This window comes from Rhamphochromis longiceps, linkage group LG16 (genome assembly GCF_057381845.1).
Source record: "Rhamphochromis longiceps isolate RC_006_pf linkage group LG16, R_longiceps_female_GT1.1, whole genome shotgun sequence".
Classification (NCBI taxonomy): Eukaryota; Metazoa; Chordata; class Actinopteri; order Cichliformes; family Cichlidae; genus Rhamphochromis; species Rhamphochromis longiceps.
Genome location: NC_140572.1, coordinates 33,166,922 through 33,729,147, shown reverse-complemented (window position 1 = coordinate 33,729,147; position 562,226 = coordinate 33,166,922). Strand labels below are relative to the sequence as shown.

The following is a 562,226-nucleotide window of genomic DNA, read 5'->3' as shown; positions in this document are numbered from 1 at the left end:
ATGGGTTTTATTGCCAAATGTTGAGCAGGTTTACAACATTAGGAAATTGCTGCGGTGCTTCAGTGCAAACATACTGTCATAAATTGCGCTTAAATAGACATGAAAAAAATAAAAGTAAGAATAAGAATTAAAAGTGCTACGTAGAAAGATATATGCATGAGATCTACATGAGTTATCGAGTGGCACTTAAATCATCTGCTTTGTTGAGGTCAGGCTTTCTGTCAAAATCGAATAAATCCTCTTCCATGAAAATCTGGAACTATATTATTTCTCAAAAGAGCATTGGGTAATGGCATCAGGGCCAAAGAGAATAAACTAAAATGTAGAAAATACTTGGCCAAGGACTTTTCAAAATAGTCAAAGTTGGTTGAACGACCCGAGAGAAGAGCGCCATCGTGTGGCCAGTTACTAACACTAACATCAGAAACATAAATTGCTGGTGTCAAGGCTATTTGAAAATGTATGTCTTTAATTTTTATGCACTGCATGTACTTTAAATTCTGTAACATCTAAAGTTGTTCTGTGTAGTTGTTCTGTGTGGCACTGCTTCGGATAAATATACTTAGCCATTAGAGAATGGCCCAGGGGGAAAAAAATATCCAGTGAGCAACACTTCTCTGGGTCAAAATGCCTGCTGATGTCAGAGGTCAAAGGAGAATGGCTGGACAACCTAAAGCTGATAGAATAGTAACAGTAATGCATATACTTCTCATAGCAACCAAGGTATGCAGAACAAACCTGCACTGTGTGCTACTCCTGTCAGCTAACACAGGAATCTTTGACAACAACTCACACAGGCTCATCAGCAGAGGATAATAGAAGACTGGAAAAATGTCTCAATTTCTACTTTTAGATTCACATGGCAGGGTCAGATTTTGGCTTTTATACGATGAAAGTTTGGATCTAGCCTGTCTTGCATCAGTGCTTCAGGCTGATGGTGTTGGGGTGTTTTCTTGGTACATTTTGGACCACTTAATGCAAACTGTACATCGTTTACACACCACAGCCTACCCAAATAGGGGATTGCTGATGTCAATCCCTTTCTGACCACCGTGTGTCAAAGCTCAGATTATCTCAAATTGGTTTCGTAAACATGACAATGAGTTGACTATACTCAGATGGCCTCCACAGTCACCAGATTTCAATCCAACAGAACATTTTTGTTTGTGGTCGAAGAGGACATTCACATCATGGATGTGCAGCAGCTGTGTGATGCTATCATCTCAACGTGAACTGAGGAAAGTTACAGCACCTTATCGAATCTATGTCACAAAGAATTGATTCAACAAGAGGGTCCAATACAGTACTAGCAAGGGATACCTAATAAAGTGGTTAGTTTATTTTCTCAACAGCCTATAGGGGGTGTATCCACATGCCAGTCAAGAAATCAGAGCTATGAATAAAGCCAACATCTTTTTTGTAAATCTAACAATAGTTTTATTGCAGTTTTAATCTATTTATGTGTACAATAAATTACTAAGGCAGCCTGTCTTTATGTGGGAGTACAGAGCTTTTTGGTCCTTTGTTCTCATGTTCCTTCGTGTCTAGACAGTGTTGAGCATTGTGACCAAAGTCAACACTATAAGACAAACTAAAACTAAAATCAGGTTTTAGACTGCCATCATGGGTCTCTTGCAGGTTAACATGTCAACATCATTTGGTGTCCACACTTCTCCCAAGGTGGAGAATTGTGTGTGCCCACAAAGTGGAGTATGATTAAAAACTCCCTCAAATAAAAAGAAATAGAGATTTCCAATAACCTGGTGCAACTGATGGAAGGTGAGTCTTAGATTTATTTATTTATTTATTTATTTATTTATTTATTTGCAAATATTATTGTCAGTTATTTTTGAGTCTTACGAGAAAAGCATTTCAGAAAGAGACAAGAGGACGGATACGTTAATTAATTATTTCCACAGTATAGTGGTCATCTGATACATGAAAAGGTATAGATTCACCCGCCAGCAGATGGAGCCACATGAGACATTTGGCACATGTTTTAGCTTGTGATCTTCTGAGGCTGAGTTTGTGTCTCCTCCTGTAATTGAATCAGAGATATTTTATGTGTAAGGTTAATCTATTCACCCCTACACCATGGAGCTTTAAGTAAGAAAACGTTCACATCTCATTATACACACAAGAGATTTCAATGCAGGAAAAATAATGCTGGATATCTGCATGGATATGAACTGGGTAATAGGTTACATCGCATTGTTTGGTGGTGATGAAAATTATCAACCCACAGACAGCTGAATTCAAAGACACCCCAAAAATCAAAGTGAAAAAAATATGACAACACAGGGGCATGAGAAAGGGTGGATGGTGTCTGTGGATGTGATCTCCTCCCAGATCTGGACCAGGACATTACTGAGCTCCTGAACAATCTGAGGTGCAACCTGGGACCGTCTGAAGGTCCCAAAACATAATGTCCCAGAGGTGTCCTATTGGATTTAGGTCAGGTTAGTGTGGGCACCAGTCAATGCTATCATTGTCCAGGAACTGCCTGCATACTCTCACCACATGAGGTCGGACATTGTCATGCACAGGGAGGAACCCAGGACTCAGTGTACCAGTGTAGGGTCTGACAATGGGTCCAAGGATTTAATCCTGATACCCAACAGCAGTCAGGATGCTGGTGCTTAGCCTGTAGATGTCTATGCGTTCCTCTATGAATATGCCTCCCAAGACTATCACTGACCCATCACCAGAACACATCGGCCATGCTGAACGATGTCACCGACAACATAGTCTTCTCCACGGCTTCATGAAATCTGCTTCTGATTGTTTTGTCAGAGACATTCACACCAGTGGCCAGCTGGACGTCATTCTGTATCTCTGTTTTGCTCATCCTGATCTTCTATGCCTAAAGGAGCAGATACCGGTTCAGCTGATTGGTTAGGGGCCTGTTACGGCTCTATCCAGCTCTCCTTAGAGTCATCCATGCTCTTAAGATTATACGGACGTATTGATGTGCCATCCTGAAGGAGTTGGGCTACCTGCGCAACCTCTGCAGAGTCTAGGTATCAGCTCATGCTACCAGTAGTGACACTGATCCTAGCCAAATGGGAAACAGTCAAAAAAGACGAGGAGGGGAAAACGTCAGTTTCCTCCACTTGTGAAACCATTCCTGTTTAGGGGTTGTCTTTTTGATGCCCGTCTAGATCACCTGTTAACTGAAATCCATAATAATCAGTTTTAAGCAGGAATAAATAGTAAGTTAAAGTTTCAACTCATTGTAGGGTGTCTGCCGCTTTTTGTGCTCACGTTTATTAGAATTACTACCAACATAGGACAGCCTTACCAGGGAGGGCCTCTGGGAGGGCCAGCAAATTTTGGAAGGTGGCCAGTGCCCCCTCCCTGGACCCACCCTGGTGGCGCCCCAAGGATCAGTATCCCAGAAGTTTAACTGACTTGGTGCTGTACTCTGAATAAAAAGTGTTCATTTGGGGTTTTGAGCAGTTTAAATTAAAATAGAAGTCAGTTTGTCCCTCATTTATGTTTTTGTGATTTTTGTTAGGGCCCCACGTTTATTCTGCACAAATGAACCTCCATATCGTTTCGTCACTTGTTTGGCCGGCAGATGGCAGGCTCGCCCCGTGTGGGTTCGGATCGTCTGGGTTCTCTCTCCTCTGGAGCCCCGCTGCAGCTCGGTAACCTCCGTCAAGCGTCGCTGTGCTCAGCTCAGTCCAGACTTGTGATTTTCTCTCCCGGAGCTGCACTCTGCGTTGACTGACCGACGCGAAGGCATCAGGGGAAACAGTCTGCAGAGCCCGCACCCTCCAGGCTCGGAGATTATTTGGAAATCTGGCACGGAGCGCTTCATCACAAATAACCGGCGAGCAGCGCCACGAACTTGTGGAGATATTTTGATCTCTTTACATTACAGCCAATAAGGTTCAAGTTCAGATCCGTCGGATGCTGTTTGGAAAGCAGAAGGGGGCGAAGCGCAGAGACACAACATGATGTATGGATTACTGTTTATATGAACGACCTTGGGGTTATTGCTCCTTCTTCTGTCGCTGGATTATTTCGTTTTAAAGTGGAATGGAGAGAAATCTGAGACTCTCTTCTAGAAGTATGTACAGCTTCTTTGGGCCACTACACAGTCATGTTCATGTTTGTAGAGATAAAGCTGCAACACTGTGCTGTTCAAATCACGTTTAATCCAAATCCCATGTGTCTGTCAGACATCTAACGGGTGCTCTCAGTTTTTCATACTAAGGCAACTGTTTGTAGCCATTTAAGCTCATTAACATAACATCAGCTGTGGATGCGGATTTCCTGTGTTGATGTCTGCCCGAACCTCCAAATGTTGTTGTACTCACAGGGAGACTCCCCGGCTCTGCATGAATCATTCATGTGCTGCGTGTTGTGCAGACTACATGCAGCTTTCTGAATGAAGCACATGTTTGCTGTGCACTGAGGCCTCCAGTCCTAGAAAAAAAAAATAGAGGAGCTGTCACTGCGAATCAGGCTGCAAGGCTCGCTTAGTGGAACAGATGGGAGACACGGGCTTACAACAAAACAGCATCAGGGCACTCAGGCCAGAGACAGACGTGCCTGTGTCATGCTATATAAAATAGGGCGAGGGGGATTGAGTCATAAAACACGAGTTAGTAGAGGAGGAAGAGGAGGAGGAGGGTGGATGAGTAACACAGTAGATGTGCAGAAGAGTGGAGCGTGGTTAAAAGTGACCCTGCAGAGGTGAGCCAACTTCAAGGCCCTGACCTCGAACCAGCCCCTGGAGCCCAGGGTCACAGCCACTGTGAAATTCGTCCACAATCCTCCCCTCGCTCCCCACCATCTGGTATTTTTAGACTGTTTTTACTCTAGTGGAAAATAAATCACTTTAAACAATCCTGTCTCTGTCTCTTCTCTATCTGCAGCCAAGGAAGGTGTGAGATCTGGTCAAGAAAGCTGCCGGACTGTCAGACCCACACAGGGATGGGCCTCCTAGCCGGTCAACCCACTAAAACCCCACCCGCAGCTGTGTAACACCACCCCGACCATCGCACCTGTTGTGCTCAGAGACATGGCTACGAGTGGGAGTGGATGACAGTGACTGCAGCAGGAACACAGCTCCCCTCCAGAGGTAAAAAAGAAATGTTGGTGTTGGAAATCTAACCAAAAACTCTGGCTCCTCACTGCCATCCTACACCCCCCACCCTAAACTGAATCAATGCTACATCCTCCAGAGTATGGGGTGCGTCAAATCCAAGAGGAGCGACTCGGTGGCCCAAAATGCAAACTCCACGGAGAAGGTGGAGGGAAAGAGCAAAGGGACAAGGGGTGAGAAAGCCTACTTAGTTCATTCAGAGATGGGTTCACCAGAGAGCTCCCCTCAGGTCAACCCGGTGCTGCTGGAGTACGCCCAGAAGCTATCAGAGGAGATCGTGGCCCGGGCCGTGCAGCAGTGGGTGGAGGTAGACCGCCGCTACAGCGACATCCCCTACATTGAATGTGACGTGCCATGACGGGGGGAGGTGTGTCGCAGTGGAAAGGTGAGGCTGGGACGAGTTGCTCTGACCATCATTCAGAGTCACTCCACCTACTTGTGAGGAGGAGTATGAATGAGGCGTTAGTAATTGAGCTACTTTTGGATTTGATTTACATGGACTGAGACTAAAAAACCTCCTCCAAAGTGACCAGAGTGCTCTGATCTATGTTTCTGTGATTATTGGTTTCTTAGCTGGAGCCTCACTGACGCACACCGTCTTCAGCTAGATATCATCTTCCTCGGTCCTTATTTGTCCCCTCTCTGCCTCGCAGTAGGTGCTGGCTCTTCGTGGCTGCCCTCATAAGAAATCCTATCAGATATGCCCGGAATCACAATGTTCCTCCTTGCCAGTGAAAGTCTACCCCGTCCACTAATGTTGTCCTGGGGCCAAGATTCTCTCCTCTTACGGAGGATCTTATTTATAGATCCCTTCATTTGGTGAAGGCTCTCACTTGAAAACTGGTATCAGCAGGTCAGAAACACACCCAGCTGTGTGACTCCTTCCGGTCTGACAAAAGGCTCTGTGGGCTCCTAATGGCCTCCCTGGAGATCCACGAGGAGCATTATCCTCCAGCTCTGCAATTAGACAGGCTTGGCTGCAGCCCTCCTTCCAAACATGTCCTCAAAACGAGTCCAGGAAATCCAGGGTACAAATGATGCGCTTCCTGCTCTCCAGGATATTCTCTGCACACAAGTCGTGCAGTTTGGGAACTTTGACAGGACTTGGATCGTATAGGCGGCCAGCGCAAAGAAACCAGGGCACGAGGAGGATTGACACACTTTCAAGAAACATTTGGCTCATCAACAGAAAGAGGAGTGAATAAAAAAACTAGCAGCAGTTTGGGGGAAATGTTTTAGGGCCTAGTTTCTTTTTTTGTTCGATTGTTTTTTGGGGGGGTTGTCCACATCGTGTCAGTGTATACCTGAGAAATATTGCTACCTGCCCTAAAGAAGAAAAAGCACAAAGCCATGACATTTAACCTTTTATCTCTAACAAGAGCGCCAGTGCATCTGGAATAAGGTTTAAACCGCCCAAGTCCTTAATGACAATGAGCCAGCTTTAAAGGCTCACTCCTGAACTCCTCTGGCCATAGTGGTGTCTATCATTGTTTGTTTTTGTGTGAGATGCCAAATTTGGTCAATTCTGTCTGCTTTTTCTTACATATAGAGGAATATATAGAAATGCTTTTTTAAACCCTCCCATCTAATGTCTGTTTCCAGAAATCATGACTTTGTTACTCAAAAATATAAAAAAAAACAACCTTTTGTGATTGATACATCATTAGCCAATGAGCTGTCTCCTGTTAGACTCTAATGGGTACTGTAATGTACAAACTGAATATCAAGCTGTGTTCAATAAGACCTGAAACTAGAGACTGAACCCAGAAAGACATCAACTGCCGGTTCCTTTTAAAAAGGGAGTTTGTCCTTCCCACTGTCACCAAGTGCTCGCTAAGTGTGGGTTGTTTAATTGTTGGCTTTTATTTGTAATGTTTTAGTCTTTATCTTACAATATAAAGCAGCTCGAAGCGACTGTTGTTGTGATTTGGTGGTGCAAAAATAAAATGAATTGACCTTTTTTTCCTTTGGACCTTTAAACAACCAGTTCTGTAATTCACTTCCACATAACCTTTATTTTTCACAGCTGTAAGCCTCGTCCATCTTTTATATACAGTCAATTGTCACAGGTTGTTTTTCTTAATAATTTTTTCTTTTGAGGACTGAATCATGATTTCAGGAAATAAATGTTGCTGCTGACAGCTCACACTAAAACAGATGAATAGCATCACAGGCCAGAGGGGTCTCACCCATATGTACATTTATGGGTGAAATGTCCCTTTAATATCCGACAGATCCCAAGATAATTTCAAACAAATACATTTTCAGAAATTAGAGGTTTTTACTTTTCAAATTAAGTTTCATACCCATTGTTATGAGCCATTCCATTTGGATAAACACATTACATACAAAGGAGTGGATGTGAACCAACCCCTAAACTGTAAATGGGTCACTGGCAGCTTGGTGGATGCTGACAGGTCAGTTTGTTGTGCGTCAAAGTGGCATCAGACAGGTGGAATTTACCCTCAACTGAAGTCATTACTGCGAGCTGTCGCTTAAACTGCCACAGAGACAACAGCTTTGAGTATTGAAGTAATAAAATAACTGCAAGGATGAACCACAATAGCAGGAGCCAACTGCTAATAAAGCCATAAAAGTAAGTGGCAGGGTATGGTCACCGCTTGCCTTCTCTCCACGTCTCCAGTCTGTGCTGACATAAAACTGACCAATAAAAGCAGCAAATACACCCACACTGCACTGGGAGGGCTATCTGATGCTATTTGGTGCTTCAAACTGTGCCAGCTTTACAGAAGAGCAGCAGCCTCTTTAAAAACAAAGTTCTGAGCCACAGTTCACAGGTTGAATTGTTTCTGTGAGTTCAGTGATGATGAGCGGCACCATATTGGTGCGCTATGTAACCCAAACACTCCAAAAATCAAACACATTAATCATAATGTTCCTGCGTGGGCAGATTAATCTCCCTCCAAACATGTTATGAGCAAACTGGAGATTAGAGGTCGTGCTAATCGGATGTTTTGCTTCTGATAAACACGAGAAAAGGCTAATCTGACTGTTTTCCTAAAAAACTGCTTTCTGTGAATGAAAGGCTGGCTTAGAAAAACACACACACGCACACAAACACGAGGAGGGCCTGATAGCCAGAGTTTGAGCTGTTAATGCAAGTCAAGATGCACATTTTCTTTAAAGTTCTCATGCTGGAGGCTGAGTCATAGTTTTCATTTCTGCCTCCAATTCTGTTTCTTAAAGATACTGCCAGAAATATTGATGTCAGGTTTGACTGCATTTCCCGTGTTTACACATTTATAAATGTGGGGTCTGCAGGTCATACAAAAGAAAAGCGTCGAGTTGCACCTTTCACAGAATTGAGAAAAGAAAATCTCAGACCCAGCGTGAATATCCGTCTTCATCCAAACATCTGTGTTTTCCAGGTGATGCTTCCTTTTGGGGAAAAGTGATTCATGGTTTTAAAGGTCACTCATTTTACGCTATCTGACACCAGCAGGTGTTCCCACAGACAGGCTTTACTCACACTAAGGACAGATTCTCTGAGATGCAGAGTCTGAAGGGCTGTAGTGCCCTGTCGTTGAGTTCAAATCAATGCTGGAGCGAAGCGTTATCATTTTCTTGATGCAATTTTTTGTGTTTAAAGAAGCTCCTTCTGCTGTTCAGTGTTCAAATATTAATCTTTAATTAACAACTAGTTCAGTATGGAGCACTTTAATGGCCATAGATGGGACTTTTTTCCCATTTTGAGAGATGAATAAGCAAGACGATATGTTTTTTTCTTAAAAACATAAGGAACTTATGTAAATGTAATGAAGTAAATGTATTTTTCAATAGGGTAAGCAGTCTTAAAGTAAAAGAAGGAGACACCCAAGAAGAGGGAACTTATAGCTGAACACACCGGGTCCAGGGGTAGCGAATACTGCCAATTACCTTTAAATCAGCATCGACATAGCCAGAAACACCTGGATGCCCTCATTGTTATCATATTTATACTGAATTTAGCAGAAAAAAATACAAGACATGGGTTTCTCTGATAAACCTGCTACATAAGTGATGATCAATCAGTACCGGATTTGTAAACCAGAAGCTCTTGGTGCACAGAGAGGGATTCCTCCAATCAACAGAAAACAATTACAGGCTCTTCTCTGTGGATCTTATCTGCGAGTTCTGGTTTTTCCCACCATCAAAAATCATTCAAAGACAAATAAATTCTGCCTCTTGGGCATTTGTCTATAATGTTTAATTTCCTGTTTAAATAAAGATTTTTTTTTAAAAGTATTTCCTACTACATAATAAATATAACCAAGTATGCACACAATACATGCTATGAAAAGTCAGGGGTCCCCTGTGCTTTGCAGCCTGGCTTCTAGGTAGAAAAAGCGCTATGATGTGTTGATGGTGCACACAAAAATATACAAAATTGGTGCACATAATCGCATTTTGTGGCTTTAAAATGTAATTTTTTCTTGTATTTGACTCCTGCTGGACTCCACAGTCCCCAACACAAAGGAACTCCATTGATTTGTTACAAAACAGATGAGATGCTAGACCCAACAGCTCTGCAAGTTTCTGAAAATGAAAATATAATGTTGCGCCTCCTTTACTTAAAATCTTTTTTTTCCCGTCTTTCTCTCATTATTCCTGAATTTGTCCACCGTCTCTCAAGTTTTGTTTAAAATTAGTATTTGAACGTGATTTAAAAATGTGCCACTGACTTGACACCAGCCAAGCTGATTAGTTAATGCTCAGCATTGGACATGTAAATCTGAGGTCAGTATGATCTCATTGGTGCAATCTCTCTAATGTACCAGCTTTCTACAGCAGTCTGAGGGACCCACAGAATAAAAAATAGGTAGAGAAGTCTAGCGAAACACGAGCAGCCCGGGGAACGATGACTAAAACCACATGCATCATGAATAAGCTGTCATGAAATAACCTGAAATGAGTGACTTTGTGCATCACTAAGACTTTGATTTGCAAACTGTACAGTGTGTGTAAAACTGATGCCAATAAATCAGACTCATGCCTTCTGTCATTGAAGTGTTTCTGTGGCTGTTTAATAAGAGGAGACGCAATTTTGAGATATTTGTGGTTCACGATGACTTTAAAATTCCTGCCAAACAAAAACGCCCATCAGCAGACCGAGGGACAAATGTTCAGAAATGAATTCCGGCCTGCTTTTGTCTGAAGAGCAAGATGTAAATAGATGTAAATCACAGTTCATCTGCCCGTCCAGAGCGAACACTCCGCACTGGAGGTCGTCCTGTCTGCTTGATGAGCTGCAGACTGCACTGATGAATGAGTCAAAGCCTTGATACTCATTTCTTAGGCAGGATTTATGGGCTCAGACTGTGCGAATGTGAGGCAGGTAGAGAAGATTAAAACAGACATGAGGTGTCCCACGCTGCAGTCTGGGATTTAAACAATAATCTGAAGCCTGATTTAAAAATTGTTTTGAGTCTATGCAGCTCGATGGGGACAATTCAGTCGGAAAGCATTATCATTCCCAGGTGCCAGCCTGTGCTACCGAAGCAGGATTTCCTGGCAGTGCTGCAAACAGAACAGAGCACTTGACGTAAAATAAACGTGTTTACTTTGGAGAGTTTATATCTGAGCAGCAGCTTAGTGCTCTCATGCTGATAACTAAGGCACTTTGTAAAGTTACACAAGAACATTTTAGGTCATAAAAAATACCATCCTCAACAATCAGTTCCTTTAAACACACCCAGTAAAAAACACATAGAATTTCATGTGACCAGCTCTTTTATTGCCCTCTGTTCCAGCACTGAATCCGACTCTGGTTGTTTCATAAATAATGCAGCTGCAGAGACCTAATGATGAGGGAAGTGATTTGATTTCCTCTGAACAAACATCGGGAAAATTATTAGAAAAAACAAAACGTGCATTTCAGACGACTAAAACCAGATTTGCTTTGCTAAATTATGCAGATACATTCAATATCAGCAGTAATTTATAGGTTTGTCTTCGAAGTATTGTTTGGATTTGTGTTAGAACACTTTATTAATTCCCTGTTATACCTAAAAACAACTACAGGTAGCACTTACACTGATCTGCCACAACATTAAAACCATTTTTCCAGTACCAGAGAATTTAGGGATATTCCAGAGCAGTGAAGATATTAGTAAATGTGTAATTAATAGTGGGGGGAAAAGGTTTTTGCTTTAAGATGTTAATCAGACTTGACTGATGAGTCTTGGTAACCATTAACATTAAAAAAATTGAAATAATGCTTCAAAATAAATGCTCATATCTCACCTACAAGTGGCGAGACTTGATTCCAGAAGGACTGTACTCATATCAGCTCTGACTTATCAGAGGATTCAACTTCTGTGACCAGTGTTAGAATGGCCCATTGGGTCCAGTGGGTTGCCAGGTGGGGCCATAGACTGTATATGAAGATGGGCTTAGCTTCCGAAGTTAAAAACTTAAGCCGAAGCACCTTGACATTTTAACCTTTTTTAATGCCCACTAGGGGGCGACTCCTATGGTGACAAACATGTCTTTTTTTAAAGATAGATGTTCATGAGGAAAAAAACCCAAAAATCAACTGCACGATTGATTTACAAAATCGAAAGATTTTCCTTAACAAGACATGGGTTAAATCACTAGTTTTAAGTCTTTATAAATGGCAGTAAACTTGATAGAAAAGCGCAGTATTAAGGTTTCAAAAAGAGGACTGTGCAAACCAGTGCATGATGTCATGTGGGTATGCCCATCTTTAATATACAGTCTTTGTTTAGGGTCTCTGTGGACTGAGCTTTTTCCAACAAATTTGATCAATGCGAAAATGTTTAGGAAGCTGCACCTTGTCAGAGCAACATCAAAGGTTTCCCAGCACCGCACTGTAACAAGATGATCGATGTTATCCAGCGTTGAGGGGTTTTAAATGATGCGGCCTGTATGAGATTAAACATTGGAGGAAAAAAAAAAAAAAGGGAACAGGAAACAGGAAGCTGAGACGATATATGATCTGTATCAGAAGCTGTGACCGCGCTGCAGGACTACAGATGATACTGCTCCGTGTCACATCAACAAACATCCACAGGAAATGTAGTGAAGCACTCAGTGGTGAGATCATTATCCCCTCCTGTGTCCTTGTGCTAATGTAGCACTGCTGTTCTGATCCTTTAACATGCAGCACTGTAACATTACAACTGTACAAACTATGCAGAAAGACTCCACTGCAGAGCAACAGTGCACCAAACTGCCTGCTCCCTCTTCTGCCTGTGAGCATGACTCAGCTGTGGAGACATAGTCGTGATTTTTCTGTAAAGAATCACCAGAACTACTACTTATTCTACAGCAATAACACGGTTTATGAACAAGGGCTGACACGCTTCCATCCACAGCGGCACGCTCCTCCATAAAAGGATGGGGGGGACAGGAAGTGGCCGGTTAGAGAAGGCTTAGCGGTGTGTTGTTTGAAGTTGGGAGGCAGCTGCTGACCAACTTCACAAAGTCAGGTCCTTCTCACCCAAGGAGGAAAAACACTGCTCCACCATCTGGTTGGACACCTCCTCCAGTGTTGATGGGTTCCACTTGGGATTCTGGTCTTTGTCAACTAGCACTAAAAACACAGAACATCGAGTTTAGTGATGCTAAGAGGAACAATAACTAACCCACAACCTTTAGAGGCGAGCATATACTTCTGCAGAGTGATCCGTGATTATAATAATCACTGCTCAGAATCCTTGCTAGTCCCAGTATATACTTTAAATCTGAACCAAAAAACCAAAGCTTATTTTAAAAAGGCTGATCTCCCCTTCAAGGTTGTCTTCGTGTGTACCTCAGGACCTCTTCCAGCAAGCCTGATTTTTCAGATCTCCCCCTGAAGCTCATAATTTGCCTTTGTGCATATGTGCATGAGCTAAGCGCCTTCAGCTGAGCTGGAGGAGATGCACCAGGAGACGACCTCAAAGAGGAGATCGGCACGGTTTAAATCAGGTAACGTTTTAATCTCTTTATCATTTTCATTTTACTTTAGTTTACTGATCCTACAGTGTTTATTATGTTTGGTAAATCTATGTAAAAATAAGTTACAAGACTAAGTTTCATACCCATCCTCTTCTGCTTTTGTGTCCCCTGTACTGCAGTGACTTACCGGCTCGAACGCCTTCATAGAAATCACAGCCCCTCTGCAACACAACACAAACAATGCCTTATCACTCCCTGAAACACATCATCAGAGCTGAAATGTGAAACCACCTTGGGTTTCAGACTTCACTATGATGGTTTTTACCATGCAGGCCTGGCTCAGTCGATACTCCATCACCAGCACGTCCTGCAGGCTCAGAGCTGCGCCCGCCTGCAGCTGCTTGAGGGTGATCTTCAGGGACGTGGGAGACATTTTGGACAGAGTCTAGAGGAAGAGAAACCGTTTGTTTGTTTTACTCAGATTTGGCTTCATAATATCAGAACAGTCACAATCTAAGACAAATCGTTCCTTCTGTGGATTCTAACAGCCCCAGCTGTTACTTATACACATATAAACCTCTCAATAATGCCAGGATTTAGTCAGTGACAGCCGAAAGAGAGAAGGAAACTTTTAAAAAGATCATCAGCTCATCATCGAAATGCCAAAAAAAACCCAAGCTCTTTCCTCGTGCCCATGTCCAGACTCTACTTCCTTCTCACACGACAGCATTCAGAGAACATCCTTACATCCAGAAACAAAAATCACATCACAATTATTTCAACATGTAAATAAAGATTCATTAATAAAAACTTTTTTTTGTTTGTTTGCTTTGGTCTTGCTGAAGGTGAGAAGATCAAGCTCCTGGTGAACAGATTTAAGAAGTGTGGTAGGTGAGGGAGGGAGGGTCATGTGACTCGTTTAATCTCGAGTGAAGTGGGACATCGCTTTTTAGGCTGTTTGAGGGAATTTTAGTGAATGAAGCCATGATAATTCACCCTGAAATCCCACTAAAGTGTCTTTAGCTCCAGCCAGCAGGGCACGGTGATTAACCTCATTAAGTACTCATTCTCAGGTAACTACTAATTACCAAAATGCACAGCGGAGCCAAATAACACCCCGGCTTCATTCCAGCTCTGTCTGTGGGTTTATCGGAGGGTGGTGTTCACCATCAGCCTCTGTAAGAGTTCATGTTTTAAAGACAGCTGACTGTTGGAACAGAAGCAGCTGAACCGCACTCTACTTGAACTTAGCCGCAGAGGAGCAACGCACCTCAGTTTGTTTCTTAGCGAACTCTGAGCCGTCGGTCTTCAGGTTCTTCACAATGCCCTCCACACTGCTGGCGCTGAAGAGCCTGACAGGATTTAAAAGGACAAGAGACTGAAAATAAATAAAAGGCTGATAGTCTTTAAAAACAGAGCACAAAGAGATTAAAACCAGCACTGAAAGAGTGCATATAAGAGTACCGTACATATGGAGCCCTGAAAGCCGATTTCAGGAATACATTTCTGACTAAATACAGTGTTTCTGTAGATTTTCTTTATCTGTCACCAACAAAAACAGACTCCAGCTCACCTCCTGAACCTAGTTTCAGGAAGAAAGTCATGGCCCACCTGTCTATATCAGAGAGGTGCTTTTTCAAGATGAAAGGCTTCTCAGCATCCAGACTGCTCTGTGGACAAAGAGCAGAAACAAAGAGTGAGATGCAGTAATGAAAATATACAGCTAGAGTCTAAGCCACATGTTTGTGTAAATGACTGGCTTCTTGGCTTCTAACCTGGCTCTGGTAGGAGTCTAGCACTCTGGAGACATCTTCAGCAGAGGGAGACTTCAAGTCCACGAGCTCCTTCTGCAGGTCTGGGATCTGTTTAATGCAAACGGAAAAAGTCAGTCTGCAGCTGATCTGTCGTTTATGATGTGTAGAAGTCTGACGTGTCAGCACATTCACTAAACATAGTTTTATCGTCTAATAAATAAACAGAATGTGAGGATTGTTATTCCCGACTAATGAAAAATTTAGGTTATGTTAACTCTGTTTATAGTTTCTCCATCTCAGTCGTCCTTGATCGCTTCCTGTTTGACTTTGACATTTTTTTGCGTGTATTGCTTTGTCTTTACTTTCTCCATTTTTCCTTCTTTGCAATCGCCTGCCCTGCCCTCATCTTCACCGCCTCTTCCTGCAGTCTCTCAGTTTCTTCTTTCAGCTGCTCCCTTTGCTTCACAGCAGGTCATCTGCTTCCATCTCATCCTATCCCAAGCATCCTCCTCTGTCCCATCAACCTTCTGAATGTCCTCCTTCACTACACTGATGAACTTACACTGAGGCCTTCATCAGGCCGACCTCAAATACCTCAGATTATACTTAATCTGGAAGTCATCAATGCAATAAAGTCTAAACTATAAATAAAAACAGATGCTAAAACAGTACCTGAAAGTAAAATGGAAAAATCAATCTAACACTTCAATCGGTAAGCTACCCTCTTAATGAAATTTGACTATCAGACCCCACCGATAATCTTGTTTCTTTCTCCTTGTTCATGTCAGCTCATTGCTAACACTCTGTGCAGATTCCTTTTGTTTTATTTACTCAGATTCAGAATTTGTGTATTTTGGCTCTTCTTGCATCAGCTCATTACCTCCGAGTCCTCTCTCCTGTCTTATCTAACCCTTTGTCTTGTTGGTAAACTTCCACTGAGGTGAGATGTGTTTGTTTCTGCCCAAACCAAGGTTAGAGTCATAAACAACCTGCCGCCCACCGCTCTGACCTCATGCCAACAGCAAGAAAAACACAACTGGCCTCTGCGCTGGCCGGTGAATGCTGGCACCGTAAACAAGAGTGAGGCCTCCAGTGAATCAGCATCTGGCTTTCCAGTGCAGCTCTGACCTCACCCCCGCACTTCCAACACCTGAACTGAAAGCTCACACGGTACCTTCTTAGACTCCACAAAGTGAGTGGCAACCCCGGCTCTCTGCACATCCCGTCCTTTAAGTCGGAAGCCCGTCAAGGCAAGAAACAATCCCAACTTCCCCTGGAGCCTCGGCAGAAAATAGCCACCTCCCACATCAGGGAAAAGCCCTTTCAAAATAAAATGAAAAGCAGAGTTAATAACAGTTTGCACAGGTTTTTCATGAAAGCAGCATGCCTATTAATCAGTGACTTACACAAGCCAAGCAAGGGTTTTTATTATAATGACTTTTCCCTGAGAATAATCAATGGTTTTGTCCTAAAATATCATCCCCCCTCACTCTAAGACAATTTACACATGGTGGTATTCCAGCAAAAGGCCACTGGCACACTACAAAAGGCCAAATATGCAGCTTAGGAGAATTAATGATCATCATCACAATCTGCAGATTTAATCCGTTCGTTCTGTCCTTTCAATAATGTTTCCATTTGATTTCAATATTTCTGACAGGACGCGACAGTCCAGTGCTTACAGCGGGTTCTGTAGTGTGGCGAGAGGGGGGGATTAGATAAGCTGACCTGATTTATGGCTGAAAATGTAATATTATAAATGTGGCAGATTATGGCTGTTGTTCAGAAGGCTGGCAGGGCCGAGTTAAATCTGTTAATCCCGCCTCACGGGGGGTAACAGGGGTTACAGCGTGCTTGTGTGTGTAGATATAAAGATATGATGTAAGTACTGCTAGAGATGCTATTAATACAAAGACAAGTTTTCCTGGGGGAATAATTAAGTAATCTCAGGCACTGACAGCTACAGCTAAATCACGCCCATGTGATGCTTCAATGTTTGTGAACCAGTGCATTTACAGGTTCATATGGAGCCTCGTGTTCACCCGCTTTTGATTACATGTCATGTTACGTGAAAATACGATAAGTACATTTTAAAAACAACAGAAACACATCTTCTCTCCTTTTTGCCAATGATCTGCTGGGACTGAGACAACACGCAGTTATTGCCTCGTTATTGCTTGTTTATCTTTGCTATGACTTGTTTATCATAATTTTGGGGGTAACAAAAAGAACTCACTTTTTCATAGTTCGGCTCTGTTCCTCATGTCTAACCATTTTTTTCCCCTTCACACAGATGGAGGATGTCGTGATGACTTAAAGGTTAATGAGATTAATTCAATTAGACTGCAACAGACCATTTTATCCATCTAACAATCATATCCAGACTCCAAAATTTTAATAAGTGGACACATCCTGTTGTTACAGCAAAGCCTTTAATTCTACATCAGTAAATGTGCCCCTAATATGAGAACTACATCTCAAACATTTTCAGAGTTTACTGGCACTAAGTTTAAAGCTCCTGCAGCGTTTGAAACCCTGTCGTCTAACTCTGGAATACCACAGTGGAAAAAGCAAGATTCAGTCCACAGTGCGACTCTGGTTAAAGTAAACCAGCACAGACGAGAAGCTCTTGAGAGGATTCCTCCCCAGGATCAGGTCTAAAATAAGCTTGTGGGGTCTATAAGGCAGCTGCATTCCAGTGAAAAAGGCAGAAAAAGCTCATCCCTGATGGAAAATCACGCGGTGTGAAGTTCCTGATTACCCAGGGGACGTGCTGATAACGGCCATGCGGTGACCTGCAAGTCGAGAGCTTTTAGTAAAAACAATTGTGACAATGTTATGACCATGGCAGCTGGGAAGGGGATTAGGCGAGATTTTCTGCTTGTCCTCGCCAAAGTGATGGGAGAGATTCAAAGCTAGCAGGAGACTCAAGAAACTTAACGGTGAGGTTAAAATCAAATTATTCTGTGTGCCAATTCATGTGCAAGAGAGCACGCCAAATGAAGAACTGACACTTTAAAACAGATCACATCCAGTGTAGAACATCTTTGCCCCATTATGGCCAATCCTGAGCATGGACGATTGAAATACTGGCCCATTTCCTCCCACTCCTTACTTTAGCCTAGCCTCTGACAAAACCCCAGACAAATATCAGAGCACATCGGCGGGAATCTCCTACTTTTGTCCGCTGACAACATAATCTTCACCCTCCACCTCTCTCCAGACACCAGACCGACTCCACAGCGCTACACATCAGCAGAAGATTTATTATAAAGTCAGAGCCCAGAGTACTTCAGAATAATAAGTCTGACATGCTTCTGTTTGTATGTGTGGGTGTCAAATGAAGAATGGCTCGAGCGTCCTTGGACGTTTGCACGTATGAGGGAGCGAGTGCACACAATCAATTTATCAGAACCTGAACAGACTCGGAAAAAATGAGCAGTGCCCACGCTGCAAAGCCCTCTCCTAATCCACTGACTCCAGGACCAACGTAATAAAACCTGCACAGAACGTTACAAAACACCCTGAGAACCTTTATGAAGACACTGACGACATTAACTGTTCGATCACAGCAACACAAACCCACTGTAACAAATACCTTTACAGTCATATCACTCTGGAAACAGCTTATACGCATTCACAGCAACAGAGCTGTGGTAATCCCAGTGGATTTCATTGACAACATGCTAGTTCACGGTACAATGTCGACTGCATTTGTTGTCACAGATTTGTTACTAATCTCCTCAGCACCTCAGCAGATGACCATCTGTCCACTAGAGACAATTAGCAAGAGAGGAACCTACAAGTTTAGTGTCTCAGTGGCCTTTTTCACTGGAGGACCTGCCTCACACTGCAACAGACAAAGATGTCCTACATGATTCAGTTATGATGCTTTAAAAGATCTAACAGGTTAATGTAGCACTTTTTAGTTGGATCAGATCATTTTCTGGCTCCATATCAGGACACTGTAATCTATTATCTTTAAACATGCATGAAATAATTAAAGAATTTGACCTTCTACAACTCTTCAGCAACTAACACACTGACAGATGATTTTTGCCGAAGGATTCAAAGGATGTGATTTTTATGTTTGCTTCCAAAGACTGTAGGTCTGGGCCTCTTTGCTTAGGCTGCTGCCCCCGCGACCCGGCCTCGGATAAAGCGGATGAAGATGGATGGATGGATGGATGGACTGTAAAAAGATGGATGTAGGAATATGTTAAACCTTCACTCTTTCTAATGGCCAGCAGAAGGCGAAAAGGCCTCTGGTTGTATACAAGTCGATGAGAAAACTGAAAGTTTCACTAGTTTCAGTTCATGCTGGATAAAATATGATAATTTTGTTTGACACCTACTGGAGTCAAAAAGGAGAATTATGCCAGCGAGGCTGGTGCAGGACATGTTACTAGGATGAACTGGATTAGAAATGAGCACATCAGAGGGACAGCTCAGGTTGGGCTGAGATGGTTTGGACATGTGCAGAGGAAGGATAGTGGATAATATGGAGCTGCCAGGCAGGAAGAGAAGAAGAAGACCACAGAGAAAGTTCATGGATGTATAGAAGGAGGACACAAGTTTTCTCAGTTTTGCTAGAGTGGCTAAATTTAATGTAGCATTTCTTAAAACATATTTTTAGAAAGTTTAGTCAAGAAGTTTAGTAAACTCCTGACATCCACCTGCAGAGCATTGGCCTTTCCTGCTCTGTGACTGTTTGAAGTCCTGGATTTGTCTCTTCCCTTCTGGGTGATGGAGTGTGTTTGTTTCCCTATCTCCCTGGAGGCTCAGATAAAAAAAAACAAGTTTCTGTGTCAGAAGGCAGCAACAGGAGTAGAACAACATACAGCCTGCTTTTCTATCACTGACATGTACGTCTTCCAGGAAAAGATGAATCATATATGGGAAAAGCAGCTGTTACTGACGACAGCTGCACCGCTGGATCACCTCTCAGTGGGCTCGACTCTTCTATATCAATCTTTTTTTACACACAGAAAGTGATGTGCTGGTCCAGCGAGTCCACACACTTACCACTACTGCATTTAGCAAGTCCAACTAAGCAACCACAGCAACCCATTTAAGGGTTCCTGAACTACTACCAATTTAAAATACACTATGACACTGCCGCTTCAGTCTCCTATGAATAATTTTAAAGTTTTTTAGTTGGCTTAGAAAAAGAAGCGCCACCAAACGCTGCAGTTCCTCTAATGCCCACTTGAGGCTCTCTACAAAAGTGACCCACTCCTCATAGACCCCCACGTTTAAAGGGAGCATAAAACAACATGTTACCGCCTGGTAGAACAACATGTACAAGGGTGATTCCTTTTAAATAATTATAATTCATGCTTCCTTTGCTTGACAGGTGGCACACCTGATTGCTGTCTGTTAGGCTTCTTATAATCTGTTCTAATCCCTGAACAGGACCTCTTGAACATTTCTGTGTTGGTGAACAAAGTTTGAAGTTAATTTTGCAAATTATGGTCAGAAGGGACGATTACCCAGAGTATTTTCATTGGCTAACAACCTGTCAATCACAAGTCGCTGGCCAATGAGCATGCAGTGGCCTCAGTTTCTCAGTCAGACCCACACCGCTCAAGATGGTGACAGCGAATATGCCCCGCTTGTTTATTCTGCTGTTAGCTCAGCACTTCACCCTCTTGTCCATGTTGAATTACTTTTGGCTCCAAAAAGACAAAATGGCAGCAGATAAACTGCAGCCCAAAAACAATTGGTGACATCATCATCATCTTATCTACCGCCTTAAAAAGTTCTAAAGACTAAATATTCCTTTTTTAGATTACTGAGCTTCTGTTTTCCAAACTGTCTGAAAAGGTCTTTTTGTGATTTGTACCATTGCTGAAGATTAAAGGCTTAAACGCTGGACTTACTTTTTCCACCCTGCCCATTTTAGCAGTTCATTTTCAACACTTATTTAGGAATGAGGTCATCAGCAAACTGCACTGAATGCAAATCACTCTTCTGCTCGTGTTTGGCTCCCCAGCTTCAAATGCAGACAGACCTTGTATGTGAACTGGGTCCAGCTTGAAATCATTGCTCCTACATAATTAATATTCTAGATATACACTCCCACTGATGTGGGCCAACCCTTGCCACTGAGCACTCCCTCAATCAGGCAGATCGCAGGCTTACCAATGGCAGTCTCTGGCATCGCAAACAGCGTCTTCTCAGTGGCCACTCGAAACCGTCCGTGAACTGAGAGACCCACGCCCTACAGGTATAAGAGAACACGTTTTAAAATAATTAGAGAAATAAAATAAAAGTCATATGATAGAATAGAGTAAAATTAAAAAAAAGAAGAAAAAAAAAGAAAAAGGAGGGATCAGTGTCATTAATGACCGTCACCTCTACAGAAAGCTGGAGACTCAGATGAAAATTGGCTGAAAAAAGTAAACCAGGTTAACCTGTCAAGAAAGTGTGTGTGTGTGTGTGTGTGTGTGTGTGTGTGTGTGTGTGTGTGTGTGTGTGTGTGTGTAACTCATGCAGCTCCCAGCAGGGAGAGAGGTGAAGGCTAATGAGCAGTGTTGGCCAGAGGACATTTCCAGCACAGTAAGGTGTGTGTGTGTTATATTATAAGGTTGCCTTGGAAACAACATCCCCTTGCATACCTGAATGCATATGGCCCTGCAGATAGGCAGGAAAATTACACTACCTGATTGTTCATTATAACTGAAGTACCTGTCAATTGGAAGCTTTTATTTTGAAGGTCAAATATATATCTGCAATAACAGTGTTAGACGTTCAAAGAGAACATTGTTCAATCCAAAAAAAAACCAACACATAAAAATGTTTGTTGTGTAAAAGCTGCTGGTGTATCTCAGTTCATCCCAATGCCGAGTGTCTGTTGGTGGTGGGTTATGGCGTTTGCTGTTGTAACGTTCAGGCTTCAACGTTCTCACCTCTCACTCACTTTGTGAATTTGACATGTGTGTAATTAGACAAAGGAAGGAGTAAATGGCTCTTACAGGGGTGGATTTTACCCCGAACTACAATCTTTTCTCAACTCTAACCAGGTAGTTTTATAACCTGAGCTTGATCATCAACTCATCAATTAAAAAAGCAACATCAAGTGCAAAACACAACAGAGTCCAGTCTGCTGTCCAGTGTTCTGATATCAGAAATCCCGATGTCTCAGTCCGAATTTACAACTGGATCACTTCTTAAAATCTGACATTCTACTCAAAAAGTTGGAGAAGCCAAACCAACGCTGACTTTGTTGATGAATTGTTGAATGGCTCTAGCTTGGCACGGAGAAAGCTTTACTGGAACATGTTCAAGTTGGGTGTGACATCACTCCCAGCTCTGACATCCAAAGTTAAAAAGATTACGGCATAATGCGACTGCCATCACTCCAACGTCTTAATGCGGACTTTACCAGGATCGTCACCTCTTGGCGGCCAGTACTTCCACAGTAGCTCTGTCAAAGTGCCAACGCCAAAAATGACACGACGTGTGAGAATGTGTCGATCCACAACATTCAAAACTGTAATTTATGTGGACAGCAACAATAAAAAAAAGATATAAAAACAGGAAGCGATACACAAACCCTCAAAATCAGGATTATTTAACTTGAGGACCCACTCGCTCCATTATCATGATGGAAACCTTTAGCAGTGGACTCCCCAAATTAAAAGACCCCCATTGATAAATTCAGGGATCTGGCTTAATGAGTTTGGGTTTGAATGTGTAGCAGACTCTGTGTACACAGTTCTTCTGCTCTCACTACACCAGTGTATTAATACAACCCACAATCCTGACTTTATGAATGTGGGCTTTATGATTACACTCGTGGCATTTCATCAATAAAAATAGTTTAAATCTGTGTGACATTTAACCGATGCCAACATCCTGTGATGTGTCGGGGAGTCGATGTAACGCAGACCAACATTCGTTGTTAACTAACCACCAGTAATTATTAATTAAACCACAGAACTGGTGTCACAATACAGTTTAATAAGGGCCAACCTTTTTTTCAGTGTCTGAAGATTCTATATATAAAGGATCATGTTTGAATAACAGATATAAATTTAATCTCACATAATTCACATGGCACTCCAACCTCTCGTCCAAATTGGTACAAAAACAATTTGGTGGTGTAGAGAAACCAGCGTAGCAACACCAAAGTCTTCCTATAAGCAAAACTTCACACCTTTTTTACCTGACAATTATATGATGTAATTCTTTGAATGTCGGCATGGATCTGTTATTACTGCAGCCTGTACAAAATCCAGCAGCTCGTCTTTAGACAGGAATGAAATGCCATTGGTCACATCTTCACATGTTCATGTTTTTAAAGAGTCTCGCTGGTTTGGCGCCACCCTACTTAAGAGACCTTTTACAGGTTTGTGGTTTTTATTGTGGATTTTTGGGTATATTCATAGTCTGCTTAATGACTCTTGTGTATAATGTATGTATGTATTTTGTACAGCCTGTGCAGCATTTTGGTCAGCTGAGGTTCTTTTAAATGTGGTACAGAAATAAACTAAATTAAAGCCATGTACATACAGAAAAATAAGGTTTTTCAGCTTTTTCCCTGCACAAGTTACAGTCCTACTATTCCCTTGTGAATCAATGTAGCAACATGACTGGCTGATATTTCCTCTTTCAATTGACGACACCATCCAGCATCTTAACATTTCAGAATTGTCCCACTGATTTCTATTCGTTTTTTTTTTTTAAATTTTTTGGCACCTTGCTATCGTCTTACTGTATATGCACTCTATGAGTCAGCACTACTAAAGATCAATCATGCTGTCGTTTAGTGCAAAGTAAAGGTTGTTACCTGCTGAGGGATCAATCACAGCCAAAACAACAGCAGCTGATTGATTACAGCTGACAAACTGTCTTTATCTTGATCTCAGCGATCAGCAAAAGAGTTCAGAGCTGGACAGCAGCGCTGCTGGATCCGCCTCACAGCAGAGAGATAAACGACCACAGGGGAATAAAAATATCTGATCACTGGAGACTAAACAGGCCTCTGCCAAGAGAAGTTGCTCCTCTGGAAGACCCAGAACCCAAAAACCTTAAAAAAAAACACCATTGGGGACACAGGCCTTTGCATTTATTTCATGATGACATTTCTCAAAAAAAAAAAGTTAAGGATGGATTTACATGAGAATTTTTCCAGAGGTGAGGCTTTGCCCCACTCAGAAGTGGGTCATTCATTATAAATATACTGAATTTTAAAAAGTTCCCACCAGACCCCGTCAAGCTGATTTTTTTTCTATGCATGCAAAATTTCACTGTCATACTATGAATATTTTCAAACTTTCAGGTCTTCAAAGTATATACAGGTAAGCTGAAATTTTGCACCTTCTTCCAAGCATTTTATCAGAGACACCGACATGCAAACCCTGTGAGATCCAAACTTGCTCAGGACCTACAATGGTTTGATCGATGTGATACAGCTAAACTTCCAGTGCTTGTTTCTGTTCCTCCGCATCACAGACATTAAAGTGGTGATGTTTATCCAAACTCTCTATGTTTATACACAATCCTTCATTTAATCGTGGGTAATTATTAATCTCAAAGCGTCTCTTTTATCCAGTATCCCCTGCCCTTCCCTGATCCTAGTTATACCGGATGTAAAATGGTAAATGGCCTGTATTTATATAGCGCCTTACTAGTCCCTAAGGACCCCAAAGCGCTTTACATATCCAGTCATCCACCCATTCACACACACATTCACACACTGGTGATGGCAAGCTACATTGTAGCCACAGCCACCCTGGGGCGCACTGACAGAGGCGAGGCTGCCGGACACTGGCGCCAACGGGCCCTCTGACCACCACCAGTAGGCAACGGGTGAAGTGTCTTGCCCAAGGACACAACGACCGACTGTCCAAGCCGGGGCTCGAACCGGCAACCTTCCGATTACAAGGCGAACTCCCAACTCTTGAGCCACGATTGCCCCAAACAAGAGTGGTTACGGTTTGCAGTTGTAGCATCTATTCTCATGGTGATGTGTTCGTAAGAACTCTGTGCAGTTTAACTTTTACTTCCATCTACAGCTGTGGAAGCTATATGAACCTTCAAGTGTAAACTATGCTCTTTAACTGGCACCTTTTATTACATGTTATGGGAATGACTACTTTGTGGAAACAGTCTGGTTTTTAAAAGCCATAAATGTGTTTTTGGATGGCAACAACAGTTGCTCACTTTTATCTTGAGTTGTCCATCGCATGTATCTATGGGTCCTAAAGACAACACTTTTAAACTTTGGGCTCAAAAGGTGGAGAGGGCTTACGTACTGAAAGACCCACCTCCTATTCTTTTCATACCTCTCCATTCATCTCCTCCAGGCCTCCTTTCTTTGGGGTTTGTGTTTGTTTGCTTAATCTGTGTGAAGCTCTTTGGTTTCACTGTTTCCATGTTGATGTTTGTTACAAATGTAATTACAAAAATACATAGAATTTACATTTCAACAAACGAGCGAGTGCTCCTCTCATCTGCATCTATTTTTAGTAACCAGATGAGTCATGTAAAGCGACGTGACCTTGAACTGTACAATTGATGTACCGAGTGTTGAGATTTAAATATATATTTTAATGCTTATTTGCTGATTATATTGTTTTATGTATAAAAGAGGGCCAGCTTTGAGACTAGGTCACAGGCTGACAGGAAACTGCATGTTTTTTGTAGAGTATGAGCAACAGACAGAGTGAAACTAAGTTCAGACAGGTTGCCCTGGCAAAAGACCTCAGAAAGGGGAAGTTATTCCAAGCTGCACAGGAAGTTTTAGTGCACAGGCATATTAATAAATCAGACACAGAAAAGAGGAACTGAGTAGAAGGAGTTTGTTTGTAATGAAACTGTGTGTGTCACGTGTGACGTGTGTGACGTCTGAGGTAACAAAATAACACCATATAAGACACATGTTGAGCTTGTAATGTTAGAGATCCTGCAACTGGCGTTTGGGCTGTGCAGGGGTCTCTCTCTTCCGTAAGATGATTGAATTAAAAGAAATATAAATGTTTTGACCACTATGAGTCGGGTTTTTCTCTGTTCTATCATGGGGATAAAAAAACAAACAAAAAAAAAACGGGTTTTAATACGAGTAAATCACGGTATCAAATTCAGCCAAAGGGCAGAAATAACATAACCTGAAAATAACTGTGGGAAAGCTTACTTCTTTTACGAAGAAAGAGAAAGACAAATGAGAAAAAGAAGGATGGCTGAAAGCAGCCTGTGGAACAAGAGGCCGTTTAATCACATTACTCGAGTTTCACCATAAAAGTAGTGGAATACTGCGAAGCGCTGGTATAGAGCCTTATAAGAACATGTCTCCAGATCCTCCTGTAAACAACGCCAATTTGTCAGCAGACGAGCGTGTTTACAACTTAAAAATTTACAACTTGGCTGGTGAAGCTTAGAGCGCTGAAGATTGTGGAGGCATTCCTGAAGCCCTCTTTAGGATATCTGGGTTATTATGACGTAGTTGTCACACAAATTTGGCTTTGCATAATCAGAAATCAGTAGGTGAGACTGTGAGTGAGAGTGGAAAGTCTGTCACTTACACACCAAGTGACAGATGTCTGTTTGGACACAACAGTTGAGTTACTCTCCACATCGCTCTCACTCACAGAATTCCCCTTTAAAACAACTACACAGGCTCTGGATGGAAAACGAAAACCTTAAAACAGAGATTAAAAACCTTGTAGGCACTCCTTTCATGAGGCTATCAGGAAAAATGTAAACAGGAACTCTTTACTCCAAGGAGACAGAGATCAGAGTCATGCAGCTCTGGGCAAATATCTATCAAACGGGCAGCATTTCCCTTTACGAGCCATCTTAAATACAGAGTGTTCTCACTATGTAAATGTTTGAAATCTAAAGTGCAAGCACAGAAGGACAGGGACACAGTGTCTGCTCAAACAAAGCACGGTGGATTAATAAGGAGCATTCACAGAGCTTAATTCAGTGGACTTTAAACAAGGTGAGCGTTGACTGATGTGCGTGAGATGTGATGGGATAATCAAACAGTTTGTCTCTGACTGCTATCTGACCTGCCTTTTACTCCCTGGTGGTTTGTTATCGCTAATGTAATAAGAAAATATGTTCTTTGTGGGGGTTCTGCCCTGAGCTTGGAGCAGATCTGCGATCAGGGGCCTCTTGGACTTGTCCTTATATAGAGCTGCCCCTTTCCATCCAGTTATGCGCATTAAACAGCAACCACCCTCAGGATGGTTTGCTCTGACATTAGTGTCGCCTCAGTGCTGACGTGACACATTGAAGAGGTCGACTTCAAATCGCTTTAGTTCCAGAGACATAACTCATCACACAGAAGTGATTTCTCTGTGTGGAAATCACACGATTCAACAAACATCACAGTTTTTGATGGGCTGATGACCAGAGCTGACTTCAAAAAACCACACAATGCAGCACGCATGAGATCCATCCAGCATTTTACTTCATGCTGTTGTTCTGACACACAAATTACAGCTTCTGTCAGTCTTGGAAAACATCATCATCATCGTGGCTGTCTAAACACAGAGCAAGCCAAGAAACAAGATGATTTCTGGTTCACAGCTCTGGGGATTCATCTTCCTGTAAAATGTACTCCATAAAAGTGGAAGCAAGGTGTTATAACCTCAGGATAATAATGCTTGGAAACTCAGGGGCCACTTTCAGGACGTTTACTGACCACTTTCAGAAACATCCACAGTTAGCCACAACACATACAGGAACCTGTTTTCCACATGACATTCTGATGGGGAAAACCCTTAAAAACCTCTGAAGGTTCCGGGGTGTAAGGCCCCCAAACATACATTAACACCAATACTCACTACAACACAATCAATATTTATTTATGTAGTTTATAAAAGTGCTTTAAAGAAAATAATCTGAGATAATGATACATTTAGAAAGTGGGTAAAAGAAAAAAAAAACATTCAGACAAAGACTGTTCAATGCTCTGTATGTGAAGCTGAGGATTTTAAACTGGCACCAAGTAATCTAGTGAGCCAGTGAAGGGACATGAGCAAATCAGGGGACCGTCTGTTGGAGCTACTGAGGTGATTTAGGGCAGATTTACTGAGCTCTTCAACAGAAACTATAAATCTTCATTTAATAACATTTCTCAGGTGAAAAACTGGATATCAGCAGCAAATAAGTGCTAATATTAAATTTCCTGTCCCAAAGACAGCAGATATAAAATGAATAAGAGGGGACCCAGGTCTGAGCCCTGTGGGACACCACAGAAAAAGAAAATAAAAAGGGGTTTAGTAGAAAAACCTGCAGAAAGGCTGAGAATCTACTTGTTGAAGTCAAAACCAAATGTTTTCCAGATGGTTTTGACCAAAGCAGAGCTAAAAGGAGGAGTTTGGGCAAGTCAGTCCCATCTCAAGGTCCACTGAAACTTTGCATCTGTAGTTACAGACAAAACTAAGATGTCTTCCGCTCCCACAGTTTTATTCGACGTTGCTTTTCCAGTGATTTGATTCTTGTTGTTAATTCTCCTTTAGCAGTTTTTCTTTTCATGCTAATGAGGTTTTATGTTAATTACAACAATAAAGTTCTCGATCCAAAATTAAACGCTGTTTAGCGTCTGATGAATCTGACTGAAAGAGTGTTTGTTGAATAAATTCTGGAAAGACCGGCAAGACAAACACCAGCACATTTTCTCTGCTTGCTATGTCTCTCGTTATCCATGACTGTAATCTGTTTTCACTCCCAATGTAACTGGGATCACTGACATAATGCATTCCCTAACCCTAACCTCACCTCAGAGTGGGTCTGTTGTGTTATTTTCCTTATTTTCTGTTCTGTTGGTGGATGCTAGAACCAGTTTGAAAGGTTTTGAAAGGTTTATTTTAAGTCTTGCCTGTGTATGATGTAAGATAGATTTAATATTTTCATTTCAGACTAAGAAACTCCACCCTTATTTAAACCTACCGATTATGAGGGGTAGCCGATCAGAACAAAGCTAGCTTACTGGGGGAGAGGCTAAAAAAAAAAAGCACCAAAGGCCAAATTAACCCTTGCTCCACTTTGAGGATCCACTGCTACTTATATTTACAGAGAAGCACTGGATTTCTGTACTGTAGGTACTTCCCAGCCTCCAACCTGGATCGTCTGCTTGTAAGGTGAATGTGTTAACCACTACACTTTCAAAATGCAAACACAGGTGCATGAATATGAACTCTCGCTACCTGGTATCTCCATCAATATACTGTAATTAATAACAGGCCTCCTTTAATGAAAAAACTAAGTCCTAATTATCAAACTTCCCCCTAAATATGTGAAGAGCAGCCTTAATGCCCTTTCACCAGTCGTTTCAGACCTAAACTGGTCCTTACAACAGTAGCAAAGCACGCCCACACATATGCACACAGACAAGGTCGTGATGACTAATGAGCCAATGGGATACTGGCTGCTGTGAGTGACCTCGGTGACACCTCAGGAGTGACATCACCATCAAGGTCACATCAGAGATTCAAGCCTCACAGCATCTCCTGTAACCAGGTGAGTTGAACCGTGCATGTGTGCAGCTCTGCATGTATGACACTACACTAAAAGTACCAGTTCATATTCCACCCAAATCTGACACCTGGAGGGAAAGACTAGTGGCAGCAACAATGATTTGTCACTTTACATTTCATCCAATCAGAGACCACCTTGCCACTGGCAGCAGGTAACAGGAGCAGATAAATCTCCACTGACACCTACTGGCAGACTTTCACATAACATTTCATGAGAAAAAAAACAAAACAAAAACGTTTTTCATGCCTACAATTCATGCCAGTAATGGCAAACAGTATCCATCCTGAACTTTATAATACAGGATAAAAACTCAAACTCACCCCTCCCATTGTTATGCCATCAATAAGGGCGATATACGGCTTCCGGTACGATCCTTGAAAGAAGAAATAAAATGTATAAGAACAATGTGAAGCTGCCAGAGTGTTTGGATAAGTGAATGAAAACAGACAGGTAACATTTTTATTAAACAAAATAAATAAATAGATACATACATAAAATTAAATTAAATTAAATACATACCAATAGCATTGTTCAGAATATATTCCTCACGAAAGAAGTCCTGGGCAAGAGAGTCTCCGACCTTCCCGGCCTCTGTTACAGCTGAGAGGGGAAAAAAAACAAGATAAAAACAGTAATCGGTCACACAGGTCAACATAAAAACTCATCTGAAACTGATACCTGAACCTTGAAGGCAGCTTGCTTACCTCTAATGTCTCCACCTGCACAAAAAGCTTTGTCACCTGCTCCTTTAATGATCACGATGTCCGTCTCATTGTCGCTTTCCCATTTCTAGATTCCCAAACAAGGCAAAACACAGTTTTTGTTTACAGGAAATCTTCCTTTATTCAAAAACCTGCCTTAAAGTTATCGTTATTAAGTTATAGAGACTGCATGAGCAGCTACATCTGTGGTTTAAAGAGTGTGAAAAGGGATCTTTGTACAGAAATACAACCAAACATCTTCAGGACAGGTGAACCTGACAGATCTTTCACAATGTCGAACTACACATCGGTAAAAAATGAAAGGAAAAGAAAAAACCTGTGCTCAGTGTGATTCTTCAGTACTTGTTTATCCAAGTTTCTGGAATGCTACCGGACGGATGAACACTACTACTTCTTTTGTTACTTCCTTTAGGGGTTGCTGCAGTGTGTTATCTGCCTCCCTACCATCCTCCTCTGTCCCACATGACCACCTCCTTCACTACATCCATGAATATCCTTTGAAGTCTTCCACTTTTCTTCCTTTCTTTCAGCTCTTTATTAAACATTATTTGTCCAATATATCTACTATCCCTCCTCTGCACATGTCCAAACCATCTCAGCTTTGCTTTTCAGACTGTCCCCAAACTGCCCAGCTCCCACATTCTCAGTTTGAGACTGACATCATGGAGATATTTGCTCCATAATAAGGAAATAATGACATCCCACAGCCCGCTGATAGCCTCATGTCATCCTTTTTTCCTTTTCATCCCTGTGAGTTGTTCATGCTGTAGATATAAAGAAGTGGTTGCGGTACTTTAGCATCTACGGAAGAAGAGTAAGTATTAACGGAGTAACTGTTCTGTTTTGGGAGTTTAGGTGACAGGAAATTTCAAACATCTCAACAAAAATCAGCTCACTGAGCCCCTCTTTGATCGCTCAGGACCTGGTGGTGCGTGGACAAGGAAAGGTCAAGATTTTTCTTTTAATTCGTCACATACCAGATTTTGATACTACATACCTTGAGCTGGGGGTAGATTTGCCGGATCATGGTAAGGTTGAGGGCATTCAGGACTTTGGGTCTGTTCATGGTGATCACACCGGTTCTGCCCACCTTCTCCAGGAGAACCTCCGGTTCTGCATGACTCGACATCTGTAGAGCAGAGACAGGAAACCTCTATAGAAATATCTCAAAAATACTGAAAGACAAACACATTTCAACATCCACTGATCCAGGTAATGAGGAAGCAGTACAACCAAATGTTGGGGATCAGGATCCAGGAGGCTCCCTGATGCCCAACACTCTTCAAATCCTTATAGTGTGGAGGAGTAGTGGCTCTACTCTGATCGGACTCCTCAATCATTTAAACAAATCAGGACGGCGCAGTTGGTTCGACCCTGCAGATTCTGCTGCACAGCCTCTTAACAGGTTATGGACCCCAGACTGACAGCAGTACTTGGCTCTGATTTTAGAGAAGTTCAGTACAGCTGTGAACCCATGGTGCAGCTCAACTTGCTGCCGTTACCTTAAACTCAGCTTGGATGTGATTTGGGGATGGCTGGGATTTAAAGTGATCACCTTTTGCATTTGCTGGCCCTATTTTTTACTTTGAAGGCTGAAACCTGTACACTCTTCAGCAGTTGGTTCTCCTCGTTTTTGCCAGCAGATACTTGTTTGTGTTGTGTTGTTGCTCATTACTAGTTTAAGCTTTTTTAAACTCAATGACATCAAAACAAATTTTTCTCTTGCACCTTCCCTCCAGCTTATCCTGCAAACTTACGGTTCCCCCCTTTAAACGAGCCAAGCTAAAGGCCATCATCACTTCAATAGAGGGAAGAGTCAATGTATGAAGGTTACTGATAGGTATGACTAATGATTAAAACTGATAAGGTTTTATTGATACCAATGCCATTACTTATTGATCCAGTTCCCTCACTAATTTATTTATGATTTATTACTCCAGTAACCCCCAGTGTTTCCAACACGAACCAGAAGAAAGATGTAGTAAACTCAGCAGGGAAGCAGATTCTGTGTTCCTGCGCATGTCTGATGTGAGTGAAATAATCAGAGGCGGCAGTGGACCATGCTGCTGCTACAACTTCTCACCATGTGAGCCTGGATTCGCTGCAGCCTGTAGAGGGACCTCAGTCTGGAGGAAACAGCAAACACACGGAGCATTGATGACGGTTAATAAGCAGATCTGAATTAACTGGTTCAACTTACACCGCGGGGTAGCAGATACCCCGGCTACAAACACACAACCAGTCCTAGCAGGTGAGTGCAGGAAATCAGCTGACAGCCTTATATTGGTGAACAAACCTGCTGGGTCACTTTAGTGTATCTACTTGTGCCGTCCATAGCTCGTTTATGAGCAGAGACGGTCATTTAAATGTGCCAGAGGAAAAACAAGCCGGCTGCACCTCCCAGGTGAGGCTCGTACCTGTACGCAGACGTCAGGACCGTCAGGGACATGATGATTTTTGACCTGTGCCGCGGGGTCAATAGCAGAACCTCTACAGCCTCGAGTTTCAACGTTTACTTCCTGGAAGCGGGGATGAGCTCCCGCTGATTGGTGGGTGTCGGTGACGCCAGAGCGTCTCTCCGCGGTGTATTTGTGCCACACTGCCACCTGCTGGCGAGTGAAGACGACACACATATTTATTACAGACTCAAAGGCCCAGATTAAGAGAAACACGTGGCATAAAAAACAAAACACAGAGAACATTTTAGTAAAGAAATACAGATGTGCTAGTCTCTCCACAGCTGGAATGTACGGAAGCGTAGAGCTGCCACCCAGGCAAAAGAAAAATACAAGTGTATCACGTTATAACGTGAAAGGTTTATTGTTCTAACAAGACACTTTTCCTGTTTGTACAATATACTTTTCATGTTTACAATATATTGTACGAACGTGATAATTATGTATATTGTAATAACGTGATATTATGTTGTTCAAACATGAAAAGTATATTGTACAAACAGGAAAAGTGTCTTGTTAGAACAATAAACCTTTCACGTTATAACGTGATACACTTGTATTTTTCTTTTGCCTGGGTGGCAGCTCTACGCTTCCGTACTACGCCTCCGTACGCATCAATGAGGTCTCTTTATTAATAAAGTCACTTTGTCCAAAAGTGCTGGGTTTGCACAAGTAAGTAAGTATTTTTTGTGAGTAATACCTGCCTCTCCTTTGCTGGAACCCAATAATCTGCCTCTTTGTCTGCTTTTGTGTGCTTTAAACAAGCTAAGTGAATTTTTTCATGTCTGATATCATGTGTCGTAGTTCCAGGGTTTTGTTTCTGGCTCTGGTTTTGATTTTATTACCACTCTAGTTATGTTGAGCTTTCCTGTCTCTAACTCTTTAGTGTCAGTTGCTGTTTGGTTATTTGCTGTTTTATGCCAAACATTTGGTGTTTTTTGGCATCTAGATTCCTTTTCCCTCCTCCCTCCTGTTGTTATCAGTTGTTTACTGTGTATTTCACTCCCTGTGTCCATGTAGTCTGGCCTACCTGTTGCTCTTCACCAGATCACTGTTGGTTTCCCTGTTTTGAGTCTGTGCATTCCTGCTTCATAGATTTTTTTGCTTAACACCAAATAAATACTCATTATTTGTTTGTTTAAACCAACATTTCCGCATTATAACCCATCAACAATACACAAGTGAATTTAATAAAATAAAATAAACAAAAGCTAAAATTGGTCAGCCCCTTATTCATAAGAAAGCACAGTAAAACCCACAAGTCTGAGTATATTTTCCAGACATAATAAATCCTTAATTATTAACCTGTGAGCACTCAGAGCAACGCTGTCGTGGGAAACATATTGAACTTTGAGGATAGAGATAAAGTATTCCTAGTATTGGCTTGAGTTGTATCTACTGAGGCTCCTTTAAAGACATATTGTTGCAAACCAACTATATGAACAACTTTAAAAATATGATTTAAATATCAAAGTACCCCTAGGTGTACTGTACACACAGTTATCTTTGCAACAAGAAAAAAAATAAGCACATTGAAGTGGAATCAATTTAGTTTTTTTTCTGCTAATATTTTTTGTGTTAAACTTCAAATTATATTTACATTAAGCAGTTTTTCTGCTTAAATAAAGAATGAATTTATCTTCACCACAGAGTGAGTGTGCACCTTTCAGTAACATTTCTACATGCAAAAACAAGAGGCAGCAGGTCTGAACTTTTCCATGTAAACGGCTAGCTATCATGAGATAAGAGTCACAACAGTGGAAGTTTCAGGGTGTGGAACACCGCTGTGAGCAAGGTGTGGCTGATCAAATCAGTTCAGTCACCTGGGTAAATAAAGTTTGGTTATATGGTCAAACAAAACCAATAAAAAAAACAAAGGGATATGGGATATTGTATAAAAACAAGACAGGGTGAGATTAATTTTTAAAAAAAACTGACCATGCACTGAAATCACTTTTATTTCTTTGCTGACAAACACTGGATAAAAATAATGCTTGTTAAAGCTCACAATGATCTAAAGTAACTTGACAGATGATTCATTTGGTATCTATCAAAGTTTAGATTATTATTATTTTCTGACAAAAGCTGGACTGATTTTTTTTTTTAAGCAAAACTGTGTCAAAGCTCAAAATGATGAGACAGGAGCATGAAGGTTTCCGGGTTTTTTCCATCTAGTCGGAGTCGCTGCTGCAGGAGCTGCTGGAAGACTACAACAGAGAACATGAGTCGTGTTATTCATCAAAACTCACGAGAAGCTCAGTTTGTCAAAGTTTATCTAGCATTTAAAAAAGGCTGTCATGCAGGTATTGCAAGTTTTGCAAAAGCACTATGAAAAATACATTTCTGTGTTTTCCTGTGAGTTGCAAGTCCACAATTTGGTTGTGTTGTACAAATTTCTTATGTTATATGTCACACTTTGAATTTGTGGTTCGGTGCAATCAGTCTTACCCCGTGGCTGTCCTTTCCTTTCTTGTGACAGTGGCCATGCTTGTGACCGTGCTTGTGCTTATGTTTGTCCTTTTTCTTGTCCTTTTTCTTGTCCTTGTGTCCATGTCCATGTCCATGTCCGTGCCCGTGCCCTTGGCAGGATCCTTGGCCTTGACAACAACCAGAACCAGGTCCGTGCCCATGTCCGTGTCCTCCATGTGGCCCATGGTGCTGAGGAGGACAGGTTGGTGGGACAGTCCCTGGAGGATAACCCTGTGGAGGGTAACCCCCCTGTGGAGGGTAACCCCCCTGTGGAGGGTAACCCCCCTGCGGAGGGCAACCCCCCTGCGGAGGATAGTTCGGGTAACCAGGTGGGCCTAAAAAAAAGGAGAAATGAGGAATCAGCTGTAAGTTCAAGGTGATGATTGAGGGGGCGATCTAAAAGAGTCGTGTTTACCTTGGTTGTGTCCGTACATTTTGCTGCGTTACCAGGAGAAACTGCAGGTCCTGAAGAATAAAAACACAGATTTTAAATTAAAATCTTTAATGAACACAAAGACAAGAGTATCACAGGTGTATCACAGGTGCATCACAGGTGAACATACCGAGTGCTGAGACCAGATCTGCAGATGCAGACGTCACCTGCTGCTGCTTTTTATGTGCAGCTGAACCTGAAGCAGGGGCTGAGTCTGAACTCCTATCAGACTATTTTCTGTTTTATGACCTACATGGGTGTGTGTGTACAATCATTAATATACAGTCAGCAAACTAGATTTTATAAGAGTGCACACCCACAGACCCACATGATCTATTTTGCCCTGTGGTTAGAGGGGTTTTTTTAATCGTTTGCAGTCCTGCAAAACTTTTGAATACTTGGTGTCACCTGTTGATGCTTATAAAGCTGAGCATCTGCACAGACGTTATGCACAGTCAACACACAGGCGCATCGGTGCAGGTTTCATATTATTATTGAAGGAGACACGTTACATTTCTGCTGAATTCTGCACTGGTTTGTGATGGAAATTTCTTAATCATGAAAATAAAGCACCACGTTGCAATTCAGAAGTAGTCCTTGACTTCTTTCATCGTGTCATTTGGGGGTAGAAAGTACAAATACATGTAATATTGGGAGAGACATGTCTGCTGCATTTCCCTGAAATCTAAACTCATACGTAAGATGATTCTTTTCTCACAGAAATTAATATTTCCAGGCTTAAGGCGAAATTAATCTCACTTGTGCACTGAACACACTTTTTGTTGTAATCAGATATAAAAAATGCACCACCCATTGGAATTAAGACACAAAGTTTCCATCCACAGGATGCAGTACACAGATTAAATGGCACAAAAGAAACCATAAACTGTGATAAAAAACTGAATTAAAGTGGCTGTACTGGGAGCTGCAGGGTGTGTAACAGTTAGGAGAAAAACAGCACTGAACAAAGGTCCAACCTGCCCTGAGTAAATAAAGATAAGGCACAGAGAGGAAGCAGAACAGCTGAGGTCAAATATAAAGTGGCACAAATGTGGGGACTGACTGTTTTTAAGATTGATTTAGTATAATACAAAAAACACTTGAATGATCATAATTTAACTCAGATACTGTTAGGAACAACCCTCTGCTTGTTACATTTATTTAAAGTCTGCTTCACGTCAGCACGTTGACTGCTGTAAAAGAGCCAGAGGCTCTACTACCAGCTGAGCATCATTTAAACACCACAACCTGCCGGAGCTTTGATGCCATCCCTTTATGACCACAGAGTGCCCACCTTCTTCCACCATGTTAACACACCACATGACAAAACCCCTATACTCTCAAACTGGTTTCTTAAGCATGACAATGAGTTCTCTGTGCTTCAATGGCATCCACAGTCAGCAGATCTTAATCAAATAGCCTAATAACCTAAGCTAATCTAGGAGTGGTCCTCTTAACACAGCTGCACACTGATTTTAGTTGCACCTTCTCAAGTATAGATAAACAGTAGTTAAGCCTATGCAGCACACAAAGACTCATGCACCACTAGGCCAGCAGGGGCTGCACAGGGATCATGTTTAATATGAGTACCCACCACTATAACAGGACACACATGAAAGTGAGAAAGAGGCCATAAAGAAAATAAATACATCTTTGTTCTCAAATTCAAATTTATTACCACAGAGATAGATACAAAGTCACCATTATAGGCTCACTGTGTGTTTTACATGATCTAAAAGTGTGTTTGCATTTCTTGGGCCAAAAACAGGTTTATATTTGAGTAAACACAAGATTTTTACATCATAAAAATGATTTTTGTAATGTGTCACGAAGATTTCCAGGTGGAATGTGTTTCATGGAGAAGTCTTCTAGTCAGAGTCACTGCTGCAGGAGCTGCTGGAGGACTGCAGGAGGGATAAACACAAGATATTTTAAATACTCTGAAAGTATCTAGCACACTGATTTAATCTCAGTTTTATATCCTCCATTCTGAGTTACTGTAAAAGTGATGGCATCAGATCATCAAGGTTGTTGGCTCAGTGTGACCAACTGTGACAAATTCAGACAAGACTGAGCAAGTTATAAAAACATCAGTGTTGAAAGTCGATACTTGGTGAGTTACACTTGGATAAAATGCTTCACTGAAAATCAGTTTTCAGGAAGGATTGCGCAAACTTGCTAGTGTCATCATACCTCACCTCTGTTTGAACTGCTATTCAGTAGTGCAGTGCTGCACTCCTGAATTCTACCCTGTTCGTAGCCTTTCCCTTCCCAAATGTTCACAGCTGGGACACTGGCTTTAATAACCTTTACTCTAAAGCACTAGTCATGAAAACCAAAACAATAAGTCTTAGGTTGTGTGGAGCTCCGGGAAGCCGCAGATTTGTGTCAAAATCTGTGTGTGATCATGAATTTGAGCAAACCTATTAAGTTACTCATAGGTTTGACACTGGTATTATAAATGAAGACACATGCAGCTACAGGGACTCTGCCCGAGGTCTCTTCCCCTTAGAACAAAACTTACTCTCATCAAGTGCTGCTCATAGGTGATCTTTGGACTGTCTTTTGGTTCTCCCTCTAATATTGTTGAGTATTTTTTATTACAGTAACTAAAGAAAATATAAAGCAGATCTAATAGCATAGCAAAATGTACATTGTTGCATAAATAATCATATCTTACCCCATGACACTTTTTTCCTTTCTTGTGGCAATGACCATGCTTGTGGCCATGTTTATGCTTGTGGTGGTGACCATGATGTCCATGGCCATGCCCGTGACCATGATGTCCATGGCCATGCCCGTGACCATGATGTCCATGGTCATGACCGTGGTGTCCATGACCGTGGTGTCCATGACCGTGGCCATGACCATGCCCATCACCATGTCCATGAGTAGATCCGCAGCCGGGTCCTACCACGTGGCCATGACCTCCAGATTCTCCACAAGGTGAGGTCACTGGACAGCATCCAAATGGACCAGGCTGAGGTGGACATGAAGGTGGTGGGGCAGGGCCTGATGGACATCCTCCTGGCACTGGATGAGGTTGACATCCTCCTTTTAAAAATAAAATTTTGCTCCTTAAAATTCAATGAATAAATATTTACAAAAACAACTGAGGAATCAGGAAATAAAAGTGATTTCTTTACCTTTGTTATGCCTGAACATGTCAAATGATCTGATCTAAAACCAGAAACTCAAAAAACGTGGTGTCACCCGTTACCTGTTAATGTAAGGGAAAAGTTTAATTGTAATGATAACTCAGAGAAGACGGATAAAAAGAAAAATCCACCTTGAAAAAGACAAAAGTTTAGTTAAATGTTTTTAAACTGGTTAAAATATAGAATCATACGATGTATGAACAAATGAAATGAATATATAAGAAAGCCACAGCACAGTATAATTACTATAAACTACTCATCAGAAGGAAAGTTCACACTCGTAAACAGACTTTTGTCCATAAAACTAGAAATAGTACCAGATGCATAAACACATATTTCATGGTAATTATTCCTACATATCCACGAATGGACTTACTGTGTGTTGCACTGCAGATCAACAGACACAGCGTTCAGCTGACCCTGCCGTTTTATAAAGCCACACCTCTATTATGAAATCCATCTTACATCATCAGGGGCAAGCCTGAACTCCCACCACAAGATGTCATGCCATCATTTGTTAAATTAATCCCAGCAAACACAATGATGGATTTCATAGGATCTGTGTCTGGTGCAGCTACTAATAAATCATCAGAATCAGAATACTTTATTAATCCTGAGGGAAATTAGGGAATCTTCATCATCAAATCACAGCCTTTGTGTTTGTGCTGTGTTACAATTGGAATGTCCGATCTTGTTCCATAGACTATATTCAAAACATAGAGACAATTTGCTGGTCTGCTGATGTGAAAGTGCCTCAAACTGTCATTTTTTTTGATCAAGGTCAAATGTATTTATATAGCACTTTTCCAGACAGACGATGCTGCATAAAGCTGTGTGTTAAAAGCCAGGACATAAAAATATGTCTTTAGCAGTGATTTAAATTAATCAAGTGTTTGTTCAAGTCTAATATTTAGCGGAAGACTATTCCAAAGTCTGGGACCTGCCACAGAGAAGGCTCTATCGCCACGAGATTTGAGATTAGTCCGTGGGATGGATAGCATTAATTTTGAGCTAGACCTCATGGTTTTTCCTGGAGCATAAACAGAAAGGACCTCAGGCAGGTAAGAAGGGGCTTGGGTGTTAAGTGACTTAAGAACAAAAACTAAAAGTTTAAATTGGATCCTGTAGGAGACAGAAAGCTAAAAAAAAATTGGGGTTATATGCTCTCTTTGTTTGGCATTATTTAGCAGGTGAGCTAACTGGTACCAAACGGAGATGTCCAAAATAGTCCTGGCTCTGTAAAAGGACATCAGACAAAAAAACTGAACAGACCAGAAAAGAATAATCAGTTTTCATATTTATTTTTTCAACACAAGATAACCATATAGCGGAAGCTGATTATAGGTTTACACAAAGTGTGTGTACAAAAAGATGAATGTAGACTCTAGATTTTGTTTTCCCAACACTAAAAAAAACTGCATTCTCTTTGATGACCAGCAGGGGGCAGCGAGGTGCAAAAGAATTTAATTGCATAATTTCACAGATATACTTGCTTCTGATTTATGAACTCGGTGAACAATTTCCAGATGGTTTTAGTTCTACAACATGTTATTTTTGAAAATCATGTTCCAGAGCAAAGAGACACTGAAGCAGGCTTTGCGTTAAGGCAGAGCTGCCTTGTGACTGACAGGTTGCTACCCCGTGAGAATGCAGTTTCCCCAGTTTCTCAGGTAGAGTTGAGCCACTCTTGTCATGTTCTAATTCAAAAACAAACATAGGAAAGCTCAAGGCTCAAAATGATACTCCACAAACCCAGATATCCAGTTTTTATTCATATGTGAATGAGCATTCTGTTTTACATATTCTTTATGTTTAATGTATTTTTACATCTGTTAAAGTTATTTTTAAGTAAACATTAAAAGAAATGAGACAGGAAAGGCTAAGATAGTAATGTGTCCTTGCAGGTTCCTCCAGACATCTTCATCTAGTCAGAGTCACTGCTGCAGGAGCTGCTGGAGTCCTGGAGAAGAGACAGATAATATTTGGTGAATTCCTCATGCTGATTCTAAATTCTAAACTCTTTTTGACTCAGTGGTTAGGATGAGGGGTTTATTTTTCACTTATGACCTCAAAATATCCTTAAAATTGGCTTAAAGTGTATATTTGCTGACCTGCTACAGTGGGGCAAAAAAGTATTTAGTCAGCCACCGATTGTGCAAGTTCCCCCACCTAAAATGATGACACAGGTCAGTAATTTGCACCAGAGGTATACTTCAACTGTGAGAGACAGAATGTGAAAAAAAAAAAATCCATGAATCCACATGGTAGGATTTGTAAAGAATTTATTCGTAAATCAGGGTGGAAAATAAGTATTTGGTCAATAACAAAAATACAACTCAATACTTTGTAACATAACCTTTGTTGGCAATAACAGAGGTCAAACGTTTACTATAGGTCTTTACCAGGTTTGCACACACAGTAGCTGGTATTTTGGCCCATTCCTCCATGCAGATCTTCTCGAGAGCAGTGATGTTTTGGGGCTGTCGCCGAGCAACACGGACTTTCAACTCCCGCCACAGATTTTCTATGGGGTTGAGGTCTGGAGACTGGCTAGGCCACTCCAGGACTTTCAAATGCTTCTTACGGAGCCACTCCTTTGTTGCCCGGGCGGTGTGTTTTGGATCATTGTCATGTTGGAAGACCCGGCCTCGTTTCATCTTCAAAGTTCTCACTGATGGAAGGAGGTTTTGGCTCAAAATCTCACGATACATGGCCCCATTCATTCTGTCCTTAACACGGATCAGTCGTCCTGTCCCCTTGGCAGAAAAACAGCCCCATAGCATGATGTTTCCACCCCCATGGTTCTGGGATCTTTGCTCACCGTTCTCATGATCATTTTGACCCCACGGGATGAGATCTTGCGTGGAGCCCCAGATCGAGGGAGATTATCAGTGGTCTTGTATGTCTTCCATTTTCTGATGATTGCTCCCACAGTTGATTTTTTCACACCCAGCTGCTTGCCTATGGTAGATTCACTCTTCCCAGTCTGGTGCAGGTCTACAATACTTTTCCTGGTGTCCTTCGAAAGCTCTTTGGTCTTGGCCATGGCGGAGTCTGACTGTTTGAGGCTGTGGACAGGTGTCTTTTATACAGATGATGAGTTCAAACAGGTGCCATTCATACAGGTAATGAGTGGGGGACAGAAAAGCTTCTTACAGAAGACGTTACAGGTCTGTGAGAGCCAGAGATTTTCCTTGTTTGAGGTGACCAAATACTTATTTTCCACCCTGATTTACGAATAAATTCTTTACAAATCCTACCATGTGAATTCATGGATTTTTTTTTCACATTCTGTCTCTCACAGTTGAAGTGTACCTCTGGTGCAAATTACTGACCTCTGTCATCATTTTAAGTGGGGGAACTTGCACAATCGGTGGCTGACTAAATACTTTTTTGCCCCACTGTATATGGTGATAACCTTTCAAACATATATTATAAATAACAGAGAATTTCAGTGATCTTTTTCAGGATGTATTACACAAACATGTCACGCTTCACTTGCAGCTGAATAACATCTACTTCCTGTTGTGGATAAAATATTTACTGCTGCAGTATTCAGACTTACCCATGATATTCCCTCCCCTTCTTGTGGCTGAACAGGTGCCCGTGTCCTCCCCTGTGTCTGCACCTACGCTTCTTAACATCCAGGATGATGGTGTCCATGGTGTCCATGGTGTCCATGGTGCCCATAGTGTCCATGGTGTCCATGGAGCCCGTGGTGCCCATATCCATTACCATATCCCCTATAGCCATTACCATATCCCCCATAGCCATTACCATATCCCCCATATCCATTACCATATCCCATATAGCCACCACTATATCCCCCATGGTGACCACCAACTCCGGGATGCCTGAGGGCGAGGTTGAGAAGTCCACTAAGAAAGCCACTACCATGTCCGTGGTGACCATGGTGGCCGTGGTGGCCGTGGTGACCATGGTGGCCATGTCCATGATGTCCGTGCCCTGGAATTAGTCATAAATTAAATCTTTAGGATATAAATTCTAAAAGAAAAATCAAATCTGCAAAGCACACATGATGAGTGCTGTGTATTTACCAAACATTTCAAAACTGCAAAATTCAGATCCTTGAGTTCACCAAAATCTGTTCAGAAAATAAAACACAATATATTCAAACATAAAAAAATTACAAATTACATATATACTTATTATCACGAGCAGAGATTCAGTGTTAAACTTACTGTTCACCGGAAAGTTGATCCACTGACTCGCCTGTCACCTGCCACTCTTTATATGTAAAGCCACACCTCAACCTATCCCATGCTGAACACCCATTACACACGTGAGCCCACAGTTCAATGTAACACAAAAATACGCTTAGATTTGATGTTCAGTTACTTAGTGAACAGTGTGATTAACAGGGCTCTTTGTTCCTGCATTTTTCTCGTGCCAAACAGGTGTGATGATACCAGGAACAAAAACCCAGATCTGTTCAGAGAAAAGGAACTTCATAGAAAACTTTGTTTTTTTTCTTAGAGTTGTTTGTTTTGTTGATATGGCTACACAAACAAAACTGTTTTAAAGGCATTGCATCCATAAATAAAGGGACCTGGTCTAGCTGTTAACATTTTATGGTTGAAATTATGATGATTAGCCATTTTTGTTTGTCAATTCTTTCATTTACATTTGTCACGGAGAGCTCTACTATGAACGGTGTTAAACATCCCCTCGGTATTTTTCCATTATCTAGATTCACTTACTCTAATATTGTCAGCTGGGATACCCCAGTTGACCCCCTATATGTTCACATGATCATATGACTCTTCTTCCACAGAAAATGAGTGTCACCATCTCGAGTCAAAGACGTCGTCAGACGATGGTGATTAAATGGAGATTTAAAAAATATATAAATATCACAAAAGTATAAGAGTAAAATGCATTTAAAGGGTTTGAGGGTAAAGATTACATTCACAAACCAGAACTCAAACATGGACTTAGTCTACATTCATAATTCAGCAAATCAGTGTAGATGTCCTGTTTCAGGATCATATATAAATGCTTATAAAACACTAAGAACAAATAAAAAATACAGTTGCATCATTATTTATGACTGATGTTCATCAGTAATAAACACAAAGACCTGACACTCCTACTGTCCTCATAGAGGTCTGAGGTAGCTTCCAGGAATGATGATGCTGTTTCTGGAGAACTGATTGAACCTGCTCACTGAACAGATTAGGTTCTCATGTTACTAGGGTGATTCACCTTTTAGTACAGAAATCCCAGGTTAAACCTGAAGTTACCTGGGTAAGATGAATTCATGCTACCTGGTGCAGGCTTCAGGTTAGTTTTCACATATCAACAGATAAGAAATCACCACATGCTGACCAATCAGATCCTCGGACAATAGCGTCACTGTTCCTGGAAGACACCTGCTGGCACACAGAGCATACACCGAAATACAGTTTAATAAATCTAAAGTTTAAATGGATCCAGTTTAAAGTTTCAGAGCGCTAATGAGCAGCTGTCACCTTAGAAATAAACAGCTGCACTGAGAGCGCACTCAGAGGTAAAAGAAGTAACCTGAATTAAAACTTTCATTTTACTGTTTTATGTGCTGAATCACCATATTAGTAACTTTAATCTCTCATCTTATTTCTATAAATGTTTTACTGATATATTTTTATGTTCTTTATACATTTCGAATCACCATTTGCTTCCAAGAACGCTCTTTTTTAAAAAGCAGCACCCACTAAGCTACAGAGTCACAATACAAGGCTTTCAATTGTACATTATGTGCCCAGTTATTAAAACACATTAATAAAACAAAACATTCGTCATGACCACACCAGCTACTGGACTGCAGCCTGAAAAAAAACATGCACATAATGGAATAACAGGAATGGTTTTAATGACGTCAGCTATGTGCTGTATTAGGTGAGGCAGGGCGTTGCTGCAGAAAGCAGTCGAACTCGTTGACTGTGACTGTGAATAAAGGATAAAACATCACGGGACGTCCGTGTCATGGTGGCTGTGCTTCATGTTACTGAGTCAAATTGTTAAAAACCAAAAACAAACATTTGGCCTTATCCGAGTAAGCAATGAGGAAAAATTGTTTATTTTAAAGTTCTCTGGTGGTGGTGTAATAACTGTAGGCTCATTTAGATTACGCAGGACATCCTCTGCTCTCTGCAAGAGTAGCTTTGTATAATTCAGAATTCAGAATAATCCTCATTTATCTTATACAGGGTCCTTGTACCACCCCTCAGTGTGTACCCAACGGTTTTTTTTTAGTTCCTCCCCCCTTAAGAAATCATTCTTCTGATTGGTTGCCTCTCATACACAGAAGCTTTCAACTGCTGGGTTTTCAGCCTGAACTGTGTGCTGAGACAACTATATAACAGTATGCCCTATCTGTGTCATCATACAGAGCCAAGAGAATATAAAAACTTGTACATACTGCCCTCCTGGTTTGATCCTTTTCTCATGCTCAGTGAACACCCACCACTTTAACAGGATGTATGTGACAGAAAATGAGTAAAAACCATTAAAAAAAACCTGTAAATTTTAAATGACTTCTGAATGAAAAACTACTGTATCCCTGAAGGTACAGTCTGAGTGCAAAGAGATGTTGCTGCTTAGTTTCTCTAAAAAAAATTGTATACCGGTACAAAAGTGTCAGATGTCTATGGGCACGTCGCACCATAGTTTCTAGCCTGTTGTCTCACATTTGTCTGGATGAACACTTTTTAATCCAACACAAGGAAAGATCCGTGGTTTCTGTCAAAGGAAGCTCCTATAGCTTGAAGTGTGCTATGTATTCTATTCTATTCATTTCTGCTTTTTGCCATCCTGTCAACTTGTTTAGCATTACTCAGTTTCTCAGTGTAGTTCTGTTATCTTTGGGTCGCTTCCTGTTTTAGAATTGTTTCTTCTGTCTTCTCTTCTTCTTTTACTTCCTGCATTTTGCCATCCATTGTGTTTTTCTTCCCAAAACGTATTAGTCTGTCCTGTGTTTGAGCACATCTTGTATTTTGTTTATTCATGCACTTTTCACCTGCAGAAATAAAAGAGTAGTTACCATGGCCAGTCTTATCTTTGTCCTCCACCACACATCCTTACATTTCAAAAGGCAGAGGAGACTAGTGTGCAGGTTACCTGCAAGCATATTTAATTGTAACTAAGTGTGAATCACCATAAAAGTTAAGGTGTCCAGATTTCAGCATGGACTTTTTGTCACGTTTTTAGTTTGCTGGGATCCTGAAACCCTCCTCACTTGATAGAACCTGTATAGAACCTGTTAATAAACAATCTCTCTCCCCTACTTTTTCTTCCTCCTCAACCTCATCTACAGATGTTTTGTCTACTTATAGGAAGAACCAAACTCTGTACTTCTTTTTTAATTATTAAAATGAAATGAAGAGTAAATGCATCAGGGTGTGGTTGGTGGCTCGACTGCAGGGGAGGAGTGGACCAGTGAGTTCAAAATGTTGGTTTGCTGGTTTTGCACAGTTGTTGAGCATTTTCTAATCATGCCTTCCCTATTTCAGTAGCGGCCGGGGCGGGAGAGGAAGCTGGTGGTGGAGGAGAGCACCGGAGCCAGGGCAGCGCACACTGGAATGTGCCCAAAAAGTGAAAAATCAGATTGTGTGATGACAATACAAAATGCAAACCACAGCTACAAAGTCTTGTACGGTCCTTTTAAGATCACAGTAAACTACAAGTAAAAGGTGATATAAGGCAACTAGGACAGTTTGTTTTTTGAGGATCATACAGAGACAGCATTTTAAGCAGGAAATCTGCTGAAGTAACATCATTATGTAGATGGAAATTGCACTAAAGATGGCTCAAAGCACTAAAACAGTACTTCTAAAAACCTCAGCAGCTAGATCTATTTACAGAAAACACGACACAAGTACAAGAAGATGTACTCCAGCCCCTCTCTCAGAGTTGACCTGAATGCGTGCTCAAGATATTTTCAGAAAAACACAGTTTGATTTTATACTTATTTTGTTAGGTTGGCTTAAGTTTAGTTCAAGCCGTACTAATACTTTGGACAATTACAGAAGAATCTCACACTGTGGACACATTTGCTGCACTAGGTTTACGAGAGGGAGCTAAAAGGGCAGCAAAGATGGCTAATGTAGCCTGTAATGTAGCTAATGTAATGTCCAGCCTTATGTTTCCTGTCACCTGGTTGTCTGTCAAGTGATGTGCACAACACTTCACGTAAGAGATAAAAGAGAAAGACAGAGACGGCACATAGTAACAGTGTAAAGCAAACATTTCACAACATGTTCTGCATCCTCATTTTCAATGGAAAATAAGGCGGTCTTTGACTTTTTCCTTTGCTACTTGAAAGGTTGTTGCCACATTTCAGTACGCAATGGAAAAAGGTTTCACTCTCCAAATGTCATGTTTATATTTAGTGCCTCCCTTTTTCATATCCATGTATTTACAGCTTGAGTCACTCAGACATTCCCAGCAGCAGCAAGGAACTCCTCCTCACATGAACCTTTGAAATCAATGTTTTTACACAAAGAACATGTTTTTTTTCAGTAAGATGTTTGCAACACACTCACCCAACACACCACAGAGGGGCTGAGCAGCTCCAGGAGGCATCCACCTCTCTTAGTTTTATATATGGTAAATCCACTGTGTCTGGGTTTCTCATGCTCAGCAGCTATAAAAACAGAAAAATGATGAAGGGATGAAGAAGAAGATGATGAGGGGCTGGGTGTTCAGTTCAGTTTGCACTCTAATTGCTTTTAATTGGAAAAGGCAGCAAGAAGCCTTAGATATTCTCAATTTTTCAGAATGATCCACGTTTATTCCAATTACGTTTATTTCAAAGTGCTATACATAAAATATGACAGGCATTAGGGTCAATGGCATGGCCTGCATTTGTATAGCGCTTTACTCAGTCCCTAAGGACCCCAAAGCGCTTTACACTACATTCAGTCATTCACCCATTCACACACACATTCACACACTGGCGATGGCAAGCTACATTGTAGCCACAGCTGCCCTGGGGCGCACTGACAGAGGCGAGGCTGCCGGACACTGGCGCCACCGGGCCCTCTGACCAAAAAAGAGCGACGTAAGAAACTATTCAAAATTATAGTCCAGTTTAAGAGCTGAGTATTTATGGAAGTTAGGAATAGGGAAGGAATTTTGTATAATTTAACTTTAGTCTCATTCTAACCACTGATGACTCTGTTGAATAAACTGGAAACCAGTCGTTAACCTGGAAAACCTTTTAAAACACAGGCCTACCTGTACAGCAGTAACTCCTGATCACAATTATTCTGTATTTTTACTAATGCTGATATATTTACTAACATTATCATTATTAGTTAAATCGTCATTAAGAGCAAAGATGATCAGGTTTAAATACAGTAACAACAGGAGGTTCACTGTCTGTGAGTGGTTTTTTACTGAACTTTAAGATGATGTCATGTCCACATACAGCCAGGTGAGGTAAGCCACAGCTGGGATGCAAAGTACAGCACTGAATATGTTTGGTCGTACTGTGTTAGAACATGGCGGCCTCTTGTGGTACACAAAAGCCATATTAAACGCAGAATACTTTAGGCCCGGAAGTAGGATTCGTCGTGTCATCACTGAACAACCGGATTCTAATCCTCTCAAACCTGGCACCTAGTCGATACTTTTAGGTTGTCTTATTAGAGTCATGAGTTACACACAAGTAAGCCCATAGTCTGAGGGTGAAGTGCTCTAATGGAATGATACAGTACTATGAGGTTTTTAAGATAAGATGGGTACTGAGTATTCAGGAGCCCCCGTCAGTATTCCTGCTACAGGCTTCTGTATCACCATCAATGATGGCTCTGCTCACCCGTTACCTGTTAATATGAGAGAATAGTTTAACTAAAAGGAAAGATTCACTGTGAATAAGACAAAAAGTTTATTTGAATGATTTTAAACAGGTCAAAATACCCTGCCTTTCGCCGTACCACAGCTGACAGCCTCCACCCGCTCCGCGACCCTCAAAAAGGATAAGCGGAAGCGAATGGATAAATAGACAATGTATACAAAAATATAAAAACATAAGAAAGCCACACCACAGTGTAATTACTATAAACTACTCATCAACTTCCTGTGTATTTTTTTCTCTATAACGGTGCAAAGTCCACACTGGTGACTGTGTAAACAGGTTTATGTCCATAAAACTAAAAAATAGCATGGACACATCGATACACACAGATTTCATAAAATACTTAACAAATAATTACCGTGTCACTACTAATAAATCATGGTCTTTGTGTTTGTGATGTGTTATTATTGCTATGTCCAGTGTTGTTGCATAGACTATATGTAAAACATAGAGATAGTTTCCTGGTGCGCTGATGTAAAACTGTCTCAAACCTGTATTCTTTTCATGGCCAAAAAAAGTTTGGCTCTGTAGAAGGACTTTGGCACAAAAAAATGACACAGACCAGAGAAGATTAATCAGTTTACATATTTATTATTTCAGAATTTTATTGGCACATTTTCAAAAATATACCTGCTTCTGACAAATGATCTCAGTAAACACTTTCCAGGTGTCTTTATGGTGACTTTAGTTCTAAAACATATAGTTATTTTTTTAAAATTATGTTCCAATTAAAAGCAAAAGTGACACTGAAGCAGGCTTTGCTTTAAGGCGCAGCTTTTTTAAATATGTGAATCAGCCTTCTGTTTTACACATTATTTATATTTAACTTATTTTTTCTTATATTTGTCAAACGATTTTTAAGTAAAGGATTAGATACTAATGTTTCCATGCAGGTCCCTCCAGAAATCTTCATCTAGTCAGAGTCACTGCTGCAGGAGCTGCTGAAGTCCTGGAGAAGAGACAGATGATACCTGGTGAATTCCTCACACTGATTCTAAATTCAGTTTTTTAACTCTTTTTGGCTCAGTGGTTAGGATGAGGGGTTTATTTTTCACCTTTGACCTCAAAATATCCTTAAAATTGGCTTAAAGTGTGCATTTGCTGTCCTGCTACCTGCTGAATAACCTTTTGAAAACATCTTATGAATAACAGTATTTCAGTGATCTTTTTCAGGATGTATTATACAAACATGTCACACTTCACTTGCACCTGAATACTGAATATTTCCTGTTTTGGATCAAATCTGCACATTAGTAATATTCAGTCTCACCCCGTAACCATCCTTCCCTTCTTGTGGCATCTGATGTGCTTGTGTGTGCGCTTATACTCATGCTCACATTTCTTTTTATTTCCACCACTGCCAACACCTTGTCCACCGCTGCCAACACCTTGTCCACCGCTACCAACACCTTCTCTGCCAAATCCACAATCGGCAAGGCTAATAGTGCAGCCAAACTCATGGCTGCTGTCACCACCTTTTCCGCCAAGGCCAGTACTGCAGCTAAAGTCACTGCCACCACCTTGTCCACCACAGCCTTTTCCTTGCCCCCTTGAAGATGGTCCTCCTATAATTTGAGGTAGATAGACTGACTTTTCTGGGGGTATATAGGAAATATTAAAAAAAAAAGACAAATGATGGGAGCTGTGATATTTACCTTTTCCCTTATCAGCCATTTCCAAACTTTAAACCTCACACACTGTAAGTTCAGTGAAACCTGTTTAGAAAATAAAACACAACATATTCATACTATATCTGAACATACACATTTACGATCATCAGCAGAGATTAAGTGTTGAACTTACTGCGTGCTGGCAATTTGATCCACTGACTCACCTGTCACCTGCCACTTTTTATATGTAAAGCCACACCTCAACCTGAAGTATGCTGAACGCCTATTTAAAGGTCAAATATAATGTTATAGTCTGCAACTGACCATGCACATACTGACAAAACCAGAATTACATGTTGATGTAAGAGCACACGGGTCAGAGTAACACACAAATGCACTTCGATTTGATGCTTAAGTACTTTGTGAGTGAACAGTGTGATTGACAGGGCTGTTTGTTCCTGCATTTTTCTCATGCAAAACAGGTGTGATTATATATGTTATATCATATCTGTACAGCCTTAGAAACAGGAACTTCAGAGAAAGTTTTTTTATAATTTATCTTTTATAATAGTTGTTTGTTTCGTTTGCAGGGCTACATACTCAAGTCAATACTGTTTTAAAGGTGTTGCATTCATAAGTTCAATCCTAACATTGGCAGTTGGAATTAAAGTGGTTATCACCTCACTAAGTTAATTTAGGTTTTTCCCATGTGTTGACATGATCATATGATTATGATCCCTATGCGTGTCACCATCTCCAGTCAGACACATTGTCAGATGACGATGATGAAATGGTAATTAAAAATGTAGAAAGACCATAAAAATATGACAGTGAAATGCTAAATATTCTCAGGTGAGTAAAGCAAACTATTCATCTCATTATTTGCACATTAAAATAAACATTTTAATTCCAGTTAATTATTTTACCACTGAGGTGATAAAATGGAGCCGGATGTTCTCTCAGCTGCAGACTTGGTGCTGTTTAAGGGTTTGACAGTAAACATTATGTTTAAACTTCAGAATTCAAGCATGCAAATTAGAGGTTGGAGGTTGGCACAGATTGGATGTCCAGTTTCAGGATCGTATATAAATGCTAAAATGATTCAAATTTTAGCGAAAAATCTTATATTTTATGCCCATCAGAGAAACACACACTTGACGCTCCTAATCTCCTCGCAGAGGTCTGAAGCATCTTTCAGAAACAGTAATGCTATTTTAGGAGAATTGATTCAGGAGCCTGGTAAGAAGTGAACCACCTCTGTACATAAAGCCCGGGGTTACCCTGACGTTTCCTGGATAAGCTGAATTCCTGTTACCTGGTTTGGGCTTCAGGTTAGTTTCCAGATTAGAGATCAGCAGGTATGAAATCACCACCTACTCAGATCATCAGAAAATACATCAGTACAGGTGTTAAATACCTCTAATGGAACACAGAGCATACACCAAGAAGCGTGCACAGATCCTGAGGCAGAAACTTGATATATAAAGTTGATAACCATCATCAGAGTGGGTTTTTATCTTTGGCTTTTTTCAGCTGATTAATTATTACACAAAAATTATTTTTGAATTCACCAACTTGGCTTTTAGAGGATTTTGCCCATTGTTATAAATACCTCCAAATACACTTGGTCCGTCCTTTCAGGTAACAAACAAAGGTTAACCTGAAACCTCGTTTGGCACTGATATTATATTTTTACAGAGTTGAAGAAGATGCAGTGAAACCTGCTTTCTTAGCATGTTGTCACGCCTCCGACTCTGAACAAATATCAAGATGGATCACACTGGATTAACCAGTTGTGAAGCTTTGTTATGTTTGTTTCCAAGTGCACTTTTTTTCCCCCAAAAGTGACACTCCCACTAAGCCACCAAGCCACAACACAAGGCTTTTTTTTTTTGTACACTTGACACACAGTTCTTCTAATAAATTAACTCTTTACCACACAAGCTGCTGGACTTCAGCCTAGAAAACATAATGGTAGGATTGGTATCAATAACCTCGGCTATGTGCTGCAGTAGGGGATGCAGGCATTGTTGCAGAAAACAGTTGACTGTGAGCGTAAATAAATGTTAAAACATCATGAGATGTGATGGTGGCAGTGCTTTGTGTTACTGAGTTTTGCTGGGATCATGAAACCCTCCTGACTGCATAGAACCTGTTAATGAAAAATCTCTGTGAGTCTTTCCTCTACTGTTTCTTCCTCATCACCCTCGTCTGCCAATATGTTTTGTGTACTTCAGGAAGAGATGACAAAGCCAAACTCTGTATTTCTTTTTTAATTATTAAGATCAAATAAAGAGTAAACTACAAGTAAAAGGGGATGTAAGGCGACATCGACAGGAGTCTGTTTTGTGTACATGAATGTTTAAGATCAGACTGAGAAAGGATTTTAAGGAGGAGCTCTGGCTGTGTGGACAGGAAGTAATTCAAAGAATGAAACGTGTTCGCAGCTGAAACACATCAATGGTGCATGTTCATTGAGTCATTTCAGGTGTGACTTAAAAACAGAGATTATGTGTTCCAGTAAATGTTGTTTTTCTATTTTTTGTTGGAGACATTGATGTTTTTGGCATGCAGTCTGTTCAGAGCTTGACCTTCCCGGCCAGCCCACTGGTGGGATAAAGTCGTGAGAAGCGGCCGAGGGTCCAGATCGGGAAGACGTTTCTGTATGAGGTGTAGCTGATGGCACAGCTTTTATTGAACACACCTGCAATATTCTCCTGAAAAGGAAGAAGAAAAACAACACATTAACAATCCTGTTGTATTTCACATGGTCATCAATGCAGGGATTAAAGGGACACATGTCCAGTTTTGGAAATATCTGCTGTAGTAACGTCGTCATATAGATGGCACTCGCTGTGTTGGGCCAATAGCACTAAAACAATGCTTTTGAAAAACTAAGCAGCTAAGTCTCTTTACAGAGTGAAGACATTTGTGTTTGATTTTTAGGGTGCGCTGTCCCTTTAAAGGCAGAGAGTCACCTGTGGCCAGTCTCCGTTGGGCAACTGCTTGTCAATCAGCATCTGTACTCCCCTCTCAATGGACTTCCTGTCAGGATGCCTGGTTATGCAGACACACAACATGCATTACATAAACTAAACAACCCGATTAACACAATGCTCACATCACATCTTTATTCTGACTCTTTCTGATTGGTCAGTAGCCCAAAGGTGAGTTGCTCTTTGTTACCTGACAGCCATCAGCCCTAACAGAGCCCAGCAGGTGTTGTGTATCTGAGCGGAGCCACTCTGGATGTAGCGACGCTGCTCACATGACTCAAAGTCCTCCCCCCACCCTCCCTCTGGCATCTGCCGGTCCAGCAGGAACTGACAGGCTTTCTGCACCTCTTCGCACACATGTCTGCTCACAAAGAATGTGATACAAAAAGAAATATGTAGGCTAGAGGTCACAGAAGGTCATTGCTGTTCAGCAAGTTTTGGAGAACAATGGGCGGTTTAAACGTAGGAGAATGTGTATAAAAGTCAGTGATTACATCTTACCCATTCTCGTACACGTGACCCATGCAAGCAAAAGCTTCCAGGCCAAACCACATCCCATACGTGAAGCAGACTCCCCAGGAACTAAGCAATGAGACAGGAATGTAAAAGTCATCTTCACAGTATAGTTGGGGCTTTCCTTGCACACCTTTATATCATTTTACTTCCTGCCTTTGTCTGTTTTAACTTCATGTTCTACTCATCGGTTTCACCTGTTGTTCACAAGCATTAGCTGCACCGTTCTGTCACCTGATCAGCTTTGAAAGTTGGTGTAATAGTTTTTCTTTCACATTTCAATAAGGATTAGCCTGCTGCATTTTTTACAAATGCACTTTAATGCACTTGCACCTGCATGCTACTGATTCATGTTAGTTGTTCATCATCTTGTCTTAGGAATATTAGGAAAGTCTGTGGCATCCGTCTGTCCAGGAGAATAAAGAGTTACATTAGTAACATTTTAGGCCCCTTTTCTATGGAACCAGCTTCCAGTTTGGATTCGGGAGACATGCACCATCTCTACTTCTAAGATTAGGCTTAAAGGTTTCCTTTTTTGCTAAATCATATAGTTAGGGCTGGATCAGGTGACCCTGAATCCTCCGTTGGTTATGCTGCAATAGGTGTAGGCTGCTGGGGGATTCCCATGATGCAATGAATGTTTCTTCTTCAGTTGCCTTACTCAATATGTGTTAGTAGACCTCTCTACATTGAATCATACTTGCTATTAATCTCTGGCTCTTTTCCACAGCATGTCTTTTATCCTGTCTTCCTTCTCTCACCTCAACTGGTCACTGTAGATGCACGCCCCTCCTTAAGCCTGGTTCTGCCAGAGGTTTCTTCCTGTTAAAAGGGAGTTCTTCCTTCCTACTGTCGCCAAAGTGCTTTCTCATAGGGGTTCATACGATTGTAGGGTTTTTCTCTGTATGTATTATTGCAGGGTCTACCTTACAATATAAAGCACCTTGAGGTATTGTTGTGATTTGGCGCTGTTTAAATAAAATTGTTGTCTTTCAGTGTACTTGGTCATTACTTGATGTGTTTTTAATTTTTTCTGTAACAATAGCACTGAAACTTTTTCTCTTCCAAAGTGTAATTTCTCAGTTCAATGCACGGTTACACCGAATAAATAAATCTCAGGTGATCTAATTCCTTTGTGGTTTTGAAGAACCACATAAATGACTTGAGCTTAGCTGATTTTACTAAACCTGACAAACTTCATGTCTATGTTATTATTTCGTTTTTTTGTTTGTGTTTTTTACAAATTTGTCTCTAATGTTCTGGATTTGGGTGCTCTCATATATAAAATCTACCAAGGAGATCCAGTAATAAATCTCTAATTTTGGCCTCACCCTTCCCAAGATCCATCAGGTCTCTGAACTTTCCTGCAGTACTCCAGCCCCTCTCTCAGAGTCGACCTGAAGAAGACACAGCAAACTCAGAGGATCCTCCTGAACTTAAGCGACAACTGAGAAAACACATATGCTCAAGATATTTTCAGAAAAAGACAGTTTGGTTTTATACTCATTTTATTAGGTCAGCTTTAGTTTAAGCCCTGCTAATACTTTGGACAATTACAGAAGAATCTCACACTGTGGACACATTTGCTCCAATGGGTTTATGAGAGGGAGCAGAAAAGATGGCAGTAAGTGTAGCTAATGTCCAGCCTTTGCTGTCACCTACCCGTCTGTCGAGTCATGTACACAAGGGTTCAGGATTGCAGTGCATGTGTGAAAACAGTTTTAGGAGATAGCATACCTCTAAACAACGTGTTTATACCTTATCTCTTCGGCACGGTGATCAGGGTAGACCTTCTGGAAATGCCTCAGAGCCTGCATAACTGCTGAGGTGCACTCCACATATGTGTAATCAATCATGATGTCGCCTGTTTGTGTATGAACGTAAGAGATAAAAGAAAAAGACAGACAAGGCACAAAATAACAGTGAAAAACAAACATTTCACAACATGTTCTGCATCCTCATTTTCAATGGAAAATAAGGCAGTCTTTGACTTTCTGCCCTTTGCTACTGGAAAGGTCATTGCCACATTTTCAGTACGCAATGGAAACAAAGGTTTCCACTCTCCAAATGTCATGTTTATATTTATTGCCTCCCTTTTTCATATCTACATATTTACAGTTTAAGGGACTCAGACATTCCCAGCAACTGCTGGGAACTCCTCCTCACATGACTCTTTGAAATCAAAGTTTCTTTTAGACAGAGACATTTTTTTCAGTAAGATGTTGGCAACACACTCACCGAAAACCTCAGAGGGGTTGAGCAGCTCCAGGAGTCTCCCTCCTCTCTTAGTTTCATATGTGGCAAATCCACCATCTGTGTTTTTCATGCTCAGCAGCTACAAAAACAGAAACATGGTGAAAAGATGAAGAAGAGGATGACGAGGGGCGGGGTCTTCAGTTCAGTTTGCACTCCAATTGCGTTTAAAATGAAATGGCAGCAAGATTTCACAGGAAGCCTTAGATATTCTCAATTTTTCTCAACACTCCACATTTATTTCAACAACGTTTATTTCAGTTAGTGCTGTACATAAAATACGATAGGCATTAGAGGTCAAATGTGCAACATAAGGTAATATTAGAGTGTTAAACCTAGAAAATCAATTAGAAATTACAGTCAAGTTTAAGAGCTGAGTATTTATTTGGTTCATTTAAAATACGAGCAGAAGCCTGCTGCAGCAGACCTGCAGATCTCTGGGATGTGTGGGGCATAAAACACAAACAGGATGTGGAGAGTATGAACTGTAAACAAAAAAAAAAAAAAAAAAAAAGGCTTACTGACTAAGTCCTCCTTTTTTGTACTCACCACGTTGACGGCATCACACAGACGCTCAGAGGGGACGGGCTGCCTGATGGAGGGGCGGAGCTCCTGCAGCAGCATCAGTGACTTCAGGCCTTCTGCAGTGCAGTCGGCCACAATCCAACCACAGTCACGGGTACTGAAGGGGAAACCTCCCTGAAAGAAATGCAGTGCATGCTTTACTTATACACATAAGCTAAATTTAAGACGGTTTATGTTTCGTCAAAGCACATTCGAGTGATTTATTTAACAATGATAAATAAACTGGTTAAAAGCGACTGCAGGGTGATAATATCTGTACCTTATTCATCTGTCTGTAGTACTTCTGATATTGAGGAGGATTCTCCGGGATCTGTAAGAGCGAAAAACTGGTCAGCCATTTAAAATAAACATTTTTTAAAGTGTCAAAATAAAATGATGAAGTCTTGAAACTTGGGGCCATCTTAGAAGCTCATGCAGCATGTATTTGGCCCGTTATCTTAAAACATACAATTACATTTCAATGGTCATCAGGACACAGAAACTGCATGTTTAAATCACCAGTCAAATCGGATTAAAATCACTTAAGTATCTGCAAACGTTTCTCCAAATAAAGTTTAAAAAAAACATTTTTCACTAAAAGGTATTACTTCTATCATCATCATTGCTGTTAGGGAATTCACCCATAGATTATAATTCAGGATTCTTTGATTTCTGGAAGAAAAACTAAAATATACTACTAAAACAATGTGTACTACTTTCTGGTTTCCAACTTTAATGTTTAGGTGAATTATCCCAATCAGAAGCTAGTTTTTCAGATTATTCAGACACCACATAAATATGCAAAGAACACAAAAAAATTTGTTTTCATTATCAAAGCCATTCGGTGGATAAAGTGCATCTCCTTGCTGTACCTGTGTGATAGTGAGAAACTGATGGGCGTCTCGAAGGCATTCAGCTAGTTTTGGGTCGTCCTGAGCTCCTGCCTGAAAAAAACAAAACAAAACTGCAACACACAAAAGTAGTTTTCCTGATGTGTTTTTATGTCAAACACAGCACTAAAACAGCTCGTCAAGGTCGTCTTGATCTCGGACTAAATTACACAGGTAACATTTCTGTTACCAGATAATATTTATTGACAAAGTTGATTGTGACGTCCCGTTTAGGACTATGTGTTGGCTCAGTGTTTGACTAGTTCGACTCTCATCAAATTTTACTCACTGATTTCATATGTGGAGTTTCTCAGGGCCCAATTCTGGGTACACAGCTGTGTCTGAGTACAATAACGTGCATTTTACCTAAATTTAGAAGCAAAAACTTATCCAGGTCATCCAGGTTATATCTTTAAGACATTGCTGTCTGTTTTCTGTTTTCATGGATAGATAGAGCTGGGTGTCATCTGCATAGCAGTGAAAATGTATGCTGTGCCTTCTAATGATGCTGCCTAAGGGAAGCATGTATAATGTAAACAGAATTGGTCCTAGCACTGAACCCTGTGGAACTCCATAACTAACCTTAGTGTGTGAAGAGGACTCTCCATTTACATTAACAAATTGGAGTCTAGTAGTTAGATATGATAAAAACCACTGCAGTGCAGTACCTGTAATACCTACAGTATGTTCTAATCGCTATAATAGGATATTATGGTCAACAGTATCGAATGCTGCACTGAGGTCTAACAGGACAAGAACAGAGATGAGTCCACTGTCAGAGGCCATAAGAAGATCATTTGTAACCTTCACTAAAGCTGTTTCTGTGCTGTGATGAGCTCTGAAACCTGAGTGAAACTTCAAATAAGCCATTCCTCTGCAGATGATCTGTTAGCTGTTTGACAATTCAAGGATTTGAATTCCATATGAAATTAAGGTTGGAGATTGGCCTATAATTAGCGAAGACAGCTCAGTCAAGGGATGGATGATTAAGTAATGATTTAACTACTGCCAGCTTGAAGGCCTGTGGAACAGAGCTAATTATTAGAGATAGGCTGCTCATATTTAAGATTGAAGCATTAATTAATGGCAGAACTTCTTTAAGCAGTCTTGTCAAATACAGATGGAGGGCTGTTGGAGGGGTTTTACATATGAGCATGAATGTGCTTTGGTTGAAATTACTGTAAGCATTAGAGGTCATCTTTGTCTTACCTCGAGGTAAGCCTGCACAGCAAAGCAGGTGTCCCAGAGCTGAGATCCATTCGTCCCCTGTGTCAGAAAAGAGATTGGATTAATCCCAAAGCAAGAAACAAACAAGTAAACTAAAACAATGTGTTTAGAAGGCAATAAATTTATGTATTCAAGTAGATTTTGGGCTATTCTTTGGATTAATGCACCACCTGAACTTTAGCTGTCGGCAAAACTGATTCTATGGATTCTTCTTTCTACATCGGTGATGCACCATTCTCCTCTATATCTCACACTTAATGACATCTTTCTGCTGTGAGAATAATATGGATTTAATAAAGGCTCAGTAAAGAGTTTCTTCTTTCTTCTTTTGCAAGCTGGAGGTGCAGAGATCCTCAGAAACACACCTTCAAATGTTAAAGAGGTAAAACAAAGACAGAACAAATTCTCACCTGCATTTTCATTCCATCCAGTCCCAACCTGGTACACAGAGAACTTACAGTAAGTTTATCAGTTTTACACCTTTTGTAAATGATTTTTTTCTGTATGTTGCATAGTTGAAGTTGTTCTTGAAGCTGGAGTTTGGTTTGTTTTATTACTGAACTGTTCAAGATCGGCTGACTGACCAGAGGTAGTCCGGGATCCTGGACACGTGCTCCTGAAAGGCTGCAGAGGAGGGACCATCGACATACCAGCGAACCAGCATGTTGATAGTCTTGGAGATCTGAGGAGAACCATCAGCAGATATCTAACTGCACGTTGCTCTTTTTATTTTACACTGTTGGTTCAAAACATACTTAGAAAACAGGAAATACTTTGTATCAATAGGTAACTTCACATCTGAGCAGACAAGTATCACATGTGGAGTTCCCCAAGGTTCCATCTTGGGACCCCTTCTGTTTAACATTTACATGCTCCCACTGGCACAGATTATAAAGAACAACAAAATAAACTATCATAGCTATGCAGATGACATACAAATATATATCACAATGTTACCAGGAGACCAAGGCCCTGTACAGGCTCTTGGTAAATGCATTGAGGAAATTAATGACTGGTTGTGTAACAATTTTCTCCAGCTAAACAAAAACAAAACTTAAGTAATAGTCTTTGGCGCCAAAGAAAAACGATTACAGGTCACCAGAGAACTTCAATCTATACACCTAAAAATCAGAAACCAGGAGAGAAATTTGGGTGTAGTGATGGATGCAGACCTAAACTTAGAAAAACACATTAAGACAATAACAAAGTCAGCTTACTATCACCTCAAGAATATTTCAAGGATAAAAGATCTGATGTCTCAACAGGACCTGGAAAAACTAGTCCATGCATTCATCTTTAGTAGGCTTGATTACTGTAACAGCATCTTTACAGGTCTACCTAAAAAAATAAGTCAGACATCTACAGCTCATTCAGAACTGCTCGAGTCCTCACTAAGACCAAAAAAGTGGACCACATCAGTCCAGCTCTGAGGTCCTTACACTGGCTGCCTGTCCGTCAGAGGATAGACTTTAAAGTTCTGATGCTGGTCTATAAACCTCTGAATGGTTTAGGACCAAAATACATCAGTGTCCTCCTGACCCAGTATGAACCTTCCAGATCCCTCAGGTCATCTGGATCCGGTCTTTTATCAGTTCCCAGAGTCAGAAGAACCAGACACGGAGAAGCTGCATTCAGCTTTTATGCTCCTTATATCTGGGACAAACTCCCAGAAAGCCTCAGATCAGCTGAAACACTCAGTTTATTTAAATCCAGGTTGAAGACTCACCTGTTCTCCGCTGCATTTGAATAAAGCACCAAATCCACACTTTTAAGCTTAAATTTCCAAACTTACATTTTAACTACGGTACTGATTTTATCTACTGTTCTGATTTTATATACTGTTTTTTTGTTTGTTTGTTTTTTAACAATTTTAAATCATGCTTTTTATTTGTTTTTGTTTTTAATGTCTCTGTAAAGCACTTTGAATCACCTTGTTGTTGAATTGTGCTATATAAATAAACTTGCCTTGCCTAAATAAGATGATTTAAATAAATTTTGCACCTAGAAACTCAAACTCCACAAATCTGTGTTCTTTGCTTCGAGTATCTGTGTATTAGTTACCGGGCCAATGCTGATGCATTTCGTGTAGCGATCGTCGGCCTCGATGTGATCATACAGCTCTTTGACTGCTTTTCCTCTCAGCGTGGTACTGTGGTGGGCTTCGTATACATTTAACACCACTGCAGGCCAAAAGGAACAAAGTCACAGGGTTAGAGAAGAGAGTGGAGGGGAATACCCACTGAAAACACTTATTACCATCCTCACTGTGTAAAACACCCTCCAGACAAAACTTTTCTATTAAAGTAAATTGTTAAATGTTGTAATTTTTATTCTTACCATCTCTACATTGTTTTAAACTGTGTGATCAAAGACATTCCTTTGTCTCTGACCACTTCTCCAGCCAATTTGGTGCTGGGGGAGGCTGACGTGGGTTTTATTAGGCACATCTTATCTGAAAGATCTGTTTCTTGTGTTGTAAGCTTCCTGCTTTTATGATCGTTTTGGTGAGCAGGAGGACACACAAACGCACCCCCATGACACACACACACGTTCTTGCACATGCAAAGACATGCATACACGTGCACACACATACATATAGTGCCTTGTCTTTTAGAACCATTGGGGGGTTTTACGGTGGGAGGTGCTTGTGTTGTGATGTGTATTGTAACAGTTTGTCAATAAATAGCTGTGAGGAGAGCTGCTCTTTGAAGGACTTGGTTTGGAGACAGGTGAGGAGCGTTTAGCTCCACAGCCTGGTTCTGACCAAGCCGTCCCTCATTAGCGAGTAAAAGACCGGTTGAAGATGTTCTGTCTTGTTTTCGTTCTCCATGAGGAATAAGTCTCTAAATTAGCGGAGCCTGTGGAAACACAGACTCAGCAGTTTCTCTTTCCTTCATATCTGCTGCTGAAAGCTTTGCTGTTGTGCAAAACATCTGTTAGTCCATTTTTTCTTAGCAGTCATTACAACCCAACTGTTTTAAATGTGCAGCTCTGGAGGCAGGTATTCACAGGTCAGACTTACTGTAAGCGACTGTGAGGAGTGTGCTGTGAGGTGTGTACATGTCACATGCTGCCACGTTGTTCCTCTGCGCCGGCCAGTTTATAAAAGCATAGTCCTGCACGTAAAGCTCCTATAGCACAAAGAACAAGGCCCATGTTATTGATATACATACAGACTACAGAGGAAGAGAACAATTAAAGGCAAAACACAGGCACAGGAACACACTCTATTCACATAATTCTCCTAGACTCCAACCTCAGCCTAAAAAATAAGAACAAGGAAGAGACAGACAGACAGGTAGATATAAAAAAAAAAGGAAGAAAACAAACATAAAAAGCGAGAGCGAAACTAAAATAAGAAAAGGAAAGAAGGACTGAGAGGCAGGGCTCTAGAGTGCGACCAATTTGGTCGCAAATGCAACCAAATTTTTCAGTGATGCGACTAAAAATAAATAAATAAATAAATCTTTGGTCACACCAGTGCGACCAACTGTTTGGGTAACAAAAAAAAATCTCGTGTGGTCAACAACAGACACACGTTATGCCCCTATCGTGGACTAAACCAATCAGAGACAGTCAGGGGCGGGACCTCTCTGATCGGCCGTGGTCCAGTTGAAAGTGCAGGTGGAAGAGGGAGGTGAGTAGCTTGAATAAAGCGATATCGACTCATTAAATCCTGAATTGACTTTTAAATATAACTGTGTTTTGCCAGAAACGCCAAATTCTCAGATTAAAGCTCACAAAACTATTTCAACAACCACCAAACAGCAAATGAGAGCAGGTACACGGATTCCACACAAAGACGTAAACACGGAGCGGACCCGACGCATCAGAATCAGCTTTGTCTTTCTCGGCTTTCTCACCCGACGGCCCGTAGACGGACACGCCGTCGGAGCTCAGCGATTCTGATGCGTCTGGTCTGCTCTGTTTTTATGTCTTTTTGCGCTGATTCTGAGCTGCAGGCTTTGTCTCTCTCCAACCAAAATTCACCGAGCCAGCAGCAAAAGAAGCATCAAACTGCGCTTCACATTTGATAAACATCGTCATGAATTCCCTCTGAGTTTTGCTGGTTTGCTTCCACCACAATAAAAAAAATCACACTTCCTGCACAGCTCTCTCTCTCTCTCTCTCTCTCTCTTTACTTCAAGAACAGTTTCCCGTCTCAAATCTCTGTTTTCTGCATTATTCATTCGCTTATTACCCAACAGTCTACCGTTGTTTACAGCACTGTCTTTTTCTTTTTTTCACTTAAAGGACCTCGGACAAGAAAGCCTAATTTCTGCTGTTCAATACTGAAGAAATTAAAACTTTTTAAAATTATGCAAAATTACAGAATATTGCAGAATATTTTTTAAGGTTATCTGCTATAAAAAGCCAGGCCAGAAAAATCTCCTTCATGTTTTTCTGTTTTATTCTCAGTTACTTTCACACAAAGGCATCTGCTGTGATGTTCACAATTCTGATGAAGTCTCATATGTATCAGTACTGATAAATGATCAGAATTATAATATTTCTGACTGTCTGAGGATTAATTGAATCAACCTAGAAAACCTTTTAAAACACAGGCCTACCTGTACAGCAGGTAACTCCACAGATGCTCACAGTCATTCTCTATTTTTACTAACGCTGATATATTTACTAATATTATCATTATTTTAATTATCATTAATGGCAAAGAGGATCAGGTTTAATTACAGTAACAGCAGGAATGTTTTTGTGCTAAACTTTAAGAGGATGTCATGTCCACATGACATCACCAGGTAAGCCACAGCTGGGATGCAAAGCACAACACTGAATACGTTTGGCCGTACTGTGTTGGAGCATGGCGCCCCCATGTGGAACACGGTGGACTCCACACCTGTCTGAGGCTGAGAACCAGGGGATCTTCGTCTGCGGCCAGTCTGACGGCATAACAGTAACTCATCGGGAGGTAGACCTGCCGACAGTGACACCACAGGGTGGAGGGGTGGGCCGGCATCCAGGTGGGGAAGAGCCTGGAAGAGACAGAAACACGTCAGGAATCCTGGAACATTTATATTTGAGGGAAAATGATCAGTCTGACTTCCATTCTACTTAGGGTCAGAGTCATGACCAACAACGCCGCAGAGGGTTAAACTCTTGTTTCATGTAACACACCTGTGAGAGGCCACAGAGCTGCACACGAGTCTGGAAATCATCTCCCACTCACCACATCTCAGGCAGGAGCGTGTTCATTCCCTCCCAGCTGTAGACGTTCAAAATGGCCAACCAGAATTTACCCCACGAGGGAATCCCAACTGCTCCACCTGTACCAGATAAACACAGAGCGCTATGGTACACTGCAGCTGAAAACATGACACCATGGAGAAAAACGCACACTGAACATGACAGACCTTTGCTGTGCAGGTTGTTCCTGGCACGAACCATGTCTGGATCATCGGGATCCACTCCCAGGATCCGAAGTGAGGTGTAACTCAGCGCTGTGCCAAAGACGGTGGACTTGTCTTCAACATGTCTGCAGAAGTGACACACACATGCTCACTGCTGCTGTGATCAGCGCTTGAGAAGTTGACTTTGGAAACGTGCTGTCCTGGGATCATTTTAGAGCAGTTTAGCAGCACTAAACTTGCCTCTCTGTTATATGTGCTGTTAAATGTGTTTGATGTCTTTCTACTTCTCCTGCCATCGTGTTTTGTGTTAGTCTTTGTGTCTCAGTGCTTCTTATTTGTTTGTTTGTCTCTGTATTTGGTTCTTATTTAAATCTGGTAAGAGTTTTGATGTAATAACAGGTTGGAATCCAAGTTATTACTGATATCGGTTCCACATGAGTGATAAGGTTGGTATGGTGATATGAACATTAAAAGAATATTAAAAAAAAAAAACCCTGTTGACTTACAGACCCCAGCCTCCATCAGGGAGCTGGACTGAGCGCAGGTACCTCACCATCTCCTTCTTCCAAGCCTCAGGCAGAGAAATCTTAGCGACATGGCAGGTGATCAGGAGACCTGTGGAAGCACCCGAACAGAGACATGAAATCCCTCACACCCTGTTTTATTTATATAGCATCAATTCACAACAACAGCCACCTCAAGCAGTTTTATATTTTAAATTGAAGACCCTAATACAGAGAAAACACCAACAATCAAAACAAAGGACAAACTCCATTTGAACAGGTAACCTGCAGAACCAGTCTCAGGGAGGGACAGTTATCTGTGTGAACGAGGAGGGAGATGGACAAAAGACAAACTATGGCACAGAGAGCCAGCGTTAATAATTGCTAAAGATTCAGTGTTATAGTGGTGCATAAAGAGGTGAAGAAGAAACACTCAGTGCATATAGGAATCCCCCAGCAGCTTGGGACTATTGCAGCGTAACTAAGGATGGATTCAGGGTTAGCTGATCCAGCCTGAAGCATAAGCTTTATCATAAAGGAAAGTTTAAGCCTAATCTTAAATCTGAAAAGCAGAGTGGCTGTCTGTCTCCTGAATCCACAGAAGAGGGGCCTGAAAGCTGAAGGCTCTGCCTCCCATTCTACTCTTAACATCCCAGGAACCACAAGTGAGCCTGCAGTCTGAGAGCTATGAGGTTTTTAAGATAAGATGGGTCCTGACTGTTCAGGGCCTTGTATGTAAGGAGCAGGATTTTAAACTAAATTCTGAATATAAGAGGGAGTCAATGGAGAGAAACCAATACAAGTGATGCTCTCTCTTTCTAGTCCCTGTCAGTACTCCTGCTGATTCATTCTGCATCACCGTCACTGATGGTGCAAAGGTTAAAACTGTTGCCTCACACACACACACACACACACACACACACACACACACACACACACACACACACACACAAAAATAAATAAATGGTGGGTTCAAACCTTCCTGGGTTTCACAGTTAGTCTGCCATAAATACATTAATGTGTACTGAATTTGCACCTTTATTTTTCTACCATTACATTCACAACTGGAGGTTGAAGACAAGACTCTGTTCCCTGTAAAGGCAGTGCTTTACAGGGAACATCTCCAATGATGCAATGAGAAACTTCACTTTATTTTGCACGGTCACTACAGACATCAGGATAAGGAGGATGACTAGACTCACCTGGCAACAGGAAGAGAGGCCCTCCATAGTCTCCTGCCCAGTGACCGTCCTCGGCCTGCAATTGACTGTAGAAGTGCATGCCTTTCACTGCGGCGTCCACAGCAGTGTGGGCGGCTGGAGAGTCGGACACGAACTTACTCTGTGGAGAGAATCAGTGATCTTACTACCCACCGTGGTCATCCACAAAGTTTAAAGATACTCAAGTTTACTGTGTCGCTCTGAGAAATCCAGTTTCCAGTAAGAGCCAAACAGTCAACTCAAAAGCTGTAAAAGATGGGAAACAACTGAGAGGAGCCCACCGTGTCCAAGCCGAGTGAATGGGCCTCCAGCATGCTCTGCTCTCTGTCTGCGGTCTCCTGATCTTCCAGGTACCGCCACGTCTGCCGGCCCTCCACATTGGTCAGCCTCCAGCGGCTTAGGTCTGTGGCTGGCTCCGTCTTATACGGCCCCCCTCGCCTCCGCAGGTGCCTGGCAGAAAGAGTATTTGAAGAAGGAAACACTTCTGTAGATTGCCTTTTACAGATGTGACTGAAGTGCAGACTTCCAGCTTGATTTCAAGAGATTTAACAAAATATTGTTTCATTTTTATAAATTAGAGCAATTTTACATACAGACCCCATTTTCAAATGCTCAAAGGTTATTAAACACTTGACTGTCAACCTGTTTCATGAGCAGGTAAGACCTGGCTCCGACCTCTCGCATCCCATCCCCAAATTTTAGCTTTCTAAAAAGTCTTTATAATTCCTGAGCTCATTAACAAGTACATTTCACTAATATTTTCTTAAACATTTCTTAGAGTTACGACAAAAACGTGCACTATGAATGATTTATTTATTATTATCGTCCTATTTATTCAGGTAAAATTCTCACTGAAATTAAAATCTCATAGTTGTTAAATGAAAGAAGCCAAAAACTCACGTTCCCTCAGTCATAGCTGCTGTCAGATCAGTCAAACCCTCCGCTAAAATACGTGAATGAATCTCATCTCAAGAGCTCCCGAAGCTCCGCCCCTTCCAGTGTTTCCACGGGAACTGTAGTCCTGAGAGGGCAGCGAGTGCAGCGAGTTTAGTACATCTTAGACTCCACTTCCCAGGAGGCCATGCGAGGCCCGTCCGAGGAGTTCTCCACATGGAGAGACATGAGCAGAGACTCGGCTTTCCAATCACAAACCGAGTGGGAGGGGAAATGGGCGGAGTTTACAGTGAGGTCGTGGAATCATAGAGCTGCTCAGATAAACATACACATGTGGCTCACAGCTGGACAGTGATAAAGCAATGATAACAATGACAAACGGTTTTACAAGAAAAATATTCCACTTTTATTCAACAATTATATATTCAATAATAATGTGGGATTAAAGGAGTTCAATCCCCAGCGTTTAATGTGCTAGTTACACAGAGACACTCTTAATAAACAACAATAAATCCGGAGTCAGTGTTACAAAGTTAATCCAGTGCTAAAAATATACATTTTCATGTTTAAAATAACAACAACAACAACAACAACAAAAAAAACCCCCACACTCCTATTTGTAGTCCGTGAACCCGACCACACTGAGATGAAAAGGTGATGATCATGTCACAGACAGGTATGAAGATGCAAACACTTCTGTTTGCTTCAAGTGCTGTCAGTCATCGACGATGCTCAGCATGCCGCTCAGCTTTAGCCTGCAGGCCAGTTCTTCCTCTTGGCTTGCCAAAATCTGGCGTTCCAGCTCCTTCAGTCGCCACGTCAAAGATTCAGGAGCAGTCTTACGCCGGGTCACTTTTTCCAAAGGATCATCAGGCTCCTGGAAAGATAAAAGATTTTCTTTATCTGTAGCAGCTTAAACAGCGAACCTATTTCAGTGTCGGGAAACAGTCGTACCTGTGTGAAAGATGCCTCTCGAGTCCTGGCTGTGGGGGTGTGCCTTATGGTGGTGGGCATGGACAGAAGGGTGGAGGATGGGAGGAAAAGCGGGGTGGTCAATTGCTCCAAAGGGTCGCCATCCACCCAGCACTGAAGCTGCTCCATGCTCCTGCAGAAAGGCAGAGAGGGTGTGTTTACTGTCGGACTCCCCAGTCAATCAAACTTCAATTTAAAAATCACAATTTTGACTTGTGATGATTATGAGTTCATTCTGGTTACAATGCTCTTGTTTCTTTCTTTCAGGCCCAAATTCAGTTGCTCTCAAGTTTAGCTCCACTAGAGATGGCTAAAAACAATCTTCAGTCAACAAGAACCTTTTGAATCTGCGCAAGGGTTTCAGGGACTTCTTAATTAATATTGAATCAAAAATGAAACGAACGCAGCAGAAAATGAATCAGGGTGTAATGGTTTGCTCCTGGATACCCAGCAGATGAAAAGTTGCTCATAGGGGACACAAAAGAAGTGGAAAATTCTCATTATAATAAAATTGGGATGATTTTGCAAACTGCCATGAGGTTCACTGAGGTTCACTTGAACTGGTGGGTGTGGGATGGCCATATGGTCATAAAAATCTAGTCTGGGGCTAAAACTCCCTACCTGTGTGAGCCCCACCACCCTAATCCATGACCATCACATGCAGTGATGTAGGTATACCTCTTGCTTTCAGCTTTCTCCTCCTCTAAGCTCTGCAGGACTTTGTGGGCCAGCAGCTCCGGTGGCGTGGGCGTGTGGGTGATGTCCAGCGGGGCTGACGTAGCCTCGACGGGCTCCACCAGACTGTGGAACAACCTCTGCCTGAGGGTCGCCGTGGTGGGTGTGGCATAAGCAGCTGCACTCACCCTGAGGAGGGAGAAAACCGGAGGAATTAGGAACAAAGGAAGAGCAAAGGAGGCGCTCCAAGGATGCCACCATGACGCCGGCTTTAGAGCATTTAAGTAGGACTGTTTTTGGGGAGTATGAGTTTTTGCTTCATGCACTGCACAATAGTGTTGCACATTCAGGTGCTGTCAGATTAAAAGAAAGATGCGCATGTCTCAGAGGCATTGACAACCTGTGGGGTTTTCCTGGGCCTCCTTACCCCTCCTTCTCTTGCTGCTTCTCTCTGTGAGTTTGCCTCATGGCCTCCGTCCACTCCTCGGGCGGCTGGAAGCCCTTCAGTGAGTATTTGGGGAAATAAACCAGGATCTCTCCATCCTCTGTCACAGCATCTTAAAACAAACAATAAATAGGAATTATGGGTCAAAAACATCAATAGCAAAGTGGAAAATAGGCATTTTTTTTAAGATGATCTTCCACAGAAAATTAGACCAAACTGACAAAGACTAAAACTTAAGACATTGTCTTTACATTTTTATTGTATTTGGCAACTTTATTAAGTGCTCTATATGGTTTTAGTTAGTCTCAAATTTAGTTTTAATTAATTACAGCAGCATGGTCCTCACCTTGGCAGACAGGTGGTTTAGGTATCTGCCAGTCCTTCAGCTTGTGGTCAATGCAGATCACCAGCACGTCATCCCAAGGAATCAAACTGAAGTCCACACATACATCGTCTTCTCCAGCGTATCCGGGGGTTCGGGTGCGCCGACTCTTTAACTTGACTCTTTCCAGAAGGTTTTCGAGTCGAGACATGAGGAGGGGTTGATTGCGACGTGAGACCGGGATCTTAGCGGCGTAGCGAAAGATGGAGGAGCACAGCTCAGACCACGAGTCTAAAGAGAGAAATAAGATGATTAAATATATAAAATAGGATTATTAACCTCTGAATATCTTTGTGGAAGATAAATCTCTTTCTGTGTGAAACTGACCTGTTGCGGACAGCTGCTCCCACTCTGGCAGCTGCAGGCTGAGGATGATTTCCCGCAGCCAGGCCAGGTGCTGGTAGGAGTTCCAGGCCAGATGAGGCACAAAATCCCTCATGTCAGGCAGACAGAATTCGCCCGGAGGCCATGAGAGCCCGCAGAGCTCCTGAGATGCCACTTTATCAGCAACGTGAGTCAGGACTGCGTTGTAAAGCTGAACGACAGGAGCTGGATCCTGGGATGGAAGATGTGCGGTAGCTCGCTCCAACCGGTGGGAGTAAATTCTGGGACTGAATTCATGACTTAAGGTGGACTCAATGAGCTCCACTAGGGTCTTACAGGTTAGACTGAAAGGTGGCAGAGTACGGAGAGCCAGCCAGCGCACGGCCTGGTTTATCTGAAGACAAACAACAGGACAGGACGGAGAGAAGATGGAGAAGGTCAGTAAAGAAAAAAAAGCAAGACCGAAAAAAAAGCAAGACCAAAAAAAACCTCCATGATGGCAAAGGAGCAAATGCGTACCTGTTTGGATCCCTGCAGATCATTAGTGGTCTCTGGTATGAAGAAGAACGTATACTCCGATATCAGGCCGTCCGTCACCAGTGTGTGCAGCTTCAGAGCTAGAAGAGATGAAGCTTTTTTAAAAACACTCATTTACCAACTACTACAGAAATCTCTTCGTGCTGTCTTCACTACCATTTCTCACCTTCAACAAGTTTCTGTGTATCAGCAGCGCCCCCGTCTAGCCCTGGTACCAGGATGACGAGTGGCAGTGGGCAGTGCCAGGCGCTGGCTTGCTGTAGCTGTTTGAGCTGAAGCAAGGCGGACAACAGCGGGACGTCCTGCTCGTCTTGATCAGGCTCCACAGTGGGCAGGGCGGGCAGCAGCATGATGAGGGCACTAGTCCCCTGGAGCTCACAACTCTCCTCCATTTTTGACAGGCCGTCTTCGTTTAGCGGACCTCGAGACACCTGCGGGGTGGGGAAAGAAATATTAAAATATAATTCCTAACCGTTTTTTTTTTCTGATCATTAACGGACTTCTGGTACTTTTAATCTCAGCAAAACATGATTTATGTCCCTGAAAAAGCTGCTTCTTCTTTACCCTTTAAGCCAATTCTAGTTATTTTTCTTCACACAAGCCTTTCAGCTTCAGCCTTAAAACATTTAACCTAACGTGAAGCTCCTGTCTATTGTGATTCTAGCACAGCTCTGCTCTGAATAATCATATTTCTATTTCTGCATGCCCCGCGTGATCTGACCTTGATGCTAATGTGGACTTTGTGAGTGCGCTGTCCGCTCTCCTGCAGCGTGTTGGTGACAGTCAGTGTCTGCAGGGTGCCCTCTGGCTGCTCCTCCCTGCCCTCTGACTCCTTATGCCCACCAAGCTTCACCTCCAGCCAGTCAGAGAGGATCCTGAAATCATAACAGACAGGACACAATCAGTGAAATGTTCATAGAAAACCGGGCCTAGAATATCTTTAGGGCATTAGAGCACCTGTCTGCCACGCTGGCAACGCTCTCATGGTTGCTGGGTAAAAGAACGACGGCCTTCCAGAAGATTCGCTCGGGTGCGTTGGGGATGCTTTCCGTCACCAGCGCCGGGAGGTCGAGAGGCGCCCAAACTGTTTCGCTGAGGGCGACGCCAGAAACAGGTCAAAATGACACTTTGTGACACGGACTGCTGACTGAACAAACACAGGAACAGGACTTACTCAAGCAGCTGCTGAAAGTAGTAGTGAACTCTCATCTGGTGGATTGCTCCTCGTCTCATATCGTACAACCTGGACAGACAGAAAACATGTTACAGCAAAGGAACTGTGCTCATCGTCCAACACTGACAGGAGACAGGAGAGGACAGGAGATACACACACCTGGTGCTGGAGAGCGCCAACATGCCAGCATTTCCCAGGTTGACCAAACCACGAGCCAGATCTGCTATGGAGGGCTGAGCAGGGGCGCTGGGAGCCAGAGCTTTCAGTTTGAAGCGAGGGTCAACGCAGCAAGGGGCTGCAGGAAAGCCTCGCATCTGTCGCTTCAGCTGACGGCGAACAGCCACCACGTCACGCCACCTGGTAGATGAGGAAGAAGAATATTTAAAAACTGCAGAAAGACGTTTCTGGGATTCTTGGTGCTGTTTTGTTTTGCTCGTGTGCCTTCATTATCCATGTTTTTACCTTTTGATGTACTTGTGGATACGCTGCAGCTCTGCTTCAAGCAGGTTTTCAACCAACACAGCGATGTCTGCATTCAGAGTCTCCTCAACTAGACTCACACACACCTGCTCTGTGCATTTAGCCACCCGCTCTGCTTTCTCATTCAATGCCTCTCTGAAAAACAATTTTTTTAAGTTAATGTCTGCCACTCGAAGAGCTCCAACGTCACGACATTCCTCTTTTTGTTTTGCATGTCCACTCGTCCTCATCCTCTGTCACATGCATACTGTTAAGTTAGTGGATGCTCATAATAAATATGAAACAAGTCTTAAATAATGAGGTTGGTGTGCGTGTGTAAGTAATTCTTCAAACATTCAGTGTCGGGCTGGTTTTTCTATTCTCCACAATCTGCAACAGAAGCCCCGCCCACCTCCTTTGTGGGTCAGCCAATCAGAAGACAGTTGGCTTAAATGGCAGGAGCTAAAAGAGCTTCTCTGAGACATAGGATGAACTGAAAATTGTGCCAAAGCCCAAAAAAGACAAATAAGGATTATTTTGAACCGTGTATCGTGGAAAGCGACTGTATTCAGGTCAAAAATTAACATAACAGATTTTTCTTAGTTACACATTTGGTCAGATCTGTTTAAGTCTTACTGGATCTCAGATGCGGCGGTCTCCTTTATGGTCTCATCTAGCACTTCGTGCATCACCTCTGTGCAGAGAGAGAAGCTGAACTGAGTTAGGAAAGCCTCGTGCTCCTGACGCCTCCTGATACAGACAGAAAAGGAAAAACAGACCAGGGTTAGTCGTGGCAAAAACAGCCCAAAATATTTAAGACAGAGTCACAATTGCGGCTTAGGAAAACACGAGTCTGTTGTTAGAGTAGAAGATATTTTCCCCTTTTCCTAACTGAACCCAGGGCGGTGATACGCCTGTTATAAACCAGCTGCTGGCAGACCAACCTGGTTTCTTCAAGCTTGCGTTTTTCTTCAGCGATGCGCTCATGCTCCAGCTTGATCTCGGCAGCAGACACCTCCTGTAGCATCTGCCTCAGGACCTCGCTCACCATCATCTCCACCTGCACGCTGCTCTCCCTGCACAAAACAAAAATAAACAAAAAAACCCAGCCAGTTATCAATCACGTTAACCGGAGGACTTCCTCCCACACACTGCAATCACAGGTTTTCATGATAAGCTTACTTGATCGCTGCTGAAGCGTAGCTGGCGCCGGCCTCAGCCATCTCCCTCACTGCTGCATCAACCACCTCTTCTACCACACCATCCAGCTCAGCTATGATGTCCTGCAGCGAGCGACAGAAAAGATGTTTTAATGAGTTCTTATCATCTTTTAAGAGAAGGAAGGAAAATATTAATTCTTTATCTTTACTGTTAAAGGTACACTAAGTGATTTTAAGTGAGCAATCCTAAATTTAATTGCAAAAATATCTACATTGCTTATAAAAACACAGAGTTACTAGAGAACGGTCTGTATTGAAAATGAGAATTAGTAATGTCTATGAAGAGCTGGGAACTCTTCCCCACCTCATCACTGAACACCAGCTGAGGTTTGGGTGGAGGTGACGGGGGTCTGACAGGCTGGAATAGCAGCTGGGGCTCAGCTGGGTGGGTCGAGAGCTCTCCCGTCTCATCCATAATAGCTGCAGCTGGCCCAAAGGCAGCGGGAACATCGGGAGCTTTGACTGGTACGACCTGAGACAGCAGCTCGCCACTGGGTGGCGCCTTCAGCTCCATTCTGTCACCAACAACTGAAACGGCAAAACAGGCATCAAAGAATTCACTTCCTCGCCTCCTGAATGTGATCAAATGATCATTCTTAGTTGAGTTTTACAGAAATAGAATAACCTAACGTGCGTGCAACAACTGGAGAAAATAAAACATGTTAACCTTTAAACTGGGATGGCGTGGCCTCGATCAAGCCTCCTTCTCCTCTGTATTTGTTCTGGGAGTCAAAGCTGCAGACGGGGGTGTGCTGGGGAGGGTTCGGGAGGGGCCCTCCGTTTACCACCTCCCCAATCAAGACCGTTCTCTTAGCGAGAATCACTTCAGACTTCTTCTGGGATAGCGGCAGCTCTGGCTCCTGATAGGCTATTCGACTCAGCTCGACCATGCTGCAGACAAAACGTAAAACACAAAAACGAGATTAAATCAAAGGCTATTTAAGGTGGTCTTGCCGATGCAATAAGTCTGCAATACGACCTTAGAAACACAGCATTCCACTGAAAGGAGCTGAGAGAGAAACCAGTGGCATGGACGCTCACCCGTCGTTGACGTTGAGGCCGTACTGCTGGACGAAGTCAGTCGCTTCTGCAGTGGTGCGGAACATCAGCATCCGCACGACGTCATTAACAGGAAACAAAGTTGAGCGGGGACCCACAGTGTGAGCCATGTTCAGGGTCTTCAGCGCCTTAGCTCTGACCTGCACACAGACATGAAGTTTAGGAGTTTTCAACACCCGCACAAAAAACTGTATTATTTTAATGAGCACCAAATCTTTTTCCAACACATCAATATTTGTTCTGACCCTTTCAACCAACAAAAAACTAAAATATTGTCCCTTTAATTAATATCCTGCCAGATCTAAATTAATCTCCATGCTGAAGTTAAGCATCATATTTTTTTAAGGATTGTTTAAGATATAAGCTACAGCTGCTAACAACCATTATGCTGTCATACAGTTCCAGGAATAATAATTACATTGACAGGAAGTTGGTTAACTGGGATTTGGTGGTCGTCAGCTGGTTGACGTGCGCTCCAGATACAGCACGAGCTTACAACACAAGTGTAAGCATTATAACAACCTGCTGCCATCCTGTTACTGCAATCCTCTGTTTTAACCTTCTCTCACTCATTTAAAAAAAAAGTCATTAAAAAGTCCATCAGGCTTGATGACTACAGTATATCAGGAAATAAAAATATTATCTGGTATGGCACATTCATTTTGTGCTGAATAAAAGATCAAATAATTAAATTGTTTCCTGGCACAGTGCAGGAGATGAATAACAACACAAACAAAATAAAATAATAATAAGAGCAACAAAGATTTAATCAGCAAATTTAGGTTGTGATCCAAAAGTGTCACAATTGAAGCATCCCTGAAAAAAGTGCGTAAACAACCTCATTGAGAAAGATTCAGACATGATTTCCAGGCAGTTTCTGACCTGGTTGAAGTATCTGTGCAGGAGGCAGCTGGCGAGGTACGAGGCTCCTTTCACCAGCTTGAAGAAGCGAACAAAGTTGTTGCTGTTGACGGCAGCAAACGCCTGCACCGCAAACTTCACCTCGGTGGAGTTTCGCACCTCATCACGAAACTGCTGCACCTCACTGCGTGGAGATTAAGGGTCAGGTGTGAGATGCAGCTACAAATTACAGAGGAAATGCTCGCTGGAGCACCGAATGGGTATATTCTGTATATGTTTCCGTGACTGACCGCAGGATGTCCCCATCGTTGAGCTTCAGCAGAACGCTGTACTGACGGAACTCCGGCTCACGGGGGCAGAAGATGTGACGCGTAGCCAGGTCCTGGTACATTTCTTTCAGGCTCTGCAGGCACTTGGTCATGTTCTCGTTGTTTATCTTGGGGTCGAACGTTGACATGTGCTCCTCGCAGAGGTGGTGGGCACAGTGCACGTGGAAGCGGGTGCACTTTTCAATCAGTGACACCGTTTGTGGGCAGCAGAGGTGCTGCTGGATGATGTCCTGTGAGTGAGAGATGGAGACGAGGATCAGTCTCTCCAGAGCAATGACTAAATCACACCAATCACCCACCTAAACCTCCAGAAACAAAACAGCTTTTTTGAAGTTGTAATTAAGTATAGCTGGAGCAGCTCATCTGAAGCACTACCTTGCGGATGCCGCGGGTTCTGTTCCAGACAAAGTCGTACCAGTCCCGGTAGTTGTCGTGGCCCAGATCCATGATCTGCGTCACCAGATAGTCCATAGTCATGCTGAGCACCGGCAAAGGACGCAACTCGTGGGGCAGGGGCTCCTCCTGGTCGGCTGATGAGCGGCTGTACTCCTTGATGGCGGCTTTGTGATCCACCTGGTCAGAAACGGAAGGAGAAAAAATTGTTTACAGCAAGAAGAATCTCATTTCCTTGCATGACCAGGTTACAGCCTGCTACAAAAAACACTGACAACCATTTCATCCATCTATCCATCAGCGTTTGAGTCACAGGGCAGCAGTCTAAGCAGAGAAGCCAAAACTTCCCTCACCACAGCCACCTCTTTAATCTCATCGGAAGGGGACAAAACGTCATTCCCAAGCCAGCCAAGAGGTATAACCTTTCCAGTGAGTCCTGGGGCTGCCCTGGGCCAATACATTTTCATTCTGCACTACCCATTGAGGTAATGTTAACATCACCTCACTGGGTGAAAAGTGAAAATATGACAGTACTTTAATTACATGTAAGAAGACATTTAAAAGTATCTCAGGCGGTTCATCATCAGTTCTGTAATCGACAGTTCACTACATTTGAAAGTTTTTAGCAAATTTTTGTTTAAATTAAAAGAAAAGTTTTAAACATTTAGTTGTTTGACTGTCGGGCATCATACGAGGCTTTCTTTGGCCCACAAACTTAAGTGAGTTGGACATTTCTAGTCTGCAGTGTCTCTCCAGTGTATACATATTTTTTATTATTTATCACTAAGCCTAAACAGATATTTACACATTCATTATTTATGAATAGCAGATATGTTTACAATGTTGTGCACCCAAACGTCCAATTAGTGCAATCAGATGAAGTGAATAAAGCGTTTAAATCTAAATGTGCTCCAGAGAATCTTCTGAATACTAAACATAGAGTTCTAGGTCAAATTTAATATTTTAAATAATATTAATATTGATATTAAAGACATTACCGTCTCTGTGCTTGGAATGACTTCGAATGCGCTGAGCTGGTTCCGAGTTTCTCTCATGTACCTCTCCTTCTCAGGACACATGTCAGGACACGTCCCCACAAATACCTTGGAAAGGTGGAGGTCTGTCCGCTTTGGCCGGCCTGTAAAGACATTAGCACTAAATGTCTCACACCTTTTTATTTTATTTTTTGTAGCTCTGTTAATAATGGCTGATGTGAGAGGTGGCTTTGCCTTGACGCAGGATCTTGTCTCTCTGCTCGAGGAGGCGGTATTTGTCCTCTGCGGTCTCAGCCACCTGCCCGATGAGGGGGAGGAGAGAGGATGGGACCGGGCGCTCGGAGCTCTGGCTGGTGCTGCTCTCTTTTTGAGGTTCAGTGTCAAACTGCAGAGCCTTTACGGGGGAAGGTTTCTTCACCGGGGAGCTGACACATGTGAGAGAGCCATGATGTTGTGGAAACTTTTCATACTACATGACAGCTTTATTGGTGAAGTAAAAATTAGGTGCTGTGTTACCTGCGGCTGAAGGTCACCGTGCTGCTGAGTGTGGGAGGTCTCAGGGTGGGTCTCCGGAGTGGTGAAGAAGAACCCGCTTTTGACTCCATGTCCTCCTGGCCTTCTCCTTCTGACGTCTCCTTTCCAGTTCCAGATCTACCCGCTTTCTCCCCTGGACCTGCTCCATAACATTACACATTAATACAGAAGAACCATCACTCTGTGGTAGAGGATATTTTTGCCAAAATAAACTAGCTTTTAAAGAAATGTTTGCATTTACTCTGCTTCTTTCTCTGCCACAGGAGGAGAAGCTCTTTTCCTTGCAGGATTTTGCCTTTTTTCTTTGCTTTTGCCGCTGATGCCTGGAAGAGATGATGGGAAAAGACAAAAAAAATCTACATTACACTCTATAAAGTAGAATAGGAAACTCCAAAATACTTGCAATAAAAGAGTAGAAGCTTGAGAGAGAAAAGTTAAACTGAATGCCAGTTTTGTTGATACCCTCTAACTTAAGATGTTGAGGGTACAAAGAGGTGACTCACGTGGTCATTGAAGTACACTATGGTGAGGTTCTTGGCGGGCCGGCAGATAATCTTGTGAACTTTCCCAAACCGAGCAAAGTGCTTCTCGATCGTGTCTCTTCTGTTGAGTGATGAAGGGACGTTCCTGCACATGAGTGAGGTGCAGTCGGTGGGAGACATGCCGCTCAGGCTGTCCATGCTCTCAGTGCGTGAGCCACGTTTATTTGGGGTCGTGGTTGCGACCTTTGATTCTGAAGGTTTTGCTGAATCTGTAGAGAAAAATCACTACAGTCATTGTAAGCACTGACGAGTAAACTGGTCTTCAATTGTTTAGAAGTACTTTGCATGATGAAAGATTTTTGTCATGAACCTTCGAACATTTGTTACTAATGCATAGTATATATGACTTTTATGTCTCACCTGATTCTTCGGCTTTATCCTGCACATCTTTGGTCAGTGTCTGGGCAGCAGGTGGAGTTACAAAGAGGTCACCACTCTGAATTTGGACATCCTCCCTCTCCGGTTCGTTTGCAGCCTCCCGCCTCACTGGTTTAGCACCATCCTTACGAAGACTGCTCAATGCTCGGCTGATTAATCCTCTTGGTGCGCCACGCGACCTCATCAGCGGCCTCTTTGGGGGATGTCTCGGTGACTCTGCTTCAGGTGGAACATCCTCCTCAGGGACAGCTGATTTCTCAAGGCCGGTGCTGGAGATTGGTGGATCGTCTTTCCGCTTGGTGCCTTTGCCAAGCCGTGCAAATATGTTGATGTCCCCTTGGGCAGTATGGACTTTAACATCTGTACTAGCCTCTTCTTTGGTTTTGGTTTCACTAAAAGCTGAGGGCTGACCAAAAGTTGTTCCTCCAAAAAGCTGCGATGCCTGAGGCTGGAGGGTTTTGGGTGTAAAGCTAAAAGACGACGGGGTGGTGGGCTCTGTGGTGGCAGCCTTAGTGCTGGAGCTGGTGAGTGTGGCTGGTTGGGAGAAGGTGAACTGAAGAGTGGTAGCTGGACCACTACTGCTGTCAGTTGTTAGTGGGTTACTTTGAGAGGAGATAGAGGGGGCTGAGGCTGGTTCAGAGAAGCTGAAACCTAAAGACCCAGGCTTAGGCAACAGAGAAAAACCAGCCGTGGTGGTGGTGCTGGAGGTTGTCTGGGACCCACCAAAAGCTGAGTTGGACAGTGAAGTGGTTGGGGGGTTGGTTGGCTCGGGACTGGCACTAAAGATGGGTTTGAAAAGTGCCTCATTGGCTGGCCTGAAACTAAATTCAGATGGTGCGAAGCTCCTGCTCTGACCTGGCCCAAGCAGACTGGCGTTGGTGGTGGCAGTGGTGGATGATGATGATGGCTGTCCAAACCCGAGAAGCTGAGGCTGACTCACTGTGGGTCTCAGTGGGCTCCCAAACCCAGAGGGCTGCTGGCCGATTGCTGGTGGCTGTTTGCCAAATCCCGAAGCCTGCCCAAAAGCAGGCGTTTGCCCAAACATTGAACTCTGACCAGGCCCTCCAGTCTGTCCAAAAGCCGGTGTTGTGCCACCCCCAAAACCCGTGCTGCTTACTCCTGATGACGGCTGTCCAAACGCTGAAGCCTGGGCAGATGGCTGTCCAAACGCTGAAGCCTGGGCAGATGGCTGTCCAAACGCTGAAGCCTGGGCAGATGGCTGTCCAAACGCTGAAGCCTGGGCAGATGGCTGTCCAAACGCTGAAGCCTGGGCAGATGGCTGTGCAAACGCTGAAGCCTGGGCAGATGGCTGTCCAAACGCTGAAGCCTGCGTAGATGGCTGTCCAAACGCTGAAGCCTGGGCAGATGGCTGTCCAAACGCTGAAGCCTGTGTAGATGGCTGTCCAAACGCTGTAGCCTGGGCGGACTGCTGTGGAAACGGTGAAGCCTGCGCAGATGGCTGTCCAAACGCTGAAGCCTGGGCAGACTGCTGTGGAAACGCTGAAGTCTGCGCAGATGGCTGTCCAAAGGCCGGGGCTTGTCCAAACATATTGCTTCCTTGAGGGGGCGGCTGACCGAAAAATCCCACACTCTGCGGGGCCTGTGTGCTGGAGCTCTGCTGCCCAAATGACGAGAACAAGCTGGGCTTCACGCTGCTGCTCGGGACTTGGAAAGCTCCTCCATGGGCACTACCGAACGGATTGGGTGTATTCATGGCTCAAATAACGTTTTATGTTAACGTTTTTAAGCATTCGAATAGCAACAAGCAGTAAGGCAGTTCCGGCCTGAGGAGAATTTAAGCTTAAAAGCTGATAAAAAAAAAAGAAAAAAGAGACGAAAACAGACTCGTAGCTACACTGCTAGCACAGGCTAACACCATGAAAGTATTACTTAGTAAAGTTTGTTTGGCTGCTCATAAAGTTCCCCAGTTAACAGAATTATAGGAATACCCGAAGAAGTGCGTCAAAAAAGATCCCACCTTTTACTGTTTTGTGTTGCTTTTTTGGCTCACGTTTTTCTAAATCCGGTTCCGGTCCGACAAACTTATCAGTCCTCCTTCTGCTAGTAATGCTAAACCATTCGTTCCGCTATGGCCAATGAGGCGGTTGTTAACAGATAAGCGACCATATCTATTAAAAGAAAGAATATATTTCATGAATGTAAATTAGGTTATCAGAGCTGTATAAACCAGAAAAGAACTACACTATCTACTTCCCGGGGACTGCATTCGTGTCACCTCGGAGACTACAGTTTGCTTGTGGCTAACGGCGAAGCTCACCAACCGACAATAAAGTGCTGCCAGGTAGGAGATAGGTTAGTGGGTAACCTTCACCTATGTACCGAGATCTTTCCGTAGCTGTGTTCTCTTCTCGTGTCGGCTGTTTAAAATGGGAGTAGTTTTGAGGAACCTCCAGAAGGTGGTGCCTCTTCGGCGCGCCAGGCTGCGCAGGGACGTGGTCACGCTGAGACACATACTGGGCATCCAGAAGTTCGACCTGGGTATCATCTGCGTGGACAACCAGAAGATGCAGCAGATCAATCACATCTACAGGAAGAAGAACACACCCACGGATGTCCTGTCTTTCCCATTCTACGAGGTAAACATGGCAGCTAAACGTTTTGAATGAACACACTTCTGTTAGTGGAGATCTGGTGGTGGTGGGAGTGTGTTCTGGACGTCTTCTTCTGTTTTTGATTTATTACACTGCTTTGTGTGCAATAAAAGATTCATAAAGTTTCAAAGGCCAAATGGAGCTTCAGAAAAAGCCTCCTTTGTCGTCCAGCTGCTTCTTCTGTGACTCATCAACGTCACCATCTAACAGCATGGGCAAGCAGAGCCTTTGAATGGACTTATCAAGAGCTGTAGGGCAAACTACAGTCAGGGGGTCACAGGCAGCTGTGAACCATCTTAATCTGGCCCTCCACATCCTGAAAGGGAAATAAAACAACCCCAATTAGAAAGCTGAAGGCTGATTTGATTTCATTGTAACTGTCAGCCATGTGTCAGTATCAGTTTTCCACTGTGTAAAGCTTGGCCGAAAAAAATGGCATTGGTACAGTAAAATTATGCCTTTGGTGTGAATGGCTACATTAGGCATAGATGAGTCTGAAGAGTATTTTTTAAGCTCAAAATATTTCTACAGATCTTACACGTATGCTGTGTAAAAGGCTTTCAGTCAAAACTGTTGCCCAATGCTTGCATCATGGCTAATAGTGTCCTTTTCTAATCATCCATATTATCTTCTATGGAAAGCGGCATGAGGTGAATAAGAGTTTTGAAAGAGAGATAGTGTATGCACATTATTTTACTGTTTGGGCATCTATTTGTATTTAGTAGCTCCTTTAATATTAATGTTATTTAATATTCACTCAGGGACGGAAATTGGTGGCTTTCCATCTATTTTAAACCAAAACTGTGAACCTTACTGGTCTGCACCAGGTTACCTGTTTGGCATATATTACCATGGTGATATAGCCAGGTAAAAAATAAAATAAAATAAAAGAGAGCAACCTTCATGGCACTAAAAACTTTGACTCTAGGCTCAGCATAGTAGTACATCTCTCTGATCACTTCACTCAGTTTGGAAAGCTTCCTTAAAGGGCCTCTTTTTATTTACCCTCTACAGAATTTAACTAACTTTCACCACTAGGGTGCAGCGTTACTCAAGACTTAACTAGTTAAAATTGAGGTTAAGTTGACCTACTGTGCTATCTTGTGGGAAAGACATGAACACAGTCTGCAGGGTTGGGGTAACTTCTCCACTCAAATATCTGTGTGTTTTGTGGGGGTTTATTTAAGGACCTGAGGCCCGGGAAGTTGCCCTGCCCCCTTCACAGAGACGAGCTGAACCTTGGAGATATCTTCCTTGGGGTGGAGTTTGTGATGAAGCAGTGTCAGGAGGAATCCCTGGATCTGCATGGAGCGCTGACTGTATGAAACAGTAACTTAAGTTATCCTGTCCCTCATGCGTGTAATCCGTCAATGCTTCCAAATGAAGCACAGCAGTACCATTTTCTGTGATTAACTGTTTCATTGTTCCTGTTTCAGGTTGTCACTGCGCACGGGATCTGCCACCTGCTGGGCTACAGGCACGAGACAGAGGAAGAATGGACTGAGGTTTGTAAGGAGACAGTGGCTTTGTGTCCAAATTCATTCCTCCACTCAGACTATAGCTCAAATGGAAATACACTTTGTGCTCAAGTCACAAGATCACAACCCATTAGAAGTCCTTAGAAGATGCCTCCATCATCACATCTACAAAGACTGTTTTTTCCTTTAATCTGTCATCCATAGGTAGATCTATATGAGCTGAGTCTTTTTTTCTTTTTTTTTTTAATACCAAATTTATGAACTTCAAACTGTGTGATGTCTGGATGTTCGATGTTGATTAAAGGTGTAACATGTTTGCAGATGCAGCAGAGAGAAAACTACATCCTGAGCGAGTACAGCAGACTCACAGGCCGACACCTAGACCCCCTGATGAAGAGGTGCAGTCAGGACAGGTGACCCTGACTGCTGCCTGCAGGCCTGAGATTAAATATTGCACTATGTGATGGTGGAAACTGCTTCTATACTGTTGTGGTTCTTATATTTATTTGAAGACACCCACTACAGTCTGTATTATAAAATGACTTGTCACTAAACAGTCTGACCTCCTGAAAAAACACTTGATGTGAGCTCTGCTGAAGAGTTTCAAACACCAAAAAACGTCTGTTCTTTCATTGGAATATTTTATTAAAATCTGCTTTAGGAAGAGTCGGTTGTGTATGAAGGGTAGAAAAAGCTGTTCATTCTCACTTCACTAATACATGTTATGCTCTTTACACTGCGTGTAGGACAGCATGTTCAGGAGAGGCATTTAAGAAACGTCAATCAATGCAGACATTAAAACACCTGGAGAATTAACACAGCGTGGTGCAACAGGAAGTCGGCTAATCAGTGCACACTTCCTAAAATCCCCAAATATAAAGACAGAAGTTGTGTCAAATTTGGTCTGCAGTGATTTAATTTTTGAAATTAATGCCATGTTGTGCTAATTTGAGGGAATAATCTGCTGTACAGATTAAGTCTATAATAGCATGTGTACGAGTGAGCTTTTTTTTTTTTTTTTCCTTTCACAGAATAAAAGTTACACAGTCGGTGCCCAGTAATAAACAGAATATTCCACATATTTCATGCCTGACAGGAACTGGTTCATAAAGTGCCCCTTTTATGCTTTTTAAAATTAAAAAATAAAATAAAATCTCCCTACAGTTATAGACCAGAAGACAAACAGAAGTGAAAATATCCAGCATCTCCAACACTCACTACTGTTTATTTATTCCATCATTGAATAAATACTTGTAGGGTGAAACTGCTTTAAAACAAAAACACAGAGCTGCTAAAAGGCATTGTTTGTAGTCCATAACGAATCTACATCACGATGTACTGCCCTAGTAGCAGTGAGTTTGGCACATTTTGAAATAAAGAATCAACAGGTGATTCCGACTGTATTTACAGGTAAAAACGTCTTCCAAACATGGCTACAGCTTTAACAGTCAGTCTGAGAATATTAATGTTATCAACTGACCAATCAGAGCAGAAGACAGGTGCCTTGAAGGGACAGGCACTAAAACGGAGCAGATAACGGGTTCCTTCCCTGAACAATAAGGCGTTTAATCCCACAGTTACACTTTAACCATGTAAATGAGCATAACAGGGGCACTTTAAATGCTTAACACTTGTTCTAAAGGTGTTGAAATAAAAGATATTATGCAACAGGTACTGTATCTTCTCTGGTTATAAAGTAGTAATGACTTCCATTTGCCTTGGCTCATATTTTGGGCTAATTAAGAGAAACCAACCCCCTTCTATATGCAATAAATATAAAAATCTGTTGGCTTTATAGAAGAAACTCTGACTTGCACACTGTTTCAGATTTGACAAACATTCAAAAACAACAAGGTTGTGCGACTTTCCAAAGTAAAGCTTGTATGCACATATTTATAAAACTTTTCTTGGGAGGCACAAGGTCAAAACCCCAAACAAACAACAAAGTGTGATCAACTGAGAAAAGCTCAGTTAAATATTAATGAATGCACGTTCTTTCACACCTCTAAAATATGGAAATAATCACACAAAAAAATATCAGGTTGCACATGAAGTACAAAAAGCAACTGGGAAGACATCCACACTGTGGGACAGAAAGCTGTTTTGAATGGACCAGTTTGTGCCAGTAACAAATATTGCACCAAATGTACCCGCTAAATACAACAACCCTCTAAATTCTATAATAGCTTATACTCCAACATAGAATATATCTTTATTTTGCTTATATGGGAAATAAAGGGGTCTGCAAACATACAATCTACAAAGCACCAGGAGCGCCCAGTGTTTGATAGTTTGAAGTAAAAGTCTGAAGAAAAGTCTTTAAGAAAGAAACAACAAAATTAAACCTTACAAAACCGTTGATAAAATGATAGCAAAGAAAGACTCCAGCCCCAAAAACACGGAGGCAAAAATTGATCCACGGAACATTTTAACTGCATTTCTGGTATCTGAAAGAGTCTTGACAGGTCAGCCCCTGTGTCGGCATCATCAGGTGTTATTTTTATCCTGGCCTTTAGTGATCTGTAGAGGAAAAAGGAAATGCCTGAAGGCTACCTAAAAGGGACGGCAATCAGTAGTATAGGAGGATTCACAGGGCAGCTTTATCTAACAGGATCAGCTGTGGTTGAGTGTGGGTGGGCGTCCAAAGATGTTGCGCTCAGAGGGGCTGCAGGACATTCCTTCCTGCCTCTGAGGTGCTTCCGGCTCCAGATCTCTCCATCTCAGATAGCTGCTCGAACACATCCCTGAGAGATCACAAGGTAGCAGCGTGTTATTAGCAGGGCATCTCACATCATTACAGTGACATCTATAACCAGCTGACAGGAGGACTTGCACACTCACTTGTGCATGTAGAAGAAGATGTATCCGCTACGGTCACGGTCTCGCTGGACAGCTGCTTCCTGCGTGCGAGACACGTCCAGGTCATTGTAGGTCAGCCACGAATGTTTCTTCATGTCGTACACGTCACTGATGTAATGGCCTACAGGGAAGATAAAGATGGGGAACAATCTATCAATATTTGTTCACAGAGCAAGCATTTGGTTCTTGAAGTCTATAGTCACGACAGCGACAGACACAGAGGGCACACCCACGCCATCCACGTATAGACAAGGATGATGTCACCAGCATTTATCCAAAGTTATTGGACAAATATAACCTCTGCCTGACACATGAGCTAACTTTATGGTTCTAGCTTTAGTATACAGTCAGGTAAATAAGTGTTTGGACAATGATACTTTTTCTTTTTTTCTTTTTTTTTTAAATTCCACTGTGTTGGTGGCCTGAAAGATTAAAAAACAAAAAACATTTTTATAGCCACATTATCAGTGGCTCCTCCTAAAACCTACAACCATTAAGTTAGCTAATGTCTTAGATTTCAATTCTGTTTTACCTGGTCAGCTAATATTCATCATCTAATATCAGATCAGGACAGGCTAGATCATGTTTTTGCTGAAAGGTGCTGACCATTATTTGAGGCTCTCACAAAATTTACTGCTGAAGACAAAACTAAAGGCAAGAGACCCACAAACCCACACCAAGTAAAGACCACACAGTTTCATCCAGCAGTGTTTTCCCTGATAATTTAAGGATTCTTAATATAAATAAACTTTATTTCTGGCTGCCAATTTCTTCATTGACATTTGAGATAATAAGGGATATAAATAAAGCAGCATAAACATCAAAGCAGTTCCTTAAAGTGTTCATACACAGTTTTGACTCATCTTCATTGTTCCTGAATAATTTGTCACTGTCAAAACACATGAGGACCTAAACTCGGAGGCACAAACAAACACAAGTGCTCACCAGAGGAGGAGCTGCTCCCAATGTGACTGACCACACTGATGAGTCTGAACGAGTTGGCCAACTCCCCACTCTGTGGATTACAGGATACATAGGCAGGTTAATGCAGGCCACAACCAATAAGTTATCATCAGTCTGCTGCTTTATTTAACTTATTCTGCAGTTTCTTAATCAGTGCGTGTATTTCACCATGTTCTGATTCATAATCAACTCAGTGTCCTGCAGATTATCTAAGACTTTATCTGTGGTGTGTAAACTGACCCTTTATTAAGGTTTACATTTGTAAAACACTGTTTTTATTTTTGCATAGTGATTATACATCCGTTGTATTTAAGGTGAATAAACTATTTGCTGTTTTTTGTGCTCTGCAGCATTTTACACTGTGTGCCAGCTGGATATACCTCTGCGTTTCTCTTCAGGTTCTCGGCTTCTGCTTCAGTGTACTCCATGTCCAGCACATCCTCGTTGCCAGAGTCATCATCCGAGCAGAGCAGATCGGGCAGGGAGTTGTTAAACTCTGTTGAATGAGGAGGAGATGATGACGCCGGTGCAGTATTTTCACATTGCTCAGAGTCTGATTAAAGAACACTTTAAACATTTGTTTGTGCTGACTAAACAGATCTGCAAATATCCAGTCAAATTTCTTTGTTTAGTGGCTGCGTTCAGTCTTATTTACATCGCCACACTGCTGCCAGCTGAGCGGGATCAACAGCAACCATCACAATACAAAAATCAGCTGAACACAGTTGGTCAAATAAGCGTGTGCTGACGATTCCTGGGAGTAAATTGTATTTCTTACCTTGCAAGCTGAGCTCAGTGGCTCTCTTCAAATCATCGTCCTCTCTCATCTCCTGAGCTTCCTGTAGAGATGATGTCATAAGTTTTATTTTCCTGCATCAGGTCTGTTAGTTGGTGAAAGACTTCAGAGTAGTCAATGATATTTAAGGATAATGAGAGATCTACTGTAATCGAACAGCAAATGGAAGGTCACCATTACTGGAAGCTAGAAAAAAAATTGTTGTGAGCATCTAACACTGGTAGAACTGGTGCACCAAACTCAGGTGTTACATTGGATTATACAAAGGTCCATTTGGGTCAGAGGGATGTAAATGTAGCATCCCTTCTGATGGGCTCCAACCATTCTCTCTTCAGCAGCTGAAAGTAAGCACTTTTTCCATTTAGGTGCATCAAAGTGTCTCCACTGTGTTGAAATATGAAAACAATTGAGCTGCAGATGTGTTAAATGCTACACAGTCTCTCTCTGGTCTTACATGCTCCTGGAGGCTCTGTGCCAAAGCCTGCTGCAGCTCCTGTTCTTCTCTCTCCTGATCCAGATTGTACTGTTGGACCCAGTCCAGCTCCCCCTGCTGCTGACCACTCTCTGGAGTTTGGTTCTCCTTGTTTTCATCCATGGTCAGGTCCAAGGAGTCCAGCACATCTACAAGAGTTCAGCAAATACTCGAGTCAGCAAACCTGATACGTGAAGTTGGGTTTTTTTGTTGGATTTGTTGGTAACCCAGGGTTTATGTGAATGTAGAAACCCACAATCAATTTAAGCAGCATGTACTTTCAAGAGAATATGGAACGAAACATGAATGAGCCTTTCTTAGAAATGTCACATATAATAAAAACCTGATGCAGATCCCGTATTAAAAAACAAAAAAAACAAAAAAGTCTATTGCAAGTTTAAGTACTCCAAGAAGTGAGTCTGATCACTTGGCAGCCTTCCCGAAATACCTCTGGCCATTTATATGCAGCATGATCTTAATTAATTGTAACTTTAGTGGTCAGCAGAACAAAACAAACAAACAAAAATAAATAAATAAACACATCTGCATTTAAGTACCAAAACTCCAATCTAACCACTCTTAAAATTTGCAAATGTTTTCCTAAAATAAAAACTTTGTTTCCCCTGAAAGCTGTACATCTACCATCATCTTTGCTGTTAAGAAATCTTGCAATAGATTTGAAACTCATACTGTCTCTGCTTAAATATCCCGTTAGAGTACCTGCGGGCTGTTTGCTATCTGCTTCTAGCAGATCTGCGTGATAGGCCAAGTCATGTGCATCTGTGTCCCCAAACCCGGTGTCCGGGCTGCTTGTCGGCTCATCATCCAGAGGAGGAGGTGCAGAGAGCCCGGCCTCTTGGCGACTAATCTCCAGCACAGCCGCCAGCATTTCATCATCATTGATGCCACTGAAGTCTGTTGAATCGATTGCTGCCCCCCTCTGAAAACACATTAAACTGTGTCACAACAGAAGACGCCAGAGGAGGCTGGATTCTGTTTGTTAAAGTGTAAAAGCAGATGCTCACCTCTTCAGCGCGATCATCGTCGTCAGGCAGACAGATACTCAGGCGTCGCTTGCGGCTCGCGCTCACCTTCCTGTTAGGCCCCTCTTCGCAGTCAGAGTCCACAAGGATGGAGGTACAGTTGGAGTTGGAAGTTTTCCCTACGATCCTACTACACAAAGTCACATGTTCAGCAAATAAATTCATAAGCCCAAACAGAAAACCCTTCAGTCAGATAACACATTGTTTAAAGAGGTTGTTAAAGCACAAAAGTCATTTTTCCTCTGCAAGTGTTGCAGAACTTACCGAAGAGGCGCTGTGGACGAGTTGACCAACTGTGACGTTTTAAGTGTTCTGGACCTTTGAGAAAAACAAAGGCAAATAAAACTCTTGCTGCTATTGGAGCTCTACTTCTAGGCTGATTGTTAAGTTTTACTTAAAGGAGCAATATTTGCATGTTTTTCCTTTAAATTGCAAACTAAATGCTGACTTTATTACATGTAGTCCTCTCTGGGGTATTAAACCAACATGAAAAATCATGGCTGCAGGAGATGTCAAAACATTGCCAATTGGCCTTTTAAAACTGAAATCACTCCAGCCATCTAATGTATTTACACAGAATTAAATTTGTATGCATATTAAAATGTTTTCTCCCATCTTACAAGGCAGCTTGAGGGCTCCAGCCAAGGCTGATGGGGGGTCTTGTAGATTCGGTGCAGTGGGGGAGCAGGGTCAGGTATCGTGGGATCAAGACCTGCTGACCCAGCTTGCTGTTTAGAGACAGCTGAGCGTTAAAGCTGTACCGTTTCAGGTGTAGGATAAGCACTCTGTGAAGACAAAGGTTTTTAGGCACTTAAATTCTTTTTATTCCATAAGCTGGTTATGCTTTCAATGTTTTCCATATGTGCTGTATCTCTGTATCTTTAGTGTTTATTGCGTGTCTTTACTGTGTGTGTTTAAACAGACTGTAGATACCTGGGTAGTTTACTGAATTTATGCGTAACAGTCGCTGATTTCCCGTTGCACTTTTCACACGAATACTCAATTTCCTCCATCTGTAAAAAGAAAAAGTAACTAATTATATATGAAATTACATCCAGCCGATGCTTGTCTCGAAAGAAATTCTATTTTTTGTGTCTCCTCACAAAGGCTCTCTCAGTTTGTAAACTGCAAACTAAAATGCTACAGTGTTTTTTCCTGCTTGAGCCTCATTGCGCATACTAAGCTAATAAGTGCACTCCTCTGACCCTGTTGGTCATTTTTGATCCAACATGGGGGGCATCAGGATGACGGGACCAGTGACTCACCCTAAAAAACAGATCCAGGGAGTCCTGGATGGAGCGAAGCGGCAGTGTCTTCTTTCTTCGCGGCAAGTCGATGGACAAGTCATTGAATTGTTCTCGCTTGTTCACCACCTCGCCACAGCTGCAACACAACAAAGAGGGAATCAAACACCTTTCACCTTCATCGAGAGTTTTGAATGATAGGCAGGAGACCAGCCTCACCCTTTGCACGTGATGGTGTGCTGCACCTCAAACTCCATGTTGACCGCCACGGGGCAGGTGTAGATCCGCGAGGTGTCTGCCTCATCACCAGGCTCTGCTTTGACTGCCGATGACGTTCCCTCCAGACCATTCTCACCCACTACAGAAGATGAGGAGGAGGAGGCGGCCTCGTTCGTTAAGCTCTTATTCATCTTCTCCACGTCGTCCTTCAGCTGGTCCAAGCACTGACTCAAGAATTCATGAGCATCCTGAAAAACAAGAAACATGTAGGGGTTTAAAACAGGATTTTATTCACAGCCACTTTAAACCATAAGCCTGAAAGATTTAACTTTTGTGTGTTTTAGTTTGGGGGGGGTTTTTTGCCTCTCCTGGTCGGTACTTTAGCAATCAGAATTGTTGTCTGAAGAAAGATGCTCAACGGATTTATTTTTTTTTAAGTGGAGAAAGTATGGCAATGCCATGTTGGTCCACTTGATTGATCTATATTATTATTAGACAAAAAGAAAGAAAGGGAGAGAGAAAGACAGAAAAACAGAGGGGAGGGGGGGCAGTAAGAGACACTGAGAAAATTTGTTAGAACAGCTATTAAAAGAAGAAGAAAATGAAACAAACAACAAGAGAACACCACAATACAGAGATCAAAGCAACAACCTAGATAAGTGTAAATAACAGTAAATACTAAATATTGAATGTTATAAACAAAAAAACAACAGAGTTGTGATGATGCACATCTATCACAAAACTATGAGCAGGCAGCCTCAAACAGAAATGGATGGGAAGGGGGGGGGGGGGGGGGGGATCCTCCTTTGAAAGCCAAAAGTCATAATTTGAACCAGCGTGCCATCTCATATTTGCTTTACTTTCGCTTTGAAATTGAGACACTTTCTAAAGTCACTTGATTGCATTATAGTCAGCTTTTATTTAATTACATTATCATTGAATTGCTGAGCTCTGTACTGTATCACATGTTTCTACATGTTCTACTGTGTTAGATTTTTACTTATTTATCACTTTTAAAACACTTTCCTTTTTGTTTTTAGCCTCTTTCACATAATTTTACCTCGCTGGACACTTGTTGTGTCGTATTGTATTTTACTGTGCTACACACTACTGTATATGCACACCTTTTTTTTGGTATTGTAGTCTGTGTTCAATTTTTAGCTGTGGCACCAGAGAAATTTTTGAGCAAATACATTATATCTTCAGTCCAAACACACAGAGTAATAATTAGATAATTATTACTAATTAGATAATAATTAGAATTGCAGACTGTCCTTCAGCAGGTATTCTGAGCCCAAAATGAGCTCAACATTAATAATAAACAGTCTTACTGTAATTTGGGACTAGAGGAAGAGGAAGAAGTTAGAGAAAACACTGGGAAAAGCAAACCTATATTACCTGTTTAATTTCTAAACTGTGCTCTTTAAACATAAACCTTCTACTAAAAGTTATTCTCTACACTATTATTCTTAAATTTTCAAAGGTGCAATTTAAAGATTTGTTTTGCTGTCCCTTTTCATATGTGGGCACACAATCTCAACTGAAAAGCATACCTGGTCATATACATGAGTTTAAGTGGGAAACTTACATTCTGCATGTTTCCAGAGAAACGCTCCGCTGTGGAGGAGATGGCACTCTTTACTTTCCTCAAAAGGTCTTTCTTCGTCTCTGGACAGGCCACATCCTTCTTCACCATGAGGTGAGCAAATCGCCTGCACAGAGTGAAGACAGGACACTGATCATAACAAAGTTCATTTAAACTGCTTCCTGTGTCATTTAACACCTATGTTAAAAATGACAACAATCCAGAGTATTGTTAACAAACAACAGTTACTATCAACCTATAATAATATAATACAGTACCTGAGCAAGGCATTGATGGGCAACTTCTTCCATGGGATGCTCTGCCTCAGCATGTCATTAGAGAAGGAGGGGAGACTGAAGAGGGACTGCAGGATGGCATTCATGTAGCAGGTGTTGCCCAGGTTGGAAAATCTTAAATGAATAACAGAAGTTTCAAAAACTGCTTGTTGTTTTGATTTTTCCCTTGTTATTTGGTGTCATGGATCAAATTAATTTCATATCAAGTGGAGCTGGCTTATCTGTACCCTTGCAGTGGAGCCTGAGGCTGTGCCAGGGTAGAGGGCCTCTGCTTGTTCCAGCCACCGTAGTCCAAGGAGGGTCGTACCTTCTTAAAGGGAGTGGAGTGGTTCGGTAGCATGAGGCTCCTTTTGGCTGTGGGGGTCTGTGCAGTACTGGATGGCCTGAGGAGATTTAAAAATCAATCACTGGATGAATAGAAATGTTCTCCCCTGTTATCACCTGGGCCAAGGAGATGACTGGTTCCTTTCATCTGATTTTAACTAATCAAAACCTACCCAGGTTTGAAGCCAGCACTCTAAGCACCCACCATCAGTCTAGCAGGAAGCTTGGAAAAGTCTGCAGGCAGGTGGGAAAGCTTGGCTCAACCTTGTGAAAGTAATTCACTTTTGAAATTAGATCTGGGACAGAATCTTTAGACCTGATTTTTTCTTATCTAAGATTTCATTTCGGATCTTCATAAATATATATCTAAGTCAATCAAGACAAATTGGGAGACGTACTTTTAATTCTAGGTTTAGATTTCTTTCTAATTACAGGAACACAACTCACAAGTATTCTAATGATCTTGAAATTATCTAAAAATTATTAACTAAAATACAGACAGTTAAGATCTTTAAAAAAAAAAAATCATAGTTTATGTGACTATATTTTATGTCAAAATATTCACTTTCCCTTGCCTGGTAGGATATAATGCACTATCACATAGTGGCGATAATGCAGTTAGAAGCTGTTTGTAACCTTGAAACAAAACACATGATGGCTACTAGCTACCAGGTATCAGCAAAGTGGGAGATAATCTATAAATAGAAGAATCACAGAAAGCCAAAGCTAGCATGGAGGGCGGGTACTGTAGAAGTCATCTTCGAAGAACAATCAAAAGGTTCCCTTTAAATAAGTATCAAATAGTACTGTTTTTAAATTCTTGATCCTAGGTTCAAACTGCTGCTGCTTTGCATTTTAATTGAGCCATGAAGCAACTCACCTGTCCAGAAAAGAGTGGCTCTGGCTGTAGTCTTTAGTCACAGATCGGCTGCCGTAGAAAGATGATGGCTGAAGGGGAGTTGACCCAAGAGGAGCTACAGTTAAGGAGGCACATGAGTGTATCAGTGTCTGGGAAAAATTTGCATAGAGAATGCTGTGCAACTAGATTACAAAAAGGTGGTGCTGCTGGGTTTACCTGAGCTCCTGTTCTCCTCTGACTGCTTCAGCTTTTCTTTGCAGCTCAGAAGAAACTTCCTGGAGGAGGGGTCAGAAGTCGCCTTGTTGTTGCTGAAAAATGTTACTCAAATTCAGTAAAATAAAGTCTATCAATCAAGGTTCGTATTTTGCCGATGAAAGTAGCGACCTACTGATTACCAGTTACAGTTTTAATTATCTCGCCACAAGATTTGCAAAAAACAAACAGGCAGTGGTTCAGACAAAAGGCTGCAGAGATAAGGTCATCCTATGAGTCACCAACAGCACTGCAATTCAGTGCTGATTATACCTCGAGGAGTCGTTTTCCTTTGGGTAATCCTCACTGAGGTCGTTATCAGGAGTGAGGAGTCGCTTTCTCTTCTCGCTCCTGAGAAACAGAAACATCGAATAATTCACATGCCAAATGGGGCAGGATTAAACATTCATAAATTAATTTAATTTATTCTGTGTAATACAGTCTAAAAATTCCCAGCCTGCCTGTTTTCAGACAGTCCTGTGCGAGTGGGAGTGGAAGCCGCTCTGCTCGGGCTGCCGAGAGGTTTTCTCGGTGTCGTGTCCTCCCGGCCTTCTGCGCTCTGCCGCCTCAGTGTCGTCTGAACACACCAGGAGGAATTAAGTTAAACACATGTGGACAAACGTACATGTGTTTAAGTTAAGATTGTTATTGCATTCTTGATCACCTGTCTCTCCCCGGACGGGTTAGCCTCATTTTTCACAGATCTGTTCCCGAGCACACTGAAGTTGGCACTTCCGAGGGATGATTTTAAAACTGCAGCATAAACAAAAAGTTCAGGGGGAAAAAAAAAAAAAAAAAAAAAAAAAAAAAGCATAAAAATGATCCCGTTACACTGTAGAGTCAGCATCACTTCAAGTTAATCTATGTGCTTGAACTGAAAATAATAAAAAATAATAATAATAAAAAAAAATAAAAATAACACTGCTGCATTGCCATGATGCATAAAGCATTCAGATCATAGATTTAAAAGCAGACTAACACACACCTTACTTCGTAACAACCTGTTGCATAAGTTTTCATGACAGCTACAGATGTTTTGTTTATTTAATAGGATACAAATGAATCCTGTTCTTCAAGCAAACTGATGACATGCAGAGGTGCAAGGCAGCCCAGGTGGAGAAATTTTGTTTTTACACTTAGCAACTAATTTTATTTCTCTATCTGATAAGAAAACTATTCAATCAGATAGTTATTTGTGGTGAATGAAATACATTTACAATTTGAAGCACTTTTAAGCACAACATCTGAAATTCAAGTACCTTTCAAACCTTGAAAAGACAAAATAAAATTCAAGCATTTATAAGGATAAGGATTTCAAGCACCTGTACAAACCCTGTTACTAACATTGGGTATCAATTAAATGTAAACCAAATAGATTAAATGACTAGTACATCTGTTATCAACTAGTGACAATAGCAACAACTAGTCGACTGGTCAGCCAGACGAGCACATCCCTACTTGAAACTCTGCATCAACTTAAGAAATATTAATATATTAACATGAAGCTGCAGAGAAAAAGTGACCATTCTCTGCAGGAAGAGCATACAAGGATTAATTCCCAAAAAAATAAAAAATAAAAATCTTTCAGTTTTGTTTTGTTTGTTTTGTTGTTGTTTTTTAATGTGCAGGGGTGTCATTACCTGGCTTTCCTTGCTTCAGCTTTTCAAGGTATTCTTTAGTCTTCTGAACCAAAGGTGGAGGCATCTTGTCCAGCGTGATGACACTGTTATCCTTCAGAGTCAGGACGATGCGGTTGGCACTCTGGCTAATATTTTTCACGTTCTGGTTCAGCTGAGAGCAAAGAACAGCAAATATTCGGATTCATGATTATTACTATTACATACAATAGTAATATATACATTATCATCGTCATCATCTTTCTCCTCACATCATACTTGTTGATAAAGTATACCTTTGAACAAACTAGTTCTATATGACAAACCTCACTCTATCAGCTATTACTTTCTTCAATAGGTCTTATATCATGCTATCTGAGGAGTGAGGTTCTTCGTAACAAGAGACTCAGAACACTTGACTGTGATGACAAAGTTTTTTTTGTTTTACTTCTCTTGCTCCAGACTATTACAGAAAAGCTCTTATATGTCTGTTTGGAAATTATAACAGTCGTGGGGGTTCAATTTTTTTGACTTTCCTAGCAATGGAGCAAGACAGATTCATTACAGTGTTAGCGCCTCCAAGTTTTCCAGACTTTCCTACAAACTTCAGTTATATTGTGTTGGTAGGAGGGGATCGAGAGAAGGCACACACACTTTATTAAAGAAAGTAATAACAAACTTCGTGTGAATGGGTTAGAGTTTCTGATCTCTTAGACAAACTCCAGCCTCTCTGTCTTAACGCTTTCCCCATCAAAACAACATTTGACAACCTCCCCTGCGCCCATAAAGATGGGTTTTGACACCTGAGTATTTGAATAAATATGTGGTTTGCATAGGCAGAGACCACCTTCAATAACTTCCAATTTAAACCCAGGCATTTTGTTCCATAAGCAGGCCTGAAATATTACAGAAACGGCTAATCTTTAAAAAAAAAAAAAAAAAAAAAAAAGAAAAGAAAAGAAAAGAAAAAGAAAAAGAAAAAAAAAGAGCATCCAAGGTTACTCCTAGTAGGGGAGAGTTAAACAGCAGCAGATGCTGTGGTCCTTGTCCTGCATGGCCTACTAGCCATGAACCAGTTTATCTCCTGATGCAGGTTTGGGTCAGAGTGACCCACCAGGTCACAGCAGATCAGCAGAGCAGAATAAGGACTAAGATAGGAGTGGTTAAGTTGAACTGCAAAAACAAGAGGTTTACTAGTAGGGAAAAAGAGGACAGGAAGCTAGCTGTTTTAGCAGCAACTGAACTTTCAAAATAAGAGGAAGGGTAATATTAATTATTCTTTTTAGACCCAATCACATCAGTCAGTCTGAAATATTTTAGTTCTGGAATATGGGATCATCTAAAAGAAGTACAGGCATGCATTAAAAACACTTGACCCGAGGGCTGAACAAACCCTGGTATGTGCCATGGGTGAGATTATGTTTCTAATCCAGTTCATTCATGGCTTCAGTGCAGAGCTACTGCTCATTCATTGCATAATGCCTCAAAGCTGACAGCTTAGATTCTTCTAGTACTGACATGAATCAGACATGTAAGACTGATTTATGGGGTGCCATTTAAAAAGTTTGTTCCTGTAATGCTTTAAAAAGAAATATCATCATTTAGCCATCCATTAGTAGGAGTCTTTTCAACCAAGAAAGCAACTCAAAAAAAAAAAAAAAAAAAAAAAATCTATATATATCTATATCTATATACAGTGGGGCAAAAAAGTATTTAGTCAGCCACCGATTGTGCAAGTTTCCCCACCTAAAATGATGACAGAGGTCAGTAATTTGCACCAGAGGTACACTTCAACTGTGAGAGACAGAATGTGAAAAAAAAAAAATCCATGAATCCACATGGTAGGATTTGTAAAGAATTTATTCGTAAATCAGGGTGGAAAATAAGTATTTGGTCAATAACAAAAATACAACTCAATACTTTGTAACATAACCTTTGTTGGCAATAACAGAGGTCAAACGTTTACTATAGGTCTTTACCAGGTTTGCACACACAGTAGCTGGTATTTTGGCCCATTCCTCCATGCAGATCTTCTCGAGAGCAGTGATGTTTTGGGGCTGTCGCCGAGCAACACGGACTTTCAACTCCCGCCACAGATTTTCTATGGGGTTGAGGTCTGGAGACTGGCTAGGCCACTCCAGGACTTTCAAATGCTTCTTACGGAGCCACTCCTTTGTTGCCAGAGCGGTGTGTTTTGGATCATTGTCATGTTGGAAGACCCAGCCTCGTTTCATCTTCAAAGTTCTCACTGATGGAAGGAGGTTGTGGCTCAAAATCTCACGATACATGGCCCCATTCATTCTGTCCTTAACACGGATCAGTCGTCCTGTCCCCTTGGCAGAAAAACAGCCCCATAGCATGATGTTTCCACCCCCATGCTTCACAGTAGGTATGGTGTTCTTGGGATGCAACTCAGTATTCTTCTTCCTCCAAACACGACGAGTTGAGTTTATACCAAAAAGTTCTACTTTGGTTTCATCTGACCACATGACATTCTCCCAATCCTCTGCTGTATCATCCATGTGCTCTCTGGCAAACTTCAGACGGGCCTGGACATGAACTGGCTTCAGCAGCGGAACACGTCTGGCACTGCGGGATTTGATTCCCTGCCGTTGTAGTGTGTTACTGATGGTGACCTTTGTTACTTTGGTCCCAGCTCTCTGCAGGTCATTCACCAGGTCCCCCCGTGTGGTTCTGGGATCTTTGCTCACCGTTCTCATGATCATTTTGACCCCACGGGATGAGATCTCGCGTGGAGCCCCAGATCGAGGGAGATTATCAGTGGTCTTGTATGTCTTCCATTTTCTGATGATTGCTCCCGAAGTTGATTTTTTCACACCAAGCTGCTTGCCTATTGTAGATTCACTCTTCCCAGTCTGGTGCAGGTCTACAATACTTTTCCTGGTGTCCTTCGAAAGCTCTTTGGTCTTGGCCATGGCGGAGTTTGGAGTCTGACTGTTTGAAGCTGTGGACAGGTGTCTTTTATACAGATGATGAGTTCAAACAGGTGCCATTCATACAGGTAACGAGTGGGGGACAGAAAAGCTTCTTACAGAATACGTTACAGGTCTGTGAGAGCCAGAGATTTTCCTTGTTTGAGGTGACCAAATACTTATTTTCCACCCTAATTTACGAATAAATTTTTTACAAATCCTACCATGTGGATTCATGGATTTTTTTTTTTTCACATTCTGTCTCTCACAGTTGAAGTGTACCTCTGGTGCAAATTATTTACCTCTGTCATCATTTTAAGTGGGGGAACTTGCACAATCGGTGGCTGACTAAATACTTTTTTGCCCCACTGTATATCTATCTATCTATCTATCTATATATATGCGCGCTTTTTTAATTTATCATTTATTAAAATTATAAATATATATTTTAACTCAGAAGTAGTTTTTAAATTTAATGTTGTTGAAACAACAAAGTAATAAAAAAAATAAACCTATCTGATCGAGAAATCACTCATCTTTGGAAAAGAGAGTTTATTACAGACAAATGGCTCTTTCCAAAATAAAAGCTATACTATACGCTTCTTCTGGGGTATACTCTCAGCAGCATATTAAACATATCAGGTCCCCATAAGGAGAATCATGTGCTAACAGCTGTCTAAATGACTCAGGTAAAGTTTGTAACATGCGTGCTTGTTGTTTTTGTCTGCCTCCACTTGTCTTTGCACTAGGATGATGTCGGAGTAAATGTGCAGTCATATTCGTTGTGTTCCCACTAGTGCTGTCAGCGTTAATCTGAAATGACGTTAACATGACAAATCTCCGTTAACGAGCTACCGCGGATCGCCCCGTGCGTGGGGCTGGACTGCATCAACACGTTAATGAGCAAACTGCGCTAACGCAGTAGTTCCCACCCATGTAATTGAGCATTGCGTGGCACATCCGACATACTGTTTTACTTTTGTCCATGACGCGCTTACCTTCAGGGTCATACTTCACATGAAGACCAAAATAGTTCCAAACGCCAGATCTGAATGAGGGTGGGGGAGGTTCAATTTGCCATGTTGCAACGAGCTTAGCTTCTGTCTTGCTAGCTTGTGCTGCGCTCAGTGGATCTGCGCTTGACAGTGCAGCCTAGGCGGAGTAGTCGAACGCAGATCCACTGAGCTCTCAACACAGACAGCATCGTCAGAAGAAAAGTTGATAAAAATAAATTAAAAATTTTGTATTGTTCGATACATATGCGTACCGAAACGAAAGCACTGTATCGAACGGTTCAATATCGATACGAGTATCGTTGCACCCCTAATATTTTTGTATTGTTCGATACATATGCGTACCGAACGGAAAGCACTGTATCGAACGGTTCAATATTGATACGAGTATCATTGCACCCCTAATATTTTTGTGTGTGGTTTCTTGCAGGATTATGAGGGTTCAGTGTCTTTTTCTCTGTTTTTAAATCAGCTGTTTAATTTGCAAGTCTGGTGCATTCTTACATTTTTTTTTTTTTTTTTTTTTTTTTTTTTTTTAAAACGTTCCTCTCATCTAACTCATTCACTCTTACACACCAAAATAAGGCGGTGGCATGACTCACCCCAAGGAATCTTATTTTGACATGTGAATTGACACAACAATCCCAAGAATAACAGGCAACCCACAGTACCTTCTGAGCCAGCTGACCCAGATAAAACAATACTCTATCTGGATGAAGTGCAAAAGGTTGCTAGATCATAATCAAAAGGACCACTAAAATCGAAATCAGTACCTCTTAGGACATTAACAAAAAAATGACAATAATAAAGACCAATGTGAAAGTAAGACATTTTTTGGGGTCTTATAAACAACAGTAAACACAGTAAAACACAAAAAAAACAGTAAAATACCTGGAACGTTTTGGAAGCTCCTCCACAGTTGAATCTCAGGCAGAGGTTAACTTTATTGTCCTTTTCCAAAATCTCAAACGTCCCTTCTTTCCACCTGGTGGTGCCCAGGTCCAGACTGGTGAAACGGATCTTCACAGCCCCAGCGCTGGAGAGTTTGGGCACTACAGTTGCCATGGCTTTCTATCCCGTTGGTGCACTTGGGAGACTGGGACTCAAACTAATCCTAAAAAAGACAAATTGGATCCGCTGTCACACAATCTGAGCACATTATATTTATAACAACTGAATGTGTTCAGCAGGAGCAGTTTAAACCAATGGTCAGGTAGTTCTGAATTTGATTACTCTAGTTAAATACTGCAGGAAAATAATGAGCTTAACGAACAGAAGCAGCCACTAAAATGAACATAGCACCTCTTTTTGTAATAACACTAATATCACCTGTAGTCGTCTCGGTGAAAGCAACTTCAAAGTTTCCGAGGCTGAGCTCAGATAACGAGAGCAGGCAACCCACGTTGTCAAAGTCACAAGAAAGTACAAACCATCCAAAACAAGCTGACAGGAGTCAGCGCAGCATCTCGCAGCAGAAAAGCGGACAGCACGCTCGCAATGCATTTCTGACAAATAAAACAGCTTGTTTGGCTGCGTGTGGCAGCTCGTGCCTTGTGATTTTCTTTGCTAGCAGCTTCAATAAAAGCCCATGTTTGCATCTGCCATCAAACTAGCCAAACTAACGGCCACTCTGAGTCGCGGTAGCCAACGACTGGTACGTGCACAACAACACGGGATGTTCCCTCTCAGCTCAAGGCATCGATGCTCCCACAGAATTACCTGTCCAAACCGGCAACTCCAAGAAAAGGTGCTAGCCAAAAGTAAAAAAAGCCCCTTTGGATGCGGATAATGTCGTATGCCCGTCCGCAGCCCCTGAATGGGATGGAGGAGGCCGACGTTAGCACCTCGGCTAACAAGCTAACGGACGCTAGCTAACTGGCTAATTTGCTAATCTGTAATTTGGTGATGGAAAGCGTATCGCGTTGCGATTACACCGAGCAGGTACTTACCTATCGATGACGAGAGCTTGTCTTCAAACTTCTAAAAGTCCGGTGTCGCTTCTGTAGCTGCTGAGCAGGCAGAAAGTTTGTTTTGCCGGCATTCACCTGCTCTCCGGTGCTGTTGACAGCAGAACAGCACACGACGCGTCGCTGAGCTGCGCGATGATGGCGGGAATGTGAAAATTTACAACGGAAGTAATGACCGAGGATTTTCATCTCGCGATATTTCAGTTATTTGTATCAAGGCTGTCCACGGGTCTGCCAAGCTAAGCCTCGCTTTAGTTTTAGTATGAATTACGTTTAGTTTTGAGCTAATTAGTGTGGTTTAAAGCGCACAAATTAGACTGCTAGTGTTCCCTTTCCCCTTATTTCGGCGAATTTGAAGTTATGTTAATGTACACGGGTACTTGTCTTCATAGGCCAGGACATTTAGCAGCCAGCTCGGGCTAGCTTTGTGCTAGTTACGCCAACTTACTTGCATTGCAACCACGTTCACCACACTTAATCAAATTTAGTTGTTTATAACGACATAAAGACGCCACAAAGAGCTTCGGAGAATGCTTGCAACGGGAGCGGTGAGTGTAATTTCACCTTACTTTGCTTTGAAGTCTCGAACCGTCTTAACATGGAGCTTCCTCATCCTTTTGTTTGATTTACATTAAACATCGACCACCCATTCTCAAACACAGACCCAAGACGACATGCTTTTTAAACTCATTTTGCCTTTTGCAGGCTGTATCTAATGTCACAGCCCTGGCTCAGGTAGACCGGGAAAAGATCTACCAGTGGATCAATGAGTTGTCCAGCCCAGAGACCAGAGAGAATGCCCTGCTGGAGCTCAGCAAGAAACGCGAATCTGTGCCAGACCTGGCACCGATGCTTTGGCATTCCTGTGGCACTATCGCTGCTCTCCTGCAGGTAAGATCTGTTGCCTCTCTACCAGTTGGAAATCAGGATTTTTTATTATTTTTTTTATGCTTCAAATCTACATCGGAACCACAAACCTGAATCTTTAACCCTATGGCATAACTGGACATGCACCCTTCTAGAAATTTAATACACACAGCATCCAGAGCACGTACTGTGATTGGCCTACCCAGTGCTATAGATTTCCCACTGTTAATTTCATCTTAGTTTTTGAATTTCTCAGTGACAGAATAACATCATCTCCTCAATATAAGGATTCACAAATGTCAACAAATTACTGGAGAAAGATATAGAGGTAATAAAGTACCAGCATTTTATTTGTTCCTGTAGGCTGGCTCCACATATAAAACACCAGAAGACACACTAATTAACACATAATGCACAAACACATAAATGATGTTGACAACATGGCTACTTACATAAGCTATGCCATAGGCTTGACAAAGATTCAGCACAACCATCAGGGACTACAAGTCATGCCATGTTTGCATGGCAGCTAGGCCTTACAGACCACTCGCATGAAGTGAGCTTCTTCATTACTCTGAATTGTTTTGCTATATTATTTTTATTTATATAATATGTTGCATTGGTACTTGTTGTTAAGAGCTCTTAGTATATTTTAAAACTTGACCTGAATTATAAGACTTCCAGGGCACTAGGTCTTGAAATGGTTGTAAGCGTTTTTTTAATCTCTACCTACCATTAGAGTTTATACCACTTGTTGAGTTAATACCTGTGAGTTAATACCACAGAGATGACGGAGTAATCCATCATCTCTATAGTTCTGTTTGCCCAGTGTCATTTGCTGTGCACCATTGATGCATTCCTTTCTCTTTGTAGGAAATAGTGAACATCTATCCATCCATTAACCCACCGACACTCACAGCACATCAGTCTAACAGAGTGTGCAACGCCTTGGCACTCCTGCAATGTGTTGCCTCACACCCAGAGACACGGTAAGGGGACAATTGGAAGCTTTAATTGTGTAATACTAAAGAAAAACCTTTACTACAGAGCAGATTGAGTTTTATCCACTTTGCCTTCATTTGTTCTGTTTCAATCAGGAATTTCAGGAAACTAAACTACAACCATGCTTCTTTTTTTGTTTTACCTCATCTTTTCTTTTCACTGATACAAACAAGGCTTTTAAGCCTTAAATGAAAGTACCTAATTTTCTGCACTATAAGGTGCACTTAAAATGCTTTAATTTTCTCAAATATCAGCAGTGCACCTTATAATCTGGTGCACCTAATGTATGAATTCTGGTTGTGCTTACTGAACCGATTTTATGTGGTACACGGCACTCAAAAATCTGTCAAAATGTTTTAGTACGACTTTAGTAAGTTACGAAGCCGCACCGCTTGATGGATTGTCAGAGCATTACAGCTACCGTAGTCAGGAGCCTCACAGACTGAGTATCTGGGTCCAAAACGCCGTCCCCTTCAGGTCCCAAATTCAAACGAACACTGAGAGTTAAAAACTTTCTAAATTCTTTCATCTTTAATAAAAATAATCAGTGTTGCTGCTTTACCAGGTGTAACAATTAAGTTTAACATCGAGGCATCCATGAAAACAGAATTTATTAAATTTAACAGAGTTAGATGTTAGCAGGAAGTTAGCTCGCTAGTTTCCATCTAAACATGATATAGGATGTTCTGACTGAGAGATTTCTTAAAGAATTAAAACATACAGCTCTGCTATCACTTCCATACCGAGCCCTGCAAGGGACATGGGAGAAAAAAAAATTAAGATGAAGTTTTGTGAGATCCCACAAACGGTTTGCAAGATCTCACAAACGGAGATCTTGCACTGGTATGCTTCGCAGGTCACATTTGAAGGCCGAGTCAGTGTATCCTTCGTTACCCAACCTATCCCAGAATTCATAGCGTGGCCCAGCCAATTCGTTTCTAACAATGGCGCCAGCTAGTTGGTTTTAATATTACTTTTTCTGGGTCACAAAATAAACTTTTAAGATATTTTCAGGCGTGAATGTAGCTGTGTAAACATCAAATATCTGCTCGGTTTATCAAGACATCACATATTTGCAAAAGTGCTCCGACGTTTTCAGAGACGTCTGTTACCCACCATCTCGAAGCTAACAGGAGGTCGAGGCCCACTACAACCGGGGGGGAAAAGGCACATCGTGCCTTAACCTCCCGGTCGGCTTCGAGCTGTGCACATCACTAAATACCAGCTTGTCCAACTTCAGTAAACCAACGAACATCACTGCTGTGATCGTTAGCGACACAGCTATGTTAGCGTAACAAAAACACAGTGTGTGTGTATGTGTTAGTCCCCATAGGGAAATAGTTCCCATTCACCCAGTGAAGCAGTGGGCAGCCACCAATGCAGCGCCCGGGGAGCAGTGTGTATGGACGGTACCTTGCTCAGGGGTACCTCAGGGTAGCCGTTCAGTGGAGTTGAACCCCCGACTTTCCGATCATGGGGCCACCACTCTACCTACTGAGCTATCCCTGGCCACCACCAGTGAAGCTGGAGGATGAACGCTAACTTTTTTCCACTCAATAAAAGTTAACATGAGGGTTAAGAACAAATGCAATCGCATGGCAGGATGCTGTAAACAGACCAAACTTCAGTCAGAAGAACAACTGAGATAATCCATCCACAATATGAGGTTAGTCACTAATATACTGCAACAACATGTGAAAGAGCAGCTGTGAGAGAATTAAACATTAATGGATCAATGGTACGGAAGTGGAGGAAACAAGAAGAATGAGTTGAGTAAAGTTTGACTTATCTGACTGTTTTGTTTCGCTTGATGCACCGTATAATCTGGTGTGCCTTATGTATGAAAACAGACCCGTTAATCGACAGTGCGCCTTATGGTCCGGTATATGTGTTTGATATGAGTGTGGTTACACTGATTTAAAAGTATTTTTCTTTTAATTTTTAATATCTTGCCAGGTCGGCTTTCCTTGCAGCCCACATTCCCCTTTTCCTTTATCCCTTTTTGCACACTGTGAGCAAAACGCGCCCATTCGAGTACCTGCGCCTCACCAGCCTTGGAGTCATAGGTATGCTCTCCTCTCATTGTATTATGAAAAGAGTTTTTATCATTCAAAGTGTGTGTGTACAGGTATTAAGATGTCTGTTTGTACTTAATGTAGGTGCCTTGGTCAAAACAGATGAACAAGAAGTGATTAACTTTCTTCTCACAACTGAAATCATCCCGCTTTGTCTCCGCATTATGGAATCAGGAAGTGAGCTCTCTAAGACGGTACGGAGCTATTCTGTTTTTAAAATAGTCTGAACCTTTACAGATAGCCCGCAGCATAATATTGACACCTACTAGTGAGAAATCTTTATACGCATGTTTGTTTTTTCAGGTTGCTACCTTCATACTGCAGAAGATACTGCTTGATGACACAGGGCTGGCTTACATATGCCAGACTTATGAGCGTTTCTCCCATGTGGCAATGATCCTTGTAAGTGTTTGCTGTAAAGATATGCATGGACATGATCAGATAGACTTTCTGTGACACATCATCGATTACAAGAAGATGGTTTAGTCTCACTGATTTCTGTTTGTAATTTGTTGAAAAGTCCAGACAGAATTAAAAACTTTTGTTAACCGTTCGGAATAAACAGGCACAGACTGATATTTAAAAACCAGTTGTCTGTTCAAAGCTTTTTACAAACTGACCAGAAGAAAATCTGCATCAAGTCATATCTTTACTTCGCTGTCAATTATGTCCAAGCAGAAATGGTCCACAGTTAAAAAAAATTTAACAATTAATTTTCAGTCATTATCAGCAAATGAAATACTTCAGAACGTAAACTTCATATTAAAACTAAACTTGATTTTTCAAAAGGAATCAGTTCGTTGCACTGCAGTTCGAACCCTAGAGTCTCTTGTTTATGTTTCTTTTTGGTGTTTTAAAAACCCAACTGGGCACGGACATCACAAATTAGCCCAGGCTGCAGTGGCGTGCAGCATGGTTCATGTCACATGATTGAGCCTATAAAATAAATTTAAAAAAATAAACCCTTGAGAAGTTGAGAGCAGCATAGTAACAATATTTACTGCACTCCACTGATTTGATTTATGTAATCCATATACAGGGGGCTGATCAAATGTACCAAGGACAGAAGAAAATGCCCCCATGTCACATTCATTACCTTTGATGTGTAAACAGCACGCTGTAAAATCCTGTCACGTGTTCACAGCTGAACTTTAATCTTCAGTCAGAATAAAAATATTGATCCAGTTCGGTGGTTCTCAAACTGTGAGGTGTGGGCAACCTGGTGAAATCATTAGGAGGGAAAAAAGTCAAATAAATCGAGACATTAACAAGAGTTTCCTGAGGCTTTCACACTGACCTTTAACTCAAATGTAGTTTGAGTGCTTTCTTTAAATAATAATTTGTTGATTTGTGGCGTGTGGGTCGGGATCTTTGTTTGCTGGATGTAACTGTAGCTGTTGTCTCCATCATGTTTGCATCTTCAGGGTAAAATGGTGCTGCAGCTCTCCAAAGAACCATCAGCTCGGCTGCTGAAGCACGTCGTCCGCTGCTACCTTCGCCTTTCAGATAATCTCAGGTACAGCATCTTTACTCTGTTGCAGTTTATTGTGTGCTTGCAACCTTGCGCCACGGACCGGTTTATGCCCGACAATATTTTCACAGACCGGCCTTTAAGATGTCGCGGATAAATACAACAAAATAAAACTAGTACCGGTACCGAAAAAAAAGAAAATTTATTCATAACACACGTGAAAAGACCAAGGAAAACCGAGTAAACGATAAAAACGATAACAAAATAACGCTGAAAACCGATAAAAACCCTGAAAACTATACATTTCACACCTGAGCCTCAACTCTCGCGGCCCGGTACCAAATGACTCACGGACCGATACCGGTCCGAGGCCAGGGGGTTGGGGACCGCTGCTGTATAACACTGGCTTCGCTGTTTGAAGACTTCAATCAGCTTGCCACTAGGAGAAGCTATTGCAAAAATACACTGGTAGTTTTTACACCATGAGATGTTTATGTGTGTAAAAACAGTTCATGGTAACAGGTTGTATTAGATGTAATAGCTGCAGCTTTACTTGAAACACTTGGGAATAACTACATAGACAGAAAAATGCACTACATGTTGAAGCTGTTCATCGTTTAGGAATATTATATTTTTGTTTATTCTGATGATTTTTTGTTTTTGCCTTACTCTTCTTTCTAACCTGACATTAATTATTTGGAAAAATATATCTGCACTTTCATTGAGTGTTTTCATCAAGTTTGAAGTTCAATTTCATTTGAAGTGATATTAAAAGGAGGTTTTGTGTTGTTCCTTCCTCAGAGCCAGAGAGGCACTCCGTCAGTGTCTACCCGACCAGCTGAAGGACAGCACCTTCGCCCAGGTGCTGAAGGATGACACCACCACCAAACGCTGGCTGGCTCAGCTGGTCAAAAACCTGCAGGAGGGCCAAGTGACCGACGCCCGGGGCATCCCGCTGGCCCCGCAGTGAAGAATTCACAGGAGACACAAACGGACTTGAATTTGTATTCTGTCACATGTGGTGCTAAGACTGAAAAGTAAACAACATGATGGAAGAAGATATTTTTGCTCTTGGGTCATTTATTTTTCCACATCTTCTTTATAGGAACCCAGACTGTATGATTTCCAAGACTTTTGTGAATATTTGAAAATCCAATAATGATACATAGGCTGATGTTTTCCTTGAAACAGCTTGATAAAGAAATGTTTAGGTAGGAGATTTTGCGGTTGAAAAAAGGAAAACAGTAACACTCCTGCATTTCTGTTAACAGCGAAATTAACTGACGTTTACTTTTTAGAAAGTAAATAAATATGCATTAAAATGCATTCCTTTTATATGAAACAACAGACAAACTAATAATAAAATGTGTCTATTGCTGCAGTAACTACAAATACATTTTGCCATAATTATCACCACAGATTACTGGTAAATTAAAATAAGATGGTACTGGCTGTAAATATCCTGCTATCACTGGATCCTACAGTTACATCCCACATTACATACATACTCTTGTTTGTTGTGTTTCTAATGGGACTACTTCCAGATGTGCACACTGGTATGTGCAGCAGTTTAGTAATACAGTGATATTCTGTACATTTGCTGGCACATTTGTGTAAAGAAAAAAGGTTTCTGTTCTGAATAAATCTCTGAGCTAGACAGCACTTGTTGGCAATATTTCACAAATAAACAATTTTACACCAAACTCCTGCCCCTGGCAGTGCCCTTTATGTGTGATTAGACTATCTATGGAATTTGACTGTCAATCTATAGCTCAATAATACGACTGCAATATGTCTTCAATACGACTGCAAGCACTTTTTTAATTGAAATGGTTCCATTATTTGCGGCTTTGTTGTTTAACAGCTAAAATCCTACAAATCTTTATTTACAGTGAAATTCCTCGGAGAATTACTTTTAATTTAGAAAGTAGCAACTGGAAGCGATGGTCTCAGTGTTTGAGGGGACAGTACGGATCCACCATGGAGGTTAAGGCAATAAGAAGAAAGTATATCTCACTTCCTCTTTCCCCTAAAGTAAGAGGTTAACTTTAAAATCATAAATGAGGTTTATCCAACCAATGAATTCTTAAAACGGAAATTTAACTTAGATGTGAACGCCTTCACATTTTGTGACAGTGATATTGAAAGTCTGGATCACTTGTTTTTCTACTGTGAATCAGTGCACCCCTTCTGGATTGACATGTGGAGCTGGCTACAGTTCAGGAGAATTCAGTTACCACATTTGATGATGACAGTAATAAAATTTGGAATACTTGCTGAGAATGCAGATTTTGACTTGTTGATTAGGACGTTTTTGTTACTGGGAAAAAAATTTATTCACAAATGCAGATATTTTAAAGCTAAACCACGTATAAACAGATGGCTGAATGACTTTAAACTCTGGGCTAAATCGCTGAAACTTGTGAATAACAAGAAAGCTCATAAACTTATTGTATTATTTAACAAGTTTAATCTATGTTAAAAAAGAAACCTCCCTATTTAATGATCATGATTGCCCTTTTTTGTTCATATAAATTTTTTCCTTTGGTTTTAAATCCTTCAATGACTGTTCTCTCTTTTTGTTCTAACTCTTTTTGGCTTTGTGTTTATTGTTTTTTTGTTTTTGTTTTGTTTTTGTTTTTTTTCTTCCTCTTTTGTCGTTGTAACGCTCAACCGAGGATATTACATATTCGGATTAATGATGGTGCCTTGTATGTTATACTGTTGATTATAAATAAAGTTCTTTAAAAAAAAAACTAGCGTCCTGCCATTAGTTGGACGCTAACCTCGCGAGAATATCCAGAAGTTGATCTATGGACGGGTTATCAAACTTTGCTCTCTCGGTTTATACCCGCTAATGTGCCGTTGAGTTTCCCCGTAAAGCACCTGACAGCTCGCCGGGAGCCCTTCGGATTACAGAGTTCAAATGAAAGCCGTGATTCTCGCCGCCGGGTACGGAACCAGGCTCCAGAGAGATGTGTTGGCGGACACCACCGGAAGGTTCGCCCACCTGGCGCACGTAGCCAAGCCGCTGCTGCCCGTCGGTCGGTGCCCTTTGAGCTCACACTGGATCCACGCGCTGACAGTGTCCAGCTCCGTGGACACCATCTATGTCGTGGTAAATAACCAGTAACTAGGTCCAATAACTGACTCCATTTCACAGGAATCTGATCCGACTCTGCGTAACTGTTAAAATGATAAACCAGGTTTGAATATGTGTGGACAACAGTGTTGGGGAGTAACGGAATACATGTACCGCCATTACGTATTTAAAATACAAAATATGAGTAGGGATGGGTATTGATAAGATTTTCACCATTTAGATTCCATTTTCGATTCTGTTTAACGATTCGATTCTTTATCGATTCTCTTATCGATTCTTTTTTTTTTAAAAAGGAGAACACTAAGGTCGATTAGCTTAGAACTTTGTTTTATAGCTTCTCTTTGAACAAGATAGAAATTTAGGAGTAACATGGCCTTACAAACCCAACAGTGAGATCTTAAGAGATCCAGCCTATGGCTCTTTAATGGGGTGTCACAGGGTCCCCAGGAAAAATAATTGTAAATGTAAAATAATAAAAGAAATATTCTTCTGTAGCAATAACAAAGTATAACATAAATTATTCTGTAGCAATTACACAAGAATATCCAGTAATGTCCCTGCCTACAATTAAACACACTCACTTACCGTAAATCGGGGGCATCTGCTGTGGCAAATGGGTGCAAGTCTTTTACCTCAAACTTAGTCACTGCTCGGTGACATTCGTCTATCCTGGCCTGAAAGGAGATGCTACCGGTAGACTGCAGCGAGAACTGCCAGCATCTGAGCCAGACTCTCTCTGTCTCTCTCATCATGGTCACCTAAATGCACAGTAATGTGCATTTAGGTGGGGCATGTATTCTGTAATCTGTAGTGGAATACATTTTAAAAGTAACCTTCCCAACACTGGTGGACAAACACATCAAAGATAGTTCCCTGATTCACTTTACATGTTAGTTAAATAGATAGAGATAAAGTGTTAGGCACAGCCCAGACAGCAAGGAGACATTGAACTGATGTTGATTTTTCATCTGATCCATCAGAATCGTCAGGATTGAAATGTCAATGAAATATCAATGTTGAAACAACATTAAAATACTGATGAAACCTGACATTGACATTGAAATAACATTGATTCATTGTTGTTCTGTTATTGTTGATTGTTGATCTATTTATAGTTGACTATGTGACAACAATCACGTAGTGAGTACCTTCTCTTCTGATGTAATGATTATGATAATGATCAGTAACGTGCAGGTCTGTGACCCACTCTTATCCTCTGCTGATCTCCACAGACCAACACTCTGTACCTCAGGGCGTTTGAAGAATGGGCAACAAATTTCACAAATGTCCAGATCCTCAGCGACCAGACGACAAGCAATGATGTAATCCTTTACACTCCGCTTCCATACCGTCCTCTGACCTGTAATCTAAAGATTTTTTTACACATGCCCCGCAGCACTGAGCAGTGTTGGTCAAGTTACTTGAAAAAAGTAATCCTGCTACTTTACTGATTACTTATTTTCAAAAGTAATTAGTTACTTTTTAAAACATGATTTATCCCCTAAATACGTAATAAAGCGATAGATCTTTCAGCCCAATTCTACTTTTTCTGCATAATCCATCATATAAAATGTAATCAAATGAAAAAGTCTCTTTTTAAAACTTGTTTTATTAGTTTTAATCTTTTAACTTTATGCATCAAGCAAGCATTAAATGCTATGCAACATTCTCTGACTGGAAGAAATTTGTTTAACATTTAAACCTATTTTCTGCATATTCCAGCATATAAAATTAAATAGTTTTTTGTTTACACTCACTCTTTCAAATAGATGCACGTAAAACGCAGCAGAAAATAAATAAAATCAAAGACTCAGCGGCCCTGTTGCTCTATTTTCACCTGTATAGCAGGAGTGGGGCAGGCGGAGGTTTGCCCTGGTGCAGGTGTGCCGCAGCGGTCAGTGGAAGAATTTGGCAGTTTCTCTGTAAATTTCACATTCCAGCGGCAGCGTATTTGGTGCTTGCTCGGACGTTTAGGGGTTTTCTTCCCATGCAGTGAGCAGCGAACGATAATGTTTTTGACACTTTTTACGGAATCAAACTCAAAGTAAGGTCCGTTCTTCCACGCTTTAAACGCTGCACGGTCATACTCTCTCCTGCACACAGCTGTTGCCACTCGCTTACGTCATTGTCATGAGACACTCTCGCAAAAAAAATCACGGTTTTAGTAACGCAGTAATGCAGCGTGCTTACGGGAAAGTAAGTAAGTAACAGTAATCTAATGAAGGTAAACTTTTGCATAGTTTCATTAAATATGCTAAAGCTCTTGTACATTAAGTAAGCTGTTGATTCCGATGTCAGGCAGGGATTTTCTTCTCAGATCTGGTTGATTACCTGGACTGATTTGTCCTTCACCAGGAACGACTGGGCGCCGTGGCCTGCCTGCAGCTCGCTGTGAAGCACTTTAACATAGAAGATCATGTCATAGTTATCGGAGGGTAAGTTTGTGTTCCTTAGCTCATGGTAAACTGTAGTTTTGAGTGTGTAAACAGCTCTGAGATGTAGCTCTCTCCCTGTCCATCCTGAACAGTGACACCCTCTTCAAAGAAGATTTCAGCCTCAGGAAAGTTAAAGAGAGGTTCTCTGATGTCCAGTCGAAGTGTGAAGACAGTTGCCTTGTGCTGTCGTATCAGTGCAGAGACGAGGGTGAGGTTAATAAAGCTGTTCACGTGTCCAACATCAGCCGTGGCTTTGAGTCTTCTTCCCAGTTAGTTCTGTATTTTATGTTTGTGTGTTCAGAAACCCAGAAATATGGAATCCTGGAGGCAGACACTGATCTTCGTGTCCTCTGTATGAAGGAGAAGCCTCTTCCCTCAGAGACAAAGTCCAGGAGAGCAGTAAGTTCAACACAAATGGTCAGAATGTGGTAAAATATACACTCAGGGATCTTAGGGTTAAAGACTGTAAATGAAAGATGGAACTTTACTACCCGGACTCAGAACACAGAGCTGACTATTTTTGGTTTTCAGTGCCCTTGTTTCTACGTGTTTTCAAAAAGAAGTCTTCGTCTGTTGGACACTTTCCTTGAGGAAAAGAAGGTAAACGAAATAAGCCGACACTCCACAATTATGTTTTTATTATTAACGAGAAGCTTAATATTTCCACAGGATGCTCCAATCACAGAGAAAGACGCTCCCGGAAACTTTGTGTCTTGGCTCATTCCGAGGTAATTTCAGCTGGGAGAAATCTGAGTTTTACTCCAAATAAATAATTTCCGCTTTTTGTGTGTTTCAGAAGGAATCAGGGTTTCATTTTGAATCTGTTCTTGTATTTTTCATATACTTAAATGACACTCAAGCTTAGATGATGGCAGACTGTTGTATTCTTTTTTTTCAGGAAACCTGTTTACATTCAGGAAATTTCTGGGCGTTTTGATGTTGGAAACTTGCCATCATATGTTGAATGTGATCTGTACTTCAAAGAAAAACTTCAGGACGTTGAGTCGTACATGGTGTAAAAGGACGTTTATTTTTTTTTAAACTGATCCAAGAAGAAAATTATCGTGTGTGACTGTAAATACACCTTTAAGTTTATGATCAATCTTTTCTATAAATGTTATTTTATTAATCTAAACAATGTGGAGTCTTGTGCATTTGTCCGAGGCCTTCTCGCGGCTGTTCTCCATCTTTGCGATGCGGGAGCCAAACTGCATGGCTCTCTTGGGCAGGACGGCCGATTGACCGAGGCCCAGTCGCCTTGCCGTCATCCTCAGGAGGAGTTTCTCGCCGACTCCTCGAGGAAGCGACAGATCGGCTTTCTGCCACACGGGAAGCGAATTCAAGTAGCTCACCACGTCTTCGTCCAAGTACGGAAACCTGCAGAGTCCACAGAGGAGAGCGCCTTTAATCTGCGGTGCTCAAAATAAATTCTACACTGAGCTGCAGTTTCAACCAGTACACCAGTCATGATTTCATACATGACATGAATTTTTTAAGAATAACAAGAGATAAAACACCCACTGTGATTTTTTTTAAGCCACCTTACACAGTGCTGTGGAGGCGAGCTGTATTAACTGTTCATGCCTCTCAGTTCAATTATGTGATTAAATGAAAAAATGAATCATAATTTGGCAAAAATGTTTATTTACACTAAAAAATCCAATTTGTTGTGCTCTTTGCACTTATTGACAAATAAAACTTATACCAGCTGATCTGCAAATAAGAGGACATTTATTCCACTTCGGGTATTTAAAGAGCTCAAACTTAGAGGAAAAAAAAGCTGAGACTTTATCATAATAAATCTTTTTTTTTTTTTTTTTAAATATAATTTGCGTATCGGCCAGAATTTCAAAACCCATTCCAGTTTACAACCTTATATTAAAGCTATGAAAGTGTGCTATTTAGCTTCATTATCAGTGTACAGACACCTCAGTTTAAAATCTCTGCCTGTAGAAAATTCACAGAAACGGACGGCACATCCTTCAAACAGAAACGGCATGCTGCTTAAATTTTAACCAGACATGAACAAAAATATTATTTTAAGTTGTTTTCATTTCAGTTTTTCCCTGAGTGGTTCCGCTTACTGACAGCAGGTGGCAGTAAAATGTTTTTAAAAACATGATAAAAATTTGTAAAAGCTGTGCTTTTTTTTTCTTTTTTTAAACATCAGGAAGGAAAACCACCTATCTGTTAGACATCAAGGATACACATGGGATGTTATAAAGACCCCAGATTCATTAAAATAAACATCTTACCCACCACACAGACAAAACAAGCTTCACTTGCAGACCTACCGAGCTTCCTTTCCATGGTCCCCGATCACTCTGTCGTCTCTGCCCAAATTCCTGGAGGAGATCCGGCCCAGCTCCATGGCCAGCTCCTGGATCAAGCCTTCGTGTCCAGAGGTCTTAAACCGGACTCGGTGCCTGGAGTAACCAGCCAGCTGCTCATCTGCTCCGATTCCGGTCAAAATGACCTGCACAAATCAGAAACGTCTCTGATAACAAGTTTTTAAAGTTAAATGTGGAATAATTCTGCTTTCCACCAGCTCTGTATTTTTCTAGCTCACAATAATCCTAATCTATCTTAAACTGGCCTTTAACACCATTTATGACCCAAACTCTTTTATTCCTGAGAATCCTCCTCAAACAACAGTTTCATCAAATTAAAAAAAAGTTATACTGAGCTCTCACACCCTCCTTCCTACAAAAGAAACTCCGCTCTTTGTCACCTTTGCCGACGACGTGAATGGCCTCTGGTGGTTTCCCTCCGCGATGAATCCCACTCCTCTTGCAGCGAACCAAACAGCACAGCCGATGCTGTCGTCCAGCACCGTGTCCAGCGGATGCACCAGGTGACAGACGTGCACCAGGCGCTTTTCCTGCAGCTCCTCCTGCGTTACGTTAATCTCCACAAAGTTCCACTTCCTCTCAGGGTTCAGTTCTTGTAGTTCCCTGAGCCCAGCTCTTCCAGTGATTCTGTCAGGAACATCAAAAGGGCTCAACACTTGGGAATTTCCCCGATCAGCTTTTAAATCTATGGGCTTATTTTTGGGCTTTCTCGAGGACTCGTTCTGCTTTTTGGGCTCCTGTAGTTTAAAGGCCACATTCAACAGGTCTACAGGCTCATGTGCAGGTACGTGACGGTCAGCTAAAGCAGCCAGGATCATTGAATCAATGCCTCCTGAGAAAAGTATGGCAACACGAGCACAGTCAATAGCAGGAGGAGAGAGGTTTAGAGCCCTGAAAGGTAGAGACTGAACGCGTCTCCTCACTGCCTCGCTGAGAACGTCGATGAGATGATTCACCTCATCAGTTTTCTCCTCACTGCCCAGCAGCTTCTCCAGATCCTCCACAGACAGACATGAGTTTGAGTGAATTTCTGTATCATTTAATGTTTCTGGAAGAGACACATTCATAGGTGGAACAGGTGAAGAGAGTTCAAGACCTGACTGGTTCATCACAGCACTGCAACCTCTCGGGATGGACTCCAACACCTGAGGTATGGTGTCATTACTGACATCACTTTCTGCATGAGCCCAAGGATAAACCTCAAATGCCACACAGCCAGCTTCTGCTGCCGCCTTGAGGTTAACCCTGAACACACCAGCTGCCGGGACTTCCTGCCACACGCACTGTTTGGGACCAGAAGTGTGAGCAGCCACAGAAGTTAGAGTCAGTTCGCCGGCCTCTGCGTCAAATGTCCATAATAAGCTCCGCCTACCAAAGAAATCTCGGCCAAACCACAGGTAGTCTCCTGCCTTCTGGTAGTAAACAAACCCCCATGGTCCACGAATAGCAGACAGGACAGTGAGAATCTCTGAAGGGGCATTGCAGGATGATAGCCGCTGAGCTAAAACCGTGGTGTCATTCTCCTCTGGCGTCACCGGCAGGCCACTGAAAATCTCTCCATTCCACAGCAGGATGTTTCCGGCGGCGTCTTGAAGCGGCTGAGCAGTGAGGAGACCTCTCATGTGAAGAACGTGAGCAGAGAATAAACAGCAATAGCTGAGATCTGAGCCTGTGATGGCGAGGTCCTGGCTCAAATTGGGCCCTCTCCTTTTTAAATGTTCATAAACTCTTTGATTCCACTGAGAGTGAGCGGACGCCAGACTCAGCGCACAGAAGATCCCACACATCACGGCGTTGCTGTGGCCTCAGATATCCTGAAGTTCCTTTTTCATATAATCAAGCTCCTCTGGAAACAGAACAATGCACTAGTTACATGATGCCATAACATTGTGCCTTCACTGTAGGCCTATTATGGCATAAAACACGCTGCTGACTGTTTAATTATTTAACAAAACAAAAAAAAAAAAAAAGGGGGGGGACCCTGTTCCCAACTTTACTGGCATCAAATTCAAAATGAGCAAATACAGGAAAAGCCAGCAAAGACAGAACACACAAAAACAGCCAAGCACTGAGACAACCAAGAATAACAAAACTTTCCAACATTTCCAGTGTTTGTTTTTACCTCACTGCAAATATTTCTCAAACCTACGTCTGAAAAAAGTCCTTTATTGAGCAGTTTCTCATGCATAAACTTAAAATAAACAATGCAGCTCAGAAACAATCCCACAGTGATGCCGGTGACTTTTCAATCTTTAGCTTGTCTTGATAACGACACCTGAAGTTTGATTGACATATTCTTGAAAATCTAATGGAGTTTTGTTCAGAAGAACTCTGGACTGGACGAGATGTTCTGGGCATGTACTAAAAGAGGAGGCCCTGGGATAGATACAGGACAGACTGGAGATATCACATCTCTCAGCTGGCCTGGAAACACATTGGTCTTCCTCCAAATTAGCAGGTGGAGGTGTTTAGGGAAGGGAGGTCTGGCCTTCTCTGCTTAGATTACTGCCCCCAGTCTCCCACTATCCTGGATAGCAGCAGAAAACGATTGGATGGATGGATGTTAAAAAATAAACAAAGCAGGATAAATCTGTTTTTTGCTTCTACCCTGTTTGACACATAATGTATCACATTTTTCAAAAATAATAAACTCTCAGTCAATTTTTTTTTTTTTTTTTTAGAATTTTTGTTCATCTTTACTTCCAAGTTTTCACCTCTCAACCAGAGACATTTCCATCATCTTACTTTTGCACGAAGTGAGTGTCTGACTTCTCTCTCCCACAAAGAAGATGTTACTGTTCCTCTGCTGGATGTAGACTTTCTGCGGGGGAAACAATCTGCATTAATCCACATTTATACTTTCAAAACACATGACTGCACCAGCCTAACAACATAGTAACCCATGTGATTTGCGTGTTTCCCATCATAACTGCACAAATAATGATGTGATCTAATAAATTTTGAGACTTTCCACTTCTTCCACTTACCCTGTTTTTCTTCAGATTGCAGAGCTCGTCCACAAGAACCTTCTGCTCTTTAATCTGTAACACGGAAAGTTTCACCGATAAAAACTACACTATCTGAATCTGTTAAGACACATAAAGCTAACAGAAGCGGCAGAATAATTATATATAACGAAAATAACCAAAAGTCTATGTATTTGGGAGACATCCGGTGGTCTGTAACAGCCACATTAGCCGTATTAGCATGTTTGGGCTAACGCTACCTTCTTGTTCAGTTCTTCTTTTACTGCGGCCTGTCCTTCAAACTGCTCGTCACTGCTGCAGCTTTTTGAAGACATGATGGTGCGAAGAAACGTAGAAAAAACTGTCCAGAGTTTTTATTAATAAAACCAAACCTGGTTCATACAGAGTAAGCTCATGCGTCTAACCAGAATGAAGCTTTTCCGGGTGCTGAATGTTCACACAGTTTGAACTCTACTGCCTCCTGCTGGTGGGCGGTGATATAGCCATTCAACTGAATCATTCATCTGTATCAAAAAATACAGATATTAATTTGTGCATGGTCGAATTTTTTTTTTAACTTTTTCTATTTGTTTTCTTTTTTTTTTTACAAGAGCAAACCACTTAAGTTTAAGACTTTCTTCAACCTCCAAAGGTAGCCAGCCTGAAACCCCTGGCATTTGTTTTGGCACTTACCTTGAAGCATTATCTAATTAACATTATTTTAATGTGCACCAAAACCAGTCAGTTTCAAAATAAGCCAAAGTCCATTCACTTAAACATGGCTGTCTATCTATGTTCATCTCACTAGGCTTTTATCAAAGTCAGCCTTGTTTGGAGCCTACTGAGGTGGTTCAGGTGATGTATGTCCAGGATGCCTCCTGGATTCCTCCTAGGTGAGGTGTTTTAGGCATTTTTTTTTTACTGGTAGGAGACCCTTCAATAGACCCGGGTCATGAAGGAGCGATTATGTCTCTCAGCCGGCTTGGACCGTCCTAAAAGAGCTGGAGAATGTGCCCGGGGAAAGTGAGGTCTAGGTATGACTGTCACTTTTCTCTCAATTAGGACCACAGATGTCAACCTGCCCCACACAGCAGACACACTTGGGTCTAATCTGGACGTCTTCAGTTAGCAAATATGCAGATCACACATCACAAACTCTGGGTTACTGCAGATGTCGGGTGGGCTAGATGCCACAGCACACCTGACATTCGGTCTATAAAGGTGAATTTGTGGCTCTGCTGAGCTAGCTAGACTCATCCTAATGACATTTAGGCCATTTAGGCCAAATCCGTCAAGCACCTTTTAAACTTGACAAACACACCTGCCTGAAGCCTCACGTTGCTTCGCTGTCCACTCAGCTGCAATGCCTTATTGATCGGAAACAGCTGTCAGATGTTTGCAGTCTCATTCCCTGAAAGCGAGGGCTGTCATTTCAGGAACAGCGGCCACAGGTTGCCACAGCCGGCCAGACTGTGACCCTTGATGTTTATTTTTCTGTGGTGGAGTTGTCAGGCACATATAAAACTCATTGGCCTTATATCCACAAAAACTAAACCGACCACAGCCCTGTTGTGCTCCCAAAACGGTGATTACGACCATTGTTTCTTTGGTCACTCAGATGGTTGGTCATCTTTCTGTATCAGGTGTTGTGACCTTGATACCTCAAGAGCCATGCCTCGGGTATTTGGATTTTATCAGATTTTGTTGAAATACGACTGAGCTGTTCTTTAACACCTTCATTGCAACAGAGCACAAAAAAAGAGGAGAAGCACAAAGAATAGATGAATAAGAGATTTCCCATCTTGCACCTGGATCCCTTCTTTAGCTGCGGCTGGTAAATGTGAGACAACTTTGAGCCACAAGAGGCAGGTCATCCAAATATTTTTATCCAGGAGTACAAATTTAGCTGATGTAAACACAGCTTGTTGTTGCACATCCCGGGATCCCTTCAGGGACAGACGTACCTGCAGGTCACATGACCACAAAATGACAGAGCAGCCGCCTGACCGCTGATGACAGCTACCTGACACAGCGGCCCACTAATAGTGGAGCTGGTAATCTGTTTGTAGCGGCTCAGTGTGTGCAGGCTTTGAGACGGTTGGGCGCTCTGTAAAAGATCACAAAGGAACTGAAGCTCCTATTGTCATCACCCGGCTCAAAATACGTGCTTATGTTACCTGTCGCTGTCAGTTTTGCTCCCTCATGCAATGAGACAGCACAGTATGCATATGCACTGCATTTGTTTTCATGTGCATTCACAGAGCTTCGTCCTAAAATAACTCAACCTCCAACCTGCTTGGATCACACATTAAGAGTTAAATTTAGGGCTGGATTAATCTACTGGAAGGAACCTGGGCTAAAAGAAGCTGCACTGATTCTCTTTGTGTCTGTAAATTAGTGGATTTGTTAGTAATTACCAGTTATCATGGTAAAACTCAACATCAAAACCACCAAGTATTCTTAAACACAGGACCTCCCGGGGGGTGGCGTCTTCAGGGGGATCCCCTTTGGGTCTTCTGGAATGCAGGGTGGTGCTCTAGGGCCAAAAACTGTAGTTCCTTTAGTGGCCACTTGAGACTTCCTCCATAAATTAGTCAAGTCCCATAGACTCCCAACTCTACAGCAGAAATAAACAAGTTTACAACCTGCTACAAAAAACAGTTTTGGTCTATCTGATTAGTTTCACCCTCCATAATAAGCTTTTAGTGGGTTAATATTTTTCAAAGTCATCCAGCTAGATTTCGATAAGGCTCAAAGTTAGAGCTGTGTCCAGTTTGATTGAGGAATGTGCTGAGACAAGGAGCCGTAGCCAACTGCTTTATCTTCTCTGAGTTACTGAAATATACCTCTCCATCATGGCCTGTTTGCAGTTTATTAATTGCATCAATATCAAAGCCCTCTCACTCTTTGACTTGTCTTTGCAAGGGTTCGTTTCACCCCCTTGTCTATATTCAGTCTTTATTTTTATACAATTAAAGTTCATTGAGCTGCAGCAGCTTTGTGCAATACTGTACTAGTGTTATCTGATACCTTAGGTCTCCATAGACTTCCAACTCAAGAAAACAAACATGGAGAAGGAAAAAATACAAACATGAATGCTGAGTCCAAAACTAAAGTGTGGCGTCAGAGTGGCTGCTGGTGACAGGTAGGTACGACGTTTTTGTTATGTTCCTCGAGCTGTTTTAAGGTGCAGGCGGACACATTGTCCTGTGGGAGGAGACCACAGACATGCAGCGGTGCTATTTCCATACAAGTGCAGAGTTAGTCTGAAACAAATTTTAGGTGGACAGTGCTTGTCTAAGTAATATCCAAATGAAAGTCAGGTGTCTTGTCAGGATCATGACAAGAAGATCAATGTCAATAGTTTTAATGAAGCATACAAAAAATGTATAAAACCTTTAACCTCTTATCAGATGCTAAGTAAGCACATTTTCAGGAACTGGAAATTGTGATGTTTATTATTTTAGTACTACCGTTCATCTATTATTAACTTTTCCATTGGGTGTTCCAAAAAGGTGGAAAGTCCAGTGAGAGCATTGTATTTATATAATCCTAAGCAGGACACCGATAACCTGGTAAATTAATATCTTATTCACATTTCTTCTAAGTGGAAGGTGCTCGTATTAACAAGGATAAGATAATAAAATTATTAACAAATTACACAGCTTGCAGAAAGTTAAAAAAAAAACCCATCCACTTCTAGTTAGCAACTTTTAAAACCACGAATTAACAGTTTGCATCACAGACAACTCAAATATTAGATTTAAAGAGGTCATGAACCAGATTACATCTTAGCTTGGTACAGTAGATTTCTGGTTTTATATTTCTGCTCAGGTTAAGCTGTATCATTGAATGTAGAATTGTGCTTTGGAGCAGTTTTGCAACCTTTGGACAGATCCAACTCAGGCATCTGCTCTTTGATTTCTCTTGGAAATCCAGCCTTGAATAAACTTTTCTCATGCCTATAAATAAGCAGGAAATGAGTGACCATCTCCTGCTTATACTACTTTACCCAGTGCAATAATATTTATGAAAGGAAGAAGATGAAGATCATTAAAACACATCACAAGCATTTTGGACATCGTAAACAATACTTTAGTGCCAAATTAGACGTGAATGCTCACCTATAAAGAATTCTGGAGATGCATTTGTTTTTATGCATCACAAAGCTGCAGTTTTTCTTTCTACACTCCAGAATGTGATGCAACCGGTCGTCAGATTTTAGAGTAATTTTGCAACAAGGATTTAAGTAACCAACAGAACTGCAATGAGATCCTCCCACAAAGAGCAAAGAGGCTCTGCTTTGTCACATGTCATTTTGATGGACTGCGTTCAGTGTGTTTGTGGGTGTTTTTGACCTTGAGACAGATTAGGAGCTTCACAGAGTCCATTTTTGTTTTCATGCTTAAGCTTTCGTAACACCGCAGGGCTGAGGTGGTAAAACTGGAAGGTTTAGTTGAGTTTGTGCAAAGTTTTGTGTTGCAAATGGATAAAAACAACAGCTCTAAATTTGCATCAAACCCAACAAAAGTAAAGCACTTGATCTTTGTGGTATAATATGAAAGCCACATAGAACCTGCCCCCACAGGACCGAGCACAATACAGGGCTGTATGTGTGGGTATTATTCACTGGAGTGTGCTAAAAAAAAACCTCAAAAAACCTAAACTGTGTCACTGGAGAGCAGTCATGATGTTTCAGTGAGGGTCTCACTCAGCTGATCAGAGTTCATACAATGTGCAGTTAAAAGAGACATACATGCAGGTGTTCACTGAGTGTTTATTGCGGCCCGAGGAGGCTTCATCCATGCAAGCTGTAATTACAGCTGTAATACTGTTCTGTTGACAAAGTGCACGAATGCAAGTCATCCGAATGTGCACTATGTACACAAGTTTTACCTCCAAACTCACCTGCAGCAGCAAGCAGGAGGTAAACAGCTCCACTAGGTCAGCGCAATAACCAAAAGTTTCTTTTGTATGTGGTATCACGTGGGCAGAAAACGCTCCATTAATCTTTAACCTTTGATATAACTCTGCTCTCCCTTGGTCTTTGGCTTTTCTCTGATTCAATTTAAAAGAAAGAATGGCATGCAAAAGAATCATACTAGATCTAAAACTTTTAACATATTTTCACAAAAGAATACTTATACTTCAATGAAGCACTAATAATATTTGGAAACGGTACAAATGTGTAGGTCACACATGCGTCATGGTGTTTTAATGCATCAGTTAAAATTTATGTAAGTGTTTTAAAGCATTTAAATGCCTTGTATATACAATATGTAACTTTAAATACCATAGACTGCATATCAAAGATGGCCAAAGAAATTGTGACATCATAATGTTGAGCAAAGTCCAGGGTGAACATTTTCACCTTCACTATGTTCCCGTTTTGAAACCAGATGTCACAAGCTACATGCGTGCAGAGAATTGTTAATCACATGCTGAAGCAAACTGTGGTTTATGCTTCTTTCAGACTCCAATAAAAAACACAATTTACAAAGTGAACTTCATGTTCCACTTCATGTGGGACTGCTGAACTATACAACCAGAGGAGTCGCCCTCTGCTGGCCATTAACAGAAAATCATGTTTAAGGGACTTCCACATTGGATTCTGGATCTGTGAACAACTTATAAAATCTGTGTTGTAGAAGCAAGTCTTGCCACTCATTCAGTTATCTAAATTAACTTTATTGTGGTCACCAGAACATAAAATTGTTATAATGACATATATGTCATATAAAAAAAAAACATGCTTAAACAGTTTGTTGACTTTTACGCTTTCACCACCATCTTTGCTGATGCAGAACTTTCCAGTATGTTTTATTTCTAATCCTTTCAACTATATTTTAACTGTATTTTAATATCTATTAAAATATGCTTTGGGGTTGTCTACCATATCAGATCAGAAGCTGGCAAGTGGTTGCTGGTGGTTGTTGGTACTATCAGTCACACAGAAGGTGCTGCTCCAAAAACATCCTTATGATTGCAGATTGTTGCTGTTCGTTGTACTTTGAATGGAAGATGCAGAACTGTCTACAACACCCTCCAACTAATAGTAAAATTGAAATAAAACTTTTAAAAGTGCAAAAAACATTCACCTTCAAAGTAAAAGTTGTGCCTCTGTGTTCCAGACATGTTTCAAAAGGTGGTGCTTTTATTTTGAAGACTGATTTTCTCTGTGCTTTTGTTGCATTTTTCACAGTTTCATAGATGTTTGGAGAGACTTTGGTGAGTGTTTGCAGTCGGTGTCTTCCATGCAAATTACGGTCGACTGCTGCAATCTGCTAGAGAAGAAAGCGATTGCAAAGATTTTTGTGGTGCAGCAATTTGCACTTCTTTGTGACTAATTTCAGCAACCTCAAGCAACCACAGAGAAACTGGTTGAGGAATACAGATTTTTCCCTGGCAACCAGTTTTGGCAAATGGTCACAGCAAAAATGTCAGATAATTGGTTAGTGGTCACTTCCATCTAAAACTTCAACAGGCCTTGATATTCTCCTGATTTTCTTTCGGCTGTTCTCTTTAGGGGTCACCACAGCGGATCATCTCCCTCCATCTTAACCTATCCCTAGCACCTTCCTCTGTGACACAACCCCCCTGCATCTTTGAACCTCCTCTGTGGTCTTCCTCTTCCTTGCTAGGCAGTTCTATATTCATTGTAATCCATTTTCAATAAATTCAATTGAGTTTAATTTATATAGCACCAATTTAGAACAACAGTGGCCTCAATCTGCTTTATAATCTAAAGACCCTACAATATTAGACAGAAACCCCAACAATCAGACGACCCCCTATGGTCAGACAGTTGGCGACAGTGGGAAGGAAAAACTCCTTTTTAACAGGAAGAAACCTGCAGAACCCCCGCAAGGAGGGAAAGCCTTATATTCAACACATTTATTACTATTCACATTTTTTTAATTGTCTTTCAAAATATTTAAGATAAAAACATTGTTAATGTATTTTTTAGCTAACAATTTTAACTGTCATGCATGCTATTAGCTAATAATTTCAATTTCGTGTCCATTATAGTTACCCAACAGTTTAATTTCCTTATTTATATCTTTATTATTTTTCTTAAATGTCTGTATAAAACTTGAATTTCTTTTCAATAATAATGATCATCATCATCATCATCATCATAATAATAATAATAATAATAATAATAATAATAATAATAATAATAATAATAATAATAATAACAAGAATAACAATAATAGTAAATAATCATGCATGTTGCTAGGAGGTAAACAAGTGGAGGAGGGGAGCATTTAAAACCGAAGCTCACCTTTGTGAGAGGAACCGGAGGGTTTAACTGTAACAAGGTAACAATGACACCATTTTCTGCTCCTATAGTGCATTTTTTTCTTTTTCTTCTTTTTTTTTCTTTAAGTAGGCAGGACCGCGTCTGTTTTTGACACAGGGGTAAAGAAAGGGCAGTCACGTGACCGCGCGGGGTATATTCGAGGCGGGTCGTAAACAGAGCAGCAGCAGCTGCGGAGAGCAGAGCCGAGCAGACAGTCCACAGGAGCCCAGCTGACAGGAGCTCGTCTCCCGGTTTCGTGTCCCTGCGACCCACCCGGCCTTTCGGGCTATAAAATCATTTCTTTCCAACTTCAGCTACAGTGATAGCTAAGTTTGGAGAGGAGAAAAAGGGAGAAACGCCGTGTCTTCTTTTGTTTTTTCCGGTTATTGTGTCAGTTAGGTGCAGAGGTAGTCGGAGTCGACCTCCTTTTGCATTACAAAAGGGGATCTAGCAGAAAAGAGAGAATATATATTAGACATATCAAGCCGGTTGTTTCTATCTGAAGAGCTTTAAAATGGATAACTCTGGAACTAAAAAGACGTGCATGGGTGAGTTGTTTTTCTGTTGCAGGAGAAATTACTGAATATTTCCCAGGAGAGGAGCCTGAGTGTCACAGATGGGTATCGAACACCAGCTGTAACATGTTTTCTCCACAGAATCCACCCGAGACTTCTTCACCTCGGCCAAATTTCTCATCTACATGGGCCACGCTCTGTCAACATGGGTGAGCACACACTGTTTATAACCAGCATTGTATTATAACCATGCTCATGTCCATCTAACTGACATCACACAGTAAATGTATGCATGTTCACCTTGATGACTATATTTATTTGTGGCCATCCAGTGTTAAATCAAACCTAATGCGTTATTAGTTTTGTTATTGCTGTTTTATATGTCATTACAACTGTGCAAACTCACTTATTTTTGCACCTGCAGCTAGCCACACAGTACTCTATTTACAAATAGCTTTAAATATCTGAATATCTGAATTTAAATTCCTCAGGGTGACCGGATGTGGAACTTCGCTGTGGCAGTTTTCCTGGTGGAGCTGTACGGGAACAGCCTGCTGCTCACTGCCGTGTATGGGCTGGTGGTGGCTGGCTCGGTGCTCCTGCTGGGAGCCATCATCGGGGACTGGGTGGACAAAAACCCCAGGCTTAAAGGTAAGTTTAATCTGGGTTATGTGTGGCACTTTTTGGCTCAGTTTGGTGGGCTTGAATTGGGTTTCTGGCAGTTCTTTTTGCTGGTCAGATGTCACAACACCTCTGACATTTGGCCCATATAAGGGCCAGGACCTGTAGCTTGCCCTGAGTCAACACCGTCAGCCAAGGACAAAGAAAACTGTAAATAGTTACTGCAGTCTGGGATGTAAAACCAGGTGTTTGACTGTGAACATGAATTCCCTTGAACACAGACATTTAACAGTTAAACTGGAAAATAATTACACAGAAGAATTTGGCAAAGACATGAAATGAGCTTCTTTGCACCATAATGAATGTGTTGTGTCTGATCAGATCTCTGTCCCTAATGCCTGTCGTGGTCTTTCCACAGTGGCCCAGACTTCGCTGCTGGTCCAGAACAGTTGTGTCATCGCGTGCGGGGTCCTCCTCATGCTTGTTTTCCAGTTCAAAGACCAGCTCACGGAGCTCTACAATGGATGGATTCTGGTAAGATCCCCTGTCCTGTTTCAACCTGTTTTGGTGGGGATTTGCACTGAAAGCATTTTTACCTCCTTTCTTTAAGCTGAGGTTGAAACGTTCCTACTTTCACTCACTGATGCGAGTTCCCCTGTCAGTGTGATTTATGGAGTGAGCACAGCTTATCCACAGAGGATTGCAACAGCTCCACTAGAATTTTTTAATGTTCATTTGAACTCAAGTTAATCATCTTGAAATCATAAACTTATTATAAGCAAATCGATGAACAAAATCTGTAGAATTTACACTTGAGTATTTAATGCTTTAGTGGTTTTTTTTAAAGCAGTAGAAAGAGCCTGTTTCTAAAATATTTGTGGGTGTAACCTGTCTTATCAAACGACTATCAGGACACAGCCTGAAGTGGACTCCCACAGATACTTACTGAAGCATCAAAAATAGTAAAAAAAAAAATTTAATAGAAAATTTAAAAAGAAAGAGGCCTATCAGATAATTTATTCTAATGCAAACTAAAAGCACCTATTCACTTCAATATATCAAATAATTCAAACACAGTTAACAGCGGAAAAACAGTAAAATGTGAAAGTGAAAATGAGTAATACACATAATTAGTTTGTAGTACACCAATCAATTATTTAGATATTTAAACTTTTTTTCTTTCAAATCTAATCCGGTGTACACATGACTGCTGATGAGTACAAATTTCTCTCTAACAGACTGAACTTCTGTTTTTATAATAAATAAGAAATCAATAATTCCTCATTTAAGTTTCCTCTTTCTCTCTGCTCATGATTTCAAGGGAAAGACCCAACAGTTAACACCAAAGCAAGTTAAAATTTCAAGACATAGCAGTATTCATATTTGCAAAACTCTTTCTATTGTCATCAGTTCCTCCTTAAAATAAATAATGCCGCTCTTGAGGCAGTTGGACAAAACATGGCACTTGAACTGAGTTTACATGAAGTTTATTCTGAATAAAATCAGTCAAATCCGAGAAAGGTTCCCATAGTTCAGTGAACCTTGGGAACCTTACATTCATACATTCATACTATGAATATTTTCTAGGCCCTCAGAGTACACAGGAGTGGGCCCGTTTTCACTCTGTTAAATGAGTTTTATCCCAAATTTCTAATCCCTCATAACTTTTATAAGTACCAATGATATTCACATTAAAGTTCTGTTAAAAACTGTACCTGGATCAGGTAGCACTACTCATGTCCGTTAAACCATTGGTGCTCATGTAAGGGAACAAGGTAGGTCTGAAAAATTAATTAAGGCCTTTATTTTACACAACTGAAGTACTTGTAAATTACACCATCACGTAGCAGCTTTTGTCTTCTTCAGGATGTAACTTGAAGAAGCGAAAGCTGATAAGCTTTGGTGATAAGCTGCTACGTGTTTCATAGCAAATCCAGCACCTTGTACTACGAAAGAGTTTATCATACAAAGCTGGTTATCACCTCAGACCTGCACGTTCACATGATCATATGACTCGTCCAGAGAAAGCAATCCCTATGAGTGTCACCTACTCCAGTCAGAGACATTATCACATTATGATCAAATGGTGATCACAAATCTCTAAAAAACATTTTTTTTAAATATAACAGCAAAACGCAACATTGTTGTTAAAAAGAAACAGTTAATGCAGAAAACCATTATTCTGATCTTTAGTGTACAGAGCAGTAAAATAAAAATTTTAATTACACTTAATTATTTTCTGGCTGAGGCTGAGGGTTTTTTTTCCCTGCTGTGGAGTCTTTACTATTTAAGGGTTTGAGAGTAAAGATTAAATACAAAATCAATATTCAAATGTAGTTTACACATTAGATATGATGTCAGCAATTAAAGTGGAGGTGTCCTGGTTAGGATCAAATGTTAACGATTAAAGTAAAATAAAATTGTTGTAGAGTTTTGATTGCCAACAGATAAAAAAAACAAAATGAAATAAAGTTGCGTCAAAAGATCTATATTTATCAGGGAAACACAAAGACATTAAAATGCTCCTATTCTCCTCGTAATGAAATCTTTTAGGAATGGTGATGCTGTTTTCTGAAGATTGGTCAGTAGGAGTTAATTTCATACCTGTTGGTTTTCATCTGAAACTTAACGTGCTCTGGAGCAGGTTACCATGGCACGTTAAGACGTAAATCACCTTCATAGTACTGTACAAAAATGAGATTTTTTTCCTTAGATTGTGACACTTGGAGTGGCTGTGAAGTTGACTTATTTTTAGTTTTAACAGAGTTTTTCAGCCCTGAAAATTTCAGATGTATATCTCGTTTGATTATGAAGGTATGAGGGCTCAAAATATTGGAAAAATCCAAAAATTTGAATACAGGTTCAGCAACTCTGAAAACATTCAAAGTGTGCTGGTAAAGATTTGCTTTGGATCAATTAAATAAACTAAGATTGAAATAATTAGCTGATTCTGAAGGAGTCATGTGGAGGATTACTCAGATTTATTTATTTATTAATGCATTGATCCAAGAGTGTCCACATAAACTTCTCTGTAGCTAAATCTGTACCTGACTTCAGTTTTTCTCCCTGAATGCAGATGTGAAGCATTACAGTTAAAAAGTGAAACACTTCCAGGAGAAAGTCAGCAATGACTTTCTCTAAAGTTTGATTTCACTTCAAGACGAATCTTGAATCTTGAGTAAAGGGGGTTAGAAAACAAGTAGATTCTCAAGCCTGCAGTAGATTTAACATACGAGTACATACATACTACAACAGGAAAGCTACTGGGGACCAGGTGTTTCAGTTATTTCTTTTTTACACTTGTTGAGCTATGTGACTAAACAGGAGCTCCCTCACTGTCAATATTTTGATCTCCGCGATCCAGAGATCCAGAACTGCAAACTGTTCAAGTTTCCGTTCATCACAGGAGACGGGTTTGGGTGTCGGGTTGAAACACAGAAGCCCTCCAGCGTTGTTCTTTTGTGTTTGAAGTATCTGTGGGAAAATGGGGCTATTTCTCTAGCGGTCAGAGAGTTCAGAGGGCTGGCTGTTGTCGGAGTGCTGGTGGAGGTGGTGAGAGACTGGTGAAACAGGAGATTTAGTGTCTTGCTGAACGCTGTGCAGTCAGCAGGTTGTTCAAGGCCAGTCACATGACACAGAGAGAAATGTGGCTGGGCCTGCTGAAGCATTTCTGTTTTTTTATTGTTTCTATACTGACCAGAGCAGCTGTGTGAAAATGCATGCACAGACCCACAAACAGAGTCTGCTTCAGAAAAATGTGCAGTTTCTGCTGAAATTTTTAATTTTAACTAATGATATAGATTTTTTTTTCAACAGGAAGTTATTGATTTGACACGTAGTGGGAACGGTTGACATTTGATTTCATTCTTAAAGAGCTAATCAGGTCGGATTTTGAGAGTTAGAAAAAGTTGAGAAACTCATGTTCCCTTTACCCTTGACACCTTCTGTTGAGGGATCTGGTCCATGCTTTGCAGCCAGTTAAAATGACCCACTTTTTGAAGACAAGTTCCTGAAGATGTTCATCACTGTGACAGATTCCATCTGAACTTGTTGGGCTTCATACTCTCAATTGACACTCAGCTCACACTGCCGTCTCTCTATTATCCACTGTGGTGTAGCCAACATTGACATTTTTCTAGTGTTTGTTTTTGTAAGTTTTGGCATTTACTGCAGATTGTAGCGGAGTGCACAACCTTACGTAATTTATGTTTAGCCTCATCGTATCTTTAATAATTACTCTGGTGGTGTTTCCCCTTGGTAGACTGCTTAGTGGGTCCGGGTGATGCCCCCCCCCCCAGGTTAGTCAGGACTAGCTTCCCTGTCATCAGACTTAGACATTTGGGGTCAGTTGGTGTCTATTCAGTATGTTTTTAGATGATTGAACACTTGCTGGGAAGCTTTTTCTGCCCTTCAGTCAGCTCTAGCCTCTATCTTTTGTTCTCCCGTCTCATATTTCCTACTGCCCCTCCCCCCTTAAACCGTCACAGCAGAAACAAACATGACCATAAATGACTGCAAAATGGAGAGTATAACCCTGTGATAAAATTTCACAAAGGCACAAAAATTAGGCAAGCTAGATAAATAAAAACATGCATATTGAATCTTTTTTAAAAATATATTTATCTGTTCCCTTGGCTAAACTGTGCAGCTGTACTGGAACAGGAATGACTACTTTGGACCCCTCCTCCACCCTAGAAACAACTCCTTTTTAAGTCAAAGGTCAAATCAGTATGGATCAATACAGATCCATCAGTGATGAAACATAAATGTCTCTTCTAATGGGAGATTTTGTCCCAGTATTTTAAATGGGAAACATGGAAAAGGGGACCATAGCCCAGAAAAAAATCGGTGAAATTCAGTGATTTAAAGGGATGACAGGTAAAATAAAGCTTAAGACAGCGCTGTCCAACAGATCGAGAAATTAAGTTAATGGTGTTAATTCTTTCATTGGAAATCCAAAGAGTTGGAGAATCAGTGCTAAAGCTGGCTCTAGCTATCCTCTAAAAAGCAACAGTGGACTCATGTGTACTTTCTCTGACACTCCAACCAAACCCCGTATTGGATTTAGATTCAACCACATGCTAAATAGGCAGATTTTCATAAACCAGAACATGCCACGAGGTACACATCAAGCTTGGGACTGCAGGCTTTTCTTTTTGGGTGTTCCAAAAAAGATGTTAACCTGAACTCGAACCTGAATTCTTGATGGGTTTATGGATGACCTTGTAAATGTTAAACGTTAAATAAAAATCATAATCTAAAATAATAATATATTATTTTAGAATATATAAAATAATCATGCTTTAGTTGAAGGCAGCTGGACTCCTTTTAGGTGTTTCATGTCATCTGAAAGGCTGAGGAGTTGCAGGTGTTTATCTTCTTATAGGGCTGTGATCTTGGAAATTGTCAAGACACGCCCAGACGTGTGAGGACGTTTGTGAGTCATTAAGGTCACAGTGGTGGAGGTGTGAATGGCAGCTCAGTTGCCTAGGAAGGGATCTCAAGATTGTTTTACAGGTAACTGATAGCTGGTGACATAGGCCACCAGTTCGGTTCAAGGATAGCCGCTCCAGTTGAACCTAAATTGTCTCCTTTTTTCCTCTGAGTTTGTTGGTCTTGAGGAGATTGTGTAAATCAACATAACTCAAATATGTGTTCATCGAAAAGGACTGAACTGTGTAGCTTTGTGGCTTAATACTGAGGTTTTTGGACTACAATGGAATTCGATGACATGAGGGAGTTAGATCTATCCGATTCTTAGTTTTTCATGTTTCATGGGAGTATTTGTCATTTTATCACACAAAGTCAGTCCAAATATAAAACTACTGTTACATTTTTTTTTTTTATCATTTTCAGACAACTTGCTACATCCTGGTCATCACCATCGCCAACATTGCCAACCTTGCCAGCACGGCCATGTCCATTACCATCCAGAGAGACTGGGTGGTTGTTGTAGCAGGTCAGGACAGCAGCAAGTTGGCAGGTAGGTGTTTGCTATCGACTGGTGGCTTATCTTCAGATGTAGGCCTCATATGATCTGTTATCAGGTCATATGTTCAGCTGGGAGGACTTTGAACCCCGGATGCTGACTCGCTCACATTTCTTTTTCTTTTTTTTTATGTCACTGCAGTTTTCCATTGATTGTGACAAGCTGCTAGAAAGATTTGGTCACATGGTGCACAACACTTTGAACTGGTTGACCCTTATCAATCCGCTTGTGCTAGTTCTTAGTTTATATTACTGTAAACACGAATTTTAAGACCATAATCAGCTTTTTTATATCAATGTGTTAAATTAGCTGTTAAACTAACTAGCTTCTACTTCCACTCCCTTGTCAAACAGATATGAATGCCACAGTGCGGATTATTGACCAGCTGACCAACATCCTGGCTCCCATGTTAGTGGGCCAGATTATGGCCTTTGGCTCTCATTTCGTTGGCTGTGGCTTCATCTCTGGCTGGAACCTGTGCTCCATGTGTGTGGAGTACGCACTGCTGTGGAAGGTCTACCAGAAGACGCCCGCACTGGCTGTGAAAGCTGGACAGAAGGAGCAGCAGCAGGAGCTCAAACAGCTCAGCCCTACAAAAGGTAAGTGCAGCATTATCTGTTTGTATCGTTGGGGAATAAAACTGACTGTGTTTTAGATTTGGTAATCGAGAACCTCCATTATTCTGCCCTTTGACAGATTTGGAGAATGGCCAGAGTCCCGAGGAGTCATCTCAGCCACTTATGAACGAAACCTCCGTTGTTGCCAAGTCTGACTCTCCCAAACAGCGCAGCTGTTGCTACCAGATGGCTGAACCCGTGCGCACCTTCAAGGCCGGCTGGGTGGCCTACTACAACCAGAACATCTTCTTCGCCGGCCTTTCACTGGCCTTTCTTTACATGACGGTGCTGGGCTTTGACTGCATCACCACAGGCTACGCCTACACACAGGGCCTCAATGGCTCGGTGCTCAGTCTGCTGATGGGAGCCTCGGCCATCTCGGGCATCTGCGGCACCGTCGCCTTCACTTGGGTTCGCAAGAAGTGTGGCCTGATCCGCACTGGCTTCATCTCCGGCATGGCCCAGCTCTCCTGCCTCATACTGTGTGTCATCTCAGTCTTCGCTCCTGGAAGCCCCTTCGACCTCAGCGTCTCACCCTTCCAGGACCTCTACACCCATCTGATTGGAGAGAAGACCCTGCCTGAAGCTGTCCACAGCCTGACCGGTGGAAACATCACTATGCCTACTACTGCCGCACCAACCCAAGAGCTGCCACCTATGCAGTCCTACATGTCTGTTAGTCTGCTGTTTGCTGGCGTAATTGCTGCTAGAGTTGGTGAGTGAAGTAGTTTATTTTTTTTCCCAATCTGGGAATACTTGCTGTATTTTAGATGCGGTGCAGAGATTTACCAAAATGGATTAGTACGCCAGCTATTAGTGGCCGAGTCCAGATGGAGAAGAATACGTCTGAAATCAGGAGTCAGTGGACGTTTGGAGAATTTTAAAGGCTTAAAAAACATTGTTAGTTTTGACTTGCATCTCTCTCTTATTTCGACTGTACTTTTATGCTACACTATTGTATTTCAAGTCGTGCAACAACAGGGTCGGTCATACTGTTGTTTGATAGGTCTTCCAAACAAAATTTCTATAAAAACACCTGCTGGAGATGATCAGTGTAGGGCCAGAAGCAGTTATTAAGTGGACTCCAGGGAAGGTCTCACTGCACATTATAGTCATAACACTGGTAATAAAAAAGGTCCACGCACCCCAAAGTGCTGATGTCCATTTTCTTAGGTGTGTTTATTTTATTCGTTAGGAAATTGGAGTGTTCAGGAACTGCTGCTCATGCTTTATTGGCATGTTCATTTCCTCTGACCAGATAGCAAATTTTCAAAATTATCACTTCCAGACAGGTGACTCAAGCAGCTTGACAAGTTGGACTGTTATATAACTTGTAAGAATGTCCCACAGGACCTCTGCAGTATCTGCAACCTTTGATGCCAGTAATATTGCCTCATTATTCCTAGTAGAGCTACTGTTGAGTACTGAAGCGGTTTTATTATGGATATAAAAAGATTATTAGAGCTGACTGTTGATCTTTGCCTCTGCCCTGCAGGTCTGTGGTCTTTTGACCTGACAGTGACCCAGCTCATCCAGGAGAATGTGATCGAGTCAGAGCGAGGTGTGATCAACGGCGTCCAGAATTCCATGAATTACCTCTTAGACCTTCTGCACTTCATCATGGTGATTCTGGCCCCAAACCCAGAGGCCTTTGGCCTTCTGGTCATCATCTCCGTCTCCTTTGTGGCCATGGGCCATATGATGTACTTTCGGTTTGCCTTCAGGAGCCTGGGCAACCGCCTCTTCCTCTGCTGCTCGCCGGAGCAGAAGGTGGAGGCGGTTGACAATCCTTCACTTCCTACCACTGTCTAATCCCATTAAAGAGACTCTGTCCTGGGTACATACATCTCAAACCTTACACTAGCCCTGCATCTTATTTATCTCACTAACATCTTAGCTTGTAGCTGGCAGAGTGCTAACGTAAAGCGTAGACAACATGCTATCGGTAGCCATTAACCATTAGCAGTAGCAGAAGAGTAGAAAGTGTTAGAAAGTAGTGAAAGTTTAGATAATGCAGGGGTTTCTGTAGCGTTTTCAGTCTGGGAGTCAGATGAGCGCCTCAGCCATACACCTATGGATCCACGCTCCTTAACACATGCATGCGCTGTCCAACAGGGGTCCATTGCTTCTGGGTGCTGTTGGAGAAATCATGGACAGTGCAGTGTAAAATCCTCTCCACCTAACAGCCCGCATGTAGCTGTAAAGATTTCTAAAAGGTGCTTCAGCAAAAAAAAGGGCAGAATGAGAGAGAAATCTCATAGAGGAAGCTGAGATCCTGACAGTCAGGACGCCACTCGGGTTGCCTCTCAGTTTGGGTTCGTTGGTGCTGTCGCTGCATCCGCTCACTGTTCTCTCATAGACTTCTTTCTGTGCTGGCTTACATATATATATACACACACGTGTGTGTGATGAGCAGGTTGTGGATACTTTTTATTTAACCAAACAGAAAACTGGGATCTTGTCTCTTTAATGTGTGGTGTTGAGCATTTAGCTGTGTTTATTCAGGAAATGCAGGCGGTGGTTTTTGTAATGACTGTATCATCAGTATTGTGTTGTGTGCTTGCAGTTGTGCCATATGAAACACAAACATCCTATGCACCCTTATCAATAGCTCGCAGTTACCAAAGTTAAAGTCCATACATGGCTTAAAAGGAAGTGAGGGAAACCAGTTTTGGCTGTCTAAGCATTCCAAATATACACAATATTTTCCATCCAGTGAAAATCTTACTGTATCTGAACCCACTTGTAGATTGTATCTAATCTTTTTTTTCTGGTAGTTTACAATTATATGAAGATGTGTTAGGGCCGTTCTAGGATTGTGGTGAATTTTTGTGGAAAGAAACTCCAAGACTAAAAAGCTGTAAAATCACACTAAAACAAATATGAATATACAAAAACACAAAAGTGCCAGAAAACGGACATCACTTACGAGGAAAAGAGAGAAAAAAAAGTTGTAAATTTATGGGAAATACAATTTTTGAGAAAGTTGTCTAGAAAAAAAGAGGTCATAAATATGTGAAAAAATTACAACTGCATAATAATCTTCTGCATAATCACAAATGCAGAAGTCAAGATTTCCTGAGATTAAGTAATAAATTAGTCAAAGAAATTTAGGTATTCTTTGAGATTACAAAACTACCTCTTTAGTCTCTAAAATTTACATTTTAAATTTGTGAGAAGAAACTCTTAAAATTGCAAATTTATCAGAAAAAAAAAAAACAGTATTTTGACATTAAAGAAAAAATTCTTTATATTCTCTAAAATAAAAATAAATTTATTGTGTGTACTAGAAAAATATATTTTTTGAGAATTTAGTCATACATTTATGAAGATTACAATTGGACTCGAATGTGTTTAGTTTAGTTCTCTTAAAGAAGTTGTAAATTTATGATCTGGAAAAAATTTAAAATCTGGAAAAAGTCGTAATGATTCTGATTATAATGTTTTTAAGCTAAAATTAATGAGAAATTAAAACTCTTACAGAATATTAAGATATACAGTGTTGTATAGATTTACAACTTTAATAAAAAGAAGATATATCCAAGTTTCTTTCCAAATTTCTTTTTACATTTATTTTATTTCATTTTTTTCCCTCAGAATACCACCCTTACCTCCACAAGTTTTGTTTTTTTTTTTTTAAAACTTGAACGGCTCTAGCATGGATTCATATGAACATCTTAGTCTTTTGAGTTCTCTGGAGTGATTTTTTTCCAGTGATTGTCTATAACTCAGGCACTTTACGTGATTGACTTCTGTCTTTACACCTAATGCGTGATCAGGCATTAGTTCAATATGATTTTGCACAAATCTGAAGTCCCGACTTCACCCAAAACCCTCCGCACCATGCACAGTAATGCGTTCTCTCTTCAGATGTCGTTGTTTGGCGGGAGGGTACTACGGCACATATTGCAACACCCAGCACTACTACCACATGGTCATGAGGGAAAAATAACCTACCCGAGTTCCTGTGAAAAACAGCCTCGGTTTACCTCAGGCGCTCCCACGTTTCCTCAAAAAGCTACTCAGGGATCTGAGTCAGCAGGTCTTATCTGAAATCACTTTATGGCACTAAAACCCTCAACTTTTATTCAGCCGGGGTTGAAAACGTACCCATTTAGGGATTTTTGGTGCTTCTGCATGCCGTTTTTGCCATGAAGTGATTAAACAAATTAAAAAGTTTAATTTTTTAATGAATGTTTCCAGACCTTTACAGAATCACTATAATACAGAAATATCTATATAAAGAGCGTAGCATTGAAAGCCCCAAAGGTCTATTTTGTTCCCCGTAGAGTCAACCCTTCAGTTGTAAGTGGAATAACATGTTGTCTGCTTACCTTGCATTTTTACCTGTATCCTTTCCACCTCTGAACCTCCGAAATTTCACACGCCTTAATGGAAACCAGACTCGCCACACTGGCCGGTGCTCGCAGATGAAAAGGTTAACCACAATTCCAGCCGCGGAGGGTAGACGTGTTTGGGTTGGAAGGCGAGTTAACCGCACCAGGTGTGGGAGAACAGAGGGCCATTTTGTAGGGCCCGTGAAACAGGATGGAGGAGCTTTATTTTCATGTTCCACCTGCTTCACATTCAGTCTGCGCACGGGAACAAAAGCAGCTCTCAGAACAGGTCTGCTGATTCAGGAATATCCCACATGGTCATGAATGCTATATTTTCTAATGTAAATATATTTAGCTGTGAGTCGATACAAACTTAATTGGAAAACAGAAAATCAGAGTGTATACTGTTGTTGTGCTGTTTGAAAACTTTTTTTTTTTTACATTTTTATATATGTAGTGTCAACACTTTGTGATTCTTTTTTCTGTAAGCTGTAGTTCCTTTTCATTTGAGCACATCTGTATTTTATTGCTTTCATCTCTTTCTACAAACATATACATATAAATAAAACTCTATATATCAGTGTTATTGTAGTTTGATAGAATAAAAGCACCAAATCATTAAGAAATCCTTTTTGTGTAATAATCACACTCCCCTGAATATCAGGAGGTTTGTATTGGTTGTAGTGCATGATATGTCTTAAATAAAGAAAACCTTTACAATCACTTCTCTGTAAAGTCGTGTTTGTGTGTGTGCCAGTCTTGGCCTTGGCTGCCACTGTGTGAGGTCACATACCACAGCAGAGTTAGCAGCTAATTTCCTTTTTCTCCAGGCAGCCGGTGCTGAACTGAGCCAGGTGACCTGAACTTCAACACAAAAGAGTGAGCTGGATTTGCACAACATGAGCAACAAATGAGCATTTGAGGCTCAGGCACATTAGCGAGCTTCAACTTTACATCACTCAGCGTCCTGTAGCGCGTCCTGTCCTCGCTGCTCGGCACTGCAGCCTGAAACCCATTTGCCATATCATACCAGCACTGGCAGGTCCACCACTGACACCCTGTGCTTTTCATGATGATGAGATGAGAGCAGATTTTCTAGAATTATGCAGAGCTGCAGTTGTCATTCGACCACTAAAGCAGCATGGATCATGTTTGAGTTATCCAAGCTCTCCGATTTTACTTGAAACAAAGCTACGAAAAAGTTGTAAATTAGACCCTCCTCAATTCCCTTGAAATGTATCCTTTGATTCAAATTCTCTAATGAAAAATTCTCTAATGCCTCCTAAGACTGAAACAATGGCTACATTGGTAAATTTTTACATTTTGAAAATATAAGTAGCTAATGGTTCCAGACAAATCCAGAAATGTTTTGGAATTTTTGAGAGATTGAGTCAATGATATGCTACATGAAACAACAAAAGTAGTCTGATCCAGTTTAACATGGGTTTATGTTAATAGATTTGAACATGAGGAGTCATGTTAGTGCAGGATCCCAGCTGACAGGGCGTTCAGTGAGTTGAGAACCAGCCTAAACTGTATTATGTGAACATGTTTTGTTTAGTTTTTTTTATCTTTACTGTCAAATTACTTTGTCTATTCACTATTTGGTACCATTATACCTAATCACTGTACAATTAGGAGAGAACCGGCCACTGACCTTAGTGAAAGTCCAATGTCTACAGACAAGAACTAGGTCTCCAGATAAGTGTGCACAGCATAAATATTATCTCCTTGAAAACGCCTTAAACAACAGGTTTGTTTTATTCAAACCCTGTGTTCACCTATTTGAAGAAAGTTTTCAGGAAAGAAATGAAACTTTTATTCTATCTGCAAAGAAATCGTCAGTGCCTGCTCCTACAGCTGATAAAAAAGGCAAGTGTTAGAGGTTCACATTGCTCAATTTTACAAGTCAGTAATCAGGTGTTTAACTCTATATCCACCTATACACTGAACACCTTTATTACAGTTACAGCTTCATTTCCAGAATAGCTGGTACACAACGAAACGGAATAGGTTTCAATAATTTTAAGTGTATATTTATATACAAAAAACTATATATACAAAAACTAAATTTGTCAAATATTAAACTATCATTTCTTCCATGATCACCTGGATTCATCAATGATTAGATTATATAATTTGATTCTAGGTAATGTTATTACTTCCTTTTAATAATCACTACCTGTGCAAGAACAATTTCCTACTCTCAAAATATTTCGCTTTACAGCTGTCAGCAGTTAGCATTCCAAATGTGGATACTTTTGTAACTGGCAGAGACATCCGAGGGAACGTTTTCCCACCAGAAAGCTATCTTGTTTTATGGGGGGGAAAGCTGTCGGCAGTTGCTATGCCAACTACTTGTAATTAGCAAACAGACATGGAAGTGATACCAGGTCTCATGTTAATGGGTTGAAAAGAAAAACATTCTCCCCCAAGAATCACTGTATCTGTGCAGGAAGTTTTGCAGGAAAATTTTCCCACCCAAACTTTTTTTGATGTTATGCTAACTATTGATAGCTTTGAGATTAGCAAACAGCCATTAGGGTAATATCAAGTATCTTGTATTACCCTTTGCAAGACAGAAAGTTTTATTTCCTAAAGCATTAAAAAAAAAAAAAAAATCTGTTAAGCTAAAACAAAAATATATTTTTTTAAGCTCAGAAAAACAAAAAGTCATAATTTGATTCCAGGTAATGTCCCGTGATTTCCTCCTAACAGTCACTATACCTGCACAGGAACTATTCCAGGAAATGTTATTTATGAATCACAATTGTCTCCTCATGGCACTTTATACTGTCAAGGTAAAGATTCTCCAGTACTGTAAAACGAATGAGCTCATTTTGTTTTTAAATAGTACATTTTACCAGTTTAGATTTGTATAATTCTTTTCTGTATTTTATTATGAATCACTCCAGGAGATTTATGAGATTTGCAAATCATTTCATTCTATTTTTAAATTATATTTCACTTATATTTTACAAAGCCTTCATGGGATTTTCTGGATTTGGTTTATACTGTAAAAGTATTAATATTACACTGAATTTGTACTGGAGTTTAGGTCAAATTTATAATGACACGGTCACAGCGGCCAAAGTGTTTTTACAGATACCAGCTCAGCTTTACAATCCCTCAATTATAATGAGTCAATAAAGGTGACGGATAAAGCTTACGACTAGATGAGAATGACCCGGTTTGATCAGTTACTGTGAAAAGAAACAGATAATTTTTCAGCAGCACCTGATCAGGAAAGGAACTGAAAGATGCTGATGTGAAACTGCACCGTCATCCCTAATCCTGGGGGGGAAAAAACCCCAAAAAACACCAGCAGCTCTGCCTGAAATCAGCTTACTCAAGACTTCAGGACTCAAGAGTGCGAACAAACCTTATAGCAGCAGTAATCAGACATTTCAAGGTTGGAGGTCACACAAAAATATGGGCATTGATCAAAAACAACAGCAGTGCCCATGCGTCAGCTATTCAACCTTTACATCACTAAAAGGGTCACAAGTTATTGTGACCCTTTGTGAAAGCAGAACTGAATGTGGTTCACAAGCATATACAACCAAAGTTACATATATGACCTTTACCCTTCATTATACTGATAATGGAAAACAGCTTGAACTCTGAAGATACTGAAAGTCATATAAACTTGGAAACTATATTAAAAAACAAAACAAAACAAAAAAACCCAAATCCATCATTTACTTGAGTGTAGCCAAGGTTATAACTGTAGCTACAATTTCCAGATTCCCCGGAAAGATAAGTGTTTTCCAAAATAAAATGGAGTTAAAACAAAGCAAAAAATAAATAAATAAATCCTACTTCCTGATGAAATGACCCGTCTGGATTAGTGTGTTAGATAATGAAGACGATAAACCATGTTATAACGGGACGACTTCTAAAACACTAGAAGTTAAAAAAACAACCAAAAAAAAGCTCTACTATAACTTTGGACGTAAACTGAGAGCGAAAACTAAAACAGCAGCGACGTTTGGATGGTTAAAGAGAAGTCGGGATTCTCAGCAACTTCATTATATTTAATGGAGCCAAAACTTTCCTTTCATACTGTGAATATTTTCATAGTTATGGGTCTTTGAAGCACACAAACGTGGGTCAAAATCCTGTGCTCTTTTGGTGCCTTGTTGCTTCATAAGTTCAGGAGAATCAGATCAACTCAACACCTATTCATAGTGTCACTTATGGAGTACTTAAGCTGTGAAACCACCATGCTGAGCATGGCGGGGATGCTTCTCTGCAGCTGGAACATCAACAGTGGAAATGTCACATTTCTCAAAAACAGCAGATACTGCAGCTTTTTGTATACATGAAAACATGCTGAGAGAACAGATAAGAGGAAATATTTTTATGCTTTAGTGGAAAAAAAACCTAGAAGCAGCAGAACTCTGGTTTGGTACAAATATTTATTTTCCAAAAAAGAAAAAAAGAATAAGACAAAACAATTGAGGATTGAAAAGAATCCAGACCAAAAATTCAGTCCAGAGTTTTGGCAAGAAAACTGGTGGAAACTCGCGCTCGCTGTACAACAGCGGAGGAAAAGCTGGGAGGGGTTCCATTGTTTGGATGTCATAAACTTGTCCAATAATGACTTGAGGATTGTGTAATCAAATATGTGCTTTGTGTTTGCACAGAGATTTGTTTCCAGTCAGGGAGACAAAGTGGAAGAAGCCCACTTTGACTTAATGGTATAAAACAGAAAACGTCCGAGCTGCTGGTGGAAACCTCGTACAGGCTCTGGTTAGGAGTCCAGGAGGCCTGCGAGCCAGCTGTGATCCAGCTTCCTCACCCTCCTCAGTTCTCTCGCCTGAGCCTTTGTCAGAGCGGGGGTGTCCGACTCTGTCGCCGCTGCCGCCGCCAGCTCCGGTTTGGACCTGCTGGATTCCATTTCCTCCTCAGAGTCCTCTTCCTCTTTCTCGCTCTCCATTTCCTCTTCTGCATGTGCCTTTTCCTCCCTGAGGCCACGAGAACACCAAAATCCCCCCCCAAAAAAATTATCAACACCAATGTGACTCAGCATATTTTTAGAGATAAACAGACCTCAGTTTCACATGTGCTGCTGAATCATGTGAAGCCTCAGTTTCAATTATATTTTCTTAATCCACATTGAGATCATCAGACCAAACGAGGCTTAAAAGAGTCTGAAAATCTAAAACTCTAATTTGAATAATCTTTTATCATCTTCTCTTAATGCTAATATTGCCCAGTCTCTCGCCTTTTAAGACCGAGCCCTGGCATCTCATTTTAAAGTTTCGCCAGGAAAAAATGTTCATTTTTTTTCTCAAAGGTTTTCATTATGAATCTTTCTTATAAATATTTACACTTTTACATCATGTCTAGTCTGTATTCCAGTCTGGGTGCTGCACTTAAGTCTGATGTTGATTTATTTTAAACTGATGTGTGGATCGTTTTTAAAACCTTTTCCCTGCTTGCTGAATGCATTTTTTGTGTTTTCTGTTTCACTGAGAGATCTACAAATAGCAGCCACGCCAGAAGCTGTCTGCAGATACCTGGGAAGATGATCTTGAGCGAAAATCTGACAAATTTAAACCAGTTATGGATTCTGACTTTTTTAGGTCTGATCACATCTTGTGTATACGCTCAGTAGGAAACAAACAACTGCAGCGGCTTCAACAATTATTCAGTAAAAGCTGGATTACTGACCTGGCGTCTGAGACAGAGATGAGCAGAGACTGAACAAACATGGAGCACAGGTATGAGGTGGAGGGCAGCACGTGAGCTGGGGTCTGCAGGAGCTGGGGAAAAAAAGGGAAAAAACAGCAACAACAATGAAGTCTTAAAACGCCATCATCTGTGGTTATGTACAGCACAAAAGGGACGGGATCCCTGGAGGGACAACCAACCAACCTCTTTCATGGAGGCAGAGGTCTGCGGCAGCGCCGTTCTCTCCGCCCACAGGCTGCTGTCGGAGTCCTGATGCTCCTTTTGCTGCTGTCTGTGTTTCCCCAACAGCAGATAGAAAGGCGTCATGGCTACGCTGTCGTCAATCACAAGCTTGAGAGGGGAAAGCAAGAAACGTGTTATTAATGAGAAACAGAGCAGAGGAGCATTTCTCAGATCTGAGGCTGGGAAAGGAGCTGGATCAACAGATGGCTTTTTCACTGGAGGGTTTTGTAACTTCAGATAAGAACAATGGACTTCTTTCACCCTCCGGGTTCCTTCCCGAAGAAAACAAATGGAACAAATCCTCAGTCCAGCTCACAGTTTGACTTTTATTTGATATGTTTTACTTCACTGTTCACTCTCAGGTATCAACTCTGGTCTCTCTATAGCTCAAAACCACTAAACATTCCCAGTATGCAGCATCCTGGGTAATTTAACCTCTACCAGGTGGCCAGTGACCAGATTAGGGTTAATCTCCATCATGTTTAGGCTTTGTGAGGCCAGGTGTCCCGCTTTATGTGGAACTACTCAGCTTATTCATCTTCTGTCCTCCTCAACAACTTAAACCTTATTAGGATGAAAAGAGAAAACATGAGTAAGAAGACACAAGACTGAACTTTGGCTTCCTCTTACAATATTTACTCAGTGAGGGAGTTGTAACAGTCATATTTAAACCGAACACGTGCTTCACGTCTTACTAACATACCCCACACATGTTGGGATCTGGTCACCCCATGGTAAACCGTGGAGATTAATGGAGAGACTGCACGGGCCTCTTTATTAGCTGTTTCCCACAGATTTAGATCCTACCCCACACACTTTTAGCATTGTTTAATCCTACTGAGTCCTCCACCTCAGTAGGAGCTCGCAGGAGCTCCTCACAGCAAAAGGAGGACTGTCATCGCTGGTGGTTAAAATAGGAGACAGTAAGAGCAACTGAACTTTCAACAGCCAGAGGTCAGACCTCTCTTCTCTAGTGTCTACTTAAATAATAAATGCTAAAATTAGCCCCAGCGGCCCACCAAAGTAAAATGTGTGCGTGGGAAACTGCAAAACGACCATTCCTAAATTTCAGACTTCCACGGCTCATTTCAGAATCTCAAGATCTTCCTCTGTGCCCCAACCAAGCATTTAAACCCAGCTGCACACAGGCTGAAGACGAAGTATTTCCTTCCTTGTGTTTTCACTGATTCTTCTGAGCTTTTCTCCAAACAGAAAATTAAGAATAACTCTGATTAATTTTGCACCTTGGTTCAGTTTCTTGTTTTATAAGAAAATATTTCAGGTAAACTTTACCTAAATAATATATTTACTGTAAAAACCTTCTCAGACCCTCTGCAGTACCTTTCCAGCTCACTGCTGTTTTATAAACACCACCCAGCACTTGGAACAGGAAGTTCTGAACAGCAAGTCTATTATTGTGGTTGCACTGACCCCTAATTCACACAAGCTCTGAACATAAAAACAATCAGATCAAAGTGTGTGGGCAGGTCCTTACTTTAAAGTGAAAAATGTGTTACAAGGTCAAATAAAAGTCCAAATGTTTGGTGCAAAACCAATGGGAGGAGCTCACCTGTTTGCTGGATGCCAGCAGCCTGTCCTCCTCGGCTTTGGTGGTGAATGTCATAAGATCCTGCAGGGAAGAGTCCACAGTCAGCATAAAGTACTTATTTCTATCACGATGAAAGCGTTTCATAAACTATTTATCAAATAATTTTCCTTTGGTTTGACTGTATAAACTAATTCTTCACTGCAGACACTTTGAGTTTAGATAAGGATGTTTACAAAAACTATCAGTTACGAGGTCATCTGCAACCCGGGAGGGATAAACGGCCAGTATCTTATCTCTCCACTAAGTCCAGAGTGATTCTCAGTGCTGTGGAAACTAGTTCAGGTTCAGTCCCGCAGGGACGAAGCTTTTACACAGATACACTACAGATTGTCAGTCAGTTTGGAAAGTGAAAAAAAACAACAACAAAAAACAGCTGTTTGAGCAGACACCAAAACTCAGGACGGTAAAGCTGGGACTCATTCTGGAGCCATTTTTGTCCTTTAACTTTCAAACACCTGTGCCTGCCACATTCATTATTCCCCCTTGGAAATACTGGAAGCACCTCTAAAGCACCTTCAGAGGACTGTAAAGCTGAATTTTTCACATCTACAGCCGCTCCTGTACCTTCAGTCAGATGGAGGTGTAGGAATGTCACATATGTAAAGGTCTCATCTTTTGTCCTAAAATTAGAAGAGAGACTCTTCAGGCTTCGGGGGGGGGGGGGCTCTAAAAGAGCTGAGCTATTGAGCTATGACATTCCTGCAAGACACGCCATGCCTTTAGTGACCTGACTGACCTTATAATTAGCAACAAAGCAAGGCACCAAACAACCTGTAGGTGCAGCGCTCGCTTTAGAGCACTCACAACTCTCACGAGTTTTTCTTTCAGACTCAAATCCAACAGAGTTCCTTAAATATACTTGCATATTTTATATTACAGTAATAAAAAGCAGTGTTTATGATTTAAACCGACTCTCCCTGCCAATAAAAAACAGGCCGACCCGGCACATAAGCAGCATTTATGTCGACTTCTCGTTCTGTTTTTCTTCAGCAGAAGTTGAAATGTTGTTTACCATCTGCTGAGTGAGGAAGTAAAGCTGAGAGCGGTTCAGCCACTGGCTGCTCTCCTCGCAGCTCTCCAGCATCTCCTCCCTGGGAGCGAAGACGGCCTGAGTCACCTTCCCCGAGCACACAGCCTTATGGGAAAACAGTGGCCGAGGCTCGCTGGGCTTGAACACAAACACTGAAAGCAGGAAAGAGAGAAACAGTGATATAAAACGATTCAAAAAGTCACAAAAGAAAGTGTGTGTGGACAGCACCTTTATCTTCCACATTATTGGATGAGTTACCAATTAGGTTTATGTATTAACCTGTCATTAAATACATCAAAAATAACATAAAAATCACATTTAGTCTTTTTATTTATTAAATGTGGGCTAAAATTTTATTTTGCCTGTGCATTTATTTAAGACTGTATAAATACAGCTAATTATTAACTTGCTAATTAAGTTTCCCATTGTTAATTGGTGAATATATACATAATTAAATTAATGAACTTCCAAATAAATGAGTAAAAATGAATCGGGGATTAATTAAAAATGAAATAAAACCCTCAGTTTAATATATGTTTAAGTCACATTTTACTTAAACATTTAGTTCTTAATATCAATTCTTGATGAATTTGGTGGCAGAATAATTTACTAATCAAGCCAAACATATCTGATCTTTTCTTTTTTTCATTGGTGGGATTATTGAAAAGTAAGTACTACTACAATTTTATTTTTATTTTGGCACTTTCGGTCCTCCATATTGACTTGCTGCTGTGAGTAAACACAGTTTGGTTCTTTTCTGCGAGATTTCTTAATTTCCATGCTTACATCTGCAGGTAGCTAGTATGCATTCTAATTGTGTGCGTGTGTCTGTCTGTTGTGAGGGAAATGCATACACTATATATACCAATCTATACGACTGTTTTTTGGACAACGACTCAAAGACAAATTCCTCATTCGTGTCTAAACTCTGCATTAAAAGGCCACTCTGATTCTGAGGAACCAGAGTGGCCTTTTTATTTGAGTCAAATTAAACTGGACTTCGTTGTTGGGTCCAATCTTGAGGTTACAGCACCACTATGAGCCAATCAAGTTAGAGTTCTCAGATGCCTTTTGTGCAGTTTTAACGTGGACGGTCTGAAGCTTACGGTCAGTGGATCCGCTCTGATAGCAAAAGGCAGCCATGTTCTCGGAGAGGGGGTCGGCCACCAGCCGCCTGACATCCATGGAAGTGGTCCACTCCACTGCCAAATCGGACACAGAGGAAGACATGGAGGGGAAAAACAGATGGAGACATGCAATTTTTTTAACCAGTCAACAAACCTCTCATATCTGAGAGCCTAAGTTTTAAGGATATGTTAGAATCTGTTCAGACTTTTGGGATAAAAATAGTTTTTTAAGTTGCACAGAGCAAGTCTGTACATAGGGGGAAGTCTTACAAGAGCAGGTGAGGAGGTTCCAGCAGAGCAGATTGCTGGCGGTGGTTCCCAGCAGATACTTGGAACAGCTCAGTCGCCCAAAACAAAGATCACTAATGGAGGGGAAAAAAGGTCCTTTTTATTTATCTCGTGGTTAAACAATCTGAAGTGCAGTTCCCAACCAACCAGCTCCTCACACCACGCATACTTCTCAGGATTAGCTTTTGCACTTAGGAACTTGAAATGAGAACATGCAAAGACCCACTCAGAGCTAAGAGCACAGAAAATCACAAACAGACATTCCTATTATAAAAACAAATGTTTTCCTTTTAAAGTAACTCAGATGAGGTAAAGTGTTGTAATTATAATTATCCCTCAGCAGGCGAGGGCAAACATTATTAATGACTGAGATCTGGTGACTCAGCTCTGGACATCTATAGGTGGTGGTTATGTAAGGGGTAGCAACGGGCAGCTGTCTAAACATCTGTCCGTCTCTTCACATCTGAATTTGAAATTACACAGAAACTGTGTGCTTATTTAAAGAAAGCTGTCAGAGGGTGACTGACTTTTTGGCCAGAGAGGCTTTTACGCACTTTAAGTTCAGACAAACTGAGATTCATGTGAGAGGAAACAAAAATAAATGTCCAGTAATGAATATTCAAGTGATTTTAACATTCTGTTTCCTTCATTTTAATGCAAGTCATCTCTTTTTGTTTTTCCTACAAACGTGCTAAAAGCTGACTCTGTTTTTCGGGGATTATTTCAAAAAAGTGGTACAGAAACCAGCAGCAGTAGTTTCACGTCCTCAGTGACCTCTGTGGGCCTCTTGTCAGCTGAGGGGGAAACGTGCCAACATTTTTGGAGACTTGAACAGTGTTACGAAACGACAGTGCTCGTTTTTGCACAGAAGGTTAAAAATCCTTCGGTGCTCTGAGAAACAAAGCTCTGAACTTCTGTCGGGAAAACCTGCTTAACTCATTCAGAACAGCTGCTGGCAGTGAACGTTGGAGCACATCCCCCGTTTTAGCCAAATGTCCACTGTTGCTCGAGTTGCACAGGTTTTACTGTCAAGCGGTAAACACTGTGAATAACATGTATAGTGACAATAAAGGGCTATTCTATTCTAAAACAAAAACTCTACACTACGTACTCACCTGGACTGTATATAAAAGATGGACACAGCCAAAGCGCTGATGCATACTAATTTGTGAAGCCCTGATTTTGAAGCCTTGACCTAAGTGTCATCACCGTGGTTACAAGCACACATGGTGCACTTATTTCTAAAACCGCTTTCAGAGAAAGTCATTTAATGGTTGAACTGAAAATAAAGCACCACGACACAAATCCTCGTCCAGCAAACCTCTCAGCTACGAGGATAATGCCCCCTGCTCTCGCCCGAGGGCGCGACCACAGCTGGTCAGCCAGTGAAATTTGCCCCGCCAGTGATACTGACCACTTTTCCATCTTTAACGTGTGGTTATAACACCACATGGAGTGTGACTGATCTTGGTGAATCGTTACTAAACAACACACATTCAATTTGACATTTTTTAACTTAAAATTAATGGAAAATAATGAGAGCGCGATGTCACTGCTTGTGAAGTTTGAGGTTTTGACATTTTAGGAAACATTTTTGGACTTTAACTTGGTTATCTCATTTCTTCAGTTAATTTTTTTAAATACTTTATTAAACCCTCTATGACACTACGACACATTATTTAATGGCTTAATCTATAATAATGCAAAAAAATCTGAAAAAAATTCAAATTTTGGCAAATTCAACAACTGGTCTGTCAGCCTACAGCTCTAACTTTAGCGCGTCTGTTTGAAATATCTGTCTGACTGATGGCAGCAGCTGAAGAGATGCATCTTCACCAGTTAAACCTGATAAACAGGTTTACACAGATGTGTCGGGGAATTCCTCTTATTGGCTTTTTACTTGTGCAAGTTTTGATAATAACTTGTAACAAACTATTCACTTGTAACAAACTTAAGCCAGTCACCATGACGGTGCTGATATTTGACCCGTTCTGTGTGTGTCTACGCTCTTTGAAGAGGAATGAGGAGACTTGACGGGGTTAACTAACGCTACAAGCTTAAACCGGTCACCGTGACGGTGCTGATATTTGACCCGTTCTGTATGAGTCTACGCGCTGACCTGACAGCTCCCGGCGGCTGCGACAGGGTTGTCAGGAGCTCCCAGGTGGAGGGGCTCCACACGGTCACCACCTCCTGAAAGGCGACGGCTAGCAGAGAGCCGTCAGCCGAGAAGCTGCAGCATTCGGGCACCAGGCCGTGATAGGCACTGACGAAATCACATAACCAGGAAGGACCTTCATCTGCAAGTCAGAGGAAACAAAGAGAGAGAGACAGACATAAGCTGAATTACTGTGTGAAGGGGAAAGAAAAGCAAGCCTAATTTGGTTTAAACCTCATGTTCAACGTGATGTTCTGAAAAGCACACTGGTAGAAACTTAAAAACCTCCATTAAACAGTTAATATTATGAGAATTTAGGTGGTTGGCTTTTTCGGTTGACTGCTTACCGTCTGTACCTTCTGTGTGGGCTGGAGCAGCGAGCTGCCAGGCTTTGAAGTGTCCGTCTTTGCTGGTGGAGACCAGCAGGGTGGTCTGGCTGTCGGTGGGCTGGCAAAAGCACATGGCGGTAATCTGGGCGTCGTGGGGGGCCGAGATGGTCGTGTTCAGCACAAAACTGCATGTGACAGGGGTGTGGTTGGTTATTGTTACACTATTTTCATCACATGAAAGAGAAACCTTGACTGACCCTGCAGCCCACAGACAAACAGCTGTAACATCTGTACCTCTGCGTCTGTTCATCGAAAGCCCACAGCTTCAGGTTCAGCTCCAGCTCAGCAGCTTTCTGATGTCTTTCCTCCACCGTCGCCAACCACGAGCCAGAGGCGTCAAACGCCGCTTTGACCACCTCGAACTGCTGTAGGCCCGATTCATGAATGTACTCCTGCTGCACGATGTCCAGCTGTGGGAGAAACAGACAATGTTAACCTAGTTTCCACACTTTCAAATCCACCCGTGTGTGAGACCTGCTGAGAGCTTACATTGTACAGCAGTTTGTCTCTTTGGAGCGAGTAAAACTGCAGATGTCCGGGTTTCCCGTTTAGCACCAGAGCTTTGCTGCGAGGATCCATCATCAAGTCTGTCCCGATGCTGTCGCCTGAACAAGAAAACAGGTTTAAGGAGGATTAACCCCACATACTAAGACATTATTTTATTTCTTTCTGATACAAACTTATGTCATTAATTATGAAAACACATTATTGGCAGGTGATGAATGCATAAAGAAACTCAAAAGGTAAATTTTTTTTTTTAAAACTACATTTCCTCCAGTCTCACATCACCAGTCAATAACAGTTACTGGTTTTCCCTGTTTGGTGCATTTGTTCAAATGGGTTCTTTTGGTGCTTCTTTTGTTTTAACACCTTTATCATGGTAACAAAGTAAATTTCTATTTCTTTTTGCGTTTTATGTGAAGATAAAGTTAATTGGTTTGCACTTTGTTTTTCAAATCTACTTGTGGTTTTTCTTCAGTGTGGTGGTTTCTCATGTGACATCATGCGCACATTACCTGACTGCTGTCCACCACATTGAGTGTGTGACCGTTCCAGCGATCATTGTGAGAAATGTGAAATAATATGAGTTTAGTGACCTTATTTATGACCGTCGGGAACACTGATGTCCGTGCTTAGCTTCCGGACTTTTCCAGCAGACAATGAGATGTTAAACTGAGAGAAAATTTGGGATTGCACTAGCTGTGGTGAAGGAATGTTTTTGTGTTTTGCTCACAGATGATCATGTGTTGATCCTATGTTCAGCGTTGCCAACTGTCATCTCCACTGTCTGCTGGTTGTGCTGTTGTGCCATGTTTTCTCTGCATGGTGAACTCAGCTTTCCTGTTCCAACCACTCCACCTACACGCAGCGTTATCCACTTTGAGATTCATGCTGCTGGTTTAGTGGAGGATGTCTGTGTAGGCTGTGTACCCATAATCCTTCACTCTGTGTGGGAATACACCTATGCAAATGGACTCGAATGTGGTATCGTTTCGTCACAGCCCTTTTCAATTTGAATCACACTGTTTGGATTCCTCCGTTAGCTGACGCAGTTACTGTGGTAACCGCATGTTGATCCCGAGCGATGCAGAAATCTTTTCCACTTCACACCTGAATTTATTTTATATTTAAACTCCTTACGGCATCATTCTGAAACTGTCATTCGCTGAGCTCTTTCACTTAATTTCCAGCACTATGGCGACAATTCTTTATTTTGCTTCAATTTGTGTGACAAATTCCAACAATGGCATTTCAAAGTCATGCTCATGTTCATGCAGGTTCAAAAACATGTTGCAAACGCACATTTTAGGATCACTTTTAGTGTCAGATACACCTCAGCAGTGTTACTGATGCTAAAAATTTGTGTTGTGTTAGAAAATAAGCAAAGAATTATTGTCTCACTGCCTTCCTTTCTTTTACATTCTATAATGAAGGGATCAATAAAGCACATCTTAAATTAACACTAGTGTTTATTATTTATACATACATCATGCTCAAAAGTCACCTTACAGTATGTACTCACCTTTGACCAGGCCCTGAATGACAGCAGACACTTTAACGCAACTCTGGATGATGGTGATCTCTATAAGGAAGGGAAACAAAACCTTCAATAAACAAGAAAATCGCTGAAGCAGAAAATGAGTTTGGAACCTGAGCCGTTTAACTGCATTTTATTTGAGTGACTCAAATGCTCTGAAATCAATTTAGTGAAATCTGAGAGGTGCACGACTTGATTTGAAAGAATGGACCATGTTCACCGAATTTCACTGACAATAATTTGTGCGTATCTGCATTGAAATCCTGCAGGCTGAGACTCCTTACTGTTGTCACTGTGTGAGGTACAGAATAGCGATCCATCAGGTGAGACGGTGATGTGAGTGATGGCGCCACCCAGGCGGGGCAGGAAGTCCCGCTCGCTCTCTTGGTTGTACCTCCACTGGACGAGCACAGACTCCACACCTCCACTCAGCAGGTTGGTCCCTGACAATACAAAATAAATACATAACTAAAACCGTAACACACAGAGGAGTGATTTCTGTTTGTTTCCTTGTTCCTTGGAAGAATATATACATGTGGAACTTGCTGTGTTAGTAAGTTGGTTTACACTTTCTGTAAAAAAAAAACTGTAGCAAAAATGGATGATTTCAAGAAAATTACAATATTTTTACTTTTAGAAAGTCCTTTTTTTAGAGTTTAGTTGATGTGTTTTCCTTTTCTTATTGTGCTTTTGATAATTTGATTAAAAATAAATAAATAAATATCACCCCTACTGTTTTGATCCAAGTTACTAAAAATAAAGGAGCACAAAGAAAGTTAAGCAAACAACTTTAAAATTATTCTACTGACTCTCACAACTTCTGCAAATTTAATACCCACAAAAAAGGTATAATATAAGATATTTTGATGCCATTTTAATTGTTATTTCAATTTCAGACTATTAAGGACTTCCTAACGATCGTGGGAACCAGGTAATAACTATAATACAGCTATGAATACCTTCTGGAGTGAAGCAGAGCGAGCTGACGGCGCTGTGGTGCCAGTGCAGAGTGGAGTACGTGTACTCCTTCTTGTGGTTAAAGTTTCTCCTAAAAGGATGAGCAGGAATGTCAGTTTTACAACGCAAAACCAGCGACCAGCAGAAGTTTAAGATCTGGATCATCGATAATCTGCGTTTGTTTCAGTCGAGGTCCCTCACCACAGGCGGATCTTCCCGTCTTCGTGTCCCGTGGCGATGCAGTCATCTTTCGGGTGACAGGCGACGCATGTGAATGTGTTCCAGCCACCCTTTTTGTTGTCTTCTTTCAGGAAAAACCTAAAAACCAGCACCAGGACAGATGTTTGGTGTTACTGAACATCAGCCAACACAACATGGCCTTTGTCATGTGTGACAGCAGCACTGCTTCTCTCCATGACAAAAATAAATAAATAAAACTAACACGATAACCTTTTAAAATTAACATCTAGCCCAGCAGCTGTAAAAGTTTAAATAATATACAATCTCTGACACTTGAAGTACTTTCGCCTGATTGGCTCTACCTCTCAAACAGAACACAACTGATATGACCACATAAGAGACGTTTTTCTCCTGTGTGAAACTGAGCATTCAGAGCGGCCTGAAGCCTTAAACAAAACTCTAAAATAATCATTCAGCGTTGGAACAGGAGAAATAAATAATAGGAGCCTGAATTTTAAAAATCTAAGTCACCTCCAGTGACCATCTTCACTCTCACCTGTACGACTTCTGCTTCTTGAAGAAATAGACCTCCAGCTGCAAGTCGTTCACTGAAGCAATAAATTCTCCCTGTGAAGATTAAAGCAGGCGATAAGCATCAGACACATTTGGATTTAAAACACTTCAGTCTGAAGTAACGTTTGAACTGTTGTCTGCTAAACACAGTGAAGTACAATGATAAAGAGTTTTGGACTTATAACACCCTGAAGTGTGCACAAGCTCCACATTTCTGCTTCCTCAGGCAGACTTCTTTGGCACATTCATGTCACCAAAGTCTGGTCCTTTAATAATTTGTATTTTCTCTGACAACATTGACTAGTGGACAATCCCTGGCTCTTATTTTGAAAGTTGCAGCGCTGCTAGCCTGTTACCTCAACCTCCACTCCTCACTGCCTTGTTCTTTCCCTGCCAGCCTCAGTACCACCCAGCACCTTTCTCCAAAAAAAATCCTGCAGTCAGACCGACTCCAACATCATTCTACACTTTGGGATGCAGCTCGCAACAGTTGTCCTTGTTTTTATAGTTCTGTGATTAGCTGTAGAGTCACTCCAATCAGAGCCTGTAGCAGAGGAAGAACTGGTTCATGTGGTGCTGGGCTAGCAAAGAACACAGGCTGCAGTCCAAGACGAAGGAGCTGAAAGCTAATGGAGGACGAGGGACGCACTGGGAACAGCTGATCATTAATTCACTAAAATAATCTGCAGTGAAGAAGCATTAGCTTTCTCTCATATACTCCCCTCTAAAATACCGTTTCCTCGAGAAACTTCAGTTGTCAAACTAAAGTTCCTGACAGATTAAGTCGAAGTAGTCAGTTCTTGGTATCAGCTGTGGCGGCATGTACGTACCCCTCTGCCAAAGGCGATGGCTGCTGGGTTGGGGTTGACGCCACTGAGTACGGCAGAAAGTTCTTGAGCCTCCACCATTTGATCTCCACTCTGTGGCAGATGGACCGCAACCAGCTGGAAACGCTCTGCAAACACAAATCAGCCTTTTTCACACATTCCCATTCAGTGACCTCTAAAAAAACCTTCTTCTTCCCACATATTAAAGCTGGTTCGAGGACGACCTGGTGACTCCAACACATTAAAACTATTCCAAAACAAGCAATAACATTCAACATGAAGAGGTATGACACATACAGGCATCTGCGTGGCTAGTTTTTTCTTAATATTTGACTTCTTGCCCTGAGAAGCATCACTCTGCTATTTTCCCCCTTGGGTCACCCTGCAGTAGCCTGCGATTAAATAAATATCACACTTTATTAATAAACCTTGTTTGGGGACTCTTCCTTTACCCCTCAGACGGTGGTGCAACAGATTCACACTGAGTTCTAGAAACTTTACTTCACAAATGGAGTCTGAATGGCGCTCTGATGTCACACTTACCCGCTCTTTTGTCACTCGGCATGGATGCAACAATAAAGATGACGTTTTCATGTTTGGCAGAGGCGTAGAAGGAGTAGATTGGGTATCCAATGACACAAGTCTAGAAGAGACCGCACAGCTGTCATGCATCTTGGAAACATGGGCTCTTAAACTGGACCCACAAACCTCATCATAAACACCTCTACTCCTTTTTCTGCTGAATTTCCATGTTTTGTAGCTAATTTAAGGTGAAACAATTCATTTATATGAGAGTTCATTTACAAAAAATATATATAATTAGTTAAATTAATCACCCACAAGGACATCGAGAGGAAATCTTTCAGAACTAATGCAAAAAATTTCTGTTAGCTCAAGAAAATTCAGTTATGCAGTCAAAGCACAGAAGATAGAACACATTTCCTTTATTATCATGAACAGGATCTGCATCATCTGCATGTTCGCAGACTGATCACAGGTGCCCTGCTCACTCTGTTTGAGGGCTGCCTAATAATAAATAAACCCTTCATTTCACTTTTATAAACAGAGAAAATAGGAAAGTGTGTGTTGCAGCTGGAGTTTGATGATCCACAGTGACAGAAAAGACTGGAGAGAAACAACAAGACTCAACGTCCAACCTTAATAAGAATCCCGTCTGTGAAGTCCCAGAGTCTGAGAGTGCCATCTAGTGATGAAGAGTAAACCTGCAGCACAACACAAGCACAGTGTGAGACATAACAATGAACTGTATTTATATCTATATCTATCTCTCTCTCTATATATATCTATCTATATCTCTATATATATCTATCTATATCTATCTATCTATATCTATATCTCTATATATCTCTATCTATCTATATCTATATCTCTATATATCTCTATCTATCTATATCTATATCTCTATATATCTCTATCTATCTATCTATCTATCTATCTATCTATCTATCTATATCTATCTATATCTATATATATCTATATATCTATCTATATATATATCTATCTATCTATCTATCTATCTATCTATATATATATATATATATATATATATATATATATATATATATATATATATATATATATATATATATATATATATATATATAAAAAACAACCCAAAAACAATAATAATAAAAAGAAAAATACAGAGAATAAAAACAATTAAAAAATAAGTGAGGGAAAAAAAATAGGGTCCTGCTAAAAAGGAGGTTTAACAAACTCAAAGTCACCGGGAGGAGGCCCCGGGGCAGACCCAGGACACGCTGGAGAGATTATATCTCTCGGCTAGCCTGGGAACGCCTTGGTATTCCCCCGGATATGCTGGAGGAGGTGGCTGGGGAGAGGGAGGTCTGGGCCTCTTTGCTTAGGCTGCTGCCCCCGCGACCCGGCCCCGGACAAAGCGGATGAAGATGGATGGATGGACAAACTCAAAGTCTTAAAAGCCAACTTTTTGGACCCAGAAACGTTGATCAGCATTAGCTCAGTAAACCCAGAGTTATCCCTGAGGGGTGTGGTGGAACAGGCCATTTCCATCATGGATTTGCAAGAGACACATCTGTATGTTATCGTGTCAACATGGACCAAAATCTCTGAGGCATGTTTCCAGCAGCTTTTTGAATCTGTGCCTTGAAGTAAGGTAGCTCTGAAGACAAAAGGTGGTCCAAAGGTGTACCTAATAAAGCAGCAGGTGAGTGTATGAGGAGCAGGAGGGAAGGAGTCAGGTACCAGGAATGGTTCCCAGGCTCAATTTCCATGGTAACTAGTAGGGCTGCCACAAACGATTATTTTGATAGTCGACTAGTCACCGATTATTTATGCGATTAGTCGACTAATCAGATCATCATCCACTGGACGTAAAACTACAGCTTATTGCACCAGCAGCATCTGCTCTTATATAACTATCATTAGCTTACAGCTTTAAGCTTTTAAGGTGCTAACTAAAAATAAAGACAAGATGATAGTTTATTCAATTTCAATGAAATTTGCAGATTGTTTTGGTAAAGTTTAATAAACTCCTTGCTATCTAAAATATAACAGGACACCGGAGTATATTCTCCAGCATCTCACACTTCTGATAATCAGCTGTCTGCTTGACGTTTATTCAGCTGTGTAAAAACTATAACTTTAATCTCAGCCAAACCGATTTACTCAGGAACAAATAAAATACTAAAAAAAAAAAAAAAAAGCCAAACAACAACATTTTTAATTTATCTAAGTGACTCATATATATTTAACCTGAGTCGCGAAAGACGGCGGTGGGTTTGAAAACAATTTGCCGGGAGTCCGGTGTTCTCACGGCGCTAGTGACCTAGCCCCCGGCTAGCTATCGAGCTAGTGGGTAACAGACGTCTCCAAAAACGTCGGAGCGCTTTTGAAAATATGTGGTGTCCTGATAAACTGAGCCGATATTTGAGGTTTACACAGCTACATTCTCGCCTGAAAATATGTTAAACGTTTATTTTGTGACCCAGAAAGAATAATAAGAGTAATATTAAAACTAACTAGCTACCGCCATTGTTGGAAACTAAGCTGGGCCGCGCTATGAATTCTGGGACACAGCTGCTTCTTCTTTTTCGGGGTTTAACGGCAGCTGGCATCCTTGTACATGCAGTGCTGCCATCTTCTGTTTCAGTCCGTTATTACACTCTTAAATCCTGCTATTATTCCTGCGTCTTTTGCGATCTTACAAAGCTTCAAACGACACGTCGACTATTAAATCAGTCGTCGACGATTTTGATAGTCGACGTAATCGTGACTAGTCGACAAATCGTGGCAGCCCTAGTAACTAGTGGTGCAACGGATCACCGTTGATCCGTAATCCGGACCGATCCCACTCCACGGTTTGGCACACATGTGATCCGAAGATTCGAAAAAGAAGGAAAAAAAGTATGTGCATGGTACGCGTGGTCAGTCTGTCAAGCCATAGTTATGGCCAGTGCTAGCAGTCCAGGAGGAGCAGAGGAGTTTGCGCCATTTGCTGCCCAATCCGTCCGGGCTAAAGCTATTACAAAAGCTATTGGAGTGTTTAGCTGCAGACGTGAGGCCGTATTCCGTTGTGTAAAACAAGGGGGTTTAAACTATGACGAACGTGCTTGAGCCACGCTATGATATCCCGTTGCGCGTCCACTTCAGTGATCAGATCGTTCCAAGCATGTATGAGCACGAAAAGTCTAAAGTTATGCCTGAACTGTCCCAGGCATCTTCTGTTGCCCTAATGGGTGGACCTCCAGGGCAACAGAAAGCGTTGTGACCGCTCATTATATTACCACGGAGTGGTAGATACAAAGACCTGTACTGCCCTATATTGCACCTTAATTTGTTTTTATATAACTGCGAGGAATGAGTCTTGAGTTGAATGTTTTTTAATAGGCAAAAAATACCTAAATAAGTAAATGGCGAGTTAAATTTTTGTCTTTTTTTGCTGAGCCGAAAATTGATCCCATCCCTGACTTAAAACCGTGATCCGATCCGAACCGTGAGATCTTGGATCCGTTGCACCACTAATCGTAACTGACTCAGAGTTTAAGTTAGGACTCTTTCAGGAACAGAAAATCAAGAGTTTACTTACTTTGCCTCTGGCCTGAACCAACAGAGTGAGTAATGAGGATAATGAGTAAGTAAATAAATAAAAAAATAAAAAGAGATCTGATTCTTGTTTGATCAGAGCTGGGGGATTGAACTAAACTTAATAAATAAATAATTACACGTAAAGAAAAAGTGGCTTCAGCAGCTATTCTGCTTTTCCTGTATTTTCTAACATTAAATGAATATCAGCAAGTTTCTGGATAAAGACGTCTTGAAAAAAGTCGTTTTTCTAGGTGGAGAGGTGACTGTACCTGTAAGTGGTTTGAGGGTCTGAGCAGCACACCTGTCACCAGCCCGGTGTGACCCCGCAGCTCGTGGATACACTCCTCTGTGGAGGTGCTGAACACCTTCACAGCCTCTCCGGAGGCGCACAGAAGGAACCTGCAGCGATACAAATATGAGGAAACAAACATCAAACAAACATGTAGGGACCGGGACACAGCTCAGTCTTGGTCTGTGGCTCAGTCAAAGTCACGGAGCTGAGACGAGCTGCTGATACTATGCTGTAAACAGCAGCAGGAATATCCAGCAGCTTCTCAAGCTAATGCTAACAGCCTCAGCTCTGAGGCTAACACAAACGACACAAACCGCGCGAGACCTTTCCACTAAATATGAAACATCGGCAGGTTAAAACACTCGCTCACCTGGAGTCGTGGGTTATCACAGGATCCCTGAAGTTTATTTTACTGCCGCCGCGGTGAACCACGCGGATATCCCCGTGTTCAACCATGTTTTTACCGGAGTGAACTCTCACCTCTGAGCGCTGCTCCTCACTCGGTCAGCACCACTCCGTTTAACACGCGCCCCCTGCTGGATAGGAGGGCTACAGTAAGAAATACACGGTACACTTTTATGACTTCAAATTAATAAATAATAAATAATGAAGAGTTTTAATTGTATTTAAAAGTTCCCCACCCTCTGCCATTTTGTTACATATGCAGAAAGTCTCATACCACAAAATGTTTATTTAATGGTTAGAGTTTTTATTTGCTCTTTATTGTATTACATTGATATTTTTATTCAGCAAGAATTTTATTAAACTTTTCTATTTAAATGTGCCACTTCTTTTGTATAGTTCTGTCCTAATCAGTCATTCTACGTTTCATAAGCTTTTTTGTTATAAGGTAAGATTAGATGTACTTTATTTATCAGGGAAGAATTTGAAAAATTAAAAACAGAATCAGAATCAGAAGACTTTATTTATCCCCAAGGGGCAATTAACAAACAACAAGGCACATTAACGATGAAGATAAGGACAATAAGAACAGGCAATAAGAGTGAAATAATAAATACACAGAATATACAGTTTTAAAATTACACAGTTTTAAAATTAAAGTGACTGAAAGGTGAATAAATAACTGTAAGTGACTAAAAGTGAATAAAGTGAATAAATGGTATGTAAGCCAATAATGTAGAGAGTGACAAAATAAATGTCTTATTAAGGTAAAGACAGAAAATAAAATAAGTGTTAATTGATTTTTTTTAAAAAAATGAATGTACTAAGATTTTGCCCCTGACAAATATACCCCAGTACATAATATGGAAAAATTAACAGGAACAACTGCTAACTGTATCTTTAGCAAAGTACACATATTTTAATTTGTGATTTAAATTAGCAATATATTTAAAGATATACATTCTGTGGTTTATGTACTGTATTTAGTTAACAGTCTCAGCTATTAATATAACAGGTGTTAATCGATTGTGTTACTCTTAGTTTGTTAGTTTAGCTACTAACCAAGGTATTTAAAAAGTTGCCTTTGCAGCAGAATCAAAATCAAAACACATTTCAACACTTTATGGCTCATTAATTGTGTTTTGAACTGTTTGATTTTTTTTTTTTTTTAAAGGTTTGTAAATTATTTTATTATTGGTATAATAATCTTAAATGTCAAATGTTGCCTAAGAATATAGATAAAGTTAGCTACAGTATATGGTTCACCCATTGCGTTTAGCTAACCATTTTAACTGTCAGTTAAAAGTGTTAGACAGCTTAACCACTTGGTATAACTTTAACAAAACCTATCAACATTTCTAGTAATTTAATTTAATTTGATACTTTGTCATAATGCCAATTTAACTGCTAGCTTCAAAAGCAACATAATGGTTTAATGTTAGCAAACTGTTAGCAAGCAGTTTATCAGCTAGTCATAAATAATTTATCACCTTTAACTCATAATTTAATCTAGCTAGTGTAATTCAACAATTGCCTATAGATGCTTGTTTCCACCATTTAAAAAAAAAAAAAATTCATATTTTCTGCTATCTGTTAACTTGAAATTCTAAGATACATAACTCAAAACTGGTGCAAACAAACTTCCATAAATTACTATATAAAAGTTTGTTTACAGTCACTGATTTCATCAGTTTATGGTTTATCCATTATGTTTGGTTGGTCATTTAGACTGTTTATCATTAATTTGTGATCTAGCTGAAAGTAATTTTTGATCATTAATTACCTATCTAAAGATTTATGTAATCAGCTGAGATAAATATGATGCATTCATTTCAGCTACTTCTCTAACTTAGTCTGTTTCTTTATATAACCTTACAGTATCACTTTTCTAGTTGCACCTGTTACCTGTCTAAAAGTTTAGGATCATTCTGAGTGTGTGATTGGCAGGAGGAGGAGGGGCCTTCTGAGTACCTGAGAACAGCCACTGAGGGGAAATGAGGTCGCTTCCTGATCTGAGAGGCACATATAAAAAACGAAAGTCAGCGCAAGGGAAACAAGTGCACATGGTAGATGAAAGCTGACGGGAAGGCAGCGCGGAAACATCTCAGGTAACAAACACGAGGAGAAGCGACATTAAACGATCAAATAATTACATACAATAAATAATCCGTAATTTTAGATAATATTTAACATGTTATTCATGTTTTTAGAGCACTCTTTGGTGATAACGGGTGTGTGCATCGCGTGGTGTCCGAAGGCACAGCATCATGAGCCAGTGGAAGCAGATTCAACAGCTGGAGATCAGACTCCTGGAGCAGGTGGATTACCTGTATGACGATAACTTCCCCATGGACATCAGGCAGGGGCTGGCCAGCTGGATCGAGTCTCAGGACTGGTGAGTCTTCATCTATGTGCAAAGAAGTGTGGGGGGAAAAAAATCTGTATTACAAAAAAAGGCAGCTGTCTTCATAGGCTGAAAGACCACATGGTATGGAGGACTGAAGCTGCCAAAATTAACATTAACTAAATACACAAATTAATGACTTAGTACATAAATAATTATTCAATTAAGTACACAACATGTAATATTAATGTTTTTCTTTTTTATCAAAGTATTGTGAACTATTTATTTACTATTTACCAAATATGTCTGTCTTTTCATTCTTCTTTCTTTGTAATGATTGTAATATAGCAGTTTATATAAGTGAGTTTTTATTTGTGCTTTAACTTAAGTTGTAGTTTGCTTCCAAAGGGTGGGGATGGTTTAGTTTTAGTATCAGTTTTATTTTTTGTAATGTAAGTACAAAATAAACCCATGACTCAGTCACATGGAGTTATCATCTTCAGTTAATAAAATGCATATTTTTATTTTATTTCAGTTAACTCAAATATTTATTTTATTCATTTTATATTAGTTTTAGTCGACTATAATAACCTTGTACATAAGACTAAAGATAACCAAATAATAAGTATATGAAAATATATTTAGGATATGAGTCTGGTGTTAATATGCTGGCAAAGAATCACCTCCATAAACACTCACAATGTCAGCCGTTTATATTTGTTTAATAAAGCATAAATGTCTAAATAAATATTCTTTAAGAAAAATACTTGAGGAAAAATGGAGTAAGGCAAAATGATGAAAAAATAATAATTTAGAAATGAGTAACTTGAAATTAAAATGGATGAATAAATAATTCAAGGAAATAATCCTATGTAATAGTTCTGAAGCAAAATAAGACAGAAATATTGTCTATCAAATATTTTAAGTGTATAGATATCTATATTTTTAATGGGTCTAGGCTTTTTAAATTTAAATCCAGAAAAGCAGGAGTTTTTGATCCAGACGTCTTCTGAAGCTCAGTGAAAGTTTGTGCAAACATAAACGATCACCTGTGCATCAAAAACATGTTGACAAAGCTGAGTTCAAATCGCTGAGTTTATACTTTTGTTCAGTTGAAGCTGATTGATCAAAACCATGACTTCTTGGTTTTACAGCCCACAACTTCACGTCATAGACCTCATTTCCTACAGGAAGCTCTTTTCAGTGAAAAACCCGCTGTAGCTGCACCTTCTTCCTTATCAACGAGAACAGTGATCATTTATCACCCACAGAGTGTTTGCTTTTAGCTAAAAGGAGAGTAAATGGATGCTTTTAGTTTTCGGTTTCAGCAGGATTTAGGAATGATTGTGGTCTGAGTTAAAGTACATTTTTCAACGGTGCTGGGCAGATCTGAGAGAACCTGCCTGAAGGCTCTTCCATTCCTTCACTAAATAACATGTACATAAGGCTACAAACCTTTGAGTTTTATTCCACAAGAAATACAATTTAAAAAGTCCAAGAAATGTATTGAAGACATAATTTTTCATAGTTTTCTTATTTTTTGTCTTATACAAAGAAAAGGTACATGTTTCTTGTTGTTTTCAAAACTTAAAAGACCTTTTTCTCCTCAAAGATTATTGGTTAAGTTCAGTCTAGAAATGCATATATCAGAAATAAATAGGTTATGTAATGGTAGCTACATTTATTTTTTAAATACAGTCTATGATTTTTAACTTGGGAGTAGAAGGATCCTGTTATGTCGCCATTCATCCCCTTGCGAACGGCGCTGTACGCCTAAGTGATGTCACACCTGCTGTAGCAAGCCACCATGTTGGTGTCGTGTCAGCCGGTCCTGCAGCTGTCGATTTCTTTAAAATGGTCCACTGTGCTTCTGCTGGGTTGAAGAGACAATACCAGTGCGAATGTGGAAGTTTTGTCTCAATTGCGACATCTATTGCTCACGAGAATACTGCAGGGGAATTCGCACCCTAAGTACTGGAATGAAGGGTACAGAGCTGTGGCGGCATCATTATCGGCATGAGAAGAGAGAAAAACCAAGAAGACAAACTTACTCTTGAAGTCTGGCTTCAGTGATCATTCAAGGAACTGCAGTTTTTGGTTTTTTGGGGGCATGACATGTTCTCCCCGTGTCTGTGAGGGTTCTGTCTGGGTACTCTGACTTCCTCCCACACCACAGTCCGAAGACATACAGTTAGTGGGGTTAAGTTAACAGATGATTCTAGATTTCCCATAGGTGTAAATGGCTGTCTGTCTCTCTGTGTTAGCCCTATGACAGACTGGCACCTGTCCATGGTGGTTGTAGGTGAGCGCAGCCTATCCATTGTCTTCCAACCCTTTATTGGAAGAAAATGGATGGATGGACAAAAGTACCACTATTTTTTTGACTCTTGAGCAAGGAACTATTCAATTCAGTTTTATTTATATAGTAACAAATCACAACAGCAGTTCCCCGATGGCACTTTATATTGTAAGGTAAAGACCCTACAATAATGCAGAGTAAACACCAACAACTTGCTCACCTCTGTGAGCAAGCGCTTTGGCAACAGTGGGAAGGAAAAACTCCCTTTTAAGAGGAGGAAAACTCTGGCAAAACCAGGCACAGGGAGGAGCAGCCATCTGCAACTGGTCTGACTGCAGTCTAAGAGCGAAGGGCTCTCATGGAGTGATACGGTACTCTAAAGTCATTAAGATAAGATGGGGCCTGATTATTCAAGACCTTGTAGGTCTGTGGTAGGTGGTAAAGCAACTTCTTTGTTTTTCACAGGTTTTGTTGCTCTGAATCTCCTGAATGTGTCACTCTGTCTACTTTTAGGGACACCGCAGTGAACGACGAGTCGATGGCTGGCGTGCTCTTCACCAACCTGCTGACCCAGCTGGAGAGGGTGCGCTCGCAGGAGCAGAACTTTCTGCAACGACACAACATGAAAATAATCCAGCAGCAGCTGCAAGTGAGTCCACCTCTCCCCCAGACATCTAATTTATCAGCCGAGACCTCAGCACTTCAGATCTGCCTTTGTAACACAAACATTTGTTAGACTTCCTGTTTTCTAGGACAGGCTAGAAGCTACATGCTTGTTTTTTCACATGATGCACTTACTGAGTGCTCCACAGATGACAAAAACAACTGTCACCCTAATGTGCCCCATACTGGAAAGCAGCCTTGACAGACAGATGTAGTGTAAATAGAGGAAGTGTGTATGCTCTACTCACACAGTTTTATTGACACATATTACAGAAGAAACAGGTGAGATTTTTACTACGACGTGATCATGTGGAAAGATAAAAGCTCAACACGTGCTTTTAAAGCGTCACATACATGTTTACACAGCAGTGAATGAGACCGTTCGGCACACGGTGATGGCAGAAAGATGACAAAGATATGGGTTTCAAATCGCATATGGAGGAAAAGCTGGTTAGTTAGGTACTGGTATTTTTATATGGAAGATTGCAAATGACAAAAATACAAAAAGTTAACATAAATAAAAAATATTAATAATACATGCTGATATTCAATTAATAGTGATTTATCTAGTTAACATTATTTATGGTGGCTGCCAAAAATAAAAATTTGAGTTTCTTATTTAATATTAATATTACTGTTATCCATAGTGGATTAAAACTGCCAAAAATATAAATGAATATTAATTCAAAACTACTGAAAAATAACTACTTTGAATGAAACAGTTAAGAGCTGACTGAAGTGCAGACTTTTAGCTTTAATTCAAGGGGTTTAACAATTTCTGTATTAACTGTGTAGGAGATACAGCTATTTTTATACACACGTTATATTTTTAGAGTCTCAAAAGTAATTGGACAGTTGACTGATGACTTAACGGCCAGGTGAGGTCTGTGGTAAGGCAGGCCGGATTCTGGAGTCCTGAAAGAAGATAAAGTCTTACAAGAGTGAAGGGAAGATAAAAGTTTGGAGAAGGAGAGAAATCTGATTTGAAGCGTATAACATCTGTTAAACATGGTGGAGGTAGTGTGGGCCTGGGCATTTATGGCTGCAGGAACGGGTCACTTATGTTTACTGATGATGTCACTTCTGATATAAGCAGCAGAATGGACTGTGACGTGTACAGAGCTATACTCTCTGCACAACTGATCAGACCTAAAGAATACAAGCTACTAGCAGAGAGCCCCACAGCATCTAAAATCAGACTCATGTTTGTGTCGTGCTGATTAAAGCAAATCTGATGATCCTGATCAGTCTGATAGTTTTACATAAATCACATGATTCAGCGCAGGCTGTGGAGCTCCAGGATGTTTTTGAGGAAGTATATGCATGTTAATCATTTCTCATGATTACATTTGAAGAAAAGGCTTTTTTTTGTTCTTTTTTTTTTGTTGAAGCCACAACTGTGAGCATGGATTCAACTGCATGCAAATCTGTAGAAGAAGTTTCTAGCTGAACTTTGCAGACTTAAAAGTATTCAGGAGTTGTGGGAATTTTGCAAAGTTCGTAATTAGCTGCAGTTTATTTATGGCAGTCCAGATTAAGCAGCTTTAATTCTCATTTAAGTTGATATTTGTGGTGTTTCTACATGAGTTTCCTTTGTACAGCTCAGAAAAGAGGTCATGTTGGATTCTTTGCTCAGTACTTGTAGGTTATAGTGCTGCTCTGCCCGTGGCTTCTTGTTATTGTTGTGCACTTTTATCCACACACCTCAAACAAACTGAACACAGAGAAAACGTTCAGCCGTGAACTCCCTGAACTGTTGTCATTAAAGCGTCCTCAATTTGGAGAAGTAGCCTCGTGGTGTGTACATGTGCCTGAGGTGAAAGGGAAGTAAAATAATTGCCGTGCTCACGAGTTGGGAATTGCTGTAAATGTGCAGCTTTCTGTTTGTGTGCTGCCTGAAAGCTGCAGCTCCTGTTTTTGCTGCTACTGTTTTAATCAATTGAAGTCAGTAAAGAGCTTTTGCACATTGAATTCCTTTCTTTCATTGTTGTCTATAAACGCTTTAAGTTATTCTCTCTGTCGATGAACCCTTTGAGGATGTATATTCTGCCAGAGGAGCTTCTCAGGAAGTTTGGTTGTGGTCGTCACTCGCTTTTATTCTGGAAGAAAGACAGATACCTCTTGCAGAATGAACCCTCGAGGCTCATACCGCTGCTTCCTGTGAATATGTATATGTGTTATGTGTCAACACTTCTTAGAGGAAGTAGCTACTCCTGTGCGATAGTCGACGGTGTTTGTGGCTTGTTGTTGTTGTTGTTATGTGTTCATGTAACAGAGGAGAGATTTTAGCTCATGTTTGAATCTCTCTTCCATTCATGTTCACGCAGGGTCTTTCTTCGAGGGGAAATCCCTCGCAGTGGTAGGCGCACATTTTTAATCTGACCTTCGCTGCTTGCTGAGGGAAAATGTCAGGAGTGTTGGGTTTGACTGTAAAGTACCCATAACAGCAGGAGAAGTATTTATAGTGAATTTTTGCTGAATAATGTAGGTCAGCTTGGTGAACGGTACAAACTCTGAAAGGATACCAGTGCATCACTGCCGCTGTCATAAGACTGAGCGTGTAGGTGTGTGTGTGCGTTTGTGCGTCCTCAGTCTGTCATTTTAGTGATGAAATATTAGTCACACCTGAAGGCGAGACAAAAACTTTCCCTCTTCCTCCAGAAGAAGTTTTTTGTACTTTTCTTAGTGAGCATTTGAATGTATGTAGAGGCCGATATGCAGCTTCGGAAAGTTTGTGGCTTCTGCCGCATATATTAGCCATATATAGTCTAAAAATAAAGAGATTTAAAGATACAGGCATCTGGCAGGAATGTATGGAGGTGCCAAACTGCCAAAATCAAAAATAAGTTGATTTTTAAAAAAATGAATGAATATACCATTAAAGGCATCATTAGAATACCGAATTCACGAAAAAGAATGTCATTAAAGGCACAGACACAAAATATATAATCCCACTTATCAATATTTAGCAAATGCAAAAAAAACAAACCAAAAAACATCAAAAGGCCATTAACGACTTTAAAACCAATAAATGTGGGTATTTATTTATACAATATATGTTTCTATTGATTCTACTGTTTTACTTACTTTAAATTTCTTATTTTAATGATTAATGTCATTGCATAACTCTGTGATTTGCCTCATAAAAAAGCAAAAAAGGAATGTATTACGAAAATAATGAAATAAATACATCTTTGAAGAAAAGGAGAAAATGCTAATGAGTGAATGAACGTAGATGGATAGATTGAATGGAGAAATAAATAAATGTGGCACTCATAGATAGGGAATGCAATTTAAAACAAAAATAATAATTTGAGCCCTGAAGTCTATCCCTACTTAAGAAATCTAAGGTTTCTAGTGGACAATAATCCTCAGTTAGGGTTATTTGCTAAAGGTTAACAAGGTTTGTCTTAATGTTGCTTCTTTTATTTTATTTTTTAACCTCATGGTGCAAGTTGCATCATTACAATTTTGATTATGCAACTTTTACATGTTTATAAATGAGGCTCACACGCTCGAATCTGTTCTCTAATATTTAACTAAATGTTGTGGTTAAATTCTTTGCCCTTAAAGAGTCGAACCTGGATGAGCTCCAAATATCTGACTTTATTTACTCAGCTGCTGTTCACGGAGAATGCTCGTTTTGTGTCCAGTTAAACTTCATTCCTTTGTTATTGAACTAAAGGGCTTCCGCTCTGTCAGGGATTTCCTTTTCATCTCTTCTTCACAGATAAACAGACACTGTGGGAGTATTGATCATGCTGTGGTTGGTTTTATAGCCTACTTACACAAATGATCACATCATTAGGAAATCATTGGTTCGAAGGTTTTTTCTCAGGGGGTTTTATAACTGAAATTTTCTCTGTTTGCGTCACTGTAGCTGAAATACACCACCAATCCTGCTGTAATGGCCAGAGTCATCTCCACCTGTCTCAGGGAAGAGCGCCGTATTCTCTCCAGTGCCTGCATGCAAGAACAGGTTTGTCACATTGTCTGCCTCAGTGAAGGGAAAGTCCCTTTATTACAGTCTCTGCTGGTAAATCTGGGCCACTACCAGGAAGACTACACTGTAAAACATATTTCACACCCCCACCCTCCCAACCAGCCAGTTCACTTTATTCCCAACAATCAGTGTTTGGCTTTTTACGGTAATCACTAAAGTGTTTCTACTCCCGTGAACAGGATAACTGTGTTTGTTTAAGCTGGGTTGTTCCATAGAGACTGCTGCTTCACTTAGCTCACTGTTTGGGTTTAATGCACCATAACTTTATTGTTATTGGAGCCAATAAAGAGTAATAAACTCACCTTGGACTACCTCCCCAGCACTACACAGCACACAGACATCATTAACACCTTTTCTTTCTAATATCCGTGCAAAAAAACGTTGTAAAGACCAAAAACTAAAGCAGTCATAAAGAAGTTTACTATATCGCCTTAAAACGTTTCAGTGATGCTTTGCAGCTTCTGCTCACATCAGATGGCACAACACATCTGTTATTGCAGGTTTAAACTCAGTCTGGTTTCAGGTTTCAGAGGAAGAAAGAGGTCTTCTATATGCAGATACTCATAGCTAGAGTTTAAACATTTAGAGATTCTCTGTGCACAGAGGCTGTTTGTTCCCAAAATATTACCCATGCAATGTTAAAATTTAATGTGCCAGAAAAATATTCAACACGTCCCAGTACACGATATGTCCAATAAATCGACTGTATACAAAAGATGCATGTAGCCACTGTGCTACATGTCCACATATTAACTAAATTTTCAGCTAACTTGAGAAAGCTTGATTACCATGCTGCATCCATGAACTGTACACAGACACAGCTACGTGCTAATACTATAATACTATGGTGAATATTCACTCACCCCAAAGCTGTGGACAGCCTCTACCTCAAAATAAACTGTGGTATTTCTCAGATAATTGGTTAAAAAATGCCTCAAAGACATAAACATGATGAAGATCCAGTCTTTAACTAAGTCTTCAGTTTGCAGAGACCAAAACCAGTGAGTAACATGTTTTTTATTCATGCACTGGCACCCTGAATTTTCCCAAAGTTAATAATGTTTTCTTGTCTAAAGATGGCAAAAAAGCAACTTTAAAAAACATTCATTACACACTGTATTGAACATGAACCCCACATGACCCTGAATCACAAAGCCACAACATTTGCAACATTCTCTGTATCTACTGTACAATATAAAGCGCCTTGAGGCGACTTTTGTTGTGCTTTGGCGCTATATAAATAAAATTGAATTGAACATTTCAACAGCTCTTAGTTATGATGCTGTGGGAGCAGCACCAACAGACATATGAGAGAGTCATGTCATTAATGTTGATATGGTTAAATCAGAAGTAAATAAAGATTACAGATTACAGTCTGTTCAGAAATGCAAAGTTGTGTTTTTTTTTTACAGGGTCCTCTGGAGAAGTCTTTGCAGAACTCTGTGGCGTTTGAGAGGCAGAAGAACATGGACAACAGAGTTGGGATCATCAGGGGCAGCGTGCAGGTAACTCAAACACCTTCAATACAAGATGGAGAAAACACAAAGCTGAATTTTATTGATGAATTTTACACAAAAAAATGTGTTTCCAGTTGATGGACCAGGCTGTGAAATACATCGAGGACATGCAAGATGACTTTGATTTCCGCTACAAGACCCTGCAGTCTCGAGGTGAGCCATTTTACAAGTTGTAAAAATAAAAAGTCATTTACTATTTTAGAATTCTTATTTCATACTACTGTTTTTGTGGTTGTGTCAGAATCAACTGATAGAAACTCTGACGTGATGAAACAGGAAGTAACAAGACTACAGGAAATGCTAAACCGGCTTGACTTTAAAAGGAAGGTACGCACATGCAAAGCTCTGAAACGTGACAAAAATATATGCAGGTGTACAAATAAAAAAATTCATTCACAGTGTGTTGATCAGCCATAAACACTGTATTTTATGCCTTTGTTAGGAGATTTTATCAAAGATGGACGTTGTGATCAAAGAGATTGACGACCTGATGACCTCTCAGCTAAACCCTGAGCTGCAGGACTGGAAACGAAGGCAGCAGATTGCTGCCATCGGGGGTCCTCTGCTCACCGGGCTGGAGCAGCTGCAGAGCTGGTAATGACCTCCAACAAAAAGTCAGAAATCCTTACTGCTAATGCTAATTATTTATTTATTTATCTATTTATTTATTTATTTAGGACAGTGCATGTTAATGAACATAAATGTAAAAAAAAAAAAATTACATGAATGTAAACATACCAGATTATAGCCAAGGGCTAATTTCCATCTGTTGTCCTTAAGCATAAAAATAGACATAATAATTCATAAAAATTCATCATTCATTCATAATAAAAACTCCATCACCAAACTTACACATACACACCATTCTGTTCCCAAATAAAACATTAAAACTATACAACTCATACATGATCACACACTTGATTTGTCCATAACCAGTACTTTGTGTGGAAGCCCAAAAATGCTAAAATAATATTAATAAATTATGTAAACAGGACATATGGTTGTATATCTGTTGCATTTGTAATAGTTAAGTACCATTTGTATATCTGCTTTTATATAGATATATGGAGGACCAACACCAACTGAAGTAAATTCATTATACAAAAAAATAAATGTATACATTATTTCTAATAAATATTTATTTATAGATTGAATATTAATTTCCCAGTACATATGACACCCTGTGATATATACTGTAAAATATATGCTATATGTCGCCCAACTTGACACGAATATTACTTGGTTAACTATATAGCTAACTCGTTAGTATAATTACTATGGAAGCTTGTTTCTGTGACTGAAAAACGCTTTGTTTTTGTTTTTTTATTTATTTTAAATGGTAAATGGCCTGTATTTATATAGCGCTTTACTAGTCCCTAAGGACCCCAAAGCGCTTTACATATCCAGTCATCCACCCATTCAAGCACACATTCACACACTGGTGATGGCAAGCTACATTGTAGCCACAGCCACCCTGGGGCGCACTGACAGAGGCGAGGCTGCCGGACACTGGCGCCACCGGGCCCTCTGACCACCACCAGTAGGCAACGGGTGAAGTGTCTTGCCCAAGGACACGACGACCGAGACTGCCCAAGCCAGGGCTCGAACCGGCAACCTTCCGATTACAAGGCGAACTCCCAACTCTTGAGCCACGATCGCCCCGATTTTTAATTGCCAGCCATTTCTCTTTTTCAGTGGCAGAAACGATCTTCTATAATTGTCAGTTGTCAGTTAAGTAGTTTACTATCGAGCAAAATAATTGAGTATATTGTAACTAACTGGCAGAGGTAACAGATTTTAAGGTGGCACTATGCTGTTAAATAAAGATCAGATAAATTCTCTGCCCTCATCCTATTCTTCGCTTCTCTCAGGTTCACCCTGACTGCCCAGAGCCTTTTCCAGATCAAGCGTCAGCTGGACAAACTGGGGGAGCTGGTGGTGAAGGTGACCTATGAGAGCGACCCAATACCCCTGCAAAAGCCTCAGATGGAAGAGAGAGTGAAATATCTCATCTACCATCTCATCAAGAGGTACCAACACAGCTCAGCAGAAGACATTTTATTCCTTTAGCATTTGTGAAAGAAATCTGTGTTGCATGTGGGGGTATTTCTATGATTTTTATTTTTTTTTAAATGTGGTGACACAGAACAAGAATATTTAATTTGAAATGAATGAAGTGTTAACAAATACTCAAGTAAGGTACAAATAACTAAAAATTCTACTTAAGTACAATAACAAAGTATTTTTACTTTGTTATTTCCCACCTCTGAAATTAGCTGCACAAAAAATTAAACCCTGTTATGAAAAGAAGTATTTAGATGCTTTTAATTTATTAAACAAAACTAAAATTGAAGTAAAAGTGCAATAGTTTGAGTAGCAGAATCTACTTAGAGTATGCTGAATCACAGTTATTGATTCTCTTTTGTGTATATCTCTTTGCTGCTGCAGCTTGAAATGATTTTAATGACCTGTTGACAGCTGTGTAGCTTCATCTATAATAATAAGAGTAGTGATTTAATGTTGGGTCTCATTAGAGAAACTGTCAGAGCCTAACACAAAAACCCCAGTTTTACCAGGAGTAAGATAAAGGACAATTAATTAATTAGTGACACATTCACTGAGATAAGAAAGAAAGAAATGGTACTAGATACCACTGAAGCTGTTAAGTTATTAGCCGAAAGATAACCTATATAATGAAACCAGAGGTGGTCCCAGGATTGAGCCTTGAGGGATGCCACACGGGAGAGGAGGAGATGCAGATGTGTAATAAGCAGTGCAAGGGATCCCAGCCCAATTCATCTTTGTGCAGAACAACTTTCAGTGCTCTGAAAAATGAAAAACACGACTTCCTCCTCTGCTTCAGCTTCTGACAACACATTAGACAATAAACCGAAAGGTGGTAACTACCAGAGGAGGAACACGGCCAGCTGTGGTTTGAATGTTCTCTCTCAAGCTCGGGGTGTTAAAGTGAAATTGTAAATCGAGGTGTGGGTTTTTTTTCACAGTTCATTTGTGGTGGAGAAGCAGCCATGTATGCCCACACATCCACAGAAACCCCTCATCATTAAGACTGGAGTACAGTTCACCACCAAAGTCAGGTATGGTGATGTGACATCTTGTTGTTTCAGGATTTGTTTCTGCTGTTGGGTTGCAGTTTGTTTCAGTTTATTCTGATTTCTTGCAGACTCCTGGTTAAACTTCCAGAAGTGGATTATCAGCTGAAAGTGAAAACAACATTTGACAAGTAAGATGATTTATTTTCTTATTAAATGGACCCCACAGTAAACCTGTCTTCATTGCTTGAATAAAAATAAGGTAAAAATGTTGTGTGCTGTGCTTGTGTGTTTCTGCAGGGACCTCCCCCCGGGCAGAGTGTGAGTACAAACTGTCTAAGCGTGCTACTACTAAATGTCCGAGAACAGGAAACAGCACCAGATTAAAAGCAACCTAATCTGCTCGCTAATACAGTAGTTAGGCATGGTTTAGTGAAATAATACTACTTTATCTAATACTGGACCTTAGAACCCCCTCATTTAATTCTCTACATGAAATAACCTGTTTTAGCTTCTTCCTCTTTAAGACAACTTCTGATAGGCTCCCCCTTGAAAGCAAAAGGTTTGAATAGCAGGTGGGCGGAGCATCTGTGCCTGAGGTATTCATACAGGGATATCCACTCTGATTTAACATCATACAAATTCAAGACTGGAAAAAAAATAATGAAATGTCTGTAAGGGGGTAAAAACTTAAAGATTAAAAGCCAAAATCAGCCCTAAAGCGTCCTGTTTTATGGCTTCACTGGCGTGTTATTTGTTTGGCGTTACCAGGTGTAAATATGGTTTGAAAAAGCACTTGGAAACCAAACATGCACCTCGGGGGAACTTTGCCTCTAACTTCCTGTAAAACCAGATGCAGAAAAAACATATTATTGGGTTAAAGTCACCTTAAAAGCTATAGGAGTTTACTGAAAGCAAATGGATTAAAAAAGAAAAGTGAGTGATTGAGAATGTTTTCTGAGATGTGAATGAATACAGGCATGCCGTGATAGATTTACTTGTTCTCTTGCTTTTTTCCTCGGTTCTCAGTAGGATACAAAGCAAAAATACTCGATGTTCATTAAAAACCAATTGCCTGAACTTCACTTTTATAGAAGTAGCACTTCTTCAATTTTTGCTGTTTAAACAGCTGGTGTTTACTGCCACCTTCTGGTAGTGTTAGCCTGATACCGCGCACTGGAACAGACAGGAAAAGCAATAGGAAATAGGAAGACAGGAAACACTCGCATAATGTACTTGACTTTGTTATAACTTATTGACTTGTCAGTTATTCAAAAATCCATAAAGATATGTGGGCTTTAAAGATTTCATCCGCAAATTATAACAAAAAAATTTACAGCGAAATGTAATCAGCTTGGTTTTCTTTTATAGATCTCTGTTTTAGATTTATACATGTATTGACAGATTATATACGGTGTTATACATTGCAGGAAGGACAGTCTGCAGCTGAACCTTCTTAAAATCGCCCTGATTTAAAAACCTTTACAGTAAAATAAGTGGAGTGTTTTATTTTGAAAACTACATACAGATTTTAAATATGGTTTAAGTTATTGTCTAAAACAATCCACAAACACTTCATCCTCTGAATTAAGTCCATCTTATAGATGGATGCTGGTAAACATTGATAAGAAAATCAAGTTTTTTCTCCTTTTCTCCTTAGAAGTCGTCAGTTTTTCATCCTGACCAACAACACTAAAGTTATGGACATTGAGGACTACTCAAACGGCTGCCTCTCAGTGGAGTTCAGACATCTGGTAGGACAAAACTCTAACAAATCTTGACAGTTGTTTAACTGGTTCTTTCATTGAACCTTTAACCATTTATTTAAAATGGTGTTTAGTCATCTCACTCAGAGTTTGTGTTTTACAGCAGCTGAAAGAGAAGAAATATATCAACGGCACCAAAGGGAACGAGGTAAGAAATGTAGATGACCTACGGAGGACGAAAACTGCCAAATAAAAGAGACTCTGTAAATAAGTTCATATTTAATGAAGTCCACAAAAAGTGTAGGGATTTTTTTTTTAAATAATCTAAATTGATTTTAAAAAATTGTATTCTTTTGCATTTTTTGTACTATTTGTAATATTTTCTTCCCATAAAATTTTCTATTTTATTTATTATATTTTTATTATTTGCAGTGTATTGTGTTTATTTGTATTTCTAAAGTAAATAAATCATTATTTTAAATCCATATAGGTCTTATTCATTTATAAGATATGACCTAAATTGATTTTCAGCTGCTTTTGGATGCCCTTCATGACACAACCCCATGCTTCATGGTTGATTCAGAAATACATCATGTAACTAATACATTTAAATAAATGTAAACATTGAATGGGAAAGTAGATAAATTAGGGAATTAATACAAAGGTAAGTAAATATTGAAGCAAAACTATCAGTGCCATAGTTTGTAAATTATTTAATGTATAGGCTTAATTAATATTTAATGTATTTAATGACATATTAATTGATGTATAGCATCATTTGCTCCTGATTTGGCAGTTTCTGTCCTCCGCAGTGACCATTAATGCTGCTTCAGATGGATTTGTGCATCATATTCAATGAATCTGCCTTTGAACGCCAGTTGATGTTTCAGTGTTTTATTTTTCAGGGCCTGCTCTCTGTGACAGAAGAACTTCACTCTCTCAGTTTTGAGGCCTGCTTCACGGTGCAGGGCCTCACCATCGACCTGGAGGTCAGCGGCAGAGCAGATCTATTTCAAACTTGTTTTTGTTGCTGTTCATTTACAAAATAATTTACTAATATTTATTTTTATTTTCTAGACGTGTTCCCTGCCGCTCGTTGTTATTTCCAATGTGAGCCAGCTGCCTGGAGGCTGGGCCTCCGTCATGTGGTACAACCTCCTGACTGATGAGCCGAGGGTGAGCCATACTGGACTTCTTCTAAAAACAGAAAATTCATTCATTTGAAAGTTTAAGTTTTAAATGAAATAAGTTGAGCTGAATCAAACATAACCTCACTTTCAGCTCAACTTATTTGAACACACCTGGACATCTTTGTTAAAAGCCTTTGTTTTTATAAATTCATTTCTATTATCTTTAAAATAAAATAATAAATAAAGAAACACAGATTTTATTTTTTCAGTCGACCTCTGTTGTGCGGATCTTCACAGGGCATTTCTGCATTTTTCAAGTCTCTAAAATTGGTTTTCCCAAAACAGATGCGCGATTAACAGCATCAAAATGACATAAATTACAAATAAATCTTGCAATTCACCCCCATCTCCTGAGTTTAACATCAGTTCATAAATAAAACAAGAAGAAAACTGACTTAAATTCCAAGTCTTTGACTTCCAGAGCGTGACAACAAATTCTGCTGATGTTCCATTTACTCTGGTTCTTCTGTAACTGTAGCTCATGTTCTCCAGCTGTTTTGGAGATGTTTGTTTTCATTTTTTATGCTTCACAGCCTCCCTCACCTTCTCCATCTTCCTCCACAGAACCTGGCTTTCTTTGGGAACCCTCCTCGGGCCAGCTGGAGCCAGCTCTCTGAGGTCCTCAGCTGGCAGTTCTCCACTTTTGCCGGGCGAGGCCTCAACAAAGAGCAGCTCACCATGCTGGGAGAAAAGCTCTTTGGTATGTTTGTCTTTTAGTTTTGTTCTTTCGCAAAGGTTGAAGATTAAGAAAAAAATACATTAAAAAAAATGTGGCTTTAAAGTCGTTAACCTGGAAAAACATCTTCCAACACAGCAAACAGTAAAATATTATACTTAAGAAGACAACTGCAAGCTAACAAGCTAATTAGGACAGAAAGTTAAAGCTGAAGGCAGAAACATCTAAAGAGAGGTGGGAGAGTGTTTACTTGTTTATGGAGGGTGAAGCGACACCTCTGTCATTGTGAAACCACACGCCAGCAGAGATATTCAAGCATGTAGGTGGTGCAGAGACTCCAGAAAGTCGCTCAGTTTAAAAGGGGAAGAACCAGAAACGTTATTCGAGCCAAGTATCAGACTGGTCCAGCTATAAAGTCAAAGTCAGCATAGCAGAGAAACTCTGAGGGGCGATCAGAGGGTCTATAAAAATGAAAAGCCTTACCTCATTTAAATCCAGTGAATCACCCTTCCAGCGTGGCTGTTCTTATATATTGCTGACCACTTCCGCTACTCGCTCAACCTCAAGTTTATGCATAAAGCAAACACGTTTGCTTCAAGCTGAGCCAGACTTCACGTGAAACAACAGGGAGCTTGGTCTGATGAGTCAAACAAATCACTCTAAAAGACCAAAAGTAGCATTAAAGGTGATGAACAACAGCGTTTTTTGTTGTTTTTGTAACCCAATCAGATCCCAACAAATCAAAGAAGCTAAAAATGAAGCTGAAGCTTCTTTGATGCTCTGTTTTCTGTATGCTTGTAACACTTTGATGTTTCAGATCATCAAACAAATTCAAATAATACACAAAGATAACACAAGTAAACACAAAATGCAGTTTCTAAATGAAGGTGTTTATTATTAAGGGATAAAGATGCAAACCTACATGACCCTGCGTGAAAAAGTGATTGCCCCCTAAACCTAATAACTGTGGAGGAAGTTGTCTCATCTTTGTAGAATTGTTGCAGTTCAGCCACATTGGAGGGTTTTCCAGCATAAACCACAGCTTCTCAATTGGATTCAGGTCAGGACTTTGAGCAGGCCACTCCAGTCTTCATTTTGCTCATGATAAGTTGCTTTTTGAGGTATTTAGTTTCAGTTTGTCAAACAGGTTCTGTTAAAGTGATTTCTTGATTCAGCAGGTCTGCCAGTAATCAGGCCTGAGTTTGTTTAGTGACGCTAAACTTTGCTTTCCAAACGATGTGGTTAATCACAATTTAACAAAAGGGGCAATCACCTTTTCAACCAGGGCCAGGTGGGTTTGGATAACTTCTCTCTTAATCAATGAAATAATCATTTACATTTAAATATTTTACTCGTGCTGTGTTCTCTAATATTAAATTAGTTGTATAATCTGAAACATTTAAGTGTGATAAATATGCAAAACACAAGGACATCAGGAATGGGGCAGACAGTTTTACACCCCGCTGTATATCGCCTGCTCCTGATCTGTCTGCTCAGCATCCCACTGTGTGAAAATAGTAAATTGTATGAATATAAATGAATTAAGGCAAAAAACAAACAAACCCTGAGATCTCTCTCTCTCTCTCTCACATTGGTTCTGTACTTTCATCTTTATTGTAGCTAAACATCCTTTTCCTTTCCTTTACCTGTTTGGTTAAAAATTTTGCTTTACCGGGATGTAACATAGGCAGGAAGAGATGACCAGGTTTTTATATTCATTATCATTCCACAGACCCTGCTCTATGAGATAAATAAGCTCCAGGAGGAAAGATATATTACCTTTTATTGAAATTTCCCAGATTACCGTTGAAGCCTATGAAAAAGGCACCATGAAAGGCCGTTGCGTATGCGCTGCGTTTTGATTCGGTGGGTTTGTTATTGATGAGAACTTGTACCTCAAAGCTTCATGACAACATGCTGTTTGTCTCGGAAACTGTAGTAAAACCACTTTATGCCCACACGGGGAAGGTCACACTAGTACATTAGTGCTGCTGCTCACAGAGTTCAAAGAATTTTCTAAAACAAGTTCAGAGAATAACTAAAAAGCTGCTGACCTTGTTTTCCTGGGACGGCCATTTATGATAGTTTCTCTTTGTCTCTGTAGGTCAGCATGCCTCCTGCAGCGACTATCAAGTGTCCTGGTCCAAGTTTTCCAAGGTGAGTCTTAGATAATATGAGCATGAGCGGCATAGTACCATTATTTTCTGTGTTATTGTGCCATCTAGTGGCAGTCATAAAACCTTCTGCCGTGTTGTTAATGTTGGTCATGTATTTTTATCCCACATCGTATCTAATTTCAATTTAAATTCCGAGAAGGTTCTCACTCTCTTTTCTTCCAATCATACAGGAGAATATTCCAGGGAAGCCGTTCAGCTTCTGGATGTGGCTCGACTCGATCCTGGAGCTCATCAAGAAGCACCTGCTGCCGGTCTGGAATGAGAAGTAGGTCATCGTGTCCCGGCTGAAAGATCATAAACAGAAAATATTTCTAAAAACAAACAAACAAACAAACACACACAACTCCACAAAAAGATGAAAGGGTTATTAGATACATGAACCGCTATCATTAACATATATGAAGGACCAAAACTGCCAACATCAGTTGGGAAAGACAGAACAGTTAGATACATTTATAAAATATTAATATATTTAATATTACATTACAATAAAATAAATTTTCATTAAATTTATTAATATCAATATGCGTTCTTGCCGTGAGCACAGCATCTGGTGTTAACCAGAGACAAGTTTAAGCCCTCATTTGCATAGAAGGAAATGGAAAGGACAAATACATGGAAACTCAAATGGAATGTAAATACAGAACTAAATGAAAACAAAATGTGGCATAAATATACATTTCTATTAGGTAATTAATGCTTACATCTATTGTTAATGCTGCTGCTTTAGTAGTTAGAGGTTTTTTAATTTTTAAGGGGTTTTTTGGGAGGATTTCTTGTCTTTTTAGAGTTTGAATCAACAGAAATTATTATGAGTTCAAGTGTGTATGTCAGCCAAATTTAGACGCCTTTATAAAGGCTTTATCCCAAAAAATAGCATCAATGGATGTCTGCAGGTGCCAGATATCACCTGCAGACTACAACCCTGTCTTAGAAATGTGCAGCTTCAAAATGCATTAGGATAAACTTCGTATGAATGGCAGATCTAAAATGTGAAATTGGACAACAGATCTCACTGGCTGAAACCAAAAACCTAAATTTCTTTTGTCTTTCTCCGCCTCCGCAGCTACATCATGGGATTTGTGAGTAAAGAGATGGAGCGAGCCTTGTTGAAGGACAAAGAGCCAGGCACGTTCCTGTTACGCTTCAGCGAGAGCCACCTCGGCGGAATCACCTTCACCTGGGTGGAGCACGGCGATAACGGTGAGATTTCCCATAAACCAACATCATCAGACCACGTGTGGTAATAAAATGCAAATGTATACCAAACCTTTAACTATGATAAGACCGTTAAATAAACTTTGTTGATAGAAAATCTGTGCGGTTTTACTTGCTTTGCTGACAGTGGACAACAAAGTTTGCTAACAGTAACTTTTCACACTAGGTGAGGTGAAGTTTAACTCTGTGGAGCCTTACACTAAAAACCGGCTCAGCGCGCTCCCGTTCGCCGACATCATTCGAGACTACAAAGTAATCTCAGACGGGGTTGTCCCCGAAAACCCACTCAAGTTCCTCTACCCCGACATCCCCAAAGACGAGGCCTTCGGGCGGCTTTACAACAGCCAGCCCAGCAAAGGTAAGATCTAATTATGAGGTGAAGTGTTCAAGTTTTTGCTGGGAAACTCTCAGGCTAATTCTCAGGTCGAATTAAATATTAATATAAACCTCCGTTAAACTTCCAGTGCATCCTTACATCCCATCAACCCTGATCCCCATCTCAGAAATGCGGTGAGTTAATATTTCAGTCAAGTCGAGCTCAGTTAACCTTAAACAGAATTTCAAAACAGGCAAAATGTATTTTAATGTCTCTTTTAATGTATTTCAGCTCCAACGCGAGCACCACCCCGCGGTCGTGTCAGTCTCCGGAGCCCCCGATGACACCTGGAGAGTTTGACATGCTCAATGAGCACCTGTGCTTCGACATCGACACCGTAAGTTTACATTATTGTATTTAGTGGATAATACTGGTAATAATATGCATTTTATTATTGTAAATGAATAAGACACTGTATGTGTCTTATAACTCTTAACTCTTATCGCTCTGTGCAGTAGAGCTAAAATAGAAAAAGGTCAAATGTGGAAAACTTCTGGAAACCTCATAATAAAAACAGTAAATTCATTATTCTGCTTGTTTCAAGTCAACGTAGTCTATAAAAGATCAGAAGTTAGAGATTACACATTACTGCGACTAGGACCAAAGTGGCAAACGCCAAAAAGCTGGGTTTTGTATATTTTCTGTATTTATAGCAAGCATTTTTATTATCGTTAACTCCTGAGCGTAAAGACTGAGAACAGTGCAGAGACATTTCTGCAAACACTGTTGAAACATGGCACACTGATCAGTGATTGATGAATTGTTGTGTTGTAATCAATCACACTGATGGAAAGTTGTCTCACATGACATGATGTGAATATTCATGAAGTCAATGTTTTAGGATTTTAAGTTTGGATTAAATGGAGTTGAATTGTTTTTTGTGTTTGCCGACAGTCTGTCTGTAATCAGATTACATTTCTTGTTGACCTGTGATCGCAGGCTGAGATTAAATAATTGAAGACTGCCTCTGATTAGCCTTGCTGAAACGGAAGACTGCTTTTTGCTTAATCTTAGAATTTGTTGAATCTGTCCCGATGTTATGCCGCTAATATTTTTCTTCTTTTTGCGTTTACAGATGAGCTCTCCGTATTCAGAGTAAAAAGAGGGAAGAAAAAAAACATCTGCATCTGGAGCTTCTTTGAATCCTTTGTCAATATTGTGACTCCCGTGAGGGTGTTGTTTTTACAGAGTTTGTGGTTAATGTGTTTTTAAAGCATATTTTGCTTTGTTGTCCATGAAAGAAAAGTTTGTATCATGCTGGTTTTGTGCCTTTAATATTTTGCATGTTCAGTCATGTTTTTCTATAAGAAATGAATTGTATATAAATCAATCTGAACATGTTTTGTTTATGTTTTTTGTAGTTGACATTATTTTGATACTTTGTCTGCATCTGTCTCTTTTACCTGTTTGTTATTGGCAAAAAAGTTAAATACACGCAGTGTTTTGATTCCCTTTGTCTAACTCATTCACACAGTCGCTCAGCTCTCCTGCCCCCTGCTGGCCACCTCACTGAAATAGCACCGAGGTTTTGTGCTTTTATTTCGAAAGCAGTAGGAAGTGAGACGTCGGCATGTAACAGCTGCTGCTGCTTGGCGGTTTTTACTTACGGCGTTTCTGGAGAATCACGTGATTCTCGGTGATTGTTGAAGGGTGAGGCTGTATTTGGGTTCTTGCGGAAGTTAAAAAAAAAAAAACAACAACAGCAAAAAACACGGCTGAGGTGTCTCAGTGTTGCTGCTGCTGCTCAGAAATTATCATAAAGAATAAATCATTATTTATACCATGTTATTCATGAATCCCCATTACTCCTAATCAGATTATTTACTGTATGTGTGAACCTCTGACCACAGTCAGGTTATTATGCAACAGCATGGCTGAACATTTTTTTAAAGAATATGTTGACTTAAAAAGTACAACTTTGTATTACAGAAGATCAAAAATGCCAAAATAAAAAGTAAATCTTGGTGCTTTGACTGACAGGTGTGTTCAGACACAGGGAGGTGTTAAATGTCTTTTCGGCATTTCCACTCCTTTGAGTCCCAGAATTTGACCTCTGGACTCTGTCTCTGTGAGTTACACCTGTGTGAGTAATGGAGGAAACTTGTGAGCTGAAAGCTCAGCTCCCCATCCTCTCATCCAAATATAGCCACTTCTAGTTTAAAGAAAAGTAACATGGAAGCGGGGGTGGTAGGTGGAGCTACAGCATTTTTCAGTGAATGGATGGGGGTTCAGTGTCTGTTCTTGTCCAGGGATGCTTCTGCATGCAGACTGAAGGACCGAGGGATCAAACCCTGGATCTTCAGATTAGTAACGCAGGTGCCAAAAGTAAGACATTCTGTACTTGAGTAGAAGTACAGATGCTAGTGTTTAAAACATAATCCAAGTACTGATTCAACTTCTTTACTCAAGTAAAAAAAGTACTGTCTCTGATATTTACTCAAAGTAAGAATGTAAAAGTAGCTCTTTGGAGGACTTTTCTACCAGCTGTTTTTGTACAAAGGCAACTGAATCTTGTGCTGTATTAATAATAAAATAACATCGTATAAACTTGATTTCAGTATAAATTTTAATTCTAATAAATGTGTTCAGCTTAAATCAGTTAAATAGAACATGAGCAGAAAAAAGGATAATAAAACATAGCTCTTTTTTTGTTGCCTACATTATAGAGCAGGGTTCTCAAACTTAAATGAGCTGTGGGCCACTGCTGGCACTGTCATCTCATGTGAGGACCATTTTAGTGTTCAAGTAGGACAAACGAATGAGAAAACACCCACAAATATTCCCAGTGTTTTGTTTGTTTTTTCAAATTTCAAATATTGTACAACAAGACGAAACTGCAAATGTGAACGAATTTCCTTCTCCCCTCTCTAAGCCTTTCATTGAACTTCCAAATAAACACATTGGAACTCTCTTTCTGTCCAGACATCTGGCAGCACTTCTGCTGTAATTTCTTTTGTATTTAACTCAATAGAAATGCAGACATAGTTTTTGACTGCTAGTGAAAATAGTTTTCCTTACAAATAATTCTCTTATACTGCCTTCATATTAACTCATTTTTTGCTTTTTAAATAACTTATTTTAGCATTGCACTCAACAACAAACAAATCTTCCCTAACAAAAAAAAGTAACTTCAAGAGCCAAGCTGCATTATATTTCTTCACGTCAATATAGTGGCACCCGGGCTGCCAGTGTGAGACCCATGTTGTAGAGGGTAATTTTGTTTCTAAATAGGAAAAAGGTTGTTGGGAAGAGATTACAGGGATTTAGCAGTGTGGGGAAAAGAAGGTGCAAAAATCCAAAACAAAGACACCAGACAGTACAGACCGATACAGACACAAGACAGTGCAGACACAACAGTGCAATAGAAATGTGCAGAAAGAAAAAGTATTGTGGAAAAAAACGGATAAAAACGGGTTCATGCGCGCTGATGTGCAACAGCCCACCAAACTGAGCTGAAACCTGCACAGAAAACAGCTGTTTTCAGGGTTTCAACATCTGGCTGTTGTTATTTTTTCTTTACTTTGTGACTTGCCGGATGTCGAGCTGTGCGGCCTCCAGCTTTACGCACTCAGCAGGACGAGTTCTGGAGAATCACGTGGTGAGTGTGAGTGGGCGTGTGCAACGGAAGTTCGCGTCCTCGTTCTTAAGGCACGAATTAACAGCCAGATCAGAAGGCTGGAGGTCGCTTGTGATTTTTGTCCTGCTTTCACCTGTCCGACAAAGAGCCACCCACCAAGGTAAGTCATGATTTCTGCGCAAAGAAACAACTTTAGTTCTATTGCGGGCAGCCTTGTGCGCAGCTTATGGCCCACTTTTCCTCCAAAATGTGCGCGATCCTGATTTTTAGAAGTAGGTAATTGTCTGATAAAAGCTGTTAAAAAGGCAAATGTAAATAAATGAAAATCCTCGGTTCTTGAAGTTGCTGCGGTGTTGTTGCATTTCTTGGAAATCCCCTCCGATTATATTAAAGAGCGGGGCAAAACTTTCCAGTGAGCTCAGTTACATTATTTACCGATAGCTGGCGACATCAATACGCCACCACAATCGCTTTGCATTACATAAACACATAAAACTAATCAGGTCATCATTACTCACACCTCACTTTGGTGCTGTGCTTATTCGAATTATTTTGAGATTTCCACGTTCTCTGTGTCCACAGACATTCCCTTTGGCTGATAAATAAGATAAATATAACTGCATGGGAGTTTAAGTCAGCTTTTAAGGACTAAGAAAACTGTCAGTGTGATCACTTTTGAAACTGCACTTGTTATTCACTTGTTACAGCATGTGATCTGACGATTGGCGGTACACATTTTCAGTGAGCGTCAGTCATATTTGTATGATTATATATGGTTATAGTCATGGCTGCCCTCTTGGCCAGGCCACACGTAAAAACAGATTTTTAATCTATATAAAACTTTATCTTAAATTACTCTAGCGTAAGATGTATTTCTGTTAATAAAATGGAGGAAAATAACGGTAAAGACTCCTATCACATCTGTGGACCAATCAGAGGCCCTGAACTCGTAAAAAGAGGTTCGTGTCTTTGTGACTGCAGATGGCTCAGTGGCAGGCCCTTCTGAAGCTGGACTCTGCACTCCAGAGCCGGGTCTGCCAGCTGTACGAGAGAAGATTTCCCAAAGAGATTCGCCACTATCTGAGCACCTGGATCGAGAACCAGGACTGGTAAGACGGGGCTGGATGCAGGAGCAGGGAAAATAGTTATGGTCTAAGATTAAAGAGCTTTAACTTAATAATATAGTAAGTTGTACAGTATGATGTAAGGAAGATTGTGAAATCGTAAATTGTTTTTCAGCACATGCAAACAGATGCAGTCCTGCAGTTAAATCTTCTGTTTCTCTGCATTAGGGATTCGGCAGCTGTGGACGAGCACAGAGCCAGAACCTGTTTCCAGGCTCTCCTGGTGTTTCTAGAAGAGCAGTGGTATCGTTCTGTTCAGGAGAACAATATTCTGCAGGGGCCAGATTTTTCCAGGATGAAGGACTACCTGCTGGTAGAACAGATATGATGCTCTGTGCAGAAAAAAATTTTATTATTTGAAAATGCACTTCCAGTAATGATTTGTGTGGTTCTTTCTGCTCCTTAGGGGCATTTCCAGGGTGAGCCGCTGAAATTGGCCCTAATTCTGTCTGAATGCCTGAAGGAGGAAACGCAAATTCTGGCTTCGGTCTCTCAGCCTCAGGTCAGTTAAATGCTGTTCTAATGAAGAGCCTGGTTTCATTCCTAAGTCATATTTACACAGACAGGTCTGTCCCAAGGTCACTGCAGTTAACCAAAAGTAGATATGAAAAGATTTTAGTAGAATCATAACTTTGATGCACACTAACTGTAAACATGTGCCTGGGTTGCTTATAGAGAGAGTTACAATTAACGGCAGAAATACATTTTCCCGGACCAGTGAGTAGGTGGAACTGTAAAAATTGCTCATGCTAACAGAAAACGTAGCATTGTGAGTCATAGCAAAGCAAATATGGCAACACGTTAGAGCGAAACTGTGATCACAACCAGAGGAAAGGAAAAGTAAATATAAATTTTAATTATAAATAAATATTTGATAATAATTGCAAACATGTGACAGAACCTTCTTGTTTTTGTCAGAGTTGCAATAATTCAAGCATGCAACAAAGCTGGAGAGAGTTGGACGACAAAGTCAATGAACTGAAGCGACAGACTTTGGTAAGATTACTGGGATTTTATTTTCAGCCTTCCAAGAAGGATAAATGTTTTCCTCTTGGTTTTTAAACCAATGCACTTTTACTCTAATGTAGGAGACCAAGAAGGAAATCAAGACACTGGAGGGTCTGAATGAAAAACTGGACTATATTCTGATGGCCTGGCAAAATAAAGGTACGATAGCACGACCACATACTGTATATAAAAGATGGACATAGTCGCCATGCCATTACCTACTGGTTTTTGAAGTGTGGACGACATTAAATTATTAATTTTAGCAGTGTGATTAGTAATAAAATCCTAGAAATTTCACTAATCAAAACTGAGGCCGTAACTCAACACAGCCCTTGCCCATCGTTAAAAAGGCACAAACACTGCAGTGACTCAAGTTATTTGAGCGGAAGCCCAGCAGACATCTGACAGTTACCGATGCCTCTGTCACCTGTCAAACTGGCCATGCCCTTCAAAGTAGGGAAGGAGGGAAGTATCTGCAAAGATTAAACCTGTTTTTTGTAACAGGCTGAAAACAAGGTGATGTTGTGGCGTAAATTTGGGCATTTTAATATGGGAGTCTATGGGGACTCTGACTCACTGTCAGAGTCAACCTCAAGTGGCCACTAGTTCAGTCCCATTTGTCAGCCCAGGAGTTGCTTGGCAGGATTGGCAGGTCTGGTTTGTCACTCAGTTGTTTTTGACACAAGTGTCTTGTCTTCCTTTTCCAGTGGAGGAGCACACTGATATGGCCCAGTCCCAACATATTGTTGATCAGGAATGTCAGAAACATGCAGTCTTCATAACACAAAGAAAGGAGGTATGATAAATAATAATAATATGGTAAATGTTTGATGAAATGTTGGCATTAGTGGTGTAAACTAGTGTTTTGAAGGAAGGAAGGTTCAGGGCTTAAGCAATCAGCATCATGGGCTCATCCGGTTAGAATAAGAATAAGCAGCCATCTAATTCAGAATTATTCTCTGGGTTCTCCTTTTATTCTCAAATAAATAAGGCAAAGAAGGAAGGAAACAAAGACACACATGGACTGCCACAGCCGAAAGAAAACAGGAAAACAGATTTAAGTTACTCATTCCCTTAAACAAGACATAAAATAAAACCCAAATAGAACCTCACCTCAGCTGCCGCCCCATGTGGACGTGAAGAAGGAGTGAGCCAAAAGTGAATGCAGTCCTTATATAATGTGTGACATATAATGTGTGACAGGTGAGTGCAATTGAGGACAAGCACCACACCCAATCAAAGGTGAGAGAACTAAACAAGGTGCATCTGGTGAAGTGAGTGGGTGTGCTGGGATGTGCCAAAGGGTGGGTCTCTACAACAACTAGTCTAAATGGATAAACCACATTCATTTTGATATTTTGTGCAATTATTATGAAAGCTTCATAGAAAATGTTCATGTCATAGATTTCTTTCATGATTGTTTGCATAGAAATCTAGAAACAAACTGGTTGGGGCAGTTTAGTAGAAACATCTATTATTTGCTATTGGTCTGTTCTACTTCATGTTTCAAATTACATAATACATAATTACCTAATCCTAGCATGAAATGTAAAACTAGGTCGCAGTAACATTACAAAACTGTAATTGTAAATGTTTTTACAGCATAAATGTGACATCGCATTTACACTGTACTGTAACGTTACTGCTGCATTGTGACCATGGAGCAATGTTGTCACGGCGTCATGTTGATGTTGGCAGCTTGCCAAATCATGACTAAATGCAACATTGTTTTTCTGGGGAAATATTTTTGAGCAAAAACATAGGTGGAAATGCCTTGCACTGATTGGTTGAACAAACCAGCAACCTATAGGCAGTAGGACTAAGTCAACTTTGCGTAGCAGTCTTCCCCTTTCAGACGTTGCCATTTGAAATGCAAATAAGTCATATAAGCTGATACAGCCAACAGCAACATAGATGACAGCTCTCAGAGTTATACTCATAGAACCTTGGGTTACGGTGGGTAACCTTTCCTTAACTGTTATTTTGCTGTGTTCAGATTTTATTGCGGGCTGTGAGAGATCATGTCTGCACTGGTCAGATGGTGAAACCTCTTCCCTCTCTTATGCGCACATATGAATCTTTTCTTTTTTTGTCTTGCAGATTGTGCTGCATCAGTTGGTTAACATTTTAAAGCAGACAGAAAAGGTTGTGGCGACTCTCACTGATGTGGAGCTGCCAGAGTGGAAGCGCAGGCAGCAGTTGGCCTGCATTGGAAGTCAAGATGACACCAGTCTGGACCACCTGGACAAGTGGTTAGAGCTCATTTGTTCTGCTCACCTTTGCATGTCTAAGAGAATCTGTTTTTCCTCTGACTTTTTACACTCAGCACTTGTGCCTGTTTTATTCTGTGTGCAGGTTTTCGACTGTCGCCGAAGTGCTGCTAGGAGTCTGCGAACAGCTGAAGAAACTTCAAGACCAGAACAGCAAATACAGCAGCACTGACCCTGCCTTCTGCCTCCCTACTTCAATCCCAGAAATGGAGAAATTTGGGCTGTCCTTGTTAATAAAACTAGTCACAAAGTGAGTCACTCTTTTTTTACATGTATAGACACACACACACTGATGCACCAACAGTATGAATAGTGACATGTTCTGTTGTGGTCTGGCATTGCAGCGCTCTGGTGGTGGAGAAACAGCCCGTCATGCAGAAATTTCCACAGCGTCCTCTGATACTGAAGACCGGGGTGCAGTTCAGTATCACAGTGAGGTAAGCATGCACTGACTTTATACACGTGTATGTCTGAGAAACCCAAATGTCAGCTGGGACTTCATGTCACTCACCGCTTCAATGTAATGGGAGTATGTAATCAGTTCCTTTTGTTTGTCTGTCTGTTTGTTAGCAGTTTAATGTTGGGGGAAAACGGGGTCAAATGTGAAAATCAGTGAAAACTTTATATTGCCCACAGTTTTCTGTGGCCTTTACACAGTTTAGGGTCAGGTCTGATCCCCAAAACTAAAACATTTCTTTATTAAACTGACGTTCATCTTATTTTGACTGCAGTTTTCTCTCTGAGGTCTCAGATGGACCTCATTAGGTATACTTTCCTTTTACCTGCTAATTATTCTTACAGACAAACTGTTTCTTAACAAGCACAGGAGTTAGCAGCTACGTTTTGAGATGAGACATTTTGACTGAAAGCAGTTTATGAGCTTACTTAGACCTTTTTACGTGTTTACTGGGCCCAAAATAACCAGTGCTAAACTAAAAAAACATAAAGAAATGTCTTTTCTCTTTTCAGGTTCCTGGCAAACATCCCTGAATTCAAATGCAGGTTCAGAGTCAAACCTGTATTTGACAAGTAAGTGAAAGAAAAGCTGGTCTGAAAGAGTGGCATAGAGTTCAGATGGAAATATTTATTTTTTGAACTTTTATTTTAAAAAGACCTTTTTTAAATTTTAAACCTTTTGTCTTTTTTCTCCCCACCAAAATAAGGGATGTTGCAGAAGCCAAGACAGTGAAAGGGTAGGTAGACTAAAATCTGAAATATACATTTATGAAAGTTTATATTTCTGTAATAAATGAGTACTGATGCTTTTTGTACTTGTCGCAGGTTCCGTCTCTTTGATTTCAACAGAGACGACTGTAAGGTGTTGGACGAGGACACAGATGGAGGCTTGATGGCAGAATTTGGGCACATGGTATGAAAATCCTCAACGTTAACAAAGCTTTATGTTTAACCATTGTGCATTCATATGTTCTTTTATACAGTACAGCTTGTAGTTTCTTATAAAAAAATTATATTTTTTCAGTCGCTCAAGGAAAGAAAATCAAGAAGCAAAAGCTCATCTGCGGTAAGAGAAGTTTATTTTAAATTGTCTTTTTTCACATGAGCATTTATGAGCATTACTATACTGTACACGTTTCAGTAGTATGTAGTCCTATAAATCTTGATGGAAAATCTTGAGGGTAAGCAGAGGTAAATACTAGAGACGTGAGCTGCTGCCTTACTCATGTTACTTTCTTTCTTTTCCCTTAGAACCATCTGGTAGTCACTGAAGAGCTGCACATCATCAAGTTTGTGACAGAGTTTCAGTACGCAGGACAAACGTGCAACATCGAGGTAAGCAGCATGAACTTCAGCTTTGATGGCGTTCTCTAGTCCTGATCTTTAAAAATGGTTGCTGTGGTGGAGGGTTTGTACTTTTATTGACTGGTTTCCTCCTCTGCTGTCGGTCCAGGCCAGCTCCTTGCCCGTGGTCATCATCTCCAGCACGAATCAAGTCCCCAATGCCTGGGCCTCCATCATGTGGTGGAACATGGTGTCCACCAGTGAACCTTGGGTAAAATTTTGTTACAGCCAACAAACACTAGTAACATCTGTTAAGACAAGTCAGGAAACTTCATTGTGGTTCTGTGACTTTTCCCTTTAGGACCTGTCACTGTTCCTGAATCCTCCTCCTCTCACCTGGGAGCAGCTGTCACAGGTGCTGAGCTGGCAGTTTTTGACCGTTGGCAAACGAGGGCTCGATGAAATACAGCTCTTCATGCTAAGAGACAAAATTATGGGTAAGTAAATAAAATCTAAGCTAATTTTTTGCAATTACTTTTTAAAAAGACATTTATATTTCATTTGCGTTGTTGATGGGAGTTAATTTTAGAGCTCATTTTAGTTATTAAGCTGTGTATATAAAGATATATCTTGCATATTGTGTGTAGTCTTAAAAGCCTGACGTTTCTGTGTATTTTTTGGTTTTGAAAAACAATATCACTAAGGATCAAAGTAAAAAAAATATTTACTTGCATGTTTAAAAAATGTATATTTTTATATAAAATCAGTACTGACCAGTACAAAAATAGTTTTTCGCATTTTGGAAATCACTATTATTTTTACTGAAATGATACAATTAGCATGCAAAGCAGATTGTTAGCATAGATTAGCATGGAAAATACATTATTAGCTTGTAGCATACAGTAAAAAGCAGAGTACATAGTTGGCTTAGCACAAAATACAAAGTAGCTTAGCCCTGATGTGCAAACATTTGAACGTGCACATGAAGAATAAAAAATATGTGCACAGGTAAAAACAAACAAACAAATAGTGCAATGATTACACATGTACTATACTATCTAATATTAAAATTTATAAATACTATAAAACACTTTATGGTAATGTGTTTGTTTGTTTTGTTTTTTTTGTTGTTTTTTTTTAAATGTAACAGTTGGTGCTGCTGCAGATGATGATGATCCTGACGGCACGGTGTTCTGGAGCAGCTTCTCCAAGGTGGGTCTTAAGATAAGTTCCTGTAGTTTCCTTGAGTCTGACAGCAAGCACACAGGGGCTTGACTCTTTGTTTTCCTGTGAGGCAGAACGAAAATGCCTGGCTCTGGATCGATGGCATCCTCGATTTAATCAAGAAACACTTGGTGGATCTTTGGCGTGATGGGTACGACTTCACACTGACATCCAAACTTAGATTAGCAACATTTCTTAAAGTTGTATTACAGTCATATACGGATGATGTGCTAATGTGGAAGGGTGTGGCGTTTCCTGTGTGCGACTTTCAGATCCATCATGGGGTTCGTGAGCAGGGAGAGGACACGCCTCCTGCTGCAGGAAAAACAGGCCGGTACTTTTCTGATCCGGTTCAGTGAGAGCAGCAGAGACGGCGCCGTCACCTTCAGCTGGGTCGACCACTCCAACCGTGGTATGTTTCTGAGTCTGTCTTCACTGAGCCCACTGAGGACAATTTAAATAACTCTGCTGGAGGAAATAGAATAGTTATAATTATGTATTCACTATAAAGTATATTTACCTTAAATTGTGTGTTTGCTGACTGCAGTGGTTTGTCCTGCTTTGTATTGATATGTGTTTTTCCCCCTGTAGAGCCTCATGTGCATGCAGTACAGCCATACACCAAGAAAGAGCTGTCGGTGTTACCTCTGCCAGATATCATTTACCGCTACAGTCTGGCATCCCAGCGAAGCAGAAATCCCCTGGTCTATCTTTACCCCGACATCCCCAAAGACACCGCCTTCGGACGCTACAAATCCCCCGGTATCACCTCTCACATCACTTCCTCCATGAAAATTACAACTAAATAAATAAATAAATAAAAATCCTGTAGAAAACAGTGAATATAAATTTTGTCTGGTACTCTGTCATAAGATAAAGATAAACTCTGTCATAAAGTGTTTACCATTTCAAATAATGTTGAGATGATCCAGTTTACTTTCTGTGTAATGAGCTCAATCCTATCTGTCCACCCAGAAACATCAGAACCTTCAGGGGATGGATATCACCGCAGAATACCTTCTTTTATATCAAAGTAAGTAACAGTAACAAAAATGCTTCTGCAGTGTGTCTGAATTTAATTTTTATTCATTATTACAATCTTTTTTTTGTTTGTTTTTGTACAGCGATCCTACGCCACCTCCTTCTCCACCCAATGAGACCCACATGATGGAAATGGACAATGACCTGGAAACAAGTGTAGGTTTATTATTTCTTTTTAGGTTTATTTTCCCGCAGCCCTTTTAAATAGACTTAATTCGTTGGGATCTGGATCTCGTTAAAGATCTGGTTTAAGAACAGCTTATTTACCATTTAGCTGTAGCCTGTTGAAAACATGAATACTAAAAGTGACGTACGACAGAAGATCCCAACGATCACACAGTAATTTTCCCTCACCAACACTGTATCTGTACCACCAGTGATAATTTCAAAATTTACAGGTTGTCTTTAATGAGCCCGCTTTGTGCCGTGTTCAAACAGCCATTTCTTTTATTTGCATAAAAGACCACAAGAAAAAAATATGTTTAAAGGAGACTAAGGCTACATTCACACTGCAGGTCTTAATGGTCAATTCCGAATTTTTTTTTGATCAAATCCAATTTTTTTTTTTTTTTTTTTTGTCTGGTTGTTCACACTAAAAATAAAATGTGACAGCAAACACGCTCTAGTGTGAACCGTTCACGGCCCTCAAAGCGGCCCGCATGCGTAAAAGAAGACGTCACACACGACGCGCTCTGTTTAGACCCAGACCAAACAGTATTGTTTGACTGATGGCCTTAATATAAAGACTTGTTTCGGACTTTACGTTTCCCAATTTTGCTTTAAGTTATAAAGTTATTTTGTTATTTACATATGGCCTAATAATGATCCTTATTGCTGTTTTAGAGAGGAGCGGTGCTTCAAAGGATAGTTGCAGATTTCTGTCAGAATCTGCAGATTATACAGTACAAATAAAATGTTCACGTTTCTCCAACGTTGTCTTCCCAACAGCTTCACTGACATCTACACTGGATGGCCCGGAAGCATTCGCGATGTTTTCTCCGGCGCTGATAATTGGTGTCTGTCTTGTGTCAGTGATGTAAAAAACAGATTTAATGCGACTAGTCATGTCACAAACTTCAAACAGCAGTGTTTTCTAAAACAGATATGTATCGGATTCAGTACCACATACGAAAGTGACCTAGATCGGATTTGAAAATATCGGATTTGTGCTGTTCAAACTGTCATACCATGATCGTATATGGGTCGCATAGGGTCAGAAAAGTCGGATTTGATGCGCTTTTGCCTGCAGTGTGAACGTAGCCTAAATGTTCTCTCTCTGTTGCAAGTAAATCACAACACATCGAATGCATCACATCACATGCATCACCTTCTGAGTATCTCCAGGTTTAAACCCTATCCCTTTCCTGCTGCAGCTAACTTAAACTAAACCTTCTGTGTTTCACTGCAGGCCAGCTTGAGTGAACTCCTCTCTTTTATTGTCGACTCGCCTGCTCCAGTCGTGTCCTGGGGATCTCAGCTGGACATCTGCCCAACTTTAGCTTCGTTACAGACATCATCGCCTGAAAACCTCTTTGTCGATCAGTTTAGTTTCAGCTAAAATCTGCTGGATTGCTGATCACACGCTGCACTTTGCTGGAAAAGAAAAGCTGTACTGTAAAAATAGCAACAATCAATGTGTATGAGATTTTAATTCAAAGTTTGTATTCACATTCTGTTTTTCTTACTGTGCTGTATATTTGGTATATTTAGTTTTAATAAAATAAGTGACTGGATGACTGTGCACCCCGACTGTTGCTCTGTGGCTGCTCTGGGATCACGGTCCTCCTCTGACACTGAATTGAATAAGTGGTTAAGTCAACTGATGGGTGGATGAATTCCAGGGCCGAGAAAACCCGCAAGGCCTCTTGGTCTTGTTTTGAAAACAAAATTTGCATCAGATGTTTGTCTAATCCTGACTGGCAAACTGAACACACTGACAACTTGTCAGTCACAAGTCATTAAATAATACGCACTCTTTTAAGTTATTAACTGAGATTCTAAACTACAGATTAAGATTATAAACTCACCAGAATCCTGTTTACAGAGGTCACAAGTCAAGAATCAAATTCAACAAAAATGAATAAATCATATCAAAAATTATTCGAAAATATTTAATGCTCAGTGTATTTCAAGTAATTTTAAAGCACTCCAATATTTGGTTAATGTTTATGTTGATGGATGTATCCTGGTTCCTCACAGTTTTGCTGGAGATTAAGGTGATGACATCCAGTGTAAATATGTGGTTAGACACCCTGTTTCTGATATATTTTTTTTAGGGTTGAGTACAGTAATCTTAGTGTTTCAGGATTCAGAGGTCATCTAAAAAAATGTTTTTAGTTTATTGAATTTGTGTTATCTAATGTCATAGATAAAGGTATCATCTGCATAGCAACGAAAACGTATGCAGTGTCATGTAAAAAGCATTGTTCCCAGTACAGAAGCCTGTGTTACTCTGTCACTACCTCCTCTGTGTAAAGAAGACTCCCAGTATACATGCACAATTTGGAACTGGACGTTCGGGTATCACTGCTCTGTCCGAACACTTTGATAGCTGAATCAATGAAAATTCAGAATTTGGCATCTCACTCAAAGACACTTCAGATTCAGACTGGAGGAGCCAGGAATCAAACTACAAACCTATAGATTAGTCGACAACCCACTCCACGTCCTAAACCACACCGTGTGAAACACAATCATATAGAGGTTTCTATTCCAGCTTTTTATTTGGCATTTTTCCATGAAATACATGAACTCCAACTGACAACATGAAAACACTCACATGGACATTAAATTTAAGTATGTAGTTTTGATTATAATTATCGTACGTGTTGTTCATGTTTATATATTTGCAAATTAAATTTCACAGGTTAAAAACAATGACTATATTCCACATGTGGAAAGAAAACATCTGAAAATAATGTCTGAGAATTACCGCACAAAACCAGATCAGGTTGTCACTGTAAACATTGCCCTAAAATGTATGCCAATCAACATTATATTGATATTATAGTCCGCCCAAATTAAATACGCAAATGTAACCATGCTGACAAAATAAACTACAAAATGCAACAAATCACACGATCTTCTGTCCGTCTCACACGCTCTGAAATGAATTTCCATCTTTAAAAAGTCTGAAATAAATACAAACTGTTTCTATTGCAAGTTTTTCCACTGAAAAATACATTCTGGAGTACAATCTCTGAGAACCTGCTGGTGACCTCGCAAATGAGCACAGAGGCAGGAATGTAAATCAAGCACACCCGTAACTACACATCGCATAATTTACACCATAATTTCCACACAGTTTACAACACATGTACAGTGAGAGTAAAACTAACAAAATACTAAACTAGTACAAGGTACATCCTAGAAATGTGGTTTACAGTACTGTGAGATTACAGGAGTAATACCGTAAACACTTTAGATATGAGTTTAAGCCGCTCACGCTCACATTTCGATAGACGTGAACAAGCAACCATTTACGGCCAAAAATCAAATCACAGCAGAGCAGCTAAATAATTCAACAGAAGCCTGAGCGTTGGGCTACAAAGTTTTTCCTCCTCCGGTCCTCCGTAGCAACCTGCAGCAGGTCTCACAGAAGGCTGTCCAGGCTCTTCTCAGGGCTAGTCTTGTGCTCGTCATCGGAGGGCGGGCTGTATTTCTCGTGGTACTGCTGCAGCATGGTGACCACGTCGTGGTGGCCGAAATGCACCGCCTCATCCATCGGCGTGTTCCCCCATCTGTGCAAAAACAAATTAAAAGGTTAAAGAATACACTTTATGTTTGATAAAAAAAGAGAGATGTAACCCTGCAGGTGGGTATGGAGGACCGAAAACACCCAGAATTAAAAGAAACTATTAAAGGAAATTAATAACCAAGATTAATATTCATCCATCCATCCATTTTCTTCTGCTTATCCATTTCAGGGACACAGGGGGGCTGGAGCCTCTCCCAGCTGTCACAGGACAAAAGATTAGGACTAAAATTAATAGTAGATAAATTAATAATAAATAACAAATATGTGTAGGCATTTATTAGATATTGCATGAGTTCACCTTCACAACAATTTCTCAATTTATTTATTTTAGAAGGAGTTTGCCTAGCCTAGCAAAAAAGACACGCACACAAAAAAAACTACAATATGTTGCAAAATAGGGGAAAAAATGTACAAATACTATTTGGCTTCAATTTAATAATTTATTTATAGAATTCTAGCCTCGATATTTTAAACCTTTCTGATTCAGATTTACAATTTATTATTTAATGAAGCAACACATTTCTTTGTGGCCAACCCAGTGGCACACTGCCTCATTTACATAATGGGAGAGAAATTATTACACAAATAAATACACATAAACTGATGGTAAACTGGTGAATAAATAATTTAGCATACAAAAATAGATTATTATTATTTAAAATGTTTCATTTATTTATATTATTTATGATTTTGGCACGTTTGGTTCTCCACAGCTATCAGAATCTGAGCTTGGAGGATGAATTTTATTTATTTTTTAACCACACTGAGACTTTTCTCAAAGGCTGGAAATTCTGCTTCAAAGCTCATTATTATAATCAGTATAAATACAGGTAGTAAAGACTCACCTGTCTCTGGGTACTGGATTCACCTTGCAAGCCTCCAGCAGAAAGCGAACCACCTCTATGTGTCCTAATGGAAGCAGGGCAGATGTTACAAATTACTTTTACCTTGTTATACTGTGAAAAGGGTGCATGCTTGATTTTAATTGGCTCTCCTGATGCATAACTCCTCTTAAAGACTGTATTTTTCTGCAGCGTCTGTATCTTATGTCTACTTCTTACCTTGAAACTTTGCTGTTTCCATATATGTAATTTATATACATCATGGAAACAGCTCCAGACCACAGGATCAGACTTTAAAGAGTATTTGAGGGCGAGCTGTGTCTACTTACTGACTGACCTCAGGCTGAATGTTACCTTCAGCTGCTGCAACGTGCAGGGCCGTCCTCGAGTCATAGTCCCTCTGCTCCATGTCCATGGATGACAGCGCGAACCTGCACACACAAAGGACCAGTAAACAACTCTGTATGCCCCTCTAACTTCTGCACAGTTCAGTCTCAGGCTGGAGGTTAAAGAACATCCTGGTGTTACAGCCTGAAACATCTTTTCCTAGGAAATTACCTTCAGAAAGCAGCAATAATACATTTTATATGGAGAGCTGATCTAGGATACACGATTTCCTTCTGTTTTATGACTTCCTGTCCAGTTTTGGAGCAGTTTTTTGTTTTCTGTTTCTTCCAGAAGTTTCAAATAACCAAGCAGGGCTAGAGCCACAAACCGCAGTTCCTCTAGTGGCCACCAGAGGCTCCAGCACTGAGTCAGCCCCCACAGACTCCAATGTTAAAAGGTGCAACTTCACAGCAGAAATAAACATGTTTACAGCCTGATACAAAACACCTTCATATCAAGTTTACAGGAGGGGAAATATTTTAATAGCTTGTAATATTTTTTAAGGGTTAAATTGAGGGGCGTGGTCACTCTGACATTCATCATTTTTAGATCCTTTGAGTTTTCAAAGCAAACAAACGCTGAAGCATCACAGAGGTTTACAGAAGGTTTTACAGCTACATTAAAATGATAAGTGAGGCTTAATCTCCATGGTGAAATCTTAGTCGCCCTCACAGTGCTTCTTTCCCCATTTACACACCTCTAACCAGCATAAAATTACTCAACAGGTAAAAGTGAATTCATTGTTGAAATCAGGTTAAATTTACTTCTTTGTAACAGCCTGAAAACACGACTTTCCAAACAAAAGTCTAACAACCAGACCGAGCCCATAAAACGACATCCATGTTTGTTTGCAGACTCTTGTAGATTAAAAAAATGATGAAAAATATTTGAAGTCCTTAACTCAAAATTGATCATTAACAGGTGAAGAAGGCTGCAAACATGGATGCAGAGCCACACTTTAAACTATTTTTGAAAATAGTGCAAACGTTTCATGAGACTTTCATGAGGTCAGATGTAAAAACTCCACAGGGACACCTGTAAGTTCATTTTTCTGCCACTTGAGGTCACCAAGGTGCTTCCTCGTGCAGCCAGAGGAGTCTTTCTTTCATGTAGATGTTATTAAAAAGCTCCACTGGGGGGGCGAGACGTGACTAAATCTGAACTGCTCTCTTATTAAAAGCTGTGTGAGCTGCTCACCTCCTCAGGGCTGATACGTCCCCAGTGTAGGCGGAAAACAGCAGGTTGATGACAGACTTGACCTGTGGACGGAAACGGGACGTTTTCAGGGTCACACCATTAAACCAAAACACACAGGCAGCTGCATAAGAGCTGAAAGACTCACGAAGGAATTACTCCACACACATCTAATCTAACGCCACACATCTCAAGCAGCACTGAAAGGAAGTCAATCACACATTTATTTTTTATGATTATTTTGGAAGAAATTAGTCATTTAATCACCACAATGCTATAATTCAACAGCACTAAATATTTCAATCACAGATCCACGGTTTGGTCATAACTTACCACCAAACAGGAATGAATCATTTCCTATGAGCAAAACTTCAAAGTAAAACATGTGAAGAAAATAAGAATACAAACATGGAGAGGGCTCTACAGAAAAAAATCAAATCAAATCATTAACATTCAGTTTTTAGTATTTCACATTGTCAGAGCTACAGTCTGTGAATTAATGTTGTTAATCCTTTATCAGAAGGGTTGCTGGGAGAGTTTCTCCTGAACAGGATTATTTATGTGAGGAGAGAGCTGAAGAAACGTAAAGTTTTGGTCCAAATAAAAGATTTACACAATCGAAAAAAAGAGACAGGGACTCAGAAAACCTGCAGATATTCATCAAAACAGCCTAAAATGGACATTTTTAAGAGTTTGACCATCTCTGTATTTTGTTATTCTGATCTTTTCGCTCCACAGTATCATGTTTTGTTTTCAGATAATCTTCTATTTTAAGATGTACTCATTTGTACCAGAGTCGTTGCAGTGTTCATAGTTTTCTTTTAGACTTTTAGTCTTTCTTTCACTTTAGCTTCAGTTTATTCCAGAGTGGATTTTCTTGTTTTTAATTAGTGTTTTTCTGTTTTACTGCAGGCAGCGCTTCACTCATTCATTCACTTGTGAGGACTGGTTTAAAAAAAATGTTTATGCTAATGGTTACAACCATCTTTTCAATACAATTTGTGTTTGAGATTCAAAAAATAATCAGTCTCGCACAAAGCCTGTAACTGTCCAGTGTCATAATGTTTCTCTACAGGGTAAACTAGTTTCACATCTAGTTTTATTTCTTTAGTTTTAGTTAAGTAAATTAACCTTGGTTTGTACAAATTGGCCTTTGAGTGAAATCTTCTGATTTTGTTGTCCTAACCTCGTCCTCGTTTGGTAGTCCAATGAAAATATGCAAATTGTATCAGAGAGGCTAAAATAAACATGAGCACATACAGTTTTCTGATTTGTGGCAAAAATGTGCACGAGTAAATATTTTTATTGGTACTTTTGAACTCGACATCATTGAATTAGGTAATATTAACTAACATTAGGCTTGGAATGTGACAGGAGCATTTACCTCTCAGAGTAGCTTTGTATGATTCACAGTCCATAATAATCCTTCTTTATTTTATCTTGGGCCTTTTTTTTTTAACCCAAAGTTCTTTCGTGCAAAACAACATAAATGAAATTAAAACTAAATCAGCTGGATGAACACATTTTTATCTTATGTTTAAAAAAGCAAACAAAGCTTCAACATTAACTTAAAGTGGGGCAATTAACCAAGATGGCTACTAAGGTGCAAGTATGTAAAGGAAGAATATTCTTTAAAGGGCATGCGCAAAGGAGCTGGCAAGGGGCGCAGTGATCGAAGGAGATGGAAAGATACCAATAAGTTGGAGGGGGCGGTTACTTAGGCAACCAGAACCTGGAAGTCTGCAAGTTACCAAAGTGATGCGTGACAGGTTGCGTGGTTGACAGGTCGCCACAAAACGAGCGCTTAAGATTTACCCTATACTCCTGACACCTAGTTTAAAAAAGTGATTAAGCTGATGGTGATGCCCATCTTTTGTATACAGTCTGTGTTTGAGATGGTGAGAATAATCAGGGGACAGGGTCTCACATACATGACCTTTAATCAAAAATCAAAGCCACGTGTGAAAGTCGTTAACTCTCTAATGTCTCTCTAAAAGGTAAACGAGGCACCTAAAAACCCAGACCAGGTGCACAAAAAACACCTGCCGACGAGGCGTAAATATATTTGCATGTCTTCTTGTACGTTAGAATGCAGCAAAACTGGAGTACTGATGAATGCAGTAACAGATGGCTGCTTGTCACCTTCAGGAAGCTTAATTCAACATCAACACATCCTCCAAACATTCACCTCTCCAAAGGTACAGTATAGCCTCATTCTGTGATCTGTTTGTTTTGCTGGTGGCAGGGAGCCAAAAGTCACACGCCTATGTGGTGTGACATGACAAAAATGAGGAATGGTGGTCCTTCAAAAACACCTGAGAACTATTTTTCTCCTTGCTGTCATGTGACACGTCACTGCGCACTCACAAAGGTCAGCGTTTAGCTTCTCTGTGCTCTGAAGGAGCTGCTGGCTGTGACTTCTTTCCACATCAATCGATGGGTGTGACTGTGTGTGCTGTAGTTAGTACGGAGCCCCGCAAGTTTAGCTTAGCTTACCATAAAAACTGGACTGGTGTGTGTGACGATTATAAAAAGGAAACTAAAGCTTATTTCACTCATTTATTTATTCACTTATTTATTATATTTGATAAAACAATTATATACTTAAAACCCCTAACCTGACAAATATTTGGAAATAACAAAAAAAAAAACTTTTTGTCTTTTTTGTATAATCTATTTAAAATAGCTACAAATTTCTGATCATGTCACCAAACTAAGATAAGCTTGAGGAGACAAGCTTCCCAAGTACAGGACTCATGAGGTGTTTTTTGTTATTTTTGCACAAAAAAAATTGTTCTTTCATGCAAAACAACACAAATTAAAGTAAAACTAAATCACCTGGATGAACAAGTTTTTATCTTATGTTTACAAAAGCAAACAAAGCTTCAACCTTAACTTAAAGTGGGGCCATTAACCAAGATGGCTACTGAGGTGCAAGTACGTAAAGGCAGAATATTCAGAATAATCAAAAGACAGAGTCTCACACACGTGACATTCGAAAAACAAATCGAATTAAAAAAATAAAAGCATTAACTCTCTAATGTCTCTCTAAAAGGTAAACCAGGCACCTTAAAACCCATGTGAACAAAAACACCTGCAGACGAGCCGTAAATGCATTTGCGTGTCTGTCAGAATGCAGTAAAACTGGAGTACTGATGGTTGACTGTTGGAATGAGGTGCCTGTGCTGACGTGCTGTTTGGTCAACAAAATATTTCCACTTCGGTTTCAGAAGTCTTTTGGTTTGTTTAGATGCAGCTTTATGAACCTAAGCTGTGCTGCAACGTTCTCATTAGGGAGACGACGCTCCTGGCAGCTCTTCCAAATAATCCATGCTTGTTAGATCTTTTTTGGGCCAGCCTGAACCAGCTGTCTTGAATGTTTACTAATTATGAATAATTTGTCACGCTGTATTACAATGGATTTAAAAACATTTGGTCTTACAATCCTTTCCAGATTGCTGGTCAGCAACAGGTACTTCTCTGATCACTGCCATCTTTCCTCTGAGGCATTATGTTAACACACCTGAACGCTCCACTCACACCTGATGAGCAGTTAATGAAGTGCTTTAACTAGCAGCACCTGGCTGATAATTTCAGTGGAAGCAGTGAGGTTATATTTACATAACTAGAATAATGTGGTGAATTCTTAGGTTATGTCCTGATTTATAAACCTTAGAAAGAGGGACGACTTCATGAATCTTCAAGTTAAGGGTGTTTTCTGTTAAAGAACCGCTGCGAGCTCAGATGGGGAGACGGTTTAAAACAGATGCTTTATTTCATTTAATACAAGAAACAACAAGGCAGCAAAAATAATATCGACACCATTTTTACTGTCACGTCTGCACGTCCAGAACAAAGAGGCAGCTCATGGAGACTTCACAAACAGAAACATATAAAAGTATGACAGCTGTGAGCTGGGAACTGTTTGGTTTCACATTTTCAGGTCAGGAAGCAGCTCATTTTATCTTCTGCTTGTCTTTATATAAAAATCTAACCTCACAGTTCCGAGGTCACCAAACTTTGATGGTAGTGATCACTTTTAAATCTTTTATTAATTTACAAAGGGATAACACACATGTTCAAGACACAAATTAACAAAAGAGAGACAGTGAAAAGGATTCAAACAAGGATGAAAATTCATGGAAATTGACAAAAAAAAATCATGCAGACAACAGAAAACAAACTCATACATGACATGAAGGTCTGTGCAAAGACGAGTCCTTTTGTTAAATTTGCACCATTAGAATTTAATCATCTTTGATTTTCTAACACTCGGGTTTGGATCGAGCCGTTCTTCATTTTATCTACTTTCATGGTGCAAACCGAACAAAGATTTACACAGACTCATAATACAGATCTGATGATTTCCACTGACGCTGCATTCAAAAGCCCCGCTGTCACGATTCTGATTGGAATAATCAGGGGTTTTTTGTTTGTTTTTTTGAAGAATAACACCAGTGTTGGGTAAGTTACTTTAAAAAAGTAATTAATTACTAATTACTTAATCAATATTGTATTTAAAATACTTATCTAATTACTGTGTCTGAAAAGTAACTTAATTACTCAATAAGTAATTTAACTAAATACTTCTTAGTCTTCTTTTAAAGACGGAGACTACAGTACGCAGCGGTAGCATCTCTTCCACAATGTAGCCTGCAGTTATTTTTTTAAGCTGACCTTCAGACGCTTTCTGTGCTGCTGAAGTAAAATCAGGTTTTGCCTGCTTAGCAGGAGTTGCCGCGGTGTTATCCATGGATGATGAACAAGAATCACTCAGAAGTGTTCGTCTGTGCTCTCCTGTCAGGCGCTTCAGTAGATTACTCGTGCTATTAACAGCAGCCGATAGTTTTTACATATTACTGTAATATTCTTGTCTGCTTGTTTCAGAAAAGTGAAGAGACGGGAATATGTCCATTTCATAAAACAGCCACTCGCTTCAGCCGAGTCCGACATCTTCCGCTTTAGAATACGACTATGCAGCAGCAAACTGGTGCGAAATGACGCGCAGCTGCACTACAGCGATGTTAAAGCGGCAGAGTTTATTTTTACCCTTTAGAAGATATTGAAATTAAATAATGATATTCAGCGAGTTTAATTATTTTACAATGTAACGCAAGTACATTGTAAGTAACTGTAATTAAAATACCTAAAAATGAACAGTAATCAGTTACTCTACTTTTTCAGTGGAAAAGTAATTCAATTACAGTAACGTGTTACTTAGTAACGCGTTACACCCAACACTGAATAACACAAACACAAGGTTTATGTGTTATTCTTCCAAAACAAAGAAGGACAGATGCGATTGATAATTAGTCCTGATTGGCTGGATCGGTTTAGTCTCCCCCCAATGCAGGTCCCTTTAGTTTTTATCTCTGGCTCTCAAATTCAGATTTTTGTGCCAATGAACGGAGCACCAAAGATGTAAAAGTCAATATTTTAAAGAAGAGGAGAGCGACTCGTTTCGCTCACGGCCAAGAGAAGGAAATGCCGAGCTAAGACCGAGTGAATCAGGAAAATAAACTATTCCTGTTAAACCGACGAGCTGCGCAGCGTTTAATCAAGTCCTAAAACAATTAATTACGTTAGTCTTAAAAGTGTAGTTTTTTTAGTGAACTGATTAATGAAACGTCCATAAAAACAAAAAAAAGGAACTGTTGTTATGGTAAAGGCCTCGCTCACATGTGAGGGAAGTAAAACAAGCGAGTGGTTGGTTGCTCGTAAAAGTCACGCACTCTGGAAAAACTCTGCACATATGGTTGATTTAAATGGGAATAAAATGAGCTTTGTACGTTAAACCGGGTTCAAGCTACACAGTATTTTTATCTCCGTATGCTCAGCACCCAGGATCTGTGTAGCCTAAACCGGCATACGCATCGCCTCCTCATTAGATCGGTTTTCCAGTGACTCAAGAGTTTGTACATTCAATAGTTTTACTAAAAAAATAAAAATAAAGTGCAGCTACATCATAATTTTCTCTAATTGTTTGGCAATTATATATTTTTTAAAAATCTCTTTATAATAATTTGCATTTTAAACGCAGTGTCAATTTTTCATAACTAACAATTCAGCTAAAATCAGCAAAATCAGTCGAACAGCGAACTTCACAACCAACAACACATGCGGGGGAGTTCATTTAAGCGTTCATACATTTGATCACTACACGAGAAAATAACTTTTTTATGTGATAATAATCTTCAGATTATAATAATCCAGCAACACTGATGATGACTGAGGCTTTTGAATACGTTTCACCTGTAACACCCACATGACCAGCAGAAGTTTAACAAAAAAGGAAAAAAAACAAAAACATGCCATGACAGTAGTAACATGGTGGTAACGGCTCCAGCAGCATCACTCTGAGCTCAAACCTACAAACACATGTTCAGTTTCAACATTGATTAATAAACACACACCTCCTCCTGCTTCACGGTGCAGAGAAACTAAGGCATCCGCTGGCGCGACATTTATGTGCAAGTACTTATATTTACAGAGGAGCTCGTGAGATAAACCCGGAACGTCTGAAGTAAAAATTCAAACACACTCTTTGGTCTGCAGCTGAAGATCACTCGTGTGCAGATGCACAGCTGATAGCTACACACGCCTGCTGCTACGAACATCCAGAAATAAGAAATGTTGCCTAAACTGATGAGACTAAGACTCTGAAAACTTCCCAAACAACACTGAACGTTGTTCCTCGAGCTGGAACATCGACACACACCGGTTAACACCTGTTTTCTACAGATTTATGAATTTTTTTATTTTAAACAAAGTTTTCAGTGACATATATAGAGAAGAGCAGCTCCTCAGCAGACTAAAGCTTCTAAAACTGAAAGGGCCAGACTCACTAACCATCCTGCAGTCAGGATTTACTGAAGAGACCCACCAAAACCTGCACTCAGCTGTTTTTGCTGATTAACGGATCTGGTTTTAATTAACATGATTTCTTCAAGTTTGTGGCAGGTGGCTTACTGCTGTTTAAGCCACACAAACACAAAAATCATGTTTCATCCTGCACCTGACGGGTTGCTGGGAGCATTAATGTACTTGGACAGCCAGGCGGAGAGGTTATCAGAAAGGTGGATGTTAGTTCAGAACTAAAACTTCAGCAGGAACCTTTCGAGCTGAGCTCAGCGTATTTCTGGTCAACAGTAATTGTACTAATACTAGTAATTCTGGTACTTTGATGTAATAGAGTAAAACACAACACGGGAAGTCAGAGGGAGGGAATAGTTGCTCGCTACATGATTCATGTAAAAGCCATGGATGTGTTACGGGCACAGGTGAGCTGATGGGGCTGCAGTGTTTCAGGATTTTAGCCACATTTCTGCACAAGTGCCGGTCCCTCATGAAACTGTAGTGCACAGAAACTTATTTTGTGTCTATTAATGAGAATCTGGCAAGAGTGTAGTGAGATAGAGTCTTACAATCTGATCTGCAGGTGGAGTTCTGCAGAAACTGCTGTGCACAGACGGCTTTTAGTCGGATTGTTTCCTTTGACTTTCATAAATTCCTGCAGTCTCACACAGTAAAAGCATCATGGCACAACAGCGGTAACTCAATGCAAACATAAATAATGGCATGTGACGGCACATCCAACATGTGATCCGTTCTCCTTCAGCTGTTTCTCACTGACCTGCTGCTTATGGAAACAACTCCACGTGTGAAGCTAGCCATGCTGTATTTTTTTGGTTAACAGCTCACTCGCACACCCAGCAGGCTCGTGTTTGACTCGATAATCGCTTTGGTCATTACTGAAATGAACTGTGGCTGAGAAAAAGGGTTTTATTTGATGACTTTATCCTGTAACTGGACTAGAGCAGATAAAAGCCTCAGATTAAGTTCATCCACGGTTAGTACGTCTGATTTTTTTCTGGAAGTGCCAGCTCCATCTGCTCGCAGAACTTCCGACGCAATTTCAGGTGAGGGACATGAATCGTCACCTTTGTAGTAAATAAATGCTGCATTCACATTTAGCAGATTTATTTCTACATGGAGACATCGTGTTTGCATACTTTTGTGAGCTGTGCAAGGGAGTTAATGGTTGTATGAAGCCACGAGAGACTTTAACTGAACCTACACGACTGACTTTACTCGCCTTTCCTTCCTCAGAATTCAGAAGCATGTCAGGAAGCTGCAGGCAAACAAGTCAAACCTAAGAAACAGCCCAATGCTTTTGTCACCTGACTGCGAGAAAACTGCCCTCTGTTAGTATCAACCACATCATCAAACACAAACAAACTCAACTCGAGCTGAAAGTCCTCACGACTTCTGTCTGTTTCATAGTCGAGTTAATGTCAAAGAAATGGAAGCAGGCACAAATCAAGTATTATTTTAACAGAAAACACAAAGATCTGCAAAATAACGCAACACTTGTGAATGACATTTGTTAATGTTCTTCATCTATATTTTAAATCGAGGAGCCAAATGTCACAAAAGTGGGAAAAAAAAATAATAATAATAATAACCAGGAAAATAAAACATATCAATCACGGCTAAAATATTCATTTAATCACTCGTAACACACCCCTAAATTTAAAGTCAGTGTTTACTCTCAAGCAGCTGTTGTTTTGGGTCGTAGAGTGAACGCAGCGTTAGCTGACATTGTTAAAAAGAAAACTCTGACGTGATGAAGAAGAAAATAAAGATAAAAGTGTGTTGAGATAAAACGAGAGCGAAGTGCGTACGTTACACATCAGATCCTTGTCACGTCGCTAAGGCAACGAAGCAAATGGAGGTCCTTTGGAGTTCATAATAATAATAATAATAATAATAATAATAATAATAATAATAAGCTGATCCCATTTTTCCAGCACAGACAAAATCAAAAACAAGTTTCCTAGTAACCGCTTCACCAGCAATAAATAATCCTCTACATAATTTATACATAAATATGAGGGTGAGGAGACGATGCCGTCGCGTTGTTGGGAGATCAGGCGAGGTGGGGGCGTCTGTTTTTGTTTGTTTGTTTGTTTGTTTTAAAAGTTTCACTCGATGGCTTTGTCCATCCTATAGACTACAGTGGTGGAGCTGTCCTCGTTCGACTCAGTGGGGGACACCTTTTTCCAAAGAGGGGCTTTCAGAGCCAGCTCCTGCTGGAGGCTCTCGTAATCCATAGGTCCGAAGGTCTGCTGCTGTTATTGACATGGATAATAAATTAGTCTCAAACCTCCGTTTCTGCCTGCGTTTATGTGCTGGGTGGATCGCTGCAACACTTGGAAGTAAAATGGAGCCAAAACAGTGCCATCAGTTTTCACAGTGTTTCCCACACATTCAGTAGTGTTAATGGAGCACTATATACCGACAATACTGCATAATGTAATAACACAACACACCTGCTTGCTCATATTGACAACTTATATCCCTACCAGGGGTCAGACATCTTTGTTTATAGAGCTATAAAACACTTTTAGGCCCTGTAGTAACCGAAACACAGCTCAACAGCAGGTGTTAATTAAAATCTTTAACCACATATGACTCTGCAGCGGGGCATTTTCATCACAGTAAGACCACGCTTTCTTCTTCTTCGTTTTTGCATTAATAAAACTAAAATTGTTTACATTTTTGTTGTTATTACCAACAAAATGTAACAATAAGTTAGCATATTTACGCTGGCTCTGACACAGAGTAGCTATAAAGCTCTGCGCCTGCATAAGCAGAAGGAATCAAAGTAAAAGAGCTGGCATAATAAATAAAGTAAATTTGACATATAGCATTATAGAAACTTTAAAAGTAGTATTTTTATACAATAGATTAGATTCTATCTAATCAATAGATTGTGATTAAAGTCCAGCAGCAGATTAAGCAGTAAGTCAGTAACTCAGCAAACAAATCTGTCCACAAAATCCTCTTTTTCCACTTTTACATTTGTAGCTCAGGTGACTCAGGACTACACACTTAGGACACTAAGTGACCATCCACCTGAGCAAAACAGTTTTCTTTCAGATTTTTAGAGTTGACGAAATCCTGCCGTTATTACACCTGGTTCACATCATCCGACATGCTCGCTGCTTGTTTCTTTTTTTTAAGCATTTTATTCTTCAGTTTTTTTGTCGTACTAATGAAGCGAGCTAGAGCTTTTAAAAAAAACACGGTGATAATCAGAAAAGGAGAACACTTATTTTTAATCATTTCAACCCATTTGTGTTTACTTGCTTAAACAGAAAGTAGAGATGGCGAAAGCCCGGATGCACCCTGGACCCCAGTTTTTATAAAGTCACATGATGGAAAAAGCCGCAGCTACGTCAGCAGAGTAACGGAAAAAAGCTTCACCAGTGCTCGCCATTGTGGAAGTGCACGCTACGGTCTGAAGAAATACTTTAGTTTCCTCAGAAAAAGGTTCTGGGCACTCTGAATGTAAAATGTGAGGGAAACACTGCATCATCTACCAGGCATGTTCTGAACGATCAGACTGAGTTTGGCTCCAGGTGTCTTTTAACTCAAGATTTGGCTCCTTGTATGTTAAATATTTGCAGTAAACGAATATACTCCACTCACTTTATGCAGCTCTTCCACCCGAAGGAGGAACAGGGACAGTTTAGGGGCTACTGTGCGTGCAGTTATGGAGGTCAGTGCAAACAGCTGAGACTACAGGAAGCTGCTGGAGAGGTGTGCTGTCACATGAGCCTGACGAGGCGGCGTTTGTCCTTACCCGCTGGTCGCCTCCTTCTCTGCGAGGGTCGTGCTTCTTGGTGAAGTGCCTCAGATTGTCGTAGTTGTGGAAGTTGAAAAGCTCCACCAGGTCCTGAAATACAAAGACAGAAAGACTAAAACTAACAAAGCAGCTGAGAAAAGCTAAAATGGTGTCTTGCCACCTAGTGAGAGGTGGGAAACTCCAGCCCTGCCACAACCCTGGACTAGGTAAACAAAAGAGATGATGGATGAATGAAAAGAAAAGAAAAACGTAAACAAAATTCAATTAAAATTAAAAGTGAAGTCTTACATCTTGTGTGTGTTAATGTGACGCTGAGCGGTTCAGACTCTGCTAATGTTTTGGGTCTGATCTAAAATGACTGCTGCTTAGACTTCAATGCAAAGTAGCCGGGGTGCTCATTCGAATTCGAATATGAACCACACTAATGGGAAAGAGCATCCCTGCAATGAAAGGCCACTTTCAGCTCCTAAAAGCAATTCTGCTCCTTCTGCTGCTGTAAAATATTTAAGTTAATAAACAAGGAGGTGCAATATTGTCTCGAGGCGGAGTGTTTATTCTCCGGGCATCACGTACCGTGCAGAACTGGATCCCTCTGACCGAGTTGCCCAGCTTGTCGAGCGGAGGCGACCAGCACATGATGCCCATCACGTTGGGCACAACCAGCAGGATCCCTCCTGATACTCCAGACTTGGCAGGCAGGCCGACCTGCAGCAGGGAAACAAAGCAGTTACAGAAAGGCTGGCTGTGTGTGCAGAAGCAGCACGACGGTGACAAAGTACATCAACACAGCGATGGTAAATCTCACGATACACTGAATATTCTCAGAAATCCCTAAGAGTTATTTAGATTTTTTGTGTCAGATCCAAAGCAACAGTGCCTTCGTTTTTCTGTTCAGTTTCAGAGTCCAGAAATCCATTTCCCACCGACTCAGGATGAAAGTCGTTGTGCCTCGTTTATTGATCATTTCCTCTGAGATACTCTAGCTGTGGTTTAATGTGAGAATTCATATGGTTAAAACTACCTAACACAGATAATCTAACACTATCACGACTTTAAAATCTGATATCCAATCACATGGGCCCTTCGGTTGAGGGTTGTTAATACAGTAAACACTGTATTAACAGTATTAATACAGTAAACACTGTATTAACAGTATTAATACAATTGTGGTGCTTTTTAAAAGTAACAAAAGACATCTCATTATGTTTAACAGTTTTAACTGGGATGGATTTTGAATGTCATGCTTATGCAGAGCTGGATTATCACCAGAGGAAGCTTAGTTACATTTTGAATTGTTGGTTGCACCAGAAATGTTTAAAGACAAAACTGTCCGAAAACAACAACCCATGCTTCAAAAAAGAACGTTAGCTCCACAATATGCTAAACTCCGTAAGAAAACAAGTGTGAAAAAACTTCACCTGAGCTTCATGAATTTGTTTTTTTAGTTTAATATCATCAGCTATAAACTATTTATTTTGGATCCACATCTTGAGTATGTCTCCAGAACACTTATGTCCATTTTTAAGGACAAACACTCAAACTTTTTTCCCTGTTTGCTCTCAGTTTAGATGATCATTGCACCTGATGAAGCCTTGTCTCCTCGACATCATCTCTTATTTTGTTTAATATCTGCAGTGCTTTATTTAAGGTTTTTGTTCACTGTTATATTTTTTTTAAATCACCTGTAGTGCTACTGTCTGCTTGTTGAAGCACTCTGAACTATTTTTAGGCACTGCTGTTTAATAAATTGCATATTCCTGCAGTTTTAACAATCATCGTTCCAAGTCTAATTAAAAATTCTGAAAATACAAACAGTTAATAAATCAAAACACCAGTAACCCGTGTTGTGTTTCACTCACATGGAAAGCAAACTGCCCTGAGAAGTCGTACATGCCACAGGAGTGCATCAGACTCAGCGTGTTCCTCACCGCCTCTGGGTTCAGCACACGCTCGCCCGTGATTGGGCAGATACCCCCGTTGGCCAGGGTGGCCGCCATGACACTGGCACTCTCACATGTCACCTCAATGGAGCAGAGCTGGAGAGGCAGAGACAATAACTCTGTTACTGCACCTTGATTTACAAAACGAGGTGACAGAAAAGTGAAAGTAAAGGGTGGAAATGATGGAAATAAATCCATCTGATTGGTTTGGGAGATACTGGAACAGCATATAGAGGTAAAACCATCTGTGTGTAGTCAGGAAACTATGTATGTATCACACAGAAAGAAGCGGTGAAAACAACTGGTAAGGAAGCTTTACTCTTGAGGATAAAAATCAATAGCAGGAAGCAGCTCAGCAATGAAGCAGGAAAACAATCTAATGATATCCTCTCATTAAAAATGTATAAATACTGGAAGAAGCTAAAGTTACACTCACTTGAAAGTACAAGTCCAGTACAGAGGTCATGTCTGTCCCCTCTGGGAAACACTGCAGAGAGGAGAAAAAAAAACATTTAATAACCATGCTCTCATGCTGAAGAGACTTGAAAGCATCAGGTACAAGAGCCAAAGGGCTGAAACCCTTTAAATATGTGTTTCACAGTCTCCACTTCCTCTAATATGCATCCATCATCTCTCCATCATCTTTGATCCGTCACAGCTTACGAGTGCCGTCAGCCCCATTAAAGACTCGTTTTACACCAGACCACCTGATCAAAGGTTTACTGTTTCAAAGAATAACTGTTGTTTTCTTCACAGGAAAAAAAAAAAATCCCAAAACTCTTTTCATCTTGTTCTTTCCTCAGAAACACATGGACTTGGACACACGGTGACTGACTGACGTCTTTCTTGCTGTCTTGCATCTGCAGATGAGTTTATTTCTGGGAAAGTCCAGCTGAACTTGCAGCACTCGCGCTAATCAAACGAGGAGCTCGGCCAGAACATGGCTCACCTTGTTTGATTGTATTTATGTTACTGATCTGTGATCCCGGCAAAAACCAGGCTGCTGTGTCCTAGATAAGAACAACACCACCAGGTTTTTTCTGTTCTAAACTGACGCTGCAGTTTTTCATTCATAAGTTTAAAAAAGTCTCAGGGGTCTTAGCTGACTCCTACCAAAAGGCAAATCAGGAGGGTTACAATCAGCTGAATCAAAAATATGCAGATTTTTCTCATTTATGCATGAACGTATTTAAGGGGCGAGAAGCATTACATGCTGAGCTGCTAACTGTAAACTTTCAAGCTTCAGTGGCAAAATAAGCAGAAACGTGAGGCCTGATTTGTTTAAACTCTAAATTCACTCCAGGTTTTCAGAGAGGAGAATCACAAAGACAAACCTTTTTTTCTTTCAGGTAGTAGCCGATGGCGAAGTTCCTGTCTCCTGACTCACGCTCAGACTGGAATCTGTCACACAAAGAAGAGCACTCCCATTACAGATGAAGGTAGCGTGTGTGTGTTATTTCAGTGCTGTGCTGGTATTCACAGACCTCGGCCTTCATGTGTACAACATAACCACAGCTCACGCAATCATGTGATGACACTGCAACACGAGCCGTCATAAATCATGCAAACCTTTAAAACCTCATCAGCACCTGTGGAAGTCCTCAGCACACAACAGATGTGGGTCACTGAGGACCAAAATGATGTTTCTGTAAACAATTTTCAGCCTTTTTGTATAAAGAAAAGGGTTTTTTTTACACGATTAATTATTATTGTTGTTGTTCTGAGCAGGTATTATAAGACAGTCCTGCTTATATCTGACTTCTCGTGAACATAAGCCATTTAAAACATGGCCTGTGTGCTTGTTAATTTGATCCCAGTTAATTAAGGTGTTTTTCACAGTTTATGCTTCCTGTAATGAGCCTGTGAAGGTTATTACGGTGGTGTTTAGGTCAGCTCGGTTCGGGGGTTTGCAGGGCAAGGATAAGTAAACTTGGGTGATTTTAAGGAGGCGATGTGGAGGGAGGACTTACGTGGCGTTGCTGAAACCCACATACTCATTTCCCGCCATCTTTTTCAGAAAGTTCATGACCTGGAGGGAAAGCAGGAGGAGAGTAGAGATGAAAAAATGATCCAGAGGTTCATGTATGGAGGTCAAACACTACAAATGATAAGAGCTGCCAGCTAAACAGCACATATAAAACATCAAGAGTCCCTCTAAACCTATTCAACACACACAGAGGTGCAGATAATTAAACCTCAAGAGAAAATTCAATGTTTGATTTCACGAGTACTGACTCTTTCCTACACGAGAGCATTGACTGCACCAATAAAAACATTTATGAGGAGGAGGGGTGCTGAGGGTGCTCACCAGCCTCTCAAATAATGGCTACAAGAAAAACCAACACAGTGGCAGCCAGAGATGGGCAGTAACGCGTTACTTTTTTCAAGTAACGAGTAAAGTAAGGGATTACTATTGCAAAATCGGTAATTAGATTACCGTTACTTTCCCGTAGGAACGCTGCGTTACTAAAACCGTGAGTTTTTTTGCGAGAATGTCTCACGACAGTGACGTAAGCGAGTGCGCCGTTGGTGACAACAGCTGTGTGCAGATCAACAATGGATCACATATCGATTGTGGGAGAGAGTATGAGCGTGCAGCGTTTAAAGCGTGGAAGTACTGACCTTACTTTGAGTTTGATTCCGTAAAAAGTGACAAAAACATTAGCGTCCGTTGTGCGTGGGAAGAAAACTTCTTTTTACAGCGAAAAAACCCCTAAACTTCCAAGCAAGCACCGAGTGCGCAACGACGTAATGGGAAATTCACAGAGACACTCGCGGATTCTTCAACTGACTGCAGCACACCTGCACCAGGGTAAACCTCCGCCTACCGCAGTCCTGCTTTACAGGTGAAAATAGAGCAACAGGACCGCTGAGTCTTTGACTTTATTTATTTTCTGCTGTTTTTTACTTGCATCTATTTGAAAGACTGAGTGTAAACACAAAAAATATTTTATTTTATGTGCTGGAATGTGTAGAAAATAGGTTTAAATGTTAAACTAATTTATTCAAGTCAGAGAATGTTGCATATAATTAAATTTTTGCTTGATGCATAAAGTTAAAAGATTAAAACTGATAAAACAAGTTAAAAAAAAGAGACTTTTCCATTTGATTACATTTTGTATGATGGATTATGTAGAAAAAGTAGAATTGGGCTGAAAGATCTATCGCTTTATCACCTCTTCAGGTTGTAAATTGTGTTTTTAAAAGGTAACTAAGTAATTAATTACTTTTGAAGATAAGTAATCAGTAAAGTAACGAGATTACTTTTTGGGGGAAGTAATCAGTAATTAGTTACTTTTTTCAAGTAACTTGACCAACACTGGTGGCAGCGAATGCTCAGGTTGACCCTTCAAAATGAGGAGTCTGAAACAAATGAGCAATGTCGCTTTTATACATCCACTGGTCATTTTATTAGGTACACCTTCAGATCTGCCATTATTTATCATGTCATAGATTCAACAAGAGATTTTTGTCCATGTTGACTTGATGGCATCACACAGTTACTGCAGATTTATCAGCTGTACATACATAATGTGAATCTCCCATTCTACCACATCCCACAGCTGACCCTATCGTCTGACTGCCACAGCAGAAATAGAGTCTTATCTCGTCAGACCTGGCAACATTTTTCCAATCTGGTATATCCAGTTTTGGTGAGTCTGTGTGAAGTGTACCCTCAGTTTCCTGTTCTTAGCTGACAGAAGTTATACCCGGTGTGGTTTTCCACTGCAGTAGCTGAGCTGGTTAAGCTGGTTCAAGGCTCAGAGATGCTCTTCTGCATACTTTGGTTGTAACTGTAAGTGTTATTTGAGCTACTGTTCTATATTGATGCATCAGCTCGAAGCAGACCGGCTGATTAGAGAGTTGTGCTTTGAAAAGGTGTACCTAATAAAGTGTCCAAGAAGATTTATTTCACATTTTAACATCAGGTTATGACGTTGTTAGATGAACGAATCACACCTTGACAAAGAAAATATAAATGAACTTTAAATACTTGTGGGTCAGAGCTCTGACCAATACTCACATAGTCAAATTTCTCTGCGTTGCTTACACTTTGCTGCGGAGAAAACAAAATAAAGAGTCGTTAGCACGGTTCATTTATAGAGAGAAATCTCAGAGGATAAAGCACATCACAAAAGATTTTATAAAATGATAAATGATAATTCTGACCAACTAGATTTACATAATTAGCAGGCATGAACAGATCTGATTACAAATAAAGTGTAAAAATCACACGAGCTTTGCCAAGAGTTCAAACTATTAATGCAATCAGTTTGCGGATAGATTACAAAGAGGGAAGTTTGAAGGGAGACTTAGCAGACGTGTTCATGACATCTCACTGATTCCAATCCAAACAGTCAAACCTGTTTTTAATATGTATGACATTCCTGACTGTGTGCATGTTTCTACAGTAAGTCTGCAAGATGTGGGTGTATGCAGGCAGGTGTGTATTATAAGTTAACACTGTGCAGGTGTGTGAGTGTGTGTATATTTGAGGTGAAGAGGGAGGGAGGTTTGGCCTTCGTCACAGCTTGTAGCTCGCTGATGTCCCGCAGAGAAAACACAGCAAAGGAAAAACAAAACAAAAGAACATGGCCACACATGCACATTTAAAGTGCTGTAGCACCAGTTTTAACTTTACTTGTAGAGTTTTAAAACTGTGGCACTGATGGAGATGTTAAAGAGTCACTACATGAAGTTTCTACAGAGCTGATTGGAGGAGAATAAAAAAAATAGAGAGAAGGGAGAGGAAGAGGATCAGGGGAAGTGGGAGAGAATGAGGAGATAGATATGGAAAAGGAAGAAAAAATTACCAACGTCATTTGACCTGCTGCTGCAGTCATTATTTCCCACAGTTCCTAAGTCTGCAAAATATGCAACATACAAAAACAGCAACAACATGTAGCCTTCAAGCAGCATGTAACAACAGTTTGGGGGCATACTGCCACGGCAAGCTCCTCACGGCGGGTTTCCCCACCGAAGGTTAAAGGCTAACTGTGCAACCTCACCAACGGCTTTACAGTTAAAATCAAAATCAAAAGCAACACATTTAAAAAAAAAGAGACACTGATGAGCCGATGTGGACACAGACACATGTTCTGAGTTTGAGTTTAAGGCCTGAGGACTTCAAACTGCATCATTAATTAGTAAGAAAGCTGTGACTGAAGCTGTCTGACGGCTGTGAGCGTCTAAGGAAGTCCTCTTTGTATCACATGGTGGTTCAAAAACACAGAACCTGATCAGCTCAGACTTTAGTGAGGTTAATGTTAACTCGAGCGTGCCTGCAGAGCCGGAGTCCAGACATGTTCAGTAAAAGTTTTATGATTCAAGAAGCAGCGAGTTCAACCAAGCCGGTGTTGAAGCGTTAAAATCTGCAGTTCCACTAACGTCCACTTGAGGCCGACTCAAGCAGCGAGCCAGTCCCTGCAGACTTCCGCGTTAAATCAACTTTACAGCAGAAATAATGTTCGGAGCCTGATATAAGCAAGTCGTCTCCCAGGCTTCACCTCAGCCTGTGTTTGTGCTCTTGGAGTCTCTTTAATTCAAATAAAAATGGCGGCTGAGCAGTTAATTGTACTAACAGACCATCCAGGAAGGATGGTGCAGTTTAGATGAGTGAAATTAGAGGATTTTATTTGAATGTTATTCAGCGGTTAGCAGCTATCTGTGCACTGCACCCATACAGTTTATGCTCCTGTTCAAGTCTGGTAACTTCTGACTCCAAATGTTTAAGTTCATCTTTTTTTAAAACAGTTTTTATGCATAATATTCAGCACTTTACTTTTAAAAAAATAAATAAATTTGTGGCTTAAACCCAATGTAAGCTGGAACCCACAGCTGCCCTCAATTAACAGTATTATAATTATCTAAATGATTCTTTATGTTTCTGTAATTGTTAATCCACCTGTATGTGAAAGCTCTTTAATCTAAACTGTATTTTAGTGATAAAATATAATTATTATCGTTATCCATAAATTTTTGAACTTATTATTTTAAAAAAAAGAAAGGAAAAAAAAAAGAGAAAATAGTAAAGAAGATTTTTTTTTATTAAGATGCCAAATTATTGTTATTTACTTGTATTCCTGATTACTTTCTGACTTCTCAAAGAAATCCCGTGTGAGAGCTTTGCATGACTGGGTTGATGGTGTTAGTAAAGCTGTAATGTCACATGACAGTAAGGACAAACTGTAGTGAGAAAAAAAAAATTTAGTCCTGATTTTGGTGCAAATTCAAACTTTTGAAGCAGTTTAATGGGTCTGATGGGTGTCTCTGTCCGTGCTTTACAGTTTAAACATAACAGAGGTGTCAAAATACAATGTGTGGAGGCTTTTATTGCCAAAATTTAATTGAGACTCAGTGCAGCCTATTTTTCCCTGGTTTAAGAGTGTTTTGGCTAACCTAAACATGTCCAGACTCCAGCTCAGTAGGAAGCATTTAGTGACTCTGACACATGAATGATAAACTGCCTGCAAAACAAACAGTTTGTTTTGGTCCTGAGAAAAACGATCCAGCTCTTGATGCTAAAAGCTGTGGGTTGCTTTTATCACAGGGTTTCCTGCTCTACCTCCTCCTGCAGCTAAAAACAAAGCTGATAAGAGCAGAGAGTGAAACACAACAATAACACCAGGGTCATTGAACTGAAACACAGAGCAGTCGATTATCTGCAGATTTATTTTATATCATTCAAACATTTAAAATGACATGCAGGCGTTCGTCCATCTGATGACTGATTTTTGTGACTGTTACTCTTGCATCTGCTCTCTCGAATGTTTCAGTTTTCATTTTAGCTTCTTTTCGTTCATTTTTACTGCGATGCTCTTATTTTGTTATAAACCAAGCTCTTCCCTTTTTCTACCTTTTCTTTAAAAGCACAAAGTCATGCAATTAAATTCAAATAAAGCAGAGTTGGAACAAATGTTTGGTCATCCATCTACAGAAAGTAAAGGTCAGATTATTAATGGTTTAGAGGGATTAACATTTCCTGTAGTTGCCTTTGCCTCTGGGTTGCAGTGCAATTAATCAAAATCTAATTAAAATCACGATTTTACAATACAGTGCAAAGTTTATTGTTTCAAAAGTTCAAAAAGTCTGTGGTTTTTCCATCGGTTCTTCTTTGCTTTCTGCTCGTCTACCATGCAGGTCTCCCAGATACTCACCTAAACTCCCTAATGTGATGACCGTGTGTCACTTCACCTTCTCCGCCTCTTTTGTCCCTGCGTTTATTTGTTTTCATTTGACTTAAATTTAAAATTCATACCCCTGTAAAAAGACATTTTTTTAAATTTCAGTAAATAAACGTGATTACTATTTTTGTCGTAAACGTGGAGTCCTGCCTTATTTCAGTTCGGGACCAAAGGACCGGAGAGAAGACAGCGTTTAGTCTAAAAGCATTTTTGTAAATGAGCCTGCTGCTGTCTCTGTTTAAACTAATTTTGTCCTCTGCTTTGATTTAAATTAGGAGTGTTAAGAGTCTGCACTCCCCTTTGCTCAGCTGCTGTTTTTCAATCGCGACGCAAAAGCTGCGTGATAAACGTCCCTCTAATGTGAAGCTAACAGATCACGAGGCAAAGTGTAGTCACTTTAAAAACGGTTCATCTGCAGGGTGAAAATGAACAAGAAGCACAAATAGAAAAAAAAGATCAAATGAACAATGTTACAATAACATGTGGTCACTGAAAACACACAGACCTGAGCTACCTTTAAATACAAAAAGATCCAAATCACTCTGAAGAGCTTCCTTCTCTGGACTGCTTCCACTCAAGTCCAACAAAAACTAAAAGTAACACCTTGAAGCTTTGGCAATATATCAATGCAGCTGGGATGAATCACTTCATTAGTCATACAGGATAAAGTCTAAGTGCTGGGGACAGAAAAAAAATAGGTCACCTCCAGAAAAAGCTGCAGCAATCGATCGTTAAAGTGAGTCATGACACAATAAAGGGGGGTCAAACATCTACTTGAAAGGCTTTAAAGTGTTTTTAAATGTAACTCTGCCAGAGGAAAAGCCTATGACAAAGCTGGCATTTAAGCCAGGTTTAATATCTCCTTTGTTTGGGGGGTCAGACTGTGAGCTGCAGCTGGTTTGATCTCTCACCAGAAAACTTACTGAATCTACGTTAAGGCTGAGATAAAATCTGAAGGTGTGCATTTTAACCTGTGCTTGCTCTCCGTGCAGGTTATTTTTAGTCTGTGTGGTTGAAGCGTGTGAGCTGGAGCAGCTAAGTGTCCTTCAGGAGGGATTAACGAGACTTTTAATCACCACAACAGGACACACGCCTAAGGGCAGTAACTTACAAATATCTCGAACTGAGTCAGTCGTAAACACGAGAACACAGTGGAAAGAAAATCATGAGTTTCACAAGAATCAGTTAAATAAGTCAGGAAATGGCAGGTAAATCATTAAAAGCAGGTTAATTAACCCCCAGACCCACAGCCTTACATTACCCCTCATTTTACCTCACTGATAAAGCAGCTCAGTGACGCCCACATTACAAGGAATTTTCTGAGGTTTGAGAGGAAGTGACACACAGACTGGACGTAAACGAACACAAACACACAGAGGAGGAGGACGAAGTGTGACTGCTTTTACCTTTATGAGTGAAGTACAAACAATAGCGCCAGCATTCACCATCGGGTTGTGCGGCTTATCTGCAAAACAACGAGCGCTCCGTTAGCGTGCTACGAAGGATCAAAGTGCAAACATTCGGCCTGAGAGCTGTGCATATACACAGATCAGAACACGAGGGTCAAGTGCATACACAGTAAACACTGACTCAAGATAATACAGAGAAACACAGCGGAGGCTGTAGCAGCTGAAACAGTCACAATATCTGATTTGAAGTATAAAACCGAACAAGTCTCTATGTAGCTTGCAAAAAAAACAGATGTATGTAGTCTAAGGAGCTGAGAAAGAAATGAACTATACTTCTGTAGGTTTTGTGTATATATGTATATATATGTAATGCTACTGTTAAGTGTTTATAAGCAAGTTTTTGTTGTTCATACAGTGGACTAACAAAGATTAAGAAAAAAAACAGTCCAGGCCTACTAAAAACCACCCACAGGGCAGATTTTTGCTGTAATGTGTAAAGAAAAGTGCGGCCTACTGTATCTAAAGTGTAACTTTCAACCTGACTGTTTGATGGCAACTGGCCGCTTGTTGATGTTTGTGTAGCTGTAAATGCAGGAATGTGCTGGTGGGCTGACAAAGTGTGTTGCAACTTGCTGCTGTATCTGTGGTATGCTGCTGATGATCTAACTCTAACCGTCAGGACTCTGTGTACATCACACAGCCCAGTGAGAACCATCTGTATGTATGGACAAGTTTAAAACTTATTGTTGTTACTACTGTAGAGGAGTGCAGTGTTTACAGTGTTGTGTGAGTGTGTGGAGGCGTGGACAGGGACATAGTGAAAAATAAATCCAGCACTTTCCTCCCTCAGATCTCTGAAAGAGCTTGAACGCTTACATCACCTGAATTTCCTTGTGGTCATGTGATCTGCTTACACAACATTATCCCCTTGCAGGGCTGCCCTGGCAGAAGGCGGGAGAACACAGGAAGTGACCATGACATGTCTGCAGTGTGAGCCTCAGCCTGGGGATTCTGGCATTTCCTCTCAAAATGCCCATTTTTGAACAACCCAACCACGTGTTCTCCCACAATGCATCTGACTACTCACAGCTCTCACACTCGTTCTAACCAATGCTACAGCTAGCTGAGCAGCGATGGCAGGCCGTGATAGCCTCCCCCATCAAGCATCGCAGTGAGATGCAAGCGCACGTCCTGATAAAAGAAGCCCTTAGTCTTTATTAGCCATGTGACTGAGGTTTAATAAGCTGAACTGTTTTTCCACACACCTACACACAAAAGCAACACACGCCCCCTTTTGCTGGCTTTTTTGGGCATGTAAAAAAAAACAGCTAACACAGACTTGTTAAAAAAACACCTATTCAGGGGGTCAACATAGGCCTGCATGTTTTTAACCCTACAAAAAGGTAGAGTGCCAAGACATGTGGCCAGGCGAGGGGGCTGCTTCGCTGGATTTCTGACTCATTGTGATTTAAGAACATCTGACCCTCGCATCATATCTACCACTTAAGTCTTCCACCAACTTCCTGTACCCTGCACTAGCTCTTCATCGCTTTACTTGGAGGACAAGGTTTAATAAAAAGTCCAAGACAACTCACCATCTTCATTCAGGAAGAGCTTGTTGAAGCGGAGGCCGCTGGGCTCCTTCCCGATGAAACTGTGCACGTACTCCGTGCTGTGGTCGTGCACGGCGACGGCATACTTCAGAGGCTTCACACAAGACTGCATGCAGAAGGGGACCTTAGTGTCTCCCACCGTATGTCTGCAACAAAAACATAAAGATAGGACGTTATCAGAGCAGGCCGCAGGCTGCGGGTTCAGTGATTAGAGACAAGAAGAAGCCAGAACAGACACGTGAAAACAGTGAGTGTTTCACAATTTGTAGGAAAGGCACGATAAACTGAAGTAACACTGTGTAAAAACAAAACCGTTATCTTTACAACTGTCAAGGTTTGTTAAACAAACTTTTATGAAAGTTTACAAGCACTAATCAGAGAACAGGGTGATCAGAACGCCTCCTGACATAGTTACTGAGAAATGGTTATTTCTTTACACGTGTTTTGTCTTTTCTGGGAAATACAAGTGGGATAGAATCAACAGTTTTAACCAGCTTGAACCAGGACTGCCATACAATAATTAAAAAACAAACAAACTGGTTAATCTAATGCTTCTCTGAAATATAAACACTGACCTTCACAAAGATTACTGCACTAAAACGGGTACTATAACGTATAATGTAATATAACACCTTAATTTTTTTTCTGCGGTTGCCTGGTGACTGTAATGATTTATTTCTGCTGTCAATGACCTGCTGCAGGGAGCTATGCCAATTGAAGATTAATTGTCCAACAGAGTTAACCTCTGGGTGACCGTGTTTGAGCATAAAGGTGATTGCATAGGTCGCCCTGGTGGGCTGCAACTTGTCTCCTAGCAACCATTCTCTCACAGATTGGTAAAGACTTGCAGATAACTGCTGTTGACTTTATAAACGCAGATTACCAACAAGTTGCAATTCATCTAAATCAGTCTGTGCGATGAGCTCAACATGTCAGCATCTCTTTGGAGATGAGCATATATACAAGCAACTGAACTCGACTCAGCTGCTTGTTTTCTGATTACGTTCCTGTGTAAGAGCGTTCGGTGTCATTCTGCAGTTAAATTGCTGTCCTTTAGCAGCTTTGTCGCTATTTGTGGAAGAAATTCCGTTTCAGATCTTTGAGGTTCTGGCTGGAATCTAAATGTAAATAAATAATGTGAATTTCTGATTTCTGATTTTGCAGACACCAACAGATTTGCGATTTTCATTGATTTAAAGTTCATTTTATCAAAAACAATTTGCATGAAACTCCAACTTGACTTTGTTTAACTGCAACCTGATAACAGTCTAACTCCATCTTACTGGTGTTTTAATCACCATCACAGGCCTAGTCCCCGCCTGCAAAGCAACTACATCAAAGGTAACACCATCACTATTCTTTGGGTTGTGCCACCAACTCTAACAACTAATTCTAACCCAGTATGACTCCAGTAAGGATGTTAGGATTTCGGGTATTTGCATCCTTGACCTTATTCATTCAGTCACTTTGTACAGCTCGTGACCACAATTAAGTGCAGGACTGCATATCAACAGGTAAATCCAATCAAAAAACAGCAGTTAGAATTTACCGATCTGCTGTGGAAACTTCTGTTTCTTCTTCTTTCTTTAGGTCTTAAAAAATCTTAAGATAAGATGAAGGTGACAGAGTAAAACACAGCACCATCTCAGAATCATTAACCAGGTTTCCTGAGGTTTTAATAAAAAAACAATGCGTAAAAACTGTCCTGTTAGCGTTCCTCACTTCACTCCTGGAACATTATTGTGTTATTATTTAACCAGCATATAGCTGAACATGGCGATTTCACACAGCAACAGTGTGTGAGAACCATTAAGCGAACATTAAGTATTAATGTGCTACCAGCGTCTCACCTCTGCCCGTCCACCGTGCACAGAGAAACCGCCCACAGGTCGGGGCTGAACTTGGCCAGCTGAGGAATGTAGTCTGCAACCTGAAAGAGAGGGCAGGCAGGTGAGAGAGGAGGCAGGTCACCTTACACTGCTGACGTCTGCCGAGGCTCAGGCTTCAGCACACAGCACACACACAGAGCTGGTAATACACAATAACAAACCTCAGAAGGAAGAATCCACCCTCGGTCATTCAAAATAAGTTAAATTAGGACAACATGCTAATTTACCTTCAGCTACCATCATGACAGTGGCTCACTTCCTGCACTCTTATTATTCAGACTAACAAGGCTCCCTTTAAAAACAGTTTCATATTAAACACGGCAAACACCTGTAGTTTCTGTGAGTTAAAAGCTCTAAAGAGTCCGTTTTAAATAGTTCTTTCTACTCTTGGCTTAAATGTTTCAGGTTAGCACAGAGGCCCAATATAAGATATATAAGGATCGCTTTAAACTAATAATCATGCAAAACTACTCTAGAAGAGTCCAGGAATAAAAACATGAGCTGGAAACATCAGATCAGATTCTTATCAAATAAAAAGAAAGTCTTCATCTGGTCTAGCAGAGCACCAGTTTGGCTTAGAAGCCGCCATTTTTCTACAGAGAAGACTTTTACAAACAGGAAAACACAGCTAGGGAAGCAGCGACTGAAATTGTGAATTGATACTGATGTTTAAATTTAGGATGATATTTTATTTAAGTCTTTCTTTTGTTAGTGATTATTTCCTCTTTGTTCAAAGGAACAAGGAACGGGTCATTTATCTGATGTGACACCTTATAAATACAGACCACTATAACCAGGGCTGAGTCTGTATTTCTGATAGATGGATGTTTGCAAACTGACTAAACACAGCCACTAATTTCGCCTCTGCTTTTTTAAAAATTGTTTTAGTTTAACAGGTCAAACATCCTCCCTCCTACAACCCTGCTGGAGTAAACAGCCCTCTATTAGATTGTTAGTTTTCCGTTTAATTTAGGGATATTAGCCGATATTTCTCCTTTTTATGACTTTGCTGACTTTGTTTTGAATGCCTGAATGTTTTCACAGCGAGCGCCAAACAGATGACGCAAACAGAAATATGCTGTCAGTGAAAATCCTGCACTCTTCTGCGAAAGTGACAGCTAGCTCACAGCGGCCTCAAAGATCCCTTTAACTCGTCTGAGGGCAGATTTTTCCCTTCGAGGCTCGACTGATCCAAACTTTCGACTGCACCTGAGAAGAGACTGATGGTAATGGCTAAATTATAACCATGATGCAGAGAGAAAGAAAAATCCATGGATCTAAGGACACACCTGCCCTCCAGTGAGATTTTTGGCATTCTCATACAGCTCATCAATATGGGAGGTGAAGGACTGGAAGTCTGGGATGACGAACTTCTTGCGGAAGGCCTGAGTGAGCAGGACAATGTTGCTCTGGACACACCTGATGAATAAATCACAGAAAGCATGCTAAAACATCGGAACTGCATGCAACTGGAGGTAAAGTTTGCAACCCTGAAGTCTGACAAACTTTTGTGACGTGTTTGATGAAGAAGCTTCATCAGAACAGTTTGATCAGCAGCTCATTTTGTCCTGGAAGGAGCCTGATCCAACATGAGTGCACACACTGATGAATGAGAGATTTCACACACTGTAAAACCATGAAGGAAGTAACCAAAGCTAAGCAGCAGCGCCAGCTGGGATGGATCAGTTTAACTGACAACTATGTTTGAATCAAACCCCCAAATCTTATAAACGAGGGCTGTTCCATACATCGCACGTTTTGTGTGTTAGTGACGTGACTTCAGGAGATGAGTTTGAGGTGAGGAGGAAGAGGACAACATTTTATTAAGATGCTGGCGGTGTTATGTTTCCTTTGTGCTTTTGTTTCTTTGGCGAATGGGACCCCTTCCCCAACAACACATAGTTAAGATGCTTCATATCTTGAGTCTGAAAGTGCAGGCAGAAATTAAAGAGCTATACGAGCACATGAACGCCTACGACCTCTCTCCTCCTCCACCTTGATATACTTCCCAGCCACTGAATTTAAATATAGTGGAGGAACATGGCGGCTTCCACAAACCACAAACCCATTCCTATATTTTTAATGGATTAAATGTAAGTTTATGAAACACATCAATTTGTTGGAAGACATAATTTGCACATTAATACATATCTGTATATATTTATACTATGAGTACTTAAAAAAAATACTAACTCTGTACTGTAGCCCTCACCTCAGTAGTGATGAAGTGCTTTGAACGCCTGGTCAGAGACTTCATCATTTCTTCACTACCAGACACACTGGACCCACTACAGTTCGCTTACCGTCCAAATCGTTCCACAGACGATGCCATCTCTCATCTCCTCCACACATCACTCACTCACTTGGACACTAGAAGGGGGAATTATGTTAAAATGCTCTTCATAGACTACAGCTCTGCATTTAACACCATAATTCCCTCCACACTCACCACCAAGCTGGAGCATCTGGGACTCAGCTCATCTATGTGTCAGTGGATCTCCAACTTCCTAACTGGCAGACCACAGGCAGTAAGGATGGGCGGACATGTCTCAGCCTCCACCACTCTCAGCACTGGAGCCCCCCAGGGGTGTGTTCTGAGCCCCCTGCTGTACTCTTTGTACACATATGACTGTGTGGCCACTACCAGCTCCACCACCATCATCAAGTTTGCTGACGACACCGTCGTGGTGGGCCTGATCTCTGATAACAACGAGACGGCCTACATGAAGGAGATTAGGAATCTGGAGAACTGGTGCCAGAGGAACAACCTCCTTCTAAACGTCAGTAAGACAAAGGAGCTGATAGTGGACTTCAGCACTAAGCAGGAGAGGAACTACCAGACCCCCGTCATCAACGAGTGCCCAGTGGAGAGAGTGGACAGCTTCAAATACCTCGGAGTTCACATCACGCAGGACCTGTCATGGTCCTGTCACATCAACACCGTGGTGAAAAAGGCCCGACAGCGTCTCTACCACCTCAGACGCTTGAGAGACTTCCAACTGCCCTCCAAGGTGCTCAGGAACTTTTACTCGTGCACCATAGAGAGCATCCTGGCGGGAAACATCTTAACCTGGTTCGGGAACAGCACCATGCAGGACAGACGAGCTCTACAGAGGGTTGTGCGGTCAGCTGAGCGCACCATCCGCTCCGAGCTCCCTGACCTGCACTCAATCTACAGCAGGCGGTGCTGGACCAAGGCCAGGAAGATCGTGAAGGACCTCAGCCATCCCAACAACAGACTGTTCTCTCTGCTGAGGTCAGGAAAGCGATTCCGCTCCCTGAAGACCAACACAGAGAGACTGAGGAGGAGCTTCTTCCCGCAGGCGATACGGTCTCTCAATCACACCACCACACAGTACTGACCCACACATATGGTTCTTACACACACACTGGACTTTCTGGACATTGTTTTTGCACAACACTGGTCACTATATTCTTCATTTCCAGTTAATACTTGTACAGCTGCTGTTATTGTGTATATATTTATTTATATTTAGATTTCTTCATACATTCTTATATAGTTCTATATTGTGTATTGTGTATTTTGTTGTACAGTTATTTTATTTTCAACTTTAATTTATATATTTTATCTTATTCTTTCCCAGTTAAATTTACCCTTCATTCTAATTTGTGTTGTACAGTTATTTCATTTTTAACCTTAATTTATATTTTATTCCTTCCTAGTTAAATTTACCCTTTTTAATTTTTCATATTTATTTCCTATCTTATTCATAGCCTTTCCTTTTTTTGTTTTCTTTAGGTCACGAGCAGTTGTCCAAGCATTTCACTACATATCGTACTGTGTATGACTGTGTACGTGACAAATAAAATTTGAATTTGATTTGAATTTGAAAAAGCTCAACCCAAAATAAACTGTCCCTGATAGAAAATATTTTCACTTTCACTATGTGACAATGTTGTGTAGCACCTGACGAGTTAAAGGGTTAAGTTATTTCAGTTATTGTTAAGCAGTTATTTTTTACTTTTACTTAAAATTTCCAGGGAAAACACTGCCTGTGCTACTTTTGTGCTCACATTTTACTTGTGCTGTGTCACTGTTATTGCTGCTCCTGGCGCCTTCTTTCAATATATTCCTACTTTGAAGTAGGTAATATGTCATCGGTGACAGTAGCTCACTCGAAAATGAGAATGAAAAACTCCCTTGTTTTTCTAATGCTGCTTGCAAGCATGAAGAAAATGTTCAGTAATTTCTGGCTGACAATTAGAAAGACCAAAGAAAACAGTCACAATTTCACATTCTGTTCACTTTGGGTTACAAATCAAGCGCACCACCTTATTTACAGCGGTGTGCTTTCACCCCTCCTGAAAGCCGGAGAAAACGTAATCTTCACTCATGCTACAATGAAATGAAGGCTTTCACTCACTGCAGCAAAATATTGCTAAATATGTTAATTTTAAGGAAATCCTTTTTTTTTAAAAAAAAAGAAAAGAAGAAAAATGAATGCTTTATAGTGAGTAACTAATAGCGTTAAATAACTGATCGAGCAGGCCCTGTGAATGAAAAGCTAAACTAATTCTGCACAATCAACTGCCTACTTCACACTTGATGAATATATTTTTGTACTCATATAATAAGGAAATTCAAATACTTGAATTTGCTTATTAATAACACACGACCATCAATATGTGCTGAATGCTTTTTGAGGCTGCTGTCAGTGCAGTTTCCTTGAAAAAATGAAGAAAAAGGTGGAGATAAAAAATAAATAACACCATAACGAGCAGCCTCACTTCTTGAAAAGGTGCCTGTCCAGTGTAACACCATCTGAAGTCTTCTTTAGAGTTTCTTTCAGTGTTTCCATGCACTCCTTCAGTCGGGGATCTCCGGAACGAAGCCCCGTGGCTTTCAGTGCCTAAAATTAATTAAACAAAGAAGTTTTGGTGAATATTTTCACATTTTTAACACAGAAGTCAAAACTGTTTGGATGAAATATTCACATGAATTCTGGGAGTGAAAAATGTAAGTTTACAGCCAACCAGCAGGTTTCTAGTTTTTATGTTTTAATTTATTTATTTCAATTAAGTAACATGTCTCCTAACACCCAGTTGCAGTGCACCATAATAACTCTGAATGTATGTGACCAAACTGAATCTGAAGGACTTACTGTGAGAAATTTGTGAGCAGGAATCGTCTCTTGACCTTCGGCCACTGTGTAGAAAAGCAAATCCTCCAAACTCGGGAGAATCCCTGCGTTTCTTCTCCTGGGATAGAAAGAAAAGACAGAAAGGAGGCAATGATTAAGTCCCCAAAGCAGTATCGTCACCTAAAAGCACTTTACACACGAGCTCTGATATAAAGTAACTGCAGCCTCTCAGGGTCGTTGACACACAGCAGAATCGCCCTTTAACACAAACCACACTATACCGTATTCTCACTTTTCAAGCCAGTGTAAACACAGAGCTTATCTTTGGCTGTTGATACAGCCATTTACACATTAGTGACGGATCTAATAGAAATAAGCAGGCCAAGCGTTAGTGACAAAAGGTGTGTGTGTTTGTTTATACAGTAAATCCGAAAAACGGCTTTACTCTTTATAAAACGCCACATTACTGAGTCTATCCTTTTATAGATGTAAATGAAACAGCAATGATGATGATTCATGAGGAGATGAGATGACAGATGTACTATAAACAATATGACTGTTTGTATCGGAGACAAAGTTTAAATTGATACTTCCGGCGCCGTCTCGGATGGCAGCCTGTCTAACATGCTCTCTACAGTTGAAAATTACTTTCCTATTTTGGCGGGTCCTTTAATGTTTGTAGGAAAATGCTGACAATGTTCTATCACTCTGTGGTAGAGAGTGTTGTGTTCTTTGCAGCTGTGCTGGGGCAGTGGGGTGAAGACAGCCGATGCCAACAGGCTGAACAAACTGATTAAAAAGGCTGGTTCTGTCCTGGGTGTCAGACTGGAGAACCTAGAGGAGGTGTCCGAGAGGAGAATGCTAAAAAGGCTTCTTTGTATCATGGACAACCCCTCCCACCCCATGCACGCCTCCATGATGGATCATCGGAGCACACGCAGCAAAAGACTCATTGCCCTGAAATGCAGAACTGACGGCCACAGAAAATCCTTTGTACCGGAGGCAATAAAATTATACAACTCTTCCTCACTCTGTAGGTGATTTTCCTGAAGATTAATAACAAGCTATTCTGTTCCCATTCAGACCGTGCAATATCACCCAACAGTTTTTTCATTGAATGTTTGTTTCATCTCCCCATCATATGCTGCTACTCTTGTATCTATTTGCACAAAACTATGTCACTTTTACAATCACCTGCACTGATAGCTAAGCTATTTATTTTTCAGGATATAGTTATACTGTTACTTGCTACAGTTATTCGATATTATATTTTGCACTATCCTAATGCATATTACTGTATACTTGTATTCTATTGTACATATTGTATATCTTATTACTCTCTTCCTGTCTCTCTTGCTGCATTGTGCATGTGTATGACAAAAGAATTTCCCTCGGGATAAATTAAGTTCTTCTTATCTTATCTTAAATGGTTTTGGAAGGAAGAGAAGACGAGCTTTAGAGGAATATTTGGTACAGCTCAATCCAATAGAGCATATTTGGGATGTGATGGAATGGCAGACTGACATCATGAATATGCAGCAACATTGCTCAGCAAAATTCCTGAGCAATGTTTCCAGCAACTTGTTGAATTTGTGCTGTGATCTTGTGAAATTATATCTGAGGGCAAAAGTGGGCAAATTCAGTTTTAACAAGGTGCATCTAATAAACTGTCTGGTGAGTGTGTCCTTGTGTGTATGTGCTGCCATATTCTGGTGCAACGGTTAAGTCCATGCACATTTATACTTTTTCCTTATTCACTGAATTGAGCTAATGCATTAAACAGTGTACACTGTCTCCACTTAAATAATGTTGCAATAGAAGCATCTATAATTACATAAACCCCCAAACTACGTGACCGCTGCACACAGGTTTGGTGGTTGTGTCTGGATCAGACCTAAATTCCAGGAATTCTCCCGTCTTTGGTCCCGTCCAGCCCTCGGAGGCTCTTGGATTAATAAAACCAACACTGTGGCTCGTTCACACGCCGGGATGACACCGCAGCAGAGGAGAAAAGTTAGCTCGGCACAGAGAAGCATTCAAACATCTGGATTTTTTTCAAGACACCAACAAATTTAACCTGGAAATAAATAAATGAGCCACCAAAACTTTGCACTGCACAGACTAGATTTAGCTCTGCCAACAGCCACATCACCATTTAAAATCCCAGGATTCACCCTGCGCTCCTCCCTGCCTTCCTCTCATCTCTTCCTGTTCTCCACAGAGTAAACACTCCACATTCAGCCGAGGTAACGACAGCCAAACGTGTGCAAACACACCCAGATCGACTGAAATGCCGTCAGTCGGGCATGCATGATTCAAGAGATTTATTGACCCGACATCTGCCTCTGCACGCACAGCAACAATAAGAACAGCACACAGTCGAAAGGAAACTTGCATGCGATATGCATCTAAGATAAAGTCTCCACTTTCACATGTGCTAATCTGAGACACTCTTAAGCACAACCTGCCCTCTGATGTATTTCACGCTGCTGAGCAGTCATTCAGACTCTGTGGAGGAGGGGTTTGCACTGAGATCTTTCTGCTCTGAAACTTGCAGCAGCCACATGGCGGCATTTTGTGCAGAGCCGGCAGAAAACACGAGGGCGGCTTCATGTAATTAAACTCCACACATCAGTGTGGGTTCATTAGTCATGATGAGGCCCATTTAACTTTTGAATTCATTCATTTATCAAAACTAATAAATCTCCACTTGGGATTCTCAAGTCATCTACCAGAGCATCCATCACAGAAGAGGTTTAAACAGGATGTGACCACAGACTGGACATCGACATGGATCTAGCCACTGTTACGCCGCTCATTGGTTTCTCGAGTTTCAACATTAGTGTTCAATATACATCACAGCATCTAATTATCGCTATTGGCATAAATGATCCCTTATACACCTTTTTACTAGCTAAAAGTGTCCTGAACCATTATCCTGAGGCGATTAATTCAAATTCAGAATGAAGAGGGTGTTCATGGTCATCAAAAATAGGCTGGGCTTTCCTTAAAACAGCCTGATGATGCAGCTTAACCAATGAAATTTGTTGTCAACCAGTAATTTTTCCAGCAGCTCTAACAATCCTGTTCAGTTTGTTCTTAATTCCCCCAGTCAGGTTACCATACCAGACTGAATTATTGAACATAAGGATGCTTTCAATCAAGCTCACATAACTGACACAAGCCTCTCAACTTTATCTTTAAGAGCTGATATCACTGATAATGCTAATCAATAAAGGAGGAAGCAGTTACTTCTACCTAAACCTGCTTCTGGATGTTTTAAGTCATCTTAGATCATGAGTTTAAAATTCTGGTTGTACCATATTTAACTCTTTGTTTCGTGCAGATTTCCATTGTCATTTGGTGGTGTGTATTTGTATTTGTGTACAACTGCAGTAAAGCTAAATCCTTCCCACAGAGAAACCTGTCAAATAGTACTACATAGTAACCTCCACAGAGAGCATCAGGACTTCTGCTGTAAACACTTCAACATTGGGAGTCTGTGGGGACTGATTTACTGCTGGAGCCTCAAGTGGACATCAGAGGAACTGCAGTGCTGGCTGCACATGCAGGAGTCTCAGGTTTGTTTGGATAGCAGCCACCTGAAGTCTCTGTTCATACACTTTTCCAAGTACTCCAGGTTCACCTTGTAGTTTAAAGCAGCAGGAAGTAGATAAAGGCTGAATCTTTACTTTACTCAAAGCTAACTTAAGCAGAAAAACTGACAGCAGTGTCAAGCCCTATTGAAACCCTTGGACTGGTCCACAGATGACTGAATGAACAAGCCCCATTTCACAGAGTCCAGTGGTTTAAGTGCCCGAGTCTTACAGTTGTCAGCAGCAAACATGAGCTGAACTAAATGAGCAAATCCACCAGACGGTGTTTAACCAGTAGATGGGTAAGGGCTGAATACTGCCTTGAACACCTTGTTTGTCTGCATTTGTCCCTGTAAAAATCCTCACGGACAGATGGCTCAGTCCATCTGCAATTGGATGACTGCTCACCAGTGCATGCAAGAGCTTCCTGGAAACAAGAGCTGAAGAGTAGTCTTCTTTCTGTGCTCTGCTTCATCAGGAGTGCTTTAGCAATGACGGCTGCCCTCTGGACACCCAGTCACACAAGAGTAGACACACCATAGTGCTCATATATCTGCCAACATCAAAAATCAGAGTAACACCTAACCAGACCTCCGGTAAATGCAATTAATATTTAACCCATTGTTTTACATGGATGCTGCCATCACGTGAAGCTTCTGCAGCTACAGGCTCAGATCAGGCAGCTGCTGGCCATCTACTTTAAGACAGTTTGACTTGTTTTGCTTCATTTCGTGGCTTCATTTCACTGAGGGCGGGGCTTACGGATGCAGCCGGAGGACTGGTGGAGCAGACTGGTTCAATTTCAGTTTTCTATTGACAGGAATAAAAGAGGTTTCAGAGAAAAGTGTGCGATTACAGGACTTTTTAAGATGTGCAACTGCAGCCTGACTTAGCTTTTCCTCCTTACCTCACTGGCTGAATATTCGTGGGTATGCAACCCTGCTGTACTCATGCAAATAACAGAAGGAGAAATCCTGCTTCACCTTCGGTGTGAACGCACCCGTGCCAAATATTTAATGACTGTATATAATGATGATTTCATCTGCAATGTCTCAGTCATGCAGTAATGCTGTGATATACTGTAAAACCTTATCACTACCAAATAATTATATTTTTTTGCTTTATTTATTAATCACACTGTTTTAATAAACATATCACACTTGATTTCATAGAAAATACTGAGATAGTCTCCATCACATACTGACATCAAGTCTAAAAATATCCACATCTCAGCCACTCTTCATGTGATGACAGCTTGGTTTGACCAGCTACTCCAGGAAACACATCAGCCTGTGTTAGATACGGGTTCCCTGATGGGTTTCCTGCAGTAGCTGTACCTACTCTTATCTAAAGCACTGAGAAACAAAGACTACAAGCTAGAGCAATAACTGCATGTTGTGTTGCTTTCATTAAGCTTCATTATTTCAGACAGGAAACCTGCTGACCCTGAGGGATTATGTGAAGAGTGTCTTGGGAGTGCAACATGTGCATTAGCAAAGCAAAAACCAATATCGTACATCTCTGTGGTGACGCCACCCTGTCCATGTGAGTCTTCATTTCGAGGTCAGGAAATATCTCATGAATTTTTTCCAGCTCGCTGCAAAAGGAACGACGTGGCTGCAGGCAGGCAGCTGGAGGCTGCCACAGATGTGGATTTAACCCCCCAAAAAAGACTCAATCATTAGGATTTCATTTTTTTATCTGATGACAGCTGCAGGGCTGCTACTTAGTAGGAAAACTTGTGAATTTTTACCAAAGACACCAAAAATTCCTGCATTTCTCATCAGTTTGTAAATTGTGGCATTGGTATTGTGTAAGGTCAAACATATGGCAACACAAGGAAGTCCAAACTAGTGAAAACTGCAGAGACGTCATTAGTAATTCCAATTTTTAAACAAAATATTTCTTTTGTACTTTATTTGAGGTGAAATATGTTTAAACTTTACAGTATTTCCCATTTTTAAATGACTAAAATTACCTTTTCTTCTTTCCTACAATACTCAGAAGTGAAGGCTTTGTGCCCTATTAGAGTCACAGCCATCCTAAAATCATAATGCAGATCTAATTTTTAAATGATACGGTTTTATTTCTACTTGATATAGTCCGCTAAAACTAGGCCCATCAACTGAAAAAAAATGGCAGGACTATTGTAATGCGTCATTAAGTGGATGTGGATAAATATAAACAGCATAATGTGTCCTTCATTCAATGCTGTAATGGTTTTATGTTAAAATACATGTTTTGTTGTTGTTGTTCTTGTTGTTTTGTTTTCTACAGGGAGTTGATCGAGTCTGTTAAGTTCAACATAAATAACCTGTGGAGCAGCAGCAGCAGCAACGCTCCAAATGTGACCTCCTTAGTGAAGGTCACAGTAGAAACCACTAGAACCTGCTCTGCTTCCTCCCCAGAACAGCAGCACTCCTTGTCGCAGCGAGCGAAACTAAAATAAAAACACGTGCATGTGGATGATCGTAGCTCAGTGAGAAGCTGAACCCGGTCTCCTGAAGCCTCGGTGTGGACCTTTTTACCCTCTGCTTCACGGCCTGCTGCTGTTTCACTTTCACAACTGTTGGCCCCCGCTGAGTATTATCTCCTCTGGGGCAGGCAGCTAACAGGACAACACTTACAGATTGGCGTGGTCAACTCAAAATCCCGGTAGAGCGGAAGTGCCCTGATGCGGAGTATTTGAAGACGTGAACATTTTTTATCGCCACCTTTAACGAAGCCGGTGGAGCGAACACGTCGCACATGGCCCGAGAGCCACTGATGTCCCACACAGGCTACAAGCTAGCTTATTTTTTTTATTTATTACGGTTTATTTAAAATCTTAAATGAAGGGTTAAACCTGTAAAAATCACATTTAAAAAATAAGTAAACATTTACATTTTAAATAAAGGGACATTTAATGCGGTCATTAAAAAGTGTTCGCGTCGGTTAGCGGTCGCAGCATCCGATCGCGTCACGCACAGACGCCAGATGCGACGTCATGGCATGGCAGCGGGCAACCCGGAGATCTTCTAGAAGTATTTTACTGAAACCTACTTGTCGCTGTTCGCTTCGCCGCCGGCTCCATCCTTCTTCAGCTGCTCCTCTACCTCCTCGGCTTCGGTTTTCACGCAGTAGGAGCGGAGAGAGGCGGCGCGGGGCGCGGTGCGGAGAGCCGGGCGGTGCGCGGCGGCATTCAGGAGCTTCAGAGGAGCAGATGTGGCTCTGGCATCAACGGAGGTGGCGCCGAGGCAGCAGAAGCAGCGGGAGCCTGTCGGCAACCAGGTCTTCTCTCGGTAGACGGGAAAGGGACGCTTGAGGGTGGCTTCAAACAACTCCTTCAGCACTGTCGAGGACCTAAAATGTAACATCTCAATCCTGTCGGGCAATGAGAGAGAAATTCGTGATTCCTAATAAATCCGAGAGAATCTGCGAGGCTTCTGAATAGCGATTCGAAGCAAGTTGTCTGTCCGAGCGGCGATGACTCACAGACACCGGCTTCCACAAGTATATAGAGCGGAACAGCCACGCCCCATAGCTTTTTATTGGTGGAAATACAGTTAAGTAATTATGACGTACCCTATCAATTCTTCTTCTGTGTTTTTTTTTTTAAAACTGCGCCATCGGATATATGACCTATCAATATATGACTATGTTTTTACAACATGTTTACAGAGAAAAGGTGGCTTAATTACGCTGCTTTTACCGGGTTTATTAGAATGTTATTAGATTCATTCATTCCTTATTATTCCGTATCATTATCATTATTATTATTATTATTGTTGGTGATGGTGGTTTTGTAGTTGTTATTATCATTAAAGGAGACTTGGTGGTTGAATGAAAAAGTACAAGAGAGAATTCGAAGGAAAAGGCGTATAATGAGTTGTATGTCAGGCTGGACGCTAAGGAGCGAGAAAAGGATTTGTAGTGATTGGCAGGGGATATGAAGCTGGAGAGGACGTGCAGCAGGTTAGGGTAATTAATCCTAACAGAAATCTACTAATGAGTGACGAGAGTGTGCTGAGATGATGGAAGGAGTACTTTGAGGAGATGGTGAATGAAGAAAATGAGAGAGGAAGACAGTTTGTGAATCAGGAAGTGCAGAAGATTAGTGAGGAGGATGTGAGGGCAGCTTAGCAGAGGATGAAGAGTGGAAAGGTAGCTGGTCCAGATGACATATCTGTGGAGGTTTGAAGGTGTCCAGGAGAGAGGGAAGTTGACTTACAGATGGATAAAGTTGATGACATGAGGGCAGCTTAGAAGAGGATCAAGTATTTCCCATGAAGTTATGGGAAATAGTTATTCAAGCTATGTTAATAAGAAGGTTGAGTATCTGCAAGCAGCAGTATGACTTCATGCAGAAAAAAGACCTCTACAGACGTGAGGCAAAGAAGTATGTGAGCGTGGAGCACGACAAGTATGAGGACAGTGATGTTAAAGTTTTCACTGTGACTGAGCGGGTTGGACAGGATTAGAAATGAGTACATCAGAGGTACAGATCAGGCTGAGCAGTTTGAAGCATGGAGGAAGAATGTGGAGACTCCAGGCAGGAAAAGAGGAAGCTCAAAGAGAAGATTCATGGATGTTGTGAAGGAGGAGATGCAGAGGGCTGATTTGAAAGAGAAGATGATACACTGTGGCACAGTGTAAAAAAAAGCATATACTACTACTACTAATAATAATAATAAAAATAATAATAATGATGATGTGTGCATTTCAGTTTATTATTATTGTGCTGTACGCAATAATAATATAATAATATTAATAACAATAACAAAATAATAATGATTATTACATATTAGCAATTATGACTAAAATTATACTTATATAATTAGATTTTAATTAATGATTGTGATTTTGAGTATTTTAATTATTATATAAAATAATTATTATTATCATACATATTGAGCCTGTGGAGCCATTGCTTTTCTTCAGGCAAAATTTCAGTGGATTCGGGGAAAAGGCGCAAACTAAGCAAAATGTGCAAATTCAGGGAATCAAGTGTCTAACACTCACTTTTGCAATGAGCACGTATTCTGTAGTTTTATACAGCAATATACAGCTTTAATGTAAGATTTCGGATGCAGAATTAACATCACATTATTTATTTGTTTGTTTTTATTTACGTAATAATTCTGCAGCTCCAGTACCTTTTGAGAGCAGCATTTCTGCCCTCGGTATAGTCTGTCAGGAAAAGCATGCGCAGTTTCTCCAACCCAGGTTGATCCCCTGGCAGTCAGAACTCAGGGTATTTCGGCCCAACGTCTCATACGTCCTCCTCAGTGTTCAAACGTCACCTTCAGAAGTTGCCACGAATGCAAAGCGGCATGATGTGGAGGTTACTGAGCTGCACAGTGTGCCTGTTTGTGTCCGCAGGGCTGAGTCTGCGGCCAGTTTCGGCCGCTGAAGAGGAGCTGGACGGAGAAGTGGAGACTGAAGTTTTATTTAAACCAGAGGAGTGCAGCCAAAGGAGCAAGAGAGGAGATCTGATCAATGCTCACTACGATGGGTTCCTCGCCAAAGATGGTTCCCAGTTTTACTGCAGGTCAGTGCTTTGAAAACAGAGTTATGTGTTAGTCCGATGTTAATTTGGAGTGAGTAATGAATGCATACTTAATCCTAAAGTCCTCTTTAATGTGTGTTTAAAATGCTGAAGCTCTATTTAAGCTTTAAGTATGTTAAAGTGTAAAGGGATTGGAAACATTCCTCATTTTAAGTTTAAAGCAACCAAAATTAAAGTGCACGTTTAGTCAAACTTATTCAAAGATTGTTGATGTTCTTTGTCTCTGCTTTTATTTCTGTTTCAGTCGTACAGACAAAGATGGACAGCCTCAGTGGTTCGTTTTGGGTGTGGGACAAGTCATTAAGGGACTGGATGATGGGATGATGGGCATGTGTCCTGGAGAGAAGCGAAAACTAACCATCCCATCAACCCTGGCATTTGGAGAAAAGGGCAAAGGTAAAAACATCTAGGTGGTGGTAGGTGTGCTGATTATGTATTTCCCCACAAGGTTGGGGATGTGATTTTAAGGTTTTTATCATGAAAACTCAGTTATACTCAAGGTAAGGCCTTAAAAGGTTATCAGCAGTCTGAGTTTTAAGTTGCTTCTATCATTTCCTGTTGTGGTGTTCCCCAGGGCTCAGTTCTCGGTCCTGTTTTATTTTCTGTCTGTGTGCTTCTGTTGGGTCCAATAATCCATTAAGCAGTGACTGTGAAGACCCATAGAGGCCTTTATATGACTGTTTCAGAGGTTGAGAAGTACAACTTGTGTAAAAATGTGGACACCTCTTTAAACAAATAACTAAAAAGTCCTGAGATGTAAATAAAAATGTTTTCCATGAGCTTTGAGTTTCTGCAAGTTGACTTTGTTTCAGTGATTTGAAAGCGTTGAAGAAATTAAGTTTAAGTAAATCAGTAGAAAATCTTAGTGTTTGCTTCAAAAATGAGCTACAGCAGCATCTGTCTTTTTTATTATTCATTACATACATACATATGCTGTGTTTTCTCAACTCTGTTTTGTGTGATATTAGTTGATTGTTGCAGGTCTGCCTTCATGCTGTCTTATCTTCTTTTACAGCCCTTTAACTGAAGGGAGATCACATCCCTCGCAGTGTTTGCTACTCTTCTCCACATGGCATGTCCTGTAAGCATGCAAAGATCTTTAAAGGTCTCCTCTTCGTTTCTTCTTTGTATGTGTTGGAGAACTTTTGGAGGAGTAATAGTTGATTCTTTGATTAATACTAACTACAGTCCTCTGATAGTGGTGTGTTCAGTCTGGGATGTTGCATTTCACCCTTTGGGTGTGAAAGAAATGTTTCTTCTGCTTAGAGTGCATGTTTTAGTTGCCCCCTGCACTAGTTGGCTTTATAATGACCCACAGACACTGAAACAGAGCTTCACCGATTCTTCTCTCTGTACCCTCTGTTATTCTCTGTACAGTAACTGCATGTCAATCTAATATTGTTTTACTCTCTTGCTCGTATAAAGCATATTTTATCTTGTTTGATTTTAACCAATGGCAGTCATTTTCCAAGGTACCTTTGTGTCTTTATTAGGCAATAAAAGAGAAATGGTTTGTAATCTAAAGCATAAGGTGAGAAAATCTAAAGATACTGCAGAATAATATGTAACCATAAAACGTTTGGGTCAAAAACATGGACATGGACTTATGATTTTTCCCAAACAGCTACTAAACAGACTGATGAAAAACAAACAAACATAATTTCACTTTGTAAACACTGAAGAGGAAGATTGTACTACAACACAAGCCATATTATTTGTCAGATAATTACTATTAGAGGCGACGGCTCACATAATACAAACTTAGCCTTAATGTAATTTAGTGGGTGGAGCCAGAGGTTATAAGGTTTGGGTTAATATTGCTGTAAATGGTAGTAGCAGGGCTTCCTGTGCCTGAAGTTACCATCCTGGAGTTCCACAAGTATACTTGGTCCCATCATGCTCACATCTTTCATTAACATCGTGTCTTTTGTAACAGATTGTAATGTCCATAGTTACTCATGCTGAAGATGCAGTTGTGTGTTGCAGAGCTGTGACATAGGGGGAATTAGCTATGGAGACCAAAGCAGATTTTGTATCAGGATGTAAACGTGTTTGTTTCTGCTGTAAAGTCTGGACATTTTAACATAGAAGTGTATGGAGACTGAGTCACTGCTGGAGCTTCAAGTTGACATTAGGGGAACTGCAGTTTTGACACTTTAGACTTTTTCTGCATTGTGTAATTTAATGGGGTAAAAACAGACGTAAGCAGCCGTACATGAATTTTTACATAAGATCAGTTTAAAAAAATCTTCTGGTCTCTTGGGGCTTGTGTAAACCTTTAGATTCACATTTTCAACACACATATTTTTCTTTAAGCTTCAGAGCAGCGTCTATAGTTTTGCTCTCAAATCACATTTTTAAACACACACCTATTCTCCTTGATAGTACAAACAATGCACCAAACCTACTGCGTACTTCCATGCCTTTATATTTTGCACTGATTAAAGTCACTACCATGTTACTCAGTGATTAATGTTTCTCTGTCGGTATCTGCTGTTTTATTCAACTCAGCACAAAAATCTGAAATCAGCAGCTGAGCCACCAATCTGATAAACTTCTTCAATGATAATGAATCATCGGTCATTTAAAATGTTGATGTTTTAAACAGGTCCGGTGCCTCCTAATGCCACCGTGGTCTTTGAGGTGGAGGTCCTCTCTGTGTCCAAGGGACCACGCACCATGGAGGCTTTTGGAAGGATGGACCTCGATAAAGACAAGAGTCTCTCAAAGGCAGAGGTAACTTTATTTTATAACCTGGTAATTACAATAAAAGCAAGGACACAGTTGGTTCAGCTCATGCTTTCTATCATAAAATAAGTCCTCTGTAATCCGATGACAGATGATCCCAATTCCACTTATTCAGCCGGACATTAGTCTTCAGTTCCAGGTCTGAATGCACCTTCAGTCCTAAATGACTGAATAGAAAAGTGAAAAGACAAAAAACTGCAGCACATTAATAAGGCAAGAGCCTGGAAACAGGGTCATCATATCTTAAGAATCAGATAAGCAGTCGAGCAGAATGGGCTTGTTTTATGCTGAAAATCAGGGTTATTAGGAGATACAAATTAGCACCTGGCCCATCTGTGTGCGTGCAGCTTAAACATGCATAGAAAATACCTTCCTACAAATTTGTTTCTCTGTAATACCAGTCATGAAACTGAGAGAACAAACTACATGATTGTTATGTAATAAAACAGGATCCAGCTCTACATGAAATGTGCTTAGTTGGTCTCTTTTCGCACACGACTCTACCACTCTGGTGTATGTGGGTAAACGTGTGGCATTAAAGGCAAAAAACTGGGGTTCAACCAAAAAAAAAAAAACAGCCAAAAAACCTTTGTTCCTAAAATTAAGTAATTAAGACATTAACAAGGTTATTTGGAGATGGCTGTACGGGAAGATCCCAGCAGATCAGCAGTTTCTGAAACACTCAGAAACATTCATACCACATTAAAAGTCACTGAAATCACCTTTCTTCCCCATGTGTACGTGCCTACATGCAACTGTGATTGATTTGATAGATCAAGAAGTACAACTGTACCTAATGAAGTGGCTGGTGAGTGCAGCCAGCTGAGTTCTCACACCAGGACAGTCTATGCAGAGCCATAAATCTACAGTCCAGCGTAAAAATATGTGATTCTGTGGCGAAATGTCCCGTTACGTTAGAATCGGCTAATCTCCTGCAGTCTCCAGTTTCATGCAAACTCACAAACACAATCTTGTTCCTGTCATGTGATTCTGGAACAGAAAGTGATGGTTTTCTTAAAATAAACCCGCGTCTTTACTTCTGCAGAGGCTGATCTCGTGGTTTAAATTTAAATTATCCCAAACTTGATAATCTGACTAATAATCCTGCCAGTGCAGTAACACATCAACCTGTTTTCACCAGCCCTACCTGAGATTATGTACCTTGCATGTTTATCATAGTGCATATTTCCACTCCTTCACATATAGTCGCCTCATAAAGAATAAAGGTTGCATATTATGCTCATTATCTCTATTTTATCTTTAAATTATTAACTGCAGTACCAAGAAGCTTCTAGCACGCATGTTGTCTGGATGGGTAATACTGAAAGAAAACAGGAGAACCAGCTGCTGAGGTTTCTATAACATATATATACAGTGGGGCAAAAAAGTATTTAGTCAGCCACCGATTGTGCAAGTTCCCCCACCTAAAATGATGACAGAGGTCAGTAATTTGCACCAGAGGTACACTTCAACTGTGAGAGACAGAATGTGAAAAAAAAATCCATGAATCCACATGGTAGGATTTGTAAAGAATTTATTCGTAAATCAGGGTGGAAAATAAGTATTTGGTCAATAACAAAAATACAACTCAATACTTTGTAACATAACCTTTGTTGGCAATAACAGAGGTCAAACGTTTACTATAGGTCTTTACCAGGTTTGCACACACAGTAGCTGGTATTTTGGTCCATTCCTCCATGCAGATCTTCTCGAGAGCAGTGATGTTTTGGGGCTGTCGCCGAGCAACACGGACTTTCAACTCCCGCCACAGATTTTCTATGGGGTTGAGGTCTGGAGACTGGCTAGGCCACTCCAGGACTTTCAAATGCTTCTTACGGAGCCACTCCTTTGTTGCCCGGGCGGTGTGTTTTGGATCATTGTCATGTTGGAAGACCCAGCCTCGTTTCATCTTCAAAGTTCTCACTGATGGAAGGAGGTTTTGGCTCAAAATCTCACGATACATGGCCCCATTCATTCTGTCCTTAACACGGATCAGTCGTCCTGTCCCCTTGGCAGAAAAACAGCCCCATAGCATGATGTTTCCACCCCCATGCTTCACAGTAGGTATGGTGTTCTTGGGATGCAACTCAGTATTCTTCTTCCTCCAAACACGACGAGTTGAGTTTATACCAAAAAGTTCTACTTTGGTTTCATCTGACCACATGACATTCTCCCAATCCTCTGCTGTATCATCCATGTGCTCTCTGGCAAACTTCAGACGGGCCTGGACATGAACTGGCTTCAGCAGCGGAACACGTCTGGCACTGCGGGATTTGATTCCCTGCCGTTGTAGTGTGTTACTGATGGTGACCTTTGTTACTTTGGTCCCAGCTCTCTGCAGGTCATTCACCAGGTCCCCCCGTGTGGTTCTGGGATCTTTGCTCACCGTTCTCATGATCATTTTGACCCCACGGGATGAGATCTTGCGTGGAGCCCCAGATCAAGGGAGATTATCAGTGGTCTTGTATGTCTTCCATTTTCTGATGATTGCTCCCACAGTTGATTTTTTCACACCAAGCTGCTTGTCTATTGTAGATTCACTCTTCCCAGTCTGGTGCAGGTCTACAATACTTTTCCTGGTGTCCTTCAAAAGCTCTTTGGTCTTGGCCATGGCGGAGTTTGGAGTCTGACTGTTTGAGGCTGTGGACAGGTGTCTTTTATACAGATGATGAGTTCAAACAGGTGCCATTCATACAGGTAACGAGTGGGGGACAGAAAAGCTTCTTACAGAAGACGTTACAGGTCTGTGAGAGCCAGAGATTTCCTTGTTTGAGGTGACCAAATACTTATTTTCCACCCTGATTTACGAATAAATTCTTTACAAATCCTACCATGTGAATTCATGGATTTTTTTTTCACATTCTGTCTCTCACAGTTGAAGTGTACCTCTGGTGCAAATTACTGACCTCTGTCATCATTTTAAGTGGGGGAACTTGCACAATCGGTGGCTGACTAAATACTTTTTTGCCCCACTGTATATGTGATACGTTTCCTGTCAGGCACAGCGTGAGGGCGGCGTTATTAAAATTCAGAGTTTACTCTGAGGTGTTTCTCTGTTTCCAGGTGAAAGAATATTTGAAGCTGGAGTATGAAAAAGGGGGGAAGCCGCGCGACAACCCTTTCTACGAGAAGCTTATAGACGATATCTTCTACAAGAACGACGGCGACAGAGATGGCGTGATCAGTGCGAAGGAGTATAACATTTATCAGCATGATGAGCTCTAGCACTGTTTGGTTTTTTTTTAGTTTGTGTGTTATTTAGAGAGGAAACTAAAGGGAATACACACACACACACACACTTCCACTGTTAGATGTGTACACTTTTTCAGTCACTTTCCGTCAAACAGACTCACCACTTCTTCTTCATCTGGAAGTTTCCTGTTTTTCCCGCAAAGCCTTTTGAACATGTAAATTCAGGCCTGCAGAAGCGAGCATGTGAGGGGGTTTCTTCCTCTTTAGCGGTTATTTTGACCCATTTTGTCGTTGTAATGATTTGGAAAATGTTTGCGGTGGAAATAATGGGCCAGTGACTTGTTACCTGTTTCCCACTGACGTGAAGCCATTTCTGCCTTTGAGAACCAGCCCACATCGTCACTGGTGTGAGTACCCTTCATTCCAGTGTTTCTAGACCGTGTAAAAGATGGACTTAGCTACTCTGAAATCAGCCGTTGCTATTGCTGGTCCATCTGCTTTTTTAAGGACTGACCACAGTAAAAGTATCCTGAAATATCAGCTTCAGTTTGGTGATAGTCTGTGCATTTTACAGCTTAAAATGTTGACTCAAGAGTTTGGAAACCCCATAAATCTTAATCTGATCCATAATCAATGGTCAGTCCTTGAAAAACCAGGTGGACCAGCACAACCCCACACAAGTGTGATCAGCCTGGAGCTCTTTGCATATTTGCCAATATAGTCTTTGAAATTTATAAAAGGCTAATGGCTGCTCTTCACCAGAAACAAGTTAAAGCTGAAGCATGCCCATGATTTCACAGGACCTGTCTTTGTGAAACCACAGGTAGCGCCCTCTGGTGACTGCTGAAACAAATTCAGGTTTAAGGCACTTGCAGACCATTTTCTATACAGTCTGTGGTTTCTAACAGAAATTTGGGCTGAGGAGGAAACATCTGAGGGCTGCTTCCGGTGGAAAATGGGTAAAAGAGGCCCCCCAAATAATCAGTAGTGACATGGAAACACTAAATGGGATTAAAATTCTGGGGCCTTTTTCTACGAAGCAATCTTTTCCTTATGTAGCTTCACTTAACCTAATCAGGCTAGGTGGCTATCGTCTCGATAAGTCATCCTGGGGTTTATCAGTCTAGGTATGAGTATGCTCACATGAAAGAGCCAGGATTTGACCACTCGCGAACATGCACAGGTGTACTGGCAGCAAATGCCGATGGAAACATGACAGCAGCAGTGTGTGAGAAGAAAAGAGCCGTATGGTAGTAAAATTCTGAAAACTCAGAGCTGTTCTATTAAGACAGAAGATTATTTAGTTATTCCTTTAAATTAAGTTGTTTGGATGCACGTACCACAGTCTCAGCCTTATTCTTTCATTTGCAGCCTGCACTGTTTAATGTTCTAAGAGCAAGTAAAGAATAAATAGAAAAAAAATTCAAACTGGCAAAAAGGTCAAGCCTTTAAGGTGTGCATGGCTTAGCCGCCCTGTCATACTATCTTAAAGCTTTCAGAACAATAAAGTTGACTGAATTGTTTGTAGCAAACAGGCAGAAAGGCGAGTAATAAATTTGCTTCCAAGAATTTCCATTTTTTACTTACGGTCATCAGATAAAGACAAAAACTTGAGACTCTCTTGCTGTTTGCACTCCGAGGTCTTCTAGGAATGGTGACGGATTTCCAGGAGAACTGATTGGTCAGAAGGTGGTGATTTCATATCTGCAGCATAGGTTACCATGGCAGCGCACTCATGGTAGAAGTGAACTGCTGAAAACCTCCAACTTTAACCTAAAGTTACTTGCTTTGTAGGATAGGCTGAGCTCCAAATGTTGTTTTAGGGCAGATTTTTCCTTTAGGAAGCAGACAACAAGTAAAGCTGAGCGAGCTCGAGTTCAGTCTGAAAGTAAGAATATGTGCAGCACCTGTGAAAATGTGCAAACACCACTATATATTTTGCCATTTAAAGGTTTTTTTCCTTCAAGTTTTCTGAACTTTGATTCAACTTTCAGCCAAAACCGAAGGATTGCACAACGTCCTGCAATCAGCCATGTGATAAAGTCTTTTAAGATGAACACAAGAACAAACAGCTCAGAGGATCCCGGCTGCCTCCGGGCCTCACAGCTCCCCGGATCAGCAGTGTTTCTCTCAGAAACCACGTCTGTAAACATCTGTGTGTAAAAGAATGAACTGTGACACAAGTGAACATAACTGATAATAAAATTGTGTTTTTGTCTTGGTGTGGTCAGATCTGTGTTTGTGTGTATGCAGAGGGAACAGATGAACGAAGAGGAGGAAAATCTGTATTCAGCCTACTTAGTATGGAGGACTGAGAGTGCCAAAATCCTAAATAAAAAAACCACCTCAATAATAAATCAATAGGACAAAAAATATCCATCTAGCTACTGAAACGTTTATAAATAAATATGAAAACATTTAAAAGTAAAAAAATTTAGTAAATAAAAGAAATACTTTTTTTTCAACAAAACCGGTTTCAGAAAAAATATTTATTAATAAATATCTGTATAATGTCCTTTTTAGATACAGTACTGTTATACACTGCTTTGGGAAATCGCAATGACAATGACATCAGCTAGGGATCTTCATCTTTAAGGGTGGCAGCCTGATCGTGGCGGCCTTCACCTCCGCTGTGATGTCAACGCCCAGCGGGGCCCTGCAACAACATCATCGATGAGCCAGTGTCGATTTAACCGGGGGGGGACGACACACACTTTAGAAAGAAAACTTAAAAGAACAATAAAATAAACCTCGTGAATAAATAAACTGACCTTGGCTCGTAGCAAACGTCAACATCTGGAGCCAGGATCCCTTTTCCTTCTCTCAGCCGCTCCACGCCATTCCTAGTTTTAAAAATGAAAAATTAAGGAAAATGTTTTTCTCATCCTAATCTAAGAAAATTTAATCCGATTGGCTGACAGGACAGTAAATGCACCATGCAATCATCACTCCGTTGTCAGTGCAGAACTTTGCAGGAGGGCAGATCAGATGCAGACCGGTCATCTCCGTGACAATCGTCAGAGCTTTTCGGATGTACTGGTTGCTCGCAACTCCCCCAGAAAGCACCTAAACGTAAATCAATGTAAAGTAAAGGACTAGTTTTACTTTATATTATTTTCACTGTGAACACATTATAAGAAAGCAGCACAAACAGAGACATGTTTATTAAATCTATGGAAGAAATCTTTGGCTCCCGAGGATCGTTTGTACAGAAACCGACCTCATTACCAGAAATTTAGATCTTGTTTAATATGAACATCCACCAGTGAACATGAGACAAAATAAGGTAAGGTATAATAAGTAATGATCCTGTGACTGAAAGGTGAATGTGACTATAGAAAGAAAAGTTAAGGTTAAAGCACTTTAAGCTCAGGAAGCTTTAAAACCATTCTAAAGATTTCAGCTTTGCATGATTCACAGTTCAAAATAATCCTTCTTTGAGACAATTTTCTTCTGACTGGCTGCAGGTGGGTGGGGATATCCCAGCAAACTCACCAAGGTGGGGCTGCTCGGCGGCAGCAGGCCGTTTGCCTTGCAGAACAGGATGGCGCGGTGTGTGCGCTTCGCCAGGTGGGCGGCGACGGTGTGCTGAGCGGCAGCTGCAATATCATTCACACATTTCAGCAGTGTCCCCTCTTCCACACCTACAGAGGGAGGGGAGGAGAGCCTAAAAGTCAGAGGTGAATCGCTGCTGCAGGCGTTATGGGGGAAACGGGGCTCGTACCTTCCTCTGCTTCTTTTTTCATTATCGTCATCGTAATCTGATTTCTGAGTCCAGCAAAGGAAAAGCAGCAGTCGTGCGTTTGTCCCATTGGTGTCCTGAAAGAGAACTTCGTCCTATCGCCGTCCCGAGCGAGCAGCTCTATGGCCTGGCCTCCGCTCAGCGAGGAGCACTGCGGGTGTTTGACGAGGGACAAACGTCTCGCCACCTGTAGGTCACAAAAAGTTTCATCTGCATAAAGAACTGAGGCTGTTGATGTTTCTCAAACTTCCAGCAACTCTCTTGCTTTGATCTCATGTGGGCTAGACCAGTGAAACACCTCTTGCTGAAGTATACAGAAATGTAACTACACGTTTAATCAATGAAATATCTTGAGAAATCTGTCAGCACGTCTCTTTGAGCTTAAATTGTAAGAAGTAAATGTGTAAAATTACAAAAAGCTATCATTTAATGGAATATGAATAACCATTGGGGAGATAAAGATAACCCCAATGGTTATATATGAAGACTGAAAAAAAAATTTCGTCTGATTTTCAGTATTGCTCTTATTGTGAAAGGACTCAAGGTTCTCTCATTGATCCTTCCTGAGCCCAGCCTCCCCAGTGGTCCCTATCCTGGATCACTTTTATGTAAAACACACTACGGACATGAAAAATCAGGATTTTGTGTTTTGGAAGTGAAAGATTTTCTCAACTTCTTGTGCTTTTGATTTTGTGGACTTCCTTCTCCAGGATCCCAAATCCTAATCTGTCTCCCTGTATCTGAGTCTGTCAGACAGCAGGGTCTCTAACATTTCTCAGTCTGCAGTCACCATGCCAACTGGTCCCCACAGGTGTGTGTGGCAATGTCACAAAACTAATTCATCATGTGGACGACACCTTGATAACTTTACAAAGGCCGGGTTAATGACCTCAGACCTGTAGCTCTCAGCCCCGCTCTGATGAAATGCTTGTAAAGGTCACATCTTCACTTCCTGCCACCCTGGACTAACAGGTCAATACCACCCTCTGCGCTGCACTGACACACCTCGAACATCAGGGGTCGTGTATGAACGCTGTTTTTAGTCTCAAATTTGGGACTTCTTAACAAAGTGACCACAGGCCCTTACAGAGGGGACTTACAAATAACGGGATTCTAGTCTATCCTAAACATGTAAATTATTTTTGTATGTCATTACGGTCTCACTTTATCTAGAGTATCTCCGGGAGCTTCATCCAGAGCGTGACCCAAAAGCAGGAAGTCATCAACTCCCCGGGCCACAGCGAGGAGTGAGTGGCCTCCGGACACGAGCAGCACCAGGAAGGGGAAGCTGACGGGCTGGAGCATCCTCACAGTCAGGGCGTGGGCCTCCATGTGGTGGATGGGGATGAATGGCTTGTCATGCCGCCTCACCAACTGCCGAGTGAACTCAAGTCCGACACCCAAGCTCAGGGCCAGCCCGGGCTTCACTGTGGTGGCGATGGCGGCCAACTGGCTTGGGGCCACGCCACTCCTCTCCAAAGCCTCCTGGACCACACGCTCAATGTTCTCCCTGTGGAGCTGCTGGGCCACGGTAGGGATGATGCCTCCAGTCCTGCAGGTTTGAGAGCATGTCAGGTTACTCTGTTTATCTATGACGATCGCTGCCAGTTTTTTACAGCCCCTAACAAGCAGTGACCTTGACCTCTGACACCTACCTGAGATGCACCTCCTTCTGTGAATGCAGAGACTCTCCCAGTATGGCGCCAGTCTCATCCAGCACAGCCGCTCCCGTGTCATCACAGCTGGTCTCGATGCCCAGAACCAACCTAGAGCAGGAAGCAGTGTGACGGAGTGTGTATCCGAGCTGCAGCAGCCTCAGAGCCTTCACTTTACTGCGAAACATCTTCCCGAACTAGTCACACCTGTGAGGACAGGCAGGTAATACCTCAGGGTGACTTCACAGCAGTTCCTCCAGACATTAAACTAACATAATGGTAAGCCATGAATAAGTTCTTAGAGTTCAGGAAGCATGATAAACAACTGTATCTGTCCAGAAAACGTGGGTTAACCCAAGTTTCTGTCCTGCTTCGTCTCGCTGTGCTACATGTAAATAATTCCGACTACCCCAAACTCTGTGATTAAAAACACAAAACTGACAACAAAAAGGCGAATCAACAAATTTGGCATTAATACTAAAAACATTTCTATAAACTCAATAATAGAAAACGTATTTCGAAAAAATAAGGCACAGGTCCAAAAAGTCGACGCTTCTTTCTCTTCCGGACATTTTATTTCGGTGCACAAACGCGTTATTGCGGATGGCGTCGGGCTGTTGGGATTTTACCTGAAGAAACGGAATTTTCATCAGATTATTTATGTCTAACCAGGTAAATCAGGTTCTTCTGCATGCTCTCCGTCGCAGTGTGCCGTTTTTAGAGTTCCTGCAGGTATCGAGTAGCCTCTAAACCCGGAATTCTTTTCAAAATCGCCCGTTTCCGTACAGTAAACTTGCCTTTGCGTTGCCTTTGGGGCCACACAGAATGTCGGATTTCTGTTTTGCGGTAAATAATTCAAGAAATAAAAATGTAACCGATATTAATGTGAAAGGTAGGAATTCTTTTACAAAGGCACAATATTCATAAGAATTTATTTGACTTAAATAAAACTATTATTTATCTATCTTTCTTTCACGGAGTCATAAACTCACACAGCGCCGTTTTAGCACTTAATTTAACGAGCAATTACACACACACGCACACTAACTTTAAAGCTTGGTGTTGTTGGTTTTTGCTGACCAAAAATCATCGGATTTGGATGTCGAGAAAAAAGTTTTTACGACACTGGAGCTCGCGTGACCCGCGACTTTAAAGGCAGCGTCGTGTTTCTTTTTCTTGTTTTTCTCGAATTTTTCTGTTTTTAACTGCAGAACAAACAAAAGCCTGCTGTTGAGTGAGTGAAAGGTTTTAATGATCATTCAGTCTGAGTGAAGCTCCGTGTATGATGGGCTGTGGACACAGAGAGGAAATTCATCGGATTTAAAAAAAAAAAAAGGCTTTTCTAACTCTATGGACAGAAATTCAGAGATTAAAATTCACAAGTTTACAACTTTAATTTCATTCATTTTATGAATAAAAATCTGAATTTTAAAGTAAGTTTAAGTCTAAGGGGAAGGGGAAAATAAATCTCAATTGTAATTTTAGAGAAAAAACATGGGAATGCAGCAGAGTATTCATTACTTCTCATTAATTTAGTATAAAAATAACTGAAAATGTACCTTTTTAAAATAAAATAAATGTATTTAATTCATTTTAATAAACTTAAACTTTTTAAAAAAAACAACTAATTTAATATAAATATTAGTGAACCACAGAAAGACTGCTTTATTATTTTTATTTATTTTTTTCTGGGTTTTAATGAGTTTCATGTTAACTTTCTTAAGGAGGCATGGAGCGCCCAGCATGTATTTTGGAGGAGTTGAAGCAGTTTGTCGTAAGCGAAGCTCCGCCCACAGCGTATTGTGTTCCAGATTTCATATCTGAGGACGAGGAGTCGTACCTCCTCCAGCAGGTCTACAGGTCTCCAAAGACTAAGTGGACTCAGTTGTCGGGCCGGAGGCTCCAGAACTGGGGAGGGTTACCACACCCCAAAGGCATGCTGGGAGAGCGGCTTCCCGATTGGCTCCAGACGTACTGTGAGAAGATTTCGTCTCTGGGCACATTCAGTGGGAAAACGGCCAATCACGTGCTGGTGAATGAGTATAAACCAGGAGAGGGGATCATGCCCCACGAGGATGGGCCGCTGTACCACCCCACCGTCACCACCATCAGCCTGGGCTCTCACACCCTGCTGGACTTCTATACGCCGCTCAGCAGCACTGAGGGCGCCGCACCGCAGACAGCGGAGAGCCGCTTCCTGTTCTCGCTTCTGGTAAGGCCACGAAGCCTTCTCATCCTGCAGGATGAAATGTACCAGCGCCTCCTTCACGGTATCCAGGGGCGCGAGCAGGACACGCTGACCGAGAAGGTGGTGAACCTGTCTGCTGCCGGGGCGCAACTGGGTGAGGAGCTGAACCGAGGCACCAGGGTGTCTCTGACCATACGGCACGTGCCCAAGGTCATCAAGACGAAGCTGATGCTGGGAAAGCGATGAAGAGTGATAGAGCTGACACTACAGCACAGTGATGGAGTTTTAGTTCAGATGGATTCACCGAGTGAATATTAAAAGGATTTTAGCATCTGTGTGTAAAACGACCAGAACTGATCACCACTGAGTCTTTAAGTTTTATGTTTTAATCAAGTAATCTGATGCACTTTCACACCTGGAATAATTTATTTGGAGTTCATCAGATGTTTGTTTATGTGACAGATGAAAATAAATACGACCATAAGCGGTGTGTGCGCCGTGGGTTTGCTTACAAATACATCCACCAGTCTGTTAGTCTGTCTTAGTAAAGTGATGCACCGCCATGTGCTGCCAGCATGGGCGTGAGACACAGTTTAAAAGTCCAGCAGAGGACGGATACTCAAAGAGCTGAACTTTAAAGTCACACAGGTCATGCAAAACTTCCATTAGAAGTAGTGGACAGAGCGATTAAACAAGCACGGCCATTCCTGTGGTTTTACGTATCAGCAGGTCTTAAAATGATTTAAATAGATGAGCAACAAAACATGACACATTACACCGTCTCATTATTTAACATAAACTGAACAAAAGTGAAGAAACAGTGCTGTGAAAACTCAGTATGTCCTCATCGCTTCCACACGAATTCGGAATAACTATCGTCTGGAGCATTCAGGTGTGTTAACACAATCCAACAATCTTCCCAGGAGTAGATACCCCAACACATTCACTCCAAGGTCAGACTGAGAAATACTTAGAGAAAAAAAATCCAAGAGCTCCATGTCGGACCCAACCGGCTTCAGGCAGCTAAAGGTTAAAGTTCAAGGCTGAAGAAATATGCTTTGTTTGGAAGGGTTACCTGGAGAAAGCCTTTTCTCTCTAAAAAGAACATGGCAGCACGGCTTAAGTTAGCAAAGCTGCATCTGAGCAGTGTTAGAGGTCTGTGCATAAATGAATGTCTGCAAACACCAGAGAACTGAAGCCAACGCTGTAAAGAAAGGGTGGGTCAAAGTTCCTCCACAACAGTGTGAAACACTTGATCAGAAAAGCATGACTTCAAGTTTTGGCTATTACGCCACCACGTAAAGGGAGTTAAACAGAATGAGTGAAACATTTTGGAGATCAGAGTAACGTGGACCCAGAGATACTCGAGGTGGTTTGAATCCATAAAAACACAGTTTTGCTTAAATGAAGAAATGTGAATGAACGTCAGTTTGAGTTTTCATGTTTTATTGTTGATCAACGAGAGATAAGAGAAATACAAAACCCCTCACGGTACCTGTTAATTTGTCTCGTGTATACAGGTGTGTTTCCTAGTTAGAAACTACATAATGGAGATGATGTCATATGTAGGTTGTCCACCAGGGGGCAGTGTTTACATATTTACTTTAAAGTGCAACTCCCCTGTTATTTATATTTGTCATAAGCTCAACTTGGGAGGATGGTTTTGAATCAATACTAATAATCTTCATTTTAATTATTTATTAAATAAAGATTTGCAGTTTTTTTTTAATAAACATGGCTTGATTTATGGGAAAAAATGTCAATATCTCCATCTTCACTCCCACCACACTGAGAAGATTAAAACATTGAAGGTTGGAGGGAAACCCTGCAAACATGATTTCTGGGAGAGCCGTCCCTGCTGGAAGCCAGGTTTGATGAGTAACTGAAGGTTTTGTCATGTGCTGACAGGACGATACCGGGAGATCAGAGCCGCCGATGAAGCGCTGGAAAGGCTCGCCGTGTGATGTCGACTCCTGGGTCGCCCTTCCAGTCCTGTCAGATGAGCAGTCGCAGGATGTCGAGCTGGTGGAGGTGTACGCTGCGCCCATCCTCGACAAGAAGGAGACGTCTCGGCTCGTCAGGGAATTGAACAGCCTCTGTCCGCTGAGCGGCCTTCAGCACGTCAAGAGGGTGCGGCCGTGCAGCGAGAGACCCCACCCCCTGGAAGTCCTCGTGTGCCTCGTCAGTGATGTGCCAAAAATGCAGGTGGTTAGCATTGACTCTCTGCTGCCCTCAGGTGGAATAAATTGCAACGGGTTGGGCGAGCCTTTTGTGGTTAAGGTTCCCGCTCGTGCCCCTTTGACCCGACCCCAGTTTGAGTTAGCGAGCCAACACTGGCCCACGTCCTTTCACGAGGACAAGCAGGTGACAGTCGCCCTGAGAGGAGAGCTCTTCAGCCACCATCAGAAGGAAAGGATACACGCCTACATGGCGTCCGCTGTGACTGCAGCCAGAGAAGGAGGCGTGGCGGGGATGGAGGCCATCGGGGCTGTGGTGGTCGACCCAAAGACGGAGAGGATCATTGCAGTCGGCCACGACTGCAGACGCAAGCACCCTCTTCATCACGCTGTCATGGTCGTCATCGACCTTGTAGCTCGGAGTCAGGGCGGTGGGTTTTATGGTTTTGACAGTTACCCCGCCTGCAGGTTTACTTCAGCGAGCTCAGTTCAAACGGAGGCCCAGATAGAGAACGGCACTCAGCCGTACATTTGCACCGGGTACGACCTTTACGTGACGAGGGAACCTTGTGTGATGTGTGCCATGGCCCTCGTTCACTCTCGGATCGGTAGGGTTTTCTACGGAGTCACTTCAGCTGACGGGGCGTTAGGGTCAAAGTTCAAAATCCACACTCAGAAAGATCTGAACCATCGATTCGAGGTGTACAGAGGAGTTCTAAGCAGGGAGTGTGAGGATCTTCACAGCATGGATGACCACATCAAAAAGGACAGAGGAGAATGAAGCCAACTTTTTATTACACCTTTGAAATGAATTTAAAACTCAGACATGAAAGAGAAGCCAGCTACATTTTCTCTAATGGCCTGCAGGGGGCAGCGACTCGTCAGACGCTGTAAGACTTCTGATCCTGTAGAAGTCAATGAGAAGACAGCCACGTCTCCCTTTGGTTTTTGGCTTCCGAAAACATGTTCCTGATGAGTTAAATCAAACATTCAGTCCAGTTAAATTATGATCACGACTGGAGTCAGAAATGAGGATTAATCAGGACATGCTCATTATATAAATACCTGTTAATCACAAGTCTGTAAAATGTTGATGTTTTAAGCTGAGATAAACTTCAACATCTACTGAGTTAATTATGCTTTTGTATCAGAGATCCAGTGAGAAATTTTTTATTACATTTTTTATCCAAACCCAGATAAAGAACTTGTGTATTTGTCTCCATCTAGTGGTCAATTAGATTTACTGCAGTGGTTAAATCCTTTACCTTCAAAGCATATCGGAACATCAGCTCTGCTTTCGCCTGGAAGCTTCTTCGCACAGCTGCCCACACTGAGAGATCTCTAGAGATTTTATTACGCCACAAAACCACTACCTACAGCAGTTATTTAAATCGAAACACCCAATGCAGCTCTTTAGAGATCAAGATGTGGATGTTAGATGTTGATGTTTCCTCAATTCTCCCTCAAAGGTCCCACAATATTTAATCACACATGTATTTAAAAGACCTCATAAGGAAACATAATAAAGGCTAAAAGAGAAAATTCAACAGCTAAATGTATTTTTTTAAAAAGCAAACAAACTGGTAAACAATGCCCCCTGGTGGTTGAATTTTTAGCTACATTTTGCAGAAAGTGGTTACTGAAAGTACCTTTAATGTGTTTGAGCTGGAGTGGAAGCGTATAGAGAGGATGTACATACACCTACAGCCAATTAACCCTCAAATGGATGTCTTTGGACTGTGGGAGGTGCACTACAGATTTATGACATTGATCAGTAATTGAACGGCGTCAAAACTTACGTTAAACCAGTGTGCTGATTTATTTACCAACTTATTATGACGTGGAATGCTTTCCATACACAAAATGAGCTGATATTCTTCCTACAAATACAAAATACAAAACAGAAATCCTGAAAACTGAGTGCATCCTTATTCTACATCCTCGCTGGTGTTTCCGGCCTCCTTTGTGACGTCATCAGCTTCAGTGTCTTTTTCGGGCTCTGGCTCCTCTGAAGGTTCGGGCTGAGATTCCTCCATTGGCTCCTCTACTGGTTCTGGTTCAGGTACCGGGGTCTCAGCCTCCGACTCCACCTGGAGAAAATCAAAAGCATTAAACGACTACCTATGAATGGCATGCAGGGCCCTAAGAATCCAGCCACAGCAAAGAAACATCACCGTCACAGTTATTAAAGACATGAGATTAAATTGTGACAGTGCCAGAGTGTCTTTTTCTGGATTAGCACTGGATTGGATTTTATCTTAGCTAATGCTGTGATTTTAGCTTTTCCTTTGCAAATTTTAGCTCATGGAAATGTGGTATTCCACAGGGTTCAACTGTAGGACCACTACAGTTTAACTTAAAAGAAGTGTGTTACTGAAACTATCCCGATGATACTCAACTGTATACTTCACTGTAACTTGATTATTTAAGCCCTGCTGACACACTTTCAGAATATATACAGGATGATATTAACTTTCTACGTTCAAACTTTTAGAACTCCTGGTTATTTGAGCTAAATTTTATGACTTTCCAGAGCTGGAGTTGTAAGTAAGTTACAGCTGGTATTCCTGTTTAGCCTTTTCAGTGGTCTACTTCCTGTTCTAGTTATTATTTTACCAGATTTTTGCTTTTTTAATGAATTTTATGTTTTATATGCATGTTTTATTTTATTTTTCAGGACTTTTGTTGATCTTTATTTTTTTATTAGCACTCCTTTTATTTTAGATGTTTTTCATTGTTGCTTGTTTTTTGGAAGCAAGCAACAAGGTTTCCTTTGTGCTCTTAAATAAAATTTTGCTTTCTTACATTCAGTTTTAACCAAACTTGAATTCAGTTATGCACTACAATAAAAATAAATCCTCAATTCACAGCAGTTTATATTTACTTTAAAACCTCAAACATCCGACCTTTTGTATTATCTGCAATCTAAATTAACTCTGGTGCTGAAGCCGCTTTTAAAGCCTTTAACTTGTCGTAGTTTCCTTTTTACCTGTGAGATATTAAGTGTCTCTTCCTGTATTGCTGGTTCAGACTCTTCTTGCTCCATCGGCTCTTCTTCATCTTTCTGAGTGACGGGCTCCAGCTGGACTGTTGTTTCTGGCTCTTTTGGTGCCTCTTCTACAACTGAAGGAGCTGGAGCTGCTTCCATCTGTAGGAAGATGTCACGTTAATTGCATTATTGAGATAATGGAGCCAAGAGGTAAAAGCTAGCTGACCAGAAATAAAGAAGCAGTGCTGGATGGAAATGTAATTTTTACAGATTGGCGATGGCCAATATGTTTATAAACTGCCCTAATTCAAGACATTCAAAAATCACCTGTAGCTCTTGATCTGTTACATCTGTCTCTACGACCGGCTCTGCAGGCTTCGGCTCTGGTTTTTTATTTGCTTCCAGGACCGCCATGATGGACCCGGGGATGTGCGCTTGCTATGTACACAGAGAGAAAAAAAAGAAAGTGGGTTGAAATGGAAGTTCAGGGTGAAGTAAAATGTTCAGAGGTGTGTAAATGTGGAAGCAGCTGTCACCTGGTGAGGCGTGAAGGAGTGGACGTGCTGCAGAAGAGGCGCCCTCATCTCCGGGCAGCGCTCGAACACGCTCGTGAGCTGAGCGGGCGGCAGCTGTAAGAGCACGCTGAACGACTGCGGCTTTGTCCTCTGGCAGCACTTCACGAATCCCTCCCACACCTTTGGATACTTCCACACCTGCAGGGCGAAATAATAGGAAGAAGATTAGCTTCAGCAGATGATCTTCTCTGGTTTCCTGCAAGATCAAAGTGTTGCTGACCTGCTTGACGATGAGGCGGGAGAGGATGTTCATCACAAAGCCGCCCAGTCGGGGGTACATGGTGAGAGACTGGATGACAGTGCGCATGAGCAGCATGGGGAGGGGGTTCTGCTCCATCAGCTGCTGCATCACCACCGCCAAAACTTCAGATGTGTACACATTCTTCTCGCCGAAGCAGAGGTTGGTAGCTGTCGGGCAGATGCTGAAGATTAAACGCTGACAACAGTTTGTTTGTCCACGACCGACACGCCATGTTTGAGGACTCACTGACCTTTTATGATGGACTTCATGTCACATTTGATTGAGTCTATGTTGTGCAAGGCGATGAGGAGGTCGCCTGGAGTGAGCGGGGACACAGAGGAACTCCCTTCACCTGCAAAACACAAAAGTCAAATCTCAGTCCACCACAGGAGTTAGACGAGACAGAAAAGTGATGAAGGGCTCTTACTGTGCTGAGTCCCCAGCAGCCTGTTAAAGACCTCCTTCACTACAATCGGGTTCAGTTTGATAAGTTTGGGAAGAGCCTGGATGACTTCGTTCTGCACGAGAAAAACAAGAAAAACCAGATTGAAAAACCCCCAAACTTAACAGGAAACGGTTCACTGAAGGTGTTCTCATAGTACACGTTCCACAGTCCGATTATGGAGGCCAAAAGAACTCAAAATAACAATATTAGCTATAAATTAATCTTTTACCCTTTTCTTTTTTTTTTGGTAATTAAGTAAATAGAAATAGAAATGTAACAAGGTGGAAGGAGGCTCTATAACCAGAAAAATTATGAGCTCTGATGATGATGATATCCTTCACTTTGCTGTTGCTCAAAGTTAGAGGGAATTCCTCCATGACGTCATCTCACAGGTGAGCTCTGATATTTATCCGTGGTGTATCTTCAGCAACAATAACTATTGTGGTCATCTCATTGGCTTTACTTACTGACAGTGTGTACGCACAAATCAGTGATTTTTCAATGTTTTTGTACCTGAATATGTTCAAATTCAGAAGTTTTTCTGACCGTGTGTACAAACAGACAAAATCCTGGCTGTCTTAAAAAGCTTAAATAAAACCTTTTAAAATGAACACTACAACAACAACTAATTATTATTTTTGCCATTTGGTCATTATTTACAGTTTTCCAAAATATATATATATAAACCACAAAAAAAGTCCAAAATTATAATTAAATAAAAAGTAAAATAAACCGTAACCAAAACAAAACATCAAAAGTGGCCCTGAGTGTGTTCATGAACAGCTACAAAGCCAAATTAGCACCTGTCGTCATTCACCTGATGATGAAGAACAATCATTACCTTTTCCAGCCCGTTGATAACGGGGATCAGGAATCGAACATCTGGCACCCGCTTGTGGTAAAGGTCTCGCACCCTCTCCACCAGCTCTGGAGATGGAGGCACTGAGTGGAGGGAGAAAAATTATGTTATCCATCAGCAGAAGAACGGGGGCATATTCAACTGGATTCTGCGGTTCCTGTTTTTACCTTTATCTGTGAGAATGTGCAGGCATCGAGTGACCAGAGTCTCCGCTCCTTTAGGACAGTTTTCCACCAAAAGCAGCAGCTCAGGAGAGTTCATGCCCATCCCACGGATCTACAGAAACAAAGAACAGAAGAGGACTTGATAATAACATTCAGAAAGATGAGCATTACTTCTTACTTACAGCAGCCACGCCGCTAATTATACAAACTTTGAGTCTTGATATAAATTAATGGCGAATCAAAAATCCGAAAAGGGCTTGAAATGAAAGTGAGGAGTGACTTACAGGCTGCTCGATGGCTCGAAGCACGCTGCGTTTGATGTCAGCGATGGCCTCGGTGTAGACGCTGGCGAGTTCGTGGACCAGCCGGTGGTTCAGAGGAAGCAGGGAAAGGTAGAGGAACAGACACTGCCTCACAGTCTCTTCAGTCCAGGGAGCAGCCACCTCTGCCTCAGCAAAAAACACAGAGTGGAGGTCAGAAAAGTCTGAACAACTCACTTAGTAAGCACCTAAAATGCTACTCTTACACACTCTGTATATAAAAAATGGACTTAGCCACTGTGACATCTCCTGATGGTTTTGTACTCCACACTTGGACAGCTTAATGTCAGCATTTAGGCTGCTATAATGTTGTTTTTTTGTAGCCAGACGTGGCCATATTTGTACAAAATTGTAAAGTGCTAACGGGCTATTTGCTAATTAGCCAATGCTAGCAATCTTTTTTTTTTCCCACTTTAACTGAAGCAGAAACAGCAAACAGCTAAAAATGCTCCAAAAAGCATCAACAGCACAAAAAAGTTCTAGTTCAGATTCAATGTGTGGTCACTAGCTGGAATGGCAAATGTTAAAGCGGCCACACCCCTAACTTTAAGCTGGGCTGCTGAGTGCATGCTGAAGGCAAACCTGTGTCTTTGTCGGCCCCGAAGAGCAGAGACGGAGGGTTGGGGTGAACCAGGAGCTGCAGGTAGTTCAGGGCAAACTTTTCGATGTAGTCCCTGAGATGGTCCTTCTCGTACATGCGCTTCAGAAAAGCCAAGGCAGTGGTTCGCACCTGAGAGAAAAAAAAAACCCCAAAAAAGGAAAAATATATGACATTTTCTTTTAAAAACACTACCCGAGGGAATTTCAGGGTGAAGACGCGTACACCACCTTCTCCTTTTCATGGGAGCTGAGATCCAGGAGCACGTGCAGATACTGAAACTGCCTCGAAGGACGTTTGACGATGAGCTCTTTCAGCGTCGTCATGCCCAAATACACCCGAGACTGAAACACAGGTCACAGTTAACAGGACGTTAACTACAATCCAACAAACCCAACAATCCATAGATGTATATAACATGGTCCACCACCTTGCTTGGTGCTGCTTTCTGAGGTTTTAATGGAAGAAGCGGCGCATCAGCGCTTCATCACAATGCGTGTTTTGTTTTTTTAACATTTCAAAAAGATAAAACTGATGAAACCAAGCTGATAAATATCATCCAATCACATCACTATATGCCATCATATCCACCCATGTCAGTCAAGAGGAGCATTATACTGGTGCCGCCATTTACCTCGTCCTCACAGTAACGCCGTATGACTTCCAGTGCCGACTCTGTGATGATCGGCGCCTCCAGCACCAGTTTGGTGAAAAGTCTGAAACGGTCAAAAATCAGCTGGTAACTCAACTGAAAGCAGGTTTAGCAACAGAAGATCAATTCAGCTAAATTTTATTTCTATATCTGTGCCAGAAACCAGATTTGTTCTGTGCAAATATTAAAAGCGCTTCTTCCTGTCCCTGCCTTTCACAATAAAAACCCTTGACATATTCCCTGTGTGACAGTGAACAAAATAGGAGGAGATTTAAGGTTAAAATACGCTTTTATATTTTACTTTTTTACTTATGAAATTCGAACATCACCAAAACAACTTCTGCTCTGATTGTTAAACATGTTCGGGGTTCAGCAGTTCTCTATTATGACCTTCGCAGGCCAAATCAAAAAGTGGGACATTATCATGAATGAAGGATGGGGGATGAGGGATATGAATGCCACTTTATTGGCAAGCAGATGTAATATATTATTGGCCAGTAGTAGCGCTGTGGAGTGTTGGTGCAGGACTCCTGTGAATCGTAAACATTAATATAAAACATTTAATATGTCACAACTATCTATTCAACAGGATAAACCTGGATGAACGTGATAATCTGTGAAAGAGAATATTTTCAACACGACTGACTGCACATTCATAAAACTACACTACTGAATGGCATGCTGGGTAATTCTAGACAACAGTGGGAGGAGCTCTGTGCTGCATTGAGGAGCAGTAAAGAGTGTTGTGCTCTCACCCGTCTCTCTGCTCAGGCTTCTCCTGCAGGCCGGACAGCAGCGTGTACAGACAGTGGTCGTAGCTGTCCAGCAGCCCCGACGGCAGCTGGCTGAGGTAGGTGTTGTACTCCTGATAGAGCAGCGAGAAGGCCAGGTCGCTCCTCGTCCTGATGTCGTCCAGGATGAAGTCCAGCACGTCAGCTTTCATCATCCCGTCGAACTGTGTCACAAGCCGGGAGAGGAGCTTCACCCGGACCTGCCGCACATATTTCAAACCAGGTCATATCATTGCTTCGTTTTTGTTGTTTGCTTCTTAGTGATTATACGACTGGCTGGGGTTACTCACATGAGACATTCCACTTTGAGCAATCGCCTTCTCAGAATGCAGGATGCGCTTCACCGCCTTCGAGGTCAAGTTCTCGATCTGGCTGTCCGATAGCTGCTGGACGATGTCGGAAAGTCGAAATACTTTTTTCCTGCCGCTTGCTCCGGTCATCCTGAAACAACGTAAAACTCGCTGATCAACAATGATTCAGAAGCTTTGGAGAAAAAAAATTATTCCACTTAATTTCCAGATGTGATGTAAAGAAACATCTTTAAACTGTAGACGGTGACCTTGCATCATTTCCTGAACTCACTTGGTCTGTGCAGATGGAAGGATGGGCTCCGGAAGCCTCTTTACCACCGCGGCTGGAACTTCCGGTAAAGCCTTTTCTGCGTAACCTCCGACCACAGAAATGGCCTGCCCGACCATCACGGCAGGAACTTTGCGTTTGATGAGGATGTCTTTAGAGCCAACATCGTCATCATTTTCCTCTTTAACAGCGCCCTCCCCTCTGGCTTTGCACTGCTCAAGTCCTGCGAGACAGACACAGATAACAGTGGCATCTCAGTTCATCTGTCAAGGGTTTCAAGTTTAAGAGATGGGTCACATAAGCTTCTTCTTCTGACCTGGACCGATCCCTGCGGCGGTCATCTGTGTGGCCATCAGCCTGGCCAGATGTTTAATTTGAGCGTCAGTGCCTGCTGACTCCACAGGTGTGTAAGTGGCTTGGAAGGAGGCTGGCATGATATCAGGCAGGTAGACCATGCTGATGAGCACCTGAAGAGTGACACAGGGGGTGTGAGGTGAGCTGTGAGGCAGTTTGGGTTAAAAGGAAAGGGAGCAGAATAAAAATGGTCCTTACAAGGTTGGCCACGTTCTCAGGGGTGAGCAGCGGGTGCAGGAACTCAGCCGTGAGGTCGATGGCGGACTGAGCGACGGGAACAGCGGCCGGCTTCGGAACCGAGAGGGGGGCGGGCTCCTCTTTGTCCTCGTCATCTTCAATAAGTGCCGGCTCTGAATGCAGGCAGACAAAGGTCAGAGGAATCCAAATTATTTTTTGCACAATTACCAGCTTTTCCTTTAGACTGGAGTCTGAAAATGTTAATGTTAAATGACATTTCTCTCATTAACCCTGGAGAACCCATGGGGTCAAATTTGACCTGACCCCATTGGTTCTCCAGGGTTAAACATGCTCTACAGTTTACAGCAGATCTGAAAAAGCTACAAAAATTCTAAAACTAAATAAAAGTGCTTTAATACAGCTATAAAATACTTTGTGCTTTTCACACATTTCTGCTCATGTGTAGCCATGCTGACACCACAACAGGAATAGTGAATTCTAGTGAATTCACTATTCCTGTGAATCCACAATTCGGCCTGGGGCTCGGTCACTCAGGCACAGCTGGCTGCCGGCGGAGCTCACGGGCGCGTCACTGCAACTCCCCCTGGCTTCTGCTCCGCGGCTGCTGAATGAGCCCTCATCTGGGACTCTCCTCAGCTCTTACTGGGACAGTGGCGCGGCTGCCCCTCTGTGGGTCTTCCTTGGTCTCTTGTGTTCTGGGGGCCTCTGGATGTCTGGAGTTTTGATCTCCTCCATACCTGCTTCATACCATAGAGGACGGGGCTGTGGCTCCCCACACTCCCTAGCAGATCATTACATGGAGAAACCTTTGGAATGCAAGCATGCTGATCCACACAGGTATGCACACAGGTATGCACACATGGGTATTCACAGACACGGACTACAGCTTTCTTGGCTGCTGCCTCAAAGCACACTGTGCGCTGTCTATCTTGCGTGCTGCACAATATTGTTTATTATTTAGTAACTATTGATATCTACTGCTAGCTAGTTTATTGTGATGGTGCTTTTTTTTTTTCTTATTATGTTGCTCTTTGTTGTTTGCTTTCTCTTCTGTTTTTTTTTCTCCATACAGGTGATCCAGGTGTTTGTTTTTTTTTGTTTGTTTTTTTTTTTTCTCTCTTCCCCCCCTTCTCACCGTCTCTTCTCCCCTTTGGTTTTCTTTCTCTCCCTCTCTTTCTTTCATTCTTTCTCCCTGTCCTATCCCACAGTCATGTCTGTCCCGTTTGTAGCAACTGAAAATAAAATAAATTCATAATTATAATAAAGGTCAATCAAATGGACCAATATGGCAAGGTCATGATGATCCACTTGGTAAAATAAATCCGCTTGGCATCTTTCTTGGCCTTAAGACAACAATTCTGATGGCTATAGATCCAAACGGGACAAAAAAAAAGAAAAAAAAAAAAAAAGAGAATATGAAGGTTTTTGTGATTTCACTGCATTTTCTTTACCCCAGGCTGCATGGTTAACACCTCTGCTACAGACACAGGCTGTTCATCATTAATCTGCAGCTATTTTTGAGATTACAAACACTTTTAATTTACACATTATTTCACCTGGTTCAGATTTTGGATTTAAGAGATTAGACAATGGGTTTCTAATTTAGAAAGCGATAGTGATAAATTTCTATTTCCTAAATGCAGTCACACTCAATCAGCCTCTTAAGGTGCTAATGGGTTGTTATAACATGCTGTTAAATGATCAGAGCGCACTCAGTTTTTTCTTCATTGCCGGGGCGATTGTGGCTCATAAGTTGGCAGTTCGTCTTGTAATCGGAAGGTTGCCGGTTCGAGCCCCGGCTCCGACAGTCTCGGTTGTGTGTCCTTGGGCAAGACACTTCACCCGGTGGCGCCAGTGTCCGGCAGCCTCGCCTCTGTCAGTCCGCCCCAGGGCAGCTGTGGCTACAATGTAGCTGCCATCACCAGTGTGTGAAAGTGTGTGTGTGAATGGGTGGATGACTGAATGTGTAAAGCGCTTTGGGGTCCTTAGGGACTAGTAAAGCGCTATACAAATATACCATTTCATGTCTCAAACATAATTCATGAACAGAAGCTGCTCTTTAGCACCAAACGATTAGACTTCGACCACAACAACTTAAACTGAAGTGCACTTTGTCGATTAACTATCCGACCAAGTTTAATCACAATCCGTGGATCCAGGTTAGCCTGAAACCACTCACCCATCTTGACCTTCTTTCCCTCGGTGTATTGCTCTTGGCGAGGCCTCTTTCGCTGCTCTCGTGGCACAGGCGTGGAGCGGGTGATTTCGCTTTGGGGCATTCCCAGGTCTAACAGCAGGATGCTGATCTGACCGTGAAACTCCAGGCTGCAGGGATGCTTGAGAACCGCCACCAGGTGGAGCTTCAGGTTCTTTCGCACGCTGCTTACCTGAGACTTTGCCAGAGTGGGGGGCAAGTTTGCTGAAAAATGAAAGTGTAGAGGAAACATCTTGTAATTGAGTTATTTAGCAGCTGCAGCCAGACTGTGAGAGGTCATAGTAAAGCAATATATCCTCTGATGTTATCAAACCTGGGAAAAACATGCTTTGAACTGATATCAGGCCGATATAACACTCTAAAGAGTGAGTGTGAATTCTGAGAAGAACTCACCGTGTAATGTCTCATACGCTTGCACCACCTCTGACATGAACATTGGTCTCTGGCGAGCGATGGTGGCCAGTGAGCCCAGCGCTGTGGTGAGGTTAATGCTGGATATGGCCGGGTGGACCATGAACTTAAGCAGCTTCTCCAGCGCCGTCTTTCCCTCCTCACACAGCTCATCTGTTTGGGAAAAAGCGAAGACATCAGCCTTAAAAGGTGAACGTCACCACCTCAACACATGACATTAGTCCAGTATCTGTACCGTAGTGAATGTACGAGTGATCTGTGGGAACTTTGTCCAGGCTGATGTCGCCTTCCTGACGCTTGGGGACGTCAGAGTCAGCCGTCCGTGGTGAAAGAGTAATGATTAAAGATTCGGTAAACTTGATGGCGTGAGTACGAACGCCGTCGTTCTCAGAGTCCAGCAAGGCCAGAACATCCCCTTTCATCTGTGTGACAAGATCCCAGCACGCCTCCTGCATTTCTGACACGGCTTTGGAGCGCACCAACCACTGAGACAAGAAAAGATAAAGGAAATGAAGATGAAGTGAAGAACAGAAACTGATCGCATAAAGAAAGAAATGGTAGAAACGAAGCGGGTAAATCTGACTCTTTGTACCTGAAGTGTGACTTTATACAGCTGGGTGAGGGTGAGGATGGCTTTCTTCACCACATTCACACTTTCATCCTTCAGCAACATGTTCAGGTTGGCGATGAGTCTGAGGAGGAGCTCATTGTCTCTTTTACTGAAAGCAGGATAATAAAACAGTAAAAAATCTCAAATGCTGACCCTGACTTAAAAAAAACCCCAAACAAACAAAACAACAGCAGGTCTGAAAACTCACCATGCCTCCTCGATGAAGCCGATCACAAACTTTTTCACTTCGATGGACTTGTCTGTCTGGAAAGCGATCATCTCCTACAGGAAAAAAACAAAACAAAAATGAGGCAAATTTAAATGAAACTACAGCTGGTTATGAGAGACAAATACTTGCTTACTTACATCCAAAAAATTGTCGAGAAGAGATGGATCCTTGTTGATGATGAGTTCCTGGACCTAAAGGTTAAATGCATGTACTGAATCAATGTTCTTGTGCATTCCTGTGTAAGTGGATTAGACACCAGTCTACACGGTTGCACTGAGATCTTCTGATCATTTCCAACTCTATATTGGACTCGGCTAGACTAGCTTTGCACAATTCACAGTTAAAAATAATCAATTTTTGCCTTATACTCAATCCATTGTGCAGCCCTTAAGTTCGTCCTCTCTGTTGTTGTTTTAGCCCCTCCCCCTTTAAGTCAGTTTTCTTCTGATTGGCTGCCCCTCATAATTAGAATATCTCATCTGCAGATATGGGTGAGACTTCAACACCATGCTCTGGCACCTTAGTAGTGTATAGTTAAACTTGTTTACAGTGAAATAAACAGGAACAATTTTTTCATGTAGGTTACAGGACAATAGTTTTACTGGTCTGGCACTCTTAAAAACAAACTGGGCTCTAAAACAAGTTTGACACTCCTGGTTTAGAGCCGTCTGAAGCCTTCTTGCTCACAGGGATTACCTGCACATACACAACCTCATTAGTGGAAATTTTGTACATGTTTAATATAAACATCCATTGCTGGAAAACATGTATGGGACAGAAAATCAGGAAAACCAAAATGGCTCCACTATAGAGTTTATGATTATACATGTTTAGCAAAAATATCACACATGTGACTTTCTGCCAGCAGCCTGGTGTAGGTAAAAAAAAGAAAAGCTTTTTGATGGTAGATCCAAAAAGATATGCTGACAGTAAAAAGTTTGTTTAAGCCTGCAAGTCCAAGTCATCATCTACAATAACTCAAACTGCTTTCAGCTGCACCTTTTAGGGATCATCCAGCTCATCCTATCCCTGCATCCTACTCTGTCACATCTCTTTACAACATCCTACCTGTACATTTACCTGTACCTTTTAGGATCGTTTTTAAAGTTATTTCTTTGTTTTTAAATCGGAGCTACTACAACCATATACCCCTGCCCGTTCCCTTAGGTCCACCAATCAGCAGCTCCTTAAGGTGCCAAAAACTAAGTATAAATTTAGAGGTGATCGTGCTTTTGCTTTAGCTGCTCCAAAGTTGTGGAATGATCTGCCCTTGCATGTTAGGCAGGCCTCTTCTCTTTCTGAGTTTAAAACTCTTCTTAAAATACATTTATTTGCTGAAGCCTTTGGCACCCTCTAAGGGGTTGACTCAATTTGTTTTAACATGTTTTATTTTATTTATGCTTATGCTATTTGTATATGTACAGCACTTTGTGAACCCTGGTTTTATGTTAAAGTGCTTTATAAATAAAGCTGGTATGGTATAGTATCCATATAGCTCCTCTGAGGTCCTCCTCTTTATCTTCTGCCTGGCAGCTCCATCTTCAACATCTTTTGTCTTATATATCCACTATTGTTCCTCTGCAAATGTCCAAACCATCTCAGCCTTGCTTCTCTAAATTTGTCTCCAAAGTGATTAACCTGAGCTGTCCCTCTCTCTGACAAACTCATTTCTAACCCTGTCCTTTCTGGTCACTCCCAGTGAAAATCTGAATATCTTTAGATTCTCTACCTTTCTCCACAGCCTGTGGTAAGGGCCGTGCTCGGTCTTTTGTATCACAGAGTTAAAAAGTCCAAGCTACAAACCTGTTTGAGCACATTCAGCTTCTCATCTGTGGGTATCAGAGCAGCCTGATTCAGGAGCTCCACAACCTGGAAGGAGAAGGCAGACCCCCATTACATTACAGTTGATTTAATAAAGGCACAGCTGAGAGATTTTCTAATTTAGGACAAACCTACTGTATGTGTACTTGTTGCTGCACCTTTCAGCAAGGTAAATGTAAGACCTTTAAACCCCTTTTTGTAAAAAGCTTTTCATTCTGGCAAAAAAGTGGTCTATTGCCGTTGAAAATGGTCGTCATTATTATAATCACAACTGTTGTGATTTCATCCAGTTTTTAAACCATAAAATCCATAAATCTTCCCCTAAAATGTTTATCAGCGATCACAAAAACGTACCTTCTCGCTGGTGGTCATATCGATGACAGCGGGGGCCTCAGAGTCCCCCTCCTGTGAAGAGAAGTCCATGTTGTGACCCTCACGCTGGTGATAACATGCTCCAAAGATCCTGTAAACACACGAATAATAAGGATGCTATCTGTGTTATTATACCAGAGTGCTAAACGCTGTTTATTAGCCTTTAATAAGACGCTCCTGTTAGCCTTGTGCTAACGGCGGGAGCTGCTTTAACTCCCTTTGTGCAAACACATGTGCAAAAGCTACTTACCGTTTAACTCTGTCTTTAATTTGTTCTTCCAACAACAACTGAATATCCCGGGTGTCAAGAACTTATAAACGCAGGAGGCGTCTTAAGCTAAAGCACTAAAACTCTTCTGGCTCATAATGGACGCAGCCATGTTTCACCGAAAAAAGCGGTGTCAAGCTTCTTCTTCGACGGTTGGGAATAACCACGCGCAAAAAAAAAAACAACGGCCACTAGAGGAGACACCTGCGCCACTACAACAACAGAAACCTGCTGTTCAGATAAAATTAACATTCAAGGACTCATATTCAAGGATTCAAGGATTTTCATTTTCGTCACATTTACGACACATTTACACAGATGAGGTGAAACGGAATTAAAAGCCAACAAGAATGAGAACACAGAGCAATTTATACAGAAACAATGAACAAAAAATATTTACAGTGTAATTCAATATAAATAACAAAATATTAAGTATAATATTGTTGTATGTATAAATTAGTAAGAAGTATGCATAATGATTGTATTTGTATAGTGCAATGACACAAATGGTTTCTCGCCTGTGGCTGAGCAGTAGAGACTACAGAGCACCACCTCTTTGAAGCTCCTATTTTTATTTGTGTTTGTAAATGATGTTTTCTCCACAGCCCGAGGTAAAATTGAATTAATTTGCTCAATTTAATTTCCAAAAAGACATTTTCAAAGGTGAAAACACCCATCTATAACAAATAACCAAGAAAATGAGAGTTTATAAATACCGTATGAAAAAACAAAATTTTCCCCTTAAGACTTCATACCCCAGAATTCCTTGCACCGTTAAGTGATGTCACCTGACAGGAGGCTGAGCTAATGTTTACAACCGCTGGGCTGGTGACTATTTTTATCGGTCAAAGCTGTGATTTTTGTCAGGATTTCCGGAGCATATGGGATGACGCTTAAATAATGGCGCAAACTAAACTCTCACATTCGGGTAAAAAAAAATCTTATTTTACTATTGTTTCTTTTTCATTTTTCAATAAAGCCAGTTAGCGCTTAGAATGCTAATAGGTAAACAAGCAGCTAAACGCAGCACACCTGCGACGGCGGTACACTGAATAAGTGGACTTCAGCCTGAGCTGTGGGCAATGAACTGGAGTAGATGTCCAGATAAGTTATAAAGTAAAGCGTCGGGACACCTGTCGACCTCCAGACTGTCAGAATTTAACAGGTAATAAATTAGCTAGCTTAAAAGCCGTGAGTGGCTAGCTTTGAGGAGGTCGTGTTTCCAGCAGCTTACCTGTTCGTACCTTAAAGAGTTACTGCCAACGCTCTCTGGATGTACTACGCGTAGCTAGCTGGCAGATAGTTGGATTTAAAGCTCAGGTAAGTGAAGACTAATGTCTTTCATTAGTAATCGTTTAAAAGTTTTCTGAAGTGTGTTTTTTAAAGTTCGGGGCATGCCCACTGACAGTTGAAAAACAAGCAGAACAAAGTTTATTTACACATAGTCTCCTACTGTCTGAAAATGGAGCCATGAGCACCATTTTACCGAAATCTATCCCTCCGTATGGTGTTTCGATGGTAGTAAAAAGCCCTGTTATAACATATGGTTCGCTTCATTTCAACACAGTGTGGATTTTATTGACCATATATGTGGTGAAATTCACATATGGTACACAACAGGTAGAATATTAAACAAAGTCTGTGTAGGTTCTCAGTCATCTTAAGTCTATCTGTTCAGTGAAGGAGACCATCACAGAGTAGCGTTGGTGGCCTGTCCACCAGCCACCTTTTAAAGCAAGAGATTCTCCATTCACAACTTGTCTAGTGCGACCTTAACGAGTCTCATAAAGTCAGGATGGGTCAACAACGTCCTCCAAGGTAACAGCCCCTCTAGTGGGTAAATGCACAGGCCTTCCTCTCAGCTTTCTGAACTCAAGTTGCCTCTCAGATGAGACTTAGTGTCTTCAGAAACTTAAGTCAAGTTGCCATCAATTTGATCACTTCAAGTTAATCAAAGTAGAGTTTCTCAGTAAAATAAAATATGACATGTGAAAGAAAATAAATTTGTGAGGTCAAAATTAGTAGTTAGATCACAAAAAGTGTTACTGGTAAGGCTTGAGTTAGATATCTGCAGGGAGTGTTTGTAGCACCTATGATGTAACGTGTAATTGGCCAATGTCATTGTTGGCATTTGTGCTTGTATCAGTGGATTACGTGTTAATTACCTTGTGTGTCCTGGTGTTGTACATGTTCTCCGGTCAATAGAAACAAACAAAATGCTTTTGTTTGTTTTTCCAAGTCTTTGAACATTCCCTGATGTCGTCCAGTATATTGAGCAGTCTCCCTCCAGGAATTTGCTGAGATTTGCGAGTCCTTATATTGATGCTATGATTATTAGTCCTTATATTGAGACAATAATTGTTAAGTGGCTGGAAATGCCCAAGAGTAATCAGTGGCACTGAACAGGCCAATAACGGTAGTTGTGTACTGCTTTGACCTGACGTGTAGTTACGTTTCTAAGAAGGTGCACCTCAGGTTACACAGTAGGTTAAAAAGAGAGTTTCAGAGACAACAAATAAGTAAAATTAGATCAACTACATCTCTAACCTCAGACTAAAACACACTCACAACAAAAAAGAAGAAGTAATAAAGCTTTCATGTCACATCGAGCTGTAGGTGAACTCTTAGTATTTAAGTTACGGTCTGCTGGACAATGCATCCATGGTTTAACTCCAAAGTTTAAGGGGTACACCGCGACATTTCATATTTTTCAAAAATTTTATTTTCTCTTAATTTGTATTTGTTATCCCTCATTTTAAAAGTGACTGGTATTTGTCTGTCGTATGATTTATTTCCCCACACCACCACTCAGTAACCCACATATGAAACAATAAGTAAATAATATAAACTAAGAATAATGATATTTCACAAAGTCTTTAAATTTGTAAAATATTAGAGAAGAGTTAAGCATTTTAATTTTGACATGATTACTGTAAAGTGCATGATAAGCATGTTAGCACGAAGACAGTAGTGAATTGTTAAAGCTCAGTGTCTGCAGACCCCTCACAAACACCCAAAGCTCATCGTTCAGCAGTTAACAGAGGCAGCGATGAGCATTCAGATATGCAGCCTTTATTTCCATCGCAGCATTTTTCTATGAGGTGTTCTTTGGGCTGGTTAACAGATGCTCACGTCCTCATCAGGAAGAGGATTTGTGTCAGAGTTTGTGGGACTGTAGCCTCAAGTTTATATTTTCCTTTTCTTCATACAGATCCATGGTCTGCTCTCTGTGCAGCGTTTAACTCTTTACCCTTTGAAAGTTGACTAGAAGCAACCCTCGAAGTTCTTTTCTGAATTGATTGGTTTGTGTCATATTTCAGACTTTTTATATAACAAAATAACTGGGTTTGAATCAAAAGTTAGTGAGGCTGGTCTCTGCCTGTGCAGCTACACAAACTATTCTAATGGTCATCAAACCTCATCTTTATTGAAATAAACTGACTTGTCAAACTCATCATTAAGGAAACAGAGGTCACCAAATATAGGGGATAGAGATAAATATGTTATCATGGACATTTGTTTGTTTTTTTGCAGGTGTTTAACTGCGAGTCTCAACTTAAACTGGCTGAAACAAAGAATCTGAGTTGACCTTCAAAGAGACTGGCTAAAATTCACAGTTTACTTATTGGCAGCGACCAGGTGGGTGTTGAAGTGGTAAAAAGATAACCTTACTCCATTAAACATTTGGCTGCAGGCAAACTTACAGACACTAACACACTTATTGTTTGGGCAAAAGTTTTCTGAAGGTTTGTTTATGTCTTGCATTGTCTGTCTAACTTCCACTTCCAGATTAAAAGACTCCACACTAGATTAGCCACATTCAAAATTGAGGTTTTGGTTGATATGTTAGACTGAAGTCTCTCGTTGTGTGGTTTCATAACTTTTTAGATGTTTTTAGTGATTAAAATGTTGAATGGCAGCTTTTTAAACAGGTTTAGAACAGGTTCATCAGCTTTAAAGTAGAAAAAAAATCTAAGGTAAATAGTTGGGAAGTTTATAGTTGGTCAACCTCGGAGCTCACAGTCTTCTGTCTGTCTTCTGATGTTGTCATCAGCCAGGCAGTTTCTGAATTTCTCCTCTCACCGTCCCGATGGAGTGGGTGTTCATCATGAACCGGATGAGCTCTCAGGGTAGCTCTGCAGCCCAGCGGAGACGGATGGCTCTGGGGGTGGTGATACTCCTGCTGGTGGATGTTATCTGGGTCGCCTCCTCCGAGCTGACCTCGGTAAGTCTGATCTCCATGCCTGTGATGTTGGAGCCAAACACTGAAAAGGCTTAATAAAACGGTGACCATGTTTAATGTGACCCAGAAAGCAGAAAAAAGCAGAATAGGCCCGCTTTAAAACGAGGCGCAGATACACCAGATGGTGCTGGAGTAACTTTACCTGACTGTGATGCTCTTCCTTCACATCTCATGAGGAAAAACTGCAGTTAAATATTTTTAAATTGTGAGTTTCAACCTTTGAAATTAAGTTTATGAAACAACTCCTTCTGCAGTACATTTTCAAGCGACAGGACTATAACAAGCCCTTCTTCAGCACCTTCGCCAAGACGTCCATGTTCGTGCTGTACCTGCTGGGCTTCCTGCTGTGGCGGCCGTGGAGGCAGCAGTGCACGGGCACCCTGAAACGCCGCCGGTCCGCCTTCGTAAGTGGACACTTTCAGCGCACATTTAAGGGCTGTTTTTCATGCTTTTACTTTTCTAATGGTGACAGGTGTCTGTTGAGCTCTTTTCTTGTTAAAACTCTCATCAGTGTAAATGTTGCTGTGCTCGCTGCTCTTCATCGTAACACGAGTCAGTGAGGCAAACATTCTGCTCAGGGGGAACTGACCCTTTGAACATGTTTATTCAGGGGGTGAGTTCCGCCTGTATGTTTGTAGAGTAGGGGTTTATAAAAAACAGAATTGTACTTATTTTTAACTTTATTTGACCAGGACGCCCTTTTAGATTTAAATCTCTCTGTAAACTGAGACCTGCTTGGCAAGCTCATATGACTGTGTCAGACAACGCAAACAGACAGGAGGCAAAATAAAGGCTTAGGAACATCAACATAAGTCTTTATAAGAGCTTTAAACTCTTCCAGGGAGACACCCAACTTTGTTGATGCAATAACTCGAGAAGGAGGTTACGTAGGGGTTTCAAATTGATACCACAGGTGCTTCTACTACAAATCTCAGACAATTCTCAGTGACTTCAACCTCGAGGTCAGGGTCAGAGGTCAGTTTTTCTGAAAATCTTGTGAGGTGAGCTGAGGCGTAGCATTGGATTTCGCCAGTATTTTTCTTTCATGTTTACCTCAGAAAGCAGCACAAAAAGTTTAGCATTTCACAAAGGAAAAGATCAGAAAATACAGGCAAGACCCCCTGCGTCTGCTCCCTTGTGGGCTCATCACAGTAAACCTTCAGCCTCCATTTCACTCTATCCCTCGGATTCTCCTCTGACATGCCAACCCTCTGCATGTCCTCCTCCATCACAACCATGAATCTTCTCTGTGGTTGTCCTTGTTTCAACTCTTTTGTCCATTATATCCACTGTCTGCTGCAAACCTGCCAAATGCTCTATGCTCTAACTTTATCTCCATTTATGTTTGTCATTCTTTGTGTTCATGAACAAAAATGACGATAATTAACTAAAAGTTATAGAATGATATAATTTTCCTGTTACGAAGCTGAAGATCAGTCTGACATCTTCTGCTTTTGACTTCTTTGATGTTTGATTTGCACCTTTCTGCAGTTTGCTGATGCTGAAGCCTACTTCACACCCTGCACCACTGACTCCACTGTGAACAACTGTCTGGTACGTAGTTTATTACTGCAGGTGTACTGCACACGAGTAAATCTTCCTGCACCTGTACCTAAGCTGGCTTTCTGTCACACCTTTGCAGAGTGAGCCTCTGTACGTCCCTGTGAAGTTCCAGGACATCCCCACCGAGCACTCGAGCTGTTTAATGGGAGACTGTGAATCCTGTGAGTACTGATGTTTGTGTCATTCATTAAAAATGCATCCCTGCTTCTGAAGCTTTCACCCAGACGTGACTGATTAGGAGTTAAAACTTCTGACCAACAGAGGGCAGTGCTGAGCTGTGCAAATATAAGAAAACGTTGTGTCCCTCAGACCTTTGCTTTCAGTGACTAACAAAACTAAATTATGCTCAAATTGTCTGTTTGATAGAGCAGTTAAGAAACAATGATTTTTTTTTTTTTTATGCTCGCCTTCACAAACGAATGAAGATGAGCATAAAAAGCAATCATGTGTCTTAACTGCTGTGATGGGAAGCTGTGACAAGGTAAACGGTGATGGTTTTTTTGGTGTTTCTACTGAGATTTCGTTTCCTGTGTTTATGTTTGTGGCACCTGAAGCTGGAAGTGATGTTTTTTATGAAATTAAAACATTCTGGGAAGCGCTCAGAGCGACGTGTGAGGAGATAATTTTGAAGAATCCAGAGGGAATCCAGGGTGATTAAAAATAAATATTAATGAACCTTGAATGATTAAATGCCAAAAAGATGACAGGATTGTTTTGGAAATAAACTCAAACACCATGTTACACATTGAATGAGACAAATTTTGTCAAACTTTGAAAAGAAAAAAACCTCACACATAAAATTAGCATAAAAAGTAAGGCGGTTTGTTTCTTTCTTTCTTGTAACAATGTTTCTTGGTAATGAATCTCATACTGTTGGAAAGCCTGTTTATTTCTCTGCCACATTGTGGATTGAGCAGCAGAGTTAAGTATGTGGGTTGTGCTCGTGGAAAAAAAACCAAGTTCTCTGCCAATAACAAATGGCTTATTCTGCCAGTCACTTTTTTTAAAGCTACTGGTACTCCACAGCTGCCTGATTGGCTCCTGATTAGCAGAACCTTTTACTGATCTGGACATGGCCAATGCTATAGGACAACTTCATGCTGGTTTTCCACAAAACCAAGTTACAGCATTATTTGGAGTGAGCACCAGTATCTTCTCCAAATTGAGAGAGATGGGTTGCAAAGTTGGCGTTCCAGTCAGACAACACAAGAAGACCGTTTCCTCATTCTGTCAGCACGTAGGAACCAAGGGCAGTCTTTTACATGTTTGCAGTCAAGGTCTGCAGGACGATATGGCCGATGACTCTCTACCCAGACAAGCCAGGTCAGACTGCACACAGCCAGGCTCTGGTCTCATAAGGCAGCCAGGATTGCCCTTCACCATTAAGCCCATTTGCGGTGATGTCTGTAACATGTGCATTAGAACCTGAACATGTTCAGTGATGAGTCCAGATTCTGCCTACAGCAGATAGATCGTAGGGTCAAAGTGTGGAGAAGACACAGTATTATACGTATTGCTGCACCAAGAGGGTAACTGCTTTTGATGGAGGCAGCTTTAGAGCCTAACTAGGTGTGTCCAGCAGTAAACATTAAAGCCTTTAAAGATACGTCTTGTCTCTTTATTCCCAGCATCCAAAAAGCAGCGGGTGCGTTTCAGTAACATCATGGAGGTGCGCCAGCTGCCCTCCACTCAGGCCCTGGAGGCCAAGCTGTCGCGCATGTCCTACCCCGCTGCCAAGGACCACGAGGCCATGCTGCGCACCGTGGGCAAGCTGACCATCACTGACGTGGCCAAAATCAGCTTCTTCTTCTGCTTTGTGGTGAGCAGCAGTGAGAGGAGTTGGAGTTCCCGACTTTCTATCAGAGCTGGATTTATGAGGCAAATTAAACTGTGTTTTATCACAGGCCTCATCGTTGTTTTTGTTTGTCTCACAGTGGTTCCTGGCTAACCTGTCCTACCAGGAAGCTCTGTCCGACACGCAGGTTGCAATCGTCAACATTTTATCTTCCACCTCAGGTAACTCCATCACTCTCTCTCTCCGTGTACATTACAGCACTAACATCTCAAAGATGATGGATCATTGCATTAAATCGTTTCTGAATGTCTCCTTTTCCTCTTCAGGTCTGTTTACACTCATCTTGGCAGCCATATTTCCCAGCAACAGCAGCGACCGCTTCACCCTTTCCAAGCTCTTAGCCGTGGCTCTGAGGTAAGGCCGGATCACGCGGAGGGTGAGAAAAAGCATTGTGGGAGACCTCTTATTTAATTAAAAAACACCTCAGTTTCTGTCCTCTATCTATTACAAACTTACTTTGTCAATAAGAAGGCTGTAAAACTGATAAAAATACAGTTAAAAACCACCTTCCTTTTACATTTGGCCGAATGGCCCATTTGGTGGGCTGTTTGTGGCTCTCGGACCATATGTTTGAAACCACCGGGTCTAGTTCATTCAGGAGTATTTCAGATCATAAATTCAGCTCCTTTCTTATTGGGTATTGTTAACTTCATATTCCTAAGCAGCTGATTCAAAACAAATAAAAGTCATAAGCTGTCATCTCTGCTGGAGGAGATGTAGCTCTTCTTTTCTTAGCTTGTTTGTGTTTTGCACAAACCAAAACACATAGATTTCATAATCTGGTCTTCCGGCTGCACCTTTTCCATCCAGCTCTACTGGATTCATGGAAATCTTCAAGCTCTGCTTCAAATTATTTTTTCATTTTATTTTTTAAAGTTTGGCCTCTGAAGTAAAATGAATAAAATTTACTCGTTTTCACTTTCAAAAAAAAAAAAAAAATGCAGTCAGAGCTGATTTATTTATTTATTTTAAACATTCAGACTGCATTTATTTATCCAAAAAGTTCTGTTTTTTCATTTCTAGCATCGAACAACCTGCTCAACACACTTCATTCAGAGGATGCTAGTTTAGCATCACAGACACATAAACTGGCAGATTGAACAAGAACTTGGTATTTAGTATTCTTTTGTGGAACTTTTAACCCTCTGAAGCCTAACCTGTCTCTGACGTCAGACAGGCGTTTTGCCATGTTTTTCTTCCAAGTTCTGTAACTACCGTAAAATCGGAACCTTCAAAGACGAAGACTGACTGAGCTCTACAGAAAACAGATATTTTTACAGTAGTTTTAAAAAAGAAAAAAAAAAGTTTTTGCTTTTTACTGTTATTTGCCGTGATTTGGATGTGCTGCCCTGCCTGGGATTACCGTATATATCGCTGAAAAAGCACAGAGTTGACACTTTCAGAAACTGTTGGAATTTTTGAGTGTGCAACTGGTTCAAGAGTTGCATTAATTAGACCTAAAGGTTTGACCTAAAACAGGTTAATAGACATTGATTAGACATAGAATGGTCAGGTATAAGAACTGGAGTGAATGTGAGCGAAAAGGAAGTCAATGTCGAAGGAAATGCTTTGAAAGACCTTCAGACAGCTGGAGAACTGATGCTGAAAACCATCTGGCTTCTTGGAAGTAAAATAAAAAATGAAGGGTGGTTCAAGACTTTTGCATGATACTGAGAGCACAGCCAGCTCTTCACTGGCTGTGCTCTCAGATTCACTGGTTTTATTTCATAGTGTGATTTTTTTTTTTTTTTTTTTTTTTTTTTTTTTTTTCCCCCCCCTCTTTCTCAACCATCTTTGTTTCCGCTCGGTTAGAGGCAGATTGTTTTCCTTCAGAGAGACTGACTGTTTGATCCTACTGCTGATTAAACCCTGTGCTGCACCTGATTAAGAAAATCATCACATTATTCATTTCTTTCTACAGTTTTGTGTTTTTCAGAAAATCTGAGCATTGTAGCTGTGTTATATTTTCTCTCTCTGCGTTTTCTATTTTTAACATGTTCGTTTTTAATTGTGAGATTAATTCAGTGCCTCTCTTGTTTAGCATGGGAGGCGTTGCCCTCGTGAGTCTCTCCAGCATGGACATCTCGGATGGGAAAGGAGTCATCGGTCAGTGATTTCCAACTTTTTCTTTATCACAGAGGCCTCGTACAGGCATCACCTTGTTCCTAGTCTGTTGGTGTAATACAAAAAAAACACATCTAATGTAATGATTTGTATTTCTATGAAGGTTCCCTGTGGTCGCTGGCTGGGGCGATGCTCTATGCCGTCTATATCGTAATGATCAAGCGGCGAGTGGATCGGGAGGATAAGCTCGACATCCCAATGTTCTTTGGTAGGAGAAGTGTTTGTTTTAAAGGCTCAGCGGTCACCTCTGTAGTCTCACTCCATGAAGTTGTCTAAATTGGGGTGTGCTGTGCGTCTCTCAGGGTTTGTGGGTCTGTTCAACCTGCTGCTGCTGTGGCCTGGCTTCCTCCTGCTCCACTACACCGGCTTCGAGGCCTTTGAGCTCCCCAGCAAACTCGTGTGGACGTACATCCTCATAAACGGCCTCATCGGCACCGTTCTGTCCGAGTTCCTCTGGCTCTGGTGAGCTGGGTTACATTTTGTATCAGGTCACGATAGTGACACCAAATCATCAACGTTCACACTACCATGAAGGCCACGAGGAGTTGTGTTTGAATAATGTATAGCTTTCAGAGAAGTGGTGATTTTTAGTGACGAGTCTTTGTGTCCTCAGGGGCTGTTTCCTCACATCTTCTCTAATTGGGACTCTGGCATTGAGCCTCACCATCCCACTTTCCATTATGGCTGACATTTGCATGCAGAAGGTGAGAGTTTGAGATAAAATTGTACGTAATTTTGTTGGTTTTGTGTGAAATCAGCAAGAAAACTGTCAAAATTGTATCTAAATGACTCCGAATGGGTTTACTTAAAGTACTTTTATCTATTTTAACTAACTCTTTGTGATTCATTCTTATAAGGGTCCTTTAATCACAGAATAAAATGTTTAATGCATGGAAAACACTCCACACCACACCTTTAATGGCACGGATTGTGTTAAATTAGTTTCCCCTCATATGTGTGTGTGTCGACAGGTGCGTTTCTCATGGTTGTTTTTTGCCGGAGCGGTCCCTGTCTTCCTCTCCTTCTTCATCGCCACACTTTTATGTCACTACAACAACTGGGACCCAGTGCTGGTGGGGCTGAGGAGGGTTTACGCCTTCATCTGCAGGAAGCATCGCATTCAGAGGTACGAGACTATAAACATTTATCATCAGAGGGTTTTTCTTCTTTTAAGGCCTCCATTGGTGAGCCACGGTGCATGAAAAGAGGAAATGCTGCTGAAAGCCGTTCCTATCAGCAGCAACTCTGTTCATGGATTGTGACAATAATCTCAGATATGATAACAGCTAAATTAGGATTAGGAGTTATGCTCCGGGGCTGGAAAACCAAGTCAGGAAGTGTAGAAAACTGAAACTCCTCTTATAAGGTTGGCTCCGGAACACAGACTGTACGTAAAAGATGGACGTGCCCACCCAGCTTGACAGGAGCCTTTTCTCCGTCGTCATCTTAGTGCTTTGAGATGTGACAAGTTAGTGCAACCACATGCTTGATAACTTGATAGGTAGTGAGTGTAATTGTTTGGTGATTGTAAGAATGACCAAAATATATAAAACAAAAAACTTACAGGCTGGTGGAATATTGGGAAAATAAGTAAATTTGAGCAGAATTTTGCTTTTATTTGTATTTTTTTATTTTTTATTTTTGGGATGAATAACCATAAATGTAATTACACTTTGACTAGAGCCAAATGCATTTTAATTTCTCAATACCGCGTTTGTTCAAACTCTTATTTAAGCAAATGAACATCAGTGAAATGAAAAAACAAAGCAAAAATAGAGCACATCATTTGAAACAAATGAGTCTTTTTGGACTTTATGGGCACAAATTGTCTGTATTATCCACTTTTATTTGTGTACAGTGAGGCTCCAAATGTAGCGGCTGTGTCATTTGTGATGCAGCTGCAAAAAGCTGCTTAATGGCTTGTGTGTTTGTAAAAGGCAGATGGAAGTTGTAGCTGTGCACACACCTGAGAGCAGGCAAAGCTAATGTACTCTGAAGCCTGTGCAGGAAGTGAGTCATCACACGCCTGGTGTTTTTAAGAAGTCAAAGCTTTTAAGTTTGTAAAAAGAAAGTGAGTTGTTGTTGTGCGTCTGTGGTGTGTGACCTATTAAAAATGGATTGACCTTCACTCTGACACACACTTTGGATAATGCAGTCCATTTGTGGCTTGCAGTCTTGCTAAGTTAAGTCTGTAATCAGCTGTACATGCTTCACTGACTAACCTCTCTGCACAGCGCTCTTCTGCTTTTTGGTTAGCGGTGATTATAATAATAATGATGGTTGTCAGGATGACGACTGTGATGATGATTGACATCCTGTTTTCTCCATCCGCAGGCTGCCAGATGACAGCGAGCAGTGTGAAAGCCTTATTCCCCTCCACACCGTCTCCCCCGGCGAAGGAAGCTTCTGCTCGTGATCCGGCAGTCAAACAAAATGTAAATCCCACTCGACCTTTTCTGGTCTTGGTTTGTGCGCTGTTTACGTCTGTATTTGTGTTTGTGAAAGGCTGCTAGAGTCAATCTTAGACTGAAAGAATAACAAATCAAAAGTAGTCATTTGTGTACTCTGACTGATGGTGCTGCAGGATACGGAGGACCGAAACTGTCCAAGTTAAAATGTGAATAAACAAAAACAAATAAGAGACTCGCTCATTCAGCAATAGCAAAATAAATATTCCATTAAATCAGCGCAAATGTTACAAATAAATACTCTTAATATACAATTACCTATTTAATTTTCTATTTTGTACATGTAGTATATATTTTTGTATTATTTTTTCCCTTGATCCTTATTTGCTTTTTAATTAAAGCAAGTAAACTAATTTTATTTTGTCTAGCCCCTAAAGTGTTCAAAAAAATAAAAAAAACTTAAAGTAATTTGATTAAAAACACAATTGCTTTTGAAAATTATGTTTGTCTTCTATATTTATTTAATGTTCTTTAATTTAATTTCGTATTTTCTTTGGATATTTAATTAAAATATGAATTTAATTTTCTTCTTTTAACATTTAGAATTCTTAATATAACTTATGGCCACAATTATTATTAATTAATTATGTATTGCCACAAAATGCACTAGCATAAAATATAATTCACCAGCAGTATTAATATTGTATTAAAGAGACCAAATTCAATTAAATTTAAAATTCAATTCAGTTGTGACAGATTAATAAACATATTTTGCATGTTTTGTCCTAAACTTCACTATTTTCCCCATTTAATAGAACAATTTATTCCTGGCATTTCTCTTAGATTTAAGTGTTTAAGTTAATTTTGTATTTTATTTTATTTATCGCCAATAAAAGTAAGGAACAAACTAAGGCAAAAATGTATAACAATAATCTGAAAATGGTACTGGAAGGTAGGATTTCTTTTTAGAAGAAGAAACCCTAGTATTAATTAATGTGTTGGAAATTACATAAATAGGGGAATTAAAATAAAGTTAATGAAATACAGAGGGAAATTAAAATAGTAGTAATCTGTGTCATAAATGATTTTGATAAAGATATTTTTGGAGGATTTACTGGTGTATTATTGTTCTTTTCAGACATTTATTTAGTTTGGATTTTGGCAGTTTTGGTCCTTCATAGTTACTTCTAACCTAAATTTCCTCTGCAGTGTGAAAACCGACAATGAGAAATCCAAATAGAAACGTATTGGATTTTTAGTCTCTTTTTAGCTCATTGTTTCGGTTTTCCACATTTTTTTTTTCTGTCCTCAGTGTAGTTTGAAGGCAAAGGGAATAAAAGAAAAGGAAACCATAAGGAATAGATGTTATTTCATTTCACGTCTCATCCTCAAAAACACATTATAATATGTCCACACTTTGCTTTGAGCTTGGCAGCCTAAAAAAAACTTCCACTTTAATGCAAAATCCTGTGACAGGTTTGTTCCCTAAACAAGCCGATAATATTTACCAGAGTTAGCCATTTGCCTTGAACATCTGTCCGACGTCCAGCCTAAATATTTTAGATAGAAGTCACTTGTCTCTGGTCATTGCTTTAGTGGAGCTATGATTCGATTTCGCAGCAGAGCTGAGGGGATCTGACCTCAGCGTGCAGTTTCTAACAGGACTGTCACCCAATAATAAATGCTGATCTTACTATTTCATTACAGATCAAGTATCAGCTCATCATGTAACAGTGCCACAAACTCTTGTATTCTCAGACAACGCCACCTTCCAACAACACGGGCAAAGTGTTTTATATTTTACTTACTTGGATAATTTATTCAATGCAAGTATGATAATAAGGAAAAATATTCAAATAATATAAGAGGACACACAGTGTTGATCCACAAATGTAAAGGGGTCTTACAACCTGTGCAGGTGGGATATTTCAGGTAAACTACTGTAACTGATGACCTTCAAGGCGTGTTTAATCAGTGTTGCTTCAGCAGGCTGAGGTGTGATCACTGCTGGTATAAAACGTCTTCTTTTTGTCTTGTGTTTTGTTTTCTTGAAGCCTGGCAGTGAAAGCGTTTCCTATTAAAATAGGAGGTTTTTGTTATGTTGAGTTTCTGTAAGCGCACAGTTTTTGTCTCTGACAACATTTTTTTCTTCTCTCTTGCAGGGCGGCCATCGTGGATCTGGCTGAACTGACAATCGGGAAGCTTTCAGAGACATTGAACGTACCCCCAGTGCCTCCCATTACATCTTATTTATTTTCTACAGTGTTCAGATTTAGTTCTGGAAGCTCGGTTTTATCATCACGCTTCCATCCAACACTACAGACTAAAGATTTCCTCATTTTTGCTTATTTTCTGTCTAAAAGAAAGAAACGGTACGTCACTCAAGATGCAGGGCTTCATTATCAGTGATATTGCCAAATTAAACCGTTAATATGGGAGAAGACTTCCTTTTGGTCTACTGAAGGATCCTAAGAAATGACAATCTATTGGACACAAAGTGTTGTTTATTATTTCCAAATGGTTCCTGTGACGCATAACTGTTGTTGAGTTGTTTTCACGACCAGAGATCTGGCAGAACTGGAAACGCTGGACACGGACGAGCTCCTGGTACCCAGCGGGGGCGGCTCGGGTAGTCAGAGCGACCTCTGTGTCTCCACTTTATAAACACTAGACAGACAACACTACAGCCGAACAGGACAGCACCACGTCTTGTTTTCTCAGTGCTGGATTCTAAACACGAGCTCCAAATGGGATAGAAAGCCTTCAAAAAAAGTTCTGCTCCTAAAAATAAAAACCCACGTCAAGTTTGGATTGAGCTCATCTCCCCTTTAAGGTCGTCTCTGAGTGAAACTCTGGACCTCTTCCAGCACCCCGACTCCTTGGACGTTCCTCCTGTTTTGATTGTTTGCATTTGATTTTGGGACAGTTTACACGGTTGTTAGATCACATCGTCCCAGGTAGGGCACAGAGTTGCATCTACAGGGTTACACACAAGGAATTCATCAACGTAGCCACGGTGATGTCACCCATTTTGAAGCCTTACCCGAGGAATCTGTCGGATACGTGTCCATGACACTGTTTTCTTCCGTCCTTTGCACGGCTTCAAGTCACACTGGGAGCGTTTAACGACTCCATAATCTTTTATTTTTAAATTTAAGCTGTTCCTGTGTCTGACTTCCTGCCCTCCTCATCAGCTTGCAGTGACTTTGAGCAGTACGGAACAGGAACTTATCAGTCTTTTGAAACACGCTGCGGGAAAACAGGAGGAATCGAAAGCCAAAGCTTTTTCGGTTACACTAGAACTTCACTCAACTGATGCATTAACTTCTTGGACCGACTGCAACTCTCAGAAAGCCTTATAATTAATGAGGTAACTGCATTAAAATGCTCCAGAAGCCTCAAACAGCACAAGAAAGGTTTGGAGGTTGCGTCCAGGGGCTCCAGTGGACAATGAAAGAACAGCAGCATTTGGCACGTTTGCCTTTACTCTTTCTCTCATCACTTTAAGTTCGTCTGTCAGGTTAGTTAGTTTTTTTTTTGTTTTTTTTTTTTTTAAAGTTGGGGTGTTCACAGTGACACTCAGGTCGTTTAAGAGCACAATCTTCTCTCGCAGTGCCACCTACTGGCCAGGTTTGGCACCCTGGAACAAACAGGCACACTAATGGATACACAGAAGTGAAAGTACGCAGTCAGAGCTGGATACTAAAGGAGTGTTCTTGGCTTATAGTTGTGTTAGAAGAGGTCCAGTGTTTCCTGAGGAAACTACCTTGAAGGGGAGATCAACCGAAATCAAACCAGACTGGAGTCACCGAACTTTGTGATCGCCTTCGTGCAATAAAAACAGTTGTCTGCAGTTTCCTTTGTTAAAAAGGTTTGTAAATAGTGTACACAGTGAAACATGTACATGGAACTGTTTTATTTTTGACCTACAAATGACCACTAAAGATTCATATTTTATATCCGTGTCTTCTGGAACGACTGCCGCCACAGGAAGCTTTCGCTCTGCAGCCAAAACTCGCTGATATTTCACCACCTGAACTGGACTGTGTGTGATTTTATTTTACATCTTAAGTGAAGAAAAAATATTTACTGTGCTTGTGATTTTATGTGACAAGAAGGAGCCGTGTTGTTCTGTCATCAGCCTCAGTGTTGGTCATGTCAGCACTACCGATGGAATTGAGCTGCTGATGTTGTTCCCCTCATCCTTTTAAATATGTGCATCTTCATGGTGTTGTTTTTTTTTTTTTTTTTTTTTTTTTTTTTTTTCCCTGCACTCGTCTCTGACTGAGCGTTTCGAGTGGAGGAGGTAATAGCCGTTCTGTGAGGGTGAATTAACGAGTTGAGCACTTTAAGTGACAGAAAAATTATTGCACTTTCTGTGTTTTTTGCCAATCAGTCAGTCCCATCTTTCAGCCACGACTTCAGGTTTGAACACTGAGAGTCTATGGTTCCTGAAAAGCGTTGATTATTTCTGTCTTATCATGGTGCTCGTGGAGTGCTGATTTTCTTTCTCAGGTTCTTTGTTTTGTCTTTACTGTCTGAGCGTTATCTTTGTCTTTAAAGTGTCTTTGATGCTGAGGATGTTATACAACCTAAATGAAGGCTAACCTTATACCAACCTAAGCTCTTGAATAGTCTTATTTTGCAACTCTTGTTTTCATACTTCGGTGCACTATTAAAAAATATCTTTTAAATATCTGCATTTGAGGGTGTATTTATTCAGTTGTGTAAATTTTAACCAGATGTGACATTTTCATTGCTGACATCTTGGGTTTTTTTTTTTTGGGGGGGGGGGTGTTTTTGTTTTTTTTTTGTTTTTTGACAAGTAAACAACACACTGCACTGGTAAGGTAAAGCAGACCCTGGGTTATCTTTGACTCTTATGTGTCCATGATTTACAAAACAAGAATCATGCTGTACGAAGCATGACAGCTGTAAGTGTGAATATATACTTTTCTGATGAGTTTACTTTCCCATAGACGTCCATACAACCCAACTTCTTTATTTTTGCAGCCAGAGGAGTCGCCCCCTGCTGGACGTTACGAGTGAAAAAAAGTTTAAAAGTTGTTTTGTTTTGTTTTTTTTATTCAAAATATTTTAATGGAGAATTTGTGGATATAGTTTAGAAAGAAAAAAAGAAGACTGAAAACAAACTGTTTACAATGAATACAAAACAGAACTTTTCATGTTAAACATTGTTTTCCTCTCTTATTATTTACCAAACAAGCAACGAAGAAAAACAAACCCAGAGGGGAGAAAAAGTTGTTTTTTTTTTTTATTTGACTATTGCCTGCTAAATTAGATATTTTTTTCCCTTCCTCGTTATTTATGAAATGCTGAAAAAGTTACTTTGTTACAAATGTAAATGTTTTATATTTTGGTGGAGAAAGATGGAAACGGTATACAAGGTAAAAAAAAAAAAAAAAAGTTTGTAGAGTTCTAACTAGACTAAAAGTCAATATTTGGTATAACCACCTTTTATTCTTCAGCACAGTCTGAACTGTTTAGGAAGCTTTGTTTTAATTCCTTTAACTAGTCTTCTAGTTCTCCGGGTTTCTTCAATAATGTTGAGGTCTGGACTTGGAGCCCAATCCATGACTGATAGTTTTCCACTGTTTTTCTGTCCTGGTATGCTTTTACTGCATTGGCAGAAAATACAATTTTTGTCTTTCAAACTTATCTTTTGGGTTTTTTGTAGATTTGAAAAAAAAAAGGGGGGGAACAAATGATATGTTTATTTTAAATTGGTTCTTTGCCAGGTTGCCTTTTATTTGTTGACACAACACTGGTTCATCCCCGAGTTAGGAGCTTTTCTTTCCACTTGAATGACTCATAGATTAGTGTTAAGGAACTTATCAAACACACACTTCTCAGAAATGATTAATTCTGGTTCTTTGGAAGCAACTTATAAAAAAATTGGACTTTTGCACAGCACTGTGTAGAAATAGAGTGTACACATAGGTCAGAATTATTTTCATATGTGAAGATGTGAAGGGAGAAACCATCCATAGCTATAATAACATGTTTGCTTCTCTATTTTAAAATAAGAGTCTATGGGAGCCAGCCTGTATCTGACAATACTCAATCACAGCGAGAAGGTCCTCAAAGCTTTTATCTAATCCTCTTCAACCTGCCTTCATCACTTCAAGGAGTCATCCTTTTAGGGTTTCTGTTTCACTCCTATGTTTGATTGACATTTTAAAATAAGAGTCTATGGGAGCCAGCCTCTAGTGGCCATTAGATTGACTGCAGTTCTCACCATCTGTGTTTCACTGCTAACAAAAATAAAAAGACTGTGTGTGTGTGTGTGTGTGTGTGTGTGTGAGAGAGAGAGAGAGAGAGAGAGAGAGAGAAGATAATGGCCGGAATGAATTGGCAAACTAAATATTTTTTCCTGAAGTTTTGTGCACATCCTGTTTGGAGTTTGCAGAGGTGATTGGGAGGAGGAAGTTCCTTTCACTCATTAGCCAGATTGGATGTAAAGGGAAATCTTCCTCATTTCTGCAGCCTGAAAAAAAACTTTGTTTCCTGTGGGTTTTTAACCCAGTCTTGGTGTTATTTAGATATTTGACCTGCTTATTTTGCACAGTGGGTTGTGAAAAACTGCTAAAAAATTATGTTCTGCACATTATCTGTAGTTTCACTCATGATTCACTTTATCCACTTTAGGAATATGAACTGTGCGTAGGCTGAAAGTCGGCCTTGTGTCTGACGTTTGGCTGCTTTTTTTTCCCTTTAAAATAATCAGCTGTTAGTTGAGTCCTTATCACGTCATGTCTGCTCTTTTTTTCCTTTAACCTCAAACAGCTGTGATGATTCCTCGCCTCATGATGCTGCTCATGATCTCAAAGTCAAACGGACAGTTTGTCGTTACTGAGATCTACAAACTGGAGCCTGAACACAATGTCACATAATTAAGAGGCATCAGTACCATAATGAACAATCCACCTCAATTTTAGTTTTGACAGTTAACATCTGGCTGCCAGTGACGCTCGATGGAGCTCGGCAGTTTAATTGACGGTATCTGACAATACTCAATCACAGCGAGAAGGTCCTCAAAGCTTTTATCTAATCTGCTTCAGCCTGCCTTCATCACTTCAAGGAGTCAGCCTTTTAGGGTTTATGCACTCGAGTGTACTTCATGTTTATAGAGAAAGAATGGCCCCACATTCATCACTGATTACCTTTAAAAAGGAGGAAAAGCAGTCAGATTTTCTTCCCCGGGCCTGGTGATGAACTCACCTCCTTCATATTTAGTTTATTCCACCTTTGACTTCTCCGTCATCCAAATGAACAACTGTGGCTAAAAGTGCACATTTCTGTCCTGTTTGAAGTCGTTTTCAGGATTTCTGATTGTGCAGGAACTTCATTTTTATCTTCAGCACAAGCTCGATATAAATCTTAAATGTTTATTTGTACTGAACTGAACAGCGTTTCAATTGCTGCTTCTATTCTCGCTAAAAACTCAAGGCAGAGGATGTGTAAAGGAGGCACATTAGGACCGATGATGCACTGTAACATTGTCAATGTTAATGTTTAACTGAACAAGATGAGATGGCAAATAATGCCATGAATTTAAAATCTGTGAATGAATGAACACACAAATTCAACAGTCCAGCTGTTCAGCTCAAAGCAGACGCCTGATTCATTACAGAGAACATACAGAGCTTTTAACAAAAGGGAAAGAGGAACAAACAAGTACGCTGACGTTGGAAAGTAAATACTACAACCTGTTTCACTCCTATAGCTATATACACATAATCAGATTACCGGGCTATAAAAAGAGTATTAGAGCTACATTACCAACAACATATTCTTGTTCTTTTTGATAAAGAAAAGTGAAAATGTGGAGATTAAAGTTCAACACAAGACATTTTGTAGATGGTGTAGCAGCTGTGGCAGCTGTTTGACTTAAAAAACAACAACTTTAATCATGAAATTGCAACTTCAACACAGAACCACTTGGGACTGAAAATATTTATATTTCTTTCTCAATACTGTCAGTGTTATCAGACATGTTTCCAGCTGCCTTTGACCCGTGATTGGACAGTTTCAGCAGTGCTCCATTAATCAGTAATCAGTTTAAGATATGGACTATACAAAGAAATCAGAGAGACACTTCAGTCTTTGTGGAAAATTTCCTGCACCTGCCTCCATCATTCCAAATATCTGCATATTTGTTTAAAATAAAATAAATGTTTGTGCATAAAATGTTTGGGTTGTGATGTTAGGCTGACTTGGCCCAACAGAAGTAAATAAGTGTGAATTATAAAGTTCAGGCAGCTTAATATTTTGAACTGCGTGTATGTTTTGTCAACTAAATGGCAAAGTAAACTTCTGCTTGCCCAGCATTTTTAGGAAGTTGAGAACCCCCCCAAAAAGTTCAACTTGTTGTTCTTTTTACAGTGTTGTAATGTTATGTTAGAGTTGCTCCACCAAGTAGTAATGATGTGAAAATAAATCTACATCTTTTATTTATATAAAGAGTGTGTTTTCTGGATCGTTGGTTGATATTCTGTCATTATCTCCATAAAAAGAATACTACCATAAAATTTAGAGATTATTCATTTCTTTAACTGAGAAATCAAATAATGACTTACTCCACTGCAACAGCCTGGCTAACTAACCTATTATAGTTGACCCAACAACTATAATAAAGTTGTGAAAACTTGGGACAACATGACCCAAACAGAACTAAATAAAAGTCTGAATTATGAAGTTTGTGAACTTAATATTGAAACTAAACAACCACGTAAACTTCTGTTTGTCCACCTTTTTAATTTACTGTTTAAACAAGCCTTCGGTTACCAACGCTTTTTACATTTTTAATTTACATTTAACCGCTTATATTGTGTATATTGTACATTTATATCGTACTCTTTATTTTAATCTTTGTGTACAGTGCTTTGTGACTACCTGTCTATGAAAAGCGCTTAATAAATAAACTTTACTTACTTACTTTACAAAGTGTTTACAGTGTTGTAATAATATATCAGCTCAACTTGACCCAAACAGAAGTAAAGTTCTGTGAGCTTCATATGTTGAACTGTATGTCATGTCAACATTACCTTCCGTGTTTCTTTCCTTTACAAAGCCGAGTAAAGTCAGCAGAGCCGTGCAGTCTGTTGCTGATCTGCTTCGTTTTTTGTTTTTATTCGTTGGCCCACCTGCTTTTTGTTTCTTACAGTGTGTGGGGTGAAACCAGACCCGCGCTCGTGTTTGATGTTTAACTGGGCTGTTCTCATCGGAGGGAGGAGGAAATCAGCGCAATTTAAATGTTGCCCAACACTTTACTTACTCACAGGTGAAACCACAGGAGGACACGCACGGGCGGAAACTCTCTGGATACTTCTACCTGATCATGAAGGCAGAAAGGAGGTGGCCGGGGCTGGGGAAGCACGCCGGGTAAACTGCGGAGTTTTTGTTTAGAAAGTTTTCCACAGTGCGCGTAGCGATCCGTGTTTCCCACCTCTGCGATAGTCGGGAATACTTTGAGACAAAGTTAAGCTGTTTCCAGGAAAAACCGGCCCGCAAGGAGAGCGCGCAGCAGGACTGATAGGAAAAGCAATACCTGGAAAATCTGGACGCGCCAGTCTACAGCCATGAATGAGGAAGTGCAGAGAGGAGAGGAGAAGAACTGGCAAGAGCTTGAACCCAAATATGGGATCAAAATCTTCCTCACGGTCCTCTACAGCCTCATCCTGGTGACGGGCATTGTGGGTAATTCAGTCACTATCCGAGTGACCCAGGTGCTAAAGCGTAAGGGCTACCTTCAGAAGAACGTCACTGACCACATGGTGAGTCTGGCTTGCTCTGACATTTTGGTGCTTCTCATTGGCATGCCGGTGGAGCTCTACAGTGCCATCTGGTTCCCTTTCTCGTCAGCGTCGGGCAACGCCTTCTGCAAGATCTACAACTTCCTGTTTGAGGCTTGCAGCTATGCCACCATCCTCAACGTGGCCACGCTCAGCTTTGAGCGCTACATCGCCACCTGTTACCCTTTTCGCTTTAAAACCTTGGGAGGAAAATGGACCACCGGCCTAATCACCTTCGCCTGGGTCGTGGCCCTGCTCGTGGCCCTGCCACTGCTGATCACCATGGGAACGCAGGGGCACATCCCAGTCACGCGCAGCACCCCAGTCCAGAACCTGACCTTCTGCACCAACCTGAGGGAGCACTGGGTGATGTACAGGATCAGCATCTTCTTTGCCTTCATCGTGTACATGATCGTGCTGGTCTGCGTGGCTTTCATGTGCCGAGCTATGATCGTGGTCCTGAAGAAGCCAATGGGATTCATTGAAGGAAGCACCAGTGGAAATCAAAGAGCAATCCACAATGAAAGTTCAAAGGTCAAGTCAGCCAGGAAGCAGACCATAGTTTTTCTTGGTAAGTTGGAATGTATTGTATTGTATTGTATTAATGTCTTAAAACCGATGAAGCTGCAGAAATTTGTAAAATAATTTGAATCTGATGCCACAAACGTGGAAGAAGCGGCGACATCATGACACCAGAATGCGCCAGTCCACTGCCTGGCTGCAGTTCAGTCAGGCATGCAGCAGAGGGCGATCACAAGGTAGTCCGCAACCAATGGCAGTGCCGCAAAATGGTAAAAAACCATCGTGGGCTGGACCAGAAAAAAAAAATCACAACAGCTTAAATTAATTTTTTTAAAAACACTGTCCAAAGTTTTCCCTTCTTTAAGCGTTGAGTTTATTCTAGAACTGTCCTCGCCATCATTTGTAAAGTGGAAATACCACAAAATATCATTTCCTATTAAATTTTTTTATTACCAGAACAAACAGCCTTTGAAAATATACCCCCAGGACATGGAAGTGTAAGTACACGTACAAATTGCAGTAAAAAAAAGGAAGAAAAAAAAAAATTCACACAGACAGTGTCAGGGCTGGCATTACTGTACTGGGAATATTATTGAAGTCACTTTAGTGGCCCGGTTTGAGCCCTGACCTTTGGAACAAAGTAATTATTAACAACTCAACAAAAATCCAAAATTTTTGAATTTGTTTTTAACAAATAAAATGTCAATAAAGTCTTTTAGTTCAAATAAAACAACACGGCCAAAGAAGACTGGCATTCTGCTGCTACATGCTGATTGGTTAGTTAAAGGACGCACAGTTAAACTGTAAATGTACTTTACTGTATGATGGCATGAAGAGGGGATAGCATATCCCTAATATGATCATCTCAGGTGCGGAAGCCCCACCCATCTGCTTCTCAAACCTTTTGTTTGCAATGACAGCCAATCAGAAGAAATTTGTCTTAAAGGGGGAGGAGCGAAAACAAATCTAAGTTTAAGATCAGCTTAATTTAAAGAGGTGGACTTTTCTTACCAAAGTGCTTGAGTCTACTTGAACTCTCCCGAGTCTAAATTTCTCGATAATGTTTTTGTCTGTTATCCAAAAGTGTGACCATGTTTAATATGGACTTCCACCAGAAAGCTAAATCTCTATTAAGCTTTTAGCCTTGCAAAGAGATGTTTTCATGCTGCCCAGTGTGAAGTCTTGAAGTTGAGGAAGTCAAAATGCTCCATGGTCGTGTTTTAACTCTTAAGAAAAATACTTCCCACTCAAAAACTGACATGAAATCATCACAAGAGACAAAAACATGGGTGAAACCTCACTAAACACCTCACAGAGAGGAATTCTTCTACCAGAGCAGTCAGGCATGCCAGCACCTGCCTAACCCAGACTACATGTTAACAGCAGAGTTTGCGGAATAATGACACGTTGGACGTCCTGTGTGCTCTGTCTGGGTCCACTGAATATGAGCAAGGAATGGCCTCGAAGAAGGAGAGGCTCGGAGGTGTTAACGGATGTTGATGTTCTGCAGTGAAGGCAGCAGACTGACTGTGTCCCTTTAGTCATACAGCAGACTCAGCGCATAAATACACAAAACACTGACAGGAAACAGGACGTGCATGAGCTAAACTGCACACTAACAGAATAAAACTTTTAAACCCCTGTTATCCTGGTCCCAGCGACACCTACAAAACATTTTGAATTGTTTTGGGGGTTTTTTAACTTTAAATATGGGTGCGTTAACCATCACCCCTGCCCCAAAGAGCTGTTTGATGTTTTAAATTTTGGTTTTTTTTGTATTAAAACATGCTGACATCAACCTGCTTTTGTTTAATGGACTGGTTCTTATATAGTGATTTTCTACTCCATCTGAACACTTAAAGCAATTTATACAACATGCATTCAAGCATTACGTACTAAAATATTGCATTTTATGTTCTTTGCCCAACTGGCTGAAATCTTTGACTTTTATAAGCTGTAAAAACTTGAGATTTTAAGGTATATTCAAACTTTATTGCTTCACTGTGATGTCGTAGGGTACCATAATGACAGGTGTGCTGCATAGCGCTCTCCATCCCCTTTTATATGATATATTACTCAATATGGTTTCTTGAAATGTCTTTGTAAGGTCACCTTTGATCTTGGGTGCTATCAGTGAAGGTCCGGGTCAAATTCTTAGTCAGCCTAGGTATTCATATCCCCAAAGGCCACATATATTGCTGTGTTTGAAGTCGATCCATGAAGAATTGTGGGTAATATCAATTTCTTACTGATTTTCACCTAAATTAAATCAACTCGAGCTGTTATTGGTACCATTGGACTAAATTGAGCTTGATATCTTAAAAACTGTGGATGCTGGTCTGCTAACAGGGGAAAATAAACTGGGCTGTGAACAGAGGTCCACCTTTATTCCACAATAATCCTCCTTTTGTATAATACCAGCATATTCCTCTGGATAAAATCCTCATACAGCACACACAGTTTTCAAAGACTCGTCCTAATAGGCCGTTACCTGTAAATTCATTTATGGTTTTCAATGCGCTCTATAAAGTTTTAGGAAACTGGACAAGTGGGGGACAAAAGAAGTGGCAGACTTGAAATACTATCTACAGCTCATGAACAGTATCTGAAAGTCATGTTTTTATGAAAGAGGACAAAATCCTGCAGAGAACTGAAACAAGACTGAGAGGTGATCTGAACCATCTACTGTTCACTGAAGCTTAATGAAAATTCTATCCATCCATCATGCAATACCCTCGGAAAGCATTTGATTGGCAGCAACTTTATTTTGCAGCATGATGACACAATGATACACTGCCAGTGCAGTAAAAGCATATCTGGATAGTGCTCCATTGTGTGTCTTCCCCAGAGCCCGGCCCTCAACATTTGAGCAGCATGGGATCATTTAAAGGCAGAGACATCCAAAGAGCTCTGGATATCCTTTGAGAAGCCTGAAGATCTATTCCTGAATATACTGACAGAAATTCCAGAAAGCTGCCTAAAGGCCCCGGTTTACCCACCGTAATGGTCGCTTGCCACCACAACATTGTATCACAGGGCTGACCCACTTGACCCAAGAAGTTTTATTTCCAGTTCTCAGAATTAAAACTTTAGATAAAAAAAAAACCAAACCTAAACATGTTTTCCTTTTCTACAAAAAAGTAAAAGACAACTTTTTTGTTATCGGGGAAATTTTGACCAATCACAACAAGCCATTTCACACCTGCCCTACACTTGTTTAAATCTGAGCATCATGTCACATTCATAGGTTGGTTAATAGAGGCTGAAGAAACAGAAGTATTCTGAACCCAGCAAATACATTTAATACTGACAGTTGTTAAAAGTTTCTGTTGAGATAAGTATTTGCAGCACAGAGCACCGCCCTCTCCCTCTGCTGATTGGCTCAGTGTAAGCCACCTGGCACTCCCTTTCTTTTACTCCTCCTCTCAATATAACAATAATCATTCAGATAAGATGATACTGGATTATAGTGTTTATTATCCTTTTAAAAATCTCATTTGTGTTGTGTGGCAGCTGTCAGACAGATATAACCACAACAATGATGAGTTCCTAGTTACTGACATTAAAGACCTCATGAATCACCTGGACTTGTTCAGCAGAGCTAGAAAAGATTTTTGCAAAGGTGGTGCCCTGCAGCTCCATCCTGATGGTGGTAATGCATATTCACCACGAAGAAGGTGCGCTACATCACTGAGGATGTTGCGCCTCCTTTGTCACCAGTTCGGACTCACAAAGTTGCGTCATATTGCGTTGCTGCTGACCTGCAATCTTACTGCTCGTATTTACAGACCTGCTGAGATCTCGGTGTTTGAGTGGATAGTAGTGATGTTGGTCTTCATAATCCACAGCAAAAATAACAATAGCAGTGCTGGTGTTGTTTACTCAGTGCGTACAGGCACGTGTAGCTGCTTCAGGCCCAGCCCAAATTACTCAAGTCCGTTTAAAATCATATAAAATCGTTCATACCATATATTGACCTAAGCTTGTTAGACTTATACAAACTGTTTTTGCCTTAAATTAGGTAGCCTGAGTACAGCTGGGACAGTTGAAGCTGCCATTTGTTTCTGCACATGTGTATTAGTGTTTCACTTCAACACGTCGCTTTCCCATAGTTCACTGTGCTTTAACATTGCTAAACTGAACTCTCAGATCACTCTAATCTTCACTGTGTACTGACGTATGTCAGGACATGATGTCATTCAAGGTTATCGCACTGCTAAGAGAAATGGGCAGGGTGGTCTGTTTATTTAAGTGGTTTAACATTACTTGTTTAGGCATACAAACACACCTTCCTCTGTTTGAGTCAGTCTACTGTGATGTCCTGCTGGATCAGCCTGGCATTGAACGCCAGCCAAACCTGTGTGTGTGTGTGTGTGTGTGTGTGTCTGAATCACAGCACAGGAGTCCATTATGTACTCCTAAAACTCACACATTCAGAGTATTGATTTTATAACCTTGGTGTTTGTGTGCGATTATTCTTTTTTTTTTTTTGTGCTGAAAGTATAAATACTGTGAAACATTTTAAAAACTTTTAATGTGAATTGTTGTGAGTTTTACTTCAGGCTGAAGGGGGCCGACGGGGAGGGACTGAGGTAAAGAACCAGTGTGATGTGAAAACAATGGGAAGCTAGTGCAGAGTCTGTGACACTCAGCTAATGGAGGCAGTTAAGGTGTTTTAAATCCTGTAGGGCTGATTGATGCAATTTGTGAACCACACTGCTCCTCTAAAACATAACTCGGTTGAGTATGATCGCACAAACAAGATGCACAAAATCACTTTCAGGTCAGAGCAATCCAGTGGCAGTTATCATTATAATTTCTGCATAATTCACAAAGATATGAGAGGGATAATGTAGAGCTGAAGGTTTGCTCGACATTTACACCAAGCTGCAGCTTCCAGGGCTGAGAAACTGAGGTGAAAGTGCAAAAACCTGCAGTTTCTTTATATAAAAGTAGACGTAGCCACAGGTGATATCACGATTTGTTTTGTTTTTTGTCTCTGCATTTTAAAGCTTCACCCCACCATGTTGGTTTTTTTGGAGGCAGAGGTTAAACTATTTGGACGGGGAAATGGAGATGGAGCTGGAGCACACTGTAGGATGGTCTGAACCCAAAATGACACCAACAGAGCAAACACTGTCTGCATGTCGGGCTGTTTGTTTTTATGTTGGACTCACTCAGTTCCCGCCGGTTTCCAGGATCAGTTTCTTGCAGCAAGCCGTAAACATGTTTATTTCAGTTGGACATTTTAAATTGGGAGTCTGTTAGAACTGGCTTATCTTTGGAGTGTGTCTCAAGTGGTCATTACAGGAACTGCAGTTTTTGACTCTTGAGGCTTTGTCTTCATTTTTCAGTTCTGAAGGTTGCGACTTCATTTTAGGGGTGATTTTTGTTTTTAAATAACTTTCCTCTTCTAACTGTATTAAAGTGTGTACATTATGAGGGGCGTGGCCTCTTTGACTGACAGGTGTATTCGACACAGGCTATAGCTACTAGCTGTCTGCTAGGTTTCGCCTCAGCTAATTGAAGTCCCTGAATTCTGACCCCTGGATGTGCTGTGGGTGCCTTTTGGAGCATTTTAAAATAGAATCTGGCAAACAAAAACCCCAACCAAACAAACAAGCCATGACTTCAGACTGTCTATGGTCCAGTTTTTTCCATTGACACTGGAGTGTTCTCTGAGTCTGTTAGCAGTAATTAGTATGTATACCTGTGTTTGTATGGGCTTCATGGATGCATGTCTTTGCTCACCATCTTCTCCTCCATATATGGTCATGGATGGCTCCAGAAAAACACATCTAAAAGACCCAACTCCAAGCTTCAAACTGGGACTCCACAAAATACGGGGTGGCTCTGTCCATCCTCATTTTACAGTCTGTGGCAGGCTAAGACAGGGAGAGGGAAACTGACCAAGAATACTGAGATTTTATGAGGAGATTGAGGTCTTGTGCCTCAAAGTACACATCTTCATAAGCAACTAGTAGAACATGTAATTTTTGTATCAAAGTGCAGACTTGTACTAGCTGCAGAAGTCTGGTTAAAGCCAGGGATTACATGAAAGCATGGAGAGTTTTACACTGGACCTGTAGGAATGTAAAGACGTAGTGTAAGACGTACTTTACACTGTTAACATTTGTCAGGCTTTGTGTTTGACATGCTTTTAGACGACATTTACTCAAAGTGAAGTGCAAATAATTTGGTGGCTGTTACATATATGGGCAAGCTGCCCAACTGAAGTCTATGCCTTGAAAACTGTCATTAATGCTACTTTACATTCACTTCTTTTTATATTCTTCTGAGGGAAATGCTGAACTTTAAAAAGAACTTATAAGCTTAGAAGTTACAAAACACGTTAACCCGTGGTTTCCAAGCATTGTGCATAAAAGAAAGTTTCTTTGAGTTCATGGTAAAGTAAAACACTTATCTTTGGAAAACAAACCTTTGAGTTTTATAGAAGTTTAGAGGAAGGATTTCCCCCCTCGTCCTAAACAGGTTCATTTAAATAACTGCTTGAGAACCAACCACATCAACTTGTTCACTATTTCAAAAGGGACACAAAGGTTAAAGAAAGGTGAGAATGCAGAAGTGAAGCATTGCTAATTAAAGGCTAATTCACTGTTCATTGGGCTTCTTCTTTAAGAATTGTTAGACTTTTGTGCATTCTGTGCATATTTCACCCGCCTCTAAAAATGTGCAGCTCAATCAGGAATCGCTCGCTGCTTCGACATCAAAGGTCTCTTATTCTGCTCAGTTTCAGGAGGATCAGAAGACTGATCTACAGAAGATCAAAGCAGCAGGACATGCCCAAAACACCTCACCTGGGAAGCACTCAGGAGGTATCCTGAATATCACTTCCTGTCACATGCTTCCATGAGGTTGCTATTCTAATTCCCCACCACACCGAGCTCATCGAGCTCTGCAGCACAAGACAACCAGTCGACCTGGTGGAGCCGTAGTTAGTGTAGGAGAGGCAGCAGATTATGTTGCTCAGGTTTTTCTTTGTCTCGAAGAACTTGACAAATAAAAAATTAAGAGAAATTAGAAGCTTATAGATGTTATAATTTACTCGTTTATTTAAGAAAAGCAGTTCCCGCCTCCAAAGATCATGAGGAGAATCGTGAGCAAGTAGATACGGTCGCCACTATCATCTGAAAGTACAGATTCACATTCAGGATATTTTCAGTTCCAGGTCTCTGGTTTTATTATCACCTGATAATTTCACTGTTTTCCTGAGCAGAAAACTGCTTCACTCCCACTGTGGTCTGATTCAATTACTGGCCAATTGTACACCCTTGTTAGCCTAATAACATAATAAGTATTAGACAGAATCTTTGTCCTCACATAAATGAACGAGGAAGGGTCGGCTGCATTAAAACCAGCTCATAAAGTGGGTTTTTATCCGTTAGTCACAATTACTGTGTGGCTTAAATTCCTGATAGGACACAATTTGTTTCTGTGCTTCTGTGTCGATGTGACTCTGAATGCGGATTCACTGGTATTACCTCATGGTCGATGGTGACAAGGTGGGCATGATGATGATGATGCCAGACATAGTGAAAGTGATGTGAGAATGAAAAGGACATAAAATCAACATGTTCCTGGTTAATTAAAGGATTGCAGTCATGATCATTTGGATTGGCAGACAGTGCTGAATATTATACTGGAAATGGCCTTTAAAGTGGGCCTAATCTGCTTCTCTTTTTTCCCCCCACTCCATCAGGTACATCTGTTCAACTTCTCGTTAACGCAGATATCACATGGCAGCAACTCAAGTGCATTTAGGCATGTAGGTCAAGACGACCTGCTGAAGTTCAAACTGAGTATGAGAATGAGGAAAAGTGACTTTAAACATAGCGGGGTTGTCGCTGCCAGACGGGCTGGTATTTCAGAAACTGCTGATTTGCTGGTATTTTCTCACACAAACATCTGTAGGTTTTATAGAAGATGATCCAAATAGGAGGAAATATCCATTTCACTGGGTGGAAATGCCTTGATGATGCCAGATGACGAAGGAGAATGGGCAAACTGCTTGAAACTACTAAGAAGAAAACTGTAAGGCAAATAACCACCTGTTACAACACTCCCATCAGCTAAGAACAGAAAAGACTAATATGCAATCAGATTCACCAGAATTGGACAACAGAAGATTGGAAAAGTGTTGGCTGATCTGATGAGTCTTGATTTCGGCTGGACTTTTGGATGGCAGGGTAGAAGGGCAGAATTTAGAGCAACCAACATGAAAGCATGGATCCATCCTGCTTTTTATCAACAGTTCAGGCTGGTTGTGGTGTGGTTGTACGTGGGATATTTTATTAGCAAAGTTTTGGTCCCTTAGTCACCGCTAAACACTGTTTAAACTCCTCAGCCTTCCTAAGTATTGTTGCTGTTGTCCATCTCTGAATGACCACAGTGGCTCCTTCCAGCAGGAGTGCATGCCACAAATGCCACAAAGCTCAAATGATCTCAAACTGGTTTCTTGAACATGACAATGAGCTCACTGTACTTAAATGGTCTCCACAGTCAACAGATCTCAGTCCAATAGAAGACCTTTGGGTGTACCTAATAAAGTGGCAGATGAGTGTGATGCAATTCTCATTTTCTCAGTAACAATGAGAAATGCTCCGGAGTTACTCAGTTTTCTCCCCACGTTCTGTGTTTAAATCAGCTGAAAAATGGACCTAATATTTGGAGAAATTCAGCTCTTAGTGAGGGCTCGAATGGGCTGTGAATAATGAGTAAGAGCAGAGAAAAACTGAGATGTAATGCATATATTCGGTCTGAAGAACATGCCTCACTTTTTCTCTGTAATGCGCTTCAGTTGAGTTTTTGCCTATTGTCTCAAAATAAGCCTACTTACCATATCTAAACCATGCAGTCATGAATACTGTAGTGTTTTGCAAAATTAAGAGTAAGGATTTTGAGGAGAAAATTGTGTTTGTAACCAAAGTAACGCTCCCTGCTTCAGAGTCTCAGCATGTATCAGACATGTTTATTACAAAATTGAGGTTTATTGCTGTTTTCAGGCTGTTTACCGAAAGCGTTCACCTTCCAGCAAAGCCACTGCTGATACGAGAAACGCATTTTGAGTTTGTTGAGCTTCAGTCTCTCATTTTATATCCTATAAAAAAAAGAAAAAAAAAAGGTGCACAGAAAAAATGCTGTTAAAAAGAAAAAAGTGCAAGTCTGAGACTGAAACTCGACAGCCCTGAATGATTTTTAATCAGGCGGCGTGTAATGAAACTCCTCAGTGTGTGATAGTCTTTTATGCAAACAGTTTGCTTGTACTTAATTTCAGCAGGAATCGTGTGGGCTGTTCAGAGCACACACTCCAACTCTACACCCTCCTCCACTTATTACCAACAGACTAGAATATTGATGCATAAATAAATATTGATGAGAACAGATATAGGGGGGATTTTCTGGGTTTAAAAAAAATATTATTTATGGCTCACTTTCAAGAATTTGAATATTGTTATTGTGACAGATTCCACTCTGTCGTAAACGCTGATGTCAGATGTTTCCCGTTCCTGCCGCTGATGCACTTTACTTTGAAATAACTTTCAAATCCCGGCTGGGCCCGGCGACTTTGGAGAGTAATTAAAACCAGGGAACATCCACGTTAAGTTGCCCGCACATCACGTCCAGGACAGAAGGTTAATTGCTTGAGAGCCAGCATTTGTAAAATGAATATTAATTCTATTGAGCTGCTTTTGGCTTTTGGCCTGTGACCTTTGACCTTTGGGGCCACTTGTGATGGAGCTTAGGAAAAAAAAGAGCTGTGAGGGCTAAAGTTTTTGGCTGCAGCAGGGCTCATGTGTTAGAGCTTAGCAAAAACAAATCACAGACATACAACATTAGCATTAATCTTCAGTTAAAGTGACAAAACATCTGCTCTCAAACTGAAGAATTTCAACATCAGGGTTTCCTGATTAAAACAAATATTAGGCGCTAAAAGAGAGTTCCTGAACCACACCAACTTTATTTTGATTCCTGAGCCCATTCAAGTATATTTAATGCCTAAACCAGGGATGGGCAGCTCCAGGCCTCGAGGGCCGGTGTCCTGCAGGTTTTAGATGTGTCCTTGATCCCACACAGGTGATTTGAATGGCTGAATGACCTTCTCAACATGTCTTGAAGTGCTCCAAAGGCCCTCAAGGCCTGGAGTTGCCCTCCCCTGGCCTAAACCTACCCAAGTTCACTATAGTTCCCAAACCTATTCAAGTAGGTGTTAGTACATAAACCTAACCAGTAGGTGGAACTGAAAAAAAGGAAAAACTAAAACAAAAAGAATACAAAATTTTCAACAGGATGGTAATCGAGGTCTGCTGGCTGTCTCCATAAACCTCAGTCTCAGGAGTCCTGTGTTTAGTTTATCCCACATCCACACCTCCACCTCCTCCAAAATATGGATGTGTTCGCTCTGTGAATCAGCAAACTCTCCTGCGGGTTTATTTCAAGTCATTTCCTATTTTGGTTTGTAATCCCAAGTCTCCTTGCACTCACTTTGCTTCCTTCATTTGTTATCCTGCCACTCTTGTTCCTATCAGTGAAATATATACCCTGTAAACTTACACCCTTTTCACTCTGTCACTTCGAATGTGGTCTTGTTAGTACTTGTTGTCAGGCTTTCCAGGATTTCTCATCTTCTCATGTTTGTTCTCCTCTTGGATTTCTTTTTGGATTGTTTCCTAACCTTCACGTGGATTGTTTGGCACACTGTGATTAGAGATCTGGATTTTGTGTCTTGTTTTTGGATTGCTCCGTTTTTATAAAAGGTGAACCCTCAAATTCCTCCAAACCTCAACATGTATATTTTACCTTTTGTCCATCATGTATTGCGTATTTATTCATTGTGTATTTATTCATCTGAGTGGGAACGTTGTCTTTCCATGTTATGAATCTGTGATGATTTTTAGCCAATTATCTACTGTAGCTGTCCATTTTAACAGTGATCAATTATTTCGTTGCACTAAAAAATGTCATAAAGTGTAAAGTGCACTCTAGATACGCTCCATAAATTTTAGAAAAAGCCAGCTGGCATTGAGTAATTCCATTTTAATGCCATTTCTGGACCAAAGACCGGCACTCCAGAGGCTGATTGGCTGAAACAGAGAGAAAGAACTTTGCTACACATGCTTAAAGCAGCCGTTTACATGTATGAAATGCTTTATTCTTCTTTTAAAAATCTGGTTGTAACTTAAAGTTTGAGTCTTCCTTTGCTTATTACGGTCTTTGACTTCTATGTAAAAAACTTCAGGCAAATTGTTTTTGTTATAAATTGGCTCCCAGCTGCTGTGGTTGCTAAGACCAAAGACCGTTGCTGATATTGGTGCATCAAGATGGCGATAATACAGCCGTAAGATCTGCTGTCAGTTTGCAGGTGAATAGGGTCAAGTTGGTAATCACATGCAATGTGTTTGTGTTAATGGTAATTAACTGTGATAAAGCCCCAGAAATTCAAATGAACATACAGTGGTCCCTCGCTGTATCGCGATTCACTTTTTGCTGCCTCGCTGTTTCGCGGATTTTTTGGTGTGCATTTTTTTTTACAGTGCATTGTGTTCTGCATCCTGATTGGCTGTAGACCATTTTCAATCAATCTCTTGCCGTGTCTCCTGTACAACTTGTCAAATTTATATAAATCTTCGCTAGCAGAAGACAACACAACAGTGTCAACGTCAAAGGATTATAAGGCGCATTAAGTGAAACCAAACAGTCAGATAAGTCAAACTTTACTCAACTCATTCTTCTTGCTTCCTCCACTTCCGTACCATTGATTCATTAATGTTAAATTAGCTGCTCTATTCCCATGTTCTGGACTTGAAAACAGGGTTTGATCTTTGGTTTCATTCTATAATACTGGATTTATTATTCTACTAAGGCTTGGAGTTTGAGAGTGTTGAAACAAGAGAGAAACGTGTGAAACTGTTCATGCCTGTCTGAGAAAAGTGTACAAAGTGTTTAGTGAGGGGTTTTACAGCCTTAAAACATCTATAATAATTGTAAAAAATAAAGATCGCTACTTTGCGGATTTCACCTGTCGCAGGTTATTTTTAGAACGTAAAACCTGCGATAAACGAGGGAACACTGTACTTGCATTTAGTTCAGCCAGAATTTAATAGATTTCAACAGTTTCCTCTACAAATTGTGAGGTAGTACTGAAGAATGGTGATTTAACTGCGAAATTACATAGGTGCTTGATAATCTGGCTTTTATATAGAAATACAGCCAGTTAGCAAACAGCAAAGAGACACATTGCAGAAGAGTTGTGCAAACTAACTCAGATGAATTCCAGTGTGTTGTCATTCTGTCTGCATTTATAAATTAAACAGCAATTATTGGCTTCGCCAGTCTGAGAATCCGGTCAGTTTTAGCGCGACTTTATGGAGACAAGTTGCCTCCTACCAGGCAACCTGTAATATCCTTGGGATCAAAAAGTGGCTGCCGCAACTACAGCAAAAAGAGTTCAGTCAATCACCGGGCAGCCACCATGTTTTTTCCTTGTAGCAAGGGGTTTGCCGGCCTATTTTTACTCAACTGTGAGTAAGCCGAGCCATTAGTCATATCCACCCCTTACTCATCGCATCAGGAATCAAAATTCCAAGATAGCAAAGGTGAACAGGCTCAGTCTGAGGCTTCACTAACCAGTGCATGATGTCATATTGGTTTCATCCGTCTTCCTGCCGACGGTCGTCAGTAGATTATGGCAGCTAATTTCATCCTAACTTCTGGGGCTGATGTGGATTTATTTTATCAGCAAACATTAGAACGAACCAAAATACAGTTCACGTGGTGGAGCTAAGTAAAAAAGAAAAAAAATAGCTGGCTAATCAAATCTGTCTTATAATATGGGATAGAATAAAACAATTCAGGTAAACAAATAGATGTTAGTGTTTAAGCACTACTGAGAGTGTTTGATAGTACAGTTTTGTTCTTTATATCAAAATAATGTTGTGGCAAGCGTGTGTTAAACATCATCAAGAATTGTGAGACTTGCTGGTTAGATTACTTGTTTTTTTCTTTTTTTTTCTCTTGCTATATTGTCTGTGAGGGACAAAAGAGATGAGATGATGGGAATGTATGGGATTAATTTCAGGTAGTATTTCAGCAGGCTTTATGACACCTGGTACCCAGAGATGACCTAGTTTTATTCCAGCATCATTTATACTGTGTGAATGCCTGAGTCATGTACAAAATAGTCAGACTTGGGCAATTATACCACTGTACCGATACCACTGTACATTCACAAAATTAGAATGAGAAGAAGGAAATTGTTTTTACACCATAATTTCAAATAAACATAATATGATGGCAGCAGAGGAGAAGAGAAGCCAATGTGTAAGGGTGTGTTGTTCTTTTAGAATAATTCACAGCTTTCTTGGCCTTGCATTTCTTACCTGTTCCCATCAGACACTTTCCACCACTCTGCCACAGCAGGGCCATAGCTCATGAAGTGCGGCGACAGCCCAATTGCCACCCATGAACCTCTCTCCTTCGGATCGATTGGGCTTATTTATTGTGTTTGACTAGATACCTTGACTCCCCGCTGGCCTGTTTACGGTTCTCGGGTGGCCTCCTTCAAACCCTTTTATCATCAAATATAAAATAAACCTCGGGGAGGATTCGCTGTGTGCCTTGCCATTCATCCTTCCTAGCCTCCATCGTATGCTCGGCACTGAGTGACAGCTGCATAGTTTAGTAATAAGATCCTGGGCCCCCGTGGCCTCGTGGCAGCCAACATAGCTGAAGGCAAGCCATCCTGAGAGTGACAGCACTGCACTCAGCGAACCACCTGGGAGACAAATCTGCAGATGGTTTAGAGTGAGTGCACCTTCATGGGGTGTGTCAGCGCTCAGAAGGGAATTCACTGTTGTACTGCGTGGGTGTGTTTACTTATCTGCTCTACAGCACCATGCTATACGGTGGCATGCACTGATACTAAAGGTTGCAAAGACTGGTGTGTGTGAAAGGATCTTAGACTGATATCTGTTTTCAATATTTTGAACTAACATGATTCATTTGTGGTTTGTCATTTTTCCTTTTTTATTATTAAATGAATCCATAAGAAATGAACCCTTAGATCATCTGGTACTTAATGTGACTCAATGAGCATCTGTTGGAACAGAGGTCTATGTCTGTAACTTATTAGCTATAATTAGAGTATATCTTGTACTACTTACTCAATGCTTGGACTGCGGGTGTGGCTGTTGACTGCAGACGATTAACACGGCTGCTCAGCTGAGTTGCATCATCAGAGGTATGTGAGGTCTGAGTTCGATGTAGCAAGGTGTGTCTCCCGACACCATTTATGTATTTTCTATTAGGATAAGACTCTTAGGATCAGAGGCTTTTGACGTGGGGTGTCAAACATAAGGTCAGGGGCTCAGAATTGGTTCAGCGTTGTCTTTAATCCAGCTCCAATGGGTGTCTTTGGAAAATGTGAGGAGCGTATACATTTTGGACTTTATTTTATTTTTACTGATAAAGACCTCCCCAGTGGGCATTCATGCTACACCGGAGTAATTAGGTGATGGGTAAAAAAGTTAAACGTACACAAATATAATATAATTGCTACACAGTAACAAAGACTAAAAATGTCATGAATTAACTGAAACTTTTAGTTTCGTAGATATAGGACAGTCAGTGTTTAATGTCCCAGCTCTAGACGGATAGCCAGTCCAGACCATCCATAGAGAGGTAAGTGATCCATCCAACATTGTCCTGATTGGTGTTTTTCTTAGATTAATGTTCTCACCTGTTGAACTTTAAAGATAAAATGATTAGTTATTAAAAATCACTTGATGGTTTACTCCATCTTCTGCATCCTTTTTTAGAATACACTCATCTATTTATCACATACATCTTTATTTTTTGCCCACTTCAGTTTTGATTCGATTTTAAATTAATAATTTTTTTGACCACCACTCTACACCTAATGACAATAAACGGTAAACCCCTTTCCCGTGACATTGCAAATTTATTCTTGAGATAAGACTATTTTGTAGGAAGTTGCTGGGGGTGAGCAGGTGGGGTTGGAGCAGCTTTTTAATGTCCTGTGGGACGTACTGCTTCAAGGAGCTTTAACTCAAAGAAACGTGGCATCTTTATCACACTGACTGTTTCAAAGCAATTAAAAAGCAGGAGATTAGCAGAGAGGAAGTGCCCTGTAGGTTGACTGATGAACCAGCCAACATGCCATTTTTGCTCAATTTTCTCCATTTGTTGTAATCATTCTTGTGTTGCAGCCACAATGAATTATGGTGCTGTCTTCCTACCGTTATGCAAAGATAATGTAGAGATGTTTTTATTTAAGCACCAAAGTACAGGCCAAGAAAATTAAAAGCACACCTGTATTCATGTGAATCTATGGGAATCTAGTTTCTGTGTCACCTGGCATGTTGTCAGGACTTCTTCTGCCTGGAGCAGGTGGCGTAGCATGTGTTGCATCGGCTCTGGTTCAAATCGTTAACTCCAATTGTTGGAGTTGATGATGAGTGATTCAGATTCTAGAGTTAAGTTGGATTCTCTGTTGTGGGGTTTGCCTCTGAGTTTCTTTTTTCTCCACTGAAGACTGTGTTTTTCTCAAGTGTCTGTTAGCTAGAGCTTTTGGGTGTGACAACTTTTAAAGCTGGTTACTGGAGATTTCTCAGGTTTCTGAAATCTGATATCATAAGTAGAGCTTTTTGTATAAGCTCCACTAGTCTCTGAGGTTGTCAGTCATCCAGGTCATGGTAGTCTTAGTCGAGTTGAACTAAGTCCTTGAGTTGAAAGAAACGGGACTATTTTTTAGATTTTTCATGTCCCCTCCAAAGGGCTGCTGCTTATGATTCTTGGAGTCATCTTGGACAGACAGAGGTTCTTCAACACTCTAAAATTAGAAACATCCTGTCTCAGATGCTAAAAGCAGTTCATGTATTTATTATGAATACATGAACTGCAGTATTCAGTACATGAACAGTATTCATGTAGGCCATAAATACTGTAATTATATTTCAGGACTTCCTGCCTCTGATTCAGGCTCCATGCTTTCTTGTAGTAGACTAAGTCTCTCTCAGAAGGGGTGCTAGCTTGGAGCCCTCTAATGAAAAATGCACACATGTTGAAAACCTTGGAACACCTGATTCTGCACCAAGTGAGACTTGAGGTCAAAAACAAACATGATCTGCTGTAGTTTGCATACAAACAACACACATGGAGTGAAGGATGCTGTCCTCTACTTGCTTCATAGTCTTTGTTTCCCGGATCACAGACTTGGGGAACTGTATTTTTGGGACATTAAGGAGCAGCAGGGGTGCTCCACAGGGGAGTGTCCAGGCTCCATTCCTTTTCACATTACTCATTACTTTCACAGGACTCAGATTTGTATGTATTAGATACAAATATACACTATAAATACAAATCTGATGGCAGCAAGTAAAAAAGCAATAACTAGAAGATGGCTAGACAAGGACCCACCAACGGTTGGAGAGTGGTCAGCCATAGTAAAAGATATCTGTGAAATGGAAAAGATGACCTTTTCTCTAAGACTCTGTAAAGACAAATTTCAAAGATACTGGTCAAAATGGTTTTCGAGTATGCAAAAGGGTTGTGAATAATGTAGGGAAAGGATCTTATTCATCCCCTTCCCATTCTATTTTCATTTAACCTGATATTTCTGGTGCTCGACTGGTCTTAATTCCTTATGATGTTGAATGGACACTTGTATAGACATGCACAAAAATGTGTAAAAGGGTATACATACATGAGTATGCATGTATGCACATGTAGATATGTATTATGTATGTAATGTAGATACTTGAAAGTGTGTGTGAGTATGTACACAGATGTGGGTGTGGGGGTGTATACAAACGAGCAAGATGCACGGTGTGTCTCCAAGTGGAAAAACTACATTTTAGTAACTTCACATAGCCATTGTTTTTATTTTTTTATTTTCTACTTAGTTGTTTCCTTTTTTCCCTTGCTGTGTCTGTGTAAATGTTAATGTTCCTAAAAATAAATAAAAATAAAGTAAAAAAATAAAATAAATACAAATCTGAGTCGTGGCACATCTAGAAATACCCAGATGCCATTGTGGCGTGTATCAGGAATGGATAGGAATGTGAATATATAGGGCTCTTGTAAAAGCCTTCAGTGACTGGAATTACACAAACTACCTCATGTTGAACACCTCTAAGGCTACGTTCACACTGCAGGTGAAACCACATCAAATCCGACTTTTTTGACCCTAGGCGTCCCGTATCCGATCATGGTATGACAGTTTGAACAGCACAAATCTGATATTTTCATCTGGGTCACTTTCGTATGTGGTACTGAATCCGATACATATCTGATGTTTTAGAAAGCGACTGCTGTTTGAATGGTCATGTCGCATTAAATCTTTTACGTCACTAACACAAGACAGATGCCAATTATCAGCGCCGGAGAAGGCAAACCTCTGCACGGAGGTTAACATGTGAGTCTGTGGAAGCCGGCCTCTACAGGACATTTAGGCCTTTTACCCTGACTTCCTTTTTTCAGTTCCAACTGTTGATGTTTCGTCACACTGGTGCACAAGAAGTGATAACTTTTCCCACCGGACAAATTTTGTTATCCTCTTCATACTACCCCCTCGCCTACATATGTATACTTGAAGTGTTGTAGTTACTTTTAATCTTTAACTGAACATTATTTTAGACCACAACAGAAATGTCTATGGTAAGGTAAGATAAGATAACATAAAATAACAAAAGATAACCAGACTTTACAGGAGATTGCTTCTACTGATAACTTTTAAATATGAGCTTTAAAGATGATTTTGAGCATCCCGCATGCCACAGGTAGCCGCTGAATAAACTTTAGCAGCTTTATAGCTCCTGAAAACTGCTACTAGATATCCTAAATAATGTGACGTTTCGCTCAGTTATTGGACACCCAAACAGAGCTCAAAGGAGACTGAATGTCATACTTACATTAATCACCTGACCAGAAACACAACACTTTTATTTGAACCTGACTTTCAAAAAAAAAAGTGAAGTTCTGACATTGATTCAAAAATGCCCGTTCAGATCACTTTACCGTTAATGAGGATAAAACCATTACCACAACCATACCTTATCAGTGGACAGGTGACAGATGGCCAGCAGGACTTGTGTAATAAATCATGCCGGTAAAAATCTAATCATTAAACAAACACGAGGGCAAACTGTACACAAGACTCAGTGTGTTTATGGTTCTGAAGGCATTGTAATAATAATAATTAATTAAGGGATCAACAGTCAAGTTCAAAGATGGCATCGATGGTACCTGGTTATAAGAGCACTGATCCAGTAGCAGCATTACATTTAAAGGTTTACTATCAAATATAAATCTCAGAGGATTTAAATGAATACCAATCTTTATTTTATGTGTAAAAAAACAAACAAACAACATCAGACATGACTGAAATATTGTATTCTTATATAATAAAATAAAATAGTAATATAATATAAATATAATAAAATAGTCATCAAATGTATGTTTTTATGTAAATTTCTACTTATTTTTCTTGTGCTCATTTTGATTTCAGGCAAATCTTTACTAGATTAAAAGAATTATTTTTATACATAATGTATTTTACTTGATTGAACTACACACAATTCCATTTAGTTATTTGTTATATGTTTGCTGTGTTTATCCTCATTTTTACCAGCTGACACCTCAAACTTCCCCATCTCTGGAAAAAATAAAGTATACCATCTCTTGAGTTTAACTGAGTCTTAACTAAACTTTGCAATTGTCTGCGGGTCTAATTATTCGTAACAACCACCTCGGGATGGGTAAAGGAGATAAGAAGAACCACTTGAGGCACCTCCTCAACCCTTTCCGGGTAAACATGAGCGAACATGATAGCTTAGCTAATGCAACCCTTCTGTTTTCTTCACCTCTGCCTGGGGCATAATGAGGGTCAGATATGCCAAGTGTTACCTGAGCTCTTCTGCTTTCTTTATGTTGGATTAGACGTTAAGAAACTGGATAGAAGTATGGTCAAAAAGCAGCATAGGCTGAAAGTTGGCTAATCTTCTCAAGCTGTTTAGATGACGGAGGATACGGAGGCAAAGTGTTGTTATTGTGCGCATCCAATCAATAAGGTATTGTTATGACACCTCAATTTAATCACAGTAAAACCAACATGTGCTGCAGTCTGAAATCCTCTCCAGCATCAGTTAGATTGATGCAGGACTGTGTTGAGAGTGGTGATTTGATGTTCGGTGTTACAAGCACTCTCAGTGCTGCACTTTTTTAAATGAATTCAGAGAAAGTAATCAGATTTGGGCAAGTGTCTGAGCTGAAGTAGTACTTCTAGCCGGAGTTGGTCTTGAGTGCAGTCGTAGGATTTTCCCCGACTTCAGCTCTGAGGTGGTGCAGCTGGGGTTCATGGTTCAAATCTTTTTTATTTTTAGTCAGTACTTGCAGGCGACATAATAAAACTGTGTTATGCACATTAAAATACTAAATTAATAGAAGACGCAGTAATCTTTCTCATGTGTTTCGGTGATATAGCTGTAATACTAGTCGGTATTTTTGCTGTCTTTACTTTGTCGTGGTCCAGGCAGCCACTGCACTTGTCCTCCCTCACCTCATTTACTCAGGCTTATTGTTTACATCTACATGCCCACTCCCTACCTTTGGAAGATTCTGGCCTGCCATCAACTCTTAACTGGAAACTGGTCACAAGTAAATGCTTCGACCTACCTCTTTGTGTCCAAGCTTGTGCCTGGTAGACAGGCGGAGGATCCCAGCTCCTTACTGCATGCCAGGTTAGAAAGTTTAGCTATCTTGCAAAGATGTTCCATTGAAATGCTTCTCCAAAAAGTTGTCTCCTAGATTTATTGGTATTTATGAAATTGAAAAAGTGCTTTCATACTCAAGTCATTCCAGTTTCCATGAAGTTCCCAGACAAATACTCAACTGAAGTTCTTACCAACTCCAAATACTTCACACCTATAAAATAAACCTTTTAAATAGAGCTGACTGTTGTGGTCTGGGTCCTGACTCCAAGTCTAGAACTTGTTACTCGTTATGACTTAAAATGAGTTAAACTTTTTTTAGTCTTAGTTATCAATTTTTCCCAAGTTAATTTTTACCCCCTTAGCCGTAAAAGGCTGATGGGGTGCTGCAGTCACTCAGTCGAGGGGGCGACATGAACACCCAAGCTTGTGAATGCAATAACTCCAGAACAAAGTGACATATAGGACTTTTAAATTGATACCATTTATCTACTAAAGGTGTATCTTGATCTTGATTTATTCTGCGTGTAGTTTGTTCTATGTATTCTTCATCAGATCGCATCCTTTAAACATCTGGGAGCATTTATTAAGAATTTAGGATACTAGTACATATTATCATCAAATCTTTTTCTGTATGCTGATCACTGGTGCTGCTCAGGTATACTGTAAATCTGTAGATAGTTAACCTGATAGTGAAAATACAGAGTGTAATAATTAACATTTAATTCATGACATTGTTAACCAAGATCAAGATATTTAACCGGAGAACCGTCTAAACCATTTATGAACTCTCTTAACGTCTGATTAACTGAACTGTTGTTCAGCAGTAATTCTAATGTCAGAGGCAGCTTTGCGCTGGGAGCTTAGACCCAACAGCTGTGGTGGAGCCGTTTTAACAGGCAGAACATCATCTGCATCCATGAAATGATTAATTGGGAGATTACAAAACCACCAGCAGCAGCTGTTTTACAAGCGTTTAACTTCCCTGGCAACCAAAACGGGGCTGGAAAAACATATTCCATGCTCGTTCTCGCTATTAATGGCATCAGCTGCATGACATGAAAGCAGAATATAAAACACATTTAAAATGGATGTTTATGGGATCCTTCTTCATAATTGTAATTATAAAATAAATATATGGGGTGACGTGGGCGGTCAAGATGGCAGCTTGAATGGGGAAGCTCCGTCGCAGCGGCAGCTAATTTGCATTGGACTTAGAGCATTACGCTACACAGCACTTACAAAATATAACCTCAGGACAGTGGGAAGCTTGAAGACTCTTTGTGAAAGCTCAGAAATGCCGAGTCACCAACAAAAACTTACGCTTCGACGTTAAGAAGGCGCTAGCAAGGAAACCTCGGCGAGAGCTAATGTGCACCCGCCCTCACCTCCAATGTCGGATACTATTCAGACTGCTACAACTGAACAAATGGCCAAAGACATTGCAAGTATTTACGTGCTACTTAAGGAAACCTCCGAGACACAAGAGAGCAAGCTGAACGCTATCCAAACTGCTACGAGGGCAGTGGAGGCTAAGCTAGCGGATATGGCTACTCGAATAAGCAACACTGAGTCTCGTTTAGATTTCCTTGAGGATGCTAGCAGAGCGCTAAAGGAAAATCCTCCTGCTACTAGTGACGAGGTGAACGCTCTACGACAGAAATTAGACGACATCGAAAACAGAGGACGGAGGAACAACCTGCGCTTCGCCGGCTTTCCAGAAGGCTGCGAGGGATCGGACGCTCTAGCATTCGTGCGCAACGCGATCCCACAACTCCTGAAGGTCGACTTCCCAGGCGGGCAGGAGATTGACCGCGCACACCGCAGCCTGGTGAGACGCAAACCTGACGGTCATCCCCCGAGGGTCATCATCGCCCGATTTCTGCGGTTCCAGGACAGGGAACAGATCATGGAAGCTGCGCGGAGGCTGGGACAGCTGAACTGGAACGGCCACCGCATTATGATCTTCCCTGACTACTCCAAACTTGTCACGGACAAACGAGCGGCATTTAATCCCTGTAAACGGCTGCTGCACGACAGGAAGATAAAGTTCTCCCTACTGTTCCCAGCAGTACTGGTGCTGAAAATGACGGAGGGCAGACGTGAGTTTACTGACCCCAAAAAAGCCCAGGACTACATTCTGTCTTTACCTTGAGTTATTTACAGTCAGGGCTTGGATTTAAACACTACCCTTTTTTTTTCTCTCTTTCTTTTCGCCCTAGCGTTAATTAACACGCTATACTTTGCACCTCTTAACTGTTTAGTTTCAATATTATAGGGCTTCACAGCTTTATTTGATTTATTCAGTTGTGCTACTTTTGAGAATACAACACAATCTGCTTGGTAGAGAAGCTCACTGAGACTGTTAAATTCCTCTTTTAGTAATTCAGTTGTCATGAAGCCCTTTTCAGTTTGTCAGGGGACAGTTCTAACCAACCTGCATAAAGGTCTGTTCAGTTAGCTAAGTCCCAGAATGACTGTTTTCCTCATATTACGACGACTTAATATGCTGCTGCTGCTGGCGACGGGTCCTGTTTATGACTGTTCGACTGGTTAGAGTCATGGACCATGAAGTTTATGTTTTGCTTTCTGGGGCTCATAGCCCACCTGAGGGTGACTAGTGTTCTCGGTTGCCCCAGACGTATCTGTTTAAATGTTTATCAGTTGTTATTTTTATTTACTTCCAAACCCCCCCATTTTTCTTACAGCCAGCCTTCCAAATATTGCCCACTCGGTACTGAACTCCTGGTTCTAATAATAAGTTACCCCACTGCTATGCGTCTGATATGTATTGCATGATGGCGAATAAGCAACAAAGGGCCCTTACTTTGATGACCTGGAATGTAAAAGGCCTTAACCATCCAATCAAAAAAAAGAAGATCATGACATTTATCAAATCAAAAAAAGTTGACATTGTCTTTCTTCAAGAGACTCACTTGTCTCCCCAAGAGTCAGATAAACTTTGCCGGGATTGGGTGGGTCAGGTATTTTTTTCGTGTGGCAGCAGTCAGAGTAGGGGTGTCGCAATTTTAATTCATAAGCAGTTACAGTTTAAATGCTCCCGGATGGTTAAGGATGAAGATGGGCGGACATTGCTACTCTTGGCTGAGATTCAAGGCCATAGGATGATTTTAAGCAATGTCTATGCACCAAACATCGACGACCCCACCTTCTTTGGAAACTTGGAATGCAAAATTAGTGATATGGGCGACTACCCAATCCTGATAGCAGGGGACTTCAATTTAGTCATGGATGATATACTGGATCGAAGCACTCCCTCACAGCGACACTCTAGATCAGCTTCGGTCGCTATAAAAATGTGTAGGACCTTGGGTTTGGTGGACGTATGGAGAGTATTCAACCCATCCGCAAGAGATTACACCTTTTATTCTGCCCCCCACAACACTCTGTCAAGAATAGATTATTTTCTTGTGTCAAATTCTATCATGCCCTCAGCAATGTCCTGCTCTATTGGTAGTATACACGTTTCTGACCACGCCCCGGTGCTCCTACATCTGAGCTCATTTGGTACCCCCCCCAAGTCTCCCAGATGGAGGCTAAACTCAAGCCTTTTACATGATCCCAACTTTTTCCACTCCTTGAGAGAGCAGATCAATTCTTATATAGAAATCAACCTCTCTACAGCTCCCAGTGCGGGTGTAGCATGGGAAGCTTTGAAAGCTTTTATTAGAGGGTTCATCATCCAGCATGCCTCATATAGGAAAAGAACTGCTCTGTCCAAGCAGATAGACCTGGAGAGGAAGATTGCCATAGCTGAAGCCGCTTTTAAGGCAGACATGAGCTCGGCAAATCTGACCCACCTAACTAGACTTAAATATGAGTTTAACTCAATTTTGACTCAGAAAATGGAGTTTTCTCTATTTCGGGCTAGGCAGAAATACTTCGAAGATGGAGATAAACCTGGCAAACTGCTTGCAAGATATATTAAACAAAAAGAAGCTCAGACTATCATAGCAGCAATTAGAGCACAGGATGGCACTATGGTGTCAAAACCCTCTGAAGTGAATGAAGCCTTCAGAGATTTCTATATGCAACTCTACTCCTCAGAAATACAAGCAAACTCTCAGGAAATTAACAGTTTTCTCTCCCCCCTCAACCTCCCAACTCTCTCTAGGACACAGGTGGACTCCCTGGACGCCCCAATTTCAAAGGAAGAGATCTTAAGGGTAATCAAAAATCTCCCAATTGACAAGGCCCCTGGGTTGGATGGGTTTACAGCAGAGTTTTACAGGAACTTTGCAGAGGAGCTCTCCCCTTTACTCCTGCAAATGTTTGAGGAAGCCCTGGATAAGGGCAGCCTGCCACCAACACTGTCAGAGGCACTTATTTCCCTTGTCTTAAAGAAAAACAAAGACCCGCTTGACTGTAAGAGTTACAGGCCAATAAGCTTGATCAATTGTGATTGCAAAATTTTAGCCAAGTTACTAGCAACCAGATTAGATAAGGTCATGACTTACTTAATACACCCCGACCAAGTTGGCTTTATTCGGACTCGCTGCTCTGCCGATAATATTAGACGCCTAATTGATATTATGTGGGCAACCCAGAATAAATCCCCTACGGGGGACTTTTCTCCAGCCATAGCCCTCTCCCTAGATGCAGAGAAAGCATTCGACAGGGTGGAGTGGCGTTTTCTATTTTGTGTAATGGAAGCATTTGGCTTTGGCCCAAAATTCATAAGGTGGGTCAAACTTCTCTACAACAATCCGAGAGCATCAATACTAACGAACCGTATTATATCACAGTCCTTCGACCTCCACAGGGGTACAAGACAGGGCTGCCCACTGAGTCCTCTGCTTTTTGCTTTAGCTTTAGAGCCTCTGGCAGCGACAATACGTAGAGACCCTGATTTTCCAGGTATCCAGGTCCACAATAATAACCACAAATTGATGCTCTATGCTGATGACGCCCTGGTCCTAATATCACAGCCAGAACGATCTCTACCTGCTCTCTTGAGAATTATTAACCAGTTCTCTAATATATCAGGATATAGAGTAAATTGGTCAAAGTCTGAAGCGCTCCCTCTGACAGCCTTCTGCCCCAAAACCCTGTTCCAGCCAGGGGATTTCAGCTGGCCTCAGACTGGTATTAAATACTTGGGCATTACATTCCCCCGTTTGTTACACAACATAGTCCAGGCTAATTTTGAACCTCTATTGGACAAGTTCAGAACCGACATAATTAGATGGTCCCCTTTGTTCCTCACCCTTTGGGGTAAAGTTAACATCATCAAAATGAATTGTGCTCCAAAATTTAATTACCTACTACAAACACTCCCGCTAAAAATCCCATCAAAATATTTCCATCAATTTGACAGATTATGCAACCAATTCATATGGAATAACAGACGCCCTAGAATAAAGCTTAAAAAGCTACAGCAACCAGTGGAGTCGGGTGGCCTGGGGGTCCCAAATCTACTATTTTACCATTATGCTTTCAGTCTGAGACACATGGTTCACTGGGCTCTCCCTCCAGAACGATCCCCCCCATGGCTTAGTTTGGAGAGTACTTTGTGCTCACCACTCCCTCCGATGCACATTTTAACCACCAAGCTCCCACCAGATATACAAACCCACCCCATTCTTTCTTTCCTGCAGACGGTCTGGAAGAAGGTGGCCTTGCTACTAAATTTTAACTCCCACCTTCACACTGAGGCTTCCATATGGCTCAATCCCAAACTCTGCATTAATAAATCGCCGTTTTTCTGGAGACTGTGGGTCCAGAGAGGGATACTTGTTCTCGGAGACCTGTATCAGGGGAGGATTCTCAAGTCCTTCAACGACCTTAAAGCACAGTTTCAGTTGCCACAAAGTCAGTTTTGGAGGTACTTGCAGCTCCGGCACTTATTGCTCAAAACCTTTGGTTCCTCCTCCACACCACCTCCAAATATTGAATATCTCAGCTACATCAAAAATATCTTTGGGGGGGTCGTGAAGTCTCTAAATATTACTCAATGCTTGTTACGGGCACGAGTAAAGGACTACCTGCCCTCCGGTTAGCTTGGGAATCTGACCTTGGTGTGGCTTTTACAGATCAGGAATGGACTGCAATGTTGCAGAATAGTAAAAAGGTGTCCAGGGAACTTAGAACGAGACTAATCCAATTCAAATTACTACACCGAATTTACTGGTCGCCACACAGACTGTATAGGGCGAACCTCATTCAGTCCCCTGAATGCTGGAGATGTCAGACTGGGGTAGGCACATTGACCCATATGATTTGGAGCTGTCCTAAAACCCAAATCTTTTGGACTGAGATACATGACTTTATCAAATCAACCATACGATGGGATATTCCTTTTTCACCAAGACTATTTGTGTTGGGAGACCCATCACTCCTTAACTATGCTCCACCTAAGGCTGCTGAGTGGGTACAGACTGCATTGATGCTGGGGCGTAAACTCATTATCTCCCAGTGGAAGGCCCCCTCCACCCCACCTGTCTCTGTATGGCATATTCAACTAGGGAGACTCGCTGCACTAGAACAACTCTCATACAGGCTCCTGAATAAAGTGGAGAGTTTCCATCTGAAGTGGGATCCATATCTGTCCAGAATAAAACGAACAGACTAGACCCTAGAGTGGGATAGTCATTGGAATTCTGATGAAGCACTCTCAGGGATGTCAGAGTGTGGCATGCAGTAAGACCCACATAGTCAAAGGCTGGCTGTTTTTGTTTCTTTTTTTTCTTTTTTCCTTTTTTGTTTGTTGTTGTTTTTGTTTTTCTTTCCATGCTTTTGTTTATCTCTTGCTTTGTTTGCCCCCCCCTCATTTTGGTTTGGTATTCTCTACTGTTCTGCTGCTATGCTGATGTTTTTTTTATGCGATGTAATCTGTCTCCGCAGTGGACTGTAGTGTTCTAAAAAGTACAATAAAATATTAATCATAAAAAAATAAATAAATAAATATATGAAGGACCGGTTAATAAAAATGGGGTGTTAAGCAGTGTGGTTTATTGGCCGTTACAGTCTTTTATTTAGTTATTTATTTATTTATTTTCCAGGCATGACCATATTTATGCTGGCTCAGTAGATTGGTTAGCATATTAAATGAGATGAAGTTTGGCTAGCACAACTTTGGCGTTTATTACAGCCAAATGTTGAATTAGACAAAATGAAAACTTTACTTCCTACTTTTTCTTTCCTTAGTGCCTTCTTTCCTTTTTTCTTCCTCTGTCCTTCTTTCCTTTCTTTCATCTCCCCTTTCCCTTTCTTTCTTTGTTCTCTTGCCCATCTTTCCTTTTTCTTTCTTCCTCTTTTCATTTCTTCCTTGAATATTTCCTTTCATCTTTTCTTCTGTCCTTTCCTTGCATTCCTCCTTTCCTCTTTCCTTCGGTCTCCAACTTCACTCACTCCTTGCCTTTATATTGTTCTTCCCATCTTTTTCTGCCTCCTTTGATCCCACTTTCTTCTTCTTTTTATTTTCGTTTTTTCCCTCCTTCCCAACTTTCCCCTCCTTTTTCCTGTTCTTTTCCTTCTTTCTTCTTTTTCTTCCGTTCTTTTTCCTTTCCTGTTTTTCCTTCATCACTTGTATATTTCCTCACTCCTTTGTTTTTTCTTTCCACCATTCCTTCATTTTCTTCCCCTTTCCCTTTCTTTTCCTTCTTACCTCCTTTCAGCATTTTCCTTTTTCCTCCCTTCCTTTCATTCCTCCATCCATTCCTTCTAGCTTCTTTCTTCCCTTTTCTTCCTGTCTTCTTTTTCCTTCCCTCCTTTTCTTTTCCATATATTTTTATGTTTTTTTCCGTCTTTGTCCCTAACACACACGGTTGTATTTATATATTGACATGTGCATATTTTTTATCAGGGTGGCAAACACGACTCTCTGGTGCCTGGCTGAGTAAATGTGCTCTGAGGTGATTAGCTCCTTTATGAATAACACTCCTGTGTGACTGATTTCAGTGTTTCAGGTGGTTTAATAACGCAGGATCTCCTGTTAGCCGTCAGATTGATTCTTTGTGGCTTTCCTCTTGTGGCTGATTGAGGAAGGATCGTTGTGTTTGTGCCTGACAGACTCATAACTGCCGTTAGATCTTTGCAGTGTGAGCTGCTTTTCATGGATAACATTTAATGAATTCAGCGCTGTGCAGAAACAGCCTTAATTGCCCTTTTGTGAAAACTATTTGCAATCACTGTTCTTGGTTTAAATTAACCTTCTACCTCTCAGAAGGATGTTTGCTGTGAAGGAAACACAATTTAGTCCACAAAATCTTGACTAATGTTTGCATATTTGCAATTAAGGATGTTTTTTAATGGCTCATATCTACCTGGCACTATCTGAGCTGGCCTGCTGGTTAAACTCGCCCATCTGGCATCTCAGAATCTCATTATTATGCAGCTAATAAGCCCAAATTTCCAATCTACAAAAACCCTCTTTATTCTCTCTGTGGGAGGAAATCGTTCACTATGCTTGTGTCTGATAGTCTCTGGGTTCAAGGGAAATTTGTTCTCAGCGTCGCAGACTTTGATGATGTTTGCCTTCATCACAGGTTTCTTAGGCTTATTATCCACAGGACCGACTTCATCCAGCGTCTGAGGAGAAATCTAACCAGATCAATGAGACAGCTGCAGGATTATTTTCTCACGTCAGTTTCATTTTCTTTTGCTTCAGCAGTGGTTTGTGGTTAGATTGAAGTCACTTTAATATGAAGTCATTAAATGTGCAGTTTTTCATGCGATGTGTGTTTGAAACATACTAAATGATTAAAATTGTGGCTGTTTAATTAAATATCAAGTTTTATACTAGAAATTTTCGGTTAAAAAAAATCTCCTTTTATCACCAGTCTCTTCAAATAAAGGGAAAGGGAACTAGTGCCATAAACTAAATACTAAATGATCCAAAATCAACAAAGCCTAACATAAAATGGGAAAAGCAAGAAAAAGAATAAGCAACAACAAGGGAATCAAGCAGGAAAACCAAGAGGAAACGGGCAAGAACAATGGAAAATATGGAGGAAACACAAGGAATAAGAAGGAGCTAAACAATAGAAACAAAAGAAGAAAAGCAAAATAAAACACAGAAGAAACACAGAAGGAAAACATGGAGGTCAAGCAAGTAAAATAAGAAGCAAAAGAAAGTAAAACCAAGGAGGAAGACACAGAGGAAAGGGAAGATTTGGAGGCAAAGCAAGGGAAAAAGAGGAAACAAACAGAAAACATGGAGGAAAAGAAAGATCTGTTTTCTGATAATCATTTCCTTCATATACAATATGAAAATGTAAGTCATATATAAGCTCCTCCATTGATGTTCATATCACACCACAAACAGCTCCTGAAAGTGAAATCAGCTGCATAATCAAACAAGTGAATAAGCTCATTCGTTAACTTTTACCCTCATCAAGCAGATCTGAATAATTTCACTCCATGCTCATCTTCTCCTTCATTAGCACTCTTCAGTTGGGTAATTGTATAGATTTGACATAAGCTTTAAATCAGTAAGCAATCAGGACCGTCGTCACCGGTGAGATCCAGTCATCAATCAGGTGTTTATCAACAAATACTGGTGAAAGACTTCACTTCTCTCGATTATTCAGCTCTTGTCTTTGAGCTGTTTCCAATCATGGAAATGAAGGGCGCCGGCGATGTGGCGATGCCCTCTATTTGAGAAAATCCCCCCCACCCCCCGAGTTATGGGAGAAATTTTGTGTTTATAAGCTGCTCGCTGAGCATCCGTGTGCAGGTTTATGCAGCTTCTGGGATTTCTAAAAGAGTCAAATCAGTTGCAAAAGTTTTAAAATGAGTTTCAGAGTTTCTCCCCGTGCTGAATATTCATCTGATTATCAGGCGGACTCAGGTGTGACCCAGTCCTGATACTCTCACTGATTCACTGGGATGTTGTAGTGGTTTGTTTCGCTCTGAAATTGCATCTAAAATCTAAAACAGCATTTATAACACCCATGAGACTATTGTAAAAGATTTGTTTTTAATAATTAACTAATTATTAGGCCTTCCCTCCCCTTCCGCCAAGAATTGTTGGCAATTGTTTGATAACAGAGTTACTGCTAAAGTTACGGGCTACAGCATGGCGTCGCCTATTGGATTTTGAAGCCAGAAGTGACCATATTAGCAGATAGATTAGTAAACTGCGTTTTTCAGCTGGGGGTTGCAGCTGTCTAACTGTTATGAAGCCTCTTGGTGTAGCTAATCAGTAAACTTGGGATCATTCAGTTATCTGATGAACTGTAAAATTTTGTAAAACCTTTCCGGTTTTACTGAATAAAAGAGTAATTAGCAATATTTTTAAAAAGGCCACAAACAAATCAATAAATTCAAGCCAATTCAGTTCAATTGTATTTATATAGAGCCAAATCAGAACTATAGATGACTCAAGGTGCTTTATATTGTAAGTTTAAGACCCTACAATGATACAGAGAAAACGCCAACAATCAGATGACTCCGTATGAGCAAGCACTTGGTGACAGCGAGGAGGAAAAACTCTCTTTTAACAGGAAGAAACCTCCTGCAGAACCAGACTCAGGGAGGGGCAGCCATCTCCTGGAACCGATAAATCAATAAACAAATTATTCTCCTGAAGACTAATGCAGCCAAGAGTCTTTTTACAGGCGCCCCCTGCTGGTCAGTTAAAAAAAATTCAGGTTTACAACATGTCTTGATGCAGGCTCAATCATGCAGGTAAGGAAATCTCAAAAAGCTAATTCTCTTCACCTTATTCACCTTATTCAATGGGGCTAGTTTAATGACACACTCCCAAAGGGATTTGTGTGTCCTCCCATGGACCTTTCACTTGTTAGGCGAGTGTGTAAACCACAGTATTTCCTGTATGAGCTACACAGAAAAACCCATCCGAGGTCTGAAAGGGGAAGATTTTCCATGTAAATGAGGCAGCGGTCGGTCTGATTTCTTTCTCTTTTTTTAGCTCTTATTAAAAGTGTAAATCATACTTACGCCAGGCAGAGACTCGGCTCGCCCCCTTTTCTCCTGCTGTGAGATGCACAGAGGAACTGGGAAGCTCAATCAAACACACTCCAATTACAACAAAAAGACAGACAATTAATTGTTCCAATAATCTCCTTTAATTGCCTGCTAATTAGCAGGCAGTTATATTTTGCCTGGCAGAGAGACAGTGAGAGTGTGTGTGGGTGTTTAATGTCAACAAGTTCGGGAACATCACTGATGAGTGCATCAGCTGAGATTGGAGTTTTTGAGGAAGGTGCATTCAGCGTGAAGAGAGTGACATTAAAACAATAAAGATTTATCAATGACATGAAGGAAGGCTCATGCAATCACATGTTCAGCTGCATCCTAACTCCTCTGCAGAGACATTACTGATCTGTTCTGACTCAGGGGCATATTGCCAGGTGAACGTCTCGGCTGTGATCAGCGAGCCGATGTGATAGGTAGATCTATAGGGGGAAAAAACACCTTTAAAGAAAGAGAGATACGGCCACTTCATGATCTGCTGCCAGGATTCGATGATGCATCCAATCCGTAACCTGCTGCATCGTTACATTTTTAATGCAACATATTGGAAATATGAACTTTGCAGGTTTTAAAGTACAAAAAAAATTTGCCTCGATGTATCATCCCTCCAGGTTTTACTGAAATTGAATCAGTGGAGTGTGTGATATCTATAGTGCCTTCATTTGAACAGTTAGGATCATTTATAAGGCTGGTGGGATAAAGGATGGCAGGTCTTCATCAATTTAAGTGTAGGAAAGTGGCATTTTTTTAAAGCTATGATGTCCCACTGTTAGTGGAGCAGGACTGGAAGGACCCACTGGAGACGCATATTATGAGAAATGTGTGCACTTATCCCAGTTAGAGCTGAAACAGTCAATCCTCAGCAGTATTGGTAATATTCAGTCAAAAAAAAAAAAACCCAAACCTGCTAGGTTTGGTTATAAAGTGCCAAAAGAAACAAGCAATTAAAAGCCAGACTGACAATCCTAGAGATTTGAACCTGAGGCTTTGGGAGCCCCACAGGGTTCGTGGCCCCGGGCAGTTCCTGGCAGGAGAACCGGCACTGCAAGTCTCCAACATGAACACACTTGGAGTGCATCCACATCCAGCTGCTTAGATTTATAAATGTGTATGGTTTTATGTGCTTTAACCGTTAGTCCTGAATGAAATTGCATTTTTCATCCAAAACAAATGTCAGATTGGTGGAAATCATCAGTTTATGGCTGGGATGGGCAACATTTTTCCTCTGAGTTTCAGACTGACTTATAAAAGGAAGGGGTCTCACACTGAACAGAAAAATAACACAAAGTGCTGAAAAATGTAAAAATCCATGACTGCTGACAGACACGACTCCCTGCTTTACAATAAGCCTGGATCCTTGTTTCATCTCTAGTTCTAGTCTCAGACCTGACATACAACCGTGGACTTTTTAAGCATCAGGTAACTGCTGTCTTTAACCGTATCTGTCAAAGTCAAGTTAAATTCTTTATCAACGCTGTGAAATCACACTGTCTTCCAGCAAAAGAAGAAATAGGAGAAGCTAAATAAATGAAACTGAATTGGAGAATTGTTGTTTATTCAACTGTTTCATTGTGAAAGTACACAGTGGCGTCTCTGATCTTCTCTGTGCTGCCTACAGTTAGTTAGATGTTGTTCTTTTTGAGACAACACAGGGAGGTGGGTGCTGCAAATATGAGTTTTTCAGTTTTCCATTAGAAAGTTGTTTTAATATCTGAAAATAAAAACATGTCAGGATTCAACATTAGATCAGATCTTCAGCCTTTAATGACAGTTCCTCCCCTCTGAAGACTTTTGAAATGCCAGAGCTCAAAAATGCATCATCCTCCCACACTAGGAGGATCTGGAGATTTGCAGCACACAAGACTTCATTTTTTGCAGTAGACTGTCATCAATTATAACTCTCCTTTTTTGTTCACTGACATTTGAAAATCATCTTCAAAAAATATTCAACCTGAAAATCTCTGATTATCTTGCAAACCTGACAAAGTATTTCCTTTCTTGTGCTTTTGTCATTCATTTTAATCTTCTGATCATCTGCTTATTGCTAGTGCTCCTATTGATGGTCTAGCTGGATTTAGCAAGAACTTTGGTTTGTTTCTGGACTTGAACTCAATAAAAAGTCAAAACCAGAGATCACACGCAGGGCTCAAACCCAGAGACCACAGGGACCAACCTTAGAGACCAAGCCTATAGACTGCAGGGACCAAACGCATGGCTCAAAACCAAAGACTAAACCCAGAAATCACAGGGACCAAATTCAGAGAGTAAATCTGCGGAACAAAACTAGGGATCAAATCCAGAAATCCCAGAGCCCAAACCCTCAGGGACTGAGAGTTGAAACATAGATCATTGGTAAACCCTCACTTTTGACTTCAGCTTTCTAGTACAACACCTGCAGTTACTGTTATGACCTCATCAACCCATTAATCAATTGGATGCTCCTTCGGTTCTCAAGGTCCAGCTTCAACTAGATTAATCCACCATTTTTTTAACATAATACCATAAAATCAGACTTGAATTCTCTTTCTGCCTCCCTTCACACTTGACTGCAAACCCTTTTCTCAGTGCGCTCTGAAGGTGAAGATGACAGTGTTGTCACTTATTAAATAAATTGCTTTGGCCAGCTGACCAAATTGTTTTTGGAATCTGGAGAAGGTCATAAAGAGAATATATTTCCAGATATTTTTAATAAAAAGACACTTTAAATTACCCGAGAGGGTCTAATTATCTACCAAAGTGTCAAGGAGAAATGACTCAGAGCAACATGAATCTCTAAAGTTGTTTTTATCTGTGTCTGTCACCTCTGCCTGCTCATTTATTTTTGTATTCCAGCAGTGTTCCTTTCTTCTGACTTGTCTTCATCTCACTTTCTTCCTCTTTGTACTTTCACTCAGATGAACCCTCTGTCTTTACTGTCTTCACAAACCTTGATTTGAATTCCTCTTTGAAAGTGATCAGAACTAGAGTTATTACCGGTGACATCGCTTGGTATTGATTCAGACTGGTCACGGTACAGCTGGCCTTAATGAACAATACCATACATGTGTGTCACGGTCCTGGGTCTCCTGACCCAGCGTTTTTAGTTCTTTGTGATTTTCGTATTATTGTACTTGTGTGTGATTTATTCTATGGCTTCTAGTTTTGATCCCTTGCCCTTCATGTCTCCCTGTGTGCCCCTCTGTGTATCTGTGAGCCCTCGTCTCTCCTTATGTTTTATTCCATGCTTCCCCTGCCCATTATGTCTAAGTTCTCCCCGTGCTCTCTCTTCCCCCTGTGTGCCCTCTATGTATTTATGAGCCCTCGTCCCCTTTCGTGTTTATTCCGTGTCTCCCCTGCCCGTTACGTTGGTGTTCTACTCGTGCTCTCTCTCCTCTGTACTTCCTGTTTCACCTCTCCCGTCAGTGTTCAGTACACCCCGCCCTGTCTCGTTATGATTATCAGTGTCACCTGTGTTCCCCGTGTGTTCCCACTCCCCTCGTTAACCCTCTGTGTATTTCTGTCTGCGTCTCCCTCTGTTCAGTGTGACGTCGTCCCTCATGCCGTGTGTGGATCTCCCTGTGTCTCTCTAGTTTGTGGTTTCCCAGTTTAGTTCAGTTTGTATATTTGTTCTGCCAGCGAATAAAGCTGAGTTTTGAGTTCATTCCCTCGTGCCTGTGAGTCCTGCGTTTTGGGTCCTACTCCTGCCTGCCGCACGGCGATCCGTGACAGTACGACGTCACCAGTAATGGATCCAGCGGACTCACCGTGGAAGCGCAGCTCCCGTTTTGACGGGACTCGGCTAGTGCTTGGAGGGCCTCCGTGCTGCCGCTCCTCACTAGCTGCTTACCCTTCGGTCCACTCACCTGCTTCCTCTCCGCGGACGCCCAGGTCTCGCAGAAAACGCTCCAGCCGGTCCCGGGAGGATTACTACGAGCCTGCAAGCAATCAGCTCACGCCTGCACAAGCCTTCTACAAGATGTTAGGGATTATTATCGTGCCGCCCGACTCACCCAGCGTTTCCACTTCACAGCAGGAGCCTGGGACTCTTCTCGACCAACCGCCTAGGGTGAGTGACAAAGTCCCCCTACGTTCGCCTTCTGTGTCGAGGGATAAACGTACCGTTTCCCCCAAGGCCGCTAACGTCGGCTTCATGAACTCTAGATCTTCTGTTCCTCCTGTTCCAGAAAATGACAGTATTTATTTTGAGAGCGATCGTTTCCACTGTGGTTCAAAAGACTGTGCTTCTGATGCTCCTTCGGACCCAGGAGTTAAGACTGTTTCATCTGGAACTGTTTATTCTGGAGCTATGTTTATTCAGTCAGCTGCCCGTCCGCTTTCAGCTCAGTCCCCTGCTCAGCAACCGTCTGTAGCTCAGTCTCCAGTGTCACCTGCTCAGCAGCCACCTGTAGCTCAGTGTCCTGTGTTTCCTGCTCAGAAGCCGCCTGTAGCCCAGACACCAACTCCACCACCACCATTTTCGCCCCAAGCTCTGTTAGCTGCCCGGCCCGAAGCTCTGTTAGCCGCCCGGCCCGAAGCTCTGTTAGCCGCCCGGCCCGAAGCTCAGTCGCCACCTCCACCACATTCAGCCTCGCTTCCCATAGCACAGTCACATCCACAGCCTGACTTACTACAAACCTTATTTCAATCCTTAGCCCAGTCAATAGCTCAGTTGGTAGAGGAATCATCAGCCTTATCGACAGCTCAGTTAGCTCCCTCGCAGCCCTTCACAGCTCAGTTAGCTCCCTCGCAGCCCTTCACAGCTCAGTTAGCTCCCTCGCAGCCCTTCACAGCTCAGTTAGCTCCCTCGCAGCCCTTCACAGCTCAGTTAGCTCCCTCGCAGCCCTTCACAGCTCAGTTAGCTCCCTCGCCGCCACCCGCAGCTCAGTTAGCTCCCTCGCCGCCACCCGCAGCTCAGTTAGCTCCCTCGCCGCCACCCGCAGCTCAGTCTCCTGTGTCCCCGCTAGCTCCATTTTCACCTCTACCATCGCTTCAGTCATCAGTTCGGTCTGCCACTCAGTCGCCCTTAGCTCCATCATCCACACTACCACCTGTTTCTCTTCCACCACAACCGTCACTACACCCAGCCACTCAGGCTGCTACTCAGTCAGTCATTCAACCCATAGCCCTGCCATTAATATGCTCTGTAGCTGAGCCACTAGCCGCCCGACCCGCAGCCACTTCAGCCACTCCTCCACCCGTCACACCTCCACTACAACCATCACTGCAGTCTCTAGCGCAGTCACCTGCAGCTCTGCTTTCCCCAGTGCAGTCTCCAGTGTCCCCAGTGCAGTCTCCAGTGTCCCCAGTGCAGTCTCCAGTGTCCCCAGTGCAGTCTCCAGTGTCCCCAGTGCAGTCTCCTGCAGCCCTGCTGTCCCCAGTGCAGCCTCCTTTAGCACAGTCACCCACTCAACCACCAGCACCACAACCGTCACTACCTCTAGTTCATTCCCCTGTGAAGTCATTAACTCCACCACCTACTCCACTCTCACCACCACCGTTACTACAGACATCAGTTCAGTTCCCTGTGCAGTCATTTACTTCTCCACCGTTAGCAGCTCAGGTCCCCGTGTGTCCAGCAGCTCAGGTCCCCGTGTGTCCAGCAGCTCAGGTCCCCGTGTGTCCAGCAGCTCAGGTCCCCGTGTGTCCAGCAGCTCAGGTCCCCGTGTGTCCAGCAGCTCAGCTCCCGCTCTCACCCGTGTCTCCAGTAACTCAGTTAGCTGCCCAGCAGCCACTCTCCGCTCAGTCTCCTGTGTCGCCAGTTTTGCTCATTCACTCCATGCAGAGAGGTAACTGGATTTCTACTCAGGGTGCTATCCATGGTTTAGCCGCCGTTGGCACAGTTTGCCACTCCAGGGCTTCCCCAGAGGCTAGGTCTCAGTCACCAGCTGATTCTGGACCCCTGAAGTTTAAGCAGCCCCCTAAGAACTGCACCATGTTCGCATTGCCTGGGCAGAGTCAGTGCTCAGTGCAGCGCCAGTTGTCCTCATATCGGCCGAAGGACTTCATGCCTGTTGGCGTTGTTTTGGTCTCCGCTGGAGGGTCCGAGGGGCCCGTCCAGCCTCCTGTCTCCGCTGGAGGGTCCGAGGGGCCCGTTCAGCCTCCTGTCTCCGCTGGAGGGTCCGAGGGGCCCGTTCAGCCTCCTGTCTCCGCTGGAGGGTCCGAGGGGCCCGTTCAGCCTCCTGTCTCCGCTGGAGGGTCCGAGGGGCCCGTTCAGCCTCACGCCGCATCAGCTGGAGGGCCCGAGGAGCCTGTCCAGCCGCCATCTGCAACCTCGCCTGGCCCGGCCTCAGCCTCTGCCCAGCCGCCATCTGCAACCTCGCCTGGCCCGGCCTCAGCCTCTGCCCAGCCGCCATCTGCAACCTCGCCTGGCCCGGCCTCAGCCTCTGCCCAGCCGCCATCTGCAACCTCGCCTGGCCCGGCCTCGGCCTCTGCGTCCTCGCCTGGCCCGGCCTCGGCCTCTGCGTCCTCGCCTGGCCCGGCCTCGGCCTCTGCGTCCTCGCCTGGCCCGGCCTCGGCCTCTGCGTCCTCGCCTGGCCCGGCCTCGGCCTCTGCGTCCTCGCCTGGCCCGGCCTCGGCCTCTGCGTCCTCGCCTGGTCCGGCCTCCTCAGAGCCTTCGTCCTCGCCTGGTCCGGCCTCCTCAGAGCCTTCGTCCTCGCCTGGTCCGGCCTCCTCAGAGCCTTCGTCCTCGCCTGGTCCGGCCTCCTCAGAGCCTTCGTCCTCGCCTGGTCCGGCCTCCTCAGAGCCTTCGTCCTCGCCTGGTCCGGCCTCCTCAGAGCCTTCGTCCTCGCCTGGTCCGGCCTCCTCAGAGCCTTCGTCTGCTGCGGCCTCCTCAGAGCCTTCGTCTGCTGCGGCCTCCTCAGAGCCTTCGTCTGCTGCAGCCTCCTCAGAGCCTTCGTCTGCTGCAGCCTCCTCAGAGCCTTCGTCTGCTGCAGCCTCCTCAGAGCCTTCGTCTGCTGCAGCCTCCTCAGAGCCTTCGTCTGCTGCAGCCTCCTCAGCCTGTGCTTCGCCTGGTCCCGCCTTGACTGGTCCCATGCCCACCGGGCCTCGGCCAGTACGCCTGACACTGGAGAGCCGCCGCCGCTGCCTTCCGCGCGGCCGGCCCCCGGACCAGCGCTGTCATCGTCGCCGCCGCCGTTGCCTCGCGCACGGCCGGCCTCCTGAACTGTTTCCACGTCGCCGCCGTTGCCTCGCGCACGGCCGGCCTCCTGAACTGTTTCCACGTCGCCGCCGTTGCCTCGCGCACGGCCGGCCTCCTGAACTGTTCCCACGTCGCCGCCGTTGCCTCGCGCACGGCCGGCCTCCTGAACTGTTCCCACGTCGCCGCCGTTGCCTCGCGCACGGCCGGCCCCCTGAACTGCTCTGTGTTTGAGTTATTTTCTTGGGCTCCGGTGTTTGCTGTGCTCTTCTTTTGTTTTCTGTTCCGAGCCCTCCGTCCTGGGCCCCCGCCGCCCGCCCTGGGTTTTCTGTTTGGTTTTGTTTTTCTGTGTTTGGGCTGTCTGGAGCCAGCCCTTGAGGGGGGGGTACTGTCACGGTCCTGGGTCTCCTGACCCAGCGTTTTTAGTTCTTTGTGATTTTCGTATTATTGTACTTGTGTGTGATTTATTCTATGGCTTCTAGTTTTGATCCCTTGCCCTTCATGTCTCCCTGTGTGCCCCTCTGTGTATCTGTGAGCCCTCGTCTCTCCTTATGTTTTATTCCATGCTTCCCCTGCCCATTATGTCTAAGTTCTCCCCGTGCTCTCTCTTCCCCCTGTGTGCCCTCTATGTATTTATGAGCCCTCGTCCCCTTTCGTGTTTATTCCGTGTCTCCCCTGCCCGTTACGTTGGTGTTCTACTCGTGCTCTCTCTCCTCTGTACTTCCTGTTTCACCTCTCCCGTCAGTGTTCAGTACACCCCGCCCTGTCTCGTTATGATTATCAGTGTCACCTGTGTTCCCCGTGTGTTCCCACTCCCCTCGTTAACCCTCTGTGTATTTCTGTCTGCGTCTCCCTCTGTTCAGTGTGACGTCGTCCCTCATGCCGTGTGTGGATCTCCCTGTGTCTCTCTAGTTTGTGGTTTCCCAGTTTAGTTCAGTTTGTATATTTGTTCTGCCAGCGAATAAAGCTGAGTTTTGAGTTCATTCCCTCGTGCCTGTGAGTCCTGCGTTTTGGGTCCTACTCCTGCCTGCCGCACGGCGATCCGTGACAATGTGAGTGTTTTCTCTCTTTTGCCTCCTTTTATCTTAAAGCATTAAAAGAATTTAACTTGGGGGCTGATACTGTCTGTAGCTTGTTTTCTTCAAACTTGATGATTGTTCTGAGAGGAATCCCTGCAGACCACAAAGTGTTTGGCTGACGACAAACATGATGCAGAGTGCTGCTTTCCACTCAGATTTCTTCATCACCTCTTGTTTGCGTTGTTTAAAAGCCTGCCCACAAACAAACCTGTTTTTTATGAGACCAGTGACCCTGCTAGGCAACAGCATGCGTGGCTCTGGGGTTGATCCTTCCTAACAGAGAGCAAACTCCAAGTCACATCAGCAGGCAGGTGGACCAGCCTCAGGTCCTGCAGCGAAGCTGTGTTTGTACATGGCGAGACCCGACATGAAGCTGCAGGGCGTCATGAAAAATTAGTGTCTGTGTCTGGAAAATAAGACACATGCATCTGATGGGGTCAGCAAAAACAGACAGCAAACTGTTTATTAAAGGCGGACATCTGGATTCTGTATTTTGAAGCCTTAACGTTTTTGTAGAAGGTAGAAGTGACCATATTTGGATATATTTGATTAGCAAGCTGCATTTTTTAAAACACAGGATAAAATCGCCAACAGCAGCCACAACCGAAAAGTTCAGTTCAGTCATTCAGCTTAGCAGGGATCTGACCACAGCTCCCTGTCAGTTATTTTTTAAAAACTCTGTAACAGCTGTAAGAAGGACAAAGAGAAACACATCCAAAGAAGGTAAAGTTTCATTCCAGGTTGAAGGTAAATATATATATGTGGACATTTTATGTCTACGAATGAGCCTCGTAGAGCATCAGTTATAGGTACTTCAGTGTTAGCATGCACCCATGTTCTTGACAGACGATCACTGCTTAATGACCTGATAAACATGGTGGTCATGGCCTCAAAACTAGTCAATGACCAACCACCGGTTGCAAGGGAAAAGTGAATACTCCTGGAGCTGCTGTGAGAGGTTGATGGCTAAATGATCCCCTGGTCAGCATCTGTCACTAGGGAAAAATGTGCATTCCCCTAGCTTTGGTCGCTAGCATATTACTGCGGTCATAGTTTGAATGGAAGTAACAAACTCTGTCCAGCTGTTCTCTGCGCTGTAGTGAAACTGAAGTGTGTGCCCCAACCGAAAAATGCAACACAAACATTTCCAGTTTGTGTTGATTATTTTGTTCTGTTAATTGTGTTAATTATTAAAATATGGGCATGTTTTTCAGAAGTTCATTATAGATGTTAAAACATAAACATGATTTGAAAGGGGCTGACCCACCCATCGGGGCCTCCCTAAGCTGGTTGCAATAACCAATTTGGTCATTTTGAAATTAAAATGTACTTTTCTGAGTTCAAAATGCAATTTTAGTTACTGTTGTTTAAAAAAAAGTAAAGTTTTAGTGAAGTAAAATGTCTTTTCATACTACTTTTAGTTTGTCGATTTGGTCCATTAAACCTTGGCGTCTGTAAGACTGACATTGCCATACATTGAGGCTAGGCTATAAAAACAACAAACAACATATATTCACTTTCACTTTTTTGGCTTGTAAATGTGACAGATAAGTTAATGCAGCTTTTTTAAAAAAACAAAACAAAACACGACACATGCTTCAGGCGCTCATGTTTTTAGTCTAAGATAAGATGGGATATAAAACAGAGGAACTTCAGCCCAAAAGGCCCATTAAAATGCATTTCAGGCTGCCAGAATTCCCAAATTTCTGTCAGGTTTTCTGAGGCAATGCCCTTGATGTCTTTATTTTGAACTATTGACATCTCTTTATAAAGTCTCTAACATCACTGGCAAACCTTAAGACAGGCTGCAAGGGATCAAAGCTCACTGACACTTGAGATTAGCATTAAACTGAACCTGAACCTTTATAAACAAACACTAATGAGTGCACTTAGTCTGCATGTGAGAAACACAGACTGATTTTTCAGTTTTTTTATTCTCCCTTTTCATCTCTTAATATCAGGATGGATGATTCCCCCACCCAGCGTCTTTGGACATGGTGTTATACATGAATGTGTTTATGTTTGTGCTCCTCAGCAGGAAGCATTTGTCTCACATCAGATAATTTTGTGAATGCAGAAAGGCTGTTTGGTTGCAGCTTAATCCCCATTAAAAACACTGTAGGGAGACGGATATACAGCAGAAGAGAGACCGAGGGTGTGTTTGTCCTTTCAGAGAGTTCAGGGCATGACTCAGACATGAATGATGAAGTGTGAGTAATTGCAGTGGTATATTCAGATATTTCACTTAAATGTGCTCTCTGTATATTTTTACATTTATTAAATGTCATTGTATTGCTGCCATGTGAATGGATTGTAACTTAAAACAGGAAACCTCCCATTAGGTCTGTGGATTGATTTGTGCACCACCATGGTGGTGGCAAAGGCAGGAAGGAGACAGCAACACCGGACAACCACAATCAATGGAGGAGGATGACAACAGGACAGTTAAGAATTAGGCAGGATTTAGTGGAATCTATAAGAAAAAAGGTGGGGGAGGAGGACTGGGCGGTTGAACCAAATCAAAGAAAGTAATAAAACAAAAAGAGGTCGAGAGCTCCCAGGGCCTAACTAAAACAAAAATGCAAAACAAAAGGCCTACCTAGCTGCTCGACAAAAGGTCAGTGAAAACATACAAAAGTGGCATCAACCACATACCCTAGTGTGTCTAACAGTTTAACACCTGCAATCAGTGTATAGGGTACCCCAGCTTACCTGCCCAGCCTCCCACCACACATAATATAAAGACACCTGTTCGCAAATGTTTGTCATAGCAGAAGCCAGCAACCACCAGCTGGCCAGGGAGCTGCTCATTTGTAGTGATCCTTGGCGTGTGATTGGCCAACTGGGCCCAGACCAGCCAATAGACACATGCCAATCAACTTCGAACTGGCCAATAGGTGGAGGCTTGACACCTGAAAGATAAATAGAACACAAAAGCAAAGCCACATCTCTTGGCACGTAACAGTGCATGAAAATGTAGGTTGATCCATTAAGATCCAAATGATGTGAAGCTTATAGCTTTAGAAATAGAGTCAAATAATTCTGTGTTAATGTAAACAACCAGCTCGCAAGATAAAGACAAACTAACACTGGTTCAGATAATATTTTACTACCGACAAGGTTGGTGAACAAATTTGCGACTGTTTGTCATCATCCTGAACAATCTGATTGTTAAGTGATGACGTGACGAATCCTACTTCCGGGCCTAAAGTAGTCTGCGTTTAATATGGCTTTTGTGTTGTTAACATGTTTAATGTTATGTATTTTCTTCTATTTAATCTCAAAAAGCTCCTAAAACAGTCAGTGATCACTGTTGACCTCCCTCGGCTTTTATTACCGCTAATTTATTTAAGCTCAGTTTTTAAAACCTTAGGATGTAACTACAGCCCAGCCCATGCAGCAGTATATGAATGACTAACCTCGTATTGTGGATGGATTATCTCAGTTGTTCTCCTGGCTGAAGTTTGGTCCTTTTACAGCATCCTGCCATGCGATTACATTTGTTCCTGACCACCGAGAACACTCACGTTAACTTTTATCGAGTGGGAAAAAAGTTAGCTTGTTTATATTATGCTAACATAGCTGTGTTGCTAGCAGTCACGTAGCACATCATTATATACCAGCTAGCCCAACTTCAGTAACCCTACAAACGTCACTGCTGTTTAGTTTTCTGTCTTCATTTATGCTGGAAGTGATAGCAGAGCTGTACGTTTTAATTTGTTTCCAAAACCCCGCAGTCAGGACATGCTATATTGTATTTAGATAGAAGCTAGTTTGCCAACTCCCTGCTAACTTCTAACTCCGTTAAATGTCATAAATTCCGTTTTCATGGATGCCTGGATGTTAAACTCAATTGTTACACCTGGTAGAGCAGAATGCTGATCATTTTATTAAAGATGAAAGACTTTAGACAGTTTTTCAACTCTCAGTAATGCCATAGCGATCATTTGATATATGGACCTGCAGCGGAGTTTAGGTCCAGACACGGCTAGTGACGTCAGACTGAATAGGTGTCACCGCTCAGACCTCCACATCAGCGCTGGTGTAGCGGGAGAAAAAGTCAAAACTGGAATCAGTTGGTTTTTTTTTTTTTTTTTTGTTTGCTCATTTTTTATTATATATAATATGAAATATTTAAGTTTATTGTATTTGCTGTAAAAAAGTTTGCATAATAATTAATATAATTTGTAGTGTCAAGCAATTTTTTTATAGATTTCTAAACTTAAATAAATATTAGTGCTGTCAATAGATTAAAAAAAATTAACTAACTAATCTCACAATTTTCTGTTATTAATTGCGATTAATCTCAATTACTTTATTAATAGCCTGGCTCCAATTACATTTTTTTATTCTTTATATTTTAAGTAATTATCGTTGTTCACCGAAGTCCAGTGGTCTCCGGTGAGAGCGACATTCCTTACTTGCACAAGCTTGCTGGACTGCTGAGCCCTCTGGTCCCCATACAAAGTGTGCAGTCTCGACACAATGGTTCCTCTCGAGGGCAGATTGTAACACTCATCTCCTGATGCAGCACGAATGACTTCTCTCAGTCCATCATCTTCTACTATGCTAACTGGTCGGCAGTTTTTAGCTATCCAAACAACCAAGGAATTGGTTACCTTTTCTCTCACATTTTTTGTTATTCGTCCACAAGCACCATACTCCTGAAGCATAGACTGGCGAGGTCCCGTAGAGGTGGATTCAGTTGGGTGTTTTGCTCTCAGGTGATACGCCAGTGATGAACTGCTTCTGTGGTACTTGAATTCAGCGTTGCAAATTGTGCATCTTACTCTCGTTTTGTCCAACAAGCCATCAGGCAACTTCTTAAAGAGAAACTTTCCACCCAAAAGTCCGCCCTCGTCCATGCTTGCGTGTGTTAGCTAGTGTTAGCTAGATAGTAGCATGGTGTCACTTCTTCTTCTTCTAATCATTTCTGTCAGGCCAAACGCCAGCATAGCACACTGTTGCCCCCTCCTCCAGAGGTGCTCATGAATTTAAAGGTCTTAGATTACAGGAAATTAATAAAAAAACAAAATCAGCGTTAAATTTTTTTAATGCATTAAACATTTCGCGTTGATCTTAACAATTAACGCGATAATTTTGACAGCACTAATAAATATATAAAAATAAATTGTTTAACCAATCTACATAACGAATAATTAAAGTTGTCCTCTAAAATAAATTGACACAAATGCACTAATATGTATAATTCAATTTTAATTAGTAATGTAACTGCAATGCATAGATAAAACATCAGCTAAATTTTCTCAGTTTTGATTGGTGTTACGCTGTGAATAAATTATGAATTTATGAGAATTTATTATTTACCATTTACCAGCTCTTTTGGAATTGGGATTGCATTTCAAGTAGAGCAGGGCGATATGACCAAAAATATTTATCATGATATACATTTGAAAATTTGCGATAACGATATAACTGACGATATAATTGACACTAGACAAAATACTTTACAATTCCACAACTTTATTAGTGGCAAAAAAACAAACAAACAAACCCATCAATGTATTTTCACTTAAACAAGCAGCTGTTTTTTTTAAATGTGCATTAAAGCTATATAAAAATTTAACAGTGCAAATCCAAATTCCTTGCTGACAGTGGCATTTCCAGTGGAAACTGGCTGACATATCCTCAGCATAACCATGTATAATATCCACAAAACTTAAAAAGAGGTTATACACACACAATACGGTAATATTATGTTAAAACACAGTACGTATCACTCTGCGAGGCTCCTGCCTACGATAGCCGTAATGCTCCGACAACCCATCAAGCCGTGCGGCTTCGTAGGTTAGCAAAGTCGTACTAAAACATTTGACAGATTTTCGCGCGCCGTGTACATAAAATTGTTTCGAGGTCAGTAAACACAACCAGAATTCACACATAAGGCACACAGGATTATAAAGGGCACTGTTGATTTTCAGAAAAATCAAAGGATTGATTTTAAGTGTGCCATATTTTCGAAAAACACGGTAATAACGATGGCCCGCTAGCATGCTCTACCAAAAATAGTGCTTTGTTGTGTATCTGACGGACGAAAGCTAAACCAGTTCCACACCACTGAAGTTGCAGCATTTTTACAAACCAATTCTGGTTCATCCGTTTCATTCAACGATCCGCTTTCGCCCTTCTCATTCCCCGTCGCCGGCACGCTTTTTCCTCCATGTGCGTATAAAAACAAAGGCACTGCACGTGCGCTTTCCCCCCATATTCTATTGCGATATTTCATTTTCTTATCATTATCAACATTATACCGGTATTACATTTCAAGGGTAAAGTTGAAATACTTTTTTGGGAATAAAGGTGAAAAACTGTTATGAATAAAGTAAAATATCAAGAACATAGCTTTTTAAAGAATAAAGGTGGTGTTTTAGCTCGTCACCCTTCCTTTGAGTAAGTTTGATTAAACATATTTTCTTTTTAACAAACATGTAGCATATTAAATGTTTTGTCTTGTTTCCTGTCTTTTTAAAATTATTATATGATATTGACAGACACGAGAGTTTTAAAAAAGTCATCACTTCTCTTATATTTATTCTTTTTGTGTTTTTCTTTAGTTCTCATTGTTGGATCCTTGATGGTATGCTGGCTTCCCAACCAGATTCGCCGTCTTATGATGGCCGCTATGCCCAAATCCAACTGGACCATTACCTACTTCCGGAGCTACGTCATCCTCCACCCCGTGGCCGACACCTTCTTCTACCTCAGCTCTGTCCTCAACCCTTTCCTCTACAACCTGTCCTCGCGGCAGTTCAGGGACGTATTCATGCAGGTTCTGCGGTGTCACCTTACCATCGTGCATAAAAATCAGTCCACCGTGCAGTTCAGGGCTGCCCCCATGCAATCCCTTCAACGCCCCCTGCTGCTGAAGTCACTGCGTCGAAATAGGTCGAGTCGCACCACCGTCGCCAAAGAGGAAACACCTTCATCCTTTACGACAATTCAGTCGCAAGATGACTCGGGACTGGGCACGGATACTCAGACGTCCATCATAGGGACTGAAGAGCAAATCTTGGAGCTCAAGAATAGAAATGTACCATCAGAGTCGGAAATATAGCCTGTTGTGCGAGTCAGTGGGAGAAACTGCTTTATCCATGGATGCAGTAACAAGTATTCAGTGAGCAGACACCCTGTGCTGTGTTTATTGAGTACACAAAAAACATAGCACAGGGTGTCTCGAAAGGACATTTACCTCCAGTGATAATGTTAAAATATAATATAGAATCTTAAATACCCCAGAGCTTCAGTTAAAATTAAAGGTACAGACTGGAGGGTTTAAGGACTGTAGTCTGTGTTCTGCATTCCAGAGAGGGGATTTTTTATCAATATTTTGGCCCACAGATGAAACTGAAAGTCACATTATGATCACCAACCTTCAAGAAGAGCAAATGCAGTAAAATAGCAATGGATTTTAACATTGATTAACCCTACTGTTAGCTATGGTAGGCCATGATGTCAGTGCAAGGTCACAATCAACTATTAATCTGAAATAGTATTTAGGGTACTTAGCTTTAGCACAGTAGCTGCAAGCTGCTTTGCAAACCACAACAAGCCTAGCTCTGCTTTTTAATCCCTTATATGGTTCAATTGATGTTGCATCTGGCGCTTAATGCTGCTGTATCCATGTCAGGCTTTCCTTTTATGTTCAAGAAGGGCGGGAGGTCCCAAATCAGGGAGTAGTCAAAGTTGGAATCTATAATAAAAATTAAAAATAGAAATCTAGTGGTTAGAATTAGTAACTTAGAAAAAGTGTTTTGATGCAATGATGTTGGGGTTCTAATGGGGTTAATATTAACTTGCCAACACCTCACAGTCTCTGGCTAATCTGGAATAGCTGGACTTTGGTGTAACACTTGATGGGCCCAGCTTTGAAGCCTGAAAAGCGAAGTCCGTAGTTTTTATACCAGAGGTGTAAGTTAATTAGTCAATCGATGTTTAAGATGAGTGAAAGGCCAGCAGCTGAATTAAATATAAAGCACTTACAGGTGAATTCTGCTGCAGTGTTGAATCAGAACATTTGTGTGACTTTTTTTTTAGAATTTTTTTTTTTAAAACTTGGTTGTACTAACTCTAGACTGTTTCTACATTTATATTTAATGGTGAACTCTAACAGTAGACTAACACATTCAGTGTTAGTCTACTGTTAAGAGTTCCTAACCTCACTGATGCTTAGACCTGACGGGGAGTCGGTTTAGACCTGGAGTAGTTTGGCAAAATGCAGTAACTGAGTTCACGACCCAGCTCGATTACAGAGAGGGAGTTCACAATCTGAGTTAAGTTGGGAAATCTTTTGGTTTTTGTGCCGTAAACATGAGAAACTGTGAAACTTTAATTGTGCCGACTCAGGATTAAATCTGGCTCCTAATTATTTCATTTGTTTACTCTGTAATGTGTAGGTATGTACATATCTTAGATACATTTTTATATTGGAATAAATGTAACTATGCAACTAATCTTTGAACTTGAACAATTCAATTCATTGTGACAAATAAATTAACGTGACTTTAGACTAAAGTGTTCCTAACTGAACTAAGAAACCTTTACACGGTACTTTTAGCATCTTAAAACTGTCTTTTACACAAGAACATCATCCCAATACTGTTTCCTTTTTCAGTGTCAAAAACACAAATGTCCCAGTGCTATTACTCAGTTAAATAAATTATACTACCCAACTCACGTCTGTCAATCGGACTGATTTCATCATCACTTTGGGCATTAAGTCTCTGTCTCAGGGCTGGAGAAGAACCCACAGGAGCAGTTTTCCAGGTGTTGCTCCTTTTCTGGGGTCATCTCGTTGCCTCTCGAGTGCACCTGTTGTCACTTTGATTTGCACCAAAGCAGGTGAAATGAATTCAGAAATGTTCATTGACATATACAGCCTTTTCGCTTAAAGGTTAGATTCAGCTCACCACAGAAGAACATAAATACATATTTAAATTCTTATCATTTGTGTGTCTCAAATATGCAAAAGACACTGAATATTTCCATTTAACAAACTATAACATCATTCTGCTTTCTGTGTAGCATCTGGGTTACCTGCCACCATCACATGCTTCACCCAGGCGTCTGCAGAGGTATGCGTGCTGAAGTGTAAGCCTTCCTTGATCTGTATTCTTGTCTGTTCTCGTGCGCGCATCAGTCATCGTACTGCTCCATTACAGTCTAAATGGCTATTTTATCAAGGACATTTATGAAATTGGCTTGTGTGTATCCTAAAACTTATTTTCTAAATTTATCTAGTCATCTATGCAGCTACCTGCCGACTCCTGAGATGAATGTCCAGCCATGTCTGACTTTATCCCAAGGAGAACAGCCTCATCTTAGCTCTAATACCTCTGTGATGATTTTATATGCACTATAACAAAAACATTGATTAACTTAAAGTATATGTTTCTGTCTGTGTATCCCTGTATATACACAGTTGACAACATTTCAGTAAAGTCAGTGAATAGAGTCAGTGTATTTAATTAATTTTTTTATTGTTTAGCAGGCTTTTAACTGCATCTCACAGTCAACTGGATTAGATTTGGGATATTTTTTGGAGCAGCCTAGAAAGCTGAGCTGGTGCTGTCCTCCTTTTTTCCAAATCACTGTGACAGTAAGATAATTACCAACAAAAACAGCTTTTTATTTATAGTGATAAACACACTGCACCCTCTGAACTGTCACTCACAATTTTTCCACATTTTAGTGCCAACATTTTCCTGTAAACATTACAGAGCACAAAACACAGAGGCGTGGCCGAAACAGTGAGAACTACATAAACAAATTGGGTGAAGTGGTCCCTTCCTGAAACAAACACAACTGTTTCTGATATCGTTAGGCAGCGAGGCAGACACAGAGAGGAGGCAATGGCACAAAAATGCAAATTTCAACGAGGAATTGAGGTTTCAGGATAGACTAAATAGGTCCGAAAAGGGCAGAACGTGCCTCAAAGCGGCATTATTTTTAATGGCTGACTGGAAAAAGAAGTCACACTGTATTGAAGTGTATGAAAAATGGCCCTCTGTTCCCCTGATCTATGACAGGGGTCAGCAATATTTATTATCAAAAGGGAGCTGAGCCATAAATGAGCATATCAACATTATGAATAGGTATAAATAATTAAAACAAGTCTGCAGTTACTTTGTATGACTATTTGGTTTTTTAACTTTGCATTTTCATAACAATAATGCCACATTCATGTTGAATTTATAACATTATAGAACTAGGATAATAAAAATTTAGTTAGTTAGTTATTTTTTTTATTAACCACCAAAGAGAACATTTGTGAAGTGAAGGAAAATCAGATTTGTTTTAAGTAAAAAGATCTGTTGGTAGTGAAAGCAATCACATTGTGTTTATTATATTTATTTCCATATACAGATTAATTTTTTATCAAACCCAGAGGGAGGCACTGGACATGGGCAAAATAGCCACAGGTTTCTGACCTTTGATCTATGACCTCAGTAAAAAAACGATTTCCTGATGACAGTATGGCCTCAGTGGCTACTTTTAAGTCATACTGAATACAAAATGTTTTTAATTTGTAAGTTACAGTAAAATTAAAGCCAAAAAGAAATATACACTGGGTCATATGCAGTCCAACTGGTCACATCACAGTGGCTGCATCCATCTTTGTGTCTCATTTTTTTACTTTGTTTCATTTAGAGGCCTAAACTAGCTAAGAGGTTTTCATACATGAGTATTCGGTCAGGACATTACTGCTGAGAATCCCGAGGATCTGAAGTTGTGTTTGTTGCTTGCAGCTATTTGAGAAGTCTTTAAAAGGTATCACATATTTGCACCTTTGCCTAAAGCAGTGGTTCTCAAACTGTGGGATGTAGAACCAGGGGAAAATACAAAATGAAACTAATTGGAATTAAGAGTATGCTAATGCTATGTTTACCTTTATTTACATAATATACTTATTCAGATAAAAATGTTGAGGGTTGTAAAAAATTGTGGGGTATGGGGCATGCCAGAACAGGTTTGAAAACCACTGACCTAAAGCAGCAGGATTCATACGAGCATCCCCAAAAAGAGAGGGGTGCGCGCATTTAAATAACCTCATTCATTATTGAAAACTAATTAATTATTACCAACACAAAAACAGCATTAATCACTCTGTATACGTCACACAGTGGTCAAAAACAGAGTCACAGTTTTAAAGTTTAAACCATTTGTTAAAGAGCAGCCATCCTCAGGTGGAACCCTGAGCTTCATCATAGCTGTGCAGTATTTAAATTTATAAAGTAAATTTAAATCAAGTAATTACTTTTTTCTGCTTAAATTCAAAGTAAATATTTGCAGATTTTATTGTTGTATCATTAGTTTGCACATAGATGTTTCCCACATAGTGACTGCTCCTCTCAATCTTTAAAATAAACTCAACATGGGAACAAATTTCAGGTACAGCGAACCTTAGACGTTTAAGCTGTCACGGAGGAGCAGGGAGGACTCGGCGCAGACTGAAATCTCAGAAAAACAGGTTTATTTACACACTCCAGGTGCACTATATACAGGTGAAGGAGAAGGGGGCCAGGGTTCCCAGGGGTGCAGAGCGGGGTCGGGAAAAGCGTCCAGAGTCTCCAAACCAAACACGAGAAATCTGCATACAGAGAACAAGGGTTAGCACGGAACTTTCACGGACAGAGCTCAAAACTGGCTGAGGCTAAAGTAGCACTGACGAGCGTTATTCAATAGTCCAGCGGCGAGGTGCTCTCAGTCACTGCCTTAAGTAGCGGGAGCAAACAAGGTGAGGAGCCACAGGTGATTGCCTACAGGTGGTGGAGGCCGGGAGCTCACAATGAGCTCCGCCCAGGCAGCGAGCAGAGAGAGAGGAGAGAGAGAAAAGACAAAACATAACATGTAGCCACACAGGGCCAGCCGAGCAGGCACGGGGACCATGACATAAGCGGAGTCAAGGCTTGCTGTGTTGAGAAGATTTATATGACCTCTCCAGCACTTTGAAGTCTTATTCTTATTGTCCTGGTCAGTCACAAGTTCAGCAACCCTTATTACTACATACTTACTGCATAATGGTCTTATTTTACCTGGCCAACAAAAAGCCACTTGACTAAGCAAATAGGAAAATTAGTACAGCAACAGTTACAGTTACAACCCTAACTGGAGCCAGTAGCTTCTGTTTTCTTAACCAACCTCATCTGGGGACAGATCTTGTGGTTGTGGAAATAATGTTACTCAGTTTCAAAAGGGTCAAATGCTAAGTATAAGAGTCAAATAAGCTAAGTATTGTCCAATGTGTTAAAAAACAACAACCCAACAACAAACAAAACAAAACCTTAGAGGACAGTGGTGAACCGTCATCTCCAATGAAGAAATGTGGCTGGAAAAGATCATGATCAGCAATCAGGTAAATGTTCTGTGAAGTCAGAGCATTCCACCCCCAAAGTACTCAAGGGAGTAGGACCAAAGAGCTGTGTAGGCTTAAGGAAATTAACGAGTGGTTCAGGGAGTATGAGACATCATTTTCGCAGATGGATTGACCACTACAGAATCCAGATCTTAAACCACTGAGAATCTTTGGGATATGCTGGAGAGTACTTTAGTGATTCTGCCATCATCAATACAAGATCTTGGAAAAATGATTAATGAAAATCCGGAAGGAAATAACTGTTAATTGAAATGATGCCACGGCAAATTTGTGCCTTCTTCAAAGGTGTTTATCAAATTTCTGTTTGGCCAAACACTGTAAAACACCTGCTAAGAGGCTGAAATGGTTGTTAAAATTAAAAAAATGTTTTTCTATTATTTTATATTTGTTTATCATTTAATTTACCAATAGCCTCTCAATGCCAAAAGGTCACTAGTGAACTTTATGTGGAATCAGAACCTGTTTAGTTCAAATTATACCAAATTAACAGAACATAAAGGCAAAAACCCCATAAAAAGAACTGATTTTAAAGGTAACAGCCTCTTCTCCAACCCAATTCTAATCGCACCTCTAAGTGGTTTGTTAACAACATGGTAGATGCCAAGAGGTTAAATAAGTCATGTTCATTTGGGAGATGTCATACATGTTTTGTTTCAGTTGGTGAATACACTGCAAAACTTGTTTTTTCCTATTCATAGAGCATAGAGCAGAAATAAGAGATTTATTCTGGAAATTACACATGCTATCTTTGCTGTTTGCCTTTTTCCACCTTGCAGACGTTCATGAACCCTCTGCTGGAAGCCGTTTTATCCACCACATCTTACCCATATTCACGACATGACACATGGCGATAACTTTGTTCACTATTGTGTCGTTTTTGTTGCAACAGAAAGCCGGGACTCAAGAACAAATGCTGTAAAAAGCCTTCTCTTGTATACATTTCAAAGCATGTAGGGCAGAGCTTGTACAGTTTCAGTTTGTTTCAACGCACATCTTAGGAAAGTTCTGTCAGCACAGGATAGAGGAAAGTAGGATGATGATGTTGAAGGAAAGCACAGGAAGCCGTGGCGTGTTAAGAGTGATGGCAGCAGATGGCTGGGGTCGCTTCTTCTGGCGTGGTCCGTTACACAGCGGTGTGTTACAGCAGCTGATGCAGACCGAGTTGAGCTTCCCGGTGCAGAACTGCTGGTAACCAGAAGAGGCGATAAGACAAGCTCCAGATGAGGCACAGGACTTTCGGTAGTGCACACCTGAAATGAGGACATAAATGGATGCATTAGGCTCGTAATGAGAGGATTAAAGCTTGCGATGGAGATGGGTAACTGGGAATTTGTTCTTTCATCTACTTGAAGGAAAACATGATTACAACACCTCTTTTACAAACAACTCTTAACGTAGCCAAGTCATTACACTTAGCTGTCCTGTGCGTCTTTGAAAAACACCTTCAAGTGTGTAAATAACTGCAATTGTGAACAAAAATTAATAAATTACTGCCTGTACTTTTTCCTTTTAACATCTGTTTTCACTTGAATCAGTAACCAGCGACTGATATAGAAAAGCCAGCAACCAGCAGCGTTGATGAGGTGTTTAAATTATTGTATAGGAAAATCTGATTATGAAGATATATATACTGTTTGCATGCAGCAAATCTAAAACATAAACTAGAGGTCTAAGGGTGAAATGTATAGAGAACTGTTTTGTGTGGTCAATAATATGGAATTAGTAAGAAGATGTCATTCCCTGACCAACATTTTGGAGATGAAATGTTAGCATTACACAGTAGCTAAATATCACATATCGTTAATATCATAGCACACATTAGCTAATGAAATAATTTGGCCAGCTAACGCACTTTAATTTGTTCTCAGGATTTTGGCAGCAGTTTAGCCTCCGATCCTGATCAGACTATTTGTTTGACTCTCTCGCTTTAACTTAGCTAGGTTATGTGAATCTGTTGACAATTAGATCATAATGTAAGCATACAAAATAATTTAAAACTGATGAGATAAGTTTAAAAAAAGCACTCGGCACAGTATTTTGCCAAGTGAGACAGCTTATGTGTCTGTGGCTGTCTTACAGTTTGTCTGAGGAAAATGTTAGCCAGCCAGAAAAGACAGATCGTAGTTGGTTGGATCATGAAAACCAAACCACAGAAAGTCTTTAAACAGAAGTGGCAACTACTACAATCGTTTTTCAAACCTAGCAAAGCAGACTTTTTTTTTCAAAATTTCCAAATCCAAGTTGTTTTGTGTGCGTACATCTCCCAAAGTAGTTTTTAGTGATAATTTAAAAAATATTTGCTCCACCACCAACTCCTCATGGGTATAAATTTTGAATTTTTGTGCTTTAAAAGATAAAAACTTTGCACAGTTAAAAAATTGCATCCATGAACACACAAAAATAGAAGAAAGACAAATCAACAGTGACTATCTCACAACCTGCTCTAAGAGAACGTGTTGTACAATATGTTCATATACTGACAGTGAAAGCATTAAATACATTTAACAATCAAAATTAATGAAGCACATTGAATTATTAGATTGTATTGTATCAGACTGTAAAGAGTTCCATCCAAGCTTGTTCATTTGTTTTGTGAAGGAGAACTTTATGAGAGAACGTTTTCGACCTTGAGGCAGTGTCCAGTTCACAATAAATACATCCAGTATAATAAAATATCTTTAAAACTATATTTACAGACATTTCAAGTGACTGCATTCGATGTTTAAAGTTCTTCTGAAAAGCATTTCAGGCACAGTTTTATATGAAGTTATAAAAACAAAATAATCCACATTGCAATAAAAGCCAAGGGGAATAAAAGAGGGTAATTTTTTCCACATATTCTTTCGCTGTATACACGGACACGTTATTTATTTATCCAGAACAAGTCAGAGGCGTTTATGAGATTACTTGGGGGAGGCTTTAACATTTTAGTGACATTTTCTTTTAAAGAAATTTAGAAATCAGACCATGAACTTCCAGTAACCCCTGTAATATTTCACTCCTCTCTCCACCCAAGTGAAACTGATGCAGGTGTAGTAACACCCAAAGATCTGTACGCTCATTTAAATTGTGCATCCTTCCATGTTTTCTACACTGCAAATATCAGTGGAGGTCCCCGAAGGTGCAGACTAATCCAGGGGAAACACAGTGTGAAATGTTACAGAGCTCTGGAGGGAAAGGTCTCATCCTCTCACAAAGCCTGCAGATTAAAATCTGACTGAAGCCCTGTTTACATTTTGAATTTTAGCTGCTGGAGTGTTAAAAACCAGGAATAACAAACCTGGAATAACACTGTGCGACAAGGGAAATGGAAAACTGACGATCTCTACACGAACATTCCCAAATAGCAATTACTAACATTTGCATGTTTAAAGAAAATATTTCATAGATCCCAGATCTTTTAATATTTTTATGTTATATTTATGTCATCATCATCATCATGAGAATGAAATTTTACATTCTCCATTTGTATTTATACATGGTCAAGTTCAACATATGTCCAGTATGCAACTTAATGGCCACCTAAATTTAAATTTTATTGGAGCCACCACCAAATATGGAAGGAAGAATGATAAAGTCCTTAAATATCACAGACATATAGTTTAACACAGCAGTCCCCAACCTTTTTTCCGCCACGGACCGGTTTAATGTCAGACAATAATTTTAACGCACCGGCCTTTAAGGTGTCGCTAAAATACCCTAAAATGTTATAGTAACACGTAAATATTTCTTTCAAAATAAGACACACAACTACAACACGGAAAAAGACCCAGGGAAACCGAGTTAACGATAAAAACCCTGAAAACCATGAACACACGAGCCTCAACTCTTGCAGCCCCGTACCAAACAACTCCCTGTCCATGGCCCAGGGGTTGAGCCCGTTGGTTTAACACACAATTCAATAGATTCCGATAAAGCTAAAGACATTTTTGACAACGCTCAGGACATCATCTAAAGCAGCGGTCCCCAACCTTTTTTGCTCCACGGACCGGTTTATGCCCGACAATATTTTCATGGACCGGCCTTTAAGGTGTCGCGGATAAATACAACAAAATAAAACTAGTACCGGTACCGAAAAAAAAAAGAAAATTTATTCATAACACACGTGAAAAGACCAAGGAAAACCGAGTAAACGATAAAAACAATAACAAAATAACGCTGAAAACCGATAAAAGCCCTGAAAACTATACATTTCACACCTGAGCCTCAACTCTCGCGGCCCGGTACCAAACGACTCACAGACCGGTACCGGTCCGAGGCCCGGGGGTTGGGGACCGCTGATCTAAAGGATCTTGGAAAGAAAAGGGTCTGGATTTGCTCATTTAAATTGTGCATCCTTCAATTTTTTATACACTGGACATCGGGAACCCTTCTGCAAGCACTGCTAAATATTTTGTGGGCGTTGTTACTCATTCACATATTTTGGCTAACAAATTACCAGTTTGATTATAAATCATCAGCATGAGGATTTAGTTCTACAGCTAAGGTGTGAAAGTAAGGTGCAATGACTATTACAACTGGGATCTCAAATTGTTGACCAACGAAATCAATACATGTACTGTGTCCCTTAAATGACGTTCAATATGACAGGTTAAAGGCATAGATTTTTTCTGAACTACTGGACATGGTGAGTTCAGGATAATCTTCAAAGCTGTCTTTATAACTTGGGTTTGGAATTCTTAATGTCAGGATGCGTCTACACGTACACGACTATTTTGGTAACTATAGCTTTTATTATGCGTTTTGGCTGTTTGTTTTTGATGTTTTGGATCCCTGAAAACTGACCTTTTGGAAAACTTCTGCCAGAGTTAAGAGTTTGGAAAACTTGGATTCGTTTAATTTGTGCGTGGGGATCCAAAGATTCAGCACTTCAATCTAAATTATGCTGTTGAGTTAATTTATGGCAAAAAGGGTGAAAGGATGAAGAGAGAAGAAGTCTAATGAGAATCAGCATGCTTGGCTGCACAGGGAGGACCGAGCCATCCAATAAGTGTCTGGAAACCCTTCAGCTACTCCTCTAAATGACTTTTTAACCAAAAAAAAGAGCGATTCACTGACACTTTAAAGAAGCACAGAACAGGATCAACGCTAATGCTTTTGTTTTGGGGTTTTTTGCCAGTGACCTTGACATGTGCAAAATAACAGTTCCTTACTGGAGACAGAGTGATGTGAGTCTGCTCTATAGAGTTTATTGTCCATTTAAATCAAACCAGACGAGGCAGTGAAATGAGATAGCGGATGTTATACGAGCTGAAGTAAAGATGTCATCGAGATAAATGGTCAGCGGGGACGGTGGAATTTCACAACAGATATTTTTGGTGAAGGATGTAGAATCAAGTAATTACCTAATTCAAAGGTGTGCAGAAGTCTAGTAGAAGAAGATGAAGTCTAGAGAAAGTGAGCATTTTGTATGACTTACAACCTTGACATTAGTGGTCCATCCATATACAGTGGATTACAAGTAGAGATGGCACGATACCACTTTTTTATGTCCGATACCGATACCGATATCATAAATTTGGATATCTGCCGATACCGATATGAATCCGATATAATGTTTTTTTAATCAACAAAACTGTTTTTTAAAATATCTTGCTGCATTTTGCAAGTCTGCAAGTTCATACTCAAGTTTAAAACAACAACTACACTAAAGCTATTCTGTTATACCTGTATACAAAAAAAAATATTTCATAGTTCAGCAATACTGATCAATCTAATAAACTTAAACCTACACCATCCTCCCTATTCTGGTATTTTAAAGAGTACTTAGCGTAAATATTAAGCAACCTAACTAATAGGGTTCCAACTCCCAGCAACAACAAAAATAAATAAATAAAAAATAGGGAACCACCCCTCACGCTCCACCTTATGATGCTTAATCGACGTAATCAACCTTAATTTGATGAAGTGTGAAAAAAATGCACAGAAATCAATTATTTTTCAAGAAATATTAAATAGATTCAACATCTTTCTTCAACAAAATTGCAGACTGCACAGATGGTACCTTCCCAAAGGAAAAAGTACTATAGCTTACTAGGGTATATATATTAGACTTAATAGTCACTATATACAGTAATTGACTTCTATTCATTTTACATCAAATTAAAACTTTGGGTGTCAGATAATTATTTATTAAAAGCTCGACATTTTAAATGAGAATAAGAAAGAAAAGTATGTCTTTGTGCCCCCTTTTCCCTGTTCATGCCCTATCGGCCCCCCTGGCTAAACTTTGCTAGATCCGCCCCTGCACAGTTACCAGCGTCAGCTACGTAGAAAAAGATCCTGGTGTAGAAAGTAATATTAAATAAATTCTAACAACAGCTGATCAAGCTTAAACGTGCTGCTGTTGTTCAGCCACTGGTTTCCTCTTTCTGGTGCAAAGTGGGCCAAAAGCAAACCAGAGACACGGACTCGCGACAGAAAAGCCGATCAGCTGATCGTTAAGCAGTTTCATGATTGAAGTAGCAGCCGGAGAGCGAGAGGCAGTCGCTTGTTAAGCTTAACGCAGGAATGCTTTACAAACATTCAGAGATGGACTTACACACTTGCTTTACTTCTCTCGGGATAACTTTGTCGGAGATGAAATGCCGGGTTGCTAGCGAAGCTCCACATGCTATCCAGACCACCGACAGGTCCCGCATGCCACAGCCGCTCTATCACGTGACCACACTGCTCCGACGTGCTAACGTTCTGAGGTGAGTTACGGCGTGTTGCAAGTTTTGTGAGGTGCTTTCGTGATATTTAATGGATCGGATTACATTTTTTATTTTTCTCCGATATCCGATCCAGTAATTTAGGTCAGTATCGGACCGATACCGATACGTAATATCGGATCGGTCCATCTCTAATTACAAGTGGATCTAGTACTTCCATAATGCTTTTATCTATGTCTAAGCACTTTTCCATGCACTGATAAATACATCTGGGGTAACTTGTGGTTCCACATTTTGCCCAAAGATACTTCAAGATGTGACCTTAAAACAACCTATGAAAATCATCTCCATTTAATATATGCGCAACGGCAGCAATTTGCTAGCAACGCCATACGAACAAAGATGTGGGACCAGAGCAGTTAGCTGCTATCTTCAAAGCATCTTTTGTGTGCCAAGACAGCAAAACAGGAGTAAGGTGGAATCAGTCTGCTATTGAATCAGGTTGGCAGGTACATGCAGTCTGTTTGTGATAATCCTGTGCTGTGATTCGGTACATTGCTGAACTGTGGTAGTATCTGCATACTTTGAGTAAACAGAAATTCAATTCAGTCTAATAACTAATTACATTTAGAGTCAAACCACAGACTTGAAATTCAGAAGTTCCTCCACAGGTTGATGATTAAACTGCAGAATGAGGCACTCAGCAGCCTTTTATATTTGAGTGTATTAGATACTAACCAATTGGTGTTGAGTCCCCTATTGAAAATGTCACCAACACAGATAGCTGCTACAAGTACTGTTCGTCATTATATTAGTTTGCAACCACTCACACACTGATTCCAGTTGTTTGCAGTTGTCTGCAAACCTTTGGGAACCTGTCTATGAGTAATAGCAGAAGGCTAAGTCGGTCTGCGATGCTCTGGAGATAAGTTGCCTCGGGCGAAGCAAGATGTGCAACTGCTTTTCTTTCGCATGCTCAACCTCTGGACGACCAGTTTCTCATCAACAGCAATTTTTTTTTTTTTTTACTAAATAATATTCAATGGAACCACTGATTTTTCCTTGTTACAAAGAAGTTAGTGTCCCATTTTTACTACTTGGCTGGCTGACACACAGTTGTTACCCAACAACAACCAGCACACTGACCATTAACAAGTCCTGAGGCTTCAAAACGTGACGTCCAAATGTCATGAACGAGCTCGTCTGGCTGTGTCCAAAGTTATATATACACAGCCTTACACATTTGACTACATGAAGCGGACAATGAATGTCAATATGGCTGAAAGAGTAGACACAGTCACAATACAGATGCAAATGCTTTTTTGTTTTCTCCAGGCACCGGCGTCACACACATTGTGCTGGTCGGTGTTCATTCCCTGCTGTTAAAGAATTCCACATCACATGTGGTCAAATGCTGTTTACCATTCAGGATCACTGCAGCCTGCTCAGTTTGCTCTGTGATAAAACATCCAAATTCATGAGCTACACAAGTAACCACACAGTGTGCAAAAATGTATGACCTGTAATTTTTCCTTTTAGAAATAATAATACATTTTAAAGTCCTTTAAATAATGGTTCACAAAACCTCACCCTGACAAACTTCAGCAGCCTCGCTCCCTCGATTTAACAGAATGAATGTAAACTTCCGAGAGTAACCACAGTCTCATTTCATTTTCTCTGATACAGTAAATTAACTTTTCTGAATAGCTGAAGCTAATTTAGATAAGCAGTGAAATCAGGCAGACACGGGTGAAGCCGCCATTGTCTCCATCTTGCTCCGTGATGCTCTGCGGTCTCTTTGTCGAGATGAGTGGTGGCTGGGTTGGGGTCATCAGCCATCGTTACATAATCTGAACCGGCCCATTGACAGGAATTAGTCTGGTGTTACAGCTCTGAGTCATCGGGGCTCTAGGGTTATAATACTTTTACATTTTTCCATTAATTAAATAACTTTTATTTCATTTTGATGTCAGTTTAGTTTTGAGTTTGCTTGATTCAGTTTACTTTTTAAGATCTTGTGTTTTCATGTTTAATTCGTGTGAGTGGTATTTGTTGGGGCAGATGCTTGAAAGATTACCTCTGAATCATTGAAGCATAAAAAAGGTATTTAACTAAAGGGATGAACCAGTGTTGTGTTTGAACCCATTTTAAATTGTATCTTTAGGGATTTTGTTACTCTCAACCTGTTGCAAAAACATGTTACTTGTTCCAGTTTATTTAGTTGAATATGTGAAAAATGCCTAAGATAATAGAGTTTGACAGACACAAAATAGTATATTTGCAAAATGAAGAGGATTTACAAAGAGTTATTACCCCAAAATGTGGCACATATTGTCATGGTGTGCTGTGTCCTTACAAAATCTGAGGAAGCTGAAGAAGTGGAGGACAAAAGAAAGATTGTAGATAGGCCTAAAGACCTATCTACAATCAACAGTATCTGAAAGTGATTCTCCTAAGAAACTTTTGACTTTTGGACAGAATTGTATCTCTTTTAAAGAACAAAAACAGGAAATCCAGGAATTGCTCAGACTCAAATACTGTCAGTGAATTTCTTTTTTGGTGGTTACTTTTGAACCTGTGCACATAAAACTCAAAAACCTGTTCAGAGATGAGACACCGCAGCTTCAGGTGGTGAAATCAAACCTCCACAACAACAATAAAAAAAAAACAAGATGATTTTGTGCTCAGCCGGTGACATGTTAGTTATCTGCCTTCATCAACTGCCTAACGTGCTGCACTGCCACACATCAGCCACTGTCGTTTGATTTTCAGAGGAATCCGAGGGGGAATAATTGCGCTTATTCGTCTTGCCATCGCTGCTTCATTTAGTCAGCTGCCTCTGTGAAGATTTTACATGCTTAGTGTGACGGCAAGACTAAAGCGCGCAGCAGTGATCATCATCTATGGGCTGTTAAACATGTTTTTGAAGACAGTTTTAAGCAATAATGTTGCCCAGCTGAACTGCACGTTTTCATTTGTTTCCTTAGTAAAAAGCGTGCTGTTTTTCTTGTCTTGATCACTACAGCTGGATTAACTTACAAAGAGAAAAGTCGCTGGGTACCTTTTAATAGTCGTGATACAGGACTGTTTTATTATTATTCAAGATAGCCAGAAATCAATCCTTTCTCTGAACCTCAAATAATGGCAAATCAACTGAATAGCTAATTTTAGTTACTGAAAGGTGTAATTAATATTTTAAAGCAAAATGTTACCAGTAACATCTGTCCATTCATTGATACAGTCAGCTTCAAATTTGGCAAAAGTGTTGCTGATTACCTGAGTAACTGCAGTGCCAAATTTGAGATAATTTAGATGACCCTTTTTCATACTTTGGCTAAAAATTATTCTCCCCTTACTAAAAAAAATCAGCAAGTCCAACTCTGAATGGCAGTCTCACCAGTGTAAGACCTTGCTGCAAAATGATGGGTGACACACCTCCCCCTTGTCCCCTGCTTCCTCCATGGAAGGAGTGCCAGTGGGATTAATGAGACGCTCCATTTGGAATCAGTGTCTCAAGCCTTCCTCAGAATGCTGTTGGAGTTCTGCTTGAAGGTGGAAATTGAAGATCTCCCACTCACGTTCCTCCAGGTCTCTCTGTCATTGCATTGAAGTTATCCAGCACGACAATGGAGTTGCAGATGAGGCATCCTCTAGCACAACAACCAGGAACTCCAAGAAGACTGGGTGCTCCTGACTGCTGCTTTGCAAACAAGTGCAAACAACAGTCAGGACTTGTTACCAAATCCAAAGAAGCAACCTTATCATTCACCTAGAAAAACGTAAACATACTGGCAGCGAACCAAGGGGATAGTAGGAGACCCACCCCAGCCTCCTCTCATCGAGGGCAGCTCCAGCTTTTTCCAGGACACTGTTTCAGAGCCCGAGCTGTGTGTTGAGGTAAGTCTGAGTATATCTACCTGGTATCAGTCAACGTACCAGTTTGGGCTGCTTCCCTGCCAGAGCGGTGAAGTTTCACATACCAGTAGCTAACCTCAGCAGCTGAGGGTCGGACCTCCAGGGTGTCCCGTCACCCTACACACATCACACTCAAACCCTATAGCGCCACCTGCAGGCAGTGAGCTCCAAGGAAGTATTTTCACTTTCTTTTGTTGTGACATTTCCACATCAAAACCTTTAATTATATTATTATAATACTTTATCACTATCACCAGCAAAAATACTTTAATGGCAAACTTTCTTTGGTATGAGTTTGTGTGCCATTACACTAATCTACCGTCTCTTTGAGACTGCCTCTGAGGAGTTGCAGGGTGACCACTTTCATATCATTTATTACAGTAAATCGACTCCCCTCCATTAAAGGAGAAAGCTCTGAAATGAAAGGTGGCCCACTGGAGCGTGACAATCATCTCCTTTTTTAAATACACGGGCGATAAACATCCGTCTCCAAGCTAAAAGCACAGCCTTTTATGTTTTCTCAAGACATAATCAAAGGAGAAAGATGATTATAGTAATAGAAGACGGGAAGCAGAGCTTGTTTCATGCTGCCCAGCAGAAAAAACTGCCATCATAGGAAAAGATGTTTGCTCTGCATGTGGTTTTGTTGACTGCTGGTGCTTTAACAGGGATAGTTTAGGGCTGTTCATCGGGTGGGGGGTCCTTCCCTTTTCATGAACTAGCTTTTCATTGGTTTATGATGGAAAACAAAAGGCAGGCATCAGGTGAGAGTTAAAAATGAGCTAAATTACTGGAGTATAACGGCGTGAGGCTGTCAGACAAACACAAGTATGGTATCTAAATGTAGGCACAAAGGAGCAGCTGATATCTCACATGGCAAAATGAGCCCTAAAAGTTTACCCAGAATGCACTTTTTCAAGCTTTGTCCAATGAATTATCAGAAAGAAGTTTAAACCCCCATTCTCTGCGACCTGCTGGAGCGGGGGGGCTAGGAGGAGGAGTTGGCCGTCCGACTGCAGTCTGGAGTGTGGGGCCTCCCTGCTGCTGCGGAGTTGGGGCGGTCTGCCTCCCCCCACCGCAGGGAAAAGGGTAACACCACCTGGGTCTGGGTGCAGTTCCCCCCTCCAGGGGCAAGGGTACCTAGACCCGGTTTGTAGAGTACGCTTGGGGAGTGTGATCGTGTGTACAGCGTCTCTTTATGTCTGTCTCCACGTTGGTTGAGTGTGGAGTAAGTGTATATGAGAGAATGAGGGTGGGAATGGATGTTTGTATCTGTGTGTGCCTGTATGTCTGTGTCTATATGTCAGGTTGGGTGTCAGGCGCCACCTCTCTGGGGACATCTCAGGCCCTCCAAGGTTTGGAGGCCTATCTCCCCCTACCACCACTTCCCCTGCCAATGGCGGACTCCCTCAGACATCGGTGCGTTGGTGGTTCTTTGTGTCCGGGGATGGACGTCCAGGTACACACCGGCTCACTCCTTGGCGGCCGCTTATCGGGGCCTGGAGCCTGGGGCTCGCTCGGGCCACTTCGGAGGTGGGGTGCCCCCGGCCTCTCGGCCTGGGGCTCGGTCACTCAGGCACGGCTGGCTGCCGGCGGAGCTCACGGGCGCGTCACTGCAACTCCCCCTGGCTTCTGCTCCGCGGCTGCTGAGTGAGCCCTCATCTGGGACTCTCCTCAGCTCTTTCTGGGACAGTGGCGCGGCTGCCCCTCTGTTGGTCTTCCTTGGTCTCTTGTGTTCTGGGGGCCTCTGGATGTCTGGAGTTTTGATCTCCTCCATACCTGCTTCATGCCCTGGAGGACGGGGCTGTGGCCCCCCCACACCCTCTAGCAGATCATTACATGAAGGAACCTTTAAAAAAAAACAAGCGCGTCCATGCTCACAGGTGTACACACGGGTGATCACACCCACAAACTACACCCTTTTTGGCTCCTACCTCAAAGCACACTGTGTTCTGTTGATCTTATGTGCTGCACAATAATGTTTAATATTTAGTATTTACTGTCATATTCCCATATATCATTGTGATGTTGTTTATTCTATTACTCTTGTTCTCTTCTGCTTGTTTTCTTTTTTCTTTCTCAGCAGGTGATCCAGGTGATTGATAGATGCATTTTTTTTCTCTGCCCGTTCTGTTGGTTTATGTTTTTTGCCCTTCTCCCCCGTCCCTCTTCTCAGCTGTTTCTATTTCCCTCTTTCTTTCTCCCCTTCTTTCCCCCAGTCAAGTCTGTCCCGTATTCAGTAAGTGAAAATAAAATGAACAATAAAAGGTGAATCAAATGGACCGTTACGGCAAGGCTGGGATGGTCAATTTGGTAAAGTAAATCCGTTGGGCATCTTTCTTTGCCTTTAGACAACAATTCTGATGGCAAAAGAGCCAAACGGGACAGGCAGAAAAAAAAAAAAAAAGAAGTTTAAACATTGATGCTTGTTCTATTAGGTCCAGGTCAAACATTAACCTGGAACATTTTTCAGAATCTATGATCATTGCCATCACAATGAATGCTGGTTACAGAAAAATCATGCAAAAAAAGCAGATTTTGGCTCTAGACTGTGCCTCTGAAGGGGGTGTAAAATTGTTCTTCAGGCCTGAAAATTTCTAATCCTTTCTAATCTGCCTTTAAGAAAGCAGATGATTGTTTAACGCCCTCCAGATACAGAAGCACTGATCTTCAAGCCCCAGCCGAGGATGTGCTCCTACATCTGCACTGAGGAGCATGCAAAGTCGCACACTTGTGGCGGAAATCTCACAGCAAGTGTACTGTGTAAGAATCATACAGCTGCACAAATTTCCATTCTTATCACTTGTACACGTCGCTCGGAGGTGCCGTTGCTATTGTGAATCCATCTATTGCACTGCAAACAGCGATAAGGTGCGGTCAGTCGGATTCCCGAGCTCTCCTTGTACTCGCAGAGCAGCATTAATGATAACACTGCGAGATAAAAGCTGGGACGTACATGAGCATTCATGCAGAAATTTTCTTATTAAAGAACTGTCGACACCACAGTGCAGCGAGCTCGCCCTTTGAATTGGGATCCACATTTCCAAAGACAGGAACTTATTGAGTTTGCTCATCAGCTGTAGAGAGAGAGAGAGAGAGGGAGTAACAACACCGCCCGCATGCATGCACGCCTCCAATTTCCACTGGGTATTAAAATGAAGGACACCTCAGGGAGAGCGACCTTTAGTGCCCGTGCTCTCACTAGTAGATAGGCATGTAAACACTGCAGGGTTTTTGTGGGATTTTCTGTGCGTTCCTGCTAACTTCAAGTCTGAATAGCCTTTACTGAACACGGTCAAAGCCGAGTGTCAGCTCGCTTTTTAAATGACATTGAAACCTTCATAACAAGGTTGCACATTCTTTATTCCGAATAATGTGAGCCGAACAAAAGCGATGCAAATGCACAACTCTGAAAAGAAAGCAGCTGCAAAACATGTTGAATAAGGGGGAGAGAATCCAAGCCGCCATGTCCAACCAGCACCTGAAACCGCAGATCACAGATACTGTGGGTCTCTACGTCACTGAACTTCAAACACTGAAACCACAAGCTGGATATAAACGATGGACTGTGGCTGCACTGCATAATGTTTTTTTTATTTTTAAACTATCACTCACATAAAACTTTATTAGGGACACCTGCTCATTTCTAACACCACACCAATTTCTAATAAGCCAATCACGTGGCAGCAAGTTAACGTGTATGTAGACATGATCAGAATGACCAGTTTTGAGCTGGTAGGAAGGCAACGGCAACTCAAATAACTACTTATTACATTCAGGGTGTGCAGAAGAGTTTCTTTGATTGAGGATGTTTTCTCAGCACACTTTGTCTCTTAGCACCTGCTGAGCATTGTTTAAACACCACAGCCTCCTTGAGTGTTGCTACTGACCGTGTCCATCCCTTCATGACTACACTGTTCCCATCTTCTGATGGCTGCTTCCAGCATGATAACACACCTCAGATCATCTTAAACTGGTTTCTTGAACATGGTGTAACAGGAAAGTCACATCATGGATTTGCAGTAACTGTGTGATGTTATCATGTCAACATAGATCAAAATCTTAGAAATGTTTCCAGCACCTTGTTGAATCTGTGCCATGTAAGTCTCAGGATCATGTTATTTCTTCCAGCAGTGTTACTTGGTAAATGGCCTGTATTTGTATAGCGCTTTACTTAGTCCCTATGGACTCCAAAGCGCTTTACACTACATTCAGTCACACACACATTCACACGCTGGTGATGGCAAGCTACATTATAGCCACAGCTGCCCTGGGGCGCATTGACAGAGGCGAGGCTGCCGGACACTGGCGCCACCGGGCCCACTGACTACCACCAGTAGGCAGCGGGTGAAGTGTCTTGCCCAAGGACACAACGACCGAGACGGTCTGAGCCGGGGCTCGAACCAGCAACCTTCCGATTACAAGACAAACTACCAACTCTTGAGCCACGATTGCCCCCCAATACACCTTTATTCATCTTTTTATCATCATTTTCATCCCTGAGATGCTTCAGCTGAATACATTTTGGTCCTACTTCATGATTATTGTCTATAAAGGGAAGTTTCCATTGGGTAAATGATGACTGAGTGGATGAGTGGACTCCTTTCTCCGGTTTTGTTAAGATAAACATGATCGTTCAGATTCTTTGGTCTCGTTAGTCCACTGGATTAAATTGGTGGTCATTATAAACTCAGGATGAACATACTCCGAGTTTATTGAGCTAACTGATCAGCTTTTCTAGAACTGAAACAGTTGGTTTAACCTGTTCTAGCCTACAGCGCCCTGTTCACCCTCTTGTGTTTTTAGACTCCAGTGCTGATCACTTCCTGTTCCCTCTTCCCTTTTTCCACTTCGCTCCAGCTCTTTCCTTATTTCCCCTCCAAGTCCATAAAACTCTTCTTTCTTTCACACGACCTCAATTACTTACAGGCCAGCACACTGCTAGCAGTGTATCTGCAGGGAGCTGATATCGTCCGAAGCGTCAGATCTGGCGGTTTATCTGTCAGGCTCTGTTGGATTATAATTCGCAGGATATGAGGTGTAGAAAAGTCTGATCTCACACAAAGGACACAGCTGTCTGTGTATGCAAAACATCTCTCTCTCACATGAAAATGGCACAGTTTATATCCATGAAAGCTGCCCCGCAGCTAAGTATTTCATCCTCTAATGATAGTCGTAGTGTGGCGAGGGCCCTGTCCTCGCTGACCTCAGATCAGTTTGATTTCAGCTGACGGCGGTGGCGCCTGGAGAGCTGTCTTTCTCCTGTCTTTGCATAAAGAGAGGAGCCTTAAAACATGCCAGAAATACAAACTGTTTCTTTGGCGTCACTTCAAAACGGCCTTTTGTTTACAAGATTTCCTCCGGCTGAGGAAATATAACTGCCTAAGCGCCCACCAACACAAACACGCTAATCCTGCCTGGAGACACGGGGAACAGTTGTGCGCTCTGAATTCTTAGTTTATATATTTGAGTTTGGGATTCTATTAAAGTTTTACTGTAAAGCTCCACATAACCACGCAGATCCAATCCGCTACACCAAGGTCATGACCTACCGTCCTCCTTCACCAGGACCTCCTTCTGGCACATGTCCTGCACGTTCACGGTGCAGTTGACGATGAACTCTGGCGTGGAGCAGTCGTGCGTCATCTCACACTGGTAACACTGGATCTGCAGAGCCAGCCCTGAAACACACACAGAAACCCCCTCATTCACGATAACTCACCCCAACAAGGTCCTCGACACTGTTTTTTCCTCCAGCTTTATCATGAAAGTTTCACCTCAAAGTGGAGTCGAGTTTTACTTTGTTAAATATTCTGCCTTTTACTCGCGCTGTTTCAAATCTGTGTGACAGATAATGCTCAATTATTTATCTGCCTTGCTGCTGGTACGTTTATCTTAGCAGCACATTTCATCATGTCTCCCTTTGATAGCTCATATTTGTCCATTTCCACAGTGAAGCTGACTTGTTTACGCCGAGTGTCCTTCAGGGGGCTTATTTACTGGGAGCGAAGGATAAACAGATTTCCGGCAGAAATCCAGTGCAGGTCATGAGCACGCTAACCTGAATCTATTTTTCATAACTGAGAAGATATATTTTTAACAGAGCGAGTCACACGCTAGAGACGGGGATCAGTCACACAGCACCTTTCAAGTCTTACACATCACTAAAACACCACACCTCAGGATTATTAACATATGGGAAAAGTGTATAGGCTACACATAGATCCTCATGTCTCTGTGGCTGACTGACTCATGGATCATCTCCCTGCTCGTTCCTCAGGCTCCTCTCATGTTGTGTTTTAACTACAGGTTATTTTTAAAAAAAATTCTATAAAAAGAAGAGTCATGGTTTTGGATAATTTCATGTTTTTGTCTTTTTCTATCAGTTTCATCTCCTCTCTTTGGTGATTTTCAATTTCAGCTCAATTTTATTTATACAGCGACAAATCACAACGAAAGATGCCTCAAGGGGCTTTGTATTGTAAAGTTGCTACAATAACGCAGAGAAAACCCCAACAATCACACAACCCTTTTTAAGCGACCACTTAGCGACAGTGGGAAGGAAAAACTCCCTTTTTCCAAGGACAAAAGCTCTGGCAGATGCAGGCTCAGGGAGGGGCGGCCACCTGCTGCAGTCAGGGGTGACCAAGAAAATTTATGAACGTTGAAAAACAAATAGTTACAAGTAGGGGAAAACTTTCATTTCATAGAGTTAAAACGCTTTTTAGAGTTTATATGATCAGACTTTGATGGATGTGTTTGATACTTTGAGTCTACAAGCTGTGATTAAGCTGTATTTCTAATGTAATACCTGTTCCTGCTGTCTCCAATAAACTTCATTGGATGAGCTGTATCACCACACTGTCTTAAGAAAAGCCCGGTCTTTTGTTGATAACCATGAACAGCCTCCTTTAATCTTGAATTACTGCTCTCAGGATGAGGTTATAGGACGCCTCTAGCTATCATAAAGGTGTATAAAGGGTCATTTGTGCCCCCCAAAAAATCAGTATACTGAATAATAACATGGTGGGATGTATTTCTATAGTTGTATAGTTCTATAAATGCATAAGTATGAATGTGGGCTGACACCCATTATTTTGTTTTTATCATAAATTCACTGATTTGTGCCTTTTCTCATTAATGAGACAATAAAGTTATTCTACTCTATTCTATTTTCCTTCTATTGTGCCTCCAGCACATGCGTTTCTTACAATATAAACTACAGATTTTAAAACATTAAAAACTAAACTGAAACAAGCAAACCTACTGAAAATGAATTAAAAAAACATAAAAATTAAACAAAACACAACTAGAAAACACCCAAAGCAATAACAGCTGTGTTGCCTGTTCCACATCTGGACTGTTTGCCACGCTGCCTGTTTCTCAATAAAAGTGTGTCTCCTACATTTGGATCTTCTCGGACAGCCACACTTTGATCCTGCCTGTTCGAAGATGGCATCCTAATAACCCTGATCACCGGCTGGACTGGATGTTCAGAGGAGCACCGCCGTAATACGAAATCCACTCCTGGAGTGGAGATTCATGTTGCAGCAGCAGCGCAGGTTTAGATAAACTACCTCTTTAATGAGAATGATTTGATACTAGAAATATTCTGAAATGTAAAAGTACTCACTTCTCTTTTATTTTATTTGGCTGTTGTGCAAATATCCATGCATGTGAACATTTACAGGTATAAATACATATGTATGTAATGTGTGGGTACACATGCTTCCATATACAAGTCTTGCTCGGCATTTTTAAGTGCACATGCATTTGTCCCTACACAATAAAAGCATGAAAGACCACCACGACATCACTAGTCTAGGTCTTTTCTTCTTCAGCAGTTTTAATCTCAGAATGTCAATTATGAGTTACAGGATTTTTTTGTATCAGGCAGCAGCTGCATGCGTCTCCTTTAGTGCTGTGGACATGGAGGTGGGGTAGTAACCATGAAGGATCCTTTTCTTCTTAAAAAGTCTAAAAACCAGGTGACTTATTGTGCACTTTTTATTTTAGAAAGGCTGCTGATGTTGCTGACTAACCCTAAGGAAAAGCTGCCTCTCCTCCTTGTTTTAGATAAAAAACACGACAATGTACAATGTATTATCCTGTTCTGAATCAACCTCTCGGGCACCTCTGGATCATTTTCAGCAAGTGTTTTTCTGTCTTCTTGTACTTCTACTCGAACTATACTGGGTGCTGGTGCTTCTTCAGTGTGTCAGAACAGTGATCCTCAAGCTTACTTTTCATTTTCTGAAAGTGGAAGAGTCCAGGTGGTGAGCAAACACTGTGTTTTTCAAATCCTGTGTTTTCAACGTGGCTCCACAGTGCACATGGTTTCCTTCTCCGTGCGACACCTCGGGGTTTCACTGTAAAACTGTGCGATGACAGTCTGACCCCAGGGGATGGATTCACGGTGCACAAACCCATGAATGCAGGAAAAATGATGAGCCTGCTCCTGGTCTTGCTCCTCGCTGCCTTCAGGCATGGAAAGCGTGCACTGTAGATCCAGCTCTCATCACCTCCACATGAAATTCAGGTCAGTTTGAAACAAAGGTTGATGTTTGCACTCGATGTTGCTGGACCAACATTCAGTATGGTGTATTGGAAAAAATGTGATGCATCATTAATCCTGTAAAATAGTTATTATGCTACCTCTGTCTGTCTAATAGACAACACATCCTAATACTATTCATAGTAATATGCTATTTAAACATTTCCTCTTATTTTCGAACCACTAAGATATGAAACTCCAAAAGAAAAACTGATTACTATGTTCTGGCTTTTTGGTGGGGATTGCACAAGAGGTGCAGCACAGTAAGATCGGTGCTAGTGTACTCCAGCACGTTTACTGAAGGACTGCACTGAAGCACAGCTTAAATGTAGTCTGTTTAAATGTGCTTTGTTTAAAAATTAACTGAAACTAGCAGAAAAATATGAAGAAACAGCAGCTGTAGTGTGATGTCCATGATGTGCTCCAGAGATGTTTGTATGATTTTGAAAAAAGGCCAGGCTGTACTCTCCAGTAATACCACTATCAGCCACAAGGTGGTGCAGTGTGTCAGAGTCAAAACTGCACAGCGTTACTTTTAACTAAACTTCTGGACAAGAATCAGGGTATTTTTATGCATAGCCTTATTTTGGTAGCATAAAACAGAAATGGTCTCTTTAAATTAGCAAAACATAAATATTTTTAAGAAGAATTTAATGATGGTTGGGATGAACAACTTTATCGCAATCACTTTTTTATCCAATTGTGTTTTCTTTTTTTTCCTTTTGATCTATTTTGTTTTATTGTTTCCCATTTGTGATCTGTTCTTTTGTGTAAATTTTTTTAACTTATTAAATACATTTGTTTTCTATATACATGTTATTTAACTACACTTTATTTAAACAAATTTGTTAAAACTTGCTAGAGAGGGTAAACATTAAGTTAAACATAGCAAACATATTTTAGGGTATTTTTGGCAAAATAAGATGTAGAACTCAATAAAATAAAATGCAATATGAAAAAAAATCTTAAGAAGGTAAAAATTAATCTGAAATCAAAATAAGTCAAAATAATCAAATAAAATCTAAATAAAAAAAAAACTTTTAAGTAATTTGATACATAATTATCTGTTTAAGTTCTATTGAATGTGCTGTAAGGCATAGATATTCAGATTACAGCAGTACAATGTGTAATCTTGAAAAAAAAACTATAGTTTTTTTTAACCTTGCACTGAATTTACTAAAATGTACTATTTATGGAGATGTGTATAAAAATAAATACATGAATAAAAAACAATGTTCTGGCAGAAAATTACAAGAACATTTTCTGTTTTAACATTTTTCTAAAATGTAACTTATCTTTAAAATGCTGCCACCTCGTGGCAAAGGCTTTCATTACATTTGTGTTGAAGGTTTTTACTAAAAGTACCTTTAACAACTTCTTTGCTGGACAACTTGATCATAACTGTACTGCACATTGTACTCCGTTCATTTATTTTATTTTATTTTATTATTTACTTTTTGTTTATTTAGTAATTTGCATGTTTTAAATATGAATATATATGATGCTGAGTTTTATAGTTAAAACTAAATCCTGTCCACTTAAAACATTAAAGTGATATACACATTAATGAGCCAATAGTAATGTCACGTATGTACGACTGTACCTTTGTACATACTGAGTACTTTAAGCATATTCTAGGCAGAAACTTTTGTTCTATTAAACAGGACTGCGACTTTTACTTTAATACTTTTAAATGAGTTATTAAATTTTCAAAAATCGCTGTTTAAAGAGTCGTGCAGACATTTTGCACGTTATAAATCCGTATGAGAGCTGCACGTGCAGCTGAAAAACATCCTCTGTGTTTATTTCTGATGAAAATTTCTGTTTTTGCGTCTTTTTCTCTTCCTTTCCAGACCCTGGAGAGGCCCCTGACTCTGCTCTCTCTCTCCGCCTAAACTTACCTGGATCGTTTCATGCGCACCGGAGCGCACAGTCCGCGCGTGCAGACTGAGCCTCCTACAGTAATAAAGGTTTAATGTGAGTAAATCCACATCAGTCTCATTAGAAAAAGGAGCAGAGACCCTCCCGGTTTGTCTCCCACCAGCGAACAGCCTCCATACCTGAGCCGAGGAGCAGCAGGAGCAGAGAGGAGAGCGCGAGGAGCCGCATCGTCCGCGGATCAGTAAGACTCCGCACGGGAGTCCGACAGACGGAGGCGCGCCAGCTCGGAGGTGCGGACACGGAGCAGCAGCGGGCAGCCTGGCATGGTGAGCCTGACGCCTCCCGCGCGCCTCCAACGCGCTTTTATCCTTCTTGCGCACGCACACAGGCGCGTGCACGGAGACACTGCGCACCACGTGGTAAAGAAACTTTAACCATGTACCTTCTCACTCTCCTCCTCCATCACCTCCTTTTCTTCTCCTCTATTTACATTCTCCTAGTCTTCTCGTCCTGGTTCTTTCTTCCTTTCCTTCTTTTCCACCTAATTCTTCTTTTCCTCTTCTGGATCAAAGTTCTTCACCAGCCACTTCTCCTCCTCTTCCTTTTCCTAGTCATCTCTTGTCTCCTTCTTAGCTCCTGTCTCCTTCTCCTTCTCAGTCTCCTACTCCTCCTTTTTCTTCTTCACAAACTTCTCATCATCTTCGTATTCTTCAACTGTCCCTCCTCTTCCACCTCAGGAATAAAGTTCTGCTTCACCAGCTTCTTCTCATTGTTAGTACTATTCACAGTAGTAGTAGTAGTAGTACTAGTAGTATGTGGATATTTTCTCACCTGTGTTCAGTCTCATTCATCACGGGAATCAAACATCGACTTACTGACATAAATAATTAAAGTTTTCACTCTTCCAGCTGCCTTAAATCCCTCTGATGGCTCCTAATAACAACAGTCTCATATTTATGGCTCATTATTAAACAGAAATGAGGCGATAAAGTGTCACAGATTTAGTGCTTTGACCTCCAAAGTCCCTACTCAGATTTATTAATCTCGTGAGTTATAGGAATCACTTCGCCAAAAGTTTTAGCTCCATTTCAGACTTTGACCCAGCAAATGATCCACAAACACTGGATCAGAGGTCGGAGGTCACGGGTACAGTTTGTGGAAAGCTTCATTCAAACTATGATAAAATGGCACCATCGGGCCACGTGTTTGACACCACTAATCTTGGTACAATCATACATGAAGTTTTAAAGTGGTCTGTAAGTTGTCTGAGCTCCTACAAACTGCTGCTGTTATTCACGTGTCATAAGATGGGAACAAACCCTGGATGATTAAACGTGAACAGACTGTAAAACTGTAAACGGAGGAGCTCTCCGGTTCAGTATTGGTCAGGCGAAGCAGCTTTCAGATGCTTTTCAAAGACAAATAAGCCTGTCTGCAGAACTCTGGGGTGGTAAAAACCGTCTGGATTTACTTTTACAAATCCTACAGATGAATCAGTCTCCCGAGCGCCGTACATGGTGGGCTAATATTTCACATTTAGCTGAAACGTGGGTGAACTAGCCCTCGTATCAACCTGTCCACCGAGAGCACAGACCTGCACGGGGAGTAAGAGGATTTCAGTGCAGAACAAACCCAGATGAGGGCAAACTGCTGATCTGCAGCAAAGGCGGTCATGCTTTGTCACTGTTTCCAGGTCTCAGAGGAGGGAGGCTTCAATCCTTAGTCTAAACTCCAGCAGTTTCACTCAGGTTCGGTGCGATCAACCCGTTATAATCTGTGTCTGTGATGCATTGAGAGGCTGTTTGTGATTTACTGCGCTAATCTGCTTAATTGAAACTTGGATAATTGCACATTAAGACACAATTAAATGCTATGAATCCCTTCTTTGGTCGAACTTCAAATTAGCTGACGGTCATTTAAGTTACGCTTTAAGGAATGAGAAGATTTACAGCGACAACCCAAGGAGGTTTTTACTCAGAAATGAGACGTCCAGGTAGATAATTAAAGTGAAACCTCTCCGGTGTGAGAGGGAGAGGCATAACGGGCAGCTGTTCAAGCTGTCGAAATGCTGAAAAATGGGTCCAAATTTCAAGAGGAGAAATTTTAAAAGCCATTAGTGGGTTACAGGGGCGACAGGCAGAGATACTCAGACTTTCATCTCACATGTTTTCTCCTCCAGGTTTGTGGTTGGTTTGTTCATTGAGCCCCTCGTCTTCAGACTAGCAGCAGTAAATTTCATCCACTATAGAGTTATCAAACAGGAAAACTACCCCCAAATCTCAAATCTGTTCTTTGTATCAGGCTGTAAACATGTTTATCATAACATAAGAGTCTATGGGGACGGAATCACTGCTGCAGCCTCAAGTGAATCTCAGAAGAACTGCAAGTTTTGGCACCCGAGCCATTTCAAATGCCACAGTGCGAGCTGAAGGTCATCGCTCGATGGAGCCAGCAGGACTGCATTCCCTCTGCTGCACCCAGGAACTCTGTCAGTAAAAATGAGTTCAAATTCATCCACTTCTTGTACTTCACTAAATTTGAGGCATCAGCAGTAAGTTTAGCCAAGTGTGCTGCAGCTCTAGTTTCTCTTTATGGCAGCTTCCGAGTTTCCTAACATGACTGATGGCACACTGGGAGCCATTATGCACCGAGCCTTTTAAAACAGCAACACTAATCAAAGATGACTGGCCATCGGATCAGGGAAAAAAGATCCCTCGGCGTGCATGCAGAGTGTGGTCAGCATCTTAAGAGCACAAGAAAACAAAAAGTCCAAAATGAACCCAATTTGCCTGTGAAATATGAGACTTTTGTGTCTTTGGGAAATGTTATTAAACTGGTTGCTGTGCATCAAAAGGAAATCATTATGTCAAAAAAGAGGAAGACGCTGGGACATTCGCTCTGACAGCTCAAACCGTGCAAGGTTACAAGAACCTTGATGCTTCCTGAGCTGCGGGAAGGTCCAATATTTTAAGTTTCTCTGCTGGCACCAGGCTCCACGCTTTATAGCTTCACATTCCCCCCACTCTGGATCTAATGGACCGCCCTTGACAGATGTGGTAACCGAGCAATGAGACACTAACACAAAATATTTCTCACGTGTTCATGTTTCAAAAGTAACGTGCTGAAGAAGTGTGAACGTAAACTGGGAACCTGCTCAAAATGACAAACAGACTCGACTAAGCCACAAATGCTGCAGTCACATGGACAGGATTTTAAATCCAGTCTGTTTGTTTCATAGTTCCAGCTCAGGCCAATCGCTGGGAAAACCCACAGCTTTTTCCTAAAACAATCACACAGTTAGATGAAAGAACAGGCTCAGAATCAGCTGGCACGGTTAAATCAAATATTCATGTTAAAAGACGGTGATTTTCTGATTTAGCAGTGTCGTGTTTTTAAGTTTCTATTACTCTGGGTACATTCAAATAGTCCAAAAATAATTCTCTGACTTCCTTTTCCTAACCACGTTTCCTTGATTCTGATGGAAAATATCATGAGGTCAAGGAAAAGTGTGAAGGACACTTGAGAAGTACTTAGGAAAGAGAATAATGGATTGGATTTATATAGCGCTTTTCAAGGCACCCAAAGCGCTTTACAATGCCACTATTCATTCACTCTCGCATTCACACACTGGTGGAGGCAAGCTACGGTTGTAGCCACAGCTGCCCTGGGGCAGACTGACAGAAGCGGGGCTGCCGTATCGCGCCATCGGCCCCTCTGGCCAACACCAGTAGGCGGTAGGGTAAAGTGTCTTGCCCAAGGACACAATGACCAGGACAGAGAGCCCGGGGATCGAACAGGCTGTGCCTGCATTTAAACTTGACTTGCAAAACAACATGCTAATGTGTTCTTACTCTGCTGTTTCAAAGGTTGGAAGTTTTGAGAAGAAAAAGGAACATTTTTTGATTACATTTTTACATTTATTTTAACAAGATTAGCTGTTTAATACGTTTTGTAGCTTTAAAGGTTTTCCTGCAAATAAAGATGTCCACCATGGCCATTCATGCTACACCAAAGCAATTAACTAATTAAATTATGGAAATCTTCCTGTTTTTTGTTTCTTTTGTGTGTGTGGTTATTTTTTTTTACAATGGGTTCACACAGAAATTGATATTTTACAGGACAGTCTGAGCAATGAGCTACTGGAAACCTTTCTGTAATTTATCTGTAAATATTTCTTAGATTTATAGCTCAAAGAGTCATGCGGACAGATTCCTTTCTTTTAGTACAACAGCATTTATCATGCAGAAAAATACTGGCAGCCACCAGTGCTCAACCTCCTAATAGATAAATCTATGATATCAATTTTAAAATCCTTTGTCACTTTGTTCTCAAGTTATTGCATTCACAAGACTTTCAGAAAGCTTGCCCTCTGAGGTCACTGAGATTCAAACTCATCTGAGATTTTTTGCAGATACTCGTATGGTACCAATTTAAGAAGACTGGTTATTCTACAGAAATGTCCAATTTTGGAATGCCAAGATATTTTTTAATTTATTTTATTTTTCTTCCTTTTTACATCTGTCACATGCACCGCCTTTTTGTCACTGGTGTTACTCCTTTGGCAACTTTAAAGGCTTTTATGAAATATTATTTCCTCAATCTCATCAGCACATGTGGTCAGAGCCACAGATGCAGAATAATGGTGCAACACATCAGGAGATTATCAACCAGGATCTGATTATATGATGTTCATTTATTTGCTATAATAATGAAAACATTTGAAAACGTTAAAAATGAGTAATGACATCACATCACAACCCTTAAGTGTGACAAAATTCAATGTAAAATTATTAACACCTTTAATATGACACATTTTACTGCCACATCCTCTGCAAAGACAGAGACAGCACATCGGCACCAGAAAGCAGCGTTTTGCTACTTAGTTTATGGTTATTTAGTTCCCTTGAGTACTTTAACCTCATTAGTGTTTTATTGTTTACTTTTGGTAGTTTGAAATTTACTTTTATTTTTTAAAACCTCACATTAACAGCAGTGACAAAATGACACAATAAAATATTAGTATTCTATGTTTAAAACTGTACGTAAGCGAAGTACTTGTGTAAGTAAATGTACTACCATACTTGGTTGTGGCAATGGGAGGGTCGGTGTCACCCCCAGCACCCCACTCTAGACTCACCCCTGATATTTTATAGTTATACTTTTGCAGGAAAAAAGATTTCTGCAGATTTCCACTGCTGTGAACAAGATTCCTATAATAGCTCTGTCCAAGACTCAGGATGTCCTCACCTGGTTGGAGGAAAACTAAAAATGTGTGATTAAAAGCGTTAAAACTGGACAGAGAACAGTATGAGGCAGCAGTGTGGTGGCACCGTGTGCTGTAGGTGTTGGGTTTGAGTTAAAGGGGATTTAGAGTTCAGAGAATAAACCAAACCAGATGGCCTGAGACCTCAAATACCCAAATGTTACCCACAGCCAGAGTGGGGGTGGCTGCATGGTTTTATTTGAGCCACTTTCCTGTTTTCGTTTTTATGCCAGCATCATCTCCCATCAGCTATATGCACATAATTTGTATTAACAAAATAGATTTCTGTGGAAACATGATGTGGACCAAACCGTTCAGTGTCATTAATATCAATCAAAGACAAGCCAGAAACATTTTGTGAAGTTACTCGCTGTCATGCTGAGAGGTCAGGCACGGTGTCAAGACTTCATCGCAACTTTGATTCAAGATTTGACGAGATCAAAAGACTCTTTAATGTCAGTCCAACAGATTTCAAAAGCTCAAGACGCATGATTGTGTTTATAATGATGGTCCTGCGGCAACATTAATTATGATAAGAGTGGTTTCAGTTTCAGTCTAAATCTTTAAAAGAAAAGAAGTAAAGGGAACCTGTTGTGCCGTTTCTTATTTCCTTTCATAGACATGCTCCGTTCTAGTGGTGGATGATCGCATTGTTCAGCCAGAGTTTGAACAATGAGGTTCAAATAATTCCTGAGCGCTAAAACAGTCCGTAGACAGCTGGAAACACTCATTTTATCACAGTTTTTAGATTTGGATTTCTCATGTAATCTCATTCAGCTCAAATAAATTGCATTTTTAAAATGCCAAATGAAAACAGCAACCTTATAATATTCCAGAGAAAACCCCAGCAATTAGAATCCTAATCCCCTCTGAGCAAACACTTGGTGACAGTGGGAAGGAAAAACTCCCTTTTAACAGGAAGAAACCTGTCGGCAAATACCCGATAACTGCTAGCCCAGTGGTAATAAAAATTGAAATGCTTTACTACCAGAAATGTAAAAGGTTTGTCTTCAAACAGCACTACAGCCTGTATGTTTTAAAAGGTGTAACTTTTACTTTGAAGGCAAACAGTTCCCATTTCAAGTTTGCATTGTACTTTTCACACTTTCACTGCAGCTTGGAGAGTAGGAACAGATGGGGGTCACTGGCAGGTATCTGGGCTTGCATGATTGGGACTTTAATGAAATGCCAATTTCTTTTGCTTATTTTTTTCACACTTGGCTAGCAGTTTCCAGATTGTTGCAGACCAGTTTCTAAGCCCAGGCCTTTTTTTTAATGTCAACCTTACACTGTCACCACAATTGTCACATGTGCAAAATGACGAACAACTTAATGGTTAGTGGTCACATCTCTGCAAAGCCTCATTATATCAGTAATACAGTCATCTCAGGATGTTTGCAGCTTGTACAAAATATTTTTTTATTAATAATTTTGTATCTATGGACAGTTTCTTCTTAATAATAGACAGATCCTTTTGGAGGTCATTAAGGCTTAAAATCAGGGGCATGGCCTGACACAGGCGGCTATAAATGGATCATCTCTATACTGTGTTTGTGCTGTCGGTGCCTTTTGGATAATTTCTAATGCAGTTATTAGAAGAATAATATACCTTGTTGTGCAGTTATTTGTACTAACAGACTGTTAAGAAGTCTGTGCTCCTGTCATGCTGAGAAAAATTCTAAGATTTATTAATTGCTTTTGAGTGTTTTATGGAGACAGCTGGTATCAAGCTGTCTAGCATTCATTAGTTGAAAACTCAGCGCTTTGTCTTCTCATCCAAGTCTATTTCCCAGGCTCCAGAAACACCCAACGTGGCCAAAATGCTAAAATTGAATCTTAGAAACCAGGTGGGGAGTTAATAATGACAGCAACCATCTTTCTATACAATAAACTGAGTGGCTGTGAAAAATGAGATAACTCTGGATTATTTTTGAAGCAGGCTGCATGTGTAACATAACTCCATATGTTGCAGTAAAAGTGTCTGTTCATTATTAATCATAAGCTGTACTGTACTCTTTATTTAAGAAACATATAAATGCCAGTTTGATAAGGATCATTCCTCATTTGACTTTGTATTTTCATTTTCATGTGAACACAGTGTTTGGATGCCCAGCAGGAATTTGCTCCCAGCTTGAGAAGCTCTGCTCCAGCGCCTGTGACATGTTGGTTGGCTTTCTGCAAACTGTTTACTTTTTATTATTAATTTATATTTAAACTGTTTCCGTTGTTGTGAGACAGTTAGAAAAGTAAGCTAGACTCAGATGGTTGAATTGCCTCTGCAGGGCTTCCACACACAGAGCAGAGTTAACACTGAGATATAAATGACACCATAAGGGTGTACTTCAGTCAGAGACAGTGGGTATAATGATGATGGTTGTCACAAATCACTGGGTTGTGCTTAATGTACTTTTGTACATTTTTTATATTTTGTGGCCCTGTGTTCTTTAGACCAACTGTACAGCTGTTGCAAAGGAGGACACTATCCAGGAGCCACGAGGATCTCATTCTGAACATTCATTCTGCTCCAGACCAGAAGCCTGTGCTACAAAACAGGATTAGGTGCTTAAGTAACAGGGTCATAAATCACATCTTGTCATAATAACACAAAATGTGTTGTAAACCCCCAAACCGTTCCTTTTATACCTGACTTTTAGGACCTCCAAGCCTGTAGTTATGTTCATTATCAGTTAGAGCCCCTCCTCATTGTTGTTCTTATTGGGTGCAACCCTATAAATACAGTGTACATCTTTTGCTTCTCCCCTTTTCTACAATTCCCCTGTGGGAGAGGTTGGTGTCATTTCTTTCCAACACTGTAAAACACACATATAATTCATATTTAGCCACCCTGATGTTTCTGATTGCAATTTTAGTTCAATTATTGTCATCATTATGCCTGTTTTTTGTTAGATGCTATAAATGTGTGTGCCACATATGTGTTCTAGGGAACGTGAATGCTAACATGAATAGATAATTCTTGCTAGCTTGGAAGTTGTGGTGGATTGAGCTAACCCTCTTCCCCACTGTTTGTATTTGGTCATAGGAGCTGGAGTGGGCAAGCTATTTATTTGGAGGTCTTTCTTTCTTTCACCTTTTATCGTCAGACACAACGCAGAACCACACCGGTCACACTTATCCAGGTAACTTCAGGTGTAACCCTGAAAAATGAAATTCGCAAGCAATTTTAAATCAGTGTTATTGTTCTATAAGGATTAATACGTGATCCTAAACAGAACACTTGTAAGGACTTGTTTACCACCAGTGTTGGTCAAGTTACTTGAAAAAAGTAATCAGTAACTAATTATTGATTTCTTCCCCCCAAAAGTAATCCAGTTACTTTACTGATTACTTATTTTCAAAAAGTAATTAGTTACTTAGTTGCTTTTTAAAAACATGATTTACAACCTGAATACGTAATAAAGCCATAGATCTTTCAGCCCAGTTCTACTTTTTCTGCATAATCCATCATACAAAATGTAATCAAATGGAAAAGTCTCTTTTAAAAACTTGTTTTATTAGTTTTATTCTTTTAACTTCATGCATCAAGCAAAAATGTAATTATATACAACACTCTCTGACTGGAAGAAATTTGTTTAACATTTAAACCTATTTTCTGCACATTCCAGCACATAAAATAAAATAGGTTTTTGTGTTTACACTCACTCTTTCAAATAAATGCAAGTGAAACACAGCAGAAAATAAATAAAATCAAAGACTCAGTCCTGTTGCTCTATTTTCAGCTGTATAGGAGGAGCAGGGCAGGCGGATGTTTGCCCTGGTGCAGGTGTGTCGCAGCGGTCAGTGGAAGATTCCGTGGCAGCGCACTCGGTGCTCGCTCGGAGGTTTGGGGGTTTTTTTCGCTGCAAAAAGAAGTTTTCTTCCCACGCACTGTACAGCGGATGCTAATGTTTTTGTCACTTTTTACGGAATCAAACTCAAAGTAAGGTCAGTACTTCCATGCGTTAAATGCTGCACGCTCATACTCTCTCCCGCACTCGATATATTATCCATTGTTGATCTGCACACAGCTGTTGCCACCAACGTTGCACTCGCTTACGTCATTGTCATGAGACACTCCCGCAAAAAAATCACAGCTTTAGTAACGCAGTGTGCTTACGGGAAAGTAACAGTAATCTAGTTACCTTTTTTGCAATAGTAATCCCTTACTTTACTCATTACTTGAAAAAAGTAACGCGTTACTGCCCATCTCTGTTTACCACACATCAAATTTGTGCACACACTAATATTTTAAAAGTTAAGAATAAATACTAAAACATGATTGAGACCGTTAAACGCCAACAGTGCTGAAGCTGAAAGAATAAAACTGTCTCACTGTCTCTTAGTTTAATGGGATAACCATTGTAATCTGTCAGCTTCTCCCATGTCCTAATTATACAACTGCAGTCTAATACTGATAAGCGTAATAGCTTAGAGAGTTAATTCTTCTGCTGGCATTACTTACCCATGTGAAATAGTCATGAAAAAAACAATCATTTTTCATGTACATGGACATGAATTGTCCATACATGAATTGGGACAGGAATAAGTGAGTAATGAATTTAAATAGGAAATGAATAACGTGTTTGTCCATAAAAGTGAGCAGGAGCCAGTATGGCCATCAAGAGAAAGCTTGAAAAGAGGCTCATATTTCTGATATATGTATGTATCCTGTATGTATACTTTTGACCATGTGTGGTTAAGAGAAAACCCTAAATAAATTCAAGGTTGTACACCCGACTCTTGTTTTTTTTAAGTCATTAAAGATGTTTGCTGTACTCTATTTCCTCTCTAGAAAGAGAACAGTTCAAAGAAATAATTAAATGTCCAAAACTATCATGACATTCATGCCAACGATTGTATGAGTGCACATAAACCTCTGACCACAACTGTATAAATTACAGGCCATGGCACTGTTACCTTCTAAAACAATCACAATACCTTGAAATAACACAAAAATATTATTAACAGTTCACTATAACTGTGATTAGCAGTCATGGACCATTTACACTCCAGATATCGTGGTGCATGGGCCTTCCTTCCTTTGAACACAGGGTGATGGCTAAAGATACTTTAATTTTTTACAAACTGCTCTGCCTCACTATTTTCATATATGGAATGTGTTAATAGTAGATGTAATTACATATCTATAAGCCAAGTTTTTACAAATTGTAACTGATGATACGAGTTATGTTTCATTAACTATCAGCCGCAAAAGCTAACTTCCCTAACTTGGTTTGAAAAAGCACCACATCTTATCTCACATGGCAATTTCCCATCCAATAATTACCAAAAATCCAAATTCTCTATCCTTGTATTTATGCATTTAAATTGTCTGCCTAACCACGTATCACATGATGACCCTGAATACTGAACCCCAACTTGTGGGCTCTGAGAGAGTAAAAAATATTAATCAACATAATTCATACCGTTACACATCACCAGGCCTAAAGCTGAAATAAAGTCTTACACAAATCTAAATCTTAATTTAATGGACTAACCATTGTAATCTGCCAGCCTCCCCAATGTCCTAATTGTACAGCTGTAGTCTAATACTGATAAGCGTAATAGCTCATAGTTCATTCCTCAGCTGGCAGTAGACTTCCCCATGTCTGTCAGGGTCTCATGAGAAAATGTGAAATAGTCATGAAAAAAACAATAGTTTTTCATGTAAAAGGACAAATTCGTAAGTAATGTGGAAAATGTATTTAATGTAATAAGCATGTATTTTTTCCAGGGAAAGTGGGCAGGAACCAACATGCTCATCAAGAAAAGAACTTGAAAACCGATGTATTTTAACCCAAACCAGAATTACTCCAAACCTAACCCAATAACCCTTAAATGCCAAGACCTAAACAAGTAGCTGTTAATGCTTAAAATTAACCAGTTGACATTTTTAATTAATAATTATACTGTCAGTATGACTCAAATTTGATTTGCTCCATTACTTCCAAATGCAGACTTCCAATTGCTGATGTTAGGAATCCAGTTGATGCAAAGACATCCTAGATATGTTGGACTAGTGTATAACACCATCAGCTGGTTGGGCTTCATTTTGTAGCCCATCTATCTAGATTCCTCTCTACCAGCCAAAGCAATTCAATGACAACACACAAACAACGTCCTTAATGTCGTCCCAGTACTGAAATCGTTTATTTTTTCTCTGACAATAAACAAAGAATATCAGTAATAAACAACTCTCAGTTTGTACTGATAAGATGACACAAGAACATCACTGTTATTATTTGGATTCTGAAAATATAAAGACATTTAGGAGGAGAGTTACTGTGATAGTGAGTGACAACAAGTGCTAATAAATGGCAAAATACACTCATCAGTGCAAGGTACAAATACAGGACATCGGAGTAAATGCTAGAAAAATACAACCCTTGTGAGAGTGACGCTCTTCGTGATGCGAGCTGTTTTAAAAACACAGACGCCATGCTTCATCTACCCGTATCAGTGCAGCCAATCTGTTCCCTGATCCTCGTCTCACGCTACATATTTATTACACATATAAATGTTTTGCTACTGCTGCATTTTTACAAATATTACCATCAACAAAGAAGAGGTAAATACAGTTAATACTGATGATAATGTGCGGTGCTTTGTAGCTATACATCATGTGAAAAGAATATGGCTATCATCACCTTGATGAGTCTGATATGTAGATTCAGGTGCATTCATGTTCTGTATATGCAATCAGTTTCTTACTGATGGTGTGAAAAGATGCATCTCGGCAAATATCTACACATGATAAATAACGATAAAAGTTCAGGGGGACGGGTGGGTTAAAATCGTCAAATGTGCCGGGATGCATTCGGAACACCAAAAACAGCAGATTAAAGGACACAGTGTACTTCTTAAAGACAGAGACTCAGATATCTTACAGATAAATGTGCAGAAAAGAAGTGGCAATCGGGAAAGATCAAGACAGGAAAGAGAGGATTCACGTGTATGTGACTTTAGAGTTCTTCTACTTTCTGAAAAGAAAGTGGTAGAACTGTTAGCTTTTGATAAGTTGCGAAAAGTTCGACTAAAAAACTTGCCGTGTAATTGAAAACCGTCACACTGTTGATTTCCACAAGGGATGCTCTCGAGTTAGTAAAAATAAGGGGGGGTCTCTGTACTTTTGCTTGCCTTGAAAATTTTAGAAAAGTGCAACCCTTGAATTGCTGCCAGATATCTGAGTCACTTTATTAAAAAAATAACACCAAACAGTGAGCTAGTCATATTTGTAACACAAAAGAGAGAAGAACAGGACACAGTGTACTTCTTAAAGAGATAAAACGTGCAAACTATGACGCGGAAAATATTAAGTCCAGGAAAGAGAGGATTCACGTGTACGTGATTCCGGCTGAAGCGCATCTTAACTGTGGCAACGTTCTACATTCCCAAAATCAGTGGTGGAACTCTTGGCTTTGATTTGCTTACGCTAAGAAGCTGTTCTACTATATTTCTTGTAAAAACTAGAGAGGGTCTCTTGAATTAGTCCAGAAATAAAGATGTTCTGCTGGAGCCTAAAAATGTAAATGTCCTTCACCATTAGCTTCATAGAGCTTCCCCTGTTCTGGACTACTTTACAAGTGCCCCATAAAACAGGATGTCCAAAGAGCTGAAGTTCTCAATATATTTACAAGTTCTTTAGTTTACCTTAAATATGAGCAAAGCAATGGAAGAGTTCAGTCCAGCAAAAAAGACGTAACTGGTCTTTTGTTGCTGTGACAGAAACGTGTACATGTGAATCCTCCCTGTTGGATCTCTTCACATGCTTTAATGAAAGCTGTACGTATTAAAGTTTAACCCACAGCTTCAACCAGAGACAATAAATTTCCCTGAGCTAGCATGCTGACAACTGAGTGCGTTACCACTCTAAGATTACATGCAAAACTCACTGCTTTGTCCTGATGTCATAGCTGTGGAAACGCACAAAAAGCAGCTCACATGTGAGGAGTTTAAATTCAAAATGAAACGTGCAACATTTACCTACAAAACAGTGTCGGAGTATGTGAAATAATATTTAAGCTTTTTTTTTAAAAAACTTCTTGTAATAAAACAGGCCATATGAAGCATCACTGGGATCAGAGTAAATTATAGAGGCTGAGTGCATGCAAGTGGATATTAACACAGTGACAATAAAAAGTAGTTAGCGCACACGTTAGAGAATCACATTACTCAGTCAGGTAAATGGCAATCAGTAGGTAGTGCTGTACATAGGATAACACTGTAATCTCGAGTTTTGGTGGGCCCATGGGAAAATATATTACGTATGTATCCTAGCTTAGATCGTCATTTTGTCTGGAGCAGACTTAAATCTTAAACCTTTAATAAAATGTTCACACATGGCTGGGAAATGTAAATAAATGTGGCTACATGACCTTTAAGGAGAGACAGCCAGTGCCATTATGGAGGTCTGCAGGTGAAACGCTTATGTTTGTTTGTCACAGCCTCTAAGTTTTGCTGAAGCTCAACAGTGACGGTTAGCATGGCTCCCTCGAGCTACAGCGTCCAAATCCAGAAATGTTGTGGAGAAAAACTGAATTTAACAGTACAGACAGATTTGTTGCACATCTGCTTTGAATCCATGTAGAGCCTATGGCATAGTCTATGAGCGGCGTTTCTCTCCAAATTTCTCATCCGGTCAATTTTAAAAATGGGAACAGAAGAAACAGAAACTGGAAATGCATAGGAGGAAACAACAGTATGGAAAATGCTAATCACAGTCTCTGTGGGCTGCATTGATGCTACATGCAGTTAGACTTCAAAAATTATCAAAATTGGTAGATCGCTGTTGTGAATGAATGCTGTATGTAGACTAAAATAACGGAAATGGTTTTGTCAGGTCCGTTTTAAAGTGGACATGAAACACTACATGTATAAAGGCTAATTTATACCACCAGCCCTGCTCTCAAAAACTGATATAGATGTAAAACTGCCTGTGAAGCTGAATTTAAGAAATAAAAGCTTAAAGTAAAAGTTTTAAAAACGTGTTTAGTGCCACTGGGAACATTATGTCACTTGGTTGGTTGGTTGTGGTCAACAGACTTACATTAGTTTATGTTAGCTAACCAGTACAGAACCAATAAATGTGGAAAAAATAAGGACACGAACAATAAAAATCAATCTAAGGGGGTCACTTTTGTGCTACCCATGGGTGCAACAATGAGCTTTATGTTAAAACCAAGTATATACTGTCCACTTTCACTTTCTATTTCTTACGTAGCTGATTGGCAAGCTGCACTGACACAGAAAAACCTACCCGTTAGCTGTAATGTTCAGGTTTGTAAAGCACTTTAGAAATTAGGACAGTGTGGAGGAGTGCCTGTTTGAGTCAGGTGGTTCACTGGACCAACAAGCTGGAGTCAGAAACTCTGATTTTTCCATGTCTGACTGAGTGTACCAAGCGGTCTGGTCTGCTGGTCTCAAAAAAGTGCTTTACAAACCCAAAAATTACAGCTAACAGGTGGATTTTCCTGTGTTAATGCAGACAGTCAAACAAAAAATAACCACTTATTGCTTAAGAAATAGAGAGTGAAAGCAGACAGTATATCCATCTGTTTATACTGTCATGTTTGCACTGAAGCACCGCAGCAATTTCCTAATGTTGTAAACCTGCTCAACATTTGGCAATAAACCCCTTTCTGATTCTGATCTATTTTCTTCCGCTTGTCCTTATCAGGGTCGCTGTTAGCAGCAACTAGCCAAGCTGGTGACATAATGTTCCGTACTAACAGAAGATGGCATAAACATGTTTTTAAAACTTTAACTCTAAGCACTTAATTCTTAAATCAAGCTTCACAGACAGTTTTACATCTGTGTCAGTTTTTGAGAGCAGGGCTCCATGTCTAAATTTGCCTTTATATGTGCAGCGTTTCATGACCACTTTAAATAAGCTTAACAAGTAAGCTTTAATATGTGAAAAACAGCTGCTTGTTACTAACATAAGCTCTACTTTATCAATGTAACTTTCAGCTTGGAAACATGAAACCAATGTGGAAGTACGTTAAACCTGCATTCTTTCTCGTAGCCAGCAGGGGGCAACTCCTCAGACTCGCGTGTATGAAAGACAGTGGGAAGAACTCCTTTAATTTAGTTCTGACTCATGTTAACTCCTCTCCATTGATTTATGACTTTAGTAGGTGCTTTTCTGATGAGTTTATGGGTTCCGTCTATTTTAAATTATTTTTATTTTTCAAATGTATGATAGGTTTTTAAGATTTGAGAATGTTAAGATGGTGACAATGAATTTGCTGCACTTGAAGTTTCAAATACAGGATTTTGGTAACCAGTGGGTGACTAATCATAGCTATGTCCATTGTGTTTTTATAGTCCGTGATCACACCCACAATTAGAATATTTTGAGATTATAGGTAGCTCTTTTTTAATGCTACAGTAGCTTTTATGCTAAACATGCTAAATGTACATTTTAAACTTTTTTTTTCAAGAAAAAAACCTGTTTTTCTGTGAAGAAAAGTCTGTTGCAGATAAATACAATCAGCTGCTCACAGCTGATGCCAAACAAGATGCAGACCTCCAAAATGGCTGCCAGACAGTTCATTGCTACACCTGAAAGGCTTCTCGGTATCTTAACGCTACACTGAGCAGAGGTGGAAGCCTAACAATGCCAAGCTGGCTTTTTGTCCCACTTCTGAGCATTTCATCCGGACACAGAATCCAAACTGTGGGATTTGGAGGTCCTCCATGTGTGGCTCGGCGATAAGTCCACCCAGTCGCATGATTTCTCTCTTCAAGTTGACTCATCCAGCTTCAGAAACTCTAAAAAGAGAAGGTGTGGAGCAGAGTGAGATAGTGGATCTCTGAACCACACAAACAATATCCAAAATGAGACTAGTTTAAAGGAGAAGCCCAAACTGTGATTAATAATAATAATATAATGGAATATTTAAGAAATGCCTTTAAAGATGATTAATCAGCTCACAGGCTTTCTTTGGGGAAAATTTATAGAGAGCAGGGTCTGCCAAAATCAAAAACTAATAAATAAATAATTGTAAAAAATGATAAACTGTTACCAAAATAATAGCATCAATAAATATCTGCATTTATTGTTACACATTTGGCATTTGAATTTACATTTGAATGGAGAAATTAAAAAAAAGTTATTAATAAAACTTTATTGATCAACCAATAAATTGACTCAATAAGAGCCTCTTCTTTTGCACATTGATACAGAAATGCATTAAAATGTAAAACTATAAAAAGAGGGTAGAGAAATAAATAAGTTTACAAATATATAAGCAATACCTGCAAAAAAAGAAAGATACGCAAAAAAAAGTAAACAAAAGTACGAATTTACAGCAGGGAAAATGACTTAACGGTTTACTGTCATGCGCTTTAATTTATTTTTTATTATTTATTGATCTATTTATTATTAATGAAAGGATAAAAAAGTTAAACAATTTTAAACACTATTTTTTTTTGCATAGTATTTCTGGAGCCCACAGTGTGGACTGTGAAAAGCAGAAACAGTCCTTTGAAAATTTGTATTTCTAGCCTCCTGCTGAGCTCACACTTTTTACTTAACAAGGATCCTTTTATCTCTAAAAAGTATGAAAATTCTTCCTCAAAGCCAGCAGACTCGTTGGAGTAAGAGGACTGCCATTAAACTGCCCCACAGAGATCCACTGTAATTTCAGCTTTTTTCGCAGACACTACCTCTTTATCAGTGTCTTTCCTGTGATTTTAAGTGATCTCACACTCTCAGGTACATAAAGCAACTTTTATGGATATTCACGGTTTTATACAAGTTGAGGTTGTGACTTTTTATAAGCAGTTTTTTGAGAGCTGGGCTGAGCCATGTCCACCAGCACAGCAACTTCATCTGCAACTAAACTGAAGCTTTGTACTTGCTATTTTAATTCTGAGCCACAATTTCATATATTTGTGGACAGGCTATAATTTGTGTTTGCTTGTGTAGCTCAGTGTGCTTTTTTCTATAAAGAGTGGGGTTTGGTTTATTTTGTATACGGTAAAGGGCATAAAAGTACATGGTAGATCTTTTGCATTGACTTTGCTTGCTGGTTATAAAGTGGCTGAGGAGTGAACATTGCCTTAAGGTTCCACTTTATGTTCCTCAACTGCAGCTGCATACAGAGAATTAATTTCACACAAAAAAAAAATGTCAGCAGGTCTTGTCACTGATTCCTAAGCACCTTAAATTATGGTAACATAAGATGTATCTGGGATAAAATGTGGTTTAAATTGAAATAGGACAACTGTGATCTGATCCCATTGGGCAAAGATAAAACAGCAACATCCGTCACTGCATGTTGATGAGTGTTCCTGACGTGTTCCACACATAGTCTGAAACAAAACTGATAACTAGTCTGATTCAAGGAATATAAAGGTGGGTGAAAAATCAATAGGAAAAACCTGAATCCCTGACCCTTACAATGTGATGCCATCATAGTTCAGGTCCACTTGTTAAGGCAGCCACATGTGCCAAATAAATCTACTGAACTGGACTGTTTCATTGCCCAGCAATACCTGTGACATGATAGCAAAGCTATTTTTTGTCTGCTATCATGATAACAGCTGGAGGACATGTGCCTTTTCTGCCATAACTCAGCTAAATTTCAACTTTTTTGTTGGCTTTCCAAACAAGTTATTTTACCTCCACCTGCTTTCTTTGGAATTATTGACATATCATGAAAGCCTTCACTGCTTTTCTCACAGTCACTGGATAAAAGTGACACTCCTGCAGTGTTAACTTATGAATTTTTGAACCAACACCACAATGTGGGTCATTGTCTCAGTTTGTGTGACGAAGGCGACAAGGGCCTAACACACTATGGGGCCTTACATAAAGTGGTGCACCTGGTCATCAGATCCCCCATCAAAATGGCACACGGGCTTGTTGAATGATTTGATGAGGATGAAAAAGATGTGAATAGCATTTATGGCCTTCATAGTCACTAGATCCTAACACAGCCAAACACTAATGAGGAATTTTCATGCCAACACATGAGGAAACATCTTTTAAAAGAATGGTCTTAATCCCTCCAGCAGACTTCCAGATACTTGCAGAATAATTACTAAAGAGGACTGAGAAACTGTTCTGGACTTGTTTTGGTTTTTCCTGTTATTTTTCAACCTTTTCTCTGTAATCGCTGCATAAAGATATTGGAAATGGGCTGCTGAGGAGTGTGAAACACTTCGATGAGTGTGTTTCTATAAATAAAAAGGTATTCATGAATCTTTATGTGCATCTTGCTGTGATTGCTCATAACCTGTGGCTATTTTTTAACCCACAGGCACATCTCACGACCTACTACTACACACACAACCGTTGTAAATGCCAGCGTTAATGTAGTGTAGAAAGATGCAAATGATGTTTGGCAAACTTGTGTTAGTCATGTTTTCAGTTGCTACCATTAAGCGTGCTTTCTGCTCAGTGGGGATGAAAATGGGCTTGAAAGCAAAGTGTAGTTTGAAAGAAAAAGTTATTAGTCTTTTTTTTGTGCAGTGTGAAAAAGTGAAATTACTGAATCTTGGTCTGTCTTTATAACTGCCAGCTCCAGTGACAGGTTTTAAAGGCAGCATTTGAACGTGTCTGACGAGTCTCCCGAAAGAAGAGTTCACATTTATTTTGGTAGATAAAAACTGAAAAAGTATGAAACTTTAATGAAACTTGCCAGTAAACCTTTTCAGTGGGTTAAAATCAACTTAATAGTATGTAATTTTCAGTACTTAGAACAAACTCTGACACTGTTTTTAGTCCTTAAAAGTCCTTGTGACCCCGGCAGTTGGAGGGTTCATAATTTTGCATTTTCCAAGGCTACAGATCAAAGTTCATTACACATAAAAGCCATGTGTTTTAATGGTTCAGTGCATGTTTTACAGATGAATTATTTGGTTCACTGGATTTCGGTGGTGGTAATCTGAAAATAAAAATAAACTGTGTATCATGTAAAATATGCATACAGTTAAAAATTCATATATTTTTAGATACTGACTTAAATGTGTTATTCTAGCTGTGTGCAAAAACATATTAAAGCTTCAGTTATATGACTTTCAGCCATGAGCTTTAAGTGCAGACTGTCTAAACTGCACATACTGTCTGTCACGGTATTTGTGTTTCAACTTATGGAATTATATTCTTTGATTACTGAGGTTCATGTTTTTGGGTTTCTTTAGTTTTCAGGGATCGTAGTCCTCTCTCCCTTAGTGTTTATCTCAGCCTGTGGTTAGTCTCTGTTCCCATGTTTTCCCTGTGTCCCAAGTCTAGTGCTTTAGTATTCCCTCTGTTCCAGAGACTGTCTGTTTCCATGTCAAGTCTGCGTCTATGTGATGTCATGCTTCCTGTTTTATTTTGATAGTCCTTGCCTAATGTCACTTTCTTTGTCTCGCGATTTCTGGTCCTCTCGTCGTCTTGCCTGTGCATTTAAGCCCTGTGTTTTCCTTTGCCCTTTGTTGCATTGCATCCTCACTATTCTGTGTTTTTCCCTCTGTGTTCTTAGCCGTTTCCTAGTTTACAGTTGGAGTTTTTGGTCCCAGTTTCTAGTTTACAGAAAGTTTACAGTTTACAGTCAAAATAAAGCTGCCTCTTTGAGTTTACTTCCCATTACTTCCTGCATTTGGGTCCTACATCCTGCCCACCACGCAGCAAAGCTTGACACAGTCACATATTTTCATGCAAGTTGTACAAATATGCCTGTTCAGTTAACTTAACTCATTCACTGCCATTGACGTCTATAGACGTCAATTACGTTTTTCAATGGGAGGGGCTAGAATACAACCTCGTCACAAAGCAAGAAATATTAGTGTCAAAGGCACTTTTCTGCTTGAAATGTATTTTTCACAAAAAGCTCGTTTTCTCCCTTTTTTTGGTCAAAACAGGCATTTTTGGTGGAACCCACCTCTCTTCTACAGCTGATTACTAAAGAATGGAAAATGGTAGAAACAAGCTTTTTTTTTGGATGAAAGAAGAGAGTCTGTTCTTCATTTTGGTAGGTTCAGCGTTTATATGATCATAACACACAGTTTTCTGTGGCTCTTCAAAAATGAGTAAAAATGCTCAAAAACCCTGGCAGTGGGGAGTTACCTGATTTGAAAATGGCTGGCAGTGAATGAGTTAAATGTTGTTTAATGGACCAGCATTAGAGATTTCTTTCATATTTCTTCATAAACTAAACTAGTAAAAGGTCCAGAGATTATTCCAAGTGTGTTGGGAAGCATTGTTTCCGTGAATCATACAACAAAGATTTCTCTCTTTTTCTAAAGAAAAACTCTTTTCGCAACATTTAGCTGAGTGAAGAAAATTCTCCAGGAGTTAGGTTTACCAGCCTCGACATTAGAAAGGTCATATTATAAATTATTTATATATTGCGGTTAAATATTTCAGTCGTTTGGATCACACTCTCCCAATTACACTTAGTCCAGAATCATATTTGTTCAAATACAAGTCTGCACTTTAAGGGCATATCACACCACATAGCTATAACTGGATTGTTATTGTGGATAACTAAAATAAAAGTTGCCAGTGTTCAAAATATATGGACCTCACTATACACTATCTCTTAAATAAATGTGGTGTCTTACAGTTGGCCAGCTGAAGTCTCGTCTGTTCTTTCTGTTGGCTCGGAGTGGCTCGTGTTTTCGATTTAATATAGGTCAACTTCTTTGGTTCCAATCCACCTGAAAGGATGAAATAAAACTAATTTTAGACATTGTTTTCTCAATGTTCTCACTCATGTCAAGAACAAGACTCAAATGTGGAGTTAGAAGAACTGCTTGACGCTGACAGGCTGACGTCTTCAAAGAGAGCACGATTATCATCCTGAATTCAAAGTGGCAGCAGATCTAAGAAACGCTAAAGGAGCTGCAGCTGACATCCAGAAAGACGGTAAATGTTTGGCTCAAACAGCCACCTCACATGTGAAAAATAATGCAAATGAAGACATGTTTTTCAGATAGGGAGTGACAGTTTAGGATGCTTAAATAAAACTGTTCTGACTGTGGGATGTCCTGTGTAGACAAACATTTAAATATGCATTTCACCTAAAAACAGTCAGAGACATTAACTGTTCACTTATTTGCTCCTCTGGACAATGTCTAACCAAGCTAAATGGTCCATATGTTAAGCGATCTGAGGCATTTTTTATCTATACAAACTAATTCAACTATGAGTCCTTTAAAAAAGTTATTGTTTCTCCCTCATCCTTCACCTGCTTTTAATTTTTCTCTCATAGTCAGCATATCTAAAATTTGTCTATCTTAAAAGATGGTCCTTCATTTTGATCCAATTCATAAGCTCTTTGTATTAAAATTAAACAGTTTTTCTTAAGAAATATGAGGAAAAGGAGGTTCTCAACTGTTTGCTTATCAAGAATGCAGGTTTAACATATCCTCAGTCTCAGGGCATCAAATACTGACTTGGTGTCTGAATAATAAAGAGACAAAGTCCAAAACCCATTGCTCCCTGATAAGGAGGTTTGTCCTGGTGACAAATCTGGGACTTACTTTAAGTCCTCCAACGTTTAAATATGGACCCTATGAAAGAGGACCTGTCACAGTCCTTGGATTTTTGTTATTTTGTGGTTTGGAATTCCAGGTAAATATTTTTATTCTTACTACAACTGTTTTAAAGGTTTGACTTCTGTGTTTGGCAGATTTCTGGTTTCCTGCATTGATTTCAACAATCTAGTAGATCACAAGCTTCATTTCCAGTGGTTGTTCTAATGGTTAGTTTCAGTTTTGCATCCTATGTTTTGGTTCCTGGTCTTTTGTCTTTGTTTCTATTAAGATTCCCTCAGTGTTTTCCCTTCTGTTCATCCCTCTGTCACATCTTTCTGTCTTTGTCCTCCTGTGTTTCCCTGACTTTATCTTGATGTTTAGTGTAGGTCTTCTAGCCTCCATTATCAGTAAGTTTCCTTGGGTACTTGTTATTATTCATGTCCCTATCAATCTCCTTTGATTACTTCCTGTTTTTAATTAAAACGTTTGTTTCTTTTGTTTCCTGTGTTAATTTTGCATCAGCCTCTCTCCCTGATTGGTTTCTCCGCTACAACCAATTTCTCACCGTAAAGGGGTTACTGTTAGGAATAAATGTATTTAACTCAAATCATATTTGATTTATAAACTATAAAAAAAAGATTTTTGAGCATCTAAACGTAATCAGCAAGTAAAAACAAAAGTAAAAGGGGATTGGGGGGAAACAAGGAAAATAAAAAAGGAACAAATGAGTTGTGAACTATAGTGTGATGTGGTATTTATGGTATCCCTTTGGTGTCTGCTTATGTAGGTCTTTGGCTATGCAAAAATGCCAACAGCGTGTGGTGTTAGGTAAAGTGCTGACTGGTTGAAAAACTGGCTAAACCAGTAAGGGAATGGTAGAGTTCACCATGGAAAGAAAAGGGAAAAAAAGTGCTTTTAATTTCAGCTGAAAATCTTAATAACCCTGCCAAAGATAGCACTTCAAAATGATGAATGAGCTGTAATTAATATTAGCTTATATAAGTAACTTGTTAATTTATAAAGTCAGCCATCAAAAGTTCTCATTTAAGCTCTCGTTTGATTAAAAGTTACCGCCTCAAAATGTAAACCTGCTTCTTGTGTTTTTCCTTTTTCTACATGCCGTGTCATTAGCATACTGAGCAGGCCATGTGTGCAATATGCTCTCAGTACCATGATAAAGGCTCCGCTTGTTGTAACGACACCGTGATCGCTTCCAGCAATCTTTTATATAAAGGTAAATATTGAACTTTGAATCTTCAATTTCCCCGGTAACCTTGAATAACGCAGAGAACATGTGGATAAATGTGAGTGGATCTTCAGGAAATTTCCTTATGTGCTAAGTGCTCAATAGATACATGAATAATGAATTCCCTTCAGCAAGATTTTCTCTGGATATGTCTTTTGTAAAGGAAATGAGCAGTAAATGTCAAGAATAAAGCCTGTTCTTTAAGAGGCTTTAAAAAGCAAGATCATCTTTTTAAATCACAGTGCCTACTTAGACCAACATTAAAGCCACTGACAGGTGAAGTGAATAACACTGATATGAAGAAGTGTTCTACTGGAAAGTCTTAGGTCCTGGGATTCACCTGGATTATATTGTACCACCCATTAAAATGAATTTTTATTTCATTTTGGACAATTGAATAAGTACCTAATTTTTACCAAATTATTTTGTTGTTATTCTGCCTTAATTTCATAGCATTTGGTTTTATTTACTAATGTCTTAGAAATCTTTGATCTGGTGCAGGAACCTTAAAAAAACAAGGGGCACTCCCTGGTGACAGGAATTGATTTAAGGATGATGATTTGCCAAATGACAACAAAAATACTGCTGAGGAACAGGTTGAGGATACCCACAAATAGTCCAAGGTCCTCACCTGTCCTCTAAATTTCCTATATCCCAATCCGCTTGTGTGCTAACACGATGGAAATGCATCCCTTTTAGATCCATGTCCTCACAGATAAGAAGTCTCAACCACTAACCATAAGATATCAAGACAGTAGATTTGTGTCCAAAAAGTCTTGACCATCAGGACACAGAAAAACAAACAAACCACAACTGAGACATATCAGAAACTTTTAAATAAAAAAAAGAAAGCCATTGTATTTGTTGCCAAGACACAGGGTTAACCCTCTGAGGTCTGAGTCGTCATTGGTGAAGACTCAAACTCTAACCCTAAACGTATTCTATCATAATATGTCATTTTTATCATTTAAAAAAATGTCAGGAGTAAAAAAAAAAAACTGTAACATCCATCAAACTTTTTTCATGTCTTTCAAAAAAATTCCTTTTTACTCTGTTATAAGACAGAGACTTATGATTACGCTGCATCTGCAGAGTGAAAGAGATCAACATGGTGATCAGACCAAAGAAAGTTGATGATGTTTGGTGACGTTAAAAAATCTGGTGACACGAAGTGGGCGGGACCTAAGGTAAAGTTTTCACACCTTCTAGTTGAGAAACTGAATGGCTACCAATGATATCTCAGGATACTGCTTACATATGACCTGGTAGTAAATACGATAGATTGTTACCTAGGCAACTGTGGCCTTGAATATCTGATCGTGACCAACTGACAGTTTCCAAGCGATGAGACATGAGTGAATCACTTCCAACATAGACACATCTAAAGGGGTTTGCGTCATAACTAATGATGACGTATACCTTAGAGGAGTTAACCTCTTTACATTCACTGTGTCACCAGTGACCTGTCTGGGGTGATGGTTGGGTTTTATTTTAGCCACATGCTAAACAGAGAAATTACTAGACAATATTTTACTCTCATAAATTTTGGAATTTGCAGTTTTCCAGATAAAAGATTTTCCATTTGGATTTGGGCACTTCCAAACAGGTGGAATTTCCACAGAAAAAGCCAAATGTTAGCCAAAACCCACTCTAAATGGATTGCTGGTGATCTGGTGGATGTTACATCAAGTATAAGATAAGTGTTTGTTACATAGATCAAACTCGGAACATTATACCAGCAACGCTACAAGTAAGAAAGATTAAGTAAGAGAGCATAAAAGTTTCCATCATTACTATAAGCTTTATTCCTGCAGTCCAAAGTTCAAAGCTGTACCTTTGGTCATTTTACCGTACCTTGTGGTGCTCTGGGTAGCCTGCTCTGGGCTTCACACACACTGGCAGAGGTCATAATGGGTTCAGACGGGGTTTGGATGGGCTGGAGGAAGGCCACAGTGGGGAAAGGCACTGACTGGATATGGGTCATGGAGGAATCGGACAGAGAGTTTGGCACCCCTGCATGGCTGCCGTCCTTATAGCTGGAGGGAATTCTCCACCGGGGTAACGGGGAAGGAGATGCGTCCTCGCTGGAGGAGCCAAGGACACTGGGAGGACTGAGGGATTGCTCTGGGGTTGATGAGGATTTGGGGAGGAGGTGCAGGATGGAGGAGAAGAAGGAACAGGATTCAGGAAGGGGGATGGTCCCGATTCCACTGTCCAACGTTCGCATCTTGCAGCCGGAGCCTGCGGCACAAGGAGAACAGCTGAAGTGGTTCAGGGTGGAGGGAATAAAAGGGAGAACATCAGGAATGAGACAGAGGGGTGACCATGGTTGAAGTGGCATTAAAGTAACCTTTAAAATAAATATGTACGGTACATGAATATAGATACTAACAGGCCTATTGTTAATCATTTATCTGGTACTCTAGCTGACTTTGTGTCTCCAGGAGCTGTTACAGTGAGGGCAGCTTTATCAATCAATAATAATGGATCTTCTCTGCAGTATCATAACTGATTCTCTCGTGCCTCCTTGTTATTCCTACCACATAACTTGACTGTTTGCCTGTTTTAAGCAGCTCGATCCTTGTGTTCTGGTCATTTGCAACACATGGTTAGTCTTTTCCTTCCTCTCTTTCACGGTCTAACTTTCAAAAGCCTTAAAAGCCAAGTCAAAAAGCAGTCCAATCTAATTATATAAGTGTGAGGCAGGGTAATGGTTTCTTTGCTCTCCAGCAGAAAATGACTCAGCCAAATCGGGTCCACTTGAACCACTGCTTTCATTTTACAGATATTGTTTGATGGCTCTGACTGTTAGCATGCACTGGTCACATGGTGAATGTGAAATGCACACAATGGCATGTGACATGAAAGACAAATGCACGCTGCTGGGGATATTTAATTAACAAAATATTTGAAATCTTAAATAAAAATGGTTCTGTTGTATGCATTATTTAAACAGGTGTAAGGTTAATTCTTAAATGTATTAAGCACTTTTTGTTGAAAATATAAAGTAACTTGAAAAATGAGCCCTTTTCCACAAATATTCAAAGGATGTAATGCTTTGGTAAGCAGCATTAGCTAATATTAGCTTATAAATGTAGTACACTAATCAGTAAAATCATCAAAGCACCAACTTCCAGCACAGCAAAGACAAACTCAGAATATAAATTAAAAAATAAATACTGGTGTTGCTTCAAGTAGAAATTTGCTAGTAACAGTAGTAAGAAAGTAAGCTAAGTTTAGCTAGATAGCTACTAAATCAAGCTATCAAGGAATCTGTTTGGATTAGCTGATAAGCAAAGGGTGGGCAATTACTTTACCCAAGTGGCCACATGAGAAACTGGGACTGTTGTGAAGGGCCACACCAATAAGCTGAACTCAGTTAAACTCAGTAATAATGCTATCTCTTTATAAGCTTATTCACAACAGTGAACAACAGTACCAGTTTCTCATGTGGCCCCTTGAGACAAGGAAATACCCACGTTTGAGATAAGATAAAATTAGCTACCTGGCCAAATAAGGATTTGACCATCTGGGAAAAGTACAGTATCATGAACATGATATTAGATCATGGAGGATGTTTACCATTAAATGTAATGCTAAGTTGTCTTTCCTCTTAATGAGAAAGGCAGTTAATATTAGTTAACACTAGCATTTCTGCTAACACAGATGAATTGCTAGCTATGTCACACAGCAAACTGTTGTCTTAAAGTGGTCAGCTAAGTCATCCAATTACTTATGTTAGATGCTATGGCTAGATGGCTAACCACATCTTGCTTGCTAACGTTACTGCTCACAGAATCTGAGTGGAAACGTTAAGTGGATGACTTGGCAAATAACTTCATCAGCTAACCTAATCCATGATACTTACTTGCATGTAAGGTCAGTGTTGTTTTTAATCCATCAGTAAATTATGTAATAGAATGAAGTAAAGATTTATAACATTTATGTTATACAGTAATAGCCAGAATGGGCAATTTTCCAGGAGGCTGTAACTTAGCTACACAACTTAACTCACAAGTAATTTTTTAAAACTAACTATACAGATATTCAGGTATTTACTGGTCTCTCAGTTGTTATACAAGGTTCATACAACATTCAGTGCATTAACAACAAAATGCCTAACTCATTTAAGACTAATATATGCAGAAATTGCACTGGACTTTTTAGCTTTTGCATCACTGTTCAGCCACATTTGCATCAGAGAACCATTTTTGTAAATCATAGGAAACCAAAAACAACATGAATCACTCCAGTCACCCATCTAGCATGCACATCATTGAAATAAGAAAATATTTCTTCAAGCTGTTGTCATGCAGACTCATGTTTTAATATGTAGCCTGAAGCATGAAGCCTGTAGGCAATCACACTGTGGAGCTGAGGCAACAGCTGTGCCCCCTTTATTAATTAAGATGTGCACGCATGAGACTTTTGAGTGCTCCTCTGGGTTTCTTCAAGCCTGTTTTTCTTCATTTTTTTCTAATTCTGATTTTAAGCTGTTGTGCCCCGATTAATTGAGAACTTAAAATGATCACATTAAAAGTCATGCTATGTTTGAAAATAGACAAATGTGGAAAGGGGAATGGTAAAACCATTATCAATAATGCTGAAAAACATTAAGTTACATTTTAACTAGAAGCTCTGGAAACACCTCAGTACCGGTAGATTGCAATTCTTTAAAGTTACAGCCTCAGCTGGAAAACATTAACATCGATTACAGTCATCCACTGCAGCTTCCTCATATTAAATAATAGCTTTAAGTAGCTATGTTTAAATCAGCCAACTTGTACTCATGCAGCAACAAACAAGAACAAATAATTGAACTGTGGAGAAGTAGGACAGAAATGTTATTGATTAGTCTGGTCTTAGGTTGGAAGTCTTCTTTAGAAAGGCAGGATCACAGAGGCTGAGAATTGATTGCTTACAACAAGCCTCAGCTGTATTGAGAACAATCAATAGCTGCTTAATGTCACAAGATAACAGTGCAGTACTTAGTATTTAAAAATTATATAGCATACACATAAAAATAATATGACATGGTTTCTGTTTAAGCAGAAAAGTTTCACTTAAAGTGTCCCTACTGTGCTTTTTCCAGCTCTGTATTTTCATTTTTTGACTCTACTGCAGTAGCTTTGCATGATTTACAGTTCAAAATAATCCTTTACTCACTATAGAAGTTCCCGACTTCATACTTCAAAGCCAACCATTTTAGCTCCTCCCCTTTTAAGCAAACTGATTGGCTGTCACTTGACAAATTATTTTAGTAGTTGGTTTGGACTAATGTGGGTCCTGATTACAATATTAGGGATATCTTCTTATTCTCTGTGACATCATACAGAGCCAAGAACAGAAAAAAACCTGCCAGAATTGGAGCATTTAATGGAGTCTAAAATATTAGTTTCTGGCTCACAGGGATTATTTGCACAAAAACTGACCTCATTATTTGAAACACTGGCCATGTTTAATATGAATAGTTTATATATGACATAAAATATTGAAAAAGCACAATAGGTCATCTTTAAGGGTATGTGTTCGATAAGTTTAAGGCAGTGGTGTCAAACAACAATCAAATTGTCAAAATCTCTTCATAGGTTTTACAGCCTTTCCTACTGATGAAGACCACCCAACAGCCATTCATACTGCATTAAAATAATTAAGCAATAGATAAACAACTAAATGACAGAAAAGTCTTTATTTACTATTGTTTATAGAAACTGTTTGTTTTTGTTTTTTATGTTTTTTTTTACCATAGGATCAAAATAAAAACAAAAATGTTATTTTATTTGTTTTAGTTTTACTGTGAATTAACAAAAACTTCTGTTTTTAAATAGATTGCAGATTGCTTTCACTTCATTGTCTTTATCAGCAGCATTTCGTTATCACATTGAAAAACTGAGACTGTTCAATACTGTTGAAATTGCAGTTCTTTTTCTTATGTTTATTGAGATCGAATGCATAGTTAAATTTCTCCATACTGACAGAAGGGGCATTTTCTCTGGTTCTCTGGTTTGACTTAAGGTCAATGTGGGCTTTATGTGGCCCATGATGTAATATGAGTTTGACATCCCTGATTTAAGGTATTGATGTTCACATCTTAATAGGTCAAAAGGCTGGGCAGCAATTTACACCTCTCAGTAAAGGGCATCTTGTTAGTGAAAATCAACTTGAAAACAAAAATAAAATCTGACAAGCTTGACTTGAATGTAAAAGAGAAACTCATCACAGAAAAATAATTCAAACACAGACCAGAAAGGGGAAATCCAGTCGTCTTGCTCCTTTTAGAGTTGCTACAGCGGATCATCTGCCTCCATCTCATCCTGTCCCAGCATCTTCTTCTATCACACCAACAGTCTGCATGTCCTGCTTCACTACATCCATGAATCTTCTCTACAGGCTTCCCCTTTTCCTCCTGCCTGGCAGCTTCATATGTAGCATCCTTTTTCCAGTACATCCGCTATTCCTTCTCTGCAAACCATCTCAGGCTTGCCTCTCTAACTTCGTGTCCAAACCATCTTAGCCTGAGTCGTCCCTCTGATGTACTCATGTGTAATCTTGTCCTTTGGATGGTGCTTAAAGACAAATGCAGCTGGTTAACCTCTTAAGCCCCAACGCCCCCTGATACGGGGGCAAAAGGCAGGAGATCAGTTAGGCTTGGGGTTTAAGAGGTTAAAGGAGTTTGTACCCTAACCTGCTGCACATTCTTTCCAGCTTGATCTCTCTGCCTAGCCAATCAACACCTTCCTTAGCATCCAGCCTTACATACAAAGCCTTTTCCTTTGCCATCACTCACTTCTGTATGCCCAGCCTCCCAATACTCTGAAATCACAAATATAAACCTTTTTTTTTTCTAAACTTTTCTCTAATTGTTGAGTGGGAATGGAAGTGGCCTCAAACATGAGCTCACTTCCATGTTCGTTATAACAACGTAGCCAAACATCCCATGACATCATTTGTATCCGACACAAATGTTGTGGATGCCAAGGTGATGTTATACCTGCCTCTCGGTGTGTGACTTTTCACGAGACTCTGTACAGCTATTTTCCTCGTTGCCGAGTGTCAAAAAGGGCGGTTTTGATTTTCGTGAAGGAGAAAGTCTTATGACTCATCAGGTGACGCCACAGGTTAGCCAATTTGTGGCATGCAGTCTGTTGACATCACGTTTTTGGATTTGCTTGGATCTTTGTGCCAGGTACTATGACCTAATCGAAAACCTAATGGACTTAATGGAGTTGTGCCGAGCTGACCCAAGTCAGGACTAAAAGGGCTAATAGAGAGTCAAACAGGGCATGAAACAGGGTCTCTTGGCTGATAAACCTGCACCTTTTTACATGACCAGCCTTGCATCTTTGGTTTATAAAATGAGATTATTATTGGTGCTATTGTTATTAGGCAATAATGATTACCTGCAGAACGAGCAGCACACTCGTTATGATATAGTTTAGTAAGTTATATAGGGAGATATTATGTAAGGAGCAGATACGGCACTCCATGAATGCTGCAAATCTATGGCAAAGATGATGGATGCCCCGCTCCTGCCGCAGAGATCCTGACAACAACCAAACGAATCATATCATAGTGGATCGAACAATTCAAAGTTTCGCCGCATGCTGTCCAGATATTAGCTGTGCATATGACTATCCATATCGGGTCAGTGGCACGTTTCACTAGTTTGGTTATATGAGCACTTTGGTTGGTGATAAACACATGGACTATATAAAAGAAGGACGTAGCCACCGTGATGTTGCCCGTTATGAATACTTGAGCTTGGTGATTTGAAGGTGGATGTGACTATGAAGCTGCATGCTTCGCGAGCGCACCCTGACAAATAAATACCAGTCCATTTCCATCATGCAAACAACTTTAAAACTTTTAAGACATGTAATTTTACAGGCGTGTGACGCCCCAGCTGCAGCAACCTGTCCTGCATTATGCATTCCCTTGTTTGTCCCTTTGTTTTGCCTTGCAGGCTCCTGGTAATCAGTGCAGCTGGGAGCACCTGGCTGGTCTCTGTAGCACATTTATGAGCTGGCTGTCACAATATTTCCTCTCCATTCACCGTGCACCTTTTATTTGAGGTTTTATACAAAACTCCACCCTACAGTTAACATTCAAGCACTCCTGACGACTTACACACCTAATAAAATTGTAGTTTTTGCCTCTTTTTAGTTAACAAATTTGCATTAAACTGTGTCTCTGCCATTACTTTTCATGGCTCATGAGTTGGACCATGACAAGGGGGTAATAAAAACATGTTTTTATCTCAGCTGGATTTTAAAATAAGACTTCAGTTTGATGAGGAGTGGCTAAGATAAACTCTAGTGGCTTCAATGCACAGCCAGAAAGTTTCTCAGTAAAGTATGAGACTGAAAATGAGAATTTAATTGTGGTATTTTTGTTTTGTGCCTCTTCGCTTTAATGCATCAAGTTGAAAGCTGCTCTGTCGAGTCTGCATCAGGCCCAGCATTTTGGAGTCTGGGTGGTATAATTCAGCTCACAGCTGAAGGCAAACTTAATTCACTCAGTAGTAGTTTGGCTGATCGTGCTTAGCTGGTGCAGCGCTGAAATTTTAACGAGGTGATTAACCCCCGAGGGCAAGCGTTCGTCCGTATCAAACATGCTTGATATTTGCAGTGCCTCGCCGATGGTGTCACTCTGGCCAATGAAATTTCAGTACGGTCTGTCACCGGTCCTCCACTGGAGTGATGTGGAAAGTTTAATAAGCCGCTATTTCTAATTTAGTGAGTGACCACAAGGCAGAAAGAGCCAAATAAAGTTTTACTCCTCGTCTGTTATCCCTTTCCCACTCGCCTGCTTTTAAATAAATTGACACCTTTAGTTTCACCTCGTTAGTAAGCATCAGGCTTAAATGCTTTTTAAACTTGCTTTGTGAGAGATTTCATCTACACCGAATTATTACTGAGCAGCAATCCAAGCCTAGCACAGAACATGAGTGTTTTTGGTATGTTCTTGATTCTCTGGTATTAAATCACACAGGTAAAAAAACCCACTCCACCCTAATGTGTCTGTGCATTTGTTTTCAAAAGGGTAATTAGAACAGATCCAGTGGGACAGTCAGTCCAGAACTTTAAGGACCAAACTGGTCAAAATGCAGAATTTTTAAATTTTTAACCAGCAGATAACAGGAAAAAGGGACGAAAGAGATTAGTTTGATTTGCCCATATGAACCCATGTTTGCAGCTGTGGCCTTGCTTCATAAAAAAATAACAGATTATAAAAATGTAATTGCAGTTCAAGAAGCAAACTAAACGTCTACGCCTACACCGAAACATCCAGATCTGTTGGGATCTTCTGTATGTGGAATTTGCATGTTTTTCTTGTGCCTAAATGAGTTTCCTTCAGATACTACCAGTTCCTCCCACTGTCCAAAGGCATGCATGTTAGGTGAACTGGAAAATGGATGTACTGCAGATCTTTCTTGTTTTCTCACATGCCAGTTACCAGAGTTTGCCTGAGTATGCTCCTAAAGGTATAGACTGACCAAGTCACCAGGATCCATCTGTACACTGTATACAGATGCATGAAATCCACTGCCGTCCCATCCAGCAGCTGCTGAGATATTCCAGTTTGAATCAAAGACTGAAACATCCACTACAGGGAGCGTTCTCCCACACGTGTGCCCAAATTTGAACATTATTAAACTAAGATTGAAATTTCAGTCCCATGCAGCCCTCTGCATGAGAAAATTACATCTGCACCCCATCTTATTATGACAAGCATACCAACTTTCAGCTATCAGTTGGAGGGAGATTGTTGGACTAAATGGTGGGGCGAGCGTGTGTGTGTGTGTGTGTTGGAACATTAAACAGTGCAGAGGTGTATTTCAGAGGGGGAAAAAAGTCCCACGGGACAATAATAACCTTAATAATTAGTTTTCAGCTCAAACTTGCCGTCTATGCTGCTCACAAATGCACAATGTAAAAACAAAATCCTAAAAAAACAGTAATATTCCAGCAGCTGGGGCACCAAAATAATACCAGAAAATAACAGAAAATAACTTTCCCATGAAAATACGGTTATTTTCAGTAATGAAAATACACTTTGTTGCCCTAATTTTACATGGGATTTTGCCTTTTTCAAGTGCTTTTAAACATTAAATTAGGAACAATTTAATGTGATTAAACAATGAAATTACCTATAAACTGAATGAATGAATAATAATACTTAAATGTATAGAAACATACAGCTAACAGTTGGTTTAAATAATAATGGATTGCATTCATATGGCGCTTTATGAGAACCTCAAAGCGCTTTACAATTCCACTTTATAATTCCCCTCTGGCCATCACCACTAGGTGGTAGGTGAAGTGTCTTGCCCAAGGACACAACGACCGAGAGTGTCCGAGCCGGGGCTCAAAGCGGCAACCTTCTGATTACAAGGCGAACTGCCAACTCTTGAGCCACGATTGCCCTACTAAATATGCATATGTACAGACAGATACATTTAAAAAACAAAGAAATTATGTTTTATTACATTTACAGTGATTTTACGTTAATTTACATTTGAAATGTGAAATCACAGTCTCTTTATGTAAATTTAATGATATTCTAGAAGAACAGTACAAAACTGTAAAATACACAGTAAAATACTTTTATATTACAATTTTTTTTTTACAGTGTGTGTTTTTACTTCATATGTAATCAAACTGTATTTAACTCACTCACTGACTCAAATGAACAGGCTTCTTACTCCCATGTTCTTTTACTTCCTAACAAATTCTATATGATCTTAATGGTGTGTATTATTATGCTAATGTTGCATTATTTTGGCAATATTTTATCCAGTCATCCCAATAAAGACCACTGAATTCAGTTCAATTTAAATACTTACAGAGTTACACTAAGCAGACATGCATGTGCACAATACCTGTAAAGCTGCAAGGTGTAAGTCTCATTAATAATCTCTAACAGGCAGGTGTTAAATTAAAGGATAGATATGGACATAGGTGGGGAAAATCTCCAATCTTTGTGGTGTTGAAATGTAAAAACAAAAACTAAATGTGAAGACTAAAATAAAAGGTTCAAGCTAATCTTTTTTTCATAAAGAGCTGGTTTTGAAGCTTCTCCTTTTATCTGGAGACTTTTTGGGCAGTGTGAGAATGAAAGCAAAAGTGTGTGTCAGCCATGCGTTATGGTCGTCATATGGCTTCACACCTCTGCAGGGCAGTGAGCTGTCTTTGGTTGCAGCAGCAGTTTGGTCCACAGAATCAAAACAGCTGAAGCAGATTCATCATGGATCCACCACTCACAGTAAAACTGGCCATGAGTAAGCTCGAGTGAATACGTTTATCCTGATTTGATGAGCCTGGGCATGCAGATTTTTAGTGCATGAGTCCGTGAAGATGAGTGGTCAAGCCTACCGTTAAAGAGCAAAGTCTGCATGGTGTAAAGCCACGGTGGAATGATTTGCTCCGATTTAAAAAAAAAAAAACATGAACAGAGATATGGTGGCGGCAAAAGCACAAACTGACAAAATTTAGCATTTTGCATGTTTGCTTGACTGCTCATGGCATATTTATCATGTTCATGACTTACACATGTGTGTCAAATTTGGTCTTCACTTCTGTCTGCAAACTGTAAAACGGTAAGCACAGATGAAACCTTAATGCTATCATTGTTTGAAAGACACATTAACATTGCTACATTGGTACCGAGTCAGAGGCTTCTAAAACTATTTAAGGAGACTGTGACAGAACAGAGGAGAGAAAAGTCTGACCTATTACTGCATCCTGGTTCGGGCTCTTCACCGTGGATCCATTTTCACCGTCAGATCTTCTGTTCATCATCTGCATCTTTGTATTTTTGAAGAAAAATAAAAACAAAGATATTAAAACTTTATACATTTGTACATTAAGCAATTTTTCATTGCATGTTTCTTTTAGAAAACACTGCATACGTTTCCACTGAAATCACTGAGCTCACACCATGTTAGACGAACCAACTCAATGAGTGAAACTAAAGACATGTAATCTTCTCCTTCTAATAGAACATGGTCTCTGACTCTGGATGGCATTACTTTGGTCTGCAGCAGCATGATGAGTAACCTTGGTGTCATTTTTGATCAGGATGCATCCTTCAGCTTGTGCATTTAACAAATAGGTTGCTTTCTTTTATCTGCATAGTGCTGTCAAAATCAGAAGCGTCCTGTCTCAGAGTGAAGCTGAAAAGCTAATCCATGCATCTGCTACTTATAGCCTGGACTCGTTATCTGAAAGCTCCCTAAAAACAGTCAGTTGATCCAAAATAAAAGTAAGAAACTTAATTCAAGCTCAGCATGTGGCTAAAACAAGCCCTTACACAGGGCACTTGTGACAAGAAAGTACAGTACACATGTTTTACCTGCCTCTTATTTCTTAAAAAATATTTTTCTTGTAATTTTTTTAATTGGTCTTCAGCAATCGTTCTTCAGGTTTTCCAAAGAAGAGCTTTAAATGTCGTTCAAGAAGCCTGGAGAACTATTCCTGAAGACTACTTAATGAAATGACAAAAAATCTGCCTGAGAGAGTTCAGACTGTGATGAAGAATAACGGTGGTCAGACCAAATATTGATTTATTTATTTTTTATTAGTATAAGTTTCAGTTTCTAAAGTGTTTCCCTGTCGGTTTCTCCTTCATGTTTCTTCTTTATGTGTTTAGGTTTCATTTTTTGATGGACCATCCTGCATTTGGGTCCTTCCCAGAAAGTTTGGAGGAATGGTTTGTGGATTTGAACTGAAGTCTAGCTCATTTATTAAAACAGCTGACAATCAAGTACTGAACAAAATCTGGCTTTTGGTCAGCGCATACTGATGTCGTATTTTAACTGACTGGGCACTCCTATAGCATTATTTTTTTATTCTGCAAGGCTGACCTATAGATTTCCTCAGATGCCTAGAGACTGCAGCCAAATGCGCTCTGCTGTCATTGTCACTGCAGTCGCACTAAAAAAGAAAGAAAATGGTTGGAAAACCTTACTGCACATGTTGTACAGGGGTGTATTTTCAAAATCCTACTCAAACAGCTATTGTTAGTAAAATAAAAATTTAGAAGCAGTGTTTGGGTTAAGATCTTGTATTGTATTTAACCAAAGCTATTACAGTCTCCAAGTCCTCACAGAAAATGACTTGCTCCTTAATCAGACTAATGCTACCACTATACCTCCACCCTCCTCGTGCTGACTTTTTTTGGTTTTTACACTTTTTTATAAAGCAAAGAAGGATTCCAACAAAATGATGTTGAACAACATCTTCTCACCCCATGACATAAAACCTGAAGTTTTGTCTCTGGGTTCTCATCAACACTGGTTGCTCAAAGCAAATGTTCCTGTATAGAAAAACCCACAATCAGGAGGGAGCTGTGTGCCTTTGTGTCACATTGTGACCTGAAGGGATCCTGACCCAGCATCAGTATGTGAGTGTGCTTCCAGAGGCAGGAAGTGTTTTGGTGGCTGTGAATCTTTTCTGTTTTCTGTTTAGTGCCTCAGCGGCAACCGAAGCAACAGCTGAATGTTGTATCAGTATTTCAGAATTCACCTCTCATCCATTTCTTCATTTTTTCCCGGACATTAAAGGTACAGTTCTTGCTGCTGTGATGCATCTCATGCTAATAAAATCACTGCCTGCTTGGATTAGTTAAGGATTAATTTACCTTCGGGTCCCCGATGATGTCAGCATGTCCTTGTATCTCACTCAGGGACATACCCGGGCAGGGCATTGAGATGCATGCCCGCACTGCATCGTGAGACTCTCTTCTCCCCACAGAGCTGAAAGAAAACAGTCTGTCAACACGCCACCACACACTGAAATCTTGTGATATTGACTCTCGATGCCCGGGGTGAGTCGGCTGATAAATGACCCCGCTATCTATTGAAACCTGGCTGTGAGCCTCTGTATGAACAGGGCTAAGGAGGCTCATAAATGTGTCTGACCATTTGATAAAAAATGACCCGTGTCATCTGAATCAGGAAAGCTATGAATCAATTGTATATATGAAACTGTGAGAGGCAGTGAAGATCTCAAAAGTACAGTAATTAGTTTATTAAGCAGAGAAGAGTCAAAACGGGGTCTCTGCACCAATTTAAAGATCAAAATGAATGCTTTTGTGTATATGGTTGAATTTAAGTGAAAAAATGTGACAATGGTTTTTCGTATACTTCTTTTAATACTAATGTACTACTATACAAAATAAAGCAAAATACACCTATTTTGATTCACTTTGTATATTATTCAGCATCCTTATTGATGTAAACCTCAACAACAACAACAGACATATTTCTAACGTCCAGCTCAGGCAGTTTTAATGAAAATTGTGGCAGCTTGTTGTTTATGATTGGAAAGCAACTTCATTCGTTTTGATTTGGTGTCCTTAATTTGCAAAGCTTGAATTGATTAATATCTTTTCAGCAAGGTTGGTCATCAACTCCCTGCTGCACATGTGTGGCAGCTCATTGTTTTATTGAGTGTCAGATCTTTACTGTGGACAGCTGAAATGAAACATCTGTTATATACACACTGCAACTTAACAAAACACCAGCAAGGAAAACTACAGTGTTCTGTTTGCTGGTGTTTTTGCTTTTGTTAAGCTGGAGAGTGTTTGACCCCTCAGGGCCATCGTAGTGATAACAATTCATTCAGCATTCAGCTGGTGAGTCTGTACGGAGAGCTGCACACTCCTCCTTAATTTTGTGTGTGTTACTCCAGCACATGAGTTAAAATTGTATTTAGAATGTGCAGACATAGAGAGTCTGGTAATTTAGTAACATTAGAATTTCAGAATAATTGTACTCCAGTTATTAATAATAAAGTGTGAGGGCAACACAAATTAAGGGGGAAAAAACAATACTGAGAGATATTTTTAAGAAGACTTTTTGTAGATGGATGCTAAAACATGATCTTAGCCATATCTTATTAAACTACTATAGGAACAAAAATATTTCAGCCTGAAAGAGAAAGGCAGGGCTTTTTCTTCATTATGACAAGATAAGCCATTCCTGTTATATTTCTTTGAAGTCTGCCTAAAGGGCAAAGTCTCTGTGGACTAGTCTGTGCAATCACAAACACCAAAGCAGGTATATGGCTGTCGACATGAAGCCTCACATTCTCTATCACTGATCACTGCTTGTTAACAAAAAATGCTTATCAATTGAGGTGGGAAAATGCATGTTACCTACAGCAGATTTATTGGAAAGCTAAGATAATTTCCATTTTTATGATTTTGTGACATGTGGGAAACCTGAAAAACATGACCTTTATCACTGATTTACCAGCTTTCTTACCAGTCTTTTCCATCACTTTTTCTTCTGTCTCTCTTCTTGTCAGACTTTGTCTGCTTTCCGCCCAGAAGCGATGAGATCTTTTGCTCCCTCTTGTCGTCTTTTCCTTTTGGTGGATCAACCTTTTTGCTGGGAGCAGGAAGCTTACTCTTACGAAAGCCGAACCAACTTGCTAAGCTTGATCCAGATTTTTGCTTCACCTCACTGGTTCGCTCTTGTTCCTGAGACTTGTGCAAGTTCTCCTCTATGCCGAGCATCACTTTCTCTTCAATTGTAGTTATGGTGCTTTGTCTCTCAGGCTCTTCAGAAACTGGCTCCCCGAAGGCGCTCGAAAACTGTTGCTCTATCTGAAGTCGCCTAGCCTGCTCACGCTGGAGTTTGAGACTTTGGAGTCTTTCACTGGAGGACCCCAGATGTAAAGGAACTGCTAGTCCCTCTTCAATCAAAAAGTTGTTTAAGAGGGATCGATTCATTGGACAGTGGTAGCTACTGGAGCAGCTCATACTTCCTGGGAGGACATCACCAAGAGAGTTCAAGGAGCTCCCTGAGTGTGTTTTGATCTGTGTGCGGACCTTTCCAGATCTGTTGAAGCTTGGTCTGTCCATATAGCGTGCACCAAAGCTCTGACTACGAGCTTTGGCCCCATTCATGCCCAGCACTGGTTTAAGAGGAGGTCTAGTAGAAACAGATACAGACCGTTTGAACAGCCAGCCTTCCTCGTCAAATCCCCAGTCTAGCATTACACCACTGTCTGACACAACAGGTTGGACAGAAGGCTCAGAATCTAGCGAGTTGCAACGGGTCTCAATCTTTCTGCGGGTGTTATCATGAGTGCTGGATTCATGTATTGTCTGGGGGTCACACGTGAAAGTCTGAAAGGTCTGGATGCTTTTTCCAGAAGGGTTCGTATCGTCCTTGTTTTGCCTTCCGAAAATGAGGAAGGTATTTGCTTCTTGTCCAGCGATTGCCTCGTGAGATTTGGCATTTACAGGAAGAGTCCTTTTTACGGCTCTTGAAGAGGAAGTCTGTGGATGGTAGTATGCATTAGAATATGCTGGTGGTAAGACTTCCGAGAGTTTTGGCTCACTGACACTCTGTTGGGATCTTTGCAAGACGCTCTGATTTGGCAATACAGAGGGAACGCCATTTTCAATATAGCTGATGGTAGCTCTGTCTGTAGATAACCGGACAGATTCTGAAGCTGATTGTGATTCTTGAACTACAACAGGAGGTATCATAGATGAATGGGTGTGGTACATTTTACCTTCAGCACCCATTTGTGGGGCTGCATGTTGACCATCTAGTATTGCACTGGATTGTTGAGGTTGTACGACTGAAGAAACCTGATGCATATGCAACTTGGTTGGGCCAGTCATTGAACTTTGAGCCTGCCCTGGAGATGTTTGATCTTTGGGAAAGCTGTCACTACTAGGTCTGAGAAGAAGAGAAGTAGTTCGACCTGGGGGTCGCGGCGGGGATAGGGATCTGAGTTCTGAGTCACAGTCATGGTCCTGACGTCGTTGTTTTCGTGGAGAGCATGGTAAGTTGTCATAGATACCATCTTCTGAAGAGTCATTGCTTGACTGAAGTCTGGCTATTTGTGATTTTGTGGGACTCTTTAAGCCATCACTGACCCCTGTAGACTTAAATATCTTTGAATGTTTCACGGGAGAAACAAGAGGTGAGCACTTTTGCATCTTCTCAAGAGACTTGGAACTTGATGATGCTGAATTATCCTCATCTTTCTCAGTTTTAGATAATGTGCTCTTGGTTGAACCATGGGCTTTATTTAAATTTGTCCTTTTGCTAGGGGCACTGCTCCCTGTAGGGTTAGGGCTGGGCTGTCCTTTGGGCCTTTGACCCTTGATAAGCTTTTGATGTAGAGGAGAATGTGTGTGCTTTTGTTGCTCTGGTCCTCCATCTGCACTCTTGCTCCGCAAAATAAAAGCCTTTCTTGCTGAGTCACAGAGTTGAGGTTTTGGTTTCCTCTGAGGAGATTCTGAGGCGGAATAGTCCTGGTGGTCACCGCCGGCTTGACTTATTGGGTCTCTGCGATGAGGAACTTCCATTGAGGAGCTGCGCTGCCTGGCTTCATTCATGCAGCACAGAGCTCTTGGTACAGTATGTTGAACTGATGAGCCAACATCACCTGTTCCCACTTCCACTTGTTTGGAGGACGCTCTTCCCTGTTGTCCTTTGACATAATCAAGCCTGGATTTACGGTCAGTGGATCTTTCCTGGTTATTGTTTCTGTCACTCAACTTTACGCCTTTATGTTTTTCTAGTGAATCTATCTTCATTTCCTCCAGATGTGTAAGGCTATCAGTTGGGCTCACACCAGGTTTAACTGTGGGGCCCTCCAGAAATAAGAAGTTGTCTGTGACAGGTGAAGGAAACAGACCAGAGTTCCCTGAAAGTTTCACAGGATCTACTTCAAATTCCTGAGTGACCTCCAACTTGTCCAAGCTTAGAAGTTCTTTTGCTGGCAGGTCACTGGATTCGCTGTTTGGTACTTTAGGCAATTCGTCATCCGCATCATCAGAGTCTACAATGGAAATCCTTGTTTCTGCTTTGAAAGGTTTACTTGTAGGGGCTACTTGCTTGGCTGTAGTCCCTCGCTGGGCAAACTTGACACCAAGTGAGTATATACCCTCGTTTGAGGTCATACAGTCTTTGCAGTGTGGTACAGATGGAAGGGAGGAAGTCCCCTTGGAGTTGGACATTTGAAGACGTTTCAGGCCTTTCAAAATGTGACCTTCCTTCCATCCCAGGTCTGTGTGCTCCAGAGCAGCGGAGTGATTGCTGGATACTGAACCAGTACTCATCCTTTTGTCTCGGCTTGAGGCACACTATGTATTAAAAGAGATATTTGCAATTACTGAAATAGCATTCATAATTAGCTTTTGCAAATTACATTTTTTTCAAACAAAAAAGAAGATGGATGGAAGGTGAATGATACCAACCTGCTTTGAGTAGCCACGTCCCTCTGCCCAAGTGTGGGAGCCACTGGAATATTCACTGCAAGCGCTGGAGAGTGAAAGCTCACTGCCACTGCCGCTGCCACTGCTGCGTGGGCACGTTAGACTCAGCAGGCTGGGCCACCTTCCTGCAGGAATTCCTGCTTTTCCATTCCTTTGGACCTCCTGAAAAAGAAGATATCTTGCAGTTAATTTAAAGGTAGTATTTTTCTAGTGGGTGTGCTAGAATATTTTCTGATGTGTGCTGCTATTTTGTACTTTTCTTTACCTATCATTTCACCATTGTAAATAAGAATGTGCTCATAATGACTTAAAGTTCATTGAAATAAAGTTCACACTGGCACACTTCAACATTGTGTGGTGCAAACTGGTATTACACAAACGTGCAGCTTGGTCGTACTTTTTCAACACAAAGCATACTAGATGTATGGCTTTATATGTCCCTATGGCTTTATATGTCCCTATGGCATATAAAGCCATAGGGATGGTTTCTTCAAATTCCGCTGATAGGTTGATTTTAAAGGTTTAAAGCACAGCGATTTACAATAAGCACCTTAAAAACACAATAAAGAGACAACTGCTCCGGTGAAAAATTCATCGTACATGTGGGGTATGGCTGAGTGGTGAAAGCACAAATGGAGGGCCTTTACTGCACCTCATTTACAGGACAGATCAGTTTGGCCAAATCTGAAGAAAAAAGTCAAACTAAGAAAAGTACTCCAATTGTTAAAAGTATACACACTGTCTTTGTTGGGTGTCTGGTAGTACAGGCACTGTTGCTTCCTCACCACCATTACCTGATACAAAAGACTGTCAACAAAAGCTGCAACGCCCACCAGTATAGACAGTAGTTACTCCCAATTCAGTTTTTCAAAAGAGACTTATAATAAGTCAACAACGGAAAACATATACTGTCATAATAAAATAATTGCAAACATCATAAAATTAACCCACAAATATCACCCATATCCCCCCTTTTTTCATACCACAGCTGGCACATTGCCCGGGGAACCTGAAAAAAGTCTAAAAGGGACCTGGAATGGTTTGCCAGTTCCTGGGTTCAGCACTGGGGTGATCCCTCATGCACTATATGGACAAAACATTGAATCCTATATGAAGCATGAATCCTGTAGGGTTGTTGTTCCGGGGCTGACCTGTCAAACATCTTTGAGAAGAGCGAAAATTCCCACAGACACACTCCAAAAACTTGTAGACAGCTTTTCTAAAAGAGTGGAGCTGTTATATCTCCAAAGGGGTATATAACGTGTACGTGGCTTCCTTCTTTTGTCCATACTCTTTAACATTCAGCTGCTTCTCCAGTGAGCCTCCTGTCCTGTCTTGCTTTATTGTGAGGTTCTAGCACTCTGACTGGAACTGGTTCATTTGGGCTCAGAGAGCTCAGAGAGCCCAAATGACAGACAAAGACATCGATTGTAAAATGCATCCAAGATCAGAGAGTTGGAGTCCAATCGTGGTATGGAAGACTAGCTGGTGAGGCAGCTGGTCAGTTATTCATATATTCAATTCATTTGCAGCTAAAATTTTTGCAGTGGGGCTCCTGATGTTAACCTCCTAACAACTATCAGTTCACCTGTGATCCATCTACAGTTATAGCTTTGGGTTGAGATAACAGTCATGGAATTTTTCCTGTTTAAAAGCTTACCTTTTGGATGTTTTAAAGGAAAACTGTAACGGGAATGACAGATCCAACCACATACTGCACTTTAACACCCTTTATTAATTCCAGGTTGTCGTATTTACAACTCACGGCTGTAGCTTTTCACCTGCAATCCACTATACTACAACAACAACACTCCTTAGGTCCCGGCACGTTTAATAGGGGAGGCATGATGAGCTAATTGACAAACCATGCCTCGCCACACTGTAATGTGGAAATGAAAGTGTAAGCATTCATTTGAAAGGTAAGATCTTCTAAAAACTGTCAGTGTGATTAAACTTAAACTCAACCCCGAACCCAACCCTCAGCAGGTCGCCAACTGCTGGGTGTTATAAGCTCATCCTCTGATTCACACTGGTGAACACAGTACGTGTTCATCCACCTAATTCGTGACATTATGTGTTTCTTGGACGGCCCTTCGCTCTCCATTTGTCTCCGTCACAGTCCTTAAAAGAATCAATATGCTGGATACACCGCTGTCTCTTTCCATCCAAAGGCTAATTGAAGAATGGGATGACATTTTCTACTCCTGCGGTCAGATGGCTCCTGTTTAAAAATGCTGAGTGTTTTCATCTTTCTCTAGTCTCACAGGTGCACCATGATCTCTGTGAGAGCTGCTGAATGAGACATTTTAAAACAATGCCTCTATTCTGACACAAAGGGAGGCTATTAACTGTGCCAAGAGCCTCTTGGTGTCTCTGCTGTTCATTTATATTTCAGCTGCATAAAGACTAATGACTGTTAGATGAAGATGATGCCCCTGTGAGGGCTAAAAAGCTAGAAAATGAACCAAAATCAACATTCACATTATTCCACTGACTCATATCACTCTTGATATGAGTCCTTTGGTGATATTTCTGAAAGCAAGTTTTGTGCCTGTGCCAGATGTGCCTGCGTGATGAATGTTTGTCGCAAGGACAAAAATGCAATTTTGTAGAAAGAAAATTTCACAGAGCATTTTCCCTAAAAAGTCTCCAGCTAATGCAAAATGCTTGTATTAAAGGTTAAGAGAGATAGACATGGTTTGAAGGAAAGTTTTGAAAGCTTTAATAGAAACTGAATATTTTATCACGCAATTTATTTTGGAGTAAAATCCCCAGTTTCTTGTAATAACGGGCAACTTTTGAATGATTGGTTTACTGATACTGTCACGGTCCTGGGTCTTCTGACTCAGCGTTTTTAGTTCTTTGTGATGTTTGTATTATCGTACTTGTGTGAGTTATTCTATGGTTTCTAGTTTCGATCCCTTGCCCTTCATGTTTCTCTGTGTCCCCTCTGTGTCTGCATGTTTGAGTTCCCCTCTGTGTCTTTCAGTTCTTAGAGTCCTCTGCCTTATGGTTTATGTCTCTGTGTTTCTTAGTTGCTGTCTCCACTGTGTCAAGTTCGCGTCTCTGTGATCCTTCCTGTTTTACTTTGAAGGTCCGTGTCTTATGTGAATGTGTCCTGCTTTGCTTGTCTCGTCAGTCCTGATTTCTCCCAGGCAGTGTTGGGGAGTAACGGAATACATGTACCGCCGTTACGTATTTAAAATACAAAATATGAGTAACTGTATTCCGTTACAGTTACCGTTTAAAAATGTGGTATTCAGAATACAGTTACTTTGTTGAAATAAATGGATTACACTGCGGTACTTTCCTGTTTCATATAGTCGAGGGTCAGGACTGTTTGGGTTTTGTTTGACAGCTACGTTCTGTTGTTCCAGGCGGCAGCGTTACGGTTGCCATGGTTACATGGCGACGCTCTCTCTCTCTCTCTGCGACTGTGTGTTTCCTGGGTGAGAGAGCGCCTTTTCGTTGTTGTTGTTGTTATGCTAAGCTAACAGGCAGAATGCTACAAGCATAGCTCTAAAGAATGTGGCATCATGGGCAGTGTAGTCCGTGTTGCAGGGAGAATGGACTGCCATACACGTTATGTGTCTGTGAGCGCAAGGAGGGAGAAAAAGGGGAGTGGAAAGGTACGAGTTGTCATCAAGCAAAAACGGGAGCTGGAAGCATGTAAATATAATAATAACCACTTCAGCCAAGAAGAGAGCCCGACGAGCCCAGTTGTAAGTAAGCTATTAAGACTCGACTGTACACTGTGTTCGTGTTTTCCTCCGAAAACAATAAGTTCCGTTGGAGCAGTCTTTCAACGCCTCTCTCTGTCTCTCGCAAGAAAAGTTGACCCAGACAACAAAGTAAAGCTATTTTTCGGCTACGAGCCGACAGGGACCCCGCCGTATTAGTCAGAGGTCCCTTTACTACAGTTCGGAGTTGCGCGGACCTTCAGTAATAGTAATAAATCATACAGCAATAGTACATTCACGTTGTTGTAAAAAGCATGATAATATATTAAGTAATCCAAAGTATTCAGAATACGTTACTGTCATTGAGTAACGTAACGGAATACGTTACAGAATACATTTTGGGGCATGTATTCTGTATTCTGTAATGGAATACATTTTAAAAGTAACCTTCCCAACACTGCTCCCAGGTGTTCCCTCCTTCTGTGTCTCATTCCCCTCGTTACTCCCCAGTGTATTTAAACCCTGTGTTTCTCTGAGTCAGTGTCGTGTCGTCCCTCATGCTGTGTGGATCTCCCTGTGTCTCTCTGTGAGTTCTTAGTTTGTTGTTTCCCAGTTTAGTTTAGTTTGTCCTACCAGCAAATAAAGCTGTGGTTTTTGAGTTCATCCCCTGAGTCTGTGAGTCTTGCATTTTGGGTCCGACTCCTGCCTGCCGCACAGCGATTCATGACAGATTCAGAGTGTAGTGTTTTCCATATTTAAAGATACTGATGGATGTCCAGTCTGTCCTCTTTCCTGCGGAATCAGTTAATTACGTTTGTCAAACTGCTGCAGCTTTCTGCATCTGGTTTGTGTCTGCTGTGTTTTGCACTTTTTTGATGTTATTTTTACTTGCTGTTAGATTCGGGTATGACAAGGTTAGGTTCAAGAAAACAAATTTTGCAAGAACTGGCCGGATTAAAGCCTCACTGAGATGCGTCCGCCACTTTGCAGAATTAAGCGTATTTTTGGCCTGCCTGGAAAGCGTCCCCCTTCATAATATTAATAATAATGTATACGTTATTGATCCCGTGGGGAAATTCCTGTCTGCATTTACAACATTCACTCACCTACTGAGCTATCCCTGCCCTTCATAACAACTCTGAGGAAGCAGTACATCTACAGTACACACACACACACACACAGCCCCGTTCAGCTATCTTAGTGAGGACCTTCATTGACATAATGGTTTCCCTAGCCCCTTACCCTAACCCTAACCATTAAAAATGAACGCCTAACCCTTACCCTAATACCTAACCATAACCCAATTGTAACCCTGACACTAAAACCACATTTTAAGCCTCAAAAAGGCCTTCAAACTTGTGAGGACCAATTGTGTGTCCTCACAAATGACAGTTGGTTCTCACAAGGATAGTAGAATGCAGATTTCGGTCCTCACAAAGATAACACACACACACACACACACACACACACACACACACACACACACACACACACACACACACACACCTTTTCAGTGAACAATATGAACCAGATCTCCATTCAACCTCATGAGGTGGGCTTTGTAGGTCTTTAAAAAGGGGCTGTCTAACAAGACTTGTGTATCCCGTTTTTATGTCCTATCCGATTGTTCAGTCTGACGTCACTAGCCGTGTCTGGGTCTAAACTCTGCTGCAGGTCCATATATCAAACGATCACTGTGGCATTACTGAGAGTTGAAAAACTGTCTAAAGTCTTTCATCTTTAATAAAATGATCAGCGTTCTGCTCTACCAGGTGTAACAATTGAGTTTAACATCCAGGCATCCATGAAAACGGAATTTATGACATTTAACAGAGTTAGAAGTTAGCAGGGAGTTAGCTCACTAGCTTCTATCTAAATACAATATAGCATGTCCTGACTGCGGGGTTTTGGAAACAAATTAAAACGTACAGCTCTGCTATCACTTCCAGCATAAATGAAGACAGAAAACTAAACAGCAGTGACGTTTGTAGGGTTACTGAAGTTGGGCTAGCTGGTATATAATGATGTGCCACGTGACCGCTAGCGACACAGCTATGTTAGCATAATATAAACAAGCTAACTTTTTTTCCACTCGATAAAACTTAACGTGAGTGTTCTCAGTGGTCAGAAACAAATGTAATCGCATGGCAGGATGCTGTAAAAGGACCAAACTTCAGCCAGGAGAACAACTGAGATAATCCATCCACAATACGAGGTTAGTCATTCATATACTGTTGCATGGGCTGGGCTGTAGTTACATCCTAAGGTTTTAAAAACTGAGCTTAAATAAATGATTAGTGGTAATAAAAGCCGAGGGAGGTCAACAGTGATCACTGACTGTTTTAGGAGCTTTTTGAGACCAAATAGAAGAAAATACATAACATTAAACATGTTAACAACACAAAAGCCATATTAAACGCAGACTACTTTAGGCCTGGAAGTAGGATTCGTCGCGTCATCACTGAACAACCGGATAAGTGCTCTCTTTAGTTAAAACATCCTGTGTTTTCTTGTTTTTCTTCGCGTCTATTCTAGTTTCTTGACTGTCCGAGTTACCTTCCATGTGTCTGCCCTTTTTTCCTGTTTTTGGACTTCACCTCTCGTCCGTGCTGTATGACCTTGCCCTGGATTAAAGGTCTGAACTTTGAACTTTTAGTCTTCCTAATGCATTCTGAATTTTGATCCTCTTCTTCTGAGTCATTACTACCGAAGACTGACATTATCTTCAGTCACATTCTTTCGATCACTACCCAGAGCATCAGGGCCCCCTGAGCTAAGGTGGTCAGGCTTCACCACAGGCACAGCCTCCTGTAGGCCCACCACCCATAGGAGGAACCATGGGTTTTCGATTTAGTGTGCATTGAATGGCAGTCAGGGGCGGAGGAGGTCTTGATGGCCCAATTCCCGGTTGCCAAGACTAGATGTCAAACATTATAGAATTATGCATTCTTTGCTTTGGCTCGCCACAAAGTTCATGAGTTATAAATATATTATGACAGTTAAGCAGGTTAAAATATGGACTCTGGGTACCAGAGTTACCCAAAGGTTTTTTTGCCTTTCACTGTAAATAAACTACGTAGATAAGATGATATCATCTACTATGGAAGACCCCAGTTTGACTTAAATTTCATGGCTGGCGGGTTATCTTATTTGTGAAGGATCTTGTGTGGAAGTCTGTTACGGCACTCGAATCGCTGGCATACTGCAGATGCCGTTTTCAGTCAGAAGGCCCAAAGGTTCAAGTGCTGTGACCCTATTTAAAACGGCATCGATCGTTTGGAGAGCCGCCGAGGCCAGCTTCCTCTCGAAGTCATTAGTGTAATCTGTTAGCAATAATTAATGTGAATAGGAAATAATTGCATGGGGGAGCTGGGGACCAATGTGATTTGGTCTTTTCATTGATATTCACCTATTATTTGATTATCCGAGCTATAGCCTTTACTTTGAGAACAGTGTGGGAGAAAGCCACATTTGGCCGCGTGCGGATTAATCTGGAAACTAATTACAGTCAGTATGTCGAGGGGTATCTGAGATTTGACACAAGTGATGCAGTTTAACAAAACCCTCAATCAGAGCGGCGCTCGGCTTCAAGTCAAGGGCAAACTTGAGGGCTGTGGAAATGGGTTTTCCACTTCATGTTTTCAGATGGTTTTCCCACTCTGGAAAAAAAATCTGACAAAGAAGAAGGCAACTTCCTTTTGACCACGACAGAACCGACGCTGCAAACAAATACTTGCCATGTTAAAAAGTTCATAAAAGAGGACAGAACTTCAGAAGTTCTCTGGATATGTCTTTATAGAGTCTCAGAAAATCCATTATTTTAGTTTTGTTTTCTTGAAGCACATTTTCTTATAAATAATTTTTCTAAACGATTGATGGTGAAAAGACTGAGCTGTTAACATTTGGAGTTTTTGTCCTAATGACTGAAACAACTTATCCAATGTGTTTAATAAATACACTAGACCACCATCAGTGTATGGGTTATGCCACAGCTGCCCTCAATTAACAGTATTGTAATCACCAAAACCATTAATGTTTCTGTAACGGTTAATCCACCAGTATGTGAACGCTTTTTAATCCTAATGATATTTTTAATGCCAAAATATAATTATTGTTGTTATGCATGAATTTTCAAATTTAATGTTTTCCCCCCAAAAAAGCAGATTATTATTTTTTTTATTAAGAAATTACAGTAATTAGCTTGAATTCCTGAACAGAAAAATTTGCCTTAGTGATTGAAAGCTATGCTTTATTTAATTCTGACTGAGAAGTCCAGTGTGCCGCCTCAAATTTGGGTATAAAATTGTGATTTCGGTTTATTATTTGCTCCATAAATAATAATATAAGCTTTCGTTTTAAATAACTTTTTGATAGAAAAGTAAATTATTTGTATTTCCTTGTTTTTACGACAGGCGGTCTAATAAAGATGTTAAGCACTGTTGATGTAAAAATTAAAGAATTCTTGAAAGTCATAAAAAGTTGATATAAAATAAAGGAAATAAAGTCCTGAGGCTCTGTGAGGTACACTTTTGTAGACTGTAGGGACAGAAATAGACGTTGCCCTGATTCATAAAACTGCTCTGTTGGCAGTCTGCAAGTTACCTTCATCACAGCAGCACATCAAAAACACCAAATGCATCAAACGTGTTTAGAAAATTTTCTAAATAAAAAGATTTTCACCAAAGTTTTAAGAGGAAAGCTTAAGAGAGCATTTGTGTAAAAGCTAAAAGGAAAAGTGAGGCGATAACTAAATAAGCTACATGTATGTAAATGAAAGAGCTGAAATCACTTCGGTTTTGTGTAACTGCTGAACCGCGCTCTTGTCTTGCTGCAGGAGATCAGACTTTCTACAGCGTTCATTTAGATGAAACATGATTCTTCTTTTCTTCTTAGGGAGCGCTCATGCAGGAAGTGACACGCTCTGCGCTCGCCGCAGGGTTCGGATCGCTGTTCCTGCGAGCAAGCGCTTGCATGTTTTCTCTACTTCTTTCTCAGCTTTAATAGATCTGTAGAGCCACTGGGAGGAATAAACAACAAATCCAAGTTGTTTCCACACACAGTGCTGGCCTACAAGAATCTGCCTGACTGTTACAGCACACCTGATGTCTCTCCTCAGATGAAAACATGGTTCCAAGGAGATGTTCTTCCATCCCATCACATCCATACTGTCAGTTTGACTGGTGATAGCTTCACAGGTGAGAGACTAAAGTGAAACTCTAGCACAAACTCAAACAGCTAAACATTAACCAACCAACCCTGAACCTTAATTTGAGAGGTGTGAAAACCAAATGAAAAGCTAAATCTCCACATTAAGCAACATTAAAAGAAACTAGTACATGAGCTCTTAATCCTTTATTCTTATAAATAAAAAAAAATATATAATACATGGTCTAAATATCTGTGCATATAAGAAATACTTTTGTGTTTACACTCTTAACTTGTCACACTGGTGAGATCCAGGAGCTCAGTAGCAGGTAACTGAGCCCCGTTTGCTCTTTTGGTCCATTTTCTTCTGACGAGACATTCAAGAAGTGGTGAATATGTCAGAATCTTTGGTGAAACTGCAGGTGAAGAGTTTAAAAAGAATAAGGTTTGAAAAGTTCTGGTTAATGTTATCATTTCACCCTTCTGTTTACTCAGTCACCATCTACAAACTGTCACTGTAGGTCTCTGTTAACTCGTACACAAAACACTCCTTACAGGGTGAAGAAATGAGGAAGTTGGAATGTCGAGGTTTTGCCTCTCAGCATCAGTGATGTTAAGGGTTCAACATAGTCTCAGTGAAGGTTGATTGGTCAGCCGCTGGCACCTCGGTATCTGCATCAGTCAGTTATGAGTGAGGGGTTGCATCAGCCAGGTCACAGATGTCCCCTCTGATCACATTTCAAACCTTCAATAAGAGTTCTTTATCACTATGAAACACATTTGGCACAGCTATGCTGAATTTCACGCCCACTCAGGTTGATGATGGTGTTTCCACCTGACACTGCGAAGGATGTTTCTTTGCATCAAAACTTGTTGCTCTACATTCTTGTCCAAAAAAGGTCACTTCAGGCTTAAAAAAAAACCCAGGATGCTAATGCTGAGGCTTCAAACCAGTGAGTACATCATGCTAGCTGTAGCCATCTTTGAAGTACAGTTTATAGTTACAGTGTATATAAATCAACAATAACAAGAAGGAAGCGGTGCTCCTGCTCTGGAATGACAGTCAGTCATGACAACCCCACACTGGTTTCACATCCACAGGTAATACCTTCCAGTTACTTAGTCTTTGAAGCCAGGGCTTCAAAAAGCAGAGTGACATCACATTTATGTAACAGTGGTGATGTCCACCTTTTATTTACAGTCTGTGGATTTCTCATACAGGAACGACGTAGAGAATGTGATCAATTTTTAAAATAAAAGACCCCATGCATACGATAGCTGCTGCTTCGGAAACACTTCCTGTGTGATTTGAAGCTGCCAGACATGCAGTGGATGTATTACACTCACTCCACACATTTAAGTGGACTCATCCTGCAGATTTAGATTAATATAAAATATGAATCTACTAATAAATTATGAAGTATTATTTTTATAAATTAAGGTACTTAGTCAAATCTATTTACTTTCCTCAGACCCTGTTCCCTCATATGGGGACACTACATTAAGTGCTTTATAAAATCATATATAAATAAAATAATAATAGTGGGTGTACATAGGAGTGATTTTTTTTCTTGTGGAGCAGTAAAACTCTGATCTACTGGCCTGGGGAGGAGGGCTGTGTGGGAAAATGTTGGACACTGAATAGCCTTCACTGCGTGGTGCAGTGAAAATAACCATCAGAATAACTATGAGTGGTAGCAATGTAATATAAGCCTGCATTATGAACGCTGGATTAATACTAAAGAGTGGTGGTGCTTCTCCCATTGAACAGGCTGTTGTTTTTTTTCTAACTTTAAAGTGCAGTCCTAAATACACTCTGCAGGACTGGAAACCATCTACATGGGGGGTATTTTAAAGTTATAATCACTGTGTAAAGACAGGGCTCACAGACTTGTGTGGGAGGCCTCTTGTGTGACTTGTGTGCATGAATAAATCATCGAATCGCTGCTTCCATCCAGCCTCTCAGTCAGAATAATACAGTGTGTTCAGTGTCAGCTGGTTGGTCTGCAGCTTATGGAGGATTCTCCACAGAGCATATTCTATTACACCAATGCTTTTATCCCAGGCACCTCACAGCACTGCCACTCCGTGCACTTTCATGTTAGGTTTACTAATGGAAATCCTTAAGATCTCGGTGCAGCAGATCATACATGAACACCAATGATCACATCAAACAAGAAAGGATCAGCCTGGGAGACGCAGCTTACAAACTCATCATGTAGCTAATTACTGCTCTGACTTTAAAGAGCTAGTCAGCTTTCTTTGTTAATGTAAATGAATGCCACTACTTCTTAAAAATTCTTCTTCTGTCTTTCAGTCTGAAACTTTTAGATCTGAAGGTCTAAATCTTTAAAAAGGTTCTTAAAAGGTTTCTTTTTTAAAACGAAAGCTCAGTTCTTGTTTAAAACAGCAGGATATTGAAGTTTTCAACTGTTTAAAGAACTAAATATTGGATTTGGCCTGGAGACTACTTTCAGCTGGGCGTTTAATACATAATTGGTGTAAAATTATTCAAAAAGAAACTACACGTGAGGCGAAAAACAATGAAGCCATTAGGGCTTTGGAGTTGACGTCACGCTGCAATGCATTGTGGGAGCGCAGCACCATTTTAGCAGGCCACGAATCAAAACAAACACTATGTGTTGGAAGGAAGATTGCTACGAATCAAACTTAAAAGCAGCTCAAAAGAAAAGGATGTTATAGAGACAGATTGCGTCCGGATGCAAAGAGACTTTACTTGCAAAAAATAGCGTGCATTGGAAATGTTGACCCGTATGAAATACGGCAGTGGAGTAGAAACCCTGAAGACCAACCGCTATTGATTTAGCCTGATATATTCTCGTACCTTGTCTGTGGAGTCAGCACATACACGGCGAAACAATTTCGCAATTATAAATGTTTGGAGGCACACATCCAATTCACCAAGGATGGATACAAGATTTAGCTATTTTTAAGCCTCCACATTGTGAATTTGCCGTCATTCAAACAAAGGTAAGTCAGCTTGAGTACCGTAGGTAAAATGCGTTTGATTTTCCCCCGAACATTCAGATTAGTGCTAGCATAAATTCAATCATGAGGGGGAAATTACAGTGAGAACATATGGAGGCTCTGTTAGATGGATAACATAGTGAGTTCAGTGCACTGATGTGACATTGTCCTGAAGGATTAAGTCATTCTCTATGGTTAAAGAAATTGCACTAATTAATTCATATTTATTATAAATAATCCTAATTATACACCTTGCTTCCTTGTTTATGTCCCGTGTAACTCAAAATATATTCTATTTTAGTTTTAAACATTGGTTAATGCCCTGCAGAATCTCCTTTTCATATTAAGTGATTCATAATTGTCACTTAAAGTCGAACTTTATGCTTTCTCCCTGTTGAAAGTGATTACATCCTTGCCTTACATACTTTAGGTTCATTTTTTGCGGGCGGGTTTCTGAAAAAGAAAAAGAGGCAGATTTAGAATATAACATGCAGCGTTCTATAGATGGATACATAAAAAGATTAAAAATTACATGTATGTGCTAAATTTCTATACACTTTATTTGTTACATTTATGATAAATGGATTTGAAAGTAGATAAAACACATTTGTGTCGGCCTTGGGTCATTAGAGTTTTTGTCTTTAAATTAACTTTGTCTGTGTGGTTTTCAGGTACTGCACTCTCAAAGACTGAATGAACCAGCATTGCAGCCATGGGTCATTGTGAGCATCACAGGGAAGGTTGAAGACGTCCACTGCACCTACTGTATATGGCCAGAAACTGCAGTTCTTCTAATGACCACTTGAGGGTCCAGTAGGGAATCAGTCCACATAGAGTCCCATGTTAAAATATTCAACTTTACAGCAGAAACAAGCATGTTTACAGCCTCGGGCATCTTTGCAGTAACAAAAATCTGACATAAAAGAATAATAAATGTTAGAGCTACAAGAAAACCTGATAAAAATAAGAAGATACTGACAAATCCGGTGATCTGGTGACTTCTTTAGTTTTGCCCTAAAAGCAAACACGTGTTCGTCTTTATTCTTTAAACATTGAGTGGTACTGTTAGCAGACCAATACCAGTATATATCTTAGGATCTATACTGGTTTGCACTGGGAGCAGCAGTTCCAGGAATTATTCTGGGGCCAGAATCAGGCAGGAGGAGAAGAGGGAAACCACAAAAGAAGTTCATGGATGTAGTGAAGGAGAACATGCAGAGGGTTGCTGTGACAGAGGAGGCGATAGGAGATAGAGGCCAATGATCCACTGTGGCGACCTCTAAATAAATGCACCATATAAGCCCACCCACTCACTCTGCATGGGGATAAAAGTTTGTATAATTTAGCTGTCTGCTTGACTTCCCCTCAGATTGTTTTTGTTGTTAGAGCCTTTTGGAGCGTTCGTCCATCTTGTATATACAGTCTATGTAAATGATTCTTTAACAACAGTTAAGAAGTGTGGTTGTTTCTGTTGTTCAAAAGTGAGAGTTGGCACTCATGTCTAAGTGTTATATCTCAGCCATAGGTTTAACTTGAAGAAGATACACCTGATTGTCACTTCTGGCTCAAAAAACCCAAAAGTAAAGTGACTGTGGCTACATCTATCTTTTATTTACAGTCTGTGGGTTTTCCAACAGCAGGAGAGTGTACTTGAATGCGAATGAACATCAGGTTATCCAGAGGAATTTGTGGATACACACAATACAGCAGGATCAATGTATTGGTGGTTTTCCATTGGACTGGATATGTGGATCCTAATTCTTCCATTTCCCCTTCCTTGTTTTACATTTGCTGTCTATTTAAAACCTAAAGTGTGAAAATCATGACATGCCCGAGGCACTGAAGTGGTAATTTGCAATTAAGCCATTTTCACTGCTGCTGAACCAGCCCGCTGATCAGCAGACCATTCAGACACAAGGACAATGTACTTAAGCTTCCATGGACTCTTAAGTTCACTTTCAATTTCACAGTCTCATCAGAATTCGTCCATGCATCTCTCAAAGCTGCCCAAAGCAAGGTTACACTCATTCAGCCGCTCCTCAGACCAGCTTTCTGCGCTCGGGTCTCTTAAAAACAGCTTCCATCCTCTCTGATCGAGCCTCATTCAAACCACTGTCTCATCCACCTCCTCATCTACAAGGCTTCCAATTGTTAATACTTCTCCCTCATTCATAGCTCGCTGTTTTTTCTTTGTTGTCTCACCTTCAGGTCTTCACTGCTGCTGAGTTTTGCCTGCTGGGCTCAAAAGATGCAGCTCATTTTAGTGTCAGCAGGAGTGAAACGACAGAAAAAAACCAAGGCAAACTGACTGTACTGTAGGTAGTGAAGTGTATGGAGGACCAAAGCTGTCGAAATAAAACTGTGAAATAAAACAATAATGAAATGGCCTGGTAAATAAATGGTAATGAACAAATATGATATCAAGTGCACCGCAGATATCAAAATAACCTTTATTTAAAATGTAAAAATTATATTTCTGCTTTAAATTGATTCTGTATTTGTTAACTTTTGTATTTGTTGCTGTAGTGAAGTCGGAGCTCAGCCTGAAGGTTGAATCTGGTGATTTACTGGTTCATCTGTGCTCCTACCGGTGAGTGTATAAATAACATGGACTCTGCATTTTCATGTCTCAATATAAGTTGATATTTCTTTCAAGCGAAGCGAAGTGCTAAGTTATCAGCTAATGCAGGCATACGTGATTAGAAAGCTGCACCCACAAAGTGTACAGGTCCATAGCACAGACTTGGATAACTGCTAATCTGTGCAAAGTAACAGATTAATAGCAGGTTAGATTGTTTGTCATAGAATTGCATTAGAAAGTGCTCTTAAAAGCTCCAGCATCACAAACACCTTGGAGAGGTCCAGATCAAAGATTCAGATTTAAACTTAGTAGACAGCTAGATGCTAAAACTGTTTGGTGTAGCAGACAGTAGACATGAGTATTTCTGCTGTAAACTTGAGTGTTTTAACACAGAGATGCCTAAGTGCCTTAAACTGGAATTCTTTTCAATGGCCACCAGGGGGTGCCTCTTCTGGTTGCAAAAACACTTCAGGTTCTCTGTGCTGACCTGTGGAAACAGTTTCCTGATGGCTTCATGGGCTCAGTCACACAATTCAGGTCGTACTTCTCTCTTTTCTGATAATGTTCTGTCCTGCTTCCTGGTCTTCCACGAAAACAGAAGTCTCTTTTCTTATTTCTTCTTATTATTAATATTTATATACATTTATTAGTTTCAGTTTTCCATATAGGTGTGCTGCCGCACTTTAATATTTAATATCGTTAATATTTATGTTAAAAAAAAATGCTGATTAAAGAAAGTTAACACTGATTTACATGACTGCAAATTTCCAGTTCAGCTTTCTGAGCTTTGTTAGAAGCAGAAAATCTGTGCTTGTGAACCGTATGCAAAAGAGGTTACTGAGAAAAGCTGTTGTTTGTGTTGTAGATCGCACCTGTCTTGTAAATCTACATGCATTTTCCAGCACTTCAAAAATAAATTGGACTTTGTTATATGACTTCACAGAACTGCAAAATCAAATGCTGTTTGAAGCCCTTCAAAGGGTCAAATAAATTTGACTTTATTATGTATTTGCCTTTATCTGTCACTGCAGCTCTACCAGGAAGTTGATCTGAGGAAAGAAACACCTGCCACTGTTTAAACAACCTCGCATCACCGTCTCTCTCGAGTATCGCTCGGCGGCTGAAGTGTAATAACACGGAGACAGACGACCCTGTGACAGAGCAGTGAGACTTTTAACGGTGATGGCTCTCTGGCACAGAGTCAACTGTAGGCAAGGATGCTGTTGTAAACAGTCCAACTGTTTAATAAAAAACAGCCAGAGGTGTCATGGCCAGATCCTAGAAGAAAAGAAGGCACTGGCAGCGTGTACCCGCATGTCATAGTGGTCCTTAAGCATACTATAGGGCTACTATAGGGACTACTGCACATGTGTGAGATTAACCAGCTGAACATCAACTAAAATGGAAAATTATTTTAAAAATTACAGTGTGTAAAATTTAGATCTCAGTAAATTGCAGATTTTTTGACTGGATCTGGAGCTTCTCTCTGTCTGTGTAAAGTGAATTGGTGTAATCAACTGTTTAACTCAGCTGTCAATGCCGGGTGAGAAGTGTGCACCTTTATTTACTCTGGAAGAGGTTGTAAAGGAGTGAGACGTGGCCAAAGAGTCAGAGAAGAACGTTTCTGTTGGTAAGTGCTGCTATATTTGCAGCTGTTAGCTTCTGTTAGCTGCTCTTAGTGAAATTGTCTAAAGTGAATATAACTTTGCTGGGCTCTGACACTTAGTAATAACCTCTTATACAATGTGAGAATATAATGAAACTGTTTGATTTTTAGGACTCTTGAACCTAACATTAGCCGAAATAATGTACCAGCTGCAGCTGTTGTTTAAGGCTCTTTTCAGCTGTCTGGGGATGGGAGGGTCGTGGCCAGTTTCTAGCCACGCACGTAAAATGCGATTAGCTGTGATGGTGATTTCCTTCCCACCCAGTTTATGAGAATGCTGGTCAACATGACTACACACTAATCTGTGTATATTTATGAGTACTACATAAAATTAAATAACCTAAAAAAAATTACTGACTGCACTTTTTAAAGGGAAATTTTGACTACAGAACCCAGGTTGTGTGTTTATTTCACTGAGGTTGGGCACGCACAGGAGGAAGTTACCGATGCGAAACACTCAAACAACAGTAAACGAGCCTACAAACGGCCACATAGGACTCAAACTCCAGTTGCCTGGGTGAAAGTCCAGCAAACACTTTGTATCAAACACTGCAGAAACAAGTAATGAAATAAAAGCCTAAAGTAATCAACCACTAAGACTGGGTGATTAATCAAGTCTTAAAATCAGTCATGATTTTTGGTAATGAGCGATTATCAAAATAAGATAATTTTCACTATAAAGCTCGTGTTTTTTTCTTTTCATGCAGATAAAGTTACAAAGTTAAAGCACTCCCCTTCACCTGTACAGTGGTGTTTTGTCACCCACTCCTGTTTCAACTTTGTGACTGACGTGTTTGTTGGCTGTGGGACTTCACGTGGTTATGTCAAGACATACCACAGTGGATGCCGTGGGCTGGCAGGGATTCAATTTGGCCCAGTGAGACGACCTTTATGTTGGAAAACACTTGATAATCTGGATCTGCTGCTATAAGTATTGTGGTGGGGCGTGGTCTGCGGTGCCGCTGCAGGGGAGGCGGACGCACCTGAGTGTTGTAGTTGTTGGCAAGTGTAATAAAAGTGTGTTTCTGAATGAATAATAATAATTGGATTAAATGAGATGAGAGTTGTTGACTGAAATATAAATTCTGGTTGTTTTCGCCTCTCACTCTCCCTTGTGCTCTTTCTAAGACTCTAAATCTCTTGAGACCTCATCAGCAGCATAAAAAATCCCCAAAAGAGCCTGAATAACCTCATTGTTCCTTTTCAGACTTTTTTCCATCTTGCTTCTGGTAGCTTGCTGAGTTTATACAATTGGTCATCTCTTAGTTTAAGCAGCCACACCAATGAGCTTTTGAAGGATCTCTCAGGACTTCTTTATCCCTCAATAAGGATCCTGAAAGTCCCACCTGATAGTTCCTGCAGTAGAAATCATCTCTACAGGGGTGATCATCTTAAAAATAAATGTATGAACAAGGACAATATAAATCAGAGCAGGTACCTGTGAACATGGAAATGTTTTTCTTATTTATGCATCTCCTTCTTTGTTCTCCTTTGGCTCTAGTGGTCCTGCAGTAAAAGGCACAGCAGACTAACAGCTAGAGAAAAAAACGATTTGTTTTGTCTCTCGCTTGTTATCTCCTGAGCTGTGAGCGGCGTTGCTGTTACCTCACTCGGAGTCAGTCAACCTGACGGGGAACAGGTGTGCTGTCGTAGTGATTACGGAACCTAACAAGCACAACTCGCAGTCAAAAACAAATTTTCCATTTCAATAATTCATACATAATTACCCCTGTGTTACCCGACAAATTGATACACAGCCAGAGTGTCATGTCTCCAATATCAGAGCCCTCCACATTACCTTCTCCACATCGCTGATTGTCCCTCCGCTATGGGGACAATGAAATGACACATTTCATTTTTTTCAAGGGCTCTCTGCAGCTGGATCAGAGTGCAGGGGCTAATGGGTTTTGGCCTCTTTGCTCCCACTTTGTGGAAGTACGAAGGCCGTGATCTTTTGTTGCTGTAATCACACCGGTCCTCTGCTGCCCGAGCTCATCACCACACCAGGTGATGACAAAGAAAGACGGGACCCAAAATAATAATGAACATGAAATATTTGTGTCTGATGCCACCGACTGTGCACCACAGAGATGGTTAGGAACTATGAGGGTGTTTAAAATCATTCCCACTAGCTTATATATCAAATATAAATATGTCAGTAGACTAATTTTGGGTAAATGTCACCCTTATGGCACTGCAAGAACTAAATGAAAGTGTCACGTCTACAGAAAAGCGTCACTGCAGAGAAAAACTGAGTTGGAGAGCATTTTGGGTTTCAAAACTTTAACCCACATAATCAGTGCTGTAGAAGATCAAATCACAGATGGCAGCCACTGCAAAGCTGCACTTTCTGGACACGTTTTCATTCTTGTAGCAGAAGAAGGATGGACACAAACTAAACTGCCTGTGAACAGTTCGTGCATGATTTGAGTAGAGAGGTCTTATTTAGTATAGATTTTAGGTGTTTAGGTGTTTTAAGGTGTACAAGTGCAGACGTGCCACCTGTTCAGCTCCTCCTGGTAAAAAAATCTAATCGGTCAGTTTTTTTACTCTTTTTCATGCTGCTGTAACACAAGAATTTTCACCCATGGAGTCAATAAAGTATCTATCTTTCTAAATGAGACATCTCCAAACCATCTAAACCTTTATCCTCATTATTATTGAGTCATCCTACTTGAGGGCTCTTTCATTCCTGTAGCGACACCTTGGTTCATGTTACCGGCAATAAGTCAGTCAGTAAGTCTTTTGTCTCGTCTCTAGCTTTCTGCAGCTGGTGTAGTTTCTCTTGAATTCAGCCAGTGACAACCTCCAGCTCACACCGGATGAGCAGGATGAGCTTGGGCACCTCCACGTGGCGCAGAAAAGGGACAATCCCCGAAACTGGGCATAAGCTGAAGGAGTGGGACGTGAGTGGAGTCAAAGAATGTCAGATGGATTGATACCAGGCTATGGTGGTGAAGAGGGCGAGGATGGAGGTAAAGGTTAATCTTTGACCCCATCCTGACCTATGGCCCTGAGCTGTGGGAGACAGAAACAGGTGGATGTTGCCACAGAGTAGAGCTGCTACTCCATTAGTCAGTTGCGATAGAAAGAGCACTAGGACTCTGAGCACCTCCCAGGTGAGGTGTTTTGGGGTTTTCCACCAAGAGAGCCTGGGGCAGAGCAACAACACAAGGAAGAGGTTATGTCTCTGAGCTGGTTTGGTTTCTCGTCATAGAGCTGGAGAAGGTGAGTGGGGAAAAGCTTGGATGAGCAGTAGAAAATGGTTGGAAAGCATCTACTCTGTATCTGTCTTTATGATTTTAAGTAAGCATTTTCTTTACCACGACTGAGATGCAAACTCTCCACCTTCAGTGAATTCTTCAGTAAGTCAGAAGTACAAAAAAAAGTTTGTTGCTTAGCTGCACAGTGGGAGGTCTCATCAGTAACTTTTCTCCAGATGACGACAGACACAAAGTTTGAATCAATCATTTAAAATGCAAGTCTTGTTCTCAAAACTTTTGTTTGTGACTTTACTGGAGATAAATATAACAACTGCGGTTAATATTCAAGCTTCGGGCGGTGTGAGATAATTATCTTACACTACTAATGTAGCCTCCTGGATTACTGGGAATGCTGCATTAGTAAATTAAAGGCTTGGCATTTGGCACATAAAAGTTTTTTTTTGTCATGCTGCCAGCAATGTTGGGTTATTAATATTCTGAACTTTTTTCTGCCACAAAAAAAAAAAAAAAAAAAAATCATCCAAAGCACAAAAGTTTGGGATTCAACATCCACACTGACAAACAGATGACAGTAAAGTTTATTTTCTGGACCGAGAATGATCTAATAAGTATTTAGCTGAGTGATTAATGTGAGGAAAGAGAGTTTAATCAGTGGAAATTCGGCTGAAAATGGCGGAGGATGGAGAGACAGACTGCAGGTCAAACAGTCGATCCTCTGATAAGAGAAGCTCGAGAAACAAACTCAACTCAATAAACTTCACACGCAAACACAAAACGAGCAGCCAAATTAACAAGAAGTCGGGTTTAATGAGAGGAAAAAGTCTGTAGGTACAGTACTTCTTTCCAGCACAAGCAGCTGAGCATCTCTGCAGAGATGCAGACGCTTCTTCTGCCAGTCTGACCTTTAACGAAAAGGTTAAAGATGAAGGACGGCGTGTCCAACTCTGCTGAGCTCGCAGCTTGCTTAACAGCCTGGAGTGGGAATTGTTGGACCTTCCTGTAAAATTTCCTTGAAGGAAATTGAAGAAATATGTTTTTGCTAATTACCAGTTCAGTCTGTGACAGCAGACTGGTCCCCTGACCCCAATGTTTGTCAGAGGGGAGGAATTATGCTGCGATCTCTGATAATCCAAAAAGACCTTTTGAAACTTCCTCCCTGCTTTCTGCGTAACGACTACAGCATGAGGCTCAGAAACTCACGTCATTAGGATTCAAGGAGTTTTGCTCTGGCTTAAATTCCTCTGCAAGTCTGTTCAAGACCAATCCAAAGCACTATTTCAGTACCCAGCAGGTAGAAAAGCATGCTGTCGCTGTCAGTCACGCCTCTGCCCCACACACTCAGATTTCACCCCTTTAACCTCAACATCGACCAGGTCACCAGCGACCTCTCTGAGGGTACAGTTAGGATTTTCTTTAGCCAAATAAAGTCTCACACAAAGTTTGTGAAGTTTGGATGTTCTAAGTATAGAAGGCTTTTATAACCCTGACCCTTACTGGGTCACTGAGTTTGGTTTGTAACTTGCTTTAATCGGTTGTGTTTGTTTTTTGCTCTAATTTTGTTCTTCTGTCTGGCTTCAGTAACCAAAAGACTTTCCTAGTATGTTTAATATAACATACTGTGAAATGTGCAAATTTCCTGTAAATGTTTGATCTAATTTCACATAATGATGCAGAATAATTTTGAGACTTGGAGGAGAAAATGAAAGAAGTTCGTCTCTCACGTCCGGGCACGATATGTATGATTTCCAGAGACCTGGCAGTTTAAGGCTTCTTGGGCTGGAATCTGCTCGTTTTTCCAGGTGTTAAAGTTTTAATACCCCTCAGCAGCTGCATGGTATAGTAGTTATATTAGTTACTGCAGATTGAGGGTCCAAATACCAGTCAGGGCATGCCTCTGGTCAGGGTCTCAGGACAGACCCCTAATGCTGCTCAGCCTGAGAGTATGACTGAGAGACACAACTAACAGAAAAGCACACAGCTGGGTTTGTTTCCCCCTCAGGCCGTTTGCTGTTCATCATCTCCACTCTCTCCCCCCACCTTCCTGTCTCCTGTCGCTATTAGATATAAAAAGAAAGACTTTATTTATCCCAAAAGTGGGAAAATTAACTGCTTTCCAGCAGCCAAAACATCAAAAACAAGTTAGCTTAATGAAATAAATACAAGATCACCACAGCAGGTAGCTCCACATGTATGATTTGGCAGATTTGTACAACAGACACCCTTTCTGACATAACACCGTAGGGGATTTGTGTCTCCTGCTGGTATTGAACCAGCAACGTTTACAGTATGGAGCCAGTAAATTAATAAGAAATACAATGAATACAGATGTTGTGCAAATGTTTAAGACAGTGTTGAGCTGCATGTGCAGTAAGAGGTCAGCATGGTCAGGATCCATTAATTATCCACATCCATTCACCACACCCACGCTCGTTAGGATGAGCCCCCCGTCAGCTGATGGAGGAATCCAAACAATTTGCAATGAAGCAATAATTCTGAATAAAATGCATCTGAATTATATAAAATCCAAGTTTTGTTCATTCAAAAAACGAATCATTAAAGAAAATGTGATTGGTATGTAATAAGATTACTTAAAATCAGAATTTTGGGTGCAAATATTTTTCTTGCTGGTAGAAATCAGATTTAAAGTCTGGAAAACGAAAAAATTCATGTCCATGTGCACATTTTTCCACAGGAATGAGTTTTGTGCGCACAGGAAAAGCGGTATCAGTTTAAATAATAATAAAGGGTTGTTTAAAAAGAATTTATAAAGTGCTTTGAAAAGCAGGTGAAAGTAGAAAGCTTACAGGCTAGATGAAAATGAAAAGGCTGAATAAAATAAAGTTAAAAAGAAAGAAAAACATGAAGATGCAAAATAGAAATGAAATAATTCAGATGAAGGAAAATGGCTAGATACAAAATCTATAAAAGACATGTGGTGGCATCACACAAAATCAAAGGGATCTTGCTCAAAAAATGAAGTATATTAAGTAGTCTTACTTTTATCTTTGAAGGAAGTGCGTGTTTTGTGGATTGACTGAAAGCGTCAATCCACAAAACACAACAAATATTTTATCAAATCTGCAAACAAATTACACATTTTTGAGAGTTTTCTGTTCAATGAATGCTAAATCAAAACTGAAAGAAGTGAAGGAATACCCCAAAAAGCTGAGAACGGCATCGCTGCAGCCTTCTAGAATTAATCAAAGTGTGTGGTGTAGTAGCCCGCTGCACAGTGATTTGCAGAGCAGGTATTCAGCAGTACAGCACACTTGTCATGTGTTTGTAGTTGGCTTCAATGAGCACGAGCGTTCCTGCTGGTACAGTGACAGCGAGAGATCCTCAGCGCACGCTAATAACGCGTTTCTATCAGCAGAGCTAAAACCTGTTTGAATTCAGGGCTCAAATAAAGGGTAACAAACCGTGCTCTGCCATCTCTGCATTCAGCAGTCAGTTCGAAATACAAACAGAAGCACCTGTCCATCAAAAAAAATGTCAATTATTTATGGGAGAATCATCAGCTGACCTCAGAACAGCAGAGAAACTTCATGAATCTGTTATTTTTTGTTTCTTTCCACTGCAACACATCTCTGCTGTGCAGACCAGCTGAACTCGTCTAGCAGAACATGTGCTATCGTTGGCTGTTCAGTTTCTCAACACTCAAATTGCCATTAAATCAGAGTTTAGGAGATTTTAATTAGTTAGAGATTTTATTCATGCTGAGTGATTAAATCTAACTTGATATAACTGTTTGGAAAGTGTGACACAGCCGACCGTGACTTTGATCAGTTGCAGATGAGTCAGCCCATCAGAGAACAGCACTCAGACTCATTATTACTTGGCACTGAGAAGAGTAGACATGTGGCTCCTGTCAGCATGATTACTCACATCTAATAAAAAACACAGACACCTGTGGAGCCGACACAGCTGCATGAAAAGTAAAATTAAACTACACAGGGGACCATCGCTTCCATGACGTGCCCTCAGCGTCATGACTGACCCTAATGCTAGATTCGATAAGCCACAGACCCGAGCCCAGAATACTGCAACAGCTGCACACCTGCAAGCCACTCTGCAACCCTCCTCCACACCAGCTAATCCATTTCTTACCTTCGGGGAGATTTAACTCTGCTCTGCAGTTAATATGTATGGAAACGTGGTTTTTGCACAATTTAAGCTAACATAAGCTAGCATGAATCCCAAGAAGGAAACTTTTCCTGTAATTTTAATTTTTATTCTCATAAAATCCTGATTTAGAAAAATATTTTCTTTTGCAACATAAACTTTTAAACTTTTTATTCATATCAGCTTCAAACTTTATTACAGCAACTCTCTGAACTTCAAACTAGGAAAACAAATGATTGGATATTTGAAACTGAATTATTAACAGGTCTGTGCAGAGTGAACTTAAACACGGCATTAATACCTTTATTTTATTTTTGTTTAATTTTATATCTGTAACACATAAATCTATAATTATGTACATTGCATTATGAGCTTTTTTGAACTTTTAAAGTCATGCTAAAAACATGTAGGCTATGATCTCCACTGCAGTTAGAAAGCAAAATATTTTTGACTCGGCTGTTCTGAATTGAGGTTGATGACTTCGATAATGAGAATTACTCTGGATCGCACAAATGTATCATTTTTTTAAACCTTTGATGCTTTTCAATCAAAATAAACATCACAAAAATGAAAAAGATAATATTTTGATTTTTTTCAGATGAAGAAACTTTATTATTGCTGTCATGTTAGCTGACCTGAGATGTAAAGAAGTGTTTAAAAAGGAATGTTCTGCACTCAGCTTCACATCTGTTCGGGTTTCTAATGAGCTGCTTTATTTCTAAATGCTGAAAATGATCTCATTTAAGCCTCACTTTCCTTTTAGCCCTCTGCAGTGTGTATGGGGAAGCCTGTCACTGTTTCTGGGAAAGAAAAAAACTGTTTGTGCAGTTTGTTAGTTAAAGCTTCACTCACTGATAGGTGTAATAAGAGCAATTAAGAATAAATTTAGTCAATAAATAACAAATGAAGACAGACAGTTACTAATGTTCCCATAACTACTTTAAATGCTTTTAATTTTCTTTTGACTTTTGCAGCTTGCCTCCAATTTCATCGGTGTTTGTCTCGGCATAGTCTTGCCTTTTGTCTTATTCTGTCTCAACCAAAGCTTCTTTCCAAAGATTTTTGCTGGTGCAATAACTAGGCTTCCTACAAAGCTTTGTTTCATGTTTCAGACAGCATGAAACTAACAGCTGACAACATTCTGGGCCTGTATCTGTAAATGCTTTTGTTTGGAAGATATAACAGCAACAAATGAGACATTAAAAGGTCTTAAAAGTCTTAAAATAGTTTTTAAGATTATTTAATGTTTCTGATGCTGAGATAATACCAAAGATGAGTACCAAAAGCTGATAAATGACTTCATTCTAGTCTGTTTTAATTAAGATTGGATTTCTCAACCCTGACTTACGCCAAACCATATGATTTAAAACCTTCTGGACAAACAGTCTCTGTTAGCTGAATCACCTCAATTATTAATAAGAAACTGACAAAATAACAAGCCTGAGCTTGGCTGTTACTGGCATCTGTGATTGATAATGTGACTTCTAACCCGCTTTCATGTCCAGATTATTTGAAACTGTTATTAGCAAAATGTTCACATTAGTGTCGCCCACCCAACTGTCCCGATGCAGGTGGCACTTTTAATTGGCCGGGTGAGGCAGGGGTTGTTAGTCAAAAGGCTTCCTGTCAGGGTTAACTCTTTCATTTATTACCAAACTATTGAACTTTACTGTGCTGCTATAACTTCAGTTTTGTTTTTTTGATACAGAATTCAATTTTGGGATTGCTGTGATCCTCGTGTTCCCCGCCTTATCTAGGCTAATGTATTAGCTTAAGTCGCTGGTTAATGCCTCCAGGTGACAAAAAGTAATATTAGAATTCAGTTGGAGTAAAATTAGAGACTACCTAAAGAAAGTAAGACCAATAGTTGCCCTTTAACCCCTCTGTGTTCATGTGTTGCTGGCTTATTGTGTTAATTTTTAAAAGCTGTGCAGAAGATGAAAACCTGCTGATAAAAGCTAACTGCTAAAAGCTAACAAGCTAAAACAGTCATGCTATGATTCTCTTTGGGTCTATCACTGCAAGACCTTAAGATTTTAGTCATTTTCGACATGAAAGAAGTTTATGTGCATCTTTGAAGTTATACAGTACAGCTGGCGATGGAGGTCAACAAACTGAGCAATCAACTGTCATCACAGCTAACTGAAAAAATGGAAAAAAAAAAAAAAAGCTAAGGTTTTAACCTCAGGAGTTTTCCAATTAGAAAAACATGCTCGCCTCTGTCTCCCATTTCTGCACCACTACTTTCCTGCCACAGCTGTGTGAGAGGTCTGCCTCACTATTAGGCTAAAGTCTGGCATAATTAGCATAAAAGAAGAGAAGGGTAAGGGCCGGTAATCCTTGTTTGAGGACGTACAGTGCACTCGAGCATGAAGCCGTGACAAAAACGACACTAATTAGGACAGAAAGAAGGATATAAATCCAGCTGTAAACCCGCTGTACCTCTCTGTGAGTTCATTTGAACACATCCAGGGCGGGTTTCTCTGTCTTTGTGGTCCTCGCAGAAAGTTAGTAACCTTTAGAAGTGGAGCGCTGCTCATGTAAAATTCAAACAGCCTTGGAGCATGCTAGCTCTGTCAGTTTGTGTTTGTATCCGCGGCGCCGTGAGCTCCTACCTGGGAGACGGGAGTCGTGGACATTTTGACACGTTGTTGAAACAGCACGCTCAGTATGCGGTTTTGTTGCTCCAAGTCAAACACACGGGTCCGCAGCTTCACACACTCCTCTTTGAGGTCCTGGAAACAAATACAAAATGGACAGATGACGGCGACTGACGGTGGCACTTCAGAGACATACACGTAAATCAGATGCTAATTTAGCAGCCACAGGGAACGACGGTGTATTCAACTAAAGATGCACATGATGGTGCTCGAAAACATGAGCAACCTGGAAAGGAGGACCTACAGAGGTGTGACTTAAGAGGGGGGCTAAGGTGGCGAAACCCCCATGATACCGCATGAAGTATACTTATAAACTATAGTCAATTTCTCACAGCCGCTGTGACCATTCTTCACATAAACTTACAGCAAAACCCTTCATATGTTACTTAAATATCAGACTTTCTGTGTATAGCATTGTTGGTCATGACAGGGTACTTCTGCCAGGGTTGTTTACAGGATTTCGCCACAGAGTGGGTCCAGGAACGAGACCAGGGAAAGAGAAAATGAGAATATTTGATGATAAATGGTAAATGGTAAATGGCCTGTATTTGTATAGCGCTTTACTAGTCCCTAAGGACCCCAAAGCGCTTTACATATCCAGTCATAATAAACAGAGCATACAGCGTGCAGCCTGCCTGAGAATACCCTGGGCGTGGCTGTGTCTCTTTCTGACTCCACTGCGGGTGCTCAATCGAATCGTGTCCACTCAAGACAGTATTTCAGTGCCGCAGAGACCCAGAAACAGAGCTCAGGTTGTCATTGCTTAAAATAGTGCTGGTTCTGTTTTTTAAGGAGCCTGTGTAGAGCTGCACAGAGCAGGAATGGAGTACATTTTCAAAAAAGACTGCTTCTGAAATGGTCCTGGTGTAATTTACCGTATTTTTTGGACCACAAGGCTCACCGGTTTATAAGGTGCACTGTCAATGAACGGGTCTGTTTTCATACATAAGGCGCATTAAGCGAAACAAAACAGTCAGATAAGTCAAACTTTACTCAACTCATTCTTCTTGCTTCCTCCAATTCCGTATCATTCATTCTTTAATGTTGAATTCTCTCACAGATGCTCTATTCCCGTGTCGTTGCAGTATATTAATGACTAACCTCGTATTATTGATGGATTATCTCAGTTGTTCTCCTGACTGAACTTTTATCGAGTAGAAAAAAGTTAGCGTTCATCCTACAGCTTCACTGTGTTTATGTTATGCAAACATAAACACATAGCTGTGTCGCTAGCGATCACAGAGCACATAATTATATACCAGTTAGCCTAACTTCAGTAACACTACAAACGTCACTTCTGTTTAGTTTTCTCTCTTCATTTATGTTGGAAGTGATAGCAGAGCTGTACGTTTGAATTTTTCCAGAAATCTCTCAGTCAGAACATGGTATATCATGATTAGGTGGAAACTAGCGAGCTAACTTCCTGCTAACTTCTAACTCTAATAAATTTTGTTTTCATGGATGCCTGGATGTACAACTTAATTGTTACACCTGGTAAAGCAGTCACACTGATCATTTTATTAAAGATGAAAGAATTTAGATCGTTTTTAACTCTCAGTGATGCCGCAGTGTTTGTTTGACTTTGGGACCTGAAGCGGAGTTTGGTCTCGGATTACTCCGTGAGGCTCCTGACTACGGTAGCCGTAATGCTCCGACAATGTACAAACCTTTTGCGTGAGAAGAGCCTGGACCACCTGATTAGCCACCTGAAAGAGACGAGAAGGAACAATGTGTTTAAAAAAGTTTGGTCATTATTTTAAGAGTTGAACTTTGTGACTTTGAGATGCAAAGAGATTGTAAAACGACCGAGAATAAAGTTCAAAAATGAGGATTTAGAGGCGTGGACGGTGCCGTGAGGACAAACTGACATAGCGTTGCATCAGAGTCGGGCTCGTTGAAACCACACAGCTGTTGCCCGCGGTTACTGCATGTCTGACCACAGAAAATATACACATGGTTAATGTTGATGTCCTAACTTTTTCATTCTGTATTCTGTGTGAATTTCTGCAGGAAGAAGAAAAAGTTCAGCTCAGTTGTATGGATTGATTTTTAAAAAAAGAAGAAGAAGACTAATCTGAAACGCTTTCTTTCCTGCTTATTTTGATTTCTGAAGTGGAGGCATACAATATATCTTGGCACTGGAATAATAAGTATGTTTTGATTCTTTTGTATGTGGGCCACAAAATTATTTCCCTCCACCTCTTTCATCTCTCTATCAAAACGCCTTGCCTCAGCTCATTCAGATGATGACAGGAAACCATCTCAATGCCCCCCCCCCAAAAAAAGAAAAAAAATCATCTGCATAATGAGACTGAAAAGCAGCAGAAGCGGTGGCGGTAGCAGAGAAATTAATCCCACAGAAGAAACTCTGAAATATCTGTCCTCAGCCAGATTCTCATGGGCAGCAATCTCCATGGTACCAAGCCCATTAGCGAAGGCTGCTAAAAAACTAAAGTGGCACTGTCGTGGTGGCTGGAGAGAGATGCAAGAAAAGATGGAGAGACTTTCAAAGTGCTGTCAGAGGGAAGGAGTGCAGTTAGACAGCCTCGTGTTAGAGGTGAGAGTCCGTGCTCCTGAACGCCGAGACTCACTTCTTCATATCGCCAGGAGCTCTGCTGTCTGTCTACTTCAATTAAAGATCTGGGCATCCCTCTGTAGACTCCACCAGTGCTCATAATAAACAAAGTGTGTTTGTGCGTCTCCTGCTGTAGCTACAATCACAAGACTGTCGGAGTCCTGAGAAGTAGACAGCACTGTGTGGACATTTTAGTTTTTTGTTTGTTTGTTTTTTTGGGGGGGGGGGGGGGGGGTAATTCATCTTACACTCCAAGAAATAATCCTCTCTACATTCATTTACCTTTTGGATGGTTGGAATTGGAAAGGTTGTTGATGTGAAAACAACATGTAAATTACCACAGTGAGCTGCATCCAGAGTATATACAGGGCATCCACAGCATTAGGACAAACTCAGGCCTCGGTCACACACACCTGTTCAGAAAAATGGTATCCCCTGATTGGTTGGAGAGTGGTTGCTGGGCATTGCTAGGTGAAATTGGTTGCAAACAGGTACGTGGTGCTGCGAGAAAAACTTCCTTGGAATTTCTTTGATCACTAGCAGGTTGCTGGGTTTAGCTGCAACAGTTTGGCTGGAAGATGCTGACTTGTCTGCAAACACTGGATAGTCAGGCAGTGCTTGCAGATAAGCTGATTAACCTGCAGATGACGCAGGGCAATCACAAGGAGGTTTTTCTTAACTTGCTTTCCACCAAGGGAGGCCCCTTTAAAGTTTACATATATCTAACTGAGTCCGAGATTGATGTCTTGGGTTTTTTGCAGTTTCTCTGAGCGTTACATTGTTCCGACCTTGGTGATAAATTAGTTGGGACGTTCAGTCCTAGGAAGACTGGCAGCTGTCCTGATGTTTTCCACTCATGAACAATCCTTCTCACTGGAGAATGATGGACTTCAAATTGTTTGGAAAGAACCTTATAACCCTTTGCAGAACTGATTGGGCATCACTGCTGATGTCTGTCGTCCTCAGCATTCTGCTACCATACACCTACTTCTGCATTTTGGCTTGATTACTGTTCAATAAATGACTCTGTGTCATATGTCATGTGCTTTTGTTCATCTCAGGTTGTTTTTATTTCATTTTTAGACCTGATAAGAATTACAGATGAGTTTCATTATGTCTTTTATGACTTTGTCTGTCTATGGACAGTCCAGTACAGTCTATGGATGCAGCCTGCTTATCAAGCTAGCCAGCATTAGATCTCGTAACTAAACGTGTAACGGTGTAAACTTCTGTTTTTTATGTGCAGTCTTTTTAGGGTTTTATGAGGACTGACTCACTGTAGGTTGGTACTGTATACCAGCTAAATTTTTCAGACCCTAAAAATGCCATTTACTGGAGAATGACCATTTTTGGTGGTACAAATCAGTGCAAATATAAGCCTTAATTATAAGCCTTAATTATTAATGAAAAATAAAAGTGTGATTTCATTGTAAATACATGCTGTATATCTTCTGCAGTGTGGGAGCACTCACCTCATCCAAACAGCGTTCGTACTGCTTCCTCTGGTTATCGTTTTCCATCGACAGAGCCGAGTTTTCTGCCTGCAGACACAAAACGCACGCATGCAAACTGCATTAATAATTTCTGAACGCACTCATATAAATAAGAAAATAAACAAAAATATGTAGGATAGAAAATGTGATTAATTATAGAACTATGAGAAACGTTAAAGGTCTTGATGCTGTTTTCTCTGGATGGAGGTGAGTTGTCTATCTAGACAGTACTCTCCCTGAAGCACTTGGATTTGTTGGTTTCACTGGAGAGAGATGGTCGTAAATGAACGATGCCTTAAATTTCAGGCATCCCAACTTAATCCTGCAGACCCTCACTGTGTCTGCGAGGCTGACCTGAGGTACCTCAGCTATAATTCAATTACTGACAGAGGTTCAGGCCCGACACCATTCTGGGAACTCAGCGGGCGACTTTCTACACAAGTGATTATTCTTGTAAATCTGAAAGGCCAGGCCACCTGAGCTGGCTTGTTTTCACTTAGTGTTGTGGGCAACTCCTCGGAACAACAAGTTCACAGAAGATCACAGAAATGGCTGATCACAGGAATGAACAGAGTTCAAAGAAGAACTCGCCCCACACAGATCAACACCACCTGTATCCCTGTGCAGCAGGCAGAGGTAAACAACACAGTATTTCAGCAGCTGAAATGATGCTGATTACTGGCTTCAGGCGTGAGGAAACGGTTTACTTGACTCTTAAAATGAGAACTTTGGAGATTTAAATGTGGGTTAGGTAGCTTTGTCATGTTTTAAACCCTCATTTTCTATTGAAGTCTAAACTGACTAACTTAATAAATAAGACATCCCCCGACTCTTTTGGAAGAGGACTGAGGTCACATTGACCTTTTGTCCTTCACATAGACTGTTAGAGGGATCTGTGACTTTCTGCTCCAAGTGCCTAAATTCCCCGTTTGGTTAAAGCATCTACAGGAAGCCACGCCGGCTAAAGTCAACTTAGAAATGAAGTCCACCCGTCAGACTCGCTGGTCACACCTGGTTTAAAGAACAAGATGGCGATGGACAAAACATCTTGAAGCTTCATAACCACTGAGTGGCATCTTTCATACTGTCTATGAATCCTAGCTAGCCAGCTCTAACTTAGCATCTGTCTGGCATTGGCTGCTGTGTCTTGTGCAGCTTGGCTGTGTCAGTGTGTGTCTTTGTCCTGTCTTCCTCCTCTCGCTCCTAACTGGTCACAGCAGTTGGCCACCCCTCCCTGAGCCTGGTTCATCCAGAGCTTTCTTCCTGTTAAAAGGGAGTTTTTCCTTCCCACTGTCCCCAAGTGCTTGCTCATAGAGGGTCATTTGATTGTTGGGGTTTGCTCTATCTTATTGAAGGTTTTTTTTTTTATATATAATGCAAAGCACCTTGAGATAAGATAGATAAGATAAGATACCTTTATTAGTCCCACGAGTGGGAAATTTCATGTCTGGGCAACTGGGCAACTGTTATTGTGATTTGGCACTATATAAATGAACTGAACTGGACTGAACTGTCATTATACTGATACTTGTGTAAAGTGTAGAAGTAAATTTAAATCTAATTTGATATACAAAGAGGTGTTTACAAAGGTTATAAAGCTAGTTATGTAGCTATTTGGTGGTTACGTGTTTTGATATTTACATGTTTACATGTTTGAATGTTTAGACATGCATGTTCAAACATGTAATAAGTATGTGTTATATCTACCTGGTTGTTTTCCCTGTTTTGATCTGAGTATAAGATTTCCTGGCTTCTGAGAGGCCAGTGAATTATTCATGGGGTGCGGCACACAGGAACTGTGGGTTGTTGTTGCTGTGTGCTGAGAGTAACGCGGCTGCTAAAAAGTTATCCGTCTCCATCTTGCTGTTCCTAATTATTCAGAGAGATTCCGAACCATCTAGTGAACCCTCACGTTACACTTGCATGAAGTATATCTGCTGGTATCGCAGTACATACAGTCCTATGCATGTCTTATAGTGTTTGCAAATACAAGCTGTGCGTTTGTGCGTGTGCAAGTTCTGGTACTGTACTTTGAGTCTTTCAGCCTGTTATGTTATGAGTTCACACTTGCTCTTGCAGTTGCATTACACCATCTTTACAAATGAGCCTGATGGATTAATGTGTCAATGTGTAGATTGCAAGTAAAAAAAAAAGTTTATAGGTGTCAATCAATCTGGCTTGAAATAAATTGTTTTTGCATCTGCGAAACATATTAAACCCCCACAAAGTGATCCTGCATGTACAGATAAATCACTTGCAAAGCTGTAAATGTTTGGCAGCGCGCTTACAGTCGGGCTCCCTCGTCCTTGTTTGTGCACCATTAACTTGTTCGATCTGCAGAAACCATCACATCAATCAGTGTTTCAGACTTAACTGTCAACTTTCACTGAAAACTCAGACTTGGTGGAGGAGCTGAGCAGTTCAGCAGTTCCCCTCAGTTAGAAGAAAGTCCGTTCACTCTGTTTTTATTATTTATATTCTCACTTTTTGGAGGTTTTCAAAGCAAATATTTTACTTTCTGTGGCGGACTATGTGGAAGGTGCCCAAGTGTGCCATAATGACTGGAAAGTAGTTTGAACCTAAATTGATAACTCTCTAATGTGCATCTCTCTCTCACTCTTCAGTTTGACATTAAAGTTTAATTACAATGTGGATAAAATAAAGGCAGCCACCATGAAGAAGCAACAGCGTGAAAGCCACAAAAACACACTCCGAATCATCCATTTAGGGTCATCAGAGTAGGCAGGAAAATTGATGCAATTTAAGGTGTTCTTTTATTTTAAAAAACCATCATTAATGACAAACTCGTTATACAGGCTTTGACCAGGTTATTACCAAGGAAAATTAACTTTCACTAAAATATCACTGCAAATCATGCATGGACTGATGCCGGAAATCACTAAACTCATGCTGGATGCAAAATTAGACACACATACTGTACAGTGCTATGAAAAAGTATCCACCAGCATCCTGACTTCTTATTCTTTTGCATATTTGTCACACTTACATGTTTCAGATCACCAAACAAATGTTTATGCCATGCAAAGATTACTTGACTTAATAAAGAAAGCAGTTTAATTTGTTAAAGGAAATAAATTATCCAAACTGTGTGAAAAAGTAATCGCCCCCCTTGTTGGCCTCTATTAGCTGGTTGGGGCACCCTTGGGAGCAAAAACTGTAATCAAGCATTTAATATAACTGGCAACAAGTCTTTCACATCACTGTGGAGGAATTTTTTGCCTGATCTTCTTTGCAGAATTGTTTTATTTCAGCCTCGACCTACATCTGAGGTTTTTCAAGCTCAATTCTTATTTACCTCCAGGGTTTGACTTGGCCACTCAAATTTTGGTTTCAGGCAGACTTCCTGTTTTGTTTCAGATGATTGTCCTGCCTCATAGGCTAAGAGCAGCTGAGCTTCAAGGCAGGAATTTATGGCTGGACGTTCTCCTTCAGAAGAATCATGAATTCAGTAAAAGGCAGAATTCATGGTTCCATCAATTACGGCAAGTCATCCTGAAGCAGCAAAGCAGCCGCAGACCATTACACTACCGCCACCATGTCTGACTGCTGGTATGAGGTTTGAGTCCCATTACAATCCAGATGTAATGGGACTCAAACCTTCCAAAAAGTTAAGCTTTTTCTTGTCAGTCCACAGAATATTTTCTGAAAGTCTTTGGGATCATCAGGATGGTTTTTCCCAAATGTGAGATGAGCCTTTGTGTTATTTATGGTCAGCAGTGATTTTTGTCTTGAACTCTCCCATGGATTCCATTTTTGCAGAGTCTCTTTCTTATTGTTGAATCATGAATTCTGACCTTAACTGAGACATGATAAACCTATGGTTCTTTAATGTTGTTCTGGGTTCTTTTGTGACCTTGACCTCCTGACTCGTTGATGTGCTCTTGGAATAATTTTAGTCAGCCAGTTACTCCTGTGGCCACTTCACCACCAGTCCAAGTTTTCTTCATTTGTAGATAATGGCTCCCACCGTAGTGCAACGGAATCCAACGACTAAGAAATGGTTTTATAACCCTTACCATACTGATAGATGTGTTGCTTTTTCAGATCTTTTTGCCTATTTCAATTTGTCAGACAGCTTCTGTTTAAGTCATTTCTTGATACAACAGGTTTAAAAAAAATTTAAAACTTTGAAAACTGTTAAATTTTAAAAAAGAAAGAAATGTATGATCAGTAACCCCATTAAAAAGAAGAATTTGTATCCCTGAAGCAGCAGCAGATTAAATTTCATGAGTATTTCATGGACTGCTGTGAGACTGTGTTGAACAGCCAACAGAACAACACAAGCAAAGCCGAGTGAATTCACTCTTTTTTTTTCTCCGTTTTTCTTCTGTGAGGCTTTTCAGTGGATATAAGCTCCATCAACAATGGCTGCCCGAGATCTCAGCAGATGGCGAGTCCTATGACCTATTCAGCAGGGAAGATGTAACGGGGGGTGGGGGGGTGCATACTGTACATTCACTGGAACACTGACTCCAAATGTTAACTACCCTGGCAGCCTTTTAATTATCACCTCCTGGATATGAATAACTCCTTTGTCTTCTGCAGTTTCTGTGCCCTTAGGACCGCGCTTCAACATAATAGAGCCTCTTTTGTTGTCCTATTCAAAGATGGACAGAGGCCTTACAAAACACGATGTGTGTGCTTGTTTTTCTTCTGCTTTGCTCACTGTTTAAAAAAAATGAAAGCACCATACAGACTTGGATGCTCTGAGCAACATATAATGGCTGTTAATTATCATTTGCAAGCAATTCAATTTACCCCTTAACATCCACCAGGTTACTGGCAAACCATGTAGGGGTAGGGTTATGCCTGCACATTGTCCACATGCTAAAAAAGCATAGTTTCAGAAACTAGAAGATTTATGTGTTAATTTAAAGTCTCGTACATGCCATTGGACAACAAGATTTCCTTCTGAATATGCGAAATAACTGAAAATGCCATACAAAAATGTGACCCTAAATCTAAATCTGAACAGGTAACGTGTAACCTAGTTAATGTAGGGTTCCCATGGGTCATTAAAAAGTCTTAAATTTTGAAATGAAAGGAAATTTTTTAAATAGGTTTTAAATTGGTTAAAAATATTGCTACTGACTATAATTTCTATATATTAGTAAATCCGTATCAAATAAATTTATTTTAGGGTGTAATTACATGGTCTGTAACACTAGGGGGTGCTATACTACTAAAATAGTTCTACTATTACACAATAACCCAGTCGCACTAGAGTAAAAATAGGATGGCAACCACCCTACGACAAGGAAAACTAGATGGTTGATAGTTCAGCACGCTCAAACTCATCATTCTATTACAAGGTGATAGCAAGTTTGCTGGGCTCCCACACTGCAGCAGATTTGTCACTATCGGGAAGAATCTGTGGTTCTGGCTGTAAGTAGTGATTTTATATTTAATGGTAATTTCTTTGGATGTGATTGGACAACAGATTTGCAAAAGATGAAAACAGATAAGTGACAGATAACTGACCAATTTTTCACAGTTAATAATTTATTATCACAAACAAATTGCATGTAATTGCCAGCCTGACAGAACGAACGCATCTTATTGCCATTCGGACTCACCAAAGTCACTGTGAAGATGGCGGCTGACTGTGACTGGTTGCAATACTGGTCTTGTCTTCAAAGCAGCCATTTCAGAGGCAATGAGATCGCAGCTTTGGTAATTCTGGTTGTGCTTCAATTTCCAACCACTGTTTCATCTTGTTTTTATCTGTGAAAACCGCTATTGGTAAAACTCTGGATTTTGTAAAGAATCAACAAAACTATTATTTATAACACAAGAAAACCAACGATGCCACTTTTGTCTTTAACTTTATTTATCAGCAGTGCTCATACAAGGACTTAAAAACCTTCAACAATCACAGAGAAACTGAACTGTTTCCATTATTGTCCACAGGCTCTGTGGTGTCCCACATAATGACCCACCCAAACGGTTTACAACACCTAGTTTTAATTGTTTTCAATTAACTATGCACCACCCATCAAATTTAACTTCTTCAGCTCCAGCTGAATATATATAGCACATATATAAATGTGACTTACCTACCAAAATAAAAAAATGTAGCGCCATTATCAAATGGCTTTCCTAAAACAGGAAAATAAGATGAACTAATGCTAATTTTAGGGCCAGCAGCTGCTGGGTATGACAGAAACCCTGCTGACAATTACTGAAAATCCTAAATTCAAGTGACTTTTTCACATTACTTGTGTTTTCTGCCCAGAAGTCAGAAATCCAAAGAAATTAACTTCAGTGTCATGTGAATCTCGTGGTTGCTTTGTTTTATGTTCTATATAATTTAAAGGAGAAATGGATCTGGGTTCTTATGGCGTAAGGTCTTAAGAAGCATTGCTTTCGTTTTCTTTTAATAATGGTGCAGGAACTCTGTGTTAAGAGGCTGACTTGAATAACATAGACATTTAAAAACTATGTGTTTAATGCTCCCTGCTTCTGGGAGATTTGAGTTTTTCTTCTGATTTCTTTAATAATGTAAAGCACCCTAGGCTTCGGCTAACACTTTTACATTTCATCACCACATAATGTTGTCTGACACCTTGTGAATGGCATCTTGAAGCTATAACAGCACAATCTGCTTACCTGCTGTTGACCTCACTGTTTTTGAGAGTGGGAAAAACTAACACATAGTTTATATTCTTAACCGGTCACGGTGAAAGCATTAGGGGTGGCCTACAACCACATAATTTTGCAACCATTAACACCTACTCAATAACCCTTCCTACATAAAGATACAGCAGTCAGAGTTATGTTCATCCAATGCCACCTGTTTATTTCTAACCATCAAATGTAATATGTTTAATTAAACATATTTCTCAGTCTGACATGGTGAAAGTGAAAAGTTGTGGACGAAGCCTAAGAACTGGACCGTGCAATCCACTTTATTACCTCGAGCGCTCTGAGCCGCTCCAACAGGGGATTGCTGTCCTTTGAATTGTCCTCTAAACCGCCGTCGCCACCACCGGCCTCGGGCGAGGTGGACATCTCTGTTGTTGGTGTGGCAGATGTGGGACCCTCCAGACTGTCCTGTTGCTTCCACATTTCCTCCAGGAGTTTGTCCTGGAAAGCAGAGAGCATATCAAACATGCATGCCTTGGAGTCACAAAGAGATGAAAACTAAATGCTCCATATTCCATAAAGCTCCAGTTATAAGAGCAATAAATCTTGATGAGCTGCACACTGAGAGCTGCAGCCACTGCATAAATAAAGCTGCTCTGCTTCACTTCAAAGATTTATTAAACTTCTATTATTTATGCTAAAATGTGCCAGCTAGTGCTCTAGGCTACTGGATTATGTAGACATTAAAAAGAAGAGGCTCCAAAATGGAGTCTTGGGGAACTCCATACCATTTATCTACACTTAAATTAGACCCACTGTGCTTTTTCCTTTTTGATTGTCTCATATTACCTGTAACTGGGATGGATTTTCATATTAAACATGGCTAAGGTTTAAAATAATAAGGTCAAAGAATGTAGACGTAATCCCTGTGAGACAAAAGCTCAGACGGCACACTGCTCTAAACATTCAGTTTCACACATTTTTTTTCCAATCTTGGCTCTCTATGATGTCATAGAGATGAGATATCTCTATTATGGTCATTTAAGGCACACAGCTTTGGCTATGGGCACAGAAACTCCACCCACATATTGTTTGCGAGTGGCAGCCAATAAGAATAAAGTTGGCATAAAGGGGGAGGGGCTATAATGGTTTGTCTGTACTCGTACACGTGTATTTTGGCACTTTTTCTGTGTGCTGTGGACTTTTGTCGACACATGAACGGCATTTTGGACACTGAAAACTGAGCTTTTCACAAACTCCTGCCACAGTGAAGATTTTCAAAGACTCAGTTTCTGCATTTAGACACGAACAAAGTCAGCATCAAAGGTGTGCACCTTTGGGATGCTAGTTTAGCTCAGTGGGTGAGCAGGTATGCCACATGACCACAGTTTGTGCCTTCCATCTCTCTCTCCACTTTCTTCACCACAAATGTGCCCCTAAAAAATAGTCTCCAAAAAAAAGGGCTTTTATCTCCTCTTTTCATGTCAGAATGTGTTATTGTATGTGGACTGGACTGGTCAACGTTTCTTCAAGGTTAGAGTTATATTACCTCCTGTTGCTTTGACATGCTCTTGACAACACTTAAGATGGTTTTTCTGTTTTACTATTTTATTATTATTATGGTATGAATCAGAATACTTTATCGATCCCAGAGAAAATTATGTAATGTAAGGATTATTCTGAACTGTGAATCATGCAAAGCTACTCTAGGAAAGTCAGGAATAAGAACATGTTAGTAGTAAACAGTCCCTATTCTTTAGATGGTATTAGAACAGATTTAGCAGTGAAATAAGTAGCACTTAGCCTTTTTCCCAGTCATGGATCAAGCATAGTCTTAGACTAAATGAAAACTTTCAATTAAACTTCAACTGGGAAAAGTATTTAGTCTGAGATTAGTGATAATCCATGTCAGAGAAAATAATTCCCACACTTTCAGTGGATATAAGTTAAGACCTTAAAAAGAGCTGAGCTGCCTCTGTGATGTTCTCATCATTTTACTGATACTCAGTTACAGAGTAAATGGAGTTTACAACATAGAATATAAAAGTACTGTATGTAGATGTTTGGAGACAGTGGCAGGAAGCAGAGCTGAAGATGCTCAGACTTTCACTGGGATTGACCAGAATGGACAAGTTTGAAATAGATACATCAGAGAGACTCTTTGGTTTTGAGGATTTGGAAAGAAATTTAGAGAGTCAAAGCTGAGATGGTTTATAGACGTGCAGAGGAGGGATAAAGGATATACTGAACAAAGGATGTTGAATATGGGTCTGACAGGGAGGAGGAAAAGAGGAAGACCTCAGAGGAGGTTCATGGATGTAGTGAAGGAGGGCATGCAGGGGATGCTGTGACACAAAAAGATCCTAGAAATACTGTGGTGACTACTAAAGTGAGCGCTGAGAGAAGAAGATAACATACAATACATGGAGTATATGTAGCAGTGTAGGACATCCTTTTCTTTTTCCCATCACTGTTTTGGTTGATACACACAGTTCAAGCAATCTAAGCTTCATGCATTTTGCACTCTAATGTGTTTTTTGGAGCATCACTCATAGATGATAAACTGCCTGCACATGAGGCTGGCCCTTAATACAATGATGCATCATCTTTCACTTTGCATTATTAGTATAAAACTGCAGAATACAAACATTAAAAAAAGCTTTGACTCAAACAGGAGAAGATGGATCGAAGTATGAAAAGGTCAAGATGGATAACGCTGAGATTCCTAATTATGAGACTTGTTTGCATTTGCTATACGGTTCATTAGCTCCTGTGATTTGCACATTTAGCCACACCAACATTACTCATAAACAACATCAAAGCTGAAGATCTGGAGCATGTGTGACTCTGTGTTCCCACAACACAATAAAATTATTGCATTGTGGGGACTTGGATCTATCTGGAGACACAACGCAGACCCCCGCAAGCTAAACTATTGCATCATTATTGGTAGTACCATAAACACGATATTTTTTCATAAACACAAATATCTAAAAAGACTGTGTGGAAAAAGTATTTTAAATGTATTCATTGATCCCTAGTCATATGCAGTTGCATGGATGGATATTCCCATGCGTACAGCAGGTTTTAAAACTATGCATCATCCCAGCAAAGTGTCCATTATTATATATATTTTTTAATACTCCAGCAAGCACATGAAAATGAACCACATCAACCACCCACTTCTACACAAAGCATAAATGTATTATAAACTTGATTAAAAACAAAAAAGGAATTTTAAAGTGAGATCAATAGTGTATCTAAAAGTAAATCACCCCGTGTATTTCATCTATATAGTAAATGAAAAATATCATCTGTTAATTTATTTTCTTGTTAGAGTTCAAGACATTATTGCAAATAATGTTTGTAATTTGTCTGTTTCACATTATTTCAGATTTTTCTGAAACTTCCATACCCGAAAGAAAGAACTTGTGACTGAAAGTGTGTTGGTACCTTGTATGCTTTCATTAGGTCCAGTGGGTCCACCTTGGGCCCTTCCAGTGAGTCCTGGTTCTGTAGTAGCGTTCGCACCGTCTCCTCCATGCTGTGGTTAGGAAGAAAACAAACCTGTTAAAATATAATCTTCTTAATGAGAGATAAATTAATTGCAATTAAGTGTTGCAGGACATGTAAAAGGCTAATTATTATTGTGGATAATTTATATTTTAGAATACATTTTAACCATAGACATTTTATGGCACAGCTGCTGCTCCTCCACATCAATTTGAGCCAGCTGAAGTGGTTCAAGCGCTGCCCGGAACCCCCCAGCCCTCATCCTGGAGGAGACCCAGTGAAAACTAGAGAGATTATACCTCTATGGCTCTCAATTGACTTGGTTTCTTTCCAGAAGTGCTCAAGGAGGCTGCTGAACAGAGGGAGTAAGGTTATATCCCTGCTAGCAGCTCTGTGAAACTCATGACTTAAAATCTAATCTCAGTTTAATGGGAAATAGTTTTTATATCTTGTTCCCTATTACCATTTTCTATGTTATCCTGCTATCACTGGTTAGAATCAGGGAGCATTGGCCTCTGTGGGCAACTCAGTCTCTGCAGTGCTGTTAAAAAAAACCCTAACTTCTCTGAGATATACATGAGGTGCATTTTGGTGTCTGGGATACAGCTAGACTTTTCAGCCGCTGACACCAAATACCATTTGTTGTGGTGTTTTACATTTTTCACACATGATCGCCAAAAAAGGGCCTAAAGTTTCCCTTTCTCACATGTAGCACAGAGCAGGAAACGCTTCAGACTCTTCTCACAACTGGAAATACTGGACACGGGCACAGGCGGCAACATTATTGATGCCCACCTAAGCCTGCACCTTTCTCACAATGGGGACATGCGTAGAAAAATCCAAGACCCTGGTGAAAGGTTAGGTTTAAGCCTCAAAAATACTTGTTTAGGTTCAGGAAAACATGAAGGTTTAGTTTAAAATGCACAATTTTGCAACATTAACCTCTTCATGTTGAAAAATTGCACTACTCTGAATCAACTGCATTTACATGTGACAACAAGAATTCCTAACCAAGCATCCACTTCATCTAAGTCATTGAACCCGCTCCAGGCAGTGGATTAACCAATAAGACAACTGTTTAGTAACCAAAATTTTCTTAACACATCTCACAGAAACTTGAAGGAAAGTCAGAGACTGATCACTGGATTCATCATCTGGGTACCAGGAAAACTTTAAAAGAACCCAACTGGACCAAAGTGATGGGCCACCTCACTGACAGTAAATGGTAAATGGACTGGTTCTTATATAGTACTGTTAAATTTTACTGGAGTACTCTAAGCATTCACACCCATTCATACCAGCAGTGTTTTTCTGTCTTTTCTATGTGCTTTCTAGCTAATATTCACACAAGGCTTAGTGTCTTGCCCGAGTATACTTTGGCATTCAGACTGGAGCAGCTGTGGATCAAACAACCAATCTTAATCTCTGATTATTAGATGACCTGCTGTACCCCTTAACTCATAATGCCAATACAGCTTATAAAAACAATTTCATTAACACATTTCGGAGACAGACATACTGGAAAAATATAGTTGTTATTACTTTTTGTTCATTCATATATTAAAACTAACCTCAGACTAAGACTCCATCCTCTGTTTAAATTTTGATAATGGGGTTACACCTTAACATTTGGGTCACTGACCAAATTCTCCTTAATCTAAAAGTTAATGATAAGGCAGATAGCGAGTAGAGACATTAACATGTCTGCAATACAATGTAACTTTTCCAGGCTGCTGGACAAAGTAATGAAGTTCACTAATTGGAAGCAAAGGTGTAGAACAGGGAATATGAAGCTGTTACCAGTTGATCTTTAATAGAACATCTCCACACTTTATAATTTATATGTTGGCTGCATGAGAATTTGACATAAGTTGCATAAGCTGCCACTGAGAGGACAGTTTTCCACAACTAATAACAAGACATAATTTTTTAGGTCCTCTACAATATAACATGATGTTAACTTCAAAAAACACAAAAAAAAGAGAGTATGTTATTAGGGCATTGCTACACAGTTGTAAACACAATTAGTCATTAGGTTTTTCCACTTAGCATTAGCTACTAACTTTCCATTGCAAAGCTAGTGTCCAATTATGGTTCCATCAATCTTGAAAAAACAAAACAAAACACAAGATTGTGCTACAATATAGATTTTCTGCATAATGGATTTTGTTTCCCCCTGTTAATTAAGGTAGATATCCAGCACTTGCTTTAGCTACTCTCTCAAATGTCTGCTAATTCCTCTTAAAAAAAAAAAACCCTACTATATACAGTTGTTTCCTGATTAAAAAATAAATGTCAGATAGCATGTCTTTTGGATTAGTTAATTTTCTTTCCACTTGTTTTTTCTCTTGTTATTTGCTACAGTAACTTTATCTAGCAACACCTCAGTGGTACCCTCTTATACAAATACAGTCCTGTCCATCTAAAAATGAAAAACTAAAGCATACTCTAAAGAGTTGGTGTATTAGCAAGCAGCAATAGCTTTGGCTACTGACTTCCTGGTCCATCTTGTCCTATCAGTCATCAGTACTATCCACAGTCAAACAAAGTAAAAAAAAAAAAAGGGGGCACTTGAAGGAATCATTTGTCCTAATTAGCACATTTTGTTTTAAGTCTGTTTTTCTAGCCAAGATGAGCATCCGAGCTAATATGACACGTGAGCAAAGAGGCTAATGCTAGCGAACACTAATCAAATTCAAATTCAAATTCAAATTTTATTTGTCACGTACACAGTCATACACAGTACGATATGTAGTGAAATGCTTGGACAACTGCTCGTGACCTAAAGAAAACAAAAAAGGAAAAGGCTATGAATAAGATAGGAAATAAATATGAAAAATTAAAAAGGGTAAATTTAACTAGGAAGGAATAAAATATAAATTAAGGTTAAAAATGAAATAACTGTACAACACAAATTAGAATGAAGGGTAAATTTAACTGGGAGAATAAGATAAAATATATAAATTAAAGTTGAAAATAAAATAACTGTACAACAAAATACACAATATAGAACTATATAAGAATGTATGAAGAAATATAAATAAATATATACACAATAACAGCAGCATATACACAATAACAGCAGCGTGATTAATCCCTAGCTAAAGCCTTGCTCTACTCTCTACCTCCACTTTGTCTTCCTCTCAGTAACAGAAGGAGCTACCTAGCACCAGCCTAAGACAATAACACCCATCTGTTAGGATAGACCTTGATGACTAACCCAGTAGGAGCCTTGACTATCAAGCTCCACACGATTCTACATAGAGCTAATATGGCGCTGACCAAAAGGCTGAGGCTTCAGAAACAGGAATCTACATACCAATGGGTAAAATCTTTTACATTATGTTTTTTATTTTAGATGAAGTGACATATCTTATCTTCTATCTTATCTTATATCTGGTGGTGTAGCTGTTTTACAAAACTCACTAGTTTGGGGAAAACAAAGGTTCTTAAAGAGCTTTTTGGCTGGTAGCAGCTGACTCATGTGAATCATGAGAGTATCCACAGGCAGGACAAATTAACAATCAATTACTGATTTTCTTTAATGTTTGATTTTATTTCAAGCCATCCATAAAAGCGCTGCTGACATTTCTTCAAAGGGCTTCAGCTATATTTGTGTAGCTTTTGACTGTTATTTTTGTAATTATTTTCCCCTGGAGCTATGTATGCTTGATGGACGCTGACCATGCCTCCGTAATGTCGTATGCAGTGACATTTTGCCCTGTCACTTCCAGGCCAGCCTTTCCCTCTGTTAGATGTGTGCGGCACAGCCATTAGCGCCGGCTGCCGACTGTGAGCACTTCATTGGCATTGCTCTCTTCAGTCACTGCCACTGACCTGAAACAAGCTCAGCTAAAATGAAAACAGCGGGTGGGATGGTGGTGGGAGGGGATGATACTGAATTCGAGCAATCTTTGAGTTTAAAGCCCAGAAAAATGCATTTTAATCTGGATACATGTGGCCTGAGAGGCCAGATGTAAAATGCAGATTCCACTGTATGTTGCTCAACAGCTTCAGCAGACCATCAGTGCTGTAAAGTGTTGGGGGTTAAAATCCTGCCGGTACTACCCACACTGCACTTGTGGTGCTTTAAGTGAAGCACTTTGGATCTTACTGCATCCACCAAATGGAAAATTCAATGAAACATTAAATTCATGAACAACCACACGATGAATGCTCTCTGCAAAATCGACCGTGCTATGAAGCTAAACGCTGCAGTTTGAATGAGTTTGTATAATGACACATGATTATTCTTTTAAAACAAATGGAGTGCTTTTGCTAGGACATCTTATATATATGTACGGTAGTGACTTCCTGGTCATACACGAGTACATTCTGAGGAAGAAATTATTTTTTTACTTTGACATTTTGACAATTATAGATAGTCAGCTAATTCTTTTCACAAAGATATACTGATGTCCTTTGACTATGATTAAACTTAAAGTTCATATTTAAGGAGAAATAAAGTTCAGATCATGTTTCCTAGGGGCTTGTCGATTGGGAAAGACTGGGACTGTTGTGGAGGGTCACACAAATAAGCTAAACTCAGCCTTCCACAACAGTCCCAGCCTGTCATGTGACCACTTAGGAAAATTAATAATCTTCCTGAAACTTGGCTTGTGGACTTGTGTATAAAAGATGGATGAAGATGTCATCCTTTGGTGGTTTTGGACTCGGTATGCTGTCCTGTCAACATGTTAGTTTTTATCTTTCTTAATGGAACTTTTTATAACTGTAATGAGACACTTTTGTGTTATATATTTACATTTTTTATGTGTATTTATTTGAGTTTATTTGAGCTTTTCTTTACTTTTAAGATATTTTCTTAGTGTTTGTGTTTACATCTTTAGTCGCTTTAACACAGGAATTTCCCAAATTTATCTTATCTTCCATTGATTTTCTATGACTTTTCCATTTCATGGAACTGGCGCCTTTCCCAGCTGTCATAGGGCAAGAGGTTGCCAGTCTGTCACTGGCTTGTCAAGGCTCCAGTATTTTCTGTTTTGGTTTATCTTATATAATTAAAAGTGACATAAAATTATACTGGTGACTTATCCAGTTATAACTTCACATCTTTAGGACTTATGGCTTAGTTACAGTACTGCCAGATGTTATGTAGACCGAAATTCATATGCTATGTTTGCTAAGGGTTATTTCACGTATTGGCTTGGCCAGGTATGGCTCAAATATTCCCACACACCTAATATCTAACTGGCAGACTCGTACTGAGTCAGTGCCAGAACATGTGGGTCACACTTGGGCCAGAAAGACATGGTTATAAAGGCATAATCCAATTGTCATAAGACTACATCTGCTCCTCACGAGGTCCACCTGATTCCCATCAAAATTCATGTTGTTTTTACTGCCTCCACTTTCTTCCCAATCGGTCCTCCCTCACGCCACGCTGCATTCCGACTGACCGCTGGTCATTTGAAATGAGGCTAGCTGCACGAGTCATCAGTCCATCGCTGAAGGGAAAGTGGGTCTAAGGATCTCTCTGTGGGCCGTGTTCAAAATATATAATGTGCAGCTGAGTGCTCTCAAAAAAACAAGCACTCGCCCTGTCTGGCTCTGTCATAACGAGCTCTCGTAAATGCCACGCCATCGCAGACTCATCGCTGAGACATCTGACTGTCCAGCAGACCTCATTTCAGAGCTGCTGCCCACCGAGCTCAGGAAACAGGATTGGATTCCTTAAACATATTACTCTGTTTTATTTTCCTGTTTTGTCTTTTCACTCCCAGTCCCTCCGTTTTAAACTGTAGTCAGGGTTGGATTGTTACACTGGATAGACCTTTTCTTTGACAGGAGTCAGTCCATACACCAGAAAGAAGCTCTGGTTTCATTCAGCAGCTGTCGAGGTAGCTGTTCTCACAATCAGCTCCTAAAGAATTTCATTACTCTCGATTTCAGACGTATAATACACCGACTCCTCCTGACGATTACCTCTACAAATCAATCCACAACAGTCACACATAGCATAACAATGAAATACGACCTCTGCATAATAAAAGCCTCAATATCTTCGCCTATTTATTACAGCTGCATTCTTTTGAAACGGCTGATACAAATGTGGTGCTCATTGTTTTGTTGTCTGTTGAAGAAGACTGCATAATAAAAGAGTTCAGCAGAAGACCTATAAGGCTTTTCAATTATCATTTGGATTTAAAGTAGCAAGCCCATATTTACTGGGGGTACAAAGGTCAGAAATTATTGTGACTTCAGATAAATTATCAGACTTAAGCTGCTGTCAAGAGACAGAAATTATTCTGAGAGTTTGAACTGTGCAGAGATTATAATTGTTACACTTCAAAAGATGCTGTGATGTCACCGATTGGTTGTAAAGTTGTCTTCTGGGGCTTCAATTTTAGACCAAGGGTGAATTAGGCAGTAGTGAGGCTCTACTCTTCAGCACGATGCATGATGCAGTGCTTGGATAGTGACCATTAGTCGTACAACACTTTTCAGAATGTATTATGGAATGCTCTTGGGATGGATGGATATTTGACTACTTATCTAGGAAGAATTGGAAGAATCCATTTAAACTGGTTAGTTTCCTAACACAGTCTATAGATTTCCAACAGGGTTGAGATCAAGGATTTGGGAAGGTTATTCCAGAAGCTAAACATTAGCCTGCTTTATCCATTCCAAAACCAGGTTGATGTGTGATATGTGTGTTTGGAATCATTGTCCATTGATTCCTGTTGAAATCATTGGAACACCCAGTTGTGTCCAAGATTCAACTCCAGCTACTGATTGGAGGTGAAGTTTGTGCAATGTGCCAGTACCACATGCAGGATATTGACCAATGCCATGAGGATGCCATGCTAAGTTATTAGCTAATGCTAAAAACAAGAACTTGCTTAGCAACTGTGTGTGACAGTAGTAGTAATTATAAGTAAGCCATATTATTTGTTATTTAATGCCCTTAAAAATCATCCAAACCAGCCAACATGAGAGTACGAAAAACAAAGCAGCTATAGGTGCCTACCTGTGGGTCAAAACAGCCGCGCCCTTAAATTTAAAACATGTTATCGAACACTTAGTCCTTGTACAGTTGTCATAAAAGCGTGAAACTGTCCATAGGCACCAAAATGTTTTCGTCTCAGGTTGTAAACATGTTTATTCTTTCTGTAAAGTTGGACATTTTAAAACGGGGTTCTATGGGGACTGACTCACTGGGCAGTAGAAGAACTGCAGTTTTTGGTACTTGTGCTTCATTTGGCTTCATTCTACAACACCAGAAGTTTATCACTTTATAACAAAGCGTTAAGAATAATTATGGGAGTAAAAACAATCTAAAAATGTTACTTTACACATCTGGATAGATGAAATTGTCTTTTATTATTTCACCATCCACTGACACACATGTGTAGTCATGCATGTGTTTACAGTACGTGTGTCACACTGCTCCAGCAGCCGTGCAGATACTGGTCTTCAGTGACTCTTCCTTCACCCCTCAGATGATGCTGCTGCCGCTTTGTGATGTTTTGCCACAGGCTGCACTTTCCAAAGCCTGACCCTCAGCTATCACGCACAACAATGTATGAATGAATGAATGAATGGCCTACATTCCCCCTTAAGTAATGACCCCTTTCCCTACTTTGGTGTAATACACTCAAGCTCACAGTTTTTATCTTCAGCTCACTGAGTTATCCTGTTAAGTGTGAGTGTGGCATCCTCTCACAGAGGCTCTGTTTGTCAGTCAGCAGCTGGATTACATCGACTACATGATGATGTGTGTGTTATTTAGCAGTTTTGATGCCATGTGAGTTGTTTTATAAAATAGGAGATATAAAAATACAGAAGAATTTAATCAAATATTAGATGGAGTGGAACTTGAAGCTAGCTTTTTTTTTCTTAACCTAATCAAGTTGTTTTGGTGCCTGAACCTTAAGGAATCCATCGGGATTGTTTCATATTATTGAAAATATTCTTTGTGAAGATGTGTGAACAATAAACTATTCTCAAAAGAAATCATCCCAGAAGATTCTGTGATTCAAACTGCTTTGAGTGAACTGCTTTGTATCTTTATGAAACATCATTTTAAAGGAGGAAAAATAAAAACTGTCCCAGCTGATGCTCAGCCAAATCATCCTGATTTGGAGTTAGCTTTTTCAGGTATTGATCGATGTACTAGCATGAAATTGAAGCTGTTTAGATATTTTGAAAATATCTCATAAAGATGTTTTTGTAAATAAAAGATGAGACTGAAAATATCCTGCAGAGCTTTAGCAGCTCAGCTTAAAGAGGCTGCAAAATTAGTGTAATGAACAGAACACTGAGAGGCAGGATTTATTTCAAAACACTGCATTGGATGAGACGTGTAACAAGATAAAAAAAGACTGAATAAAGCTGTTTTTAAAACCCTGACATTTAGTGAATGCTTCATTTGTTATTTTCTGATTTTAAGAATTATTTATTTCTTTTTATAATTTTTAACTGCCTGACACTTTGCTATCTATCAGGGACAGAGAGAGAGTGAAAAATGGCTAATATCTTCTGTAATTTTCCTAAATATTGGGCAGCAGATCAAATATCTTCTGCTTGGCAGGGGAGGGAATTAACTTACGGTCACAAATATTGGAGGCCTAATCTCACACCTCGCTGAGCATATGCAGATCGAACTCGGATGACGGGGCACCGTCAGTAGCCTAACAGTTGGCTGGACATAATGCTTGGTTATTATTTCCCCTTTATCAGATGCCAGGAGGGGAGATCAATAAGTGGACATGAGTTTGAGTTTTTAGTGTGGGGCACTCCATTAAAACTGAGTAGATTCTTCTCATTTCAAAGACGACCTGCAGTGGGCTCTTACCTTAATGAAACCGCTGGACGACACCGCAAAAGCCCAGCGGTTCGTCACATCGGGCTGTGGCGAGCATTGATGGATGTGCTTTAGATTGTTTGCATCCCAACTGGACAGTTTTTTATGGGCTGTGGCCAATGGATTTTAATAAACTGAGGTATGAGGTGCGATGTTAGAGGGGAAACTTTTTGAAAAGTTTAAAAAAAAAAACTTCATGCAACCCTAAGTGACATACTGGCTTGTTATGTGGTGATGTAATGGCACTGAAGTAATTACACTGTAATGTAATATAATAAAGGTGTAGATGATTAATGGGTCTAATTGTCTACACCTAGCTCTGGATACTGACTGGTGGCATTTGAATGCAGCACTGTTGGTCACATGTGCAGTTCCTCTAAAAAAAAAAAATCTTGAAAAAACAAGCTAGCTTCTGTTAGCCAGATAAGCAGTAGGCAATATATGGATGTAATGATGTTGCTGTCAAGACCACCACATTTGGGCCTATTCAGGCCTACTTTTGGCTCTCCCAAAAGTCATGAGCCGTGCTCGATATGGGTCATGACAGCTGTTGGATGAGCCAGATGTGGTCAAAAGTCATGACGTGGTTTCAAATTGAAGCAGTAGTGGCTCAGAATACTTATGGCACTGAAAGAGCGGTTGCACTGCTAGTAAATGTTATATGAACAGCCTATGGCAGAGGCAGCTGCATTTACCATGAGTGAACACTGTCAACCAAACCCAAATGGAGCCCAAAGAAGACTGCAAAGTGGGACGTTTGGGGCAAACCATTATTGCAATCTCTGGTGAGACAGTCCCCACAAAGCCACGTCATAGTTTGTGTAGTCCATAAGCCCTCTTAGACTCTCACACAGTCTCCATACACTTTGTGCATCTCCCTCAAAAACATTCATAAACAGTCTTAGGAGAGGATGTAGTGTGAGTGCAGCGTGATGACTGTGCTACCTGGAGAAGTGTTGCTGCAGTGTCACCATCTGCCGCCCACCCAGCTGAGGCTTCGCCCTCTCCCTTCTCTCCACACCCAGATGTTGTTTGTTCTCCAGCTGGGGATTATTATCACGGATCAGTCTTGATGGTGTAGCTGCAGGGCAAAGGAGTAAACACAGTTAGCTTGTTGTTAATCTCACATACTATAATCCCACTGAACATCAACCGCCCCCCCCCCCCCCCCCATTTCTCCTTTGTTCAGCTTACACACTGTAGTTTTAAATTATTCATCCCTGTTTGCCCCACAGCTGATAGGTTGTGAGCTGGACTTCCTACTCATGACATTTAAAACAGGGCCTCGGGGTAATCTGTCATGTCAAACCCATGTACTGTGCATGTTGAAAAAAGAAGAAGAAAAAGCATGTTGTCATGGTAGCAAAAGTTCAGGTGTTGTAAATATTATAATGACTATAATACCTCATGGCTGCTCCTTTGGGTGTTTACCTGTCTGGATGGTATTCAAATGAAAAAAAGCTGCTGGCCGGGAGAATTTAACACTTACAGTAAGCGTGGCCAATATTCGTGTCAGCAGCACTCATAGCTCTAATAAACCTGGCATAAATAAGTGGATTTCCAGTTTGTTTGTTTGTCTCGTTTTGCATCAACTTCATGGGAATTTTCCATCTAGAAAAGTTCATTTCTTCTTTAGTGTCAGTCAGTCTAAGCAGCCATATGAGGAAGCTAAGCATAATGATAACAGTTTCCAGGCTATTACAGAAATAATCAGTTTGGCTGAGTGGGTTTATTTCTATTTTTCTGCATGAGCCTCAAGCCACAGGTTTGGCTCACTGTGACTCACTTTACCAATCAGACTGCATCAGCAGTCCTCCACCATGCAGTGCTGCAGTGCAGAAGAGAATCCAGCAGAAGAATATGGACATGCATGAGGCATCATCGCCCTGAATATTTAGATTCACACGTTTGTTAGCATTCCAATAAAAACATGGAAGAAGAAGAGTAATGCAGGGTGTTATTAATATGTTTCTGCACATAAATGTTCATGCCTTTTTTTACCTGACCCGTGTCGTGTGCACTGATATGTGCCCATCTACATTAAATGGAGATTTTTTCACTTTTAAAGGGTGGTTTGTTAAGTTTGCTTGAATTCAATTCAGTTTTATTTATAAAGCAAAAATTCAGAAGAAAGGTCACATCAAGGTGCTTTACGTTGCAAAGTGAAGACACTAAAATATCAGAGAGGAAACATCACCAAGCAGCAGGTTTTCCTTCCTCATGAGCAGCATTTAGTGAGTGCGGGGAGGAAGAACTCCCCTTTAGCAGGAAGAGGGGAGAGGGGGGGTGAAGGGATCCTGTGCCAGGAAACCAGTGATCGAGCGAGAACAATGCCAGAAGCTCGTTGATGGCTACCAAAAGTATCTGGTCAAGGTGCAATGTGCTGAAGTTTAACCAAATATTAGTGGGCAATTATCATTTAGAGAAAATCCTACATATATTCAAAGTTGTGCACCCAATTCTCGTCTTTCAAAGTCATTAAAGATGTTTGCTGCACAATCATTCCAGCCTGGAAAAAGCCCCAAATTACTATTCATGCCCACGATGAGTGGATAAAGACTTCCGACCACAACTGTAACAAAGCAGATGTGTCGAATTGTTAAAATGGAAAAATCGAATGTGTGTTTTAGAAACACATCAAACACATCTATCAGCTAAAGTGAGTTTGTGCTTTTCTTTTTGTAAAGTCTCAAAATGTCCTGTGTGGAAAAGATTTATACAAGCGGACAAAAGCATAAGAGCACTGCCTCCATTAAAACTGCAGACTTTTAGAGAATCAGAATGTGAGTCAAAACAGGGCCACTACAAAAGGTCAAAAAACTAATGGCTCTCCTCTAATTATTCCTCCCATTAGTGTTGTTCTTTTAAAGAATGAATTGCAGTCACAGTTTGTTTTTCCTGTAGCCAGCAGGAGCTTGTAAAATCAGAGAATAAAGATGGAGGGTTTTCACTGTTTTCATACAAAGTCAGGGACAAACCCATTAAAGCATGCGAAGGAGGAACTGGTCTTAAGTGAAGTAATATGACGGGACTGGTCTCTTAAAATGTTAATCAAGGTTTTTCAGGCCTTCGGGATATAAATCAGCATTTGAGGGAAACTGGCAAACATGGTGAAGTTTGACTCAAGGCTGCCATCTAGTGGTGATTGCTGAGTGGATGCGCAGCAGGATAACTGAGGTTTGAAATGTTTCAGGACATTTAGGCCAAAGACTTGAAAAAATGTTGTTGCTGAAAGAATCACATGGAGGACAACTTTCTCTTCTTTATTTTCTTAAAGAAGAATGGGAATATAAATTTCTTCTGACACAAAATCCAAAGGAAACAGTCCTAAAATCTCTTTTTGATTTACAGTTTAGCTGTTGTGATTTACTTTACATACAGTACTGCGCAAAAGTCTTGACCCATCCCTCATTTCTTTATCTTGTGCGCCCAAGTCCTCTTGAGCAACAGTTTTTCAGGTTTCAGAAGCTCTTTCAAAGATTGTTTGTTTGTTTGTTCGTTTCTTTTCTTTTTTAGTTTCAGTTTGATTGACAACAGCTTTACAGCACAACTTTAAAATTATTGAAGCACTGTGGGATCATCCTGACAGACAACAGAATAAAAAGCTGAAACATCCAAAGAAGACCTTTGAATTTCCTTCGAGAAGCCTGGAAAACTATTCCTGAGGACTGCTCAAACGTATTTCTTGTTTTTGCATATTTAAAAATATTTTTAAAAATGCGACAAAGCAGCAGAGAAAAAGTCTGACAATGAAGAATCACAGAAGTTGGTTGGGTCAGATCATGTTGATGAATGCTGTGATCTGTGCTGTGAAAAATACACCTTGAAGCTCTGCTTTATTTTATTTTATTTTAAAAAAAAAAGCTGGACAGCACATGAGTGTTTATAATTTATACTCTTAATTAATTATGAAGGTTTTGAGGGTGCTGAGGCACCATCGTCAGGGCAGCTTTATTATTCTTTGAACTGTGAAGAGCAACAGCTTCACTCCTCATGTCACAGCAGCGGGAAACAGAACTGGTTCAGAGGTGCACCCTTTTTTCTTTTTACCCTGAGAAGGTTGGCTGGACAGAAACGTGTGATTTAATAAACTGAGGTTACACGAGAGTGTGGAGCTTAAAATTTATATTTTTAAAACAACAGTGGAAAACAAAAAGATGGATTTGAAGCCTGTAAAAATACTTATTTTTAAAGATCAGCAGAGAGAGAAATCTTCTGCTGTCTTAATGTTTCTGAAATGTTGCACTTTATTTTTATTTAACTATAGAATATAAATGATTTACAAGTTATTAGGTTCATTTTTTACTTGCACTTTATTCAGAAACACTTTCCCCCCTGTAGATTCTGTCTTGTGATACTGTAATAATTCTAAAACAGCTTCATTATGGTGCCATAAAATAGCTGTATAAATGGTAAATGGTAAATGGCCTGTATTTATATAGCGCTTTACTCAGTCCCTGAGGACCCCAAAGCGCTTTACATATCCAGTTATCCACCCATTCACACACACATTCACACACTGGTGATGGCAAGCTACATTGTAGCCACAGCCACCCTGGGGCGCACTGACAGAGGCGAGGCTGCCGAACACTGGCGCCCCCTTGTGGCTTTTCTAGGTAACGCACACTAATTTAACAAATGTAAGCTTCATGTGGTCCAGCTCGATGTTTTTGTTTCTTAACATTATAGAAGAATCTGATTTAAGTGATTTTTCACAAAATATTTAAATATATAACTCCAAATATCTGAAACATATTTCACATCTCCAAACCAGAGTGTTACAGAGTGACCAGTTCATCCATAGTTTGGTGTTGAAGTATTGCAGACATACATGTGAGCAACCATAGGCGAGGAATACAGGACAGGAATATTAATTTTATATGAGAAAAAACAGAAACATAAGCATGTTTTTCAATAGCTGTCCAGCAGATGGAGCTCTTCACTCATTTTCCTCAGTAATCTGGAGTCACATGACATCTCTAAAGGAATCATGTGACTTTTGTCCTGAGCTCAGAGTCATGCAACATACATGTTAAACAAACGTGGTGCAGAATGACATGTGATCCCGATTTATGATATTTTATCTTTATTTCTGTTTGTTTCTGAGCGTAAACACCAGAATAAAAGATGAGGAGTGAGCTGTGTATATGGAGGACCAAAACTGCCACAGTTTAAATGTGGGGGAGGGGGGGGGGAAAGGTCAAGAAAATAAGCCAAAACTATTTGCATGAATGAATTCATATTCAAGACAAATTTTAAAAGCAATTATCTACTTTTGTGCCTTTTATTTGATGTTGTATTAAACCCCCTTTTTATTTGAACCGTTATGATCATCCATCCATCCCTCTCCTCAGCCGCCTCCTTAACCTCATCCAGGGACACACTGACACATTCCCGTGCCAGCCAAGAGATGTAATCTCTCCAGCATGTCCTGGATCTACTCCAGGGGCCTCCTCCCAGTAGAATATGTCTAAAACACATCATCTAAGAGGCATCCATATCCGGCTCAGATGTCTGAACTACCACAAATGGTTCCTTTTGATTTGGAGGAGTAGCCGTTTCTACTTTGAGCGCCTCCCAAATGACCAAGTTGCTCACCATCACCTCTCTAAGGGAGAGCCCAGACACATTTCTGAAGAAGCTCATTTCCACCTCAAGTATCCACAGGAGCTCGCGGCCTGAGAGTAGAAATGTAGAACAACCAGTAAATCGAGAGTTTTACTTTCACCACTACAGACCAGCACAGCTTCCACATACCTGCTGATGCCACAGCAGTCGATGAGTCTCCTGCTTCACTCTCCTCATACTTAAACCAGGGGCGCCACCAAAGGGGGCCCGGGGGGGGGGGGGGGGGGGGGGGGGCCACCCTGATGGAAAAAATTCTGGAGGCACTCCTGACTTAAACTCAGTTCGGAGCAGCAGCTACTCTTCACTGCTGTCCATTTTCCAGCTGTGACTTTAAGGTGTTAATTCTCATCCCAGCCTCTTCACTCTCAGCTACAAACCTCTCCACTGTGAGGTCACGATCATCAAGACTGGCTTTTATTTTTTCATTCATCTTCTTCTTCCAGCTGCTTCCTTAGAGTGTCCAACCCTCTCTATTCCGCCTTCATATCTACATCTACATCCATGAACCACCTCTGAGATTTTCCTGTTTTCCTCCTGCCCTGCATTATCCAATATATTCACTCTCCCTTCTCTGCACATGTCCAAATCATCTCAGCCTTGTCCCTCTAACTTTGCCTATGCTCGACCTGAGCTGTCTCTCTCATGTAGTCTGATGTGTGAAACTCTCAGCATCTTTAGCTCTGACACCTCACTCACCAGCCCCTCACTCAGGACCAGTATGTATTTTACCCACCAATGAGGAGGCTGTCACAAAAGTGCAAATCATTCTGAAATTGTTCCACAATTTGCAAACAGCTTTTTGCAGATTGGTGAACTTCTGCCCCAAAAAGTCCCTTCAGCTGTTTCTTTTTAGTACCACTTACTTTTCCAGCCTTCTGTTGCCCCTGTTCCAACGTTGATAAGATGTCTTATTGCCATCAAATTCAAAATGAACTCATATTATTCATACAACAGTAAAATGTCTTAGTTTAAACGCTTGATATGTTTTCTCTGTTCTATTATAAATAAAATACAGGTTTATGATTCTGTTCACAGTGTCCAAACTTTTAATAAAAATAAAACACGTATAAAATACTAAGTGCACCTAGTATTAACTTATACTACAAGAGGAAGCTATGAGTTGACATCATTATAGACCGATTATATCCTGCAGGGCGTCTATTATTAGACTCCTTCTGTTAATACACAGAGTGACATGCAGTTCTTTGGCCGAGAGTGCATCATTGTACCAACGCAACAAATGGTAAATAGACTGGTTCTCATAGTGCTTTTCTGAGCTCTCAAAGCACTTTAAGAGTCACCAACAGAGGTCAGTTTTGTTTTCACTCGGTACAAACAGCGGGAAGTTTCAATTCATGGGTCTCAGCAGGGGTTTAATAGAGACTTCCCCTCACGACAGAGATATAAAGAGCTGAGGGTGGGCACAAGAGTATTCGGGTAGCAAGAATGCACAGTAATCTAAAAAAGCACTTCAAAATTACCCACCCAACTGTTAGACCTTTTATTACATCTGGATTTAGAAATCTGCTGCAAATTAAAAAAACAATGCTGCGAGTTGAACACAATATAAAAGTGCATGTGTAACACAAAAAATACTATTTTTGTCTCAGTGACCAAAAAAAGAGAAGAACACAATTTATCCAGTTATACTGAAATCAGGATGCCTTCATGGGCTTAAAATGTCCAACTTCACAGCAGAAAAATCCAGCTGCTGTAAAACTGTTCTTTTTAAATAGCTCATCCATCTGGATATTGTTAAAGCTTAAATTTGGGGTGTGGTCAGTTTGTTTAGATTTAATCTCTGTTAAATCACTGAACTGGATTTATTCATCTTATTTGTGCTCTTAGTGCCTTCCAGAGCATTTTAATGGATTATCGAAGAAATAATGTAGTCTGCTGGGTGGTTAATTGTACTAAAAGGCCATGCAAGAACCCCATACTTCAGTTTTAGTGAGTAGAATCCTAGGTTTACCTTCAGATGTTGCTTAGCACTAATTAGCAGATGTGTATCTGTGGAGCACATCTGCTAACCAAGACAGCTGATAGTGTAGCCCTCTATCCTCTTATCCAAATATGTCCATTTCTGGTTCCATACTTTGTCTTTATGTTTGTGTTTTCCTCATAAAACTTGTAGCATGACATGACAATAAAGGTTCCTTATAAATGTGGCTGTAGCTTCCAGTAACATAAAGCCAATGCAGAGGTGTCTTAAACCTTAAATTCTAGCTGAAGGCCACCAGAGGGCGATAGTTGTGGTTGCAAAAATGTGGATTCCAGAATGAGTTGTAAATCCGAAATTTAATCTGAAATGCCCCAAAACTTGGGTTTAATACATGAAAAGTCAGAGCTGCTTCACCAAACCATCCATCCATTCACTTCCGCTTATCCTTTTCAGGGTCGCGGGGGGCACTGGAGCCTTCCGCAGGCACAAGCATTCTCCACTGCAACCACTGAACATCCAAGGTATGGACATTGAGGCTGTGGACAGCTACAGGTACCTTGGTGTTCATCTGAACAATAGACTGGACTGGACTCATAACTCAGACGCCCTCTACAGGAAAGGGCAGAGCAGGCTGTACCTGCTGCGGAGACTCAGGTCATTTGGAGTGGAGGGCCCACTCCTGAAGACCTTCTATGACTCTGTTGTGGCTTCTGCTATCTTTTATGGTGTGGTCTGCTGGGGCGGCAGCATCTCTGCTGGGGACAGGAAGAGACTGAACAGGGTGATCCGAAGGGCCAGCTCTGTTCTAGGATGCCCTCTGGACCCAGTGGAGGTGGTGAGTGACAGGAGAATGGCGGCTAAGCTGTCATCACTGTTGGACAACATCTCCCACCCCATGCAGCAGACTGTGACAGCACTGAGCAGCTCCTTCAGTGGGAGACTGCGGCACCCACGGTGTGGGACGGAGAGATTTCGCAGGTCTTTCCTCCCCACTGCTGTCAGACTCCATAATAAAGACTTTAACTGATCAAGCACACACATCCATACATATGCAATAATACTAAGTGCAATAATCCTTTCTGTCATCGTTGTATCTTTACTCAGTTGTATATAGCATTTGTATTTGTATTCTATTTTTATCTTATTGTATATTTATTTTATTTTATTCTACTGTATATAGTATTTTATTTTATTTTATTTTATTCTATTCTGTACAGTTGTGTACTGTATTTATTCTTATTGTATCCTAATTTTTGCCTCATAACTTTTGCACTGTCCACTTCCTGCTGTGACAAAACAAATTTCCCACGTGTGGGACTAATAAAGGTTATCTTATCTTATCCCAGCTGTCATAGGGCGAGAGGCGGGGTTAACCCTGGACAGGTCGCCAGGCCAACACACACAGGGACAGACAACCATTTGCACTCACATTCACACCTAGTGGCAATTTATCCAATTAACCTATCCCCACAAGCTGCATGTCTTTGGACGGTGGGAGGAAGCCGGAGTACCCGGAGGGAACCCACGCAAACACGGGGAGAACATGCAAACTCCACACAGAAAGACCCCGGCCTGATGGTGGAATTGAACTCAGGACCTTCTTGCTGTGCGGCAACAGTGCTAACCACCGTGCCACCATGCTTCACTAAACCAAAGTTAAAAATCCAAGATGGTGGCAGGAAACGTAAACACCAGTAAAACTGTAAAACTTTTCATCGGTTCTGCCGCTGTTGTGTATTTGTGACTCTCTGGCAGGGTGCAAAGTACAGACATTCGGGATTTAAGTAGAAGTACAGATACTAGTGTTAAAAAATACTCCAGTAAAAGCTGAAGTACTGATTCGACTTCTTTACTCAAGTAAAAATGAAAAAAGTAGTGGCCCTGAAATGTACTCAAAGTAAGAAAGTAAAAAGTAGCTCCCTGAGGCACAAGACTCAGTTTCAATTTGTTATATAGGACACAAGGAGTAAAAGAGAATTCATATATATATTCTGTTGCCTACAGGTTGCCTCCACAGCTAAACAGAAAAATTAGTACAATCAGAGGTTAAAAGTGAGACTTGGCAAGTGGGAGAACACTGAGACCTGTGTAGTGACTCAGCGTGGGCTAGGTTGTTGAGCAGGTCACCTACTAATCTGTATGCCAACTATCCTGGGGCAAGAAACCAACCCAAGGTTGCTCTTTGATGTATCCATGGGAGTATGAATGTGTGTGAATGTTAGATAGAAGCACTTACATAAGCACTATATAAGACCCAGTGCATTTACCAAAATAGTAATGGCTCAAATTAATTCCTAATATGAGCTTCAGTAGATTTTCATAGTGTACAGGCTGTGATCAGCTGACCTGAGTGGATTTACACAACTGAATTCAAATGATACAGTTCATATAAAGTGAAAACTGAAAGCATCATATCTTAAATACAAATTCATCTCTGCTACACTTAATGTAACCTAACTCTGACCATGAGCACCACAGCCACTGTGCACACAATGCTGTGCTGTGAATTCACCACATTAATGCAAGCTTATCTGTTTATCCTGGACAAAACTCGCCAGTATTTTTATCCAACATTTGAATATCACAAAGTTAGAATAGCTTAGTTTGTTTTGCAGGACGTTATATAAAATTAAAATATATGATTTATCAAAACACATTATATATAAGTCCAATATGTGATTAAAATTATGATATTACATATAATCTGCAGACTATCAAGTGTCACTGAACAGTCTGCATCTTTTAATCCGACCTCTCTTCTTCGTCTCCAGTTCTGTCTTTCTTGTCTTTCTCCATTTCTTAGCGAAGTTAACTCTTTTCTTTCTTTTCTCTCCCCGTAAAATACAGCAGCTGGACCTTTAGCTAGCAACACACTGTGTGACAAAGTGCACACAAACATGTTTGCATGTTTGTTGAGCTGATAGGAACATTATGCCGTGTAAAATGCTAATTCCTCTTCTGGAGCTCTACCTAGATGCTCACAACATACAGACACCTGCACGCCTTTCTGGCCCACTTTAACCCCCCAAAACGCTATAAATGAAAACTGCGGAACCTAAAGTAACAAGTCTGTTTTGAAAATGTAAAAAGCAGAAAGTACAGATATTTATGTTAAAATGTAAGAAGTAGAAATAAAATACCCGGGGTAGTCTTGCTAAGGTAGAATGGAGGATTATCTGTGACCCATCCCACCTCATCACATCTGTTTTTTAGGAAGATTGTGATGATGGAAAAAGGTCCTGTCTGTGGTTTTCCTTTTGTCCCTTAGCCATGCATTAAACATCCTCTGAAGACAGACTTTATTCAGTGGAGACGAGGGAAAGGTTTCTAAATAAAGACAGGTTAAATAAAAACAAACAGCACTGTGAGGGTAACGACTTTAAAGTAAATCAAGTTACCTGTAAAGCAAGCACAGCTGTAATCTGATTGTGCCACAGCAGCCAAAGTTAGATAGCACATGCGCATTAGAGTACTTCATCTCCTCATGCACCCAGAGCTGATCACATTTCTCTGCCTTTGTGTCACAGAGACAAACAGTTTGACATTTATTGTCATCTGATGCAGAAGAAGAAACAAAGCTCGCGTGTGTTTACTTTGGCCGCTCTCGGAGAGGAAAGCTCTCCAGTGTAAATAGGGTAATTACATGTCTTCCTTTTGGGCGGGTGGGAGGGTAAATTGGTATAATCAAGGCAGCGGTTCAGCCTCTGGCATTGATGTAGGAATGAATTAGGACAGGCGCTCGCTCAAAGTGCCCCCTGGGTACTGAATGAAGGCATACTTCTCCCCTAAAATCACATCCTGCTGATAGAGCTGCGAGCCAGTCCGGTGACTGTACGAGCAAATGAAGTGACTGGAAGTGCAAGCTGGCAACTCAGACCTTTTACGCCTTTGTGCATTAAACAGCATTATTTTTATATACTGACAGAAAGCAAACTGGAAGATCTGTTTCATTCATCTGAGAAATCGAATGTGCGTGAAGCTAAAAAAAACATAAACAGGTGATGCTATATTACTTATTCGCTGAACCTTTCACGGCTCCGTCTCCTTCACAGCAGTATAGGACTGTAATTTATCTGGTAAACATGGAAATTTTATGCATCCCTCTCTGCTTTCATCCCATAAATAGTCCTTGGGTGAGATATTTTTAGCACTAAGCTATTTTTTTATGCGTCCTTGATGCTGAAGAAGTGCTGTAACCATTCTGTCGTCCCCCGGTCTCCAATTTGATTCTGCAGCAAACAGTCAGTCTTCAGTCTTTGATGCAGAGCTATTTATTACAGATTCTTCATCATTTTAACTGGTTTTTAAATTCGGGGAATGATTCAGCTCTTTCTCAGCTTCGCTCTGTCGAACAGTGTAATTACACTGAAGCTTAAACACGATACCAATGCAGATTTACTGGAATTTATCTTCCACCAAAGCTCATGGCTTATTTCTTCTTCTCTAGACAACAGTTTGGCTGCAGTTCCAGAAAATGTTGTACAAATAAAATAATTAAATTCCTAAAGTTATCTAAAGCTTCACTAATCTGGTCTGCACTCCAAAAAACACTTCACGCCACACTCCCATGATTTATACACTAAAGGTCAGCGTCTCTACAAAAATCATATTCCACGTAGCTTCACTGCATGTTTTTCATTTACTCCCTGCTGTGACTCCAGGACCCACACTGCACTGATCAAAAGTGAGGCTTCAAGCCAACAAAAATGCCACAGTCATCAGTTGTTACAGCAAAAATCAGATAATGAGCCCACAGTATGTTTATGTTCAAACACCAGAGGTCTGCAGGGACACGGCTGGAGGTGGAGGCCAGGGAGAGGGGGATCTATACATCTCGCATCACAGCCTGTGTGTATGGTGATCAGCACAAACTTGTGTGGGACGTAAAGCTAAGAGGTTTTTATTTTATTCAATCTTCCCATCCATCGATTTTTTTAAGCCTTCATCCAATTCAGGGTCACAGGGCTGCAGGGTGACAGGCGGAGTACACCCTGGACAGTTCAATCAGTTCAGTTCACATTCAGCACGTAACCCGATATGCATGTTTCTGGATGTCAGAGTCCACACTGAAAGGCCTCAGCCGGCCGGATTCAAACCCAGGACGCTCTTGCTGTGAGGTGACAGTGCACACTGCTTTACCAATGTAAAGGAAGGAAGGAAATGCACTGAGCACAAAGAGAAGCTAACGTTTAGTCTTCATATTCTCCTTTAGTCCTAATCCCCAATGTTATCTGTTATTTCAGATGTTTTTTGGTCTAATAATCAATCGTTTAGTGAGCATACATCGACTGGACGCCTTGCTTTGAGCTACAGTTTTATTGTGACATAGAAAATAGATGGAAAACTCTCTGAGAAAAACCTTTCAGTCATTAACATAAGTTTCAGTTTTATTTTGGCTGCGTTTCCTTCATCACTGGTTTTTCATCATATTACACCAAAATCTGCGTAGCTTCTGGTTTCGTGGTGACTCAGTTTTCCACCTCAGGCGAAGCGTAGGCAGCAAATGACAAACGCCTATCGTGGTTCTGGATTCTCCTGTTTTATTTTGCGTTATCGGTTTTACTTCCTCTGTTTGGTAATCGTCCATCCCGGCCTGATCAGGCTCACCTGTGCTGTCCTCCACACCTGCTTCCTCTCCCTCAATCACTCGTTCATTTAAATCCTCTCAGCTTCTTTGTCCTGTGGATCATTCTGCACTTATCTTGGTGTGAACGACCTCTGCCTGCTCTCCTTTTGATCGCTCGTCTTGCTGTCTGCCTCACCGTGTATTCCCACCACCTATTTTTTGATTTTTGGACTTTCATTCTCACTGCCAGCATCCTCCTGCTGTGGAAACCGTTGCAGTAGGTTAAAACCCACCCGCTCATTCAGTGTCTGGGTATTCTTTTGTTTCTTTAGTTTACACGCCTCTGTCAGTCCGCCCCAGGGCAGCTGTGGCTACACTGTAGCTTGCCATCACCAGTGTGTGAATGGGTGGATGATTGTGTATAGTGTAAAGCACTTTGGGGTCCTTAGGACCAAGTAAAGCGCTATACAAATACAGACCATTTTATTTTTTACATGACCAGGCCAGGAAGCGATTCAGCACAATGCAATGAAGAATCAACTGTTTCCCATAAACAACAATCAGTCATCCACACTGTGCTCACACAGTTAGTGCTACTGTACAGATCAGAGATGTGCTTTTTTTCCATTGACGTAAAATACCAAAAACCTAACACTGCTGGGCAAAATAAATCAAACAATACATCAGTGAATGAAGGTAAAATACTGGGAAAGCTAATCATGGCAGGAGGTGACTCACAGCACACTTAAAGGACACCTCAATGGTGCTTTCAGATACCATCAATTAAAACAAAGACACGTGATACGTGCAAATTCCCATCACCTTGGGTTTGTAGACTTTGTGGTTTAAATAACCAAACGTTAACCGGAGTTGTTGAATTGCCTCGGGAATCCTATCGACGAGGGGCCCTGCAAGCTTTCAGCATCACTGCAGCTGTGCTATCCTCTCTGAGTGGGAACGCTGAAGAAAAATGCATGGATGTGACTCAGGTGTGCTCAGCTCCACTTTAAAATACTCATTCCACCCTTTCCCAGCTCATCATTCCTCCGGCCTGCTCAGAGAGTGTGAAATGGTTTTTGGTGGCGGGGAGATGACTGACTGTAGACTGAGAGCTAGCTGTAGCTACGGTCTCCCTGCCGTCATCTGAAATGGATGAAACTGGGGAGTGTTTTACCAGCAGGTGTTTTAACTCAAGAGCTGTTTGTCAAAGAAAGTGAAAACCGTATGTGCTGCTCGGTGGGGAAGCTAACACTGTACATGGAATTAGCATATTTTAAGGAAATGTGTAGAGAAATGTTTGAGCTGATTAAGTCTAAGAGTTGAAGCCAAAGAAACTGAAATTCTTTCAATTGCTGGCAGGATACCCAACTTCTTTTTCTCAAAATCAATCAAAATTTTCTTTTAATGACTGCCGGAAAAAAGCTGATATTTTGTAAATAATGCTTTTGCAGGAATTGACTACTTTGACTGTCAGGTGGATGGCTACACATGCAACTGTAGCTTCTAGCTATCAGGCTTCACCTCAGATAACTGGAGTCCCTGAACTGGACCTCAGTACTGAGTTTGTATCGGGGGTCTCATCCCAGAGCCAATCTGGGGTTTACTTGTATCCACCCAGTTGCCTGCATGTGTGGTTAAATGTACTAAGAACAAGTCAATGCTTCAGTTTTGGTGATTAAAATTCTGGCATCTTCTTCCCTGGCACTAATGATCAGGTATCAGCTGATTACAGCACGCCGCCATCTCATCTAAATATTCTCCCCAAAACACTGGAGTGACGTCAAGTCGTCTACGCTAACCCTTCATGTGTTTGTCTGCCCCGCCCTCATTAGGTTCACCTGTAGCCAATCAGGCCTGAGCTAAATATCTTCAAGTTCTCCATGCTGCAGTTAAAGATCTTTATTTTTGCTTTAAATTTGGATGTTTTTAACCAGCAGCACAACTTTGGTTTGGGATCTGGCCAGTAGCAGCTGTGAGTTTCTATCTTGAATTTAGGCAAAAATAATCTTTGATCTCACCGACTCATTTTATTCTTGATATCTTAAAAAGTAGAGGCTACTCTCGATCTGAAGCCTTATAATACAGAGCACCGATAGAACCAATAAAACCTTCCTTTTCTTTAACCTTTAGGCTACCGCTGACCCCTTTTATGTGGCTGTATGGGGCACTCATACACTCCCCCAATCAGATGTTTTAGAGTATCTGCTTCTATGTGGCAGCCGTGGAAGAGATGCAGCAGCAGACAATGGTTGAATCTTTGCCCTGGAGCTACTCTACATACACTGTTTAAAGGTTTTCTTGTACATTGAAATGAGGTCAGCCATGCCACTGCCGTGACTCAAATAATGCAGCTTGCTGGACTCTATTTTTTTAAAATATGTATCTTAAATAAATCCATTAAATATACACGTAACAAGCTTTGATATGTCTTTAAATGAGTGTGAGCTGAGGAGATAAGTGAATGTAAATGTGGTGAGATTACAAGTGTCTTACTTATCAGTGGAGTAATTGCATCAGTGTGACAGTTCGGTCTGTGTGGTAATTTTTTATCGCCGTGAGGGACAAGACCTAATTGTTTACTTTTCCCAATTTATTGTAACTCGCAGCTGTCACATTAGCTCTCTTTTTGAAGTCCTTCCTGCTTAACTCTTCCTGCAGGAAGAAGCCACAGCAGTGAGCTTAAATGGCCACTGAAAACGCTGCTGTTACAGTCCAGACGACCACGAAACTCTTATATCGCTCAATGTGTGCAGACCAGTTTTGGATGTAACTACAGGAAGTAAATGTGGACTCGCACACCTGACAATGTGGCCCAGATTTGGATTGGATTGACTGGTGTCGACCATCTTTACATCAGATTATTGGTGAATGAACGGCACACAGACTGTTTCACTTTTCAGACCTGAAAGCTACAGCCATGTTTTTGTCCTGCTTTTTATCCTGGGGGCGTGTACGCCATAGTGGCTAATGTTGTTTGTATCTATACTTGAGTCTGCACTGCTGTGCCATCACAAGGGAACTGAGCTGTTGATGTTGGACTTGGAGCTGATCCAAGTGAGTCTAAATGTGTACAGACAGAGCCGAGAAAAGGAAAAATACACATCCTCTACAGTGGAAGAATACTTTATATACTGAGTGAGTATTTTGAGCGAGATGATACAGTTACAGCTGGTGACATTATGTTTAACAGGGGCATTATCCTTGTTGATGACTGGCTGACCAAAGCATCCAGGCCACGGGACAGCTTTGCAAACACAAAAGACAAGTTGTAGACAAGTTATTAATAATTCCAGTTTTTCAGTTTTTCTGCTGCTCCCGATGATGCCTGGGGTGTAAAAACTGCCCAACCAATCAGGTGGTCAGGAGTAAAAGGACATTTTGTGTTTCTTGTTCAGACATGAACATGAGCGGGGGACTTGTTGTAAGCCTAATTATTAAAAAATTGACGTCTCATGACATCTCAGTAGCGGTGTCCTTGGTTCAACCCCCGGCTGGGGGGAATTTTGTTGCACGTCATGGCCTTTCTCACCCACGTATCCACTTCCTGTCCGCCTCTGCACCAAGAGCCCAAATAAAGAGAAAAATCTTTGTCTGATGATAGCTCCTTTAAAGAAGTTGTATGATTTATGAATTCTAAACTTATAAGTTGACTCACTGACACGTCTGTGTCTGTGACTGCAAAATGCTGATAAGGTTATGAGTAATACATACCCGGGGAGCTTCTTATCAAGAGCCTGACAACCCACTGTGATGAATACATGTTAATGTTATAAATAAATACATGATGAATAAAGACAGAGCGCAAAATAAAACAAACTTCTTTGCTTCTCTAGATTCGTGCCAGTACTGTAGACAGAAAACATCACATTAACTGAAATCAGCCTCCTACGCTCACCATCATCTGACCTCTGATCAAGTGACACCCACTGCTAATTTCTTTTAGAATTTCTGATGAGCTGATATGTGACTTGATGTGTGTCTTTTTCACTAAACATGAATGAACTGATTTGAGCTCCGCTGAGGAGGAGGAGAGGCTCCCTGGGATCAGTGCGATCTCATCTGAGTAAAATCATAAAATCAAAATCTTTTCCAGGAAGAAAAACAAATAGGATTTCTTCTTCATTCAAGCAGAATGAAGCCAAGTGCTTTTAAAAAAGGACTCGAGTAAATTATTAATCCGGGTCTCCTCCGCCTGTGCCATCCTAGCCTACTTTTCTTGGCACTTTGGGGGAAGCACACTGACTTGTTGCTCTCCATGACACTTCCCAGGCCATACATTATACATGCAGCTATTCTGCACAGATCATGCATACTCGTCATCACAGCCATGAAACTGGAGCTGCTGTACTGTGAAAGTCTTGAGCCACCCATTATTTCTTTATATTTTGCTACCAAGAAGCCAGACTCTGCACCGTTTTTGTTTTTAATTGGTTTAGAGCAGCAGATCTCCAGACTTTCTGAAGGTCTTCCAAATCTTTTCTTTAGACATTGGCTTGAAGCCTCATCAGAAATGGTCTCAGTGGCTGCCAAGAAGCCATTCTTAAGGGGGAGGCTCTGTTGGACATCTTGTCAATATCAGTGAAAACGAATGCAAGAAGGCACCATCAGATTTTGATCCACCATACATTTCCATCTGGAAAGCATTTGATTGGCATCAGCTTCATTTTTCAGAATGACAATGATTCCAAACTGACTGCCAGTGCAGTAAAATCATACTGGGATAAAGAATCATACAGTGGAATGCTATCAGTCATGGATTGGCCTCCCCATTCAAAGAAGAGCTTTGAATGTCCTTCAAGAAGCCTGGAGAACTATTCCTGAAGATTATTTAATGAAATTATAAGAAGGCTGCCTCAGAGAGTTCAGGGTGTGCTGAAGAATAAAGGTGATCATACTAAATATTGACATTCAAAGTCATTAGAATTGGCAAGAACGCTGTTTTCACCTTAAATCCTGTATTTTCATGTGTGTTGGCACGTATCTGAATAAATCACTGCAGCTATATCAACAACATATCAAGAAATGAGGGGTGGCTCAAGACTTTTGCACAGCACTGCAGGTGATGTTTTGTGATGTATTCAGGGTTAAAAACAGCTTAAACACTTAAAATTTCTAACACTGTTTTTAATGCCACATCACAGCTGACACAACCAGAGAAAATTACATCATTTCCTTCAGGTTGTTGGGTGTTTTTGGTGCGTTTAGATGCGACAAGTAAAGAAAGCTCTGCTAGGTTTTTCTTCATCCTCCACATCTCATATCACAGAGAACGAGGCCATTTATGTTTAATTTCAAGTCCTATGTTGTAATGGAGCTGATGGAGGGAGGCGCAGTTCATCAAACTGTCATTTTCGCTCACAATTCTGGCTTCTAGTCCATCAACAAACACCGTTTTGTCTGGTTTCACACATTCTCCTTCACTTTTGTCCCTCCATAAAAGTCCAGATTCACTCCCCAGCAGGCCGTGGCAGGCTGACATCACTTCTTATTAAGATATTTCATTGATTTTATAATTAAAGTTAATGGAAATTCACTTAATTAAAGAGACATACCTGTTTTTTTAATTAATCCAAAGTCTGTTAAGTAACCATGTTAAATAATCTCCGGGAACACCATAATCTGGTGTTAAGTTCTTACAGTCTCTTATAGTCAGCACAAGAAACAAGTAAGAAATAAGGTCAGCTTAAAGCGCCGCACTGAAAGGACGCATTAGACTTACAGTGATGATGTGTGTCACTGTCATGTGCATCAATCATACGTTCCCTGAGATGGCACTCAGTCATAAACACAGCTGCACATTAATACAAATGTAATATGGATGGAGCTTTTGTACTGCAAGCATCATTCACCCATTCATACACACACATTCTATGCCTAAGCTCATTTAACCTAACCTCACACACTCCAACCAATGCACTGGAGGAAACTCAGGGTTCAGTATCTTACCCAGCGATACTTGGTCATGCAGAAAGGCCAGACGTCACTGGACTTAAACTCCATCTCTCTGCTTGCTAGCAGAAAGTGCTGCTGCTTTCAGTAACCTGCATTTTGGATATTTTGATTGGCGCGTGACCAGAGCCTGACAACCAATCCTATTGGACTAGAGCGAGTCAGTCAGTCTTACAATGAGAGCTTTGTTAGGACCAGCGGTGGAACAATCAAGTATTGATGCATTTATTGTAAAGCTTTAGTTCATTTTTATTTAGCAGGCTTAAAAATATATGATGCTGTATTATTTTTAGATAAAGTTACCCAGCAGTATAAACAGTAAGTAAAATCATCTCCAGATGCAACATTAAAGCGATATTCACATGAATGAAAATCTGATTATGTTGTGTATTTGCCTCTGCGTAAAAGAGTTTTTAACCTCCACAAAAAGGAAAAACATCCAGACTGTGGTTTTAAAAATATTAACTGGATTTTTAAAAGTGGGTTTAATTTACAGAAGAATGAAACACAAATTTGTTTATTCAGTGGTGGGAAATAATTATACATTCTTCTTCTGTCAAGCAAGGTAACAGACTTACTGCTTCAACAACATATGGACCAATCTTTCTTATATATATCGCCTCTGTCAGTGCGCCCCAGGGTGGCTGTGGCTACAATGTAGCTTGCCATCACCAGTGTGTGAATGTGTGTGTGAATGGGTGGATGACAGGTTGTGTAAAGCGCTTTGGGGTCCTTAGGGACTAGAAAAGCGCTATACAAATACAGGCCATTTACCATTTACCATATTCATGTATGTAGGGTACTTTTACTTTTGGTACTTTAAGTATAATTTGGTATTAATGTATCTGTGGTTAAACAGGGACTTCTAGGTAAAGGGTCAACATGCTTCCTTTCACAAAAGTACCTTACAAAAAGTACCTATCAGAGGTACTTTTGAAAGGTACTTTTTCTCATTACCTGAAAACTTTCACCAGCAGGGGGCAGCAGTTAACATCTAATGCAAAGATATTTCTGATCTGCTGCTGCTTTTTTAAACGTTTAATATTTCCTTTTAACTCCGCCTAAATTTCCTCAAGAGTAAATTGTGAAACAAAAATAATGATTTGTCTGGTTGACTCACTACACCATCTAGTGGTGCTAATTTGCATGGCATAAAAGTACAGCCTGACCCTAGTTCACCTTCAGTAGGTATCTCTTCAACACAGTACAAAGATGTTTTGGATATAAAGTCTTAGCAACCTTTTTTTCATATTCTTGAGCTTTAAATACTTATGCAGCTTCTTTTTGAGTAATACACCCATATGGAGGCTCAGGGGGCCTGGAAATCATATTAAATGTTCTCCACTCTTCTACAGTTTATTTATTTCTGATCAAATATCCTGATGTTCTCATTATTTAAAACATGTGTATTTTAGAGATTTTAAAATTGCACTATACGATTAACATCTTTTTAATTTTAGGACTTTAGAGCCTGGTGTGAGACATCCTGAAACCTATAAGGCCTCATTTTCAGATTAATGAATTCAAAACCTTGTTAATTTTTAAGAATCTGCAGGAAGCCTGGTATTTAAACACACACTCACACACAGACACACACAGAAAACCAATGAGCATGACATTTCAGCGCGCAGGTCAGTGCTGTGCGTCCTCACCCTTCCAGCTGCTGTGCGTATCCACGGAGACAGATGTCAGCAGAGGCAGCAGGCTGAGCGGCGACCACCGAGGTCCAGAGCATCCCTCGTCCGCCTCACATCGGCAGACCACCCGAGGAGGAGCAGTGCCGCGACTCCACGATCTGGGTCAGAGTCATCCTGAAGAAGAACGCAGACATCACAGGCCCGCATGGATCCTAACATCCAGCCGCAGTCGCAGCATCCTCCTCCTCCTCCGTCTGCAGCTGCTTCGGATGCAATGAATTCCACCGAGACTCAGACGGGAGCAAATCCATGAGGTTCTCTCATCCACGCTCGACGACGGCTCTCTGCTGCTGTATGAGAATCTAACTGCATCAAGCATCAGTGAAAGACTGCCTCCTCCTCTTCCTCCTCCTCCTCCTCTCCCTGCCTCTGCCTAATTCCCTGCTTTATCGCTCTATTTCTGTCTTTCTCTAATGCTCACCCATATTTCCACTTCACTGCGCCCTCTTCCTCTCTCTCTTTCCCGCTCTTCCTCTCTAATTCTCAGCTGTGTCTCAGCACTCCGCTCAGCCTGTGCCCAGAGGATGTTGAACATGTGTTCAGGATGGGGGTTGGGGGACTAATGACTTCATAGGTGGCACTCTTACTTCTCCCACTGATAGGTTAGGGAGGACGGCACCCTGCGCTAACTGTTTAAAGATAAAAATCAGAGCCTGGCCTCTTTTTTTTCCCGTCTTTGTAAACGTTCCTATATTTGAAGCAAACACTTGCTTAGATGAGATTAACCATGAGGCTGAAGGAAATCTGTGGAAGGACAGCTCTGCAGGAATGAAATGAGAGGAGGGATGAGTGAGCCACAGTACTCCACGTTATAGAAGAGGAGCAGAGGGGAAAGGGAAGATGTGGGAGGCAGAATAAAAATGGACAAACAGTGGAAAGAGGGAGGGGGGAGGAGAAAAGAGAGCTTTGGAATATTTATAGAAGACTGAAGCGGAGAAATAAGCTCTATTTCTGTGCTGTGACACCCGGTTGCATCTCGGATGATACACTGTCAGGCTAAGTCAAATCAAAGGCATCCTATGGTGCCTCTGCAGCAGCAAGCAAAGAGAAATTTGCCTTTATTTCGAGCAGATTACACATTTCGTTCAGGCTTCGGTGGCAAAGCATCTCTGATTCCGGGATCTGCAGACGGAAGAGTGCTTAATCAAGGAAATGATGGCCTTGTGACAATCATGAGAGCCGCTTGACTGAGTCACAAAACTGGTGTGGTCTGCTGGGGGGCAGCATCTCTGCTGGGGACAGGAAGAGACTGAACAGGGTGATCCGAAGGGCCAGCTCTGTTCTAGGATGCCCTCTGGACCCAGTGGAGGTGGTGAGTGACAGGAGAATGGCGGCTAAGCTGTCATCCCTGTTGGACAACGTCTCCCACCCCATGCAGCAGACTGTGACAGCACTGAGCAGCTCCTTCAGTGGGAGACTGCGGCACCCACGGTGTGGGACGGAGAGATTTCGCAGGTCTTTCCTCCCCACTGCTGTCAGACTCCACAACAAAGACTTTAACTGAACAAACACACACATCCACACATGTGCAATAACACTAAGTGCAATAATCCTTTCTGGCATCGTTGTATTTTTACTCAGTTGTATATAGCATTCGTATTCTATTTTTATCTTATTGTATATTTTTATTCTATTTTATTCTACTGTATATAGTATATTATTTTATTCTATTCTGTACAGCTGTGTACTGTATTTATTCTTATTGTATTCTAATTTTTGCGTCATAACTTTTGCACTGTCCACTTCCTGCTGTGACAAAACAAATTTCCCACGTGTGGGACTAATAAAGGTTATCTTATCTTATCTTAAAACGAGGTTAATGTGGGAGGGAGAAGAAGGGGGTGCACAAATATGAAATCCAAATAAAAAATCCTTTCCCTGTTAACCGAGGAGGAATGAGTCAAAATAGATTCAATGTTCCAGACACGTCACTCTGACTGCAAATTTAAAAACGTACGTTCATACGTCTGTGTGTGTGCGTGTGTGTGGAGAACAGGATACCTCTGGGCTTATGCTGTGACCTAGATAAGGCCTTGATGCTCCCAAGTCTGTCAGGCAGAGTGTATCCGAGTGTGTGTGTGGCATCCCATAGAGTAAATGCATGTGTGTCTAAATGCAGAAGAGAGAGAGAGATGAAACGAAGCTGCACGGCTGCGATGCCTGTGTGACTAAGAGCCTCAGCTGGATGACATACAAATGGGTGACCGTTCACACAGCAAGAAAGCTAATCCAAACACACAGGGATACAAAAACTGCAAGTCTTCAGCCTCTCGCTGCAACCTTACGTCACATTGAATGCAGAAAACCTGTAAAATTACACAACATAACGAAAGCATAGTAAACTCAAGCCCTGATGCCAAAGCTCGTCCCTCTCCATGCAAGACTCAGTGAATCACCCCTCCACCGTTTGGGTGTAAAGCTTAACAGCTTAACGCCCACTATGGATGTAGATTAGATTGTTACGGGCTCTTAGATTTCCCTTCCATATGGCATAAAATTAAACACTTCTGAGGCTTTTTACCTCCATATAGCCCAGATTAATATAACATAATGAACCAAACCCATACCCCCTTCACTCTATTACTCTGCAGCTATTCAGTGCATTATCAGAATCAGAATCAGAATCAGAATACTTTATTGATCCCTGGGGGAAATTATTTTTTGTTACAGTGCTCCATTTTAAACCAACATTAAGACAAGACAGACAATACACTAACTAAGAATAGTACAATATATACATATATATACATACATACATACATAAGTCACTCATAAATAAATAGTTGGAAAAGAAACATGTGTAGTTGTAGCAGTAACCAGTGTGTTAAGTGGATGCGTTGTACAGGGAGATGGCCACAGGCAGGAATGATTTCCTGTGTCGTTCAGTGGTGCTTTTCGGTAATCTCAGTCTCTCACTGAACGAGCTCCTGTGACTGACCAACATGTCATGGAGTGGGTGGGAGGTGTTATCCAACATTGTCTTTATCTTGGACAGCATCCGCCTCTCCGACACCACCTTGAGGGAGTCCAGCTCCATCCCCACAACATTGCTGGCCTTACGGATTAGTTTATTAAGTCTGTTGGCATCTGCGACCCTCAGCCTGCTCCCCCAGCATGCAACAGCATAGAGGATCGCACTGGCCACAACAGACTCATAGAAAATCCTCAGCATTTTCTGGCAGATGTTGAAGGACCTCAGTCGCCTCAAAAAATAGAGACGACTCTGGCCCTTCCTGTAAAGTGCTGTGGTGTTTTTAGCCCAGTCCAGTTTATTGTCAATGTGTACTCCAAGGTATTTATAGTCCTCCACAATGTCAACACTGACCCCCTGAATTGAAACAGGGGTCAAGTGTTTCCTGGTCTTCCTGAAGTCCACGATCAGTTCCTTGGTCTTTGCCACGTTGAGCTGCAGATGATTCTGCTCACACCACGTGACAAAGGAGTCGACCACAGCCCGGTACTCTGTCTCATCATCCCTGCTGATGCATCCAACCACCGCAGAGTCATCAGAAAACTTCTGAAGATGGCAGGTCTCTGTGCAGTGGCTGAAGTCTGTGGTGTAGAGGGTGAAGAGGAAGGGGGAGAGGACAGTCCCCTGTGGTGCCCCTGTGTTGCTGATCACCTTGTCAGACACACACTGTGGGAGACGTACATATTGTGGTCTTCCTGTCAGGTAATCAACAATCCAGGACACCAGAGAAGCATCCACCTGCATCGCTGCTAACTTATCACCCAGGAGGGTCGGCCTGATGGTGTTGAAAGCACTGGAAAAGTCAAAAAACATGACCCTCACAGTGCTCGCTTATGTAAAAATGACAGGAATCATTTCGCCCCAGTTAATTCTTGACCTGTCCTCTGGCCAGATTTGTCATTAAAGGGTTAATCCCGTGCAGCAGGAGCTCTGAAAATTTAACGAAAGGACAGAAAACTCGGTAGGCTTTAAACGGGCGCGGGACAAAAATAGCAGTTTCTCACACAGATGGCGACTCTCCCACAGAGTCACGCATGGCAAAAAAAATGATGGGAAAAAACTCATCAGCAGAGACTCATCAGTAAACACAAGCGTCCTATTTGCTCCAAACAGGATATGACACATATGCATGTGGAGAGCGCTGTCTCCAATTTCACTCTGGAGAGCGACACGCTCAAAATGTCACCGTTTTCACTCTTTGGCAAGTTCAGAGACTTTGAAGTAAATACTCCCAAAGCAGGAAGGCATTCAGAGGTCAGGTGTGTTATTCTACACAGACTCTTGAAAAAAAAAAAAACCCCACCAAAAGTATAAAAGTGGCAGTAACTCATAAACGGTTCAACACTCCTGTCAAACTCGTTGAATTAAAGTTGACATTCTGCACTTCAATCACATGCTGTTTGGTTGATTTAAAATCTACTTATGGAGTTACATAACTGTATGTCTTCTTCTTCTTTTGGTGACTCCCTTTTAGGGGTCACTGCAGTATTCCTATCATACTCCTCTGATCCACCAACCATCCGCATGTCCTCCTTCACTACATCCATGAATCTTCTCTGAGGTTTGCGTCTTCTTCTCCTGCCTGGCAGCTCCATCCTCAGCATCCTTTGTCCAAACCTTCTCAGCCTTGTCTCTATAACTTTGTCTGTCGTCTACCAACGTCACAGTTCACAGACGCTAATGCCTGACCTTACCCGTCGACCTGTCCATCACCTCTGCAAACAAGGAACTCAGAGCACCCTCACCTTTGACCCCATCCGTCATTCCAACTCCACTGCACTCTATGTGAACTTGTGAAAAAAATACCAAAAGAAAAGCATCAACTGTTAAACTTTTTATTAAATGTGATGTTTTTAGTCTAAAGGTAATCACACAAACTGATCAGTCATCACTCAATGTTTCAGTTTCTCTCGGTGAGTTTATCTGTTTTTTCAGTTCTTCTGACTGACTTTTTTGCTCATTTATTTAACAGGCACCACAGCGAGGAGTCACAAAATAGTGACTCTGTAGGTCAAACTGGGAGGAGATGATGCAACAGAATGCCTCATGTTTTATTAATAAAGTTTAGTGTATTGATGACATATCACAGGGAGAGGAATATGATATATTGCTATATCAGGGGTTTGTCCTGCTCTGGGGAAACACAGAGGTTCATAAATCTAAATCTGAGAACCCTGAAAGTGAAGACCTCCTGACTTCAAATAGAAAAACTATTGATGCTATAAACTGTATTTGTGCAGCGGTAGAACATAAAGCAGCACCGGTGGTACCTGAGGGCTCAATAACAGTCAGTTTCCATGGTAACGGAGGCGGAATCTATCACAGATTATCGATTTTAGTTTTTGTTTTCACATGCGGATCCTGCGCTGCTCTTTCCAGAACTCGGCAATCCCCTGAGACAGAGCATACTCTGCTAGGCCCCTGCAATCACGGGGGGTGAACCCCACCAAGGCCGTGCCCTTCATGCTGACCCCCTGTCTCCCTGCCAGCTCGGCGACCCTCGCCGTGATGAGGGAAGCCGGAGCGTGACAGTACGACTCGCCGCCGATGCTGAAAGACGGCCAGGGTTCACCTGCGGTGAGGTGATCTGGCGGGGTCCCCTTCACGCTTTCCACATTACAAGCGATTTCCACAGCACCCCCGTGTGGTAGGGCCAGCACCTGCACTCCAGGCAGGCCTCCCGGCGTCGACTCCCTGATGGCTTTGGCGATGCTGCGCCCCAAAGAGACGTCCTGGGTGTCAATTGTGACATTGCAGTTCATGACGTAGGGACCTGCCCCGACACCTGCAGGAGATCAGACAAATCGGAACTAAAGGAGCTTCTTTAAATCAATAACAACATTTTTTGCAGATTTTTACTAGTGAGACAAAAGTTGCATAGCAATCCTCTTCCTTCTGAAGTCTTATTCACATTCAGAAACAGATTGTTCTACTAGTGCTCTGCAGTCCTCAGCCCTAAAAAATGGTCAGTGGCAGAAGCTGTACTGAAAGCTGAAGAGGAATGGACACAGCACAGTCCCCCGTGTCAGACAGAGCACTGCCCAGTCTTACAGACTACATGTCTATCAGGTGGTGTGAGGTGAGCCAGGACTAGTCTCTCCAGCTCTGCATCAGATGTGAAGTGAGGGCAACTGGTTGACAGTCATTTTTCTTGGATAGTGACGACTTCTTTGGTACATGTAGTTCACCAGATGTTCTCCGGAACACTATGAATCCTCGATCTCCTGTCTTGTTTGCCTCCAGTAAATTATTTTTTTTCTTTACAAATCCAGCAGTGCTTATAATAGAGACTAAATGTTGCAAAGGCAACAACAGGATACCTCGGCTGTGTGAATCTGATGCTTAACACCTTTTAGTTAGATTCAGAATGTGCTAACAGGCTCAGTGGCCTGACTTTCTTTTTATCTGGTAACACGTCAATGTTATTTTTTTTAGCTGTGAGAACTTTTCAGATTTTTCCTTTCAAAGGTCAGAATAGAGAAGGGAGACAGCCTGTGGTCAGACTAACAAACAAACAAAGATAAAGTCACCTGTGTTGTGTAATCACACCAAAGAGACACTCTAACCTTCATTACCTGCTACCTCTGGCTCACCTGTGAGGCCGAATCGTTTCTGTGGCTGCGGCCCCACGTCGGCCCTGATCGCCCGCAGGTCTGGCATCTTCTTGAACCAGCCCATCTCCTTCCTCCTGTGCGCCAGCCCTCGCTGTAAGGGGAAGTCTGCCCAGCCAAACAGGAAGGCACTGGTGCCCCGGACCCTCTCTGTAAGTCCCTGAGCCACAGCTGAGCCCAAGCAAGAGCACAGACACATTTCAGCTGACTGGCATACGGAGTGCACGTCATCACGTGCACACAAATTCAGAAACGCAAAGGTGCAAAGACCGTGACGGACCAAAACACACCCGCGGGAATGTAATTCAGACGGATGGAAAATACGGACACATGGGCTGCTTATTACATGCATGCATGAATACAGTGCTTGTTAGTGGGTTGGCCAATTACCATTTTTCAATCACACCACACAGATTAGCATACAGAGTGCAGTCTGCAGGCATGAGGGCAAAGTGTTGAGTTATTGCTCATTATCAGATAGACACATGGCTGCGAAGTCAGCTGGTAAACTGTGAAAGTAATCAACAGCCCAAGAAAATAGAAAAGACGTCACATTATCAGCTACATGCAGGTGAGACATGCTTGTAGAGACACAGTGGATGAGCTCATGACCGAAAATGTACTGAGGAATAATAAAAACTACATACACCCTGCTGAATATGTCTGTGAACACACATTGAGAATTTATTTTAAGTCACATGTGATATTTGTCTAAAGAACTAAAAATAAATTACGAGCACTGACAGCCAGTGAGGATTTAAAATATAGCTGTGATTCCCAACCAGGGGTACATGTTAGATAGGATTTTAGGGTTATGTGGGAAGTTGTGTTCAACTAATCTAAAAAAAAAATGCAATAACAAGTAGATCTTAAAATATTTTACTGGAAAAGTTAGCAGCGGTAGCAACAGGGTAACTCAAATATATAAATGATTTAAATAGGTAGATAAATAAATAGTTAAATAATGACTGGAAAGAAAGGGAGAAGGCTTGAATTTATAAAATAACAACTAAACCTTTGAGAAGTTTTCATATAATAAACAAATTCAAATTTTAAACAAATATAATGCATAACTGTTGAAATAACTCACCTGGCTAACAGTATGGAAACCTTTTTTTAGCTAAACCACTAGCTAAAAAAGCAAGGCTAGCAGTTAAAATCATTAGCCAAAAATGTGCTGTTAGTAAATAATTAGAATTGCTTTTTAAAATTATAACAAAGGGGGGAAATATCCAACTATTAACTTTTGAAATAGCTAAATAATAATTAGGTTAAAGGGCTAGCAGTTGAAAATGTCATCTTAAAATGTATACTAACAAATAAAATTGTTAGCTTAACATGACAGACAAATATTTTAAATGGGTAAAAATTATAAATGAAAAGTTTTAAATACTTAGCTAAAGGATATCTAGCTAAAAGTTGAAATTATTAGCTAAAACATAATTAAATGATGTTAGCTAAACAGATAAATATTTGAAACTACAAGCTTACTAGCAATTAAAAACATACGATAAAAGTATCGATTAATTGAAATAGCAAAACAAAAACTATGAATGAAAGTAGGGTTAGCAGTTGAATATTAAAGGGTTAATAAACACAGGAATTATTAGCTAAAAGTATGAGTAGTAGTGGAAATACTGCATTTCGTTGCCCTGTACCTGTGCATGTGCAATGACAATAAAGTTGAATTCTATTCTATTCTATTCTAAATTTTTAGGCAAGGCAAGGCAAGGCAAATTTATTTGTATAGCACAATTCAACAACAAGGTGATTCAAAGTACTTTACAGAGACATTAGAAACAAAAACAAATAAAAAGCATGATTTAAAATTTTAGGTGAATTAATGGAGAAACTCAGAAGGTTAGTCAAACAATAATTAGTTTGAATGAACACTTCATTTGATGACGGGGTATTTAAGGAGGGTACAGTGTTTCAGGGGTACATTAACTCTCAGGAACACTGTGAAACACATACCGAGCGCCTCTTTAGTACAGTCCTCTGCCCTCACCTCCTCCCCCAGTGGGTAGATGGGTATGAGGTCAACAGCGCCCATGCATGGATGGACTCCTGTATGAGTTTGCATGTCAATCAACCCACACGCCTTCTCGCATGCACACAGGATCGCCTCCCCTGGAAAACATTAAAAAACAACACCAAATAAAAGCTGCAAACTTTGACTGCTTTCACTGTTAAGGCTGTCGTGTTTCGAACAAGGATTCGTAGAAATGATTTTTTTCTCTGTGATCCTTGTTAGAAAAAGGTTCTTACTGGGGTTTTTTTTATGTGTCTTTAAATCCCTCACAAAGCTTATTAAAGGATTGGAAGCTGGAGCTGAACCCATTCATCCATCTCTCAGGAGCAAGAGAGTGAATATGGAACATGTTAGAAGCACAAATACAAAGAGGACTTACTGATCGAGTCGATGCTGGACACAATAGTGATGACAGAGCGGTTGTAGTCATAATCATTAAAGATGTTTAACACCGTGGTCCCCTCACGCCTCACACCTGAAGCACAATAAAGACAATACATGTGAATAAATGTCTAATAACAGGTTATATTTTACAGGTAAAGGGCAAATTTAGTGCTTAGAGTAGGGTGGTTATCTGATTATCATCTGGCGCCATCATGGATGACATAACTGCGTACAGGCAGTGATTTTACAGCTAAGAGTTGGGTATATGTAGTGGCTTGCCCTTCAAACTGAGGCTGTAAATAGTTTACCAGCAGTTAGCTCGTGTTGAAATTCAAACTTTTTTTTCCGCTGGTACCTTGAACTCACCTTCAGTATTGTACAATGCTGCTTTGGCCACCGTCTCCACCAGATCCTTCCTGCGAGCTTCAGAAACATTGAGGAGACACGCCACCAGTCTCCTGCCCAAAGAGCTCGAGGCCATGTTTTATCAGGTATGCAGAACTGGGAAAGTAGAAATGCAGCCACTCATTAGATGAAAATTTGAATGTGTAACCAATAAAACGCAATCATGGGAAAAAGAAAGTCCATATTCTTTCAATTCCAAGGGTTCATATATGACAACATTTTAAAAATCCTTAACATTATTTACCCGTTTCAGATGACCAACTCTATCTGTCAGACAGATGGCCTCACATTTCACTCTACAATACTTTGGTATGCCGAAGAGTTCATGGTCAACTCAGGCCAACCCTCCACCACTGTGCTTGACAACTGGTACAATTGGTACGAGCTAAAAATGGCTGCATTAGTTACATTTTAAAATTTGTAATTATCCCAGCATGTATCAAAGTACCAGCCAGGTGACATTTTCCCCATGTTTTTGCTGTTGCACCCACTTCTTTGAGCTCATTCCTTTGAGAAGTTCAGGAAATACTGTTTTTATTTCAACTGTTTGATGATAAATGGTACAGTTCATAGAGCTGCATCTTCATCCCATCAAAAAATGAAGCAGTGAAATAATACTTTTGATTTTTAATGCAATTCTAAGTGTAACATGGATACTCAAGCAGCAACAGAATACGTACATGGGCTATGAAAAGTTCTCCAATAAATATAAGCTGCTGCACAGTGTGTTTAAAAGCTGAAGTTACCTTCCAGCAGATGAATGGAACTCTTCTTATGTGCAGAATGACCTTGATTAGTTTATATGGTTAATTATCAGTCATATAATTATTCAGTGCAGTTTATAGGAATTATTAAGCCGAGTGGCGGTGCAATGGTTTACCCATTGTGTCTGCACAGCTGTTTGCACAGCTGTAGAACATGTACAAAGTCCAGCCTGGTGTAAACTAATTTGCTGTGTTATGCAGGCGGAACCAAACATGTCAGTGGCACACTTGAAGTATGTGCAGCGTTTATAAGGAAAAAGGGGCAATATAAACTATTTCTGCGGGAAAACACTCACTTTGCACTCGCTTCAGCGCAGCCGCTGCGAACCCACCCACATCAAGATCCACGGAAAGGTAAACACGTTCATTTTATGTGTTCAGCTAAACTTTGGAAGTCTCAGCACAAGATGGTTCCACCCCGATCCCAACCATAGACATTTTGAGATGTGTTTATGTATGTGCGGTCCTCGTATGTATTTTTTTAAAAAATAAAAAAGGTCTGGGGTGTAAATATTTTTTCCTGGACATGCTGTTACCTACTTATTATTTTTGGAAAATAATACAAATTCCATAAAATTATGAAAACATTCGAAAAAAAATTAATTAGTGGTTTAATCAGTGTCAATTTTATTTATGTTTTATATCCATAAATATCCTCGGCTCACATCGATGACAGTTCACGTTTCTCACCACAAACGTGGTGTTTTATACGATTGCTTTGTTCTTCCCTTGGCGTCGTTAGACCGCGCGGACGAAAACGGAAATACAAAGGAGGGACTCATCCGATTCCTACCGACGAGAAAACTCAACACATGCGCAGTAGCGCGTACGTTTCCTGTCACTGCAGTCGTTTGTTATTTCGGTGGGTTTGTTTTTGTTAAACAGCGCCTCTTTGTGGACAAAAGGAGACTCTAAAACTGTGACAGTGAAGTAAATCTTGGACGTTTATTCCGCAGGTGTCGTAATGTGAGGCGGACAGCGGTTGTAGACGCCGTGTAGTTGTAATTGTTTGCGTATAATAAGGCTGTGTGGCCCGGTTTGGCGCTACCCGCTGATAATGTGATGCTAACTGACAGCAGCATGGAGCGAGTGCGCAGATGAGGAAAAACGCCAGCTCATTTTCTTATTTTAGAGTCCATGCTAGCCGAACGAGCAGCAGTACTGTTGTCGCCTCTTGGCCAGGACTCCCTTGCAAAAGAGGTTTTTAATCTCAATGGGACTTTTCCTGGTTAAATAAAGGTTAATAAATAATAATAATAAAGTACTGGACCTGACTTTAATAACTGCGGCCAAAGCGATGACGACGTCACCCTCCGAGCTCCGGGGGCTCCACGCCTCGGCAAGCCGGGATGCACTGTCGGGAACCCCGCTGCAGAAGCTGCAGAGGCTGCCCGCGGTGCCCGGGAACCTCCCCAACCGAGTGAACGACCTGCTGCTCCTGCGGCCTGACCCGGAGGAGCAGGAAAAGAGCAACAACCGGCACGCGGTGTTTTTTCACGGGGATATTCAGGTGAGAGTGATGGAGAAGGTCTCAGGTGGACATGGCTGCCATGGCGAAATTAATCACTGAATACGATTACTGAGGCAGCTCTGTGCCACCTCCTGTGTGTTTAATGTTGGAATCAGTCAATGATTTCTTTCAACAAACCAAATAAAAATGCGGGGAGGCCAGTCCATGGCTGATAGTGCTCCATTGTGTGTGATTCTGTCCAGGTATGATTTTACTGCCTCTGCAGTGCGCTTTGGATCATTGTCATGCTGAAAAATGAAGCTGTTGCCAATCAGACCTTTTCCCCATGGTATTTCATGGAGCATCAAAATCTGACAGTTCACTTTTGCCGAGATTTCCAACACCACTGGCTGAAATTAAACCATGACAGAGCCTCCACTTTCTTTTACAGATAGATGCTCACTGTGCTAACTCTCTCCTGATCTCCTCCGTACACACTGATGATGATTTGAACCAAATATTAGGACTTATCACTCCATCAGCCCTGTTGCCACTCATTTTCAGTCCAGTTCTTGTGTGGTTTCGCATACTTTAGCCTTTTCTTACAGTGAGACATTTCGGATGTGGCTTCAGGCTTTATTCCCCTGAAAATGGTCAGGAAAAAGTACAGGACTCAGCTGTGCTGCTCTTGTTCTGAGATCATGTAGGACCTCTATGTTGCAAAAAGCAGTTGTAAAACTTCTCATTTCTCTCTGTGCAGAACTTCCAGGAGGAGATGGCGCTGCAGCCTGAGGGTGCCCAGTGGCTCTCCTGGAGCCTGGAGAGGGTCGCCTTCACTCTGGGCTGCCGTTTCCCTGATAGACACGTGTGGGTGGTGAGAGCCTCGCGCATGTACCTGCACAAGTTCAGCTGCTACCAGAACTTTGTGGAGAGCAACATGTTCGGGGCTCCGGAGCACTCTCCATACTCTGCTGACTCTGGAGCGTTTCACCACCTCAGGTTTGTTACTGGAGCTCATTTTGTCTTGTTGAGATATTATTTAACTTGATTACTTTGGCTAAATTTTATCCGGCCTATATATCAGTTAAGAATAAATTAAGAAAGGTGTAGAGGCTTAAAAAGCCACCTGCAAGCTAAATCATCTAGCTCACAGATGATGACACAGAAAAGGGCAATTTAATGGTGAACGCGTTTCCCGTGTCTTTTCCCAGTTTTCCAAATTTTATGTTTTTGGAAAACATGACCAGGTCTAAAGGTGTGAAGGACAGGAAAATGTTGCTGTAATTCTTTGAGATGATTTTGGATCTTTTCTCTGAGTCTGAGCAGCGTTTCTGACCACAGGGCCCTGCTGAGCCACGGCATGGAGCGAGCCAGCCTGCCAGACCCGCTCCAACCACAGGGCGGCGCTGACAGCATCCCCTCAGGCTTCTCCTTGACCCTGGTGGGCTTCAGCAAAGGCTGCGTGGTCCTGAACCAGATGGTGTACGAGCTGCCCGGGGCCCGTGCTGATCCGCAGATGTCACCCTTCGTCAAGCACATCTCTGACATGTTCTGGCTGGATGGTGGCCACCCGGGGGGCAGTGAGACCTGGGTGACAGACAAGCAGGTCCTGAAGGAGCTGGCCGGCAGCGGCGTGTCGATCCATGCCCACGTGACCCCTTACGAGGTGTGCGACCCGATGCGGGCCTGGGTGGGCCGCGAGCACGGACACTTCATCAAAACTCTGGAGGAGTTCGGGGCGTGTCCAAGCAAGAAGCTGCACTTCAAGGACGAGCCGCCCTCCATCGAGAACCACTTCAGGGTCATCCAGGAGTTTTGAGCGCTTTATGTGATCTTTGTGTCTTATTGCTGGTCTTACCTCAAACCTTCAGATTTAAGGGCTCAGATGAGTCGGATGCTGGTTTGTTAAACGCGCTAACCCTGAGGTGGGACGAGCTTTCCTCTGTTCTCCACTGTCTCCCTCTGAAAGTCCTTCAGGCTAAATGAAAGCTTTTCCATTTGCTCAGACTTTATGTTGCTGCCGAGCTGCTGGTTAATATCCGGTTAGTTTCTCTAACTCAACTTGTTTGCGTGTTTAGCTGCAGCAGAAAAGCTTCTTACATTCTTTCTATACCTGCACTAGCATTGAGCTCATTTTAGACACATGAATGTTTGAGAATCCGGTCTCCGGGTGGACGTCATCAGCAGGAATATCTGCTGATTGTGTTTTAACTGTAATGAAATAACAAGCAGACACTTAAAGTGTTTGAGTTCATTCCTTCAGTTTGATGCTGATGGTGGATTTCCATCAATGACGAGTCAGAAAAAGGACAAAAAAGCAGTTTAGATTTATATTTTTAAGATAAGACACTGCAGGCTAGCAGAACTGTTCACTTTTTGAAGCCATTGAAGTTCCAAAACCAGACTTTAAAAAAAAAAAAAAATCTTAATTAAGATTAATTATCTCACAACGAGTTATGTGTGTAAATTGCAGACTGCTTAAAAAAAAAAAGTGCCTGCAGCGTCTCCTCTTAAATCGCTGCAGTACGTTTTATTCTGACACACAGTCACTTCAAGGTGTGTTCACTACGTATTCTGGAGCCGTCACATTTCACATGGTCTTCATCAGCACAGGATGTTCTGCTGATGAAGACCATGGGGCTCATAGGTCAGCTCTGTCATCACGTTTGGAAATCAACTTTTAAACGGTACAACTATAACAACAACCAAAAACTTTCATATTTTACTATAAATGTTTTTAAAATATCAGATTTTATGTTTTCCTGGAGAAAAAAAAAAGTCCATCTGCACAGATTTGTTTTTTGTTTTCAGTAAAATGCAATAATAAGAAGGAACACTCAGGTGCTTTAGTATTTGGGCAGCGGGGCAGTTTTAGTTTTTTGCTTTGATTAAATCTGAATCGCACCATGTGATTAATCTGTAGATGACAGTTGGGTGCTTCTCTTCTGGCCTGAATTGCTTTGGGGTGAGCTGTACAGATGTCTGTCTTCTTTTAAATATTATGGAACTCTATAAATCACCTATCATATTTTTGGATCTTTGAGTAGGTGGGTCGTGACTCCTCCTTTCAGAGAGGGTGTGTGGGAGTTCTCCACACCAGTCTACATGTGTTTTGTGGACTTTGGGATGGTTTGGCTGGGGTGACCTGTAGGGGGTGTTCCTGGACTCCGGGATATCAGGCACGCTGTTAAAAGCACTTTGGAGCCTGCAGCTGCAACGAGAGCTTGGTTCACTTCTCCATCAATAAGCCAGACTCCCTCAGGGTTGACCTTTGACGCTGATTCTGTTTACAGCTTTCATGAATAGAATATCAGAACAGAGGCTGTGGGGTTTGGTGCTGTGGATGCTGTACTGATCTGTTTTTTGTGAAGAGCGAGCTGATGATCTACACCTACATCCACAAGCTGTGGATGCTGACTGAAAGGTGTCCAGGACACCAGAGGTGGAAATGAGCTTCCTCTGAAGGCTTTGGGCTTTTGGGGGTGTCTGAGTAGAGCAGCTGCTTTGCCACATTTAAAGGCATTGGTTGAGGTGTAGTGGATGTCCTGGATAACTTTGAGGCCCACGACTGCTTGGATAGATCATGTCTGCTGGCTTGGGTGGTACAGCGAGGATGTGTGGCCTTGGCGTCTTCGTTTAGGTCACTGCTCCTGTGACTTAGACCCAAAGAACTGGTAGAAACTGGATGAGTCTAATTAGTGGAAACAGATGTTGCTGTTGGTTGTTTCAAACACTAGAAGGCGAGTGCCATCTAGTTCTAGGTGAAGGTGGACATCTTTACAGCTAATATCTCCAAAACCATCTATGGACCCCCTGTCCAGATACTTTTGGATCTGAATGTATCTCATGGTGGCAGATGTGATGTGTTTTTATGACACTGGGTGGGGAGAAGGACAAAAAAAATCTGTAAACTTGCTTGCTGTGTCCAATTAATGAAGTGGATTATTCCTGTAGGACTTCTGGTAGCTGGCAGGGCAGCATGCACTGTACATCCATCTGTATGATCTCTGTATGAGCTTAAATAGCATCTTTGCACTTTGCTGATGGCTGCGAGTCGTTCTGCTGAATGTAACTTCAGATGCATTCCATTGTTTACTACTCGCTGTATGTTGTGCTGTGTTTTTTTTTGTTTTTTTGTTTTTTTTTAAAACAAAAAAACTGAGTGGATTTGACCTTTTAAAGGAGCTCAGCTGTGATTGGTTTTGTTCTTAGACTCTGTACTGCTGTATGAGTCAGTTAAAATAATCCTTATTTATGTCACATGCTCTCAAAATGTCATTTAGTGGCTGTAACAGTCAAAGAAACTTACTGTCTGGACTATCTCATTAAACGTCCACTGAGTGGGAGTTCTTGAAGCAAATCAATGAAGTATTTAAATATTAAAATGCAAAGCTGAAACAATTCTTCTAACATGGAACAAAGGTCATCAGTTTTTATATAGTTGTTACATGTACCCAACAAATATCCCTGGGAGGGTTGATTGAGGAAGAGTATGTAGGATCAGCCTCTGCTAGTGCCAACTCAGATATGCCGATTGTCCCGCTGTGGTGACCTTTGAACTGAAAGAAGCTCTTAAGGTACTTTGAGCTGATCCATTATATTTAACAAGGCTTGGGACTGGTGCTAAGAGCACAGCAGCTCACATTTGGTCCTCCAGTGTTTAGCTCCATGGTGCAGTGGTCATGATATCAGCTTCCATATATGAGCCTTTATTAGTCTTTGTAGCCCGATTCCTACCATTCACACTGATGGTGGGTAAATGGTAAATGGCCTGTATTTGTATAGCGCTTTTCTAGTCCCTAAGGACCCCAAAGCGCTTTACACAACCTGTCATCCACCCATTCACACACACATGGGTGACATAAAAACCCTATAAAGATAATGATGTATATTAAAAGGTTAATATGAAGTGTTTGAAACATTTTTAATCAGCATCCACTGTTGTTGGGGTGCGTGCGTGCGTGTTTGACAAAAATATGTAAAAACATAACATATCGGGACCCCTTTAGAGCAGTGTTTCCCAACCGGTGTGCTGTGGACGATTATCTGGTTCTATCCGATTAGTAAGTCAGCGGTCCTCAACCTTTTTTGCGCCACGGACCGGTTTATGCCCACAATATTTTCACGGACCGGCCTTTAAGGCGTCGCGGATAAATACAACAAAAAACTAGTACCTGCTCTGATTAAATGGGTTGACAATTCCTAGTAAAACAGAAGGAGAAATTAGTCACGCTGTAAGACTGTGCAGTGCAAAATAGCAATAGATAAATATTTGAAAAGGAAAAAGTCAATCTGAGATGAGTCCTGGAGAAAGTTCTGACCCAGATGAAGGCCCTAGCATGACTAGTGGTCAGAAGAAAGCAAAAAAGGTATACTGGGGACAAACTGAGCCAATTCCGCTATACCTGGTGGGCGGGGAAAAATTATCAATATGCTTTTTGTGACATTTGTTTGTTGGTGTGCGGTGTGATTTTTCTAATGTGAAATATGTACTGTGGCTCCAAAAGGTTGGGAAACACTGCTGAGAGTTACTGAGCTACTGGTTTCCAGTCTGTGCCTGCTCACTGGTACACACTGACACAGTATGACCCAGTATGAACTCTCAGCTCTGCAGGGCCAACAGGGGGCAGCGTGGAGCTGGAAAAACATCAAAGCACAGACACCATTTATTTTCTACAGTCTTTAATGAGCTTTTCCAGTTTGCTTTGTGATGCCTAACATTAGCCTGAAGCTAATCAGAATACAAATTATTTTTTTTAGTTATTTCAGATGCAATCAGAACGCTCATACTTTAAAAAACCCAAAACATAAAAAGCAGAATAAAGGTAGATCTGATTTATTTGTGCTTGTGGCAGGTTTCATTCTGACATACAGTAATCCTTCAGTCTCAAGACAACAAAGAGGAACGCTGAGTGACATCAGCGGCACTGACACAAAGAGCGCTCGCACACTCCGAGGCCGCCGAGTGACGCGAGAACAACAGCAGCTGTACAAAAACAACACGACGGTTACAGCAAGAGTCTGACGGAGACAATGGTCCAATGGAGCGTCGGCACCAAAGTGACGTCAGACCCACCTGCTCTGCAGATTTAACCAACTCCAAACCTTTTATTCTCAGAGCAGATGGATTCAAGCTTATTTCCGTTTACAGCAGTCTGCTCTTTTACAGTGTGGCGTTCCAGTTATAAAGGACGACAGCACGGCCCAGCCTCCTCACACACACACAGATACACAAAGGCCTTTGTGCTGACAGCAACAACAAACGCACGCAGTGTGGTCCCGTTCGGGTTTGGCACCTAAAAATAAAACCAGAGGAATGTTTTCTCTGGAGGTTGAGAGCTGCCACTGTCTGAGGTCAGGATTTGTTGCTGGTGGCACCTTGGCTCCTCTGTGAAATAGTCATCCCTACTTTCTCATCACCTCTCCACAACTTAAAGCAACCATCAGGAAATACTTCTTCCCACACTCACTCTTCCTGTTTAATCACCTCTTTCCTCTCTAAAAACCATCTGACACCTCTCTGTTTCCCCACTTTGACTTCACTTTCCTGAACCACCTCATTGACTAATCCTTCCTTTCATCATCACCTGAATCTCTGCTTATAAGACACGTGAGTGCATTATTTACATAAAAAATAGAAGTCCAGCACATAAATATTACAATAATAATAATAATAATAATAATCAGCTTGTGAGAATAACATTAAGAATAGAAAACAAAGAGTGAGCAGCAGCCCTGAGATGAAATCTTGAGGCACCCGGACCTGCGGAGGACTGCAGGAGGTCTAAGTGAAGGCTCTGCACACACTAAGTGCTAAAGTTTCTCCTCTAAGAGGAACTCGCAGCTCAGGGAGGAAATCATTTGAGTAAGTGCGGGCACGGCCCACTCGGCTGATTCACCCCTTTATACTTACTTTTACTGCAGCACACTTCCAGCCAGAAATTTCATAATAACCTAAATGCAGATTAACACTGAAAGGTGCATATTTAGATTTTTTTTTTTAAAGAGCTTTCTATAAGACCCTGAGCTACGTTTAAACCCTCAGTATGAAGCATATGTTGAGAAAATCCAAGTCTGACATCAGGTTTAAAGGCAATCATGCAGCAAACTCTTTCACGAGTGGATACAGGTACCAAAACTATTTTTAGATAATGTTACTCTGACCTGTCCCTTTTTAATATCCTAGAGTCAAAATTTTCCCTCTAATCATGTAGAAGTTGACTTCAGAAGCTTCTTTGTGGCGTATCTAAACTTATTTTCAAAATAATTTGCAAACAGGGCTGTGGGAGTGTAGAAATAGTGGGTTTTATTAACCGATACTCAATTTTGGCTCAGAAGACTGACTATAAGATATCCATGCTGATAAAGGCTTCATTGCATATTTTCTGTTTTTTTATGGTTAAATTGCCTCATGGTTAAAAACAAAAATGAGACACAGGAACTCTGGAGGGATGCTTTAGTTTACTATTTAACTTCCTCGCGGTAAGAATACTGAAAACCTGGAAGTCTTTGAAACTGAACCTTGATGGTTAAAAATCTGTTTAATAATATTAATAGGCTGGAAAATGGAAAAAATTAAGTTGGTAAGTGAATTCCAGAGGGGGGAAAAAACTCCACTAATGTTGTTGCTTGTATCCATTTCTGAAGGATTTATCTGCAGCACTATTAAGGAATGTTTGTCCTAAATGTGGTCCACATCTGGCACCGATTCCACCTTACACAAGGCAGATGTCAAAGGAGCATCACCCTAACTCCACCATGTCTCCCAGGCCACATCTGGCCCACAAAGCAGCTGCTATAACTAGCCAAAAGCAGGCCTGATCAGGCCCGAATGTGGCCGCTATCTGACTTTGATGCGACAGAGAAGTTACCCTGACGCGGGCAGCAGCGGATTTTATCTACAGATAGAAACCTGAAACACTATAACGCTGCTGCCTCTTTTAAACATGCAAAGAACAACATGATCTCACTTCCTCATAGCAGAGGCGCTAATCTCTATATCACACATTTCAGCTGAAGCACAAGTGCAACCGAAAGCAGCTCCAGGTGAGTCAACTTCCCACAGTTAAGGCAAAGAATTCAGAAGCACCAGAAATGTTGCATAGATTCCCCTGGAAGTCCTCCGGAGCAGCCTTCATCAGCACAGAGTGGGTTTAAGACAGGAAATTAAATACTTGAGGTTAAACACACCGCATTAACTGAGACGTACTGTACAGTATGAACAGCGACACATCAGAGTTTAGCCGGTTATCTTTGGTTGGTTTGAGTAGATCAGTATAAACAGAACGGTGAATAGTGGCCGGCACGCTGCTGGTTTCCAGGAGACTTAAAACAATTTAAAAGCTCAGAGGAAGAAGTGATCACCGCTGCATCTTCATCTCCCTCTTATCATTTTTGTAGCTTCAAAAGTCAGCATCCTCCTCGAAGCGAAACCTTTTTGCGTGTGAGTGGGATGACTCCAGGAAGTTTTCCTTGTCTTCAAAGTCTTCGTGAGGGGCCGCCCACTTTGTGCCACAGCTCCTGGTACGGAAGGCGGTGGCGGCGGGTTCCGGGCTCATGCAGATTTGCGGCTGCTGCCACAGCCAGGGGTGACTCATACAGTCGATGGCGCTGGGCCGGTCCCTACGGTCAAAACAGAGACAGTCCAACGATTAGACACATTCATGCAAAGAGATCGAGGTGCTGGTGTTTCACTGAACAATCTGATCTTTCCTTCAACCAGATTTCTTCCTTTATAGATTAACACCAGCAGGTTCTTCTTGACATACTAGTTCTGATGAGATCATACTTAGCCCAGCATGCTGCCTGATGAGTGTGAATCCATCACACACCAGTGGAAAAACTTTAAAACAACACATGACGTGACTTGGAAAAACATCCATCACGGTTCTGTTCACAGCTATGTTTTCATTTTCATCTCTCTGTTACATGGAAGTTATGTTAAAACACCCACACTCTTACACTCGCACACAGACTCTCGCACACAGATTGTCATTTACTCACTCAGGTGCTTTGACCAGCAGCTTGCGGATGAAGTCCACAGCGAGCTCAGACACCCTGGAGAAGGCCTCCCTGCTGTAGTCCACATTGACCTGGGAAACATTCAGATACGTCTCCTGCTTGTCGTCCCCAGCAAACGGAGACTCGCCCGTCACCAGCATGTACGCGATGACGCCCACGCTCCTGAGAAACACACACAGGACATATCAGACATGGAGAGTCTGAAGGCTAAATGACACAAGCAAAATATCTGAAATAATCTTAGAAAAACAAATAAGAAGAACGATGTGTTCTCATCGCATTTGCCACAAAAGAAGTGGGAAGCATTACATTAATACCCACACTGCCGAAGATCGCCTTCACTTTCATTTCCAGTTTGTGATGTTTTTCTAATGAAGCTGCATATGTTTTAGATTTATGTTCACAGTGACCAATTCTTTTAAATCAACCCAAGTAAATACTTTACGTTTTAAATTCACTTACAGCTCCACAAATGTGAGGAAATGTGAGGCTGGAATGAGCTTTAAAATTTGTGGCTTGCTTTACATTTTCCAGACTTAACCGTATTTTTATACTTTTTTTTTTCAACCTCACCTATGGCCATTCATACTACACCAAAGTCAAAGTAATAGAGCAGTAATAGATAGACAATAAAATGTCAAAAAGTGTTTTGGTTTTTCACCATCTACTTTGGAAATGTATTATTTTCACAGTGGGTTTACCATAGAAAAAGAAACTCCAAAAAGAAGACATTCTGTCAGTTGACAAAAATGTTGTTTTATAAATGGTAGGACAGTCTGCAAAAGTGCTAACAGAACTTTATCTGTAAATTTAAACATTTATTTCTTACAATTTAAGCTTAAAGCAGCATTCCTTTCCCATGTGGAAAAACTGAGATATATTCCTTAAATTGAACTTCTTTCCTTATTTTAAAATATGTCAGGGATTACACATGTGGTTAAACTTTACTAAATTGTACTCTGACAAAAAGCAGAGTTTCACTGGTCTGGCACACTTGAGATCAAAGTGGGTTGCATGTGGCCCACGATGTAAAATGACTTCCTGTGCTGTGGTCACTGGTCACCACATCGCTGAGAGTCACTTCCAGCACGTACGCAGCTTAAGCTCAGCTTTTATTCTCCTGGTGGTGGAGTTCATGTTACTTTCTCTTCATGCTGGAAGTGGCAAAGTACAAGTGGTGATACCGCTCCTTCCAAAGGGTTAAACCATAGCCCATTTAGTACAGATATACTCACCAAAGGTCACTCGCCGTTGTGATTGGCTCGTAGTTGAGGATCTCTGGAGCTAAATACAAAAAAGAAAAAGAAAAAAAGAAGAAAAAAAGTAAAAGCTGTCAGTCAACAGTGAGAAGAGAAAAGATCTCTGTGTAATTTCCCAGATTAATTACTGACTCATGGTTCTTTCTGCATTTATTTATAGGTGTGTCACTCATCCACTCTCACAGGAGCTAGCACAGTAAAATGCACATGTTGGGTAAGAATTGATCAAATGCATGATCTCTTCTTAGTCAACATTGACAATTTACATATAGTTTATTATTGTGAATCTGACTGATGTTTGTCTATAAATATGTGTGAAATGTCCGCTGCCGCCTTTGTTTCATGAGCGTCAGCTTACCCACGTATTCAGGTGTGCCAAGAATCTCTCGGAGCTCTCCGACCGCACCCAGTCTGCGTGCCAGGCCAAAGTCCACGATCTTTATGTCTCCTGGAGGCGACAGGCTGGTCAGGAGGATGTTCTGTGGCTGAGAGAGGCAGAGAGGGAACAAAGTGAAAGCAGGAAGTGCTCGAGGGATAAAACTCATTTCTGATTGCAAAATTCACCTCATGATGAATGTCTCTGCACAGGAAACAGTTATTTAATTAAATAAACGACTCTTATGATATTGCGCCATTCTCTTTAAAACAGTCTGAGAACATTTAGTGCTGTATGTGACTGTCCTGTAATCACAGGGTATTCACAGGTATAAATAAGACTTATTGATTTAACTTGAAATGAAATTTAAGACCAAATCTGCACACATGAAAGCTGAAAATATGCTCATTTAAAGTAAATGCACTGAGGTCAGCCAGTATAAGTTCTCCTTTTTCTGTTGTGTCAGTTCAGTTTGGCTGTTTGAGAAGTTAATTTGCTGTATCACTGTTTTTTATTACTTTGATCAGGTCTGGGATTAGCCGATGTCTTTTAAAAGGCTCAAATTGCTTGTAAAAAAGAAAAAAGTGAAATGAAACTCACTTTCTACAACATTATCTGTCTTATTCAGGCCACACCAGCTTGGTCCCTCACACTCACCCAAACTGATTTTAGGACAATACAATACTTCTTTTTAAAGGACCTGTGGGTCAAATGACAAGTATTCCTGACAGTGATGACAGTTTTATGTTGACATGTAAAATTCCCACCCTCATGAGTAAAATAACACATTTAACAAAGGCATTTGCTAAGATTTGGTATTTAGTCAAGATCTTGAATTTTTGAGACAAAAACCCCACACATTTAATCCATTGTTGTGGCCCAGGAGAGTCAGAGGTGTGTGACGATCCTGGTATCAACATGTAGATTTAATTTTGTAGTCCTATACAAAAAAAAAAAAAAATCAGCTGATTCTTAGGGGCTCAGGTGGTGGACACTCGATTTGACCCTGATGTAGCGGCAACAAAACTCTTCACACCCTGCTGTCACTGCAGCAGAAGTCAGTTCCATGCTCTCTACAATCCTGATTCTAGGCTTAACTGTGGCATTAAAAAAGGAATTTAGGATTTTGAGCGCTTAGAGAAGGGAAACACCCGAGTACTTAAGGTTAAGTCTGTGGTGAGTTGAGTAAACGGTTAAAAATAGATTCACTTTGGTTGGATGTGTCTGAATACCTTGAGGTCTAAGTGGACCAAGTTGCTCTGATGGAGGTAGTGGACTCCCTCCAGCGTCTGCCTGATCAGGCGCGTGATCTGGGCCTCGGGCAGCAGCTCGTCGGATACGCAGTGGTCAAATATCTCTCCACCGGCCGCACTGCATGAACAGGAGACAAGAAGGAATGTCTGGTGAAATATGAAACACAGACCAGTTTGATACAGACTGTGTGTGTGTGTTAGAGTTTCCACAGGAGAAAACAAAAATGCATTTATGGATTAAAGGGTGGTGCAGTGGTTTTAGTCTCCAGCCCACAGCCAGAGGGACGCAGGTTTGATCCTGCATGTTGTGGTAAGGTTTTATTGAGAAAGAGAACCTCCTTCCTGCTTAGTCATTGCAAAAAAACCAAAAAAAACCAAAAACACTGCAGGCACACAAATGAAGACTGAAGCGCTAAAATGTACAAGTAGAAAGTTTTACTACACCTCAGATAACTCAAGCTTCTAACTGCCATTTCTGAATTTGAATTTATATCCTTGTTGCTGTAATCGCAAGCAAAATGTCAGTACGAGTTAAGAACAAGCCTAAAGCTGAAGAGAAAACTCTGGTTTTCTTTTTCGCAAGTTTCACTCGGTTGACAGTAGTTAGCACTCTGTCAGTAGTAGCTGCAAGCTGCATAGACTCCACACATACAAAAGTACGTGACGAGCTTGACTATTGTATGGGCATGCCATGCATCCAGAGGGGGACACACTGAGCATCTGTAAACACTGTAAGTTTTGTATGTAGAGCTTTATGTTCAGCCATGTGTTTACTGCGAGCTTTTAGCTTTTACTACAAATCATATGATTCTTTTTGACTTACCCTGTAGTTTAATCTGCCCGGCAGTATATAAAGTAATGAAAGATTTAAAACTTAAACCTCAATAAAACTTAATTTGCTGAAAAATTGGACCACATTTAAAAGAAAAAAAAAGAAGTAAATCAAAATAAGTCCTATGTATTTTTATTTACTTAGTTTTGTAAGTACGTCAAATCTAGGCCTCATTTCTACTTTCTTGTTATTATTATATTTCATTTAATTAAAGTGTTGCACCTAATTTTAGTTTCTAGCTCAGTTAGCTGTAAATAACCATTGCATGTGCAATAGCAGCTGGCTGATGCAGCGTCTTCACACTCAGGTTGCTTGTTGGAGGAACTGTGGAAATCAAAGTGCAAATCATTACCATATTTTCTGGGACTGCCCAATTTTGAGGGATTATTGGAGAGAAATACATAATGCCTTACAGGATATCTTTAAACGTGAAATACCTCTCGAGAGTAAGACTATGTTCTTTGGATATATACCTCAGGAATGGCCTAAATATGATAAACATTTAATAAATATTTTATTGGTGGCCTGTAAAAAGAATATCACCAGAAAATGGTTATCCCCAGAGAGCCCAAACATAAGTACATGGATGGAAATCACAATGGAAATTTATAACATGGAAAAGATAACAGCTTCTGTTAACCACAAGCTGGAGAAATTTACATCATATTGGGAAAACTGGGTTAAATATATCACGCCTCATAGGCCAGATTTTACTATTACAAACCAATAATTATGATGCATGTATATATATTTATAGGATCACCCCATACCAACACATCCGTGTGTTTTTTTTTTTTTTTCTCTTTCTTAGGTTTGTTAGTTTTGTTTTTTGTTTTTCGGATTATGTGATGGTTTCAATTACTTCTATCGTTGTAAGTATTCTTCCCTTATGACTTGGATGTAAATTAAAATACTATTTCAGTATTTAAGGCAGATAACCTAAGTATGAAGAATGCTTACATGATGTACATACTGTGAATGCCTGCTTTTGAAACCTTAATAAAAATATGAATTAAAAAAAAGAAAAGAAATAAAGATATTGATAAAGAATAAGGGAACTGCACGAGACTGAATGAAATAATTCAGGTGAGGAATGCATCTATGATCCAGAACAAGGAATTCTAATGGAAAAGTAAACAGATGAGAGATAAATCAGTAAAAATAGCCGGACGGAGAAAGACTTTCAATAAGAATTCAAAACATGCTAACAAAAGTAGAGGTGGAGAAACTGAGAAAGCAGAAACTAGACAGCAGGATGCGGGTAAAGACATTTCTAAACAGGTGCACTACATAGCAAGTTTTTGCCACGCATGATCGATTACTGCTCCTGTTCTAGAAACTTTGAGTTTGTTTATACTGAGATGCAGGAAATGCTGGGATTTATTTTCCATAAAAACGAGCCAACTTGAATTTCACCTGCTTGCCGGCAGATTTCCTCTCTGACTCCTTCCTCCTGCTTCACCTGAAGCAGCTGATTGATGCTGGGTTTCATTCATACAGTCGATATTAAAGCTCATATTAGAGCACATTAATCTGCATCTTTCTAAGACAGCTGTGACTACACACGCCATTTAACAAAATCAGCCCACAATGACTCTGTGCGGTGTTCTGTAACAGAAACCTACAATTTCCTTGTTATTTGTGGCTGTTACAGAATAGGTTCAATGTAAATCCTGCATGACAAAATAAGAAAGAACTGTGGTACGTCTTTGGCAAAGATAAAAACAAAAACAATCCTCACAATCTGTTTTATACATTATGACTCATAGATCCAAAACGTTATCACTCCGGTTTGTAGCGGAGCTTTGTCATGCTGGAAAATGCAGATTGTCAACAAATTGCTCCTGGAAGAAGTTGGTCAGTAGTCTTTAAAACATATTATCTAATGTATTAACTGTATCACAGAAAGTCTTTACTTTGAAGGCACAGTGTCTCTGTTTCCAGTTTGCATCACACTTTTCACGACTGCTTAGCAGGGAGTTTCCTATGGAAACAAATACCAACCACAGCAATCGGCAAGCGACTAAAGCAATTTCAGGGATGTATTTAGTGCAGCACTCAGCAGCTTCCAGACTGCTTGCTGAACAGCTGGGGGAATACAGATTTTTCCCTAGTAACCAGTAGAGATGGACCGATCCGATATTACGTATCGGTATCGGTCCGATACTGACCTAAATTACTGGATCGGATATCGGAGAAAAATAAAAAATGTAATCCGATCCATTAAATATCACGAAAGCACCTCACAAAACTTGCAACACGCCGTAACTCACCTCAGAACGTTAGCACGTCGGAGCAGTATGCATCACGTGATAGAGCGGCTGTGGCATGCAGGACCTGTCGGTGGTCTGGATAGCATTTGGAGCTTCGCTAGCAACCCGGCATTTCATCTCCGACAAAGTTATCCCCGAGAGAAGTAAAGCAAGTGTGTAAGTCCATCTCTGAATGTTTGTAAAGCATTCCTGCGTTAAGCTTAACAAACGATATATGGAGCGACTGCCTCTTCTGGCTGCTACTTCAATCATGAAACTGCTTAACGATCAGCTGATCGGCTTTTCTGTCGCGAGTCCGTCTCTCTGGTTTGTTTTTGGCCCACTTTGCACCAGAAAGAGGAAACCAGCGGCTGAACAACAGCAGCACGTTTAAGCTTGATCAGCTGTTGTTAGAATTTATTTATTATTACTTTCTACTCGAGGATCTTTTTCTACGTAGCTGACGGCTGGTAACTGTGCAGGGGCGGATCTAGCAAAGTTTAGCCAGGGGGGCCGATAGGGCATTAACAGGGAAAAGGGGGCACAAAGACATACTTTTCTTTCTTATTCTCATTTAAAATGTCTAGCTTTTAATAAATAATTATCCGAATCTTACACCCAAAGTTTTAATTTGATGTAAAATGAATAGAAGTCAATTACTGTATATAGTGACTATTAAGTCTAATATATATACCCTAGTAAGCTATAGTACTTTTTCCTTTGGGAAGGTACCATCTGTGCAGTCTGCAATTTTGTTGAAGAAAGATGTTGAATCTATTTAATATTTCTTGAAAAATAATTGATTTCTGTGCATTTTTTTTCACACTGAATCAAATTAAGGTTGATTACGTTGATTAAGCATCATGAGGTGGAGTGTGAGGGGTGGTTCCCTATTTTTTTTTTTTTTTTTTTTTTTTGTTGCTGGGAGTTGGAACCCTATTAGTTAGGTTGCTTAATATTTATGGTAAGTACTCTTTAAAATACCAGAATAGGGAGGATGGTGTAGGTTTAAGTTTATTAGATTGATCAGTATTGCTGAACTATGAAATTTTTTTTTTTTTTGCATATAGGTATAACAGAATAGCTTTAGTGTAGTTGTTGTTTTAAACTTGAGTATGAACTTATACAAAATGCAGCAAGATATTTAAAAAAACTGTTTTGTTGATTAAAAAACACTATATCGGATTCATATCGGTATCGGCAGATATCCAAATTTATGATATCGGTATCGGTATCGGACATAAAAAAGTGGTATCGTGCCATCTCTAGTAACCAGTGGTTGCTACTCAGTCTCTGGGTCGATTGGCACTGAGGCCTAAGAAAGAAACTTGTCCATACTTCTATTATCACTGCATCAAAATGGAGGCTTTGCTATTTATTTAGCCATTGCCATGGCAAATCTGAGTATCAAAGATCCAGGCGGCGATGGATCTATCTGATTTTCAAGCACAATCTCAGGTTGAATACAGACTCAACCTCAGGAGTTTCTACTTTCTGAGTTTAAAGTTGGCTTCGAATACTGCTGAAGCTGCTTTCTGGAACAAGGACCAGGCCATTATTTTCCAGACTGTCTTAGATCAACAAAGTGAGCTGTTTACCATGTTTGCACTTTGGAGGGGATTAAGATGTCTCCAATGACAATTACAGGTGTGGTTAGAAAAAACAGAGCAGTTCATTTCAACAAGTCCTCATGTATTCTCATATCTAATCTTCCAGTTTCAGTTTTGATTGTACAAAGTGACAAGACAAATGGCGGCACAGACAAAGGACGTGACATTCATTTGAAAAGGGCTTTTAAATAGGAAAGGTTAAGAGGTCAAGACTAAGAGGACGGTGGTTCAGGTCACCTTCAGCTCAAGCTTCCAGCATGTTGCTGTAGCTTTCAACCTATTCCTGATAAACCTGTTATGAAGGATGAGCTGTTTGCTAATTTAGCAGCTCCTTAGGACTTGACAAACAGGACTTCGCCCTCATACAAGCGTTTACAGGATCTCACTGCTGGCTTGGCGTATTTGAGGAAAATAGAAGCACTCAAGTAAAATGTATGAATTAAATAGGATGCAGCATATATAAAAATAAAACAGGCAGAAAGTTTGTGTGAACTCACTATTCCAGCACTAAGACAATGTCGTGATCCGTCTCATAAGCGGCATGCAGGTTGACCACTCGGGGGTTGTTACGTGCCATCTCCAGGACAGCCATCTCATGGATGACCTCTGCCCGGCAGTCACGACCTCGTCTCCTCTTTTTTAGGAATTTGGCAGCGAACGCTTTTCCTGTGGTTTTCTCCACACACCGCTTCACCACAGCAAACTTGCCCCTGAGAGGAAAAAAAAGCAGGACAAGAATACACAAACTGAAGCTGAGTTTTAATTTATTTTTTTACAGTTATATTGATTAAACAGGAAATGCCTGAGTAAAGCTTTTATAAAGTTTAAGTAAAAACCTCCATAGTCAAAAATCAAAACCAATTGAAAAAACTGCAGTTCCTCTAATACCCACTGGAGGCTTCCATGTTAAAATGTCCAACTTTACAGCAGAAATAAACATGTTTACAGCCTGCTACACAGACAAGTGGCCTCTGTAGTTATTTCTACTCTTTTATGATAACCCTACAGGGTTTGAATTTTGTGGGGTGTGAGGTTGACAGATGGATTAGTGCTGCCCTCGCAGTCATGTAGGCTCTGTATAGGACATTTACCATCCTATGTTTCAACACTCACCATTGGTAATGAACTCTGGGAATGAACAAGGTCATGGATAAAACAGACCCAAAAACATTTTGTCTGTTTCTGGGTTCAGCTGTAGCGATAAGGTGAGATTTTTCTTTCTAATTCTTGCTGTAGTAAAGATGTCAGTAAATGTATTTTTTTTTCCTGGCTAACATATCCAGGACATGAATTACCATGCATTTAGGTCAAGGCCATTATGTTCTGAAATTCTGCTCATGCGAGGTGTAAGTATAACTAAATCCAGCTTTTTAAACCTTATTATGGGGTAATATCAATTTGATTAAACACATTTTGTTAGGTTCCATTTATTAATATTGGAGTTCATTCGCTGGAGTTGTTTCTAGAAGAACTTGGTTAGGATTTTTTTAGTCTTCTCCTTAGCACAAATGCCAGAAACCAATGGGTCAAGTCATGGTTATTACACCATCTTATACATATACATATAAGTGTATATAAACAGGCTTTTTTCCAAGCTACAAATTGGCCTTTGGCATCAACTTAAGAGAAATCTTTACTTTTCTTTCCTTTTATTTTTGTCCATTGCGTAAAAAAATGTTTCAGATATTTTTACAAATTGTCTATCAAAGTGCTGGTGATTTTCCTTTGATGTAAAACGAAAGCTTCTTTGGTTGTTTCCATCATTTTTTTTTCTGTGCAGGAAAAACCCTGATAGATGTTGTGGTTTGAGCCATTATCCACTGTAAGATTAATTTAGATGGCTAAATATCTCCAACATGATTCACCGCAAACTTTCCCCAATATAAGTCAAATATAACTAATGATTAATATGTTTCATTTTATGCAGAAAATGCTGATTAGTATGTGGTCCAGCCTTTACAACATAATATCTGTAAGTGACTTTGTGATAAAGGTGTTATACAAATACAGAAATGGCATTAGATAACAGGTTCTGTGTGCGGGAGTGTTATCTAATGCTAGTACATTTCCAACAGCCTACTGCCATGCTTTGTCACCGTGGTAACCATTTGTTTAGGTCATTAAACTTCATTTTAGAGCTATTTTAATATTTAATACGTATTTTAAACTTTGTTTAAAGTTCACCTTGTTACCAGCTGTGCAGATAACAGCCCTAATTTCAGCTCTCTAGGAAAACCTAACTTTTCTAGGTTACAGACCCAGAAGGAGTTCTTTGAATTGTGCTAAAACATCCTGCACATCATGTGATAGCATATAAGCCTCCACCATGTTAAACCTTCATGTCTTCTTGTACATATTCTTTTCCTGCTTAAAGGAAATTTGCTTTGCTTTGTTAGCGAGGGAGTTCAATTATTTAAGTAGAATAGATATTTATGTATATTAAATGGTCAGAAGTAGTTTGGTTTAGTTTAATAAGCAGGAAAATGAAAAGATTTCTGGTGAAAAGCCGACTCTGAGGCAGGAAAAGTCTCTACAACTCAACTACCTGTTTCTTTTGTTTGGCTGCACCTTGTAAACAACAGTGTTGCTCCTGAAACGGTCATACTAGGGATATTCCCTCTCAATGACATCATACAGAGCCAAGGGCAGAAAGACCGGCCTGAAACAGAGTTCAGAGCAGTCCGAAGCCTGAGCTTTCAGCTGACAAGATTACTGACCTCAATATTTGAAACTTTAACCATGTTTAATGCGAACATCCACCAATGGAAGAGGAGATGTAACAGAATAAGCTCCCTCTGAAGACACTTGCCAAAAAGGTGTTTTGTTGGGGGGTTGTTTTTTTTTTTTAAGATCAAGATCTTATCTCACGTTACAGTCATTTCAAATACACAGACAAATGATGATTGATGTGTTTTTAATTAATTCCATGAACAGCAACAACCAACAGAAGCATTTAAGCTTCATTCTGACAAATAAATAAATAAGTAAGGACACACAGTGAAAGGTCCTTGTTTAGGGATTTAGTTATAGCTGGGAAATTACCTTAAATTCAAAAGTAGAGCTACTACAGTTTAAGATTAACACCTTTGTGCCAGCCATGTTCTCATCACTGAGTTTTAACACATTTCACATCAGAACTTCCTGTTTTAACAAATTGCAAACAAAGTGGCGAGCAGAAGTAACCCAAGCCGGTTCTGCTTTCTTAAGTCTGCTTTCCACATGTACTTGTTTCCTTCCTCCTGCAGACTAACACTAGCTACACTTTAATGCTCTGCGTGACGCATAATGACTTCAAACACACCTCGGGCTTGTCAGGATATGATCATCAGCTGCCTGCGGTTGCCATGGCTCGTACACAAACACATGATAAAGGTCTCCTTTTATACCAAGGCTTCATATTTTCCCACTGTACAATAAAGTCACCTCCCCGGTCAGAGGCTGGAGTGTTAAGACTTAGAGTCCAGAGTCCAATCACCATTAACTTAGTGCATTACACTGCATGACTCGATCTGAGCTATTCAGCCAGCACATGCAAAAAGTTAGGGTCAGTGTATCAGCATGAATACACAGATAAGTGACATCAGCTGTCCTTCAAATGTGTGTTGTTGCAGCTCCTTCTTGAGCTATCTTATTTTATTTTACTGAGCTGTTTTTACTTCATATAATCTAGTTTGTTACGGGCTATGTTTAATATTTTGCTAACCTGGTAATTTTCCAAATTTGGGGATTTTTAAATTTTTTTTCTATCTGAACAGTCATGCAAGACCTCCTCTTTCATGTGACAAGGTAGCACATTTGCTCAACTCTTCCTGTTTATTAACACTCAATGCTAAAAAAAAAAAACATTTTCTGTAGAGTATGTGCAGAAAAGAAGTAAATATAATTTTTTTTCTCAGTTTTCATGCTGTATAGTCTTAACCTCTGTAATTTAACCTCTTGCCTCTCTCTACCTGCTTATTAAATGACAACCCTGTTTTATGTTTTAACTATCCAATTATCATTCTTGGTCTCTACTCCTTCATATTAGCACTAATACACTAATAATTAGTCTCCTGGACAAACGAATCACTCTTGGGCCAACAAAGATTTCAGTGTGCATGTTAATATTAGGATTAGGATTTTTTCATAGTGAGTAAACCACACAGTGGCATATTAATGACTAACCTCACGTTGAGAACCAATCATTTCTGATGTTTTCTTGGCTCAGAATTGGTCAGTTTTTGGGGTCTTCTTCCTGCCATGTATGGCATTTGTCTCCACCCATCTGGGTCCCTCAACATGACAACAATTAAATCCTCATCCCAAACCTTTCCTCTGCTAATGTTTATATTCTGTCTCAGTTTATGCCTCAAGTTAAAGCAGAACAGGACATTTTAGGTTTATTTTTTAAGGTAACTACAAAGTAAATGTGGTCAGGGGCAATATATACAGTATTTTACTGGAATGCAACTTCACATAAACATAAATAGAAGTTTTTTAAGGTCTTATGTAACAGTCTTTGTGGATTTGTGCATTTCCTTGTTGTGTTGTAGTAAATGTTAAAAACTGTTAAAAACTGTTAACTGTTATTGTAGGTGTGGTTTCAACAGGAATGCTTTTTGAGTCACAACTCATCTGAAACATGCTGAATTTTTCAAAGTGTGGAAAATTGTCATAGTAAGTGGGACAAGTTTACCCTTATAAAGCCATCAATATTTAACGGTTAAACTACACCCCACCATCACTGGCACAACAGATATATCAGAAGGAAACTGCAGACATGATGTAAGAGTTCTTTTGCACAAACTGTAATTAAAGGCGGAACTTTCTGGAAATCTGCACCTGCCAGTTAAGAGCAGATTAGAGCTATTAAACCTTTCTGCACAGAGGTTAAAATCCAGCCACTGGTTGTGAATATGAATTCCTGCAATAAATCATAAGAATCTTAATAAGGTATGATTACTTGTAAAAGTTGAGAAATACTTCATGCGGTGAAAGTCCTGGGAATTCTTGTTAAGATTGGCTTAGATTATTTTAGCTGTTGCATAGGCCAGTGGTGACAGAGGCCATTACCAGCCTACCAAAGGGCCCTTGTCTAACACCGTTTGATGGCTAAAAGCTTAGATTTTCCTGTTCACTGTCATTTCTTTTGTGGAGATACAGGTTCACTCCACACTGTGAAAATGTCTTAAAAGTTAAATTACTCAGAAAAACTCAAGTGTGACAGATTTAACCCGTTCCATGGTGGTGTGTAAATTTTAAAATACATCTAATGACAGTTGAGTCAGTAAATACAGAATATTGAGATCTATTTGATCATCTCTTAGGCTGTTTAACCGTTTTCCAAATTAAATACTACTTCCTGTAGTCTGGTACAGGAAGGGCATGGGGAAAAGGTTGCAGCCTCTTTTGAACCTTTGTCCTAAACCAGCTGAACGTTTTCAGACTGTTTTTCATTGCAGTTAAAAAGAAAGGGAAATATTTACTGGCGTGTTTTTAGAGATCAAACAGGACTTTTTAGTCCCATGGACTAAAATGAGTGTGATATTTTTACTACTTTAGTTTTTACTCACTGTAACACAACTTCAGGGTTTTTCCTGCTCAAAACACAGCCTTTGGGGGTTGACTACACTGTGTGTTACCTTTTAAAAATAAGTTTATGACTTTACTGTTATTTTTGCCTCTTTGCTGAGCACCAAGTATTTTATATTCACAAAAAACTGAATGACAAGCTTGACACTAAATTTTTCCAAAACTCTGGTATTGTAAGGAGTAATTGGAAGGAGTCCTGAAACAGTCTTAGAAGAGCAGAGGATGCACCAAGTTTCAGATTTTTAATATATAGGTGTATCGTCTTGGTTAATTTCATTCAAAAACATGTTTTGACATGAAAATTTTATGTTTATGAACAGCATTTTGTTGCTGTATAAGATTAACCATAATTCATGTAGCAATCACAAATTTCAATAAATAACTTTTTTTTTTTTTGCTTAAAGTGGGCAAAATATTTGCTGTACGTAGATTGTAAACGAAAACCCCTTTGAAAGCCTGCAACACATTTTACTCACATGCACCTCGAGAGACTAAACAGACTAAAAACCTCTTTTCTCAAGAATACATTAATGATTCGGTACAAAGCTCATGTGTACTTAGGTGAAACTGCACAATTAGCCCAGTATTTGGTCATGCACACTTTCGACTAGGTAGAGTGTTGTTTGTGCTCTATAACAGCAATAACTTTGTGTCTTTTAAAGAACATCAGACTTTAAATACCTTCAGATACAAAGTTTTATATTAGTTTTATATTATATTATATAATATAATATATATTAGCTTTATATCAGCCAGGGATATATATCAGCCTAATAGTTTCAAACATCCCTCAAAATCTATATTCTATCTATCTATGCAGGAGTCACTATTTTACAGCCTATCCGTTAGTAGAAAAGTAATCTCATAGCATACTGGATGCACAGATTGAGAGCGCATTTACCTGAGAAAGCATTGTTACAAGCATGCTCTTTATTTTAATCAATATAAATAGATACATAAGCAATACAATGCTCCAAACCTAATATTCCCAGTCAGCCCTTGCATTAAAGGTTATTCCCAGTAAGGACCTTTTTTCTTTTTCTTTCTGGGAAAAGGGTGCTTGATGTGTAGTGATCGTTAGTGAAGAGGTACTGTTTAATCCTAAATTAAGCTTGGTGAATATTTAGTAGGAGGGTTATGTGATCTTTAAAAATGTCAGGTGTCTACTTCTCCTTTTTTGGAAACCAGACTGTGTAAAGTTCACTTATGAAAGACACAAACAAGAAGCAAGTTACATGCATACATGTGCCTTCTTGCTCTGCTTTATCTTCAAAGCAATGACAGTCAAATAAAGAAATGCTTGGAAAAACACTGACGTGCACCTACTAGGAAATGTAAGCACACGCCATGTTTTTAACACTTGATTTCTTAGTTCTTCTTATTTCTACACCACTGAAAAGAACACTAATAACAGATGTAGCCGGTAGGCTATATATATTGTCCCCGTCTCCAACTGATTCAGCTCCACTGTCACAACAGGCATGGGAAATCTTTCACAGCTCCTACAGTGCGACGCATCTGTCCACCAGAGAAACATCCGTCCTATCATCTGACATTTACTTTGGTGATTTTGAGATATTTGACTTTCCCTATATCAGTAGCCGTGTATTTACATGTCTACAGTAAAGCTGATACCTTCTATGGCACTGGACGGTGCGTTCCTGTACCTGTACTTCACAAATGTAGTACTAAATAAATACAACAAAAGACTTATAAGTAGTAACCCTTTCTTAGTAAGTGATAGTAATACAGAAACTGAGTTTCATCTGTAAATATCTGACTGTATAGTGTCAGGTACAGCTCCCAGGTGTCATATACAGCAGGTGCATTCTCTGGCGGACTCACCTGCCCAGCTCCCCGGTGATCTCGTACACAGTCTCCAGCGGCTCCGTGCTGATCGGAGTCTGAATCTCGCCGAGCAGTCCGGCGGAGAGTCCGCTACGACTGTCCAGCCGCCTCCGAGACATCTTCCTCTCCTCCTCGGTGCTGCTTCCCGGCTGAAAACGGTGCCAAACGCCGAGCAGAAGTGAGAGAAACGGTGAAAATGAGCTAAACTAACGTTACCACTGCTCGTTTCGCCGTAGTTACATGTTAATGTTAGCTCAGCCGGTCACCGCGCGCCGCTCCAGCTCCCCGGCTAGCTCAACTGTCGCTAAGTTAGCTCGACGGCACTTAAAAAGTGACTTAAACCGATTTTCCTCAGCTCAAGAAAAGCGAAGCTTGGGTCTATAAAGTCCGCACTCATGGGCTGTTAACACAAAACCTATCCGAGCTGCCGCTGCGGTCGGCTGTTAGTCCGCTCATTGAGTTTGTCCGCACAGTTTGCGATCATTTTCACATCCCTGTTTGACAACGTCGTCGACGCGTCAGTGCGCATGCGCACTGCTTTTGCGTTCAGTTGAAAGGTTTGAATTTGGACACGGCCGAGATATGGCAGCCTATTCATGTCACTAAAGGAGCGGGTTCGAAGTTCAGAAAACATAAATGAATAAAATAAATAAATAATGAATCTTAATACTCAAAAGTTGGACTGTCAAAGTCCAACTTATGAGAGTTAATTTAATTTACAATATTTGTGAAATAACAAGCTTAATGTTTGTTTGTTTTTTATTATAAATATAAGATATATGGTATATATGTGTGATATGATTTTTCAGTTTTACAATAATTTTATTATAATAGCACTTCATCACCTTGACATACTATCTAATAATGGTGACTTATTGTAATTATAGATGGAAAATGCCAATCATGAAATAGAAAATGCATATCTAGGTCTTGCACATATGAACTCAGTTTTCAAGATTTTAAATCTCTTAGCTCGTGTGTCTTTAAAAACACTAAAAAACTTATTTCAAAAATACATTTGTAAGATGAAAAGTTTAAATTATATCAATGGAAATTTAGATTTGATATCTCACAAATTTGACAAAATATTCTACAAAATTATCAGAACTTATAAGTTTTTAAAATTTATTTATTTTTGCCATTTCATCTAGTGTTTCTCTTTCTCGCACAAGGTTGCTTCCACATAAAACCATCCACTGTGTATGTACAATGTGTACCTTTATTAACAATGATCTAAGCTTAACACAGCCCTCAGCATCTAAACCAAATTTTCATTACTGCATGCATTCCAATCTGATATCTTTAAATATCTGCATCATTAATATATTAATGTAGCTTCACTTATCCTTTTTCCTTTTGTTACTTGGACAGAAACCTCAGGTTTAGTAGAGGAGTGTTTAATCAGGGTGAGGCCTCCTTCATGATATACTTTGGTACCATTAACACAGTTTGTTGTTGACATACAGTGGCTTGCAAACGTATTTGGCCCCCTTGAACTTTCCCACACTTTATCACATTACAGCGACAAACATGGATCAATTTTATTGGAATTCCATGTGAAAGACCAATACAAAGTGGTGTACACGTGAGAAGTGGAACAAAAATCATATATGATTCCAAACATTTTTTACAAATAAATAACTGAAAAGTGGGGTGTGCGTAATTATTCAGCCCCCTTTGGTCTGAGTGCAGTCAGTTGCTCATAGACATTGCCTGATGAGTGCTAATGTCTAAATAGAGTGCAGCTGTGTGTAATCTAATGTCAGTACAAATACAGCTGCTCTGTGATGGCCTCAGAGGTTGTCTAAGAGAATATTGGGAGCAACAACACCATGAAGTCCAAAGAACACACCAGACAGGTCAGGGATAAAGTTATTGAGAAATTTAAAGCAGGCTTAGGCTACAAAAAGATTTCCCAAGCCTCGAACATCAGATAGAGCACTGTTCAAGCGATCATTCAAAAATGGAAGGAGTATGGCACAACTGTAAACCTACCAAGACAAGGCCGTCCACCTAAACTCACAGGCCGAACAAGGAGAGCGCTGATCAGAAATGCAGCCAAGAAGCCCATGGTGACTCTGGACGAGCAGCAGAGATCCACAGCTCAGGTGGGGGAATCTGTCCATAGGACAACTATTAGTCGTGCACTGCACAAAGTTGGCCTTTATGGAAGAGTGGCAAGAAGAAAGTCATTGTTAACAGAAAACCATAAGAAGTCCCGTTTGCAGTTTGCCACAAGCCATGTGGGGGACACAGCAAACATGTGGAAGAAGGTGCTCTGGTCAGATGAGACCAAAATTGAACTTTTTGGCTAAAATGCAAAACGCTATGTGTGGCGGAAAACTAACACTGCACATCACTCTGAACACACCATCCCCACTGTCAAATATGGTGGTGGCAGCATCATGCTCTGGGGGTGCTTCTCTTCAGCAGGGACAGGGAAGCTGGTCAGAGTTGATGGGAAGATGGATGGAGCCAAATACAGGGCAATCTTGGAAGAAATGTGTAATAATGTGTATGTGTTAGTCCGCATAGGGAAATAGTTCCTCTGCATTTAACCCATTCGCCCAGTGAAGCAGTGGGCAGCCACCAATGCAGCGCCCGGGGAGCAGGGACGGTACCTTGCTCAGGGGTACCTCAGGGTAGCTGTTCAGTGGAGTTGAACCCCCCGACCTTCCGATCATGGGGCCACCACTCTACCTACTGAGCTATCCCTGCCTACTAAACCTCTTGGAGTCTGCAAAAGACTTGAGACTGGGGCGGAGGTTCACCTTCCAGCAGGACAACGACCCTGAACATAAAGCCAGGGTAACAATGGAATGGTTTATCACAAAACATAGACAAGGTCTAAATCCAATCGAGAATCTGTGGCAAGATCTGAAAACTGCTGTTCACAAACGCTGTCCATCTAATTTGACTGAGCTGGAGCTGTTTTGCAAAGAACAATAGGCAAGGATTTCAGTGTCTAGATGTGCAAAGCTGGTAGAGACAGCTGTAATTGCTGCAAAAGGTGGTTCTAAAAGTAGTGACTCAGGGGGCTGAATAATTACGCACACCCCACTTTTCAGTTATTTATTTGTAAAAAAAAATGTTTGGAATCATGTATGATTTTTGTTCCACTTCTCACGTGTACACCACTTTGTGTTGGTCTTTCACACAGAATTCCAATAAAATTGATTCATGTTTGTGGCTGTAATGTGACAAAATGTGGAAAAGTTCAAGGGGGCCAAATACTTTTGCAAGCCACTGTATATTAGATAACTTTAGTAAAAGATAAGTAAGATCGTGAATCATTCATAAAAATTTTCCATTTGTTCTTTTATTACAATCATTGGAGTGAAATGGACACACACACACATACAGGAGCTTTGCATAGAGTGGAATTCTGAAAACTGGAGCCGGGTCCTGTCAGATGTACACAGAAAGATGAGCGGTGCAGCAGTCTTCATCTGCACCTGAAAAGCCTCAAATTGATGGTGAACCGAAACTGACCCAACCGGGTGAATATCCTAACGTGAAGCGTCGCTGCCCATGCCACAAATCTGCTCCTCAAGCAAACATGAGGTGATGCTCTGTGAGCCAGAAACAGCGGTGGGGAGGAGGGGGGAATGTGTGGTTGTTCGACTGAAATAGAGAGCAGGCCTAATGGTTGACTTTGCAAGCCCCAAACCTTTGGTACATCCGGTGCAAAATATATATATTTAAACACACAACAGGACAGACATACATATACATTTATATACAAAGAGACAAACAGGACTCCACACATGGTACACATACATGTGCTCTCACAAAATCAAAAGCAGCCCTATTGATCCATTACCTGTTCAGCAATGAACCATGACCATCAGCCTGTGACTGAGACAGGCAGACACGCACATGTGAAGTTTTCGAAGCATGCTGCCAAAATACTCGCTGTTCCACTGTCACGGAGAGAGCTAACAAACACCATCATCCTCCGCCTTGTTCCCACGAGCTAAAGGTACGACAGTGCCAGGTGAGCACAAGGGCGCACGCCTCAGGTGGAGCGCCACAACCGGAGCGCCACAACTGGAGTGGCACAATTTAACCAGCTCCCTCACCCCTTTGTCTGAATGTATAGCAATATCCTCATGCAAAAAAAGCTAGTAAGGACAGTGTGTTGCACTATTTCAGCATGCAATATCGAGCTATAACACAACGCCACCTAGGAGTTTCTACCAGGTCCAGCTCACGGAGCTGACCAGGAAGATCCTGCATGCATTATTAGGGCGGGGGTGGGCGAGAGGTGTGGGTAGGGAGGCGGGGCTCAGATACAAAAGTCTGCCCACACATGTCGCATCGCAGGTGGGGATCTCTACCACTATTCCAGCCCCTGTGGTCTAACTCCAACAGGACTCTGTACAGTAGGTGTAATCTTGCATGCACCCTGTAGAAAATGAGTTTGTGTGTGTGAGTGCACTCAATGTTCGATCACATGCTTCAGAGACAAAACTACTGTCTGGCATGGACTGTATGCAACAAGTTCTAAAGTACAAGGCCATCATCATCATCATAATCTACCCTGGTCAGGAAGCCACTCAGAGAGGACCAGACCACTGGTTGTTTGAGTTGAGTGGGACTTTGCTGCCCTCTGGTGTTGATATCTGATATTTTGTTTTAAAAACTGCAGCTCCTACAGTGAGACGCTTGGATCTGGTCACATGTTTGCAAAGAAATAAAACTTCATTCCCAAGAGGCACTAAAATAATCCCACCAATGCCTCATGGTACATCTAATAGCCATTCACTAGAGCGATGCATCAAAGCGGCCACTGCGTTGCTCAGGGGAGTTGGACCTCAGATGCTGCACATCTATGAAAGCAAAGGTTTATATGCAACTTAAAAGCACCATAATGCAATTAATTTAAACAATTTTCAAGCAGTTTAGTTTTCTAAAAATACCAGAAATTTATTTTTGATACTTAAAATGTGGATTTTTATTCCTAAATCCTTCTTTTACTTTAGCAGTAACAGTAGTAATTGCTATACATGATGTTTAAAATCGTGGATCTGCTTTTTGTGATGATTAGTTAAGTGTAAAATGTAAAAAGTGATGGGTATATGCCATTATTTTGACCTTCCACTGTCCTGTCAAAGTCTGAGTTGAACTGAGAGCTGCAAAGAAAACATTTTGTCTTCTCCTCACAACTGCACTCCATCAGTGACTTCTATTTTATCATTTTGGGGATCTTATTGGTCCAACCATGAAAAGTGTTACATGAGTGAAATATATATATTTTTTTTAATGGCATAAAATTTGATATGATTGTAATTTTCTCCTCCTAATTACTGCATTGTGATGTTTTGCAGTGACTAATGTTAGTGCATGGCTAACAGACTGAGATGTCCTTCTGCATAAAAAATGATTTAAAAAGATAAATATTTAAGTTAAAACACTTTAAAATATGCATCCTTGGTAAATGAAAGAATATAGATGCGATAAACACAAATAAAGCCATTAAAAACCATAAAAATGAGCCCAATGATCAGTTTAATCAAGGAATTGGGTTATTTTTGAGGGTTGTTATCAGTAAAATGTTTTCCTCCCAGGAAATGTTACGACCTGTGACCTAGTTTGGCATTTCTTTCATTTGAGCCCTGATCCCCCGAGCAAGCTGGCAGCACCATAGATGCATCTCATGAGCCATCATTGCATTTATAAATCATCAGTGCTTAAACAAACCGAGTCACGCTTATGTTGAAACCTTTCAACTTCTGTTTCCTGCTCGAGGTTCATACATTCAGTCACTGGTTTGGTACATTCATCACTTTCACTGGCTGGGGAGGACTTTGTGTGTTATGTCAGAAAGTGCCTCTATTGCTCATGAGAAATGTGTTGTAAGACAGGAACCTTGCGCTTCTGTTGAAACCGTTCATGTGTCACATGTTTTTTTTTTATGTTTTTGGGCTGTGGTGTCGCAGTAACTGAAGGTAACAGTCCTGACCTCAAACCTGCCGTCATTACCACAATGTGTCACTGACGCTGCGCACAAGCACCGCCGATGACCTGCGACTCCATGTCCAGCTCATTTGGGGTTCTAAACTGTGAGAACAGGTGTGTTTTCAGTGTGTATTTGTGCACACCAGTGTGTCCCCTCTCTTCGAACAAGCAGCCAGCGTTCGGTTTAAAGACTAAAATGTCACTTCTTCCCGCGCCGATGAAGACTCTCGGGGAAAACACTGGTTTGCACTCATAATACAAAGACAATGCTTAAGTGTGTATTTGTGCAAAGGTGATTGGTGTGTCTTATAGTTCATATCACTGCAGCCCCGGAGCGGGACGGGCACAGTTTTGAGGTCCAGAGAAGGGAAAAGGAACTCAGTGGGTTTTTGGAGCAGCTGTCTCTGAGGAGGTGGAGGAGGAGGTGCTAGAAATCCAGTAACCAAGGCCATTAACTAAAGAGATAAAGCACACATGTGGCTCAGTGAACAAAGGTTACCATGAAAACAAGAAATTGTACTGTACAGCTTTTCAACCCGTCCTCCGATTCTCCGTCTTTTGTCCTGAAGCTGTCGGAGGTGGAGAATCAGAGCAAAGCCGGCGTGCCGAGTGATGTAAAGCCAGTCGGAAAAAACAGCAGCGTCATCCAGGGAGGGGAAGGGAGGGGGGTTTAGTTGCCTTTTGAGGATATTAGTTTTATTTTTAATGCCTCTAAGTGAGGAACACAGATTTCCAGATGGTTCTCTCTCCTGGGTGTCGGCCAATTTGAGGTTACTCCAAGCCGAACGTGCTCGTTTCCTCGACAGCGGTTACCAGCTTCTCGTAGAGCATGGAGAAGGACGGGTAGGGCGGGAGGTCCAGACGATTAAAGCAAGTGTGAGCCCTGTGGAAACACAGCGAGACCTTATGAAACAGATGATGAGATGAGTCATCTGTTAGATTTTTCTTCTGCTTTTGTTCCTGTCAAATAATACACCCAAAAAGAAAACTGCTGCACTTATACCCTACAGAGCTGCAGGTATGCTGCGTCTTTATTAGTCACTTGTATTTATAGAGAACATTTAGAAATAGCAATAGAGTTGACCTTAAGTGCTTTGCATTCAAAAAACATACAAAAAACCCCAACATTTAAATAATGAATTAAAACGCTGTGAATGAACGTCAAAATCAGAATATGATCTTTGATCAGAAACAGTATTGCTTTTTTTTTTTTTTTTAAACTTCACTTAAAAAAATATATTTTTAACAATATTAATATTTTATTTGTCTTAGAAACAAACCAAAAAAAATTTATGTAAATTGTTATTATATAAAATGTGACATAAATTGATGGTTCTGTTTTTTTATGTTTGCATCTATGTTTTTTAACATTTGTAATGAGCCCCTAAACATTTATTTTTTGTTACATTTTCCATTTTTTTAGTCTAATGATGTCAGTATGTATGCAAAAGCCAGGGGAAAATAATAGAAAAAAAACAAATAAAAATTAATTAATTAATATGATAAAAATAAAATAAAATAAATAAAAAGGCATTAAAAAGGTAGATAAATGTCATACGTATTATATCAAATTTGTATGATAATTAATTTGATATCCTATTATATCAAATTAAGAAAGAAGCGAATGAATACAGAAATATAAATTTGTCTTAAATTTTATGTCATTATTTTATGTATTTTCAGTGATTTAATGGCAGTTAAATTTTCTTTTAAGTTAAGTTTAAATTAAGTTTTCTTTTGAGTTATTTGTTTACTAGATATTTGTTTGAAATTGTCGGTTTTGGACCCCCATAGAGAAACACATAAATAAATCCACTAAAATTCTTAAGTGTGTTTACGCCCTAAAATTGTGTCGTATCTCTCCCATCATATTTTACAAAAAAAGTAACAGAGGTGACGTATATGAAGCCTTAACAACCTAAACAGCCCGTTAAAGCCCTTATTCATACCTGTTTGATCAGCGTTCATATTTATGGACATTTTATTTTGAAAAGATTCACTCTACAATGTCTCTGCTATTATTCATTTTTGTATAGTCCCTAAAAGGTGAGGTTACCTGGGTAAGGAGGTGATTTTCCCCCACTTCTCCACGCAGAATCGGCGAGGTCCGTTACTTCCTCGTAGTGAGGCAAAGCCCTCATAGGGAATGCTGGAGGTGCCCGTCACAAACTGAGGAGAGAAGAGAGTCAAGAAAAGGATGAAATGTAGTCAGTGTTTAGGCCATAAAAAGTTTGGGTTATTTCACTTACTCTCAGGTTCTTTGTTTCAGTGTTAAATAAATCAGAAAACTGAATACACCTTGTTTAAATAAATGGGACATTCCTGCAGAATTAGAAACATATTAAAAAATGTAATTGCAGGCGGTGTCCACACGGGGGCATCCTGTGTGCATGCGCTCCCCCTCGTGCCCTACCTCAAATCAAATCAAAATCAAATCAAATCACTTTTATTGTCACATCACATGTGCAGGTACATTGGTACAGCACATGTGAGTGAAATTCTTGTGTGCGAGCTTCACAAGCAACAGAGTTGTGCAAAATACAATAATGTAAACAAGCAAAATACAAGAATGGCTACATCTGAAACTAATAAATATATGTACAATATATATACCTGCAGCAGCCTCAGCCTCTGCTCGTTGTTGAATCTTTCCACAGCCGCCCAGAACCAGCGAATCACTATGTGGTTGTCATGGTAACCTGTGGGGAGATAAGACAGCGATGGTGCATGAGTCAGACGAATAACAAATAATAAGGGCGTCCGTCCCCCTGTTCCTGAGGTTTGTGAGCTGGCTCTGCTTCTTAATGTTTGATGGACACAGCGGTTTGGTGCGTCTCAGTCGATTCGTCCATTAAAAGCGCCCTGACACTGAGTCATGGCCGATTGTCAGCTCGAGTTTTGTTCTGTCTCTCAGCTGCTGGCGCCTTTTCAACTTTGCTGGCCAGAACCCTAAAGAGCCTTTAAATGTGATGGCTTTGGACACCGGCACCTGCAGCCTGACTGTACACCGCATACGCTGTAATAACTCCAAAGGTTTGAAGCTTATTGCAGAGTAACATTAAGTGAAGTCCAGTACAGCTGTTACCCTGCAAATTTAATCACTTGTTCACAGGAGAATTATTATATATTGTGAAAAACAACTTGATTAATTTCAGGTAAGGCTTCAGTCTTTTCAGATTAATTAAAGGGGCTTTGTTCAGTTCATTTCAAACTTCAAATTTTTATTCTAGGGTAGCTTTGTATGGTTTTCTGTTCGAATTAATCCTTCCTTATCTTAAGTTGGGCACTGGTGCAGTCATATAAAGACCAAAACAAACTTCTTCCTCTTCAAAGTCAGTTGACGCTGAGGCCAGTCAGAGGCTTCAGCTATCGACCCCTCCCTGAGCCTGGTTCTTTGGAGGTTTCTTCCTATTAAAATTGAGGTTTTCCTTCCTACTGTCACTGGGGTCTGATCGTTCGGGTTTTCTCTAATATTTTCTAATATTGTAGGGTTGTTACCTTTCAACATAAAACCCTTTTAAGGTGGCTGTCTTGTATTTGTAAGGCGACAAGAGAGCAGCAGTGTACTGGTTGCTCACAGCGGAGCTAAATTAGCAACAAAGCATGAACAGTTTGGAGATATTATAAACTTGTTGATCACCAGCTTTTCTTTATGTGTTTGCAAAAGTTTTTCAGTACACTCACTATAACATAAAGGTCTGTCATGTGTCTGTGCCACTTAACTCATTTTATTCCATTTTCAAGCATAATTTCACTAATAAATATAATTTCTATGCATTTGCAAATGTTTATATATGTTTTTCAGTTTTTAAGCCGACACGGATGCCTACATACACATACAAGAATAATTCTCATGAATACAGCTAGTCTTGGATCAGTATTTGATATCTGTAGACACCCAAAGCCAAGGTGTCAGTATCAGAAACAAAATAGGTAGGACTGCTTGTGTCCCTCAAACAGTAGAAAGAAAAACTGAATTACAACCACCTTCATTTTAGGGGCTAGAGACATTTAAACAGATGCACCTATTTGAACTTTCTTCGGGGTGAAGATGGATTTTTTTTATGGTTTTTATTAGTAGTGTGTAGTCTTATTTCCTTGCATCTCCCCGAGTGTTAAAATCGCTGGACCAGTTGAGATGAATGAATGAGGAAATACTTCTCAGAGCAGAGGTTTAGTGGCTGTGGCACACTTGTGAATGAACATGTTGCAGGACCGGAGGCGGGGCATGCATTAGGCTAAGCTGTCAGTACGTTCCTCCACCTCCTTGCACCCAACCTCCCCCCCCCCCCTCCATACCTCCTCTGTACTCTGTGTTGTTCCTCCAGTCTGCCAGGTCAATCTCTGCGGTGCCTGCAATAACCAGCTCCAGCTCCCTGGCATCAAACACCGACACCAGCCGCACATCCACCACCTAACAAACCAAACCACACACACAAACATTGGTGAAAACACGGTACAGCCTATTTATTTATCTATCACAATTTATTTATCACAGTCCTCCCACCTACATCAGACTGCTGGCGGAAGATCCTTTTTGTGCAGTGACACATCACTGTGGGAAAAGTTTCCATCAGTTTGTTTACAGTAAATTATGGATTTAGAAAAGCAGGGCGCACAAAGGCCTGGATGTCTGTCGACTTGCCAGGGGAGGGATTAAAGCAGCGGGTTTGTGCTTATAAAAAAACTGACATAAAAAGACATTACAACCCACTCCTCATCACTCTGTCTTCTCTTTGTATGACAGCAGGCTATCAGATCTATTTTCCTGGAGTGTTAAAGGGACAGCTACATATTCTTCCTTTGGCCTGCAGCGCTGTTTATCCATCTAAATTGTTCTGCCGTTCACTGCCAAGTTTTGGAGACATCTGCCTTCTCTTGAATGTAATAAATGGTAGAAGTTACATTATGTTACCAAAAAAATCCATTTTAATAACTCAGCAGCTATGTTTCTGTCCAGAAATAATGACCTGGTTACTCAAAAAATAAAAAATAAAAGTCTACAAACTGTTGAGAGCAGCTTTGTGCAGGAACTATTTTCTTTCTTCTATCTACATCCGCCAAGCAAAAGAAGAGTGCAGCTATCTGATAATACAGCTCAGCCGAGGAGCAACTCCATTAATGTTTCATGTTCTGTCACGTTGTCAGTAGTCACACGGGGTGACCAGGTGGGCAGCATTTTTATCTCTCGTCTCCCTGTCCCACATTTTGATTGGCTCTGGTTCTGACCCTCTTCTTAAAGTCTCATTCATTAAAAGCTTTTAATGAAAGGCTGTCACGTTTGATCTCCGCAGGTTAACAAATCGCCTTCTGTCACTAGTGATCAGTGATCACAAAGACACAAAGCTATGCAGATTTTTGTAGAAAATGATCACAAATAAAAGGAAAAGTGGTCATAACATAGACCCCTTTCTTATTTTTATCTCCAGAAGCATGGAGCTGATGGATCCTCACTGAAACCCAAACAACTCTAGGCAAAAAAGCAGCAACAACAGTTTTAAAGGTATTTGAGGCATAAAGGAGAATACAAACATAGACTAAATTTCAGCACCTTTTCACACATTCAGAAGACATGCCCTTCATATGTTGAATGCCTCTCAGGATCAGTACACTTACTGTTTGTCCCACATTAAGTTTTTTGTTACCCAAGTAGCGCATCCACTTGTTATGGGTGGATTTTCTAAAGTAAATGTACAGCTGATGATTTCTGGAAAGAGACTTAATATTTATTGAAGCGGCCAGTGAGTGTTTACATAAAGTGCCTAATGTAATCTAACATAATCTAAGTACTCATTGTGCAGAATCATATTACTGGGGCATAACCAATGCAGAATTATATATGAGTTATATATGAGTAGGCTTATATTAAAAATCTACAAAATAAGAAGCAGTGGAGCCTTAAAAATACTTGGTCTGGAGTAAAAAGTACAAATACTGCATCCAAAATATAGTTGAGTAGAAGTAGAAAGTAGCAGAGTATAGAAATACTTGTGAGAAAAATATGTAAGTTACATTACACCACTGCTGCTATCCATGCTCTCATATAATAATAAGATTAACAACACTCTGACAACCCCTCTAGATAAAACAGGCGAGATGGATAACTAAAACCTTAACACACCAGCACTTTAACTAGAAAGCATTCTCGGCTTTGTCAATATTTCAAAAGATTTTGAGTACAGGTTTAGCTGCCATTACTGCACCACAACAGGTACCTCCAGGTAATCTTTTTCATTGAATTACTTTAATGCCCATAATGACAAGAGAGCTAACATCACAGACATGTAGTAAAGAGTTAGCACATCACAGTGTAGATCGCTTAAATGCTAACTTGTCATTTGCTCCTTTGGCATTATCGTGAGCATATCTAGCCCTTCAACTTGAAGCTGCATCATCGTGCACTGCTGCAAATGCCAGATGTCCATTTGGGTTAGCACTGGTTCAAAAAGAAAGAGGATTTTCAGCCAGCTACTGCAATGACGCAGCCATACTGTGTCACCGGTATTGATCGATGGGGTTGATAATACCTATTATGTGCTATAAAGGAGAAAATTGTACTTATTGTTATTTTAACTGGGGCTCATGGCATCAATAAAGCACAAGCATTTTTCAAGTCAGTACTTAAAATTATGTTCAGGTACCAATAAAAACATTAAATCAGTCCCCTTGCTCATACGGGCCATCTAAAGTCTCGGTCGTGAGCACTTTAAGATAAAAAGAAGCCATTTCACATTTAAAATGGACCTTTTATGCTTTCCCTTATGTTATTCATATACATACATATACATGTTCTTAATCCCTGTGAACCAGAAGCTGAAAGTTAAAACAGAACTAAACACTCTTTTTTATTATTTTTGGATCTCTATGTTGTCACAAAAAGGGGATATCCTTATATGGGTAGTTTAGAGTGCAAAAGCTCCTCCCAGCTAATTCAAACATTCTGCATGCGAGGAGCAGCCAATCAGAAGAATGGGGAAGAGCTAAAACTGCTTATTTTAGCCAGAAGATGAACTGATTGACCAAGCAAAGATGGAACTAAGCATGATAGATCCCCTTTTAATCACACAATTGTAGACTAAAAACAACAATATCTATACAGAAAATGGCCAAAAAAGCTGTAGATAAATTAATAATTAGTTTCTCTAATCAAATACAGATATAGATATGGCTGACCATCATAAACTAATAAGCTACCTTGAATGGTGTTTTGGTACTAGGGATGCAAGACTTGCTTTGTCCTCCCCCTACATCCTCAGACTCTCTGGCATCCCCCAGGGCTCAATCCTGGGTCCCATTTTTGTTCTTTATCTGTATGCTTCCACTCAGATAATCCATAAATATAATTTGAATTTCAACTGTTAAGCAGCTGACGAATCTTTAAATCTGATCCAGAAATTTTCAGGCCTATACCCTTGGAAATTTGTCCTCCCACATGAGGAATTCTCTGTACTTTTGTTGTGAAAGATGCCACACAAATAAAGTTGTATTTATTTATTTAGTTATGCATTTATTTGAGGCCTTTAGTTGGATTTTGGGGATGCCCCTAAAACCCCTTTGAGGATTTTAGCATTGTTTATCTTGTCTTTTTGACACCTCTAACATTTGTAACACCGGCACTGTACCTCGTAGAAGCCTCGGACCAGGCTCTCTGTCTGCTGGGCCACGCCTCTCTCGATGCGCCATTTGACCATTCGCTCAATATACTCCTTCTTGTTCTTTTCTGACACAGGGATGCCAGCCCCACCCGGCTTAAGCTCTCGCTCTGTGATCTGCAGAATTACAGAGGAATAACACATAAAATTTGCGGTCTGCTTTTCTTGTTCCAGGGCGCCACCACAGACTGAAGACGCACCTGTCCAAAGACCTCCTCATTCACAGTGAAGGTGAGGTCCAGCATGTCTTCGATGTCATTGTCCTTCATCCACTGCAGACTCTGATGGAACTCCTCATCCAGGAACTCCAGATCACTCAGGTCACAAGGGCTGCATGAATAAGGGTCACAGCGGGGTCAACAGGTGGGGATGACCTGCTCGTTAATCATCGTCAGCTGATTTTAACAAGTGAGGCTGAAGGTTAATCATACAAAGTATGGAGATGAAGCATAGGTATGTGTCAAATCTTTTGCTGATCTTTTGAATGCTTTTGCATAATTTTCATTCCTTGGTCATTCCACATGTTATTACTGTCAGGAAAATATGCACGTTCACTTGCTTTGTTGATTATACTAAGATCATTCAGCACTATATTGGACTGAACATATGACATTTCATTTGATAAATGCTTATCTCTGCACTAATGGTGATAAAGCTAAGAACAGATCGCTGCTGCCCGAGAGGTTAAGAACACATTTAATACAGCATCTGTCCTCATTGCAGACATTTGGCAGCGTTTCAGGTTGTTTGGACAAAGCTTAATAAGGGTGCTGCTCCTACTGACAGGAGAAGCAGACAGCTGCTGACTGACTGAAACATTCAAGGTCTTATTTGGTCAGGGAGGAAGTGCTGCTACCCTGAATGCTGACTTGCAATGAATGGAAGCAGGCTGAGGCACTTACATGCGAAGAAGCCCCTTATAGAAAGGACGGGTAAAAAAGGCATCCAGCAGGTACTGATGAACAAGGGCCAGCCCCAGGATGCGCCCGCTGAAGCGAAACCTGCATAAAACATGGAAAATATGTGTGAATACAGACAGCAGCAACATCAGGACCGCAGTGATCTCGCTTTCTTTCACACTGTCTAAACAACACAGGAACCAGATTCTACATCTTTTCCTGCGGATGCAAAAACATTGTGCCATAGTCTGCTGCACCTTCCACACATTATGTTCATGTTATGATATCTAAAACTCTCTTGATTGAGGACCCAACAAATAGAGACAACAAATAAGAATCTTAAAGATGGTTTGTGAGAACAAGATTGAAGTTGGCAGAACAAATCCCAACCACGAGGGAAGATAACAAACAATTTGGTATCTGCATCATATTTTAAAGATGCTTCTCGATTCTATCTGGTTGTGAAACTTCTATAACATCAGAAAATTGTCTTTGTTCTTTCAAACATAGGTTTAGCTTGATAATTGCCTCTAATCATGTACGATATAACAAACAACTTTCCCCAAAGAACAAAAACTGCAGTTCCTTTAACGGCCACTTGAGCCTGGCTCCAGCAGTGAGTCAGTCCCCATAGACTCCCATGTTAAAATGTCCAACTTTACAGCAAAAATAAACATGTTTACAGCCTGATACAAAAACAGTTTTGTTCTCTATAACCAATCCCCAACTTCATCACAGCTGCATGAGAGTTGATTTTTCCTCCTAACTCACTATCTGGATACTAGTAAAGCTTAAATCTAGGGATGTAACTGCTTTAAATATGGTGTCAATAACATGGCAATTCAAGAAGGTTCGGTGAGTGAAATTCTAGTAAAGACCCTTCTTCAAAAAAAGAAAAAAAAACAAGAAACTCAGTGAGTCCATCCTACCTGACCACCAGGTGTACTTAAATAGAATTTCCGTGTATCTGTACTTTACTAGAGTATTTATTTTACTCCCCATATCTTTACATAAATATCTATAGTATCTACTGTCTTAGGTTTAATACATTTGAGGGAAGTATTTATCTCCCAGCCCTGCACGCCTTCAAACATCAAACACATTTGAAGCTAAATGGAGGAAACAATGACACATAAAAGAGAATCCTATCGGTGTATCTGTGCTTATCGGTTACAAAGAGATGAAAGAGCAAAAACCACATAACTTGTCCACCATTCATGGTGCTATACTCTGGGGTTAAAGTGGGCCAGAATGATCTGGATTGGTGGTCACAGCACTACAAATGATCTTAGGGTACCCCCACCTGCCATATCCCACTTCAACCCCTAACTGTGCTCATTTTCCTGTTTAGGTATTGAGGCAGAGCCACATTCTACAACGTATGTGACAGCAAATAGATCAAATTCTCTCGCTTTCTCTCTGCTCACGTTCTGCATAGCAGTGTTCAAAATGAGTACATTCACTAGAATCAGATAGATAGATCTGATTCTAGTGAATGTACTCATTTTGAAATACACAAATATTGTGTATTTAGAAATACACAATATAATATCTCTGACACAGAGGAAGTACCGGCAGCACTGGTAGGTGCAGTTCTTTTATGTAATGGACCAGTGTTTTATTCTTCTGTTTCTTAGCACTAACTACCAAGTATCTGTGTCTGATACACTGAAAAAGATTACAGAGGCAGCTTGCTAAAAAAGCTAGTGAACATTACCTGATACTAAATATGGTCACTTCTGGCTCCAAAAAAAGTAACACGGCAGCAGCCAGCACACTGTTGTTGAAACCGGTGAGCGATATCATGGTGGCTGCATCCAGCTTTCACATAAACAGTATACCTTTATATATATATTTAAGCCACATAAACCCTCCCTACACTCTTATACCTCATGGGGCGATCGTGGCTCAAGAGTTGGCAGTTTGTCTTGTAACCGGAAGGTTGCCGGTTCTCGGTCGTTGTGTCCTTGGGCAAGACACTTCACCTACTGGTGATGGCCAGACGGGTCGATGGCGCGATATGGCAGCCTTGCTTCTGTCAGTCTGCCCCAGGGCAGCTGTGGCTACAACTGTAGCCTGCCTCTATCAGTGAGTGAATGAATAGTGGAATTGTAAAGCGCTTTGGGTGCCTTGAAAAGTGCTATATAAATGCAATCCATTATTATTATAAAACCTATTATAACCACTTAAAATCTAAAATAATAAAAAAAAATACCTACCGGTATAAGAAACAGAAACCTGTGATATAATGAAATTCCGGCAATATAAATTTACAGATAAATCTGCAATGTAGCAAGGAATACTATAGTCTGTGGTTCATGTTACTCAGACCTTCATCCATCCACAGCCACTGAGCAAAAAAACTGAGTTGTGACAGATTGCTGATCCAAATTTCCACACAGCTCTCCACAAATTGCTTCCATTTTGGGATCAGCATTCAGGACAGATAAAATTAACACCTTAGATTTAGCACAGGAGCACACACAGCAACAAACAAACAAACAGGCAGGCAGAGATCACAGGCTGACAGAAACCTCACCATTCATGGTGGTTGTCCACGAAGGCAGACATGGGGCTGATCTGGACGGTGTACGTGTCATTAGCTGAATATTCAAACAGCCCATAGTATGGGTTGAACAGCTCTCTAGAGACCAAGAAGAAAAACTCTCTGGAGGGTCCACTGTAGTCCAGCCTGCAACACACACACACAAAATGAGAGTACACATGCATATGAACCTTGATGACTTTGGCTGATGATTGGATCAGAGGAGGAACGCATTTAGTGTTTATGGGATTTTGCAGCCTCACAATCACGATACTTCTGCACTGGAAACAAGAGACGGGTACAGGTGTATAAAATGATTTGTTGTTAAATTTGGTGACATTTAATTTCCTGCTATTGACCTTTTTTTAAAGGGACACAATGTCTCCTTTGTTTTGTTTTATTTAAACTGACTATAAAAGCTTTATTAAGTTATTCTTCCGGTCCTAGATTCTCTCTCTCATGTACACAGTCAGCGCAGGTGAAACAATAACTGAAACATGAGGTCGATTTTCGGTTTTTGGCTGGTACGATGAAGGGCCTGTTCAGTTCATTTTTGCAATCCTGTATGCTGATGTTATAAATAATCATTCCTGCACTGTGGCGATGTGCGTTAAACATTATGCTTTGAAACTTGAGATGAGAACAGAAAACTCTACCCTGCATGAGGTGAGCAAACATCTCGTGTCATTAAGAACAGTAACGCCAATGAAATGGAGGTAAATGTGTTTCTCTGACCCGTCCTCGCCTACAAAGCTGACGTAAAGCTTGCTCCTCTGCAGGTCTTTACGGGAGTAGCACATGATCTGGTTAAAGGCGTCCTCCAGAAGGTGATCTCTGCGTATGATGAGCCTGGGGGTGCACACACACACACACACACACACACACACACACACACACACACACACACACACACACACACGGTTATAGAAACAGAGCGCCAACTATAAACCACTACCGATGAAAACATACAATCATCTTTTGATTAAAATAGTCCGGACTGAAATACACTGCTGAAAATAAAACATTAAAGGAACACCTTTTAATCAGAGTATAGCATCAAGTCAGCTAAACTTCTGGGATACTGATATGGTCAGAGGGGGTGTTAATGAAATTAACAACAGGTGAACTAGAGGAGCATCAGTGAGACAACCCCCACAACACAAACGGTTTTACAGGTGGGGGCCACTGACATTTTTTCCTTCCTCATTCTTTTTGATTGTTTTTCCTCTAGTTTTGCATTTGGCTAGGTTCAATGTCACTACTGGTAGTGTGAGGTGATACCTGGACCCTAGTTGCACAGGTAGTCCAGCTCCTCCAGGATGGCACATCAATATTTTAGAGATATTTTATAAATCCAGAGGCGACAGAGACTTCGGAGTTTTGCCTCCTGAAATGTGGAACGAGTCAGGCAGTCTTCATTTGTTGCTGACTTTAAAACTCGTTTAAAAAGAGACATTTTCTCTTTGGCTTTTAATCCAGTGTTGTTATCTGTCTTAAACTCTTACCCTTCGTATGTGCCTGTACTATTTCAAATGTTCCCTAGGTTCTATGAATTAACTTATAGCTGATTAATTGCTTTATTCTTGTTCTCTCATTTCTTGTACAGCACTTCTGTCAGCTGTTATGTTGTTTTTTAAGTGCTTTAGAAATAAAGTGATGATCAATACGTCATTACAGGCTCAAGAGCAGGAGGAGATCCCGGGAGATGGGCAGGTACTCTTGGAGAGCTGGACAGGCCCGTAGGAGGCTCAACACATCAGCAGGACCAGTATTTGCTCCTTTGTGCAGGAAGGAACAGGACGAGCACTGCCAGACACATGCTAGACGCACTGTATCCTGGGTTCTTCCTGGTGCATGACAAATGCCCTGACTGCAAGAGTATGCAGGCAGTTCCTGCAAGATGAAGGAATTGTTCTTCATCTCGCAGGAACTCCTCTTGAGCATTTTGTGTGAGTCCATCCAATGCCATGAGGCTTTGCCTCAGACTGACCAGGTGCTCAGTGATGTCCAGATCTGTTAGGAGATCCCCCAGGACACCAGTCGTCCTCTCATTAGGATTATGGGGGCATTAGAAACTACGAAGTACTATTTTTAGTTGGTGCAATTCAATTTCATCAGAATGGAATAGTATCACTTTTTCACTTTGATTTTTGGGGTTTCTTTATATTCAGCCCTCTATAAGTCAATCATTTTAATTTCCATCAAACGATGTGACATTCACGTATTACCCAGTCCATATCATTATTGATATCCAGCATGATTTTTTTCCTATTGAGGTCTGAGGTATGTTCATACTGTTCCTTTAATTCTTTTTTGAGCAGTGTATATGTAAAGCCTAAATTTAGGGTTATACCTAACGCTAAACCCGTGATGGTGTGCCTCCTGAAATTTAATTCGCCCTCCTACCGGTTTATGATTTTGAACAGAACATGCAGTTTTTATTCATAAATAACATTTTTTATTTTCATTTAGAAATCAGCATTCATTAATTCATCTTTTTGGAGCTTTTAGACCTACTTGACTTTCCCCGGTCCCTGTCCATAACCCTTTGTCTCCAGCTTTCGATAGAAGTTCCTCAGTTTGGCCTCAAAATCTCGTTTATAGGGAGCCGGGGCGCGGGCATTAGCTCTCTGGGTACCTGAGATGTAAATGACAGTAAAAAGCACAATGAATGCAAAGCAAGAGACAGAGCAAGAACAAAAAGAGGAGCACAGACATGTAAAGACAGATAAATGGATACAGGGAGACAGAAATAAAATTAAATCTGAATGTTCCCGAGCAGAAATTGAGTAAAGCTTGAGTGATTGTGTAGACAATCAGAAATAGCGCATGCAGGTTAATCCTGGATTGTTTTGGGGGGATTTTTTTTGTATCAGACTGTTAAAGCTTTTATTAATTTTAGAGCAAATACACATCTCAGTGATCAGAGCTCAGCTCAGCATAAAGAGGTGAAAAGAAAAACACTAATAACAGCGCTGCAAAGAAAATGTTTGTTTTGAACCAAGTCTGACAAGGACGCATTCCAAAAAGCTTCTTTGAATAAAGTGTGCTGGATTTTTATCGAAACATTTCTCTTAAATGCATTGTTTCGAGAGGTGGTAAGTGCTTTGCAGCTTTTTGTGTTTTCTATCAGGGTGTGTGGCTCCCTTTATCTGTTCCTGTCTCCTTTCAGTGTCATCCTGCAGAGAATTATGACAAAATGCTGGAGCATAAGTCTGAAACTCTCAGCATCGACAGCATAGGGGGAGGATGTTTTAGCAACACCGGTGGGCTGGCAGGAGAAGAAAAAGAGATGAACAGCCTGGTGGAGCTTTGGGATAAAATATATTCCAAATATGGAAGGTGGGTCAGCGCAGATAAAACCACACATAAAAACTAAAGCCTGAAAGTACCTTGGTGCTTTTATATCCGAACGTGGATCGAAACTGGAAGTCAAGGCCAAGAAAACCAAAACTACAGACACAGTTTCCAGATTGAAACCAGGATGAAGACTCATTCTCATCTTAATATTGAGGTTGGACAGCTGACTTTGTGTGGTGGGATTAATCTTAAAGGATGCTACTTTAATCCCAAATCATCAACACAGTGTCCAGGCAGGAGAGTGAGCTCTGTGTTCAGCATCTGCAGCTCTTAACACAGATTTGTCTTGAAATCATCTCTCGCTTTCTTTCTCTGTCTCTTTTACTTTGAATAAGCAAGAACCTCAGAGGCAAATAAAGCCAATCAGAAGTCTCAAAAGTGCAGTTCCTCTAGTGGCCACTTGAGGCTGACTCTAAAGGTGAGTCAGTCCACAGACTCCCATTTAAAAAAAGTCAAGTTTAAAGCACAAATAAACATGTTTACAGCCTTCCCAAAAATCCGAGGCATTCTTTACAAATATTATGGGATCACAAGATCAGCAGGTTTTCTAGGTAATGGTGAAAGAAGACATGAGACTAAAATCTCCCGGACTGGACGTTAGACCAACAGATATCCAGACTCAGAAGTGTTGTTACACTTTAGCAACGTCACAGTTACATCATTGTTACTGCGCTGTTACAATGTAACAAGACAGAAGTTACAGAACAGTTACACTGCAGATACACCATAGCTGCGGGTAATTACACCATAGATACAACATAATTTTACTGCAATGACTACAACTGCACAGGAGCTACACCATAACATGTCAAAGTTACACTTGTGATGACACAGTAAATACACCATAAATATGCTGTAGTTACTCATCATTACTCATATAATTTAGGTATATTGATTATAAACCGTTAAAAAAGTTTATTATGTAAGACAGCATATACACGAACATTTTCATTTTACAGTTTTTATTATATAAAAGTGAGAATTTAATAAATGCTGGGCTGATGCAGACAAGGAGTGAGACAGAGACTCACCGGGGGAGCTCTGTGGAGAGGAGAGGCAGTAACCTGGGTGGAGTAATGGCGGTACATATGACATCACCTCCTCCTCAAATAAGCTGAAGATGAGAGAGAGAGAGAGAGAAAGAGATACACACACACACACACACACACACACAGAGAACACTGTCAGACAGCACAAAGGAAACGATACGCCTTCAGGCAGCGTTAGTCCTCACACACACACACACACACACACACACACGCACACACACACACACACACACACACACACACACACACACACGGTAGCAGGAATGCAATATTGCGGGTTGCTTATATATAAAATCAGGCAGGCTGCAAAGCCAGCCGCTTCACATGAGTCAGCACATAATTATGACTGTAAATACTACTTGTAGGTCAAATAATCATGTGTGATGTCCACAAATATTTTACTTCAGAGGCAAAAAGGTGACACAAGGTACCAATTTATGACATTTCATAAGTGGTGATCATTTTGACCAGCAGGCTCTGTCCCCACACAGACACACCTGCAGGACTCACCTCAGCAGTATGACGAGGTCAGCGTCACTGGAGAGGCGAGCCAAGCCGTTGACTCCCTCGCTGCGAATAAACTGCACTTTCTCCCTGCAAACACACACACACTTTAGGGGGCTAACCAGATGCAGTCCATCAAGATTAAAGGTTAAACGTGTTCAGTTTGACTGATGGCGATAATGGAGGCGCGGGAGGCCGGACTGAGACAGAGATGGAGACTGAGAGAGAGGCATACTTGAGCGAGTGGTTCCTGGCGAGCTCAGGCTGCCTTTCCTGCAGGATCTCAAATATATTGGGTTGCCGTAGAAACGCCACTATCTTGTCATTGTAGGCTGGAAGAAAAAGAGGAGAGAATCAGCATGTGTGATTTCACTTTATTCTTGCATCCACACGTGGAAGTGTAAGTCTGTCCGACTCACCCACAGGCACCACGTCGTGGTACTGACTCCGACTGGAGCCGCTGAAGGTGCTGGAGGGGCGGGGCAGGACGGGCGGGTTGGTTTGGCGAGAGTCATCCACCACCTGTGACAACAGTAAACACTACAGTTCAGGTCGCATCCTAGTTCTGGGACCGACCCACCAGTTGGGAACAACAGCAACTCAGCCACAAAGGGGTAGACCACATAAACCCACACAGCGTTTGCTGAGGGGCATAAAGCACTGAGGTTACCAACTTTCTGCCAAGTCAAACGCTACAGACCTCCAAGCTTCATATGGCCTTCAGATTAGCTCGTCTGCCTTGACATGTGCATAGAGGGCTTCATGGAAAAGGTTTTCATGGCTAAGGAGCTGCAGCCAAGCCTTACATTACCAAACACAAGTGTCAGATGCAATGCTGTAAAGCACGGTACCACTGGACTCTAGAGCATTGGAGACACGTTCTCTGTAGTGATGAACGCTTCTCTGTCTGGCAGTCTGATGGATGAGTCTTGGTTTGGTGGTTGCCAGGAGACGGTACTTGTCTGACTGCATTGTGTCAAGTGTAAAGTTTAGTAGAGGGGGGGAATATGGTGTGGGGACTGTGAGCCAGGACTTCTCATCCAACATCAGTGTCTGACCTCACAAATGTGCCTCTGGGAGAATGTCCAAAAATTCCCATAAGCCTTCCCTGAAGAGTTGAAGCTGTTACAGCCCGGCCGATATCACATTAGACGCACACATTTTCATGTGCACGTGTCAGAAGCAAACAGATGTATGCAAAATAGTCTAGACCTGGTGCAATGATGCTGGAGAGTTTGGAGCGTCTTAATACTGCAGATATAAACTGTGAGTTCACCCCATAAAAACAGCTAAACGTTATGACTGCACGTGTCACAGAGCATCATTTTAGATCCTCAGCATCCTTTACATGTTGAATTCCAGATGCTTCCATTTCAGATTTCTCCCCACAGGTAGCACTAATAGAGCGACACTCTCATTTATCATATCCACTTTTTATTTTAAACAAAGTCTAACCCAGGAAGTCATCTCATTTCTCTTTAATATTTTCTTCAGTTCAATTAGTCTACTGTCATTACAAGGAAAGTCACGAGCAGGCTCTCCTTTGTTTAACTACCTTACCTTGATATATTACTGTCACACAGTCCTGGCTCATGCCCTCGTCACCTCTCGTTTGAATTATTGTAATTATTGTAATTTTCTTTGGACCACCAAAACAGAAAACCCTGCAATCGTCTCCAAATGGGACAGAACTGCAGCAAGAGTCATCGGCTGCACCCAGTTTGCTGACCACATTACAGCTACTCTCATCAGCTTCACTGGATCCCGATTCCTCAACACCAATATTGGTCTTCTTTTTAATTTTGTGTTGCACAGGGCCCTTGAGTACTTTAAAAGGCACCAAAAAATAAAAAGTATTATTATTATTATTACTCCAAGCCACTGGTAACATCTTTGCCACTAAGACGGCTCTCAAACTGACCTCCAGCTCTCTACATCGTTCTTGCTGGTTCAGAATAAAGACAAAAGTCCAAAAATTAGACCATCTTTCTTCTTTTGCACTATTTACACCTTAGAAACCATCAGATGGGTCCGATTTGAGACCTCGGAGCCTTATGTTTGACACTGCAGCTGCGGAATCTCACACAGCTGGACACATCTGAGATTCTCCCTCTAATAGTGAGCATTACTACCTTGATAATACCTTGACATGACTCTTGTTACGAGATGCTGTTATATACACTAGAAGTGAGCTTCTGTGGCACTTTTTACTCTATATTAAAGCTGCTGTGACGCATCCTTGATGGCTCCAACACAGGTGACGCCAACATTCAGAGTTCAAACTGGCCTCTCTAAACATGCAAACCCTAAGCGTGCTCCAGGCAATGAGTGCTCTGCAGCAATGGCGAGTCTCTCACCTCCCCGGCACTGTGGCTGCGCTGGCGGCTCAGATGCTGGCGGTGGGCCAGCAGCCCGGTGGAGCGAGAACTCTGGAGGGGCAGCCGCGGGTCGATGAAGGTCGTGGAGCGACAGTTATGATCCACGAAGAAAGGCTGAGGGTTGAGGCGCACATAAACTAATCAGAAAATGTCACACGCAGCGCAGTGAAGGTGAAAACGGGCGTCATTGCGTGGCATACCTTCCCAGTGTGGTCGTGCTTCATCTCCCAGCCCCGGGGAAGCTCCAGCTGCTTATTGGAGAACATGTTGAGGAAGGTGACGAGGTCGCGGTTGTGCTGGTAGCGCTCGAAGAAGTGAGTGTCTCGACGCACCTTGCTGATCATGTGCTTCAGGCAGGTGTTGCTCGTAAACATGCGATAGGCACTCTGAGGGGAGGTCATCAGGAAGCGACAGGAGAACCAATGAGAGAAACAAGAGTGGGGTTATTTCAGTGGTATGATGCTATTTTCCTTTTTTATCTGAGACATACTGTTATTCAGGGTTTTTCCTACATGATTAGTGCAGTATCAGTACATCAGGTTTGAAAATAACAGTGTACATGGAGTTGAATGTGGAGTTTTCTAACAGCTCAAGCAGTTAAAAAGCAGAAGTTATAAAGATCTTTATGTTGTATAAGAGGAAGAAGAAACAGATTAAACTAACGTCAACACATCACATGGAGCTAAAGGGGGCAGACTATAAGAGTCTCAATATCCCTAATATTAGTGACTACCCTGACAGAGGTCCCTTATGACCCCAGCCAAATATGTCAATGTGCTGATGTGATATTTGGAGTTCTTTATAGATCCTGGCCCATTTCTTAAAATACTACACTTATAATTTCTTCTTTCTAATCACTTTATTGTGATGTTGTGCAGGGAAGTATGACTAACTGAATGAGAACAGAGTGTGCGTAATTCCCAACATCTCCACTCCAGATGTTTGCTCAGATTTAGTTTGAAGCATGGAAGAAAGAAAAGATGAAAAACAGCCTGACTCTGATGACCTCATTGTAACGTGTTGTTGATCACTTGTCACTGATGCTGGCATACATATACAGAAGAAAAGAAAACGATCTGTAACAAGTAACAGGTGACGATGTAATCTGTCAACTACTAGTTTCTGAAACTAGGATAGCTAAGCAGAAACATGAGCCTAAATGGTTTTTGGTGACCTTGCGTATGTTAGATCTGCTCTACAGGTGTGTTGGACTGACAGGGTTTGAATGCAGCACGGTGAAGAAGTCGGGGCTGCACAGGAACTTGGCGCTGGGCGACTGGAGCAGCAGGGAGAGACGCGAGCGGCCGCTGGAGTGCGCGACGCCGCTTTCTCGTCTGTATTCTGAAACAGAAACGACATCCAGTCAAAGCCCGAGACACCAACCAAACCGACCACAGCAGCTTATGTCAGGAAAACACGCTCTAATAGCACGTGCTGAGTTTAAAGACAGTTAGTAATCACACGTCTACAACTCTGCATGAGTGATATGACAAAGAAAGCTGCTCTTCTCACATCTCTTCATAACAAATAACAGTATCATGGCTACCAGTAGCAGTTCTGAGGATGAATCATCTTCCAGAGGTGACTCATTTAATTGCACAAATGTTTCCTCGTAAAATCTCTCGTCAATGAAACCTTTAATTACTGCATTTGTCTGTGAGATGAACTAACCAGAAATGGAGTGTGGCATCAGTTCGCTTTCAGGTTCAGGAACCAGGTCGACGGAGCTTTCCTCTGACCGATCGCTGTTGGTGATGGTCCTCCTGATGCTCTGATATCTGTCATCAAACAGTGACTTTAGCTTTTCAGTTGCTCCCCAAAGGAAGCAAAGACAATGAAGCATGCATAAGCTTTCTTCTTCTGAAAGTGTGAGAACTTCTGTTTATTCACAGGTACATTAGCTTAAAAACAGGCAGATTATAAAAAACAAAAACAAAGAGATATCTGCAGGTCTCACCAACATACACAGATCGGTCTCACTGTTTTATTTAGAACCCACTTTCTATTTAAAGATAGGAACCCTTGGCTTAATCAAGGATTTGCACCACTTCACACCACTGGACACTTACCTGTTATCTGTTACCTCAAAGCTAAAAAGACCAAAACAGTGGACCGTCTGGAAAATATTTCTTCCATTAGGAAAATATGTTTCTGAAAACATCTGGATCTCTTTTACTTTAGATCAACAACAAGTGATTAAAAACGTCTGTGGGAGTTTCTAGAGACAGAAATCTGAAGCTTGGTCACCCATTAAACATCTACAAAGGTGTTCAAGGAGCTTTCAGGCCTTGGTTCAGTAGTTAACAGTGTCACATGTCAATCAGTGGCATCCTGTACTCTTACTGATAATTACTTGTATCACTCACCGCAATTTAAGAAGAGGTTAACTCAGGACCCACCCACTTTTGCATCTGTATGCCATTGACTTTTTGTGTTATCTGCATTAGACGTTAATTTCTTGAGTTAAACTACAGTTACTTGGGGGGTAAACTGATTTCTTTAACGTTATCTAGATCCCGGTCCTCCTTAAGCTCCCAGTCCTCGGAGAAAGTTCATGATTTCTCCCCTCAAAGCCCACCTGCGGTTCAGCTGCTCCATCTGCTGAATGGAGTTGGAGCGGGTCAGGCCCTGTGGGGCAGGAGGTCCGGTGGGCCGCTGCCACGTGGTGGTCCTGTTGACGTGGTCCACAAAGAAAATCCTCCCATGGCTGTCGATCCGGGCCTCCCAGTCTGAGAGGCAGTTAAAAATGGAGATAAAGCAGGTGTTTAATGGCTCGAACTGAATGTAACTGTTGAAAGTAACACACTTCAGGAATTTAATTTTTAATCTGAAATGAGGAAAATGGATAAATGTGTGTTTACGTCGGGAATCACTGCATCCATGATGTCATTCTGTGGCTGATTTGGGGTTTCAAAGTGTTTGTCAGGCTGACTCAGTGCGACGCATGTGAACAACAGATGTGGACACGGGACGGTCGCGTGAATAGAAACACACACTGCCGCACACTGAACAGTACAGGGCATGCAGACACACACACACTCACTGGGAGGCAGAGGCTCGTCCACACGTTGGTATCGGTGGATGTCGTGACGCACAGAAGGAAGTGAACGCACAGGATGTCCATTAACGTGAGCACCTGAGCACAGGAAACACACAGCACACAGAGGGAACTTTGTTTTAACTCGGGATGAAAATGTCATGGGTTGTAATGTCCAACAAAAACTGTGGTGACCGACTTTTGGAGATTTGTGTAAACGGTACTACCTTCCTCTCCTTCTGTTTCTGTGGTAACTTGTTCTGAATCTGCAGACCCCGCCTCCTCAGATGGCTTTGCCTCGCCTTCCTGTTGTTCAGCCACGCCCCCTGCAGCCTGCAGACTCAGCCTCCTCACGCTGATCTCCTCCACCTCCTGTTGCTCGCTAGTTGGTGGCGGCGGCGGTGCTTCAGCTTCAGCAGCGGCACCTTGCCCTTCACCATCTACAGCCTGATTGGTCGGCGGTGCAGCAGAGTCTATGTCTCCCCCTGGATCTATGGCGGTCTCTGCTCCCTCCTCTGCTTCCTAGAAAATATAAGCGTTTAAAGAGATGGCAAAATAATCACAAAATCATTCAGTCACATATATACAGATATGAAAGGAGTCCATATCTCACGGCATGAGGCAGAGCTGGCTCCGTAACCAGGGCAACAAAAGTTTGACTCCATGCAAATATGTGTCAGTGCGTAGGCGTCGCATCTCAAAAAGAAACAATCATGGAAGATTTGTGATAAAAATTCAGTGGAAAATGGAAACAGATCACTGGTTCCCACTCACAGTCTGTTCCCAGAACATCTCTATAGGGACAATACAAGACAGACAAAAGACCTCCATGAGCCTGTGTACAGCATTAGCCCACCACACGACAGTGAAAGCAGGGTGGCAGTGGTGCATTAGATCTCTGTGTCCTTTAATAAAAGAACTAGAACCACAAGATCCTGCTGTTCTGTTTGAGCACTGCGGGAAAACTAATGGCACTTGGGCTGCACATTAAAAATGAAACAAATGGAGAAACTCTTCTTCAGAGGATTTAACCACAGTGGCATATTGTCATATCTGACATATATGTTCATATTCTGATGTGCTTTGGCTAAGCCTCAATGATCGAGGTGTGGCTCTGACGAGAAGCCAAGAACACTGCACGTCAGAGATGGGGCCAGCACATGCTGCTTATCTTCGTTTTTTTATTCTAAATGAGACTGAATTTACAAAATAACTGGGACCGTGAACTCTTTAAGAAAGTGTTTGCTGTGGTTATAGTGCAAGCCAGCCAAAGGATCATCTTCCCATACGCTTCTTTTTAAAAGAAGAGGTGTCGGCCCCTGCTGGGGGACAAAGGCACTTCCTTGCTTAATTTTTCAGACACTCGGTGAACTTTACTTAGTAATTAATTAAATGTACAGCAGACTTTCCACACTTACCAGCTGTCCACTCTAAAAGTGTGGGAGTGTTAAAAACTGCAGTTCCTTGAATGGCCACTGGAGGCTGGCTCCAAATGTGACTCAGTCCTTATAGACTGCTGTGTTAAAATGTCAGATTTTACAGCAGAAATAAACACATTTAACTAGAATCTAAATTTAGAGTTTAATTACAAGAGGACTGTGCTTTTAGTTTTCTTAGATGCACTAGCAGATATGTCCATCAGTGTGCCATATCCATCCAGTATTTGGACGCAGGACGCAAACCAAGCTTACTGGGGTTTCATCTGGATATGGACAGTCCTGGCTGCTAAAAACTTGGCAATGACCACAAATTATAACAGGACGTGGCAAAAAAGTCTACACTTCCAATTGCAATTGAGATCATAAAGTCATCAGCAGTGTGAAAAGCTGAGTAAGTTTCTCATATACTTTTAGCTAGCAAGTTAACTTCTTTTGCTCCCCGATGGCAGATTTAGGCAGTGACACTGTGTTTGTGTGTGAAGTGCATCTAAATTCAACAAATACTTCTGGTGTTTGGAATGAATAACTTTTTGTGTTTTAATGTTTTTGCAGGAATGGTTCAAACAAAGCAGTAAATTTTGCTCCCGTGAACGCACCACAGCGGTGGTCAGTGTGACTGGACAGCTGTCTGAAGATGAGAAGACCGTCTGGGGGGCTGTTGCCATTGAGCAGCTATCGATCTCTGATAAGGGCTCCTCGCCAGCCATCCTTCCTTGCTCAGGAGCGTCTCCACCTTCTGACAAAGCATCATGGGACGCAGCCTCTGTGAATGGAACCTCTTCCACTTCAAGAAAAACATCCTGCTCCAAAACATCCTCTAAGTCCGTGCCAGCAACGGCCTCTGCGGCAGCCTGGGCCTCGGGGGCCGTGTCTTCTGCCTTAGCACCTCCACCCACTGGCCCCGCCTCCAACACAGACCCCACCGGTCGCTCAGGCTCCTGCTGCCCCTCAGTGTCGTCTTCATCAGTACCACGGGCATCAGGAGGCTCTCCGTTCATTAGCAGCGGCGACAGGGGTACCGGAGTGATGTCATTGGCTCCGGATCTTTCTTCATCCTCGTCTGAATCGATATGCAGCATGGCGCTCAGCCTTGTGTGTGTCGGGAAACTAGAGCGCAGTTTAGGTGAGGCGGCACCCAGAGGTCGTTCACCAGGTCCTTTAGGGGCCTCAATAGCATCCAGACTCTCACTGAATGACCCTTGGAGCATTTCATGACCTGCAATGCTTTCAGTATCCCCAAATCTGCCCTCTGCTCTGATGAAAGGCAGCTCCTTTTCCAGACAGGCTGCGGTAGCGCCTTCCCCCGTGCCCTGGGAGCCCTGGGAGCCCGTAGGAGAGGGGCCTGCTGAGACCAAGCCTGGAAGGTGATGAGGCAGGTCTTCATCATCAGAAGGAGTCCCTGGAGCTCCATTCAAGGATGAAACACCGATGATGGAGTCAGGAGAGGCACCTACAGCCGGGAGAACATGTTAGTGAAAACAAATTCCAAGAAAGTGTGAAGTCATGAATATTTAACCACAGCTGAGAGGCAAACTTACCATCCGGTCCTGTCGAGGTGAGCTCAACTTTGAACTGCAGCTGTCCACTAACGTGCTCAGTGGGCAAGCGTCGACACAGAGAGAAACTGACCGGCTGGACTCTGCACAGTTAAAGAAGCAAAAAAAGAGAGACCTGTGTGTCTTTTACACTGCACACACAGATAAAGTACACATGAAGGTCTGTTTATGTGTGCGTGACTCTATGAGTGAGCTCCTACTCGCCTGTGTCTGCACATTTTCCACCTACCCGGGTATTTTTTCAATGAGCCGCTGCACAGGGATCGTAAGCTGGCCAAGGAAGCGCTTGATGATCGGCCGGCTCTTGGCAAACTTGTCCTTCACTTCAATGTAGAGGATGTCCGTCATCAGGGCCACGAATGTGTATTTCTGCAGAGAGGCAAAAGCATCGATGTGCAAAAAAAGAAAGAGGGAAACACATCATGAGTTTGATGCTAGAAGTATTTCAAAAAGACAGTCTTACTGGAGATTATGGGGTGCAAGCAGAAAACTCAAGGCACTTTATCTTTAGGTTAGCCAAAAGCCAAAAACAGACCAATATCAGTCTGTATTAAATACCAATCCTGGATGCCAGTCTATCAAAACCTGTGGCATGATATAGTCCCCTGTTTTAATATAAATGCATTTAATTAACAGTAGTGCAAAGTAGCATTCAAAAAGAGCTTGAAAAAGTTTAAACGACGTCACCTCTCCATGCCAGACGGGGTTGGTGGTGTTAGCGATGATAGCTGATCGGCGTTCCTGCCCGTGATGGCTGAAGACGGGGAACACGCTCCTCTTCCCTGGGTGGATTGACATCTTCAGGTACGGATCAGGATTAAAAAACATCCCCTTCTTCAGGCCAGTAGCACGCAGGTCTGCAACAAAACAGATGACGAGAGAGACGAATATCAAAGCAAAGGATTGTTCTCGCTCCTTTGCTTGTGCGCGGCTTGACCTGCAGATGCATCATGGCTAACAAAGGCGAGTGGTTTGGGTAAGTGAGGTGGACATCCCATTCTTTTAAACTAATTAAACTGAACCTGATATCATCATTGGGAAACTGATAAAAACTTCAGAGTCTCTCTGGTGGGGAAAAAAACCCTTCAATACCAAGGCCTCTGTGTTTACTCGAGTTTACTCTAGTGTTTCCCAAAGGGACTGTAAGACACAGATGAAGATAAGATGGATCACTCCGTTAAAATCCAAGCATCTGTTCTGGGATTTATGGTGTGGCTCTTCCAGATTTGGAAATATTTGCAAAGAGGCATTTAGCAAAACTGCTAAACTCACCCGTCAAAGTGAAGCTGATCAGTTTACGAGGATGTTCGACTCCGACCTGCTCAGCCAGCCCCTCCACCTGAGATAGAAGAGACAACATCACACTTTAGATGCTATAAAACACATGGAGCACATATTTTCCAAGGACCACAAACACACACACACGTCCTACTGAATTCACAGGAATTTAAATCATAACTGTGGACACGACTTTGAAGGTTGAGGGAATAAATTAGAACTGAACGCAGACAGCAGTGCATCAGCGAGGAGCCAAATCTCAGCATTTATGTGGGATTGATTACGGTCACAGACGACTCAATATTGAGTCATCAATCAACTGAAAAGTATGAAACATGCCATATAAACCACCGTGAGGCTCCATTATTGAGAATGATAAATAACAGGATTTCTTAAGGCAGACAGTGAGCCAATGAAGGCAGTTCATTGTTTGATAGCTCAACGTGCAGAAACGTGAAATAAATGGCTTCAAAATCAGTCCTGCATACTGAAATATCCAAAAAGCACCCACATCTGCTATTTTCAGAAACTGGAGAAGGTCCACGACTCCTGAGTTAAAGCTGATCTTCCTTTCAAAGGAGCACTTCCAGGCTTGCTGCTTGCTTTAGGTCATATCCTGGAAGTCCATTCTGACCGCTTCCATCTGAGCATCTGGGATTCTCTCCTGGTGTGTCACAACCATGAGTCTTCAACTCAGGTTTTATTTTAAAAACAGGAAGTGACAAAGAACCACGCCTGGTAAAGAAGGGTAGGTTTCCATTACTGCTGTCAAAAAACTCTCACAGACGATTTCCTACTGACTCCTGTCTCCGACTCAGCGATCAAATGGTAGTTTGAGCTCCACAATGTCCAAGCGGAAACATGGTACATCCGGTCAGGAAGGCCGTGGGAACACCATTCAGAGCTGTTAGAGAGGAGTCCTGCTGCAAAATCCTCCTGTAAAGATCTCAACTTTGCGCAGCAGCTTTGTCAGAAATTCAAGAGTTCACGTTTAATACAGAGGACGAAATTCAGCACACATACGTACAAATACCAAGAACGGGAATCCCAGGAAAGCATCCACAAATAACAGAAACAGCTGGATGCAGTCCAGAGGTGTTAAAGGATATGAACTTGAAGGGGACATTAATGATATTTAAGTCTGGTTTGTTTTGTTGTTTTATGGTTGGAGCTATTACAATCACAATAATCATAACCAGCTATCCCCACCATATTCCAGACTTCACATGTATAAATCTCAGAGTGATTGATCAGTGCGATCCCTCCCTCACACACCAGGACTGCTGGGTTCTTCACAGTGATGCACGGGGTCGTGGCTCTCAGGGCTCCGCTCACTCCGTGGTAGTACTTGAAACAGATCTTTGTCTCAGCTGCAGAGGAAGCAAAAAAGAGTTACAGCCCTTTAAAAACATCACATGGAAAAATCTTTAAAGCTCAGCTGCACCTGGAGGTTCATTCTAAATGTTCTTCTTTGATTTGGAGGTAATTTTTACACTCAGTGAGGTCTAAATCATCACTGGCGGCCATTTAGATCATTTTAAATATTTTATAGCAAGAACTGCAAGAAGTGCAGAGATACTTTTCAATAACCAACTTACGCTCCATAAAGTAGGGCCCGGGCTCGAGCCTCCACACGATCTGACCCTTCTGGGTGCCATTCACCCCTCTGTTCTTGCAGTCCCACACGTTGGATGGACTGGTTTCATCTGCAGGAGGGTAAATGTGTTAGTTCACTCTTGCTTTAGACACATCCGGCTCTTGCAGCATTTATTTTTAGACCAAAGAATGTGAGTTAAATCAAACAGCATGCTCTGCATTGTGCCGCTGCAGTGCAAAACTGTTCTGCCTTTCAGCGTGTTTAGTCTGCGGACTCTGTCTTCCAAAACACAAGTTTGCCTTTAATCAGTGAAATCCATTCCCAAAATAGCCTCCCTGTAACCTCCAAACAGAAGGACAAACTCCAAACTTCCTCTGAGTTAAAAACGGGGAGGGGGAATTCCGCTGTACGTAGCACTTTTGCGCACAGATTAATGAAGCACCAAACTCAGCTGACTGGTGGAAGTGTGTGTGTGAGCATGCCAGTGTGTCTGAAGGGGAGGCGAGGAGGGGAGGGCAGGTAGCTTATCATTGAATGTCTGCTTAGTCAAGGAAAGTGGTGTCTCCTCTGGGGTATAAGACCCCGGAGAAGGTAATGAAGTCCTGGCGGCCTTATGATCGATATGAAGTGACCTGACGCCCCACCGCCCCCAGACAGTTTTACCAACAAGGAAGGAAATGTCTGGAAAATGTAATCAGCTTATCCAGATGGGTTAAGTCTTAGAGGTCAACAGAAATTAAACTGATCGCCTGGTAAACAAGTTAAAACCATCACGAAGTCGAGTCCTTTATAGGAGTAATTTCACGCCGTCCAGAATTTACTGCCGTCTGTTGTGCGGCAGGTTTGTCTGACCTTTCCAAAACCAAAGGCGCCCATTGTTTTCTGAAGCTCATTATCCATCACTAACACAGTCCATCATGCTGATGAACAGCTCTCAGAGTTGGAGTTCTCCCTCAACGTCACTTTGTAATTATCTGGGGTAAAGAGACAACGTTCATTATTTGCTTCAGTGAACAATGAAAAGGCAAATTTATGACCGTGGCAGAGATCCCCGTGTTTAATGTGGTCAGAATATTTTTCAAAAACTATGTTAGAAACAAAAATTTAACTTGAGTTGGAAACTGGGTTCACCATGACGCAGAAGAGACTCATGCATACATCTGACCCTGATTAATGTCCTCGCAGCCCCTCATTAGGAAATTTAACGCCTAAACCACGGGGTGCCAATTTGGAGTATTATATCTGTGCACCCAGATGAAGGTAACACTCTGGCTTATTATGAGCTGCCGTGCAGCAGGTTAACATTATCATTAGGCAGTAATTTCACACTAACTTTGCTCCAAAAGGGCATTTGACTGCTGTATCCTGAGCAAAATTTGGCTTATGAGGTAAAATATTCTGTATATTTGCACAGATTCTAGCCTGCTATGTCTTAAAAGACGTGCAAGAGTGGGATACTTTTTAATGGTTACCTGTGTGTGCACCTGATGTGTGTGCTGGATCACGGTGCAATTTTGGATGTTTATACTTACAGCTTATTATTAGGCCCACACACACACACACACATCAGCAACCAGCAACTTCAAGCTTCGCTTCTGTGCACTTTTTAATATTTGTGCTAAATACCTCAGCACCATTAGAAATACTCCATTTCCCATAAGCCCCATACCAGCCATGTGTGCACAGCCAATAAAAATAGCTTGAAAGAGGGGGTTAAGAAGCTGAGATCACAGCAGTGTGTAAACACGCATGGTGGACAGTACACCACACTTAGATTTTTCAGACATAAAAAAATAAGAATAAGAATCTGCTTTCAATCACAGAGCAGCAGATCTCTTTTGGATCTTTACTACGTGATCAAAACAGAGTGGACTGATCACCGGTGTGCTGGTTTCACACTCTGATTCCTGTATTAGCTTTCACCATCGTGGACAGATCTGCGTGAGCCCGATAGCCCTCTTCAGCACTCAGGTCGACGGATTTCCTCCCTGTCAGATTCCTGTCTCTAAGCAGGATTAGCGGACATTATTGGAGACCACCCGGCTCGTGCGTGCTTTGTGATGGTGTGTGTGTTATCGTACACCGAGGCAGAGCCGTGACACGTTGACTCAGCCTCCAGGCCCGGTGTAAAGTCTCAACAGCTAATGTTTCAGTATTGACTCGCTGCTGGAAGCTCCTGCACGAGACTCTGCACCAAGCTATCGACAGATTTCGATAACAAAACATCAGGATCAGCCGAAAAGCTTCGAGGACACGCAGGGTCAAGTCAGCTCTGAATGACGGCGAGCTGCCAAAGAGTTCAGCAAAACAGATTCAGTGGTAAAAATACACGTAAAAGTTAAAGTGACTGGGAAAAACAATCATTTAGCTGGCGCGTTCTGATAACATACGTGGGAAGTGGGAAGAAATTTATGGAGGCCAATAAAGAAAACACATTTTCTTAACCATAAGTCAAAATTTTAGTTTATTATCTCAAAATTTAGAGCTAGTTATCGACCTATCGAAACGTCCAGAGCAATCAAACTGTAGATTTGAGTGTTATAATCTAATTTAGTTTCCTTTCAGTGGTATATTAGTTTTTTATACTTTTGCCAAATTCTTAAATATAAAGACAACAATTTGAACAGCTAAACTAACTCTGGATTAGACTCTGAGTTTCTACGCCCTGTATTTGCTAAATCCAGCATACCCTGAAAGCTGAGGACTCTTTCTGCAGAAAAACATCTGAGGCGAGTGGGGTCTGTAACAGCCAACCAATATGTGACACCCACGTTGATAGCCTTTACCTTTATGGACTGTCAGAGTTACAGAGTCACTAGCAATGGATTTGACATATATTGACATATAATGCCACCACCTCTTCTATCCACCCTTCCAGGTCTATATTGGGTATTAGCAGTACTTTTAACAATGGAAAGCAGAAAGCCAGGCGTGTTTTACTTTTAAAATCAAAGGGAGTAGATTGTATGATAAGCCATCGGGGCTGGCATCACCTAAAAACAGCTACAAAGATGAGCTCAGAAGAGCACAGTGGATAAACAGGTCTGCTACCCCTTGCGTTAACACCAGTGTTGAGCTTATTAATATGCAAAACTTAAGTTCAGTTTAGGCTGCAATGACAGTGCCCTGAGATGAAGTCGAACACTATCGAACCGCCAGCCTTCCAATCAGTGGACCTGCTCTACTGTCTGAGCACATACACCTCGCCTCTGCAAAGATATCAGCATTATAACAGCATCAACACTGATCTGAGAGATAAGCTGTCCCAGACGTGTGTCATTTTCAGGTCACCCCATATAAGACTGATTAAATCTGAGAAAAGCTCCCATCTGACCCCCTCAGAATCAGCTGATTGCTTTTCTACAGTAACTTTAGGATATTTAATGAAACCAAGCAAACTTCTGTGCTCAAGCTAAGTGTAATATTTTAGAGTTACAGAAATGTAATATTTTTTTTTCTCTCCAGGATATGTCGTAAGTATAAGGAGATAAGTCCACATGACATTTATGATCCGTTTTACACACACAACAGAATTCACAATCTGAAGCCAAATCCGTTTTTTCCGCACATTTTTTATTTATAAGCATTTCTGAGCATCAGCATTTTGTGATCTAACATAGTTTGAATAAAATGCCCCAGTTTAATGTCTCTGATGAGCAGAAAAAATCACTGGTAGCCTGGATGATTGATCGGTTTTCTCATAATTTAGTGGAGAAAACTTTAAAAAGTGCATTTTGTGTAAATTTTCAAGGCTTGTATCACTGTGTTGGATAGGCGGCTTTATTAAACAGCTTTTTTACCTATGTTTAGATACCAGGATCATCGCCTTGCTGCATTTCCTTCTGAATCCAATAATTTTCTAATGTAGCCATATTGTAATGTTTCTTAATGTGCTGGGAGGCACTGACTTGAGATTTGACACAAATTAAAGTTCCTTTACTTGCCATTGCATCATCTTACCGATGTGGTACAGCCCGATCCAGTCTGTAGCATCCACTTCCTCCTTTATGTCCCAGGATATGACGAGGTTCTGGCCACGGTTCAGCGTGTACTCCAGAGTGGACGCTGTCAACGAGGACCGGCTCTGGGATGTCACCAGGTCAGTGTCGCTGTTTGCCCGCGGAAGCCCGATGGGGCTGCTCACCACGGACACGGTATCTACAGCCGCCCCGCCCCTCTCCGCCAGAGTCCGCAGGTTCTCCGGGCTGAGGGTGTGCCGGAGATGCGGGCTGCGCCTTCGTGGGGCCGACAGGTGTTCGCGGCCCCCAACGGACAGGTTGGGTGGATTGTGGGAACGGGTCCTGGGTGGCAGGACCGCTGTGGCGAGGGAAGGACGCATGTTGGCAACAAGTGAAAGCAGTTAATGAGTAGAGCCGAGAAGTAGAGGCAGAGATGAGCTTCTTATTGAGCCGGACGGTCACCAAAGCGATGACACATGTTTCTGATTTATCTGCCTCTTGTCTAGAAGTGATGTGTGGGTTCCTGATCCACAAAGCTGTGCATTTTCATCCGTTTTCGTCCCTTAATGAAGCTAAACAGTCGACTCTTTACTTAGTTCATGTTATCCAGTGGCATTAAGAACCTGAGGATGGAGAAAGAAAAGAAAGACAGACAAAACTCAGTGAGCTACAAAATTGCTCCGGCACAACAAAAGCAGTGATTGCACGGCGCGAACTGCAATCAACAAATGGCTGAACAAACATCCGTCACCGGAGCGGCTGTTTGCTGTCAAAGAAGCCGTCACAGACACAAGTAACCCGGCACCTTCCTCTTCCAACATCACCATTCCAACACTCATTTTAAGTTTTCTTTCATTAATTTAATGCACTATTTACTTCTTTGAATGATGAACGATGCGTACCGTGTGTTCGCTCTCTCTGCTAGAAACACTCAGCCCACATGAGGAGAAGAGCAGGCTGAAATGATCTCATTTGGAATGCATTATCTCTACGAGACCGCTGGAAAAGGAAATCTTTAAAACAGCACACACACACACACACACACACACACACACACACACACACACACACACACACACACACACACACGTGTCTACAACAAGGTTTCAGTCAGTGTAGGCTGCCTCAGTAAAAGAAAGGAGAGAGGCGACAAGCAGCTGTATCTGCCTCCCAGGAAGCTCTTCAATCAGCAGATGCCAGTTTGGGAAGTGTCTTGGGAGCGCTGTCAGAGTCTCAACCACAGCCATTTTGTTTTTAAAGAAAGGATGCCATGTGACTTCAGAGTCTAGCCAGGGGGAGGCTGGTATCAGTTAGACTGAGGAGCATTAGCGGTAAATGTGTGTGTGTTTCTTTTCTTAAGGGCAGAAAAGGTTTGGTAATATTTAGCTAACGCATGCCTGGTGCAGTCACTGGAAAATAATGTGGGCTGCAGTCTCAGCTAAGCTTGATATCTGTGGTATTTGAAGTATGCCTCAAGAACCGAGCCGCTGGTAACATTTTAAAACTGTCAGCTCGTCTGCAGACCTCAAAGTAGGTTGTCAGACTAATGGTATTAAAAAAAAAACAAGAATCACTAGATGGTCTGAGCTTCATTTTATCTTATGATAAGTCACTGCAGCCTGCTAGGGTTACAGGTAGGACGTCTCTTATTTGTGACACTCAAACAAAAACTATGTCTATGAGATTTAATTTGAAAGGTAACACCTTTTGGCTTAAAATCAAAACCTAACTCCAGCTGCAGAAAGGATGCGGGTGACCTGGTGGAGGTCAAAGAAATGAAACCGAGTCTCCAGAAGTAACTTAATCTGCCAACCAGGTCTACAACTCACTGCTTGCTCTTTAATCTGGACCAAAAAATAAAAATGACTGTAAAGAACTATGGAGAAAAATAAATAAATAAACGACTTAGTAAATAATTATGCCATTAAATGCACCCCAAAATTTAAATAAATGTAGGCTATTACATTAAAAAAAATAGATAGATAGATACATTGACATTTCAGTTCTTTACCTTTGCAGTCTTAACTTCCACCCAAATGTACATGCATATTATTGGATAATCACCACGCTTTTATTCTGAAAGTTTGGTTAATGACTAATAATAACTAGCTAATAAATAGCTTGCAACGGTCCTATCTAACATTTTCCCTACTGGTTAGTTCGCTGACCAGGCTGCCCCTATGGTGGCCCATGCAGCTGCTTGCCCGGCTCCGTCGTCTTAAAGGATCACTCTAACCTGAACCTCACCTAAGTTACCTGCTGGAGTTCAGCACAATGAAGCTGGGAACTCATCTGAGTTACGTATTTGTCACAAAGTTCATGGCATAAATTAAAGTACAAACAGCACTATCTAATTCTATGTTGGTCTTATTTCACGGTGCACATAGATGCATTCACACATATGTATGAGTAACACCCCTCACCTGAAAGACAAATCATATCTGTAGTAAAAACTAGAGGTGGGCGGATCGATCCAAATATCTGCTCTCCCCTATATAAAGCTCCTGATATAGGCTAAAAGTTTTGGTATCAGCGTATGTTTTCTGGTTTTTCATTTGGCACTGTGAAATCAGCTTTGCTCCATGTCACTATGTCAGCGATTTAAAATGACTTTTAATAAAACAGTTTATCTTTAAGCACTGGGACAATCATTTTGTTTTAGTGTATCGAGAATCACGTAATTCTACTTGTATTTTGGTATTGTGATATTCCTAAATATTATGTAATTGTTTGTTAAACTGTTTAGTTAACTATGAAGTCAACAGTAATAGTAAAGTTATTTGATTTTTGTATTTATGGATTTTTTTTTTAAAGTTTATTTGTAATCTTGGCAGTTTTGGTCCTCCATATAGGAGCACAGAAAAAGGGTGTTTGAGTTTTTTTACCATCCCAATTATGTTGAAATATTCCTTAAACATTGATTTTAGTGTTTTTTCCAGCCATACGCTCTCTCCTTTACTTTGTCTACTTCCATCTTTCTTTGCTGACTAAAAGAATCAAATTGAAAGTGACACTGAGTCTTCACAGTGGGTATAAACCTCACACAGCTGCTATTATAAATGCTTCCTCTTATCAGTAATACCATCTTCCTTTCTGTCTTTCACTACATTCTCATTAGTGTTTCATTTCCACTCAAAGACCATGAGGTAAGCTGAAACTCTTGACCATGCAAAGCAGGAAATCAATCTGAAGGTGATTCATGCGTGTCTCTGAAATATCCCGGGCCTGATGCTGAAATAAGATCTGTTGCATTTGTCATGAGGAAAGCCTGGACGTCCCTGACTCAACGAGATTACCAAGCCCAGATCTCGTACAGGGATTTATGGCAGAATAAAACCTTCATCACAGATGCAGGAATACGTAAATCCAGATCACGTGCTCACATGGCCAAAGTCATATAGCACAAGCAGGGGAGAGAGGTAACATTCATAAGCAAGCAGAGGCATCTTCAGTTAAAAAATAAATAGATATGAAGCTGCTTGGTGGTTATGTAAGCGCTCCTGTGGTCCAATCGGCCCCCTCCTGCAGTTCTTGCCAGGCATTGTCTAACCCCGATGTGTAGCGGGAGACGCCATGGCTGCTCGCTAAAATAGAGAGGATGAGGAGTGCGTGCAGCAGCTCCAAACAGCACAGAACAAACCATGACCTCAGGAGACAGCATTAAGTAATCTGGACCCATTCCAGTGCTTTTTTTCTTTGAAAAGACTCCTGCTTCCCATTATAATCCCGAAGCCCGGCCCTGCACAGTTTGACCTGGATTAGCGATTGATTCTCAGGAAGGTGAATATAGATAAAGCCTTGCATGAGAACCCCAAAATCAAACAGCTTTTCTCAGGGATGATAAATGTCTCAAATGCCGTCATTTGAGCGCTGCTCTGTTATTAGGCACTGAATACTTTGTACAGTGCACCGCTGTGCGCTGAATACTAACAGCAGACACATCTGCAGCAGAGGAGGTGATGGAGTGTGCCAGACTCTGCTGGATAGTTGTTTTCTCGCATCCTGTCAAAAAGAGTTTCTTCAGAGAACGCTCCCAAAACCAGATGGCAGGTTTAGGTATTCAGGTATCGCTGTCGTGCCGTTCTTCGTGGCAGGTCGTTTTCAGTGTTGTTTGTGAAGCTGGAAATCTCCAGCGTCCCAAGTGACAGGCATGACTGACAGGCACCATGGAAGCATTATGGCTGTACATCTCCCTTTGCACAGCTCACAGTTCTCTCAACACAAGGCACATGCACCGCTCTACTGCACGCACACCATGAGTTTTCCCCTGGTTAAACAATTAATGAATTTGATCGAGTTTAGTTTAGTTAGATTCTGGATTTACTTTTCTTCTTCTCCAAAGCCTCATGTATCTTATTGTCACAACCACAGTTCAAAAACATACCAGTGAGCCATTTCATTACACTTTCTTTGCCTTTCTTTCATTTAATACTAAAAAGCATGCTTCTGCTGTCAAGACATATCTCCTCACTAACAGTTAAAAGCCTATAAAACTGATCAAAATGGCAGTTTCCAACATGAATCGAGACTCTGACACCTTAAAAACAAAAACCACAAATGTCAGTGTTAGTTTTTTTTTTTTAAATAAAAGCTTTTTTTAATGTCAGGCTGAACATTTTAGTCACTGCCATCTTGCTTTTTAAAAAAAAAAAGTGATATGCACCTGCCAATCATAAGTTAGGTCCCACCTTAAAGTATACCCTCAAATATTGTCTGTTTTACTTTAAATGGGATCGTATTTTACTGAAAAAACATCATGTTGTTTTAAATAAGACTTAAAACTAGTGACTGAGACCATAAACTCATTAGCAAGACATTTATAGAGCTCATTAAAGAAAGTGAGAAGGAGGCTCATTTTGTCATAGACTCCCATACAATCTGCCTGCTTTCTGGAACCAGAGGAGTCGCCCCCTGCTGGCCATTAGAAATAATGCAGTATAGGGGACTAGAAAAAAAAAGTGGGCACATCTTTTTTCTTCTCCTTTTCCAGAATTCTGAGAAAAAAGTCAGAATTCTGACTTTAATCTCAGAATTCTGAGAAAAAAGTCAAAATTCTGAGATTAAAGTCAGAATTCTAAGATTCTGCACATACCTGCTATAAAACATGCTCTCATATAATTAAACTACATTCTAACAGGCATTCAGAAGCAAACCTCCAGAATAGATTAGCCAGTCATAAAAAATATGGGGTTCTACTCGTCAAGTCCGTGACCTATTAAATTGTACAAAACCTTCTTACATAGTTAAAGTTGTAAAAGAGTCTATTGTAACCCCATTTTTTATCTTTTTCTGAGTTTAAAAAGGAGCTTTGGTTCAAACAGCAAGTAACAGAACAACTTCAAAAAGTGACACTACAGTAAGGGGTAAAGCTGGGGTTGAGCTCTATCTCTACCAAGATTTGCTGTTACTTTAAACTCTGTTGTTTCACATTATCTCACGTAAGTTACACTGTCCTGCTGCAAATACCCTGCAACAAATGTGTATTAATCCTTCGCTGCAAATACTCCCAAGCAAACGCACCTCTACTCAGTGGGATTAACATTTTCTGAAATCGACAGTGACCATCTGTTACTGAGCAAATTACTAAACCTTTACTTGGCAGTAAGAAAGACACAGATGGATTTAAGGCCAATTCGTGGTCCCACCACATCTGCATTAACCTCTGGGCCTGAAGAATAAAGCTGCCGTTGAAGTGCAGTTCCTCTCATGGCCACTCGAGGCTGCTTAAACATGTTTAAATCCTTGTACAAAAACCAAAAAGTTTTGTTCTCTATAGGAAATGTACCCGTGGATAGATGCTCTGCAGGATCAAAAATTAAGTCCTCCAGAGATCTGCACATTCAACTGTACTTGACTTACTTCTTCATGTTGTGCAGCTAAACCAACTATTTTCTTTCCCCCTCTAAAATGAATACAGTGATTTAAAAACACTTTTTTGGATAAACTGTGGACAACCACCCACTGATTCATGAAGTCCTGCTGTGAAGCCTCGAGCTGAGCATTTTTATAGTATTTGTGAACGCTAATGGAGATCATAAATTACAAAATGAACATCACGCTGCTTTCAATAAGACTTGGAACTGAAAACTGAGACCATAAAACCATCAGAACATCATAAATTTTTGTTTTCGCAAACACAGGAGTCGCCCCCTGCTGACTTCACTTTTCAGACCTGGAAGTGTGTGCATCTTTTATATACAGTCTATGCACAGCTGTTGCTTCATTTTATAAAAAAAATTTACAACTGACAATCAGAAATGAAAACCTTTGCTGCTGCTTTTCTGGTGTTTTCATATGTGCAGGTATCTGAGTGTCTGTGTACTTGACACACAAGTGCAAGCAAGGCTTTTCTTTGGCTTGGACCTGAGGACACACACACGGAGCTCAAATAGGCGCCCGTAAGGAGCTCTGACCCAACATCATCTGTCGACCAATCATTTTCTCGTAGACAGATGCACCCGTTACACCTGCAGCTCCTCGTGCACATCACTTCGGGTTTTGTGATGGTCAAGTTTCACCAGTTTCATGATCTTCGGTGGTGAAAACAATTAACAGTGGAAAATATTCAGGTCATCAAACATTAAAACGAATCAATAATGAAAATAATCGCTGAATTCACTGCCTGTGTGTGTCTGTGTGTGTGTGTGTGTGTGTGTGTGTGTGTGTGTGTGTGTGTGTGTGTGTGTGTGTGTGTGTGTGTGTGTGTGTGTGCCAGCTCCCCAAGGTGCCCGTTCTGTCAGGCTGTAAAGTGCTGCAGTCACCTCCACAGGGGCACAGAGGGGTCCCTCTGCTGACACACACATACTTTGGCACACAAAGTTAGGAACAAATCACACAACCAGCACAAAAAAAATAACTTTTACACACTAAAAGCACTTATTTCTATCCACAAGAAAGATGCAGCACCATAAAATATCCTCTCCCTGAGCTCCATGATGACCCTAAAGGTGGATGAAGACATGCTTTTGTTTAAAGGTTTAAAACTGGAAGATGCACCTTTGTGAGTCAGTCTGAGCGAACACGTATTTCAGTGCCGGTGTGTTCCCACTTCCCAGAAAAAGTGCAGCGCTGTCCCACTCGGGGTATTTTTTCCCTCTAAACACATCGCCCTGGGAGTAAATGTCCAGGATGAGTCACTCCTCGGGGGGGTATCCCTCCATGTGACAGGCCTCGGGGAGTCAAAAATAGCATTTACGCTGGAAGGCTGATTGATATCTCCGAGTTTAAAATGCTTACTATAAATGGGAATGTGGGTTGTTTGTGGATGTGTAAAAACTGTAAACAGACGCTGCGCTCGAGGCATTTGTATTCTGCTCTCTTTATTTACTTTAACTCCTCATCTTCATTCACCGGTGACTGTGCAGACCATCATTACAAATTTATGCTGTGCAGCCAAATGCTTAAAATTCGAGCACAAAACCTAAAGTTTCTTAGCGCATCAGGCTGAGACCCACAGAGGAATCTCATATTAACAGAGCAGCTACAGAAATGTGAATATCTGCGAAACCAACAATTATAATAACCAAAGGAGACAGCTGGCTATTCGCGGGTTAAGTTAATCATGGATTAATGATGACCTGCACATAAAGCAGTCAGCCGTTTCGTGACATCACTGCAGGGTGACACAGCCCTCTATCCCTCGCCCATTTTAACATCTGACGTATCGTCTCCTTCTATTTCTAACCATCTAAAAAAAGACTCAATAAGGGTGCTTAATGATAACAATAACCCAGCTCTTTCTCACCATACAGCTCCACTTCACTTTGTTACAAACCACAAAACTGCACACCCTGCCTTAACGCTTAACTAATAGTTAAAGTTGTATAAAAGGTTAAATACCATTTGAATTGTTGCTATGATACTATTTGAAGATATCATATCCAACTCGTTTTCATTCATACAGCACCAGAACCCCAGCGATTGGACGTTTCCCTGTGAGCAAGACTTAGGAGACTGTGGGGTGGAAGAACTCCCTCTTTAACATCAGGAGACCTCCAGTCTTATACTTATCTTTAATTTGTAGATATCTGTGACTGCACATAACCCTGTCCAGTTTATAGATGCAGACTGATAACCAAGCTTGGTAGCATTAGCTGATAACTTAGCACTCCAACCCCTCGTCCAGAAATGGTCAACTCTGGCTCCAAAAAAGACAACATGGTGGCAGACTAAATGATTCAAGATATGGAGTCTAAAACCAAAAGGTGATGTCACAGTAGCCATTTTTAACATACGGTCTAAGATAGAGAGGTATAGAAGAAAAATGGCATGACCTCATTAAAGCATGACTTCACTAAAGCGCATTTAAGATTTCAAAATAAACAGGAAGTGAGGTAGACAACAAAACAAAAAGCCATATCACCTGTTTGTTATTCATGGTCTCTCTATGCTTGCCTTTTTTCTTTTCATCTTCCTCTCACATCCCCAGCATGTCACAGTACATGGCTGTCCTTTCATGATCCCAGCTCTGTTGTCAGTATCTTCCTGTTAAAAGGAAGTTCTTCTTCCCTACAGTCACTAAGTGCTGCTAACAGGAAATGATCTGATTGTTGGGGTTTTCTCTCCAAACTGCAGCACATCTGCTTTATTTTTTTCACCAATCATAATGTACTGTGTATCCAGTTCATATTAAAGTGGGAAAATCACACTTATCCCATATTAATATGCTTTCGAAGAACAATTACAACACACATGCATTTACTACAGTACTTTATTTAAGAGGCATGTGTAGAACTGAAACAGCCAAAAAGATAGTTTATGCTGTTTTTCCACATCACTTTTACAAATTACTTTGTATACTGAGTCCTCAGTCAGTAGACCTACGTGCAGCTAACATTAAAGACTCTGTAGGGTCTCAGTCAGGACAGATATCAGGACCAAACCTCCCCCCATAACCTCGTCAAATTCTGTCAAGTGAGGAAATTTTCTTTTCTTTGCAAGAGCAAAACAGAAATTCTGCATGTTCCAGTTCATCTCGGGTAACGCATCTGTTTCAAGTATCAGATTTTTGAGAAAGCTGAGCGTGCTTGCAGCTTTGCAGATTTCATCCAAACCCCTACCTTGAAAGCAGATCAAAGCATAAACAATTTATAATAAAGTTGCTCCCAAAGGGGAATTTAGCAAAGACACTGCAGGCTCCACAACAGCAAAACTCAATTAGGACCACAAATATGTTGAAATTAAAGGGGGAACTATGGGGGGATTGGGGCCTGAATGGGACAGTATAACTCTGCTGTGGGGTTGTTTACCTACCTGATGGCTGAAAGTCAGAAAGGCTTTTTGCTAAGCTGTGATGTGAAGCTACATAATCAAAACTGCCTCTCATCATCACACTGGAAGCTGACCCAGAAAATAACTAGTTTCTATCATAAAATTGTCACCGCTCGCTTATCCCACAAACCAGTGATGGAAACATGAATGTTTGTGTTTATCACGTCGTTAAATGTGACTCATGTGATTCATCATTCATGTATTGTCCCACACTCTTCAACCACAATTTATTTCGTGGACTAGAAACACATTTCTAACCCTGACCCTTTCTGGAGCATTGGTGTTCAACACTGATCCACTAAACCCACTGCTGGCGCATCTACACTGTCAGACTGGACCACTCTGAAGGTGTGTGTAGCTAATGTGGTAGCCCCCATTGTGGGCCACAAAATGGCACACCATGGCAGTGTACCAGTGTGACCAAATGACAAGAAAGTAAATGTGGGACAACAAGTATAAGAGTATAATTTACTAAACGAATTTTGTATCTTTGATGATGCAAATTAAAGGTTTGGCATTCCCTGAAATACTGAATTTTGAATATCTGAGCCACTCAAAGAGTGCAGCAGTGCCTCAGTGTGTGGGACAGGGGGAGGAGGCATAAAAATCATGTACAGTCTTACATAAAGAGGTAAGCCTTGTGGCCCTACAGCATCCTGAGCTACATCCAGTGGTGACGGAGTTGTTGTGAGTGTGAGAAACAACAACTTTATCCTCTACGGATTAAACAGACAAATTCAAATGTGCATGTAAAATTACATCAGGTAAATTAAACGTAGACTGAGTATTCAAGCCCACATGTTGCCACATGTCCCCAATACCTTCTGCCTTAAATAAACAGGTGAGGACTTCATTAGTGCAGAGACACACGAGGTGATGTTTTTGCACTTTCATGGATTGTGATTCAGATCGATCCCGTCGGGCTGAGCTGAACCGCCGTGGACGTAAACAGGGAGCAGCACCCCCGAGCCGCGGGGACGTGGAGGTAACCCCCGCTCATGGCGAACCGCGTCAGCAGAATCACGTTACATAACGGCTCGCATCCAACTTTAATCGTTTCAGTCCGCGCGCGCGCCGCTGGCGAGGCCGCGCGCGGCAGCAGGCCGCGCCGCACTGGCGGAATGTGCAGGTGTCGCCGCGCGCTATTGGATTACTGTGGGAATTCCCTACGTCATGTTTCCCTTTCTGCGCGTCTGTGCAGAGACACGCGCGTGACACAGAAATCGATCGAACAGCAGCGCGGAGTCGGTGCTGCGGCGCTTCAGCGGCGCGTTCAGCTACTCTAAGCAGCACCTTCATCATCGTCATCAACAGGCTCTCGTTGCCTGCTGGAAGCCACGAGCGCTTGCACGCGCCCCCGCGCCTCGCGGAGCTGCTTACCTTTGGCGCAGAGGTGCGGGCTGCTCGGTGGGTTCCGTGCGCGAATATCACGGCTCAGGTCCGTGCGGTCCAAATGAGGCGAGACGGGCGGGGTGCCGCGCTACAGCCCCCCTCCCTGTGGGATCCGGGGCAGCTTCGGTTTCGGAGTCACGTACCGAGGCGGGTTCCCGGTGCAAAGCTGCGGCGCTGCAGAGGCTCCTCTTCGGCAGCAGCTTCCAGAGGTGTGCGCACGAACTCCGCCAGCTCCACCCTGCGCTCCGTCCGCACAGGTTTACGGATTACAGCTCCGGCATCACAGCCTCAGTGCCCCCCTCTCTGCATCGCAGTGCGCTGCAGTCTGAGCCGACGTCCTCCCAGCAGTCCCAGCAGATGCTCAAAACCTGACTGGGCTGAGCAGCTGCTGTCAGTCCAGGAAGGGACGAGAAAAGCGTAGCCTGCCGGAGGATGGCGTAACGGCAGGGTGTTTGCAGAGGAGCGACTTCTCCTCTTCAGGGCGCGGAGGGATTTCTTCAGAGGATCATCGAGCCTGAGATGTAGTTTTTTGACTGACGATAACGTACAGTATATACGCTGCATATTAATGTGGGAAAATGCCAGAGTGGGCGTGAATCTGGACACGTCCCACCGAGAGAGAGAGTGAGACTGCGCTTAGTGTTGTCTACCTGTCTACAGTTGCACCACAGTTGCACCACAGACACACACAGTACTAAAGCACTATATTTAAAAACGTTTAAGCTCTATAGAGGACCAAGTCTGACAAAATCAAAGAATAATAAAATTTAAAAATATATCACAAGATGACAAATTCATGTTTCACGGGCCTCTAAAAACGTATATAACAATTTTACTCCCCCCGCAAAAAACCCCAAACATCTGTAGCAGTTATAAATAATAAATATTGTTAATATAGTTGTTTTTCTTTCCAAGAAAGTAATATTTGGTGGGTTCATTTATGCGAATTTAATGTAATAAACTACTAAATAAAATTAAATAAATGCATCAAAAAATGATTAGGCTTAAAATTTGTTATAAATATTCAAAAATTAGAAACTTCTTAAAATTTTTATGTATTTATTTATTTTGCTTTCAGCCTCTGAAGCTCTCCGTATGTATCACCAAAACTCTGTAGCCATTAAGGTATAACCGATTTCATTTTAGAGACTTTTTTTTTTGTTAAGTAAAATTGAGTGGAGTTTGTAGAAACACTGACTTGGTTCCTTTAATAATGTGATTCAGATTGTAGATAAACAGGTGATGGCAGGCACACACAGTCCTCTGGTGACTGTATAGAAGGCGTGCAGCAAGAGTGCCAAACTGAAACAGAAGAAGGTAATGCAGAAACGGTGAACCGGTCTCTTAAAAACTGCATGGGCTTTGATGACCAGCAGGGGGAGACTGCTCTGGCTGAAAAAAATAATCCTGCTGTGTAGGGAAGATGGCCCTCAGCTGGCCTGATCCATGACATTATGATTCAAGTCTGCAGTTTGAGGTCTAATTTAATACAGAATGATGTATGTTTTGCAAATTATGCTTCCATTAGAGTTAAAAAGGAGGATAAAACAGGGCATACTTTAGGGCTGTATGCTGGTTTGAAAAGCTAAGATGACTGTGGAGAAAACGCTGCATTTCAGGCTTTAACAGGACTTCACTGACTAGTTAGTGCCCTCATGCCCATCTCTTACATACTAATCTTTGGTGTTGCATGAAAGTGTAGTGTAAAGAGTATTTTCCGGTGAGACGCTGATATGTGGTCAACAGTTATAGGTATAGCCTGAAATACTACTACTAATCATCATTCACTACTTTTAAAATAGTTTTAGTCACATTAAAATCACAATAAAAGCTTATTTCAGCTGCGCCCTGATTTACAAAAACTGTCAAATTATAAACACAGAAAGTTCAATAGATGGATGTTCAAAAGAAAACACATGTATGACTGAAGCAGTATGTAAGGATGGATTGAAATAATATCAAAATTATTGAAAGGAAAATACAATGGAGAAGTCAATAGATAAAATAAAATAAAGTAAACTGCAAAAAATAAAATAAAAATAAATGTCTAAAATGTGTTGTTTATTAGTTTATACTTCATTTTGATAGTTTTGGCCCTCCATATAAATATCTTTTGAATACCAAATTTTAAATTTTATGAGCAGGGAAGCATCGATCTTAATCACACTGATGTCTCAGCAAGTCTCTGGATACCTCAAGGTAAGTTCAGCTGTTACTGCCCCGAGGATGCTTTTGTAACAATAACTAATCACATCACTACAGAATAAAAACAAAAACAGTCATTTTCGCGGTTTTATTCCAACAACAACAGTGCCAAAAAAAATTGCACAGTTTGCTCATTTACAGTCACATCAGATAAAAATGTGAGAGATATAAAAAACATCAAAGCGACTGATTTTGACACACCGACACAGAAACCTGAGGATTAAATACTCGTCCACGCCAGAGCCTCTTCAGAAAACGTGAATAAACAAAACAAGGCGTTTCCAACTGCCTGATGTATGAGCATGTGTTAGAGGACTAACTAGTTCTGCACAACGAGGACCAGCTAGCAGGAGGTTACAGGTATTAAAGTCACTGTAGGCAGAAGCAAGACAAGTGGAACCACTGAACTGTAAAGCACTTATAGACTGCAGTAAGAACATTTCATATCACCAGGTAAACACTGTTAAACATCACAAGTTTGTACAGAAGATGATTATGAATAAAAACAATCAGCTGTCTCTGATATTGTTTCTTTGGCTGTCACTTAACAGCAAAAAAAGAGATCAAGGATGTGTGTCGTTTAAAGGTTTTTGTGTTTGTTCTGGGAAATACGACTAAAACTTTCACCACCAGGGGGCAGCAGTTTACCAGCCTTTTCCTTGGCTGCCACTGTAAATAGGAATGTGCTTTTTATTGATTAAATGCAAGGTTACACTAACTCGCTGCTCCCTCTTTTGGTACGTACATGAAAGTACAGCCAGGCCACAGTTCAGCTTCACTTCATATTTCTTCAGCACAATACAGATAAAATCAAAGTTTCTGCAAATGCTGATAACTTTTAACACTTGAATTTACAGTAAGTACCAGTAAAATGGCTGATTTTAAGACTTTAAATTACTGCGACATCTTGAAGCCTCTAGTCTGTTTTTAGGGGTAAAAGCAGCTCGGGTTTTGGCAGCTGCACAAAGGATGTTTCCAGAGATCAATCAGAGTGAGTGTCACCTTGGGAGCCAGAGAAGCAAGCTCATTAAAAAAAGAAAGAAAGATGCAGTGGGATGCAGTAATCTGGTGAAAACTTCTCTTACTGTGGTTCAGTTCAGCAAGAAGACAAACTGATGTCTGAAACTGAAATTATAACAAATCTTTCTGGACAATGAAAACGACACCTTGCAAAAGACTTGACCTCTATTTAACTTTTACTAATGTTTCAAACCTCAATGAGCATCTTTAGAGACCTAATGAAAGGATGGGGTGATGCCATTTTCAAAAGTTCATGAACTCGTTCCCAACCATCAGCAGGCACAAGCTCCTGTAAGCAGCTACCAGCACTCCGAACATTAAAATAAATGATGCTCAGAAAGCAGGAGAAGCTGGAAGATTACCGAGTGTAATGAAATTAGGAAAACGCAGATAAGAGGAAGAGGAGAGGTCAAGCTGCTGACTGGAACCCTGGAAGAAAGTAATCCTGTTAAATATGACAGAAATGTGTCAGTAGCTGGATGAGAAAACAAACAAACAAAAGCTTATATTTTTAGCTGTTCACACAAATTTGCATGCCTAAAAAAAAAAAAAAATAATCACTTTGAACAGGTTGACATTTAGGATGTTATAAACTCTATTCTGCTTTCCTGTATTTCATACCAAGCATGATGAAACTTTCAAATAAAGAGATAATCCCCGTTCTCTGAAAATACCATCTTAAGACTGCTCAGAACACTCAGTTTCAGACAGTTTTGTTTTTTACGTTTGCAACTGTATGACATCATAAAGAGGGTACATCCAAATTTGGGGACATAGAAGAACCACCTACCTGCTTTTTCCAAATCTGTTGCTAATGAGGGCCTTAAAGGGAGAGGAGTTAAAACTGGCCCAGTGTAAGATAAAGAAGAACTACTTTGAACTGTAAATCATGCAAAGCTGCTACAGAGGAGTCCAAGAATAAAAAATATGAAGTTGGAAATAAGAAAAGGTCCACTTTAACTGCCGATTTTGGCTATAATAGGAGACATTGTGGCAGCAATTCCTGCGCCTATTTTATGCAATTTATACAAATTGAGGTTTTTTTTCTGGAGGCTTCCACAGAGAGATTTGGAGGAATAACGTGCCCTTCTATGCAAAGGTCCTTTTACCTGAACTGAAGCCATGCTGCACATTCATATATATGACAGATGCTCTACAAAGAGAATGCATCAGTTTGGCACACTGGTTTCAAGTGACAGCATTTCAAAATAGAACAAAATAAAATGAGAATTTGATTTCCTGCTTTATTTCAATCCAAATGTTTTAACTTTATGTTGAATGTATTCCAAGAGCTTCATCACATTTTTAAAAAACACAAAACCCACCAAATTTGAAATAGCAAAATGTCCCCAGAACAGCAGTTGTCTGTGTGTGGATTACTCGGTGCGAGAGTGCATGTGGAAGGACGTGATCACAGTGAACACCGATACAAGTCACAAGTCTATTTATAGAAAACATAACTCTCATCGCTACTAATTTGTTCTACAAAGTTGTGTTTGCCACCGATTCACAGCGAGGCAGACGATGTGCATCTCAAAGCACTAAAACTATACCAAAAACTCACAAGTGCAGAGAAAAGCTGAACACTTACACCACTGTATAAACTCAAACACACAGAGACATTCAGTGCAGGTACATTCACATTGGGAACAGCGGTTTCTGCAGAGCGTGTTGACTTCTGACTGTGAGCTTGATTGGTCCCTAAATCTTTAGTATTTAGTTACTACAGAGTCCCACATTTTAAATAAAATGTAAAGAAAACAGAGGAGCTTTGCGAGTGGACACAAAGGAGTGATATATGCTTTACATTCAATGTAGGGCTTCAGCCAGCACAAAGCTGCTGAGATCTGAACACAAACTGCTGCTTACACAAGAAAGCAAAAAGGCACAGCAGCAGCAGCAGGATGTAAGACAGAAATAAAATAAGACACTGTTAGTACGGAGGACTGAAGCTGTCAAAATTCATGTACAACAAGGCAATGAATAAAGATCAAATTATAAAGATTAAAAAAGTAAAAAGTTGTACAACTCAATTAATGAAAAAAAGAGCGACATATTTGTCACCATATTGTTTCCCATAATATCAATTATATAGTATTTATTTATTTCCATTAAATTTTTTCCTTCCATTTATCTCCACAAACGTGTTTCTTCATTTCATCTTTATTTAGCTAAAACTGATTTTTTTCTTCATAAAAATGATGGCACTGTCATGCAGATAATTTTCCTTTCTACCTCCAAACGCATAACTTAACTACAAACTAATAACAATGGAAGATTAAATCACAAGTTAAAAAAAAAAGAAAAAAAAAATCAATGTTATAAAATGTGCCATAAATTAAGTAATACTTACGTTAATTTTTACTTATTAATTTTAGCGCATTTTATATCTTATTTGTTTATGAAGTTATTATTTCAGCATTTTTGGTCCTTCATAATTTTCCAGAGAGAAAGGTATGACATGAAATACAAACTCTCAGAGCTAGCTTCTTATATGCTTGAAGTTGATTTATTTTAGTTACTGAATAAAACATATTCAAGTTAGAGTGACATAGTGACTACAGGCTTAAAGTAGACTCTCTCTGCTTTAATTCGAGGGGCTGAATAAAAGTAATCTCCAAGCTATTGAGGAATTACAGCCAATTTTAGACACATTACCCCATTTCGAACTTGAATATGTTTTGGCCAGCAGCCAAAATAATGTTTGACAACATGTTTCCCTTTTTTTTGTTAAGTAATCTTGGAGCACAACACCCATATATTTATCACACAAAAAACATTTTAACTGATTAAACTGATTTAAGGTCAAACGAGTGTGAGTGAAACTGGCTTAAAAATGTAAATTTGGCAACAAAAATTGAACAAAAAGGCAACAAAAAGTCAGGCCTACATGTTATAACAGCACTCAAACACACACACAAAACTGTTTTCAGCAATGATAACAGTTTGAAGTAATTGTGGCAACAGATTTTTTCTCTATGACTCTTTCCATTCAAAAGCTTCAACATATCAGATGCTCTCTCTTCTCATTAAAACAAAAGTCTTATTTCTGTCATATTTCTTGTAAAAGGTCTCACTTCATTCATATTTTCAACCCGTATCCATTGTATTCTACTTCACACTCTG

At 40.9% G+C, this 562,226-nt stretch overlaps 29 protein-coding genes and 1 long non-coding RNA gene across 47 annotated transcripts; 13 read left to right on the top strand and 17 right to left on the bottom strand.

The window, feature by feature from the left end:
* The first annotated feature begins 3,703 nt into the window (after positions 1–3,703).
* On the top strand, positions 3,704–10,103 carry akap19 (A-kinase anchoring protein 19). Its single transcript, XM_085384159.1, has 2 exons — positions 3,704–4,075; positions 4,887–10,103. Exon 2 carries the CDS (start codon positions 5,199–5,201, stop codon positions 5,472–5,474), a length of 276 nt encoding a protein of 91 aa, XP_085240285.1. The 5' UTR covers positions 3,704–4,075; positions 4,887–5,198; the 3' UTR covers positions 5,475–10,103.
* A 725-nt stretch (positions 10,104–10,828) lies between these two features.
* Positions 10,829–32,521, bottom strand: hibch (3-hydroxyisobutyryl-CoA hydrolase). Of its 3 annotated transcripts, none has more exons than XM_085384156.1 (14): positions 32,405–32,521; positions 32,071–32,113; positions 30,985–31,116; positions 29,970–30,054; positions 29,785–29,865; positions 29,586–29,638; positions 20,917–20,995; positions 15,947–16,092; positions 14,794–14,880; positions 14,630–14,688; positions 14,289–14,370; positions 13,344–13,463; positions 13,206–13,239; positions 10,829–12,671 (listed from the first exon to the last, which is right to left on the bottom strand). In XM_085384156.1, the coding sequence occupies exons 1-14, from the start codon at positions 32,434–32,436 to the stop codon at positions 12,556–12,558; spliced, it is 1,149 nt and encodes a 382-aa protein (XP_085240282.1). In that variant the 5' UTR covers positions 32,437–32,521; the 3' UTR covers positions 10,829–12,555. The 3 variants fall into 3 exon arrangements, with proteins under 3 accessions (XP_085240282.1, XP_085240283.1, XP_085240284.1); XM_085384157.1 differs by lacking the exon at positions 32,405–32,521 and adding an exon at positions 32,284–32,391; XM_085384158.1 differs by lacking the exon at positions 32,405–32,521 and having other exon boundaries at positions 31,954–32,108.
* Positions 32,522–37,009: 4,488 nt separating this feature from the next.
* On the bottom strand, positions 37,010–38,372 carry LOC146651533 (uncharacterized). The gene is made up of 2 exons (XR_014907959.1): positions 38,026–38,372; positions 37,010–37,249 (listed from the first exon to the last, which is right to left on the bottom strand). It is a non-coding gene; the product is annotated as an uncharacterized LOC146651533 (long non-coding RNA).
* A 1,433-nt stretch (positions 38,373–39,805) lies between these two features.
* Positions 39,806–42,816, bottom strand: LOC146651532 (uncharacterized). The gene is made up of 4 exons (XM_085385273.1): positions 42,706–42,816; positions 42,562–42,608; positions 42,069–42,469; positions 39,806–40,463 (listed from the first exon to the last, which is right to left on the bottom strand). The coding sequence occupies exons 3-4, from the start codon at positions 42,455–42,457 to the stop codon at positions 40,424–40,426; spliced, it is 429 nt and encodes a 142-aa protein (XP_085241399.1). The 5' UTR covers positions 42,458–42,469; positions 42,562–42,608; positions 42,706–42,816; the 3' UTR covers positions 39,806–40,423.
* A 6,117-nt stretch (positions 42,817–48,933) lies between these two features.
* On the bottom strand, positions 48,934–66,533 carry lss (lanosterol synthase (2,3-oxidosqualene-lanosterol cyclase)). 2 transcript variants are annotated; one of them, XM_085384891.1, is made up of 25 exons: positions 66,408–66,533; positions 65,789–65,957; positions 65,490–65,628; positions 64,291–64,399; positions 63,788–63,909; positions 63,604–63,700; positions 63,274–63,409; positions 61,438–61,546; positions 60,477–60,595; positions 59,000–59,097; positions 58,826–58,853; positions 58,398–58,454; positions 57,171–57,242; positions 56,579–56,629; positions 56,284–56,433; positions 55,720–55,816; positions 55,240–55,345; positions 54,813–54,878; positions 53,470–53,550; positions 53,159–53,329; positions 52,951–53,029; positions 50,166–52,689; positions 50,018–50,077; positions 49,700–49,927; positions 48,934–49,311 (listed from the first exon to the last, which is right to left on the bottom strand). In XM_085384891.1, exons 1-22 carry the CDS (start codon positions 66,419–66,421, stop codon positions 52,552–52,554), a joined length of 2,208 nt encoding a protein of 735 aa, XP_085241017.1. In that variant the 5' UTR covers positions 66,422–66,533; the 3' UTR covers positions 48,934–49,311; positions 49,700–49,927; positions 50,018–50,077; positions 50,166–52,551. The 2 variants fall into 2 exon arrangements, with proteins under 2 accessions (XP_085241017.1, XP_085241018.1); XM_085384892.1 differs by having other exon boundaries at positions 50,197–52,689.
* Positions 66,534–66,805: 272 nt separating this feature from the next.
* On the bottom strand, positions 66,806–79,698 carry mcm3ap (minichromosome maintenance complex component 3 associated protein). 2 transcript variants are annotated; one of them, XM_085385355.1, is made up of 29 exons: positions 79,158–79,698; positions 77,663–79,097; positions 77,264–77,511; positions 77,002–77,083; positions 76,743–76,899; positions 76,461–76,651; positions 76,230–76,369; positions 75,214–75,411; positions 74,800–75,068; positions 74,531–74,693; positions 73,631–73,788; positions 73,257–73,480; positions 72,894–73,117; positions 72,552–72,652; positions 72,314–72,445; positions 72,006–72,119; positions 71,373–71,525; positions 71,070–71,267; positions 70,911–70,979; positions 70,694–70,828; positions 70,458–70,611; positions 69,903–70,167; positions 69,719–69,816; positions 69,203–69,593; positions 68,840–69,106; positions 68,476–68,605; positions 68,052–68,237; positions 67,356–67,506; positions 66,806–67,278 (listed from the first exon to the last, which is right to left on the bottom strand). In XM_085385355.1, exons 1-29 carry the CDS (start codon positions 79,392–79,394, stop codon positions 67,117–67,119), a joined length of 6,432 nt encoding a protein of 2,143 aa, XP_085241481.1. In that variant the 5' UTR covers positions 79,395–79,698; the 3' UTR covers positions 66,806–67,116. The 2 variants fall into 2 exon arrangements, with proteins under 2 accessions (XP_085241481.1, XP_085241480.1); XM_085385354.1 differs by having other exon boundaries at positions 77,663–79,698.
* A 52-nt stretch (positions 79,699–79,750) lies between these two features.
* ybey (ybeY metalloendoribonuclease) lies at positions 79,751–82,250 on the top strand. Its single transcript, XM_085385360.1, has 4 exons — positions 79,751–80,277; positions 81,480–81,611; positions 81,729–81,797; positions 82,092–82,250. Exons 1-4 carry the CDS (start codon positions 80,068–80,070, stop codon positions 82,185–82,187), a joined length of 507 nt encoding a protein of 168 aa, XP_085241486.1. The 5' UTR covers positions 79,751–80,067; the 3' UTR covers positions 82,188–82,250.
* Positions 82,251–82,677: 427 nt separating this feature from the next.
* usp37 (ubiquitin specific peptidase 37) lies at positions 82,678–100,346 on the bottom strand. 2 transcript variants are annotated; one of them, XM_085385357.1, is made up of 24 exons: positions 100,194–100,346; positions 99,136–99,358; positions 94,323–94,473; positions 93,347–93,435; positions 93,144–93,259; positions 92,956–93,033; positions 92,647–92,738; positions 92,452–92,545; positions 91,475–91,630; positions 91,230–91,361; positions 90,955–91,078; positions 89,367–89,614; positions 89,169–89,286; positions 88,837–88,916; positions 88,524–88,688; positions 88,168–88,221; positions 87,886–88,030; positions 87,581–87,800; positions 86,843–87,009; positions 86,371–86,431; positions 85,973–86,088; positions 85,575–85,644; positions 84,612–84,750; positions 82,678–84,514 (listed from the first exon to the last, which is right to left on the bottom strand). In XM_085385357.1, the coding sequence occupies exons 2-24, from the start codon at positions 99,307–99,309 to the stop codon at positions 84,427–84,429; spliced, it is 2,877 nt and encodes a 958-aa protein (XP_085241483.1). In that variant the 5' UTR covers positions 99,310–99,358; positions 100,194–100,346; the 3' UTR covers positions 82,678–84,426. The 2 variants fall into 2 exon arrangements, with proteins under 2 accessions (XP_085241483.1, XP_085241482.1); XM_085385356.1 differs by having other exon boundaries at positions 87,886–88,033; positions 100,194–100,345.
* A 74-nt stretch (positions 100,347–100,420) lies between these two features.
* Positions 100,421–106,686, top strand: cnot9 (CCR4-NOT transcription complex subunit 9). Of its 2 annotated transcripts, XM_085385359.1 has the most exons (8): positions 100,424–100,759; positions 100,917–101,102; positions 101,952–102,067; positions 104,037–104,146; positions 104,240–104,349; positions 104,459–104,557; positions 105,580–105,671; positions 106,428–106,686. In XM_085385359.1, the coding sequence occupies exons 1-8, from the start codon at positions 100,742–100,744 to the stop codon at positions 106,594–106,596; spliced, it is 900 nt and encodes a 299-aa protein (XP_085241485.1). In that variant the 5' UTR covers positions 100,424–100,741; the 3' UTR covers positions 106,597–106,686. The 2 variants fall into 2 exon arrangements, with proteins under 2 accessions (XP_085241484.1, XP_085241485.1); XM_085385358.1 differs by having other exon boundaries at positions 100,421–100,759; positions 104,037–104,349.
* Positions 106,687–108,412: 1,726 nt separating this feature from the next.
* LOC146651526 (uncharacterized) lies at positions 108,413–112,338 on the top strand. Of its 2 annotated transcripts, XM_085384875.1 has the most exons (8): positions 108,413–108,744; positions 109,962–110,051; positions 111,085–111,164; positions 111,257–111,372; positions 111,466–111,563; positions 111,696–111,764; positions 111,834–111,892; positions 112,063–112,338. In XM_085384875.1, exons 1-8 carry the CDS (start codon positions 108,553–108,555, stop codon positions 112,181–112,183), a joined length of 825 nt encoding a protein of 274 aa, XP_085241001.1. In that variant the 5' UTR covers positions 108,413–108,552; the 3' UTR covers positions 112,184–112,338. The 2 variants fall into 2 exon arrangements, with proteins under 2 accessions (XP_085241001.1, XP_085241002.1); XM_085384876.1 differs by lacking the exon at positions 109,962–110,051.
* asnsd1 (asparagine synthetase domain containing 1) lies at positions 112,176–115,302 on the bottom strand. Its single transcript, XM_085384874.1, has 3 exons — positions 113,896–115,302; positions 113,459–113,640; positions 112,176–112,541 (listed from the first exon to the last, which is right to left on the bottom strand). The coding sequence occupies exons 1-3, from the start codon at positions 115,300–115,302 to the stop codon at positions 112,295–112,297; spliced, it is 1,836 nt and encodes a 611-aa protein (XP_085241000.1). The 3' UTR covers positions 112,176–112,294.
* asdurf (ASNSD1 upstream open reading frame) lies at positions 115,220–116,950 on the bottom strand. Its single transcript, XM_085384877.1, has 4 exons — positions 116,742–116,950; positions 116,503–116,556; positions 116,261–116,336; positions 115,220–115,361 (listed from the first exon to the last, which is right to left on the bottom strand). The coding sequence occupies exons 1-4, from the start codon at positions 116,814–116,816 to the stop codon at positions 115,321–115,323; spliced, it is 246 nt and encodes an 81-aa protein (XP_085241003.1). The 5' UTR covers positions 116,817–116,950; the 3' UTR covers positions 115,220–115,320.
* Positions 116,951–123,956: 7,006 nt separating this feature from the next.
* Positions 123,957–136,586, top strand: slc40a1 (solute carrier family 40 member 1). The gene is made up of 8 exons (XM_085384137.1): positions 123,957–124,332; positions 124,441–124,508; positions 124,791–124,950; positions 125,339–125,454; positions 130,777–130,903; positions 131,263–131,508; positions 131,606–132,241; positions 133,022–136,586. The coding sequence occupies exons 1-8, from the start codon at positions 124,299–124,301 to the stop codon at positions 133,336–133,338; spliced, it is 1,704 nt and encodes a 567-aa protein (XP_085240263.1). The 5' UTR covers positions 123,957–124,298; the 3' UTR covers positions 133,339–136,586.
* Positions 136,587–140,267: 3,681 nt separating this feature from the next.
* wdr75 (WD repeat domain 75) lies at positions 140,268–157,843 on the bottom strand. 2 transcript variants are annotated; one of them, XM_085384388.1, is made up of 21 exons: positions 157,710–157,843; positions 157,317–157,446; positions 154,119–154,184; positions 153,505–153,604; positions 152,965–153,089; positions 152,118–152,188; positions 151,583–151,699; positions 151,384–151,472; positions 150,709–150,867; positions 150,410–150,469; positions 148,876–148,991; positions 148,621–148,796; positions 148,345–148,511; positions 147,959–148,139; positions 145,822–145,913; positions 145,531–145,626; positions 144,407–144,576; positions 143,356–143,415; positions 141,747–141,893; positions 141,543–141,634; positions 140,268–140,833 (listed from the first exon to the last, which is right to left on the bottom strand). In XM_085384388.1, the coding sequence occupies exons 1-21, from the start codon at positions 157,793–157,795 to the stop codon at positions 140,620–140,622; spliced, it is 2,514 nt and encodes an 837-aa protein (XP_085240514.1). In that variant the 5' UTR covers positions 157,796–157,843; the 3' UTR covers positions 140,268–140,619. The 2 variants fall into 2 exon arrangements, with proteins under 2 accessions (XP_085240514.1, XP_085240515.1); XM_085384389.1 differs by having other exon boundaries at positions 148,354–148,511.
* Positions 157,844–159,730: 1,887 nt separating this feature from the next.
* On the top strand, positions 159,731–180,638 carry LOC146651521 (signal transducer and activator of transcription 4-like). 2 transcript variants are annotated; one of them, XM_085385681.1, is made up of 24 exons: positions 159,731–159,849; positions 159,952–160,136; positions 162,898–163,033; positions 166,928–167,026; positions 168,463–168,555; positions 168,642–168,720; positions 168,809–168,894; positions 169,010–169,161; positions 170,439–170,597; positions 171,573–171,665; positions 171,752–171,811; positions 171,921–171,941; positions 173,284–173,374; positions 173,490–173,534; positions 174,232–174,315; positions 174,404–174,502; positions 175,081–175,216; positions 177,297–177,349; positions 177,540–177,634; positions 178,436–178,572; positions 178,754–178,945; positions 179,052–179,097; positions 179,195–179,300; positions 180,039–180,638. In XM_085385681.1, the coding sequence occupies exons 2-24, from the start codon at positions 160,009–160,011 to the stop codon at positions 180,060–180,062; spliced, it is 2,214 nt and encodes a 737-aa protein (XP_085241807.1). In that variant the 5' UTR covers positions 159,731–159,849; positions 159,952–160,008; the 3' UTR covers positions 180,063–180,638. The 2 variants fall into 2 exon arrangements, with proteins under 2 accessions (XP_085241807.1, XP_085241806.1); XM_085385680.1 differs by having other exon boundaries at positions 173,281–173,374.
* Positions 180,639–182,561: 1,923 nt separating this feature from the next.
* LOC146651520 (signal transducer and activator of transcription 1-like) lies at positions 182,562–192,712 on the top strand. The gene is made up of 24 exons (XM_085385679.1): positions 182,562–182,700; positions 183,522–183,649; positions 183,833–183,977; positions 184,071–184,166; positions 184,583–184,660; positions 184,753–184,831; positions 185,380–185,468; positions 186,773–186,924; positions 187,028–187,192; positions 187,287–187,379; positions 187,912–187,971; positions 188,106–188,135; positions 188,224–188,311; positions 188,423–188,464; positions 188,650–188,733; positions 188,852–188,953; positions 189,044–189,179; positions 189,833–189,894; positions 189,981–190,057; positions 190,179–190,318; positions 190,498–190,668; positions 190,882–190,939; positions 191,031–191,103; positions 192,356–192,712. The coding sequence occupies exons 2-24, from the start codon at positions 183,522–183,524 to the stop codon at positions 192,503–192,505; spliced, it is 2,298 nt and encodes a 765-aa protein (XP_085241805.1). The 5' UTR covers positions 182,562–182,700; the 3' UTR covers positions 192,506–192,712.
* A 939-nt stretch (positions 192,713–193,651) lies between these two features.
* LOC146651519 (glutaminase kidney isoform, mitochondrial-like) lies at positions 193,652–234,107 on the bottom strand. 3 transcript variants are annotated; one of them, XM_085384996.1, is made up of 18 exons: positions 233,554–234,107; positions 226,937–227,033; positions 226,563–226,684; positions 223,103–223,232; positions 221,775–221,854; positions 219,907–220,070; positions 218,309–218,367; positions 213,743–213,775; positions 211,689–211,747; positions 211,053–211,119; positions 210,155–210,205; positions 209,638–209,814; positions 208,352–208,483; positions 207,776–207,868; positions 197,131–197,192; positions 195,901–195,977; positions 195,550–195,613; positions 193,652–194,687 (listed from the first exon to the last, which is right to left on the bottom strand). In XM_085384996.1, the coding sequence occupies exons 1-18, from the start codon at positions 233,865–233,867 to the stop codon at positions 194,540–194,542; spliced, it is 1,929 nt and encodes a 642-aa protein (XP_085241122.1). In that variant the 5' UTR covers positions 233,868–234,107; the 3' UTR covers positions 193,652–194,539. The 3 variants fall into 3 exon arrangements, with proteins under 3 accessions (XP_085241122.1, XP_085241124.1, XP_085241123.1); XM_085384998.1 differs by lacking the exons at positions 193,652–194,687; positions 195,550–195,613; positions 195,901–195,977; positions 197,131–197,192 and adding an exon at positions 200,880–206,255 and having other exon boundaries at positions 233,554–234,083; XM_085384997.1 differs by lacking the exons at positions 193,652–194,687; positions 195,550–195,613; positions 195,901–195,977; positions 197,131–197,192 and adding an exon at positions 200,880–206,258 and having other exon boundaries at positions 233,554–234,075.
* A 1,670-nt stretch (positions 234,108–235,777) lies between these two features.
* fkbp7 (FKBP prolyl isomerase 7) lies at positions 235,778–244,221 on the top strand. Its single transcript, XM_085384999.1, has 4 exons — positions 235,778–236,041; positions 236,304–236,455; positions 238,668–238,795; positions 241,871–244,221. Exons 1-4 carry the CDS (start codon positions 235,812–235,814, stop codon positions 242,030–242,032), a joined length of 672 nt encoding a protein of 223 aa, XP_085241125.1. The 5' UTR covers positions 235,778–235,811; the 3' UTR covers positions 242,033–244,221.
* Positions 244,222–244,475: 254 nt separating this feature from the next.
* osgepl1 (O-sialoglycoprotein endopeptidase-like 1) lies at positions 244,476–249,033 on the bottom strand. Its single transcript, XM_085383743.1, has 8 exons — positions 248,026–249,033; positions 247,397–247,603; positions 246,906–247,293; positions 245,724–245,928; positions 245,495–245,643; positions 244,935–245,065; positions 244,771–244,842; positions 244,476–244,655 (listed from the first exon to the last, which is right to left on the bottom strand). The coding sequence occupies exons 2-8, from the start codon at positions 247,582–247,584 to the stop codon at positions 244,571–244,573; spliced, it is 1,218 nt and encodes a 405-aa protein (XP_085239869.1). The 5' UTR covers positions 247,585–247,603; positions 248,026–249,033; the 3' UTR covers positions 244,476–244,570.
* On the top strand, positions 247,973–253,416 carry adat3 (adenosine deaminase tRNA specific 3). The gene is made up of 2 exons (XM_085383744.1): positions 247,973–248,068; positions 251,493–253,416. Exons 1-2 carry the CDS (start codon positions 248,057–248,059, stop codon positions 252,540–252,542), a joined length of 1,062 nt encoding a protein of 353 aa, XP_085239870.1. The 5' UTR covers positions 247,973–248,056; the 3' UTR covers positions 252,543–253,416.
* On the top strand, positions 247,979–250,093 carry alkbh6 (alkB homolog 6, nucleotide demethylase). Its single transcript, XM_085383745.1, has 2 exons — positions 247,979–248,068; positions 249,121–250,093. The coding sequence occupies exon 2, from the start codon at positions 249,126–249,128 to the stop codon at positions 249,828–249,830; it is 705 nt and encodes a 234-aa protein (XP_085239871.1). The 5' UTR covers positions 247,979–248,068; positions 249,121–249,125; the 3' UTR covers positions 249,831–250,093.
* Positions 253,417–253,556: 140 nt separating the features above from the next.
* Positions 253,557–266,591, bottom strand: sympk (symplekin). Its single transcript, XM_085383742.1, has 27 exons — positions 266,435–266,591; positions 266,167–266,275; positions 265,795–265,860; positions 264,129–264,182; positions 263,971–264,044; positions 263,745–263,871; positions 263,388–263,637; positions 263,135–263,305; positions 262,706–262,945; positions 260,527–260,678; positions 260,291–260,441; positions 259,978–260,197; positions 259,686–259,836; positions 259,360–259,595; positions 258,587–258,668; positions 258,183–258,296; positions 257,937–258,084; positions 257,319–257,479; positions 257,038–257,146; positions 256,853–256,953; positions 255,994–256,084; positions 255,817–255,918; positions 255,546–255,733; positions 255,287–255,463; positions 255,078–255,188; positions 254,751–254,909; positions 253,557–253,851 (listed from the first exon to the last, which is right to left on the bottom strand). Exons 2-27 carry the CDS (start codon positions 266,233–266,235, stop codon positions 253,690–253,692), a joined length of 3,666 nt encoding a protein of 1,221 aa, XP_085239868.1. The 5' UTR covers positions 266,236–266,275; positions 266,435–266,591; the 3' UTR covers positions 253,557–253,689.
* A 655-nt stretch (positions 266,592–267,246) lies between these two features.
* Positions 267,247–282,906, top strand: LOC146651513 (solute carrier family 35 member F5-like). Of its 3 annotated transcripts, none has more exons than XM_085385137.1 (16): positions 267,247–267,380; positions 269,987–270,091; positions 270,511–270,677; positions 270,950–271,099; positions 272,187–272,249; positions 272,338–272,419; positions 273,887–274,077; positions 274,193–274,274; positions 274,380–274,467; positions 276,155–276,219; positions 276,341–276,445; positions 276,540–276,699; positions 276,851–276,941; positions 277,209–277,363; positions 278,572–278,672; positions 280,808–282,906. In XM_085385137.1, exons 3-15 carry the CDS (start codon positions 270,543–270,545, stop codon positions 278,651–278,653), a joined length of 1,449 nt encoding a protein of 482 aa, XP_085241263.1. In that variant the 5' UTR covers positions 267,247–267,380; positions 269,987–270,091; positions 270,511–270,542; the 3' UTR covers positions 278,654–278,672; positions 280,808–282,906. The 3 variants fall into 3 exon arrangements, with proteins under 3 accessions (XP_085241263.1, XP_085241261.1, XP_085241262.1); XM_085385135.1 differs by having other exon boundaries at positions 270,507–270,677; XM_085385136.1 differs by lacking the exon at positions 267,247–267,380 and adding an exon at positions 267,389–267,772 and having other exon boundaries at positions 270,507–270,677.
* Positions 282,907–287,815: 4,909 nt separating this feature from the next.
* gpr39 (G protein-coupled receptor 39) lies at positions 287,816–336,592 on the top strand. The gene is made up of 2 exons (XM_085384453.1): positions 287,816–289,031; positions 334,455–336,592. Exons 1-2 carry the CDS (start codon positions 288,248–288,250, stop codon positions 334,952–334,954), a joined length of 1,284 nt encoding a protein of 427 aa, XP_085240579.1. The 5' UTR covers positions 287,816–288,247; the 3' UTR covers positions 334,955–336,592.
* A 1,985-nt stretch (positions 336,593–338,577) lies between these two features.
* LOC146651511 (ly6/PLAUR domain-containing protein 1-like) lies at positions 338,578–361,589 on the bottom strand. The gene is made up of 4 exons (XM_085385433.1): positions 361,456–361,589; positions 356,394–356,522; positions 339,567–341,523; positions 338,578–339,487 (listed from the first exon to the last, which is right to left on the bottom strand). The coding sequence occupies exons 1-3, from the start codon at positions 361,502–361,504 to the stop codon at positions 341,282–341,284; spliced, it is 420 nt and encodes a 139-aa protein (XP_085241559.1). The 5' UTR covers positions 361,505–361,589; the 3' UTR covers positions 338,578–339,487; positions 339,567–341,281.
* Positions 361,590–382,062: 20,473 nt separating this feature from the next.
* LOC146651510 (nck-associated protein 5-like) lies at positions 382,063–472,676 on the bottom strand. The gene is made up of 13 exons (XM_085384522.1): positions 472,316–472,676; positions 452,524–452,659; positions 442,692–442,782; positions 439,569–439,739; positions 432,612–432,680; positions 430,232–430,270; positions 428,520–428,639; positions 402,481–402,660; positions 399,521–402,366; positions 397,894–398,008; positions 395,984–396,059; positions 386,107–386,493; positions 382,063–382,187 (listed from the first exon to the last, which is right to left on the bottom strand). The coding sequence occupies exons 2-13, from the start codon at positions 452,550–452,552 to the stop codon at positions 382,063–382,065; spliced, it is 4,248 nt and encodes a 1,415-aa protein (XP_085240648.1). The 5' UTR covers positions 452,553–452,659; positions 472,316–472,676.
* A 4,526-nt stretch (positions 472,677–477,202) lies between these two features.
* On the bottom strand, positions 477,203–482,919 carry ftcdnl1 (formiminotransferase cyclodeaminase N-terminal like 1). 2 transcript variants are annotated; one of them, XM_085384801.1, is made up of 6 exons: positions 482,510–482,649; positions 481,725–481,859; positions 481,354–481,449; positions 480,917–481,072; positions 478,925–479,113; positions 477,203–478,116 (listed from the first exon to the last, which is right to left on the bottom strand). In XM_085384801.1, the coding sequence occupies exons 2-6, from the start codon at positions 481,837–481,839 to the stop codon at positions 477,680–477,682; spliced, it is 993 nt and encodes a 330-aa protein (XP_085240927.1). In that variant the 5' UTR covers positions 481,840–481,859; positions 482,510–482,649; the 3' UTR covers positions 477,203–477,679. The 2 variants fall into 2 exon arrangements, with proteins under 2 accessions (XP_085240927.1, XP_085240926.1); XM_085384800.1 differs by lacking the exon at positions 482,510–482,649 and adding an exon at positions 482,824–482,919 and having other exon boundaries at positions 477,204–478,116.
* lg16h2orf69 (linkage group 16 C2orf69 homolog) lies at positions 482,765–488,745 on the top strand. Its single transcript, XM_085384802.1, has 3 exons — positions 482,765–484,037; positions 484,738–484,976; positions 485,319–488,745. The coding sequence occupies exons 1-3, from the start codon at positions 483,825–483,827 to the stop codon at positions 485,794–485,796; spliced, it is 930 nt and encodes a 309-aa protein (XP_085240928.1). The 5' UTR covers positions 482,765–483,824; the 3' UTR covers positions 485,797–488,745.
* Positions 488,746–489,642: 897 nt separating this feature from the next.
* Positions 489,643–508,521, bottom strand: stk17b (serine/threonine kinase 17b (apoptosis-inducing)). The gene is made up of 7 exons (XM_085384260.1): positions 507,997–508,521; positions 501,078–501,290; positions 495,866–496,004; positions 494,616–494,742; positions 494,234–494,282; positions 492,981–493,160; positions 489,643–492,599 (listed from the first exon to the last, which is right to left on the bottom strand). Exons 1-7 carry the CDS (start codon positions 508,116–508,118, stop codon positions 492,380–492,382), a joined length of 1,050 nt encoding a protein of 349 aa, XP_085240386.1. The 5' UTR covers positions 508,119–508,521; the 3' UTR covers positions 489,643–492,379.
* Positions 508,522–511,234: 2,713 nt separating this feature from the next.
* Positions 511,235–556,249, bottom strand: hecw2a (HECT, C2 and WW domain containing E3 ubiquitin protein ligase 2a). Of its 4 annotated transcripts, none has more exons than XM_085384636.1 (30): positions 555,864–556,249; positions 545,215–545,836; positions 541,256–541,363; positions 540,933–541,027; positions 539,652–539,718; positions 539,067–539,236; positions 538,609–538,748; positions 538,362–538,462; positions 537,420–538,273; positions 535,612–535,906; positions 535,391–535,483; positions 534,926–535,076; positions 534,019–534,125; positions 533,564–533,688; positions 532,548–532,733; positions 532,327–532,461; positions 530,389–530,509; positions 530,205–530,301; positions 529,976–530,059; positions 529,448–529,530; positions 527,574–527,694; positions 525,792–525,905; positions 525,051–525,203; positions 522,515–522,613; positions 521,813–521,942; positions 521,583–521,729; positions 518,260–518,374; positions 516,574–516,659; positions 516,017–516,129; positions 511,235–514,843 (listed from the first exon to the last, which is right to left on the bottom strand). In XM_085384636.1, the coding sequence occupies exons 2-30, from the start codon at positions 545,591–545,593 to the stop codon at positions 514,732–514,734; spliced, it is 4,581 nt and encodes a 1,526-aa protein (XP_085240762.1). In that variant the 5' UTR covers positions 545,594–545,836; positions 555,864–556,249; the 3' UTR covers positions 511,235–514,731. The 4 variants fall into 4 exon arrangements, with proteins under 4 accessions (XP_085240762.1, XP_085240765.1, XP_085240764.1 ...); XM_085384639.1 differs by having other exon boundaries at positions 530,389–530,491; XM_085384638.1 differs by lacking the exon at positions 555,864–556,249 and adding an exon at positions 546,116–546,269.
* Between the last annotated feature and the right edge of the window lie 5,977 nt (positions 556,250–562,226).

Bases quoted from the DNA above. Each gene is read 5' to 3' on its own strand.
- sympk (XM_085383742.1), bottom strand. From the start codon at position 266,235: ATGGACTTCTCTTCACAGGAGGGGGACTCTGAGGCCCCCGCTGTCATC. The intron at 265,861-266,166 runs GTACGTTTTTGT...TTCTCCTTCCAG, and splicing joins ATATGACCACCAGCGAGAAG to GTTGTGGAGCTCCTGAATCA. The intron at 260,198-260,290 runs GTCAGAAGAAGA...TCTGTCTCGCAG, and splicing joins CGCCGCAGGGATCGGTCCAG to GACTTGAGCAGTGCAAAGCC.
- LOC146651511 (XM_085385433.1), bottom strand. From the start codon at position 361,504: ATGCGGCTCCTCGCGCTCTCCTCTCTGCTCCTGCTGCTCCTCGGCTCA. The intron at 356,523-361,455 runs GTATGGAGGCTG...TGTGTGTTTCAG, and splicing joins CCTGCTGCTCCTCGGCTCAG to GGCTGGCTCTGCAGATCCAG. The intron at 341,524-356,393 runs GTAGGTCATGAC...TCCTCATTTCAG, and splicing joins GGTCCTGGTGAAGGAGGACG to GTGTGCACTACCGAAAGTCC.
- hecw2a (XM_085384636.1), bottom strand. From the start codon at position 545,593: ATGCGTCCTTCCCTCGCCACAGCGGTCCTGCCACCCAGGACCCGTTCC. The intron at 539,719-540,932 runs GTGTGTGAGGGA...CTTCTATCTCAG, and splicing joins TGAAGAACCCAGCAGTCCTG to GTGGAGGGGCTGGCTGAGCA. The intron at 516,660-518,259 runs GTATGGAGGGGG...ATCTCCCCACAG, and splicing joins CAACACAGAGTACAGAGGAG to GTTACCATGACAACCACATA.
- fkbp7 (XM_085384999.1), top strand. From the start codon at position 235,812: ATGCAAAGCGGCATGATGTGGAGGTTACTGAGCTGCACAGTGTGCCTG. The intron at 236,456-238,667 runs GTAAAAACATCT...TGTTTTAAACAG, and splicing joins ATTTGGAGAAAAGGGCAAAG to GTCCGGTGCCTCCTAATGCC. The intron at 238,796-241,870 runs GTAACTTTATTT...CTCTGTTTCCAG, and splicing joins AGAGTCTCTCAAAGGCAGAG to GTGAAAGAATATTTGAAGCT.
- gpr39 (XM_085384453.1), top strand. From the start codon at position 288,248: ATGAATGAGGAAGTGCAGAGAGGAGAGGAGAAGAACTGGCAAGAGCTT. The intron at 289,032-334,454 runs GTAAGTTGGAAT...GTTTTTCTTTAG, and splicing joins GCAGACCATAGTTTTTCTTG to TTCTCATTGTTGGATCCTTG.
- lss (XM_085384891.1), bottom strand. The intron at 63,910-64,290 runs GTAAGTCAACAG...TCACTTCTGCAG, and splicing joins CCTGATGGAGGCTGGGGTCT to ACATGTTGAAGACAAGTCCA. The intron at 53,551-54,812 runs GTGAGGCCAAAA...CTCATTGCTTAG, and splicing joins CCTGATGGATCTTGGGAAGG to TTCCTGGGGAGTCTGCTTCA.
- mcm3ap (XM_085385354.1), bottom strand. From the start codon at position 79,394: ATGAATACACCCAATCCGTTCGGTAGTGCCCATGGAGGAGCTTTCCAA. The intron at 77,512-77,662 runs GTGAGACATAAA...TTTTCTCTACAG, and splicing joins GGATAAAGCCGAAGAATCAG to ATTCAGCAAAACCTTCAGAA. The intron at 71,526-72,005 runs GTAAGACTTAAA...ATTGTTTTTCAG, and splicing joins ACCGCCGCATCTGAGATCCA to AGAGGCATTGAATGAGAAAG.
- cnot9 (XM_085385358.1), top strand. The intron at 101,103-101,951 runs GTAAGATCTGTT...TTCTCTTTGTAG, and splicing joins CTATCGCTGCTCTCCTGCAG to GAAATAGTGAACATCTATCC. The intron at 102,068-104,036 runs GTAAGGGGACAA...ATATCTTGCCAG, and splicing joins GCCTCACACCCAGAGACACG to GTCGGCTTTCCTTGCAGCCC.
- ftcdnl1 (XM_085384800.1), bottom strand. From the start codon at position 481,839: ATGGCCTCGAGCTCTTTGGGCAGGAGACTGGTGGCGTGTCTCCTCAAT. The intron at 481,450-481,724 runs GTGAGTTCAAGG...ATTGTGCTTCAG, and splicing joins AGCATTGTACAATACTGAAG to GTGTGAGGCGTGAGGGGACC. The intron at 479,114-480,916 runs GTATGTGTTTCA...GCTTGGGCTCAG, and splicing joins CTGTACTAAAGAGGCGCTCG to CTGTGGCTCAGGGACTTACA.
- akap19 (XM_085384159.1), top strand. From the start codon at position 5,199: ATGGGGTGCGTCAAATCCAAGAGGAGCGACTCGGTGGCCCAAAATGCA.
- LOC146651521 (XM_085385680.1), top strand. From the start codon at position 160,009: ATGAGCCAGTGGAAGCAGATTCAACAGCTGGAGATCAGACTCCTGGAG. The intron at 168,895-169,009 runs GTACGCACATGC...TGCCTTTGTTAG, and splicing joins GGCTTGACTTTAAAAGGAAG to GAGATTTTATCAAAGATGGA. The intron at 171,812-171,920 runs GTAAGATGATTT...GTGTTTCTGCAG, and splicing joins GTGAAAACAACATTTGACAA to GGACCTCCCCCCGGGCAGAG.
- asnsd1 (XM_085384874.1), bottom strand. From the start codon at position 115,302: ATGTGTGGGATCTTCTGTGCGCTGAGTCTGGCGTCCGCTCACTCTCAG. The intron at 113,641-113,895 runs GTGACAAAGAGC...TGATTTGTGCAG, and splicing joins CATTCACGTCGTCGGCAAAG to GTCATTTTGACCGGAATCGG. The intron at 112,542-113,458 runs GTAGGTCTGCAA...TGGACTCTGCAG, and splicing joins GACCATGGAAAGGAAGCTCG to GTTTCCGTACTTGGACGAAG.
- LOC146651510 (XM_085384522.1), bottom strand. From the start codon at position 452,552: ATGGTGACACTGCAGCAACACTTCTCCAG. The intron at 432,681-439,568 runs GTAATAAAGTGG...TTGTGTCTGCAG, and splicing joins AGCGGCTCAGAGCGCTCGAG to GCAGAAAACTCGGCTCTGTC. The intron at 402,367-402,480 runs GTTGGTATCATT...TTTAATACATAG, and splicing joins GACGTGGCTACTCAAAGCAG to TGTGCCTCAAGCCGAGACAA.
- ybey (XM_085385360.1), top strand. From the start codon at position 80,068: ATGGGAGTAGTTTTGAGGAACCTCCAGAAGGTGGTGCCTCTTCGGCGC. The intron at 80,278-81,479 runs GTAAACATGGCA...GGTTTATTTAAG, and splicing joins TGTCTTTCCCATTCTACGAG to GACCTGAGGCCCGGGAAGTT. The intron at 81,798-82,091 runs GTTTGTAAGGAG...ACATGTTTGCAG, and splicing joins CAGAGGAAGAATGGACTGAG to ATGCAGCAGAGAGAAAACTA.
- LOC146651520 (XM_085385679.1), top strand. From the start codon at position 183,522: ATGGCTCAGTGGCAGGCCCTTCTGAAGCTGGACTCTGCACTCCAGAGC. The intron at 183,978-184,070 runs GTAGAACAGATA...TCTGCTCCTTAG, and splicing joins GGATGAAGGACTACCTGCTG to GGGCATTTCCAGGGTGAGCC. The intron at 191,104-192,355 runs GTAGGTTTATTA...GTTTCACTGCAG, and splicing joins ACAATGACCTGGAAACAAGT to GCCAGCTTGAGTGAACTCCT.
- asdurf (XM_085384877.1), bottom strand. From the start codon at position 116,816: ATGTCTTCAAAAAGCTGCAGCAGTGACGAGCAGTTTGAAGGACAGGCC. The intron at 116,337-116,502 runs GTAAGTGGAAGA...TTTCCCCCGCAG, and splicing joins GCAATCTGAAGAAAAACAGG to AAAGTCTACATCCAGCAGAG. The intron at 115,362-116,260 runs GTAAGATGATGG...TTCTGTTTCCAG, and splicing joins GACACTCACTTCGTGCAAAA to AGGAGCTTGATTATATGAAA.
- osgepl1 (XM_085383743.1), bottom strand. From the start codon at position 247,584: ATGTTTCGCAGTAAAGTGAAGGCTCTGAGGCTGCTGCAGCTCGGATAC. The intron at 247,294-247,396 runs GTAGGTGTCAGA...TCAAACCTGCAG, and splicing joins CAGAAGGAGGTGCATCTCAG to GACTGGAGGCATCATCCCTA. The intron at 245,066-245,494 runs GTGAGTTTGCTG...ATTTACGTTTAG, and splicing joins CGCCGAGCAGCCCCACCTTG to GTGCTTTCTGGGGGAGTTGC.
- hibch (XM_085384156.1), bottom strand. From the start codon at position 32,436: ATGTCCCTGACGGTCCTGACGTCTGCGTACAG. The intron at 29,866-29,969 runs GTAAGCAAGCTG...TTCCCCTCTCAG, and splicing joins TGCAGGTGGAGACATTAGAG to CTGTAACAGAGGCCGGGAAG. The intron at 16,093-20,916 runs GTAAGCCTGCGA...TTATTTTGAAAG, and splicing joins GATGCCAGAGACTGCCATTG to GGCTTTTCCCTGATGTGGGA.
- slc40a1 (XM_085384137.1), top strand. From the start codon at position 124,299: ATGGATAACTCTGGAACTAAAAAGACGTGCATGG. The intron at 124,951-125,338 runs GTAAGTTTAATC...GTCTTTCCACAG, and splicing joins CAAAAACCCCAGGCTTAAAG to TGGCCCAGACTTCGCTGCTG. The intron at 131,509-131,605 runs GTAAGTGCAGCA...GCCCTTTGACAG, and splicing joins ACAGCTCAGCCCTACAAAAG to ATTTGGAGAATGGCCAGAGT.
- usp37 (XM_085385356.1), bottom strand. From the start codon at position 99,309: ATGGCAACTGTAGTGCCCAAACTCTCCAGCGCTGGGGCTGTGAAGATC. The intron at 91,362-91,474 runs GTACAGATAAGC...TATTCATTTAAG, and splicing joins CCTCAGGCTCCACTGCAAGG to ATTTTCCAACCTGGGCAACA. The intron at 87,010-87,580 runs GTACTCTAACGG...GAACTCTTGTAG, and splicing joins AGATAGCAAACAGCCCGCAG to ATGTGCTGGACTCCTTGGAC.
- alkbh6 (XM_085383745.1), top strand. From the start codon at position 249,126: ATGGAGCGCCCAGCATGTATTTTGGAGGAGTTGAAGCAGTTTGTCGTA.
- wdr75 (XM_085384388.1), bottom strand. From the start codon at position 157,795: ATGGTTGAACACGGGGATATCCGCGTGGTTCACCGCGGCGGCAGTAAA. The intron at 157,447-157,709 runs GTGAGCGAGTGT...GTATCGCTGCAG, and splicing joins GTGATAACCCACGACTCCAG to GTTCCTTCTGTGCGCCTCCG. The intron at 148,140-148,344 runs GTAAGCAGTCAA...TCTGACTTGCAG, and splicing joins CCACACAGAAGGTACAGACG to ATGAAGGTCCTTCCTGGTTA.
- lg16h2orf69 (XM_085384802.1), top strand. From the start codon at position 483,825: ATGACGACGTCACCCTCCGAGCTCCGGGGGCTCCACGCCTCGGCAAGC. The intron at 484,038-484,737 runs GTGAGAGTGATG...CTCTCTGTGCAG, and splicing joins TTTTTCACGGGGATATTCAG to AACTTCCAGGAGGAGATGGC. The intron at 484,977-485,318 runs GTTTGTTACTGG...TTCTGACCACAG, and splicing joins GGAGCGTTTCACCACCTCAG to GGCCCTGCTGAGCCACGGCA.
- stk17b (XM_085384260.1), bottom strand. From the start codon at position 508,118: ATGTCTCGGAGGCGGCTGGACAGTCGTAGCGGACTCTCCGCCGGACTG. The intron at 494,743-495,865 runs GTATTCAGACAC...TGCCTCTCTCAG, and splicing joins TGGTCCACTTAGACCTCAAG to CCACAGAACATCCTCCTGAC. The intron at 493,161-494,233 runs GTGAGTATATCT...TGTGTTTCTCAG, and splicing joins ACAACGGCGAGTGACCTTTG to GAGCGTGGGCGTCATCGCGT.
- LOC146651519 (XM_085384996.1), bottom strand. From the start codon at position 233,867: ATGTTACATTTTAGGTCCTCGACAGTGCTGAAGGAGTTGTTTGAAGCC. The intron at 218,368-219,906 runs GTGAGTTGTCTT...GTTGTTTTGCAG, and splicing joins GCTCTTCCTGAATGAAGATG to ATAAGCCGCACAACCCGATG. The intron at 211,120-211,688 runs GTAAGTCCTCCC...TTTGTGTGACAG, and splicing joins GTGGGTTTCAGCAACGCCAC to ATTCCAGTCTGAGCGTGAGT.
- LOC146651532 (XM_085385273.1), bottom strand. From the start codon at position 42,457: ATGGACATGGCCACCATGGTCACCACGGCCACCACGGCCACCATGGTC. The intron at 40,464-42,068 runs GTAAGTCTGAAT...TCTCTTCTCCAG, and splicing joins AAGGGGAGGGAATATCATGG to GACTCCAGCAGCTCCTGCAG.
- LOC146651526 (XM_085384875.1), top strand. From the start codon at position 108,553: ATGAAAGCCGTGATTCTCGCCGCCGGGTACGGAACCAGGCTCCAGAGA. The intron at 111,373-111,465 runs GTGAGGTTAATA...TTGTGTGTTCAG, and splicing joins GTATCAGTGCAGAGACGAGG to AAACCCAGAAATATGGAATC. The intron at 111,893-112,062 runs GTAATTTCAGCT...CTTTTTTTTCAG, and splicing joins GTGTCTTGGCTCATTCCGAG to GAAACCTGTTTACATTCAGG.
- LOC146651513 (XM_085385137.1), top strand. From the start codon at position 270,543: ATGGAGTGGGTGTTCATCATGAACCGGATGAGCTCTCAGGGTAGCTCT. The intron at 276,700-276,850 runs GTGAGCTGGGTT...TTGTGTCCTCAG, and splicing joins TCCGAGTTCCTCTGGCTCTG to GGGCTGTTTCCTCACATCTT. The intron at 276,942-277,208 runs GTGAGAGTTTGA...GTGTGTCGACAG, and splicing joins CTGACATTTGCATGCAGAAG to GTGCGTTTCTCATGGTTGTT.